The 571,811-nt window shown below is 52.3% G+C and overlaps 6 protein-coding genes, 4 long non-coding RNA genes and 3 pseudogenes across 12 annotated transcripts in view; 5 read left to right on the top strand and 8 right to left on the bottom strand.

The window, feature by feature from the left end:
- Nucleotides 1–44,934: 44,934 nt before the first annotated feature.
- Nucleotides 44,935–77,103, bottom strand: FAM166C (family with sequence similarity 166 member C). 2 transcript variants are annotated; one of them, XM_045008375.1, is made up of 4 exons: nt 76,950–77,103; nt 63,868–64,141; nt 62,270–62,382; nt 44,935–46,606 (listed from the first exon to the last, which is right to left on the bottom strand). In XM_045008375.1, exons 1-4 carry the CDS (start codon nt 77,021–77,023, stop codon nt 46,462–46,464), a joined length of 606 nt encoding a protein of 201 aa, XP_044864310.1. In that variant the 5' UTR covers nt 77,024–77,103; the 3' UTR covers nt 44,935–46,461. The 2 variants fall into 2 exon arrangements, with proteins under 2 accessions (XP_044864310.1, XP_044864311.1); XM_045008376.1 differs by lacking the exon at nt 44,935–46,606 and adding an exon at nt 53,390–54,395 and having other exon boundaries at nt 76,950–77,101.
- A 20,312-nt stretch (nt 77,104–97,415) lies between these two features.
- OTOF (otoferlin) lies at nt 97,416–290,618 on the top strand. Its single transcript, XM_045010229.1, has 47 exons — nt 97,416–97,521; nt 111,193–111,251; nt 158,835–158,923; nt 182,343–182,442; nt 190,836–191,047; nt 208,733–208,777; nt 216,610–216,686; nt 221,454–221,580; nt 221,918–221,972; nt 225,249–225,380; nt 226,928–226,990; nt 227,639–227,723; nt 231,750–231,909; nt 235,054–235,240; nt 235,542–235,728; nt 236,351–236,574; nt 237,796–237,904; nt 238,731–238,914; nt 246,304–246,424; nt 247,000–247,100; nt 247,482–247,572; nt 248,116–248,232; nt 250,927–251,079; nt 251,801–251,990; nt 253,076–253,200; nt 253,921–254,055; nt 255,363–255,524; nt 256,444–256,563; nt 256,997–257,158; nt 257,738–257,900; nt 258,766–258,836; nt 260,663–260,692; nt 261,845–261,976; nt 263,438–263,504; nt 266,795–266,919; nt 268,438–268,572; nt 277,628–277,765; nt 278,172–278,299; nt 279,381–279,551; nt 280,732–280,892; nt 281,377–281,519; nt 282,193–282,281; nt 283,688–283,786; nt 286,751–286,992; nt 287,316–287,494; nt 289,329–289,429; nt 290,324–290,618. Exons 1-47 carry the CDS (start codon nt 97,443–97,445, stop codon nt 290,502–290,504), a joined length of 6,006 nt encoding a protein of 2,001 aa, XP_044866164.1. The 5' UTR covers nt 97,416–97,442; the 3' UTR covers nt 290,505–290,618.
- Nucleotides 290,619–293,639: 3,021 nt separating this feature from the next.
- On the bottom strand, nt 293,640–318,872 carry DRC1 (dynein regulatory complex subunit 1). The gene is made up of 17 exons (XM_045008612.1): nt 318,704–318,872; nt 317,929–318,016; nt 317,014–317,126; nt 315,427–315,610; nt 313,143–313,280; nt 312,154–312,240; nt 310,675–310,797; nt 309,187–309,326; nt 307,492–307,626; nt 306,963–307,198; nt 306,155–306,288; nt 300,008–300,097; nt 298,995–299,081; nt 298,436–298,632; nt 295,539–295,682; nt 294,717–294,819; nt 293,640–293,812 (listed from the first exon to the last, which is right to left on the bottom strand). Exons 1-17 carry the CDS (start codon nt 318,847–318,849, stop codon nt 293,756–293,758), a joined length of 2,202 nt encoding a protein of 733 aa, XP_044864547.1. The 5' UTR covers nt 318,850–318,872; the 3' UTR covers nt 293,640–293,755.
- Nucleotides 318,873–323,950: 5,078 nt separating this feature from the next.
- On the bottom strand, nt 323,951–325,419 carry LOC123367189. Of its 2 annotated transcripts, none has more exons than XM_045011269.1 (2): nt 324,567–325,419; nt 323,951–324,482 (listed from the first exon to the last, which is right to left on the bottom strand). In XM_045011269.1, exons 1-2 carry the CDS (start codon nt 325,366–325,368, stop codon nt 324,337–324,339), a joined length of 948 nt encoding a protein of 315 aa, XP_044867204.1. In that variant the 5' UTR covers nt 325,369–325,419; the 3' UTR covers nt 323,951–324,336. The 2 variants fall into 2 exon arrangements, with proteins under 2 accessions (XP_044867204.1, XP_044867203.1); XM_045011268.1 differs by having other exon boundaries at nt 323,951–325,109; nt 325,140–325,419.
- A 71,734-nt stretch (nt 325,420–397,153) lies between these two features.
- On the bottom strand, nt 397,154–405,626 carry LOC123366056 (annotated as a pseudogene).
- On the bottom strand, nt 405,280–407,298 carry LOC123366055 (annotated as a pseudogene).
- A 19,261-nt stretch (nt 407,299–426,559) lies between these two features.
- On the bottom strand, nt 426,560–431,283 carry LOC123365987. Its single transcript, XR_006577870.1, has 3 exons — nt 431,129–431,283; nt 430,410–430,519; nt 426,560–426,734 (listed from the first exon to the last, which is right to left on the bottom strand). It is a non-coding gene; the product is annotated as an uncharacterized LOC123365987 (long non-coding RNA).
- Nucleotides 431,284–432,407: 1,124 nt separating this feature from the next.
- LOC123366316 lies at nt 432,408–435,647 on the bottom strand. Its single transcript, XR_006578034.1, has 3 exons — nt 435,557–435,647; nt 433,927–433,984; nt 432,408–432,459 (listed from the first exon to the last, which is right to left on the bottom strand). It is a non-coding gene; the product is annotated as an uncharacterized LOC123366316 (long non-coding RNA).
- A 2,183-nt stretch (nt 435,648–437,830) lies between these two features.
- On the top strand, nt 437,831–445,254 carry LOC123366593. The gene is made up of 3 exons (XR_006578149.1): nt 437,831–437,865; nt 440,029–440,260; nt 445,180–445,254. It is a non-coding gene; the product is annotated as an uncharacterized LOC123366593 (long non-coding RNA).
- A 1,467-nt stretch (nt 445,255–446,721) lies between these two features.
- SELENOI (selenoprotein I) lies at nt 446,722–502,338 on the bottom strand. The gene is made up of 10 exons (XM_045010209.1): nt 502,220–502,338; nt 465,840–465,908; nt 465,386–465,494; nt 457,913–457,987; nt 457,075–457,337; nt 455,512–455,620; nt 453,976–454,024; nt 452,469–452,649; nt 450,127–450,309; nt 446,722–446,957 (listed from the first exon to the last, which is right to left on the bottom strand). Exons 1-10 carry the CDS (start codon nt 502,274–502,276, stop codon nt 446,841–446,843), a joined length of 1,212 nt encoding a protein of 403 aa, XP_044866144.1. The 5' UTR covers nt 502,277–502,338; the 3' UTR covers nt 446,722–446,840.
- LOC123366592 lies at nt 501,373–509,017 on the top strand. The gene is made up of 3 exons (XR_006578148.1): nt 501,373–501,481; nt 505,385–505,528; nt 507,612–509,017. It is a non-coding gene; the product is annotated as an uncharacterized LOC123366592 (long non-coding RNA).
- Nucleotides 509,018–521,412: 12,395 nt separating this feature from the next.
- On the top strand, nt 521,413–529,607 carry LOC123366969 (annotated as a pseudogene).
- A 29,070-nt stretch (nt 529,608–558,677) lies between these two features.
- Nucleotides 558,678–571,811, top strand: part of LOC123367118 (interferon-induced very large GTPase 1-like) — a 15,317-nt gene continuing 2,183 nt past the window's right edge. Inside the window, exon 1 of the mRNA XM_045011153.1 lies at nt 558,678–566,622. Coding sequence (XP_044867088.1) covers nt 558,678–566,009 — 7,332 coding nt within the window. The 3' untranslated portion in view covers nt 566,010–566,622. The remainder of the gene's footprint in view (nt 566,623–571,811) is intronic.

Genomic DNA, 571,811 nt, shown 5'->3' with positions numbered 1-571,811 from the left:
AGGCCAATCTAAGCCAGAAAGGATTGTCCTGTATTATGTTATATTCTGTATAGGTTCTTACACCACACTCATCACTGGTAACTGAGTGCCTTCCAGTAGGGCATTAAATAACGTGACCAACATCTGTCTCGTGTTTGTTCTCTTTGATCTCTTGCACTTCTCCCCCTGAGAAGAGGATATGTGGTGATATGTGGATATTGACCACATTCTTCAGCGTGGAGCTTTAGGCTGTTGTAGCTACTCTGGGCCCAGACCACGGACCAGCTTGAAGAGAAGGACCGAGACCCTGGTTCTCTGGGAAGCCGGCTGAGAGAGCAGAGGACAGGCATGATGTGCGGGTGGTAGCCTGTGTTGCTGAGGAGACAAGTTTTAGTGCTGAAGTCTTTGTGCGCCGGTCTGTGGCGTTACTGTAGTCCGGCCAAGAGGCGATGAAAGGTGTGACTCACCCCGGGAACCGCACACCTTCACCGAGTTTAAACCCCCCAGCTCTGAGCTTTGTTACCAAACAGGACAGGACAGGCAAAGAACATCCTGCTGCACTAAGAACCAAAATGCAAAGGCAGTCAGGCTTCCCTCCGCCAAAGGCCAGGGGTGTGCGATGGAAACCCCACCTCCGAGTGCCTTCTTCCCTACCGCATTGCCACGCTCACCTCTCCACCGCCTCGCACTGTGTGCCAGGGCTTATGTGTGCCAGGCAGGTGGACAATGATCCTGCCGGTGTGCGCGAAGAACTGGCACGCACTGCTGTGCTCTGGGGCAAACGAGTCCCCTGAGAATGTGCAGCTGGGGCCATCCCTGCTACCCTGCAGATCCCTCCACTCAGCCTCTGGCAAAATGCTCCTTATCTCCCTGCCACCCGCTTGCTGGGATGCAGATGGCCAGCGCAGCCGTGAGCTGGAGGGTCGGGTAATGCCCAGGCTCTCTGTCCCATCCTGCTGTGACCAGACAGTTTTGGATTCTTTCTTCCTGCTTTAAAAAAACATTGTTCATTTGTGGGGTTGCTTTAAAAGGACAGGGCACAGGATCCTGTGAAGCACCTAACTCTGCCCTGGGGTCACTAAACCTGTAGCCCCAGCTTTGCCTATGATGTCGCCTATGGGAATCGAAACTACTGTATTCTGGAGTTACGGGACAGTGCTGTGTCTCTTCTAGTGACTGAACCAGATAGTGGATAACAGCCTACTACTGCTACCAATTAATGGAGTTACTCCGTTAACTCAAGTAATGGAGGTCTGTGGTGTGGTGCTGATGGTCCTTCCAAGCTCACTGATGACCTGTGGCGATGGGTCGTTACATTTCTTCATCCAGGCTCCCATGTAGTGTCCATCGCCATGGTTTCTGGAGGCCTGTGTTGATGGTTGCTGTAGAAATGCCTAAGATAGATACATAGAGAGACAATGGACAAAGCTAATGCAAATCTACAAACCTTTCTTTTCTGTAGTGTAAACCCATCTCCTCTCCCAAATTTAAAAACAAATGAGACACGTTAGATCCTATGTCGTGTGAACAAGATCTATGGCCCCTGATCACTGTAGCATCTAAGCACCTTGCCTTTTTTAATGTATTTAGCCTCACAACCCCCCTGTGAGACAGGGCAATCAGCCTCATTGGGAAACTGAGGTATAGAATGCTTGGGAGATTTTTCTAAGGTCACACAGGAAGTCTATGGAAGAGCAGAGATTTGAACCCAGCTCTCTCAAGTCCCAAACTACTGGATCATCTAGTCTATCATTCTCCCACACCCTGTACACTGCACTAACTTCATCCTAGGGGAAGCACCGGTGACTTCAAGGGAGGTACAGCAGGGAAGGTGAATCAGGATTCCTCTATTGCTGCTGTTCCTTAGAGGGAGAGAGGAAAAAATCTGTCTGCTCCTTTTTCCATTCTCTTTGCACCCCTTGGATTTTTCTCTCCTCTCCCCCAAGCCCCATGCTCCTTTTTTTCAGTTTCCCTCTTCTTCTTTTGCACAATCCCTCAGTCTCCACTTCTCGCTTGAGGTTTTTCATGGGATCTTTCTCCTCCGTTCCCATCTCTCAAGGCCCCTTCTAACTGGAACATCAACCCAGTAACGTTCAAGTTCACAGCAAAGGGCCGAGCCCAGGGCATTTAGGTGGGTGTGAACAGCTGCATGACTGGTCCGTACCACCCCCCACCCCAAAGCTGTACTGGACAGAAAGAAGGATGGGACTGAATAAATACCAGCGCCATCCCCAAAGAGCATCTCTGGGGGGCCACCTACTGGTAAGCAAGGATATTTCCAATAGTAGAAGAAATCGCTCCCTTCTTTTTTTAATGGCCCTCCACTGTTCCCGATTCCCATTCCCCGGGGTCAGCCAGCTTTCCTCACACTGCCTCCTGGACAGCCCGGCGTGTGACGATCAACAGACGTTGCCTTCCTCTGCCAAACGACCTCTCTGTGTGAAACCAAAGGCAGGGGCTTGCAGCCAGAGAAGGGAACTGTCGCTACGGAGCTGAAGACTCCTGAGAGGAGACGGACACAGAGGAACGGAGAGACCTGCTCTTTGGACATGAAACAGAGAGCAACAAACTAATCCCTCGAGGGGCTTAATGCATGGAAAGTTTCTGCTCTGCGTTAGCTCTGGGGGGAAGCTGGATGAGCCGGGTCTGGGATGGAAGCTCTGTAACACCGGAGCTGAGGCCAGGGTCTCGTGAGGGGGCGGGGTGCAGGAAGAGCGTCTCCGAAGGTAAATGGTGAAGGAGATTTTCAAGGATCCAGGGTAGCAGTAGGCCTGGAAAACACTGAGGCCCAGAAGGCCGGATGCGCGTGTCTCTGGAAGGAAGGTTACAAGGAAGGGGACAAAGTGGTCTGCAGATCCTCTTCCCAACCTGCACCGAGCTACGCAATGATGGGGGCAGTGCCCTTCACTCAAGGGCAGCCTACACGTGTGGCCCTCCAAGCAGGTTCCCAGAGCAGCGGCTGGTCGGCCAGGTGTTTCCAGCGGAGTTGCCCCGCTGTGGAAGTGCCCGGCATAGGCCGTGGCATCACGTGATCTCAGCATGCGCGGTCTTTGGCCCCTGTGGCTCCCCTGCTGAGATCCAGGCTTCTGGGGATCAGCCCCCCTGGTCATTCCAATTGGAGGAGGGGGCTGCAAACCCTGCCCCTCCCTGTTCCCTGAAGGAACAAGGATCCTGTGGACACTCGGCAAAGGGAGCCTCGCAAATAGTATTGTCTGCCCCCACCTTAGTTTTCTCCCTGTTAGAGGTGATCGGTCCCTTTAAGAGTGCAAATGTTTCCCTACGTCCAGAGACAAAGCCATCTGCCGCCTCGCTAAGCTCTCTGAATCCTATCCATCCCGTTCAGATTGGGCTGTGTTCTGTGCAATTCTTCCCAATGACCGTTTGGATGGCTGTCCCCTCTCAGCTCCAGTGCACGTAATTGCATGTCATGATTTCCGTGGTAGGATAACGGTGGCCCTAAAGCTCCATTCATCAGTCCCCCTCAGATGGCATCGACTCTATTCAGGGCAACGTTTGGTTTTCCATTCTCCATCTGTGACATCGATTTCTTATCCGGTGCGCCTGGAAATGCACGGTTCTCTGCATCTGCGGCACAGGTGATATTGGCAAGGAGGTTCCTGTAGCGGGGGCGACGGAAGCTTTCTAAAAGGGAGGGGAAGCACCGGGGTCCGAACCATGGCCCCGCCCCCTGAACCGTCCTTTCTGCCCAAGGCCTCGCCCCTTCCGTCCCCTCCCCCGAGGCCCTGCCCCTACCCTGCCCCTTCTCCCCGAAGCTCCGCCCTGCACTGGCACTTCTCCCTGAGCCCCCACCCTCACACCAGACCTTCCCCTGAGGCCCTGCCCCCCTGCGCCTCTGCCCCCCAAGGCCACACCCACCACTTGCTCTTCTAAACCCCCCCCCACACACAGTTGCCCTTACGGCTGGTAAAAAGTGGTGGGCCCTGGCCCCCCGGCTCTGGCGCCCCTGTGCTGTAAGAAGGCCCAAGGCCTGGTCTGCACTTAACAATTAGATCGACTTCGCTCAGGCACTCACGGCTGGGAAAAATGTTGCCACTTGAACTCTACAATTAGGTCTGCCTCCCCCGCAGCGTAGGTGGGGATCGGCTGTTGGAAGAATTCTTCTGTCTACCTTGCGCCCTACCTCTTGGAGAGGCGGATTAATGGCGTCAATGGAAAAACTGCTTGTGTCACCGCAGGGAGCGTCTACACTACGGCGCTACGCCGGTGTGGCTGCAGCTCAGTAGCCGTGCAGCGGAAGCCTTTCTAGTGTAGACGCCCCCTCCGGCCTGAATGCACAAAAGGAGCTGAGCCTTGGGACACTGAGCGTCCCCTTGGCTGGCTTTTAGATGCCCAGAAAATCACAGAGCCTGAGTGAGGCTCCTGTACAATGACTGGGAAGAGACAGGCACTGCAGCCTGCGATCCACAGAAGCCAACTTTTCTAGTCAGGGAGCCACCTATGCTAGCCAGTGGGAGATGCCATGGACAAGGGGGTGAGCTAAGGGCTGTAACATCCAGCTGTAGAGTCATTGTGGTGTGCCCCTGCCATGCCCCTGCCATGGGTCACTGCCCAAAGAAGAGCCCTCCTGTATGCCCCTTTGCCCTATTACTGCAGCCACGTGCCAGTTACAGCCGTTGCAGTGCAAGCTGACTGCTTAGGGTATGTGACGTTATTGACGTGAACTATGACCGCATAGATCCTTGTTGCAACCAAGGTCCTATGGTTGCACCAAAACTTGTACAAAGGAGGTCAAGTGAGGTGTCTATGAAAAGGTTGTAATTTTTGGGTTATGAATATGTTGTCTGTGTATCATTTTTGTATTTGAAGTTATGAATATTGGCTATGGACTTGTATCTCAATGTGTTTGATTCTAAGTAGCCTCAGTGAAGCATTTGGTCAGCTTCTTGAGAAAGGACTATTCTGAGTAAGTGCCCAGAGGCTCCAATCCACATCTGAGGAGCCTTCCTGGAAACGTTCAAGTGAGCATGTGAGCAATGGCTGCCGCCTGCAAACTGAGTCATGCACGGACATGTGACTTGCCCATGTGACTCCAAATTCCATCTTGCTGCTGTGATTTTCCACAGGGTACATCTACACTGCAGTGAGACAGCCGAGGCTGGCCCGTGCCAGCTGACAGGCTCGTAGGGCTTGGGCTAAGGGGCTGTTTAACTACCATGTAGACATTCAGGCTTGGGCTGGAACCTGAGCTCTGGGACTTTTCTACCTCGCAGGGTCCTTGTTGCAAAGGCTAAGGAGCAGAGAGAGTCTAAGCACCAATACCCCTGCAATCTGAGGATCTCTGGACACCATATGACTGACCAGAAAGGTCTTTCAGAACAGCACATTTGAGCCATGGGAAGTAGCCTATGTGTTGATTGCAATGACAACACTAGGTCAAGTGAGCACAGTCAGTAGCACTCACAGACAGACCCGCCCGACTGGAAAACATCTGTGGTTTCAACGGAGTGATGCACAAGTACCTTGTAGCACTTCAGTGCTGAGCTTAAAATGACTTTTAGCTGCTCATTGATGTTCGCCACCATCCATGGAAATTAACTTTTGAAATGCAGCCAGTTCAACCACTATGGAAATAACAGGCATGTGTTATTAAGTGCCCGACTGTATTTCATTTGAAAGTAATTGCATATGAACAGTGTGCATCTTTTAATTTCTTTTCTTTAGTCATAAAGCACTTTTAATCAGTTTGCATGCTGTAAGGATTAAAGACATTATTAGAACATTTGTGTGCATGTCTCTAAAAGTGATTATCCAATGGGAGCTAGCTAATAGTTACCACATATATGATAGGAGAAATGCTCAAAACCACAGATAGATTTTATTACAATGTGACAACAAAGGTTGGGATTTTTAAATATTGGTATCTTAGCTATTGAATAAGAAATTAGGCGTATGTTCTTACTAGTCAGGGTAATTAACGATTCTCAGGTTCAGGCTAGTCATGGATGAAAATATGCTGATACAATTTGCCTGTGACACAAAGATTGGTGTGTTGCTCAATAAAGACAAGGACAAATCATTGATACTGAGCGATCTGGATCAGTAGGCAACCTGAGTGCAAGCAAACGTGTTTTAATACAGCCAAACGCAAGGTCATCGTTTGACAGATGGCAGTTTCCTGCAATATCTTTGGGAAGTATTACTGTGTCATGCATATGTATCATTGTGGGCCAGGGCTTGTATGTCATTCCATGGGGGAGGGTGACCATAGTTCCTCCAGGAATTCAGAGCAGTGGGGGGTGGGAGTGATTAGGCAAATTCGCTCAGGTTGTAATAGCTACCAAGAGGTATCCCACCTGGAGACACTCACATTAATTAGTTCAGACTGGACTCTCGAGTGACCCACAGACAAAGGACTTTTGGATAAACAGCCTGAGTTTACATTGACTCAGGGCCTTCTTTCTGAGCCAGCAAATGGACAGAACCTTCTGTCCAAGGAGAGCCCCAATCTTTCCTGGGAAGAGTTGGAAGGACATTGACCTGCAGATCTCCATAAGACTGATGGGTGATCTCTGGTCTTTCATTGTTTTTAACGTATTTTCTCAGTCATGCTTTCACTTTAAGAATAAATGTGCTTGCTTATAGAGGGCTGGGTGGTCACTTGTAACTGCTGGCAATAATGCTGGTCACAGCCTTTGAAGAGAAAGCAAAGTGTAGACACTGGTCTGTTTAGGCAGCCTGGCTTGCTGGGGATATCGCAGTGTAGGCTGGGAATTGTGCAGCCTGGAGAAACCCTAGTCAGGAGGGAGAGAGAAGAAGGTCTCCGTTCAAGAAAGGTGACAGCTGAGGAGCTGGGAGCCTAGAGTGGTGCCCTCGAGGGACCATGAAGGGGAAATACAGGTGCAGTCACCCTGAACTGTGACATGTGGGTCACACTTACAGGATGGGGACTGCATCATAGAAAGCCGTGACTCAGATAACGACTGGGGTGTAATGTTAGACAACCTATTGCACCAGTGTGATGTGGTGACTAAGATGGAATCCTTGGATACACAAAGGTGGATATCGAGTAGGAGTAGGGTGGTGGTATGATCCCTGCATACAGCATTGGTGAGACCGTTAAAGGAACAGTGTGTCCATTCCTGGGGCCCATGCTTCAAACAGGATGTTGAAAAATTGGCAAGAGTTCAGAGAAGAACCACAAGAATCATCAAGGTCTGAAAAACTCCTTACGGTGAGAGATAACAGAAGCTCACTCCACTTAACTTATTGAACGGAAGATTAAGAGGCAACTTGATGCCAATCTATAATTCCCTATCCCGGGAGAATGTATGTGAGAGGAGAGGGCTCTTCGATTTAGCAGACAAAGGCAGAACAAGATCCAATGGCTGTGAATTGACGTGAGCAAAGTTCACACTAGAAATTAGATACACCTTTGACTGTGAGGGTAGCTAACCATTGGACTAGATCACCTAGGGATGGGGCAGATTCTCCAGCACTTGGCGTATTTCAGTGACAATTGGAGGGCTTTCTGACGGCTTTAGCCAAAGTCACTTGGCTCCATGAGGAATCTCTGGCCCATTCTGTGCTCTTCAAACCTGTTCATAGATCCCAAGGCCAGAAGGCGCCCTTGTGGTCATCTAGACTGACTCCCTGTATAACACAGGCCAGAGAACTGCCCCACAATAACTCCCAGAGCAGAGCTTTTAGAAAAACATCCGATCTTGAGCTAAAAACTGTCACTGATGGAGAATCCACCATCACCCTAGGAATCGGTGCATCCATGGGCAGTGGGTATAATAGGCCAGCGGAGGTGGAGCCTCCCTAACACAGGTCATGCCCACTCCATTCGGAGGCCCCCGCCCTCACTCCCACTCTCCCCCTGAAGCCAGCGGGAGCTCAGCTCGGGCCAGCGGCCTGGAGCTCGGAGCTTGGCCAGCTGGCAGCCCGGGGCGACTCGGGCCAGCCTGGGGATCGGGCTGGAGATAGGACTAGCCGGCGGCCTGGGACTCAGGGCAGCAGGGGTGGGAGGGCTGGTGCACTCGGGGCAGTTTGGCCAGGGATCCTCCAGTCACAGGGGAGGGCATTCAGGCCTCTGGCAGGTGGAGGGGGTGGTACTGGGGGGCTTCAGGGTTCATGCACCACCCACAGGTGCATCTATTTGCACATTCAGTCTTCAACTAAGATTACTCCAGGAGCTAGTATTTGGTGTCACGTCCCTCGCTCTGTGGATCAGACGCAATAAATGGTTGCTGCTTTCAGGAAAAGCCTCGTCTTTTCCGGGAATCTGTAATTCATGAGCAGGACGACGTTTTTCATTGACTGACTGTGACCCAAACGTCCTGCAGCTGATTCTCGCTGAGGGCCCGATAATGCAAACGTGCACACGCATTATAGATCTGGCTGCATGAGGATCTCATCTATTGCACTGGGGTATTAGAGACTATAGAGGGCTCTATATTATACAGGGTTGTCTATCTGTGACACTTCATTATAGGGGTCATTACACACGCACATCTCATTGGAAGAGGCCATTTATACACACCACAGAGGGGGGATATTTACATAGGCAGTGGGGGGGGTTGTTAGTGTTTAAAGTAGTCTGAAAAAAGTGGGGGTCTGTTATCACCCCACCCCTGCCTGGCCCCCTGCCCAGCAATTAATTCTGCCCCCAAATCAATCCCGTCCCCTCTGTCCCACTATCTCCCCCCCATCAATTCTGCAACCACCGCATGAAATCAGGCCTTGTTTTTTTGGTTGCCAAGGTTACCAACAGTCACAGGCGCCGCCTGTACCCCAGGCAGCGACACGGGGCAGAGCTGGAGCCCGTCCATGTGGCGCGAGGAGCTGGAGGAGTGCCAGGTCGGGGGGGTCGTGCTCGCTGCCTCACGCCACCCACCTCTCTTCAAGTGCAGCTGTTGTGTGGGGCACCGTCAGCCCGGCCATGCCCCCCCCACCCCGAAATCTCAGCAGTGGGAGTTTAGCCCAGTGCCCCATTTCAGCACAGTCCTCGTCTCCCAGTGACTCTAAGCCCAGATCCTCCAAGGGATTTAGGTACCGAACTACCCTTGGCTCGCTCCCATTGATTTCAGTGGGAGTTAGGCGCCTGTGTCCTTTGGGGTTTGCCCCCTCGAGTGATGGAGCCACAAGAGGGTGCTGCGTGTCGGGGGGAGGGTGTCCATCCACTTTAGGCAGGGGACTCCAAGCCTCATCCAGCTTCCTCCATGCCAGGGGCGGCTCCCTCAGCCCCCTTCCCTTCCTGGATCTCTGGCTGACATGAACAGGCCCTGGCAGGCTGAGAACTTGCGGAGGAGAAATCTCCGGGATAGCGCAGTAAGGCCTGGGACAGAGGGAACCTGGGAGGGGTGGTAGAGAGGTCAGGCTGGCAGCCAGGGGGCGGAGGGCAAATAGATTGAGGCTGCCATCTCGGTAGGAGTGCAGGGATTGTGGGATTGTGGTCTGCCAACCTTTGTGAGAGGACTAAGGAGGTAGCCACAGTGGTGGGTTTGGGGATACGGACACTTGTACAGTGGACTAAGACCCATCAAATTCATTTCACCTAAGCCCTCTGTTACTGGGTGACTGGCCCCTTGGAGAGGAGATGGGGCCAGCCACCCCTGGGCCATAATTAATTCACTGCTTCCCAGGCTAAGGGGGTGGGAGGAGGGAGGGTCAGATGAGTGATAATGGATGCCTGGGCTTTAAAAGAGGTCTGAAAAAGCTCAGTGTGAGGACCGGAGCCATAGGGCATGGGCAGGGTCTTGGGGGAAGGCTGTGAGCCCGGATCTGGGAACAGGGTCTATGGGATGGGCTTAGGAGAAGCCCTGAAGGGCAGAAGAATCTTTTGTTTTTTTTGGACTTTTGCTGCCCTGGAAGGAGATATTTTTTGTTCTGACTTGGTTGGTGGGCTAAGCCACATCTCCAGCTCAGACCAGTCCGGGGAGACCTTGGTGAAGGAAACTGAGGCAGGGCCTGCTGGCAGTGTCATACTCCCTTAGCGGGGTGGCGTGGGGGGATGAGGCAGCCATGCCCCATGGCACCATGGAAGAGCCATGAGATGGTGACTTCTTTTGGTCACTGCTGACCAGTGTTGAATTCAAACTAATGCTTAAGAGGTAAAAGACGGTAGCTCATTGCCAGTGTCACTTGTCCTGTTCCCCATTGTGAGAGATCGTATTTATAGGGACACCAGATATTAGAACGGAGGGAAATGCATGATACATTAAACATCTGATTCTTGATTCTAGCCTGGCTTTCCTCACCGTGAGCTCACAGATAGCGCTGTCACTTTCGCTGACGACTGCAAACTGTTTTGTTAAGTATTAACACTCCTCATCTCATCAGCATCAGGGTCTTTTGACTCAATTCATAGACGGGAGACGGTTCATTTCAGAGCCATACCCAGCATTGATTTCAGGGGGTATCTGGTCGCGCTCTCTAACTTGCTGTCTTCTTTTTCAGCATTCATGACACTTTCAGGAGTTTGTGTCCAAACCGGAAAGATCCTAGAGAGGAGAAACTGACACTGGAGCAGATGTGCACCTGGCCAGAACTGAAGGTAGGCCTGCAGAGCGTCGATTCATACCGGCTTTAAAACACGAGGCACAGAAAACAACTTGCAACCAGCATGGGGAAAGTAGCATCAGAACCTCCATCCAGAGATCAATGGAAGTTCGGGATGGTCTATATCCCTTGCAGCGAGTGGCTCTTGTAGTTATAACAGAGCCTGGGAGTTAGAAAATCTGGGTTCTCTTCCTAGCTCTGTCACAAACTCCTCATGTGACCATGAGTGGGTTGTGTCACTGCTCTGTGCCTCAGTTTCCCCTTCTGGAAAACGGGGGCTAAAGAGACCTGCCTCAGAGGGCTGTTGTCAGGCTAAACTCAGTGATGTTTGTAAAGCATTTGGGGATCCTTGGATGGCAGGTGCTATAGAAATACACCGCATGGTGAGCTTGTTCACCCCGGAGCGGCACAGACCTGCAGCGGGGTATCCACAGGGCCAGGCAGAGCATTGGCAGGCACAGTCCCTTCGGAAGCATCAACGTGTGCAGTGGAAGTGCACAAACATCATGCCCCTTCGCTCCCCCTCTTTGCAGCTGCTAGCTCCACCTCAGGTCTCTGATCCTTTAAGGGTGGCTTGTTCCTCTGCTTGGGAGACCCCAGGAGTTGCCTTTAATGGCAGGGAGAGGATTAATAAAGCTATTTTCTCCCTTTGTTGCCTGAGCTGCCGCCTGGCACAATCCAGGCATGTAGCCTCCCATCTCTGTGCGATAGCTACTATTCCACAGCTGTTTCCAACACCACCCACCTTTCTCTAACTTGGACATAAAAACTGGCTCTGTGCTCAAAGAGGTCATGTGAGATGCCAGCCCAGGGGCAATATTTATTTTCAAAATGATAAAAAAAAAAAAAGCAGGCTCAGTTCTTTATTATGATAGTACCCTGGGGGGCCCAAGTCAGGATCGGGGCCTCTAATGAGATGATCTGCCCCTTTAAGGGCTAGAGGCCAGCCCTGTACAATTAGCCCAGCTGTCATCCCTGGGATGGGACATGCAGGACAGGTTAATCTGTAGAACCAGCTGGATATGGAGGGGCTGATTCCCCTATAAAGAGCAGCAGGGGGATGGTCAGGCAGTGAAACAACCAAAGTGAAGATGAAGTGAGTGACCTCAGCAGAGGCCTGCCAAGGCAGGGAACGGCTGCTGGGAGTGAGTGGCTCTCACAGGGAACCCTGAGTCTTGCGGGGAAAGGCTTCAGGTAGGGAAGGGTAGGGAGACCCCCCGCTGGAAAGACCGGGAGGGTGGGATTTATTTGGGGATTGATTTTGTGACTGATAAATCCAGCCCCAAGGAGGGGTGAGGCTGAACCAGAGAAGAGTTTTTGGTAGTTTGATTTAGGGGGCCTTGAGTTGAGGAGGAGGGAAACTGAGGCAGGGTGCCTGCGGCACAACTTCAGACCGCAAGGGGGTGCTCAGGAGGCAGCTGGCTAAAACTAAGTGATTAACGCTAGCTCGGGATGTCGGCCCAGTCCCACCCTGTGGTGGCAGCACAGACAGAACTGTAGGTACCTAAGTGGCTTTTGAAACTGGGAACTTGACTGCTAAGTGACTTTGGTGCTTTTGAAAATATCACCCCTAGTTCCTAATGATTTTGGAGGCCTCCAGCTTTGGGTGCCCGGCTTGCGACACCTTGAGAAGGTTTGATTTTTTATTTTTCCAGAAAACACAGAGCAGCTTTCTTTCCATTTAAGGTGTCCCGGGTCAGGCACTCAAAACCACCAGCTGTGCTGGTAGAAATGGTTTGGTTGAAAAATGAGGTTTTGTCAAAACTTTTTTTTTTTTTGAGGAAAATGTCACCTTTGAACTCTGAGAGGAAGTGAGGGAGTGGAACCGTATTTGTTCAGAAGCGAAGGCTTGGATTCGCTTTTCAACAACTGGAAAATGTTTTAAAGTCCAAAACTTGATTCCCCCCCACCCCCCGCACACCTTTTGCTACTAAATTCAATAGAATCATGTCCAGTATTGGGGTGTCCCCCCCGCTTTTATTCTTTTCCTTTTCCCGCTCTGTAACTCTTCAAAACGTTGCCAGCTTTGGGGAAGTTAGAGAGCCGCAAAAGGAACAACAACCCCCCTCTCCCCCCGTTATTTTAACAGCGGAGGCCAGTTGTCATTTGAAAACGTTCCTGGGTGGTTTTTTGGCCAGCTCAAATTGACCTGCTTAAATCTTGGCTCTGACCTTTACCGTCACTTTCCTACATTTGCTGTCACCCATCAGAGCTGTGCAGAGCCGGGTAAGCCCAGCAATGCATCCATGCAGGGGCAGAGCGCTGGAGTTTTTACATCGCCTGCCAAGTGTGAGTGTGAAGTTTTGTTCAACTGCTGCCAGTGGTCCCTCCCCTCCCGCACTGTGTAATTAGACACCTTCATTATCAGCAGCCTGCTCCTTTCCCAGGGTGCTGGACACAATACGTCCAGATCACTGTAATAACCATCTCCGTCCGTTCATTCCATTCTCTCCGCGGCAGGGCCAGAGCTGGGGCTGGAGGGGAAAGCAGCTGCCCCTGCTCAAGAGGGAGGCTGGTACCTTGGGCTCTGAGCTGGGCTCCCAGGAGGACAATTGGACGAGGAAAAGATTATTTCTACTTTCCCCCTAGACACGCCACCCAGTGGTAACGACGAGCTAAACTTTCGGCCAGGCTAGCACATTGCTCTAATTGTCTAGCAATTACGGTTGCTAATTTACATGTCCTAATTACATGGATTTATACTAATTAGAAAAATTAGAATGCACTGTGAGGGGACAGTAACCATTGTGACCAACCCAGCAGCTTTGCTCCAGCAGCGCTGAGTGCTCTCGGAGGAGGGCAGAGACACAGACAGAGTAGACATGCTCAGGGTTGAAGCCCAATCGGCTGCCCCCTTCTGCAGCTTACCACCCAGGCCACACGCTTGACCCCGTCTGCCATGAAGACTTGCCCTGATTCAACCTGTGCGACTTCCTAGTGTAGACGAGGTGCCAGTTTCCAGCAGGAGCCAGTTCCAGCGATGCAAATCACGGCTCATCTTGTCTGCATGAGCTGTGTTGGGGGCTGGACTCGCCAGTGCAGACGTGGGTCAGTTCTATTGCTGCTGCCTTCTCTTCTCTTCCCTTCTCCGGCAGTCTTCACCTCCTGCACTGGGGGAGTGAACAGCCTTCTGGCTATCTCAGAGACTGCCTCCTTCTCCTGCCCCGGACCCCCCAGAGTAGAGGACCCCTCTTGATTCCAGTCACTGGTGCACCCTTTCATAGAATCATAGAATCTCAGGGTTGGAAGGGACCTCAGGAGGGATCTAGTCCAACCCCCTGCTCAAAGCAGGACCAATCCCCAACTCAATCAATCATTTCCAGGCCAAAATAAGGATTCTTGACTTTGGAGGGTCTTGCAACTTTTAAGGCATGACACCTTCGTGGCTCTTCCTTAACTATGGGGGTGGGCTTCCCCGGGGGAGGAGTGGTGTAGTGGTGTTGCGAATCAGGGTTAACGTCAATGGAATTTCACCAGTGTAAATGAAATTGGGAAGAGCTTTGTTTTTTCCATCATGGTCGGTCGTGGGTAGTTAGTAAAGCGTATGTGGGCTGTGTTCTCGTGCTTGTCTCTGCTTCGCCATCGTCTCGTTTATCTGTAAGCCATATTAATAGCAGTGTGGGTCTTTGTCTCCTAATGACTGGACCAGGTAAAGACACTTCTGTCTGCCCCTCCTCCAAGCTAGCAACTAGGGCACTGCAAATCCGTGGCTATCTGCTTTATAGCCGCGGGCCATTTTTGCAGCTCGGATGCAGATACAGAGTTTGTATCCACCCAGCACACGCTCACCCGAACGGAGTCACCCGGCCCTCAGGCTGCACCTCGGCTCTCTTCACACAACAGCAGGCTGCGATATGGGGCAAACGCCCGCTGGGCATTCTGGGAGGTGTAGTCCCCAGCTTGCTTGGACCGGACGGAGGAGGTAAACTACAGCTCCCAGCAGGTAGCACGACCGTGTGCTGCCGTGCAGGGAGCCAGGCGCCATTTTGAAAGAGGTGTCGTCGTACTTTAAACTCCTGGGTGGCAAGGGTGGGTGCTGTGGGTGTTAGAGCCACCACGGCTGCGTAGAGGTGTCAAAGCCCCCCAACAAGAGGGTAGCGCTGCACATGAGGGCCCAGGATTGTAGCCTCCCGCCCGGAGCAGGGAAGGAGGTATGGCGGGGGCAGAGCGGGCAGCGGGTCAGGAGGTCTCTGGGGAGAAGTTGGGGGTGGTTGGGGGTCGGGGGCTTTGCACAGCTCTGTGTCATTGCTGCGCAGCGACCTGTGGAGCTGTTAGTAGAGTCCTGCAAATCTGCAGATATCCACTTTATAGCCACGGATATCCGCATCTGCAGACAGTTTTTGCAGGATGCAGATACAAATTTTGTACCCATGCAGGGCTCTATTAATGACTCTTCTGCACTAACTGAACGAGGTTTAAGTTGTGGTTGAGTCTAGAAGCTAAAAGCCTCAAGATATTTTAAATGAGAGGCTGAATTTCCTCTAGTAGGGAGGCGGTATTACCTCTGGATCGGGAGTTAGTGAGAGCAGGTTCAGGAATACTGCATCCAGTTCTGGTGTCCACACTTCAACCAGGATTTTGAGAAATTTGAAAGGGTTCAGGAGAGAGCCACAAGAATGAGCTGCAGTCTGGAAATCATGCCTCATAGTGAGAGACTTAAGAAGCTCTACCTGGTTAGTTTACACAAGAAAAGGTGAACAGGTGATTTTTTTTTTCACAGTCTGCAAGTACCTGCATGGGGAAGAGATTTCTGACTCTAGGCAGCTCTGTCAACTACCAAAAAAGGCAGAACAAGGAGCCAGTTCTGGAAGCTGAAACTAGACAAATTCGTACTGGAGAAAAAAGTTCAAATTTTCAGCAGGGAGATTAATTAACCATTGGAACAGGGGGGATGCAGTAGATTCTCCATCACTTGGAGTATCTATAGCAAGGCTGGGTGGCTTTCTAAAAGATACACTCTGGCTCAAGCAGAAGTTATGGGCTTGATACAAAAATTATTGGGTGAGTCTCTCTGGCCTGTGTTATACAGGAGGTAAGATTTGAGAAGCGTAATGGTCCCTTCTGGCCTTAAAATCTGCCCAGGAGGTGTTCTCTAGCTCAGGCATTGGTGGTGTGTGCATTTAGCACTAAAGGTTCTGGGTTCAGTCCCCACAGCTGACCTAGCCAGGAGTGTATGGCAGGTCAATCTGTGATTGGTCCATAGTACCCCCTTGGGAGTATCTAATCAAAAATACTGCTGTGGTTTTGTTGTTTCAAGGCTGAAGCTGTATTCTTCGGGTGTTTTAATGCTAACAAAATTATATCCTTTGTAATACAACCAGAGAGCAACTTTCACATTTCCAAATCAGTATGGCAGAAAATACACTTTTGCTAGGCCCCACCCAGATGTACTTCCAGGATCACAAGGACCCATCTTGAATCTCCAACCCCAATAGTGCTTAATTAGATAGGCACACATGTCTTTACTGCCCACATTTGTCCATGGCACAGGAAATACTTTCCTCTTTCCCTGAGAACAGAGAGTAAAAAAAAACCCAGAGTGAGTTGTACTTAAAGAATCTAATGACTGCTTGGGCGGGTTTGATTCAAACCCAAGAAATACATGTATTTAGATACACAGTCGCATACTTGCCGTGGGTTTTGTTTTTACATGTTTAATTAAAGTCATCTGCCTGGAGGGCTGCACACTGTGACTGTGTATTCACTGAACCTGAGTAACAGCTCTGCTCTGCCAGCACCTGGAGCGGATGTTTTATGAGAAATATTTTGATTGTCAGACAAATTCAGCCAGGTGAAAAACCCAAGAAACGTTGACAAAGGTTTTCAGGGAGGGTCCAATAAAAAAAATTGTATTTTCAATACAAAAGAATCATTACTCAACAGGCTGAAAAATTCAGCCAGCTGTGAAAATAACTCCTTGGTGCCCTCATTACAGTAAAGGTGGGCAAATAGATTTTGTGTCTGGGCTGGTAGATTTTTATTTTGGAAGGCTGTACTCTGGGGTGTAGATTTCACGCCCTCCAGGGACCACAGTGATCATCTAGACGGACCCCCTGTATCACACAGGCCAGAGAATTTCCCTAAAATAAGTCCTAGAGCAGGTCTCTTAGAAAAAAAACCCCGTCTTGATTTAAAAATGGCCTGTGATGGAGAATCTGCCATGATCTCTGGTATTTTATTCCAATGGTATTTTAATTACCCACTGTTAATTTATGCCCCAGACTGAAGAGCCCAGTATTAAATATTTGTTCCCCAGTGGGTACTTACAGACTGTGATCAAGTCACCCCTTTAACCTTCTTTGTTACACTAACTAGATCAAGCTCCTTGCATGTCTCACTAGAAGGCAGGTTTTCTAATCTTTGAATCATTCTTGTGACTCTTCTCTGAACCTTCTCCAATTTATCAACACCCTTCTTGAATGGTGGACACTAGAATAGGAGGCAGGATTCCAACAGCGGTCACAGCAGTGCCAAATACAGAGGTAAAATAACCTCTCTGCTGCTACTCGAGATTCCCCTGTTAACGCATCCAGGGATGGCATTAGCCCTTTTGACGACAGCATCACTCGGGAAGCTCACATTCAGGTGCCTATCCACAAGGCCCCCCCACATCTTTTTCCAGAGTCACTACTTCCCAGGTTAGAGTCCCCCATCAGCTAGGTATGGCCTGCAGTCTTTGTTCCTAGATGTATACGTTTACATATAGCCATATTAAAACACACATTGTTTGCTTGCAACAATCCAGGTTGCCCTGTATCCATGACCTGTCTTCTCCATTATTTACCACTCCCCCAATCTTTGTGTTCTCTGCAACCTTCTCAGTGATGATTTTCTTTTTTGGGGGGGTCATGGGTAACAATGTTACATAGCGTAGGGCCAAGGACCAAACTAGAAATACACCCCCTCAGTGATGATTCCCTGTTTCACAATTACATGTTGAGACCTATCAGTCAAGTTTAAATCCATTTAATAGTGTGCCTTGTGAATTTTGTATCATTCTAGTTTTTTAATCATAGAATATCAGTGTTGGAAGGGACCTCAGGAGGTCATTTAGTCCAACCCTCTGCTCAAAGCAGGACCAATCCCCAGACAGATTTTTGCCTCAGATCCCTAAATGGCCCCCTCAAGGATTGAGCTCATAACCCTGGATTTAGTAGGTTAATGCTCAAACCACTGAGCTATTAAAGGTCATTTGGTACCAAGTCCAATGCCTTACTGAAGTCTATGTCTACTACATCAACACTGCTACCATTATCAACCAAACTTGTCATCTCAAAAAAAAAAAAAGATATTGAGCTATTTGACAATATATATGTTCTATAAACCCATGTTGATTGGCATTAATTATATTACCTTCATTTACTTCTTTGTTAATAGAGTCCCATATCAGCTGCTCCATTATCTTGCCGGAGTCAATGTCAGACCAACAGGCCTATAATTGCCTGGGTCATCCCATTTATCCTCTTTAGATATTGGCACATTAGCTTTCTTCCAGTCTTCTGAAACTTCCCCGGTGTTCCAAGACTTAATGAAAATCAGCATCAGTGGTCCGGGAGCGTCTCAACCAGCTCTTTCAAAACTCTTGGAGGCAAATTATCTGGACCTGCTGATTTAAAAATATCTACCTTTAATAGCTCCTGTTTAACACCCCGTCAAGATAGTAGTAGAATGGAATGAGTGTTATCATCAGATGATCTGACTACATCATCTGTTCTTTCTCCACATACAGAACAGAGATATGTTCTGGCCATTTCTGCCTTTTCTGAAGTATTATTGATAGTACTACCATTTCCACCTAGTAATGGATCAGTACCGTTGTCAGGATTCTTTTTGTTCCTCATATATTTAAACTCCTTGTTATCTTTAACTCTGCTGGCCATCAAACTCTCCATGTGTCCCTTTGCTTCCCTTATCAATTTTCTATAATTACTAGCTTCTGATTTATATTCATTACTATCAACTTCCCTTTTCTTCCATTTGTTCTATATCAGGGGTCACCAAACTTGCTGATCCTCCAAGACACATATGATAATCTTCAGAAGTTTGAGAGCCAGGTGCACCTTCCAGGGCTTGGGGCTTCAGCTCTGTGGGGCACACCGGCTGGGGCTCTGGGCTTCAGCTCCATTCCTGCTGAAGCCCCGAGCCCCAGCGGGTGCCTGCCATGGGGCTGAAGCCCCATCCCTGCAGGGCAGAAGCCCTAGTCCTACCACCCTGCTGCAGGGCAGAAGCCCTGAGCTCCCCCCGCCCCAGTCTGGTAGTGGAGAATGGGGGGAAGAGGGAGGGTGGGGGGGCTCTGCGTGCCGCACTTTAACTGTAAAAGAATTGCATGCGGCTCACGAGCCAGAGTTTGGCTACCCCTGTTCTGTACTGTGTTTTTTGGGGTTTTTTTTTAAAGCTGCTTTCACGTCTCCTCTAAAACCAGGTCTGTGTTTTAACCAGTACAATCTTCTTCCTCGATGTGGGACTGTGACTTTTTGGACATCTAGTAAAATGTGCTTAAACAATTCCCAATGATCATTCACATTTTTCTGATTACATTCTTCCTCCCGGCTGATCTGGCTCATACGTGTTTTTAGGCTTTATGAAATTGGCCCTCTTAAAGCAGCGGGTTCATTACTGGTTTGGACTTTATTCTATTTGTACATTATAAATGTGACCAAATCAGGGTCACTTGTACTGAGGCCACCATTACATTTTAGTTCTTTGATCAGTTCCTCTTTATCTGTCAAGATGAGGTCAAATACAGCATTCCCCGGTGTTGGCTATAACACTTCTTGAATTAGGAATTTGTCAGCTGTAATATTAAGAAATTCCGAGAGTGGCTTAGTACTGGGCATGAGACCTGCAGCATCTGTCGCTCAGACTGAAGTCTCCCGTGAACATGCAGATTTTCGTTTCCTACACATTGTATTATGACCAGCTCCTTATGCACCTGCCATCCTGTTCCCTAGTGTGATTTGGTGGTCTGAAGCTGACTCCAGCTAATCCCCAATCTTGTGCTTTATCTGTTCGGACGCTGACCCATCAGCATTCAAGATCATCTTCCAAATTGTCAATAACTCGGAAACTGGTAATGCTCTTTTCAATGTATTATTTCCTGCAACACCTGGAGCGTTTCCCACAAAATAGAGCACGTGTTTGCTAGCTAGGTTTTTGTTAATTGACTCATTAGTTCAGTTTTTCTTAATTTAACATTCACAAGTAGAGCAAAATTAATCATCTGACATATTTTCACCATGTGTTATGCACCAGCATTTCTTTCCTTGACAACTTCATCTGTTAGTAGAGCCCAACGTATTCAAAGGATCTTTCTTTAGAAACTCGGCAGGGGATTTACTTTCAGGAAGTTAAGGGTTTTGTTAAAAAGGTGACTATGGGATGAAAATTATACCATCCCCACCCAAAAAAGAGCCTCTTTTTGACTGACTTTCCACAATGTGTAGTTTGAGGGGAGGGTGTTTTTTGGTTGTTGGGGGCTTTTTTGTGCAAAGGGCAAAAAACTCAGCAAGGCCTTTTGTGACTATTTCACATAGTCCTCGTGTTTCAATTACTAAGCCATTTCCTTGAGACTGTGAATGCAAAGTTTCCCTCAAATCCAAGGATTTAAACTACGGTACTGGTGTTTGCAGTGCAACATATGTCTCAGAAAATGTCTTTGTTATCCCCACACAGTGTCAGAAAAATGCTCCTCTCGGTAAGAACAGTGATTATCGTTATCTGGATCACCAGCTCTTTCAGAGACGAAATTTAAAGTCAGCTTGTGTCCTTGGTGTCTGTCTCTGGATTCTCTGTTTCTAGCTGCACATTCAGTGGTCCTGGTGTTGATCTTAAAGCTTGGATTCCCTTAAAAAGCTGTAGCTGTAGCTGTAGCACTTTAGCGTAGACACAACCTATGCCAATGGGAGGGGTTCTCCTGTAGGTGCAGGCGATCCATGTCCCTGAGAGGAGGTCACTAAGGAAGTGGAAGAATTCATCCTTTGATCTAGCACTGTCTACACCAGGGGTTAGGTTGGCCTAGCTACATCTCCCAAGCCCCTGAAAGACAGAGCTATGCCACTGTAAGACCCCAGTGTAGACCAGCCATCAGTGATAGTTTGCTTTATGGTCTGTCCAGTGTTGGCTGAGAGATCTTTCCTCCTTCCTATTACTTTCTCAGCTCCTCTCTCTCTAGAAACCCGATCCGAAGTCCAACGTGCCCCCCGGAAAGACTCCATTGACCTCACTGGGTTTTGGATCCGCCCCGAGATGTCTTACAGCTCCGTGTACATGCATTGTCACTTGACTTGGTGACTTGCCATTTCTCTCTTGGAAGCAGCAGGAATTAGCGTGTCTTGGGGCTGGTCTGCCCTGAAAACTTACCTCAGCGTAGATACGTCTCTCAGGGATCCACAGCCCTGAAAGAAGTAGCTAGGCCGACCTAAGCCCCAGTGTGGACAGCGCTAGGTCAACGGAAGGATTCTTTCCTTGGCCAACCTGCCCCTATCTGGGAGGCGGATTATCCATGCCGACAGGAGAACCCCTCCCCTCAGGATTTTTATTTTTTTATTTTATTTTTTTCGGTCCAATAAAGCCCCTTTCCCCAGGGTCTGATTTATTGACCGAAGACACAAACCAAAACTTAGTCCTGGGGCTTCTCTCCCCCCGCCCCGAGTCTGCTCTCCGTAGCTCTTCCCTGCCTTGGCAGGCCACTCTCAGCCCTGTCTGGCTGAGTCTCTTTCTGCTGCTGTGGAGTGGTAAGAAGTGGGGCGTAGTCGGTCAGGCCTAGTGGTCCGAGCTGGAGCCAGGTGAGAGTCGGAACCGGGAGTCGAGCTGGAGTCAGAAGCCAGAGGTTGAGCCGGGACTGGTAGCCAGTGGTCAGGGCAGAGCATAGGCAGGGATCAGGCATGAACTGAGGGCAAGGACACAGGAGCGAGGCAGAAACCAGGAGCAGGATCCGGGACCAGGGGTTGAATGCAGATCACAGGAGACAGGCTAAGAGCGGGGTCCGATGTGGGGCAACCCCAGAGTCTGTGGGGTGGCTCGCACAGCCCACGCTGCAAGCTTAGGTAGTGGGTGGGGTGTTCTGAGGGCTCTGGAGTCAGAGAGAAAGTGTCGGTTTCCTGGTCTCCAAAATATCTATCAGCCTGAGGCCAGAATATTCCTCCCACTCACAGCGCATCTGTCCTCTCACTGGGTAGATTCCTTTGGCTACTGGTTTCAGGACATCTCAGTGCCGCACGGTTGTTTAGGACTTGGCCGTTTCTCCCTGGTGTGCCATGTGACCCTCTCTCTGATGAGTACAAGACAAGCTCCTGACTTCTCTCTCTGGTTTTTACACTGGCTGAAATACCCAGGTCCCCCCCCAGACGTGTGCAGCTTGGAGCTAATCGTTCTGCGAGCAGAACATTTACAGAGATACTGTCCATTTTTGTATATTGCAATCCCCGGGCTTCCCACAGCGCAGCATGCAGGGGAGCAAAACCCCCAGCAGGAGCTGTGTAAACGTGGTGGCAGGTTAACGCTGCTTGAACCCCATTAACTGCCCTGCACGGTCTGTGACCCCTACCTCTGGCAGTTTGCAGAACGTAGCCAGGGGCTGGCAGGCAGTAGCCATGTGGCTACTAGTCAGCGGCGCATGCTGGCTGGCGAGGAGTCATCAGGGGAGTGCAAAGCAGCGAGCTGAGAGCCACTGATTTCCTTTGCTTTTGCTAGCCTCCCCCTCTGGCTAGGGGAGGAGCATTAACCGACTTTAGCTCTTACAGAGTTGTGTGTTCAGAGCTAGTCCTCAACATGAGTCACCAGGAATGACTCCTTAAGCTATTGTAGGAGGTTTGTATTCTCTTATGCAGACCAGCCACTTTGGCATGTTCCTAGTTAATATCTGCTTAATTGCCTTTTAAAGGGACGTCTGAGGTATAGACAGGTCCCTGCAATACTGTGGCTTTTTTGCTCAGGCTACAGTCACTAAAGAACTCCAGATTGTCTCTTTGCATCACGCCGAATGAGTCAGTCCTTTCTAATTACAGTGACAGCAAAAGGGACATTTCATGAAGGATTTGTTCTGTCGGGCTCAGCAGATCCCTGAGCAGCCAGACGTGGCATAAAACTCTCCCTGGAACAAAACAAACTCACTTCGGGTGCTGGAAATGCCGGGGTCCGTGTTTCCTGCCTTTCTCACGGACGCCGTGGCCTCTGCTCAAAGTACGTGAGAGACAAGGGCCATCTCGCCCAGTGTCTTTAATGGATCGTTTCTGATGGATATTTTGTATTTGGTAAAAATTCCCTGTAAGCCATTCACGAGGCTGCCTCTGCAGGCATTACCCTTGCTGCAAAGACAATAAAGAAGCAACCATGCATGTGTGCATAATGGAGAAGCAGCGTTCTCCACCAGACACATCCAGTGCGCTAGCATCTCTCAGCCTGTGTTATTTATGCAGATTGCTCTGTGCTGAGTATCCGTGCTGTCAAGAAATGGGCAATTATTCTCCTTTGTAGGAAAGTGCTTTTTATAGAGTTGCACAGAGAACAGACAGGCTTCTGCCTCTGCGCTTTCAGCTTTTGCCTGGTTTTTGCTGCTGAAGTTTGACAATATGGGGCACATTATTTGTCTGAGGCTGTGTCTCCTTGTGCTAGGTGCAGCACAGATCCAGGATATGACATTTCCTGCCCTGAAGAGCTTATTATCTAAACAGAAACACGTGGGAGAGAGAACATATCCTGCATCTTTGAAGGGGGTTAGACTGGATGACCCTTGCAGTCCCTAGTATCCTTGGCTCCAGTTCTCCACATAGATCTAAGGCACAGAAAGATAAAATGACTTGCCCGGGGCCGTCTGAAAAGTCAATGGTTCAGCCAAGAATCACACCCACGTTTCTGCCCGGTGCCGTACCCACAAAATCACCCTGCCTCTCTCCATTGCTAATGCTGCAAACACTGACTGTCAGACCCAGCGCTTGCTACCATGAGTAGCCCCATGGGGCAGATGTAATCATTCAATTATTCATCCTACAGTGGAAGGTAAAATAAAACCACGTTTGCCTTTGTGGCCATGGATGTGAGGTCTTGCCTGTGCTGAGTGCCTGATCGGCAAACGCCTGGCTACACGAAGTGAGTAAGAGGGGACAGTCATGACATATAACATTGCTTATAAAAAAGCAAGCACAAATTGCAGGAGGGGGAACATGGGTGGTAGGTGGAGCCCCCGTTTGGGGAGGCTAGCCCCCAGCTCTGCCCCTTCCGCCTGCACCCCCGCCCCAGGCTGGAGCCCCCAGGCCCCTGCTCCTCTCACAGCCAGAGCCCCGAGACCCCCCCGCCCCCCTGCAGCTGGAGCAATGAGTCTCCCCTGACCCACCTGGAGGAGCCCCAAGCACTCCCCCTCAGCTGGAGGAGCCCCAGGCTAGCCAAAGCCCAGGATGCCGAGCCCCCTGCCCCACCTGCCCAGAGGAGCCTCGACCAAGCTCCCCCCACACCTGCCGGGAGGAGCCCCAAGCCATGCCCCACTTGCCTGGAGAACCCCGGGCCAGCTGCAGCTATGCCGCACCTCCCCTCTCCATTCCTTCTCCAGCCCCCAAGCCGCCTGAGGGAAGTCACATCACAGCGTCTCTTCCTGAAGAAGAACCTGGGCTTTTGATATGCCCCATGCAGGTTCCAGGGCGGCAGAAGAGGTGATATCTGCTACTCAGCTTCCTGGGTTCATCAGTAATCTCTCTGGAGTCCAGGGAGATGACTGAGTCACCCTCAGAGCTTGCAGGAGGGATAGCTCAGTAGTTTGAGCATTGGCCTACTAAATTCAGGGTTATAAGTTCAATCCTTGAGGGGTCCATTTAGGGGACTTGGGCAAAAATCTGTCTAGGGGTTGGCCCTGCTTTGAACAGGGGGCTGGACTAGATACCTCCTGAGGGCCCTTCCAGCTCTGATATTCTATGATTCTAACCAGTCATCCAGCAGCAGCACCAAGGGGATGCTTTATGCCCACCACCCATGAGGGGGAACTAGGGTTGCCCATTTTGGCTGGACACCTGCCTGGAGGTGTCATCACATGACATAAGCTTTCATTAAAGGTTAATCTTTAATTCCTGGAGACTCCCAGACAATCCTGGGGAAAACTAATTAAAGGGCAATGCCATTGTTGGCATGGGAGAGAGCAGGACTGAGGCTGGCACCCTCCACTACATTTCCGGCCTCAGCGACAGTTCACAGCTGGTTTGCAGCAAACAGTGCTTCTCATTGTCTCATTGCTTCCCTCTCCCTTTCCCGCTCTTACGTGTGTCTGTCCAAAGAACAGGCGTAACCTCAACAGCCATACTGCCATCAGCCAGCCCAGGGGCTCTCAAACTGGGGGTCGGGACCCCTCCGAGGTTTGCAAGGTTCCTACATGGGGGGGTCACGAGCTGTCAGCCTCCACCCCAAACCCAGCTTTGCCTCCAGCATTTATAATGGGGTTAAATATATTTAAAAGTGTTTTTAATTGATAAGAGGGGGTTGCACTCAGAGGCTTGCTGTGTGAAAGGGGGCACCGGTACAAACGTCTGAGACCCACTGATCTAGTCTGACCTCCTGCAGGACACAGGCCGGAGAACCTCAGCCGTTCATTCGGTGTCAAGCCCAGAACTTCCAGTTGCGCTAGAGCATATCTTTTAGAAAGAGATTTAAAGGTCCGGTCTACACTACAGACCTATTGTGACGGGATCCCCAGAGTACAGCCTAGATTGTGAGACTGCTGAGTCCCCTTAAATGCCTCAGCCTGGGCTCTCTCTCAGTGCTGTGCTAGTGACAAGCAGCAAAACCCATCCAGGTGCTGTGATCCCGCAGCCAACAGGCAGGGACACCCCCAGCTAAATTGCATGAATGCTCTCAAGCTGCTCATGAATTATACAGAGAAAGACCCCAGCAAATCTCCCCAAGCCTTGCACCCCAGTGATGTCCCGTCTTACCCTGCTCATGACCTTCTCTTGAATAGTGCGAGCTCATTAATTAGTTCGCCACTTTGGCAAAGGGAAGTGGACATGCACCAGCCTTTGTAATCTGAGCTGTGACGTTACAGCCTAGACCAGGGGTCTCAAACTCAAATGACCCCGAGGGCCGCATGAGGACTAGTGCATTGGCCCGAGGGCCGCATCACTGACACGCCCCCTTGCTGCCCCTGGCCCCACCCCCAATCCACCCCTTCCATGAGGCCCCACCCCTGCCCTGTCTCTTCTCCACCTCCTCCCCTAAGCGCGCACAGTTTTAATAAATATATACACTCAGTAATGCACACCTCACTCAAAGGACAAAACACGCACTTAGATTTACTGCCTAAGGCTCTGGGAGGGAGTTTGGGTGGGGGAGGGGGTCTGGATGCAGGCTCTGTGCTCGATGCAGGCTCCAGGCTGCGGCAGGGGGTGGGGGTGCAGGCTTTGGGACGGAGTTTGGGGATAGGAGGGAGTGCAGGGTGAGGACTGTGGGGCTGAGGATGAGGGGTACATGATGCAGGAGGGGGCTCAGGGCTAGGGAAGAGGGTTGGGCTGTGGGGTGAGGGCTGTGGATGAGGGGTTCATGATGCGAGGGGGCTCAGGGCTAGGGAAGAGGGTTGGGCTGTGGGTGAGGGCTGTGGATGAGGGGTTCATGATGCAGGAGGGGGCTCAGGGCTAGGGCAGAGGTTTGGAGTGTGGGGTGAGGGCTGTGGATGAGGGGTTCATGATGTGGGGGCGCTCAGGGCTGGAGCAGAGGATTAGGGTGCGGGGGGAATGAGGGCTCTGGCTGGGGCTGAGGATTAGGGTGCGGGGGGATGAGGGGTTCATGATGTGGGGGGATGAGGGCTCTGGCTGGGGCTGAGGATTAGGGTGCAGGGGGATGAGGGGTTCATGATGTGGGGGGATGAGGGCTGGGGCTGAGGATTAGGGTGCAGGGCGATGAGGGGTTCATGATGTGGGGGCGCTCAGGGCTGGGGCAGAGGATTAGGGTGCGGGGGGGATGAGGGCTCTGGCTGGGGCAGAGGATTAGGGTGTGGGGGGATGAGGGGTTCATGATGTGGGGGCGCTCAGGGCTGGGGCAGAGGATTAGGGTGCGGGGGGATGAGGGCTCAGGCTGGGGCTGAGGATTAGGGTGCGGGGGGATGAGGGCTCTGGCTGGGGCTGAGGATTACGGTGCAGGGGGATGAGGGGTTCATGATGTGGGGGTGCTCAGGGCTGGGGCAGAGGATTAGGGTGCAGGGGGATGAGGGGTTCATGATGTGGGGGTGCTCAGGGCTGGGGCTGAGGATTAGGGTGCGGGGGGAATGAGGGCTCTGGCTGGGGCTGAGGGTTTGGGGTTGGAGAGGCTCAGGGTAAGGGCAGCCTGCCTTGCCAGTACTGGCGGTGGGCAGGCACTAGGACCCTGCGGCAGCAGACAGCAAATCTGCTGGGAGCCCTCCGGGCAGCAGGCAGGGGAGAGGCGCGCTGCGTTCTGTCAGGCAGGGACGCAACACAACGCGGCGGAGGGGGGGGAACACGCGGAGGGGGGGTGGCAGGCGGGGGCTGGGACCTGCTCCAGGCAGGGTCGCGGCGGCGGGGGGAGACCTGCGGTGGCCGGGGCCGATCCAGGCAGGACCGGGGGGGGGGGGGGGCGGGAAGAGACCCAGCTCCAACTATTGCTGGAGCAGGGCACCCAGCCTTGAATATTGCTGGGGCCCGGGCCCCACACAAATATATAACCTGCCGCCCATGGCCCCCGGCCCGGCCCAGCCCCGGCGGGTCCCGCTTCCCTTCCCCCCCCCCCCAGCCCGGCCCCGGCAGGTCCCGCTTCCCTTCCCCCGGCCCGGCCCCGGCGGGTCCCGCTTCCCTCCCCCACCCCCCGGCCCGGCAGGTCTCGCTGCCCTTCCCCCCCCCCGGCCCCGCCCCGGCGGGTCCCGCTTCCCCGCCCCCGGCCCGGCCCCGGCGGGTCCCGCTTCCCTCCCCCACCCCCCGGCCCGGGCCCCGCTTCCCTCCCCCACCCCCCGGCCCGGCCCCGGCGGGTCCCGCTTTCCCCCCCCCCTTACCTGAGCGCGTCTCCGGCGAGGCCTGAGCTCCGTCCCGCTCAGAGCCGCGTGGTGAGGGGGCAGGGCTGGGAGCTCCACGCCGAGCGCAGCGCTCAGCCCAGAGCTCCCAGCCCCGCCCCCTCCCCACGCGGCTCGGAGCGGGGCGGGGCTCAGGCGCTCAGACGGAGACTCGGCGCTCTATGCGCCGAGGCTCCAGGAGAGGGGCGGAGGCGGGAGCCTCCGCTTTTCTCTTGGGGGCCCCTGCGGAGCTCCCCTGGGGAGCTCCGCGGGCCGCAGGGAAGAGCTCCGCGGGCCGCATGTTTGAGACCCCTGGCCTAGATGATTTTATAAAAATATGCTAATGAGTGAATATAATGTAACTGGAATATGCTTCATGCGAAAGGTCTCTCGTAAGGTATCATTACAAAGCTTATAATCTACTGAGTGTGGTCATCCTATTTGTATAAATGTACCACTCCTGTATCTGAAACTAGGAATTTGAAATATAACTCTGAGGGCCTATTGTAATTATGCAAAGTGTGGGCCATTAATGGTGGTTTGGAATCTGGATGACTCCCATTAACCAGGACCATTGTCTGCAGATGGATGTGTTTTACCTGTGAGTCTTCCTGTATATGTGTGTGCTGGCAAGTGGGCAGCGAAGTCTTGCAGTGACATGTGATCATGTCACCTGAACTGGAATCCATCTTTGGGGGGGGGGGACCCACAGAGACAAAGGGTTCCCACCTTATGCAAAAGAGATATAAAGGGGTGGAAGAGAACAAAGGGGGGGGGAGGAGCCATCATGAAGAATCCCCTAGCGACCACCTGAGCTGGAACAAGGGCTGTACCCGGGGAAAGGATTGTGCCCAGGCCTGGAAGGTCTCCAGTCTGAGGAAAAACTTACTGAAGCATCTCGGAGGGTGAGATTATCTGTATTCAGTTTGATTAGACATCGATTTGCGCATTTTATTGTATTTTGCTTGGTGACTTACTTTGTTCTGTCTGTTACTACTTGGAACCACCTAAATCCTACTTTCTGTATTTAATAAAATCACTTTTTACTTATTAATTAACCCAGAGTATGTATTAATACCTGGGGAGCAAACAGCTGTGCATCTCTCTATCAGTGTTATAGAGGGTGAACAATTTATGAGTTTACCCTGTATAAGCTTTATACAGGGTCAAACGGATTTATTTGGGTTTAGACCCCACTGGGAGTTGGGCATCTGGGTGTTAAGACAAGAACACTTCTGTGAGCTGCTTTCAGGTAAACCTGCAGCTTTGGGGCAAGTAATTCAGACCCTGGCTCTGTGCTGGAGCAGACGGGAGTGTCTGGCCCAGCAAGACAGGGTGCTGGAGTCCTGAGCTGGCAGGGAAAGCAGGAGCAGAAGTAGTCTTGGCACATCAGGTGGCAGCTCCCAAGGGGGTTTCTGTGATCCAACCCGTCACATGAGCAATTTCCCCAAGCACTTTAGACAAAATCACAGGTAAGGCTAAAACATTAAACTAAGTTTATTAACTACAGAAAGAGAGATTTGAAGTGATTATGGGTGTTAGGCACGGAGGTCAAAGTTGGGTACATAACAAATAAATATAGAATCACAGTCTAAATTCTAACTTTAACAGACTAAGCACGATTTGAATCAAGCGGCTTTTCTCACCCCACTGGATGTTCCAGGCAGTTTACAGTTGTTAATACGCAGGCTGAGTTCCCTTCTCAGCCTGGGACCAATTTCCCCACTTCAAAGCCTTTGTCTTCCCGACAATCTTCCAGCTGTTGAGATGGGGGAGGAGAGAGGCCAAATGATGATGTCACTGTCCCTCTTTGATACTTTCCTCCAGCTGTTAGAAAGATCCTTGCTGTGTCACAGGAGTGAGGCCCCCTCCTTCGCGTCCATGCCCTCTGAGGAGTCTCTGGGAGGGCCATGGGGGAGCAGATTCCTCTTAATGGGCCATCAACACCTGTCTGGCCAATCTCGATGTAAATCTGTCTTGTCAGTTGCTGCTTTGTTGCCACTGAAAGGCTGGCTCTGGGTGTTTCCCGCTGACCACGTGTTTCAGCCACAAACACGCGGTGATGCTTCATAACCTCACATACAATGACCGAACACGCAATTCGTCAGGATAGTAACGTTCAACAGATCAGGACTTTTTGAGTGACATCTCACAGGGTGTACTTTGTCTGGACCATATTGTAATCATATCACAGTGGTGAATATGGAGGTTCCAGGGTGCGAGTTTGAGGTACAGTGTCACACCTCTATTGGTATAAATAAGTCACTCAGGGGCGTGAAAAATTCACACCCAGAGCAACATCGTTATACCCACCTAACCCCCTGTGTCGACACTGCTATGTTGTCGGGATTGCTTCTCCCATCAACACAGCTATGGCCTCCTGGGGAGGTGGATTCACTACGCCGATGGGAGAGAGTTTCATTGAGGCACCACAGCGGTATAGCTGCACCAGTGCAACATTGTAAGTGTAGACGTGCCCAAAGACTTCAAGTGATGGAGAATCCACCCTGGCCCTGGGTAAGTTGTTCCAATGGTTAATTACCCTTGCTCTTAAAAAACCGCATGCCTTCGGTCTAGTCTGAACTGGTCTGTGTTCCTCTAGTTCAGTGTCTCAAACTAGGGGTGCCACTTGTTCAGGGAAAGCCCCTGGTGGGCCGGGCTGGTTTGTTTACCTGCCGCAGCTGCAGATTTGGCCCATCGCAGCTCCCAGTGGCCGTGGTTTGCCGTTCTCGGCCAATGGGAGCCGCAGGAAGCAGCGCGGGCCGAGGGATGTGATGGCCGCTGCTTCCCACAGCCCCCATTGGCCTGGAGCAGCGAACCGCAGCCACTGGGAGCTGCAATCAGCCGAACCTGCGGACGCGGCAGGTAAACAAACTGGCCCGGCCCACCAGGAGCTTTCCCTGAACAAGCCACGCCCCTAGTTTGGGACCCACTGCTCTAGTTATTGTGTAGTCCTGCCTTGAGTGCAGGGGCGTGGTCTAGACGACCTACTGAGGTCCCTCCCAATCCTACCCTTCTGTGATTCTTCTCTGAGTCCTTTTCATTTCTGTACAATGCAGTTCTTCAAAGCGGGAAACCAGGTCAACATTTCCTGCTGGGAGGGAAAGTTCTCTTTGGGGAGGGGGAGTGACTCCACTGTTGGCGTTTGGCTCAACGCGGCCTTCAAATCCTGTGAGAATGAAGAACCGTTTCACTTTTCAGTTCTGTGCATTGGAACATTTCTGCTTTGCTTGCTCTGTGGCGAGGAGTTCTGTGGTAAATGCAAACCCAAACCCCATTGGTCGGTTGCTGTATCTCAGTCATGTTTCCTATGTCCGCTAAACAGTCCTGCTTTTTCCGATCTCTCTCCAGGCCTTTCAGTCATTCTCCTACCACCTGTTTCTAGACCCCCATTCGCTTTCTACTCGGTCCTGTCTGAGAAGTGAACACAGCATTTCCCGGGAGGGCTCCTCATTCATGTCTCTCATTGTGTTCGAATGTTTTCAATCTTCTTTCCTAGCTCATTCTTTATTCACACTCATGTTTTGTTGGCTCTGCTTTACCCACCCCCACACACTGAGCAGATGTTTTCATTGAACTGTCTGTAACGATACCCAGGTCTTTCCTTTGAGTGGTTACATGTCATTTAGAGCCCATTCATCTGTATGAATTGTTCAGATTTATTCCTCCCAATGCACATCACCTTTTGCCAACTCTGAAACTCATCAGCCATGTCCTGGTGCTGTTCAATCCTTCTGGGGTGTTTCATGGCCTTCTGTAGCCTTAGCTAGTTTAAATAACACTGTGTCACCTATCAGAGGGGTAGCCGTGTTAGTCTGGATCTGTAAAAGCAGCAAAGAATCCTGTTTCAGAGTAGCAGCCGTGTTAGTCTGTATCCGCAAAAAAAACAGGAGTACTTGTGGCACCTTAAAGACTAACAAATTTATTGTAGCATGAGCTTTCGTGAGCTAAAGCTCGAGCTTTAGTTCATGAAAGCTCATGCTACAATAAATTTGTTAGTCTTTAAGGTGCCACAAGTACTCCTGTTTTTTTTAAAGAATCCTGTGGCACCTTATAGACTAACAGACGTTTTGCAGCATGAGCTTTCGTGGGTGAATACCCACTTCGTCGGATGCAAGACATGATGCACCTGGCATTTTTCACTGCTCACTCCCTGTCCCAGATCATTAATAAATATTGTTGCCTCTTTGGCCAAGCCATTAGCCAAAAGTCAGAGTCCTGAAGGGTTGTTTCTGTTAGGAGGAGACATTGGTGATATGAGACTGGTGTATTCTTGGCGTAATCCAGTCTGTTTACAAAGGACAGATCCAAAGCATATGTCTACACTGGAATCAAGAGGCCATGACTGCAGCTCATGTAGGCTTTTCCAAGACAACTTTGATAGCTTAGATCAGGAGTCAGCAACCTTTCAGAAGTGCTGTGCCGAGTCTTCATTTATTCACTCTAATTTAAGGTTTCACCTGCCAGTAATACATTTCAACATTTTTAGAAGGTCTCTTTCTATAAGTCGATAATATAGAACTAAACTATTGTTGTATGTAAAGTAAATAAGGTTTTTAAAATGTTTAAGCAGCTTCATTTAAAATTAAATTAAAATGCAGAGCCCCCCGGACCAGTGGCCAGGACCTGGGCAGTGTGAGTGCCGCTGAAAATCAGCTCGAGTGCCGCCTTCGAAACATGCGCCATAGGTTGCCTACCCTGGCTTAGATCAAAATTAGCTCAAGTAACAATAGCAGCATAGCCAAGATAGCAGGGGCAGTTGCATGGACTAGCCTCCCAAGTACATCCCCGCCAAGGATCTTAGATATTTACTTGAGTGGTTAGGCCATGCTATGTAGCCATGGGTGGTATGAAGGAACTGAGGGATAGTTGGCCAGGCTCCACCCTTTATGCCCTGAAGTTGATGGAGGACGAGAGGTAGGGTGATGAGAGGATATCTGGGCCACAGGCCTGGCCTCAGCAGACCAAAAAAATCTGATCTCAGAAGCATGGGACATGTGCACCAAGAATGGAATCCAGGTGGACAACAGATCTCAAAGAACCACAGTTACGGTCAAGCAAGTAACCATTCTTTGCCTAACTCACAAATCACCAAGTCTGCCACTCTGGCAGGCTCTGTGCCCAAGAAGCTCCACCTCTTTGCATCTTCTCACAGTCATGCTTACATTTCCATCTCCAGGCTTTTTGCTCCAACACACATAGGGTCACACAAGCCTGCCTCCAACCCCTATGTTTGCCACCAGGGAAACCCCTCAGTCCATGCAGCTTGGCCTCTCAGATTGTTTGCAGCTGGTTTTACAGCTACTTCGAAAGAGGCATAATTGATCCCTCTGGCAAACACGCATTAGCTTTAATGAGGTCTGTGATTGTCTTTGGATCCAAGCCCTCACACCCATAGCAGCTATTAGCACCTTTCAGCATAACAACAGATGAAACAACATTGCTCCTAATACAGAACCTTCCAGCCCCCTGCTGCTAACCTTTGGCCATGAGGAAAATCCACCATTTTATTTCCTATCTCCTAGCCAGTTTCTGCTCCAGGACAACACTTTGCCTCTCATCCCAGGACCATTCCGTTCTCTTACTTGCCTCTTGTGAGGGACTTTGTCAGAGACTCTCAAACGCAATATAAATCGCATCAGCCAGTTGTCCTTTATCCTCTGCTTTCATGATAAGCTCAAAGTCTTCTAACAGATCAGGGAGGTAAGAATTTCCGTTGCAGTGGCCATGCTATTGTCTCTCTTGTATCAAGTATCTGGAGTTAGTCTGTATCCACAAAAACAACGGGGAGTCCCGTGGTGTCTTAAAGACTAACAGATTTATTTGGGCATAAGGTGCCACTGGACTCCTCATTGTTGTCTTGTATCGTGATCCTTTAGGGGTCTTATAATTCTATTTCGAATTGTTTCCACCAATTTACGTGACAGCAGCCCATCAAAGCACATTGGGGCACTTTTAGTGCATGGCTGCAGGGTCAACGTGGCCACTTGGGGGCAGCAGGGCTCCGAGCCTGGGGCAGCTGACTTGGGCTTGCAGGGCTCAGACTGCCAGGCTACAAATAGCAGGGCAGACATTTGGGCTCGGGCTGGAGCCCAGGCTCTGTAACCTGGTCAGCAGGGAGGTTCCTGGAGCCTGGGTTTGTTTTTCCTTAGTTGTGGAAGGCTGGTGCACAGCAGGTTCACACCCCAGCTGGCCGCGCACTAAATCTCCGTACAGACAAGTTCTAATTACCAGGATCACCCCTCCAGCCTTTTCAACAGACAGAAACAGCACTTGCAGCCCTCCAGCCCTCTGCTATAGTAGCCAATGTTCTGTCTGGCCAGTGCCGATAGGGCCCCCATTACCCTAGTATGGGAGCACCTCCCAATTTCTTAATCATGTGCAATCTCTCATTAGCGTCAATTATCTGCTTATATGGCCCTCAGTGCTGTGCTATCTGAGCATCTCCTCCTCATTCATGGATTTTATCTCCCCCACCCCGCCGCCCCCATCCCTTTGAGGCCGGGAAGTGCTGTTCTACACATTAAACCAATGGGGACCTGCGGGGTAGGGTAGAGTTAGTGACCTGGCCGGCCACGGTCATGCCGGAGTCTGTAGCTCAGCCAGGAACCGAACCTGGGTTCAAACTGTTAACGCCATTGTCTTCCGCTGAATGTTCACTACCACCCCCTGCAGGAATCCTGGGGGTACTGCAGCCAGCAGGAGTATCTGCATTAGTGCAGCCATGCTGTTAGGGTGCTGGGCTGTTGATTCTCCCCCCTTCCCCCCGTTGAAGCTTGCAGCGCTCCCTTTTCGGGTAAGCATTTGGATGCCATCTTTGCAGCAGAGTTCCGGGAAAGGCTCCTTGCAGGAGGAGCACTGCCCTCTTCAGGACAATGGGGTGCGTTACTAATATCAATGGAATATAGGGGCCCCCGGAGTCCAAAATGTTCCAGCCACTCGCCAATAATCCACCGAGTTAAACAAGGCTTGGTGTACAGTGACCTGACACCACTGATTCTATGGCAGCTATGCCGGCAAACCCTTTCCACTCTAGACAAGGTCTTGGGATCGCTGCTTTGTCAAATGCTCCGTTGTCCCAGCAATTGAGGGGATTCACAGACAGCCTAGTTCTTACATACAAAGGAAGGGTCTGATCCTGCAGACACTTAAGAAGGTAACTTCACTCCCATGAGTAATCCCATTGAACTCAATGGGGTTGCTCCTGTAAGTAAATGTACTTCGCGTGCGTAAGCATTTGTAGGCTGTGTAGTGGGTTGAGTACCCACTCCTGCCCTGAGGGGTTTAAAAGCGGCTTGGCAGGGCTTGAGCTGCTGCTCTCAAAGCTGGGCTGATTGGGGAAGTAGCCGCAGCAGGGCCACACCCCAATCAGGCCACAGCTGGCCCCTATAAAAGGCTGTGAGCCAGGAGCCCAGTCACTCTCTCTCTGTTTCTAGAGGGAGAGGGGCCTGGCTGCAGGGAACTGAGACAAGGTACTTAGGGTGAAGCGGAGCTGGGGAAGCTCCAGTCTAGAAAGCCCCAGGCTGTGGCCTAGCACAGGGCAAAAGGGTACTGGGGGTTGCAGGGGGCAACCTAGGGGTAGGCCAAGGCAGCAGGTCCAAACCCCCTTTGCCTGTGATGAGTGCTGGCTACTGCAGTCTGCCCCAGCGAACAGGGGCTAGATAGAAACTGGGCAGTAGCCAACACTGAGGTGAAGTGGGGATAGTGGGGTGGGGGTTCCCCTGGGAGGAGGAAACCCAGTTAAAGGGGCACCGGGGTCCTGGGAGGGACATGGGGCCAGTAGCAAACAGGTGGATCACTGGCCTGCAGAGGGCGCTCCTGGGCTGGAAAGAGCTAATTCCCCAGAGTCACCAGCAGGAGGCGTTGCAGGGGTGAGTCTGACCCGTTACAGGCTGGAACCTGTAAACTTGCATTTTAAGTGTTCCCAATTAATATTACATGGCTAAAGCTAAGCACTTGGTTTTCAGCTCAGTTACAGACAATTGAATTGACTGCAGGACCCTGGATGATGCTTTGAATGGCAGAGCCAAACTTTATCAAAAGAAAAATGACAAGTTCAGCAAACAAGCCTACAGTTACCATTGGCACTGGGGTTACCATGATACACCAGTCCATTGTTCTGTGTGTGTATCTGTGGGTGATGCCCTGGCAACACCATGACCAGCCTTATTACCCTGTAACCTAACAGTTCCCTTTGGCTGTTAATTGGAGCTCTCCTAATTTAGCAAGGCCACTCATTTAATTCTCCATTATAATACTAACTCATCTTAAACCCACCCATTACCATATTCACATTTCAGCCACCTCTTTAGTGACTGTTTACATCACACACTATTTAAAGTAACATCTGTACAAGGCTCTCCCCATGCTGTCACTATAGGTAGCTGTCATAAACAGTTAGTTAAGGGTTAAGGTCCCTTTTACCTGTAAAGGGTTAACAAGCAGTACCTGATGAACACCTGACCAGAGGACCAATCAGGGACAAGATAATTTCAAATCTCTGTGGAGGGAAATTTTTTATTCTGTGTTTTTTTTGTTTGAGTTGAGTCTCTCTTTGGAGCTAAGGGAGTCCGGACACCTTTTTCAAGTCCTCCAAGATTTCTGCAGTATTGTTCATCTATTCAGGCTAGTAAGTGTTAAACAGGTGAACTAGTATTATAAGTTTATTTCTACATTTGCAATTGTGTGTTTTGCTCAAGGAATATCTTTATTTCTGTTGCTGTTACTTTGCTTTTACTGAGAAAGAAAGGGAGAGGGGGAAATCTCTCCAGGTTTATAAGTTAGACCCGTGTATTGTTCCATCCTGGTATTACAGAGATAGTGTACTTTCTTTTTGTTCTTTTAACAAACTTTTCTTTTTAGGACTTCATTGATTCTTCTCTTGTTTGCATTTTCAAGGGAAGGGGAGGGGGAGGGGAGTCCCTCTTTGTGTTGAGTCAAGGATTTGACTCGGTGTGTAATCTCTCCGGAGCAGGCTGGAGAGAGGGAACGGGGGGAGGGGAACTGGCTGTTTCTCTCTCTGGTGAGATTCAAGGGGTTTGAATCTGGGTCCCCCAGGGGAAGTTTGGGGGACAGGCAGTGTGTTACCCACTTTAAACTTAACTGGTGGCAGCAGAACTGGATCTAGACTAAGATTAGTTTAGAGGAGCCCATGCAGGTCCCCATCTTGGAACCCAAAAGCTCCAAGTGGGGGAGAAGACCTATGACAGTAGCATTTCAAAAAACATTCCACATCCTCAAACACTTACTACAAACCCTGTTAAAACCAGTTAGAACCAAAACGTGGCCCTAGTATAACCTGGGCCGTGTCCTTGCTAACGTCAGTTTTCCCATCTTACTGTCTCCAGCTCAGCTCTAACTTTTGCTCCCACTAACAAACAGTTTCCCATACTCCTCTTTTCTTAGTCGATCTTAGGTCAAACCCTAACATCTACTTATTTCTTAACCTAACACATTTTATAGGCTCCAAACCCCAACTGTATTTGTGTGTGTGTAGTAGGGTTGCCAGGTCTCCAGCTTTTGACCGGAACACCTGGCCGAAAAGGGACTCTGGTGGCTCCAGTCAGCACACCTGACCAGGCCTTTAAAAGTCCGATTGGCAGCACAGCAGGTCTAAGGCCTGCCTGGTTCTGCGCACCTCCTGGAAGCAGCGACATGTCCCTGCAGCCCGTAGGCACAAGGGTGGCCAGGAGACTCCACATGCTGCTCCTGCCCTGAGCGCCAGCTCCACAGCTCCCATTGGCTGGGAACCATGGCCAATGGGAGCTGTGGGGGCGGCGCCTTCAGGCAAGGGCAGGGTGTGGATCCTCCCTGGCCCTTAGGGGCTGCAGGGAAAAATCACCACTTCTGGGCGCCACCTCAGGTAAGCACTGCTCAGAGCCCGCCCCACTCCCTGAACCTCCTCCCCCTGCCCTGAAAACCCCTCCCACACCCCAACTCCCTCACAGAGCCCGCACCCCACACCTCCTCCCGTACCGCAACCCTCTGCCCAGCCCGGAGCCCCCTCCCACTCTCCAAACCCCTCATCCCCAGCCCCGCCCCAGAGCCCACAGCCCCAGCCGGAGCCCTCACCCCCTCCCACTGCCCTGCCCCAGCCTGGTGAAAATGAGTGAGCGAGCCAGGGTGGGAGAGAGCGAGCAACGGAAGGAAGAGGAGGGATGGAGTGACCGGGGGTGGGGCCTCAGAGAAGGTGTGGGGCAGGAGCGGGGCCTCAGGCAGGGGGGCCGGGCAAGGGTGTTCGGCTGTCTGCAGTCAGAAAGTTGGCAACCCTAGTTGTGTGTGAGAGAGATCCCCTTGCATTAAACATTTTTACTGGTTTTGACACGCTTGTTTTGTAACTTGACCTTTGTAACGTGCTACTACTTGGGGTTGAATTATTTGCTGTGACCATCTTGCTGGCCCAGTACAAGAGTACTCTGGATCTAGCATGTTCTTTCCGTTTTTGTGAGCACGTCTATCTGTATAGCCGGTGGAAGAAAACCATAACCCTATTTTTATTGTTGCTTAAAAGGGGAAATGTTTATTGCTGTAAACCATACATGTGTTTCTGAGTAGCAGCCGTGTTAGTCTGTATCCGCAAAAAGAACAGGAGGACTTGTGGCACCTTAGAGACTAACAGATTTATTGTAGCATAAGCTTTCATGGGCTATTTACGTTGCAGTTCCTTGGTCTGAAGAAGGGAGTCCCTCCCCCCTCTAGATGGCAGCAGAGCATCACTTGTCGTTGCACCTCTGCAGTGCTGCCTCAATGAACCAGGCTCCCCAAACTCATGAGATTTGGCTGAGCAACCATGATGTTTTAATTTGGCAACACTGGAAGAAGCCCAGTCATGGTCCCAGGGCCCCAGAGTGCTGAGTGCTGTTCAGACACACAACAAATGATCACCTCATCATTTTGCAGCTCTCCTCTTTGTAAGAACACTGCTGGGCTTACAGAATCATAGAATATCGGGGTTGGAAGGGGCCTCAGGAGGGATCTAGTCCAACCCCCTGCTCAAAGCAGGACCAATTCCCAACTAAATCATCCCAGCCAGGGCTTTGTCAAGCCGGGCCTTAAAAACCTCTAAGGAAGGAGATTCCACCACCTCCCTAGGGAACCCATTCCAGTGCTTCACCACCCTCCTAGTGAAAAAGTGTTTCCTTATATCCAACTTAAACCTCCCCCACTGCAACTTGAGACCACTGTTCCTTGTTCTGTCTTAGTTGATGCTATGTGACGTACTCCATCATCTGAGCCAGCTGGGCTCCAAGAGTTTAATAATTCTGAAGGGGATTTGTATAAAGCTTTCCAAAGGGGTTGGGGCGGGGGGGAGAACTCTGTAAGATTTAAAAGAACAGTCACCGGTATTGCGACGCACCCAGGAATCAGTTTGTTTAGTAACAACTTTATGTAACCTACATGTATGAAGAGTATCACAGATGCTATTCTCTGTCCCTGCTAGTAGATAGCTCTCTATATATAGACAAACCATATACCCTGAGACAGCATTTTTGTAATGGGAGGCGTGGGGAGAGGGCGAGGATGAGGATGAGTGGTGGGAATCGATGGTTACTTGCTTATGGAAATAACGTGGTGGGTTTGAGACCTTTCAATTCCCTGGGTTTGTACAAGTGGCGGGTATGGAGGTATTATATTATATCCCTTACCTGCGCAGGGCTCTGGGCCCACCACCAGACAAATAATACCTAGTTATAAAGGATGATTTGCAAATAGTTTATTTTAAAGTATGTTTATTTGTAGTGCTGCTCACCCAGAAAATGAGCAGCTAATTAGGGGCCAGCTGTGACAATGCTGGTTTCAATGGCTTGCCCAGCATCACACAGGGCCTCTGGGCCAGAGACAGGGACTGAATCTAGTTTTCCAGTGGAGCATTCACCTGTCTTACCCATGAGACCCCCATTTTTCTTCCCACAATCTCCTGCCTCATTCGCTGCACATCTGCCACTTTTTTGCAGCGACAGTCAGGGAGCCTACAAACAACAGCCTCTTTCACTACAGAGCCCTGAGTTCATCCATCCAGCCTGTGCATGGAATGGGGCAGGGGTCCTGTGGGGAAAAATGGTATGTGGTCATGTAATCAAAGATTATAGCATAATGCACAAGTGGGCAGAGTTAAGGTTATGCAATCTGCATGCTCTATACTGCAGCATTTGGTACTCTGGGTCATGGGAGGGGCCAGGGATGCTCAGGCGGTATTGTATATGCCTTGACCAATCACTGCACCACCTTGGATACAGGCTAGAGACTTGTGTTTCACCAGCAACTGAGAGGACCAGTCAGCTACTGGCCCAAGGGCTGGCAGCTGCTAGCTGGGGAGCTCCCCAGAGTGCTGGTTCGCTGCCAGGGTCTGAAGTGTTTGACAGGACTGAGAGACGCTGCCATTTCTCAAGCTCTGAAGAGTCCAGGTGACTCACGGTCACACTACGCCGGTCACACTGCAAAGAAGATCAGAAGGGAATGCGTTTTGACGTGTGAGCTCATGTACAGAAAATGTTACGTGGAAACCTTAGATGTGAATGTTTGAAACAGAACCAAAAGGGGGAGAATCGGTACAAGAAACACCAGTAGACTTACTGCCTAAAAGCTTTTGTTTACAGGTTATTCATAGGATTCCATATTTCATATTATTACAAGATGTTCTGTGAGCATTACGTGTTTCTTTTACTAAGAAAGTGGCTGCTGCTTCTCCATGAAATGACTGGGAACTATGACCCTCCATTTTACACACAGTAGCTCTGAAGTTTAACACTGTGTAATGCCTTCTGAAAAGACAGCAGTCTGGCCTATGCTTCAGCACAGAGTTAAGCTCTGAAGAACTCAGCACCTGCTATGGCCACGCTATAGAGACTGATCAATCATCTCTGAGAGCAGATCAGAGAGAAATGGGTCTGTATGTGTGTGTAACCCTTCTGCCCCTCTGAGTTGGCAGCAACAAGGGCCGGGTTCAGTATCCAGGGGTTCCGTTTCAATAACGCAATGCAAAACCGGCTCGAGCCCCCACCCAGTGACCTGGGACAATTACCTACCACCCCCCCTGGGCGCCTCCAGGAGGCAATACTTCCCCACTCGCAAGCACGAAGTCTGAGTGTAGCAAAATCCTTTTAATAAAGGAGGAACAAACCAGAAGCAAAACCCCCCTCCAAGTACATTTGGCACTGTCCTTAGGGTCTTAAGTCCAATCACCCCAAAGTCCAACAACCCAAAAGTCTCAGTCTCTGGTCAGTGCCACCCCAGAGTTCAAAAGTTTATCTGCAGAGTTCCCCCCCCCCCCCAGGTGGAAATGGGGGGAGGGGTCGCACACACAGGGTGCTAAGGGACACCTTACGTGGGCCAGGGCCGACTGCCCCGCTTCTCCGTGGCGTTCTGCTGCAGCCTTCACCAGGACTGGCTCCACACCACCAGCTGTGCTGCTCCTCCAGCAGACCCGTGAACCACGTCAGCCGTCCCCCACAAACCGCTCCACACTGCTCACTGTTCCATGGGCTGCTCCAACGTGCTGCAGACTGCTCCACTCTGCCAGCTGCTTGGTGATAGATCTTCAGGCTCTCCCACTACTTAACACAGCACTCAGTGATTTCCGCTCAGTAAGCTTAGTTCTTTTAGTGACTTCAGCTCTTAGTGATTTCAACTTGTAGTAGGAGAGCCCCAGTGCCACATGGCCCAATGTGAATTCAGGTCAGCAACCTCTAGATAGACTCCTAAAGGATTCAAAATTAGCTCTGCTCTTTAACAGTGGAGAGAGGAGGAAGTGCAATTGGTGTTCCAGGCCCTCAAAAGGGGCCCATACCATCAGGTACACACACCAGTCCCCACCCTCTCTCCCCTCACTGGGTTTTGGAACCCATGTCCCTTGGCTAGCAAGTACTATTTAATGTAGGTTGAGTCATTTCTGTCATAAAGCAGTCTCATAGTTCCTCATTCACATAATTAAGGTAACAGCCCCTTTTTTTCCTTCCTGCCCCAATAACAAAGAAATTGGGGATTCCACAGTGTGAAAATAACCATCCCATGCTGCTGTGTGTTATGCTAAGTGGAGTGGGTTTTCCAATGCAAATGCACATTCCTAAAATTCCTTTGCCCACTCCTCATAATGTACCACCAGATGTCAGGGTAGATCTCATCCTGACTCTGCTTACATGTGTGTGATAAAGTGTGTGATACACCTGGCTCCCTGCTTCCCAAAACCCAGGGCCGCCATCCCCTCCAGCTGCTTCTGCGCCCAGCCCACTCTAGGAGGAGAGACAGCGGCTCAGCGAAGCCATATGGGTGCCATGGGGCAACGCAAAGTGAGGGAAGCCCTTACACACACACACTGCTTGGCAGGTAACCCGGGCCCTGCCTTAGGACAACTGTGGTTCTGCCTCTGTCCTCCGCACTGGCAGAGAAAGAGTTAATGGAGCCAGGGCGCAATCAGTGCCCCTGGTTACCCCTTAAGGGGGGCCAGGGTTAGGGTTAGGCCCAGCTGAGGGCTGCCTGGGGGGAGTCCCAGGGGGGCGGAGGAAGGCCAGCTGGGCAGGAGAAGGGAGCTGGCCAGGCAAAGGGGTGGAGTGAGCTTGGAAAGGGCCAGACCCAGGGAGGCAGCCCGGGTGTGAGGTTCTGCCCAAAGAGCCGTGGGCCGCAGACCTGGGGAGCTGGCTCTGGAGCGGGCGTTGCTCTGCTCCGGAGCCGTACAGAACAGGGCCGAGCCTGGGGAGAGGAAAAGGCCCGGAGACAGGCTGAGGTGGCAGCAGATGTGAGCTTCGGAAGGTGGTGTGACAGGTCCCTGAGCCGGGGGGTGTACGGCCCGCTGGGCCCAGAGTCGGGCTGAAGACCTGGACTATTGTTTGGGGGACTCCCTGTTACCCGGGCCAGGGAGACTACAAGTGACCTGGCCGAGGGCAGAGTCATGAGGAGAAGCAGACCACCGCAGGGCCAGAGCAGCTGTGGGTGGGGGTGCTGGGGAGAGCCCCTGCTATGACACCCCCATCACAAGGGGCAGTGGGAGGGTGAAGAGGACGATCCCTTTGCTCCCCAGCACTGATGAAAGTTCAGGGCCCTCAGGGCTGTTCCAGGTGGGAGGAGAAACTGAGGCCGGAGGCGGGTACCTGTGGCACAATCTTTATTTACAAAGGAGGTACAAAGCCGTGTGTCCCAGAGCACAGGAGGCACCGAACAGCAGGACGCAGCTGCCGTGTTCCCAGCACCAGCGCTCTGACCCCAAACCTCTCCAGGCATCTCCCACGCACCGGTCCTGCAGGCCATGGCTGCTTTCTCCTGCTCGCCCTCTCCCTCCTTGCGTGCCTGGCTCCTCGTGCTGTCTGACCCTCTCCGCCCCCCATGACACGCTGGGGGAGAAAACACCCCTCCGCCCAGTGGTGCGCTGATCCCGGGGACTGTATCAGTTCACACCGTTCACGGGAAGGAAAGGTGGCTGTTAGCCTCAGCGGTTTCAGGGGTTATCCCAACGATCCCTTAAAGACTGTGGGGCCAGCTAAGTACCTGAGGTGGCTTTCTGTGCACAGCTCCCCGGGCAGGGCTCAGAGGGGCCCTCTAGCCCCAGGCTCTGGTTGGGATCCTGCCTCGGGGAGTCCCAAGCCCTCCCAGAGCAGAGGGGGAGATGCTCTTTTGGGGGTGTAGCGTACTCTCCCCTGGCTAAGGGTGCACCCGGCGTATGCTCTCCAGGCTGGCGTGGAAGGGGGATGGGGCCTGATCCCTCACCCTCCTGTGCTAAGACTCTGGCACAGCTGCACTAACAAGAAATGGGAACACGAGTCTCTGACATTAGCCCAGGGTCGATATCCCTGATGGCCAGTCTCGTGGTTACCCCTGTGGGGTGTCTTGTGCCCCCCAGGGGTGAGAACTGGTGCTGTGCGGACGTGCGAGAGGAACAGGAAGCTTCTTCAATACTGCAAACCCCAAGTGCTCAAAAATAATGAGTCAGGGCCCCTAAAATCATGCCTGGCCTAAAAGAAGCATGAGATTGCTTCACAAAACACACACGTGGGCTTCTTTTTATTTGTTTTCTGCTTTTTGAGCCTTTAGGATTTGCATTTTCAGCCATGGGAACTAGAAACTGACTTGCATTTTTTAAATGAAAGCTGAGATTCTCACATGATCACCTGACTCCAGGAGCTGGGGCTTGGAGAAAGACAGAGACTATTGCTGGAGCTGGCAATGCTGCTTCTTGCCTTCTTCGGGCTTACATGTGACTCCAGTCGAACACAAGCCCTGAGCTGGCTCTGTTTGAGAGCAGCAGAGCGGGGAGGTAACGTCAATCAACTGTCACTAAAAATCTGCGGAGCCTGGGCAGGCAGCAGGTTCTTAGTACAGGGTGGCAGCCTTCAGTTCATGTCTTCAGATGCTCATGACTGACCCCTGCAAACCAGCCCCCCGCCTACACCTCCCAGCACAGCCTGCCCCTGCACTAACCACGATTCCTGGAGCCCTGCCTGTAGCAGAGATGATGCGACACAGCATGGGCACTAGTCAATGTCTTTCTTTTTAGACTGAGATTTCCAAAGGAGCCTAGAGGAGTTGGGTGCCTGAATCCCACTGAAAGTTAACGGGAGTTGGGAACTCCTCTGGGCTCCTTTCCAAGTCTCAGACTTAATCCTTACAGTGAAAGAGCCAGTTTTGCTGTGGGGAGGTGCCCGAAGCAGACACAGTCTAGCCTTGTACGCATGGGACTGCTTTCCTGAGACAGGCTCCTCAGATGGGGAGAGTCCCAGGGCTCGGGCTCCAGCCTGAGCCTGGCTGTCTACACTGCAGTTTTATAGCTCCGCAAGCCCAAGTGAGCCGACCTGGGCCAGCCACGGGTGTTTACTGCAGTGTAGACAGACCCTTCAAGAGCTCCAGCCGTTTGCCTCATCAGAAAGATTGAAAGGTGACTTGATTACAGGGTTCCGGTACCTCCCTGGGGAGAAAACAATGGGCACTACAGGGCACGTCAATCTAGCAGAGAAAAAATAACAAGAAGAACCAGTGGCGAGCAGCTGAAGCCAGGTTGTCACAAGCTGCCGATGATGGAGTTGTCCTTGTAATGCGTGTCCCTAAGCCGCTGACAAGGGGACCAGTGCTGGGACTGGACGACGGGACGGATCACTCGATAATTGCCCTGGTCTGTTCATTCCCTCTGGGGCACCTGGCCTTGGGCGCTGTCAGAGGACAGGATACTGGGTTAGCTGGACCACTGGTCTGACCCAGTCTGGCCGTTCTGATGCTCTGGGGAGTTTCCTTTCGGAGTAGGGCCTGGGGGCGCAAGGCTCCCCAGCAAGAGCACTGAGCTAGGGGTTACAAGGAGCAGGGGAATCCCTGTGGGACGCAGCCAGAGCCCTGGGGCAGGAGAGGCAGTGGGGAGAAAGCCTGCGAGGAGGAAGGGGCAGTGGAGAAGCTCGGCAGGGCCCAGGAACAGGGGCCGAGAAGCCAGGAATGTCCGCGAGCCCAAGAGAAGCAGACGCAGTATTATCCGGACTTTCAGTTGGACCTTTCGTTACTGCGGAAGGGGCTGAACTTAAGAGGAAGGCCCAGAGCCAGGCCAAGGAAGTGGCCACCAGAGGTTGACAGGGGCAAAATCCCCTGCCAAACCGCCCGCTGCTGGCCAGGGGCACTCTGGCAGGAAGAGGCCCACAGCACACAGACACATTCAAATTAGCAGTAAGACCACAGGGAGGGCAATTAACCGTTCGAACTCCCAAGGGAAGCGGCGGCTTGTCCATCTCTCCATGTCTTCAGATCCTCGCTGGTGGCCTGGCGGAAGGCATCCCTCAGCCGCACACAAGTGGCTGGGTTCAGGATGGGGAGAACTGGGTGAAATTCTCTGGCTTGTGCCACACAGGAAGCCAGACTAGATGATCTCGTGGCCCTAGGATGCTCTGAGTCTAGGAACTGCCTGGGAAAGACAGCAGCATGACTCATGATCTATAGTGCCAAAGAGGAGCGATAAGGCTTATATTAATGGGACTTCCTGACTCACAGTCCCCTGTCTCTGGGGCAGCTTCTTTCAGCACTTCTGCTGCTTTACTCTCACTGTTCATCCAGACAAGCCCTATGTGCTCAGGTGGGAGTTCCTGGGGCTGGTGAATTTCACCCTGTGCACCTGACATTGAGCTGACGGGCAATCAGCATGGGGCTCGTCAGACTATGCTGGTTCCTGGGCTGGCCTGCGGCTCAGGATCAGCCCAGCGACAGGCTGCACTCTGGTTCTTAGGTTTATGAGCGACTGCTTTTTTTACAGAAGATGGAAGAACACCGAACATAAAGCAGTTTTTATATTCTCTGTATAAATAGTTCTCCCAGGGGGTTGGCAAAGGAGTCTGTTTCCCTGCTGCCTGCCCTCTTTGCTCCAGAATCTAAGCTTTCATTTAAAAGCAAGTCTCTGGCCCTTATACTGTAGTAGAAAAGCATCCAGTTGTGTCCCTGAGTCCTCAGAGAGCCTGAAACAACAACTCTGAGAGAAGTGTCAATGGTTCTATTTACACCGGTGGGCGTTAACCCTGAAGCCTAATGGTGACCATTTAATTGTCAACATTATTAACTATTTCTCTTCCAACAAACTACGTGAGGAAGGGGAGAGGAAAACCTATTATGGAGGCCTGCCCATCTGCTGTGAGTGGTGCCTCTTGGCATTACGAAAGAGCTGAGCCACGATTGTTGGTACAGTTAGAGTTGTTGGCGGAGCTTCCGCTTTGACCCCGATCTCTCTGGAGGACAATAAAAGGCTGTGCCGGCCAGAGCTGAGCCTCTACATTCTCACCAACAGCTGCTGAGTCTGTTGCGTTCAGTGCTCACCCCACCTGTCCTTTATCTCTGTGTAAAATGTACAGCTACCATGGCAGGCGCAGGGTCTGTGACTTACTGCAGCCACATGCATAGCCTCTCCTGGCACTGCGGGTGGGTAACGAGAGAGCTGTCCTGTTTAGAAACAGCCGCAGCCTGGAGAGAGAATCCAGGGGGTCGCTAACTCCCAGTGCTTTATTTCTCACCGTTCCTTCCTCATCTAGGAACCTCTCTCCTCATGCTCTGTATTCAAAATAGCTGTCTCTGACTTCTCTCTCCTGGGCGGTCACCCTCTTCCCCGAGGGGAAGGTTTGGTATGTCCGCAGGTTCTCTGGAGACACGCGGAATAAATGCCATTGGGTCTTCGCGCTCAGAGGTGGGCTGGGGAGAAACAGAAGAGCAGAACGTGGATTAACCCGCTCGGGATCAGCCCCTGAAAGCTCAGCCCTGCCCCAGATGTGTCCAGTGGGAGAGGAAGGGTGGGCAGGGGAGACATGGAGCCTTGCACAAGTGAGTTCACTGGGGTGCGTACGTGCTCACTGGTGCAAATAAGGGTTGCACAGTCTGGCCCTAACTGCAAAAATGTTTAGGCGGGTTGGAAAGGGAAATCCAGTTGCCTGTCACAGCTGGAATCCCATGGATCTTCTCAAGCGCTCTTGGATCACACTTGGTGGAGGACCTGTGTGTGTGTGTGTGTGTGTGTGTGTGTGTGTGTGTGTGTGTGTCTTAGGCTCTGCTAGTACAAACGCACCCATACAGCCCTGAGTGTGCTCCCCTTTCATCCTACTCAGAGATGGCATGCAGCGCGCACTCAGGGGCTGGCCCTAGCCCCCCTTCCATCTACACACACAGCCCTCTCCATCCGGTGCTTTCAACCTGGGCTACCTGGGGGGGTGCGTTAGAGCCCCAGGGGCTGCTTTCACTGAAGCTGGCAACCCACCCCTCGAACGCTGCCAGTCCTCCAGTGCCTTCCCCCATGCAGCCTGGGTGGCCAAAGGACAGACAAGCTCTCCCACAATTCCCTAGGAAAGAATCACAGAGCGGCTCCGCCTCCCATGGGATGTGCCCCGCGGGAGATCCTGCAACGCCCATGGGCTGGGGGGGCCGGACGTAACACCAGTGAGGACACACTAACGCGGGTCAGGCTTTGCAGTGCGCTGGTGTGAAGACATGGGCCAGTTCACTCTCCAAGGGTAACATCCATGTTCAAGGGGCTGAAAATCAGCCCAGCTTAGTCATCATCTTGATTCCTTTGGGCATGTCTCCACGGCAAGTTACGGTGCTGCCAGACAGGACGTGACTCTGCAGTGCACCTGACCATCAATTTATCCCCTGCTAACAGGGGTGGCTCTAGGAATTCCGCCGCCCCAAGCAGGGCGGCACGCCGCGGGGCGCGCTTTGGCGGTCGCCGGTCCCGCGGCTCCGGGGGACCTCTTGCAGACGTGCCTGCGGAGGGTCCGCTGGTCCCACGGCTCCAGTGGACCTCCCGCAGGCATGCCTGTGGATGCTCCACTGGAGCCGCGGGACCAGCGGACCCTCCGCAGTCATGCCTGCGGGAGGTCCACCGGAGCCGCCTGCCGCCCTGCCGGCAAAATGCCGCCCCAAGCGCGCACTTGGCGCGCTGGGGTCTGGAGCCAGCCCTGCCTGCTAAGCTCTAACCCAGTGGCGCCATTTCAGATTTGGGGGGGTAACTTTAACCGTGATTCCAAAGGCTACTTGGGCACCTGAAAACTCTTGTTTTTTTGCAGATAATAACTTAGCTACAGTGCTCCTGTCGGATAATAATTTCTAATTCCTATATAAAGAAAGAAAATTAAAAAAAATACTGTATTAGACCCACCCAGCTCTAATACTTGTGTCAATTCACTTAAAGGACACTGGTTAGGTTTAAAAAATTAATGTATATTCTTACTTTGTAAGTTCACCTTAACTGATCACTCTCCTTATAGTGAGTATGGCAACACCCATTGTTTCATGTTCTCTGTGTATATATATCTCTTCCTACTGTATTTTCCACTGCATGCTGGGTAATGTGAAAATTAACCTGCGTCCCAGCACTAGATGGCATCTGTGCATCTTGGTTTGAACCTCTTAGCATTTTGCAGCCCACAAGAGGCCAGGGTTGAATTCCCACTCAGACAACAACGTATAGGCAATTTCTGTCTATCTCAACCCACCCCAGAGACTGGCAGAAACTGATTGCCATATGCAGTTAGTCTTTTGCTCAGGAAACTTTAGAGACCAAAGTCTGGGAGTTGGGGATGCTGAGCATCATACAGTCTATGAAGAACAGACTGAGATCGCAGTATTTATTTCTATACAGCATCATCACAGAAATCACTGGCAAATTCTGAATGCTCAGCGTGTGTGTAAGGAGGAGGCAGGGATGCATCTGTAATAATGTTATGGCTTCACATGTACAACGATCATGTTCATTGGCGATGTGCATCTGTAATTCCACCCTCTTGTGCGTACACATTACAATACATTCTTTAACTACACACTCAGATACTTTTTCCGCAGGAGCCCTGTCACATTCTGTGCACAGGTTGGACAGTGAATGAGGCAGGGTGGTGTGGGGAGTAACACTGGGATGCAGAAAGGAACAAAAGCTCGATTCTCTGATGAAGTTGCAGAGGGTTTTGAACGAGGGGTTCTGGGGAAAACATAGCATCTGACTGTAATATGTTACCTTGCAGTATGTGAAGCAGCCACTAGATGTCTGAGTGCTATGTAGAACTGCAGACATGTTATATTACCTGGCAAACAGAGGACAAAGCTGGAACTCAAGCTATGTGGAAGTCTGTTTGTTTGTGCCTATAGCCTGCACTACGTGCCTCTGGTTTCACAAAGACTGTGCTTCTATATGTCATGACAGTCTTTAATTACATGATCACTATCTCATAATGCATATGCACAAAGGAGCAAAGTTAAGGTTGCCCAGGCAACCTTACTTTGTCACTTCCTGACTACTGAATGCTTGACTTTGCAACCCGAGTGTCCTTTTAAAGTAGGTTTTTACTTTTTAAAAAAATGAAATTATGTATAGTTGCTTCTCCTTGGAGAAATAATCTAATCACTGTGTCTATGTTCCTGGGATTTTTACTTTTTATACTCATGAGCAGATGGCTAGACACAATGTGACAATTCAAATCTGCCATCTGTTCCTGAAACACCTGGTCCAATATTTCCCTCAGAAGAAGCCTCCCAGTGCCATTATGTGAAACAAGGAGAGTTTTGACACACACCGGAACAATGAGCTCGCAGAATGTGGTGGCATCATGCTAATGATTTGGTTTGTGGGTAAGGACTGGACAGTCAGATCCACTAATTTATTCCATAGTTTAAACAGACCGTTTGGAAACCTAGTGTGTCTTCCCTGCAGATGTGGGACAATCAGGAGATCAAGGAACTAAGGAGGTGTCTCCAAGCAGAGGAGCTTTCTTGTGATGACTTGGTCTCCCGTGATATGGACAGGGCTGGAACACGGAGTTGGGGAGCTGTCTCCCTACGGAGCTCCAGATGGGCTCCCCCACATTTCCAAGGTGCTAGCAGGAAGGTATGCCTAGCACTTTCAGACCATCTATGGGCAATGGTCTTGTGCCCTTCTGACCACCCAGGGACTGACCATGACCCCTAGCCATGAAGAGTAGGAGAAAGAAGGATCAGAGGTGGCTCTGTCCATATCAGGGTGCAGGATGAAATCTCCCTCAAGGCGTATTGATTAGGGTTCCTGGGTGCTACAATGAATAACAACAATAATAATGGCAAGTTAATGCCGATCCCGCCAGACAAATGTGCAGATGAGTCAGGTGAAGCTTGTGAAGTGCTTTGAGGTCCCTGGATGAATGCACCGATGACTATCAAAGTGAAGGCATATCATTTAATGAGGGTAGGTGTCACCCACTCTGGCACTGGCATCACGGCTGCAGGCCAAGCGCCTGGGTGGGCTAGGCAGATACCGCTCATTGGCCAAAGGGCTGCCTCAATGAATCCGTAAAGGTCATTCGTAAATGCAATGGGAGGGAAGAAATTGCCATGTGAGATGGTTCCAAAGCTGTTCGTTCCTTATGAATGCCCAGGGCCCCTGGAGATTGCACATGAGCAGCTCTTGAAGTCACTTTTCTGCACTGCAGTACAAGCATCAGCACTCAATGTATTATTGAACAGTTCGACACACAGAACACCGTTTTCACAGGAGAGAATATTTCTTATTTCCCCAGCACATCCCTCTGGCCACAAAGCAAATAAAACCTCTCTCTCTCCTCTTCAGAGTGCTTCCCAGTGTCAGAGCTTTGTGCAAAACTGAACCGAGTCTCAGAATGTCCCAGGTAGGTAAGTACATCCGCATTGTCAAGTCACTTAGTCTCCCTGTGCCTCAGTTTCCCATCTGTGCAGTGGGGCTCATAGCACCTGCCCCCACTTCACGGGGGTGTGGAGAGAATCAGTGCATTAAAGGCAGGGAGGGGCTCAGCTTTTATGGGGCTGGGGGCATGTCACACCCAATATGGGAGACAGACAGTATTAGAACCCTGCCACAGGCTGGCTGGGCCCAGTAAATCAAGCAGGTCTAGGGCTCTCGTGCCAGAGCAGGTGCTGCCATTTGACAAATTAAGAGGGCAGGACAACAGCTGGAGTCTATACAGGACCAGAGAGAGCCGGTGAGTCAAGGGTCGCCTGGATCAGTCAGAGAGAGACAGGAGATTCGGTGAGAGTGAGAGTCAGGCTGGGCATGGGAGCTGCCAGAGCCAGACGGTGGTTCCTGGGGGAAGGCTGAAGGCAGCAGAACAGCAAGGAGGGATTTCTGTCCGACATCCCCAAGCCAGAGGGCCAGGGCTGGAGAGCAGCAGAGGAGCTTCCCTGCTGACATCTCCAGGGCCAGAGAGCTGGACCCAGGGAACAGTGGGAGGGCCGGGGCGGGGGGGGGGGGGGGGGGGGACTGTGGGATGCTCCTTGCTAAAGATGATCTCCCAGCAGAGTGTCTGCGGAGGTTCCCGCTGGGGTGGCTATCCTGGTACAAGGACAGGGGATGGCTAGGCTGGATAGGTGGGGGTAGGGGACGCTGGGGGGCTAGGGATGGAGTGGGGTGAGGGATGCTGGGGCTACGCCAGACACTCGGGATGGGGTGAGGGACACTGGGGCATATGTTGCAGTTACTGTAAGAACTCTGTTGGGGGAATTCTGGGGTATTGAATTGGGACTTGTTATGATTTATGTGCTCAGGACTCTTGTAACAAATGAACCCCAGGATATATTTATACTTGGGAAGAGGCTTTGGACTATTTCTGGGAAGTCTGCAGGAGGGAAACTGAGGCAGGCATGCCTGTTATGTAGCAGCCTACCACCGCAGGGCACTCCAGGTGGGGTGGCCCTATGATGCACCCCCATTTTACAGATGGGGAAAATGAGGCTCTGTGAGGTTTGTTTTAAGTGACCTGTCCAAGGACACCCAGGAAATTAGTGCTGGAAACAGAACCAAGGTCTCCTGAAGCCCAGGCATGTGCTTGAACTACAGCTGCTCAGACAATTTCCATCAGGCTGATGTTCCAGGGTAACATTTCTGTCTGCTCACAGAGCTTGACCCACAGGACAGAACAGCACCAAGCGCCTGAACAGCAGCTCCTGGGAGGAAAGCGTCCCTGTGGCAAAAGGCAGCTTAATGTCGAACTGACTTGAAATGAAGCATGTTGGGTCCTTTCAACAACCAGAAACGAACCAGTTGGATTTCAGGAAGGTCGAAATGTTTCAACATTTCTGAATCAAAAACTTCAGAAGTTCTGTACCACGAAAACTTTCGATATTTCAACGTTTGGTCCTGATCTGGGTTGAAGACCAGTGCTGAAAATATCTGCCTCAGCTCTCGCTGTAACCGCTAGGCGATGCTCCTCTATAGCATCCTACCCAGCATGGCAACCCGACTGTTCCCTTTGGCGCCTTACTTGGCAATCCTGTTGTGAGGGCGGGGTTGGGGCTGGCTGATTGGAAGTCTGGGGGGGTGGATGGAGCCCACAGGAACTAACCACCCGCCCACGCAGGAAGGAGGAGCCACAGGAGGCAAAAATCACGCACTTGCTTGGGACAACAACAAAAAGAAAAGGAGACTGGGAGGGTGGGTCAGTGGTATGAGAGACAGGTGAATGACGCTGGATTGAGCACCCGGGGGCTGAATTCCTCTATGGCAGGGGCACCCACCCCCTCGGCCGTGCCGCCAGCCGGGGGCACCGCTAGAGGGCAGGCAAGAGATCCAGTCTCCACGGAGATTGCCAAAATCTCCAGCCCGGGGTGATCACTTAGTGCTGCTCGTGGTGGTGGTTTGTGTCCTGAAGTCACTGTGGTCCTGGTGTAACCCCAGTGACATGAGGGGAGTTACACCAGGGATGAACTTGACTCACCGCTCTTAGTGCACGGTTAACGCAGGCCTGTGGCTGGTCATTGGAGGCTTTAAGGCAGGTCGCGTAGCCACAGGGGCAGGGAGCTGGCCAAGCCGCTAGGTAAGCGGAGGTCCTGAGGCCTGGGCTGACGTTCGGAGGCGCTGCGACCGGGAAAGCGGAGCCCAGCAGGGTACTAACGCAGCCTCGGCCTGTGAGATCCCTTTGGGTGTGTTCCCGATTCGCAGCTCCCGGGGGCAGGCAGTCCAACGCGTGGTGAGCTCTGCCTGCTGGGGGAAGGCAGTGAACGAAGGGCGTGGGGGAGATGCCAGCGAGAGCCGATTAGTCCCGGAACTCCGGAACTCCCAGGCCCAGGGTTCCTAGCACACCACGGGGCCCAGGTGCGGCTCACGTCCCAGGGTGATTCTGCAGAGCTTGACATGCACCTGGGCGTGAGCCAAGACCCTCAGTCGGATCACAAGACTGTTAATCTATTGGCCCGGCTTCTCCTCCCCACTGCTGGGCCGGCCCACGGGGTCCCTAAAGCCAGTGTCACCACTGCATGGACCATCATGCAGGGCAGTGCTGGCATCATGGCTCCTTCGCCATCCACCCGGCTGCTGATATAAAGGGGCCGGGCAAAGGGATCGGGGGTGTGGCCAGGGCTTCCCTCTAAACAAGGGAGAGGTTATTTGACCTCTGTATTTGCCACTGGTGCGACTGCTGCTGGAATCCTGTGTCCAGCGCTGGAGCCCACGATTCAAGAAGGACGTTGAGAAATTGGAGAAGGGCCAGAGAAGAGACACAGGAATGATTAAAGGATTAGAAACCTGCTTTATAGTGACACATTCAAGCAGCTTGATCTATTTAGTTTAACAAAGAGAAGGTTACAGGATGACTTGGTTACAACCCATAAGTATCTACATGGGGAACAAATATTTAGTCCTGGGCTCTTCAATCTAGCAGAGAAAGGTCTAACACGATGCAATGGCTAAATGTAGAAGCAGAACAAATTCAGACTGGAAATAAGGCGTCCATTTTTAACAGTGAGAGTAATCAACCTCTGCAACAACTTACCAAGGTTTGTGGTGGATTCTCCCTCACTGACAATTTTAAATCAAGACTGGCTGTTTTTCTGAAAGCTCTGCTCTAGGAGTTACTGTGGGGCAGGTCTCTGGCCCGTGCTATACAGGAGGTCAGACTAGATGATCACAATGGTCCCTTCTGGCCTTGGAATCTATCGACCACTTGGGGATGTAGGCACCCAGCGTAAATTGGAGCAGCCTTCTTGCTACTCTAACTCAGGCTGCGGCCCAATCCAGCACAGAGTCAGCCCAGAATGAGCTGGGGGAGTGCCCTGAGCCTGAGTTGTACTGTGGCTAAAGACTGGGCCCTGTATTTCTGAGTCCCAGATGCTACCCTTGCATCACATGCTCGGTAGCTCCAGAGGTAACCAGCCAAGGAGTGCCACCAGCTGGCTCTGTACTCCTTGGGCAGGGATGCACAAAGCCCAAGAGGTTTGGCATTTTGTGCCTGCTTGTGTTTTGCCTTAGAAATACCGGGAATGTCAAGTCTGATCTTCCCCGGTTTTGCTAGGGGACTGCTGCGCGCTCTGAAATGTGCAGCGAGAGAGCCAATTTCAACAAAAACGTCCTTTCTCCCAAGTGTTCTTTAGGTAGCAGAGTCTGACTAAAATCCTGTCCCGTCTCTGGTGCTCACTTTCCAGGCTCTGGTGTCGTGCGATGTCCTGGTTTCATTAGTTCTCCAAAGACCCTTCCGGGGCAGACATGCCAGGAATAGGGCTAAAAAGGGTTTAATGGAAAGAAATATTACACAGCTGGAAACAGAAGAAATAGTTTGTTGGAATATTAAGCTGGGCCTCTGAAATCATGGGGTAGGTTTTATTCTGAACCCAGTGATCTATTTCCACTGTTGCAAGTGCCTATGTCCTTCCACTGCTGAGAGTCCTAACGAAGAGCTCGCCAGGTGAGTGAGGACTCTGTCAGCAAAGCCAATGGGTTACAGTTCACACCTCTTCCTCAGAGGCGGAGTCTGCGCCCCCTATTGCAAACTACAAGAAAGAATGAGATTGGCTAGGCCGGGTTTTAAGCAGGCACTCTTCAATGCCTCCCCTTCCCTCCATCCCAGTACATACGCGCCAGGCGCGCTCCCTCTTCACTCACAGATCAGCATGCCAGGGATGCCCAGCTAGGCTCTCTCAAGGGTGTGCAGACAGAAAGTGGCCGCATGCGCCAGGTCTGTCCATGCAGCGCTCGCCTGCTTCGCAGCTAAACAAAGAGGACAGCCAAAGCCGCTGAGCACTGCTGGCTGTGCTGCAGCACACGGAGATGGAGCAAGGCTCTGAACGTACCAGGGACTGGTGCCTTCCCTGTGTCTGAACATTCCAAAAATGTCTTAACTTTCCATTTCTCCTAAAGGATCCCAGGCGGCCAGAGGCTGCACAGCAGGTGCAGTGGGGGAACCAGCACCCAAAGGGTTAATTAAAACAGACTCAGTCGAGCCTGGGAAACTGGGAAGAGAAGCCTCCTTCCTTGCAGCATGTCAGGTAATAGGAAGGGCTCATGTTTGCACAGAGCCCACCTCAATCCCCCCAGACAAAATCCGTGCCTAGAAATAAGCCGTGTGTTTTATCCGACGGGAGCGATGGAAACATGCAGAGGGTTGTGCCAGGGACCCTGCTGGGGCGGGGGAGGAAGACGCTGCTGAAAAGAACAAAACCAAAACACGGGCAGCAAAATGAACGACCACAGGCACTTGGAAAGGACCGGCTGGCCCAGGCTCTGTGCACCCAGCTCCCTGCCGGCCCTGGCCAGTGTGTCCAGCAGTGACTCCTGGGGATGGGGGGCGGCAGGCGGCTCCGGCCCAGCAGGGCTTTCAATCTGGCCCCCGGGCTTGCCAGCCCCAGGGCGCAGTGGGGCTCAGGCAGGCCCCCTGCCTGCCCTGCCCCGTTGTGCTCCCAGAAGAAGCCGGCACCACGTCCCGGTGGCCCCTGGCGGGGGGAGGGGGCCGAGGGCTCTGTGCGCTGGCAATGGGCCGGATCCAGCCTGCGGGCCATAGTTTGCCCTCCCCTGCGATAGAAGATTCTGAAGGACCCCCACAAAACTAACCTCTGTGCCCACTGGTGAACCCTGGGTGTTTAACCCTTTAGGGACTTACTGGCTGGCTGGTTCGGGGAGGTGAAATGTTGTGCCAGGGCATGGAGGGTTTCTGTCTGTAGGGAGGTGGGACTGGGCCTGGACTCTTGGAAGGAAGCAGTTCAAATCCCTGGTTTGAAACAGCGACGCTACCAAACGGGCAGTGTTAATGTTACCAGATGCTATTAACGCTGGCCGCCCTGGAAAGCTCGGGCAGGGGGAGGGGAGTTGGCCATGGCTTCGCTGGCTCTTTTAATTCAACTTTCTGGGGTCCCGGCCTGGAAGCTATTTCACCTCAAATGTGGGGTGGCCGGACTTGCAGACCCTGGCAGGTGACTTGCTGGTGTAATTTTGAATGTGAAGCCTGGGCCAGTCCACTCCCATGCTTCAGGGCACTGCTGATTGCTGGGGAGTGGAACAGGAAGGAATAATCCCACCCTACCATTGCCCCCTCTCCACCCCCAGTTACAGCAATGCACAACTGGCCAGGTGCGTGGGGAGGTTATTTTGCCTTCCTTCTAAGTGTTACTATTAGTTTAGAGCTCCCATCGGGTTGCTGGGCTCCTCCTAGAACAGCACTGTCCAGAACGGCCTAGACGACGGGCTTGGCAGCTGAATGAGGATGTAACACACCAGGAAAGGGCCAGGTTACACTGTTACTCAGGTCAGGCGGACGTCCTTTGGGTGGCTCCTGTTAATTGTCACTGAAGGACAAATGAGCCCCTTTAACCAGGCAGGTCTGCAGAAGTGTGTGAGTTATTAGCTCTCCTTTGGTGTCTTTCGGTCTTAGAGCACAGCGCCCGTTGCAAAGGAGAGTCATCACCCCCATTTTACAGCCAGAGAAACTGAGGCACAGAGAAGGGACACAATTACAGGTCACTTGAATGAGGCGAAGGTGGTTCCTAACTGCCGGGCCAGAGACGGCTGGGGCGGGAGGATACAGACCGGGCACCACGGCTGGCACACAGATGGCATGGAGATCGCCAGGCACGGGGCGGAAGGAGAGATGGGGAACACAGAAGGAGAGCAGATCAGAGATGGAAGTAGGAGACGAATGGCCCTGAGAAGAAGGACAAGAGGTTAGACTTGGAAGCGACTCAAAGGGAGGTTCGGGGCCATGCTCAGAGCTCTGGGAGAGCAGGACCGTTCAGGCAGCGTTTTGGAGGCAAGCACGGTTGGTTTCAAAAGGACCCAAGCAGAAGAGACTGCAGCAGTTGTGGTGGCAGAGGATTAGGGGGTGGACAAGTGATTTACCCATCGAGGCACGTGCATGACAAGAGCAGCCCAGAGCCCTTTAAATCCCGCCCGCGGCTCCGGCAGCCAGGCTGGGGCCGGCATTTAAAGGGCTCAGAGCTCCTGCGGCTTTGGGCAGCCCAGAGCCCTTTAAATCCCACCCACGGCTCCGGCGGCCGAGCTGGGGCCGGCATTTAAAGGGCTCAGAGCTCCTGCGGCTTTGGGCAGCCCAGAGCCCTTTAAATCCCACCCACGGCTCCAGCGGCCGAGCTGGGGCCGGGATTTAAAGGGCTGGGAGCTCCTGCGGCTTCAGGCAGCCCAGAGCCCTTTAAATCCTGCCCACAGCTCCAGCGGCCGGACTGGGGACGGATTTAAAGGGCTCAGAGCTTCCCGCAGCGGCAGGAGCTCCCAGCCCTTTAAATCCCGGCCCCAGCCCAGCAAGGCTGGGCGTTCCCCGCAGCCATGGGAGCTCCGGGCCCTTTAAATCCCGCCTGCAGCTCCAGCAGCCCCGGGCCCTTTAATTTGCCCCTGAGCCCCGGGGTCTCCCAGCCACCTCTGCAGCTGAGAGCCCCGGGTTGATTTAAAGGCTGTGGGGCTCCCAGCCACAGCTGGTGCACCAGGGCCTTTAAATTGTAAGAGGCCCTGCCTCTTCCGGTCTAGGCCACGCCTCTTCCAGATGAGGCCACGCCCCCCTCAGGACTCCAGAAGTATGTACGTCCTGTATGTTACTTTCACCCCTGGCTGTGTGACATTGAGTCTGATCTAATACCTCATTGAAGAATGACAGGGCCAGAAAGAGTTAATTAACTCACAGACTGACCTGACCCAGGGCCAAACTTTAGAAACTGGTTAGGAAGATCTGTGAATGACCAGAGCTTTGAAATGCAGCCGGCATTGTTAGAGGTAGAAGGGGAAGTGTTTGCTCAGGTCTTGGGATGTCAGCAAACAAGTCTTGTCTATTACTATAGCTTTGATTCAAAGATCAAAAAAGGAATATTAACATTTAGAAAGATACTTGAGTGAAATAGTATTATTGTCTCTATGTCTCTTTGAAGGTTATGGTAACCTGTATCTGAACTGTTTAATGGATAAATTACCCTGTGCTAATTGCCAGGATGTTTGAGAGAAGGAGAATTAAGCCTATTGTTTTCTCAGGCCAAAAGGCTGCTGGAAATGTATAAAAACCCTGGGACACGATCCTGCTTCATCTCAGATCTGCTTTGGGTTTCAAGAGGGGGAAACCTTAAGCCACAAGGATTGAGATCCCCAGTCACTGACTGGAGCCACCCTGAATATGGAAATTGGACTGTAACCTGTGGACTATTTCTAAAAGGACTTTTGGCAACTACAAGCTCATCTCTGCTGTGTCTGAACCTCAAGAATTGAATTCAAGTCTGTCTGTAGATTGATCTTTTAACCAACACTCTCGCTCTTTTCTTTTTAAATAAATTTTAGTTTAGTTAATAAGAATTGGCTCTAAGTGTGTATTTTGGATAAGATCTAAGTTATAATTGAACCTGGCTGTGTGGCTGAGTCTTTGGGGTTGTGACGTTATTGATATAAATGGGGACCATATAGAACATGGGTTGCAACCAAGGTCCTGTAGTGGCACCAAACCTTAGGTAAAGGGGGTCATCTAAGGTGTCTAAGACCAGGTTAGGAGTTGCTGGTTATGATTATGCTGTCTGTATGTCTGTGTATCATTTTGTAGTTGAAGTTATGAGTATTGGCTCTGTACTGTCTGTATTTTGTATTATGCTCTGCTTCTGGGAAATATCCCAGACAAGCTGGTGTTAGCCCTGCCTAGCTGGCTTGATGGCCCATTAAGGACCATCAGCTACACAATTGACCCATGGAGAGAAGGCAGACACGCCTTGTGACTCAGCAAGGTATGCAGAGACTTGTCCATGTGACTGCAGACTCCATTTTGCAGTAATTTTCCACAGTGAGGACAAAGAGATTCTTACACCTGGAAAAGTCTATATAAGGCTGATGCATCATCTCCATCTTGTCTTCAATCCTGCTTCTGACCTCTGGAGGGACTTTGCTACGAACTGAAGCTCTACACAAGGGACTGAGGACCCATCCCAGCGGGGGATGTTCCAGAGACTTATTTTGAACCTGCAGTTTACTCCAGCACTGCTGCAAGCCTGAACTAAGAACTTTGCCATTACTGTATGTAATTGATTCCATTTAACCAATTCTACCTCTCATTTCCACCTTTTTCCCTTTGTAAATAAACCTTTAGATTTTAGATTCTAAAGGATTGGCAACAGCGTGATTTGTGGGTAAGATCTGATGTGTATATTGACCTGGGTCTGGGGCTTGGTCCTTTGGGATCGAGAGAACCTTTTTCTTTTATTGGGGTGTTGGTTTTCATAACCATTCATCCCCAGGACGAGTGCACTGGTGGTGATACTGGGAGACTGGAGTGTCTAAGGAAATGGCTGGTGTGACTTGTGGTTAGCCAGTGGGGTGAGACCAAAGTCCTTTTTGTCTGGCTGGTTTGGTTTGCCTTAGAGGTGGAAAAACCCCAGCCTAGGGCTGTGACTGCCCTGTTTGAGCAATTGGTCCTGATTTGGCACTCTCAGTTGGGTCCCGCCAGAATTGCACCGTCACAGGGGTTGGAAGAAACTTTTAATTTATATAAGATTTTCAGGAACCATCATCATATCTGACATGTGTGTCTGGACAGAGGCCTGAGGCTGGGCACTTTAAGGGAACTGCGTTGTTTGGACTTCTGAGTGACCAGTGAGGTACTACAGAAGCTGTTCTGTGCTGGTTGGTAAATCTAAGTACTGGAATATCCACCAGCTTTTGGGGTTTGTCTGCCCCGTTTTGTTTGCAGTTCACCCTCATTGAGTGACCTCAGCTGGTTCCCACAGGCAGCACCGTCACAGGCTGTTACAAACTCAACGCTCAGACCACGTTGACCAGAAGTTTCGCCAGGGCTTGCTAACCTCGCTGGCAAATCCAAGCCCACCCAGATGAGCTCAGGGCTGAGGCCTGGTTGAGGGGTCTGTTTGAAGCCACACCTCAGGCAAAAGCTGATGTGGCTTTTTATGAGAGGCAATGCCAAGGGAAACTGCCCAGTTTCGTAAAGCAGCAGTGTGAATCCACAATCCGCTGGCTGAATCCAGGGCGAGAGCAGCCCAGTGAGCAATACAGCCCGTCACAGCGGGGACCAGAACGCTGTCCAGCCTGCACACAGAAGAGTCGGGGAGGGCAGCCACTAAACTTCAGTGAGGCAAATATTTGTGAGGCTGGGGAGGCACCAGAACGATCACCCCAACCTGGGAAATGGTTCAAGAGACACAAATCGGGGCAAATTTAGCCCAGAGTTTGGGATTTCTAAAAAAACTTGAGATCCATAGAAATATTCCCAGGATTAAAAAACCAAAAAACAAACCCCCCCAAGCCCCCAAAAGACTTGAGGAGTTTAAAAATAAAAAAGTTTCCAGGGCTAGAGCACCCACGGAAAAAAACTAGTGGCACCCCTCTCCCCAGCACCGGCAGCCCGCTCCCCCCCCAGCACCCCTCGCCCACCTGCTGCCCTGCTGATCAGCACTCCTCCCCCTCCCTCCCACCAGTGCCTACCACCCGCCATGATCAGCTGTTTCGCAGCGTGCAGGAGGCTCCAGGAGGGAGGGAGAAGAGTGGGGATAGGGCACGCTCAGGGGAGGGGGCAGAGCTGGGCAGGAAGAGGTGGGGTGGGGGTGGGGTCTTGGGGGAAGGGGTGGGGGCAGAGCTCAGGGCAGAGAGCGGGTGGGAAGAGGCAGGATGGGGCGGGGGCTCAGGGGAAGGGGTCAGGGCCTGGGGCGAAGTGGAGGGTTGAGCACCCCCAGGCCCAGAACATGAAACTGCCCAGGAACAAAGGTGAAAGTGACCTGCCAGGCGCAATGCAGAATCAGCAGCAGCGAGGGAAGCACATTCCAGTTTGAAATGGATTTGTGCTTCCACAATCCCGAGCGTTACTAGTCCCCCAGGGCAGGGGGGTTGCTTTTTAAATCTCTGGGGGCTAGAGAACGGCGGCGTGGTGACGCGGAGTCCAGCACCTCAGCCCCCTGCACAATGCCTGGCGACGGTGAGGTGCCCCAGAACGGGAGTCACGCGAGGCGGCTCCTCCCCTAACCTACCAATGGGCGGGGCCAAGCCAGGGGGAGGGTGTGTGCTAAGCCCCGCCCCTCTGGTGGGAGATGCCTCCTTCCGCTTGGGATTCTCAGCTGAAAACTCTCTCTCAGAGTTAGGTACCTGCACCGTTTTAACAAGAGCAGGGGAGGAGCACCACCCTCATGCCTTAGCTCAGTAGTCAGAGCATTCACCTGGACGTGGGTGACCCCTGGTTCAAATCCCACCTCCACCTGAGGGGGAGAAGGGATTTCAATGGGGATTTGCCACTTCTCTGGGGAGTAATCTCACCATGGGGCTATGGGAAAATCTGGTGTGGGGCTCCCACAGGCCAAGTTTACACCTAAAACTTAGATTGACCTAGTGATGTTGTTCAGGGATGTGAAAAATTCACACCTGAGAGATGCAGTTAAGCCAAACTAAGCCCTGGTGTAGACAGGGCTAGGTCGATGAAAGAATTCTTCTTCTGACCTAGCTCATGCAGGTGGAGTCACTACAGTGATGGAAAAACCCCTTCTGTTGCTGTAGCAACCATCTACACTACAGTGCTGCAGCTATACCACTGTAGTGTAGACATACCCTCACTCTCGCCTGGTGAAGCTGTTCCACTGTGGATAAACAATGCAAGAACCAGAGAGAGAGAGAGCACCAACTATACCACCAGCATGCATTAGAATGGCTCTGTAACCTAGTGGTTAGAGCACTCGCATAGAAGTGGGGAGACCAGGATCCAGCCCCCTGCTCCAATGACTTTTTAAATTATTCCCCTACATCTTCAACAGGCGAGACTGAGAGCCCCACATCAGAATACCCCAGAGCCCTGGGGGTAGGGCATTCACCAGAGAGGTGGCAGATCCATCTTCAAATCCCCTCTCCAGGGCCAGCTCCAGGTTTTTTGCTGCCCCAAGCAGCAGGGAAAAAAAAAACAAAAACAAAAAAACCCACGATCAGCGCCGCTTTCTTCTTCGGCGGCAGGTCCTTCCCTCCGGGAGCGACCCGCTGCTGAAGAGCCCGATGTGCCACCGCTTCCCCTTGGCCGCCCCAAGCACCTGCTTGAGGAAGGTCTGCCTCCTTCTCCCCCCAGCCATACCGGCCAAGCTTGCCTACAGGGGAAGGGCTGCTACCGAGCACACCTTCTGGGGGCTGCTTTTGCTACTCACAGATCAAGAGGGTGGGGGTACTTGTCCTTCTCCTTGACCGGCAGCACAAAGTAGGGAACCACGTGCTCTGTCCCGGTCCTGTCGCGGTAATGCTCGCGGTGCCTCTGGGACAGCTGCAGGACAAGCAAACTACTCAGAACCCAGGCTTCCGGCACAGGGCAGAGCTGCATTAGCTGGCCAGGCAACCGAGGAGTTAAAATACCAACTATTGGGAAAAGATAACAGGTCTTCTGCTGCATCCCTCCTTCCTATGCAGGGCCCAGGGCCCTAAAGCCTTATCCACGAGCTGGGATAGGTTCCTTAGGGCGGGGTCATCTCTGCGTAGAGATGTGCAAAGCACAACACACCCTCCACAGCTAGAGAAATAATAACAACCATGTCTCTAAAACTCCCCTCCCTAAGGTGCTCTCTGGGCAGCAGAGTGAGTGACAACCGTGCTAGATCACAGGGGGGCTTGGCTTGGGAATTCGTTGATGCAAGCTGTACTTATTCCCGATGCACCGCGATGGAGGCGGGGCTCTGTGCCGTCACTATGGCTGAGAAGTGGGGAGACAACACTGTGTTTTGGGCGCAAATGGTAAAATGTGCGGCTTGGCCGAGTCAGATGAGAGAGATGCTGCTCTCTTTAGCAAGGGGAACATCTCCCATGTACAATCAGATGCGCCCAGGCCCCTGCATGCTCCCACACTCACACACACACACACACCTGTCCTCCTCTCACGCTATTTATTACTGGGATAACATGCTCTAGGCTCCACCTCCCTGCTCCCGTTCCAGAGTGAAGATTCAGGGAGACGGACAAAGTTTTGCTGTGCTGAGCAATGGGGCTACACTCCCGCTGGGTCCTATGCTGTAGGGTGACCAGATGTCCCGATTTTATAGGGACAGTCCCGATTTTTGGGTCTTTTTCTTATATGGGCTCCTATTCTCCCCATCCCCATCTCAATTTTTCACATTTGCTGTCTGGTTACCCTACCTATGCTGTGAGCTGCACCAGCTGGGTTACACTCTCATGCCTTCCCCCGTTAACTGCCACATCCTCTCAGGCAACTCAGCAAAGCTCGATGACTCCTCAAACAGCTCCCCAGGCAATCCTGCCCGCAGCAGCACACACAGAGATGTCTGCACGGTAACCTCGGGAGGGGAGCCCTGCTCTTCAGCGACCACCCACTGCGTTCCACGCTGACTCCTCCCTCTGCATGCCAGTCACACACATGTAAACTGCTGGAGATGGGATGACAGGAGCCTCTCCTAGAACAATGCCAATTGGGTTTTCTGGGGACTGTCTGCCTAGGTTCTTATGGTCAAGAAGCTGCCTTCAGAACCAGTAACAGGGCAGTGAAAAAGACCATCTCAGTGTGGCAGGTGGGTGCCAGAGGCCGAGGGCGCTGGCTTTTGGTTGTGACTAATTATATATTTGTGTTGATTGCATTTTGGCTCAGTCCAGGGCATTTCCGAGGCACCTCTCACTGGGGCGCGTGGGTGCTGCCCAGATGGGGCCCTGACTGCGCTGCGCTGGTGCTCAGGTGCTGTGTGTTGGATCAGACCCGCCGTGCCATTGTGTGCAGGGCATGCCGCCGCGAGAGACACCTTCTCACCTTGTAAAACTCCTTCAGCTCTTCGGAGCGGTTGAAATCCAAGTTGAAGCGGGAATAGGAAGGGGCGTGCAGCCACCTGTCCCAGCCCCGCGCCCTGCACCCCAGCACTAAGCCAGGGTCGGGCGAGAAGAGGGTGGGGAACTGGCCGCCTTTGCTGTAGGGGCAGCGGCTGGTCTCCATGGCAGCATTGCGGAAATCCTGGAAGTATTTCAGAGTGGTGTTCCCATAGGTGTCGCCAAAGGAAAACACCGTGTTGGGGACATGCCCACGGTACCTGCAGAGGAGAGAGTGAGCCAGTGAGGGACCGGGAAAGGCCGGGGGCACCCCCTGGGGACAGGGCCCTTGTCTCTCCTTCTAAATGCAGCTTGCAGAAGTGAGGGGCTGATGGCTCTGGTTTAAATACCTCAGAGAGGGGCCATGCAGCCCTCCTGCACATACATCCGGCGGCCCCCAGGTCAAAGTCCCACCTTGCTCCTGGCTGCTTGAGCCACGTTGGGAGGGAGGAGGGAGGGGCTCCTCCCAGGTCCTGGGGGCCAGCAGTTTACACTCTAAAGCCTTTTCTTACTCTGATCTTCACGTGCATAACTGAAGATATTATCAGCCATCCAGCTGGCCAGCTGCTGGGACTGCCTACCCGTGAGACGCATGGGAGTGGAAGCCAGGAGCTCTGTAGCCCGGGTCTCAGCAGGGCCTCACACTTGCTGTCTAAGCCTCGCCCCACCTCCTTGGGTGGGTCCAACTGGAGACTCCTAGGGCCTGCTCTCCAGAAGTGCTGACGTCAACAGCGGTTACTGGTGCTCAGCAGCTCTGGAACTCAGGCCCCCGTTGGACACCTAGAACTAGCAGGCACTTGCACCTTAACCTGCAACTTCCCCATCTGCAAAATGGGGCTATGACCAGCTAGGGCTGAGGAGAGGGTTGGGGGGGTTACCGAGTCTTTGCACAGTCCTAAGAAGAGATGAAGCATTGACGAAAGGCTCTTGTCAATTTAAAGATCACCTTGGCCGGATTATAAATCCCAGGACTGTTGTACATTCATGATGGTAACAGAATCACGGGCCTTCCCATGGCTAAACACCTCACGGATGCCTCCGTACAGGGCTCTACACTTCCGCAAACATGCAACTTATAAAACAGACTTTGGCAAGCTGTGAGGTGGGCTATGAAAGGCATCTAGCAATAGTCAGACTAGAACAGACTGGAGGGTGACGGCAGAGACATCTTTATCACGGCTTTGGTCTTGTCATTGGCACATTTCACGTGGGATGTTCCATAGGAGGGTAAATTGCTATCTAACTGATACTGGCCTTCCTGACCCAGGACATGTGCAGTCCTTCATCTTCCTCATTAACTGCTCTTCCTTGACATCGATAAGAGCTACCCCCCTACAATGAACAAAGGGATCAAACAGACTCCCTGTCAACAATGCCAGGTTCACAACGCACAGGGCTGCATTCAGCCTTTCTTCGAACCGTTGCGGGTCCTGCGCTTTCAGTGACACGGGGGAGGAGGGACTCTGAATTTCCTACGGGCCAAAGCTCTAATTTTATTAACAATTTTCACACCTCCCAGGTACCGTTCGTGCGAGGATCCCAAAGCACTTGATTAAGCCTCACAACAAATAGGGAAGTGGAACCGAGGCACAGAGAAGTTAACGGGACTTGGCCAAGACCACTCAGCAGGTGAGTGGCAAAGCAAGGAACGGAGGACTCCAGCGTAAGGCTGAGGGCCCAGGGGGCTCGCTCCTGTGGTACAATCCATGGGGAGGGGCTCTCTCGGTGAAAATCTCCATGAGGAATGCCTTGCAGAGTTTTCCCAACAGCATGTCATTGGAGAGGGGCTGGGTTTGCCCTCCACTCTGTGAAAGGATATGGGCCCCTCACTCAAAACTGGGTGGGGGTCCCGGGATCCACGTGGCTCCCAGAGATCCAGGAGAGGCTGAGGCCATCCCACTATTCTTGCTCCAGCCCCTGGTGGTCCCATCCCCCAGATTCATCACAGCGCCCCTCGGGTACCACCCGGGTGGGGCTAGATGAACAAGGTAATACAGGCTGTATGCAGGGCCCATGCACATAACACTCCTACCCCACACCCACATCCTGCTTCAGCACCATAGTAAATATGTAAAGCCAGATCCTCAGCTGGTGTAAACTGACATTGCTCCATTCACTTCAGGATCTGGCTCGTCAAATAGATTAAGTGGAATTCCTGGTAGCTCTGGCAACATTTGTAGCTGAAAATCTTACTAATAACAAAGAGCTTAAAGAGTAGCTATGACGCTGTAATATATCTCCTCTTCTACCCTCCCCACCCCCCAAAAAAGCCATTTATGCCTTCAGTAACTCTGCACAGAATTTATACACGTTGACATTATTCTCGCTGTGGCTCCTTGTAATGATTGCATGGGACCAGCTTTACTGCAATGCTAATACCCTTAGGCTTTCTGATTTCACAGGGGGAAATTTACATTACAGCGAAAGCAAAGTGGGCAAACTTGGGATGGATTCACAGTGTGTTTGATCCCTGGTTTTGATTCTGCACGAGGCTGGATTGAACAGAGCATTTGGCTTTTCTTTTTGACTGTGTTAATTCATAGGGGGATCCAGAGTGAATTTGGCTGCAAGATAAAGATTTTCTGCATATTGCCTCCAAAGAGCATTTCGGATGGTGAAAAATAACCCAGTGGCGAGGTTGTAACAATAGGATCTTGCCAAATAAGCTGCTGCTTAGAAATCTAAGGATATATGCTTTGTAAACAACTGAAACATCTCAGAGGAGAAGAGAGAAATCTATCCAATAACTACTGTTACGGTGAACAAAAAAAACCAAAAAACAAACAAAAAAATAGATGCAAAGGAACCCAAAGGGTCTAGAGAGGAAACCAATGAAATTCAATGGGAGGTGGGTTCCTAAATCCCATTGGTTCCTGTGAAAATCTCAGCCTGACAGTCTCTGTTGCAAGGGACTGATGGGGAGAGAATCAATGTGTATAATTCACGGTACGTGGGATCCAGACATGGAGTGAGAACAAGATCAATTCTGCTTTAAGATAAACATCTATGACTCAACATATCTAGGTTGTCCTGGGATATTTTTTTCCCCCGTGTCTCAGTGGTGGAATCCTGAGAGACACTAGCCTGAGACACGTCTCTTGAAGACAGTCCTTGGTGTTGCCAAGTTCTCCTGGATCTCAGCCAGTCCTCATTACACAGACGTACCATAACTGGCAGTTATTGTACGCCTCGTATAAAATCATTGTGTGCTGCTTATTTGATGGACAGAATGCTCCAAATTGCTTCATCTCTCCAGATCCCAGAGGGGTAAAGAAACAGTACCTGTTCCAGCTAGCTCCGTTCTATCTGCACTGGGGGAGGGAGAAAACCCAAACCCTACAACTAACTGGGGTCTTTTTTATTCCTTTCTTTTCCTATTGATCCAAATTCCTTGTGCACAAAAAGGCCTGGACTGGCACGGAAAATCTAGAGCACTCGCTGGGTTTTCAGACAGGAAGTGCGTTCAGTGCCAGGATCTTTCCTGTGCTCCTATTTCGAATGAGAAGCAACATCAAGGTCTTGCTCATTCGTGGTCATTAAAGGCCCCAGGACACTTTTCATGAGAACGGGAGCGTTAATCTCAGGGTCCTTGGTAAAAAACAGCTGTTTCCAACAATGGGCCAGATTCTGATCATCCGACGAAGTGGGGATACACCCACGAAAGCTCATGCTCCAATACGTCTGTTAGTCTATAAGGTGCCACAGGACTCTTTGCTGCTTTTTCTGATCATCTGATTCATGTTGAGTATGAGACTAATCAGCATGAGCACCTGGTCCATCGCTCTGTACTATGGACACTGTATTCTTCTGCCTTTTACAGCGTGGAGAACGGTAAATAACTGTGATGCAGCCAGATTTGGGTGCAACACATTGGGGCTTGGGGGGGGTCTTCTTCCTGCCTCCTACCCCAAAATGTGGCTAGAGCAACTGTGACGGCGTAGGCCAACCCCGCACTGGCTAAGAAAGAGTTAATGAGCCGCCTGTGGCAGGTGACTGGCTGGAAGGGAGAGCACAGCTCAGCCGAGTGGGAAGGAGGGTGGATCTGGAGCTCGCACTTCATAAGAGAGAGGCCAGGTTGGCAGCAGGAGCTGCACACGAGACTGTGGCCTGCCAGAGCCTCTATGAGTGTAGGCAGGCCTGAGCTGGGGCTACTGTTCATTTATCACCAGTGACTTACCCTCTGCTGCTGGGTCAGTCTGATGCAGGTGGTGCCCTGCCTGAAACTGGCTCCCACCAGGCACAAACTTGCCTGGAATCAATGGGAGTTAAGGGTCCAAATACCTTTAAAAATCTAGCCTAAGAAAAAGAACAGGGAAAGAAAACAGATGAAGATGGGAAGAGTGGTGGTAAATGGTACAGCACTGTGTGCTGCTCTCCACACAGAAAAGGAGGAAGAGCAGATACTCATCTGAATTCCCTGGGACAAGGCTGTTTCAGGCCTAACAGAAGATAAGTAAGGCTAAAACTACTTTCAAGACATGGTAAGATACCGTAGCAGAGTGTGTTTGAAAAGTCTGTCTCACTCCATCACGTAACGTATAATGTATCAATACGGAAATATTAATGAGGTGAGACAATCCTTCGCAGTTTTCTTCTACCACACAGTCAAAAAGGTACCTCCGACTCATGCAATCACCTTAAGAAATTAACGACATGGGATTTTAACTTAATTAACTGTTCTGTTCCCTCCCCCTCAGGCTCTGGGACTGGCCACTGTCACAGCCAGGATACTGGGCTAGGTGAGCCGCTGGTCTGACCCTGTATGGCCGCTCTTCTGAAAAGCGGTTGATCCATTAAATGATCTACAAGGACAGTCTGAACCTACAGCACCCTCAGACTTATTACTGAGACTAGACACCACAAAACTGGTCTGACAGCGAAGCCCTAAATTTCAGCTGGAGAAAGCCTGTGAGTTGCAAGGACTTTAAAGGACACAGATGAAGCTCACCAGGAATGAAAAGCTTTGGCTGGTTTATAGTGCACTTTAGTTGAGAATAAAAAAAACAGGAGGTGCAAAACCATGCACCCTAAAGCAACCATATCTTGGCCTCTTTGTGCATGTGCAGTGTTTTGCATGACTAAGTGCTGTTATCTATGGGACTGGACCCAAGGCTGGGAGCCAGGAGACCTGGGTTCTAATCACAGCTTAGCCAATGGCTCCCTGAGGCTGATGGTCTCACATCCCCTCTCTCTATGCCTGAGCTGCCCCATCTGTCAGGGGGTGCTAATGATACTTGCAAAGCACTTTGAAACCGCTGACTGATTGATTTCTATCATGGTAATGCCTAGAGGCCAAACTGAAATTAATGCATGGATGAAATGTGTTCTCTAAATGCAAAATGTTATTAATTGTTGAATATCCCTCTAACCTATATGTGCAATGCAGTTAAACTATGGCTGCCAAGTCAACCACACCTGCAATTATTTCCCAACTTTGATTTGATCCAAATCTCAACCTTAATATTTCTGCATCTTGACTTTCCTTGGGATCGTTTAAGAACTATTTTTGTGAAACCCACTAGCAAGGCGTGGACCTAATTTCCTACTCCCACGCTGACTGGGTCACTTAGAGGATAACAGCCTACTACTGTTAGCTCAAGTCAGAGAGATCTGGGCTGTGGATCTAAAGAGCCAAACACTGCTGATGACTCAGGCGGGAGTCAGTGCAATTCCATGTGATTGAATTACTGTTTATTTGTTTAAAATTAGGAAACTACATCTTAAACTATGTTAATATAACGTTAAGGTTGCAAAGTCAAGCACTTAGGAGATGCCAGAATTAAGGTTGCCTTTCCAACCCTTGTGCATGTGCAGGATGATACAATCTTTAATTGCATGATCACATAGTATTGCTTCCACAGGACTCCTGCCTCAGTGCACTGGCTGGACCTGCTCGGAGAATAATCAGGGCTGTGCAGTGAAGGAGGCTGTTGTCTATTAAAACCCCTGCCTCATTTGTTGTTGCAGAAGTGGAAAAATGTATAGTGAAGGAGGCCAGGGATTGCAGGAAGAGAAAGTCTGGCCTCGTGGTTAAGGAAGTTGAATGCCACCCTGGCGAACTGGAGTCTATCCTTGCCTGTTCCTACGTGATGAGGAGCAAGTCATTTAACCCCCACTTTTCACAGTCGGGCATTACTCGCGTGTTCCTGCTTGGCTGGGTGTGCATCTTGACTCACTTGGGAGCTGATCTGCAGACGGGCCGAGCACTTGCAGCTGCAGCCCATGCTGATTTGGAGCCGTGCTTTGAACATAAAAATATCCCAAGTACTACAATTGTTTGGTGCAAGTAATTAGCTCATAATCCGTTCCGCCGTGCATTTAGCGGTGATGCTCAGAGGAGAGCTCTTTGTGACTCAAAAGTCTGTCTCTCTCCCCAACAGAAGTTGGTCCAGTAAAAGCTACCCCCTCACCCACCTTGTCTCTCTGACATCCTGGGACCGACATGGCTACATCAACACTGCATACATGAGGGAATCAGTCATTCTGTAGTCAGCGCAGGCTTTGGATAGTGCATGTTAAATAAGGCCTGGCACTACACACTGAATGTACAGCATGAAATGAAATACTGAAGAGCTACCCAGTCACTGAACAAGGCAGGGGCCTGTGGGGAAAACGAGTACGCAATCGTGTAATTACCGGTAAATACAATGCACACGCACAGGGGAATGAATACAGGTTGCATGGGCAGCCTTCATTGGGGCATTTCCTAACTTTTGAGGGCCTGGCTCTGCAAACTTCACGTTCTTAACATAAGAACGGCCATCCTGGGTCAGACCAAAGGTCCATCCAGCCCAGTGTCCTGTCTACCGACAGTGGCCAATGCCAGGTGCCCCAGAGGGAGTGAACCTAACAGGCAATGATCAAGTGATCTCTCTCCTGCCATCCATCTCCATCCTGTGACGAACAGAGGCTAGGGACACCATTCTTACCCATCCTGGCTAGTAGCCATTAATGGACTTAACTTCCATGAATTTATCTAGTTCTTTTTTAAACCCTCTTATAGTCCTAGCCTTCACAACGTCCTCAGGCAAGGAGTTCCACAGGTTTACTGTGCGCTGTGTGAAGAACTTCCTTTTATTTGTTTTAAACCTGCTGCCCATTAATTTCATGTGGTGGCCCCTAGTTCTTATAGTATGGGAACAAGTAAATAACTTTTCCTTATTCGCTTTCTCCATGTTTTGGGCTGTAAATAGGATCACAGGATCACAATGGATATTCAGAGAGACAAATAATTAGATCATCTAAACCCTCTCATCTGGATTTACATGTCCCACTTCCCTTGGGAAACAATTCTACACCTAATAGGACTGAATTTGCCACCTTCTAATCCCCCCCCCCCACACACACACACGCACGCACACACTCTTCTGCCACCCTGAACCACCTCTGCCTCCTTGGTGTTTTAGTCTTCAGATACCTGCAGACCATCACGTCCCTCTTTAGCTGTCACTTAGCTAAGCTACCCATATGTAGCTCTTTGATCTTTTCTCACAGGCAGCTCTTTCCGACTCAGCCTGCTACTTACTGGGCCTTTCCCTTCCCAGCGATAATAGCTCTGGGAGCAGAGAGAATCTACTGGCCGAGTGCGGCTGACAGAGGTTTGCGGGTGAGGGGAAATACACCAGAACCCTTATTTCCTCTTTCAAGACTAGGGCTAATTATGATCACGTTTCCCATTATTATACTGGGACAAAATCAGCATAAAGCCCTATGTGGTTGTGGAACTGCTTCTAGGTACATCGTCATTCAGGGGTTCATCGACAAAAGAAGGGAATCTACTTTGAACTCCCGTCTGTTACAATCCATGAACTGCCGTTCCCAAATGTGGCTGGATGTACCAGGTACCTCCTTGTGCTCTGTTAACGCAGAGGTTCCTAAGGAAAACTGGTTCTAAGGTGTGGACACAGTGCTGCAGTGACTAATGGGTTAAATCTAGAGACAACAGCTGCCCTCCCTGCTTGAGAGGCACTACACAGTTACACAAAAGGCCATGGAAAAGCACTTTGTGCCCAGCGATGACCTAATTAAAGCTAATTTTCCAAGCAGTGTAACTGATACATGGTTTGGTGTCTCACTATCCCATTGTTACTCTTCTGGACTCAGCACGTAGACATGGGGGCCAGAAACCAAAATGGGACTCGTGAGACACTAGAGGACTAGGGTTACTGTTTTCCCACCTCTGTGGTGTTAATGGAGTGGCATCCAGATGCCAGGATAATTCTCTGCTAGTGCCCAATTGAATCTGCCTGGGCAGCCTGCACTGTTACATCACAATCCGACTAGCTGATCCTAGGCACTAGGACAGCAAAATATGAATGGGGGGGGGGGGGAGGAAGGGACCCAAGGCAGGGAAAGGCCCAACGACCCTGCTGTCTATTTCACAGAGAGACAGGGCGAGAGAACATGGGACATCACGAGAGGGCAAGCGGAGAGTGGGAGCTGGATCAGCCAGAGACAGAGCAGCTCCCACGGGCCGGAAGTCACCAGAGAAGGGACCTACAATACTTTGGTTCTAAGCGCTTTGGGCAAGAACTGAGTCAAATGACCAGGCTGGAAAGCACCTAGAGCACAGCTGCTGCTATACAAACAATAAATAAGGGAAGCCAGCTGAGAAAGCAATCAGCCCATTTGTCTCTGGCTGTGCAAAAAAAGGGGCCCATGGGAAACCCCCCAACACAAAGCCCAGGGACTTTGCTTTCCAGAGTCCGGATCCCAGCCAGAACAGCCGACTGCATCGTTTACGGCTCCCTCTGAAAACCAAGGAGCACAATGATGTGACCCAGCTGGAAGGCTCCTCTTGGCAGCAGCGTGCTCTGTGCAGGGAGCACAGCACGTTTGTAGCTAATACTGTAACTGACGTGGAGTCCTGAGCTGTCAGTGCGGAGGAGTACAACACCTGTAGTCTAAAAACAGGGGCCTGGATGACGAAGAGGACTGGTAATGGGATCGAGATCCTACCACCTCCTAGAAATCCATTCTGAGGGGTAGACCAAAACCAGTTCCCATCTGAGGGCTCTTTGGTGGGCTGCAATCCAGCTCCTGGACTTCTTGTCCCCTTCAGAAAAACCCACCACCACAATTAGCATTTGCTGGCACAGTCTCCAGAGAAGTCAATGACTGTGGGTATGTCTACACAGCATGAAAAAACTGCAGCTGGCCCATGCCAGCTGACTCAGCTCAGGGGCTGTTTCATTGCTGTGTAGACTTCTGGTCTCAGGCTGGAAGATCTCCCTCCGACAGAGCGCCGGCTACCCAGTCCTCCCTCCCACAGAGCCCCGGCCACCCAGCCCTCCCTCCCGCAGAGCCCCGGCTACGCAGTTCTCCCGGGTCTGCCCAGCGAAAGCTCACAGCCCCGCCACCCAGAGCCTTGCACCGGTGGTGGAGCGAGCTGAGGCTGTGGGGGAGGGGGAACCGCAGGGGAGGGGCTGGGGGCGAGCCTCTTCCCGGGCAGGAGGGTCCTGCGGGTCGGTTGTGGCCCGTGGGCCGTAGTTTGCCCACCTCTGACATAAAGACTGGAACTGGGATAGCCACACTGATAGCAATACTGGGAGCAAATCCCCAGCTTGGAAAAGAGACGACTAAGGGGGGATATGGCAGAGGTCTGTAAAATCATGACTGGTGTGGAGAGAGTGACTAGGGAAGTGTTATTTACTCCTTCCCATAACACAAGAACTAGGGGTCCCCCAGTGAAATGAACAGGCAGCAGGTTTCAAACAAGCATAGGCAGTATTTCTTCACACAACGCACAGTCAGCCTGTGGAACTTGTTGGCAGAGGACATTGTGAAGACCAAAAGTATAACTGGATTCGAAAAATAATTTAGATACGTTCCTGGAGGCTAGGTCCATCCATGGCTATTAGCCACGCTGGTCAGGGATGCAGCCCCCTGCTCTGAGTGGACTGAAGCCTCTGACTGCCAGATGCTGGGACTGGATGACAGGGGATCGATCGCTCGATAAAGTGCCCTGTTCTGTTCATTCCCTCTGAAACACCTGGCATCAGCCACTGTCGGAATACAGGATCCTGGGCTAGATGGACCATTGGGCTGCCCAGTATGGCGGTTCTGTCCTAGGCAGAGCCTGCTTACATGTATGGAAATTTGCAGATTTATGTGCATTGAAAATCTCCTTGTTTTGCCTGGAGGCGTTGGCAGGTGTGACTATTCCTCCCACAGCACCAGAAGGAAAGAGCGGCTCTCAGAGGTCCTGGCTGCCTTGGCTCTGGTCTCCTAGTAAATGCTAGAGTGAGCAGAGCTCCTTAGATCTGAGAGCTGGGCAAGAGGGATTTCTTGGGGTGGGGGTGGGGGGCAGCCTCTGCAATTTGCATTATGGATCCAACACAGTCCAGAGCGGGATGGGACCTGAACAGGCTAAGTTTCCATCATAACCCAGGAGAATCTGTTTGCCCTACCCAGGTTTCAATACTGCAAGCCCAAAGTAATTGATGGGAGTACATGACAAGGGTCCCCTTTCCTGGACACACCTTTGGTGGGCAGAGGGGTATCTGCACCCCTTGAGTCGCTATTGGTTTGAATCCTCTCCCTTTATGCCCTTCCTCCACCCCATAAATTGCACCCGCCCTCTCTGCACCCCCGTAAACAGCAGCCTCCATGCACAACCCTATCTTATGACTCTGTGTGTACAACCCCGATCTCCACCTCTATGCGTGATTCCAACCCGCTCCATTCTCCCCTACCAGAGCAGGGGGCTGGCACATGGTTTTGATGAGATGACTAGTTTGGTTGAGAGAGGGAATAGTGTTGATGTAGTTTCCGTACGTGGGTAGTTAGAGGGTGTTTCCCCCCAAGATAAGTGTAGGGGACTTAGGAAGAAATTATGTGGGATTCCCATGCCCCAGAGAGGGTGTGTAGGGGATATCAGATGTAGGATGCCTCTAGGGAAGGGGGAGTGGAGGAGGGAATGGGGGAGTGTCTGCAGGATGGGGGGAACATAGGGAGCAATGGATGGGGACACCTACTCCTGGAAAAGGGGGCTATATGGAGTGATAGAAGTAGCATGTGGGGGGCTAGAGATAGGACGTACCCTCAAAAGCGGGGTCCTGGGCTTAACGGGAGGACATAGGGGACTGCGGAGGGGGTTCTCCTGGGGTTGATATGGGGATTATGGCTGTCCCCAGGAGTTAATGGGGATGTAGGGAGCAATGAGGGTTAGTGAGGTGTATGTGCAGGGAGCTATGGGGTTTCCAGGGGTTAATGGGGGGGTCCCCCTGTGGGTTGATGGGAGGGGGTGCAGGAAGCTATGGGAGAGCACTGTGGGTTGATTAGGGGGTGCAAGGGGCTATGCAGTCCTGTGAGTTAGTAGGGGGTATAGGGGTATGGGGATCCCTGGGAGGGTTAATGGGGGTAGAGGGGGTTATGGGGGTCCCAGGGGTTGATGGGGTGCAGGGGGATATGGGGAGTCCGGGGAGTTGATGGGATGCAGGGGTCCCTATGGGTTGATGGGGAGTGCAGGGGGCTATGGGGGTCCCTACGAGTTGATGAGTGTACATGGGGGCTATGGGGTTGGTGGGGGTGACGGGGGTTATGAGGAGTGCAGGGGGTGAGCCCAGGGGTTGATGGGTTGTGTGTGCAGTGAGTGACGGAGATACAAGGGGCAATGGGGAGGTTGATTGGAGGCTCGGGGGTTGATGGAGGTTGGTGGGGATGTAGGGGGGGTTATGGGGATCCAGGGGGGCTAAGGGGAGGTTGGTGGGGATGTAGGGGGCTGATGTAGGGGGCTTCCTAAGTCCCCTACACTTATCTTGATGGTGATGCAGGGTGGGGGCTACTGGAGGTTCTTGAGGGTTGATGGGGCTATATGGGGGTGCAAGGGATTATGGGGAGTGCAGGGGAGGTTGATGGGGTGAAGGGGAGGTTGGTGAGGGTATGGGGAACTATGGGGGTGCAAGGGGTTATGGGGAGTGCAGGGGAGGTTGGTGGGGGTGCAGAATAACTATGGGGGGTCTCTGAGTGCAGGGGAGGTTGGTGGGGATGCAGAGGGTTATGGGGGTGCAGGGGAGGTTAGTGGGGGTGCAGAGGATTATGGGGATTGATGGGGGACCCTGGGAGTGAGGGGGGAACATGTTTGGTGGGCTTGGGGGGATTATGGGGGTGCAGGGGAGGTTGGTGGGGGTGCAGGGAACTATGGGGGTGCAGGGGAGGTTGGTGGGGGAAGGGGTTATGGGGGGAAGGGGATTGATGGGAGGTAAGAGAGTCCAGGGGCTGACGGGGAGTGCAGGGGAGGTTGGTGGGGGCTGCAGAGGGTTATGGGGAGGCAGGGGAGGTTGGTGGAGATGCAGGGGAGCTATGGGGGGTGCAGAGGGTTACGGGGGGAAGGGAGCTATGGGGATGCAGGGGGTATGGGGGAGCTATGGGGGAAGGGGGCTATGGGGATGCAGGGGGTACAGGGGGGTTATGGGATACAGGGGGGTTATGGGGGTGCAGGGGAGCTATGGGGGAAGGGGGCTATGGGGGTGCGGAGGGTTATGGGGGGAAGGGAGCTATGGGGGGTGCAGGGGAGGTTGGGGGGTGCAGGGGAGCTATGGGGGGTGCAGGGGAGCTATGGGGGGTGCAGAGGGTTACGGGGGAAGGGGGCTATAGGGATGCAGGGGGTACGGGGGAGCTATGGGAGAACGGGGCTATGGGGATGCAGGGGGTACAGGGGGGTTATGGGATACAGGGGGGTTATGGGGGTGCAGGGGAGCTATGGGGGAAGGGGGCTATGGGGCTGCGGAGGGTTATGGGGGGAAGGGAGCTATGGGGCTGCAGGGGAGGTTGGTGGGGCTGCAGGGGAGCTATGGGGGGAAGGGGATACAGGGGGGCTATGGGGATGCAGGGGAGGTTGGTGGGGGTGCAGGGGAGCTATGGGGGGGTGCAGAGGGTTACGGGGGGAAGGGAGCTATGGGGATGCAGGGGGTACGGGGGGGCTATGGGGATGCAGGGGAGGTTGGTGGGGGTGCAGGAGAGCTATGGGGAAGGGGGCTATGGGGATGCAGGGGATACAGGGGGGTTATGGGGGTCCCCCCCCGTTACCCGGGCATGAGAGCCGGCGGCAGGTAGGTGGCGCGGTTCTGGGTCAGGAGGGTCCCGGCGCTGCGGGAGGCCATGGCGCGGCTCGGCGCGGTCCGGCCCCTCGCTGGATCCGGAGCAGCCGCCAAGTGAGGCCGCGGCGGCGCCCGGGCGGGGCCGGGTCACAAACACCGTCACCGGGCAACGGGCCGGGCAAGGCCGCGGGTGGGGCCCGGCTGCGGGGCGGAGCCGCAAGGGGGACGGACACTCCCCGCCCCCGCCATCGGCCCCCTAGTGTCCCCTCGCGCCCCCCGAGCCATGAGCCCCCACCCCGCCCCCCAGCCATCACCCCCCGAGTGCCCCCCAGAGCCATGAGCCCCCCACCCCGGCCCCCAGAGCCATCGGCCCCCCCAGCCATCAGCCCCCGAGTGCCCCCCCGGCGCCATGAGCCCCCCCCCACCCCGCCCCCCAGAGCCATCGGCCCCACAGCACCCCCCAGCGCCCCCAGAGCCATGAGACCCCCACACTCCCACCATTGGCCCCACAGCACCCCCCCAGCACTCCCAGAGCCATGAACCCCCCCAACATTACTCCACATCCCCAAAAAGCCATCAGCCCCCACCTCCCAACAGCCCCCAAGAGACATTAGCACCTCCATGCCACACACACATTCTCTCCTAAAAAAACATGCCCCCCAGCACCCCCCCAAGCCCTGAGCCCCCCCACACAGAGCCCCCTGGACTCCCCCCCCAGAACCATGAGCCCCCCCACACAGAGCCCCCTGAACTCCCCCCCAAGCCATGAGCCCCCCCACACAGAGCCCCCTGGACTCCCCCCCAATAACCATGAGTCCCCCCACACATATCCCCCTGAACTCCCCCCCAATAACCATGAGCCCCCCCACACAGAGCCCCCTGGACTCCCCCCAAGAACCATGAGCCCCCCCACACAGAGCCCCCTGGACTCCCCCCCAAGAACCATGAGTCCACACACACACATACACATCCCCCAGAGCCATGAGCTGCCCTGCGCGCGCGCACGCACACACACACACCCACCCACCCATGGACTCAAGACCCAAAGAGCTGAATCCCCCCAGGACTCCAGATCTCAGCCCCAAAGAGCCAGGAGAGCTTTCCCCCACCTCTAAAGAAACATGAGCCCCCCCCCCCCTTCCATCTGAAGGACCCCTGGTATCCCAACCCCAAAGAGCCATGAGCCCCACCCCGCCAAAGCTCCCTACTACATTAGCCCCGAAGTGCCATGGCGACCCACCAAAGTGTTTGGCAGGAGGAATGAAGAGCTCTGGTTTTGCTATGAGCTGGAGGCTGGAAATGCCAGAAAGACAGTCAGCCGCTAGACAGCAGAGCTGAACAGCAGAATTAATGTAAGCAGGGTCTGAATCTCCCGACAGCTGGTTCGGAAGGGGAGAGACTTCAGGAGCAAACTGTATTTACATGAACACACCTGCTCTGCATAGGTATCCAGCACATAAAGCCGTGCTGCTCTTTATCGAATGGATAAAGGGGAGCAGAATTGTGCTTAACCTGTCCCAAATGAGGGGGTCACCCTCAGTTGAAAGGACCTCGTTAAGCCAGAGGCTTGAAGCCAGACCCCAAAAATAAGAGGGATGGGGGCAGGTATCTTAGCCAGGAGATGTGGACTGTCTCTAAGGGTTTGTGGTCTGGTTTAATGTGTTCCCGTTGTTCAAAACTAAAGGTAAATAGGCTTCATTAGTAGCCTTTGTTATGTTAAGTATTCGTTGAGAACTGAAATGATTTGTGGTGTTTCTGAGAGCTAATCACTAAGAGACTGACCTGCTGAGGTCACAGCAGAGAGGCAGGTGGCAGCAGAAGGCAGCTGGTGGGTGCGATCGGTGAACGTGGCAAGCAATCGGCTGGTGGGGCGGCCAGGAACCGTGGCTGGAAGGGCAGCCAGTGGTGAGGAACCGTGGCTGGCAGGGCTGCCAGCCAGAGCAAGTGCTCAGATGGCAGAGCAAGCAAGATGCCTTCTTCCCCAGGTGGGAGGGGAACTCACCCATATGCAGGGCCGGCGCTTCTATCAGGCGACCCTAGGCGGTTGCCTAGGGCGCCAGGATTCGGGGGCGGCATTTTGTGCGCTCCCCACGGGGCGCGCGGGAGCTTCCGGTTCCGCTCCCGTCGCGCCGCTGAAGAAGGACCTGCTGCCGACGTGCCGCGGAAAATAGCGGCAGGCAATTGAGCAGCTCAATGACTGCCGCTGTCGCCTGCGGCATTTCGGTGGAGGGTCCTTCTTCGGTGGCGCAATGGGAGTGGAACTGGAAGCTCCCGCGCGCCCCATGGGAAGCGCACAAAATGCCGCCCCCGAATTCTGCCTAGGCACCAGAAACCCTGGCACTGCTCCTGCCCATATGCACCTCTGAACCCGGGTCCTCCCTGACCCTGTGAATGGGGTGTGGTGAGGGAGGAGAGGGGGTTATAGTAAAGGAACTGTTGTTGGTTGTAGCACTCAGGAACATGAGGCAGAAGGCTCTGCCCCACGCACTCTGGGGTGGGCGTCCTGCTCACAGTGTTATGATTATGAATCCCGCTTGTGGCATTTTCCCTAATTAATGTTGGGTGACTTCCCTCCTTTCATTAAAAGTTTCTTTTCTACACTCAGACTCTGTGCTTGCAAGGGGGAAGTGTTGCCTCTCAGAGGCACCCAGCAGTGGGGGCTCGAGCCAGTTCTGTATTGTAGTGTTGAAAAGGAACCCCTCGATATTAAATCCAGCACTAGTTGCTGCTGGCCCCACCGGGCAGAAGGGTCACATTTAGATTCAATTTTTTTTCCATTGGAATTTTCCAGTTTGTCCAAATCTGAAAGTTTGGCAGAGCCGGTTCAATTTCAACATAGTTCTGAGGGAATCCTGCCTGGTTCCTCCCAGCTAGGGTGACCAGACGTCCCGATTTTATAGGGACTGTCCCAATTTTGGGGTCTTTTTCTTATATAGGCTCCTATTACCTCCCACCCCCATCTCAATTTTTCACACTTGCTGTTTGGTCACCCTACTCCCAGCTCCTCGGCTACATGCCTGCTGGACTACCTCGGAGCAGGGATCCCGGGACTTCCAGGGTCCGCAGCTCAGGGCCTCCATTCGTTTTTGCAGAGAATTTTGAAGTTTTTGGAATGAAACCAGATTTTGAAATATCAAGATCCTCTGCTAAGTGGAATTCTCTTCCCAGCTCGCCTCTAGATCCATGTTGGGAGAGAGGTTTGAGTCTCATTAGAATGGGGATGATAGCTGCAGAAGCCCTTGAGAGGACAAAGCATAGCAGAAGAGGGGGATCAGGCAGAGAGGTGAGAAAGAGGGGCCAGCAAGGGAATCACTGAAGAAGCAGCCAGAGAATTAGGAGAAAAATCAGGAGAGTTCAGGGCCATGGAAGACATGTGGGAGTCAAAGAGGAAGTGATTGATCAATACCCATCCACAGAGCGTTTTTTGTGAAAGGTTAATAACATAAGAACTGCTATACAGTCTGTCTAGCCCAGTATCCTATCTCCAACAGTGGCCAGTACCAGAGCTTCAGGAGGAGTATACAGAAGAGGCCAATTTTGGAGAGATCCATCCCTGTGTTCCCTTCCTGACTTCTGGCAGTCAGAGGTGTAGGATCACCCTGAGCATGGAGTTATATCCCTGACCAGCTTGGCTAATAATGGTTGATGGAACCATCCACCATGAACTTATCTAAACCCAGTTATACTTTTGGCCATCACAACATCCCATGGCAATGAGTTCCCGAGGTTAATTGTGTGTTATGTGAAAAACTACTTCCACTTGTTTGTATTAAACAGGCTGCCTATTAATTTCATTGGGTGACCCGCCAGCAGCTTACCCTGATGGGCTGCGTGCCGAAGGTTGCCGATCCCTGCAGTACATAATGCTTGCTACCATAAATACATAATTACACGCGAAAATCTGCGGCTAAAAGAACATTCTTAAGGTTGCTGAGTCAAGCACTTAAAACTTAGGAAGTGCCATAATTAAAGTTTCCCGTGCAATTTAATTTGGCCCCCTTGTGTGTACACATCATGGTACAGTCTATAATGATGTAATCCCCTGGCGGCTTGTTCCACAGGAGTGCTTGACATGGCAACCTTAAAATGTTCTTCTAACCGAGGGTTTTGTGTGTAATTTTGTAGATTTTTTAAAAAGCAAACTGAAAACCCAGAAACTCCAGCAAGTGGCATCATATTGACTCCCAAGTGGCTCATCAGCAGTGGAACCTTTAGCTCCACCACACAGAGCTCTACCACGTTAGCTAACTGAGGGCTAGTCCACACTAAGAAGCGGGGTCGAACTAGGTTACGCAAATTCAGCTACGTGAATAGCGAAGCTGAATTCGAAGTACCCTAGTTCGAACTACTCACCCGTCCAGACGCCGCGGAATCGAAGTCTGCGGCTCCAAGGTCGACTCCGCCACCGCCTTTTGCAGTGGTGGAGTACCGGAGTCGACCGCGGCACTTCCGGAGTTCGAACTATCGCGTCCAGATTAGACGCGATAGTTCGAACTCCGAGAAGTCGAACTCACCGCGTCGACCCGGCTGGTAAGTGTAGACTAGCCCTGAGTAATTACAGTAGTTGCAGGCTGGCTCCTGCTATGGGGCCCAGCACAAGTGAGGGGTGAGCCCCATGCTTTCGGTTGGGTTTCACTGATCTTTGCTGACAGCAGAGGAAGGGTAAGACTCAGGATGCTGGGTTCCATTCCAGGCTCTGGAGGGGAATATGCCCTAGTGGGCACAGATTCTTTTACCCATTGTCCCTAAAAAGTTGCCTGCAGCACCGCATGAGCATGGGTATCAACCTCAGGGCAGACTGTTGGGAACCAGAGCACAAGTCCCAAATTGGCTATGAAGTTCTGTACTTCAATTTCACCAACCAGTGATAGTCAACCTGTGGAACTCAGTGCTGGGGGTGTTGTGAAGGCCAAAAGTATAACTGGGTTCAGAAAAGAACGACCTAAGATCATGGAGCAACTTCATGCTCTGGGAGTCCCTAAGCCTCTGACTGCCAGATGATGGGACTTGGAGACAGGGGATGGATCACTCGATAATTGCCCTGTTCTGTTCACTCCCTGTGAAGCAGCTGGCATTAGCCGCTGTCAGAAGACAGGATTCTGGACTAGATGGACCATGGGCTGACCCAGTCTGGCTGGTCTTATGTTCTTAATAAATAATAATACCCCAGAATGGTTGGAACTGCTTAGCTTTCAGTCGTAGATGACAGGCTGAGAGTGCATTGCTCCTCTGAAAAGATCTTAACAGAACTGCTCCCTGTGTGTATTCGGAGTCCTAAATGTTGACTTTAGAATAAGCTACTGATGCTTTCGACTCTGTTTCACCCTGCAGAGCCAGCCCAGCTATTTCACGAGGCGGATCCATTGTCGTTCCCGATGAATCCAGGGAGCTGGATTCTACTGTCATTCAAACGTCATCAGCAGAACCACGGGCAGCAGGTATGATAGTCGGGGGAGGCTGTGCCTCTCCAAACCGCCTGGCATGGGCCCGCCCACGCTCCACTCCTAGGCCCCCTCCTGCCTGCTTCCAGTTTGCTTCCTGCTCTTCCATGGCCCAGAGGCTGGGACTGGGGCAGGCACACTGGGGCCGGTGCTCGCGAGGCCTGGGGCTGTGGTTGGGAGCATAGGCACCGACTTTCCCTCTGCCCGGTGGGTGCTTGACCCCGCCCGCCCCATCCCACCTCTTCCTGCCGCTGCACCGCCCTCGCCCTGCCCCCATTCCAACCCTTCCCACCCCCGTTCCACCCCCTGCCCCAATTCCCCACCCCTGCCCTGCCTCTTCTCCGCCTCCTCCCCTGAGCATGTTGCATCCCCGCTTCTCCCCACCCCCCGGAAAGTCCTAAGTGCCACCAAACAGCTGTTAGGCAGCGGGGGCGGGGGAGTGGGGACGCGGCGTTCTTGGGAGGGGGGCAGGAGGCGAGGCGGGGATGGGGGGAGCTTGGCTGCCGGTGGGTGCCAAGCACCCGCTCATTTTTCCCCGTGGGTGCTCCAGCCCCGGAGCACCTATGGAGTCGGCACCTGTGGTTGGGAGCGCTGGGACCGTGCCGCCTGGCTGCCCCTCTGGAGCTTGAGGTGCTGGGGCCAAGCCACTTGCCCAGGGCTGGGGGCGCATGGTGGGGCCGGCAACCGCGGGGGGATGCTCTGGGCTCCAGCAGGGGAGGGGGCAATGGAAGAGGAGGGAGGGGCCGAGGGCTAGCCTCCCCCAACGACTTAATCGTCCCCCACCCACGAACAGAACTGATGATAAAATTTCAGTCGCGGGGCCAGATTCTCCGCTCGCTTACATTCACGCAGGCCCATTTGACTGAGTGGAGCTGCGCAGGTGTGTGTGGGGACAGAGTTTGTAGACAATGGGATCAGACAGACGTATATGAAGATCTGCTTCACCTTTATTATCGCCAGAAGGAGAACAAAGGTAGCCTGGCTCTCAGGCCTGTCTTAGGCTGGAATAAAAGGTGCAGTGTTACAACGGGGTAGCCAGCACATCTGAAAAGTCTAGATGGGAAGAGGCACCGTGTCAGGCTAAGTCACAGGACTGGAAGGGAGCTCGAGAGGTCATCTAGTCCAGTCCCCTGCACTCATGGCAGGACTAAGTATTATCTAGACCAGGGATTCTCAAACTTCACTGCACCGCGACCCCCTTCTGACAACAAAAATTACGACCCAACCCCGGGAGGGGGGACCAAAACCTGAGCCCGCCCGAGCCCTGCCACCCTGGGTTAGGAGCGCCAAAGTCTGAGCCCCACCACCCTGGGCTGAAGTCCTTGGGCTTCGGCTTTGGCCCCAGGAGGTGGGGCTCAAGCTTTGGCCCCGGGCCCCAGCAAGTCTGAGCCAGTTCTGGTGACCCCATTAAAACGGGGTCACGACCTACTCTGGGGTCCTGACCCACAGTTTGAGAACTGCTGATCTAGATCAGTCAGTCACATTAAAGACTGCAGAGAGCCAAGGCTTTCACTTGACCAATTTAGCATGTGCTAAATGTGGAGCATTGGAAACCTGATGGAATTGTAGGCTGTTACTTTAATTGTGAAGGGTTTCCTGGGCCCTCTTGCAGGACAGGGGGCTCCGCAGGAAATCGTGCAACCAGAGTTAGTCTGGAAAGACCCAGTCTAAAAGAAGTTGTGCCTTGCTGCCTTTGGGAGCAGCCTGTTTTGTCTCTCTCTGGTTTTGGCAGCAGGGCAGGGTCAAGTGCAATAGGCTCAGGCGAGGCAGTAGGGTGCTGAGGTGAGGTCACGCAAAGGCGGTCGAGCAGCAAGCAGTGGGTCAAACAGCTTCCTCTTCCTTCTGGGATCTTTCCATAGTCCAGTATCCAATGAAAATCCCGTGTGTCCAGTCAATCGGGGCCTCGGATGTGACTGTTGGGCGCTGCAGGCCTGGAGCAGCTGTTGGGCAGGGGCCGTGGTTAACACACCGTTAGGGCTTGGAGGCTAGCAAAGCTGTTTAGGGACCCGGCAGACCTGGGGTCAATAGCAGGGCCCCGGCACAACTTTCTAGCAAGAGTATTTGATGTTTTAATCTATCTGCTCTGTGTGTGCGGTGAACATAACGCTAACGTGTACCTGACATCTTTAAATCCTAACCCGGACACGCTTCTGAGGCTGGTGGAGTTTGCAGGGCTGGCAGTTATCTAGCTTTCGAAGTGTGGCCCTGATTTTTTCAGAGCTGCTGAGCACCTACAGTTCCCATCGGCTTCATCTGCAACCCATGGGCCCTGCCTGAGGAAGGCACTACACCTACGGTTAACTTGAAGCAGGTGCGTAAATCCCATTGATGGAAGCACACGTGTAAGTGCTTTCCTGAATCAGGGCCTTGGGGTTCAGCACTTCCAAGGGCACGGCTACACTGCATGCTGTGTACAGAGGCGCGTAGAGTACGTGTGCTGCACAGGCCCCTAGCACGGTATAAGTAGCAGTGTAGACAGAGAGGCACTGCTTAGGCGAGTAGAATAAAGACATGCCTGAACCCCGGGGTGGGCAAACTACAGCTTGGGGGCTGCATCTGGCCCTCCAGGCATTTTAATCTGGCCCTTGAGCTCCAGACGGGGAGCGGGGTCAGGGGCTTGCCCTACTCCATGCGGCTCCTGGAAGCAGCCGGCATGTCCCCCCTTCGACTCCTATGCATAGGGGCAGCCAGGGTGCTCTGCACACTGCCCCCGCAGCTCCCATTGGCTGGGAACCACGGCCAATGGGAGCTGCAGGGGTGGCGCCTGCGGACAGGGCAACACGCAGAGCCCCTGGCCACACCTCTGAATAGGAGCCAGAGGGGGGACATGCCGCTGCTTCTGGGAGCTGCCTGAGGTAAGCGCCACCCAGAGCCTACACCCCTGACCCCTTCCCATGCCCCAAACCCCTTCCCCAGCCTTGATCCCCTTCCTGCCCTCCGAACCCCTTGGTCCCAGCCCAGAGCACCCTCCTGCACCCCCAACCCCTCATCTCCAGCCCCACCCCAGAGCCCGCAGCCAGAGCCAGAGCCCTCACCCTCCTGCAAACCAACCCCCAATTTTGTGAGCATTCATGGCCCACCATGCAATTTCCATATCCAGATGTGGCCCTCGGGCCAAAAAGTTTGCCCACCCCTGGTATATACCCTCCACACCTCTCTACGTGCCCCAGCAGTGCCTCCCCGCTCGATGCTGCTATTTATGTCCTTCCCTAGTGCAGTGGTTTTCCCCGCTACCTTCTCCTTGCCGGAGCCTTTTCTCACCGCAGTGAAAGGCTCCAGCAGCGGCCTGCTGCTTTCCTCGCTGCTTCCCCCTTGCCGGAGCCTGTCACAGACACGTGTAGCTACATGCCGCAGAGTGGACGCAGCTTGCTTCTCCCTGGGCCGTGTACACGTTCCCTACGTGCCGCTGCCACTGGTGTGCGGCGTGGACATAGCCTAAGGATTGGACTGCATTACTTGGTGTGTAAACAGAGCAGATTGCCCAGGGTGTCAAAACACCACCCCCACCACCCGCAATGATATCTTGCGGAGCCACTTCGAGGAGCAGAATGACTCTTCAAGGCTCAGTGGCCACCAGTGTAAAACCTCATTGATCAAGCTGTGCTCTTATCACTGCGCATTTTAATTCTCAGTCAAATGCAAATTTAACAAAGGGACCGGTGAGAAAATAGAACCCACGAGTTCCAATCTGCTGCACAGAGATGCCTGCGGATCCCTGGCAGGATACAGCTGTATAGGAATTCATATCAGCCCACAGACAAAGGTAAGGTGGAGACAAAGGAATGCTTTGTCCAGCTCAGCTTGCTGTTAAAAGCTTTTTCACTTAATGCAGCCTGAAATTCAGGCATTTCACACACATGCTTTATCAGACTATTATTTTGCAAGTGAAAAGCAGTTAGCACCCCACCCCTGAAACAGCTTGAAGAAAATATTTTATACTCCAGGAGAAAGCCGCACAATTCCCACGCTACCCTGATGCTGCTAAACGGCAGGCAGGCCACAGAGCCGGAGGTGGAGAGCTCGGTGCAGAGCAGGGGGAGCTTTTATTCCACCCCAGTCCTGGGGTTGGCCAGAGGCAGTTTCGGACCTGGCACCACTTGAGTAGCCTCAGGGCTGTTTTGTGTTGCTCCGCAGTGACCTCCGAGGAGCCATTCCCAGAGCCAGGAGTTGCCAGAGCACACGGGCAGGCTGGCCACACAGCTGGCCTGTCCCTTCTGTGGGTGAAGCAGGTTGGTTACAATCACAGCTCTCAAAACGAACCTTTTGGGTTGCTATTGAATCGTCTCCCGTCTCCGTGAGCTCGGGGTTCTAGCTGGGATGGGACGTGATGGAATCCCACAAAAAGAGGCACCTGCCTTGGTATTCCTGGCTGGCGCCAGAAAGAGGGGAGCTGGGGATCTTTGAAATGAGTCTGCTTTGGTGAGATCTGCAGCCCATTGTCGCAGGTTTGAGCAGCTGGGATAGTTCAGAGAAACATCCCAACTCTGGGGCACTGATCCAAAACAAACCCAAATCCTGAGCCTTCGGAGGTTGCCCCCTCCAGCATTTTTGAAAGCCTTAAAATGGACGGTTGCGGTCTGTGACGGGTTCCCCACAGGGTGCCACCTGGAACTGGGGTACCACTGAGCCCCCTGACCCACCAGCCTGGGCTCCCTCTCACACTGTGCTGCTGTGACAAGCTGCAAAGCCCTGCAGCCTGCACTTTCGCCAGCATTCACACAGGTAGGGACACACCCAGCTGCAGTTACAGGCAGGATTTCCCAGCCTGGGACCCCAGAGCAGTACATGCCCTGGTCAAATCTGGCCAGTATGTGGGTTTAATACCTGGTCCGCCTCTCCCTCAGTGTGACAAGGACAAGGCACACACATGGTAACCAAGCAGAGATTTCCCCCAAGCACTGCAGTCAAAGCTCACTGGTTTAGATTAAAACATACAATAAGTTTATTAACTACAAAAGAATAGATTCTAGGTGCTAGCAAACAGATCAAAGCAGATCACCTAGTGAATAAACAAAACCGCAAACTGAGCTTAACACACTTCTCACCCTGAGTGATACACGGGCTGGCAGATTCTTAAGGCACAAGCTCCCTTGGCTTTTCAGCGTGGGTTTCCCAGGTTTTCATACAGAGGCTAGAAATCCCTTAGCCTGGGACCATCTGTTCTATGATCTATGATCATCATTTCCCCCCGTTCAGTCTTTGTTCCTCAGGTGTTTCCAGGTGTGTGGTTGCAGGGAGAGTGAGGTGCCCCCATGATGTCATTTTCCCCCTTTTATATCTTCTCCCCACTTGCTGCAAAGCTCCTTTGCTGTGACCTGGGTCAGACAGTTCCCATGGTGTGGTGCTGTCTCTGCACACAGCTCCTGGGTAACCCTGGTGCTCGTGTGCATCTCCTCAGTGAGCCATTAACATTGTTTGGTCTTGTTACTCTTGCACCTGAAAGGCTGCTTAGAATCATAGAATCTCAGGGTTGGAAGGGACCTCAGGAGGTCATCTAGTCCAACCCCCTGCTCAAAGCAGGACTTTGAGGTGCTTGTGGGTGTTTTCACCCTCACGGCATGTTCAGTAACACCTACATAGCCAAACTTCAGAACTTCCCAGACGGCGATAGCACATGCAATCCAACGAGGTATTCATGTCCAGCAGACCAAGACTTTTAGACTGACACCTCACAAGGCAGACTTTGTACAAAATGTATCCTAATTACTGACAGTGGTGAATAGTGGGGTGCCAGGGTGTCACAGGGTCCTTCCTTAATTTGGTGTCATGGGCCCGCATTGTTCAAGTCAATGGGAGTGTTGGTGCTGGCCTGCAGGAGCAAGCTCAAATACAGCAGCTATTATATCACAGATTCATGGATCCCCAGGCCAGAAGGGACCGTTGTGATCATCTAGTCTGACCCCCTGTATAGCACAGGGCAGAGACCTGCCCCACAGTAACTCCTAGAGCAGAGCTTCAAACAGCCAGTCTTGATTTAAACATCTTCAGCGATGCAGAATCCACCACGGCCCTTGCTAAGTTGTTCCAATGGTTAATTACCCTCCCCGCTGGAAATGTCACCTTATTTCCACTCGGACTTTGTCTAGCTGCAACTTCCAGCCATTGGATCCTGGGGGACCTTTCTCTGCGAGGTGGAAGAGCCAATTATTAAATATTTGTTCCCCCACTTATAGACTGTGATCAACTCACCCTTTAACCTTCGTTTTGTTAAGCTAAATAGATTGAGCTCCTTGAGTCCACTGCCATAAGCAGGGCCACCCGGGGGGGGGGGGGAAGTGGGGCAATTTGCCCCAGGCCCCACAGGGGCCCCCACGAGAGTTGTTCGGGGCCCCTGGAGCGGGGTCCTTCACTCGCTCTGGGGGCCCCCACTCGCGGGGCCCGGGCCCCCAGAGCTTCTTCTGCTCTGGGTCTTTGGTGGCAATTCAGCGGCGGGGGGTCCTTCTGCTTTGGGACCTGCCACCGAAGTGCCCCGAAGACCCACAGCTGGGGGTCCTTCTGCCCCGGGACCCGCCGCCGAAGTGCCGGGTCTTCAGCGGCAATTCGGTGGCAGGGGCCCCCTGAATCCTCTGGGTGGCCCTGGCCAGAAGGCAGGTCTCTAATCCTTTAATCATTCTCGTGGCTCTTCTCTGACCCCTCTCCAATGTATCAACATCCTTCTTGAGCGGTGGGGCACCGGCACTGGACCCGGTATTCCCACAGCGATCACACCAGAGGCAAATACAGAGCTCAAATAACTTCTCTGCTCCTGCTTGCGATTCCCCTGTTGATGCATCCCAGGATTGCATTGGCTCTTTTGGAAACAGAGTCACCCTGGGAGCTCATGTTTGGCTGATCAGTATTTAAAGGAACAGAGCTCATTCTCATGAGACTTTGGTTCTCCGCAGGGCCTGCAGGTTTGCAGCCCAACAGGACTCCGTGTTGTAAAGGGCATAGGCGGTGAGTTATATGGGTCCATGATGCCTGTGCTCCACCAATATTCAGGAACGTGGGCCCAGCTCCATCAATGTTTGGGCTGATATTTTCAGAGCTGTCCCATCCATAGGACAGACCGGGGCAACCACCCCGGGCCCTGTGTTCTGGGGGCCCCGTGCCTCAGGGGGATGCGGGGTCCAGGGGGGCCTGGGAGGTTAGCGGGGGGCCTGGCACTGGCAGCAGCAAGTGACCCGGTCCCAGCCCGCCCCTGCTCCGCCACCATGCCCCCTCCCCACCCCCATTCCACCCCTTCCCCCAAGCCCCCGCCCCGCTTCTTTACGGATTCCACCCCCTCCCCCAAGTGATGCCAGGAGCCAGCGGGGTGGGGTGGAGTGGAGCGGAGCGGAGCCAGGTCCCCCGCTAGCCCCCCGGGTTGCCCTGGAACTCGCAGCCCTTGAAGCGTGGAGGCCCCCCAAAGTGTGGGGCCCAGGGTGGTTGCCCCGGTCCGTCCTATGGACAGGACAACTCTGCTTGGACCCATTCTGGGCACCACCAAACATTATACAAACCTGCCGCCCATGGTAAAGGGGAGTCCCAGCTGGGAGGCAGACAGAAGAGCCTCAGCTGTTTTTGATTGATTGGCACTGCCTATGAGCCGTAATTAGCCAGCCCATCCTTCGCTCACACTCGCGTGCACGCCATGGAAACCGCCCCCGTGGCATTTTCGGCACTGGAGAGAGCCACCCACTTTGGTGCAGGTAATTGTAGATTGCAGCGTAATGCAGCTAGAGCCTTATTCATGGCAGCTGCAGCCTCCAAACCCTGTAGAGTGAACTGAGGCAAGTGAGGGGCGAGAATCTTGCAGCTGAGATGGGAAAAGAGATGGAGAGTCAATGAGGCAGAGCTGCCCTGTGAAACTGAATGATATGGGGAATAAATGGTGCCCCTGGAGTTCCTTCTGCTTGTTCCTGGCCATTGGTTTGTGCACTCGCTGAGCAGCTGTTTAGACTCATGCCTCCAGCATGTCAGTAGAGCACAGTCACCAACATGTGCCTCAGTTTACCAACTTGTAACACTGTATTAATGTGGCTGGTCCACACAGAAGAGTCGTGAGTCTTATGCAACATTTGTAAAATGCTTTAAGCTCTTCCAATAAATGTATTAGAGACTCCTGAAGAATTGTCATTCTCCTAATAAAAGTTTTCCAGCCCAGTCCTGCTTTCAGTTAAGTCTCCATTGACTTTAAGGAGTGCAAGGAAGAAAGCACGTTCGGTTTCCAGGTGCCATGCTGCAGCCATGGCAGGCGAGGAAACTGCAAAACAATCGCAGTCATGGGACAGACAACAAGGACGGCCGAAGCCTGTCAGTATGGAAGTGGCAAAAGTCTCTTCATTGCTGAAGCTGTCGCTCAGTATTGCTGTCCTGCCGCCCTGATAGGCGTTTGCCCCACCACAATTCCATCGGAGTCCCCTGGTGGACTCTCCTGGGAGCTAGGGTTTGCTCTGCCTCTCCAGATCTCCATAGATCTCCTCTGAGATCTATGCCCACCCAGCTGTTCGCTTTGGGCAGCACAGTTCCACTGGAGTCATGCTGCCGTAGAATCCACGACCTTTCGGGCAGACTCCCTGCAGTTTGATGTGTCTGGGGGAAGACAAGATGCCTCCCTCTGCACCACTTCTTCCCCTGGCACGGGTTCCAGAGTGTTTTACAAAGGAGATCACTCTCTTTCTTCCCACTGTTGTGTATGGGCCAGGGGGTATCTGACCGGGAAGGAGACCCTCTGCAGGTGGCTCACCAGGGAATAATTGGTTGTGGACAAAGTACGGGACTGGGGCTCAGGAGACCTCAATTATATTCCTAGCTCTGCTGCTGGATAGCCTTGGGCAAGTCACTTGACCTCTCTGTGCCTCAGTTTCCCCCTTCTGTAAAATGGGAAGAAAGAGCGTGATCTCCTTTGTAAAACACTTGGAGAGCTACATATTACTGTGATACTTTAACTATGCATTCATCAGCGTGCAAGGTGATGGACAGACGCAGGAAGGGAGCATGCAAGCTCAGGTATATAACTGGAGTAGAACCTAGCATGCATGATCCACAGAACGGATCCCAGCCGAGAAAGCCGACAGTCTGGCTAAGGTTCTTCTCTGGCTCCCATTACCACAGTAGTTGCACCCCTCACAATCCTTACGGTGTTTATCCACCGAACACCCCTGTGAGGTGTTAGTAGCACAGAGAGGCTAAGTGGCACACAGGAAAAGTCACACAGGAAATCAGTGGTGGACAAAGGATCACACCCCCTCTTCCAAGTCCCCTCCGAGCACCCTACCCACTGGGCCAACCTCTTGTCAAGCTGCCCTCAGCTGGTAACATCTCTCCATCACAAACCCCCCGGGTGGGATCTGCTGGCTGCCTGCAGGCCCACGACAGACCCTCGAGCCATCAAGTCTCCCAAATCTGATATGACTAGACAGACCCAAAGCACATCCTGGTAACGTGACCTCCCCTCTCGCCTCTGGACAGGAAGGACAAGATAGTATAAGGGGCCCTGGGTTCTTAACTGGCCTTAAAAGAGATTTCAATTATTAATCAAAGGGCTGAGCGGGATTGGCCTGCTGGTGCGGAAGTCAGTGACCAAGCTCCCGTTGAACAGCAGCGCAGCCGAGCGCTGAGAGCATTTTAAAGAACAGCCAGCCCAGAAGAAAGGACTGGGGATATTTCTGTTAGCAAAACCACCCACTGGAAAATTAAATGCTCTCCAGCCTCGTACAAAGCTGCCGCGCGTCCCGGCTCGGGCTGTCTCTGATAAGTACGTCTTCTTCGCCCACACTCGAAAGACTCTCGACTGGGCTCCAGCCTCGACCACGTAATGGTTCCATACTTCTCTTCTGCAATTAAACCGGCCTGTTGACACCGCGCCACTGCCAATGCACCGTGCCCACAGCATCTCGTCCGCAGCTGGCAGGACGCGGAACTCCACCCTGAAGGAGAGATCTCCTGCATGGTTCATTTCCCCACGAGTGGACACTGGCGCACTGGGGTGAGGGCTGATGTCTGCCCAGAAGTGGAAGCAGCAGACGGATCGAGTGACGAGAATCTAGGGCATTTGATTGCTGCAGAGATGCCGGTGGGATGAGATCTTTGTCAGGTTAGGCGGGAGCACCCGTAGACAGGGCGGGATCGATGTCAGGGCCCAGCAGAGATGGCTCTGCTCGTTCTTGTTGTGTTTATTGAATTCTAGCAGTGTGCTCGGAGGATTCGAGAAGCAGCCCAGTGCCTCTCGAATAGGAAGTGGATGAAAGTGGATTGTTCGTGCATCCAATAGTGCTCCGGGATCCTCCCTTAAGAGAGGATTCATTAGAGGGGATACTCTATAGCCTAGTAAAGAGGAGAGGCTAGAAGCTGGTAAAGTACTAGTAGGAACTGAAGAGAAACAGCCAAAGGAAAGAGTCCCATTCAGTTACATCACGGGAAGGCAGCCAGGGGATCCGGTGGATGCAGTGTACTTGGGCTTTCAGAAAGCCTCTGACAAGGGCCCTTGTAAAAGACTCTTAAGCAAAGTAGGCAGAAAAGACAGGAAACAAAAGGCAGAGCTAAAGGGTCAGTTTTCACAGTGGAGAGAGGTACACGGTGTGGTCCCCAGGGGTCTGTACTGGGCCCAGTGCTGTTCAGCATATTCATCAGTGATCTGGAAAAAGGGGTAAACAGAGGAGGCAAAATTTGCAGATGATACAAAATTGCTCAAGATAGTTAAGTCCAAATCAGACTGTGAAGAGCTACAAAGGGACCCCACAAAACCTGGTGATGAAGCAACAAAAATGGCAGATGAAATTCCATGTTGCTAAATGCCAAGCAATGTACATTGGAAAACATAATCCCAACCATACATACAAACTGATGGGGTCTAAATTAGCTGTTCCCACTCAAGAAAGAGATCTTGGAATCACTGTGGATAGTTCTCTGCAAACATCCGTTCAGTGTGCAGCGGCAGGCCAAAAAGCAAACAGAACCATTAGGAAAGGGATGGAGAATAAAACAGAAAATATAATGTCACTATAGAAATCCACGGTACGCCCGCATCCTGAATACTGCGTGCAAATCTGGTCACCCCATCTCAGGAGAGAGATTAGAATTGGGGAAAGTACAGCGAAGGGCAACACAATTGACAAGGGGTATGGAACCGCTTCCGGATGAGGAGAGATTAAAAAGACTGGGGCAGCTGCCTCGGGCTCCCAGGGCTGCTGGGCCATAAAACTGCAGTGTAGGCATTCAGTCCAGAGGGAGGAAGGTCTCAAAGCCCAGGCACCAGCCAACCCAAACATCTACACTGATACTCTTAGCCCCCAGCCTGAGCTGTGCACACCCCGGTCAGCTGACCCGGCTCGGAGATTCAGTGCCGTGGGTATTTTACCGCAGTGAAGATACACCCTGCATAAGGCCAGAATTATCTTCAGCAGAACGGGGCCTGCTGGGCCATCCAGATATACAGCTCCATCCTGTGCAATGCCCACTGACCAAATATACAGCAAGCAGAAGTCCTGCATATGGACTATCACCCTTCTCTCCTACGTTAGAATATTCTCTTACTTCGGCAGCACTGCCAGGATATAATTATGACCCTAATAGAAAATGACACAGTATTAATCCAAAGTTAGTTCACTTACATGTACTTCTGAATGAGTGTAATGATTTTTTTCTCTGGCAGAATGACAAGAATCAAAGCCCTCTAATAGAAGTGGATGGGAACAGATTGAGAATGATGCCTTATTTCCTGTGTTCCATTGTATATTTCTGAGGGTTTTGCCTGTCTCGTTCTGAAAATACAAAGGGTGTCCTGGGCTAGCTTGGTACTTCACACTTCTTGGAATTGTCCGAGCAGCAAGTGAGCGGAATTTATAATTTCAGAGACACAAGCAGGCTGACAGCAAGCCCTTACAGATATACTCTCATCACATTTTCCCACATATCAGTAGCAGCCTTATATTCTCAGTGGAAATTGATTTATTTGAAATAAAGGGAAACAAGAAAGAACGAAAGTAAAGTCTACAGGCGAGAGGATAGTATATGTGTCTCCTGAGGCCTGGGGCAGTCTGCGCCAAACTGAACACAACGGCACTCTCAGAGATATTTAGGCCCCTAACTCCCACAATGCCTGCCTGTCTTTGGTAGACCTTCGACTTAAAGATGCAGTACACAGAAAGCAAAAGGTACGTAGAGCAGGTACATTGCTAAAATACACCATGTTATTAAGTACTGTCATGTGAGCAAAGATACTTCCAAAGCAAGAATGTTTATTATTTCAAATAGGTGAGAAGATATAAAAAAAGAGAGAGCTAACATATCAGGAGTGCTCGAGCTACTCTCTTTCTCCATGTGCCTTCTGCGTACAGCAATTCTGCAGCAAGATCCATCTTCTCTTTTAGCTAGGGCTAATCTCCACAGGGGAACTGACTGGCAGAACTACAGTGGTATAATTGGACGGTTGCAGCTATGCCAGTATAAGCGGAGTAATTAAACTGGAGTAAAAATCATTTTTATTCTGGAATAGTGTCCCCATGGGAAGACCTACTGGCAAAGCCACAGCCGTCGAACTACACTGCTGCAGTTCTGCCGGTCAGTTTCCCCAGGCAGAGCAGCGATCAGCGTAGTTCCTTTGCCATGGGTATAACAGTTTGGTCAGTTCTATAGAAGCAAAACCAAACTGTGTTATAAAACATGGTCAGGACACAGTTGTGTTCCTCACCGTTTAGACAAGGCCTTGGTGACACGCTTTGTGCCACTAGAGAATGAGGGGAAACACCCAAGGGAGCACATGTGGAGTGAACGGTGAATAAAGCGAGGGGAAGCTGTTCTTTCTGAAATTCAGCCCAAGGATTTTCCACTGCTTCGTAGCCCACAGGACAGCTGCTGCAGGAGCAGTAGTGACCCGGCGCGTGCCTCCTGGCTGAGGATCACCAGCTAGATATATGCATAGCGTGACCGCATATCCTGCAGGGGTCCCGACTTTTTCTTAAAAACGGGCAAATTGTCCCATAGTTTCTGTCCCCTCCCCTATCAGTACTGGCAGGGCCTGCTGCCGGCCAGATCCCTGTTCACCAGCCGCCCACCCGCCAGCGGTGTGTGTGAGGGGTTTCCAGTGGCTGACGAGGGGGGTGGGTGTGCAAGGCTGGTGGCAGGACACAGATGCAGCGTGTGGGGCTGGCCGCTCCCCTGGCTGGTCCGTCAGTGCAGCCCTCGCTGTGTGCCGGCTCAGTCAGCAGGGGCCCGCCTCCCGTCCCTTGCCTGTGGAGGGGGCTTGTTCTATAAAGTGATTGTCTTCCATTTTGGATTTGAAATTTCCCTCAGAAGCAAAGGCACTTTGTTCCGGGTGCAGGGAGGCGGGTCAGTCTAGGGGCTGTGTTTGCTCTGGGTGCAGTGCCCAGCACGCTGGGGTCCTGGTCCGTGACGGGGGCTTGTAGGCACTTGGCTAATGGGAATCACAACACAGGAAAGGGAAGAGGAGACTAGGGAACAGACTGGGCCGGGGAGGGGCAGAGCTGGGACAGGCGTGTGCCCCCTCGGTGCAGCCTGCCCGCTCTTTAGTCAGACAGGCGGACAGAGGGGGGATCCCAAACAAGTAGCAGCAGCCCCGGGCAGTGCTAGGACATGTGGCGTGGCTGTGGGTTTGAGGGGATGGGATCCCATCTCATAGAGAGCAGCCTGGACCCGAGAGTTTGGCTCTGACATGAAACTGCCCCAGTGTTTGCGATGGCTTGTTGGAGCTGGGGTGTTGATGCAGGTCCAGCTGCTGGGGGAAAAGGCAGTGGGGGAGGTGGCGAAATCCCATTTTGATCTATGGCTCAGATAATGCGTTTATAAACGGTATGAATGTGCCCCTCTTGTGGCTGCTGTAATCCAGACTGCTGTCAGCGTGTGTGTTGCCCCTTTTACTGGCTGGTTGCCTACAGGATAACAGCCTACTGCTGCAGCCTGCTAATGGGGTTACTTGTTTAACTCAAGTGATAGAAATCTGGGCTGCAGTGTTGAAAGCTCCAGGTTCTAACCCGACTGACACCCATGGGTTGGGCAGGGCCGCCAAGAGCGGGTTTGGGCCCTGGTGGAAAAAAATTTTCAGGCCCCCCAGCAAGGGCAGACCGGCTAAACAGGGCCGGGGCAGCCGGGCCCCGGTAATTTGTACCGGCTTCCCCCACCCCTCCTCGTTGGCCCTGGGGTTGGGTCCATTCCATGGGCAGGGAAATGGAGACTAATCCTAGCTTGGACAGCGATTCCCCATGTGTCTTTGGGAAAGTCATTTAACAGTTCGGTGCCTCAGTTTCCCCCTCTGTCAATGAATGACAATTCCCTGCCCTGTCACTGGGATGTTGAGGGTCCCTTCATGTCTGTGCATTGGAAAGCAGAGAGGTGCGAAGGTGCAGAGCTGTATGTGCTGACTTCCCATTGAGATAGCATCTTCCCCCATTAAACACACACCCCTGGCCAGCCCAGCCAGGGAGCGGGAGTCGGTGAGAGCTCACACCGCCCTCCCTCCCGCCCTCCCCTGGCTTCTGTGGGGTGGGGCCGAACCATCGCCGGCTCTTGCAGAGAACTTTTCATCCGGAGATCTCAAAGCACCGCACAAGCGCTCAGGTGTTTATCCTCCCCCACCCCTGAGGCAGGGCAGTGCCAGGAGCTCCCTCCTGGGGACGGGGAATTGCCCAGCAAAGGCTTCAGAGGTGCAACTTCAAAGCCATGTTTCGGGTCCGGGTGCAACCCCCGCCCCCAGCCTGGCTCCTGCAGGCGCCAGAAGGTGACGCAGGGAACCTGGGGCAGGGCAGGGCAGGGAGTGGGACCCAAGTCCCAGGCTAGCGGGAGGCGCAGGGAGCTGAAGTCCAAGGCCGGGGCGGGGGACCCAGGAGTCCGGGAAAGGCGCCCCTCCCCGCCTGCCTGGCGGAGCGTGGAAGGCTGCGCGGCCCCCTCCCGCCGGGGGCTGGCTGCAGCGCTGGGGCGCAGGAGAGGAGCGCACGGCCGGCCCGGAGCGCGGCGCGGGCAGCTCCTGAATAATTGAGCGGCTCCCCGGCGCCGGCCAGCGGAGCAGAGGCGGGCGTGGAGGCTGCGCTGCGCTCCGGCGGCGCAGGGGCTCTCCAGGGCGCACCATGGCGCTGCTCGTGCGCCTCAAGGCGGTGACCGGGCTGCGGGGCAAGGGGGACCGGCTCGCCAAGGCGGCGTTCAGAGGTAGGGGGAGCCGCTGGCCCGCGGGGGGGAGGAAAAGTTCTCCGCGGGGCTGGGGGCTGCTGGGTCCCGCGGGGCAGGGGAGAGGCGGGGCGCGGGGTCCCGCGTTGCCCGGGCTCTGTGGCCGGGGCTAGTGTCCCCACGCGGAGGACGCTGCAGATTCACCCCCCTTTGGCTGCCTTCTCGGGCCCCCCAGGCAAACAGCCCCCGGGTCTTTCCATGGGGAGAGACAGAGTCACCTGCCCACAGGGTCCGGGCGCAGCTTGGCCGTGCTTGGCGGTGGCCCAGTGGCGATCAGGGCTGGCTGGGAGCAGGGCCCCCACGTTCTCTTCCACCTTCTGTGTCCCCCCTCTGCGAAGCGGGGATCCCCACCAGCTCCGAGGCGGGGGGGAAGAGACCCACCTTCTGTGTCCTCCCTCTGCGAAGCGGGGATCCCCACCAGCTCCGAGACGGGGGGAAGAGACCCACCTTCTGTGTCCCCCCTCTGCGAAGCGGGGATCCCCACCAGCTCCGAGGCGGGGGGGAAGAGACCCACCTTCTGTGCCCCCCCTCTGCGAAGCGGGGATCCCCACCAGCTCCGAGGCGGGGGGGAAGAGACCCACCTTCTGTGCCCCCCCTCTGCGAAGCGGGGATCCCCACCAGCTCCGAGGCGGGGGGGAAGAGACCCACCTGTGGGGTTTGTGCTCTATGCAGGGGGCAGAGTCGCCCAGGGGTCCTGGCCCGGGAGCTCGATTTGCCCCCCAGTCACGCACCAGCAAAGGGGGCACATGAGCCAGTAAAGTTTGGAAACTGTCCGTGGGGCCCTATCGACCCCTGGCATCTTCCTAGGGCGGGGGTCAGATCCCGTGCTCAGGGCGGGGGTCAGATCCCGTGCTCAGGCCACAGCAGCTCCCTTGCCCTGGTGGGGCTCACACAGCCTCGAAGACGGGCAAAGGGCCGGATCTGTACCTGCGACTGTGCCTCTGAGACCGCTTGACTTCTGTCCTTATTGTCACACCAGGTCACTTTCCAGTCTGTAACCCCGAGTTCTGCGCTAGTTTCTTGAAGGTGGTTGCGCACCAGTTAACAGTGTAAGATGTTTCTGTAGCACCTTCCAACCCAGGGACCCCACGGCTTCAGATGTGTCTATAGCACCTTCCAACCCAGGGACCCCGCGGCACCAGATGTGTCTGTAGCACCTTCCAACCCAGGGACCCCGCGGCCTCAGATGTTTCTGTAGCACCATCCAACCCAGGGACCCCACGGCCTCAGATGTTTCTATAGCACCTTCCAACCCAGGGATCCCGCGGCATCAGATGTGTCTATAGCACCTTCCAACCCAGGGACCCCGCGGCCTCAGATGTTTCTGTAGCACCTTCCAACCCAGGGACCCCATGGCATCGTACCCCCATGGGGCACCCAGCCCCCAAAGCGTAGGAGAGCAGCCACCGCACAGAGAGCAGGTTTGCCAGAGAAAACCCGGACAAATCCCTGTTCTGGCCAAACAGGCCGTGGAGCCTGGGTGGCGAAAAGGCAGCAAGCTGCGTGGACCTGGGTGGAAGTGCCGGACTTTGGAAAGGGCCGGTGCTGAGTCAGATCTGCCAGGATTTGACCCAGTCGCTTCATGGAGTCCTAAGGTTTTAAACCAGGTAGTTTGATCAGCCCCTCCCCTCCCCCAAAAAGTGACTGGCTAAGGGTTATGAAATGAAATTGACTGAATGCGTTGTGGGTCCTAGATCCTGCCGGGAACCAGACTTTATCCAGGGCTGCTGCATTTATTCCCCCAACAGTGCTTTCTCCCGGCCTCATTCGTAGTCACCCGTAAGCCCGCTAGGAATCCTCTCCTCCGGAAGGAGATGCACAAACCCCTTTCTGGAGAGTGCTGAATACGTCCAGGGGAGCGGATCACCAGCTCACGGGCCTGGCACCCCGCTCTGGGTCCACAGGGCGGTAGCCGGCAGCCGTGTGGCAGCAAGGGGAGGGGGATTCTAACTAACGACGGATGACTGTAACCGAGGAGCACTACTCCGCTCACAATGTGTTAACCGCAGCCGCTGTAACTCCAGCAGGGAACAGCGCAAAGAAATAGCTAGTGGTGCCTGTGCGCAGAGGTGGGGTAGTGGCTAGATCACAGGACCGGGGGGCGGGAACCCCGGGGTAATTGATAAGTGCTTTTGTGTCCCAGCGCAGCTCTAGCAGCGACGGCCCAGTCCTGCCCCTTCTCCGAGGCCCCACCGCCTGTTCACTGCATCCCCCCTCCGTCCGTCGCCCACGCTCCCCCACCCTCACTCACTGTCCTCAGGCTGGGGCAGGGAGTTTGGGTGCAGGAGAGGGTCGGGATGAGGGCTCTGGGAGGGAGTTTGGGTGCAGGGGTGTGCGGGATCAGGCTCTGGGAGGGAGTTTGGGTGCAGGAGGGTGTAAGGATGTGGGCTTTGGGAGGGAGTTTGGGAGTGGGAGGGGTGAGGGGCGCAGGCTTTTGGAGAGAAGTTTGGGTTTGGGGGCGTGGGGAGCGCAGGCTCTGGGAGGGAAGTTTGGGTGCAGGAAGGGGAGTGGGCTCTGGGAGGGAGTTTGGATGCAGGAGGGGGAGTGGGCTCTGGGAGGCAGTATGGGTGCGGGAGGGGGATCGGGCTCTGGGAGGGAGTTTGGATGCGGGGGGGGTGCAGGGTGCAGGCTCTGGGAGGGAGTTTGGATGCAGGAGGGGGATCGGGCTCTGGGAGGGAAGTTTGGGTGCAGGAGGGGGGGGTGCAGGGTGCAGGCTCTGGAAGGCAGTATGGGTGCGGGAGGGGGATCGGGCTCTGGGAGGCGGTATGGGTGCGGGAGGGGGATCGGGCTCTGGAAGGCAGTATGGGTGCGGGAGGGGGATCGGGCTCTGGGAGGCGGTATGGGTGCGGGAGGCAGTGTGGACTCTAGGCTGGGGCAGGGGGTTGGGGTGCAGGAGAGGGTCGGGATGAGGGCTCTAGGAGGGAGTTTGGGTGCAGGAGGGTGTCAGGATGTGGGCTTTGGGAGGGAGTTTGGGAGTGGGAGGGGGTGTGAGGTGCAGGCTCTGGGAGGGAAGTTTGGGTTTGGGGGGGGTGAGGAGCGCAGGCTCTGGGAGGGAAGTTGGGATGCAGGAGGGGGTGCAGGGTGCAGGCTTTGGGGGGCTTTTGGGGTGCGGGAGGGGGATCGGGCTCTGGGAGGCGGTATGGGTGTGGGAGGGAGTGCAGGGTGCAGGCTCTGGGAGGGAAGTTTGGGTGCAGGAGGGGGATCGGGCTCTGGGAGGGAGTTTGGGTGTGGGAGGGGGTGCGGGGTGCGGGCTCTGGGAGGGAGTTTGGGTGTGGGAGGGGGTGAGGGGTGAGGGCTCTGGGAGGGAGTTTGGATGCGGGGGGGGTGCAGGGTGCGGGCTCTGGGAGGGAGTTTGGATGCAGGAGGGGGATCGGGCTCTGGGAGGGAAGTTTGGGTGCAGGAGGGGGTGCAGGGTGCAGGCTCTGGAAGGCAGTATGGGTGCGGGAGGGGGATCGGGCTCTGGGAGGCGGTATGGGTGCGGGAGGCAGTGTGGACTCTAGGCTGGGGCAGGGGGTTGGGGTGCAGGAGAGGGTCGGGATGAGGGCTCTGGGAGGGAGTTTGGGTGCAGGAGGGTGTCAGGATGTGGGCTTTGGGAGGGAGTTTGGGAGTGGGAGGGGGTGTGAGGTGTAGGCTCTGGGAGGGAGTTTGGGTGCAGGAGGGGGATCGGGCTCTGAGAGGCAGTATGGGTGTGGGAGGGGGATCGGGTTCTGGGAGGCAGTATGGGTGCGGGAGGGGGATCGGGCTCTGGGAGGCAGTATGGGTGCGGGAGGGGGATCGGGCTCTGGGAGGCAGTATGGGTGCAGGAGGGGGATCGGGCTCTGGGAGGCAGTATGGCTGCGGGAGGCAGTGCGGACTCTAGGCTGGGGCAGGGGGTTGGGGTGCAGGAGGGGGTCCTGGCTCAACGCTTACCTCAGGAGGCTCCTGAAAGGTCACCCCCCCCCAGCCCTGTAGTGCCCCTCAGTCCCGACCTGCATCCCCCCATTATCCCAGCCATAGGCGCCAACTTCTGCTGGTGCCAGGGGGTTCTCGCCTCTGCCTCTGCCCCGGCCCTGCCCCAACTCCACCCCTGCCCCACCCCCATTCCAAACCCCTTCCCCAAAGTCCCTGCCCCAACTCCGCCCCTCCCTGCCTCATTGGACTCCTTCCCCAGCGGCGGCTCCAGGCACCAGCGCTCCAAGCACGTGCCTGGGGCGGCAAGTCGTAGGGGGCGCCCTGCCGGTCCCGGCGAGGGTGGCAGTCAGGCTGCCTTTGGCAGCTTGCCTGCGGGGGGGCCGCCGGTCCCGCAGATTCAGCGGCAATTCGGCGGCAGGTTTGCCGAAGCCTCGGAACTGGGGACCTCCCGCAGGCAAGCCGCCGACGCCAGCCTGCCTGCCGTGCTGGGGGTGGCAAAAAAGCTAGAGCCGCCCCTGTCCTTCCCCAAATCCCCGCCCCAGCCCGGCCTCCTCCCCTGAGCGAGCCCTGTTCCTGCTCCTTCCCCGTCCCTCCCAGAGCAGCTCGGCGCCAGGGGGAGAAGTGGGGACGTGGTGTGCTCAGGGGTGGAGGTGGAGGAGGAGGTGAGGTGAGGCGGGGGGGCGGTTAGGGGAGCTTGGCTGCTGGTGGGTAGCAGAGCACCCACCAATTTTTCCCCATGGGTGCTCCAGCCCCAGAGCACCCATGGAGTCGGAGCCTATGATCTCAGCCCCCCAGCTCTGCCAGTGCCCCTGAATCCTGACCCGCAGCCCCCTGCTATCCCAGGCCTGCCCTCCATGGCTCTGCCACTGGTGCTCGACTCTGACCTGCAGTCCCCCTGCTCATCCTATCCTGCTCTCTGCCTTACTCCCAGCTCTGCCGACACGTCCTGTTCCTGACCGGCAGCACCCTCGGCTAGTTCTGTTACGTTCGCTCGGCTTTCCGAGTCCTTTCTGCAGAACCCCACTGGCTTCATTCCTGTCCAGTTCCACAGGCCGCGCCCACAGCGGGGAGTCCCTGTGTCTGCTGGATTCATCCCAGCAGCGCAGTCCCTCTTGTGTCGCTCCCTCCGCTGCATGCCGGGAGACAGCCGCTCCAGCCGGCGATTACGGAGCGAGTTTTGCAACTGTACTTCCATTCAGACCTGGCTCTGAAGTGCCAGGACCCCAGATGTGTCCAGGACTGGGCGTGATTTTGGCGCGCAGTGTTGTCAGCAATCAGAGGCCCACTGTTTATTGGGGGCCAGTCGCTGGTGCAAACACAACAGGGGTCACAAGCGTGTAGCGGGGCTCCTCCTTCCTCTCCCCGTCCGGCCAAATAACACTAAACCCTCATGACGGTAAGTGTCCGTGCGGCGCTCGCTTTGGCTGCATCTACACTCCACGCGAGGGGGCGATTCCCCTGCTCGCACGCACATACTCGCAGTGGCTGTCGTGGAGCTAGGTGAGGATAAAGCTGCGGTCGCCCGGCCATCGGCAGCGGAGGCCCGGCTTAGCCATGCTGAGCACAAACCCGCCTGACACCAGCGGGTACGTAATCGACATGGCTAAGCCGTGCCGCCATGGCTACCCCTCTATTTACACTCGCACTAGCTCAAGGAGAGAGAGGGCCAGCCTGGGCGCACAGGTAGAGGAATCCCACCCCTCACTCCTAGTGTAGACACAGCCCGGGAGGATCCGTGACAGCTCAGCCAGAGCCAGGGTGTTTAAGTGACCGGATCCAGGCAGGACTGAATCATGAGTCAGGCCCCCTGAGAGTGGTTTAGTTCATGCAGTTTTAAAAAATGATCAGTAGGGGAGATCTTCTGTGTTGCCTTCTGAGCCTCGAGGCCGCACGCAGGTCACATTTTGAGCTAGCCCGGAAGGTTAGATATTTTCCTTTTTTTTTAACTGGAAGCTGAGATTCGTGCTTCATCCGGAGCCTCCAGGAGCCTGGGGCTTTAAGGAAAACGCCAAGGATTGCAAGACCTGCAGTAAAATGGCGAGGGCTGCTCAGACACCCTGCCAGTGCTCCACGGACGGACACGGTAACTTTCATTCACTGCTTAGTTCCACTGCAAATCCCCAGGAGCCCCTGAGCGGTGGGAACAGCAGCCCCTTTGCTGGTCTCTCCAGCTCTCCAGGGAAGGGCTCAAAGCTCTTTACAAGCTCTAATGGCCAGATCACCGCCTCATATTAAGAAGGGTCCCATGGGACATCGCCGTGGGACACCTTACGCACGGCCCGCTTGGCAAGCACCTTCACAAGCTAAGGGGATGGAGGCTGTACAGGTGCCTAGATAGAGCAATACAAAGTAATTACACAGGCCACCAGGTTCCCCTTTGTACCCCTTGCGCAGAGGAATACAGCGCCCCCAGATTGCGGGGTCCCAATCCCCCAGTGTTGTCTAGTGGCAATGAGTTCCACTGGTTCCTTGTGCATTGTGTGAAAAAAATATTTTCTCCCACCAGCTTTAAATTTGCCACCTTGGTATTTCAGCAGATGTCCCCTTGCTCTCTATTATGAGACACAAGCACTGCCCAAATCGATACACCAGCGTGTCAGGGCTGAATTCTGCGCTCGGTTGTTCATTTCAGCGTCTGACTCCAGTGGGGGTGCAGGAGGAGAGTTTACCATTGATCTCTGTCAAGGTGCTTATCTGGCCCCCATTACTATAGTGCCTGAGCACCCCACGATCTTTAATGCATCAATCCTCACACCACCCCTGCAAGGCTCCCCATGTGACTGATGAGAAACCACAGCACAAAACCTAAGGGAGTCTGTGGTAAGGCAGGGAACTGAACCTGGGTGAGCCAAGTCTCTGGCTGGTGCCCTGACCCCGGCCCAGCCTTCCTCTTCAAGTTACGTGACACTGCACGGAGGTGGAAGCTGTTCAGTGAACGTATTTATTCCTGGCCTTTCATTTCTCCTTCACTAAGAGGGAACTCGGGAGACCCCCACACGGGCCTGTCTTTCTCCTCCTGTGGCATCTTCTCTCTCTCCCCTGCCTCTCAGACAGGCCTGCTGCTGCTTTGCTTGTCCCTAAGATGGGTCTGTTTTCAGCCCCTTCTCTCCCCGAGACGCCTCTCCTCCGCCTGAGCGGTGCAGGCACAGAGACAGGCCGTCGGTGCTGTCCGCAGGAGAGTTAGGAGCTAGCTGTGGCTCGGACGCCTCACCGGTGCCTCTCTGTTTCCCCCTCCTCAGCTGTAACCTGGCCGCTTTAAATGAGATCCCAGCAGGGGCGGAGAAAGGGAACGTTTCTCGCTGCTGGCGAGCTCAGGAATACCACGTCGGTAGACCCTCAAACCTAGGAACACAGAGTGAAATCCCTGTTTGTATCACCCCAGCACCTAGCGGTCACAGCTGTGCTCAGGACCTCGCTGTGCTAGGTGCTGTACAGACAGGCCCTGCCCCAGAGAGCTTTCCCAGTTTAAATAGACAAGACAGCCACAGGGTAGCAGGGGAAACAGGCGCTGAGAAGGGAAGTGACTTGCCAAGGGGCACAAAGTGGGTCAGTAGCAGAGAGGGGATTAAAATCTGATCCCCCTCCCTACCCACTGGGCCGCACTTTCACTGCTTAGTGTGCAAAAGTTCCTCTTTTGAGTGTGCATTCAGCCTGGCACCGGACACTAAATAATCCCCCGTCTAGGCATGTCTAGGCACACAGCCGAGGGGCGAATTTCACTCAGAACAGATCATCGCCCAAAAGGTCTCTCCCATCTTTAATTTTTATGATCCTCCAAGCTGCTTTTCAGTGGACGATCCTTCCTCTGCATCCCTCTCATGGGGTGGCTGGCCCCGGGAGCCAGGAACTCCCATGATGCACTGCCTCTCCCCTCTCTGAGAAGAGACCATGGTACCTCATGGGAGATGTAGTCCAACCAGAGAGCCCTGCCTCTAGAGGAGAATGGGAGAGTGAGGAATCTGAACCACAACTCCCATGAGGCACCGCAGCATTTCCAAGTAGAAATATTGTGGGGTTTGCCTGACATTTTTCAGTATTTGAATTTTTGTCAAAAAAACAAAATTTTCAGTAGGTGGAGGGGGACCCATTTTTTGACCAGTTCTATCTTCCTGCCTTTGTTGCTGCAAGACTCTGGGTAATTCTCTTCCTTTACAGCTTCATGGAATCATAGAATCTCAGGGTTGGAAGGGACCTCAGGAGGTATCTAGTCCAACCCCCTGCTCAAAGCAGGACCAACCCCAACTAAATCATACTTTCCTTGAAAATATGTACCGGCTGTCTGGGCTCTTGCATTCCTCCACCTTCCCCTCCTGAGTTACCCTCCAGGAGAACGGGACTGAAATCAACAAGATGAAATTAATTAAAAACAATTGCAAAGTACTTCACTTAGGAAGGAAAAATCAAATGCACAACTACAAAGTGGGGAATCACTGGCTAGGTGGTAGCATTGCTGAAAAGGATCCAGGGGATGATAGTGGATCACAAACTGAATATGAGCCAATGATGCGGTGCAGTTCAAAAAAGGCGTATCTCATTCCGGATCTATTGACAGGAGTGTCGTATTTAAGATATGGGAGGTAATTATCCTGCTTTTCTCCCAGCTGGAGTCTTGCGTCCAATTCTGGACACCACACTTGAGTGAAGGTCTGGACAAATTGGAGACAGATCCACAAAAACGGATCAAGGATTTAGAAAACCTGACCTGTGAGGAAAAGTTAAAGAAAACTGGGCATGGTAAACTGAGGGGGGACCTGATAGCCTTCAAATATGGGAAGGGCTCTTATAAAGCGGTTTGTGATCAGTTGTTCTCCACATCCACTGAAGGTAGGAGAGGAAGGAATGGGCTGAATCTGCAGCAAGGGAGAGTTAGGTTAGATTTTAAGAAAAACTCTCCTACTCTAAATGGAGTTAAGCTCTGGAACAGGCTTCCAAGGGAGGTTGTGGAATCCCCGTCATGGGAGGTTTTTAAGAACAGGCAGGACAAACACCTGTCAGGGATGGTCTAAGATTACTTGGTCCTGCCACAGTGCAGGGTGCTGGAGTCGATGACCTCTTGAGTCAGACGTTGCTGTGATGCTGTATCCTTCCATGCTGTTAAGAAATTTGTGCCACTGTTGTCATATTTATTGGTGGAGACAATAACCAGCAATGCGTCACTTTCTTGCTGTTTTGGCTAATTCCTCAAAAACTCAGTAAATTGCTCGCAGCCTTGCAATGTATCTGCCTTTCAAACTGCAGGCCCCATGGGGTGGAGACCCGGTCTGTTGTCCTGTTGTGTAAAGCACTTCCAGCGCTAGAGAGATGATAACTGGTAGGAAACACTCAGATGGAAAACACTAGCGCTGAAAATTCAGCAAGAGATGCTTTTCTCTGATTTTCCCTTCTATGGGGCATCTTAATTATCACTTCAAAAAGTTGTTTTCCTCCTGCTAACGATAGCTCATCTCAATTGATTAGACTCTGCCTGTTGGTATGCATACTTCCACCTTTTCATGTTCTCTGTATGTATAAATATCCCCTGTCTGTGTGTTCCATTCTATGCATCCGAAGAAGTGAGCTGTAGCTCACGAAAGCTCATGCTTAAATAAATTTGTTAGTCTTTAAGGTGCCACAAGTACTCCTGTTCTTTTTGCGGATACAGACTAACACGGCTGCTACTCTGAAACCTGTTTTCTCTGAGTTGGTACTGAGCCAATACCTCAGGGTGGCGCTAGGGGGCGCTGTTCTCGTGGGAGCCACGATCTTGCAGTTGCCACGTGGTGAACACAATCGTCCCGCGTTTTCCTTATGCTCCTCCCATCTGATTGTATCCGCCGGCTGTCAGCCTCAGACTTTGACTGTAAGCTCTTCGGGGCTGGGACCATGGTTGTGGTTGTGCCTTTGCACCACACCTTGCACAACAGGGCTCTGGTCCATCGCTCCGGCTCCTAGACTTTACTGCAATACAACTAATAACGAGCCATCGAGATCCCGCCCCTCAGGACCATCAGAGATCCCAGGGCACTTTCCCAGGACCAGGCGTGTTATTCACAGTGTCTCGAAATAATTCCATTCATGCCCCTTGTAGTTTCAGGACCCACCACATTCTGTCCTGAACGGTGTGCATACTGTGAGCCATTTGCAGGCTACCCCGTTCTACTCCAGAAGTGGCTGCATTTCAGTGGTGGTGAAGCGGTGACCCTTGAACACCGCTCACAGTCGGTTGTAATTTTGCTGTAGGCTTTAGGTTCAACACGAAAAGTGCTATGCAAATGCCAGTCATTATTATTATTACTTCTCTCTCATTGTTACAGCAAGCTGAGTGTTGTGGGCGTGGGTTGCTTTGTTTAGCTTCTCTTGCTGGCAGCTGGCATCTCCCCAGGAGTGCAGCCGGTGGGTATGGAGCAGAGCGTTGTGTGGGTGTGCGTTCCGTCAGTGGCAGGATTCTATGACTGCAAGAAAGAAGTTAAGTCAGAAGACAGGCCAGGAGATGACAGGTTTCCATGTGCACTTGAGCAGGAGGATTGCTCTGAATTGCTGCTTGACTTTAGTTCAAGTAGTGGATAAAAAGTCACAAATCTGTAGAATCCTCCACAAAGGAGCCAGGACAGAGGGAATTGTTTCGGCATAAAGGGATACAATTAGCAAAAGGCAAGTGTAGAGTGAATATTCTTCCATCCAGGGATCTCTGCACCCTCCCAAGCATTCATTTGTCCAAACAGACTCCCTGCGGGGCAGATCTGTACCCTCTGTACAGATCACAGCGTCTATTTTACACATGGGGAAACTGAGTCACAGAGAGGTGTGCCATGCCTCCGGTCACCCAGAAAATCAGCAGCAGCCACTAGTGACAGTCGTCAGGTTTGTTCCGAGTTCTGTCCATGAGCTGGGATCTCACCCTGCCACATCTGGAAACATGCCCTCGCTGTGATGTCTGCCAGGCGGTACAGCCGTCTCTCTACCACAGAACGCGTTCACCCCCAGGCCATTTTTCTGGGTGAGTTCATTCGAGAGCCTAGCGATTGCCTGGTTTCACCCACATCGTCGTTGTTGGGGCATGTAGTGCGGTGGATGAGGCACCCCACGTGTTGTGATAGACGTGCAGGACGGTAACGGCTCCCACTTGGGGAGCCTGGCCTAGTGGTCACGGCTGCACCTCCTGACTGCCAAGGGGGTTGTGGGGAGGGGAGCCTGGGCCCTCCCACTGCACCGGGCTCCAACCCAGGCCCTTTGGGCTACCCAGTAGCCTGGCAACCAAGGCTGCTTGAGGCTGTTGTCTCTGGGCCTCTTCCTCTCGTCCACCCCCCTTGGGGTCAGCTTAGTCCCAGGCCTTCGCCTGCTGCAGGAGCCCAGACCACAAGAGGAGGTTACCAAAGGCCAAGGTCCAGAGGATCCTTCCCTTTCTGGCGGCCTCCGGGGTGGGTCCCCCCTTCCCTCAGGGAGGGCCCCCTTGGGCACCCGTGTCAGAACCTGAGGTTTCCCCCTGCTCCGCTGGAGCTTTGGGCTGCAGGTCTCCTCACCTCCGGCTCTGCCCCCAGAGAGCCAGTTCCCTGCCTTTTAACTGCCCCAGCAGATGGAGCATCTGCTGCAGGTGGGGCGGGGCTGGCTGAGCCCAACGTAATCCCTTAACCCCTTGTTGCCTAGTGTGGGGTTTGTACACCCCGTCACAAGGACCCCTGGATCTGGAAAGGTGCGTGGTGGGGGGTGTTGGTCACTGCAGCTGTGGAGGTATGTCTGCTGGTTTGATGTCTGTTGTTCTGGCAGGGTCTGGTGCTGCTTTGAGTTGGTGTGTCCTGGTCTGTGGGGAGCTTGTTTCTGATGATGAGCTTGGAGCGGTTGGGGATTGTTTGAAGGCCAGAGGAGCAGGAATAGGGTCCGGTGTGCCGGGTGCTGTACAGGCACAGCGGTAGGTGTGGTGACTGCCCTGAAGAGCATTAATACGGAGAGCCGAGGGGCCGTACCCCCACTGGCGATCAGTGGCGCCTGTACGCACAGAAGCTTGACGCTCCTGGACAACAGGCTTCGGTTTAGTTAGAAAAGTTGCTGTTTATTAAGTTTCCCTGGAGTTTAAAATGATTTAGTGGGGGAAACGATTCGTGAAACAAAGACTTAAACAAAACTCTCCAGTTTTTGTGCAAGCCTAAAGCACGGCCCGATTTTCCCTTAGAAAGAGAACCCAGAAATCCAGAGGCTCAGTTCCCTCCTGTAATTGCCTCATTTTGTAAACTCATCTCAGAGTCCAGTCGGAAAGGGGACGGTAATGCTGGCAGAGGATCACATGCTGGAACCTGGCTCCTTGTTATAACAACTCAATATCCCCAAAGTTCCCCCCACAAAGCTCTGAGCATGGTATTGCAGATGCTCAGCTGTCCTGGGAATTTTGGACCCTGGTCAAATACATACATGGTCCTGCCCGCTGGGAACATGTAAGGATTTAATAACCCAAGAAGCATGATTGCCTTTGAGTCAGAGAGGGTTTGTTTGGATTCAGTGCCTTAAAACGAGCATTTTATTCACTTCTCTTTCTGCAGAATTGCCCAGTGGATATTAAATAACAATACTGGCTCTGCAAAGTCAGAAAGGTTATTGAAACCAGAACAGCTGAAAGCACAATGTGAACCCTTTGATCGGATGGTGGAATTATTTATTAATTTCACGCAGTCAGTAAAGGAAAAAAACATTAACAAATTCCCATTGCCCATCCCAAGGGGTTACCCAGCACATCTGTCTGCATCCTCCCAGCCGGCAATTTGCTTTCAAACCTGTCGTAATCCCCGCTGACCCGGAGAAGCGAAACCTCTCAAATTCTCTGTGTTTATTTTGAACGAGTCAATGAAATTCACGAGCCCTGATCAAACAACTGGAACAGGAGCAGCAGGAGCAGCTTCCAGGGGGCGGTTGTTTAAAGGGATGCTCTCTGCAGATGCAACCCTCATTCCCTGGACCTGTTTGGGTCGTTGGTTTACTGAGCAGGAAGAGTGAGACGGGGGCCATGGGCTACAGCTGTGTTTCAGCGTTTAATTGTTAGAGCTGCACGAGCCATTATTCCCTGGGATGGCCTAGGCCTGTGAAAACTCACCCAGTTTCACGGTTTGTTATAAATTCAGAGTGGGTTGGTCAAATGATTCCCTCCAGTTCATGAGCAGCGTGGGGAGAGATTGGCCCCCAGCCAAGCCCCTGGGGCTGAACTCCCCTGAAGCAGGAGGTTGGAAATCTAAACCCAAACTCCCCTGAAGTTTGAGATGTCCAGATTAGGACACCCTTCCTCCCCCCACCCGTGCAGTAAATAGGAGCGATACAAATTCAGCTGCAAACTCTCTGGTTTGAATCCAGATCCAGAGTCTGGGTCTGTCGCAGGGGGGCTGGAACAGTGGGGGTGCTGAAAGCCATTGAACCAAACTGTAAACCCTGCATATGATGGAAACCACGTCAAGCCAGGGGGTGCGACAGCCCCCCGGGTCTGTCGTCTCTCATGGTAAAGAAGAGATGGGACTTATACAGATGGTACATATACAGCCGGGGTGCTCACTCAGTGTACACGTACCCCCCATACAGATGGTGCACACACACACACGCACTCTGCGTGCCCACTCAGACTCGAACCTGTCGCATCCATACGCTCTCAGACGCACTCCCACAGTGCAGTGCTGTTAGCAGGTCCTCTCAGGTCCAGGACAGCTCCTCCCATCCCCCCCAGGCACCCTCTCCTCCCGCTAACTCTCCCTCTCGCAGTCCCCGTGTGCTTTGAAGTAACAACGCTCTTTTCCTCTCTGCTTTCTGCAGGTCTCTCCTTCTACACCCGAGTACTGGAAAACTGCGAGGATGAGGCCAGGTTTGATGAGGTAAGAGACGAGCTGTTCTTCAGGCCAGTTGACTTCTCACCGTTCGGTTTGCAGGGATGGGTTGGGGGGGTTTCTTAAATAATTCTCTTCCTGTTCAAACTTTAACACCCTCTGAAATGTATTTCCCCCTTTATTATAATGCGTTAAGAACAAATATTAATCCATAAAGCTGTAACCATGGTATCAAGTTCATAGTTGTGTACAAATACAGAGCTCTTTCGCTGACTCCCCCTCATGTCAAGTCCCTGGGTAGAGATGCAGAGCTCTCTTTGCTGACCTACTCTGACAGCAGACCAGGTGGATCCTATCAGCTCCATCCCAAGAGTGTAAGTGGGCTTGATTTGTCTGTCTGAGGCAAAGATGATTAGGGAGGGGTCCTGCAGAGAAAACAAAACTAGTTACAGCTGATGAGCTTCAATTGATGTATGTCTTTTGGTTGTGGCCAGTTGTTTCTCTGCCCCAAGGGTTTTCCCCTAGAGGGTGGCATAGGTGGTCTATAGTTCAATATGCTTGGAGGTTTCTGAGATAGTGGCTGCAATGCATTCAGTGTGCTGACGACTCCCAGACCTTTCTGATCTTTACACAGTGTTATAGCCGTGTTGGTCCAAGGATACTCGAGAGAGAAGGTGGGTGAGGTAATATCTGTTATCGGGCCAACTTCTGCTGGTGAAAGAGAGACGCTTTCGAGCCTATACAAGAAGAGCTCTGGGTAGCTCAAAAGCTTGTCTCTTTCACCAACAGAAGTTGGTCCAATGAGACACATGCAGCATTCCAGTGGAAATGGATCCCAAAGAGGTTTTCACGTGCCAATCTGATCAGTGTTGGTGCATTTGGGGAATGAGTCTCTAAAGAAAAGATCCCCACTGTTTGCACTGAAATGCCGTGAAAAATGTTGCTGTCGGTACTGGATTGTGCACACCTTGCTGGCCGTGCCCTTCGCCTTTCCTAGACTTTAATTGCATAAAAGGGAGAAAATTCAAAGTTTAAGAGTCTCAGAGCAAATGCCTCCGGCTCCAGCTTGCTGCTCTCCATCACAACGGGGCCCGTTTTCACATGCTCACGCAGCCCCACGCAGCATTACGAGAAAGTGCTTATTTCTTTTGGCCTGAACGCCCAGATTTATTGACCTCAGACTCTCAACGCGGCACTTGGAAAGGATGTGAAAGAGCAGTTGGATTTCAGAGGGTTTGTGGTTTTAAAATGTAGCTTTCTCTTAAACACTGGCAGCAGAAATATTTGGCGTACAATGACATAAGATCACAGATAAGCATGGACTAAAGATAGCACCAGCATGTTGCACTGAAAAAGAGAGCGGGTGTTTCCTTTGATTTCTACTGTATCGTTTACAGAAGATAAACTGCACGAGTGGGTTGTGAGCGACACCTTGAAACTCTTTAACCTTTTAGAGCTTTTCAGTTCATCTGTGACGATCCGGTTTTATTTCAGAGACCGTCACAATCCAAGTTACCCTAAGTATCCCAGCAGCAGTTATTGTATGTCTACACTACAAAATTAGGTCGATTTTATAGAAGTTGATTTTTAGACATCGATTTTATACAGTCGATTGCATATGTCCACATTAAGCACATTAAGTCGGCAGAGCGCATCCTCACTACCGTGGCTAGAATCGACTTACGAAGCGATGCACTGTAGGTAGCTATCCCACAGTTCCCGCACTCTCCGCCGCCCATTGGAATTCTGGGTTAAGCTCCCAATGCCTGATAGGACAAAAAACTTTGTCACGGGTGGTTTGGGGTACATTTCGTCAGTCGCCTCTCTCTCCGTGAAAGCAACGGCAGTCATTCGTTTTGCGCCAGACACCAGGGCGATTAGAAGAGCACAGCAGGGCGCGCTGCGCATCAGAGAGGCTTTGAAAACCAGTTTCATGACTGGCCAGGCTTCGGTGTGACAGTTGTGTCTGTTTCTCCTCGATGCAAACCCACCCCCTTTGTTGATTTTAATTCCCTGTAAGCCAACCACCCTCCCCCCTTCGAAATAAAGTAACTATTATTTTGAAACCAGGCATTCTTTCTTTATTAATTAAAAAAAATTAGACAATGGACAAAGTAGCCCGGGTGGGGTGGGGGAGGAGGGAAGGACATGGCCACATTGCTTATTGTAGCCACACTAAAAATCAAACTGTTTGAATGACAGTCTTTTGTTGCTTTGGCCGTCCTCTGCAGTGGAGTGGCTACGCGCCCAGAGCCTCCCCCCTCCCCCACGTTTTTGGGCGTCTGGGTGAGGAGGCTATGGAACATGGGGAGGAGGGGAGGCGGTTATACAGTGGATGCAGCGGGGGTCTGTGCTCTTGTTGGCTTTCCTGCAGCTTCAACAGATGCTTCATCATGTCCGTTTGCTCCCCACAACAGACGCTTCATCATGTCCTTTCCTGGCCTCTGCCACTGAATGCCTCCATGCATTACGCTGTGCCCTATCAGTGCGGGAGGACTGCATGAGCTCGGAAAACATGTCATCGCGAGTGCGTTTTTTTCACCTTCTAATCTGCGATAACCTCAGGGACGGAGATGATAGGGGGAGTGTAGAAACATTCTACGCTCTACGATTCTGGGGGGACTGCATGGTCACCTGTGCTGCTGAGTTTGCCACGCTGACCAAACAGGAAATGCAATTCAAAAGTTCCCGGAGCTTGTCCTGTGTACCTGGCTAGTGCATCGGAATTCAAAGCTCTGTCCAGAGCGGTCACAATGGAGCACTCTGGGATAGCTCCTGGAGGCCAATACTGTCGAATTGCATCCACACTACCCCAAATTCGACCCAGCAAAGTCGATTTTAGCGCTGCTCCCCTCGCCGGGAGGAGTATAACAGTCAATTTTAAGAGCCCTTTAGGTTGATGGAACAGGGTTGGTTGTGTGCTTGTCATATTTAAATCGACCTGATGCGGCTCAATTCGACCTAACCCCGTAGTGTAGACCAGGCCTCAGAGTGTTGCTTCATTGAGTCCGTACCTGTCCGTGCTGCTGCTGCTCTGCTGGAGAAACGCAATGGTTATTATTGTCTGTTAAGGATTTGTGTTTCCATAGTACCTGGGAACACCAGTCATGGAGCAGGGCCCCACGGCGGTGGGTGTTGTACGAAGCCAGAACACAGAGACGGTCCCTGCTCTAAGAAGCTTACAACCGAAGTATAAGACAAGAGACAACAGATGAAGACGGGACGGGGGTGTGTGTGACCAGGAAACAAAGCGGGTGTATTGGTTGGCAGTGGTCTCGGCACCCCAGCTACTTCCCTGTTGGCTAGTTTTGTCCAGGCGGCAGGGCCAAGGAGGGTCGGAAGGAGGAGGATGTCGTTTGGTGGCTGGTTGCGGGGAGCACCTCCCAAGCGTGAGGGGCAGCGGGGCAGAGGCAGCCCTTGGAAATGTAACGAGTGGGTGACGGGTGTCGATAGCGAAGGAGGGAGGACGGGAAGGGTGGGTTAGACAGAGAAGGGCTTTCAAAGGGATGCGCTAGGGAAGGGGGAGCCGTTGGAGGGGTGCAAAGGGAGGACTGTAGCATAGGCTCCTCCCTCGAGATGTCCCTGCAGGAGGAGGACGCTCTGGGGGTTCACGCTCTGGACTAGGACTTGAGAGCTAACCCTGGCCCTGCTACACACGCGTTAGGGCAAGTCCCTCAGGTCCGTCTACACGGCAAGAGAAAACCCCATGGCACCGAGTCCCAGACTCTGTGTGAGGGGAGGGTCTCAGAGGCCAGGCTCCAGCCTGAGCCTGAACAGCCACACTGCAATTTTTAGCCCTGCGGCCCAAGCCCCGAGAGCCCAGACCCAGGCCAGCCATGGGTATTTCATTGCAGTGTAGACGTACCTCGGTCTCGCTGAGCCTCAGTTTCCCCGTGTAAAATGGGGAAAACAGGACTTCCCTCCCGCTCAGGGCTGGGGTAAAGCTAACCCACCCATTCAGGTTTCAGCTGATCAGGTGCTATAGTGGGAGCAACACAGAAAAGCCTGTCGGTGATCACCGGGGTGCAGAGCTGGCCGTGACCCCCCAGGTCAGGCTGAATATCGATTTCCCTTGGCTAATCCTGAGCACTTGCAGCGTGCTTTACAAAGAGGGGTAGGTACAGCTCGGGCTTTCCAAAGGATCTGCTCTAGCCCAACCAAGTTCTGGGCTTACGCGGGACTCACTGGGGGAGGTTCTCTGGCCGGTCTCATACCGGAGGTCAGCTTAGATGCTCCTCAGAGTCCCCTCTGGCCTTGAAATCGGTATCTGAAAAATGAGGGCCGTCACTTGTTCGAGGCCATCCCACCAGCGAGTGGCCCTCTGGGCTGTGGCAGGTTGGCACTGCCCGCTCTGAAGGCTGCGTGGTGCTGTCTTCACGGCTGCTGTTACCCGCACTAGCTGGATTCAAAGGAGAACCCGTGAGCGTTTGCTGGGCACCCTGTAACTTAGGGTCAGAGTGAATGGAGAGTCGGTGCTACTGACCCACCCTGACAGCCAGACCAGCTGGTCTCATTAGCACCAGGCAGGAAGAGGCAAGATGGAGCTAGGAGGTGCCTTGGACAGGTACTGTAATCATCCCACGCACCAGGGAGCCAGGAGGCGAAGGGTTAGGTCTGTAAGTATGGCACAGTCCTGTCTTAGGGCTTTGGTACTTGATGGATAGAGGGAGATCCCAGGGAGGGAGGAAGCAGAGGAGTGAGTTTAGACAACAGGCGTTGTGCATGGGCCATGTTGGGTTGAGTGGGGACCCCAATCACAGCCCCCTTGCAGGAGCCACAGTGAAGGAATTGCACTTAACGGTTCTCAAACTGGGGACGCAGGGTTGGGGGTACCAAATCCAGGTGGTGTCCTCTTCCATTGGAGCGAGAGGCTCACTCCAGAGCCCGCCTATCCGACCCACCCTTCTTGAGATCCAAACCTAGTGGGTTGACATGGCAACGGGCATGCGATGCCTAGGTAAACAGCAGAACGAAATATTTCAGACCCGGCTAGAGAGAATCTCTCACACGAAGTGGGCTGCAGAAGGAAACGAGATAATCCAGGGGTCTCCGAGCACAGAAGACTGAGCCAACCACATCCCCACGTGGTGGGCTAATCCCCATATTGCAGATGCGGAAACTGAGGTGCAGATCATGGTTAAGTGACTTGCCCAAGGTCACACGGAGTCAGTGGCAGGACTGGGACAAGAACTGAGTAGTTACTAGGTCACAAGCCCTGCTTGTAATCATCAGGCAACACTCCCTCTTTGATCAGGTGGATCTGTGGTAGCCCCCCTCTCCCTTTCCAAGACTAGGGGAGATGCTTCAGACAAAATGAAGTCACTATGGTAGCAGGGGGTGAAGTCCAAAAATACCGCTCTTAAAGCAGAATCATTGTGGGGAAGCCATTCGGATTAACGGGATGCAAATTTCCATGGATCTGAAATGAGGCCATTTATTACAATGCTGATAATGAGCATTAATGGAGCAGCCTCCATCCCAAAATGTTGTGCAAATGAAATACAAGGATCCTTTCCCCCACCACAGAGATGCTGCCCCCTCTGAGGTGGGACAGGGCAGCTGTCCAACAGTGCACAGCAGCACTTCTTAGTTTCAGATAGTGCCAGAGGTGTGCATGGTGCTGTACAGACCCGCTATGAGCACCACACCTCGGCTCTGAGACTCTTTTGATCTCAGCTAGATAGAAGACCACAAAGGATAGAAATAGACGAGTCAGGAATGGGATATGGAAGGCCAAGGACCCTAAAAGAGAAAGATGGTGAGAAAAGCTTATTGTCGTGTATGGTGTAATACCCCTCCACAATGTGTGTCATGGCCCCATCTAGCAGTTAGTCCATATAGAGGATAATGACCTACTACTGTTACCAGCTAATGGACTTAACCCTTTGGCTCCAGTCCTGATGGTGCTGGAATTCAAATCCTCTGATGATCTGTGCCAGGCTGGGAGTGGGGGGATGTTACATACACATCTAGTTATTTCCTTTGATTGTCATGGTGCGGGCAGATGGCATCTGGAGGGGAGACTGGGGGGAACCAACGGGAAGCTAGCGGAAAGAAGGGCGTTTGGAGGAGGACTTCCACTGAATAGCGGTTAGGCCAGGAAGGGACGAACACCACCCTTCCCAATAGAAACGACAGGCCGAGTTTTCAGAGGTAAATTGGAATGTCCCGGAATGGAAGGTAGCCGGGGCGCCAGAACGTAACCCCTCAGCTCCCGGATAAAGTGTCATGGGATCTTGAGTGACGCCGCCATGACTTTAGGACAGTCTTGGACTCAGCCCGTCAAAGATGCTTCCCCCATCACAGCGCCCCCCAGCAGCACCCTGGGGCCTTGCCTCACTGACTCAGAAGGAGGAACGCCAGCTAGCGTCTAGCGCCACTTACAGCAGCACCCCGGGGGCTCCTGGGAGGTCTCCCATCCGCGTGCTGACCAGGTTGGTGGAGGTCACGCTCCAAGGTGAGAAGATTGTGGAGCACCTCACTCAGGAGAAGCAGAGAATGGTACAAAAAGGGTGTCGCTCGGAGTGCGTCTACACACACAGTTCGCATCCATTTAACCTAAATCGGTGCAGACCCCTGCATGGACGCTCTCTCGTTGGTGTCAGACTGGTTCTAGCTGTTCAGCTTGTGCCTGTGAATTTATCAACGCAAGCTGGGTTGAAATCGGTTTAACGTTGCGTCAGTGTAACTAAATCACACCTGTGATTAAACTGGAGCAATTCTGCATGGAGACGGGGCCTTGGGCTTGTGCTTGGCTCCTGTGCTAGGATGATGCTGGGAGCAATAGAAATCCATCCGGGGACACACAAGACGCTTGAGGGAAGGCTTTCCTGAAGGAGAGAGACACTTGCAGGAGGAAGCGTAGCTGGGAACTGGCGGGGGTTGGGGGGACCGTGTGAATAGCAGGAGCTGTGGCTTAGCTCTGCCCTGCCTTCCGTCTCCAAGTGAGCTCCCTCCCTGAGCCCTTCCTCTTCCTCGTTATTTATTCAGATCCGTCCCTCACGGGCTGGGGATGGAGGAGGAGAAAGAGCAGGGCTTGGGGGAGGGACTCTCTCTCTCTCTCTCTCTCACTCACTCACTCACTCACACACACACACACACACACACACACACACACACACACACACACACACACACACACACACACACACACACACACACACACAGAGCCTGAGCCACGTAATCCGCCAGCTCCACACACGGACTCGCCACCCAGCTACGGCGCGTGGGCGATGCTCTAGGAGCTTGGCGTATGCAGGATCGGGGGCGGAGGGGTGTCTGCCAGCCCGGGGGCATGGATACGTCCCCTGGAGCGGCTCGCTGGGGGACAGGCGCTGTGCTGCTTGGGAGCTGACTAGGATCAGCTGCAGGGAGGGGAGGACTTCTCTAGGGCTCCAGGAGGCATCAGGGAGTTCGGATCTCTTGTTGGGAGCAGGGTCCTACCTTGCCACGGCTGGAGACCTTCCCTCATCCGCACTGTGTGTGTCACCCGCATCGCTGGCCTCCCTTCCACTAGGCCTGGCCCGGAATGCCGGGCTGGGGACGATCAGGGTCACCAGTGCGTCTCCCCAGGGCGAGAGGAGGCAGGAGGCTGGCGGTGAAAGAGATGGCGGGAAGGTCCCAGAGCTGGGCGGTGGGTAGGTCTCTAGGGAAATGTATCAGCAGCAGGACCTGGCTGTCGTGCCCTGTGGGGGCGGAACGGAGGTACAGTGTAGCCCCCTCACTTGGCTTGGCTTAAATAGTTTGCTGGGAGGGGACGATTACCTGGGGAGACTGAGCTGAGCGACTGGGTACCTGAGAAGCAAGGTGGTAAATGGATGCACCAGGCCTAGTGGCACAGGACATTTGCTGGTGCCTAAACCCCCCTGAATGATTCTTCCCTGGGAGGCTCCCACAGATGCGCCGGGAGCAGGGCTGGGGTTTCAGACCCGCTGGATGGGCTCTCCCCACCTGCCTGGTTTTGTGTGTCATTAGCCGCTGCAGCGGCGCCGGGTCTCTGCCAAGGACAGCGTGGCACGGAGCCGCTGACCTCTGACTGCGTTACAGGCTTCGGTGCCCAGCAGCGCCGTGTCCTCTTTGAGCTTCGGCACCGGAGCACAGCTTGGCTAGCCCGCCGCCCTGCTCTGACCTGCCGGCCCTGCAGACTGAGGATGCTGCAGTGCCGGGGAAGGACGTGCTTGTGGACAGGGCCGGCGCTTCCATTAGGCGACCCTAGGCGGTCGCCTAGGGCGCCAGGATTCGGGGGGCGGCATTTTGTGCGCTCCCCACGGGGCGCACGGGAACTTCCGGTTCCGCGCCCGTCGCGCCGCCGAAGAAGGGCCTTCAGCCGACGTGCCGCAGAAAACCGAGGCAGGCAAGTGAGCAGCTCAGTAACTGCCGCTGTCGCCTGCGGCATTTCAGCGGAGGGTCCTTCTTTGGCGGCGCGACGGGAGCGGAACTGGAAGCTCCCGCGCGCCCCGTGGGGAGCGCACAAAATGCCGCCCCCCGAATTCTGCCTAGGGTGCCAGAAACCCTGGCGCCGCTCCTGCCTGTGGAAGAGTCTGTCTGTCCGTCTGTGTGCAGGGGAGCTGGGATCTCACTTCAGCAGGTTCAGGGGGTTTCTTTGGCCTCCTGGCGCCCCTCTGCACAGGGGTGAATTTCATCCTTCCACCTGGGCTAGGTACAAGGACCAGATCTGAATTAATCTGTCGTCCGACAGGTCAGGGATCAAAAATCTCCAGCTCTACAGCATCCGATTGCCCCTCTGCTCTGTTACCCCCAGGGTTTAGCCCAGCCTAGCTTTTAACACCTCTCGTTCTGGGAAAACTATTCCACAGCCCGGCAGCTCCCATCAGGAGGAAGTTGTCCCTGGTGTTCATCCATTTGCTCATTATGGCCTCGAGGCTGGAAAGTGCTGAGTGTGCTGGCCCCAATCCAGCACAGCATGTGTCCCGGGTGCTTAGAAGTTAAGCACGTCCTAGGCCCATTGGCTTCTTAAGCTAAGCAGGTACTGACGTGCTTTCCTGGACCAGGGCTGGGCTGCAAGATTGTCCCATCAGCCCGGGTTCTAACCCCTTGGATCACACAAACCTCCCCCCTCTGTGATGTTTACGCCTTCCAGGTTATCCTCTCCCTCCCGTCCCTACTGGAGCTGTCACTCAGCCAAGCTAGACGTATTCAGCAGCTCATCAGTTAATCCCTCCAGCCCCATGATCCTTGGTACACAGCGACAGCTTTGTGGTCCAGATCGATCTGCAGAGATCCCAGGGCTCTCTGATTGCCCAGCCGGTACTAGGCATAAATACCCACCCAGAATGGTTTGCGTTGGGTTGGGTCTACCTCCTTTCTGGGTTTGCTTGGTAAGTCCTGCTTTGAAAGAACACACAAAGCTCCATCCAGCCATGGAAGAGCCAGGAGATGGTGTTGACTTCTGGGCATCTAGTGGTTCAGCTAGACAAGCGTTTATCTGAGTCACTGAGCCAGACTGACCCTCTCTCCGGTGAGGTAACCGTACACCAGCCCCGACGAGGAATTTTATAAAGAGCAGCTAAATCAGGATTCTCCTCAATAGGCTGCTCCTGCAAGAACCATCAGTGTTGAGAGACCGGTGGACTTTAAACACAGGACCAGGAGCCAGGAACGCCTGGGGTCTGACATCGGCTCACTCTGCTGCTGCCCCAAATCAGGAAAAGTTCCTCTGTGCCTTTTCCCCATCTTTCAAACAGAGATAATCATACCTAATTGTAGAGCTGATCAAAAATCAGACTTTTCATCCCACCAGAAATTCCAGTATTTCCATGTTTGGCTTTGTCCCAAATTGTTCTTTGCATGAAATGAAAAATTTTGATTCAATGTTTTGGCTCAGTTCAGCGTTAAAGTGTATCTGCCTGAACCATCACAAAGCCTCCTGGGAGCTGTAGTTCAGGTATCTCCTGCCCTCATTCTTCCCATGAGCTGGACTATATCTCCCATGATGCACTATAGCCTTCCCGATGCATCATGGGAGATGTAGTCCAGTCAGGAAGCTCAGGCCCTCAGTGTGAATAGGGGCAGGAGATGCCTGAACTAAAATTCCCATAAGGCACCATGGCAGCTCAGCCACATATTAAGGTTGAACTGACCCAACATAAAACAAAATATTTGATTTCAGTTTTCCCCAACAGAAACATTTCAGCAAAATTGTGATTTTTCTGTGGAAAATTTCAGGTTTGGGAGAGTCACAAATCATTTTGACAGAGAATTCGCAGCTTTACTTTATTGTGGTCTACTGGACTGAGTGGGATTCTGAAGACAGTTGGCAAAGCATGTAACCTTTCTGTGCCTCGACTTCTGACGCTGCAGAAATGGGGTTGATGGTCCTGCCTCATCTTTGCAAATTGCTTTGTGATCTGCGGATGAGAAGTGCTGTACAAAGTGTTTATTATTAATCCTACCACACATTGGGAGGATTATTTTAATGCCCAGCACTTTGAGACTGCAAAGCACTGAAGTGCTGCTTACATTCCATCTGTTTATCATAGGTACAATTACATGGCCACATTACCTTAGTTTCTAGGCACTTCACACTCTTTCATTTAATTTTTGATTTAGTCCTAAGTGGAGCACAGGATCTGGTCCAAGAGGTGAATATAGCTGGACCACTTGGTAATAGTGACCATAATATAATTAAATTTAATATCCCTGTGGCAGGAAAAACACCACAGCAGCCCAACACTGTAGCATTTAATTTCGGAAAGGGGAACTACACAAAAATGAGGAGGTTAGTTAAACAGAAATGAAATGGTACGGTGCCAAAAGTGAAATCTCTGCAAGCTGCGTGGAAACTTTTTAAAGACACCATAATAGAGGCTCAACTTAAATTTAAACCCCAAATTAAAAAACATAGTAAGAGAACCAAAAAAGAGCCACCGTGGTTAAACAACAAAGTAAAAGAAGCAGTGAGAGGCAAAAAGGCATCCTTTAAAAAGTGGAAGTTAAATTCTAGTGAGGAAAATGGAAAGGAGCATAAACACCGGGAAGGCCAAAAAAGAATTTGAGCAACAGTTAGCCAAAGACTCAAAAAGTAATAGCAATTTTTTTTAAGTACATCAGAAGCATGAAGCCTGCTACACATCCAGTGGGGCCATGGACGATGGAGGTGCTAAAGGAGCACTCAAGGACGATAAGGCCATTGCGGAGAAACTCAATGAATTCTTTGCATCGGTCTTCACGGCTGAGGATGTGAGGGAGATTCCCAAACCTGAGCTATTCTATTTAGGTGAGAGATCTGAGGAACTGTCCCAGATTGAGATATCATTAGAGGAGGTTTTGGAACAAATTGATAAATTAATCAGCAGTAAGTCACCAGGAACAGGTGGTATTCACCCAAGAGTTCTGAAGGAACTCAGATGTGAAATTGCAGAACTGCTAACTATAGTCTGTAACCTCTCATTTAAATCCGCTTCTGTACCAGATGACTGGAGGATAGCTAATGTAGCACCAATTTTCAAAAAGGGCTCCAGAGGTGATCCCAGCAATTACAGGCCTGTAAGCCTGACTTCAGTACCGGGCAAACTGGTTGAAACTATAATAAAGAACAATATTGTCAGACACAGAGATGAACATAATTTGTTGAGTAAGAGTCAACATGGTTTTAGTAAAGGGAAATCATGCCTCACCAATCTACTAGAATTCTTTGAGGGGGTCAACAAGCATGTGGACTAAGGGGATCCAGTGGATAAAGTGTCCTTAGATTTTTGAAAAGCTTTGACAAGGTCCTTCACCAAAGGCTCTTAAGCAAAGTCAGCTGTCATGGGATAAGAGGGAAGGTGCTCTCCTGGATCAGTAACTGGTTAAAAGATAGGAAACAAAGAGTAGGTATAAATGGTCCGTTTTCAGAATGGAGAGAGGTAACTAGTGGTGTCCCCCATGGATCTGTAATGGGACCAGTCCTATTCCACATATTCATCAGTGATCTGGAAAAAGGAGTAAACAGTGAGGTGGCAAAATTTGCAGATGATACAAAATTACTAAAGATAGATAGTTAAGACCCGGGCAGACTGCGAAGAGCTACAAAAGAATATCTCAAAACTGGGTGACCGGGCAACAAAATGGCAGATAAAATTCAGTGCTGATAAATGTAAAGTAATGCACATTGGAAAACATAATCCCAACTATACGTATAAAATGATGGGGGCTAAATTAGCTGTTCCCACTCCAGAAAGATCTTGGAGTCACTGTAGATAATTCTCTGAAAACATCCACTCAATGTGCAGCGCAGTCAAAAAAGCGAACAGAATGTTGGGAATCATTAAGAAAGGGATAAATAACAAGACAGAAAATATCATGTTGCCTCTATATAAATCCATGGTACAACCACATCTTGAATACTGCATGCAGTATGTGGTCGCCCCATCGCAAAAAAGGTCTATTGGAATTGGAAAAGGTTCAGAAAAGGGCAACAAAAATGATGAGGGGTATGGAACATCTTCCGTACGAGGAGAGATTAAGAAGACTGGGAATTTTCAGCTTGGAAAAGAGATGGCTAAGGGGAGGTATGATAGAGGTCTATACAATCATGACTGGGGTAGAGAAAGCAGATAAGGAAGTGTTGTTTACTCCTTCTCATAACACAAGAACTAGGGGTCACCAAATGAAATGAGTAGGCAGCAGGTTTAAAACAAATAAAAGGAAGTATTTTTTCACACAACGCACAGTCAACCTGTGGAACTCCTTGCCACGGGATGTTGTGAAGGCCAAGACCATAACAGGGTTCAAAATGGAACTAGATAAGTTCATGGAGGACGGGTCCATTAATGGCTATTAGCCAGGCTGGGCAGGGATGGTGTCACTAGCCTCTGTTGCCAGAAGCTGGGAATGGGTGACAGGGGATGGTCACTTGATGATTCCCTGTTCTGTTCATTCCCTCTGGGGCACCTGGCACTGGCCACTGTGGGAAGACAGGATACTGGGCTGGATGAACCTTTGGTCTGAGCCAGTAGGGCCATTCTTGTGTTCTTATGTTAATAGACTCATAGACTTTAAGGTCAGAAGGGACCATTATGATCATCTAGTCTGACCTCCTGCACAATGCAGGCCACAGAATCTCACCCATCCACTTCATGTATTTATGCTCATAATACGCCTATGAGGTAGGGCAGTGCTTTGATTCCCAGTGTACAGAAGGGAAACTGAGGCACCGGGCCACTAAGGGTGTATCGACACTTGGAGCTAAGGGCGTGACTCGACGCTTGAGGAGACATACTCTTGCTAGCTGTCATTGCACTGGTGTGCTAAAAACAGTAGTGACACCACGATAGCACAGGAGGCAGAGAGAGAGGCTAGGCGCCCCGAGTACAAACCCACTCAGACCCTATGGATAGAGTACGTATCCTCGAGCTGGGAATCTCACCCCCAGCTCCAAGTGGGGACACGCCCTGTGTGACTTGTCCACGTTCACACAGGAAACCAGTGGTGAAGCGAAGAATTGAATCTGGATCTCTCCCTAAGCACTGGGCCATCCTGCCTCTACCATGCTAGCGAAAGAAACACAATGCCATGCAGACCCCTTTGACTGCTGACCTTAATGCAATGGGGCTGGGGGCGGGGGTTAATCTTGGTGTGAGTCAGTCAGCATCTGTCCTGGACTCTTCAAAGCTAATTAGCTAACGAGAGTGCCCATGAGAAGCAGGTATCACACTGGGCTGTGTATATACTGGCGACTGAATGCCATTCCTAGCTGGCTAATTTCATTGGCAGTCATTATCCTGCTTTGTATGTCACATCAAACAATGGGCAGAGGAGAAGACGCTCTCCTGATCTGTTTACACGTCTCATTAGCGCTGCGAGGCTCAGCAGGGATTTGGAGGGGGAAGCTATTCCTGGCATATTGAAAATGAATTTGTACTGCCAGGGAAGCCAAAGGAAACATGCTAGTTGCAATAGTGAACACGGAGCAGTTGGCTCTAGCAACCTGATCCAGCTCACACTCTGCAGCCTGCAGTGCAGGGGAGGAGAACGTTACGTAAGGTTTGTAGCACAGAAGGTTTATGTAACATCTCCGATACCCTGCCAGGGACCACTGCCAAGGAGCACACAGGAAGCATGATTCCTGTTCCAGCCAGCGCCTTCCCTTCCTGATGCTCAGCACTGTACTGTCCCCCTGTACAAAAACCATCTGTCCTCAAGCTCTTGTGTTCTGCCATGCCCGGGGCTCGCTGTTCACGTGCACTGTCCTGCTGGACGTCTGATTTCATCCCATCGGGCTCCCACAACCTACGTAGCTCCGTCTCTGTAAGCATTGCTGCAATACCCCCTCCCACCGCAAGGAGGACTGTTACGGGGGGAAGCTTTGCAGTGTCTGGCAGCTCAGTACTTGGGCAGGAAAATCCATGGGCATGCTGGTCCTCTCCCCTCTGTCTAAGCCCGGGGCTGATTCTCCAGCCTGGTGCTGGAGGGGTGAGAGGTATTTAATGACAAGGCCTGTCCCCGAAGCGGGTCAGTACGGCGAGAACACTCTGTCACCCCGGATGAGAAGCCGGCTTTACCGTTAGCCACCCGCATGGAAGGGGAAGGGTGTTAATGGCTGGCGTCCCTTCTGCCTTTGGTCACTGCTGGAGAAGGGCCCGGCACCCAGTTCGGCAGCCAGGCTGTGTGCTTAGCCGAGCTCCGCCAGGCAGCTCTCCCGTCGTGCTCAGCGCTGGATGGGGCGAGCCGGGCCACTGCAGCAAGGAAGGGTGGCTGGGTGGGAAGGCGTTGGATTGAGGAAATGAGCGAGACGGGGCGTTTATAGAGGAGATGCATATGCCAGGACTGGAGCAGGAGGCTGGGATGTTGGATCGGGTACCTGGGAAACAGGCTGCTTGCTTGTGTAACTCACACACCTCCTGGGGGGGGGGGTGCTTTGTCCCATCTAGTGGCACCAAGACCACTTAGAGAGAGAGATGGAGTCTGCTACAGCCTTAGCCAAGGGCCATGTGGCTTTAGCTCATGCAGGAGCAGCTCATGCATTTAGCTCCACAGGACCCAGGTTCAATTCTGTCTGGTACCAACCAGGGTCTGTCTGCTTGATCTCGTGAGTAGCATTTAGGTTTAACCCTCACGATAAGAGGGAAAGTTAGAGCCCAGGCCAGGCAGTCATTGCTGCTGCATCCACACATGGATCTGCCAATGGCCTCAGTCCTGACTTAAAACCTCTAGGAAACAAACTGCAAGGGCCAAGTGCAGCAAAAACCCCAAGCTCATGGCTGCTTTGGCAGAGCAACTCACTGAACGAGCCAAGCCCCAATTCCCCTCTGACTTCTAGGATTCTCTGAGTACTCAAGGCAGGTGGGGGAAAACCAGCCTCTCGTTTCAGCGTCTCTGGCACTATCTGCCTTCTTTTCAAACTGGCATATGCAGCACTGATTATTCATGAACCAGACAGCCCCAAAATGCTGCTGCCCAGGTGAAATAGCAAAGACCCTGCAAAGAACAAAGCTGGGAAGTTCTTTGCCATCCAGCGCCCAGGCTGCTTTGTCAGCGATGGTCGCTTAGTCTCTTCCCCATGGAGGGTCAGCATTTGCATCCTGCATCTCACGTAAATTCCGGTGCCTTGCGATGAGAGAATGCTTTGCTCAGCATTTCAGCTCAGAGCCCGGGATGACGAACAAGTAAGGATAATTGCATTCCGTCTGCAAGACGCTAAAGGGTTCGGAGCCCCCCTGGAATGAGGAGAGCTAATCAGGAATTAATTCCTCCTGCTACTTCTTAAAATCCCCCCAAACCCACTCCCAGGCTGTACTTTGGCTGCTCCAAAGTTTTATAGTTTGTTGTTTTTGCTATTCATTTCTTAATAAATTATGCAAAACCTGTGCCCTTTGAAGCGCAGGAGAGATAAGCCCCTGGGTATTCCTGTGTGTAAAGCCGGCTGCTTTGCTCTGTCCAATGCGGCTGGCAGAGGGGAAGGCCGCTGTGGTTAAAGTTCTAGATTTAGACTTGGGAGCTCTGGGTTCAGTTCCCGACTCTGCCCTGGGTCACCTTGGGCCTCTCTCTGTGCCTCAGTTTCCCTTTGGTAAAATTGGGATAATAAGCCTTCCCTCCCACCCTTTGACTGTCTTGTCTAGTCAGATTAGCTCTCTGTGGCACTGTCTCTTGTATGTACAGTGCCTAGATGTCAGGGCCTCTAATGTAAATAGTAAGCAAAGAGCACCCACTAATAGAACAGCAGTTTACAACTTGAGAAGACCTCGTGGGTCATTCAACCCACCCCATGACCTGGGCAGGAGGAGTCACTGCAGTAGCATTATCGACCACACCTCTTGATCAGAAGAGAACGTTCTTCAGGGTTAGGGTGTGTTTAGACTCCCTTGGATCTAAAATTCTCTGTAGGAAGGGATGCTTGTGTTCATGCAGAACTAAAGGCACCGTAGGATTGCAGCGTGATTAGATGGCTTTGCGTTCCTGTAGCACCGATTCTTTGCAGTCTGTCTGTCTCTTTGAAAGCATTTCACAAACTTTAAGTGAGCTCCGCAATCCGCCTGGTACAGATGGGTAAACTGAGGTGCAGGGAAGTGAAGTAAAGTGCCCAAGGGGGCACAGCAAGTTAGGGAAAGAAATGGGAAAGGGGAACCCAGGAGTCCTGACTCTTCTCTCCTGGCCTCTGCTCTGTTGTTTGCACAGGCCTGGGACGTGACATAATGCTTTTCAAATGTACGGAGAGGTGAGCGCCTTTCCCCGAGGAGCTTAATCTGCAATCCCTGAGAGCCAGGCAGATCTTGACTGCCAAGCCAGGAGATGGAGGAGTTTGCACCCATCCATGGGGTCTCTTCAGAGGCTGTAGTGAACAGTGGATAAAGAGGCTTTGGCAAATATGGCATTCCAACACTATGGGCTAGTTAGGACTTCATGTCCACCTGGGGGAAGAGGAGCCTTCCCTCCCCACACACACCTTTCTCTGTGTGGGCTAATCAGATCTTGGGTCCAGGCAGGTGTGGGAGCTGAGTGCCAGCTGGGGCAGGTGGGCGGGGACAGAAGGAGCCTTGGCTCCACCCCCTCTAGGGTAGGTGTGGTGAAGACCAGCAGCACTATCCCAAATGGCACCAAGGGGGCAGCAGAGGGGGGACGACGTCTCCCTAAGCCACAGTTCCTCCTGCTCCTGGGGTGGAGAAGCCACAGTCTGTCCCATACTATGGGCTGTGTCCTAGAACGGCTAAATGTCTAGGATTGCATAGCTTTCGTGAACCCTAATTCCAACTAGCAGGAAATCTGCTCGGAGCGGGAGGCCCCGACCTCGTGTTCTGTGTTGCTCAATCGGCTGATGGAAAAAAAGGGGGGGGTCAAATGGGATGCAGGCCGTCACTGGCTGGGGACCCTCCTCCTGGTTGCTGGGGAAACGGAGGTTGTCTAGTGCAGGACGGAATGGTGCAACACTTGGCTAACTCTCATGTGAAGAGCTGTGGCGCATTGAAATCTGTAAAAATTACACACCGTCACTTTAAATCCTAAGAGTTTCTGGTCCCACTTGCAGACTAGGGGGCTCTGTAGGAAAAGGTGCAATCGATGTGTTCAGCAGTCAGTCTGCGCCGTGCCAGCCTAGAATAAGGCAGGGGGGCTGTGCTTCTTGGCCACAGGGAGCAGCCTGCTTTGTCCCTCTCTGTTTTGGGGTTCTTGTGTGGTGTCATTCTGACTTCTAAGGAATAAAGCAGGGTGACATTGTAACAATTCTCCAGCAAGAGTATTGTTTGTTTCTATCTATCCAGCTTCTCAGTGTGTGTGAACGTAACCCAAGCCAAAGCCAGTGCAGATTCTGTAGGAGGCGAATCATCCATTCTAATCTGCAAGGGCACTTTTAGTTAATCAAATAGCTAAAGGCCACCCAGAGGCTTGGCTTTTTGTACAGCTTTTAAAAGGGTAACACATAAAAAACAATTAAGGAAGATAAATAACCCCCGGGCGAGGGATGAAGACGTGTGTTAAAAACCGAATGGGTGATTGGAAAGAGAGTGGCCATGAACAGCTGCCGCTCGCAGCAGAGTGAGGGTCCTAGACCGGTTCCTCAGCGGTCTGTGTTGGGACCAGCTCTACTGGAACTGTGGTACTCACTGGGGTAGCCCAGGGATCCCTGTGCTACGTGTGAAATGCTCCCGGACAGATCCTGGATAGTTAACGCTGAGTTGGCATTTCCCTCCTGACCCATAGTTTCCCCAGCGGGTGAAATAAATCCCCTTTACTCTGAATGTTTCCATGTGTAAAGTGTGGCCAACCAGAGCCCTCAACTCACCCCAAAGCCTACCCAGGCTGGGGAGGGTCTGATTCCCCCGTCCTATCCTGGGGTTTGACTTCCGAAATCAGAGACTGATGGTGATAGAACATCGATCTCAGCCAAGCACTAGGAATCACTGGGGCAAGGTTGTGTGGCCTGAGGATAGATGAGGGACAGACAGGGCACAGCAGGGTTAACAATAGGGTCAATCAGAGCTGGGGCGGGGACAGCAGGGGAACAGCAGAGACAGGGACACTGCAGGTCAGGATTGAGGGCACCAGGACAGCTGCAGGGGGAGCCCAGCACTGGACCAAAAGGCTGGGGGCTGCGAGTCAGGATTGAGGGGCACCGACAGAGCGGTGTGTGGGGAGTCCGGAATGAGGGGGCCAGTGGGGCAGGATGAGGGGAGGGGAGGTTACCCACCGTCCTCTGGCCCCCAGGCCTGGCTATTCCCAGTCTCATCACCCTCTTCATTTCCACCAGCCCCCCAGAATGTCTAGGAAGGGAAAGAAAGGAACGAAGCTGCCTGCTGGGAACCTCCCCTCCGGGCGTTTGCGCTTTGAGTCATTTTGTGCGATTGACTCGCTAATGAGAATGCAAACACTTGAATTCACCCACGAAAGCTCATGCTCCCAAACGTCTGTTAGTCTATAAGGTGCCACAAGACTCTTTGCTGCTTTTACAGATCCAGACTAACATGGCTACCCCTCTGATACTTTCTGCTGATGGATAGCTAATGAACCAGACAGTCACCCACTAGAGCGTCCTCGACTGGCGTTTCAGATGGCTAAGGGGACGGGCTCCTGCAGATCCAAGGGCTGTGCAGATCTGGGGCAGTGCTATTGCTGGAAGATGCTAATTAGCAGCTTCCTTGCTGCAGATGAAATTCAATGTGATGAGATTGAAGGGGTGGGGGTGGAATCATTTTGCTTTCCCCTCCTCTGCTGGGATGAGTATTTCTTCTTCCTTCGCTCTAACTATACCGAGGGCAGGCCTGGCCGCCGGGCGTTTCAGACGCCAGGAGCTGAACCGCTTCTGTTTTCTTGGTGTGCAATCTGCATTTGGGCTGGAGTGAGCCAGGCGTGGCAGATAAAGGGGCAGCTTTGCCATCCGGCCTATCTGACCCAGCTCTGGTTGCTCACCCTGCCAGGCCAAATCCTACAGCTGGACGGTTAAAACACGGCCCCAGAAACACTTGAATTTCCTGTGAATCATCTTCAGAGCAGGGAGAGCAACACACTTACTATGTGTTATTTGGATTGAGGTAGCATCTCGGAGCCTCAGGCAAGGGCCAGGACCCGAATGTGCCAGGTGCTGTACAAATACCGAACAAAGCGCCGGGATCTGCCCCAAAGAGCTAACAATCTAATTTTATAAGACAAGTATCAGAGGGGGAGCCATGTTAGTCTGGATCTGTAAAAGCAGCAAAGAATCCTGTGGCACCTTATAGACTAACAGACGTTTTGCAGCATGAGCTTTCATGGGTGAATACCCACTTCGTCAGACGCACCCACGAAAGCTCATGCTCCAATACGTCTGTTAGTCTATAAGGTGCCACAGGACTCTTTGTCGCTAAGTATAAGCCAAGAGACAATAGCAGGACACCAGTGCGTACAAGTTTTTACCTCCTAGAAACAAAGTTGTTGCTAGATTAGATCAAACCTGGGGCCCATCTGGCCAAGTTTCCTGGCTCTGGCTGGCCAGCACCCGAGGGCTGCTCAGCTTAGAAAAGAGACAACTAAGGGGGCTATGATAGACGTCTATACTCCCATGAGTGGGCTTGGAAACATGACTAGAGAAGTGTTATTAACCCTTTCCCACACTACAGAAACCAGGGGTCACCTGATTAAATTAACAGGCAGCAGGTTTAGTGCAAACACAGAGTCGTCCTTTTTCACCCAATGCCCAGGCAACCTGTGGAACTCAGTGCCGGGGGATGTTGTGAAGGCCAAAGATATAACTGGGTCCAAAAAAGAAATGGATAAGTTCATGGAGGGTAGGTCCATCGATGGCTATTAGCCAAGGTGATCAGGGAGGTAACCCCATGCTTGAGGCAACCCGAAATCCCTCACTGCCAGAAGCCGGGAGTGGAAGATGCATGGATCATCCCTAACTGGTGTTTTGTACACTCCTCCTGAAGCCCTGGTATGGGCCACGGTCCGAGTTACTGTGGGCCCAATCCTGCCAGGGTCTGAGCATCCTCAGCTCGCCCTGCTTTGCCTGGTGGTGCAGAGACTCAGCCCCCTGCAGGAGCCCGTCGCTCCTCACACCCCCCTGGTACGAGGAAGCGGCGTTTCCTGTGGGCTCCCCACCCCGAACGCTGCAGCATGCTGTGCCGGCCCTGCTGAGCGGCCAGAACTGGTGGCAATTAGCCGCCCGAGCAGATCCAAGCGGCCTGGTTCTGTTCGCGCATCTGCTGCTTCCTTTGGGCCCTCTGCTCCCACGGCCTCCTGGTTGCCAGGCAACCCTGACAGTCCTTTATGGAGGCTTGTGGGGAGCCGGGGAGCAGCTGTGCTGGTTGTTACACGTCAGCTGGAAACTGCACGTGCGGCTAATACCAAGGGGACCAAAACCCAGCGCCGCTCCCTGTGCCCATGAACTGCCCCAGTGCAAGGAGAGAGGGGAATGCTTGAGCTCATGGCGATTCTCGCCAAAGCTAGGGAGGGGTCCCTTTGCTGGCACTGGCAGAGAAGTCTAACCTAGGCTGTGTCTTCACGGCAGGGTTAACTCCTCTCAGGTGAGCCAAGCTCGAGTGTGACCTGCACAGCGTGATGGTGTGAGCAGCACATGGCCATGGTGTTAGCTGATGAGTTGTGCCAACTCCAGGGAAAAGCACCCACCACGCTCAGGCTAAGGGGTTTTGGGTGTGGATGGGGTTCAACACCAGCGTTGCCCCTATTGCAGCTTTGCAGTGAAGACAGGCCTTGCAGTTTGGAGCGGGAAGGCCCTGGGTTCACTGCATGTGATGCAGCTGCCGACTAGGTCTGTAGGCCTGCAGTGCCCAAAGCTTATTCTGCGTCTGGGTGTGTGGAGAGAGGGGAGTGTATGCCCAGGATTGGGGAGAATTTCCAGTTGCAGGAAGGCTGTGTGGCTCAGTGCTAAGTCCCGACCAAATCCGTGGTCCATTTTGGTAAATGTCACGGTCACAGGATTTTAAAAATGGTTAATTTCATGATTTCTGATATTTCAATGTGAACTTTCATAGTGTTGTAACTATAGGGGTCCTGACCCAAAAGGGGTTTGTGCAGGGGGGAGGGGGAGTTTTGCAAGTTTATCATAGGGGGGTCATGGTATTGCCACCCTTGCTTCTGGGCTGCAGCTGGCGGGACGCCGCCTTCAGAGCTGGGTGCCCGGCCAACAGCCGCAGCTCTCCGGCTGCCCAGCTCTGAAGGGAACACAGAAGTAAGGGTGGCAATAACATGACCCACCTACAATAACCCTGTGACCCCCCCGCTACCCCCTCTTGGGTCTGGAGCCCCAGTTTGGGAAACGCTGGCCTCCCCCATGAAATCTGTATAGTACAGGGTAAAAGCACCAGATTTCACGGGGGAGACCAGATTTCACGGTCCATGATGCGTTTTTCACAGCCGTGAACGTGGCAGTGCCCTACTCAATGCCAAGAGCTTGTCTACCTGGGGAAATTGACTGGCAGAGCTATACCGGAATAAGCATTTTCGCTAGAGTGACTCCAGAATAAAAATGATTTGATTCCAGACTGGAGTGTCCACATACACGCAGGGACTCTTCTGGCCTAGCCTGAGTGGAATGGGGGTCCCTGCGTAGCCTTTTGGAATTGTTGACGCTACAGAAGGTTACAGAGACTTTCTCCTTGTAGAAATCTTTCCGTGTGGCTTAGGCACAGTACCAAGCACTAAGGCAATTAAATGATAGAGCAAACTGCTCCCACCTGCAGCTTCTTCTAATCGCTGTCAGGTTCTTTCCGCCATCAAAGAGCAAGCTGCTGCGGTGACCTTCCGCATCGCCCAAGCTCCGTGTCTGAATTCACCTTCAGTTTGAACTATTTCACGAGGCACAAAGGGAGATGAATGCCTTGATGCCGAGGCAGGCTGCTAAGGAAAACAGCCAATTACGCCTTCTAACAACCCCATTGTTACCTGCTGCTGCTGAGAGGTTAAACGCTCTCCGTGAAGGGTGTTAAAGGGCCAACAGTGCAAGGGAGCCTCTGGAAGGGTGCCAGGAACATGTGCACAAAAGCGCCAGGTTTGCTGGTGTATCCGTTGTGCAGATAGTAGTTTGCACGTTTTGCTGGGGTGGGGTGGAGGGTCTTTGTTCCTTTAAGAAGGGGTGAAAGTGGACGTGATCCCCTTGGATGTGAGTGCAGAGCAGCTTGTGAGTTCAGCTGTAGGGAAGGCAGTGTGGGCCTGGGGCTGGGGGGCAGACCCAGCTGGACATGGGGGCACGGATCCACTGTGGGTGAAATTCACCCCTGGGTGGAGCGCCAGCATGTGGCCTGGTCATGACTGTTGGAATAAGTCCCACTTTAGCCTACAGGGCCGTGTGCTGGGGTGAATTTCACCTTGGGGACAAGTTGCTTCTCCTTCTGTAAACGGGAGTAATAGTCAAAGGTTGGGCTGTGCTAATTGATTGGTATTTCCAAGGCTCTCTGGTGATGCCATGTGCCAGGCATTAGCTAAACGTCCCCCTGGACTCAATATGTGTGTGCGTCAGTCGGAGGGGGCCTGACCGGCATTTTAAACCATTGTCTTTGAAAAAGAGGGAGAAAATCAACAAAGCATGGAAGGAATCACTTCCGCCAGAGCCTCACCAATCGGAATGAGACAGTTTGTTTTAATAGCTCTGCCAGGCATGGGAGCCCAATTACCCGCCTCCCCCAGGAGTCCTCCAACCCACCTTCCCAGAGCAGAGAAGGTACCAGACAAAAGGCTTTTGCTCCCTCTCTCTTCATTGCTTTTGGGGAGTTCTGTGCTGGGCTGAGGTTCCAGATCGACAGCCTTGGGCGATGCAGCTCTCTGTTGGTTCACAGGAGATGGGCATGGATTGACAGTGGGGTTTGAGTTCAGTGTTGAGCTAGAGAATAATAGTGGCTGGTAGCAATAGTAGGCTGTTATCCTCTAGAGTAGTGTTTCCCAAACTTGGGATGCCGCTTGTGTAGGGAAAGCCCCTGGCGGGCCAGGCCGGTTTGTTTACCTGCCACATCTGCAGGTTCGGCCAATTGCGGCTCCCACTGGCCACGGTTTGCTGCTCCAGGCCAATGGGAGCTGCTGGAAGCAGAGGCCAGTGTATCCCTCAGCCCACGCCACTTCCAGCAGCTCCCATTGGCCTGGAGCAGTGAACCGCGACCACTGGGAGTCGCAATCGGCTGAACCTGCAAATGGGGCAGGTAAACAAACCGGCCTGGCCCGCCAGGGGCTTTCCCTACACAAGCGGCGTCCCAAGTTTGGGAAATACTGCTCTAGAGGATCAGACGTTAAAGGGAGATGCAGCACACATCCTATATTGCATGCACACACAAACACCCTGCTCTCTGCCAGCATCCCTCATTCCCACTCCTAGGAAACCCATGTGATGGGTTTTCCCGGGGTGCCCCTGGAACTGGGATACCGCTGAGCCCTCTGGCTTAGAATCCTGGGCTCTCTTTCACACTGTGATGTTGTGACAAGCTGCAAACCTCTCCAGGTACTGCACACACACAGCCATCCACAGGCAGGAGCCCAGACACCTGGGTTCTATTTCCAGCTATGCCACTGACCTGCTCTGAGACCTTGTCCAAGCATGTCTCAGTTGCCTATTGGTAAAATGGGGTCATGACATTTACTGTCAGGTGTAAAACTCTTGAATTTGTACCAGTGAGATCTGGATAAAGCTAGATACAGGGCGGGTTAGTGGGCTGGTTGCCCTCAGTTCCTTCTTGTGGGGCCCACTGTGCTGCTTGGATTTTCTTTTATTCTACTCTGAATCACCGTCCATTCTTGCTCTGCTGATTGGCTGGTCCCTTTTCTTTGCTCCACTGCAATTGATCGGCCGTGGTTTCGCTCCACTCTAATTGGCCAGCCTTTCTTCTATTTCCACCGCTGATTGGCTTGTTGAAGGATGATGCCAAAAGTATTTTCCGCCCTAGCGTAAGCGCTAGCATGACTAGGATCGCTGTGATGTGGGCCAGATCTGAACCACCTGACCCTGCAGGCCAGAGGGTTTTGTATCCTGTATCCCCACCTGTGATCCTTTAACCTATCCAGTCCCCTCTGCTCTTTCCTTGGCAAAGCTACGGAAGCAATTTGTCAGCTACTCGGTAAAAATCCTCTCTGGCTGCCAGGCACCACGGAGCAGTCTAGATACAGTCAGAAGTACAGCGTGTTGAGCCTGGCAGGAAAGACACATCGGCTCACCAGGTGACAGTGAAGCATGATCTAGCAAAGGAGATGTTTTATTAAACTGCGCTAATGGAAAAGTTCTGTCCTGGGGGACAGATTGTCACTGATGTGAATCTATTGCAATTAAAATATAATTTCCTACTAGATCATAAAAGCATGGAACTGTTTTGATTGCTAGATTTCATTATTTTATTAAATATGTCTTATTTGTATAGTGCCAGAGGTGGGGATGGTTCGTTACAGACTTCAGAGGGCAATGTGCCTGCTCCAAAGAGAGCTAGTACAGACAGAGAGAATGGACTTGTTTCCACTTGCCAGCTAAATCGGCGCCACTGCAATCGATGCGGCAGCATCGATTTAGCGCATCTGGTGAAGACACACTATGTCGACAGGTGCACGCTCTCTCGTCAACGGAATTAATCCACCTCCACGAGAAGTGGGAGCTATGTCGGCAGGAGAGCGTCTCCCACTCACGTAGCGTGGTGTAGACGCCGGGTTAAGTCAGCGTAAGTTACATCGCCCAGGGGAGTGGTTTTTTCACACACACCCCAGAGCAACATAAGGGGTAGTGTGGACCTGGCCAATGCAATAGGTAAAGCCATGGGCACATAGGAACTGCCTGACTAGATCAGAGCTGCAGACCACCTAGTCCAGTACCCTGTCTCCTGGCCAGCACAAGGTTTAATCTCCCTTCCAAATGTTTTGTTATCATTAATGGTAACAACTCTGGATATTCTTGTTAGCCACATCAACCTCCAATCACTCTTTGAATCTTGCTAAGTTCTTGGCCTCAACAACTTTCGGTGGCAGTGAGTTCCACCATCTAAATATCAACTTTTGAAGTGTATTTCTCTGTGCAGTCTCTTTTTCCTGACTTATGTCCATGGTGGTACAACAGGAATGTTTCCTCAAAAACTTTGATGCTCATCTCCATAGAAGGGACATTGCTGGTGAGGTATCTTACAGAATTTTTAAAAATAATTGTCGCTTTCTGATTATAACCACCTCTTGGAAGCTCGGAAAATGGAATGTTTCTTTATCATGTGGACAAGCAAACTGGTTTTTATTGTCATGAGGGCTGGGCTTTGTATGCTGGTATATTAGTGTTGGGTTGCTCAGGGCTGAATGATTTTGGAAGGAAAAAACCTTCCACGTTGCAACTTTTGTTTTGAACAGAAGAACAGTGACAGTGACTAAAGTGAAATCCCTGCAAGTTGCGTGGGCCCTTTTTAAAGACACCATAATAGAGGCCCAACTTCAATGTATACCCCAAATTAAGAAAAACAGTAAAAGAACTAAAAAAGAGCCACCGTGGCTTAACCACCATGTAAAAGAAGCAGTGAGAGATAAAAAGACTTTCTTTAAAAAGTGGAAGTCAAATCCTAGTGAGGCAAATAGAAAGGAGCACAAACACTGCCAGCTTAAGTGCAAGAGTGTAATAAGAAAAGCCAAAGAGGAGTTTGAAGAACGGCTAGCCAAAAACTCCAAAGGTAATAACAAAATGTTTTTTAAGTACATCAGAAGCAGGAAGCCTGCTAAACAACCAGTGGGGCCCCTTGATGATCATAATTCAAAAGGAGCGCTTAAAGATGATAAAGTCATTGCGGAGAAACTAAATGGATTCTTTGCTTCAGTCTTCACGGCTGAGGATGTTAGGGAGATTCCCAAACCTGAGCTGGCTTTTGTAGGTGACAAATCTGAGGAACTGTCACAGATTGAAGTGACACTAGAGGAGGTTTTGGAATTAATTGATAAACTCAACATTAACAAGTCACCGGGACCAGATGGCATTCACCCAAGAGTTCTGAAAGAACTCAAATGTGAAGTTGCGGAACTATTAACTAAGGTTTGTAACCTGTCCTTTAAATCGGCTTCGGTACCCAATGACTGGAAGTTAGCTAATGTAACGCCAATATTTAAAAAGGGCTCTAGGGGTGATCCCGGCAATTACAGACCGGTAAGTCTAACGTCGGTACCGGGCAAATTAGTTGAAACAATAGTAAAGAATAAAATTGTCAGACACATAGAAAAACATAAACTCTTGAGCAATAGTCAACATGGTTTCTGTAAAGGGAAATCGTGTCTTCCTAATCTATTAGAGTTCTTTGAAGGGGTCAACAAACATGTGGACAAGGGGGATCCGGTGGACATAGTGTACTTAGATTTCCAGAAAGCCTTTGACAAGGTCCCTCACCAAAGGCTCTTACGTAAATTAAGCTGTCATGGGATAAAAGGAAAGGTCCTTTCATGGATTGAGAACTGGTTAAAGGACAGGGAACAAAGGGTAGGAATTAATGGTAAATTCTCAGAATGGAGAGGGGTAACTAGTGGTGTTCCCCAAGGGTCAGTCCTAGGACCAATCCTATTCAATTTATTCATAAATGATCTGGAGAAAGGGGTAAACAGTGAGGTGGCAAAGTTTGCAGATGATACTAAACTACTCAAGATAGTTAAGACCAAAGCAGATTGTGAAGAACTTCAAAAAGATCTCACAAAACTAAGTGATTGGGCAACAAAATGGCAAATGAAATTTAATGTGGATAAATGTAAAGTAATGCACATTGGAAAAAATAACCCCAACTATACATACAACATGATGGGGGCTAATTTAGCTACAACGAGTCAGGAAAAAGATCTTGGAGTTATCGTGGATAGTTCTCTGAAGATGTCCACGCAGTGTGCAGAGGCGGTCAAAAAAGCAAACAGGATGTTAGGAATCATTAAAAAGGGGATAGAGAATAAGACTGAGAATATATTATTGCCCTTATATAAATCCATGGTACGCCCACATCTCGAATACTGTGTACAGATGTGGTCTCCTCACCTCAAAAAAGATATTCTAGCACTAGAAAAGGTTCAGAAAAGAGCAACTAAAATGATTAGGGGTTTAGAGAGGGTCCCATATGAGGAAAGATTAAAGAGGCTAGGACTCTTCAGCTTGGAAAAGAGAAGACTAAGGGGGGACATGATAGAGGTATATAAAATCATGAGTGATGTTGAGAAAGTGGATAAGGAAAAGTTATTTACTTATTCCCATAATACAAGAACTAGGGGTCACCAAATGAAATTAATAGGCAGCAGGTTTAAAACAAATAAAAGGAAGTTCTTCTTCACGCAGCGCACAGTCAACTTGTGGAACTCCTTACCTGAGGAGGTTGTGAAGGCTAGGACTATAACAATGTTTAAAAGGGGACTGGATAAATTCATGGTGGCTAAGTCCATAAATGGCTATTAGCCAGGATGGGTAAGGAATGGTGTCCCTAGCCTCTGTTCGTCAGAGGATGGAGATGGATGAGAGAGATCACTTGATCATTGCCTGTTAGGTTCACTCCCTCAGGGGCACCTGGCATTGGCCACTGTCGGTAGACAGATACTGGGCTAGATGGACCTTTGGTCTGACCCGGTACGGCCTTTCTTATGTTCTTATGTTCTTATGTTAAATGAAGCGAATGACACTTCCTTTGAAAATTGGTCTAAGGGGCTTACACGGATCCAACTCTGGGCCTTGGGACCTCGGCAGTGTCCGTTTGCATCAGCATGCGTTACAGTCTGTGGCTTCTAGCCCTCTGACTAACTCTTACATCCTCGCTGGAGCAGGTTCTCCTGCTTGTACAGAATAGGCATGAGTTGCAGCAGCCTCTCAGCCTGATTCCTAATGATCTGCTTCTCCGTAGTGTGATTTCCTCTGCATTGATGTCTTAATGCGAGCAGCCGCTCATTCGGCTTTGCTAAGGACAGACAAGTGCTCTTTCCTCCTGGCTTCTGCCTTCTGGAATATTTCATGTCTAACAATACCACTCTGATCGCTAGGTCCTTCGCCTGCAGCCATTTTCACGCCAGGTTGTGATCTTCTCCGGATAGGGCCTGTTCAAAATTTGGATGGGACGGAGACCTTTAGGAAAACACATCCTTGCTTCTGATTCAATAGGGGGTACTCTTCCTGCTGAGTCAATACCAAATCAAAGCCCCAGCCGAGTGATAGGGGGCACTGGGCTTCTGCCTTTTTTCACATGAGACTTAAAACCAAGGTCCTGGCCAATGCTGATAATTTTTGCAAGGTTGGGGCATTATTTCTTACATCCTGCTGAAATCCCAATTCTCTTCCTCCCTAAATCCCTTTCTGCCATACCATTCTTTGCTTCTTCCTTTAAACTGTCCTATCGTGTTGCTGTGAGTTGTTAAACAGCTGCTGAGTTCTTCCCCAGAAGCGGTCGCATTTGAAAGGCGGGGTTAGTGATCTCAGTAAATGTTTTCTGATCCCTTTAGGATCTTTGGATGAAAAGCACGACATAAATGCCAGCCAGTATTGTCCTAGGCTCCTTCGCTTCAGAGTCACTGCACGACAGTGCACATTGCTGGTGGCTCTTAGCCCTTTAAGAGGCATATCAGGCAGTGGATAGAATGCAGGTTTAAGAACTATTGAATTCTAATTCCAGCTGTGCCACTGAGTTGCGATGCCAATGTAGGCAAAACTGCATGCCTCAGTTTACCCAATGGATTTAAAGGCCAAATGCTATTTTCCTACCCTCCAGGCATTTTGCGAGGCTGAATTGACCAAGGATCAGTTCTCCCAGGGCTAAGAATGATCTAATGGTAACCCACAGCTCAGCCAATGTGAGCCCCACACACTTGCCCTGGTGCCTCACTTCCTGCAGACTCAGCAGCTGTGTGAAGAAAATCAAACCCTTTTTGCAAAGAGAAGCGGCTCTGAGTGCAGCCCAAGTCCCTTGGGGCCGTGCAACTGAACTAGCAAGGAGGAGAGGAACATGAATTTGCAATGAGATTATGCAAGACACTTCAGAGCCCAAGGCACTTGCTTTCAGCACATTCAAAGCTACTGGCTTTTAGTAGGGAAATGCGAATGTATCTGATCTACACAGACACGTTCTTATGGCTGTTTCCCTTCTTCCTTCTGAATGTTTGTTATGTTCACTCAGAGCATTTTTTCCCTGTAAGCTCCTTAGAGCAGGGTCTGTATTTTCCTCTGTTTGCCACACTGGGGCCCCAATCCTGACTGCAGCCCCTTGGTGTGAATGCAATGCACATACTAATAAAATGAACTGGCCACTTTAGAAACACCCTCAGTTTTGCTCTTGCCTGTAGGAAGAGGAGCTTCCTTTGGAGAAGCTGAAAACGCAGCTGCGGTTTCCATACTGAGGCCTGCTTTGGCTTGTTTTAAGGGCAGGAATCAAAGAAACAGACATTTGCCATTTACAAGTGGATCTACCCTGGCTGCTTGTAGTTTCAGGACCAAGGACAGCTATTTAAGAAGCAATAATGAGTCCTGCGGCACCTTAAAGACTAACAGACATATTGGAGCATGAGCTTTCGTGGATGAATACCCACTTCGTCAGACGCATGTAATGGAAATTTCCAGAGGCAGGTATAAATATGCAGGCCAGAATCAGTCTGGAGATAACAAGGTAGTTCAATCCGGGAGGGTGAGGCCCTCTTCTAGCAGCTGAGGTGTGAACACCAAGGGAGGAGAAACTGCTTTTGTAGTTAGCTAGCCAGTCACTATTTCAGAGTATCTCAACAGATGTGACAAGGACACCATCACATTCTGATATTACACAGCTAAAGTTCTGACAGTAGAGCGCTCTTCAATCTGGCAGACAAAAGCAGATCTGAATCCAATGGCTGGAAGCTGAAACCAAACAAATTCAAAGAAGAAAGAAGCCACACATTTTTTAACATTGAGAGTAATTAACTACTGGGACAATTCACCTAGGGATTTGCTAGATTCTCCATCTCTTGAAGTCTTTCAATCAAGTTTGGATGTCTCGTTCTAAAGGATATACGCTAGCTCAACCATAAGATATGGGCTTGATTCAGAAACCACTGGGTGAAATCCTCAGGCCTGGGTTCTACATGGTCAGACTGCCTGGTCATAATGGTCCAGTCTGGCTCTAAAAAAACCGCTGACTTTAAACCATAATTCTCTGAAGTGTTTCCCCTGCTGTTGTTGTGACGACTGTAACTGAAAGAGAGGAGAATGAATGTTGCTCTGGTTTGTTCGGTTTCTTTACTTTGTGCATTTGATGACACGGTATAAATCATCAGCTGCATTTATTATGATCATGGTAGCGCTCACCGTGTGCTAGGCACATTCCAGACGGGGCATTTCCAGCTCCAAAGAGCACCTTGTCAGAAGACAGACAGACACGTAAACAGCGCTCAGGGGAAGGGGAACAAACGAATGGGGAATTGTTTACAGGTTGACCCAATTCACTGTAGCCAGCATGGGAGATGTGATCCTTTAAGTAGAACTTAAATGTGGACAGGGTGGGGGCCCTACAGATGAGTTCAGAGTGGACTAACCATGCATAGAGAGGCCATGCAGAAGAAAGCATGACAGCAGCAGTGGGAGATGCTGGCGAATGGGCAGGTGACGGTTGCAAAGTTGGCAGAGCACAGGTGACAAGATCAAGCAGGGAGGGGCACAGCATTGAAGGTGACGACAAGGAGTTTAAATTTGATGGGATTCCTAGACTCAGAGTCCGGAAGGAACCATTGTGATCATCTAGTCTGAGCTCCTGTGTAACACAGGCCAGAGAACTTCCCCCAAATAATTCCCAGAGCGGAGCTTTTAGAAAAACCCTCAGTCTTGATTTAAAAATTGTCTGTGATGAAAAATCCACCATGACCCCGGGTAAACTGTTCCAATAGTTAATTACCCCCACTCTTAAAATTCCTGTCTGAATTTGTGTAGCTTCAACTTCCAGCCATTGGGTCATGTCACACTTTCCTCTACTAGACTGAAGAGCCCATTATTAAATCTTTGTTCCCCTTATAGACTGTGATTAAGTCACCCCTTAACGTCCTCTCTGCTAAGCTACATAGATTAAGTTCTTTGAGTCTCTCACCACAAGGCAGCTTTTCTAATCTTGTGATCGCTCTTGTGGCTCTTCTCTGGTCCGTCTCCAATTTATCAACATCCTGCTTGAATTGTGGGCACCAGAACTGGACACTGGTCCAGCCGCAGTCGCACCAGTGCCAAAAACAGAGATAAAATAACTTCTTTTCTCCTACCTGAGCTTCCCCTGTTTATACGTCCCAGGATCACATTCACTTTTTTGGCCACAGCATCATACTGGGAACTTGTATTCAGCTGATTATCCACCATGACCCCCAAATCTTTGTCAGAGTCACTGCTTCCCAGGGTAGAGTCCCCCAGCCTGGAAGTACAGGCTACATTCTTTGTTACAAGATGAACACATTTCCATTTAGCCATATTCAAATGCATCGTTTGCTTGCTCAGTTTACCAAGCGATCCAGATTGCTCTAGATCAGTGACCTGTTCTCGTCATTATTTGCCACTCCCTAATTTTTGTGTCAGCTGAAAACTTTATCAGTGAAGATTTTGTTTTCTTCAAGGTCATTGATAAAAAGGTTAAATAGCGTAGAGCCAAGAACCAATCCCTGTGGGTCCCAACGGGAAACACATCCGCTTCATGATGATTTGCCATTTACAGTTACATTTTGAGACCTATCAGTTAGCCAGTTTTTAATCCATTTAATGTGTGTCATGTTCATTCTGTATCATTCTAGTTTGTTAATCAAAATGTCATGTGGTATCAAGTCAAGTACCTGTCAGCAATCTTAATATATTATGTCAGCCCTATGACCTTTATCAACCAAAGTTGTAATCTCATAAAAAATCAAGTTAGTTTGACAGGATCTGTTTTTCATAAACCCATGTCAATTTGAATTAATTACATTAGCTTTCTTTAGTTCTTATTAATCAAGTCTCATGTTAGCTGCTCCATTATCTTGCCTGGGATTGATGTCAGGGTCAAACACCTGGTTCATCCCATTTACCCTTTTTAAAAAGTGGCACAACATTCGCTTTTTTCTAGTCTCCTGGAACTTCCCCAGTGCTCCAAGACTTATTGAAATCAACATTAACAGTCCAGCAAGCTCCTCAGCCAGCTCTCTTAAAACTCTTGGAATCAAGTTATCTGGACCTGCTGATTTAAAAACCGCCAACTTTAATAACTGCTGTTTGGCATCCTCCAGAAATATTAGTGGAATGTAAAGAATGTTATCACCATATGACTGTATCACCAACAGACTGTATCATCTGTTTTTTCCCCAAATACAGAAGTATTTATTGAACACTTCTGCCTTTTCTGCATTATTATTGATAATTCTACCGTCTCCATCTAGTACCATCTAGGACCAGTACCATTGTCAGGATTCTTTTTGTTCCTAGTATATTTTAAAAAACTATTTCTTATTGTCCTTAACTCTGTTGGCCATAGATTTCGCCTTGTGTCCCTTTGCATCCCTTATCAAATATCTACAATTCCTAACTTCTGATTTATATTAATTACTACTAACTTCCCTTTTCTTCCTTTTGTTATATATTACTTTTAAATATTTTTATATCTGCCTTTACTTCCCCTCTAAACCAAGCCAGTTTTTTAACCAGCACACCCTTCTTCCTCAATTGTGGGATTGTGACTTTTTGGACATCTAAGAAGGTGTTCTTAGATGAGTCCCAATTATTAATACTCTTCTGATTCAATTCTGCCTCTCAGTTGATTTGGTTCATAATTGTTTTCAGCTTTGTGAAATTAAAGCAGCAAGTGTATATATTACTGGCCTGGACTTTATTCCGCTTACACATTATAAATTTGATCAAGTCATGACCACTTGTACCTAAGCTACCATTAATTTTTAGTTCTGTAATCAGGTCCTCTCTATCTGTTAAAAGAAAGCCTAATAAACAATTCCCCGTGTTGGCTACAACATTTTTTGAGTAAGGAAATTGTCATCTGAAGTGTTCAGAAATTCCAAGGATGCTTTCATACTGGCAGCAAGAGACCTCCAGCATGTGTCTTCCAAACTGAAGTCCCCCATGATCACGCAGCTTTTTTGCCTACCATTTAAAATAGGTGTCTAAAGGGCCGGTCATCTTGTTCCCTCATTTGCTTTGGTGGTCTGTAACAGACACCAGTGAATATCCCATCTTGTGCTTTATCTGTTAGGACATTGATCCTTAAGCCGTCAAGATCATTTTTGTGACTCGGAAACAGGTAACTCTATTTTTGACATAAAGCGCCCCTCCCCCTCCCTTTTTGTCCACCGGCTCCTTCCTGAATAGGTTATAACCATTGATTGTGACATTCCAATCTTGCGACTCATCCCACCAGGTTTCAGGAATACCAGTTAGATCAAACGTACGCTCCGTGATGAGCGATTCTGTAACTCGTGGGGACCCGACAGAGAGACTCCAGCAGAGGAGTAACGCTGTGACATTGATGGGTAAGGAAGGTCGCTGAAACAGCCACACTTGATGTGGACTGGAGCAGAGGCCATGTGTGTCTGGGAGGCGAGGGAGGACAGGATGGAAAGCATCACCTGTGTGCGTCAGTTACAGTCTGACGCGGAGCCCATGGACATCTCCCCTTGATTTCTGTGAGCTTCGGCTCACGCCTAGGTCACTGAGTTTCCTGTGTGGTTTGTGTGGGTCTTTTGCACAGCACCTGAGTGAGGACAGCAAAGCACTTCTCAAACTAGGAACATGCAAGCACAAACCCCCAAAAGCTGGCAGGGGCAGAGGAAGGACCTGAGACCATTTTTAACTCTTTCTTTCAATTGTTTCGATTTCAAGCTGACACTGTCTCTGCAAGGCCGAGTTCAGCACCAAAGCAAGGCAGCTAAATCCAGAGCCGAAACAAAACAAAGGGACAGGGTGTCGGTTTCCGTGTAGTGGATGTTTGACAGGTGTATCTCTTTGCCTGTGCGCCACACAACACTTTAGATGATTCAACATTAAATCTTAAAAGTAGAAACGTCCTTCTCACCGTTGGTTCTATTTCTTTACCTTTGATGGGGGGAGACAGTGAGAGATGGGCTTGTCAATTTCTCTTTACGAGGTAGAGAAATTGAGGTACAAAGAGGATAAATGATTTGCCGCTGGTAACTCACTGGCAGGTCCCCAGATTCCTGTTCTAACCACCAGATCATGCTGCCTACCCCGTTTCATGTAAATTCCTCTAGTCATTAAAGAGCAGCTGGCTGTGGCGATCCTGCTGCGTTTGGGGGTTCTGCTTCACATCCCCAGCTTTTCCAGGCCATCCAGGAACTGTGAGCATGCAGCAGAGCTGGGCCGACTCCAGGCACCAGCGCAGGAAGCAGGTGCTTGGGGCAGCCAATGGAAAGGGATGGCACATCTGGGTCTTCGGCGGCGGCGGGTCCCTCGGTCCGTCTCGGAGGGAAGGACCGGCCGCCCAATAGCCACCGAAGAACAAAGCAGCGCGGTAGAGCTGCCGCCGATCGCGGCTTTATCTTTTTTTTTTTTTCTTCGCCTCTTGGGGCAGCAAAAAAGCTGGAGCCGGCCCTGCAGCAGAGATCCAAGTCCATCCAGGGACTGCCATAAAATCCAACACAGGCTGTAGAATCCCAGCCTTCTACCTAGGTACTCGAATGGCTCTCCACAGCCTGGTATGTGAACACACAGATGAGCTTCCTGGATGAAGCTGCCTGCATCTTCTCTTCCCATTTTGCTGAAGTCTGTAGTGCGGTTTACAGATCGTTTTTTTACTTGAAAACAATTCCTGGAGGAGATGAATGACTCAAGAAAATGGCAGTGGAAAATGAGAAAAGTCACCAGTTAAAATAAGATCTAATCTGCATTTTCATTTATCTGCATTTTCATTTAGTCTCTCGTCAGCCAATTAAAGTAAATGCTTTGACTTGCTCTCTTGTATGGCTGAGACAGCATCTGAACTTTTCCATCTCTTTCTTGGTGCAGAAATAGAGAAGGAAACCTCTGTAGCACACATGTCTTAGCCTCCTCGTAGAGTCTGCCGGGGGCTATTACCCTGCTTCGTCGACAATAAACCTGGCTGGGCGCCTTCGCACCTTAACAGATCTTGAGGTCATTGGGTGGTTTGCTTGCGGTCTGCTGTGCCAGCTGTCTGTGCAGAGCTGGGGCAGCACACAGGGAGAACACACACACGCAGCTGAACATCTGATCATACCAGTCTTGTGTAGCCTCGTAGCATAGCTGTTAAGCAGCTGCCACGTTGAACCCCAGAGGTGGTAGCCTAGCTCTGGCTGGTGTGGTGATCCCTATGCACATAGTTTGGCAAGTGCTTTGCACAGCTGATCAGGAAGGCGGTTACATACCTAGTGGAGCTGGTCAAAACATGGAAAAACTTTCAGTGACATTTTTTGTTACAAAGTGCCCATTCTTCCATGGAAATTTGAAATTTCAGCAAAACATGTCATCAGTTTCCACATGCAGAAGATTCTGATTTGTTCTAATACATAGCCAGGGTCACTTTACATTCTTACAACTGAAATATATCTTTCTCCTGTAGAACCATATACTATAATAACCCTATTTACATTGCCCTTTCCTGATGAAATTTACAGCTGCCTCCAGTGTGGACACACGTATTGTAACACGTCATGGCATGGACTGTGTCTGCTTAGCAAAAGCCGGATGGTGGTACAATACCTCTCATTCTAGTGCCGCAATGCCGAGATAAGCACCGCTGTCGCCAGCTCCTGGAGTTTGCTGCTTGTCACAGGTGGGAGAGGAGGTGTTGTGCGTGTATAGCTTCTAATTGCCAGCCCACTGAAAGGCTGAAGAGACCAGCTGTAGCCATCTCCTGTACTCAGCTGCCTATAGGGCTGTGGTTTTGGAGCTCTGGGACCAGAGTTCTCTGTCTGTGTGTGTTTTACATCACTTGTCTCTTTCTGAAGCACGAAGACTCATTGCAGGCATAAGCAGACTAGGGAAGTGTGGCCTAGATGGGCTCCCATAGGGTCAGTCCTGGGTCTGTGACTAGTCAATATTTTCATTAATGACTCGGATAATGGAGTGGAGCGTCTGCTTATACAATCTGTGGATGACACCAAGCGGGGAGGGGTTGCAAACACTTCAGAAGGCAGGATTAGAATTCAAAACGACCCTGACAAATTGGAGAATTGGTATGAACTCGACAGGATGAAATTCAGTAAAGCCAAGCGCAAAGTTCTTCACTTAAGAAGGGGGAAAATAATCAGCTGCACAGCTACCAAATGGGGAACAAGTGGCTAGGTGGTTGGACTGCTGGAAAGGATCTGGGGGTTACAGTGGATCACAAACCGCAGTGTGATGCAGTTGTGAAAAGGGGCATTGTATCCCCTATGGACTGTGTGGGTCTGACGGTCACAACAGTGCCCTACAGGCAGGGCCGGCTCCAGACCCCAGCGCGCCAAGCGCGCGCTTGGGGCGGCGTCCCACGGGAGGGCGGCAGGCGGCTCCGGTGGACCTCCCACAGGCATGCCTACGGGAGGTCCACCGGAGCCGCGGGACCAGTGGACCCTCCGCAGGCACGTCTGCAGGAGGTCCACGGGAGCCAGGGGACCGGCGACCGCAAGAGCACCCCCTGCGGCGTGCCGCCCTGCTTGGGGCAGCGCAAATCCTAGAGCTGCCCCTGCCTACAGGAAGATGGGCATGCACCTTCCCAGCCCATTTGTCACTCCCATGGGGACGTTCCTGCTGCTTCTCCTCCCAAGGAAGCCAAGCCTGCCTCTGCCCACCGGCTGCCACGCTGTTTGAAAGGAATGGCTCATAAGAGAACCTGGTCCAAAATTCTCATCAAAACTGTTTTTCAGTGGAAAGTTGGGGGTTCAGCTGAATGCAAAAATTCAGGGAAAGCACCTGCTTTCCAAGGGAAATTGTCATTGTTTTCAATAATCCAACACCCCAAAATTGGTCAATTTCAGCCAATTCCCCCTTCTCCCCAATTGATCATCAGCCACAAGGTTTCAGTATTCAGATTTCAACTCCAGATGTGGACAAACTGACTTCTTGTTGGTTAACACTGCAATTCTCAGGGGGGAATTCCAGTCACCTCTATTTGTAACATTTTCACCACGCTCTCGGAAATCCGACACATCCCAAAACCCCTCCATCGGCGATCCTTCCCCACAGCGGTGGGCTCAGCCCAAGCATGCTTGAACCTGGGGCACCCCAGAATCCAGAGCTTGGGTACATCTGTAGTTTCCCTCATGAGACACAGGGGAAGCTGCAAGCTGTGAGTAGCTAAACTCGGTCCCTCGCCTGTGTGGCTCAGCTGGAAGAGCTCCGCTTTGGCTGTAGGTGCATTCTGGCTAGTCTGTGCTTTCAGCTTTTTGCCATGTCTCAGAACCGCTTGTTTCTGGTAGAGACTTAGGCCTGGTCTACACTAGGATCTTAAATCGAATTTAGCAGCGTTAATTCGAACTAATCGCTCAACCGTCCACACCAGGAAGCCATTTAATTCGAACTAGGGGGCTCCTTAGTTCGAATTTGGTACTCCACCCCGACAGGTGGAGTAACGCTAAATTCGCACTTGCTAGCTCGAATTAGGCTAGGTGTGGATGCAAATCGAACTTAGTAGCTCCGGGAGCTATCCCACACTGCACCACTCTGTTGACGCTCTGGACAGCAGTCCGAGCTTGGATGTTCTGAGCAGCCACACAGGAAATGACCCGGGAAAATTTGAAATCCTTTTCCTGTCTGGACAGTTAGAATCTCATTTCTTGCTTTGACATCGGGGCGAGCTCCGCGGCACCTGCAACGATGCAGAGCTCTCCAGCAGAGGAGTCAGCCCAATGCAAGAATAGAAAGAGATCCCCAGCATGGACAGACCGGGAAGTCCAGGATCTGATCGCTGTGTGGGGCGAGGAGTCTGTGCTGTCGGAGCTGCGCTCCAACAAGCGTAATGCAAAGACCTTCGAGAAGGTCTCCCAAGCCATGACACAGAAAGGATACAGCCGGGATGCGATGCAGTGCCGCGTGAAAGTCAAGGACCTGAGGCAAGGCTACCAAAAAGTCAGAGCGGCAAACGGACGCTCCGGAGCACAGCCCCAGACATGCCGCTTCTACGAGGCACTGCATGACATTCTAGGTGGGTCTGCCACCACTGCCCCACCAGTGACCGTGGACTCAGTGGATGGCATAGTGAGCCAGGACAGTTCCTACTCGATGTTCACCGATGGGCAAGACGAGGAAGGGTCCGTGGAGGAAGGCGCAGGCGACAGCGAACACAATGCCCCTTTCCCTGACAGCCAGGATCTCTTCATCACCCTCACAGAGATCCCCTACCAACCCTCACCGGCCGTGAACCCGGACTCAGAGTCAGGGGAAGGATCAGGCGGTAAGTCGTATAAACAAGAAAATATTTATTTGCTCGAAAACATGTATACCAAAAATATAAATTCTATCTATAAATACTATATCTAAAAGTTTTTAAAGGGAAACTAAACGAACAGTAGGTCTACACAGATTGGGATGGAACAATAGTCCTCCATGGACAATTCCACAAATGCTTCAAACAGTTCCTCAAATACCCTCCGCAGGAGGTTTCGAGGAAGAGGTGCCTTATTTGGTCCTCCGGTGAAGCTCACTCTTCCACGCCACGACATCCTCAGATACAGGGGAACCATCGCCTCTACCAGCATGGCCGCGTAGGGTCCCGGTCGGTGAAGTGCTTCCCTTAACATCCTTTCTTTCTGCACTCGAGAGACACGCCTCAGGGTAATCTCGTTACTGAAGTGCTGCATCTAATTAGGGCAATTAGCGAATAGTTACTGTTCTTAATGGTTTACTTATACTTTGCATAACAAAGCCCCGCGCTTAGCAGCCACGTGCTGTAGGCCACACAGGAAAAGCATACATTGATCTTTCCCCTGCAGTGTCGGGAGTGGCTGCAAAAGGGTCATAGTATCTGATTTCCAGATTGCCGTTAGCACGACGGCACAGCTATCCGTTAACTGATAAGCATAATGTACTGTAAGGCTTACCAGGACTCTCTGCTAGAGGGATTCTGCTATCTCTCCCGACTTCTCCGCTCTCCTGTTCAATGGCGCAGCCAATCAGAGCGCAGGCCAAAATGTTGTGCTTCTCTGGAGACCACGTGACACTTGTTGTCCGGTACGGTCTTCTTCATAGAAATTGACTAGACGGTGTTCACTGTTCGCCAAAATGTATCTGTACAAGGAAATCACTAACTTTCCCCATCACACAGCTTCGGCTCCTTCCCGGACTGCCCCGGCATCCCCCTCGCAGAGACTGGCAATGATTAGACGGCGAAAGAAGAAGACTAGGGACGACATGTTCGCTGAACTGATGGTCTGCTCCCGAGCAGAGGCTGCAGAGCAGAAACACTGGAGGGAGACCCTATGTGAGCAGCATCGCACACTCATGGAACGTGAGGATAGGTGGCGGCAGGAAGACCAGCAGACCACCCAAACGCTGCTTGGTCTCATGAAGGAACAAACGGACACGCTTCGTCGCCTTGTTGATGTCCTGCAGGACCGCAGGCTGGAGGACAGGGCCCCCCTGCAGTGTCTCTGCAATCGCCCTCCCCAGCCAAGAAGTCCTGGCCCCCCTCACCCAAAAGTACAAGACGGAGGGTTGGTAGAGGCCGTGAGAACTGTCACTGAACCAGAGCAGAGCGGCCGTGTACCCCGCACTTCTCACGTTAGAAATTTGTAGAAGTGCTTCCCTTATAGGCTCAGCCAGTCCCAAATCCAAGGTTCATCCCCCCACTGTTTATTAGATTAATAAAAGATGTTTGCTGTTAATCACTGTTTCCGTCATGTCTTTCCTGTCAGAGGATTTTTCGGTGTATGGGGTGGACAGGGGTTTCATACTTGCACGGTATAGCCTACAGTACCAGGGTACAGACTTGGGGAAAGGATCAACTGCGGGGCACACACACACTGCAGTCAGTAGGCACCAGAGTCATTCTGTGTTGTGTATGCTGCCCCTGATCATTTCGTAATGTGTATGCTTGTCCAGGGTCCTAGCGCCTGCCACGCCATTACTGTGAAGGCAGGCTGCCCTTACGATGCACTTGCAACGGATCCACGAGCCTATCCGCTGCCCTGAGCCCCAACAAGAGCCCTCATCCACGGACAGATAGTCACCCTTCTCCCACACCCATCACCCCTTCCCACGCAGAAACCCGCAGCCCACTGCCGTCATCCAAACCCCTATGCAAAGAAGGCACCACTTGCCCCTTCCTGCAAACCCTCCCCTTCATGCAGAACCACTGTCATCCGTCCCCCACCCCAGGGACCTATGTAGGAGCAGGAGGATGTCAGTCCTCTATGGAGGAAGCGGTCTGTACGTCAGTGCACACCGTGCCCAGCACAGTATGCGTCCATGTCTCAACACCAGAACAGAAATGCAAAGTAAAAGAAAGATTTATTAATAATGAGTGTAACAATTAATTTGCTTAAAAACGTGCTTTGGAAGTGGGGGAAACTTGGAGAACGCGGCATGTAGCCGCAGATCCAAATCGACACAAACTGACACAGGCCCAGGGTCAGTTTCTCTTGAAAGCAAGTGGAGAGTCATAGGTTACCCTGATCTCCGAGGAAACTTGCTTTCAAAGCCTCCCGGATACAGAGCGCTTCCCGCTGGGATATTCTCTCGGCACGGGTGTCTGGCTGAGCGTAAACTGCAGCCAGGCGATTTGCCTCAACCTCCCATGCGGACAAAAAGGCCTCGCCCTTGCTCTCACACAGATTGTGCAGCACACAGCATGCAGCAATAACTACGGGGATATTCTTTTCGCTGATGTCCGAGCGAGTGAGTAAGCTCCGCCATCTCCCCTTGAGACGTCCGAAAGCACACTCCACCACCATTCTGCACTTGCTCAGCCGGTAGTTGAAGAGTTCCTTCTCTCTGTCCAGGGCGCCTGTATAGGGCTTCATGAGCCAGGGCATTAGCGGGTAGGCCGGGTCCCCGAGGATCACTGTAGGCATCTGCACATCCCCAACCGTTATTTTGTGGTCCGGGAAGAAAGTACCTGCCTGGAGGAGTCTAAAGAGACCAGAGCTCCTGAACACACGCGCGTCATGAACCTTGCCCGCCCACCCGACGTTGATGTTGGTAAAACGTCCCCTATGGTCCACCAGTCCTTGCAGCACCATGGAAAAGTAGCCCTTTCGGTTAATGTAATCGCTGGCCTGGTGGGCCGGTGCCAGGATAGGGATGTGAGTCCCATCTATAGCCCCACCGCAGTTTGGGAATCCCATCGCGGCGAAGCCGTCTATGACAACCTGGACGTTTCCCAGGGTCACCACCTTTGAGAGCAGTTGCTCAACGATTGCGTGGGCTACTTGCATCACAGCAACCCCCACGGTAGATTTGCCCACGCCAAAGTGGTTCGCTACTGACCGGTAGCTGTCTGGCGTGGCAAGTTTCCAGAGGGCTATGGCCACTCGCTTCTGCACACTCAGGGCTGCTCGCATCCGGGTGTCCTGGCGCTTCAGGGCAGGGGACAGCAAGTCACACAGTTCAAGGAAAGTGCCCTTACGCATCCTGAAGTTTCGCAGCCACTGTGATTCGTCCCAGACCTGCAGCACTATGCGGTCCCACCAGTCCGTGCTTGTTTCCCGGGCCCAGAATCTCCGTTCCACACCATGAACGTGACCCATTGCCACCATGATCTCCACTGCCCGGCGTACCCTGCTTTCTGAGAGGTCTGCGCCACTCTCCTCACCGCGCTGCCGGAGCCTCCTCGCCCAATTTCTCAGCAGCTGACTGTTGCAGAGGTGGACGATAAGGTGCGAGGAGTTGACAACGGCCATAAGTGCAGCGATGATCGCAGCGGGCTCCATGCTCGCAGTGCTGTGGCGTCCGCGCTGTCACTGACCAGAAAAGTGCGCGAACAGATTTCCCGCCGGCGCTTTCAGGGAGGGAGGGCGTTTGTGAGTGACGGTTGAATGATGACAGTTACCCAAAAGCACCCTCGACACATTTTTCCCCCAGCATGCATTGTGAGCTCTACCCAGCATTCCAATGGGCAGTGGGGACTGCGGGAACTGTGGGATAGCTTCCCACAGTGCACCGCTTCCAAAGTCGACGCTGGCCCCGTGAATGTGGACTCAGAAATTCGAATTAGTGTATTTAGTATGGATACACAAATTCGACTTCATAAGGTCGAATCCACAAATTCGAACTAAGTTGATTCGAAATAGTCTTGTAGTGTAGACAAGGCCTTAGTGCAAATAAGGAGCCGCTAATGTCCGTGTTGTGGTTTGTTCTCTTCCTCAGGCAGGGGTGAGCCAGTGGCATGGTCTAGCATTTGCCAAGGGGACGGAGAGTGGTGCAGATGGCCAAGTTAAGGCTTCATTAGAGTGGCAAGGAAGCCCAGAGCAGCAGGGAGGGTGGAGAGGAGTCAAACAGAACCCAGCCGGCCCGGCCCCAGAGTGCAGGCTGGTCATGGAAGGAAGGTTCTTTCTCTCAGCGTGAGAAACCCTGGGAGGTTCTGGGCCTGGAAAAGCAGCAAATGGTCAGGCTCTGTAAAAGTAACAGTGAACCCTGGCATTTGCATGGAGCCTTTCCTAGGGAAGACGTTGGCAAATGATTCCTACACAGAGGAATCGTTTCATTCACCTCTGAAATGCAGCTGTCTCTGGGGTGGAATGCAGCAGCAATGTCCTGCTGCAGTGCAGAACAGGAAGGGAAGTCCCATATCCAGCTGACACTGCAGGTAGGGAGTGGGACAGCAGAACTCAAACTGGGTTTTGGCAATAGGACACTACCAGGTTCCTGTGGAAAACATTGTGGGGACACCAGTGACCATGAATCTGCACTTTAACTCCCATCGGAAAGGGAGCAGCACAGCGCCTCCTAGGGCTGTGAGAGGGAATTGGTTCTGTTCTGGCCACCTACTGAATTACCATTTTTTACCGCCCTGTTTGGTTTGCCTTGGAGGTCTGCTTCCCAGTCACGGCACAGGCCCGAGCTGCGAAAAGATGACAGGTTCGCAGGCCAAGGTTGCATGATTTTAGCATAATGGAACATATGGTGAGTAATGGGAGCTTGGGATTGCTAGTCACATACCTGGTTCCAGCTAATTACAGACTGGCCAAGTCTCATCCTAACCTTCTCTTGGATAAACTAAACAGATTGAGCTTCTCTGAGCCTCTCACTATAACTCATAATTTCCAGACTTCACACCATTCTTGTAGCTCTTTCTGAACCTTTCCGGTTTTTCAGCATCACCAGAACAGGACGCAGTCTCCAGTATCAGTCTCACTAACACTGTATACAGAGATAATAACATCTCTTTACTCCTATTTGATATTTATACACCCAAGGCTCTCGTGTGCTCCCTTACCTACAGCACAGCACTGGAAGTTCATGTTCAGTTGAAACAACGAGGAATCCGGTGGCACCTTAAAGACTAACAGATTTATTTGGGCATAAGCTTTTGTGGGTAAAAACCCCACTTCTTCAGATGCATGGAGTGAAAATTACAGATACAGGCATAGATATACTGGCACCTGAAGAGAAGGGAGTTACCTTACAAGTGGAGAACCAGTGTTGACAAGGCCAATTCAGTCAGGGTGGATGTGGTCCACTCCCAACAATTGATGAGGAGGTGTCAATACCAAGAAAGGGGAAATTGCTTTTGTAGTGAGCCAGCCACTCCCAGTCCCTATTCAAGCCCAGATTAGTGGTATTAAGTTTGCAAATGAATTGCAGCTCTGCAGTTTCTCTTTGAAGTGTTTTTGTTGAAGGGTGGCTACTTTTAAATCTGTTATTGAGTGTCCAGGGAGATTGAAGTGTTCTCCTCCCGGCTTTTATATGTTATCATTCCTGATGTCTGATTTGTGTCCATTTATTCTTTTCCATAAAGACTGTCCAATTTGGCCAATGTACATGGCAGAGGGACATTGCTGACACACCATGGCATATATCACATTAGTAGATGTGCAGGTGAATGAGCCCCGATGGTGTCGCTAGAGTAGATATGGGGACAGAGTAGGCAACGGGGTTTGTTACAGGGATTGGTTCCTGGGTTAGTGTTTCTGTGGTGTGGTGTGCAGTTGCTGGTCAGTATTTGCTTCAGGCTGGGGGGCTGTCTGTAAGCGAGGACTGGCCTGTCTCCCAAGGTCTGTGAGAGTGAGGGATCGTTTTCCAGGATGGGTTGTAGATCGTTGATGATGCGCTGGAGAAGTTTTAGCTGGGGGCTGTACATGATGGCTAGTGGTGTTCTGTTATTTTCCTTGTTGGGCCTGTCCTGTAGTAGGTGACTTCTAAGTACCCATCTCGCTCTGTCAATATGTTTCCTCACTTTCCCAGGTGGCTACTGTAGATTTAAGAATGCTTGATAAAGATCTTGTAGGTGTTTGTCTCTGTCTGAGGGACTGGAGCAAATGTGGTTGTATCTAAGGGCTTGGCTGTAGACAATGCATCGCGTGGTGTGGTCTGGATGAAAGCTGGAGGTGTGTAGGTAAGTGTTGTATCGGGAAACAGAGACGAGACAAGGCTGCAGTGAGGCGTCTCAGGATAGTCCCGGACCGCTGCTTTTATTCTCTTTCTTACAGACTGGTTACTCAGTATTACATGATTGACATCACACAGGTTACTTATTACTATATGATTGATACACCTGTTTACTTCATACTGATTGGTTAAGGCTGGTTCCCATCACCGGGCCATTGTCTTGTGTGACTAAGCTAGCATAGCAGAAAGTGCATACTATACTGTACTATTGAATGGTTCAATGCAGAGACAGCGTGGCTTGCCAGCACTTGTACCTACAGGTAAGTATAGTGGTCAGTAGGTTTCCAGTATAGTGTGGTGTTTATGTGACCATCATTTATTTGCACCGTAGTGTCCAGGAAGTGGATCTCTTGTGGACTGGTTCAGGCTGAGGTTGATGGTGAGGTGGAAATTGTTGAAATCCAGGTGGAATTCTTCAAGGGCCTCCTTCCCGTGGGTCCATATGAAGTTTCAAAGCTGTATTCAGTCAATGTTTGGTTGTAAACTTTTGAAAGAACAACCGTACCATTTTGTTCAGAGTTATGAACATTTCAGAGTTACGAACAACCTCCACTCCCGAGCCGTTCGTAATGCTGAGGTTCTATTGTAATACAAAGCAGCTGGAGCAGGGCCAACGATCTAGTGACTCTCGTGTCTGTGTGTGTCTATAAAATATTCAGGCCCATAGGGGTATCATTTCCAAATTCAGCCAAGCACTTTATGATGGGGATACGTTCCCAGGCAGTGAAAAAGCATTACCTAGAAATACAAATCCTGTACAAATTAAATGTTCTTTCACTTCACCAGTTCCTCTCACTTAGTGGGAATCAGAACTCAATTTGTTCCTTTCCTCCATGCTGCAATAACAGCTCTGCAGGAAAGTTTACATAAATTGCTGTGTGTATTCGTGTTAGTGTTAGTTAGGGGAAATAGACCCATCAGGCCATTTCTGCTTTGGCTGTGTCTCCCGGAGCTTCCAAACATTGGGTGATGTCTTGATAACCCCCCACCCCCGCCTTTCAGCCCTTTGTACATAATTATTGTTGTGTTCCTCCAATAAAGCCGGAGATCTGCGGGGATGTTTCAGCAGCTGGGGATCTTGCCTTCGCACTCAGCATTATTCTGACTTGCTCGCTGGGGCTGCCTTCCTGTAATGAATTGTTTGCAGTTCGGTAATAAGGTTTCCTCTGCTCCCAGTGGGCATAAAAGGATTATGTCTTGGACAATTGGATAACGCTGTTAACTTCCTTGTGTGAACTGTCCCAGCAGGCTGAGTGCTTGGCTTGCAAAAAACAATAAAAGTAGAATTTGTTTGCTAGAAGCTGGGAATGGGCGACAGGGGATGGATCACTTGATAATTCCCTGTTCTGTTCATTCCTTCTGAAGCACCTGGTATTGGCCACTGTCAGAAGACAGGACACTGGGCTAGATGGACCTTTGGTCTGACCCAGTGTGGCCGTTTTTATGTTCTTATGCTAGCCCGAGCACCGACAATGAAACCTTATCAGCGCTAGGCCTGTGTTTTCAGTGCAGCTCCTGTTGAAAGAGCCCCTCATTCGCGTCCTCACGGGGACTGCAAGTGGATACCCCTTTCGGCCTGTCTGTCTTGGGTCACTCTCCTCCATTAAACTTGCTTGGAAATGCAGCAACATCATATAGGAGAAAATAAAGCCATCTCCTTTGACAACCTAGGGGCTGATGCAGCGGGCGTGTGGCCCAGTGGGCAGGATGCTGGCCTGGTGTCCTGGAGATCTTGGTTCAGTGCCTTGCTTTGCTATTTACTTGCCATGTGACTTTGGCTGTAAGAACAGAGGAGCTGCTATGGTGGGTCAGACCCAAGGTCCATCTGACCTAGTGTCCTGGCTTCTGAGAATGGCCAGTAGCACAGCTTCAGGGGGAGTATATAGAACAGGATGGCTCCACCTCTGCCCTCCCCTCCCAGCATCTGGCAGTCAGTGGTGTTGGGTGATCTCAAGCAGGGGGTTGCATCCCTGCCCATCCTGGCTAGTAGGCATCGATGAACCTCTGCTCCGTGAATGTATCTAATTCTTTATTGAACCTAGTTATATTTTTGGCCTTCACAACATCCCCTGGCAAGGAGTTCCACAGGTTGACCGTGTGTTGTGTGAAGAAATACTTCCTTTTGTTTGTTGTAAATCTCCCACCTATTAATTTCATTGGGTGACTCCTGGTTTTGGTCCGGTAGGAAACAGCACATAACACTTCTCTACTAACTTTCTCCACACCACTCATGATTTTATAGACAATTACAATATCACCCCTTAGTCGTCTCTTTTCTAAGCTGAACAGCCCTGATCTTTTCAGTCTCTCTTCTTATAGAAGCTGTTCCATACACTTGATCATCAATGTTGCCCTTCTCTGAAGCTATTCCAGTTCCCCAATATCCTTTTGGAGATGGGGTGACCACATCTGCACGCAGTATTCAAGCTGTGGGGGTACCATGGATTTATATAGTGGCAATGTGATATTTTCTGTCTTACTGTCTATCCCTTTCCTAATGGTTCCCAACATTTCCAAATCATTTCCGCCTCTGTCTCCACTCACCTTTTGTCTGCCCTTAGCTATTCAGAGCAGGGACTTTCTATGTACTGTGCCAGGCACTGATCTCAGCTGCAGCCTTTGGGAGCGACTGTAACACGGATAATATAATGAAGGAAGTTTTGCTGATTTCCACCAGCTGAGGATCTGATTCCTATGGGTGCAAAAAACCCACCAACGTAACCTCTCCCCTGGAACAAACCCCAGGAGAACCCTAACTTTCTCCTTCCGTTGTTTTCCCGCAGACCTTCCGGTGGCCGATCGCCAGCAATATCGACGGCAACGAGATGCTGGAGATCCAGGTGTTCAACTACAGCAAAGTCTTCACCAACAGGTGAGAGCGAGTTCTCCTCTTCCCCACCACCGGTGGTGGGGCCAGTCCCATGCCGTGTGGAATAGGCCACCCCCCTGCTAGCCGGTGTCATGATTCTGTCTAGAGAGAGAGAGAGGTTAATAGACCTTCCAAGGAGACAAGCAAGCCAAGTCCACCGGAATCTTTACTACCTGAATTAGAACCAAGCCGAGTCCATGGCCTGGAAATCAGCTAAAATTTGCAATCATTATACCCACTACTGGGGGAGGGGAAAGACAGATCTGCAGTCCTACAGTCCTCATACTGCTTATACTGACAGGCAGTTAATAACCGGACAAAACAGGGGTGTTTTACAAAGGTGGGTCTCTACGTGCGTTGGAATGAACCCCACAGAACGGCTGTAAAATCCCCTTTTGACCCACCCACTCCCCTGAAATGGGACTTGCGTGTTGCCATTCCCATGCGCATGGGAGGAAGTCACTCTCGCTCAGCCTCTGCCCAGCTAATGGGGATCAGACACCACAGGGAATAAAAGGGCAGAGTTAGATTGAGCCCCAGTTTTGCTATCACTAAGTGTGGGAGGCAGTTGACTGGGCTCGGCCAGCCCAACTTCGGAAACTGTTTTCTAACCTGGATCCCGGTGGTCTGAATCCATCGCTCGTGGGTCCCAGCCTCAGGCGTGATCAATGCCCTTCCCCTTCTGGTCGGCTCTGTTACTGGCTTTCAGCCCTTCACCAGTCAAAGGTACCGCAGCCGTCGCTGGAAGCTAGGCATAACCGGTTAGCTGTGTGATGCACCCTTAGCTTTGTTCCGGGTACATGCATTCCACATGCCAAGGGGCATGAGCACGCCTCCTAGGCCCAGGTCAGGCTTGCGAGGGTAATTCACTTTCTGTTGCTACAAGGAAACAATCATAGATCCTGCTACTGAAAACTTTCCCAATCTCTTAAGTCAAATCTTACCGAAACTATTGCAAGGTCTTATGGGATGCTTAGCATAAATGAACAGGATTATAACAAAGGTACAGGCTAGTCTGGGCTATATAACTGCTATATTAATACTTAAATGTATGTTTAATGCTTTATATATATATAAGTCAACAATCTGCCCCGACGGGTTATCCATACTGGAGCTAAAAGAGTAATTCCATTAGCCGGTAGCAGCTGTAGGCTGTTATCCTGCAGTGGCCCAGGAGCAGGCACGCAGCCAGTTTGTTACACAGGTGTGAGCGCGTGGTGTGATATTTGGGTTAGGAGCAGGGAGGGAGTTGCTCTTTGGATGATAACTGGGGCTACGTGGATTTGACATGCACTAAATGTGTCGGAGGAAAGAGCTGGCCAGCAGCTCACCTCCCAGCCCAGACTTCACACCAGAGATCAGCACCTGACCCCCAAGTATGAACAAACCCATCCGAGATGCCATGCCTGTTAGGCAGCGTCCTGTCCGAAGGACGGCCCCACATGCTGCGTACAGCTCTGCGCCACGACTCGACCGTCGGCTTTACTGAAGCACGCAGCCATTCCTGGAGTCATACGAGAGTCTCCGGCAGGGGATACAAGCCCTAGAACAAGGTCACCTACACGTATAGGCACCACAAGCGGGCCCTGAACCCAAGACTTGTAGCACAACAAAGGCTGCGCTTACTGCGTGAGCTAATAGAGAGCTCGGGGAGATGGGGGAGAGCAACACCCCTGGGGACAGCCACTGACTGGCGACATCTGAACTCACGGGTAGAGCCCTGGACTGGGAGTGAAGAGCCATTGACCTGCTGGGTGACCTTGGGTTAGTTGCGTCTGTCCAGGCCTTTGTTTCCTCGCGTGCCCTTTGTCTTGTCTCTTTGGGCTGGAAGCTCTTTGGGGCAGGGAGTGGCTCTCACTCTGTGTTTGTGCAGCCCCTAGCGCAGTGGGGCCCAGATCTCAGCGGAGGCTGCTAATAGCTACCCTAACGCAGGCAAGAGTTACAGAGACTAACGGTCTAAAAGCCAGGGTGTGACGCAGGGTCTCTCCCCCTGTCTGGGTCTTCAGAGCCACCAGCTGGGAGCGTTTACACTTGTTTCAAGTCTGTACTTACAGCCCCAGATCAAGTCACCCCGGAGCCTTTTCCTAGATAAACTGACTAAGCTCAATCTGGCCTTGAGCACTTGGGGCCAGATCCAGTGAGCTGAGCTCTCTTTGAAATCTGGCCGCTTACTCCTGCCTATGTGGGGGCTGAGTAATTCTGAAAGTTTGGCCTGGAGACATTCAATAGGAAGCCATGTACAGAGGCACGTTTGCTAGCAGAGCCACGCTTTCAAGTGGCACTGTTCCGGCTCCGTGGCAGAGCACTATAGTGCCTGAAAGCAACCCGCTGTCCCAAACGGGGGAATGACCTGGGATGCCTCTTTGAGCTTGTCATATCTCCCTCTAGTGGCTCGCCCACATGGAGGTTAACAACCTTGCACCACCACTGGCTGATGGAGCGACTCCTTTAGCTCACAAGGTAGAGCTCTGTGTTTTGGTATTGATTGTTGCATAGTCCGGCTGCCTTGCTGGTATATCTGTGGGAGGTCCTTAAACAGTCAGGACTTCCCGGCCCAAGGCTGCTGTGCTGGGTGGGGCGAGCACACGGACCCCGAAACACTGCCGGCCCCCACACAGGTGTGTTACTATTTGGTTATTACCCCCATGTCACAGCTGGGGAACGGAGACACGCAGAGATAAAGGGACTTGCCCTGGACTCACACCAGAACTGACTGCAGGTCCCCTGAGACTTAGCCCAATGTTAAATCCTACAGTGGCAGGGGAACGAGGCGACGCAGGACACAGAGCCTTCTCTCCCTGGTGGGGAAGGCAATCCTTGTTTCTCCTGAATAATGCACAGGTGTTGGTAAGGGATATCTACTGGAGTTGCAGATAAAGACATGACACCCGACGCTGGCTCGGTGTGAATTATTGAAAGGGCTGCAGCTGAGATGCTGTTGCATGGCTCATTGTGGGGCTTTTGTTCCATCCCAGGGTAGCAGTTGCCACACAGCTAATTAGTTTGGAAAACGATCCTTTCCCCGGGCTGGGCGTGGGGCCCAAGCGCATTATGATGGGCACTTGTCTGCCGGCTCGCTGGAGGGCAGAGGGAAATGCGCCAGATGGCCTGGCTCTTCGAGAGCCAATGGCAGAACACGCAGGGTTTTCCTGGAGAACCATTTTTAAGGCCCCCCAAATGTTATGGCAAGCCAGCCAAGGGGAGGATGGGTGGCAGTACGCTGTACATCTGTCCATACAGCTGAACGGAGAGCAGGCAAAGGGGTGGCTTGATCATAGCCTAAAAGGAGCCTCACTGGGAACAGAAATATGACAACAGAGGGCTCTTCAGTGTAGCAGACAAAGGTCTAACAGGATCTGATGGCTTGAAGTTTGAAGCTAGACAGATTCAGACTGGAAACAAGGAGTAAATGTTTAGTAGTGAGGGTGGTTAACCATTGGAACAACTGGCCTCAGGATGGGCAGGATTCTCTATCACTGGCAATTTTAAAATCAAGTTTAGATGTTTTTCTAAAAGATCAGCTTTAGTCAGGAACAGCGGAAGGATCCTAAAGGTGGGGGGGGGGAACAGGCCCATGCCCCCACACTGCTCCTTCTCCCTGAGCCCCCCCCACACCACCCCTGCCCTCACACTGCCCCTTTCCTCTTTCCCCACCCCCTGTTCACTCCTCTCCACTCCTGTCTGTTCCCTCCCACGTTCTGGAGCCCCTGGGTCTAGTTCAAACAGGAGTTGTTTGAGGGAAGTTCTCTGGCCTGTGTTAGGCAGGATGTCAGACTAGATGATCACAATGGTCCTTCCAGCCTTGGGATCTATTAAAGGGGCTACAAGTCACGCTGGCTGGAAAAACTCTGATGGAACCAATTTCCATCCGAATCTGCAGTTCCATCGACATCAAAATGCTTTGTGACATCGGGCCGATTTTTGTGGCCAGAAGTTTGTGCAGAAAAAGAAATGGGAACCGGTGCCCACCCCATCCAAACGCCTGCTTGACACTTTTGACGTGAACCGTTTCCGTTTTTCTTTGTGAAACAACTTTTTTTGCTGCAGAACGTTCTAATTTCACGTTGTGGTGAGTTGATAGCATAATACCTGGTCAAAAGAGTTGAAATCGAAAAAAGTGTTTTAATGACCCGACATAAACAGTTTGGGGGGCTTTTCCTTTGTGGAGAGTTTCAAAATTGGGGTTTTTTTCTCCATTTCAGAGCAAAGCCAAATCTCAAAATCCTTTGTGAACAGGTGCTTCCGCCCTGCACACGGAGGGGGAAGGGACAGGGGAGTGAGAAGGAGGCGGGGAGAAGGGCAATCAGGTGGGCACAGGCAGTGGAAACCTGCCGGCAGTGGGCATCGTGCAGGAGCCCTGAGTGGGTGTGAACAAGAGACGTGGGGGGGAGGGGTGTACGCACCAGATGTGCCCAGTACGTCTACACAGCAAGTGGAAACGGGCAGAGCCCAGCTCTACAGACTCAGGTTGGCGGGCTCGCCCGCTGGCACTAAAACGAGCAGTGCGGACGCTCGAGCCTGGGCTGGTGTTCGGGCGCTGAAGCCTTGGGAGAGGGGTGGGCTTCAGACTCCCAGCATTAGCCAGAGCCCCAGTGTTGACACAGCTCTGTCGCGGGGTGGTTACCTGCTCCTGCCCTGCGGGCTTAGAACAGCCCAGGAGAGGGCTGGGGCTGGGGCAAGAAGCCTGGGCTGACTGGGGGAAGCAGGCTCAGCTGGGGCCATGCCCCAATCAGGCCCAGCTGGCCCCTACAAAAGGCTGTGAGCCACAGGCCCAGGGAGTCTCTCTGTTTACAGAGGGAGATGGGCCTGGCTGCAGGGAGCTAGAGACAGGGAACCTGAGGGGAGCAGGGCTGGGGAAAGGCAGAGGAGCTGGGGAGCTCCAGCCTGGAAAGCCCCAGGCTGCGGCCTAGCACAAGGCCACCAGATACTGAGGGTTGCAGAGGGCAGCCCAGGGGCAGGCCAAGGCAGCAGGTCCAGACCCCTTTGCCTGTGAAGAGCAGGCTGACGCTGCAGTCTGCCCCAGGGCGTGGGGGCTAGATGGTGACTGGCAGTAGCCATGTTCTGAGGCGAGGTGGGGATAGTGGGGTGGGGGTTCCCTTGGGAGGGGGGACCCAGAACTGGGGGGTTACTGCCAGGGAGAAGCACCCCAGATAATGGGGTACCAGGGTCCAGGGGACAGGCGGATCACCGGCCTGCAGAGGGCGCTCCGGAGCTGGGACAAGCTAATTCCCAGAAGTCACCAGCAGGAGGCGCCGCAGGGGTGAGTCCGCACGTGTACAAGCTCATTTTACTGCCTTAGGGTGAGCCCCAGTCTACAGACCAGGGCTCTCTGCGACTCGCTGCCCCGGGTTTCTGCTCGCCATGTGGACGTCCCCTAAGAGGCACCAGATTGGGATGGGGGGAAGGGGTGTGTGAAGGGAAGGGGGACACATGCAAGGGGGGGGTGCAGGGAGAGCCAAGGGCAATCCGAGCTGGGTTAGGAGAGTGAATCAGGCCCTTGAAGGGGTCAACCTCTTTAGACTTGTTACCAGTCAGGGGTGCAGCATGGTTCAATGGACAGTGCACTAGTCCGGGGGGGGTCAGGAAACCTGGCTTCTACTCCCAGCTCTGACTTCCTGGGCGACCTTGGGTGACGCACTGCAGTGCCCTGTGCCTCAGTTTCCCCATCTATGGAATGGGGCTAATGATACTTGGCCACCTTTGTGCGGTGCGTTGAGATCGGGGGGGGGGGGGCCTCTGTCAGAGCTGTTTCCCGCCCTCTCCACTGTTGGAAGCTGCAGTCCCGCCTGCCGCCCGGCTCCAAGCTGCATTGTGAATGTGTCGGCGCTGGGAACCCGGAGCAGAGGCGGGCGCAAAGAGCATTCCACCTACATGCCACTGAGCCAGAGCGGGAGACAATAGCTGGGGGTTGGATTTCATTACCTGGAGCAACAAAGAGACTAATCCCAAGAGCTTTGAATGTTGTGCTAGTGTGAAAAGGAGCTTTGTTTGGGCCTTTGTAATAAGGCATCTCTGACTCTGAAGATCGCTGCAGAATTCAGCTCCTTTGTCTCAAACCGCCTCCCCCAAGGCTTTCAGGCCCGGGCTCCCAATTGGTGCCATTTTGGTCCCCAAGAATGAATGCAGTGATCAAATGCAGCATCACTGTAGCAACCGCAGAATGTGGGAAAACAGCCCAACTTGGGAAAGGAAATGAAAAGTCGTCTCTCGGCCAGCTGTGATCCTGGCAGCTCTCCCCGGCTTACCCTGCCTCAGGCCTGGTCCATGCTTGGATGGGAGACCTCGAAGGAAAACCCAGGATGGGGTGGTTGGGATTCAGTGGGGGCCGCTTGTCTCCTTAGTAAGTGCTTGGGCCAGAGCTCTAGGAGGTGCTGTGTGAGTGAAGGTGCTTCAGTAAAACCGAGGTTCTGACCCCTTGTGGGCATTAAAGAACCCAGAGCACTTCCTGCAGCAGAGCAGAAATGTTATCTTCCGCTTCTGATCCAGTTCCAGCTTGGGTAATTCCAACCTGCCTGCCGAAAATTTCCCAGTGCAGTTCCATTTGGATATAGCATTGCACTGGACATGTCTTCAGCAGTGCTGCCGTGCACTGTTTAAACTTGCTCTCATGTGCTGCCCCCAGAGGTGGTTGCATTTCAGTGGTGGGAGGTAGTATGGCTTGTTGGATAGAGCATAGCACTGGGGCTCCAGGGACCTCGCTTCTATTCCTGGCTCTGTCACTGGTCTGCTGGATGACCTTGGGCAAGTCATTGTGCCTTAGTTTCCCCATCTGTGAAATGGGGATCTTAGTACTGATTTCCTTTGAGATCTATCGATGGACAGTGCTAGATAAGAGCTGCATTTCATTTCAATGGAACAAACTGTCTGTGGAAGTTTGGAGGTTTTCTAAAAGAGGCTGGCGCCATCTCTCTTGGATGGTTTAAACACAACAAATCCTGCATCTATGGCAGGGGGTTAGACTAGATGACCCTTCTAACCCGATGGTTCTATGATTAATTTTTATTATAGCATGTACATGACACAAATAGCATCTAAAATCTTCCCTTCCTTTGCTAGACTCTTCTGTCGCTCCTCACCAGCTTTCTGAAACCTGAACTTCCCTAACCTGTTGGAAAATATCAACAGAATTTGATCTGCGTGGGGTGGACAGTATCTGGTCAGGGTGTTGTCAGGGCTTAATTTGTAATGAAAGAGGTGCCGGGGCTCAAGCAATTTTTTTACATTCATAACGGATGTGGAAGCCCGGAGGAGCTGGGGCTGCGACCTGCCAGGCTTGGAGGTGCCGGGGCTCAGCCCTGACAAGCCCTCGCCCAAATTAAGCCCTGGGTGTTGTGCACTAATTTGGCTGAACTGAGCGAGCAGCGAGTTAGATGAAACCCCACTGTGACCCTGGCTACTGCACGTGTCCTGCTTTTGCCTTTTGGAAAAGTGGTCACCATGCTGGGGGGGGGACCAGATGACCTACCTGACCACTACGACCTGCTTGACTCACTAGCTCGTTTTAAACCAGTTCAGCCGCTCAGAGCGTTTTCAAGGGGCAGGTTTTATTCCGGTTCATCTCCTGAACCGTGGTGGAGCAGTAAACGCAGAGCTCGCCAACGCGTGGCTGTGAAATGCCGAGCGCGGGCATCTGGAAAGGGAGGCTGCTCAGAACAGGCCGTGTGTTAACCAAAGAGAAGGCGGCAGAGAACAATGAATTGTGGAGTCAGGGTCTCTCGTGGGGGAGGATGGAATTACAATAATCTTTGCTTACAAAGAGCTGGGTTTAAGTCAACGAGAGAAGGAAACAGCCCTGATTTGCTTGAATCGGTGTATTGGGTGTACAGTGAATGACCACTGATGAGAATACCCCTTGCTTAAAAATGGCCTGCAAAGGGGGAAAGTGGGTATTTGTGCCCAGGGCCGGCTCTAACATTTTTGCCACCCCAAGCAACAAAAAAAAAGAGCGTGGCCCCGCCATAACACACACCCCCCGGCAAGCGCCGTGCCGCCAAACCCCCTCCCAGGTGCCACGTCGCACTGCCCAAGTCCCCGCCCCCCAAGCGTCGCGTCGCACTGCCCAAGTCCCCGCCCCCCTGAGCGCCACGCTGCCGAACCCCACCCCCCGAGCGCCACGCCACCCAAATCCCCGCCCCCCCGAGCACCGCACCGCGCCGCCCAAGTCCCCACCCCCCTGAGCACTGTGCCGCTGAAGCCCTCCCCTGCCCCCGCCAAGCACCGTGTCACCAAAGTCCCTGCCCCCCCAGTGCCGTGCCATACCACCCAACCCCCCTCCCCCACCCCCCTGAGCGCCGTGCCGCCCAAGCCCTCCCCCGCCCCGCCCAGCGCCCTTCCCCCCCCCAGCACTGCCCGGACCAACCAAAAAAAAACAAACCCTCCAGTGCTGCCCAGCCAAACCAAAATAAAAACAAACAAACCCCGAGTGCCGCCCCAAGCACGTGCTTGGTCGGCCGGTGTCTGGAGCCGGCCCTGTTTGTGCCTTTTCTTTAGCTTCTTTATGGTGTACGAAGGCAGCATGGACTTTTGCTGACAGAGAAGTGTTCCCTCTGCCTGGGGGGTGGGGGGGTTCTACATTAGAAATTCCACGTCTGGCTAAGCTACGAAACTCTGTGGCGACTTGAGGACCATTCAGTCGGTGACATCACAAGAGCCAAGATGGTGAAAGCCGAGCAATGAAGAAGATTTTTAGTTGGTCTTTTTACACCTCCCAGCCATTAAAAACACTTATTTAATTTTGTTGACCAGCACCCATGTTGGAGAGAGGATCTCTTTGAAGGCTCAGCGGCCCTTTGTTTAAGATTTGAGAGCTCAGAATACACAGCAGGGTCGTCCTGAAAACCCAGATTTTACATTCTATGTTCAGATTTCTAAAGTAAAAAAAAAAGAGAGAGAAAAGATTTTCATTCGTCTTTAAACGAAAAGCACATGCCCAGTTACCGCCTCTAGATATACTTGCCAAATGAAAAATTATGAAACCTTCAACCAGAAAATGCTCTGAGTGATTGAAGTGCTTTGAAACGCAGAGAGCCAAACGGATCCGAGTGCTTACGGACATACACATTTATGTATTTCCAGCTGACTTTTAAAATGGGTGTTGCCCGTGCTCCTGCTGAGATGGTTACAAGTTTGCTCACCATCTTGAGATTTTCTTGGGCAAGTCCGATTTTCCCCCCACCTGGGATGTCCTGTCCCCTTCAGCTTGCAGGCTCTGGGGGGCGGGGGGAACTCAACAGATTTCACACATCAAGGTTTCCATGTTTCATTCGGGTTTGGCAAATAAGCCCTTGCAGAAGATGGTGTTTTTCTGGATCCCCAGCTTCTGGAGTAGGGTGACCAGATGTCCCGATTTTATAGGGACAGTCCTGATATTTGGGACTTTTTCTTATATAGACTCCTATTACCCCCCACCCCGTCCCGATTTTTCACACTTGCTGTCTGGTCACCCTATTCTGGAGTCGTGGGAGTGCATGAGAATCTCTGCTTTCATTAAATAGAAAAGGTCAATCTCCTGCTCTTGTGGTTGTGCAAAAACAGCCTAGACTCAAAAACCAGAAGGCAAATAAAAAGACCCCAAAGTGATGGTGGGGGTTTAGTGTCATGATTGCGGGGGAGGGGCTTGCCTGATTTTTTGGTGCTAGGGGTTTCAGTACGTTAGATCTACATGCAGCACTATCTCAAGTGCTCCATTTCCTCCTGACCCTCAGTCAGTCTGTCTGTGACCTGGAGCTTGAATCACAATGAAGCAGTACATTTCCCCCCCTAGAACAAGCATAACTGTCAGAGCCTTTTTAATTAAAGCTTACCGAGCTGTTTCCCTCAGCCATTATCCCCTTTGCAGCACAGCCTCCTCAGTTCCCACATCTGTGCTACGTTTGCAAAATGCATAACAGTCTTATTTTCAAACGCTTGGAATAAAGTGTGTGGTAAATAAATGAAGTGTAGGGAACCACAGCCACTCTGCCAAGCAACCTCGGGAGATAAGGAGTTGCTGCAGTGACTTAATTGTTAGTTTTAGCAAACCCTTGCAGGAATTCACATTCAGAATAAATGGGACAGCTCCTGTGCTGACTTTCATGGATCCTGAGGTCAGAAGGAAGCGCAGAGTGATCACCTACTAGCCTGACATCCTGTATAACGTAGGACTTCCCCCAATTAAATCCTGTTTGAATTAGAGACTCCTGGCAGGGGTAACACAGGGGAATATCGTTGACTTCAGTGGATCTCGGCTGCTTTACGTCGGCTCCGGATGCGGCCCATGTGTGTGTAGCTGATCGGAAGTCAAGCAGTGCCTTGGCTATATCGGGAGGGAATGGCACTGCGAGAGAGGATTCTTATTTCATTCATCACAGCGCTTCTTAGAAAGCTTTGAACGTCTTATTAAAAACACTCAAGTTTTTCTCATTGTGGGGGCCAGGAAAGAAGTTTTCCCTGGGGACAGTTTAGCCCATTAATGGCCGCTGCAGTTTCGTGCACCTTTCTCTGGAGCACCTTCTGCTGCCTGCTCTTGGAGCCAGGATGCCAGGGTAGATGGGCCTGTCTGTTGCCACCTGACAGCTCCTGTGTTTCTCTGGTATTAAGGCTCCCCCAGCCCCCTTGTTGTGTGGGGAATATCTCATAGCTTTCCCTGTCTCATTGGCGTCCCCGCTCAGCGTGGCTGCAGGAATCGTATTCAACCATCTCACTCCAGCGTGGCTCCAGCCTCAGCTGTGCAGGCAGTCACACGTCCCGCTCCCGCCCTCCCGGCGTGATCTCCATGGAAACGGGTCAGTGGTGAAGGGATGCTTTTGGAGACGAGCCGCCCAGGCGAGTGATGGGCTGGGCCGAGAAACGCCTTGCATACACTGAACTCCCTGACCAGCAGCTCTTGCTGATGGTGGCCGTGGCTTGCCACTCCACCATTGCCTCAGTTTCCCCAGCTTGTTGGTTGGCTTAACTCTCCAGCAGATCCTTCCCCTTTGGGGGTATGTAGCAGGGTGGTCACCCGCTCCTGCCCGGAAGGGCTTAAACCAGCCCTTCGAGAGGGATGTGGCAGGGAAAGCTGGGCTGATTGGGGGAAAACAGCCTCAGCTGTGGCCATGCCCCAAACAGACCCAGCTGGCCCTACAAAGACCAAGGAAGCCAGGAGCAAATACTCTCTCTCTGCCTTTAGAGGGAGAAGGGCCTGGCTGCTAGGGAGTGTACCTGGGTACCTAAGGTGGATCAGGGCTGGGGGAAGGCAAGAGGAGCTGGGGAGCTCTGGCCTGGAAACCCCCAGGCTGCAGGCCTAGGGTAAGGCCAACTGGGTACGGGGGTTGCAAAGGGGCAGCCCATGGTAGGCAGAGTCAGCAGGTCCAAACCCCTTTGCCTGTGATGAGTGGCTGAGACACTGCAGTCTGCCCCAGGGAACGGGGGCTAAGTGATGACTGGCAGTAGCCAAGACGGAGGTGAGGTGGGGATAGTGGGTGGGGGTTCCCCTGGGAGGGGGAGACCCAGAACTGTGGGGTTACTGCCAGGGGGCAGCATCCCAGATAACAGGGTACTGGGTCCTGGAAGGGACATGGGGGCCAGAGTGGGGTAAGGTAGATCACCGGCCTGCAGAGGGCACTCCGGAGCTGGGACGAGCTAATTCCCTCCGACGACCAGCAGGAGGCGCCGCAGGGGTGAGTCCACACCCTTTGGGGGTAAATGAAAGGCCAGTACCCCTTCACAGGGCTCTTCCCCACCTCTCCTGAGAACACAGACTCTTCCCAGTGCCTGGTAAAGCCAGACAAAATCAATCGGACCTGCCCCAGGCTTTGGTCCCGGGCCCTTCCACCAGGTTTACAATAAATTCCCACCTGCTCCATGTTCTACTGGAAGCCCCAACCTGGGGCCCAGTTACAAGTTAGGTTGATACCGGTCGATGTGATAGACTCAGACTTCTGTAGGGCGCTGGACTGGGTACCGGACAACGTTTTCATTAAGAAACCAGAACAGCATGAAATGAACATAGGACACATTGCACGGATTAAAAGCTGGCGAACTGATAGGCCTCAATTATCGTTGTAAAGGAGGAATCTTCATCGAGAGGGCGTTTCTAATGGGCCCTGCAGGGATCGGTTCTTGGCCCTACGCCACTTAACGTTTTTATCACTGATATGGATGAAAACAAAATCATGGCTAATAATGTCTGACTATCCCCCAAAGACTGGGCGAGTGATGAATAATGAAGAGGGCAGGTCACTGATACACAGTGATCCGGATCATTTGGTAAGCTAGGGGGACACAAACAATATGCATTTTAATATGGCTAATTGTAAATGTATACATCTATGGCCCAAGAAGGTAAGCCATGCTTACCTGATGGAGGACTCTATGCAGCGAAGCAGTGACTCTGAAAGAGATTTGGGGGTCTTGGTGGATAATCAGCTGAACGTGAGCTCCCAGTGTGACGTGGTGGCCAGCAAGGCTTGGATCCTTGGATGTATGCACAGGAATCTGAAGTAGGATGACCTCTGTATCTGGCACTGGTGGGACCACTGCTGGAATCCTGTGTCCAGTTCTGGTGCCTGCAGTTCAAGAAGGATGTTGATAAATTGCAGAGGTTTCGGAGAAGAACCATGATAAAGATTAAAGGATTAGAAACCTGCCTTATAGCGATAGACTCAAGGAGCTCAATTGATTTCTGTTATCAAAGAGAGGGTTTCAGGGGTGACTTGATCACAGTTTCTAAGTGCCTGCAGGGGGAACAGAAATTTCCTAAGAGAGGGCTCTTCAGTCTAGCAGACAAAGGAATGGCCACGGAAGCCGCTCAGGCTTAAACTGGCCGCTGCACATTTTAACGGTGACAGTAATTAACCATTGGAACAATTTGCCAAGGGTTGTGGTGGATCCTCTGTCGCTGGCAATTTTTAAATTGAGATTGGATGATTTTCTAAAAGACCTGCTGCAGTTCAAACGGGAATTACTCGGGGGCAGTTCTCTGGCTGGCGTTATGGAGAAGGTCAGACCAGATGATCAAAATGGTGCAGTTTGGTTTCATAATCTATTAATCTCCCCACCCGGCATGCCTTGCAGTTGTAGTCCGTAACTTCCAGCTGTCCCCTGTGCATTGCACGTCCCAGAAGCCCTGACTACCAGACCGTGGTAGTGTTGCAGGTTAGGCCCGTCTCAAAGGGCTGAATACATCCACCATGAAGGGTTCTGCTCTCACCCACGACCAGCGCTGGGGTGTTCATGGGAGCCAGACGGCCAGCGAGAGGCAGGCTAAGCAGGCTATGTTCAGCTTGTGAGCTTGGAGGAGGCTGAAGCTGCTGCTTTGGGGGGATTCACAGCTGAATCAGGGCTGGGGTTTGGGGGTCACGAATCAGTCGAGGTTCACTTTTGGTGTTCAAGGATGAATGAAGTCTGGGGTTCAGGGCTGGAGCAGGACTAGGTTTGAGTTCTGAGCTGACGCTGACATGAACGCGAAAGCCGTACTTGCAAGACTTCCGCTGAATCAGAACTGGCAAATTGCCCTTGCTGGGTTCGGTTCTGACCCAGAGCCAAACCTGCAGAAACTCCAAGCGGTTCAGAGCCAGGGTTCTGGCTTCAGACCTTCGCTAAAGCTAACACAGTCATTCAGAGCGTGCAAACCAAACCTGGCCATGGGGACAGGATGGAGCATCCAGCCTTTACCATCCTGGGTCTTCTGGGCTTAAAACCTGAACTCTTCACGCACCTTGTGCTGGGTGTTTGGGAGTGGAGGGATGGGGGGATGAGGTGTGCTGTGCTAGCAGTCATTGTCCAGGGTTTTACAATAAGTTGTTGTGCCGTAAAGAAAATGGATCCCGGGCCTAGAAGCTCCCAGGCTGCCAGGGCACGTGCAGAATGTGGTGATTGGGGCAGGTATCAACTGTAGGACGAGTGGGAGGAAGTGGATGCAGGTTAATGGGGAGGCTGTTCCTGGTCTCACCCATGCTAGTTCAGCACAGCTCTCGGCCCCCTTTAGGGGCTAGTCCATAGCTAGCGTTTCTAGCTAAAGGAGAGAGGTTCTTTAGAGACATGCGCTTTTTGGATCCAGAAGTTCTGAGTTCAATACCTGCCCCTGCTGACCCAACCAGGGGAGTCACGTTAGGCTAGTATAGGGATGGATTGAAAGAAGGTAAGTCCCACGTGGGTGACAGTGACCAGGACAAGAGTGTGGCTGGAGCACCGGGCATGTGAAAGGTGACTATCTCGCACACTGATTCACAAACACATTAGAAGTTAAAGTCCAGTCCGGAGAGATGCAGGCCCCAGGCATCTGGCAAGATGCACATGTTGCTCCCCTGAAGTGAGCAGAGGCTCCGGGAGGAGGTCGCTAATAAGGAGAGAAGAACCCGCAGCCCTGGGAGGAAGCTGGCAGCAAGAGTGTGTTTGACACAACCGAGGTCACTGCAGACGTCCGGAGTGATCCGGAAACACTCTGCCTTTCTGTCAGCAGAGGAGACGGGCAAGGAGTGGGGCGTTCGATGAATTATGAAACACTTAGAAGTAACGTCTTGTGTAGATGGCTGCTGAATATTTCATCCTCTCCTGCCTGGCCAGGGGGGAGGGAGGGGGAGGAGAAGACTGATCACAAGACAAACGCTGAGGCAGCACTTTCTCAATAATTCACACGCTAACGTACAAACCCAGGCCTGGGCCTTGGGGATATAGAGGAGGAGGATTCAGAGGCGAGCAATGAAAATGAGGAGGGGGTTACAGGAACTGGCTTAGAAGGGAAAAGGTGTCGGACCTGAGTGTGTCTAGCTTGGCTTAACGTCTCTGGGGGGGACAGAGTGTTTGAATGGCCCCAGTGCCATGAAGGGAGAGGAATTGTTTACGGAGGGTTAATGGGAAGTAATTGGCTACAATCCGAACTCGGCAGGACAGCACCATCTCTGGTCGACCGACTTGTCTTCCCGCCGCGGCAAGAACTTGCTGATGGACGTTTTTATTCCCTCGACTTTGTGACCCCAGATTTGTCAGATCCAAAGCAGACGGGCGCTCCGAGGTGGTGGTGATGTGGCTCTGCCTTCTCTGCCAAGGGAACGGGGACAAGCTAGAAATGGACATTGGCTTGTGACAGTTTTATATTGGCCATTGCTGGGAGCAGCATCGTGTCTGTTCTACCAGACGCACAAACGCTGCTGGAATGGCCAGGAGGGGAACGTATCATGTAACGCCTGCAGGGCCAGCAGAGACTTCACACTGCCGGTGAAAGCAGGGCTAGAACTCAGACCCTCCTGCCCTTAAATCACAGGGAGGGAGGAAGGGATAGCTCAGTGGCTTGAGCATTGGCCTGCTAAACCCAGGGTTGTGAGCTCAATCCTTGAGGGGGCCACTTAGGGATCTGGGGCAAAAATTGGTCCTGCTAGTGAAGGCAGGGGGCTGGACTCGATGACCTTTCAAGGTCCCTTCCAGTTCTAGGAGACTGGTATATCTCCAATTATTACCTTTTGCCCCTGTCCCTTGAGCTGCAGGAACATCTCTGTTAGCTGTTAGCGGTATAGAGCGGAGCAGTTCTGATTCCCTCCAGAAGGGGTCAGTGGTGTAAATGCTCATACACTCACCGTCTCTCACGTCCCACCCACCCCCTACTATCATCCCAGCAGGAACACTAGTGAATTCACCTTTTGCTCTCAACGACGCTTGAGACTATAGTAGTCTGGGATCCTGGACGAAGCAAACCCTGGTTCCCTGCTTCACTGGGAGTCAGGCTGGATGTTACTGATAGACATCTGCCTCGACTAGATTCCCCAGCACAGGCAGAGCCAGGAACGCGTAGCTTGGGCACTGATGGGGCATTCAGATTAAAGATCCTCCTGGCCCAGTAGCCTGCACACCCCAAAACAGTGCACACTTATCCCTGAGCTCACCCAGAACCAGTCAGCCCTCTGACTCGTCGTCACGCAGCTGCCCCACCAAAGCAGTCTGCACGGATGGCCAAGCATCTGTGCCAGGGGGACCAGGAATGTTCTGCATCTAAGGCAGCTAAGATAATGGACTAGATTCATCCCTGGAGTAACTCCATTGAAGATGCTCGTGGTAATGGGCCTGCACTGGAGCTCCAGCTCTGAATCCCCTGGCCTGTGTCAAGTGGGTGCTGGCCAGTGCAAGACAGAGCGGCTCTAGTGCACTAAAGCCTTCCCTGATCAACACCAGACCCCTCCAGTGGATCTAGCGATGGGCGCAAGCCAGCCAAACGTGATCATCTGGGCAAAGCGGCCCCATCATGCTGCGTGCCTAGGCAGCGTGGGTGTGTCCATGCAAACGAGGTCAGCTGCTGAAGTCTTCTCCACCAGCTCATCACTAGGTGTCAGGGCTGAGCTCATGCAGACCCTGCTTACACTGACAAGTGGTGAGGCGCTTGTGATTCTGCAGCCGGGCTTTGCAGTTCAGCACAACTGCACCCCGGGCAAAATACGCCCTTGTAACAACCGGTGGTGTCTGCACTCAATGGATTGAGCCTTCCTCCGCTGCCATGCATTCCCCAACAGGATCCCTTGGGCCTGCTCTGCGCCAGGAGCTTTCCCAGGCGGCTGTAGATGACGTTCGTCATGGACCTGAGGAACAAGTGGGGTAGCAGGGCATAACAGCGCTACTGCAGTAGTTAATTATTGTACTGAAAGTGCTGCAGAAGTCGTTCTGCGGGGGGGGAAGGGACGTATGAGGCATTTGGAGTCTCCCCAGACAGGGCTGGCACCAGGACTGGCGAGCAAGCGGAGGGGGGCATGAAAATCTGGCCCGATAGAAACTAGTGGTCCAAATTTATTCCCGGTGTAACTCCCTTGAGGGGGCCTGGGATACTAGTGGGGAGGAAGCTGGCTTGATAGAGGTGTCCTCACAAGTACCTGCCCCTCCAGGAGGTGAGTATCATTATTCCCATTTTATATCTGGAGTAACCAAGACACAGGATCCTGCAGCTGGATCTGAAGTACAGACTCTCCAGCCCGTGCTGGGGTCCCTTTGGGGTTCATTCGCACACGGGGATCTGTGCTAGCGGAGCCGATGGAGCAGCCAGCCTGCAGCACAGGCCCATTGAATTAGCCATGCGCCCCTAAGGCTTACGCGCTGGGCATCCTGCCCGCTGCGGCAGGTGAGCGTCCATACTCAGCCCGGCAGCAGCTGCAGGAGCAGGCTAAGGAGGCAGCCTGGGCGCCGTTCTCTCGAGCTCTTAGCAGAAGCTGAGCTGGGCGGCCGCGCCGTGACCCTGGGGCATGCCCTGCCAAAGTACCCAGTGACCCAGGCCTGACACATGTTGTTCCCAGGCCCGAGACAGCCAGCGGTACTGTGTGTGGAGTCATGCATTGCCGCTAACAGGTTGTCTTCAGTTCACTTGATCACTTGTTATCAGATCACTTGATGATTCCCTGTTCCGTTCATTCCCTCTGGGCACCTGGCACTGGCCACTGTCAGCAGACAGGTACTGGGCTGGATGGACCTTTGCTCTGACCCCGTACGGCCGTTCTTATGTTAGGTTCGGTTGCGAGCACTGTAAATACCAATTCTGCTTTGCCCTCCCGCAGCTAGAACTCAATGGCATTACAGCAGGAGTGAACCTGGCCTGAAGGTTTTACTGGCCTCTGGCGTAGCAAGTAAGGGCCAGCTTTTTCAAGGTGTTTAGGTACCTAAAACCGTTGATTTCAATGGGAATTAGGCACCTGAATAACTTTAAGTCCTGCAGGTAGGGGTCCAGATTTTTCAAGTATTTTAGACTCACGCAGCAGGCCAGATAAGTTCAGACGCTCTCTGCCTCTCCTCCCGCCCGATCAGTATATTCTGGTGGGGGGGAGGATCCCATGGGCCCGTGTTTCTGAGTTTGGAGCCAGGCCAGCCTGTTGGCTCTGTGCAGAGTTTGCCTTGCCAGGGTTTTGGTCTGGCCTGTTCTGTGGGCTGCTGGAGTGCAGGGCACGTACCTGTGCCTGGCGGGATGGTTAACGTCGCTCCCGGTCATCAGCAGAGGTGTCTGATTCTCTGCACTGTTGACCTGACCGCTGTCAGTTATGCTTGTTGGCTGTGCTGAGCAGTGGTGGATTCCATCAGATGGGCCCCCCCACCATTCCCAGAGACCAGAGGGACAAGAGTCAGGACTCCTGGCTTCTCTTCCCTATCTCCCTGTGTCACACGGGACAAGTGACGTGACCTTACTCTGTGCCTCAATTTCCCCATGTGTCAGTGGGGTTAATATTACTTACCCGAGATTTGTGAAACCGATGCTTGTCAAAGCACTTTACATTCCTCGGATGAAAAGTGCTTCATTACTATAATGCGTAGGCATAATGTTCATGTGCTCCCACTGCCATCTAAAGGAAGGAATCAGAACCATGTGTGTCATAGGCACCATAGCGCTAACAGCTAATGGAGAGTCTCTTCGGGTGGCAGGGGATTGGGTTTCTGGGGTAGGAGCATCTGAGTCCTGTCCCCACTGTGGCGATGAAGTTCCCAGTGTCTGTGGAGTGCAGCCCAGTGACAACATGAAGTCCTAGGTGGGTGTGAGATTCCCAGATTGTGCTTTTACTCCAACTCCGTGCGTGGGGATCATCACCGGTAGCCACCATTAACACAAGCCGGGATTGCCCATGGCAGTAGCTTCGTACTGCGAGAACAACGGGTCCCTTAAATGACTTAGTCATTGACGCTTGAACGAAAAGCTCCACTGCCAGCTGAGGCATTCCTAAAGAAATAACATCAAGTCTGCAAAAAATATAAATGCATTGGGCTAAACAGCAGCCTTTCATTTTGCATCTGCAACTAAGCTGCAGGTGCAATTCATTTCCAGTGGAAACGATGACAGCATTTCGATGTGTAACATCTGGACTCTGCCCACAAAGCATTTAGACTGCTGGGTCCTGGATTGGTGGGCACAATCGGGTAGTTAGTATGTAGATAACCTCTCATTGGCATGCCCCACTTTATGGTGGGTACCGGATTGTAGGGTGGGTTGAGGACCAGTATCAAGTCCATTTGTAGAAGCTGGATTTTTCTTTAGCAATTTCTAATGCGTTTGGCCTCATCTACACAGGAAATTCCACCAGCTTAACTTAAAGTGATTTCTAAACCAATATATAGTTAAACCAGTTCCAACCCCTGGGTGGCCACTCTTAGCTCAGTTTAAGAGTGTCTTATTTCAGTCAAGTGGAAATCTGTTCTCAATCAACTTCGGTTAAACCAAGAAAGCCACTGTACGCCATGCCCACTTGCTGGGGCACTCTGCCGCCTCTGGCTCAAGCAGTAGAGGCTCACGCATCGAGATCCCAGGAGTTGGATCCCAACTGTCAATGACCCACCCAGGAGGGAGGTATCCGCACGACCATCTCTTCACTCTGGCAAAGTTCAACCCTCAAGCCAAAGCTCCCTGGGGTCTGGTTTTCCATAACGGCATTGTTGAAGTGGTCACCAGTCTTACCGTGGGTCTCTTGAGGTGCCGAGCGGTCCCAGGAGGCTAGCGACACGGGCGTGCTCGCAGCAGACGGGTTAAAAAGACACAACAGAAGTAAGAGGGGGAGATGTAGGTTGCCTTATAGATTGAGCCAAACCCGACGATGTCTGCACGATCTTTTAAAGCTGCTTTTTGAGAACAAACCTCTCGGCTTTCCCCCCTCCCCACATCCCCTAAAAAATGAAAAAAAGAATGTCATGGGCCAGCAGCATGGCTCCCTGAGCAACCCTATATAAATTCACCTGCCTGTCTGCAGATCTGAGTGAGCAATAAAACCTGCCTGCGACACCCGGCTCGGGTGAGCAGCCCTACGCAAACACACCTGTCTGCGAGGCCCAACTCACGGTGAGTAACCCTAGGAAAAAAACCTGTTCGCAGAGCTCTACCCACATGAGCAACCCTACAATAACAAACCACATGCCAGAATTTTAAACAAATAAATGCATTTTACTGAGGAAATTTTTTCAAGCGTTTTGCAAGGCTCCAGCATTACGAACAGTATTACCAATTCTTTGACCATTGAGGGAAATATAGACGGACACAGCGTCAAGTACACTTGAAAGAAGATCCAGGTCCCTGTTTGAGGTGGCTATGCATTATTCATTGCATACACAGTGGAATGAAATACACACGCAATTCTTATTTAATGGGCTACATGGCATCTTAAATGAATACACAACAGCTGAACGCTGGTATCGCTGAGCTTGCTCGACATGCAATCTCAGGGGCGAGGCTGCAAAGGGTCCCTCGGACGTGACCCTAGTAGATCTCTCTGATAAAGGAAGAGTCTCCCACCAAATGGACAGCACTGGTCAATGGGACCGGTGGACTTGCCTTTCTTCTAAAGCATCAGCTCGTAGGCATGTCACCAGCCTGGAGGGATGGATAGTCTGGGGCATCTTCTGACAAGGGCTCATGCAGGATCTCCCCATTGCTATGGCTGGATGGCGCTGGCCAAACAAGCAAATTTTGCCAGGTGGTTTGGTCAAACCATCTCCACCATCTTCATTGCTTGTGAACAGTTCAATTAGTGACCTGTGATTGGTCACGTGGTATTATTTCTGTTCTCTGATTGGATAACTGAAACTTTTAAAAATGTGAGACTAGCCAATAAAGGCTTCTCCTGCTCCGACCTGGCTAGGTGAGTGTGTTCACACAGGACCACAGCGACTGGTGCGAAGAGCAGCCGGTCTCCAAACCCTTCGGCAAACTATGGTGTTTCCACGGATGTGAGTGCAGAGGGAATAGCACAGGGGTTGGAAGAGGTCGGCAGAAGGTCCCAGATAAGCCTGGATCCGAAGAATCCTGTGGCACCTTATAGACTAACAGACATTTTGCAGCATGAGCTTTCGTGGGTGAATACCCACTTCTTCAGATGCAAGTGGAAGAAGTGGGTATTCACCCACTTGCATCCGAAGAAGTGGGTATTCACCCACAAAAGCTCATGCTGCAAAACGTCTGTTAGTCTATAAGGTGCCACAGGATTCTTTGCTGCTTTTACAGATCCAGACTAACACGGCTACCCCTCTGATACTGGATCCGAAGTCACTGAGGTCTGGTTTACTCTATACTACAGGACAGCTTACATCCACCTGACTATGGACGTGTCTACACTTAAATTTGGCTCCCGCTGATGTAACTGCCCCACTACGGCGACTTAATAGCTCTGCCACCCAAGTGGTCTGGCATCACGGGCGATGTAGTTAGGTCAATGCAGTGTCAGTGCAGACACTGGCCTCCGGGAGCCAGCCCACAACGCCCCAGGCTGACAGTACAGCAAGAGCTCCTGGGGAGGACGCGCCCGCCGACACAAGGAGCGAAGCGTAGACACGCAGGAGCAATGTAATGGCCAGGGCGGCTGCATGGAGGGGTGTTGTGTAGACATGGATGGATGATCTGCGAGTTGTGCAGAAGCAGTGTCTCATTGCAGAGCAGAGCTGGGCTGGTGACGGGAAGGACGGAGGGCCCACTGGCTTGGGAGTTGGGTTGACTCAGGCTCCGTTCCCTGCTCTGCTGCACGTTCCCTGAGCGACCATAGCCAAGACATGCAGGGTCTGTCTCCGCTGCGAAACCCCCCCATGACAGCGAGTCGGAGAGCCCGGTCCTGCGCTACGGTGCTAGAGCAGCTGTGCGACGTGCCCACTCCGGCTGTGAAACCCAGCGAGGAGGGTGGAGCTCAGGGTGCAAGCTCCAGCCCACCTGGGAACGCCCACACTGCTGTTTTTAGCACCGTAGCGCTAGCCTGAGTCTGTAGATCCTGACTCAAGCTGCTGCCGGGGATTTTTCTTTGTTTGCAGTGTCGACATAACCTTAGTCTCTCTCTGCCTCAGTTTCCCATCTGCACAGCGGGGTAACAGCCCTGCTGTGCCTCACAAGGGTGCCTTGAGGATAAATCCAGTGAAGACTGCCAGGTGCTCAGATAATATGGTGCTGGAGACCAGGTAAATACGTTAGCTAGCCAGTATGGGGACCAATCTGAAGCCCAATGAGCTTCTGTGAAACAATGGCTAGATAGATCCCTGCCCTGCCAGGACTGAACAATGCCCTGAGGCTTACGAGGAAGAGATTGTAATTAATGGCAGTGTTCTCACGGCCCCAGCTAGCGGAGCTCTGTGCAATTATTTCTGACAAGCCCTCCAAATACATTGTCTGTAGCTCTGGGATAGCAGGAGGGTTTTTATCAGCTCTGCAGAGCTGAGCTGAGAGCGTAGCACATGCTTTGTGCCAGGGCTTCTGCCGGGTTATCAGCAGCTCGGTGTTTAATAGGCGGCCTCGTTTGCAGCATTGCTCATTTCGTACGGCCTGGTGAGGTGCACCGCTCGCTCCGGTGCCACGCCAAAAACGCAAAGCCGGAAACAGCAGCCTCAAACGGAGCAGCAGCAAAGACACTGAACTGATGCCGAGATACAGGGGCACCGGAACAGGGAGGGTGAGGGCACCGTGGCACTTTTACAAGCAGGAGCGCTAGGCCTTCCCACTTTTTACCAGACGTGAGGGCAAGCGACGGGAGGAGGGGACAGAGAGGAGCAAGCAGGGGCCGGGGTCTTGAGGGGACAGGTGGCATGGGAGCAGGGCCTAGGGGGCAGGGGCGGTGGGGGGGTGGGGGTTTAGGGAGAAGAGGGGGCAGGGGGACAGTTTGGGCACCAGTGGCCCCCCCCACACACACTTTTAGGGACCTTCTGCCACTCCTGCTGAGACAGCCCAGGGGGATTTGACGCTAAGCCTTGTATCAGTTTCCCCATCATCTGGCAGACAAGGCCAGGGGTTAATTTACTTGCCAATGATGCCGGAGTCCCAGGCTGCCGCGCTGGCAAACTGCAGAGCCAAGGGGCCTCGCTGGAGGACGAGGGGCCGGTTTGCCACGGCTTCTGGCTGCCGGGGTATAATTCGGCACCGCGGCCACAGACTCCAGGGGGCGCGTTGACTGTACAAACCCGTCCGCACGCTGCAGCGAGCCCCCGTGCCACTGACTGCGGAGGAAAGGATGAGCGAGATCACGCACCTGGGAGCTGGGCTGAGAGCTGTGGTCCTCAGGCCTCTGCTACGGCTTGAGCTCCCTTCGCTAGCGGGAGTCGGAGCCGTTCTGTGGGCTCAGCCACTCAGATACACCGCGCCAGTACGTTTCCTACGGGCCTATAGGAATTAGAGATGGAAAACGGTCCCAGCGGGTCCCATCTCTCCCCAGCCCTGGTGACCAATCCAGGGCAGATTGTTCCTGGCAGTTCCCTAACTCCTCGGACCCTGCGCTAGCCGCTAGGCTGTGCTTCCTCTAAGCTCCTGCCTTCCTGGGTAGTTTCAGGGAGGTTTCCAGCACCCTGTGCCTTCTGCTTGGGGCTGTAACGGAATATCCCAGCCATGGGTGCCAGGCTGGGGACAGCACCTGCGGCAGGGAGCATCCTGGGCTCTCCCTGGATCCTGCACCTTTTGAAAGTCTCCCCCAGAGCTAGGCAAATATATACCAAGGTGGCAATGGAAGTGAAGCCTCTGGGCGCCTCACGCCCCCTCCCGTTTGTTTCCTAGACTCATCGGCACGTTCCGGATGGTGCTGCAGAAGGTGGTGGAGGAAGGCCAGCTGGAGGTGACGGACACGTTAATAGACGACAATAACTCTGCCATTCAGGTAGGTGACACAGAGCAGCGGCTGCTTTCTGCCTTTCTGTCCTCCGGCAACGTGCGCATGGGGCACCGCTGCCCCCTACTGGGGGGAATGGCAGAGCTGCATGAGTGCACGTGAGACTGTTGCCCTCTAGTGTCCACCCACGCACCGGACTCTCCAAATCTTGGCAGCCTTTCCCCATCAATCCTTACTGATTTCTGGCGAAGGCTCGTCCAGGATCCAGAGGTATGAAACTGTGGATGTGTGTCTGCACCTCGAGCTGGCAGTGGAATTCCCAGCTTGAGGAGACACACCTGTGCTAGCGCTGATCCTGGTAGCAAGCTGAAAACCGAGTGGAATTACCCCCCAGCTCGGAGTGCAGACATACCCCGTTTCTGGGGCACGCTCAGACGATGCCTAAAACCTGGTCCCGTGGCTTTGTCAGAGCCCTGAGCTCGACGCTGCTGCAGGGGATGGCCGAATAGGTCTGCAGGGAGCTAACGTGGCCTCTCCAATGCACATTGGCGAAACGTGCTCCCCAGAAAGCAGCAGAGCAGAGCGCACCGTTGCTGGCAGACTAGAAGCCTGGGAATAAGGACTTGTAGACCCTACTCCGTCCCAGCCCTACAGGCGACTCTGTGCCCTTGGCAATGATGAAACTTCCCACTCTTCCACAGCATGTAGGTAGGAAAACCGTGTTTTAATGATTTGGGGCTGATGTCAGTGAGAAAAACTCCTCCTGCCTTGGGGTCAGCCCTTGGGTTTTTAACCCGGTATTATTGAAATGTATTTGTCAGACTGAATCAACAGCTGTTCCCTGCTGAGATGAGGCTACATGAGACGCTTTGAAGTTAAGTGACTTCTGCATAGGTGGCACCGGAGTCTTCCGTTTGGGGAGGTTTACACACGAGCGCTGGCAGCTCCCTAGAAGTGTGTGTGGTGGGGGGGGCACTGGCACCTGGACTAGGGCCCTGCCCCAACTCTGCCTCTTCCCCCGACACCCCTCCCACTCTTCTCCACCTCACCCCCTGCCACTCGCTCCCCTCCGCCTCTTCCCCCAAGGCCCGGCCACTCGCCTGCCCACTCCTCTGTGTGGTGGTCATTGGGGGAGGAGGCAGAGAGGGGCCAGGGCCTCAGGGCAGAGCGTGGTCAGGGTCACAGTCTGGGCACCAGTGGCCCCCACCCCCCTTCTAGGGAGTTTCGCTTCCGGCACTCCGAAGGTGGCAGGCCGACGCGCCTCCAAAGGGTTGGATCAGAGAAACCCCCTTGGGGCTGCCACCTGATGTGCCTAGGCTACCTCTGAGCCCAGGCTACCTCTGAGCCCATTTTCCCTGCCAGCTCGGGACTCCAGAACCCTGCCTGGTTGAGCCAGACACGCTAGCCGGCTGCAACACAGACCCAGGTCTGACCCACGTCCCCCACAAACTGCAGGCTTAACTGAAAACAGCTTAAGAAGTGCTCCTGTCTCCAGCACTCAGATGCCCAACTCCCAGTGGGGTCTAAACCCAAATAAATCCATTTTACTCTGTATAAAGCTTACACAGGATAAACTCATACATTGTTCGCCCTCTATAACACTGATAGAGATATGCACAGCTGTTTGCTCCCCAGGTATTAATACAGACTCTGGGTTAATTAATAAGTAAAAAGTGATTTTATTAAATACAGAAAGTAGGATCTAAGGGGTTCCAAGTAATAACAGACAGAACAAAGTGAATCACCAAAACAAAATAAAATAAAACACACCAGTCTAAGCCTAATACATTAGGAAACTGGTTACAGATAAAATCTCTCCCTCAGAGATGTTCCAATAAGCTTCTTTCACAGCCTAGACTCCTTCCTAGTCTGGGCCCAATCCTTTCCCCTGGTGCAGCCCTTGTTCCAGCTCAGGGGGTAGCTAGGGGATTTCTCACAACTGCAGCCCCCTTTGTTCTGTTCCACCCCCTTGTATCTCTTCTGCACACTGCGGGAATCCTTTGTCCCTCTCTGGGTCACCACCCCTCCTTCTAAATGGAAAAGCACCAGGTTAAAGATGGATTCCAGTACCAGGTGATATGGTCGCATGCCCTGTGAGACCCCCCCCAAGCCTTCATTCCTCCCAGCCTGACTCACAGGAAGGCCTGCAGGCAAACAGAGCCATCTCCAGTCGATGGTCCTGGTTAATAGGAGCCATCGAGATTCCAAGCCACCATTAACGGCCCACACTTTGCATAATTACAAAAGGCCCTCAGAGTTATATTTCATATTCCTAGTTTCAGATACAAGAATGATACGTTCATACAAATAGGATGACCACACGCAGTAGATTATAAGCTTTGTAATGATGCCTTACAAGAGACCTTTTGCATGAAGCATGTTCCAGTTACATTATATTCACACTCATTAGCATATTTTCATAACATCATATGGAGTGCACCATCACAGAGGTGACCCGTGCTACATCTGCAGCATTTGCTCTCCTGCATGGCCAGCCTTTCTCCCCAGGCCTCTTATACACACCACCCATCATCTTCTGAATTAGTTCTATGCAGAAAGGCTGGCGTTTTGAAAACCAGCTGTATATAATTTCCTGATCAATTTAAAAAACATCGGAGAAAAGTGCTTCCGGTGCTAGCCAGCTGCTAGCAAACATGAGGACTAGGAGACTAGGAAGGTGATTTCACCTCTGTGTGCGGCAAGGGTGAGAGCGATGCTGGAATACTGCATCCCGCTAAGGTGTCCAGTCCTTAAAATGGCTGTTGAAAAACTGGAGAGGGAACAGGGAGGAGCCAAAAGAATGAGCCGAGGGCTGGAGAAGACACCTTGCAGTGAGAGACTTCAAGAGCTCGATCTATTTAATTTGCCAAAAAGGAAGATGAAGAGGTGACTTGAGCACGGTGTGTAAGTAGGGTGGGAAGCATTCGGTTTTTATTAGTAAATGTCAATAGCGTCGATTTCACCCTACCCGTGTAAGCAGCGAATGGCCCCACTATTGTGGGGAACTTTCCTGGCTTCTGCACTACCCCGGTGAAGTGGGCTAGCGAAAGGATCTGAGTCCTCGCTCCCACTGTCTTTACCCAGAGGCCTCCCTGCCCTTGAGGGCTCCCCTTCCACTCTCCTGTCTGGCAGAGTCCTCGTAACCCCCCACAAGGCTGGGCCCAGGATTCCTTGGGGGCTCGACCCCCAACTCTGCTGTGGTCCCCTAGGACAGGGGCTGGGGTGTCCCCACTCCAGGGTACCCTGTCTGCACTGAGCACCTCCCTGACCCACTGATCATTTCATACAATTTAAAGCAAATACAAGTTGTTTAATTAACTATTAATTTAAAAAAAGAATAAGGAAAAATGGGAAAGGTTACAGGAAAACACCTCACGCTGCTCCATGGCTGGGAACATCACAAACAGTGTCTCTGGACATCAAGGCAGTTCAGTCTGTTCCTTGTAGGTCCCAGGCCTCCTTCTCAGGCCCTGGCTGGGCTGCAGGGATGCTGCGGGTTGGACGCTTGCAATGGTGGTGGCCACACACCTCCGGGCTTTGGGTGGTGGGACCCTTCTTCCCAGCGTCAGCCTCCCGTCGGGTTAAGATCCCCCTCCCAGCCTGGCCTGCAGGGACCCTTGGCTGGGGGTGTCTTTCTGCACTGAACCCTTTGCCCAAGGTCCCGCCTTGGCTGGCCCCAGCTGCTCACCACAGCTGGCTCTCTGGCTGGCACGGCACAGGTTGGGCCCTGCTTTCTCCTTCGCTCGGCCCCACTCTGTCTGACCCAGACAATTCCAGCTCACACGGAGGCCGGGACCCCCCCCCCAGCCTCCTGACTCCCTGATTAGCCTGCCCGCCCTGTCAATCAGGCTCAGAGGCTGAGGCTGACCTGGAGCATTGGCCTCTCCCCAGTCTTTTAGTGCTGGGAGGTAGCCAACCAAAACACCCCCCTGAATGTCAGTAAGGGGGCAGCAGTCCCCTTGCACCCACACCAGCCCAGGGGAAAGTATTTCCAGCCGGGGTACTCGGCACTGGCAGGTAGGCAGCATAAGAGAAATGCTGCTTGAGGACTTATTAGTTTGCGGGGAGGATATTTACTTTGTACGTTTTGGCCTGTGACGTTTAACCATTTATGTTTTGATGGTTGTAAAGTTTTCACTTTTTGAAGCTCAGTGTCTCCTGTCATTAGATGATTCTTGTCTGGTCGCCCACATTGTCTGCCCCCCTCTAATTTCCTGCAGCTGTGAAAACTTAAATTGATAAAAATAGAGGAAAAAATGCTTTAAAACCCACCATTTTGCACAACTGTGAAAATTTAAATGACTAAAAACAATTTTAATGCTTAAAAATAAACATCGATATTATCCATGGAAATTGTTTTAAAAAAATAGAATTCTGCCAAGCCTGAATATAAGGACCTTCCTGAAGAAGAAATACCAGGTACTAAAGGATCCTTCAGTCTGGTGCAGAAAGACCAACAAAAAACCAACAAGCCAGACACATTCCAATCAGCAGTGCCGCACACATTTTTAGCGGGGAGCGTTATTAGCTATTGGAACAAGCTACCAAGGGAAGTGGGAGAGTCTCTAGTGCTTGAGGTCGTCAGATCCAGACTGGAGGCCTCTATGGAAGATGTCAAGTATCAGGGCGTAGCCATGTTAGTCGGTATCCACAAAAACAACAAGGAGTTGGGTGGCACCTTAAAGACTAACAGATTGATTTGAGCATGAGCTTTCATGGATAAAAAACCTCACTGACTCCATGCATCTGAAGAAGTGGGGTTTTTTACCCACGAAAGCTTATGCCCAAATAAATCTGTTAGTCTTTAAGGTGCCCCTGGACTCCTTGTTGTTTCTATGGAAGATGTGTTAGCCACACACAAGTCCTTCTGCTCAGGACAGGGTACCTGGGTGAAACTCTCTGGCTTGTGCGGACCTGCTGGTCCCTTCTGGCTGTAAACTCTATGAATCTGTAACTAGAGGACTCAGTGCAGGACTGCAGACCAAGAGCAGAAGTGACCTAACTGTGGCTCCGCTACAGACTGACTGACTGACCAGCGTAAGTCACATCTGGTCTCAAGGCCTCAGTTTCCCCACCTACAAAATAATACTTCCCTGCCTCCCGGGGATGTTGTGGGGATTAATGAGCCAACGTTTGTGCCTAGTGCCAATACCAAACTATCATTCCTGGGAATTTGGCATAAATGTTTGGCAGGCAGAACGATAGATTGAATAGCATCTCGATCCCCCGTAGGTCCCTCAGTAAGTCCTTGGAGTCGCATCCTGTGTGTTCACGTGTGAATGAGAGAAACACATTTGATATGTAGCTAATATACATATTCCTGGGTTCATGCCGCTTGCTTTGGGATCACTATCACATCCCTGGAATATATTGTCCCTAAAGTGCTGACACCCTCTGTCTGAACTCTGTGTTCAGGTCCCGGTCACCTGGGCTGCGCAGGACTTGCTTGCACTGGTGGGTAGAGAGAGTCTAAATAGGAGTTTAGACTCGCCTTTTCCCATGCAGTATCCATGGCAACTTCTTATGACAGAAAGGACAATTTAGCCATGTAAATTCTTTCAAAACCCTGTCTAGCCCCCCCCCCCGTGGCTGCAGCTCCAGTGACTGTGTTAAATAGGGGGAGAGGCTGGGTTCTCTAAACCAGCGGTTCTCAACTTTCCAGACTCAGGCGTGTGAAGCCCGAGTCCCGGTGCTGAAGCGTGTAACTTAGCATTGCGGGGTTCCCAGTGGTGTGGGGCTGCAGGCAACTGCCCTGCTTGCCACCCACTAATGCCAGCCCTGCACTTGCGACCTCCCTAAACCCATCCCACGACCCCACTGGGGTGAGAAACACTGATCTAGATGAGTTGATGTACCCCCTGCGTACCACCAGGGTACCCGTGCCCCTGCTTGAGAACTGCTGCTCTAAGCACACATCCCATGGCGCTCTGCAAGGGATAAGGCAGCGGGGATGCAAGCCCTGTGAACAACTCTGGACTGAGTAGCTCCTCTCAGAGCTGACCACGTAATCACCAGAGCTGGAGAGACACCCATTTTCTCCAGGCTTTGAAAGATGCTGTTTCCTTTGTCAGTCACAGAAATGCATCACCTGCAATTTTGGACAGTCCCATAGGGGGACCAGAGGGAATCAGACGCAGAGCTGTTACAGTAGCATAGTCAGAGCAGAGGGCTGGGAGCCAGGAGACCTGTTCTCTGCCACTGACTCTCTGGGTGACCTTGGGCAACTCACGTCCCATCTTTGTGCCTCTCTGTCCCCACGTATAAATGGGATAATGATCGGAGGCGACTGATTTTTTTTAAATGGCCTTTTGATCAACATAAAATGTTCATGGTGGTCAAATTTTTCCGGCTCTTCACCGAAAAAGCAAATCAGTAAAAAATTGTGAGGGTTCTTTTTTTTTTTTTTGGTTTACAAAAATGGAAATATTTTACTGAGAAACAATTTTTATTTTTTTAACTGAAAGCTCGTTTTGAAAACTAATTTTTCCCCAGGTTTTAGTTTAAATTTTTTCATAGAAAAACAAACCAAAAAAGTGGCAGGGATTTTTTTTAACTTGAAAATTTTCTAAATTTCCTTCAGGACATTATTAGCATTTTTTGACTAGCTCTAATAATGACACTCAGCTGTCTCCCCGAGAAGCTGTGAGTAGATCCCTGAAGAATATTGACAAAACATTTTTTTTCTGCTTTTTGGCTACATTTTTCAGCTTTTCGCTTTCACGACAAAACCCCTACGATTGGATCATAAATGAGTATTTCCCACAGAAAGTTCCATTTAGATAACAAAATCGATTTTCCTACAAAAATATCATTTTTGGCCAAAACCTTTTGACCATAATGATGGGAATTAAGTGATTGTTTGTCAAATGCTCTGAGGTCTGCTGGTGGGAAGCAAAGTCCACATCTTTGCATGCTGGTGACATCTGCATCACTTGATCACTTGCAGTCTCTAAATCATGACTGACAATGCTGCAGCTCAAACAGAAATCAAGGGCGTGATGCAGTGACAAAGAAGGGCCAATGTGATCCTTTGAGCCTCTCCTGCTGTGGCATCTTCCAAGAATTTCACAAGGCACATCCTCCTTCATGTTACTTTTGGTCCTGCTTTGAGCAGAGGGTTGGACTAGATACCTCCTGAGGTCCCTACCAACCCTGAGCTTCTATGATTCTATGACTCTAAACCTGGGAGTACTCAGTAGGAGCAGGGAGATGATTTTGACCTCTGTCTACGACATTGGTGAAACCAAAGCTGGAACAATACATCATGTTTTGGTGTCCACATTTTAAACTGGCCATTGAAAAACTGGGGAGGGTGCAGAAAAGAGCCACAGAAATGACTGGATGGCTGGAGAAAATGCCTTCCGGTGAGAGACTTAAGGAGCTCAATCTGTTCAGCTTTTCAAAAAAAGATGGAAAGGTGACTTGATTACAGTGTAAACACACCTTCCAGGGGAGAAATACCAGGTACTAAAGGATTTTGTAATCTAGCAGAGTAAGGCAGAACAAGAACCAATGGCTGGATGCTGAAACCAGGCAAATTCAAATTAAAAATAAGACACCCATTTTTACCAACGTGGGTGATTAACCATCAGAGCAAACGACCAAAGAAAATGGTGGATTCTCCAATTTTTTGAATCCAGACTGGCTGCCATTCTGGAAGAAGCTTTAGCCCAGTGATACTCAGACCTCCGTGTTTCAGGAGCCAAATTAGAGACCAGCGTTACCCAAAAGAGCCCAAGGAGGGGGAATTCATTGCTTCATTTACTATAGCACAGTACCACATCATCATATTTAAATCGTATGACAGGGGAGATATTTAGTTTATAACATGGGCAGTGGATATCCACGGCCAGGCTGTGGCCCCGCCCATGCTCTGCCCCGAGGCCTGACCCTCGCTCCTTCTCTCCCCTGAAGCTGGCAGGGGCTCAGCTTTGAATGGGGTCCTTGCAGATGGGGGGCAGGCAGAAGGGGTGGGGCCGGGGGCTAGCCTCCCCAAAGGTGTGGGATTCACCCACCGTCTAGATATATATATATATATATTATTCTCACAGCAAATAAATTAATAACCTAGTGCAAGTTAACAATTTAATTGGTTAATAACCTAGTGAACGCATCCTGATTGGTTAATAACTTAGATCGGTTAATAATTACATCACACCGTGTTTTAATATCATATGCTGCAAAGAGCTGCCGCAGACACATTTAGGAGCCAGCTGCGGCTAGCGAGCCTCAGTCTGCGTATCACTAATTTAGCCAAACGCCCGGTGGAGGACTCAAGGCAGGCTTCAGTGGGTGACATTTTTCTGGCCTCCATTACATGGGAGGTCAAGTGAGATGATCTAATGGTCTCTTCTGGCCTTAGTATTTAGGAACAAATCTTCTTACCTGCATGCTCGCGCGCTGGCCTCACTCGCTGAGGGTGTGTTTGGTTTGTGTTCCAGACCAGCGTCTCCATAGAGATCAGGTACCAGGCCATGGATGGCACCGTGGGCACCTGGAATGATGGGGAATTTCTGGAGAGTCCTAACTCCCGGTCGGAGGGCGAAGGCCCCTTGGAGACAGAAAGCCTGCTCCCCGGGCACCGGCAGGGCTCTGCGGTGTCTTCTGGCAAATCCAACCCCAGCCTGAAACCGGCAGAGAGGAACTTCAGGAGGTAACATTCCACTCGCGGCACCGACTCGAGCGTGCAATGGCAATGTGCCCTCAGTATGGCTACGGAGGGGGGGATACAAGGCCCTGTTTGTCCTTATTCATAGCTCCACCGTCTTCATGTAACAATGCAGCAAAGGGAGATAGATGTACGTGCTGGCGCAGATGCGTCTCACCTCCGCATTGTGGCTGGATTTGCATTTCCAACGGCGTATTCACCCTGTTCATTTTAAACAGGTTGATGCGCAGGTGGGCGCGTGGCAGGACGTTGCTGCAGCTGCTTCTCCTCTGCCTCGAAACTCAGGCCAAAAAAAACGGGCTGTAAGACACAGGAGAATTAGCCTGACAGACTCACTCTGGGATTCCTGCCTCCCTGGTGGCCGTGCCTCATGGAATAAGACACATTGTCCAGGCTGCTTCAGTGCCAGACTCTGCCCATGTGCATCGAGAGATGGCCCCTGAAAGAGACATTGGTTACAGGCTAATTACGGGGGGAACACAACATTTGTCTAGATACTGCGCTTCTAACATACTGTAACTGCAGGGCTAAGTAGAAGGGAAAACTGGGGTGATATTCGCTGCCCCCAGGTGGTAACTGTTGGCAATGCAGATGTGTTATGGCAACCCAGGAATATAACCCCGGTGCTGGGTGCGGTTTCAGACCAGCGATCGGCAGCTTGCTCTAGGGTATGATGTTTACACTGCTCTCTCACTGGGGTTCCAGGTGAGGCCTGCAACGCTGGTTTAAATGTAGCTGGGGGTGAGGTCTGTCCCATGCAGACACATGCGCACAGGAGGCATTCAGCAGCCATCAGGAGAGCAGCTCCGACCGTTCACTGAGAATCGGTTAGGAATTAATTGGAAATGTCGGTTATCGCTGGGTCGAGTAGCTGGTGATTTCCTAGAGACCAGTTCCTGGGCCCTGGTGTGGAGCTGAGTGTTAAAGCGAACCTGTTACTGAGATTTGTAATGTGCCCGGGGGGAGCGGGAAATGCAAATATAATTAAATACAGATGTGGGGAGGATTAGGCGGCTGGCTGTTGGTTAGGCCTCTTCATATTGGATGGGTCTGTAATGCTTGGCATTTATATAGAGCCTTGAATCCCAAAGGATCCCACAGCATTTCACAGGCAGAGTACGGCACCACTGGCATGCAGCCACCTCTGGGGTGGGATCTGGCAGCTGGGTTACAGCACCACTGACATGCAGCCACCTCTGGAGTGCAAGCTGGGTTACAGAGCTGTGGACAAGCAGCCCCCTTTGGAGTGGGATCTGGCAGCTGGGTTACAGCGCCACTGACATGCAGCCACCTCTGGAGTGCAAGCTGGGTTACAGAGCTGTGGACCTGCAGCTACCTCTGGGTGGGATCTGGCAGCTGGGTTACATTGACACTAACATGCAGCCCCCTCTGGGGTGGGATCTGGCAGCTGGGTTACAGCGCCACTGACATGCAGCTGTGTCTGGGTTGGGAGCAGCAGCTCAGCTGACAAGTGCACAGCAAAACAGATGCTCATCTAGCACCGTGAGGTGATGGACATGGTGTAAGCACCTAGCTAGACAGATCAAATGGGGATATTTTGGTCTAGGGTAAAGGACAAGCTCTTGTACCTTTGAACTTTTAACATGCACCCTGAGCAGCTGGGGCCTTGGTTTTCTGACAAGACTGTAAACCCCCACAATGTCCTGGGCTTTTGTAACAGAAGGATCCAAGGTCTGTCCCTGGTAGATACTGTTCCAAGTAGCCATTGTATGTGACATAGTGGTAACCATGTAGTTTTCCTAGTCTGTCCCCTCTCATGGATCCTCAACAGGATTTGAACTCAGAGCCTTCCATACTACAGCATTGGCCTCTACCCCAGAGCTAAAGGAGTAACTCCTCCAGTGCAGGTCAGCAGTCAGCCGCTATCCACTATGTGGCCGTATCACTAGAGACGGACCCAACACGCTTTATGAGCACGTTACACTTACAGAGCCGTAGATTTATTCCTGTACAATTGGTCCTTAGCCTCCCTGAACCCTTCTGCGTCAGTGTCAGAAATTCTTCCTCCTGATCCATTGCATGTGCTCGGACCAGCTTATTGCTTAGCTGGCCAGGCAGGAAGGAGGAGACGCGCAGGCAGAAGTGCAGTCTGCTTTGGAACGGATTTTGCTCTGTATCCAGTCAAATCCCCATTAAGCTCTTGCCCAGAGTTTGTTTGCTGCGTTGTTTTGCTCTAATCTGACTCCTGCCGACTCCACACCCCTGGGGCGGCCGCTCACAGAGACCGTTACGAAGCACCCAGCACTGTTCACCCCAGTGACTAGATGGGAGCCAGGCCTATGCACATGGGCGTGAAGATGAAATGACACGTGAATTTGAGACGCACGGGGTTGGGGGGCGAAGGCAGGGACACCCGAGTTTGCATGTGTGCGGAGGGACAGGAGGGGAGGACAGTGCCTGGGTTCACACATGCATGAACGGGTAGGGGGTGCTCACAAGAAGAGACAGAATTAATCCCATCTAGGTAACCCTGCGTTGGAAGCTAGCAGCACATTTTTCAGTTTGTTGGCATTTCTGAACAATTGGCTGGTGGACGGGCTCAGCAACCCCTATCATTCAACAAATCGAAAAGTTTAAAAAAAAATCACTTTGGGGCGAACAAAAGACTGCATTGGGACTAGGCGCATTTTTTCACATCTGACATTTTTAAAAAATTAAAAATGAAAGGAAATGCCAAAGCCAAAAGTCATTTTGAATTGAAAAATTGACAAGTTTCCCTTTTTTTCGGGACTTTTTTCAGGTTTTTTCAGCTGAAACAGTTCAGCGACATAACCACAAATTGACGAAATGTCTCAAGGTCCCCGAGTTTTGATCCAAAAGTTTCACCTGGCTCTAGAGGGGCCCAAGCCGTCCCCAAAGGGAGCCTGGCAGAACCACGCCCGGCTCTGCCGCGCGTATCGGCAATGAACCCAGCTGGGCTGGCGGTGGTGCCAGAAGCAGGAAGGACGGGAGCTGGTTTCCCAGTGACTTAGTGGGGTGCGTAAGGCTGGCGCAGAGAGAAACGGCCTGCCTGGCTGGCCTGTGCCCTTTTCGGCCACTTTATGGGGGTAAAGGAGAACACGGAGCTCCTCATTCTCACGACCCGAACCCACCCGCCCAAGCAGCTGGTGCTAACGGGGACCCTCAGGCTGTCAGTCTCAGCAGAGAGGCTGGGGCTGAATGGGCCGTGGAGGGTGAATTCTCAAGGCAGAGGATGGGGGAAGCTGATGCTCCTGTTCTCGTTCACACCACCGGGAACTGGAGCGGCTCCACTGAGTGGTGCTGAACGTCCAGGGGTGTGGCTGAGACCAGGATCAGCTCCAGCCAGCCAGAGAGGAAAAGACCCCAGGGTCCCAGTCCCCTCCTGGAGCCAGATGCAGCCAAATCAGTGGTAGCTGCCGCAGCAGCGCCGGGTTCTGCCTCTGTGGAATAACGCCTGGGTGCAGATTGCACCCATTTTACACACCCGCCGGAGGCAAGTTACACACAGCCAGAGGGCTCTTCGCAGCCAAAGGGGCTAGGGCCGTCGGGCCTGATTCTGGTTTACACTGGCACATCTGAAAGCAGGAGCAGGCCCAGGGCGTTTGTATGAGCTGTCTATTTATGGAGGTGCTGATCAGTGACTCCCATGGTAAGGTGGCCCGGACAGCTGACCGGACCTGAATAGACTAAAAACAGCTTGGAGGATGGGGGCTTGGGTCACCACTGCCGTACTTCTACCTCACGCCGTGGCAGCTCCAGGGAAACTGTCATAACATGGGGTCACCCGGTGTGGACCCAGCCCTGCGGGGACCAGCTCTCAGACCTCCAAGCTAGGATCTGCTCTCTCGCCCCTCCTCCCACGCGGGCGGGGGCCTGTTCCCTGCTCTATGATACAATCGTTCCTAAGGGCCCTCCCTGAATGTGGCACCGTGCAGGGTATATCCAGAGCGACGCAGCACCTGTCCCAAGCGAGACGGGTGAGACGCTAGCTTTGCAGTGGCCGGTCACGTGCCTTAGAAATAGATCAGGTCTGTAGGATTTAGACCCGTGTTCTTTTCCACAAAGGCGTTTTAAAATCGCTCCAGTTTTGCAGCAAAGGGCCAGCCTGGTGTCTCCCACGTCGCTCGCAGACTCATCCACACGCTCTGTACTTACGCTGTCTAGTTTTTCTCTAGAGATTTGTCTCCTACGTGGCCACTTAAGGAGGAGATTGTCCTTTCCTCCTAGCAGAATGCTGAGGGAGGATGCTCCCGGAGGCTCAGAAATGCTCTGGCAAGCAGCTAATTTGCTCTGTGAATTGGGCTGTGTCCTGTGGATTTCCAGTCTAATTGAAACAGTAGATCAGTTTCCCAGCTCAATACGCTGCACATTTTTTGGATGAGGAAGATGCTAATGGATTTAAAAGAGAGCTAGCACCGCTGTTTGTCAAGTGTGCACATTGCGTAACAGTAGCTGGGGTTTAGTAGCCAGGGGAGAGGGGGCGGTTGATTTATAATCTCTACAAAAACAGGTTCAAATCCTGGAACAATCAACACCCATTTCCATCCTTCTGGCATAGGTATGCGCAGAGCCATGTAGCTTACAACAGATCAGCTGTTCCGATGAGAGCTTCTAAATCAACGTCCGATCTGCTCCATATGGGCTGTAAAGATGCCAGAGAAGGAGCTATGCCCTGGGTCAAAATTTCCCTTCTTTCCTCAGCGTTGGGTATTGTTGCTGTGTGTCATCTGGCTCCACCCCAGAGCTGGCTGCATTTTGGTGGGGCTGAGTGCGATTGTTCAGGGTGAGAGACGCTGTGTGCAGTCGATTGGAGTCAGACACAAAGTTAACAGCCCAGCTAGTGCCCGAGTCGGAGCTGTGGGATTCGGAGGCTAAACTACACTAGGACCCAGTGTTAGCACCATTAGGATGCAGTCTGCCTCAAAACGTCAGCGTCCCCTAGTGAAATGGGGAGTCAATCTCTGCACGGACAGTTCTTAAGTCTCCTACAACGGCCCCATAAAGTTTGTCTTCAGTTACTCACATTCAGAGATCACTAAAATGCCCTCCAGTGACCAACCTGCTGCGTGGGCCTTATTGCTCAGAGGGGCTGAGTCCTGGGGAGCTGCTGATGCCCGGGGCCCCTCAGGACCAGGCCCCGGCTCTGTGCATGAAACAGGAGTATTTTAGCACCCTCCTGTTTTTTTGTGATCACAGCTAATGCAGGAGATGGGCTGGGCTTTCCCTGGTTTGGTTAAGGGACGAAGAAATAATGACAAGGTGGCAAACTACCAACTGTGGCACTTCCCCTAAGATGGGAGGTGTTAGGCCTGCTGTCCTGAGCAAATCAGATGTGGATAATTCTAGCCTGTCTTCCTTAAATCGCTCTGGCTCTGCAGCATTGCTTCATGCTCACTGCTAACCAGCGGCCACCTGCCACCCCAGAAGTAGCTGCATTTCAGTGCTGGTTCCTGTACGCAGAGTCTGAAAAGTCTTTAGGGTCAGAGGATGCCACTGCAGCAGCCTGCGTGAATGGTAAAGCGTCATTGAAATCAGCAGCAAAACTCCCACTGACTTCAGTGGGGCCGGGGTTTCACCCAATGCACCCCCTCACGGCTGAGATTCGGGAATTGCGCCAAAGCAAGCAATATCCAGCAGCTGTCCAAGCTGAGGGTTTGCAGGCTGTCCCTGCCCTGGTCCACCTGCACCCCGGCAACCCAGCGGCTGCGTTATTCCCAATGTCACCGTCGCCCCGTGGGCCTGCTGCCCTCTCTGGCTGAGCTGAGGGTTGCAAGCAGCAGCAGGCTGACGTGTGCCGCGTTGCTGCTCCCAGGTCTGAAGAGGACGACATGTATTATCACAGCGAGGACGAACTCCTGGGCGAGGCAGACACCCTGAGCCAGGGCTCCCTCAACACGAGGTATCGGGCCAGGCCGGGCCTGGGTCGTCAGGTTGCAGTGTGCTGTGCTGTGCTGTGCATGGTGTGTCCTGTCACAAAGGCTGGGGCTTTCCCCGCTCGCCTGCCCCCCATGTCCGACACGAGTTGGGGACACGGCCCCGATGGAGCCGCTCTATTCTAACAAGAGTTCAGAGGACAGAGGGTGTGGGAGGGGGGTGTCTCCGGAGCAGCAGATCCATCCACCCTTCTGACACTGGTCCCAGTGCAGCCAGAGCAGGGGTGACCAAACGCTCTTCTCGGCTGGTGGCTGTGGGGTGACCCGTGTGAAAGAGCTGGAGGGCTCAGCCCAGCTATTGAGGGGGACACCCGTTCTCCAGTCACCACCATCAGGGCCCCCTTCAGCAAAGCGGCCCAGGGCTGAATGAGTCGCGAGCCTGAACACCCCGTCTGACAAAATGGCAAAAAATGGTAGAGCCGGCCCTGTGGCACGGACTGGGGTGCGCGCTCGAAAAATGTTTACTGATAGGGGTGCACAATCAAAAAAGTTTGTAGACCACTGACCTAGATGACTTACCGTAGCACTTTTCAATGGGATGGTCTGTCTCCACTAGGTGGCGCTTCAATCACATGTCTCCAAAGCACTGGTGCATTTTACCTGTAATTCCTTCTGCCGAGCGCTGGATTCTGTGGATTTCTTCCTGCCCTCAAGCTGCCTGGGGCAGTCCATCCCTGAGTGTTACAGCTTAGCTCTCCAGCTCTCCAGGACAACCGGCCCACTAGAACAGGGACAGGAGGCAGGCCACAGAGGGAGGGGCAGGCTTCTGAGCTGCTCCATGGACTTGGGGAGCCTCCTGGGGCTGCTCTAACTCACGGCAGGCCAGAATAGCTAGAGGTCCAGCCCATGCTTAAAGCAGGGATTGCGGGGCAGACGGGCGGGCATGCCTTCCCTGTGCTGCCCGGCACCGGCTGTTGTACCTCCTTTATGCCACTGGAGCAAAGAGACCATGGGAGGCCTTGGGGACCTGGATTCTATTCCCAGCTCTGCCGCTGACTTGTTGTATCACCTTGGGCAAATCACTGCCGTGCCTCAGTTTCCCCATCTGTCACATTATGCTCAGAGCACTGTGCGCTCTAGTGGTGAAAAGTACCAAGCATTGGTATTAAAATCGTTACTGATTTTGACAAATAGGGAGGAACTGGGTGAGAATTTAAAAGTGGAAGGCAGCTTGGGCAAAAGTGATCATGAAATGGAGGAGTTCATGATTCTAAGGAATGGTAGGAGGGAGAACAGCATAATAAAGACAATGGATTTCAAGAAGGCAGATTTTACCAAACTCAGGGACTTGGTAGGTAAGATCCCAGGGGAAGCAAGTCTAAGGGGAAAAACAATAGAAGACAGTTGGTAGTTTTTCAAAGAGACATTATGAAGGGCACAAGAGCAAACTATCCCCCTGCGTATGGCAAGAGACCACCCTGGCTTACCCAGGAGAAGAAAGCCATTAAAACACAAAACCGACCCCCCCACAAGCCAGATTGAAATAGCCTCGCTAATTTGAGCTGCTGTGCGCTAAGCTGACCCCTCTGAATATGTTTTTTTGAACCACCTCTGTTGTATCCCAGTAAATGCCAGGCCCCCATCCCAGAAACGCTGGCGTACTTCACTTGACGCTCATGGGGAGTGTAGCGGGGTGAACGCCCGCTCCAGCCCGGAAGGGTGGGGAAAACCCTGCAGAGGGCTGGGGCTGGGGGAAGGAGCAAAACCCTGGCTGATTGGGGGAAGTGGCTGCAGCTGGGGCCACGCCCCAAACTGAGCAGCTGGGCCTTATAAGGAGGCCAGGGCAGCCAGAGGGAGACAGGCCCGGCTGCTGGGGAACTCGCCCAGGGACCTAGAGGGAGGCAGGGCTGGGGAAAGGCCTTGGGAGCAGGGAAGCCCCAGGCCAGCAACTCCCCAGGCTGCAGGGCCTGGTCCTAGGCCCACCTAGGTACTGGGGGTGCCGAGGGGCAGCCTGAGGTGGGTAAAGGCAGCCAGCCCAGACCCCTTGTCCCCTGTGATGAGTGGCTGATAGACGGCAGTCTGCCCCAGGGCGCGGGGGCTAGACGGTGACTGGCAGTAGCCACGACTGAGGTGCTGTGGGGATATGGGGTGGGGGTTCCCCTGGGTGGGGAGACCCAGAGAGACTGGGGTACTGCCGGGGGGGGCAGCACCCAAGACAAGGGCACCAGGGTCCAGGAGGGACATGGGGGCCAACGACAGGCGGGACACCTGGCCTGCAGAGGGCGCTCTGATGACTGATGAGCTAATTCCCAAGACGACCAGCAGGAGGCGCCGCAGGGGTGAGTCCCGCCTCGTTACAGGGAGACTCGCTGAAGTCTATGGGACCGACTCACATGCTACAAGTTAAGCAGGTGCATGAACGTTTTTGGTTTGCAAGCTCTGGTAGTGTCGTTATTTGCTTTGCAGTGTTTTTATTTGCTTTGGGAGGGGCTGAGCGCACTTTCAGACGCCTGAAAAATAATGACAAGTCATCCTGAGGATCAGGTCCCCACAATGGCGTTCTCAGCCAGGCGGGCCTGAGCCGGACTTACCAGGGATTCCCTCTTTCTTGGGCTCCCAGCCCGTGTCCAGATGTCGTTGCCGTTTGGTGTATGTTTTACCCAGAATGCACAGCGGGGCTGGGTGCAAAGCTCTGGGAAGAAGCAGAACGTTTGTTGGGGGTGTATGCATGGAGTTCTTTCCCTATCTCTGTGTGCTGTGTTCATGGTTCTTTCACAGTCAAATACGTGTCCCCTTTCAGCAAGTAATGATTATAAAAGAGAGAGACCCTCTGTGACTGACTCTTTTTCATTGTATTTTTGGAACACCCCAGCCTGGGAGAAGATGCCGAAGAGGAGAATTCTGGGTAAATACCTGTGTGGATGCGCGGGACAGGGAACAAAGACTGTCAGACTTGTAGACCTGGCTCCCTTGAGCAGCGTCCCAGCCATGCTGAGAGTGATGGTGTCAAAGCCTCTCTCCCTCTCTCTCAAGGGCTCCTTACTTAAGACAGAGCCAGAATGTCAGCGCAGCGAGTGGGCTGCCAGCTAGCACAAAACAAGAGACTAAAAACCATAACCTGATAGCTGTTTGCCTTTAAAAATGCATGGCGGGCACGGAGCTCTTTAGCCGACTGCAATCTGGTCGGAGTGAATTATTGATGCTTCCCTTTCTTTTGCTTTGCTGATGCAGCCAAGTTGCGCCCGGCTGCTCCGTGAGCTCGGCCCGTTGCTAATTAGTTCAGTGGGCTGGTTGCTTCCGAGCCAGGGAGCCGAGTGTGAACCCATTATGCGAATGCAGAGGAAGGAGGCTGAACGATAGGGGTTGCTGAGCCCTGGCTGCAGATTCTTGCAGCAATTTGGTACCATTTAATGAACCCCCTGGATGTGTCTGTCAATATTTATATCTGGATTTAGAGCCCCTGTATTCAGTCGTTCATTTATAGGCTTGAGCGACACCTTCTGAGATAAATAGGACCTGGTTTCTCAATGCAGACTCTTTCTGTGGGCTCAGGTTTGCATTCACAATTTCAGGCACAACTAGGTAGCATCTCCATTTCACTCCCTGGCTGTGCTCACACACCAGCTCGCTGGACTAGCACCTCCGTGTGGCTCAATTGCAAAGGCAAACATTGTCAGTCAAATGAATTGCTCAGTCTAGGCGTCCACCAGGCCACCAGATGCATGCAGAGACTGGAGAAGAAAAGGATACGAGCGGATGTTTGATATGAATGAACCACAATTCAATCCAATGTTCTGAGTGTTGTAGTCTGGTCTTGGGAGGAGAGGAGTTGCAGATGGGAAGGACTGAACTGGGGCATACAGTCCACCCCCATTCAGGCCAGGGCAAAACTGGTCCCCGCAATCTCTTCTCCAGGGATTGGTCTCAAATGATTGAGAAGGTATCCTGTTCAGCCATGGTCTGGGAGGTGTCACAGCATATGGAATCACAGTCCATCTTACACAGGAGGCATTTATTAAACGGATACAAACTATTGACACAAACAGGCCAGCTTCTACACAGCTTAAGTCCCAGCTTTGTCTGTGTTGTTAACCACAAACCACACTCTGCCTATAACTCCGTAGAGCACACAGAGCTTTCTGGTGGCTGGGTAATATGGTTACAAGTAAACGTTTCATTACAAGGCACAACATTGTAGATTGTCTTGCTTAGAGCAGATCTGACCTGGCAAGGGCAGAGCCGACTGGATCAGTCCCAATGACGTGTCCCAGGGATAATGGTTTTCTTGCTGTTGGTGGGTTGCTTTTAAATCTGACAATGTGATGTTGTTTCTTTCCCACCCCACCCCCCTCCTTTCTGCACCTAACTCAGCAAAATGTCTGAAATGAGGAATAAACTCAGTGATGGACACAAGTCAGTAGCAAGGTACCACTACCCTGGGGCTGGAGGGAGGCTGTGTGCAGTGTGGGAGGAGGGTTTTCTCTCTGATCCCACCCATCTTCTTATGCCTGTGCTGTTCTGGGTTGCTGCCACACGCCACCGGTTCCACACCCCACGATCCTGCCAACCCGTATGACTCTGCATAGAAACACACTCAGGGTCTCAGTAAATCCGATTACCACCTGGCTTATCTGCTTGGCAATGAGCTGGTATCCGCTGGTATCCGCTTCCCCTGTGTCTTGGGTCTCAGAGCCACCACCTTAGCCCCCCTTGTGGGCATTCTCTGCCGAGGCCCCAGGATTGAATGGACCTAGAGATTGGACTATCCCAGGGCAGCATGGGGAAAGGTCGCACGGCGCCAGTGCTCTACGTGTCCTGGGGCCGAAGGCCTGTGACCCAAGTGCCTTGTTCAGCAGCAGGAAAATCTCACACACGCTGAGCTCCGAGGGGTGGCTGGGGGACAGGACAGAGGCACAAACCCTCATTTGGGAGAATTTCCGTTCCGTGGGAAATTCCCACATCTCAAAACTTTTTTCTTCTTGAATCGCACAAGCAGATACTACGAAATTTCCCGTGAAACGAAAATTTGGACCCATTTTGATTTGGAACCATTGAAATGCTCTGGTTTGTCTTTGTTGTTTTGATTTATTTTGTTTCATCTCTTATATTCTACAGCATTAAACAGATTATAGATCTAATAAATACAACCTAATAAACCTAATGACCACAGCCAATCCTGCATCTCCGCAGGGGGTTAGACCAGATGACCTTTGCGGTCCCTTCAAACCCTATGGGTCTCGGATTCTACCAATATAAATATTTTAGTAGAATAGAGAAATCTAACCAAAATTAATTGACACAATGACGCCGACAGTAAACGTTTGTACTTTATCAAAACGAAATGTTTTGGCGTCAGTGAAAGGGAAGGAGAAGGGCGAAGCAGGTCATTTCAACTCTTTGCTGTCCAAAATCCCATTAACATCGACACGTTGCTGGGGAAGGTTTTGAATTCAGGGAAACTGAATTTCACAACGGAAAACATTTCCCGCCAGCGGCATCTCTTTCCTTTACGCAGGCAGCAGGGAGGGAGCGCTGCCCTGCACCCGGGAGGGCAGAGCAGAGATTTTCTCCCTGCGTGTCTGTGGCCCCAAGCTCCTGGGTCCCGGCAGATGTACCCGCACCCCTCGCTCAGCACTCCCTGGGTCGGGCGGGCCGAGCGGCGCTGACGGGCTCCTGAGGGCTTTGCCGACTTGCACCTCCGGGCAGTGCAGGGGCTGGGGGGTTCACAGGAGAGGGAGGGGAGAGGCCTGCACTTGGCAAGCCATTGGGGGTGGTAGGCTGAGCTATGGGGGCCAAGGTGGTACCAGTGAGCTGGGAGGAGGTTCCCCCAGGCAGTGATGGAGTCTCAGCCTAATGGGTGCTCTGGGCAGGCGTCTGGCTCCCCAAGGAGGGCTCTGAGCTGCTCTCAGTACATCCCAGCCCGAGCAGGGAGCTGTCCTGTTGGGGTTCATTGCAGCCCTGGGTCTCTTCCCCCCTCCTTGTGGGTGCTTGAGGGTGGATGGCACAGGGGAAGGATGGAGGGGGGGCTGGGGTTGGCCTCGCTCTGCCCCGGCACTCACCCCATCAATGGTGTTTCCCCTGAACAGCGACGCACACGGAGACCCCAGGTATCGGGCGCGAGGCCGGTGGGGTGTGTGTGCTGGCGTGTCGGCCCTGGCGTGGCGCGTGGCATGGCGTGGCTTTGGAATGGGGGCAGGGCTTCCTTCTGCTCATTCCCTTTTCCCCACTTGCCCTGGGGGGTGTGGGGCTTCCATGCATATCTATCTACCTGCCTGTCTGCCACACCCCTCCCCACCGTGTCTGGGCCCTGCGGGTGCCCCCGTCTCCCGGCCTTGCTCGCTCAGTCCCGGAGCCCTGGCCTGCCTCGTGGACGTTGCGGTTTGCTTGATTGCCTGGTGCATGAGCTCTGGGGGCGCGTGGGGGGTGAGGGCTGTGTTCTTGCAGCCGAGCGGATTGTGTCTGAATCGACTGATCTTTGTGATTTCAGAGCTAAGGGGAGAGAGAAAAAGCACCTCATTTTGCCATTCAGGTACCCTGACCCTACCCCCCACCTCCCTGCTAGCAGGGGTCAGCGCTCCCTCTCCAGCCTCAGCTCGTAGCCCTCAGCAGCAGGGCTGCCGCTGGTCTCTCTTCCCCACGTTTCTGGTTGGTGTGAAACCTTTTTCCTTCCGGACAAGGGCCAGAGTACAGGGTCTTTGTGAGGCCAGGATCTGTGGTCCTGAGCGGACCCCAGTGAGCCCATCTTCTGGGGCTGGACCCAGGCTTGCGGCTGGCACATGGAGGATAACAGATCAGACCCAAGCCCCCTGTGTTCTCCTGTGCCTTGCTCCTGGTTCGACGGGGAGGGACAGCCCCAGCCCTGGAATCGACACTGGGCACCGCCAAGGACCACGTGTTCTGGCCCCACCCAGAGAACGTTGGCCGACGGCAGGGAAGAATTGAGAGGGACGGTCAGACCCTGCCCAGGGTTCAGAGATCACCCATGTAATCACGGAGCTCCACGCTGCCCTGTCAGCAAGCCACCATGCTGGGTCCCTGCCAGCCTCCCGCCCAGCTGAGCGTGCTTTATAACCCACAGCATCTAGCACATTAGGGCACATACAGCGGCAGGGGAGAGGGCACTGCCTGGCACAGTGGGGGTCTGAGTCTAGTAAAGGGGAGCAACGGCCTGGGAAGGTTGAATACAACTGCTGTAGCCTGCTGTGTCACTCCTCCACATGACAGCCCCTGTCCTGGCTCCCCAGCACGGTTTGTTCCCTAGCTCTTCAGAACTAAAAGGGTGTAACGCTACCACTTGAGCTAAAGGAGAAACTCCATTCGCTGGCAGCAGCAGTAGATTGTTATCCACTAGAGGAACTGGCCACCAGAGGGGGACACAGCACACTGAAATTCACTCGGGTTCACTCATGCGCATGTGTGTGGGCAGGTACACACACACCTGGATGGAGAGAAACAAATCAGACTTATTAAGTACCATATGTGGGGATTTAACTGGCTCCTTCCTGTCTATGGGACTAGGGCTGCTGAATTGTGACCACAACAAAACGATGAACATTTAACCCTTTTGAGTATTAAAAGCAAATGCTACCGATTACGTTTTACCTTTTAAGCAGGGCCGGCTCCAGACCCCAGTGCACCAAGCGCGTACTTGGGGCGGCATGCCACGGGGGGCGCTCTGCCTGTCGCCGGGAGGGCGGCAGGCGGCTCCGGTGGACCTCCCGCAGGCGTCCCTGCGGAGGGTCCGCTGGTCCCGCGGCTCCGGTGGACCTCCCGCAGGCGTCCCTGCGGAGGGTCTGCTGGTCCCATGGCTCCGGTGGACCTCCCACAGGAGGTCTGCAGGAGGTCCACCAGAGCCGCGGGACTGGCGACCGCCACAGCGCCCCCCGCGGCGTGCTGCCGTGGTTGGGGTGGCGAAATTCCTAGACCCACCTCTGCTTTTAAGGCCCAGAATGCAAGCCCTTTAGCATGGGTGTGTATATATATATGGCATATATGCATATGTCTGAGTTGCCATCTTTTGGCATGTGTATGCATATATGTTAGTTTTTGTGTTCTCTTTTCTCTGCTGTTTACTTGTGTCTGGTTATTGGCTGATGAGTACATATATATATATATATACACGCATAGATGCAAAGCTGCCAGCGAGCCATTTATTATAGATGCTTATTTCATGCCTGAGTCTACTTTCATTTCTTCCTCAGCACCAGTACAAGCTGCTGCTTCTTTTGATGTGTTTTTTGTAGTTTAAGGGCCTGATCCATAGCCCACTGAAGTCACGGGACTTTGGCTCCCATCTCAATTCCCCTGGTGTTGTCTTAATTTATCTTAATGAAAATACTTAGGGTCAAATTCCCTGCTGGCGGGAGTGGGGCTGTGTATGCTGATGTCCAGGGGCCGGTGGTACATCTCTCCCATTGTCCGTCCTTCCACCGGGGTTCACGTACAAAGAGCCCAATGTTGGTTGGAGGCAGCGGGAGGAACGGTAGTTCTGCTAGGCAGTGAGGGAGCAGGGAGGAGGCTGGGTAGCCCAGAGGTGCGCGAAACGCCCCCCTGTGGAGTAGGTGAGTCAAATCTGGACATTCTGCAAAGCGGAAAAGGGGGAAGAAAGTGATTTCCCTAGAGAGAGAGTCCCTGTCTGCGCCATCAGGTGGCATGAGACCCTCCCAACAGTCTGTACTCAGTACCTCCACGCCCCGTGGGCTCTAGCCAAGCGTGGGCTGCCAGGAGAGCAGAATTTAGCACCTGCTGCTCGGGGATGCAGGCCTCTGAGGGGCAATCTCCATCAGCTATTCGTAGTACCGGGTCTTAGATCATCCACGTGGACCTCCATCCACTAGAGGGAGACGTAGCCGCCAAAAGAGCTTGAGCATGTCCGATTGCAGCCAGCAGAGGGCAGCAGTGTGCTTGCACAAGTGCAGCGGACACGCATATATTGTTTTGGTTATTAGATTACCATGGCGCCTAGGGGTTGCAGTCACAGATTGTGCTAGGTGTAAAAACACAGAAAAACCAGTCCCTATCTGAAGGAGCGTACAACCTAAGTGTAGGGCCAGAGGGAGAGATATAGACAGACGGGGAGTCCAAGGAAGCAAGGAGAGCTTGTCCGCGTGACAGGCAGCAGTCTCAGCACATCAGTATTGTTCGCACATTCCAAAATCATGAGACAGGCCCCCCAAATCATGAGATTCACTTAAAAATCCAACAATATTTGGCTTTTGGTGTCTGTGTTTGGGGGGGGGTCACCTTTTCCTGCATTTCTTCACAATCAGGAGGGCTAGAAACTTGTTTTTAAAAATGAAAGTTGGTTCTCAGAGATTCACGTGACCCCAGGAGCTGGAGCTTTAAGACAAAACCCCAAATAGCAGGAGGCTGGTGATAAAATTGTGAGAGGTGGCAACCCTGCTGGTGTTGAGGTTTGGTAGGGGAGTTTTAAGGAGGACAGTCAGGTGGCTTTGCAGATGTTTTCAGGAAGCTTCTGCCATGTATGAGTGAGAACGTGAAGGTGCCTTTAATTCCCTGCCTTCACTCTGCGTGGACTCAAGACGTGGAGTGAGCCGCCTTCACCCTAACAAGAAATGCCACCGTGCCCTCACGTACCAATAGCTCAGCCGACTGCGACAGGGCTGTCAGAATATCCTGGTGAGACACAAAGCGTGAAATTCCCCCTGTGCCGAGGGCCAGTGCCAGGAGCTTAAGCGGAGGTGAGACTTTGTACTGGCCCCTCTGCACAGGTGGAATCTCGCCCCAAGGGAACCCCGACCAGGCTAGGCGGCTTCGAGCCAGGAGTGGGAATGGACCGTGTGTATTAGGCCCACGTGCTGTTCTCGGGGTCCCCGGGGAAGGTCATTATCTAGGACAGGGGTGGGCAAACTTTTTGGCCCAAGGGCCACATTGGGGTTGCAAAATTGTACGGAGGGACAGGTAGGGAAGGCCGTGCCTCCCCAAACAGCCTCGCCCCCTCCCACTTCCCCCTCAGAACTCCCTACCCATCCAACCCCACCTGCTCCTTGTCCCCTAACCGCCCCCTCCCGGGACCCCCGCCCCTAACTGCCCCCAGGACCCCACCCCCTATCCAACCCCCTTCCTCCCAGTCCCCTGACTGCTCTGACCCCTATCCACACCCCCGCCCCTTGACAGCCCCCCCGAAACTCCCACACTTACCCAACCCCCCTCATCCCCCATCCTCTGACCACCCCCAGAACCTCCGCCCCATCCAACCTCCCCCTGTCCCCTGACTGCCGCCCAGGACCCCCCACCCCTTCTCTAACCCCCGGCCCCCTTTCCATGCCGCTCAGAGCAGCATGTCTGGCAGCCGTGCCACCCAGCTGGAGCCAGCCACGCCGCCACGCTGCTCAGCAGGAGCTCGCAGCCCCGGCACTCAGAGCGCTGCCCGCGCAGTGGCGTGGCTGCGGGGGGCGGGGACAGCAGGGGAGGGGGCGGGGGCAGCAGGGGAGGGGGTGGGGGCAGCAGGGGAAGGGGTGGGGGCTAGCCTCCCTGGCCAGGAGCTCAAGGGCCGGGCAGGATGATCCCGTTGGCCGGATGTGGCCCGCAGGCTGTAGTTTGCCCACCTCTGATCTAGGAGCTCAGTGAATTCATCTGCCCCATTCCTCCTCACCAACTGCTCCCCTTCCAGCTTCTGCGCGCAGAGCAGCAAACTCCGGTTAACAATCAGCCGGGTCCATTAGCACTAGAATTTGTTAATTTCTCTCTCCACCCACTCCCTTGCTCTTCGGCCTCCCAGAGTTCGAGGCTGAGAAGAGCAGAGATGACATGACATTTCTCCAAAAGTACCAGCGCGCATCAGAGCAGGTCTGCCGTTCCACGCAGCCGCGGGGCAAGCCAGAGGCTCCAGGAGCGGAGCAGAAAGGGACGAGGAGGGGAAAGCAGCCTGGGGCAAGGAAGGGAAAGAGAAGTGGCAGGAAAAAGGAGGCCGGATCAGACTAAAGGCATGCGGACGCACCAAAGAAAAGGGAAACAGAGAGGAAAGACAAGACAGGAAAAGGAAACAGGGCTGAGTACAGAGAGGAGAGACAATGGGCTGAGATTCAGAGCACTGAGTCAGGGCCTGGATACCACGGGGATGGGCGTGTTCAGGATCAGGACTTTCTGATGAAAACCAGGACACCACCGTGCCCACCAATTCCTCACTCCTCCATTCTCTGATCAGCCCCGGTGGAAACCCAGAGGATTCTGGGAATGGGGGCGTGGATCGGGAAGAACATCCTGAATTCGTTCACCTCTCCCAGGCATCCCAAATTCCAGCCTCACTTTGAGGGACTCTGATCCATTGTGCAAGGGCCCCTGGACGTATAAAACTGGGTGAGGAAGGTGGTGCTGCCTGGGGTGGGGAGAACGAACACACACACACACACACACACACACACACACACACACACACACACACACACACACACACACACACACACGTTATTCATTCATCTGCAAATCACCTCCATCTCCCCTGAGCTCCACTGCTCTGTTACGTGGTCCCCCCATCACCCCCTGTGGCAGACGCTCAGTGGATGCTCATTCAGAGGTCTAAGGGGGGTTAGACCTAGAGAGACGGGTCCAGGTCCTAAAGGTGACCTCTGAACCCAAACCTGAGCCCGGTGGCATCAGCGTTGGGGGCATTTGGGGATGGGCCCCTGCGTGATGGCCAGCTCCACTTAGCCGAGTTAGAGGGGACCGAGAAAGCGGCCAGGGAAGGGGCTGCGTGTATGTTTTATTGACTGGCTGATGCTGGCGACCAGTCTGTAAACGGTACCCACGGGTTTGTTTCCCTTTTGTTCCTTCGCTGCCCGGCCGCTCGCTTCAGCAAAGGCAAAGAGAAGACGAAAAGGGGCAAAGACGGCGAGCACAGGTAGGTGTCCTCTCTCCGCGCGCTCGCGCTAGCTCCCGGGCACGGCTGGCGGGGCGGAGCCGACCTCTGGGGCGCTCCTCCTCTGAAACTCTCAGCCGCCGGGCCCAGGGGAAGCCAGCTCGCTCGCTCTCAGGGCTGCGGCTGGGAGGCTGGACGGTTTTCTAAAAGACGCCCTAGTTCTGACAGGAATTCAATCGTCCAGGACAGACGAGATGAGCATCGTGGCCTTATCTCTTATGAACCTATGGCCCCTCTCTTGGCAGTGTGAGCAGAGGGCCCCAGGTCAGAGTGGGCCTGGCAAGCGAGCGAGCGATCTCCTCTCCTCCTCTCCCTTCGGCAGCCCGGCCCTGGCAGGGTGGAAGCACGTTGGCAGAGCACAGTGTGGGTGCTGGGCTGGGGGCCTTCGGTCTGCAGGGCTGTCAGCTGAGCGCTGATCAAAGAAAGAGCCCAGGACTGGGGGCTTTTTTCCCAGCAAGACCCCGCTAGGGCCAAAAGTGGGGTTTGAGCCCGGGATCTTCAGTGCTAAAAGCATGAGCCTCTACTTATTGAGCTAGAGGAGTAGCTCCATTAGCTGGCAGCAGTAGGAGACTTTTATCCTCTTACAAGGACCAGCTGAAAGAAAGGGACAAAGAACCCACTTTCTCTGATGTGTGTTAAGAAATGGCACTAAGATGTTTCAAAGCCATGTTCTGTTTCTCTGTTGTATCTGATCCAAGTCTCCCCCAGCTCTCTCCCAAGACAGACTCAAACTTGTTCTCCCTTATTTTAACATCCACATTTTTCAGCTTTCCGATTCCATCCTGTTCAGAGTTGGCTTTTGCTGCGAGGACTCCCTAGCGCTCCCTGGGGGCTAGAGAGCAAACTCGGCAGCACTGCTCCGCCTCGATCCCTGGCTTTGTAGGGGCCAATCGGAGGGTGCCGTTGGCTGGTTTCTGAGCTCTCCGGTTCAGCTGTGGTGACCATGGCTTACCGTGTCTGCGATGCCTTTGGCATGCCCAAAGTTAACGAGGTGATACGTTACGGTAGCGTACAGTGCTAGCCCACCCCCTGGCCTCTCACCTTCTTACTGGGTGAAAATGACTCCAGTGCAAAGCCCAGCTCACAACCCCACTGGATTGACGTGGTGCTGACTCTCTGCCCTGGAGAGAATTTCAATCCACTCTGAAAAAAGGAATAGGAACAATACTGGTTCCCAAGGCCGTGCACCTTGTGCCAGGTTGGTATCGGACACTGACACTGGTACGAATGAGTGGAGGATTCTGATTTGGCAGCCTCGGGGCTGCTCTAATTTACACCTGGCTGCCCCTTGCCCCAAGGGGCCATGCCACTCTCTGTGGATGATTGCCAGGGTGCGTAACATTCGGCCCACCACCCCTGCCCTCAGCCAAGCGCTCGGTGCCGGGCGGAGGTGGCACAGAAGCAGTTATGGCGTTTCTGTGACCATGCAAAGACTTGCGTACGGAGGGGAAATCCTCAGAGGGTCCTAACCCACTGGCTTTGCTGGGTGGGGGTGTTAGATGGGGGTACAGGGGCCGGCCACTGGTTTTCAGCTGACATCCTGTCTCTTTAAGGCACTATCATGGATGTTTGGTTTGAACGCAGGAGATGAAAGATGCCAGTGACCCCTCCCCCTCTCCCCCCAAAAAAGTGATGGTTAAAAAGTCAGTCAGCTGTGAATAATTCAGCGGCAGCCTGTAACCAGAGCCAGGCCTAGGCCCCAGCTGGGACACAGGCAGTGGGGAGAGGTGGCCAGGACCCCTGCACATACACATGACCACAGGGCGCCTCTCTATCTGCACCCCCAGTGGGAGAGACAGGGAGGGGAACCCGGAGGCTGGATTTCAAAGTGACCCGGAAAAACCCCAGGCCGGAGCCCTTTGCAAAGGGCTGGTGCCACCTGCAATGACTGCGGAGCAGGCCCTGTCATCTCAGGTTCTCAGGCTCTCATCCAATATTCATTCAGGGATGGTATCAGCTCTCCACCGCCGCCCTCCCAGCCAGCTCCCTTCCCCTCCCCTCTTTGTCTGGGGGGCGGGGGGCTTAACCTTTGTGTGGTACAGCAAAGAGCCAGAGGCATTGGGAGCGGCGAATCAGCAGGAGATCCCCTCCTCATCCACCCCCAAATCACCCCCAGGCCACCCCGGGAAACTCAGCACGGCCAGAGGCTTCGTAGCACCCCCGCCCTGCCCCAGGCGGGCTCTGGCAGGGATGGCTGCTGCGTGGCACCAGTAAAGCCGCCGTCACGCGCCCTAGCAGCCAGGTAGGTGCTCTCCTGTCTCTGCCGATCTCGCGGGGAAAGCCGGACTGTGGACTGTCAGCTGGTGAAGGTAGAACCTGGCCGTGCATGGAAATGGGGGGTCCAGGGAGGGGGAGGTATTTGCCATCTCTCACTTTGCCTGGACCTGAAAGGGTGACAGGTGGGACGTGGAGCGATGGGAGGGTTGGGGACAGGCGGGGGGAGTGAGCTAGAGCGTTCTCTGTCCAACGAAACCCCTGTGAATTTCTGTCGTTGGCAGCCACGAGGATGTGCCAGTCCTGGATGCTTCTCTCTCTCTCTCTCTCTCTCTCTCTCTCTCATTCACTCTTTCTTTTTTCTCTGGAAAGTAGGAATTTTTCTAGCTCTTCCCCGTTGCCGCGTGGCCGGCAGTTTGCTGGGTCCTCGCTCCCAGAGCGTGCAGCCTTTAAGAAAAAAGACCGAAAGAAGGGGAAATTGCCTCATTCCTTACAGAGAATGGAAGGAGCGGGGAAGGGGTGCACGTGTGTGGCAGGTCCTAACCCTGAGCTCTTATTCACGGGGGAAGCCTCCTGTTCCTATGAACCCTACTCCGCCTCGGTCAGCCACGGCTGGGAACCCTCCTCCAGCATGGGCTAGACGATCCGGTAGTGACCTTAAGGCAAGACACATATTTTGGAGCCACCGTTTGCACTGTGTCGCGGGGGAGCTGGCCCCTTTAAATGAAGCAGATCCGGCTCCAGTGCCAGCACAGGGGTGTCCTCTGTTGACTGGATTCAGAGGGTGGGTGAATGAGGCAGAGAGCTGGGCTTGGGGATGAGGTCCCTGGAGAGAGTTGCAAAGGTGCTCGGGGAACACTGAGGGCAGCGGTGGGGCAATCATGACAGCCTCCTAGTGAAAAGATCAGACAATACAGGGGGCTATTCGTAGTCCTCCCTTGAAATATTTAGCAAAGCGCTGGAGCACATAAGAACATAAGAACGGCCCCACTGGGTCAGACCAAAGGTCCATCTAGCCCAGTATCCTGTCCTCTGACAGTGGCCAATGCCAGGTGCCCCAGAGGGAATGAACAGAACAGGGAATCATCAGGTGATCTATCCCCTGTCGCCCATTCCCAGCTTCTGGCAAACAGAGGCTAGAGACACTGTCCCTGCCCATCCCGGCTAGTAGCCATTGATGGACTTATCCTCCATAGTCTTGACCTTCACAGCATCCACTGGCAAGGAGTTCCACAGGTTGACTGTGTGTTGTGTGAAGAAATACTGCCTTTTATTTGTTCTAAACCTGCTGCCCATTAATTTCATTGGGTGACCCCTAGTTCTTGCGTTATGAGAAGGAGTAAATAACACTTCCTTATTCACTTTCTCCACACCAGTCATGATTTAACAGACCTCTATCATATCCCCCACTTTGTTGTCTCTTTTCCAAGCTGAAAAGTCCCAGTCTTATTAATCTCTCCTCATATGGAAGCTGTTCCATCCTCCTAATCATTTTAGTTGCCCTTTTCTGAACCTTTTCCAATTCCAATATATTTTTTTTTTGAGATGGGGTGACCACATCTGCACGCAGTATTCAAGATGCAGGTGAACCATGGGTGTATATGGAGGCAATATGATATTGTCTGTCTTATTATCTATCCCTTTCTTAATGATTCCCAAGTGCAAACCTTCAACCAGACACTTAAACCCATCCCTACTCAGCAAAGGGCATAAGAACATGCTGAACTGTACGCTGGTGCTGAACTGGTTTGCTGAGCCGGATTAGACGTGTGTTGAAGGGCTGTGCTGAATGGGAGCTGTGATTGGAATGAGTCCTTTCTTTGCCATCCATAGGGGAGTTTTAGGAGCATTATTTTCTTCTCTGAGCAGCCCACCCGGCAGTACTACAACACCCCTGCCACACACCCCCCCCACACACACATGCCATCTGCCTTCTTTTTTGTTCCCAAATTAAAACAAACTTTAATATTTAATAGCATGGCTTCAGTGGCTGTTCATTATGTACTAATCAGCTGCCAGTTAGCTGCTCTCTTGTACCACCCCTGGGCTGGAGGTGGATTTGGGTTTGGAGCGACTAATTAAAAAGAACAACATTTAATTACATCTGGAGGAATAATTGCAGTCCTGCCCAAAGGCTCAGAATCTGCTGCAGTTCTCCAGCTGCCAAGTGGAAGCAGGATGTTGGAGAGAATGATGTTCTTAAAGCAAAAGCTCTTTGCAAGCTGAATACTAGACGGTGGTTGTTAAGCAGAGATCAGTACATTTATAAACTGCTTTGCAGTTCTGCTCTTTCCTCAATCACCTCCAGACAAACTCACACGTGTGGAGTAACAGCAAGGAGAACTCTGGCCTTTGAGTTTAACCCTGCTTACATCACTTCAGTCCCACTTAAACGCTGCATGGACGTGGGTGACGGGTCTTGTGCCTTGCCCTACTGCACGGGGTGAGTTTCACTCATCGTGAATGTACAAATTATTCAATGGATCCTTTTTTCCCCGATCCTCATTGCTGTGGATGTTTGTGTGACCCTCAAGCAAATTCCTACTCAGAGATTAGCAAACAAACTTCAGCCATTGGGTTCTTCACAAGTAGTTCACTCTATAGCTGCAGCTGTTTGCTCTTTGGTATTTGTGGCATAGGACTGGCCAGCTGTGCCATGTGGCCTTGTTTCTGCTTCTTGATGTCTGGCGAATAGCGAAGAATACTCTTTCTGATCCTGATTTCCAACTGAATCATTCTTGAAACGAAAAATTCATGAAACTTTCCAGATTCAGCACTATTTTCACCAAGATAACTGGTGCCCGTCCAAGACCAACAGCAGATAAAATGATTTCACAAGTAACAGTGAACCCCCAGCTACAGCTGGCTGAATAAGGGATTTTTTGGATCTCTGGCAATTCTGAAAAATTGAAACAAAAAATGGTTTGGGGTAGAAAAGATGTGAAACATTTTCAACATTTTTGGCAAATCAAAGTAAAAAAGAAATTGTTTGGGGTCAAGCTAAATGTTTTGTTCTACCCAAAATGAAATGTTTTGTTTCAATTTTGAGCATTTTTCAAGTTTTCTAATTGTTTTAAATTACATTAAATTTCTAAACCAAAAGTTGTTTCCAAGTGAAAAATCCAAACATTTCATTTTGAAAATGTTGAAATGAAACATTTTGATTTTTTTAAACGCGAGAGGGGGTCGGTGCTTTGAAATGAACAATTTGGTGAAATCAACAGGAATTTGTGAAACCTTTTAGTCAAATCAGAATTTTTCAGCTAAAAAATTTTGGTTGAAAAATTTCACCTAGCTCTTCCCCCAACTCAAATAACAGTGAAACCAACGAGCAAAAATACTTGCAATCAGTTGTTATATTACTTGACAAGCTCAGCATATTTATTATGCCATCTTATGAAATCAACCCAGTCTGCGGTGCTAAAGTTGTCAGTGTATTAAAGATTTGTATTTTATTAACCCTGCATACCAAGTTCTGTTCAGCCTGGGAGCCGGTATATTAAATTAGTGTTATGTCAGATTAGCATATTATACTGAACCAACCACAAACACCCAGGGGCGGCTCTAGCTTTTTGGCCGCCCCAAGCAGTCATGCAGAGCTGCGGACCTCCTGTGGACATGACTGCTGGTCCCGCATGGCTCGGCTGGACCTCCCGCGGCTGCGGACGGCTCGCGGGTCCGGCGGCTCCGCTTGAGCTGCCGCAGTCATGCCTGCGGGAGGGCCAGCCGAGCCGCGGGACGAGCGCCCCCTCCGCAGTCATGCCTGCGGCAGGTCCGCTCGTCCCGGGGCTCCGGTGGACCTCCCGCAGGCATGACTGCGGCAGGTCCGCCGGCCCAGCCTGCCGCCCCCCCCCGGCAGCAGGGGACGCCCCCTAGATTTGGCCGCCCTAGGCACCAGCTTGTTTTGCTGGTGCCTAGAGCCGCCCCTGCAAACACCACTAAATGTTTGCCATGGCTATCTATTTAAATTCACAGTGGCTGTGTTTTGAACCCACTTTGTGCCTAGCTTTGCCTTGGTTGCATGACGTAGTTTTAAATCAGATCTGTGACTGCAGGCAGCAAATATTTCCAACAGCCGGTGATGGGACACTAGCTGGGGAGAGTTCTGAGTTACTACAGAGAATTCTTTCCCAGGTGTCTGGCTGGTGGGTCTTGGCCACATGCTCAGGGTTTAGCTGATCACCATATTAGGGGTTGGGCAGGAATTTTCCTCCAGGTCAGATTGGCAGAGACCCTGGAGGAGGGGGAGAGAGTTTGCTTTCCTCTGCAGCATGGGGCACGGGTCACTTGCAGGTTTAAACTAGTGTATATGGTGGATTCTCTGTAACTTTAAGTCTTTATACCATGATTTGAGGACTTCAGTGACTCAGCCAGAGGTTGTGGGTCTGTTACAGCAGTGGGTGGGTGAGGTTCTGTGGCCTGTGAGGTGCAGGAGGTCAGACTAGTTGATCATGATGGTCCCTTCTGCCTTTAAAGTCTATGAGTCTAAGGTAACCAGAATACCCCCTGATCCCCATTTTTAATGCCATTATAAATCAGCAAGTGTTGAGCACATAGTCTAGCAAGCGTTTTTTCCTGGCAGGAATGTCCATGGGGCTGATGAGTTTTCAGTGAATATTAACAGCAAGTGAATTTGAACCCATAAGTGAGAATATTTATGCCAGAAACCTGAAACACTTTCATCCAATCAGGCAACATAAAAAATACCATGTGATCTGTGTAGCCAATCCAAAGTAATCACGGCACTTTGGCTTTCAGGGGCCAGCTCCTCAGTGACTATAAATTATGGCTGCTCCGTTGCAGTGAATGGCGCTCCAGGACAACTCGCGCCAGTTAGGGATCCAGGCCTGGATGCTGAATATTTGCAGGGAGCGGCTGGCAGACATGCTGCAGGCCAAGTCTTATGGCTCAAAATGATTCAGGGTGAAAATTCCCTCTGGTGCAGAGAGCAAGCACAACCGATGTGGGGTGTTGGTGGTGCCTGGGGCTCGTGCTGGCCCCTCTGCGTTGGGAAATCCACCCCCCGCTGACCTGTGGCTGGTAGGCAGCTTATGGACAAAAAGTCACATCACTGAAAGAGTACGTGGTGCGTCACCGTTGTCAATTTGCGGTGTCTTGGCACCATTCCAGCCTGGTGTTTTAGCCCCAGTTTGGGGGTATTCTGGCTCTAGCCTGGGACAGGCTAATTAGTATTTAACCTTCAGAGTGGACTGTTTTAGCTGATATTCTCACCCTAGTTTGGGGTATGGGTACTCAGCAAGAGAGGCAGAGTGGTCTAGTCGATAGAGCACTGGACTGGGACTCAGGAAAGCTGGATTCTATTCCCTCCTCTTCTGCTGGGTGACCCTGGGTAAATCACATCGCTGCTCTGTGCCTCGGTTTCCCCATCTGTGAAATGGGGCTGATGATGCTGACCTCCTCTGCAAAACACTCTGAGATCTACAGATGAAAATCTAGATGGCATCTGAGTCCCAGAGTAGAATGTCCTGGCTTGGGGTAGGTTAATCCCCAGAGTGCTCTTCTGTTCAGAAATGCCCAGACAAAAATATCTGCAACTCCCCGATTCAATGAGTTCTGCCTTCTGCCCCCACTTCTTGCAGAGCTGGGAAAGGAGTCTTTTCCGCCATGAAGCTGGGCAAGATCCGGCCCCCAAAGGAGGACCCTCACCGAAAGCAAGGTACGTGCAGCTGTGCAGAGCTGGGCCCCGGTCGGGGGAGAATACGTCAAAGCCTGGGTGGCCAGGCAGCTGCTGGCTGAGTTAGCAGTGACATTACGAACTTGTGCTGTTCCATTGCTTCTTTATGGTGTATATTGCAGACCGACTGGGGGGCCGGGAGAGAGAGGGTGAATGTTTAAAAAAAATCATCTTTTTTTTAAATGTCCCATTTTTCATCAAAACCAAACTAAACCCTCGTTCTCAAGGTTTTTTCTTCTTCCCCCTGGAAAATATGGGGGGAGGAAAACAGGTTGGTTGGTTTTTTCATTTTCTTTCAGTTCAAATCAAAACAATTTTTTTCATTTAGATGAAAAAAATTCAAATTTGGGGGGAGGGGAAAATCTTGTTTCTTTTCAAATATTTTCCATGGAAAATCCTTACCATTTGCCAGCCAGCCCGAATGAGTGATAGGCGGACGGATCTGTAGGCATGCTTAGGATTTTCCCCCATGTGTGGAGACATCAATGGAAATAGAGCCACAGGAAAGGGATTGGTAGGAAAAATGAGACATAAAAGCTGTTACAAGGAGGGGGATGAAAATTGTTCTCCTTAACCCCTGCGGACAGGACAAGAAGCAGTGGGCTTAAATTACAGCAAGGGAGGTTTAGGCTGACCATTAGGAAATAATTCCCAACTCTCAGGGTGGTTAATCACTGGAACAAATAACCTAGAGAGGTTGTGGAATCTCCATCATTGGAGGTTTTTAAGACCAGGTTGGACAAACACCTGTCAGGGATGGTCTAGTTATTACTTAGTCCTGCCTTGAGCACAGGGGACTGGACTGGATGACCTCGAGAGGTCCCTTCCACTCCTATACTTCTCTGATTAGAGTTTTGGAGAAGGAAGGCGCTATAGAAATACGATACTGATACACACCTCGGCACCTGCCCTGCGTCGTTGTTCAAACCACATGGGAGCTAAGACAAGGGAGCGTTGATCTCTGGGCAGGATGCACGGGTGAGGGCAGGCTGGGCCTTCTCTTCCTGGCTGATGTTGCAGCTGGGCTGCGGGGGCTGGGCACCATGTGCAGCGTCAGTGCAGGGTGTAATGGAGGAATATCCTGTCCCCATCCATCCATTTCTCCCCCAGTGCCGTGGCTCTGTGTTTCCAGCTGCAGATGCCTCTCTGCTTACATAACCGTGGCAGCTCAAGAGGGCTGTAGCGGGCTCACCTGGCTTAGGTGTAATTACCATGTCACCTAGGTGCTGGCAGCTGAGAGGCCAGGAGACTTGTATGTTGCACCCTGTGATTACAAGGCCGCTTGCCTTGCATTGCGCTAATATCGAAATACACTGTGCGGTACTTACTGTGTCACTAGTGGGTCGAGCAGTCACGTGTGACCCAAGCGGGCACTGTCACACGATAGGTTAGTGCTCTGTAACGCAGCTTCCTTTGCAACGAAACAAGTATGGGAAGAGAAGCATCGGACTGGCCAGTGGGAATAAACGGAGCAATGGTGCATCCAGCACAGTGTCAAACCTTCTTCTCACCACACCAGACAGATCACTGGGCCCTCTGCTTGGTGTCCTGCCCCATTCTGTACCAGAGCTGGTCCATCTTATCCAGTATCCCAGACTGGAGCAGACCAAGCACCTGTCTAGCTTGGCTTAGTGACGGTTCAGTGTAGACATGACGATGGGTTTCTGAAAGCTCTAATCCCTGGGAGGGAGCGGGGTAGTTTAACATGGTGCTGGAAGATGTAACTAGGGACCATGATGTGGAATTGGGAAAAGGAAACTCAAGATAAATATCACAACAATCTTCATCGCAGAGATTGATGGGTTAGGCAGTGGAATAGGCTCCCAGGAGAAATGGTAGAAGGAAGCCCCTTTTCAGGAAACATTTCAAACTAGACCAGATAAGACATGTGCTGTAAGGAACAAGTCTGGGGAAAAAGGAAGAAAGGAGAGTAGCAAAATACAGACTCTGGAGTTCAGAAAAGCAGATTTTGATTCCCTCAGGGACTGGATGAGCAGGATCCCCTGGGAGGCTAATGTGAGGGGGAAGGAGTCCAGGAGAACTGGCTGTATTTTAAAGAAGCCTTATTGAGGGCACAGGAACAAACCGTCCCGATGTGCAGAAAGAACGACCAGCTTGGTGTAACAGAGAAATCTTTGATGAGCTTAAACACAAAAAGGAAGCTTACAAGAAGTGGAAACGTGGACAGACGACTAGGGAGGAGTATAAAAATATTGCCTGAGCTCTGCAGCTGTGTAATCAGAAAGGCCAAAGCACAATTGGAGTTGCAGCTAGCAAGGGATGTGAAGGGTAACAAGAAGGGTTTCTACAGGTATGTTAGCAACAAGAAGAAGATCAGGGGAAGTGTGGGCCCCTTACTGAATGGGGGAGGCAACATAGTGACAGGTGATGTGGAAAAAGCTGAAGTACTCAATGCTTTTTTTGCCTCGGTCTTCACAGACAAGGTCAGTTCCCAGACCGCTGCACTGGGCAGCACAGTGTGGGGAGGAGATGAGCAGCCCTCAGTGGTGAAAGAACAGGTTAAGGACTATTTAGAAAAGCTGGATGTGCACAAGTCCATGGGCCCAGATCTAATTCAGCAGAGGGTGCTGAGGGAGTTGGCTGATGTGATTGCAGAGCCATTGGCCATTGTCTTTGAAAACTCATGGCAATCAGGGGAGGTCCCAAACAATTGGAAAAAGGCAAATATAGTGCCCTTCTTTAAAAAACGGAAGAAGGAGAATCTGGGGAACTACAGACCAGTCAGCCTCACCTCAGTCCCTGGAAAAATCATGGAGCAGGTCCTCAAGGAATCTATTTTGAAGCACTTGGAGGAGAGGAAGGTGATCAGGAACAGTCAACATGGATTCACCAAGGGCAAGTCATGCCTGACCAACCTGATTGCCTTCTATGATAAGATAACTGGCTCTGTAGATATGGGGAAAATGGTGGCTGTGATATATCTTGACTTTAGCAAAGCTTTTGATATGGTCTCCCACAGTATTCCTGCCAGCAAGTTAAAGAAGTATGGGTTGAATGAGTGAACTATAAGATGGATAGAAAGCTGGCTAGATCGTCAGGCTCAACGGGTAGTGATCAAAGGTTCAATGTCTAGTTGGCAGCTGGTAACAAGCAGAGTGCCCCAGGGGTCAGTCCTGGGGCTGATTTTGTTCAACACCTTCATTAATGATCAGGATGATGGGATGGATTGCACCCTCAGCAAGTTCGCGGATTACTCTAAAATGAGGAGAGAGGTAGATACGCTGGGGGGTAGGGATAGGGTCCAGAGTGACCTAGACAAATTGGAGGATTGGGCCAAAAGAAACCTGATGAGGTTCAACAAGGACAAGTGCAGAGTCCTGCACTTAGGACAGAAGCTACAGACTAGGGACCGACTGGCTAAGCAGCAGTTCTGCAGAAAAGGACCTGGGGATTACAGTGGACAAGAAGCTGGATATGAGTCAGCAGTGTGCCCTTGTTGCCAAGAAGGCTAACAACATATTGGGCTGTATTAGTAGGAGCATTGCCAGCAGATCGAGGGAAGTGATTATTCCCCTCTATTTGGCACTGGTGAGGCCACATCTGGAGTATTGCATCCAGTTTGGGGCCCCCCAATACAGAAAGGATGTGGACAAATTGGAGAGAGTCCAGTGGAGGGTAACGAAAATGATTAGGGGGCTGGAGCACATGACTTACGAGGAGAGGCTGAGGGAACCGGGCTTGTTTAGTCTGCAGAAGAGAAGAGTGAGGGGGGATTTGATAGCAGCCTTCAACTACCTGAAAGGGGGTTCCAAAGAGGATGGAGCTCGTCTGTTCTCAATGGTGGCAGATGACAGAACAAGGAGCAATGGTCTCAAGTTGCAGTGGGGGAGGTTTAGGTTGGACATTAGGAAAAACTATTTCACTAGGAGGGTGGTGAAGCACTGGAATGGGTTCCCTAGGGAGGTAGTGGAATCTCCTTCCTTAGAGGTTTTTAAGGTCAGGCTTGACAAAGCCCTGGCTGGGATGATTTAGTTGGGTTTGGTCCTGCTTTGAGCAGGGGGTTAGACTAGATCCCTCCTGAGGTCCCTTCCAACCCTGGTATTCTATGATTCTATGATTCCCCCATCTCAAACATTTATGATCTAGTCTGGTATTCCACTTTCTGCCACATCCAAACAGACAAACGGTCCATCCAGTTCAGCATCTCACCTCATATTATACAGGAGCTGCCTGTATCCCTCTTTATGCCACTCTGTGCCACATCTGCAGTCCATGAAGTCTGGTATGCCTTCTCTGGCTGTAGCCAATCCCAAGTGCTTTAGGGGAGAACATGGGACCCCCCATACACCCATCATACATCTAATTGAGCAACACTGAACCATAGGGGGAAATTCTTCTTGATCCACCATGTCCTGAATTTATGAGATTTGCTAGCCTTTCTAACTCTTCTCCTGGCCAGTGTAACTGCAGATGTTATGCTAATTTCCATGTTTCTGATCCTTTGTGGTTTTTAATCCTCCTAAGATATTTGCCTCCATAACATCCTACAGCAGGAAATGTCACAGGTTAATTATATGCAGCACAGAAGCAGACTTCCTCTCTCTCGGTTTGAAAACTGTTCCCTGTAATTTGAGGCAGTGACTCTTGCCTTTGCATTCTGGGTTGGAGGAATAGGAGTTACTGACTGCCCTTGGCTGAGCCGTTCGGTATTTAACGCGCTATTATATAGAGGAGACACGGGCACCAGGGAAATTCATTCTTTTGCCTGTGTTCGTGTGCGTCCATCAGATGAGCCTGCCATTCTGGAGACAGAAGACCTGGACCGGAAAGCCATGCGGCTCGGAGGAGGCCTCGACCCAGACACCATTTCTCTGGCTTCGGTCACAGCTGTTACCACCAACGTGTCGAATAAGAGGTGAGGGAAGGATGTGAGCCAATACGAGACAGGAAGTGACATCACACGTCCCACAGTCCAGATGCACATTCCGCTTGCGTTGAGGGTGGGGGGTGAAGAGCCAGGGTTGTTACCATGATGGCTCTTTAAAGACCTGCCTGATAGTTTGCCACCTGCAGAAGGCAAAACTCGGGGCGGGGGTGAGGGTGGGGGTTCATATCGCTTACATCCAGAGAGAGAGGCAGGAAGAGACTCTACAACTTTGCAAATAGTTTGTCAAGGGCTCCACATCTGCAGCAGCCAGAATACGCTGTTCCTCTCTTTGTTTTATGACCATTAATTTTCCCCCCCTTCAAAGGTCAAAGCCTGACATTAAAATGGAGCCCAGTGCTGGCCGGCCAATGGATTACCAAGTAAGTGGAGCCGCTGTGACCCCTTTCCTACCATCCACATGCTCCTGGGGCTAGAGGCTGGGGGGAGGGGGCCGGAATGCCCTGCTGGGGAGGTTAAAAGAGGGAGGGGGAGGAGGAGACTCCCTGAGAACATTTGGGGGAACCTCCAAACTCAGTCATCTGCCTCGCCGCTCTCAGGCCAGTTGGGAAGTTTATTGCAGACGGGCTAGAAAACAGTGCACGCCAGCGGCTGAGGAAAGGCTGAGGATGCTCAGGCCAGACGTTCTCCAGAAAGGAAGAGAAGACTCATTCGGGCAGCCTGGGAGAGGGTCCTTTGATTAGGGGAGGGGCAGAGGCCCAGCCCCGCCTGGTGAGCTGAGCTGCGCGCCCCACCCCATCCCAACCGAGCAGCTGGCAGGTCAGGCCGTGGGGCCGAAGGCGTGGGACAGAAACGGGTGATGCCCAGGGTTCCATTTATTTACAGAGTGTGTCTTCATTTCTGTTTGTCCCGGCCTGCGGGGGGACTCTCTGGTCTGAAAGGCCAGGATGTAACTTATGGCTAGGGTCTGACACGGAGACCTCTGAAGCAGGCTCCTGTCTGTTATAGATAGCTACAAGGAGATGCCTTTAGGTCTAGGGAACATTACATTAAAGCTTGGGTGAGTGGCCACAAAAACTTTATTTATTCCTCCTTATTGGAAAGAGTCACCAAGCCACATCTCATGACCTGCGGCTGGGCTAAAGATCGGCGCTTGTCACTGTGGCGATTTCTCAAGATGATGTATTGACCGTAGGGAGCACAGGATTGAGACCCTCAAGGATTCACTCTTGGGACCGTCAGCCTCCATAATCCCAGGTCTCTAGCATCCTCTGAATTAAAGGAGCAGACCTGTGCCAGAAAAGGGCTGACATCTGCATGAGCCCATGTTTCCATCTTCCCCATGTTTCTGGTAGAGGGTGACAATGCCCGGCTATCCATGTGCAGAATACGGCACTTCACCTACCCACCGAGGGGTCTGGTCGTTCTGAATGACCCTTCTGAAACAGCCTGGGGAGGGCAGCTCATGCCAGGGAGTCCTGGAGAAGTCTGGCTGCTGACTGATTGGCTGGATTGTATCCGTGGTCCTTTGCAAATACCAGGCAGCTGCCTAGAGAACCCTCAAACGTCTAGATCACAGCTGGTCAGGGGAAAGGGACACGACTGACTCGCTCGGCCACAGGTGGACTTGTTGAGCATTCCACCAAACGGGAGAATGCCCCAGGAGGGCATCGCCAGTGGATGGCCAGTCCCACGCGGGAGCAGCAGTGTAAATAAAATTAGGCAAATACAACAGAGACATAAACCAAAGAGTTTTGACTATAAATTGAACCGGATCGGGAGGCTAATGGGGAGCCAGTTTAGCTGGGGTAATGGAAGTGTCAAGGGGTACAGGGGAAATGCAGCTTGCTGGTAAATTCTGAACCAGTCGCAAGCAAGAGATGGAAGAGCAGGCAGGCCAGCTGGGAGATCATTGCGATCCTGCAAGACCAAGGGAGACGTGGCGTATGTGCTGGGTTGGGTCACAGACACCCCTTTGGGACTGCCACCCGATGTGCTGAGCCTGCCTCTAAGCCTGTTTTTCCTGGAAGCTTGGGACTTCAGTGCCCTGCCTGGTTTGCCAGACACACTAGCCTGCTACAAACACAGACCCAGGTCTGAACCACGTCCCACAAAAGCTGCAGGCTTAACTGAAAACAGCTTAAGAAGTGCTCCTGTCTCCAGCATTCAGATACCCAGTTCCCAATGGGGTCCAAACCCCAAATAAATCCATTTTACCCTCTATAAAGTTTATACAGGATAAAATCATAAATTGTCCGCCCTCTATAACACTGATAGAGAGAGCTGCACGGCTGTTTGCCCCCCACCCCAGGTATTAATACATACTCTGGATTAATTAATAAGTAAAAAGTGATTTTATTATATACAGAAAGTAGGATTTAAGTGGTTCCAAGGAATAAGACAGAACAAAGTGAATTACCAAGCAAAATAAAATAAAACACGCAAGTCTAAGCCTAATACAGTAAGAAAGTGATAGATAAAATCTCGCCCTCAGAGATGTTCCAATAAGCTTCTTTTACAGACTAGCCTCCTTCTAGCCTGGGTCCAGCAATCACTCACACCCCTGTGGTTACTGTCCTTTATTCTAGTTTCTTTCAGGTATCCTTTGGGGGTGGAGAGGCTGTCTCTTGAGCCAGCTGAAGACCAAATGGAGGGGTCTCCCAGGACTTTATATAGTTTCTCTGTTGTGGGTGGACACCCCTCCCTCCCCCTGTGTAGAATCCCAGCTACAAGATGGAGTTTTGGAGTCACATGGGCAAGTCACATGTCCATGCATGACTCAGAACTTTACAGGCAGTAGCCATTGCTCACATGTTACCTTGAACGTCCCCAGGTAGACTTCTTAGGTCGATTGGAGTCTTCCAAGGTCCATTATCCATTAAGAGTTTCTTGACTGGGCACTTAACTTGCACATTCCTTTCTCAAGAAGCTGACCAAATGCCTTACTAAGGCTACTTAAAATCAAACAAGTACACAGCCAATATTCATAACTTCGAACACAAAAATGATTCATTCACACAAATAGGATGAATAGATTCAGTAGATCACAACCTTCACAGAGATATGTTACATGGCATACGCATATCTCCATAAAGCATTATGGGGTGCAGCATCACAGCATAGTCTGGAATGGAGAAAATCACGATAGCGTGGAGACGGGACTTAGTCTAGAAGGGCTCATCTCTGAGGTGTAGAAGAGCTGGCAACGACAAAACGCAGTCAGGGGGCGCACGGGGCTTGTTTGCTAACCCTCAGTAGATCTATTTTCCATAACAAACAGGCTTTTGCTGAACACCTAAAAATTGTAGGAAATCAATTACATTTGAGGACCACAGTCCCTAAACCAGTGTGACCCGGGTGTGAGCCAGTGGAGAGTGTCCATATGCAGAGCCGCACTGGCTGAGCTAAATCGGTTTAACTTCACTCCATGAGTGAAATGAGAGCAACTTCATGACCAGGCCTCAGAGGACAGGCCCTGGCCTAAATAAACTCACGTCCACTCCAGACCAGGGTGTGAGGACATCAGCAGCATGGGGGGAGGGGAGCTGACCCTGCCTGGGGTCTCCAGGGCTGTTGCTCTGGCATCTCCCCGCTAGCACTGATTTCACATCAGCAGGCGGATGCAGGCCAGTGGGTACCGCGGAGAAGCGACGAACCCGGCTCTCACAAGGGTGGGTGTCCCTATCTCCCCTCCCCAGGTGAGCATCACAGTCATCGAGGCCCGGCAGCTGGTGGGGCTGAACATGGACCCCGTGGTGTGCGTGGAGGTGGGGGAAGAGAAGAAATACACATCCATGAAGGAGTCAACCAACTGCCCCTACTACAACGAGGTGAGCTGGCCTCTCCCCAGACCTGGCTCCGGGCTCGGAGTGCTGAGCCACACGCCTTGGCTGTAGGCAGATGAAGGGACCGCTGAGCTGGGCGTTTGCCTTCTTGGGTCAGGGTTAGCAGAAGATAAAGGTGGGATCTAGCCACTGATAGTCACAGGACACCTCACTGGCAATACCCTGGGCTTGGAGAAGTGCTGCCTTGCTGACTAACGAGCCAAATACTTGAGATTAAATGCCCCTTCTGTACTGCTCCATGGGCCTGGTGGGGCTAGCTGCCCGGGGCAGGAGAGGCCGTGGGGCCTGCCCCACGTTCCAGCAGAGTGCTGGCTCTTCAAAGCACGCCAGCACTACAGAAAGTGGCTTGCTTGGCTGTGGGCTTTCCATGCGAACGAGGCAGTGCCTGGCCCAGGGTCCGTCCACTCTGAACATACGTGTCCTTGTGTTCGGGATGGGTCTGTGAGTGCCTGGGACATGGGCAGTCATGCCAGTGATTGGAGCAGGAGTCAATAGCCAGGAATCAGAGCCCAGGCTTAGGATCCTAAGAAGGGCAGTCAGGACCAATGGTCAGAGCAGAGTCAAACCTGAGGCTGGGAGTAGCGGGGGAGTTTGCCGTCAGGTTCCAGGCCAGGGTCGACGCCAAGGGTCTGAGTTCAAGTCAGGTTTCAGGGTCCGGGTCAGGAGGCAAAGTTCAAATCAAGCCTGCAGCCAGTTCAGGAGTAGGGCTGGTCCTGGCACATGCAGGAGATCCACCGTGTTGCGTGGACACATCTTGGACCACCCCTTGGGAGCCAATAAGGAGACAGGAGGCTGCTGCCTGTCACAACCCTTGAGGCAGGACTTCCTGTGGTCTGTGTCCACCGTGAGTCATGGGCAGTAGAGCGCGAGCTAGTTACAGCTGCCCTGGGTGACGGCCTGGCGCTGTTGCTTGCCTGGTGGTTCTGCAGCCGCAGGTCCTAGATGTCAGAACTGGAGTGAGGAAAGGCTGGAAACAAGCAGCCGAAGCGCTATCGGAGCCAGGGGCAAATGCTTTGAGCAGCCTGTCTGCTGACGCTTCCTCCCCATCGGGCAGCCTGCTGCAGGCCACCCGTGCTCGTTGGGTCCCCCTGAGTCTGGTTCTGCTGCAGGCCCTGCTTCCTGACAGGGTCAGGGGGACGGAATTCAGAACCGGATCCCACCTGCCCCGACAGCACCTGTGCAACCAGGATGGGCAAAACCCCAATGCCTCGGAGTGCTTCTACAAAGAGAGAAAGCGTCTGTTCGCTTGATCTAGGCTGAATTTACTGACCCTCGTCTGATTTATCCAGTTTTCATTGTGGATCATATTTTCCATTCCATTTGACCACAAACGCTGTCATTTTCTAAGGTGATTTGGATCTTCCTTCCACCCCCCCCTTCCGCCCCCCAGTCCCACCTCCCCAGCAACTTCTGTCGCCCAGAGCCAGTCCCATGTGACGGTTGTCTCTGGTAGCGAGGGCTGGTCGTTGGCAGCCATTTTGACGTTCCCTCCCTCTGTTCCCCCTCCCTTACGGCTTCCCTTTCCTTTGCAGTACTTCGTCTTTGATTTCCACGTGCCCCCGGACGTCATGTTCGACAAAATCATCAAACTGTCGGTAAGCGTGCACAAGCGAGTGCATGAGCGTGTGCGTGCGAGGCGTGTGCGCGTGCATGAGCGAGCACGTGTGCCCTTTCACTGCCCTTTCCGAGTATTGGTGGAAAGAGTCCGTTTCGCCTGCCTGTGGCGTTTGCAGGGAAGGAGAGCTCAGGAAGGAGCTGGAGGATGCTGCTGTCAGCCACTGTGCAAGCTTCCCTGACCAAGAGCTTTGCCGGTGCCCCTCTGTCCTGGCCCCCAGCCCCCTCTGCTAGTCCAGGGCCCTCCGTTATTCCAGGCCTGGGTACACCCACGCGGGGCTCGCTTGTAGACTAGAGCACATGCTGCAGTTCCGGTCTCAGCACCTCGCTCCCAGCCGGTTCACCTTAGCCCCATCCTGCTCTTCCAGTCCGGTCACACGCCGCTCAGCATCCCCCTGCCATTCCGGTCCTCGGCAGAGACGCTGGGTTTCGCCGTCTGTGGGCACATGCTCAAGAGAGACTCAGAGAACCACCCCCGCCATGTACCCATCTCGTTTATGACATTCCCAGATCTGGGAGGCTGAATCCTCGCTCTGGGACCTGCTGCCCCACTCCCCGCACGGCTGGGCTTGGGGGCGGCGCAGTAGATCTGTGCGTACTGACTCGCTTGTGCCTTTGTTGGTTGAAAGGTCATCCACTCTAAGAACCTCTTGCGCAGTGGGACCTTGGTGGGCTCCTTCAAAATGGATGTTGGGACTGTTTACACGCAGCCTGGTACGTAGCAGTGGCTTGGGGAGGGGGGGTTCATGGCTGGGGAAACGTCTGTGCTCAAACCCCACGTCGCTAACAGAGGGGTCAGTTGAAATGGAGAGAAGGGGATGGGGGCGTAAGGCTTTGTCAGCGCTCGTTCGGGATGGCTGCCGTGCTCACGAGCGATGTGCCGACAGAACCTTCGGGCCGCCCCCGTCCCACGGCGTGTTTCGTTCTGCCCCGCCAGTGACGGAGGGAGCTGTTTGATAGGCCTGTCAAGGAAAAGTCGCCCCGTCTGCTTTCTCCCCTGAACAAGAAATGTTACTATTGGGACTCATTTGGCCCGTCCCTCCAGTTGGCAAGGCAGGGTGGTGACGCTTCTCGGGGCTATCCAGGGCTGCAAGGCACCTCACTACCACCTGCCAGGCTGAGGTCCCTGAATCCACCAGCCCCCGGCAGTTCGAGCGCACCCCACCCACCCGACATGGGCTCTGCTGTCCCTCCACAGGTTAGCAATAGGCACACCCTGAGCCCGCCAAGCTTCCCCTGGAGCACCCGGCCCCTGGTCCACTGGACACTCCCCGTATTGACAGATACGCTGTTCCCAAAGGACTGGGACACCTGCTGGGATCCCTTCTGAGACCTTTCCCGCTCGGCTTCCCCAGAACACCATGTCCAGTTCTGGGAGGACACTTCGTCCAGCTCGCTGGGATCCAGAACACTCCCTTTGCCTCTGGGGTTCCTCAGTCCGGTGCCTTTATCTGGCACACCGCAAAGCTTCGCTGGGCTGATCAGACTCAAGCATCGGGGCTGGGTATAGGATGTACCACACGTCCGAAGTTCCAGACAGCTCTTCCTTTCGATGTATTTACACACTGTGTGGCAATTGCTCTACATCAGCGCTTCTCAAACTTCAGCAATCTGATTTAAATCCCCATTTAAATCCCCCCAGACCCCCCGCTCAGCCCCAGGCCCTGCTCCCACCCCACCCCTTCCCCCAAGGCCCCACCCCTGCCTCACTTCTTCCTGCCCCCCATTCCCCCCGCCCCTCCTCTTTCCCACCTCTTTCCACCCCCTCCCCTGAGTGTGTCCCGTCCCCGCTCCTCCCCCTCCCTCCCAGGACCTCCTACATGCCGCTGAACACCTGATCCCCGGTGTGCAGGAGGCACTGGGGGGAGGCAGAGGAGTTGATCAGCAGAGCCAGGGGCTCCGGACATGATTCCACCCCCTCCCCTGAGTGAGTCCCCTCCCCGCTCCTCCCAGCAGCTCCTGCACACTGTGGACGAGCTGTTCTCCAGCCTGCAAGAGGCACTGGGAGAGAGAGGGGAGGAGGAGGAATTGATCAGCGGGGCCAACGGACCCCAGTTTGAGAAACGCTGCTCTACATTACACCACACATGTTGGGCTTGGCTACTTGGCAGGAACCAGTCCCTGCACAGCATGCTCTGGCCATGTGCTGTGCATGTGAAACCTGAGCTTTGCATCCCAGGTTTCTCTTGTCCATAGTCCCTAGCTGCTTTTCTTAGCGAGCACAGACCTCCTAACTCCCTATTTACAGCTTAACCTTCCTTTCACCTTCCCAGTGATGCCAACTAAGAAACGAGGCAAGTTACTTATGTCAAACTAGGCCGAGGGCACCTCTGCTTAGCAGTCACATCTCCGGATCACTCGCAGCACTGAGATATTAGAAAGACAAGGTGGGTGAGGGAATATCTTTAATTGGACTGACTTCTGTTGGGGAGAGAAGTCAGTCCAATAAAAGATATTCCCTCACCCACCTTGTCTCTAATATCCTGGGACCGCCCCAGCTACAACTGCACTGCATGCAGGGCTTAGCGATGTTTATTGTGAAAACAAGCTTACGCTTATTTAACAAAGAACAGAGAGAAATTATTGCAAGTAGGTAGAAGTATTGGAAACAATTGGTTACATCTAAACTAAAATCATAATACTCCTTCTAGAGTCTAGACTTAACTAACAAGACACCGTCTTCTCTAAAACTATGAGGAGTCCGGTGGTACCTTAAAGACTAACAGATTTATTTTGGCAGAAGCTTTTGTGAGTAAAAAACCCACTTCTTCAGTGAGGTTTTTTACCCCCTCTTCAGTGAGATTTTTTATGCACAAAAGCTTATGTCCAAATAAATCTGTTAGTCTTTAAGGTGCCACCGGACTCCTTGTTGTTTTTATGGATACAGACTAACACAGCTACCCCCCGATACATCTTCTCTAAGGATGTTTAGCTCACTCAAAATCTTTTTCCCACTGTTTTTCTGCCAGGTTGGCTGTGATCCCTTTTTACGTTCTCAGCTTGTCTCCTAGGGGAAGGAAACCATGTATTCCCTTGCATTCTCCTGATCTATCTGACTAATTCTGCAATTTTCCTGTTGTGTCTTCCTTCCTGGAAACTTTGAGATCTCTTGTCTCCGCAGTCTTGATAAGCTGATGGCTCTGTATGCAAAGAGCCTTACATCCTAAGATACAACATGCACAATGGTCAGCCAAGGAGAGATAAGTGTCTCCTAACCCTGCCTGAACAGAACCTATTTGTCACCTTCAGCTGACCTGTCTTAACTTATGTACCTTAAGAGCATAGTTTTCAGTATAGATACTTAACTTGTTAAATAGGATCCTTACATATGTTCCGTGATGACTAGTTGTTGGGAGAGACCTCACATTCCACCCTTTGGCCCATTATTATGTAGACATCAGCTCCAGGGGATCCCTATAAACCCCTACACACCACTTAGACCTTCCGCCAGTTGGCATCAAGTGATCCCTGAATCGCAGGGCTTATCTAGACCCAGGAGTCACAGTGGGCTTGCCTTGGAAGGAGATATGTCATAGCTAACACATTTAAGAAACCTCTAAAAAGGGCCTAAAATTACTTTTTTTCTATACAGAATAATGGTGCAATTTTAAGGCGCAATAAGTCACAATATGCCAAAGGTTGTATCCCATTGGAAAAGGCTCCGCCCTTGGTTTTCCTGTAGGCCATGGCCCTTTCACTCTGCTCTGGCACCGTGAAAGGGCCCGGACCATCAGGTGTACTCGAGAATCAGGCCCCAGGAAGTTCCCATCGCTAATTGCTGCGTTTCACAAGACAGTGGCCCACCACCCTGCCTCTTGTCCAGGAATGAATCTCACCCATCCGGCACCTTGGCCGGTGTGAAACTGGGGAGAAATGGCACGTTTGGGGTGGGGTCCGAGGAAACCTGTTTGTGGCAGATTGATTTTTTTTTTTAAACTGACAGCAGCATTAGTGTGTTAGTGGTTGTCCCGGCTGAGCTGGATTGGTGGGCAGAGTGCAGGTGAAACAAGCAAAAGGGTGTGAAAAATGCACTTGATAAGGTCACTCCACAGTTTATCTATCATATGGGTATTGCCTCCACTGAGAAGCTATGAGCACTTCACAAAACCCTGATATAGCTCTCAAAATATATAGGCATTGGAGTGGGCTCAGGAGAGCTTCAGATTCAGGCAGCTAGTATTTTACACAGGGCCACCCAGAGGATTCAGGGGGCCTGGGGTCTTCCGCAGCGGGGGGCCCCCGCTTCAGCGGTAATTCGGGACCCACCGCCGAAGTGCCCCGAAGACCCAGCACTTCGGCGGCAGGTCCCGCTTCGGCGGTAATTCGGCGGCGGGGGGGTTCTTCCACCCCGGAGCGGAAGGACCCCCCACCACCAAACTGCCGCCGAAGACCCGGAGCGGAAGAAGCTCTAGGGGCCCAGGCCCCACGAGAGTTTTCCGGGGCCCCCGGAGCAAGTGAAGAACCCTGCTCCAGAGGCCCCGAAAAACTCTCGTGTGGGCCCCTGCCGGGGCCGGGGCCTGGGGCAACTTGCCCCCCCCCCCGGGACAGCCCTGATTTTACAGGCTAGATCATTGGGATTTTCCCCTTTGAGAAAGATTTTGAGCATAGAAAGCACGGAGCGCCATCTGTATTCCTCACGCCCACATGGAGGACGCAGAAAAGGGTCGGACAGTTTCCTACCCACAAATAACCCCCAGACTTTCTTTTGGTGACTGACTTTCCCTGCCTCCTGGCTTCCAGAGCACCAGTTCTACCACAAATGGGCCATCCTGTCCGACCCCGAGGACATCACGGCCGGCGTGAAAGGGTACCTGAAGTGTGACGTCGCTGTGGTGGGGAAAGGGGACAACATAAAGACGCCGCACAAAGCCAACGAGACAGATGAGGACGACATCGAGGGGTGAGGCGGTGCGGAGCCAGGCTCACCGCATTGGAATTAGCCGCACGCTTTCCCTACCTGTTGGGTTTTGTCTGTCTTCCAGCTTGCCACAGCCACCTCCAAACATTTGCCGTCTCTCACGGTTCATGGACCATCCTTGTGCCGCGGATCCCCATGGGGTAGATTGATGGGTTGCAGGGATTTGGCGGGGAGGGATAGCTCAGTGGTTTGAGCATTGGCATGTTAAACCCAGGGCTGTGAGTTCAATCCTTGAGGGGGCCATTTGGGGGTCTGGTCCTGCTTTGAGCAGGGGGTTGGACTAGATGATCTCCTGAGGTCCCTTCCAACCCTAATAATCTATGATTTGTAACAGGGCTTCCACTGCTAGGTCACCAGTTCCAATCCAGGCCAGAGCAGTCATGACTGACAGCCAAGTTGGTGTCCATTGGCAAAACACCTTTGAGAGGTTAAACCATTGCTCCAGCAGGCAGGGCTGGCTTTAAGCCAATTCCACCAATTCCCCTGAATCAGGCCCCACACCCAGTGGCAGAGCTGCCAGGGGGTGGGGCAAATGCCTGAGAATCCCTTCCCTGGCTAGAGGCTCCTTTTAAATTTTTACTCACCCGGCAGGGCTCTGGGTCTTCGGCAGGGGGTCCTTCACTCGCTCCAGGTCTTCAGCAGCACTTCGGTGGCAGGTCCTTCAGTGCCACCGAAGACCTGGCACGAGTGAAGGACCCGACACCGAAGACTTGGAGCGCCACCCGGTGAATACAAGCACCATGTGTTTTTTTTAACGTGTTTTTGTTTTTGTTTTTTTTAGTCATCCCTCCTGGGTCCCCATCGAAACTGTTCAAATCGGGCCCCACGCTTCCTAAAGCCGGCCCTGCCAGCAGGCCACCTTGTTGGCAGCCTCAGCAAAGATGCCAAGGACTGTGGGGCCAGGGAGGCTGTCTTCCCCTCTAGAAAAGGGGGTTGTTGTAGCTTCTGCCAGGTGGAGCCAGCAGCAGTCAGTGCCGGGTTCAATAGCGAGGGGTTTCTTTTCAACACTACAACACAGAACCGGCTCGAGCCCCCACCCAGTAACCTGGGAAATTTATACTCCAATCCTGGGTGCCTCTGAGAGGCAACACTTCCCCCTCACAAGCACAGAGTCTGAGTGTAGAAAAGAAACTTTTAATGAAAGGAGGGAAGTCACCTGACATTAATTAGGGAAAATGCCACAAGCGGGATTCATAATCATAACACTGTGAGCAGGATGCCCACCCCGGAGTGCGTGGGGCAGAGCCTTCTGCCTCATGTTCCTGAGTGCTACAACCAACAACAGTTCCTTTACTATAACCCCCTCTCCTCCCTCACTGCACCCCACTCACAGTGGTTGTCCTTGGCCAGTGAGCACCCAGGGCTCAGAGGTGCACATGGGTGAGTTCCTGGCAGCCTCACTAGCTGCTCATTCACTGTCCGACTGTCAGTCACCTTCTGCTGCCACCTGCCTCTCTGCTGTGACCTTTGCAGAACCATCTCTTAGTGATTATCAGCTCTGTGCAGGCTTGGGAGAAACACTGCCCCGGTGCAAGTGACGTCAGCTCCTCTCTGAGCACTTTAACGTAACAAAAGTCTCCTAAGGAAGCCTATTTAGCTTAATTTTTTAACAGTGGGTAGAAATAGCTTAAACCTGACCAAAAACCTTTAGCAGAATTCCCATGTCCTGTCTGAAAAACCTGTCCCCACCCCTCTTATGGTCACAGGCCTTGGGCATTCAAGCCCCTGGCTTAGCAAGTTCCTTCAGCTGAGGGTGACCCCTCAGTTGGGACAAGCTCAGCACAGTTCTGCTCCCCTTTAGTCACACTAGGAAGATAACAACATTAGTAACAGCATTTCACTACCCCTGCACTCAGTGATTTGTAACCCAACACCAGCCAAAGCTGATCACTTGGAGCTCCACAACTCCTGTCTGCTGGATACCTATGCAGAGCAGGTGTGTTCATGTAAATACAGTTTGCTCCCGAAGTCTCTCCCCTCCTGAACTAGTTGTCGGGAGAGAGTTCATTCAGATCCTGCTTAAACTCATTGGCAGGGTACTGCAGGGAAGCTGTCTTGCCACTCCCAATGCTGGCCTGGGTCTGTGGGGGACACGGGTGGGAAGCCTGTAGAGGGGTCAATGCAGAGCACTGAAAATCCCTACAAAATCCTCGGGAGAAAAGTCCATGAGGTTCAAAACTTAGTTCAGCCCCACAGACCAATGAAATGGCTCTAGCAGTGCCTGTGCCCTTTAAAGCCAAACTCCGGGTCCCTGTCTGGTTACCTAGCATCCCCCTGGTTATATGGCATCCCCGGCAACCAGGCTAGAAGGGACATCCCACGCCATGTGCTGCAACCACCCCAGGCTTTATTCTGGCCCCATCTGACATCACTGAGGTTGCAGAGGGGTGACTGAGGGCGCAAGCCGGCCCATTTTTGCCCAGCAGGTAGTGCTATCCACTGCTGTAGCCAGGAAGTTACCCCCGCCTCGCCCCAGACAACATAGTGATGTAAATAAATAAAATAAATAACTTGCTGAGCCGTAGAGGGGCCGGAGCGGCATTCTGGCACTTTTGCCACACGGAGGATGCCATTTTGTTCTCAAAAGGGCGTCCTCTGCTCAGCGTGATGATCACGCTACATGGAAGATACCATTTAGTTGAGGAAATGGCATCCTCTGCTCGGTGCGTGGGAGGTCGCGCTAGCGGGGGTGTTCCCGCACTGGCGGGGGCGTTCTGGTCATTGCCCATTCAGAATGACACCCCTTTAAGCAACTTATCCCTGGACAGATCTCAGGGTAGAAATAAATAGCAAGGCCAGAGGCCAGATGGATGAGAACCTGTTCATGAGATCCAGCCCATTGGTCACATGCATTGCAAGGCCAGATCCATGGGGAGCCCTGCATAAAACGGCCGGTCTCCATGCTGAATCGGGGGGTTGGCAGAGATGTAGCAATGAAGCCAAGTAGGCTCCAGACGTGGTCACCCATCGACGCTCTTCAGACGGCAGAGCGTGCAGGGGAAGCTGTTCCCACTTCTGAAAGTCTCGCCCCCCGAGTCGGTCCCTCAACCACGGCGTGACTAACCAACTCCTCCCCTCGGGCCCAGTGATCACCTCCAGCCCTGTCTGTCTGTGTCCATGTTGCAGGAACCTGCTTCTTCCAGATGGCGTCCCTCCAGAGCGGCAGTGGGCCCGTTTCTACATCAAGATCTACCGTGCGGAGGGGCTGCCCCGCATGAACACCAGCCTCATGGCCAACGTGAAGAAGGCACTTATTGGGGAGAACAAGGATCTGGTAGACCCCTACGTCCAGGTGCTGTTTGCAGGGCAGAAGGTAAGCGGGCTACTTGCTGAGCTGTGGCACTGGGAGATCCCCTGGGAGAGGCAATCACCAGGCAAAGCTTCCCCGTTTGCCACGTTCCTCTGTTGTGTCCAAACACCGTGAACAATGTTGTTGAGCACTTTGCGATAGTCACCAGTCATGGGACGGTCCCATTGCTTATGCTGGGAGGGGGAATCGCTGGCTCAGTGCATGGTCCATTGGTTACCACCGGCAGGGGCAACAGGCGAAGGCAGCCTAGTGGCATTAGCCTAGGCCACTCCGCCATCCTGCTCCCGCTCTTCCCATCCGACAGGGGAAAACGTCAGTGCAGAAAAGCAGCTATGAGCCCCTGTGGAACGAGCAGGTCATCTTCACGGAGATGTTCCCCCCTCTGTGCAAGCGGCTCAAAGTCCAGATCCGGGACTCGGACAAGGTCAATGACATGGCCATCGGCACCCACTTCATCGACCTGCGCAAGATCTCCAACGAAGGGGACAAAGGTAGAGCCTGGGGGCTGATCCTCCACCCTGCTGGAAAGGGCCGACATGACGGCGTAGGCACCACTTACCTCCCCCTTCAGTCTAGAGATTAGTGAGCTTGGGTGCCCGGCCTGAGAGGCCTCGCTTCAGAAAGAGCTGCGCACCCATCTTCTGCAAATCAGGCCCTTGTAAGACATCCCCAAACCCACTAGTCACTTTCACAAGCTCTGCCACAGGCAGGTGCAAATCTAATACACTCCACCTTGTTGTTGTTATTTGTATTACCGTAGCACCTCTGAACCCTAATCGGTGCTAGGCTCTGTACAAACGCAGAACAAAAGTCCACCCTGCCCCAGAGAACTAAGCAGCCAAGTGTAAGATGAGAGGCAGCAGATGGAGACAGGCAGGTGGGGGAGCACAAGGAAACGGTGAGATGATATTGGTCAGCGTGATGATAGGCAGTGGTATTTGCGCACCGGCAGCCTGTGTTCACACGCACACGTCTGGGCACACGTCAAAGCACGTACCGGTGCAATTGTGCACATTCACACAGACCTCCATGCCCACGCCACTCAGGTGAGGCCATTTCCTGGGGTTTGCACTGCCCTCACCCCGTTCACCAGGTGTGTTCTCTCTGCTGCAGGCTTCCTGCCCACCTTCGGCCCAGCCTGGGTGAACATGTATGGCTCCACCCGGAACTACACCCTGATGGACGAGCACCAGGACCTGAACGAAGGCCTGGGCGAGGGCGTCTCCTTCCGCGCCCGGCTCCTCCTCAGCCTTGCTGTGGAGATCCTGGACACCAGCAACCCAGAGATCACCAGCTCCACCGAGGTGCAAGTGGAACAGACCACGCCGGTCGCTGACGTGAGTCAACCCCGACTTTCCCTAGCTGGCTCCCGTAACACATCTTAAGAGTTGACGGTCAGGTTGCTTCACCCCGCCAAGGCCTGTTCACCCCTTGTCTCTCAGTGCAGCAAGCCTGGGGCAGGGCAGTCCTGCCATCCCTGTAGAGATGGGCCGTTTCTGTGTCATTCCAACCCTGGCCCCTATTGGGACAGCTACCAACAGGGAAAGTTAGTGCCAGCCATGGGGTGGTTTCTGGGATCTGGAGACATCGGTCCTGTTAGAAACAGGTCACCAGAGACCCTGGTTTCACACGGCTACCAAACAGCCCTTCATGCGGTGACAGCTGTGTGTCCACTCCGCCCCCCCCCCGCACCACCTCTTGGCGGGGATTGAACCAGCGACCAAGCAGTGAAAGGTTCCGTATCTAGAGGTGAACGACATTTTTCAACAAAAACATTTTTTTCGGCCAAAGAAAAAATGTAGATTTGGCAAACCCAAAACGTTTTGCCATTTTGTGTTGATTTCACTGAATGGTTCGTTGAGGGAGAAAGAAACTAAGAACCAATTCTGAACAATGGCGTCCTTTTGTTTCAGACTTTTTGAAATGAAACATTGCCATTTTCAGCTCAAAACGCCTTTTGGTTTCAAAGTTTCCTTTATTTCTTTTCTTTAAATCAAAAACCTTGAAAAGTGTTCCAAATCAAAACCAAAACGTTTTGTGGGACCTGAAGCGTTTGGGATTTTTACCTTTCAGGTCATGAAAAGTTTCACAAAATGTTCATTTTTGGTCCGACCCAAAATGATTTTTTTTTAAATTGCAAACAAACTGAGAAGCCTGTTATTCATCCAGCTCTGTTCTTATCTCATAACCAATCTCAGCACGGCCCGGAAGGCCTAAGAGAGACTAAGCTACCCTCTAGCAGCCAGAGGGGTGCGCCACAGATCAAGATTAAGGTACATTAGCAGTGCAGCTTGGGTTGCTACTGCTCATGTTGTGAATAAACGCAGCCCTTCAGTCTGTAGGGCTGTGAATCTGGCATCTTTTATTGGCAATAAAGTCCACTGGAAACCAACAAAACTGCCTCCCTGAACTGAGAGCTACTGTGGGTACCAAAACACACTGCCAATTTGCAGGCTTCACAACTGCTATGTAGAGGGACCTTGTAGTTGCATCAGCCAGTTCAGCCAGTCCCTAACGCCCCCTCCCGCCATGTTAACAGCCAGTACTTTCGCCTGCAGAACTGCACTGGCAAAATGGAAGAGTTCTTTCTCTTTGGAGCCTTCCTGGAGGCAACCATGATTGACAGGAAGATCGGGGACAAACCCATCAACTTTGAGGTCACAATAGGTTGGTATTTTTGTGAAATGGGTTTCAATCAATGGAGTCGATGAAATCCCAGGAGAAGGCCCATGGCCCAGGATGCAGTATCGAGGGTCAAAGGAATCCTCCATTGTCAAGAGGGTTGGTTGGCTCCGTATCTACGCTAACACGTGACAAAGCCAGGCAGGCTGACACACACCTTCGCTGCACTAGAAAGAATATGATCACCACGTTCTATGGGGGTAAACGTAACCCACCAGGCCTGATCCGCACATGACGACAGGCCTCCCCACTGGCAGACGTAGGGTCTGTCTACACTGCAATCAGAGGTGAAACCGCAGCACGTGTAGACATACCTGAACTAGTTTTGATCTTGCTAGCTCCAATAACGGTAGCGGTGAAGCCACGGCAGCACGGGCTGGGGAAGTCCACCTGAGCCCCGGGCTATGTACGTAAGTGGCTAGTGGTCCAGGCTGCCCCAGCTTCGCTGCTAGTGCTGCTGGAAGTAGCTCCAGCAAATCTCGCTCAGGCAGGTCTACACATGCTGCGGTGGTGTAGACGGACGGGAAGTCATCAAGCTCAAGCTGTGGTGGTTCCTGCCTTTAGCGCTGGAGAACTTGGTGCAATCCATCCTGGGATGAAATAAATACCAAGGAGGGAGAGAAGATGTTCAGGAGTCTGGGATATGAGCCCCGGTCAGTGTTCACGGTCGCTGTACCTCCCTGACCTCCCCAGGATCCCTGGGGGAAATTCCGCCCCATCCTAAATCCACAGCGTCTGACGGACCTGGGGCGAGTCCCACCCATGGTGGGCTGAGAGGGTAAGGGTTTCCTTTCGCCACCCTCTTCCCAAGGCAACTACGGGAACCAGATCGACGGCATGGCCAAGCCCAGCCTGAAGAAGAAGAAGGAGGGCGGGGACGGCGAGCAGGAGGACTCCGAGCTGCTCCAGCACTCGAGCGAGGACGAAGCCGATGATGACGGGGAGCTGGTCTCCGTCTCCTCGACTCAGCCAATGAAGCCCCTGATCACTGACAGGCAAGTGTGCCTGGCTGGCCAATGGGATGGGGTGTTGCTGAAGGTTGGGGGGCGGAAGATAAAAGAGGGGGGACCCTTGTGGTGTGTAATTAGATCGAACAGAATTTGGGGTCTCCTGCCTCCCAGGCGGTGGGGAAGCAGAGTGACTGGGCTCCTCCCACCCTGCTGGCTTCATTAGGATACACTACAGTGCAGTATCGGGTGAGTTTGGTGCTTCAAACAGATGGGGATTCTGCCTTCTTAGCCATCAGCAGGGTTACAGGAGAACAGGTTAGGCCCTCCAGGCAGAGAAGCTGCTGGAGCTCCGGGCAGCTTTGAAGGGTCCCTTCTGATCTGTGCTCCAGCACGCAGCCGAGAGAGGCCAGCTGTGGGTGTTTGACTGCAGTATAGACAAGCCCAGAGAGACTAATTGACTGATCCAGGGAATCTCTGCTGGAGCAGAGAACGGAGCCCAAATCTCCTGAGACCCAAGCTAGCACTCTAACCACTGGGCAGTCCTTCCTCCCTTAGTGTCAGTCTCCTTCCTTAGAGGTTTTTAAGATCAGGCTTGACAAAGCCCTGGCTGGGGTGATTTAGTTGGGGTTGGTCCTGCTTTGAGCAGGGAGTTGGACTAGATACCTCCTGAGGTCCCTTCCAACCCTGAGCTTCTATGATTCTATGATCCCTCTGCCTTGTCTATTCTCTGTCCACACTCCACCTCTTCTCCTGCTCTCGAGGTGCAAGTTCTTGACTCTGAGAGTAATTAACCATTGGAACAATTTGCCAAAGGTTGGGTGGATTCTCTGTCGCTGGCAAATTTTCAATGACACTTGGATGATTTTCGAAAAGATCTGCTGGAGCTTACACCAGAGTTACTATGGGGCAGCTCTCTGGCCGGTGCTATCCAGGCGGTCAGACCCGACGATCACAATGGTCCAGTTTTGGTGCTCACAGTTCAGGAAGAATGTTGATAAACTGGAGAGGGAGCAGAGAAGAGCCACGTGAATATTTCAAGGAACAGAAAACCTGCCTTGCAGTGATAGGTTGAGCTCCTTGAGTCTAGTTAGCTTAGCAGTGAGAAGGTTAAGGGGTGACTTGATCCCAGACTATAAGCATCTACATGGGGAACAAATATTTAATCATGGGCTCTTCAGTGTAGCGGAGAAAAGTCTAACAGGATCCAATGGCTGGAAGTTGAAGCTAGACAGATTCTGGTGGGAAGGCATAGATGCGTGACGGTGACGGTAATTGCCCATTTACCAAGGGTCGCGTTGGATTCTCTGTCACTGACAAGTTTTTAATTAAGATCGGATGTTTCTCTAAGAGCTCTGCTCTAGGAATTATTCTGGGGCCGGTCTCTGGCCTGTGCTATACAGGAGGTCAGACCAGATGATCACAACGGTCCCTTCTGGCCTTGGGATCTTTGAACCTATGAATGAGGCTGTGACGTTATTGATATAAATGGGGACCATATAGAACATGGGTTGCAACCAAGGTCCTGTAGTGGCACCAAATCCTAAGTAAAGGGGGTCATATAAGGTGTCTAAGACCAGGTTCTGGGTTGCTGATTATAATTATGCTGTCTATATGTCTGTATCATTTTTAGTTGAAGTTATGAATGTTGGCTCTATGCTGTCTGTATTTCAAGTTTGTGCTGTGCTTCTGGGGGAAGCCTCCCAGACAAGCTGGTGTTAGCTCTGCCTAGCCTGTTTGATGGCCCATTAAGGACCATTAAGGACACAATGGACCCATGGAGAGAAGGCAGACACGCCTTGTGACTCAGCAAAGTATGCAGGGACTGGCCCATGTGACTCCAGGCTCCATCTTGCTGTAAATTTCCACAGTGAAGACAAAGAGATTCTTACACCTGGAAAGGCCTATATAAGGCTGATGCTTCATCTCCATCTTGTCTTCAATCCTGCTTCTGACCTCTGGAGGGATTTTGCTACAAACTGAAGCTCTACACAAGGGACTGAATGACCCATCCCAGCGGGGGATGTTCCAGAGACTCAATTTGAACCTGCAGTTTACTCCATCTCTGCTGCAAGCCTAAACTAAGAACTTTGCCATTACTGTATGTAATTGATTCCATTTAACCAATTCTACCTCTCATCTCTACCTTTTTCCCTTTGTAAATAAACCTTTAGATTTTAGATTCTAAAGGATTGGCAACAGCGTGATTTGTGGGTAAGATCTGATGTGTATATTGACCTGGGTCTGGGGCTTGGTCCTTTGGGATCGAGGGAACCTTTTTCTTTTATTGGGGTGTTGGTTTTCATAACCATTCATCCCCAGGACGAGTGCACTGGTGGTGATGCTGGGAGACTGGAGTGTCTAAGGAAATTGCTTGTGTGACTTGTGGTTAGCCAGTGGGGTGAGACCAAAGTCCTTTTTGTCTGGCTGGTTTGGTTTGCCTTAGAGGTGGAAAAACCCCAGCCTAGGGCTGTGACTGCCCAGTTTAAGCAATTGGTCCTGATTTGGCACTCTCAGTTGGGTCCCGCCAGAATCGCTCCGTCACAGTGGCGTAGTCGTGCTTGGATCCACAGAACCAGGTCAATTAAGTTTTGGGTCAGAACCCCACGCTATCCAAATTTTAACTTTGGGATTGAGAGTTTGGTTGGTTAAAGATCAGTGACCATGAGACAGAGAGCATCAGGAAAAGCAAGGAAACTGCAAGCCTTGAGAGACAGCCTGCAGTTTGATTATGAGCAAGAACTGGCAGAAATTCGAATGGAGAAAGAGGCTGATGAGAGAAAGAAAGAAGTTGCTAAGAGAGAAGAAAAAGCTCGTAAGAGGCGTCTGGAGCTGCTGGCTGCTGAGGAGAAAACTCGACAGATGCAACAGGAGACAGCTAGACTCCAAATCCAAGTCAAAAAAGCAATGGAAGAACAGCAGAGACTGTATCCTCTTGAAAGTCCAGTTTGTAACAATGTTGGTATGTTGTATAACTCTGAGCAGTTGTCTGGGGGTAACCAAATGTACCCCAACAATGCCACCTTTTATGTCAATGCTGTTACTGTGTGTTCAGTAGGGGGTGGCCCCATAAATTGTGCCAGTGCTATGGATGGGAATGGTAATGGAAAATTCATAGAGTGTGTAGAAGTCAATGGTAAAAGCTGTTTAGGGCAAATTATGGCTTCTAACATCACTCTTGTTAGAGCAGATCTGGTCAAAGAGGAAGATTATTTACCAAATCAGAGTGTGAATGTTGTAATCCTCTGTGAGTTTACTGTCCGTGTGCCTTTAGCCAGAATCCACCTTGAGTGGAATGGGGCTCAGCATGAGGTGATAGCTGGCGTCAGGAAGTTATTGCCTAAAGATCTTTTAATTGGGGAAAATGTTAAAGCTTTGTTCAATCCAGGTAGCCAGTCACAGGAGAGGAATAATCTTAAACCTGTGTCTATTGTGAGCAATAATTTGCCTGAGGTGGGTTGCTCCAAAGGTTTGTCTGTGCAAAAAAGCAGTGTGTCTGGAAATGAAGTTTCTGAATGTCTGTCTAATGTCTCAGAAGTTAATCTGGAGTTAGATCAAGAGCAGAAAGATCTCATTGGGGAGGAAAATGTTTCTCAGGAGCAGATTAAAGTAGATGGTCAGGTTAAAGCCCTAACTAAGGAAGGAGAGGGTAAATTTGTAATGGGTAATGGATTGGTGGCTAGTGCAGCTTGTAGAAGTAAACCTGAAATGGGTAACTGTGATTTGCTAAAAGTAGCTCAGTGTAGTGAAAAGAGCAGCAGCTTATCTGTTGGGAGTGGCAATGTGCCTGGTAGGGAAAGTTTGGAGGAGCCTAGGCAGCCTTGTGAGCTGATGGCTTTGTCTAATCAGCAGTTTGGGAAGGGAGGGATAGTGGAAGATGAGTGTCCATATCCCTTACCTGTTTCCTGTGTGGAGAAATGTGACAGTGGAGGGAATGTGCCTGTCTCTGTCAGGAGTATTGACTTGCCTATGAAGGAAGCTACCCCAGTCTCCAAGCAGTTGTCTGTGAACATCCCTGTGCTGGGACGAGGGAAATGAAATCCCAAGCTGTGTGTCTGGTGAAGGAGAATGTGTCTCCGGCTCTTCTGTGTCTGGGGAGCAAACAGAAGGGGCCTTTCAGCCTGTGATGGTTGAGGGTGATTCAGTTGTCTCGAAGTTGGTTGTAAATACAGCTAAAGCCCAGGAAGGGAATGGTCCTGAGTTTGTGTCTGCTGGGGAAAATGGCACTGTGACTAGGTTGCATCCAGTTAGTGTCTTAGCAAAATCCCAGAGAACAGACAATTCTGGTGCTTGTAGTTTGCCAGTTGCTAATGTGTGGTTGGAAAAGGGTGTAGCAACTCTGTCTGATCAGGGTGATACCCTAGCCAGGGCACAAGGAGAGCATGAAGGTGATTTAATGGTGTTACTTACTGACAGTTTGACAACTTGTAGCAAGAAGGAAAAGATTCCTGAACTTGTTCATGGCCAAGGGAAGGAGACTGCTTCTGACCTGTTATCTAGAAAGTCTGTAGGTGTGCCTAAAAGGGGATTGTGTAGAAATCCGCCTGTGGGGCCTGAAGTGAGTCTAAGTGTAGGTGAGACCCAGAAAGCGGCTGTGGTTGCTCAGGGAAGTGTTCCTGTAAAGCAAGCCCTAGGTGGAGAGGGGAAGGGCAGAATTTCTGTGAGGGGTGAATTGCTGCTTAGAGAAGCTCCTAGGGAAAGGAATCCTCATGGTAGCCTGTGCAAGCAGTTTACTGCAACTGAAGGGTGTAAAAGTGATTTAATCAGGGAAGTTTCAGTTCCTAACAGCCAGAAATTTTCTGTTGTGAATGGATCCACTGACTTTCCTTTTGAAAGATCCAGTGTGGGCAGCTTTGAAAAGGTCTCAGGTGGAGTAGAAGCTGTTAAGGAAGTTGAGCAGCCCTATAACCACCTGGCTGTGTGTAGCCAGCTTGTTGGGGAGACAATGCTGTTGGGACAGGAATGTCTCCATGCTGAATCGGTAAGTGAGCAGTCTGTGCTTCAGGATCTGAGGACAGATTCAGTTACTGGTTTTTCAAAGCAGAACAGTTTTATGGCTGTATGCTTGAGGAGGCAGGGGAGAGCAAGCCAGCTCTCACCCTCAGACTCTTTGGATTTGTGTGGTATCTCTGTTAGACAAAGTCCAGCCGTGGAATCCATAGCAGCTAAGAAGTTAAAAGCTAGTGTCTGTGTTGATGCGAATTACTTGGCTGGCAGGGAGAAGAAAGACTTGCTAATAGCTGTTAGCACAGAGGGCCCACCCCATCAGCCAGTGATCTCTGTTAAGCAAGAGAAATCAGGGTTTAATCCTAAAGGACAAGAAGGAAAGAGAAGACTGAATTTTGCAAAGGGAACTCACAGGTTAACCCTAAAAGGCCCAAACTCCAATGGTATTGAGCCAAGGATGTGGCATGACAAACATGTTTGTAGATGGACACTTGCAATCAATTTGTTGTTATTGCTAATGCTAACTGTAACAATGTATAATGTGCCTAATCTTTTGGAAAATCCCTTGAACATGTTGAAAGGAATACATGAAAACCCACTTTATGTTAAAGGGCCTTGCTATACAGATGTTTCACAGTTAATGCCTGTAAACAGTGTTGGAACTTTTCACAGGGGAAAATACATTCCAGACCTGATGTGCTGTATGAAAGGGGAAACTGAGGCACACTACCATATTGCGTTCATGGCTAAATGCCGAAAGTCCTGTACTATGAACAACATCAATATCTACATTGGTTTAATGTTAATTGGGTTCAAAACATTGGCCAAAGCTGGTATGGATAAAGTAGCTGTTTTCTTTAGCTCTTGGCAAGATCACCTGAAACATACAGGAACCATGCTGCAAAAGCTAACCAAGTTATACCTTAAGTTTGTAAAAAGATTCATTCATGTTATTGAACATGACTTTGATAAACCATTTCGGTTATACACTGGTACGGCCTCTAGCCCAACACTAGCTGTAGTGAGACAGACCCAAGGAAAGGGGGCTCTTGGGATGCAGTCAGCGATGTTTTGTCATCCCTTCCTGCATCAATTTTGCGTTGGGGGTGTGACGTTATTGATATAAATGGGGACCATATAGAACATGGGTTGCAACCAAGGTCCTGTAGTGGCACCAAATCCTAAGTAAAGGGGGTCATATAAGGTGTCTAAGACCAGGTTCTGGGTTGCTGATTATAATTATGCTGTCTATATGTCTGTATCATTTTTAGTTGAAGTTATGAATGTTGGCTCTATGCTGTCTGTATTTCAAGTTTGTGCTGTGCTTCTGGGGGAAGCCTCCCAGACAAGCTGGTGTTAGCTCTGCCTAGCCTGTTTGATGGCCCATTAAGGACCATTAAGGACACAATGGACCCATGGAGAGAAGGCAGACACGCCTTGTGACTCAGCAAAGTATGCAGGGACTGGCCCATGTGACTCCAGGCTCCATCTTGCTGTAAATTTCCACAGTGAAGACAAAGAGATTCTTACACCTGGAAAGGCCTATATAAGGCTGATGCTTCATCTCCATCTTGTCTTCAATCCTGCTTCTGACCTCTGGAGGGATTTTGCTACAAACTGAAGCTCTACACAAGGGACTGAATGACCCATCCCAGCGGGGGATGTTCCAGAGACTCAATTTGAACCTGCAGTTTACTCCATCTCTGCTGCAAGCCTAAACTAAGAACTTTGCCATTACTGTATGTAATTGATTCCATTTAACCAATTCTACCTCTCATCTCTACCTTTTTCCCTTTGTAAATAAACCTTTAGATTTTAGATTCTAAAGGATTGGCAACAGCGTGATTTGTGGGTAAGATCTGATGTGTATATTGACCTGGGTCTGGGGCTTGGTCCTTTGGGATCGAGGGAACCTTTTTCTTTTATTGGGGTGTTGGTTTTCATAACCATTCATCCCCAGGACGAGTGCACTGGTGGTGATGCTGGGAGACTGGAGTGTCTAAGGAAATTGCTTGTGTGACTTGTGGTTAGCCAGTGGGGTGAGACCAAAGTCCTTTTTGTCTGGCTGGTTTGGTTTGCCTTAGAGGTGGAAAAACCCCAGCCTAGGGCTGTGACTGCCCAGTTTAAGCAATTGGTCCTGATTTGGCACTCTCAGTTGGGTCCCGCCAGAATCGCTCCGTCACAGAGGCTATTTACAAGCGAGCGACCAGCAATTTCCTTCTGCTCAGGGCAATGGTCTGATCCTGGGGCTCGGCCCAAAGCCCCCTGAAGTTTATGGGAGTCTTTCTGTTGACTTCAGTGGGTTTGGAAGAGGCCTCCAGCACTTAGTGTGACCTCCACTCCCATCCACCGCGCGCTCCCTGCTGGGCACCGTGCAAGCCTGTGCGGCATCAGCGCCCTCACGCTGTCCTCTGCGGGCCTGTCAGGACGCCGGCGGTTCCCTCCCAGGTGCGCTCACGCTCCGGGGTATCCTTCCTCCCTTCCCTGCAGGAACTACTTCCACTTGCCGTACTTCGAGAAGAAGCCCTGCATCTACATCAAGAGCTGGTGGCAGGACCAGAGGCGGAGGCTCTACAACGCCAACATCATGGACAAGATCGCAGACAAGCTGGTCAGTCCGAGGATGGGGCAGGGCTCCCAGGGGACCAGGAGCCCAGGGGGGCAGCGGACACCACACCTAGTTCCCCTGCATTGACATCTGTGTCTGCACCCTGCAGCTGCTCATTGTGCATGAATGGTCCCATCGCAGGGACCACGCTGGTGAACCCAGCCGCGCAGGGAGCCAAAGCCCAGGACCCTGGGGTCCAGAGGGATGCGGGGGGCAGCCCTAGTTGCAGCTCGAAGCTGAGGGAGAGCAGAAAGCTCCAGAGACTGGCCTCGTTAGCCTAACAGTGAGGGATCCCCATGGAGACGTCCCAGAAGCCCCACCCAAGGAGGTGTGAAGTCGCTGGGGAAAAGCCCCAGAGAAGGCCCAGAACTGGTCTCCTCTGACTGTGTGAGCCAGCTGTACCTGGCTGGCTGGACTACTGAACAGGGCACCCCCAACTCCCCCGCCCCGGCCCAGAAGAGAGAGGGGAAGGGGCTTCTCGCTGGCGCTTCGCCAGCCCAACGTGGCTCTCCCCAGGGGAGCTGCGGTTCTGTCCTGCCCCGGTGACACGTCGCCTCCTTCTCTCCTCGCCCTTCCAGGAGGAGGGGCTCAACGACGTGCAGGAGATGATCAAGACCGAGAAGCCGCACCCTGAGCGCCGGCTCCGAGGGGTCCTGGAGGAGCTGAGCAGCGGATGCTTGTGAGTTGGAAGGGGGAAGGGAAAGAGGCAGACAGCGGAAAGTCTCAAGAACTCAGCCACCAGGGCCCTGTGAGCGTTACAGCCTCGTACACGGGGCATCCCCCAGCAGCATGTGCCATTAAGCCAGTGAATGTTAGCTGTATTGCAGGGCGGCTGACGGGGCCTGGTGGGCGGCTAGGCGATCTACCTGCTGCACAGATCCTTGGCTGGGAGCGGGGATCCTGCTGGAGGCATCCTGGTCTGTCCCCACTGGGTGAAACTCACCCCGTGCGTGGCCGGCGCGCCACTTCCATCCCTCTCACGCCCTTCCCACGCCCTCGGCCGCGGTCTCTCCTCTCCTGAGCCCCACGGGACTGACGATGTGTCTCTCTCCCCCGCCAGCCGCTTTGTGACCCTCGCCAACAAAGACCAGAGCCTCTCTGCCCGGACCCGACTGGACCGAGAGCGGCTCAAATCCTGCATGCGGGAGCTGGTGAGAGCATCTGGCGGGTGGGGCGGGGTGAAAGGTCAGCGAGGGGTGGGCGGGGGGGCTCTGGGTGCTATCAATGGGATATGGAGCCCAGTGCGCAAGAGGGAAGCCGTACCTGCTGGTGGTGATCAGTGAAATGGGATTGGCAGCCTAGCTACCCACCGCTGCTCCTGGCTCTCCTGGCTCTTGCTTGGCAGCCTCCAGGACCGTATGGAGTATGGGAGCTGCGCTCCCGCGGTGAACAGGGGAGAGACTTGCCCTGTTACCTCCCAGGCTGTCCCTAATCACTGCACAGAGGTGTCCAGGGCTGCCACGCCAGCCCCTTGCACTAGGGCGACTTTCTCTGTCCCTTGGCGTAGCTCCTTCCTGCACTTACAGGCGTTAACGAATTCACTGCCTGGGAAGTCGGCATCACCATCCCCTTATTATAGATGGGGAAACTGAGGCACCATCCTTCCACCCCTCCTCACTGCATGCAGACCTGCCCTGTCTTTTTCCCTTCTCTCTGGTCCTTTTACCGCTCGCTCACCGACACTGTGCCCGCAGGAGAACATGGGCCAGCAAGCCAAGACCCTGCGGTCGCAGGTGAAGAAGAACACGATGCGGGACAAGCTGAAGCTGGTGCAGAACTTCCTGCAGAAGCTCCGCTTCCTGGCAGACGAGGTGAGCAGGAGCCGCCTTCCCCCACTGACCCTGGGTGTGAGCCTGGCTGGCCGCTAACGGGGAGCTGCTGGCCCTCAGAGGAGGAAAACAAGCAGCCTCTGCGGGTGGCTGTTGCTTTGTGCATCGATCCTAGGCCGAGGGCCAGGGAAACGGGCTTACTGAGGCTTTATAAACCTGTGTGTGTTAAAGGTGCCCCACTCCAGTTGGGTTCTGCTTCTCCTTAAAGGTGTCCAGTTGGGTTCTGCTCGCAGTTAAGTGTGTTAAGTCTGAAGCAGACTGCAAAGAGCTACAAAGGGATCTCACAAAACTGCATGACTGGGCAAGAAAATGGCAGATGAAATTCAATGTTGATAAATGCAAAGTGATGCACATTGGAAAACATAATCCCAACTATACATAGAAAATGATGGAGTCTAAATTAGCTCAAGAAAGAGATCTTGGAGTCACTGTGGATAATTCTCTGAAAACACCCACTCAATGTGCAGCAGCAATCAAAAAAGCAAACAGAATGTTGGGAATCATTAAGAAAGGGATAGATAATAAGACAGAAAATATATTGCCTCTATATAAACCCATGGTACCCCCACATCTTGAATATTACGTGCAGATGTGGTCGGCTCATCTCAAAAAAGATCTATTGGAATTGGAAAAGATTCAGAAAAGGGCAACAAAAATGATTAGGGGTATGGAACAGCTGCCATGTGAGGAGAGATTAATAAGACTGGGACTTTTCAGCTTGTAAAAGAAACGATTAAAGGGGGATATAACAGAGATCTATAAAATCATGACTGGTGTGAAGAAAGTAGATAAGGAAGTGTTATTTACTCCTTCTCATAACACAAGAATTAGGGGTCACCACATGAAATGAATAGCAGCAGGTTTAAAACAAAGAAAAGGCAGTATTTCTTCACACAACACACAGTCAACCTGTGGAACATCTTGCCAGAGGATGTTGTGAAGGCCAAGACCATAACAGGGTTCAAAAAAGAACTAGATAAGTTCATGGAGGACAGGTCCATCAGTGGCTATTAGCCGGGATGGGTAGGGATGGTGTCCCTAGCCTCTGTTTGCCAGAAGCTGGGAATGGGCGACAGGGGATGGATCACTTGATGATTCCCTGTTCTGTTCATTCCCTCTGGGGCACCTGGCACTGTCAGAAGACAGGACACTGGGCTAAATGGACCTTTGGTCTGACCCAGTCTGGCCGTTCTTATGATACCCACGCTGGTGTCTGGGCCTCATTGACTTGCCTGCTGTACAAAAGTGCATTGGTTGATTTGAATGGGCAGGTAGCAATGGCTGGGTCTTCTGCAGGGATTGAACCTGGAACCTCTGCAGGTAAAGGCATGAGCCACTAGCTCCTGAGCTATGAGCCTCCAGGAAGCTCTTCATATGGACCAGCTGCTAGAGGGGGACAAAGAGCCACACAGTGTTAACGTGGGTGACACGCAGCCAATTCTGCCCTGTGCATAGGCGTGGCCCGAAGGGGGAGAATTGGTGGGGAGGCTGGCGGCTGAATGGGGGCTGGGACCTGTTGAACAGAGTGGGACTCAGGTTGCGCAGTGAGTGGTGCTGTGAAAACGGGGATGACGTTAATAACTCTCATAAATCAGCAGCCTGGAACAGGGCTGAAGGTCTGTCCGTAAACCGGCCAGCGAAGGCAGCCTGGTCCCTGCTCCTGACAGCATGCGACTGGCCACCTCCTAACTTTTGGTTAACTTCCAGTGATGCAGAATTGTTTCAGGTGGGGTCAAAACATTTCGGTTTGTTGCTGCCTATGGACCAGGCTTTCTGGGTGGCGTATATTTCCCATGATGCACCACAGTGCCCCCTCTGGTTGGGTTGCAAGAGTGCCGTGGTTGCAATGTATCATGGGAAATGTAGTCTGGCCAGGGAGCTCAGCCGATAGAGAAGAATGTGACTGAATAACAACTGGTGCCCACAATTCAGGAAGGATGTTGAGAAATGGACAATTTTTAAATTGAGATTGGGTGTTTTCTTAAAAGATCTGTTCTGGGGATTACTATGGGGCAGTTCTCTGGCCTGTGTCATGCAGGTCAGACTCACTGATCACAATGGTCTGTTCTGGCCTTGATCTTTCGGAGTCTATGAACTCTCCTGAGGCCCTGGGCAGCTCAGGCAGAGGCAGTTCATTGTCAAACCAAGCAAATAAAAACGCTACATTGGGACATTTCCAAATTAAAATTTCAATTTGGGGCAAAACCAAAGGGCGGAATGTTGGCCCGTCCCGCGGGATGGAACTCCGATTTCCTCCCGGCTCTACTATAGACTCGGCGTGCTGCTGGGAGCCCAGCCAGAGAGTTAAAGCTCCTTGAGGCCTCACCGGGGCGTGAGATCTGTGCACTGCCCCGGAGCAGTCAGGCCTCACGAAGTTAATTCAGGGCAGTCACACGGCCTGGGTGCCCTGCACGAGGCCAGACTGGGTGATCACCACGGTCCCTTCTGGCCTGGAATCTGTGGATCCACACGGGGAGGCTTAAAACCGTCTCTAAGGAAGGGAGTGGGGGACCCTGCAGTGACTGAGCCCTGGGAGACACTAGACAAGTCCATCCGCTGGTGCCTCAGTCAGTGTCACGAAGGAGGGGAGAGCTGGTGGGACGCCTCCCGCCGGTCCCGGAGAAGGGTGCCCGGCCATGCCCGCCGTGTTGAGCGGGGCCTTGTTGGGGTTCGCAGCCACAGCACAGCATCCCCGACATCTTCATCTGGATGATGAGCAATGGCAAGCGCATCGCCTACGCCCGCATCCCCTCCAAGGACATCCTGTACTCCATCGTGGACGAGGAGACCGGCAAGGACTGCGCCAAAGTGAAGACCGTCTTCCTGAGGGTAACCGGCCTGTGCTCGGGTGGGGCCGCCGCGGCCCACGCTGGGGGGATGGAGAGAGAGACAGGAGGAGGAGGGGAGGTGAAGAGAGGCAGGGAGGTGCCTAGAGCCTGGGGAAAGGGCAGGAAGGAGCTGAGTGTCAGGCACTGGGCGCTGCTGCAGGTGAGGTACCAGTATCTGAGCTGTACGAGTGGGAGGCCTCCCGCTGGGTTACACGGAGCAGGGGTAGGTGGGGAAGACGACGAAAAATGCCAGGTGGCTCTGAGCCCACAGGGCAGGAGGTGGGGAGTGGGTGAATGGCGCAGCGGGTCTGACCCCGTAGGGCAGGAGGTGGAGGGTGGGCTGGACGGTGCAGTGGGTCTGACCCCGTAGGGCAGGAGGTGGGGAGTGGGTTGGACGGTGCAGTGGGTCTGACCCAGAGGGCAGGAGGCGGGGGGGGGGGCCAGGGGGAGCTGAATGGCGCGGTGGGTCTGACCCCAGAGGGCAGGAGGCGGGGGAGGGGGCAGGGGGGCTGAATGGCGCCGTGGGTCTGACCCCAGAGGGCAGGAGGTGGGGGAGGGGGAGGGGGGGCTGAATGGCGCCGTGGGTCTGACCCAGGAGGGCAGGAGGTAGGAGAGGGGGTGGGGGGTGGGGCTGAATGGCGCCGTGGGTCTGACCCCAGAGGGCAGGAGGTGGGTCTGGTCTGGTCTGGCCCCAGCTGAAGCTCTCCCCCCCCCGTGCCCAGCTGCCCGGGAAGAGGGGCTTCGGGCCGGCCGGCTGGACGGTGCAGGCCAAGATGGAGATCTACCTGTGGCTGGGCCTCACCAAGCAGCGCAAGGACTTCCTGAGCGGCCTGCCCTGCGGCTTCGAGGAGAAGAAAGCCAGCAAGGGCCTCGGCCTCCAGGCCTTCCCGCCCATCAGCCTCCTCTACACGAGTAAGAGCCGCCCGCTCCCCCTCTGCTCCCTCGGGGGCTGCTCCTGGGGCCGTGCTGGGCGAGGGCTGGGGGCCCTGCCGGTGAGTCACTCCCAGGGCGACGCTGGGATTGAAGGCAGCCCGGTGTGGGGAGCCGTGCTGCCCCACAGGAAGCCGGCCAGGGGACTGTACTTCCTGCCCTACATGGCTGTTGCCGGCCCAAAAGGCCTGAGGCAGCAAACAGTGGTTCGTTGCCCGGTGTGCGTCGCACTAATTATCACACCAGGGTGGAGAATGCAGAAAAAGTTTATTTGAGCCCAAATAGAGGTGCCAGGGAGATATTACAATCTCAGATCCTGCACACAGATACAAGCTGTGTGTCTCTTCTTATACATGATTTCAACAAGGCATTCTCATTACCCCCCATTGCCCACTTACCCCCCTTCTCCCTTCTAGTCCCCTCCCATATAATAGGCACTTTGTATAGTTAACAATTACATCAAACAGATTAAATCATCCTTGACAGCAAACAATTTATCTCGTAACTTTTCAAGGCTGTTAGCTTGGTTTACTCCTGGATTTATTACCTTGTCTCCCCTCTAAACTAAACACAAGTAGGGCCCCTATTTACTATCTTCTGCTGTCCGTGTTCCACTGATAAGAAGCAGTTACACATTCCATTCTCACTTCTAACTTGGGAATTCAATTAGAGTTTAATATGAAGGGACTCTAGACAAGCATAAAATAACTTTGGTCCATTTCAGGCCTGGTACAGAAAAGCTTCATTAATACTGTGGTTTTCTACCCTCCTAAATTATCTAGGGATATGCCTAATGGCACCAACATGGCCCTTCCCTACTGATCCCATCAGCCATGGGTCAGGAGTGGGGCTCTGCGCCAGACGCCTGCCACCGCTGGTTCTGTGCAGCAGGAATCTGCAAGGCAGCCCCAGCACACTGCACATCCCGCAGGCACCTCTCCGTCCAGAGCAGCCCCCGTCCATGCTGGGCCAGGGCTAATCCCTGCCCCGAATGCCCTGGGGTGTCCTGCTCTGAGCTCTGCGGCTCAGGTGCTGCCCGGGAGTCTCACCCCCTCCTTTCCTCCCAGAGAAGCAGGTGTTCCAGCTCCGAGCCCACATGTACCAGGCCAGGAGCTTGTTCGCCGCAGACAGCAGCGGCCTCTCCGACCCCTTTGCCCGGGTTTTCTTCATCACCCAGGGCCAGTGCACGGAGGTAAGAGCCAGGCCCCTAAATCGGGGACAGGGAGGTGGGCGGGTTTGCATCTGAACTCGCTGGGCTGAATTTCTGGGCTGCAGCAAACCTGGTGGAAGCGTGAGGGGTAATGAAAACACCGCACATCAGGTGCTGCCCGGACGTATAACACGCTGGCAAGGTGTGCGACAGGTGCCCCTCTGGGCCTGGCCCCCGGCAGGATAACAGTCTACTTAGTGCTGCTAGCTGGTGGAGATTTCCCTTTAGCTCAAGCCAGGGAGGGCTGCACTGGGGGTGTAAAAATCTGGGGTTTGAACCCTGCTGGGTGCTGTTCAATGTGCACCCATTGACTGATCCTGGCAGCTCCCCTGGGGGTGCCTGTTGTGATCCCCATTTTACACGGAGAGAAGCTGATACATGAGCAGAATAAGTGACCTGCCTGAGGGCCGACGGCGAGTCAGTGTCGGAGCTCTGGGGAGCTCCCAGTGCTGTGCGTCAGCCACTAGACCTCACTTCTCTTTCACTCGGGGCCTTCAAGATGTGGTCAAGGCTCAACCAGCAAAGGCAAAGCTCTGCAAGCTGGGAGGAGATTGCCACTGGGCGTCCCGGCTCAGGGACCCGCCTTCTCGCCGCCGTCGTGTATCTCCAGTGCGTTGTGCGGGAAGTACCAGGAGAGGACGTCTGCCCCTCTCCTCCCTGTAACCACAGCCCTGGTGCTCCTTCCCCTCCCTGCTCCTCCAGGTGCTCAACGAGACGCTGTGCCCGACCTGGGACCAGCTGCTGGTCTTCGACAACCTGGAGCTCTACGGGGAAGCCCACGAGATGCGGGACGACCCCCCCATTATCGTCATTGAGATCTACGACCAGGACACGGTGGTGAGGGAGCGCCCCGGCGCGGCCTGCTGGGAGCACATGCCAGGGACCAGGGGGGCGGATTAGTTACGGGCACACAGAAGACACGGTGTTGGTGTTGGTGTTGGCTGTGGAAAGCCGCTTGTCCCCGGCACTGTCCCTAACTACCCCGGGCACCACCCCCAGCAGAAGGAAGAGGCTGCAGAACACAAGGCCTGGGCCAGTTACACAGCCAGTGCTGCATGTAACAGGCTGCTGCAGTGGCACAGAGCGGCTGAATTTTCCTGCTGATGTGAGAGTCAGCGACTGTGAGGCCGAAGGCAGGGGGACGTTAGTCAGGCCTTTACCTCTGTAACAGCACCTCAGTCCCGACCCGCAGTCCCCTGGTATCCGCTCCTGAACCAAACCCACAGCCCCCCTGGTATCCGCTCCTGCCCCAGCTCTGCCAGTGCCCCTCCCTCCCGACCCACAGCCCCCTGGTATCCGCTCCTGTCCCCCAGCTCTGCCAGTGCCCCTCCCTCCCGACCCACAGCCCCCCCATCCGCTCCTGTCCCCCAGCTCTGCCAGTGCCCCTCCCTCCCTCCTGACCCACAGCCCCCCGCTATCCGCTCCTGTCCCCCAGCAATGCCAGTGCCCCTCACTCCCGACTCGCAACCCCATGGTATCCTCTCGTGTCCCAACCCACAGCCCCCCCCATCCGCTCCTGTCCCCAGCTCTGCCAGTGCCCCTCCCTCCTGACCCTCAGCCCCATGGTATCCGCTCATGTCCTGACTAGGGTGATCAGATAACAGGTGTGAAAAATCAGGACTGAGGGTGGGGGGTTATAGGAGGCCATATAAAAAAAAGCCCCAAATATCGGGACGGTCCCTATAAAATCGGGACATCTGGTCACCCTAGTCCGACCCACAGCCCCCCCTGATATCCGCTCCTGTCCCCTAACACTGCCAATGCCCCTCCCTCCAGACCTGCAGCCCCCTGCTATCAACACCTGCCCCCCCAGCTTTGCTGATGCCCCAATCCCGACCTGCAGCCCCCTGCTATTCCAGCACAGGGCTCCCCACGCACAGGGCACAGGGATCGTGGTATATTAAGGAGGTGCCACGAAGCAACCTTGGCATCCACAGCCCACTGGAGAACTGGGCAGAATCCCTTGATTCAGTGAGCCCTCCAGCTCTTCCTCTTGATCCACTTGCCGATCAGCTTCCCGCACAAACCTGCCCACCCAGGCTGGGGGGAGCCGTGGGGCTGGGCTGGGGCGAGCCGTGGGGCTGGGCTGGGGGGTGGGAAGCGGCCTCCTGGGACACGCCCAAGCTCTCTCCCTGCCTTTCCAGGGCAAGGCGGACTTCATGGGCCGCACCTTTGCCAAGCCGGTGGTGAAGATGTCGGACGAGGACTATGGCCCCCCGCGCTTCCCGCCCCAGCTGGAGTACTACCAGATCTACCGGGGCAACTCCACGGCCGGGGACCTGCTGGCGGCCTTCGAGCTGCTCCAGGTAACAGCCCAGCCCACGGAGTCAGGTAGCAGATAACGCCACCCTGCGCGACCCCCCTGCGCTGGGAGCTGCACAGGCAACGCGGGGTGCTGGATGCGACTCGTGTATCGCAGCGGGCGTGAGCTGGAGATGCTCCCAGGAGAGACGGGCGAGCAGAGCCCCTGCCGGCTCTCCTGGCCGAGGTGCAGCAGAGGGGCTGGCTAAGTCCTCGTTCAGCGAGTCCCCACTTCCCGCCGGCTGGGCTGAGGCCTGTGCTGAGGAGTGGGCCAGCAGGGGGCAGCGTGTTGGGGTGGGGATCTACTGGCATTTCACCAGTCACCCCTGGACGGACCCTCACGACTGGCATTTGGCTGACGGGCCTCCCAGACAGGCAGCCTGGGCTGGGAGACGCCAAGGGAAGGCGAATCCACCCCTCCCTTGGGTGTTCCTTCCGGTGGTTAATCACCGCGCTGGTAAAGACACCCGGTGCGAACCCTGCCCGCCGGCCTGCTTCTCGCCAACTCTAGTGCACCAGCGCTATCATGACAGGTGCCAACGGGCGCGTCTCCTGGAGCTCGAACAGCAGAGCTGTCCCAGGTTTGAGATCCCCCCGGGGCCGATTGCCTCCGTTGGGGGTGCAGCCCTGTGAGTGCAGGAGCGTGTCTCCTGGCACCATGCCGGGGAGCTGCCTGGCAGGGATTTAGCTGCACATCTGCCAGGACGGGGTGTCTTGGAGCTGAACGTCGTCTCCTCAGTGCTCCTCACTTGGGAGGGCGTCAGTCAGCTGGGGGTGGAGCAATAAACCCTGAGGAGCGAATGCAGGAACGTAAAACCCTCCTGTCCCGACCGGGCACGGGGGAACCGGGGAAGGAGGCGCTGAGCAGACGCTCGAGGGGCGTTTCGATGGAGCGGCTCCTAATCGGTGTCGTGTCTCTTCCAGATCGGCCCGGCTGGCAAGTCGGACCTGCCTCCGATCGATGGGCCGATGGACACGGAGCAGGGTCCCATCCTGCCGGTGCCCCTGGGGATCCGACCTGTGCTGAGTAAATACAGAGTGGAGGTAACAACCCTGGGGATGCTGCTCATCTGCAGGCCCCGGCTGCTTCCTGGGTCACTGGCTTTCGGTGTCTGGGCTCACAGTGGTGTCAATAAACAGCCCAAACGGCCACGTCCGAATTGCACGGCAGAGGCCGCGTGGGGCTGTTTCGGCTGGCGCCGGGGGTGTGTAGGAGAACCCACTATACTATCTGGGGCGGGGTCCAGACGCAGTGCTGGGGCACCCTGGCACGGCTGGAGGGCAGGGAAGCTTGCTCAGCTGCTGGATGGCAGAGGCGGAGGCTCTCATCCAGGAACAGGCAGCCCGGGGCTGTGCGTCCCCAGCCGATATCACACCCCGGCCCTTTACCCTGGGCTCCCGGTGCCACCTCCGGCTGTCAGACACAGGCCGTGGGCGGCTCTCAGCTCCTCACCTCGGCGCCTTCCCTTCGGCCCAGATCCTGTTCTGGGGCCTGCGGGACCTGAAGCGGGTGAACCTGGCCCAGGTGGACCGGCCCCGGGTGGACATCGAGTGCGCCGGCAAGAGCGTCCAGTCGGCCCTGATCCAGAACTACAAGAAAAACCCCAACTTCAGCACCCTGGTCAAGTGGTTTGAAGTGGTGAGTCGGGCCTGCTCCGGGGCAGTGGGGAGGGGGATAGCTGAGCCCTGCCTGGCCGGGAGAGGCCATTCCTACCCCTCCTGGGCAGGGCCAGGGGTGGGAGTCCCATGGGGGAGGGGGGCAGCGGGAGCCGCTGGTGGGGGGGGCGGGGGCTAGTGGCCTGGGATCCAGCTGCCACCCGAGTTTTTACCCTGACTCGGGCAGCGACTCCCTGGGTGGTCATGGGCAAGTCACTGACCCTCTCTGCCTCGGTTTCCCCACTGGGCTGATAGGGCTGCGGGGCTCTGCTCGGCAGTGCTGGTGCAGCACCGTGTCACGAAGGGCTCTATTAACGTAGGCCGATTAGTAGGGCCCATCCCGCTCCTGCGTGGTTCGGGGCCCTGCGCTCTCCCCCACTGGAAAGCAATCCCTTCTCCCCTGCCGAGGGGTCACTTGAGGGCTGCCCTTCCCCCAACGGGAATGAGTCCTGCTTGGCTGGCGAAGGAAACTGACTTAGCGTTCACCCTCCGATGGGACCCTGGTCTGAGCCTCCCCCGAAATGATCCCGACCCCCTACGACGGGGACCCGTTCCCTTCCAGGACCTCCCGGAGAACGAGCTGCTCCACCCACCCCTGAACATCCGGGTGGTGGACTGCCGGGCCTTTGGCCGGTACACGCTGGTGGGCTCCCACGCCGTCAGCTCCCTGCGGAGGTTCATCCACCGGCCCCCGGACAAGAAATCCCAGCACTGGAGCACTGCAGGTACCAGCGGGAGGGGCGGATTCCCTGGGCTGCGTGTGGCCCCCGTCCGGCTACAGAACAGGGCGGGGTTGGGCAGAGAGTGATAGACAGGATGTGGGGTTTCCTGCTCATTAACGCGTCTAACTGAGCAGAGGGCAGGCGAGAGCCAGGCAGGGCTCCAGGGAGGGAGCGTCAGGTCAGGACAAGGGACGGGGGTCAGATGGGTGGGAGATTCTGGGGCTTGCTCAGTGGGTCGAGGCATCAGTATCCCTGTGGAACCCACCCAGCCCACCTCCGGACCGGTGCAGGCCCAGTGCCTGACAGCCGCAGCATCCCCTGGGGCAGGGACCGTGCCTGGAGAGCTCCGTGCGCGCCGATGGCACCGCGTGAGGAAGAAATAACCCAGGGATTAGTGGGGCAAAGGCCACCTCTTGTGCAGCCACGCAGGCTCCTCCGTAGCGAGGGCACGGGGGCCTCGGCAGACGCCTCCGTCCACACGGCACCTGTGCTGTGGAGAGGTAGAAGCCACCGTCCCCCAGGCCATCCCCGCAGCTCCGTGCTCCAGCACGAAATTCCCACTCATCCCCGTGTGCTAGCTGGTACTGAGCGCCGGCCGAGTGGCCCTTCCCCTACGGCGACTCCGGCCGGGTTGGGTTTCCCTTTGAGGGCAGGTGTTTCCTTTCCCCGGATTCTTGTTCCCGGGACCGTTCCCGTTTCTTGTCTCTCTTCCCCATCACCCCCCTCCCTCGCATTCCTGCTCCCCGATCTCTTCGGGTCTCCTCTACACTGGCTCTTCTCTGCCTCTCTCTCTCTGTCCTCTGTCCAGCTAAACTGCTCAACGGCTATTTGGCCCTGGCCAACGGAGGCCCGTACTATCGTCCCCCAGGTGAAATCGTCATCAACATGGAACCGGACGTGCCCATCAAGAAGATGGAGACCATGGTGAAGCTGGAGGCTGTGAGTATCCGAGCAGCCAAGCTCATTCCTTGAGCGGCGTGTTTCTTTGCAAAGCTACAGCCCCCCGGGGCTGCTCCACCCAGAGCAGGGGCCACCCATCTAGTGGGACGTGTAACCAAATTGAGGCCCTGAGTGAAAGGCCTAGGCTGGCCCCACGCTGGCCTGGGAGGGTGCACACGGTGCTACCTGCACAGAGAGCCCCCGTCTGGGACTGAGAGCACATGGAGATTGGAATTCTGCTTCAAAGAGTAACAACCAGCACACACAGCACAGCATTCATACAAACCGGGTACCCCGCCTCAGCAACCCTACAATAACAACCAGCACGCACCGCGCAGCACTCATACAAACCAGGGTACCCCGCCTCAGCAACCCTACAATAACAACCAGCACCCACAGCGCAGCACTTATACACACCAGGGTACCCACCTCAGCAACCCTACAATAACAACCAGCACGCACCGCGCAGCACTCATACAAACCAGGGTACCCCGCCTCAGCAACCCTACAATAACAACCAGCACCCACAGCGCAGCACTTATACAAACCAGGGTACCCGCCTCAGCAACCCTACAATAACAACCAGCACACACAGCACAGCACTCATACAAACCAGGGTACCCCGCCTCAGCAACCCTACAATAACAACCAGCACCCACAGCACAGCACTTATACAAACCAGGGTACCCGCCTCAGCAACCCTACAATAACAACCAGCACACACAGCACAGCACTCATACAAACCAGGGTACCCCGCCTCAGCAACCCTACAATAACAACCAGCACACACAGCACAGCACTCATACAAACCAGGGTACCCCGCCTCAGCAACCCTACAATAACAACCAGCACCCACAGCACAGCACTTATACAAACCAGGGTACCCGCCTCAGCAACCCTACAATAACAACCAGCACACACAGCACAGCACTTATACAAACCGGGTCCCCCGCCTCAGCAACCCTACAATAACAACCAGCACTCACAGCGCAGCATTCATACATACCAGGGTACCCGCCTCAGCAACCCTACAATAACAACCAGAACCCACAGCACAGCACTCATACAAACCAGGGTACCCGCCTCAGCAATCCTACAATAACAACCAGCACGCACAGCACAGCACTCATACAAACCAGGCTACCCGCCTCAGCAACCCTACAATAACAACCAGCACGCACAGCACAGCACTCATACAAACCAGGGTACCCGCCTCAGCAACCCTACAATAACAACCAGCACGCACAGCGCAGCACTCATACAAACCAGGGAACCCCGCCTCAGCAACCCTACAATAACAACCAGCACCCACAGCGCAGCATTCATACAAACCAGGGTACCTGCCTCAGCACCCCTACAATAACAACTAGCACCCACAGCCCAGCACATAACAAACTAGGGTGCCCCACCCTGGCATGTGTGAGCAACCCTACAATAACAAACCAGCATGCATAGCTGAAGAAGAGGGAAATGGCTGCATCTGCTCTGTGGATCCATGCATTTCTCCTGAGCCCATCACCCTGCTATCTAGCCCCGTGATATTTAACTGGCAGAGCAGGAGAAGCAGCATCTCCCAGCGAATCATCTTGCAAACTTCCCTGGAGGTGTCCGTGCCTGTTCACTTTTAGTAATTGCAGTTGTTCATTTCAGGACACCAGACGCCTTGTTCATTTCCTTGGTGTGTGTGTCGTGGGTCTCTGTTCCCAGCTCATTGTGGCTGGGTGGGTGTCGTGCATGCGTGTGCAAAGCACAGAGGTGCATCCTCGCTCGCTGCTGGGCATTTGCACTAACTGTTCCCCCCCGTTCCCTCTCGTTCCATGTGGCAGAACTCGGACGCGGTGGTGAAGGTTGACGTGGTAAGTGCTGGGCTTGCTGGGCTTTGCCCTGCCCCTGCCCCTCTGCTTGGCTCTGGGGGTGCTGCTATGGGGCACGGGGGGCGCTGAGCCAGCGGGCACACACGCAGCAGGGGCCTGACCCCCAGCCCATGGACATCAAGGGAGCCCTTCCTGTCTGTTCACTGGGCACTGGACTGCACATCTGTGCACATCTGTGATGAGCAGCGTCGGTGAAAGCCGGAGCCACGGGGTTAAAGCCGTAGTTCTCAACCAGGGGTCCGGAGCAGGTTTCAGGGGGTCCCCCGAGCAGGACCAACATTAGACTTGCTTGCGGCTCGGGGCAGAAAGCCGAAGCCCGGGGCCCTGAGCCCGGCCACCTGGGCTAGCTTTGTGGTGGGCCCTGTGGCGTGGGGCCCCGGGCAGTTGCCCTGCTTGCGACCCACTAGTGGCCCTGGCTTCTATATGCAGAAACCCAGTTGCTGTGGCACAGGGGGACCGTGGAGTTTTTAGAGCATGTTGGGGGGCGTCAGAGAGAAAAAGGGTGAGAACCCCTGGGGGAGACGGTGCGGCGAGTCCAGAGCCACCATGACCCCAATGGATGGGAGCCCCAAATGGGCTTATTATGGCCAAGTTCGGCCACCAAACCCGCCCACCTGGCCCCCAGCGAAGAGCAGATCCTCAGCGGGCTCCGTGGACATCAGTGGAGCAATCGGGAGTGACGCCGGCTGAGACGCTGGCCCGGGAGGGCTGCGGGTGGCGTTTGGCCCTTGGGGGCTGCCTGGGAACGGGGGGCTGGCAGTGGATGCTGTTCAGAGCAGCGAGGAGCCTCAACCCAAACCTCCGCTCCCAACACCTCCGACTTCGCCAGTGGGTTTGAGCTCAGGATTGGACCTCTGCAGCTTTGGGCTCCTCTCTTGGCAGCTGGGCTCTGAGCAGTAGCTAAAATGTCCCAAGGCTGGGCCGGCCCCGTGGTCTCCAAGTGCAGCGCCAAAGCTGCCGCTGACTCCCTGTGTGACTGCTCCGTGCCTCGGTTTCCCCTGCCTGAGCTAACAGTACACAGGCTGGGTTGGGAGGGGATCTAGTTCCCCATCTGGGCTGCAGGGCTCCTTCAGCCTCTCCCCATTTCTCTCTCGCTCTTTCTCCCGCTCTGCTGTGCTCCTCCCGCCCCGGCAGTCAGAAGAGGAGAAGGAAAAGAAAAAGAAGAAGAAGAAAGGAGGGGGAGAGGAGATCGAGGAGGAGGAGCCAGACGAAAGCATGCTGGACTGGTGGTCCAAGTACTTTGCTTCCATTGAGACTATGAAGGAGGTAGGAGCGGGGCAGGGAGGGAGGGGGCATGGGGTCCAGCCCATGGGAGAATTCACACTGCCAGGCGCGGCTATTTCATCTCCTCGGTTAACATTCTAGGGCCAGATTCCGGTAGCTTGGCTGCTTTGTGGCACCAGAGCGATGCCGAGGTCCCGGCGAATCTGGCCCCTACGAGCAAAGGTTGGGCATTGCAGAGGATATGGACACACACATTGTCCCCGAGGAAGCATCGGAGCTGACAATGAGATACTGAGCCTTTTGTCTCTAGGTCACTGATTCTTATCCGCTCTGAGTCCACTCCCCGTTGCGGCATACAGGGGCCTTCAAAGTAGACGCTCTCCCAGCCAGTAAATGCCTTCAGCATCATGAGCGACCCCAGCATCCAGAACATAGCTTAGAGCAGCCTCAAGGCAGCTCTAACTTACACAGGGGTCTGGCCAACTCTCTGGCTGGGCCCAAAGGCCTATGGGATACTAAGGTGGCTTAAAGCCTCCTTTACTCCTCCTCACATGAGCCAACTCACTTCTCACAGCCCCTCTCTGTTCTCTTCCTGCCTTGTGGGCGTGAGAGAGGAGTTTGCAGCTGGTGTCTCGTTTGGGAACAGAAATGAAGCAGAGCTTCTGACCGCTGGTGGTTAGGAAAGGTCCATGGGACTCTTTGTTCTGTTTTGTTTACTGCAGTACTGGATGTTAACTGTTCTTATTTAGTATTTCGATTATTGTAGTACCAAGGAGTCTCAGTTACAGACTAGGCCTCCAGTGCGCTCGGTGCTGTACAAATCCAGAGAGTCCCTGCCCCAAAGAACTGGAGCTGGGTGAAATTTTTCATCTGAAACTTTTTTTTGTCAAAACCTTCCCCAGATTTTTGAATATTTTGCAAGTTCATGTCAAATTTGCCAAATTGATTTAGTCAGGGTTAAAAAACACCTCCCCCCCAAAAATTTTTAAAATGACAATATTTTGTTTTGACACATTTTTGAGATTTTTAGCTTTGAAATGACTTTTCATTGTGAAATGTACTTCAGTTTTATTTAAAAAAATGAAAAAGCTAAAGGCTTGAAAATAAAACAAACTGCTTTGTTTGATCCAAAATAATAATGAAAAAAAAATTGGTTCACTGAAAAAAAAATTTAAAATTTTTCGGAATGGCCAGTGAATTGAAAAATCAGTTTTATTCACCTAGATCTAGCATCAGCCCCAAAGTCTTGGACAAATTCCAGCTTACATTTTGCATGCATAAAACTCCCCATGCAATGTTAGCTGGTCTTCACTTCCTGTCCTAAATGGTGACTGTGCTGTTATACAGTCGCTGTGCTTCACCCCAGGGCAGGCTGCATTTCAGTGGTGCTACATTTTATCTTTTCTAACAGGCTGCAGGCTGAAAGGTATTTGTAGAAATAGAATGTGTCATTCCTGTGCCTGCCCTTTTCTGCATCTCATTGCCCGTCTCATCTCTCTCCAGCAACTCCGGCAGCAGGAAGCGGCCGCAGCAGAAGCCGAGGAGAAGGAGGAACTGGAGATTGCAGAGGGTAAATTTTTGAAAGCGTGATACCAAAGCGACATAGAGATCGATAAAACTGGGGTCAGCGCTAAGATCTCTCTCAGCATTCGGAAAGCTCAGACTGAAATCTGAGCCTCTGCCAAATTCTGTACCTCTGGCTCCAAACTTGCAGTTTGGGGTCTCGCCACGTATTTCAGTGAGGCCAAACCTGACACACGTCGTCTTGCGATGATGGATCACGGCGCAGAGGTCTGTCCGACCCAGCCTGCCTGGCTTAGATGTGCCATGGCAGGGAGACAATGTGGTCTAGTGGTTAGCATCTAGCAAGAGTCACTGCCTCGCTGTGTGGCCTTGGGAGAGTCACTTAGTCTCTCTGTCCATCCCTTCCTCCCGGGGGTCCTCTGGCTGGTGTGCGGGAAGCGCTCAGAGATCTTTGGCTCTATAGAAGTGGCAAGTATCATTCTTAATAATAACCCAGCGTGCCAGGCTTCCCCAGCCTGTCCTGCCCCCACCCCCAGGACAGCCATACCGGAAGCAGGCTGGCCTGTTTCTCGGATGTATTATATCCCCTTGGGCCGCACCCTGTTACGCTGGTGTCATGTCATTGCCTTCAGGGAGGCGGTGGGCGTAGCTCAGGGACTAGCATACAGCAGTGCCTGCCCTGCCAGGCTGCCCTGAGACATGGCCGTGCGCGTCTCCAGTGCGTGCCACCCGTGGATCTCCAAGCGCTTCACCCCCCCAAAGGCATCCACCCTAACACTGCCCTGGGGAGGTGAGCAGGCATCACTAGCCCTGTTTCACAAATGGGGAAACCGAGGCACAGGGCAATTAAGTGACTTCCCCAAGATCACACGATGAGTCTGTAGATGATGCCAGGAACAGAACCAGAATCCCTGATGCCCAACCCTGTGCTTTTCCCACTAGGCATTGCTGATCATGTCAGTTGCATCCCAGTAGCATTAAGAAGCAGCTGGGTTGATCTGGCCCCTCCGGGAGTTGAGCCCTTCTGGGATCTCACTCACCACTCGGGTGAGACGCGCAGGGTGGTTGTGGTCCCTGCAGTCGCTGCTCCGGCGGACTGGTCACACCTGTTTGCTAGGTTATTTAATAATTTGAAGGTTCTGAGGTTAAGTGACCTGCTGCGAAAGGCAGGCCCCGTCCATGTGTCGCTGGGGGATTGATTCAGACTAGCAGGAAGAACTAATGCAGCCCACGCTGGCTACGAATGTCAGTGGCCGTGTCTAACTGGCCAAGGATGGTCCGGGCTGTGCAGCAAACGGTCGGTACGTTGGGAATCCATCAGTCTGGGAGGGGGGGCTCCAGGAATGGGGTGTAGGGACTCTCACCTCTGAGTTCTGGACCCCGGTCAGTTCCCCTCAGAGGACTGATGTTTGGGGTGGCTGGGTGTCTCTGGGCAATCCCCTTCTAGGGGCTGATCCACTCTCCCTTACTCCCGGAAGTCATCCCCGCTGGCTGCAGCGGAGCCGCTCATGTGGGTAAGGGCTATAGGGCGGGGCCATAGATGGTACCGCGTAGCTCCCCGCTGGCTGGCTCATCACGTTGGGGGCAGGGTGGTTGGTGAGGAGGAAGCTCGCCGTGCTGCTCCCATCTCTACCTGTTCTTTGGGGAGGAAGCCATCGGCCCAGCACCTCTCACCGTGTAGGGCCAGACCGTCAGCTGGTGGGAGTCAGTGCAGCTCTGCTGACCCCGGTGGGCTGGTTTGCAACAGCTGCGGATCCAGCCCATTGATGTCGGCGGAGCAGGACTGATTTGCACCAGCCACAGATCTGGCCCATTGATGTCGGTGGAGCTGGGCTGATTTGCACCAGCCGCGGATCTGGCCCGTTGATGTCAGTGAAGCTGGGCTGATTTGCACCAGCCACAGATCTGGCCCATTGATGTCAGTGGAGCTGGACTGATTTGCACCAGCCACAGATCTGGCCCATTGATGTCAGTGGAGCTGGACTGATTTGCACCAGCTGCGGATCTGGCCCATTGATGTCAGTGGAGCTGGACTGATTTGCACCAGCTGCGGATCTGGCCCGTTGCCATCAGCAGCAATACGCTGTTTGCACGCACCTGTTGGGGATCTGGCCCGTTGCATCCAGTGCGATTCAGCTGCCACGTAGTCTCTGCCCGTGGCCGACATCCGGGGGAGCGGGAGCCTGGGTGTACCTGGGTGCTGGTCACCGGTGCACCGGGGTGCGTGGAATCAGCAGCCAGTCGGGAGGAGGGGCCTGTCTCAGCTCAGTCCCCGGGCTCTGCACCACGAGACGCGCCAGGTTGCTCCCTGCAGAACCCCCAGCGCTCAGCCCTGGCTCCAAGTCCCTTCACCCCAGTCGCGAGGTCACTCTGGCTGCTCTTGGCACGGTGTCTCTGGCCTCCCTCACCTGTCTTTGCCAGCCATTCCCAAGCGGAGCCTGGCCATGGTCAGCTTCCGCCCCACATGCTCTACCCACCCCCTTTCACACTGCACATTTGTCTGTCCCAGTCTGTCTGTTCACATCTGCACGGCAAAGACGCCATGAAAGTTGGCAAGACAGAGACAGCAAAGGAAGAGGAAACCCCCGAAGACTTTGGGATGGGTCAGGGGGAACCTTAGATCTTGGGAATGAGTGTCCACAGTTCCCTTTCGAACCAACCTGTGTTGGCTGCCTGGGTAACACACTTGTGTGTCGTGGCTGCTCTGCATAGAGGGTAACAGCCTACAACTGCTGCCACCTAGTGGGATTGCTCCTTTAGCTCCAGTGGTCAAGCTCTGTGCTGTGGGCTGAAGATCTAGGCTTCAGACCTGCTGACAATCCATGCTGGGGTTGTTCCCCTGCTGCAAAGCATCATGGGTGCTGGGCATGGAGACTTACTCTGCTCAAGGGCAGTGGGATGGCAAGACCTATTGGGGTAAATAAGATGCCCTCAATATTTTTCTTTCAACTGAGGCTTAAAACTCAGTTCTCCTCTCACTTGTTCCAGTGTCGCAATGGTGACTTCCGGGGAGTTGCCCCTGGATCTCACCTGTGTGAGAAGGGAATCCAGCCCTTCATCAGAGCTCCTGAGACCAAAAGGACATTTAACCACTGGTCCATCAGCAAATTGGACGTTACACCCCGGGGCAAGGTTGTGCCGGCTGACTCGACCTGCTGGGATGGGGGTTGCCCATGTGAGCCGTAGGCTGTAGGTTTAGCCGTTGGCTGTCAGCTTTCATGCACACCATGGTTGAGTGTCCTGTGTTCATCCCACCCCCACCCCCATCTCCACCTCCTTCCCACCCGTCTCTCCCCTTGGACTCAGAAATCAAACTTGATGACTCTCCTATGAAAGGCTCCAAGGGCCAGGCAAAGACCAAGGAGAAAGTCAAGGCGCCCAAAGAGGACAAGAAGAAGAAGCAGCAACAGCCACCTGAGGCCCCCGAGAAGAAGAGCAAACAGAAGATTGACGAACTGAAGGTGAGTGCCAGCCGCTCAGGGGCTAGGGTGGGTGCCAGATCCCAGCCTGGGGAGGGGCTGGTGACCCATGGGCTTGGCCATTTGTCCTGAAAGCGTTACACCTCCGAAGGTGCAAAGTAAAAATAATCCCAACTCTACAGACACAATGAGGGGGTCTAAATTAGCTGTTCCACCTGAGAAAGGGATCTTGGAGTCACCATCGATAGTTCCATGAAAACGTCCGCTCAATACTCAGCAGCGGGTAACAGAAGGTTGGGAACTGTTAGGAAAGGGATAGAAAATAAGACAGATGCTCTATAAACCCATGGTGCTCCCAGAGCTTGAATACTGCGTGCCGTTCTGGTTGCCCCGTCTCAGAAAGGATCTAGGGGCACTGGAAAGGTTCAGAGAAGGGCAACAAAGATGATTGGGGTACGGAACGGCATTCCGACGAGGAGAGACTAAAAAGATTTGGGCTGTTCAGCTTAGAAAAGTGACGTCTAAGGGGGCATGTGATCGGGGGTATGAAATTGTGAGTGATGTGGCAACGGTGACTAGAGAAGTGTTTACACTTTCCCAAAATATAAAAACCAAGGGTCACCCGATGAAATGAATAGGCACCTGTTTAATACAAACCAAAAGTACGTTTTCCACACAACACACAACTGACCTGTGGAACTTGTTGTCAGGGGATGTTGTGAAGGCCAGAAGTATAACTGGGTGCAAGAAAGAACTAGAGAAGTTCACGGAGGGCAGGTCCATCAATGGCTATTAGCCACGATGGTCAGGGACACAACCCCAAGCTTGGAGCAACCCTAAACCTCTGACTGGAGCTGGGAGTACAAGACGGGTGGATCACCCCGTAACTGCTGTTCTGTACACGCCCCCAAGGGGCTCTGGCACGGGCCGCTGCTGGAGACAGGACACTGGGCTAGATGGACCATGCTCTGCCCCGTCTGGCCGTTCCTACGTTCTTAGGACTGGAAGGGGCTCAGATAACAAGGGGAGGAGGAGATAAGAACCCAAACAGAACAGAGCCCCGTGGTCATTGCCATGGGCGTTTCTCTCATTATTTGTGTGGGTCACAGGGAAGCCGAGGTTAGTTTCAACACAGGACGTTCCTTGGGGCTCCGCCATGCCTAGCAGCGAGATGTGCTACGCCGCGGCACAGTCTCCCAAGGGAATGGATGCAAACCCCCTGACTTGCTCCAGTTACAAGGGGACTTGGTAAAGCCCCGGGAAAGGTCCTGCAGGAAGCAGACCGGCATTGGCTATGGGAGGAGCTGGGCTGTAATCTGGTTTTTCCTTCTCTGCTTTCTGAGGCCAGGTCTGGCCTGGCAGTTCCCTAGGAAGCTCGGGAGTCATCCCGCACGTTGCTGCTGTTGGCTGGGAATTACCAGCATTAGGGGCCCAATCCCCAACGGCATTTAATGGGAGTTGGGAGCCCACTGCCGCGGGTGCCCTGGGCTCCCAGCCTGGGTTGCTGCTGTTGGCACAGGAAACGTGTGCGCCCCACGACTTTCCGCTCTGCCTTCCTAGGTCTACAACAAAGAGCTGGAAATGGAGTTCGACAGCTTTGAAGACTGGCTGCACACGTTCAGCCTCTTCCGGGGCAAGATCGGGGACAACGACGACACCACGACGGAGGAAGAGCGGATCGTGGGCCGGTTCAAGGTGAGTCGGGCCCAGCCGGGAGACCCCCCTGCGGGCAGGGAAATGGATCAGCTACAATAGAAATCAATTCACGGGGACCCCAACTGAACCCTGCTCCGGCACCTGCAACCCTGCTCCCTTGGAGTGTTAGCCCGTTAGACCGAGCAAGCTCTCCTGGGCTGAGACAGACCAGCACACGGATGGGAGACCCCCAGCAGATCTATCAGCAAGACTGTTATGGGCTAAGAGCTGCTTCTGGAGAGTGCAGGGGTGGAACCATGTGGCCTGCCCTGCCCTGCCCTGCCCTGCCCACCGTGGGGTAACCCCCCCTTGGTCACAACCTGCCCCAGTCAGTCAGCGTCTCTTTAACTCCTGCAGTGTCCACATGGGCTGGCCGCAAATAGAGCCAGTGCCCAGACCCTCAGCAAATCCTTCCCTTCCCCAGGCTTCCCAGATTACGGGCCAGTCCTGTGACTCCTCCACTGGCCTCTTCTCGACTCAGACAGGTAGCCCTGTTGACGCCAGTGGGGCTATTGGCTTATGCAAATACTCACTCCAGCGAGGAAGGGCTTACGAGATTGGCCCCTGTGACGCTGCGGTTCTGGCGGGACCCAACTGAGAGTGCCAGTTCAGGACCAATTGCTTCAAGCAGGGCAGTTACAGCCCTAGGCTGGGGTTTTTCCTCCTCTAAGGCAAACCAAACCAGCCAGACAGAGAGGACTTCGGTCTCACCCCACTGGCTAACCACAAGTCTCACAAGCAATTTCCTTAGACACTCCAGTTTCCCAGTATCACCACCAGTGCACTCGTCCTGGGGATGATTGGTTATGAAAACCAACACCCCAATAAAAGAAAAAGGTTCTCTCGATCCCAAAGGACCAAGCCCCAGACCCATGTCAATATACACATCAGATCTTACCCACAAATCACGCTGTTGCCAATCCTCTAGAATCTAAAATCTAAAGGTTTATTCATAAAGGGAAAAAGGTAGAGATGAGAGCTAGAATTGGTTAAATGGAATCAATTACATACAGTAATGGCAAAGTTCTTAGTTCAGGCTTGTAGCAGTGATGGAATAAACTGCAGGTTCAAATCAAGCCTCTGGAGTACATCCCCCGCCGGGATGGGTCATCAGTCCTTTGTTCAGAGCTTCAGTTTGTAGCAAAGTCCCTCCAGAGGTAAGAAGCAGGATTGAAGACAAGATGGAGATGAGGCATCAGGCTTATATAGGTTTTTTCCAGGTGTAAGAACCTCTTTGTCCTTATTGTGGAAAATTACAGCAAAATGGAGTCTGGAGTCACATGGGCCCATCCCTGCATACTTTGCTGAGTTACAAGGCGTATCTGCCTTCTCTCAATGGGTCAATTGTGTAGCTGATGGTCCTTAATGGGCCATCAAGCAGGCTAGGCAGAGCTAACACCAACTTGTCTGGGGTGTCACCCAGAAGCACAGCACAAATTTGAAATACAGCCATGTGACGGAGCGATTCTGGCGGGACCCAACTGAGAGTGCCAAATCAGGACCAATTGCTTAAACTGGGCAGTCACAGCCCTAGGCTGGGGTTTTTCCACCTCTAAGGCAAACCAAACCAGCCAGACAAAAAGGACTTTGGTCTCACCCCACTGGCTAACCACAAGTCACGCAAGCAATTTCCTTAGACACTCCAGTCTCCCAGTATCACCACCAGTGCACTCGTCCTGGGGATGAATGGTTATGAAAACCAACACCCCAATAAAAGAAAAAGGTTCTCTCGATCCCAAAGGACCAAGCCCCAGACCCAGGTCAATATGCACATCGGATCTTACCCACAAATCACGCTGTTGCCAATCCTTTAGAATCTAAAATCTAAAGGTTTATTTACAAAGGGAAAAAGGTAGAGATGAGAGGTAGAATTGGTTAAATGGAATCAATTACATACAGTAATGGCAAAGTTCTTAGTTCAGGCTTGCAGCAGTGCTGGAGTAAACTGCAGGTTCAGATTATAAGTCTCTGGAACATCCCCCGCTGGGATGGGTCAACAGTCCTTCGTGCAGAGCTTCAGTTTGTAGCAAAGTCCTTCCAGAGGTCAGAAGCAGGATTGAAGACAAGATGGAGATGAGGCATTAGCCTTATATAGACTTTTCCAGGTGTAAGAATCCCTTTGTCTTCACTGTGGAAAATTACAGCAAAATGGAGCCTGGAGTCACATGGGCCAGTCCCTGCATACTTTGCTGAGTCACAAGGCGTGTCTGCCTTCCCTCCATGGGTCAATTGTGTAGCCGATGGCCCTTTAATGGGCCATCAAGCCAGCTATGCCGGGCTAACATCAGCTTTGTCTGGGACACTTCCCAGAGGCAGAGCATAATACAGAATACAGACATTACAGAGCCAATACTTATAACTTCAACTACAAAATGATACGCAGACATACAGACAGCATAATCATAACCAGCAACCCAGAACCTGGTCTTAGACACCTTAGATGACCCCCTTTACCCAAGGTTTGGTGCCACTACAGGACCTTGGTTGCAACCCATGTTCTATATGGTCCCCATTTATATCAATAACGTCACACCCCCAACGCAAAATTGATGCAGGAAGGGATGACAAAACATCGCTGACTGCATCCCAAGAGCCCCCTTTCCTTGGGTCTGTCTCACTACAGCTAGTGTTGGGCTAGAGGCCGTACCAGTGTATAACCGAAATGGTTTATCAAAGTCATGTTCAATAACATGAATGGATCTCTTTACAAACTTAAGGTATAACTTGGTTAGCTTTTGCAGCATGGTTCCTGTATGTTTCATGTGATCTTGCCAAGAGCTAAAGAAAACAGCTACTTTATCCATACCAGCTTTGGCCAATGTTTTGAACCCAATTAACATTAAACCAATGTAGATATTGATGTTGTTCATAGTACAGGACTCTTGGCATTTAGCCCTGAAAGCAATATGGTAGTGTGCCTCAGTTTCCCCTTTCATACAGCACATCAGGTCTGGAATGTATTTTCCCCTGTGAAAAGTCCCAACACTGTTTACATGCATTAACTGTGAAACATCAGTATAGCAAGGCCCTTTAACATAAAGTGTGTTTTCATGTATTTCTTTCAACATGTTTAAGGGACTTTCCAACAGATTGGGCACATTGTACATTGTTACAGTTCTTGGCAATAGCAACACATTAGTTACAAAATTTAGCATTAGTAATACCAACAAATTCATTGCAAGTGTCCATTTACAATCATATTTGTCATGCCACACCCTTGGCTCAATACCATTGGAGTTTGGGCATTTTAGGGTTAACCTGTGGCTTCCCTTTGCAAAATTCAGTCTTCTCTTTCCTTCTGGATTAAACCCTGATTTCTCTTGCTTAACAGAATTCACTGGCTGATGGGGTGGGCCCTCTGTGCTAACAGCTATTAGCAATTCTTTCTTCTCCCTGCCAGCCAAGTAATTCGCATCAACACAGACACTAGCTTTTAACTTTTTAGCTGCTATGGATTCCAAGGCTGGACTTTGTCTTACAGAGATACCACACCAATCCAAAGAGTCTGAGGGTGAGAGCTGGCTTGCTCTCCCCTGCCTCCTTAAGCATTCAGCCATAAAACTGTTCTGCTTTGAAACACCAGTAACTGAATCTGTCCTCAGATCCTGAAGCCCAGACTGCTCACTTACCGATTCAGCATGGAGACATTCCTGTCCCAACAGCATTGTCTCCCCAACAAGCTGGCTACACACAGCCAGGTGGTTATAGGGCTGCTCAACTTCCTTAACAGCTTCTACTCCACCTGAGACCTTTTCAAAGCTGCCCACACTGGATCTCTCAAAAGGAAAGTCAGTGGATCCATTCACAACAGAAAATTTCTGGCTGTTAGGAACTGAAACTTCCTTGATTAAATCACTTTTACACCCTTCAGTTGCAGTAAACTGCTTGCACAGGCTACCATGAGGATTCCTTTCCCTAGGAGCTTCTCTAAGCAGCAATTCACCCCTCTCAGAAATTCTGCCCTTCCCCTCTTCACCTAGGGCTTGCTCTACAGGAACACTTCCCTGAGCAACCACAGACGCTTTTTGGATCTCACTTACATTTAGACTCACTTCAGGCCCAACAGGCGGATTTCTACACAATCCCCTTTTAGGCACACCTACAGACTTTCTAGATAACAGGTCAGAAGCAGTCTCCTTCCCTTGGCCATGAACAAGTTCAGGAATCTTTTCCTTCTTGCTACAAGTTGTCAAACTGTCAGTAGGTAACACACTTAACTCACCTTCATGCTCTCCTTGTGCCCTGGCTAGGGTATCACCCTGATCAGACAGAGTTGCTGCACCCTTTTCCAACCACACATTAGCAACTGGCAAATTACAAGTACCAGAACTGTTTGGTCTTTGGGATTTTGCTATGACACTAACTGGATGCAACCTAGTCACAGTGCCATTCTCCCCAGCAGACACAAACTCAGGACTATTCCCTTCCTGGGCTTTAGCTGTGTTTACAACCAACTCCGAGACAACTGAATCACCCTCAACCATCACAGGCTGACAGGCACCTTCTGTCTGCTCCACAGACACAGAAGAGCCGGAGACACATTCTCCTTTACCAGACACACAGCTTGGGATTTCACTTCCCTTGTCCCAGCACACAGGGCTGTTCACAGACAACTGCTTGGAGACTGGGGTAGCTTCCTTTATAGGCAAGTCAATACTCCTGACAGACACAGGCACATTCCCTCCACTGTCACATTTCTCCACACAGGAAACAGGTAAGGGATATGGACACTCATCTTCCACTATCCCTCCCTTCCCAAACTGCTGATTAGACAAAGCCATCAGCTCACAAGGCTGCCTAGGCTCCTCCAAACTTTCCCTACCAGGCACATTGCCTCTCCCAACAGATAAGCTGCTGCTCTTTTCACTACACTGAGCTACTTTTAGCAAATCACAGTTACCCATTTCAGGTTTACTTCTACAAGCTGCACTAGCCACCAATCCATTACCTATCACAAATTTACCCTTTCCTTCCTCAGTTAGGGCTTTAACCTGACCCTCTACTTTAATCTGCTCCTGAGAAACATTTTCCCCAATTAAAAGATCTTTAGGCAATAACTTCCTGACGCCAGCTATCACTTCATGCTGAGCCCCATTCCACTCAAGGTGGATTCTGGCTAAAGGCACACGGACAGTAAACTCACAGAGGATCACAACATTCACACTCTGATTTGGTAAATAATCTTCCTCTTTGACCAGATCTGCTTTAACAAGAGTGATGTTAGAAGCCATAATTTGCCCTAAACAGCTTTTACCATTGACTTTTACACACTCTATGAATTTTCCATTCCCATTCCCATCCATAGCACTGGCCCAATTTATGGGGCCACCCCCTACTGAACACACAGTTACAGCATTGACATAAAAGGTGGCATTGTTGGGGTACATTTGGTTACCCCCAGACAACTGCTCAGAGTTATACAACATACCAACATTGTTACAAACTGGACTTTCAAGAGGATACAGTCTCTGCTGTTCTTCCATTGCTTTTTTGACTTGGAGTTGGAGTCTAGCTATCTCCTGTTGCATCTGTCGAGTTTTCTCCTCAGCAGCCAGCAGCTCCAGACGCCTCTTACGAGCTTTTTCTTCTCTCTTAGCAACTTCTTTCTTTCTCTCATCAGCCTCTTTCTCCATTCGAATTTCTGCCAGTTCTTGCTCATAATCAAACTGCAGGCTGTCTCTCAAGGCTTGCAGTTTCCTTGCTTTTCCTGATGCTTTCTGTCTCATGGTCACTGATCTTTAACCAACCAAACTCTCAATCCCAAATTTCAAATTTGGATAGCGTGGGGTTCTGACCCAAAGCTTAATTGACCTGGTTCTGTGGATCCAAGCACGACTACGCCACTGTGACGGAGCGATTCTGGCGGGACCCAACTGAGAGTGCTAAATCAGGACCAATTGCTTAAACTGGGCAGTCACAGCCCTAGGCTGGGGTTTTTCCACCTCTAAGGCAAACCAAACCAGCCAGACAAAAAGGACTTTGGTCTCACCCCACTGGCTAACCACAAGTCACGCAAGCAATTTCCTTAGACACTCCAGTCTCCCAGTATCACCACCAGTGCACTCGTCCTGGGGATGAATGGTTATGAAAACCAACACCCCAATAAAAGAAAAAGGTTCTCTCGATCCCAAAGGACCAAGCCCCAGACCCAGGTCAATATGCACATCGGATGTTACCCACAAATCACGCTGTTGCCAATCCTTTAGAATCTAAAATCTAAAGGTTTATTTACAAAGGGAAAAAGGTAGAGATGAGAGGTAGAATTGGTTAAATGGAATCAATTACATACAGTAATGGCAAAGTTCTTAGTTCAGGCTTGCAGCAGTGCTGGAGTAAACTGCAGGTTCAGATTATAAGTCTCTGGAACATCCCCCGCTGGGATGGGTCAACAGAGCTTCAGTTTGTAGCAAAGTCCTTCCAGAGGTCGGAAGCAGGATTGAAGACAAGATGGAGATGAGGCATTAGCCTTATATAGACTTTTCCAGGTGTAAGAATCCCTTTGTCTTCACTGTGGAAAATTACAGCAAAATGGAGCCTGGAGTCACATGGGCCAGTCCCTGCATACTTTGCTGAGTCACAAGGCGTCTGCCTTCCCTCCATGGGTCAATTGTGTAGCCGATGGCCCTTTAATGGGCCATCAAGCCAGCTATGCCGGGCTAACATCAGCTTTGTCTGGGACACTTCCCAGAGGCAGAGCATAATACAGAATACAGACATTACAGAGCCAATACTTATAACTTCAACTACAAAATGATACGCAGACATACAGACAGCATAATCATAACCAGCAACCCAGAACCTGGTCTTAGACACCTTAGATGACCCCCTTTACCCAAGGTTTGGTGCCACTACAGGACCTTGGTTGCAACCCATGTTCTATATGGTCCCCATTTATATCAATAACGTCACAAGCCAGTACAGAGCCAATACTCATAACTTCAACTACAAAAATGACTCATATACAGACAGCATAATCTTAACCAGCAACCCATAACCTGGTCTTAGACACCTCATTTGACCCCCTTTGGTGCCACTACAGGACTTTGGTTGCAACCATGTTCTAGATGGTCCCAGATTCTATCAATAACGTCACAGCCCCTCACAAAGGTATTTCACACGGGGGTGGAATCACAGCCCGTTACAAGCAGGGCTGGCTGGGAAACAGGTTTTCCATCCTGCCAAAAGTGTTAAGATTATTTTTTTTTGGAGGGGGGGGGGATTTCATCCCCAGGTGGGAGGAAACAACAAATTTTTATTGCGAACCAAAGTTCTGCCAAAAGACATGCGTCTGGCCAATGGAAATGGTTTGTTCTGAGATGTTCAAAATGTTTCATTTTGATTTTGGCCCTTTTACATTTTTTTTTAAATCTAAGTCAATTTTGATACAAAAACATCAAAACTTTTTGTTCCACGAATGTTTAAACGAGACATTTCTCCTGGAAAACGATTTCCACAAACGCTTTCCAACCAGTTCCAGTGACAATTTTCAAAATGACTGCAATGAATTTCCATCAGAAGAAACTGGCCGGCAGTTGCCCACCCTGTCTCCTACTGTAAGTTCAGGGTCATGGAAAGCAGCAGATGTGTGGTGTCTCCTGAATTCTCTGGCCCATCAGGAAATGTCCTCTCCCTCCATTGCTCTAGGTTTCATGGCGCTCTCGCTCGCCGCTTCCACCTCCAAACTCGCTACCTGCAGATGCTGAGACTCAGTCTATACCAGGGGCGGGCAAACTTTTTGGCCTGAGGCCCACATCGGGTTTCCGAAATTGTATGGAGGGCCGGGTAGCGGAGGCTGTGCCTCCCCAAACAGCCGGGTGTGGCCCGGCCCCCGCCCGCATCCGACCCCCTCCTGCTTCTTGACCCCTGAGGGCCCCTCCGGGACTCCTGCCCCATCCAACCACCCCTTCTCCCTGTCCCCTGACTGCCCCCAGCTGCCCCATCCTACCCCTCCTCTCCTTCCTGACGGCCCCCCAGGACCCCTGCCCCCATTCAACTCCCCCTGCTCCCCGCCCGCTGACCGCCCTGACCCCTATGCAGCCCCCCACCCCCTGACCACCACCCTGGACTCCCCTGCCCTCTATCCACCCCCCCCCCTGCTCCCTGCCACGCCATCCAGAGCACCAGGACAGGCAGCCGCGCCACCCGGCTGGAGCCAGCCACGCCACTGCCCAGCACAGAGCACCGGTGCTGCCCGGCAAGAGCTCACAGCCCCACCACCCAGAGCATTGCACCGGCGGTGGAGCCAGCTGAGGCTGCGGGGGAGGGGGAACTGCAGGAGAGGGGCTGGGGCAGGAGCTCAGGGGCCGGGCAGGAGGGTCCCATGGGCCGGATGTGGCCGACAGGCCATCGTTCGCCCACCCCTGCTCTACACTTAAAAGTCACGTTGACATAGCTACCTTGTTCAAGGATGTGAAAAAACCACGCCCTGACCTGCGCCAGCCTAGCCCCCAGAATAAACGCAGCCAGGTCAGCGGACGAGACAGGCTTAGATAGTCCAGCCATCCTGCCGACTTCATTCACGGGGAGTTCGTTTTCCTCATTCAGAGTCCATAAAACAGAGAGACTTGCAAGTTTGGTGAAGCTTCAAAATCTGAGCTACCTAGCTAGAGGCGGGCTATTGGCCGGATTTTCAGTGGTTCGGTGTATCGGCCACCCCCACGGCCCTAGGGTGACCAGACAGCAAGTGTGAGAAATCGGGACAGGGGGTGGGGGGTAAAAGGAGCCTATATAAGAAAAAGACCCAAAAATCAGGATTGTCCCTATAAAATTGGGACATGTGGTCACCCTGCGCGGCCCTCACCCCTGGCCAGTCAGACTGCGGACTGTTTTCACAGGACTCACCAAAACGTTGCTGCATCCTTGATGCTATTTTCTCATTCAGTCTCTGAACCCATCGCAGCTTAACTCAGAGGTGTGACGGCTGGAGCCGAGGGCGCTGTGGCTCTGGGTTTACCCCGGGCTAACGGCGATCAGGATGTGGCCCGTAGGGGTGCTTGGTCCTCAGGCTGAGCCCTACTGTGGAATCCCACTCGGGATGTGTTTTTCCTTGCACCAGGGCTCCATGTGTGTTTACAAAGTGCCGCTTCCCGACGACATCACCAAGGAGGCAGGATACGACCCCAACTTCGGCATGTTCCAGGGCATTCCAAGCAATGACCCCATCAACGTGCTGGTCCGAGTGTACATCGTGAGGGTGAGTGTAACCTGCCGGACAGCGTGAGCTACGGGGTCCAGTCCAGGGATGTGTTAAAATCAATGGGCTTAAACTCTTCAGAGAGGAGCGAGTAGGCAAGAGGGGCGGAGGAGCGGGGCTCTATGTCAAAACCGACATTCCCTGGGTGTCCCTGGCCTCTCACAGCCAGAGGGAGAATCCTGGGCTAGATGGACCATTGGGCTGGCCCAGCTACGTTCTTCCGACGGGCGGAGGGAAGTCAGGGCGCAGTTTGTCAGTTTTCTCTTGGAAGAAATGGAGGGAGGGGAGGTTTGAAGAGCAGGAGACTTGCAGCCACCCTACATAAAGTGAACACATGGCTGATGGGGGCCACGTGTGCCCAGGGAAACCCCGAGGGGACATCGTGTGTCTCGTGTCTTCCTCACAGGCCACCGACCTGCACCCAGCTGACATCAACGGGAAAGCCGATCCCTACATCGCCATCAAGCTGGGCAAGACAGACATCAGAGACAAGGAGAGCTACATCTCCAAGCAGCTCAACCCCATCTTCGGGAAGTAAGGCACCGCGGCGTTACTGTGGTGGCCACAGCTGAGAGCGCTGGGCGAGGGCTGGTCCGGACGCAGAGTGGGAGACAGGCCCTGCCCTGAAGAGAGCAAGCGGGGTCAGGAAGAGAGCCCAGGACTCCTGAGCGCTAGCCCAGTGCGCTAGGCACTGGCCCATCCTGCCGGCTTGTCTCCAGTCCTGGCCAGTGCCTTCAGAGGGAGGCAGAGAACCGGGTCTTGGCAACCAGGGAGGCTGGAGTGTAAAGTCTAGGGTAGGAGAGGAGCAGGAACGCAGAAGCGCTGAGCGGGTGGCTGCTGTCAGCCGCCCGGGGGGCGCTGAGGGATGGTAGATTTCCGGTCGTGCGGCAAGGAGCCAATGGAGATCAAGGCCCTGTTGTGCTCAGTGCTAGCCAAAGCCAAAGTGAGAGACAGTCCCTTTGCCAAGGAGCTCGTGATGGGAACAGAGCAGCGGGACAAAGGCAGGCTTGGCGTCCCCGTTTCATCCAGCGCCGGGCCCACACTCAGAAGGGGCACCGGTGCCCAGACTATGTCCCCGCCCCCATTCAGCCCCCGCCCCCACACTCGCTCCTCTCTGTTCACTGATTGCTCCTCTCGGCTCCCTCCGGGCCTCGCCCCCAGCTCCCTCCTCTCCCCCCACCCATGGCTCACTCCTCTCTGTCCCGTCCCCATGCAAATAGTGGGCGGGGCCTTGGGGGAAGCGCAGGCAGAGTGGGGGCAGGGCCTCGGGGCAGAATGTGGGCGGAACAGGGGCGGGGCCTCGGGGTGGAGTGCAGGCAGAGTGGGGGCAGGGCCTCGGGGCAGAATGTGGGCGGAGCAGGGGCGGGGCCTCGGGGTGAAGCGCAGGCAGAGTGGGGGCGGGGCCTCGGGGCAGAATGTGGGCGGAGCAGGGGCGGGGCCTCGGGGTGAAGCGCAGGCAGAGTGGGGGCGGGGCCTCGGGGCAGAATGTGGGCGGAGCAGGGGCGGGGCCTCGGGGTGGAGTGGGGGGCAGAGCCGGCTGCGAGGTGAGCCAGGGCCATTGGCAAGGGTGGGGCCTGCACCGAGGCCCAGGGGTAAATGCTCTTTCGTCCCCCAGGTCGTTCGACATCGAGGCCACCTTCCCCATGGAGTCCATGCTGACGGTGGCCGTGTACGACTGGGACCTGGTGGGTTCTGACGACCTGATCGGGGAGACCAAGATCGACCTGGAGAACCGATACTACAGCAAGCACCGGGCCACCTGCGGCATCTCACAGACCTACTCCACGTACGGCAACACCTCCCGCCTCGGGCCCTGCCAGCGTGGGGACGAAACTGCCCCCGGGCCGAGCGCCAGCCCCGGGCCTATACCGCCCCCAGCCCAGCAGGGCACGTGGAAACGCAGGGTGTGCTACCTACCCCCGGGCCTGTCGGCTCCTGAGTGGGGCACCCCATGTGGAACAGCAGGTTATGGGGCATCAGCAGAGGGTGCATAGGCACTCCAAGAGGGGACACATAAGGCCAGGACTGAGGAGCAGGGCTGCCCAGAGGGGGGGCAAGTGGGGCAATTTGCCACAGGCCTCGGGACCCACAGGGGCCCCCACAAGAGTTTTTCGGGGCCCCTGGAGCAGGGTCCTTCACTCGCTCCGGGGCCCCAGAAAACTCTCGCAGGGCCTGGGCCCCCGGAGCTTCTTCCACTCCAGGTCTTCAGCGGCAATTCGGTGGCGGGGGGTCCTTCTGCTCCAGGACCCGCCACCAAAGTGCCCTGAAGACCCGCGGTGGGGGGTCCTTCCACCCTGGGACCCACCGCCGAAGACCCCAGACCCCCTGAATCCTCTGGGCGGCCCTGCTGAGGGGCACTGGCAGAGCTTGGTGGGGAAGCCCGGGACTGGGGCAGCAGGGGGCTGTGGGTCAGGATTGGGGGGCGTCGGCAGAGCTGTAGGGGGCGGGGGAAGCCCAGGACTGGGATAGCAGGGGGCTGTGGGTCAGGATTGGGGGGTGTTGGCAGAGCTGTAGGGGGCGGGGGAAGCCCAGGACTGGGGCAGCAGGGGGCTGTGGGTCAGGATTGGGGGGCACCGGCAGAGCTGTAGGGGGCGGGGGAAGCCCAGGACTGGGGCAGCAGGGGGCTGTGGGTCGGGATTGGGGGGCACCGGCAGAGCTGTGCATGAGGAGCCCACGGCAGGGACCACAAGGGGCTACGGGTCAGGACTGAGGGGCACCAGCAGAGCTATGTGTGGGGAACCCAGAGCAGGGACCGCAAGGGCTGCGGTTCGGGATTGAGGGGCACCGGCAGATCCACATGTGGGGCGCTCAGGGCTGGGAGAGCGGGGGACATTTGCACATTCCCTTCCCGTACGATTCCCGGTTCCTTCCAGCCCCGGGGGAGCGGGGCCGCCCCTTCTCCCTGGGCGAGCTGGACGCGGTGAGATCGGCAGCGGCTCCCCCTGACCCCAGCCCTTTGTTCACAGCCACGGCTACAACACGTGGCGGGACCCCGGGAAGCCCACGCAGATCCTCGCCAAGCTGTGCAGAGAGGGCAAGGTGGACGGGCCCCACTACGGCCCCGGAGGGCGGGTGAAAGTCGCCAACCGGGTCTTCACCGGCCCCAGGGAGATGGAGGATGAAAACGGTAATGGGGCCGAGGGCGCGGCACTGCCCCGGCTGGGTGGGAGGGCTGGGTCGGACAGCGGCATCGCTCTCCCCACCCCTGCCGCCCGTCAGCCGGCTTGAACTGGCTATGTGGAAAGTAGCCGCAGTGTCTGATCGGGGGCAGCCCGGCTGTTCCAGTGCCGTGGGGTTTCTCCGCAGCTCCCCCCTGCCCGGTCCTTGCAGACGCCTGCACCCTCCCCCCTGCTCTGAGCACCCCCACAGGTCAGGCAGGGCGCGTGCCAGCACATCGAGCGCCTGCTTTGCAGTGGAGAGACGAGGGTGGGGCTCAGCCTGGCCGGGCAGGGGGCGCTGGGAGGGGCCTGAACTCAGTGGACTCCTCCTGACTTTGCTGGGCTTGGGCCACGCCCAGCCCGTGCTCTGTGCCCCTGCGTTCTCCTGCCTCGGGCTGGCTGCGGGGAGCGCGGCCCGGCCGGCCCGGCTCAGCGCTCACTCTGCACACGCAGGTCAGAAGAAGCAGACAGACGAGCACCTGGCCCTGGCGGTGCTGCGCCACTGGGAGGAGATCCCCCGGGTGGGCTGCAAGCTCGTCCCGGAGCACGTGGAGACGCGGCCGCTGCTGAATCCCGACAAGCCCGGCATCGAACAGGTACCACCCGCCCTCCTGGCATCGGGGTCGCCGGCTCGGTGCCGGGGGGGACGGAGAGGTGAACGCAGCACCCCGTCTCGCCCTCGGGGAACGCCAGACCTGCTGAGCCTCATGGGTTCCCACGTGCAGGGCAGATCCAAGGCCATATGGACCAGCCCCATCCTGTCCCCCAGCTGGAGAATCCTGCAGGGGGAGCCCTTCCCACAAAAAAACCACCCCTGGGGGAATAATAGCCATTATCTCTGCCTCCCAGGCCCCAGCACCGTCTGCTTAGCTCCCCCCGCTTTCATGCCTCCCCAAGCTCCCGTTCCCTTGAGCTCCCCAAGCCCACAGCTGCACGGCCCTGGCTGCTTTCCTCATACCCAGACCCTGTTCTCTACCCTCATGCGCTTGTATCCCCTCCAGCTCCACCCTGCAACCCCGTCCCATGGCCACACCTCTCCCCGCCCTTCCCACCGAACCCCATGTCCCCTCAGTATCCCGTCTATTGCCTCTCCTCTGCTCCCCGGGCAGGCGACACTGGGGGGGGTGCAGCTGAGCCCCCAAGCTGGCACAGATCTCTGCGCACACGGCCTGCCATGCCTGGTGCTGCCAGGCAGGAGGGGAAGGATCCCAGGCAAGGGAGGAGAGGAGGCAGCAGGGGGAAGCTAACTGGGTCTCCCCAACATTGCAGGGCCGGCTGGAGATGTGGGTGGACATGTTCCCCATGGATATGCCGGCACCTGGCCCCGCCATCGACATCTCTCCCAGGAAGCCGAAGAGGTAATGAACCGAGTGGTCGCCTGGGGCCAGCCCACACCCCTTCCTCCCACATCCCTCCAGCCCATGCTCCTGGCCCCTTGATTTGGGAGGTGGCTGGGAGTTGGGAGGTGACGTTCTCCGTCTCCTGCTCCCGCCGGCTGCCCACAGGGAGGGAGTGTGCAGGGCCCCAACCAGGCACCGAGGCGCTGTTAGTGCCTGCAGGGCCGTGAGCTTCCGTGGCCAGAGAGATAAGGGCCTGATCCAAAGCCAGTGAAATCAGTGAGGCTCCTTGCACTGGCACTGGGCCAGGTCTACCAGGGGAGCAGGAGAGCTCAGGACCAGGGCGTGATCCAGCCGCGGGAGGGGGACAGAGTCGGGGCAGGGAGGGAGATGGAGGAACCGGCTCTGAGCAGCAGCCCATGAACCGGCACTGGGCCCTTCTCACCGTGGCCAGGGCAGGGAAGCGGGTTCAACAGCTTCCAGCACCAAAGCGCCTTCCGCCTGCCCGCCACCGGGACAGCTGCGCCAGGGCCCTGCCGTCTGTTCCCGATGGCGACTGATGGCCAGGGCCAGACCTGAGTGATGTGAAACACCCAGCAAAGCCCCCGCCCGCTCTGTGCACGCGTGTGAGTGTGGATGTGCCCAGCCTGCGCGTGAGACAGAGCCAGGCTCCGCGAGCCCGAGGCTGCAGCCCTGGGGGCGTTGCAGCCCTGGGCGTGATGCGTATGATCGTCAGCTGCTGTGGGGCAGCATCCCTGGCAGGGAACCATTGCAAGGAGCCACCCCAGGTCATACCTGCTGGAGCCCTAAACTGTATTCATTATGAGTCTGTTACTCAGCAGCATGCTAGGGGCCTCGGCTGGGCCCCTGCCCGAATGAGCCTACAGGAGAGGGGGCTCCCTAGGTATGAAACCCACAGCGCGACCTAGGGGACATGGGCTCTGGCTCCTCCCAGCTGGCAGGGCTCTGCTGGAACATCTGGGCTGCCGGGATGCTGGTTTGAGCAGGGAGGGGAAATTCGGCTCCCATTGGCCCCCGGTGCAGCCCCAGGGACTCGGAGGTGTATGTTGTGGGCCCAGGTGTCAGCGGCTGCTGCAGCAACAGGCTGCCCCGCTCCAGCCCCCGAGCTGGGAGCAAGCTGACCAAGCCCGGGAGCGGGGCTGCCTGCCCAGGTCCCCCGGCCGGTGTCCGGCAGGACGTCAGACTAGCGGATCCTAATGGCTCCTTCTGGTCTGAAACATCTGCAAGGCCCAGGACCAGGCTGCCATGAAGCTCACAGCTGAGCCCTCCTCGTGGGCCTGCACCATGGCTCCCCTCAGGAGAGGGGTCCTGTCCCGGGGAGCCGACCCCAGCGCCCCACTGGCTCTGTGCCGTTCTGCCCCGCATTTCCCCGCCGGCCTCGCCTCACCTCCTTGTCTCCCTTCCAGATATGAGCTTAGAGTGATAGTGTGGAACACAGATGAGGTAACCCTGGAGGACGATGATTTCTTCACTGGGGAGAAATCCAGTGACATTTTTGTCAGGGGGTAGGTACAGCGCGGCGCCGGCGCCTCGCTCCGGGATCCCGCTGGCGCTTGGTCTGGGGGCCATGGGGGTGAATAACAGACATTCTGCTTCTTTGTTTTGCCTCTGTGTGTGTCTCCCCCCACCCCCCTTTGCCGTGTCTGCCCCGCGCCCGGTGTGGGCTGTCCCTGTGTTCCCACCCCGCCGGCCGCCCAGCTATGAGCTGCGGGTGGTGATCTGGAACACCGACGAGGTGCAGCTGGAGGACGATGCTTTCATGACAGGAGAGAAGATGTCTGACATCTATGTCAGGGGGTAACGGACGAGGCCTTGCCGCCCGGCCCCCTCCCCTGCAGGCTGTGCAGAGGGACCCGCGCACCCGCTCAGCCTGTCCCGAGTGTCGCCGCCGTTCCTCGCTGCCCCACCCAAAGCCAGAGCTTGGGGATCTGGGGGGATCAGCCAGGCCTGGCCCGATACGTCTGGCCCCGGGCTCCTCCCAAGCCCACTCAGCTCCAGCTGCGAGTTAACTCCAGTTCCACACGCCGATGGGTTCCTTGTCATGACCAGTCCCAGCAGCCAGGGCTGAATTTGGCTTCCAGGGCCCCATTAGTTCTCCTCCCAACGCCGCTTGGTGCCAGCGGTGAGCCAGGACTCGGCTAGTGTCTGTGGCACCGCCACGTTCATTCCCCTTCCGGGGCCCAATGAGGCACCGTTAATTCCTGGGCCGATGCCCGACGAGTTCAGTGGCCGGTTAGTTCCGCGTCTGGTGCCCAGTTGCCGTTACATGGTGAGCAGCTGCTGAGAGCTGCTCTCAGCCACTCGGTGGGCACCCCCTGCGCTCGGCGTGGGCACTCCATGTGCTCAGCGTGGGCACTCCCTGTGCTCAGCGTGGGCACTCCCTGCTCAGCGTGGGCACTCCCTGCGCTCAACGTGGGCACTCCCTGTGCTCCGTGGTCATGCCCTGCGCTCGGCGTGGGCACTCCCTGCGCTCTGTGGGCACTCCCTGCTCAGCGTGGGCACTCCCTGCGCTCAGCGTGGGCACGCCCTGCGCTCCGTGGGCACTCCCTGCTGCGGCTGTGACACCCAGTTCGTGCTGTTCCAGTCCCAAGCCCTGACTACGGGTACGTCTACACTGCACTTAAAGCCCCATGCCCGACCCATGTCATGCATGTGGGGCTCAGGCTCTGGGGCTGTTTAATTGGGGTGTCGCTGATCTGCCAGGCTCTGGGACCCCATGAGCAGGCAGCCTGTGTCACCCCAGATCAGGGCAGTGTGAACTATGAATTGCCTTGGGCTGGAGCTTCCCAGGGACTTCACCATCACACTCACACAGGCCCCGGGTGGGGGTGGGGGGCAGGGTTGCTGCTGTAGCTTCAAGCTAGGCAAATAGTTAGTGTGTAGATTTCTTTTCACACCTCTGAAGGAGGAATCCCCACCCCCACCCCAGCCTGGCCACCTCTCTGCATGGACCCCTCCCAGCTGAGCCCTCTGCATGGGGCTGGGCTTTCATGCCATTACTCTGCAGGGAGGGGTCCCTGGGATAATGGGGACACGTGGCATTGGGCAGGGAGTGGGGGTTGGGTACAGATTTTGCAAGGGCTGCTGAGGGGTGCAGGGCAGAAGGGGCAGCCTGGGTCGCTGAGAAAGTTTTGGGGGGTTCGTAGTGAATAATCAGTTGAGATGTTGAGGCCAAAAGACCTAACACACTCCTGGGCTGCACAACTGGGGGGTCTGGAGCAGGAGCCGAGAGGTTATTTTGTGTCTGTCTTTGGCACCGGTGCAGCCACTGCTGGAATCCGGTGTCCAGTTCTGGTGGCTTCGCCGCTCAAGAAGGATGTTGACCCATTGGAGAGGGGTCAGAGACGAGCCACGAGACTGATTAAGGGATTAGACAGTGCTAGACTCACGGAGCTCAATCGATTTAGCTTCCCAAGCGAAGGTTAAGGGGTGACTTGATCCCAGCCGATACCCGGGGAGCAGATTGAATCGTGGGCTGTTCAGTCCAGCAGGGAAAGGGCTAACAGGAGCCAATGGCTAGAAGCTGAAGCTGGGCAAAGTCAGACAGGAACTAAGGCGTAATTTTTGAGTAATGAGGGTAATTAACCCCGGGACAGTTGCCCAAGGGTCAGGGTGGAGTCGCCAGCACTGGCGATTTTTAACTCAAGGTTGAATGTTTTTCTAAAGGAGCCGCCGCAGCCAGGCTGCCCGGGAAGTGCCCTGGCGTGTGTTAGCCAGGAGGTCAGACGAGCTGAGCACACTGGGCCCTATGAATCTGCAAACCCGCCCTCCCCACAGCCACCTGGTGCCCCCGGTGCCAAACGGGCAGTCCCCCGAAGCAAGAGTCGCTAACCAGAACCTGCAGCTCCTCAGCGATTCCCTGCAGTGCCACCTACCCCAGGGGTCTCCTCTCCAAGGGGCAGGGGGGTGCACAGACATTGTGTGGGGCCAGTGTAGCCGATGGTCGCACCAGTGTCCTCCAGGGCCTGGCTCTCGGCAGGTCCCTAGCAGGACCTCGCAGGTGCAGGCCCCATCTCGCTGCTGAGTCTGTTGGCTGGCAGCGTTGCTGGAGGAACAAAGCAGACCCCTCTCTCTCTCTCTCACACACACACACACACACGTGTGTCACTCGTACCTGGTCCCTTCCTCAATCCCATCCCTCTCCTCCCCGTCATGTCCCCTTGGGCCACCCGGGTTCTCCCAGCCCTCTGGGTGCGCGTCCCCTGCTGGCCCTTCCAGCGAGTCCTTGGGCCCCTGCCCTTAGTGGTCGGCTGTTGAGCTCTGCGCGATCTGCCCCGTTGGTCGAGTCCCCCAGCCCATTGCTGCGGTGGTTGCTCCCCTGTGGTGTGTGTGTCTCTGGGCTGCAGGCTGCAGCTGAGGGGCTGTCTCGGCAGCTCCTTGGCACGGGGGCTGGGGGGGGGAGTGTCTGGCTGTCCCGTTGCTCCCCGTGACCAGCCCCGTCCCCCTGCCCGACTGTCTGGTCCCTGCAGGTGGCTGAAGGGCCAGCAGGAGGACAAGCAGGACACGGACGTGCACTACCACTCGCTCACAGGCGAGGGCAACTTCAACTGGCGCTACGTCTTCCCCTTCGACTACCTGATGGCGGAGGAGAAGATCGTCATCTCCAAGAAGGAGTCCATGTTCTCCTGGGACGAGACCGAGTACAAGATCCCGGCGCGCCTCACCCTGCAAGTCTGGGACGCCGACCACTTCTCTGCTGACGACTTCCTGGGTGCGTAGGGGACGAGGGCGGTGGGGGGGGGGTGACGCGCTGCCAGGCCTGGGCACGAGGCTGCGGTGGGGCAGGGAGAGCCGTGCAGCACCAGGCTGCCCTTGGGGACCCGCTCTGTGTGCTGGCCGCGGCCGGGCAGGCGAGGCTGGCGGGAGGGGGCAGGCGAGAACCTGGTGGTCAGGGACGGAGAAGCCACCAAAGGAGCTGCTGATCTATCAGGGCAGGGGAGACCCCAAGGAGCCCTGCGGAGAGGGAGAGCAGGGGACGCGAGGTCCAGGGGCCCAGCTGGCACTGGGACGGCTGCTGTTGTTTCTCCCCGGCAGGGGCCATCGAGCTGGACCTGAACCGCTTTCCGCGCGGTGCCAAGACGGCGAAGCAGTGCAGCATGGACATGGTGACCAACGAGGGCGACCTGCCCCTGGTCTCCATCTTCAAGCAGAAGAGGGTGAAGGGCTGGTGGCCCTTTGTGGCCAGGAATGAGAACGACGAGCTGGAGCTCACGGTGAGGATGCCGGGGAGTGGGGCACCGATGCAGCACCACAGTGTGCGCCCGGCCTCAGGCACCACCAGGAAGGGAGCTGGGGGGGGGCCGGGACCAGGCCAGCGGGGGGCTGCGGGTCGGGACTGAGAGGCGCCAGCGGAGCTGGGGGGTGGGGGGCCCGGGACCGGGCCGGCGGGGGGGGGCCGAGGGTCGGGACTGAGGGGCGCCGGCAGAGCTGGGGGGTGGGGGGCCCGGGACCGGGCCGGCGGGGGGGGGGGCCGCGGGTCGGGACTGAGGGGCGCCGGCAGAGCTGGGGGGTGGGGGGACCGGGCCGGCGGGGGGCCGTGGGTCGGGACTGAGGGGTGCCGGCGGAGCTGGAGGTGGGGGGACCGGGACCGGGCCGGCGGGGGGCTGCGGGTCGGGACTGAGGGGCGCCAGCGGAGCTGGGGGGGGCCGGGACCAGGCCGGCGGGGGGCCGCGGGTCGGGACTGAGGGGCGCCGGCGGAGCTGGGGGTGGGGGGCCCGGGACCGGGCCAGCCGGGGGCCGTGGGTCGGGACTGAGGGGTGCCGGCGGAGCTGGGGGGTGGGGGGCCCCGGGACCGGGCCGGCGGGGGGCTGCGGGTCGGGACTGAGGGGCGCCGGTGGAGCTGGGGGTGGGGGGCCCGGGACCGGGCCAGCCGGGGGCCGCGGGTCGGGACTGAGGGGTGCCGGCGGAGCTGGGGGGTGGGGGGGCCCGGGACCGGGCCGGCGGGGGGCTGCGGGTCGGGACTGAGGGGCGCCGGTGGAGCTGGGGGTGGGGGGCCCGGGACCGGGCCAGCCGGGGGCCGCGGGTCGGGACTGAGGGGTGCCGGCGGAGCTGGAGTGGGGGGGACCGCGCCCCGGACGGCCGGGGGCTGCGCGTCGGGACTGAGGGGCGCCAGCGGAGCTGGGGGGGGCCGGGACCAGGCCGGCGGGGGGCCGCGGGTCGGGACTGAGGGGCGCCGGCGGAGCGGGGGGTGGGGGGCCCGGGACCGGGCCAGGCGGGGGCCGCGGGTCGGGACTGAGGGTTGCCGGCGGAGCTGGGGGGTGGGGGGGCGCGGGACCGGGCCGGTGGGGGGCCGCGGGTCGGGACTGAGGGGCGCCGGCGGAGCTGGGGGTGGGGGGCCCGGGACCGGGCCGGCGGGGGGCCGCGGGTCGGGACTGAGGGGCGCCGACGGAGCTGGGGGTGGGGGGCCCTGGACCGGGCCGGCGGGGGGCCACGGGTCGGGACTGAGGGGCGCCGGCGGAGCTGGGGGTGGGGGGCCCTGGACCGGGCCGGCGGGGGGCCGCAGGTCAGGACTGAGGGGCGCCGGCGGAGCTGGGGGTGGGGGGCCCGGGACCGGGCTGGCGGGGGGCTGCCGGGCAGAAGCACCGGGTGACTCATTCCCCTCAGTGGTTGGGCTCCACAGGGCTGGAGAAGTTTGGCTCCTTCTCCGCCCCATGCGGCTCTCGGGGCTGGGTGCTCTGCCCAGCCGCGTGGCCGGTGCAGCCGGTCCAGCTGTAGCCAGGAAGCGCAGAGCCCCGTGGCGCTGAGTGAGATCGGAGCGAGCCAGCGGGAGCCCGACCCGCACTGCCTGGCCCTGGGCACACCCCTGGCTCCGCTCTCTGGCGCTGGTAGATCCTGGGAGCGGTGAGACCGTTTCTCAGGGTGGGGGGGTTCCGGTCACCCCGCCAGCTCAGGTGATGTGCGCTGGGGGCAGCTCTGCAGGGAGGATTCGGCACCTTTCCAGCCGTAGGCCCCAGGACGCCATCCCAGGCTGCGGGATGATCCCCGGCCCGGGGGAGTCCTCAGCCTTGGACGTCCCGGGCCCCAGAGCGACTCTCTCTGCTCCCCCAGGGCAAGGTGGAGGCTGAGCTGCACCTGCTGACAGCGGAGGAGGCAGAGAAATCCCCCGCGGGGCTGGCCCGCAACGAGCCCGACCCGCTGGAGAAACCCAAGTAAGTGACGGGGCGGCGAGAGGACCCACAAACATCACATCTGAGCCTGAGCCTGCGGGGCCCTGGGCGTGGGGGAGGCGGAGGATGTGGGGCAGGCAGTGGGGATGAAGGCTGGGTAGAGAGGGGGGGTTAGGTGCGTGGAGCTGATGCTACAGGGCAGGGAGGGGGCTGGGCAGCTGGTGGGGACACCCCATGATACGGGCTGTTTTCCCCCCATACACGTCCAGTTCTGTGTCTCTGTCTGTCTGTCAACCTTTCTTTCCTGCCTCTCTTCACCTCCTCCCCGTCACTCCGGCCGCCCCCCCCGCACCCCCCAGCCGCCCCGACACCAGCTTCATCTGGTTCCTGAACCCCCTGAAGTCCATCCGTTACTTCATCTGGCACACGTACCGCTGGCTCCTCCTGAAACTCCTCCTGCTCCTCCTTGTGCTGCTCCTGGCCGGCCTCTTCCTCTACTCCATGCCCGGCTACCTGGTCAAGAGGCTGCTGGGGGCCTGAGGCACCACCCTGTGTTCATGGTACTTCCCCCCCGGACCCCCAGCATGGGTGCGCGGGAGGGGACTAAGGTGGGGCCTAGTCGGGCTGCCAGGGGCCCTGGCCAGCCCCAGGGGTGACTCACTGGAGCCTGGCCAGCGGGAGGCCGGCTGGGTCTCCCGGGGCTGGAGCAGCTGGGCTAAGGCAAGGCGGGAGCAGTCGGGAATTGGGGGCACAGCCGAGGGGGAGGGGAACTGGCTCAGCCCAAGGCAGGGGGGCAGCGGGGGGGGCACGAAGGTGGGGTGGGGTGGGGAGAAGGTTCTTCCCCTACACGGGGGCCTGGCTGTGTCTAATGCTGCTAACCCGGCCGTGCGGCTCTTCCCCCCCGCCCACCTCCTGCTGCCGCTGCCCGTTGGCCAGTCGCCCCGACACCTCCTTCATCTGGTTCCTCAACCCGCTCAAGTCCATCAAGTACCTCATCTGCACCCGCTACAAGTGGCTCATCGTTAAGATCGTGCTGGCGCTGCTGCTCCTCATCATGGTGGGACTTTTCCTCTACTCCATGCCCGGCTACATGGTCAAGAAGCTGCTGGGCGCGTGAGGCCGCCCGGGGCCGGGGCCATGTACCCGCTCGCCCCACGCGGCGGCCCGGCTGGGGCGGCGCCGGGACTGGGCTTGGGGGAAGAGCCCGCGGCTTCTCCTTGTTTGCGTTTCCTTCTTGGCGGCTCCCTTTGGTGTATTTCTCTCCTGAGGCCGGAGGGAAGGACGTTGGGCCGGGGCGCCGGGCTCCCTCAGCGCTTTCTCTGGGTGAATGCAGCTGAGCAGGGCGGCGAATACAGGGCAGCCGAGCTGGCTCTAGGATTCCCCCCCCCTCCCCAATATACAGCTAAGAGCCTCTGAGCCGGGCCCGGTTCTGGCTCCCAGAGCCCCAGGAGGCCAGTCACCCAAGCTCACGGCTGGCCTGGCAAGGGGGGATGTGCGGCTCTGGTTTGTTCCACGCCCTCCTGCCACCATGGCCAGCGCCGCCCTGGGGAGCAGGTGCCAGGGAGAACAGGGGTGTTGCACCCCGAGAGGTCACATCAGAGGAGCCTGAGGAGAGGAACCGTGGGACTCTCCAGACAAGCAGCCCCCTCTGCTCGAGTCCCCCAACCCACAATCCCATGCTGGCTGGGCGGCTGCCCATGACCAAAGCCCCTGGGCAGGGGTGACAGTCAGCCCGGAGGCGGTGGAGAAAGCAGCAGCAGAGCCGGGGAAACATGCCCAGGCTGTGAGGAGGCAGCTCACCAGGCAGCCTGCCGTCATCGTGTGGGGTGGGCCAAGACCCAGCCTGGGCCCGTTTTCCAGCCCCCTTCCCCCCCCCCCAGCCACTCCATGGGGGCCGGTGCACGGCTTGCGTGGGAACCCTTCGGTGCTGGCTGGAGGGCCACCCAGCAGGTCCCTTTTCTAGCCCCGATGCCCAGTAAACGCAGCGGGGCCTGTCGCCGCAGGGGAGCCCGGGAGGGTCCCTGCTGGCCCCAAGCCCTGCTAATGCCTGGCCTGACATGTTACAGCCGTTCCCTTCCCCGCCCCCGGGCCCGAGAGCGTGTGTCTGGTGTTCACTCATTTCTGGCCCTGGGTCTGAGCCACTTGCTGCCGGGGACGAGAGCCACCGGCCCAGGGGCCACTTGGGCTGGGGGTGGGGAGCCTCTTTTGTTTGTTTTTATGATGTTTGTGTTTTATCTGACAATAAAAAAAGAGGAAAGAAAATGGAACCGCTCCCGTTGTGGGCCTGGTGTGTGCTGGGAGCATCCCAGGGCCCCTGGCGAAGGTGCTGGCTGCCCTCTGGAGCGTAGCTTAGCCACTCACTGCATAGCAGCAACACACCTGCGGGGGCGGGGGGGAGTACGCCCTAGTCAGGCGAGGCCCAGGAGGCTGGAGCCTACATCACTCTCCCTCCCTGTGCCTAGATTGGTTGCTGCAGTGGGGCAGGGAAGGAGCCCTGCACAATGGGGCTGATGGGACTGACGCCCCCGCAGTCATTGCAGGAGCTCCATGTTTACATGACGGAGGCAGGGGGTCAGTGAGCAGCACCCGACCCTGCCCTGACCCATGGACCCTGCAGCAGGCATCGGGCCCTGGCCTGTTGGCTAACGGGAACCGGTTCAGCTGGCCTGCGGGGTGGAGAGCTGGCTCCTCACCCGGCGCTGCTGCGTCTCCACCGCCTGCTGCAGCAGCCCACAGCCTGGGTGCCACTAACACGTCCGGGGGCTGTAGCCACATTGCTCAGGGGCGTGGGGGAAACACCAGCCAAGCTAGCCCCCCTGGAGCCAGCCCTAGGGTGAGCGACGCAGGCTTCCCCCCAGGGCCGTGGGTTGCCTGTGGGGACTGGAGCCCGCCTGTCAGCATAGGAAGCGTCTACACTGAAGCAGCACAGCCGTCAGGGTGACTCCAAAGTGCCCCCCAGCCCCAGGAGCCCTCACCTCGCAGAGAGCCAGACGGCTGTTTAGCCAGGAATTCATGAGTCACGGGGCTCACGCACTTACTGGCCAAAGTAGCTCATGTGCCTGGTCCAGGCCCCAGGCTGAGGCCTGCATGTCCCCCCACCCCACTTTGTACCAGTGTAACTGGCGCATGGGAGGGGGGGGGACACAGCTTCCTACATAATGGTGCCGCGCAGCGGGAGAGCTTGGGCCCAGCGATCCCAGTCGTCTCGAACGACCTGCACCCCCCGGGTCGGCGGTGGGGGTGGGGTGTACCAGTCTCATTTGGGCAGCCCCCAGTAACCAGCACAGCGCCTGGGGGTAGCCTGGGCGGGTGGCTCAGCGAAGCAGGCAGGCCTGGGCTGCGGGCAGAGGAGCAGCCAGCAGGTCTTTGGGGCGAGTTTAGCACTTACACCCAGCCAGGACTTGCCCCTAGACCGCCTGGCGCGTGAGCCTGGACATGTCACCAACGCTCAGTGCCTCAGTTTCCCCAGCAGATCATGCTCTCACCCACCCCGTAGTCGCTAAGCACAGGCCCAGCCACACAAACTGCCCTGCCCCCGGCCATTGCTGTGCGGGGGGGGGGCCCTTTCAGCTCGTGTGGGGGAAGCGGCCCCCGTGGGACTGAGCTGTGTCAGTTAGTGAAGCAGGGACGTGCTCTCCCCAGCCGTGAAATGCACGTGCATCTTGCACAACACATCCCTGGGCTGGGCCATGCCAGGCCCTGCGTGCGTCTCCAGGTTGCGGCTGTTACTTCACGCGGCAGGGGGGTGATGGGTGTTGTCTGCGCACTGTTCCCATGCGCCCTTTGGACTCCAGTGCAGGGCCCACCACTCAGCCTAACGTTCTCTAATAAACTTGCCCCACCCCCAACATGGCCACCTGCCAGCCCCACTGCGGGAGACCAGGGCTGACCCCAGGGCTGGGCGGGAGGGTGCACGGGGGCAGGGCTGATCAAGAGGCGGAGCAGGGTGGGGTGCTTGGTGGGCTAAGGTGTGGGGGCTGGGCAGGGATTTGGGGAGCCCGAAGTAATTGGCCTTATCATCCCTGGGTGCGTTCTCCTGTCAGGCACTGACTGCTCCCCCGGAAACAGATGGGAGACGGGGGGAGGGAAATGGGCCAGCCCAGGTCTCAGCATCCAGGTAGCAGAGACAGCGAGGGGCACCCCCCTGCCAGCCTGCTGCTCTGTGAGAGGGCAGCCAGCCCTGGCATCATCCCAGAGGGCAGCGTGTCTCCTGAGCAATCACACCCCGCAGCCCAGCTGGTTTAAAGGGGGGTTTATTCCAGCCGCTGCCATCCAGAGACTGCCCCGGGTCCGGCACCGAGGGCTCGTGGGTAGGGACGTACGGCAACGGTCTCACGCTGCCTGCCAGGGCTCCCGGCCCCCTGACGGTCACGGTGGCATCAGCTCTATCACGTGGGTGGGTGGAATCAGCAGCTCCTCGTTCACCTGCGCCAGGACAAGCCGAGGCCACAGTGAGGGTGACGGTGCTCTGGGGGGCACAGCACACCCACCGGCTTGGAAGAGTCCCCAGGGCCCTCACGCTGGGCGGGGACGTGGTGCCACTGCCCTCTGCCTGCTGGTGTTACACTCCGGTTCCTAGCCGTGGGGGGAAGACGAACTGCTCTCTTCCCCTGCCGGGTCCAGGCGGGCTCTAGTACTGGGGCTCCCCATTCCCACGGGAGGTGACTGCCGCTCAGCAGGGCTCAGACAGTGAGTGTCCCCTGCCCATCCCCACCTTTCCTCCCCGTGTCCAGCGAGTGCACCGGATTCCCAGCCCTGAATACTCACGTCGTGGAACAATAAGGGACGTACTGCATTCCCCCCCCCCCCGCCCCCAACCTGGCACCTTCGCTAAGCCTGCACACTGGGGACCTAGGGCCCTTTGCCCATCTCAGCCCAAACACTGCAGGGTTGGTTTCTCTCTCCTGCTCTGCTCATCTGGCCCAACGGCCTGCTCTCTCTGCACACACACCACCACTTCACCCCCTGGAGAGGTCTCTGCTGGGCCCACCCCACTATACAACCCTCTGCTGGCCCTAGGCCCATCCCCTGGCATCTCTCCACCCCTCCACTTGCCCGCCTTGGCTGGCAGAGGATGCACGGGTAGGCCCTGGCTGCAGCCCCAAGGACCAGCCTGTTCCACCTCCCATAGCTCGGAAACCACCTCTTCTGCTTGCCTGCAGCCCGCGAGGCTACACCCTGCATCACCTCCCCTCGCTGCCACAGGGCCATGGGGGCAGCTGCCATGCAGGGCCTCTGGCACCCTTAGCAATAAGTGCTCCCGTCAGTGAGTGACGCCCCCAGAGGCCCTGGGCCCCTGTCCCAGCGCGGCACCGGCTCTGCCACTCACCTTGGAGGTGAGGTACTGATGCAGCAGCATGTGCAGCTCCGTGTTCTGCTGCTGGAGCCCGTCAAGATCTGTGAGCAGCTTCGACCGCTGGCTCAGCACAGAGCTTCACAAAGAAGGGAAATGGGTGAAACCTCCCGACAGCAGCGTGTCTTCCTCGTGGGCCTGGGGGCTTTTAATGCACCCTCTGCGTTTCACACGTACAGCTGTGGCCCTGTTTTTCTCAAGAGCGGGGGGCGAGCGGTGCCCCCACCTGGCTAAACTGATTGTGGTGCCCACAAATGGCCCCTGGCGTTTCAGTTGGATGCTGGGTTCTCCCCAGCTCGCCCTCCGCGGCTGAGCGCACCCGGAGAACGCCACGAACACAGCACGGTCCCCGCTGACTGCAGGGGGCCCAGGGGCTGGGAAGCTCAGCAGGGGGAGGGGTCTGTCACGCTCTGGTCATTTACAGAGCACTCAGGGATGGGAAAGAGCCACACACGAATCAAACACATACAAGAAACTGATCTTCTCCTATCCCACCAGCAGGGGTCACCCTACCTCCAGCCACTGCCCAGCAAGGGATCTTGGGCCAGGAAGCAGCGCTGGGGCAGGGGACTGCACTGGAGTTAATTAATGGCCAGTTAACCCTTTGTACAGGCACTGAGCCCTCAGGGCACGTGAAGACAAGCCCCCCAGGTGTGCACTGTCAGCTGGGGGGGCAAGCGGCCCAGAGGGCTGGTGTCTGCAGCACGTCTCTAATGACAAGCCCCATCAGCACTGCCAGGCCTGGTGCCCTCACACCCGTGGGTGGGATGGTTGGGGGCCCCTGGCTGGGGCACTTACTAGTATTTCTCCAACGCCGCCTCCAGCGCGTCCCAAACCTTCAGCTTTGGCTCTGGGATGACGTGAGCCAGGGCCTCCCAATACTCCGAGTCCTTGGAGTCGTCCCGTTCCTCCAACACCTTCTTCACCTGCGGCCGCTTGTCCCTACGGGGCAGAGAGAGGAGCCCTGGGCTCAGGGCACCGCTCAGCCCAGCCTTTCAGTCACCCAGCCAGGTCTGAAAGGAGGGGCCACTGCCTGGGGCAGCGCCGGCGTAGCCTCACGGCTCTCTGCTGGCGGCAACAGGCTCCTCTCCTCACGTCTGCCTGCCCCACGCAATCCAACCTGCCCCCCACCGCACAGCTGTGCCACGCAGAGTGAACCCCACGCGCCGTGGGGAACCCACCCTGCCCCACGCAATCCAACCTGCCCCCCACCGCACAGCTGTGCCACGCAGAGTGAACCCCACGCGCCGTGGGGAACCCACCCTGCCCCACGCAATCCAACCTGCCCCCCACCGCCCAGCTGTGCCACGCAGAGTGAACCCCACGCGCCGGGGGGAACCCACCCTGCCCCACGCAATCCAACCTGCCCCCCACCGCCCAGCTGTGCCACGCAGAGTGAACCCCACGCGCCGTGGGGAACCCACCCTGCCCCACGCAATCCAACCTGCTCCCCACCGCCCAGCTGTGCCACGCAGAGTGAACCCCACGCGCCGTGGGGAACCCACCCTGCCCCACGCAATCCAACCTGCTCCCCACCGCCCAGCTGTGCCACGCAGAGTGAACCCCACGCGCCGTGGGGAACCCACCCTGCCCCACGCAATCCAACCTGCTCCCCATCGCACAGCTGTGCCACGCAGAGTGAACCCCACGCGCCGTGGGGAACCCACCCTGCCCCACGCAATCCAACCTGCTCCCCACCGCCCAGCTGTGCCACGCAGAGTGAACCCCACGCGCCGTGGGGAACCCACCCAGCCCCACGCAATCCAACCTGCCCCCCACCGCACAGCTGTGCCACGCAGAGTGAACCCCACGCGCCGTGGGGAACCCACCCTGCCCCACGCAATCCAACCTGCCCCCCACCGCCCAGCTGTGCCACGCAGAGTGAACCCCACGCGCCGTGGGGAACCCACCCTGCCCCACGCAATCCAACCTGCTCCCCACCGCCCAGCTGTGCCACGCAGAGTGAACCCCACGCGCCCGGGGGAACCCACCCTGCCCCACGCAATCCAACCTGCTCCCCACCGCCCAGCTGTGCCACGCAGAGTGAACCCCACGCGCCGGGGGGAACCCACCCGGCCCCACGCGAGCCAACCAGCCCCCCACCGCCCAGCTGGGCCACGCAGACTGAACCCCACGCGCCGGGGGAACCCACCCTGCCCCACGCAATCCAACCTGCTCCCCACCGCCCAGCTGTGCCACGCAGAGTGTACCCCCCGCGCCGGGGGGTAGCCACCCTGCCCCACGCAATCCAACCTGCCCCCCACCGCACAGCTGTGCCACGCAGAGTGAACCCCACGCGCCGTGGGGAACCCACCCTGCCCCACGCAATCCAACCTGCTCCCCACCGCCCAGCTGTGCCACGCAGAGTGAACCCCACGCGCCGTGGGGAACCCACCCTGCCCCACGCAATCCAACCTGCTCCCCACCGCCCAGCTGTGCCACGCAGAGTGAACCCCACGCGCCGTGGGGAACCCACCCTGCCCCACGCAATCCAACCTGCTCCCCACCGCACAGCTGTGCCACGCAGAGTGAACCCCACGCGCCGGGGGGAACCCACCCTGCCCCACGCAATCCAACCTGCTCCCCACCGCACAGCTGTGCCACGCAGAGTGAACCCCACGCGCCGTGGGGAACCCACCCTGCCCCACGCAATCCAACCTGCTCCCCACCGCCCAGCTGTGCCACGCAGAGTGAACCCCACGCGCCGTGGGGAACCCACCCTGCCCCTCGCAATCCAACCTGCCCCCCACCGCACAGCTGTGCCACGCAGAGTGAACCCCACGCGCCGTGGGGAAGCCACCCTGCCCCACGCAATCCAACCTGCTCCCCACCGCACAGCTGTGCCACGCAGAGTGAACCCCACGCGCCGTGGGGAACCCACCCTGCCCCACGCAATCCAACCTGCTCCCCACCGCACAGCTGTCCCACGCAGAGTGAACCCCACGCGCCGTGGGGAACCCACCCTGCCCCACGCAATCCAACCTGCCCCCCACCGCACAGCTGTCCCACGCAGAGTGAACCCCACGCGCCGTGGGGAACCCACCCTGCCCCACGCAATCCAACCTGCTCCCCACCGCACAGCTGTGCCACGCAGAGTGAACCCCACGCGCCGTGGGGAACCCACCCTGCCCCACGCAATCCAACCTGCCCCCCACCGCACAGCTGTGCCACGCAGAGTGAACCCCACGCGCCATGGGGAACCCACCCTGCCCCACGCAATCCAACCTGCTCCCCACCGCACAGCTGTGCCACGCAGAGTGAACCCCACGCGCCGTGGGGAAGCCACCCTGCCCCACGCAATCCAACCTGCTCCCCACCGCACAGCTGTGCCACGCAGAGTGAACCCCATGCACCGTGGGGAACCCACCCTGCCCCACCTCTTGTCAACGTCGCCGCCAGAAACCAGTTGTGCCGGGGGGAGACGGCGGGGACCTTTCTGCTGCTGAGCAGATCAGCCCAACCTCTGTAGCCCAGCAAACCCGCCCAGTGCCCTGGCAGCCAATCCCCAGCCCAGATGCCCCTCTCCCGCTCTCCCCAGCCTCACTCCCGCGGTTCCCGTGCCTTGCCCCTCCTCCAGTTCACACGCTCGGATCAAGGGGCTACTCCTGCAGCCCGTTCTCTCCTGCTCCTCGTATTCCCAACCAGCCCCCCACCCCATTCCCAGCTAACGCGCTCTGCTCACGGCCCAGCCTCACCTTGGCTTCTGGAAGTCCAGGACAAATGCTTTGAGGGCCTTGAGGACGTCATCGGGATGGAAGAGCACAGAGGACGGCGATGCTGCCGAGCTCTGATGGGCCGTGCCTTCCTCCTGCAGGGCAGCGGATCCCTCGTCGCTGTCTGCTGCATCCACAGCGAGTTCTTCCGGGCCCTGCTCCTCTGCCCACTCCTTGCCCTGCACGGCAGCCACACGCGCCGGGAGTGAATTCCAGCCAACTACAGCTAACCCGTTCACGCTCCCCCCAGCCCACAGCACCTCTACCCTGAACTGCAAACCCGGGAGGCTTCCAGCCATCCGGAGCCCTGGTTCAGTGACATCTGTATTTACTGGGCACAAAACACAGGGGCGTGGGAGCCAAACTCAGCACTGGTGGAAACAGCGTAGACCTCTCCCATTTCAACGGCTGCAGCCGCTGGACCACGCCCGTTCTCTTGATAAGAGCGACACCAACTCCCGCCCCCAGCGAGGAGCTTTCCAAGCCCCATCTCCTCCCAGGGCTGCGGGCTCTCATCCCACGACGCCCACGTTCATCGTACCTGGCTGGAGCCGACCTGCTGGGCTTTGAACTTCAAGAAGAAATCCACCAGCGCATACACGTCGTCTTCATTGTCAATGTCGAGGGCCTGGCGAAAGGCAGAGAAACAGCAGGTCGGGTGGCAGCTGGGACTCCGAGATGTTGCTCTGGTCCCTTCCCGCTTCCTTTAGAGGAGCGGCCCGGGGTCCTAAGCTGAATTCCCAGCCCTTCTCTTCCCAGTGCAGAGCCAGCAGCAGTGCTCAGCAGGGGCAAGGGAAGGACCAGGTTCAGATCACAATCTTGGTCTGTCTCAGTGAGATGTCAGACACCGGGAGCCCTGCAGCAGCCCATGCTTCCCCGGGGAAAGAGAGGACGTCACGCAGCTCCAAACCCATCCCTCTTCCCAAATAAGGGGAGAGGAGCCCAGCTCTCTTCAGGCAAAAGGGTGGTGGCCACAATGGACCTCAAGAGGGTAGGCCCCGGCGGGAAGGGGATGTGAGAAGTGGAGTCTTAGTGGCAGTGGCAGGGCTAGCTGCAGGGGGGAATGGAGGGCTGTACTGGGAACGACACAGGACAGGGTGGGAGCCGGAAGGCCCAGGAGTGTATTGGGGATGGGGGATCAGTGGGAGCGAGGGGGGAGTGCCAGGGGAGCGGGAGCTGACGGCACTAGGGGTGGCAAAGGGAGGAACTGGCTTCAGGCACGTCCCATCTCTTATTCCTTCTGCCTTTCAATCCCTCTTGGGAAGGGAGCCTCCCCCCCGCCCCTCCCCCAGCTAAACTCCGGCACCAGAGCACACAAGATGGCCCCGCTGAGTCCTACGGGAAGTCACCTGTGGACGGGCCATGCCCCTCCTCCCTTCCCCCCCTTGCAGGTGACATGCTTCTAAAGGCAGCGTCTCAGCAGGTCCGCCCCTGTGGAGCTGCATCATCCAGCAGCAGCTCTCAGCCCGTGGGCGCCATACTCCTTCCCCAGCACACTGGGGCTGGCTCTGGGGTGTGTTCCTGCATGTGCTCTGCGCGAGATGCCCAACTAACCGCAAAGATTGCATCCAGCCTCATCAGGGAGCGCTCGTGCCTCTCCAGGGGCTGCAGGAGTCCCAGCAGCTTGCTCTCTATCAGGAAGCCCTTGGAAGGAAATCACAGGAAGACGTTCACAAGTGTTTCAATTCACACTAGGATACCAGATCTCCTGGGGCTCGTGCCATGGCGCAACAGCTGTCTGACCCTGCCGATCCATAGGACACTCCCCAGGACGTGTTTAGCTCCCTACATGCTGTTGCAAATGCAGCTTAGCCAATTGCTATTTCGATGTATCCCTTATTGCACCAGCCCCGTTCTACCCCCTCCCCCAAGGTGTGGCAGGCAAGTGGCACCAAACACACGTCAGCATCTCCCCTCACACACACATTCTGCAGCAGAGATGCTGCATGCTCAGGTGGAAGATCGCGGGCTCACTGTGCCGGGTGCTGCTGTAGAAAGCACGGGGACCTGTCCCCAGACCGGGTTGTGACGGAGCGATTCTGGCGGGACCCAACTGAGAGTGCCAAATCAGGACCAATTGCTCAAACAGGGCAGTCACAGCCCTAGGCTGGGGTTTTTCCACCTCTAAGGCCAACCAAACCAGCCAGACAAAAAGGACTTTGGTCTCACCCCACTGGCTAACCACAAGTCACACAAGCAATTTCCTTAGACACTCCAGTCTCCCAGCATCACCACCAGTGCACTCGTCCTGGGGATGAATGGTTATGAAAACCAACACCCCAATAAAAGAAAAAGGTTCCCTCGATCCCAAAGGACCAAGCCCCAGACCCAGGTCAATATACACATCAGATCTTACCCACAAATCACGCTGTTGCCAATCCTTTAGAATCTAAAATCTAAAGGTTTATTTACAAAGGGAAAAAGGTAGAGATGAGAGGTAGAATTGGTTAAATGGAATCAATTACATACAGTAATGGCAAAGTTCTTAGTTTAGGCTTGCAGCAGAGATGGAGTAAACTGCAGGTTCAAATTGAGTCTCTGGAATGCATCCCCCACTGGGATGGGTCGTTCAGTCCCTTGTGTAAAGCTTCAGTTTGTAGCAAAGTCCTTCCAGAGGTCAGAAGCAGGATTGAAGACCAGATGGAGATGAAGCATCAGCCTTATATAGACTTTTCCAGGTGTAAGAATCTCTTTGTCTTCACTGTGGAAATTTACAGCAAAATGGAGCCTGGAGTCACATGGGCCAGTCCCTGCATACTTTGCTGAGTCACAAGGCGTGTCTGCCTTCTCTCCATGGGTCCATTGTGTAGCTGACGGTCCTTAATGGGCCATCAAACAGGCTAGGCAGAGCTAACACCAGCTTGTCTGGGAGGCTTCCCCCAGAAGCACAGCACAAACTTGAAATACAGACAGCATAGAGCCAACATTCATAACTTCAACTAAAAATGATACAGACATATAGACAGCATAATTATAATCAGCAACCCAGAACCTGGTCTTAGACACCTTATATGACCCCCTTTACTTAGGATTTGGTGCCACTACAGGACCTTGGTTGCAACCCATGTTCTATATGGTCCCCATTTATATCAATAACGTCACACCCCCAACGCAAAATTGATGCAGGAAGGGATGACAAAACATCGCTGACTGCATCCCAAGAGCCCCCTTTCCTTGGGTCTGTCTCACTACAGCTAGTGTTGGGCTAGAGGCCGTACCAGTGTATAACCGAAATGGTTTATCAAAGTCCTGTTCAATAACATGAATGGATCTCTTTACAAACTCTAGGTATAACTTGGTTAGCTTTTGCAGCATGGTTCCTGTATGTTTCAGGTGATCTTGCCAAGAGCTAAAGAAAACAGCTACTTTATCCATACCAGCTTTGGCCAATGTTTTGAACCCAATTAACATTAAACCAATGTAGATATTGATGTTGTTCATAGTACAGGACCTTTGGCATTTAGCCATGAACGCAGTATGGTAGTGTGCCTCAGTTTCCCCTTTCATACAGCACATCAGGTCTGGAATGTATTTTCCCCTGTGAAAAGTTCCAACACTGTTTACAGGCATTAACTGTGAAACATCAGTATAGCAAGGCCCTTTAACATAAAGTGTGTTTTCATGTATTCCTTTCAACATGTTCAAGGGATTTTCCAAAAGATTAGGCACATTATACATTGTTACAGTTAGCATTAGCAATAACAACAAATTGATTGCAAGTGTCCATCTACAAACATGTTTGTCATGCCACACCCTTGGCTCAATACCATTGGAGTTTGGGCATTTTAGGGTTAACCTGTGGCTTCCCTTTGCAAAATTCAGTCTTCTCTTTCCTTCTGGATTAAACCCTGATTTCTCTTGCTTAACAGAATTCACTGGCTGATGGGGCGGGCCCTCTGTGCTAACAGCTATTAGCAATTCTGTCTTCTCCCTGCCAGCCAAGTAATTCGCATCAACACAGACACTAGCTTTTAACTCTTCAGCTGCTATGGATTCCAAGGCTGGACTTTGTCTCACAGAGGTACCACACAAATCCAAAGAGTCTGAGGGTGAGAGCTGGCTTGCTCTCCCCTGCCTCCTCAAGCATTTAGCCATACAACTGTTCTGCTCTGAAACACCAGTAACCGAATCTGTCCTCAGATCCTGAAGCACAGACTGCTCACTTACAGATTCAGCATGGAGACATTCCTGTCCCAACAGCATTGTCTCCCCACCAACAAGCTGGCCACACACAGCCAGGTGGTTATAGGGCTGCTCAACTTCCTTAACAGCTTCTACTCCACCTGAGACCTTTTCAAAGCTGCCCACACTGGATCTCTCAAAAGGAAAGTCAGTGGATCCATTCACAACAGAAAATTTCTGGCTGTTAGGAACTGAAACTTTCTTGATTAAATCACTTTTACACCCTTCAGTTGCAGTAAACTGCTTGCACAGGCTACCATGAGGATTCCTTTCCCTAGGAGCTTCTCTAAGCAGCAATTCACCCCTCACAGAAATTCTGCCCTTCCCCTCTTCACCTAGGGCTTGCTCTACAGGAACACTTCCCTGAGCAACCACAGATGCTACAGACTTTCTAGATAACAGGTTAGAAACAATCTCCTTCCCTTGGCCATGAACAAGTTCAGGAATCTTTTCCTTCTTGCTACAAGTTGTCAAACTGTCAGTCGGTAACACAATTAAATCACCTTTATGCTCTCCTTGTGCCCTGGCTGGGGTATCACCCTGATCAGACAGAGTTGCTGCACCCTTTTCCAACCACACATTAGCAACTGGCAAACCACAAGCACCAGAATTGTCTGTTCTCTGGGATTTTGCTAAGACACTAACTGGATGCAACCTAGTCACAGTGCCATTCTCCCCAGCAGACCCAAACTCAGGACCATTCCCTTCCTGGGCTTTAGCTGTATTTACAACCAACTTCGAGACAACTGAATCACCCTCAACCATCACAGGCTGAAAGGCACCTTCTGTCTGCTCCACAGACACAGAAGAGCCGGAGACACATTCTCCTTCACCAGACACACAGCTTGGGATTTCACTTCCCTTGTCCCAGCACACAGGGCTGTTCACAGACAACTGCTTGGAGACTGGGGTAGCTTCCTTCATAGGCAAGTCAATACTCCTGACAGACACAGGCACATTCCCTCCACTGTCACATTTCTCCTCACAGGAAACAGGTAAGGGATATGGACACTCATTTTCCACTATCCCTGTCTTCCCAAACTGCTGATTAGACAAAGCCATCAGCTCACAAGGCTGCCTAGGCTCCTCCAAACTTTCCCTACCAGGCACATTGCCACTCCCAACAGATAAGCTGCTGCTTTTTCACTACACTGAGCTACTTTTAGCAAATCACAGTTACCCATTTCAGGTTTACTTCTACAAGCTGCACTAGCCACCAATCCATTACCCATTACAAATTTACCCTTTCCTTCTTCAGTTAGGGATTTAACCTGACCATCTACTTTAATCTGCTCCTGAGAAACATTTTCCTCCCCAATGAGATCTTTCTGCTCTTGATCTAACTCCAGATTAACTTCTGAGACATCAGACAGACATTCAGAAACTTCATTCCCAGACAAACTGCTTTCTTGTACAGACAAACAGATATTTCTCCCCAGGTTAGAACTTCCATCTCCCCAGCCATAGCAAAACTGGTTAAACACAGAAAACTGCCCAGAGTAACCCCATATATCAACACAGTTATAAACTGGATTTCCAAGAGGATACAGTTTCTGCCGTTCTTCCCTTGCTTTTTTGACTTGGAGCTGGAGTCTAGCAGTTTCTTGTTGTATTTTGTGAGTCTCCTGCTGCACCTTGCGAGTCTCCTCCTCAGCAGCCAGCACCTCCAGACGTCCCTTACGAGCTTTTTCTTCTCTCTTAGCAGCCTCTCTCTTTCTCTCAGCCGCCTCTCTCTTTCTCTCAGCCGCCTCTCTCTTTCTCTCCCATTCGAATTTTTGCCAGTTCTTGCTCATAATCAAACTGCAGGCTGTCTCTCAAGGCTTGCAGTTTCCTTGCTTTTTGTCTCATGGTCACTGATCTTTAACCAACCAAACTCTCAATCCCACATTTAAATTTTGGATAGCGTGGGGTTCTGACCCAAAGCTTAATTGACCTGGTTCTGTGGATCCAAGCACGACTACGCCACTGTGACGGAGCGATTCTGGCGGGACCCAACTGAGAGTGCCAAATCAGGACCAATTGCTCAAACAGGGCAGTCACAGCCCTAGGCTGGGGTTTTTCCACCTCTAAGGCCAACCAAACCAGCCAGACAAAAAGGACTTTGGTCTCACCCCACTGGCTAACCACAAGTCACACAAGCAATTTCCTTAGACACTCCAGTCTCCCAGCATCACCACCAGTGCACTCGTCCTGGGGATGAATGGTTATGAAAACCAACACCCCAATAAAAGAAAAAGGTTCCCTCGATCCCAAAGGACCAAGCCCCAGACCCAGGTCAATATACACATCTGGCAGGATCCAACTGAGAGTGCCAAATCAGGACCAATTGCTCAAACAGGGCAGTCACAGCCCTAGGCTGGGGTTTTTCCACCTCTAAGGCCAACCAAACCAGCCAGACAAAAAGGACTTTGGTCTCACCCCACTGGCTAACCACAAGTCACACAAGCAATTTCCTTAGACACTCCAGTCTCCCAGCATCACCACCAGTGCACTCGTCCTGGGGATGAATGGTTATGAAAACCAACACCCCAATAAAAGAAAAAGGTTCCCTCGATCCCAAAGGACCAAGCCCCAGACCCAGGTCAATATACACATCAGATCTTACCCACAAATCACGCTGTTGCCAATCCTTTAGAATCTAAAATCTAAAGGTTTATTTACAAAGGGAAAAAGGTAGAGATGAGAGGTAGAATTGGTTAAATGGAATCAATTACATACAGTAATGGCAAAGTTCTTAGTTTAGGCTTGCAGCAGAGATGGAGTAAACTGCAGGTTCAAATTGAGTCTCTGGAATGCATCCCCCACTGGGATGGGTCGTTCAGTCCCTTGTGTAAAGCTTCAGTTTGTAGCAAAGTCCTTCCAGAGGTCAGAAGCAGGATTGAAGACCAGATGGAGATGAAGCATCAGCCTTATATAGACTTTTCCAGGTGTAAGAATCTCTTTGTCTTCACTGTGGAAATTTACAGCAAAATGGAGCCTGGAGTCACATGGGCCAGTCCCTGCATACTTTGCTGAGTCACAAGGCGTGTCTGCCTTCTCTCCATGGGTCCATTGTGTAGCTGACGGTCCTTAATGGGCCATCAAACAGGCTAGGCAGAGCTAACACCAGCTTGTCTGGGAGGCTTCCCCCAGAAGCACAGCACAAACTTGAAATACAGACAGCATAGAGCCAACATTCATAACTTCAACTAAAAATGATACAGACATATAGACAGCATAATTATAATCAGCAACCCAGAACCTGGTCTTAGACACCTTATATGACCCCCTTTACTTAGGATTTGGTGCCACTACAGGACCTTGGTTGCAACCCATGTTCTATATGGTCCCCATTTATATCAATAACGTCACACGGGTGGTGTTTGAACGCTTTGGAAGCCGGGTGGGCAGGGGGAGGAAATGAAGACAATCCTCAGATCCAAGAAGCTGGTCTGCGAAGGAGCAGCCCAGCTAAGGGCCGACACTGTCTCCCGCACAGAGCCTCCTGCGGTTGGAGCTGGCCACGGTGGCCCAACTCACCGACTCGTCGCACAGGAGCTCCAGGATGTGTTTGACAGACTTCACCGAGATGTGCCGGGGAGGCTTAACTTCCTCTCCAGCCTCTTTTCTACCTTCCTCCACAGCACCTTCCTCCTCTTCCTGCTGGCTGCTTTCTGAAGCACAAGGGGAGAGGGAAGCTCAGAAGACGCGTCACCTGCTGCGCTCCTCCCCTGGCACAGGTCACCACCCCGGGGAATCGGCACAGGAATCTATTCAGAGCTGTTGGACAGAGAGCCATGCAAGGGGAGCTGCTGGGAGGCCTGTTTGGAAGCAGTGCCAGCCATCTCATGTGGTTACCACTTCAGCAGCTGATGCAAACCTCAGCAAGCAGTTCACAGCAGCAGGTGCGGCTGTCATTGCACTGGTCTCTAGCAGCTGGAGACAATGAGGAGCAGGGGCGTTGGGGGTAGAGGAATTTCCATTTTAAAACTGGATTTGCAGAAAAGGTGCAGGGCTGGCTGTGACCACCCCAGCGTCGGCCAGCGGGCAGAGGTGCATGTCCTTAGAGAGATCTGGTCTGGCGGTCCCAGGGGTTTTACAATGACGACAGGTCCCTTCACTTTCCTTTCACGCCCCGGAGAGGCAAAGCAGAGCAGGGCACTGAGATTTGGGGGCCAGGTAGTTTTATCCCCAGCTCGTAACGACTCACTGAGCCCTCCTGGAAAGTCACTGAACCCCTCTGGGCCTCAGCCTCCTCCTCCGGGATGGGGTGCAGGGAGGTGTCAGCAATCAGAGCATGGGAAGGGCTTTGAGATCCTCGGGGAACTACAGACGCCACGTATCCCACCTGTTAATGCCATCACCTCCTGGGCCAGCTTGCTGGCAGATCTGATGGCCTTGCGGTGCACGATGGGGCCCACGTTGTCCAGGAACCAGTAGTCAGGCTCCACCCAGGGCAGCCCCAGCTGCTGGGTGTGAATGATGCGATCGGCCTCGAGAGCTTTCCACATCAGCCCTTTGGCTTCCTCCTCGTTCATCAGCCAGACCTCCAGGAACTTCTGGGCATCGACGACGGCAAAGTGTCTGCAGAGCGGGGAAAGGCCCCTGCCTGTGACTCAGGCTTGCCCCAGGCAGCATTCCACGCTCTGGACCACGGGGTCCCCCTGTGGCTCAGACGCCCCTGACAGTGCTGAGTCACAGGCTTCCGCGATTAACCCTCTCCCCACAGCTACAGGCTGCCCAGCAATGCTCCACCCTGAGCCAAGCAGCCAGGGGAGGGTGGCTGCTATCCGCTCTCTGAGGAGGCCCTGGGTCCTGGCAAGCTGCCCTCAAGTGCCCCACTCAAAGAGAGGCCGCGCCTCCGGGACACACCGTACCTCATCGTTCTCTGCAGATCCTTGTACTGCTCCACGATGCGCTTGTAGTCGGCCGTCAGGGTCTGGTTCTCCTCCTGGAATTGCTTTATCTGTTTGGCCAGCTTCATTCTCAAGGCGTTGAGCACGTCATGCAGCCTGAGGAGGAGGGCAGGCTGGTAACAACAACAAATTACTCCCCAGGGCATTCTGTGCCAAAACAGTAAAAATTCTGCGCCAAGAAGATTAAAATTCTGCACCCAATATTTTAAAATTCTGCAAATTTTATTTGTCAGATAAATGTGGGGGCTCCAGCCTGGCATTGGGGAGCACAGGCCACTGGCTGCACAGAGGTGGGAGATCACGGTGCAGCTCCACCCCGCATCCCAGGGCACAGACTCAGCCGTGAGGCTGCACCCAACCCTGACACAGCACAAGGACCGGGTCTGCCCCAGAAACACCCCAGAGCCCTGCCCCTCTGTGCCAGGTGCACCAGGTGTGGGCAGGCAGGCTCAGCAAGGCAAGATCCAAGTCTGGAGGGACCCAGGTGTGGGCTGAGAGGGTTCTGTCTGGGGCAATCCGGGTGTGAGCAGCAAAGTGGGGTATCCGGGGCGGGGTGGGGATCTGGATGCACAAGGGCTTGTTGAGGGGTTCTGGGTGCAACAGTAATGGGACTCTGCAGGAGGGGGCAGGTGAAGGTGGGTGGGGCTCAGCAGGCAGGGTTTGGGGGGTTCAATGGGGGTCCAGATACTGGGGGAGTGGGACTCAATGGGGTGGGGATCCAGGTGCAGCTGGTTGGGGCTTGGTAGGGTTGGGATCCAGGTGTGGGTGGCTCATCGGGGTGCTCCAGGTGCAGGGGGAGTGGGGCTCATCAGGTGGAAGGGTCTGAGTGCAGGGGGGTGAGGCTCAGTGGGAGGGTCTGGGGATGAGGGGGGTCTGGATGCACGGGGGTTGGTCAGATGTGGGAGCAGCTCCCCGTACAGGGATCCCTCCCCCTGCAGCTGAGGAGTGATGGGTGCAGGAAGTGAGCAGGGGAGTTTGCAGAGCTTCCTGCAGCCAGGGGAGAAATCTGGGGGTGGGTCTGACCCAGCCCCGGATGCCGTGCAGGGGAAGAGGAAATCGCGTCCACCCCAGCCCAGCCGGGACTAACAGCTAAGCCCAGCGCAGGGTAGGAGCCACCAGTCGGGTCTTCCCCAGTCCTGCCCCCGCCCCACAGTGATTTGCCTCTCTGCCGGCTGCCCTGGGCACCCAGAACACACTGCTTGGGAGGGTCGCATGACCGCGCTTGGGGCTTCCCTTTGCTTCCCCATCTGAAAGTCATTTTTCTGTGGGGAAGCAAAGAAATCTGGGGGGGACATAAACTCTGTATCTGTGCAGAATTCCCCCAGGAGTAAATAAATCCATACACACAGCCAGAGCCGGACATACAAGGGCAAGCATGTCCTAGCGCCTGAACATGGGCCACTCCTCACCCCCGTCCCAGCCCAATGGCTGCAGCACCCCTGGAGGGGGAAGGACTCTGCTGACAGAGCCCCTGTGCAAAGCCCAATTATATTCAGTCTTTGTGGGAGCAGGGAGAGGGCTGTGGGCTGCAGTGAGGACATGGACGCTGACCCAGAGAGTGCTGCTCAGACCCCACACAAACTGCAGGCGCTGCCCGAGCCCCACACCAACTGCAGGCGCTGCCCCGACCCCACACCGACTGGGCTGATCTTTTACCGGTTGAGTTTCCTTTTCTGCTGGGATTTTATGATGGTGTTTTCCTCATCCCGTTTCTTTAGCACCTGGAAGTTGTATTCCAGCTTCTCCTGGTTCAGCTGGTAAATGGCTTTCATTTGCTGCAGCTGCTGCTCCAGGATCTGAGATTCCAAACAAAATAAAAAGCCATCGTCTGTTGTGTACAGGGAAAGGTTTGCAACTACAGAGCCCCTCCCTGCCATCCCATGGCTGGCCAGGGGGCTCTAGAAAGAGGGTGCCTAGGCCAGACTCCCTAGGATCTAGTGACAGTGCAGAAGACTTACAGTGAAGCTCCTTCTCTAAAGGACAAGCCCTGTACGAAGCCCTCCTTGGTAGAAAGGTGCTACCGACATTCACTGTCCTGACATGCTATCGAACCCCTCACTCAGCCTGTCACCCACCGACTCAGTACCATGGACAGGGAGTGCATCAGCTTCCTCACCCCCTGCCAACCCCTCAGGCAGCAGCACAGACAGCCCTGCACCAGGCCCTGTAGGTCCTGTTCCATCAGCTGGCAAGGAGAGTCACAGGCTCAGAACTCCCTGCCAGCAGCCCCCAGCCAAGTGATGTCAGCACGAGTGTTAAGGGGCCCTCAGCTGTCATGGCAGCACACAGCAAGAGGCAGCATCTACCGTCCGAGGTAAAGCCGCACAATCCAGGTGGCGGGTGTGAGAACCTCTCTGCCGCCCTCCTGTTGGACATGTTGTCATTCAAGCACTTGAAGACGCATGAGTAGGAAGAGGGTTATTTTACTGCTCAGTCACAAGGTCTGCAATATGAATGGTGGTTATTTAGGAAGATGGAAATTGCTATGCCGGGCAGACCAGGGATCCAGCTAGTTCAGTCTCTCGGCTGAGTGGCCAGCACTGATGGCTTCACAGGAAGCCACAATCACAGATCATTCTGGAATAATCTATCCAGAGGGAAGTGCCCTCCTGAGTGCAGTCAGATAAAAGGTAACATGCATGAAGGTTTCTATCCTTGTAAGAGGCAGGCAGTGTTTGCTTGAAACCCGCACCCTCTTAGCAGGTGCTGATCGCAAGTAAGCACTGCTCCCTCACTAATACATGTGGCTCACTACTCGCTCTGGAGAGAAGAGAGCTGGAAGTGACTGTCTGAGAGGATCTAGGGGGCACGCTGAGCAATCATCGAATCGTAGAATATCGGGGTGGCGACCTCAGGAGGTCATGAGGGAGGAACCCTAGGGGTAGCCCAGCTGAGGGGGACGGTTGCTACTGTTAACTTTTTGTACACAGAAGCCAAGCCCAGAAAGGCTGAGCGTTTGATTCTGCTGCCCGTCTCAGTACAAGCTGTGCAGTTTGCGGAAATGTAGCCATTTAGCTTAGCCCTGCTGAAACGGAACAGTCCCTTCCCCATGACAGGCACAAAGCTGTTGCTGTGTTCTCCTTGTGGGCCCTATGCACTCAGTGGGGTCGTGTCTCTGCCCCCCCAGGGCCCTGCTCTCCACACCTGTACGTCGTTCTCCAGCTGGATTTTGATGGTAGTGTACTCCTCAGCATCCTGCACCCGCAGCTGATTCAGCTGCTTCTCGTACTCCTCCACTTTCTGCATGCGGGTGATCAGGTTCTCCAGCTGGGGGCAGAAGGAGACCAGAGGAGAGTCAAATGACTGCAGAGAATCACCATGGTTCTGATCGGCCGCTCAGCCTTCTGGATCCCAGCGGCCCTGGCCAGTCCGAAGCAAGGAGGGATACGGATCATTCCCAGGCAGCAGCCCAGTGAGGACAACGTACCCCGGGCTATCACCGAACCAGGCAGGAGTGCAACACTATGTCTTTCCCTTACACACAGTGCATGCAGGGTGTAGTGTGGGTGTGACTGGACTAGGCGGTACAGAGCCAGCCATCTGCTCTAGTCCCGGAATGCCTGCCCGCCCGGTATGTGCTGCTAGCCAGGCTAATCGGGTGCCCATTCCATCCCTTTCCTTCAGGCCCCTGAAGTGACGCCGGCTGCTCCTGCTCTGCTGTGATTCTTCACCAGGCACATCACAGCCACCAAGGAGCCTCAGGCAGCAAGGAGTCTGTGTACAAACCCGGGGCCAGAGCTAAGCTGCTGTGATCTGGGGTTTTGTTATGATCTGTGGCTGCAGGGGGCCCTACCTTTCTGAGGTTACAGAATCACAGAGTCACAGCAACATAGGCCTGGAAAGGACCTTGCGAGGTCGTCTAGTCCAGCCTCCTGCACTGAGGCAGGATCAAGTGAACCTGGACCATCCCTGACAGGGGTTTGTCCAACCTGCTCTTACAAACCTCCAGTAATGGGGATTCCAAAACCTCCCCTGGAAGCCTGTTCCACAGCTTAGCTACCCTGAGAGTTAGAGTTTTTCCTAACAACTAACATGAATCTCCTGCAGATAAAGCCCATCACTTCTTGTCCTTCCTTCAGTGGACATGGAGAACAATCGATCTCCATCCTGAACAGATCTGAGGACTATTATCAGCCTGCCCCCCCCCCCCATCTTCTTTTCTTAAGACTAAACAGGCCCAGTTTTATTAACCTTTCCCTACAGGTCAGGTTTTCTAACCCTTTTATCAGTTCTGTCTCGCTCCAGTTTGCCCACATCTTTCCCAGCGTGTGGCGCCCAGTGGACACAGTGCTCCAGCTGAGGTCTCACCAGCCTCCCGTGTCTTCTTCAAGGTACAGGGAGCGCAGGGCAGCCTGACCCTGCATTGCTGGGCTGCCGAGTTCCGCCTGCCCTGTAGCAAGCATGAACCCTCCAAGAGGAGGGCGGAGTGAAGCATTCATTACCCAGCCCCCTGCGCTAAGGCAGGACCGAGTTAACCTAGACCATCCCTTCGGCCCACCTGCTCTCTGCCCACACCTGGCCCCTTCTGACCCCAGGCTCTTCAATGTCAAGAGCGGGCCCAGGGACTGAGACTCTGCCCAGGAGCCTTCCTTCGCTGATCACCGTTCCCCTTAGGGCCCTTACCTCCTGGGCGTTGTGGGCCTGCATGGCTTGCTCCCATTTCTTCTTGTTGCTGCTCAGCAGCTCTCGCCGTTCCAGCTCAAAAGCTTTCTGAGGAGGAGACAGTGCTGTGAGTGGGTCGCCGTGCACACCGCAAGGCCTGCTCCCGGCTTGCTGCCAGCTCTGCCACGCTGGATGAGCCTTGTTTACCGAGCCAAGCTCTGGGAGCAATGGCAAGAGGCTTCCGTGACAGAAGCCAGCTCCAGATCGCCACCGGGTGCCACCCAGACACAGGCACAGCATCCTCTCCCTGTGCCCGAGGCCACACCAGGGTTCAGTGGCAGGGCTGGAAACTCTAGTCCCTGGGACTCTAATTGCGCTGCTCTAACAACATGCCCTCCCTATTGCCCCGACAGCACCCCACACCCAGCAGTTGCCCGGTATAAAGACTGGGTCTGGGGTTAAGCGGGCTGTTAGCTCTCTCCGTTTGTAGGAAGATGTCTGTGAACAGTTTAGCGAGGATGAAATCTAGTTCACACAACAAGCCACTACATTAAACTGAAAGATACACTCTAGCTCAACCAAAACGTATGGGCCATTGGGTGAAATTCTCTGGCCCGCATTCTACAGGAGGTCGGACTAGATAATCAGCATGGTCCCTTCTGGCCTTACACATCTGGGAACGAACAGCCATCACACAGAAGCAACTTTTCGTCTACGGACCTGGGCTGCACTGGATCCCCAGTAACTTAGAGAGGGAAAGACCCCAGAATCACATAACCAGAACCGCAGCGCTCCGTTCATCTCCAGTTTTACTTCTACCTGGCAAAGTGAGAGCTCTGGTCCACAGAAACATCTGACTGCAGCCCAGAACCCAGCGTTGCTGAAATGCCAGTGTAATGAGCGAGAAACCCCTTTGCCGGAGGTAATTCCATTAAGGAGAACTCCCTGGTGGATTTACTGTGGGAATAATTCACTGCTTGCTCCCATCCTGCTATGAAGCCATTTGCTACCTCAATCTGCGTGAGTTCCCGACGGTAAGTTTTCATTAGGTTTCTGATCTGCTCCTCCATTCTCTCTACCAGCAGGTTAATGTCGTCTGACTGCTTCTTGAGATCCTTCACATACTGGTCATCTTTGCTTTTCAGCTCCTGCAGGAGAAGAGCAGACACTGAACTGATAAACGCTGCTCTGCAGAGCTTCAGCACAAGCCAGAGAACCTAACAATCAATATCCTGCATCTGCCCCTTCAGACATTATGGAAAGTGACTAGGGAAGAGAACTGAGGAACAGAACAATGGTTAGGAGGGAGAAGAGATGATGGGAAGATCTACTACACTTGCTAGCAAGGAGGAGGAAGCCTCAATGCTTGGGCTATGTAACTCTTGTCTGGACTAAGGGGGCAGGACTAGAAAGCCCCAAGAGTAAACTATGGGAACAATCACGCATTGGCAGGGAGATTACTCCGGGGGGAATTCTGTGCCAAAAAAATAAAAATTCTGCAACAACAAATTAAAAATTCTGCATGTGACATTGCACTCTACATGCTTTATGAATTTGAATATGATGTAATTGGAATATGCTTTTTGCAAAAGGTCTCTTGAAAGGTATCATAACAAAGGTTATAACCTACTGAATATATTCCTCCTATTTGTATGCATGTATCATCCTTGTATCTGAAGCTAGAAATATGAAGTATAACTCTGAGGTCCTATTGTCATTATGCGAAGTGTGGGCCATTAATGGTGGTTTAGAATCTTGAGGGCTCCCATTGACTAGGACAATTGATTGCAAATGGTTTATTTACCTGCAAGCCTTCCTGTATGGGTGTGTGCCAGCCCGGGTAATGAAGGATGAAGTCTTACAGTGACGTGATCATGTCACATGATACTGGAATCCATCTTAACCCTGGTGCTTTTCCATTTAAAAGGAAGGGTGGGGACCCAGAGAGACAAAAGATTCCTGCCTTGCGCGGAGGATATAAAGGGGTGGAACAGAACAAAGGGGGGCCCAGTCATGAGAACACCCCTGCTTTTCACCTAAGATGCCTGCTGGAACTAACACGAACTCTACCAGGGGAAAGGATTGGGCCCAGACTAGGAAGGAGTCTAGTCTGTGAAAGAAGCTTATTGGACCATCTCTGAGGGTGAGATTTACCTGTAATCGGTTTCTTAATGCATTAGGCTTAGACTTGAGTGTTTGGTTTTATTTTGCTTGGTAACTTACTTTGTTCTGTCTTGAAACCACTTAAATCCTACTTTTTATACTTAATAACATCACTTTTGTTTATTGATAAACCCAGAGCAAGTGATTAATACCTGGGGGCGGGGCAAACAGCTGTGCATCTCTCGCTATCAGTGTTATAGAGGACGGACAATTTTTGAGTTTACCCTGAATAAGCTTTATACAGAGTAAAACGGATTTATTTGGGGTTTGGATCCCACTGGGAACTGGGTGTCTGGGTGCTGGAGATAGGTGACCTGCTGAGCAGTTTTTGGTTAAAGTCTGCAGCTTTGGGGACGGGGACCAGACCTGGGGATGTGTTACAGCAGGCTAGTGTGTTTGGCTCAACAAGGCAGGGTTCTGGAGTCCCAACTGGCTGGGAAAATGGGCTCAGAGGTAAATTCAGCACATCAGGTGACAGTCCCAAGGGGGTCTCTGTGACCAAACCCGTCACAATGCACACAATATTTTAAAATTCTGCATAGTTTATTTGTCAAAATTACACAATACTGTATAATCACACCAGTTTCAATTATTTTTGGTCAGTTATTTCATAATACCTGTCAGCAAGTACGTCTGTAACAACACAGACAACAAAAAAGATTCAGGAAACGTTTTTTGACAAATAGATTCCTTACTAGGCATATTAATACAGAACTCTGAGTAATTAATTTAAACTACAATACAGACACGTCTTTCCCGCACCCCTCGAAGCAGTGCAAAGGCTTGGAGGAGTCGGGGTAATCGAGGAGCTGAAGGAGAGGGAAGCAAATTGCTGGGAAGAACCCTTGGTGTGAAATTGGAGGGTTGTTGGATCTGGGTGGGAAAAGTATGGAACAGGTTTTTTGGGTCCTGATCTGTTACTGCCAGGACATGAGTGCATGCTGAGCCTATGTATATGGATTTGTTATTGTAGGGTAGCGCAGTACGCTGGCCAAAGAGAAGAGACAGTCAGTTCTGGGTCACTTACTCTTGGACAGTGTCTCTCCAACATTAACATGCTCCAGCAAGTCCCTCGGTGCCCCACAGCTGTCTCCACACACACACCCCGCACTCCTGGCTCTGGCAACCTACCTGCTGCAGTTCGCTGATGAGCTTGTTCTTCTCTTCGATGAGCAGAGCACACTGCTGCTGCTGCTGGTTGAGCACGTCCCACAGGTCCTGCGGGATGGTTTTCTCTTTGGCCGAGCCCCATTTTGAGGTGATCTCTTCAAACTTGTCCTGATTAGTCTTGGATTCATTCTCCAGTTTCTCGATCCTGCAGAGAGCAGCCAGCACAAGGAGATAATGCAATTGGGGCTGGCGGAGGGTTTGGCGGCTGCCCTTGGCCCCGTCCACGTTGAGATTTCCAGCCATGTTAGTGTCTTCCTGGACAACCAGTTCTAGGGACTAAATCAGTTTCAAACCAAAGGGTAGAAAAGATCTTAGTGGGGCAACAAGCTTTTCTGTAGCCCTAACGATAGGCTCCGTCTCCTGATCTGAAAAGGCTCCATGCACTAACAAAGACGACTCTGCAGCCAGTATGTAGAGGACACTAAAAACATGGCTGCAGGACTGGTCTCTGTACAAGAGCCCTGGGAATGCACTGGATCCAAAGGGAGCACATTACAGAAGCAGAAATTGGTCAGAACAAACTGACTGTGGAAACGCTCGTCTGGCTAGCTGGGTCTGTCAGGAGGCCATCGTCGCAGACACTCTGCACCATCACCACTGCTGACAGCAGGCTTGGCCAAGGAAGCCTAGCTCCAGCAGCAGTCACCGATCCAGTAAGGTTGGCATTAGCAGAAGGTGCTGGATCTGCAGCACTAGGGACCCAACACCTCCATTCATCCATGGAGCAGGTACAGTACACACAGCAGCAGCACACACTTCCCTCACACACGCGCCCTGCAAGTGGGCCATTGCCAGGGACTGAGGGGTTTTGTCTTTCCTAATGAGACTTCCAGCAAGGCTGCCAGTCGAGAGATGGACACAGGTCACGTAGTGAACTAGCCCAGGACTAAACCACTGCACACGGTCCCCTCCCAAAGTGACCCACAAGTGAAAGGCTCCCAATTTCGTATCGATCCTCTGGCTCTCTGGTACCAGCACGTTCCTGAGGAGTGCCATGAAAATGACTGGGGGCTCTTAGGAGGCACAGGTCCATTCAGCAACACTGGACTTGTTTGCCCATGACAACTGGTAAGTCCCACAGCAGAGAGATGGGTCTGAACAACCAGGCTTCTCTACTGCAATCCCAAAGAGGAGAGGCCAGTGCTGGTTCCTCTATACCAGGGGTGGTGGCTAAATGAGAACCTGCAGGCCACACAGTTCTCACAAGGAATCACCATCACCTTCCATGCCTGAGTGCAGGCTGGGGAAGCTATACACACCAGCATGCAATGCTCTATCCAGATCCAATCAGGCAGGCCGCATTGCATGCTGGGACCTGCAGCTTCCCCATGCTACCTCTGCTTATTACAGATGAGGGTGGCTGCCATTTGCTCGTTTGTGTAAATTAAGCCCAGTTCTCGCCTGCCAGTGAGTTGCAAAGAGGCCCCCAGTTGATGGGCATGTGGGTGGCCCTGCTCCGAAGCTGGCGCTTTCAGGGGATGCGCAGGGCCTAGCACAGGAGCAAAGATCTTCCTTCCAGTGACACAGCAGAGCTGTGGGATCTTTTACCTCTGTCGCTTGAGTTCGTCCTCCTCAGCCCTCCTCTGGGTCTCCCTTGCGTCTGCAGCCACCTGGATATTTGTCACTAGCTGCGTGCCGTCATTGAGCAGCTTAGCTAGCCTCTGTGAACACAGCAAAATGACAGAGCAACCCACATAGGCAAAGAGGCCCAAACTCATTGCAATGGAGGACTACCTGGCTAGCATTTTTCAAGCCAGGGTGTCTAAAGTCTGCCTCCTACATCCATATTTAGGTACTTAAATACAAGTAGTCTGTGCACCTGCTGCATCCACTGAAGAAGAAAAAAAGATTCATTTCCCCTGGTGACTGTGGGTCTTCGAGATGACTCCCTGCATGGACCCACATGCCCCACCCTCCTTCCTCACTGCGTCAGAGCCTCACAACAGAGTCTCGATATACAGGAAGGAACCAAATGTGCCCGAGGCATGTGCATCACCTGCAGGGCAGCTCTCTGCAGGCAATCAACTCGAAGAATCATCGTTACCACCATGAGGACCAGTTCTTCACAGTGGGTTCTAGCTTCGCTACACCCTTAGTGCGATGAGAGTATCACACAACATGTTTTGTACTTGGAAGCTCAGTATATTGTGTATTTGCCTGGCTTTAGCTGCAGAGTTGAAAGCAGGAGGCTGTTTTCAGGAACTCCTAAAGGTGAAGAGGTAGAAGAAGCTGGGTGCTTCAGAAGCAACATTTTTCATGAGCTTATGGTTGTAGATCTCCCTGGCATATGGACATGTTTTTCAAACATTAGTTCTTGCCCTGTCAAAACACACAGGTCCATTGGTTTACTCTGGGCTGTGACATCAAAGGCTACCCGAATAGGAGAACAGAGCCAAACATGTGAGTCACTGGCCCTAATCAACGTGCCTGCGTTGATCTATATTGCCACAGCTTAGTTCTAACCTGTCTGCTTTCTTCTATCTGCTTGTGGCTCCTGCTCAGCTCTTCTGCCTCAGCCTTCTTCGCATCGGGATCTTCTCCGAGGGCCTCCCTGCGTGGGGACGTGGGGAGGAGAATCACTTCAGTAACACGTCATCTTCCCTCTCTGAAAGGTCTCCATGGGGCCACCCCACCTGGTTCTGTGACCCTGTCAGATCCCACAGGGGCGAACCAGCTCAGGGCTGGGACGGAAGAGGGACCCAGATACTCTCGGCCTCTGACGGGAGATAACGGGGTCCCCCCATCATGGCATGAGAGCTTGGCACTGAATACGGGGTCACTGCCCTGGCGGAGCACGTCAGTCTCCGTCCAGAGAGGAGGCTCCTGCCTGGTCAGTCCCAGTGGGCCCAGTTGGGCCCGGTTCGGAGGGGGGGGGGCGGTTCGGAGTTCGGCCTGGGCCCGCTTTGGGGGGGGGCGGTTCGGAGTTCGGCCAGGGCCCGGTTCGGGGGGGGCGGTTCGGGGTTCGGCCCGGGCCCGGTTCGGGGGGGGCGGTTCGGGGTTCGGCCCGGGCCCGGGTCGGGGGGGGGCGGTTCGGCCCGGGCCGGCGGGGGGCGGTTCGGGGTTCGGCCCGGTTCGGGGGGGGGGCGGTTCGGCCCGGGCCGGCGGGGGGCGGTTCGGGGTTCGGCCCGGTTCGGGGGGTTCGGCCCGGTTCGGGGGGGGCGGTTCGGCCCGGGCCCGGTTCGGGGGGGGGCGGTTCGGGGTTCGGCCCGGTTCGGGGTCCCGGCCCCCCCGCTCTCACCGGCGCTTGGCCTCCAGCCGGGCCGCGATGCGGAGGCGCCGGGCCGCGATCCGCTCCTCCTGCTCCTCCGAGTTCAGCGACGGCCGCCGCGCCCGCGGCTCCCCCGGCCCCTCGGGCTCCCCCTCGGCCAGCGCCGCCCGGCTCATGCCGCCCCCAGCCCGGCCGGTCCGGCCCCAGCGTCGCTAAGCAACGCGGCGCGAGGCGTCGGGGGCGGAGCGCGAGCTCGGGCGGGGAGAGAGCCGGGGCCCGCCCCCTGCCAACCCGCGCGCTGCCCCCGCCCCCTGCGAACCTGCGCTCGCGGACCCCGCCCCCTGCGAACCTGCGCTCGCGGACCCCGCCCCCTGCGAACGCGCCCCCAGCCTCCCTGCCAACCCGCGCGCTCGGACCACGCCCCCTGCCCAACCGCGCGCTGCCCCCGCCCCCAGCGAACCTGAGCGCTCGGGCCCCGCCCCCTGCGAACCCACCCCCAGCCTCCCTGCCAACCCGCGCGCTCCGGCCCCGCCCCCTGGCAACCCGCCCCCAGCCTCCCTGTAGCCGCCTGGGTCCGGCCTCCGCGGGCCTCTGCCCCGTGCGCCCTGCAAATCCCTCCGGGCCCCTGCAGCGCCGGGGGCCTGCACCCCCCACCCCCGCCCGGTGCCCCCCCGGCCCCCTGCAGCTCCGGGGGCCTGCGCCCCCCACCCCCGCCCGGTGCCCCCCCGGCCCCCTGCAGCTCCGGGGGCCTGCGCCCCCCACCCCCGCCCGGTGCCCACCCGGCCCCCTGCAGCGCCGGGGGCCTGCGCCCCCCACCCCCGCCCGGTGCCCACCCGGCTCTATGGGTCCAGGGTCCTTGCCACTGCCCTGCCCTTCACCCACCCCTGCCCCTGGACCTCCCTGCACAGCCCCAGGCTCCTTGCCCCTAGCCTGCCCCCGCTGCGGCTCCCTGCCCTGCCCTGGCCTATGGGACCAGGTTCCACGTCGCTGCCCTGCCCGCTGCCCCCCCAGCATCGCTGCTCAGAACCAACCCCTCTCCAGCCTACTTCCAGCCTCCTCATTTTTTCTGGTGTCGGGGCTGGGCCACCTGCTATTTTTAAGTCTATCCAGAAGCCCTGTGCTGTGTCTTTACTCTGCTCCCCACGTGGTTTGTAGTGAGGGTCAGCCTGGATTCAGAGTCCCCAGGCGAGGTTCAGGTCTGTCCTCTCCAGCAGGCTCCAGCCCCTTCCTTCTGGCCTCCCCAGAGCCTGACCCCAGCCAGTGGCCCAACCAAGTCCCAGTTAGCTCTCACCCTCTCTCCTCATTCTCTTCTCCCCACCCAGTCCCTGCTCCCATCACCTAGCCCCTCCTCTTGCTCCACTCCCTGACATCTCCCTGCTCCTCAACGCGCCCCTTCTCTCGGCCTCGCCAGCAACATCCCGCTTTCTCTTCAGGAGCCCAGCTCTCTAAGGCACCGCGTCCCAGCATGGCCTGTGTGCGCGCATGTGCAGTGAAGCGGAGCAGCGGGAGCAGAGAGAGCTGCCTGGCTCCTGCTCCCTCTTCACTTCCTGCCCCTACAAACTTGCTAGGGTCCATGGCAAAGGGTGCTGGGCCTCCAGCTAGGCTGCGATGCAGAGGCTCCGGGCCCTGATCCGCTCCTCCTGATCCTCAGAGTTCCTGGACAGGCCCTTCTGCAGCCCCTTGGTCTGTGAGTTCAGGTGTCAGGGCACTGGTCCACGCTGCCCTTAGTGACTCTCCTCACCCTGGGGAGCTGGCACTCAGCTTCCTCTCTGCCCTGCTCGCCACAACTGGTGCTCACCAGGGCAGAACTGCAGGTGGCTATGGCATAGCCAATGCTCCACGGAGTCTGTGGAGCTCCTTAGTGGAGTCAGCAAGGCAGCTGCGGTCCCTGAACCAACACGTGCAGGCCCTCTTGGCCACAGCATCTACTCATGAAACCTCTGCTGAGCCCCACTCCTGCTCTGGTGGCGGCGGCATCTGAATCCCCAGTTGCTACACAACTGCAAACTTCCCCTAACCCAGCAACTCATAATGGCCACACTGGGTCAGACCAAAGGTCCATCCAGCCCAGTGTCCTGTCCTCAGACAGGGGCCAGTGCCAGGTGCCCCAGAGGGAATGAACAGAACAGGGAATCATCAAGTGATCCATCCCTTGTCACCCATTCCCGGCTTCTGGCAAACAGAGGCTAGGGACACCATCCCTGCCCAGCCTGGTTAATAGCCACTGATGGACCTACCCTCCATGAACTTACCTAGTTCTTTTTTTGAACCCTGTTATAGTCTTGGCCTTCACAACATCCTCTGGCAAGGAGTTCCACAGGTTGACTGTGCATTGTTGAAACAATACTTCCTTTTGTTTTAAACCTGCTGCCTATTCATTTCATTTGGTGACCCCTAGTTCTTGTGTTATGAGGAGCAAATAACACTTCCTTATTTATTTTCTTCACACCAGTCATGATGTATAGACCTCTCTCATATCCCCCCTTAGTCGTCTCTTTTCCAAACTGAAAAGTCCCAGTTTTATTAATCTCTCCTCATATGGAAGCCATTCCTAACCGCTAATCATTTTTCTTGCCCTTTTCAGAACCTTATCCAAGTCCACTATATCTTTTTTGAGATGAGGCGACCACATCTGCACGCAGTATTCAAGCTGTGGGCATACCACTGATTTATATAGAGGCCATATGATATTTTCTGTTTTATTATTATCCCTTTCTTAATGATGCCCAACATTCTGTTTGCTCTTTTGACTGCTGCTGCACATTGAGTGGATGTTTTCAGAGAACTATCTACAGTGACAAGTATCAGAGGGATAGCTGTGTTAGTCTGGATCTGTAAAAGCAGCAAAGAATCCTGTGGCACCTTATAGACTAACAGACGTTTTGCAGCATGAGCTTTCGTGGGTGAATACCCACTTCTTCAGATGCAAGTGCACTTGCATCTGAAGAAGTGGGTATTCACCCACGAAAGCTCATGCTGCAAAACGTCTGTTAGTCTATAAGGTGCCACAGGATTCTTTGCTATCTACAGTGACTCCAAGATCTTTCTTGAGTGGTAACAGCTAATTTAGACCCATCATTTTCTATGTCTAGTTGGGATTATGTTTTCCAATGTGCATCACTTTGCATTTATCAACACTGAATTTCATCTGCCATTTTCTTGCCCAGTCACCCAGTTTTGAGAGATCCTTTTGTAGCTCTTCACAGTCTGTCTGGGACTCAACAATCTTGAGTAGTTTCATATCATCTGCAAATTTTGCCACCTCACTGTTTATCCCTTTTCCAGCTCACTGATGAATATGTTGAGTAGGACTGGTCCCAGTACAGACCCCTGGGGGACACGACTATTTACCTTTCTCCATTCTGAAAACTGACCATTTATTCCTACCCTTTGTTCCCTATCTTTTAACCAGTTACCGATCCATGAAAGGACCTTCTCTTTTATCCCAGGACAGCTTACTTTGCTTATAGAGCCTTTGGTGAGGGACCTTGTCAAAGGCTTTCTGAAAATCTAAGTGCACTGTATCTCATGGATCCCCCTTGTCCACATGTCTCAAAGAATTCTGGTGAGGCATGATTTTCCTTTACAAAAAAAAAAAAAAGTTGACTCTTTCCCAACAAATTATGTTCATTTATGTGTCTGTCCATTTTGTTCTTTACTATAGTTTCAACCAGTTTGCCCGGTACTGAAGTCAGGCTTACTGGCCTGTAATTGCCAGGATCACCTCTGGAGCCCTTTTTAAAAATTGGTGCTACATTAGCTATCCTCCAGTCATCTGGTACAGAAGCTGATTTAAATGATAGGTTACAGACTACAGTTAGTAGTTCTGCAATTTCACATTAGGTAATATTTGGAGATATCCCAATCTCCTAGAACTGGAAGGGACCTTGAAAGGTCATTGAGTCCAGCCCCTGCCTTCACTAGCAGGACCAAGTACCTACTGGGGGGGGGGTTGCTCAACAGCTGTTTGGTGGCTCGGGGAGGGGCTTGGTGGAAGGGCGGAGAGCAGCAAGCAGCAGCCTCGGGGAGGGGGTAAAGTGGGGGTGGGAGGTGGAGTGAGGGCGGAGCAGGGGTGGGAAGCGGCAGAAAGGGTGGGGCCTCGGGGAGGAGTGGGGGCCGGATCTCAGGGCAAAGCAGGGGTGGCGCACCCCCAGGGAGAAGTAATACTCAGCTCCTATGCCCGAGGGGCAGGTTGGAGCCTCCCAAGGAGACTCTGAATAAGAGCCCTTCACAGGGTTTTTGGTTTTACATTCTCAAAGCGCTTTGCTGAGAGGCGGGTTAATCCTCCAGGCAGCCGGTGATTCTTGCCATGTTACCAAGGAAAGGGAGGCACAGAGCAGGGGACTGGCCGGCCCCCAGGTCACACAGCAGCAGACTAGACCAGCGCACTCCCACTTGTGTGCTCAGAGCATCAGCTCACACTGCCGCTCCCTCAGTGTAACCGCCTGGGAGCCGTGACCTTCTCCCACCGCAGACGGCAGTATCAGAGGCACACCTGGCCAGGGACACATTAACTTCTTGTGGGCCTGGCTCCATAGATAGTGGTGGGGCGTGTGGTCACCCCGCTCCGGCCCTGAAGGGGTCGAAGCAGCCCTGGGAGAGAGCTGTGTCTGGAAAAAGGCCAGGCTGCTTGGGGAAGCCGCCGGAGGTGGGGCCACGCCCCAGTCAGACCACAGCCGGCCCTACAAGAGGGCTGAGGGCCAGGGCTAGAGACACTCTCTCTAGCTTCTCAGAGAGCGAAGGGCCTGGCTGCCTGGGAGCTGAGCAGGGCGCCTGAGGTGGAGCAGGGCTGGGGAAGGGCAGAGGGAGCTGGGGAGCTCCAGCCTGGCAAAGCCCCAGGCTGCAGGCTGAGTTAAGGGCCCACAAAGGGTACCGGGGCTGCAGAGGAGCAGCCCAGAGACAGGCGGAGGCGGCTGGTCCAACCCCCCTGCTGCTGCTGATGGTTTCCAGACTGCAGGGAGCGGGGGCTACATGGGGACTGGCAGTAGTCACTGAGGTGAGGTGGGGATAGAGGGTTGGGGGTTCCCTGGGTGGGGAGACCCAGACTGTGGGTTGCTGCTGAGGCAGAACCCTGATGTAAAGGGCACCGGGGTCCGGGAGGGACACGGGGGCCAGTGGCAGGTGAGACACCGGCCTGCAGAGGGTGCTCCAGGGGCTGGAAGAGCTAATTCACAGGACAACCAGCAGGAGGCGCCGTGCCAGTGAGCTGTTGCCCCACCACAGGCCCCCATGGGGAACGATTGTAGAAGACAGGAGACCGACACAGGAGTGGTCTTTGACACAGCACGCAGCTGCACGGGTTTTATTTACAGTATTTACAAGGTTACGTTGCAGATGGAGGTGGCTGCCGTTAGGGTACCAGCACTGGCAGCCCATGGGCAAAACAATACACACAAGTGCACATAGAATAAATTCTAAAAGAAAAAAATACAGAATAAAACACAGAGGGTACAAGGAGTGAACAAAAGCCAAAGCTGGACAAACCACCAGCAGCGCGCTGCTCCCACTAACAGGGACCCGCTCACCAGCTCGTCCTTCATGAACTACCAGGGCTTGAATTACATCATTGTATGAAATTAAGGCTGATTTAAACAACAGTTTAAAACAGTTTAACAATAAAAAAATTTCATATTTTTAATACATTTTATTTACAGCATCATTATTCATACTAGTCTTGCCAGTCCCTCCTTCCCTCCAGGCAGAGAGGCACAGAGACTAGGATCAGGACCAGCTGTGCCCCCAAAAGACCGGGCCAACCCTCCAAATCGAACCAGACCCACGACCCTCCCCAGGCTAAACTGGACCAGACCTGCATCCTTCCCCAGACTGAACCCCCCAAACTGGACCAGACCCGCATCCCTCTGCAGACCAAAGCCCCCAAACTGGACCAGACCCGCATCCCTCTGCAGACCAAAGCCCCCAAACTGGACCAGACTCTCCCCCCTTCCAGCCCAAACTGGACCAGACCCCTCTATGAACCGATCCCTCTCGACCTGAACCTCCCCACCGCCTCCCAGAACAGGGCTCCTCCTGAACCAGAGTCCTCCCCGCCCCGAATCTGGAGCCAGACAACTCTCGGGCCTCCCAGCCCAGAGCCACCCCCTGCTGTCAATCTGCTCCTGTTCTCCAAACCGAGCCGGGCCACACCTGGCTGCAGCTTGACCAAACTGGATCAGGAGCGCTGGAGGGGGGGAGATGGAGCAAGGGACACATGGGCCTCTCCCATGGGTGGGTGCTGGTGGGGGCCATGGGGCAGAAGGTGTTGGGTCTCCCCCAGGGGCGTTGGTGGGGGGATGGGGTGAAGGGACACCAGTTGCTCCGCGGGTCCCAGGCTGAGGGGGGGTGACCTGGAGCAAGAAGCACTCACTGGTCAGGATGCTCGTCCACCAGGAACCAATGCTGCCTCCTGCCCAGCATGGTCCAGCCTCTGCATTTGAATAATGGTGGGGCTGGGGCAGGTGCCCGAGGCAGCACCCTACCACCAAAGCTGCCCCAGGCCTGGCAGGGGCCCGAGAGCCCAGGGAGGTGGTGGGGGACACGTCGTGCGGGAGCCCAGCTATCTGCAGCGCGTGGCAGCCAGAAATCCAGACCCAGGCCTGCCATTGAGCCTCCCCTGACTCCCGCTCGCTTCGCCAAGTGGTCCGAGTCTCTGGGAGCTGGAGCAGCTGGGGACTCCTCTCTGCCCTGTCACCCATCCAACCCCTCCCGCTCTTTGTCCCTGACCACCCCGTCCCGGGATCCCCCACCCCTAACTGGCCCCTTGGGACCCCACCCCCTATCCAACCCCCCCTGCTCCCTGTCCCCTGACAGCCCCGACCCCATCCATACCCCCACACCTATCCAACCACCCCTGCTCCCTGTCCCCTGACAGCCCCGACCCCATCCATACCCCCACACCTATCCAACCACCCCCTGCTCCCTGTCCCATGACTGCCCCCGGGACCCCCTGCCCGTTATCCAACCCCCTCGCTCCCTGTCCTCTTACCACACCGCTCAGAGCACCAGGACCAGCAACTGCGCCTCCCGGCCAGAGCCAGCCACACCACCGCGCTGCCCGGCAGGAGCTCGCCGCCCCGGCATCCATAGTGCTGGTGGCACGGCGAGCTGAGGCTGCAGGGGCTGGGGGCTAGTCTCCCCAGCCAGGACGGTCCCACGCCCGTAGTTTGCCCACCTCTGGCCTAGACTGTAAAAGAGCCCAATGGATGTCTGAGCCAGCCAGCCTAAAAGCTGTGCCGTGGCTAATGGCGATGCCTGCCAGCCTGGGGGACTGTGCCCACCTGTGCCAGGGCAAAAGCACAATCTGCTTTTCCTCTTCTGCTTTACAAACAAATCATCAGTCATTACATCTGCCCCTTGGACTGATGTCACTGCGATTCCTGCTGTACAGATGGGGAAACTGAGGCACAGAGCGGTGAAAATGGCTCTCCCAGGGACACACAGAGCCAGTGAGTGAGCTGGGATCAGATCCCAGGCATTCCCGGCTCCCAATCCTGCGCTCAGATTGCCAGACTAGACCTCTCCCAACCAGGGACAGAGCAGGCTGCACTGGTAGCAAAGGGTCCCAAAGTAGTAGCCAGTGTTTTGGTTTTTTAAATGTCTCCTTGATATGGCGGTAGATTTAAATGCTCAAATCCCTTCTTATTTAGGGTTGTATTTAGCCTCAGTGTAAGTGGCAGTAACTCCCATGGTCTTCAGTGGGGTCTGAATTTGGTCCTTAGCTTCTGGAAGGATTTCCCCATCAGATTACAGGTGTACAATGAAATAAAACAGGGATCAATAAATAAGAATTAATAATACAGGACTTTGCCCTTTTAGAGCAGCTTTCATGGAAGGATTTCAAAGCACTTAGCAGACATTGGTTAATTAGACCTTACAACACCCCTGTGAGGTAGGTCAGTCTTCTCATCCCTGTTCTACAGACAGTACAACCAAGGCACACAAAGGGGAAGTGACTTCCTCCGTATCACGCAGTGGCAGACAACGCAGAACTCCTGACTCCTACAGAAAGCCAAATGTGCCAAAAGACCTTGCTGAACGTCCTTTCAAACAAGGGAAAGGGGGACGCTGGCCATACGGGTCCCTGAGACACCACGGATTGCAAGAGACCAAGAAGGTTTCAGTTGGGTTTCCTGAAGGAAGCCAGCATGGGGCTCTCTCACAAAACTAGGTGTGACTAATTGTGGATTAGCCAATGGGCTCATGGGACCCATGCCTGGGGCCCTGGCCAATTGGGGGGCCCCGGAAAAATGGGCACCCCAACCCCAGCAGACAAGCACTCTGTTGTACTCAAAGTGCAGGCCCTGATAAAGGCCCGGCCTGAGGCCTGAACTGAAGTAATGAACAAGACTTAGCTAAAAAGCAAAGTGAGGCGGTGAGCTGAAGGCTGGCTCAGTTCACAGAAGCTGGCAGAAGAAAGGCTGACAAAAACATATATTCACCTAGCATACCGAAGTATAAACACAGCACTAGAACACACTCTACTGAAACATTCCACAGATAACAAAAGGACAGGCCAACCCATCCCAATGACAGGGGCAAAAGGGTAAAATGATGGATAGAGTTGTTTTGATCGAACCAACATGTACAAGGTAGAAGGCGGCACCGTAATACGTAGAGAGGTTGAACCTTGCTACGTAGAAGGGTTGCACCTCAATACGTCAGGTGTGATGTGTAATCTGTGTGTAAGAATGCATTCCTGGGGCGGTGTCTTTGTCCGGCCGAGGGGGCAGTGGAAAGTCCCGCCACTGACTGAGCCGGGTCCACTGCCAAGAGGCACTTTCTCGTAGTATGCCCTGAATTAGGCTAAGAAACCTACAGGGAACTGCAATCGTGTCCGAGGTCGCAATAAACCTAGCCGACGTGGCTTTGCATCTTACTAGACTCTGTGGTTATTGTAGGTTCTCGTCGGGTCGGCTGTGTCAGCTATCTGCAGAGCTGGGGCAGCACACAGAGGGAACACACGCACGCAGCCGAGTGATATCAACATTGGAGAGAGCAGAGCACCACACCGGTACCACTCTGCCCCAGCGGTGACCCCGACCGCTGATCTGGTGAGTAAGCGAACCTGCCATGGTAAGAATCGCAATCCAACATGGCAGCAAACCTCGAGCTAGGGAACCCCCTGATCCCCTCCCTTATGATCCCCACAGAGTTTGATAACTCTTGGACCCGCTGGAGTGCCAGTAAGGGGGGTCCATATGAATTGAAGAGTGGGGAAACATGGACTGCCATATGTAGAGTGATGGTAGAAACCGAGGCTCTGAGAAATAGTAATAAAAGTAAAAAAGCAAGAATTTTGCAACTCATGTCTATGCAGTGAGATGGCTTACACAGCATGCTGGCCAAGCAAGTAACAGTAACAAAGAAAGAGTTAAAAGAATCAAAAGAAGCTACACAGCCCTGGAATGCTCCCACCCCCCTTGCAGGGTGGCAAGCAGCCCAGAGAACCAGTACAGGAACAGAGTGAAACACTGGAAACAGCTGTAAGGAACCTACAAAAAATACATGTGCCGTCCCCTGTTATAAATATTGGTGGTAAATAGCAGGCTTCAGGTAGCTACCCTGTGCCTGAAGAATGGGGACAGAAGTGGAAAAAGGGGGCCCTAGTAAAATTAAAAGATGAAATGGGGTCCACTGCATTGCAACCATCACCGTATGATAAAAGCCAGGTTCCAGTTAAACTTAAACCGGAACCTAGACTGGTGCCTGTCAGAACGGGACAAGTAAGTGCACAGAAGGAAAGAGTAGCAAACAAGACTCTCACTGAATTGGTAAAGCAAAGGAAGGAAAAAATGGAACAGTTCCCAGAGCACATGAGGAGACAGGAGCTGCGACTCGATCGCAGGCGAGTGAATAAAAAAGAATTTCAAAGTAAAAAACTGAAGTTAAGCGGGTTAACACCTAGAATTGATGCATTAACACATGAAGCTGCCCAAAAACAGTTAACTGCAGCAAAAAAGGGCACTCCCACTATCCATTTGGCAGGCACACAAAAGCAACAGACACTGGGGGAACAAATTCAGGTTTTACAAGAGCAGGTAACTACCCCCAATCTCCCCTCAAAGCTGGAATAAAAACCAGGGGCGCAATTCCCAACTGTGCAGGTTCCCAATTGCTTTGACCCATGGAACCACACTCTGCGCTCATATCTGAAAATAGAACCTTCTTTCTCAAATATTTTTACATACCAGTTAAGTTTTGTCCTTTATATGTTTTCTCAGTTTGCTAAACTTGCTGCTGCTGCCTGTACTTTCAAATACCTTGATGGAGTTAATCTCTCTTGGCTCAGGTCTCGCTACCTTCCTAGGTTGCTCTTCACCCCCACATTCCTCCCCTCCATCTCTGCTCACTTCTGCGCTCTCTCTTTATTTTAAAAGTTAAAAGTTATAGTTTTTACAAAAATCTCCAAAAAATAAAGCAATTGAAAACAGAACAAAACAAGAAACAAAAAGAAAACAAGGTAAAAACTTTAAACCCAGTAAATTAATTATTTTAACCCTTCAGGAATGCAACAGCTGGAATTATTCCTAACTTTCTTGAAGATATGGTTGCCAAGCAACAGAAATGCATTCTCTGCTTATAATCCTAAGCACTAACTAATATTTGAAACATGGGCTTTTCCTCATTTCCATATAGCAGAGTTTTAAAATAATGTTAAATATAAAGTAATGCAAAATTCCTGGTTACCAAATTAATACAATACATTTGGCAAATATTAATATATTTTTAACAAATTTATGCTACAAGTTTTAAATAAGGTAATAACTTGTTTATTCAAATGTTTAACCCTTTTTATTTTGTATAGTTATGAATAGAATTTTGGCGCCATTTGTTTTTAATTGTAAGTTTGTCCTGTATGTCATGTGTGTGTCTTGTGTCTATGTTGTGTGTGTCACGTGACTATTTTTTAAAAATTATTTTTATTTTGTTGCAACAAAAGTCAATTTTATACCCTTTAAAAATATATATATAAGATGCAGTACAACACTATTTTAAAATCATGGTTGGGGTGTAATCATAGTAGTATTAGCACCAATTTTTGTGCAAAGTTCAAAAAGGTTTCAGTTACAAATATATGTACATATATTTCTGCCTCAACAAATAATGCAATTGCAAACAAAAAGAATTCTCTTTTATCAATCACAGTTTTTGGTGGGTTTTTTTAAATTTGTTATTCAAAGAAAAAAAAATGTAAGGGAAAACCTCAACATTAAGGTAAAGATAATATTAACAAATGTTAATTTCTTGTTTGGGCTTTTTATAAACTTGTTTGCACTTTTAAATATAGTTATAAGAATGTCATAACCAAAATGTTTTAAAATAACAATTTATGCATAAAGCTAATCAAACAATTTCAACAGGTTTCCACATTTTCAAAAGGTTTCCACCTTTGGCTCCCAAACATAACAGAGCATCATGAAAGTATACCCAGTGATGAGCTGCCAAATTTTTAACAACGGGTTCCCTCCTCCCTCCAAAATTTTAACAACGGGTTCCCTCCTTCCCCCCCCCTCCGGGGGGGGGGGTCGTGCCCCATCCAACCCCTCATGTTCCTTAACACACACACTCCGAGACCCCTGACCCATCCCCCCCTTCCCTGTCCCGACTGCCCCTTGCCGCCCCACCCAACCCCTCCTCTCATTCTCAATGGCCCCCCAGAACCCCTACCCCATACAACTACCCCTTCTCTCTGTCCCTGAGTGCCCCCACCACCTCATCCAACCCTGCTCTTTCCTGACTGCTCCCCCGGACCCTTGCCCCCATTCAATCCCCCTGTTCCCTGCCCTCTGACCCCCCCACCCCCAAACTCCCCTACCCTCTCTCCAACACCCCCTCCCTGCCCCCTTACCGCGCTGCCTGGACGTGGCTGGGCCGGGACAGGAGTCGCGCGGCCGGAGGATGCGGCGGGAGCCCAGCGGCCGGAGCCAGGTGGCTGGCCGGGTGAAGCCAGGGAGGGCTGCGGCCAGAGCTGGAGCTGGGCAGCCGGGGCCGCCGCCACGCCCAGACCCGCGCTGCCGGAGCCCGGCCCCCTGGCAAAACAGCAGGGGCGGCTGGAGCCATGGGGCCAGGCCGGGCTGGAGGTGGGGGGCCGTGTCCAGAGCCAAGCATCCCGGTAGGTGGGGGCACGGCAGGGCCGGGGGGCGTGCGGCCGGAGCCGGGCGGCCGGGGAGGGGTTCGTGGGGGGGTCGGGGACGCGGGGCCGTGCCGCAGCCGGTGAGGGTCGGGCGGGGACCTGGGGACGGGGGGGGGGGCCGGACAGGGCCGGGAACGCGGGGCCGGGAACGCGGCCAGGGAGGGGCGGGCGGGGACCCGGGGACGGCGGGGGGGGGGCCGGAGGCCCGGCAGGGTGCCAGCCGGGAACGCGGGGGGGGGAAACGGCCAGAGAGGGTCGGGCGGGGACCGGGGGGGGGGGGGGGCGGCAGGGCGGCGGCGGGGGATGCGGCCAGGGAGGGTCGGGCGGGGACCCGGGGACGGGCCGGGCCGGGCAGGGCCGCGGGGGGGGGGGGGGGGAAGCGGCCCGGGAGGGGCGGGCGGGGACCCGGGGCGGGGGGGGGGCCGGGCAGGGCCGCGGGGGCGGGGGGGGGGAGGCGGCCCGGGCGGGGCGGGCGGGGCCCGGGGGGGGGGGGGCAGGCAGGGTCCCGGCCGGGGAACGCGGGGGTGGGGGAGACGCGGCCAGGGAGGGTCGGGCGGGGACCCGGGATGGGGGGGGCCGCGGGGCAGGGCCGCGAACGCGGGGCGGGGGACGCGGCCAGGGAGGGTCGGGCGGGGACCCGGGGGGGGGATGCGGCCAGGGAGGGTCGGGCGGGGACCCGGGGGCGGGTGGCTGGGCAGGGTCGCGGCCGGGAACGCGGGGGGGGACGCGGCCAGGGAGGCCGGTGAGGGGCGGGCGGGGGGGGGGGGGGCTGGGCAGGGTCACGGCTGGGAACGCGGGGGGGGGGGGACGCCGCCAGGGAGGGTCGGGCGGGGACCCGGGGACGGTAGGTGGGGGCACGGCAGGGCCGGGGGGGGGGTGCGGCCGGGGAGGGGTTCGGGGGGAGTCGGGGACGCGGGGCCGGGCAGGGTCGCGGCCGGGGAGGCGGGGACGGGCCGCGGCCAGGGACCGGCCGGGGCACACGCCCCCCCGCCCCCAGTTTCCTACCTCAGCGTTGTCTTCCTGGGCCGGGGAAGCCTGCTTGCTTCTCAGTCCTCCCAGGCTTCCCGCGCAAACAGCTGATTCGCGGGAAGCCGTGGGGGAGGAGAAGCAAGGAGGAGCTTCATGGCAGGAGGTGGAGGTAGAATTCGCAACGGTTCGCGCCAACCGTTTGCTAAAATTAGACACCGGACAGAGAACTTTAGCATCGGGTTCTCTGTCCGGCGTCTAATTTTAGCAAACGGTTCGCGCAAACCGTTGCGAACCGTCTGCAGCTCACCCCTGAGTATACCCTCAAATACCCTCAAAGTATTTGCATGTATCTGTATTTAAAATTTATTTTGGTTTAATTTTATAGTTGGTTTAATTTTATATGCTTTTCTTTTGTTATGTTATGTTAATGGGAAGCAATGGTTGTTAAGGTTTGTGCGTCTAAACAGTTAACAAAAATAAAGTTGGTATCACAAGCAAATTAATTCTAAAAAGCTAGTTAAAATTATGTTACTAACTCTTTTGCTGAAACAAAGTGTTCAGCAAGGAAAAGCAATACACCTTCTTATGGAAGATTGTGAGCATTTATTTTAGCTGTTAAGCATTATATTTACTATGAAATATTAGTAATGCACCTCAAATGAAAATGAATGTCTATACAACAATTGCAAAAGTATAGCTTGTGTTATAAAAGACTCGGTCCCTATTACATTGTTCTTATTACATTGTAAACAAAGTAAGTTAAAACTGTGTATTAAGTTTGGGTTATTGAAAACAAAAAACAACAACAACAAAACCTTTATTGTTAATTAACAAAAGTTGTTTAAGTTGCATCCCACAGATAAAAGATGCCAAAAAATATCACACCCTGAAGACACCAGTTCATATCTGTATACAGTGAAGAAACCCCCAAGCATCAAGAAAAGAAAAATGAAGTGCTTTATAAATAAGAGACTGGTCAAATACACCTCTATCTACCATATATGGACAATTAATTTAACAAACAGCTAAAAACCACTAGCTGGACCAGAAAAACTGTCATTTAATTTCAACTTGGTTACTGTGTAAAAACAACTGTATTATTGCTGTACTACTGTATTATTATTGTACTGCTGTATTATTGCTGTATTGTAAGATTGATGTAGAATATGTACCGTATTTTCTGGCGTATAAGACGACTTTTTAAACTTAAAAAAAAAAACCCAAAAATCGGGGGTCGTCTTATACGCCGGGTATAAACAGCCAATCCTGGGAGGGGTCTCACTGCTGTATGCTATTAATGCATACAAAGCCTGCTCGGATTGGCAAAGGTTGTAATGGCCCGCCTCTCTGACTCAGCCAATCCGAGCAGGCTTAATAGATGAAACCGCTCCCCTGAACGCTCCGCCCTCCTTCTCCTCCCCTTCCCCGGCTTCCCGCAAATCAAATGTTCGCGGGAAGCCTGAAAAAACGAGTGGGCAGGTAAGCCGGGCGTGTGGGGGTGGGGGAGGGGGCGGGACGGCTTACCTGCGGCGCCGGCTCCGGTGTCAGCCCGGGGGAGTTGGGCCCACGGCTGCGGCGCCAGTCCCGGTGTCGGCCCGGGGAGCCGGCCCCACGGCTGCGGCGCTGGTCCCGGTGTCGGCCCGGGGAGCCGGCTGTGGCGCCGGCTCCGGGCATGTGGGGGAGGGGGAGGGACGGCTTACCTGCGGCACCGGTCCCGGTGTCGGCCCGGGGAGCCGGGCCCCGCGGCTGCGGCGCCAGTCCCGGTGTCGGCCCGGGGAGTCTGCACACTTAGATAAGCAGAGCTAACCTCAGCATCCCGGGTTACAATAAAGCCTGAGTCCTCAGCCATAAAAGCTGAGGAGACTGTTTTAACTATTTTCACTGCAATCAAGGCAGTTGCAGCAAAACCATTTTATAAATAAACTGCATGCCAAAATCATCGTTATTGTATAAACAAAATAAACATTACTTAATAAGATATATTTGGTATGCAGGGAATTCAGGCACTGTGTATTGTATTGCAAATAAACAGTGACAGTTATACCAAAGGAACTTAGAACAGATCTATTGGCGCAGGCAATTCAGCATTCAATTTCTTCCAATAGTGTTCAGTATCAGATACTGAAGAGAAAAGTGACTGTCCCTCTTTCCCCCCACTCCAAAAAAACCCAATATTAAATGTCAACAACCCCAATTCTGCATATGAGAAATTCCTTCCTAACCCCACATTCTCAAGTGATAAAAAAAAATCATGCCATGCTTTGAATCATGAAATGTGGTTACTCTCATCTGTTAGCTTGTGTAGCTGTAAGTGTTACTAATGGTCAAAATTACCTAGTTCATTTAAAAATCCAGCCACAATGTTTGTTTCAGTGACCCATAGGGAACCGGTTCCTAACATTTTGGCAGCTCATCACTGACTGTATTACCGCACATCCAGCGGCCCCATCATGGCTCCAGCAAGAAGAAGGAAATTTGAAGCCAGTTTCAAGCTGAAAGTTGTAAACTTTGCCAAGGAACATAATAACTGTGCTGCTGCAAGTCAATATGGAGTAACAGAAAAGATGGTCCGAGACTGGAAAGCAAATGAAGATGCATTAAAGAGTATGCCAAGGAGTAAGTGTGCATTAAGAAGAGGCACCCCACATTGGTCAGAACTTGAAAAGCACGTAGCAGACATGGTGCATGAGCATCGTCAAAATGGTTATGTAGTGACACGAAACAAAATACAGTTGAACCCTGTTATGTCGCCGGCCTAGGGGTTTGCCAAAAAGCGTCGAGATAACCGATGATCGAGATAAACCCCTATCCACCCCCCCACCCCTGAACTCCCCTGCCCTCTCTCCAACACCCCCTCCCTGCCCCCTTACCGCGGTGCCTGCACGTGGCTGGATCCGGCGAAGCAGGACGGGGAAGCGGGGCCGGGCGGCCGTGGACGGGGACCCGGAGCCGGGCAGCCAAAGAAGCGGGACCCGGTAAGCGGGCCGGGCGGCAGGCGAAGCGGGACCGGGTAAGCGGGGCGGGCGGGCGGCAGGCGAAGCGGGGTCCGGCGAAGCGGGGCCGGACGGACGGGCGGGCGGCGAAACGGGGACCGGGTATGCGGGGCCGGGCGGGCAGGCGGCGAAGCGGGGACCGGCGAAGCGGAGCCGGGCGGACGGCGAAGCGGGGACCGGCGAAGCGGGGCCGGACGGACGGGCGGGCGGCGAAACGGGGACCGGGTATGCGGGGCCGAGCGGGCGGGCGGGGACGGGCAGGGACCGGGTATGCGGGGCCGGGCGGACGGCGCGGAGCCGGGCGGCGAAGCGGGGACCGGCGAAGCGGAGCCGGGCGGGCGGGCGGCAGGCGAAGCGGGGACCAGGTATGCGGGGCCGGGCGGGGCCGGGCAGGGACCGGGTATGCGGGGCCGGGCGGCTGGGGACACGGTGGGTCGGGGACGCGGGGAGCCGGGCGGCTGGGGACGCGGGGAGCGGGCGGCTGGGGAACCGCGCGGCTGGAGAGCCGGGGAGCGGGCGGATGGGGACACGGTGGGTCGGGGACGCGGGGAGCCGGGCTCAAAATATTAGGGTTCGGGGAATCGACATAAGGGATGAGAAACCCATAAGACAAAGAGGGAGTTTGGCGGTTCCACTTGTAAAACGTCGACTTAATAGGGTTGGCAAGTTAACCGAGGTCGAGATAAATGGGTTCGACTGTACGTATGTTTGCACTTCAGTGGGCCAAATCTAACCCAGATCACAGCAAAGGATTTAAGGCCACTGTATCCTGGTGTACTAGGTTCTTGGAAAGGCATAGTCTGGTACTGAGGCAAAAGACCAGAATTGCACAAAAATTACCTGCAGATCTCGATGGCAAAGTAAGTCTTTTCCATCGATATGTAATACAACAGCGCAAGAAACATGGCTATGCGTTAAGTCAGATCGGAAATATGGATGAAACTCCTATGAATTTTGATATGGTTGGAAATAAAACTGTTAATCCAAAAGGTGCAAAAACAGTGTTAATTAAAACAACAGGACATGAGAAGTCCAGATTTACAGTGGTACTAGCATGTACAGCTGATGGCGCCAAACTAAGACCAATGATTATTTTTAAAAGAAAAACAATGCCGAAAATCAAGTTCCCTGTTGGAGTTTTTGTACATGTGAATGAAAAAGGCTGGATGGATGAAGAAGGGGTAAAGCTATGGCTTGATAATGTATGGAGTACGTCAAGAACGTAGCCTACTGGTGTGGGATATGTTCAGGGCTCATTTAACTACCAGCACAAAGAAAAGGCTGGCAAGAATAAACACAGATGCGGCAGTTATTCCTGCAGGATTGACATCATTGGTACAGCCACTGGATGTGTGCCAAAACAAGTCATTTAAAGATCGCATTCGAGAACAGTGGAATGAGTGGATGGTTAGCGGCGAAAAATCATTCACAAAAGGAGGAAACATGCGTGCGCCACAATTGGATGTTTTGTGTAACTTTGTCATAAAAGCCTGGAATGATATTGATGCAGAAACAGTAATCAAGTCTTTCAAGAAGTGTGGCATATCAAATTCTTTGGATGGTATAGAGGACGACTTCTTGTGGCAAGATGAAGGGGAAGCCGAAGCTGAAGCCACACCATCTGATTCGGAATTAGATCCATATGATGACTGTCTTACAAATATACCACAAGATGTCATTGATGAACTTATGATGTCAGATGATGAACATGATGAGGATTTTGAAGGATTTTAAGTACCAGTAAGTCAAAACCATTTTAATTAAAATTATTTGCCTCAGAAGGGGGGGATAGTCTTATACGGCGAGTAGAGGCCAAAACCTATGTTTTTAACTGGAAAATTAGGGGGTCGTCTTATACACCCAGTCGTCTTATACGCCGGAAAATACGGTACCTCTCTTAGCCTGCTTAGCGTCCCTTCCACTCCCTCATGCATGAACTGATGTGCAACATTAACCAGTTCCTGTTTTTCTATCTTTCCTGGGGTTCTGTTTGGGGAATTTAAACAGTTATTGTCATTAATAAATTCATCAACTGACTGTGGATCCCCTATTACCTTTCCCGCCGGACTTCTAGTTGCTACTGCAGCTATATCATACTGCCGTGCTATACCATCTACTTTATTATTCCAAAAAGCCTCTGGAGTGTTCTGTCTGCTATGTGCCTTTACATGCCTGACCTTTAAACAGCCAGGATGTTGTGTTACCCATTGGTAAATCCATTTCCACTCCTCTACATACGAAATGCTTTTCTCATCTGCTGCCTTCCACCCATTTCTTTCCCAGTCATGCATCCAGTATTGTATTCCCTTGACATAGAAATCACTATCTGCATAGATAAACACAGGTCTGGGGTTGTTCTTATATTGCTGTAGTACCCAATATATGGCATGGAGTTCAGCATGCTGGGCTGACCCATGATCCAAATAGCCCTGTAGTATTGCCTCTTCTAAGTTAATTGCTGCATATTTAATTTTCCTTATGCCTTTAAGCACCATTGAGCTCCCATCTGTGAACCACACGTGTCCCTCTATCCCAATGGTATCTAGTTCCTCCAAGGGGGGTGCCTGTATCAGGGCTATTCTTTGCTCTAATGTAACCTCGGGGCAGTCATGTTTATTCCCTTTTTCAATCAGAGCGTGAGTCCATAGGTCAGGTCTAGACACGGTCTCGGTGGTGACTCCTCTGTTCTTCTTCGAGTGATTGCTCCTATGCATTCCATTTAGGTGTGCGCGCCGCGCGTGCACGGCTCTCCGGAACATTTTTACCCTAGCAACTCCGGCGGGCCGGCTGGGCGCCCCCTGGAGTGGCGCCGCTATGGCGCTGGATATATACCCCTGCCGGCCCGTCTGCTCCTCAGTTCCTTCTTACCGCCCGTGACGGCCAGTAGGAACAGTGGAGTGCTCTCTTACCTCTACAGCCCTAGCGTTCTCCATAGCTTTAGTGTACATAGTTGTTAGTAGTTAGTTAAGTTAGTAGTTGTAGTTGTAAATATAGTTGTATAGTGTAGTATAGTAGGGAATTAGAGGGGTTAGCCCTCTTCTTCCGCTCCCGGTGCGGGCTTATGCCCGGGGCACCGGGATTCAAGCCCTGCGTGGCTTGCCAGCGGCACATGCCGGTGAGTGACCCGCACGACTCCTGCCTCCGCTGCCTCGGGGAGTCGTACAGGACTGACAAGTGCCCGATCTGCGTGGCCTTCAAACCCCGAACGAGGAAGGAGCGGGACTCTCGCCTCAAACAGCTGCTGATGGAGGCTTCGCTCCAGCCTCCGGCGCCAACTCCACCGGCGCCGAAGCCTTCCTCGGCTAGCAGCACACCGGCAGCACCGAGCCGCTCCGGTGCCGCGGAGGCCCCTCGACACCCGGCACCGAAGTCCCGGCACCGCTCCCTCTCCCCAGGAAGGAAGCATAAGGTGCCGAAGACGGCCTCTGCAAAGCAGCCGCAGAGACCGTTAGCCCAGCCGCCTCCGACAAAACCGGTTCAGGCTGAGGCAGTGCACAGGCAGTGCACCGTGCCGTCGACTCCGGCGCCGCAAGGGCCGTCGAGTCCGGCACCCCCCAGCTCCCCGGTACCCACCGAGGAGGAGCTGCGGATCCCGTCCACGCCTGAGGCGTTTGCGACGGCGAGGGAGCTGATCGAGCTCGCGGAAGCTCCGAGCCTCCGGCCCCGCCGGTGCGGGCGCTTAAGTCAATAGGCAAACCGCTGATAATGCGGCCTCCTTCCCCGGACGAGCAAGACGGTTGGCGCTCCAGGATTCGGTCTCAATCCCGGTCCCACTCTCGGAGACGGTCGCCGCCGCGCCGGTCCCGATCCCGAAGACGGTCAACATCGCGACGCCGCTCCCCGTCTCGGCACCGGTCTCAATCGCGGTACCGGTCGCACTCCCGGCAACGGTCCCGGTCCCCGAGTCACCGGCACCGCAGGAGGTCCGGTTCCAAGGATCGCTTTCGGCACCGAGACTCCCGGAGCCACTCGCGCCGCCGCCGCTCGTGCTCGAGGTCGACCTCCCGGCACCGCCGGTCGAGCTCCCGGCACCGCCGGTCGAGCTCCCGGCGCCCTCGGTCGAGCTCCCGGCGCCCTCGGTCGAGCTCCCGGTACCACGCCACGCGCAGGTCCCGCTCCCCAATTAGGTCACGCGATGACCGGCACCGACCTTCGGCACCGGCAAGACACTTGACGCCGGCATCGGTCGCCCGCTCGGGGATCGCCACAGCTCCTCCCTGGCCTTCTCGTGAGCCCTCCATTGCTTCCCCTGAGGGCAGTGCAGTGGACTTCAGGGCAGAGTCTCATGGACGGGACCATGGACCCCAACACTGGGGATATTGGGTTCCCTGGGCCCAACACGAACAAGGGCCTCCCCTTCCACCGAGGCAGGCGGGTACGGAGCGTTCAGTGCCGGAGGCCACAGTCAGCAGGCCCCCCCCCCCCCTTCTCCAACGGGAAAGACCACCTCGCCTCAAGGCCCGGCGTTAGGGCAGGAGGCAGTGGCGGCTGATCGCCCAAGGGCAGACCAGACATCGGACGAGGTACTGCCAGGACACTCCTCGTCCTCCTCACCTGACGAGGCGGTGGCATCACCATCCGAACCCCCGCCTATTGACCTGAAAGCACACCAGGACCTTCTCCGACGTGTAGCGAAGGCCATTAACCTGCCCATTGAGGAGGTCCAAGAGGTCGATGACCCAGTCACCGATGTCGTGGGAGCGGAGGCCCCCGTGAGAGTAGCACTGCCATTTATCCGCACGATACAGCGGAATAATGCTACCATCTGGCAGTCGCCCTCCTCAGTCCCCCCCACGGCGCGAGGGGTGGAGAGGAAATATTCCGTCCCGCCCAAGGGGTACGAATATCTCTACGTGCACCCAACCCCGGACTCTCTGGTGGTCCAATCGGTGAACGACCGGGAGAGGCACGGGCAGCCGGCCGCTGCGCCAAAATCTAAGGAGTCGCGGCGCATGGACCTCTTGGGGCGAAAAATCTATTCAGCGGGTGGCCTTCAGCTCCGCATAGCGAACCAAATGGCGCTCCTTTCCCGGTACACCTTTAACATCTTGGGGTGCCTGGGAAAATTTTCGGAGCTGACCCCACAGGACTCCCGCCGGGAATTCTCGGCGCTTCCAAAAGGGTGGCTTTGGAAATTTAGTGTCGGGTGTTCTGGAACGAGAGTCCTTGGACATTTGGGACTTCACTTTGTTCTGAAGCTTAGTGCAGGTTTTCTTGAGGCACATTAGCATCCGTTTGAGAATTGGAACTTTGCTCCTTGAAGGGGATGGTGTCCTAGCTCTGGAGGCCTTTGGTGACTTTGGGGGAGATCTGTCAGGATTCCCAGTTGCTTTCTCCCCAGCTTGCAAAAGCTCTGTTGTGCTCGTAGCCATAGACCCCATCTTTGGTTGCCTGGTGGGAGCCATTTTCCCCATTCCATCCTGCATCTTGCTCTTGTCTGCTGGAAGGAGCCACAGCACTGGCACCTTGTTGTGGTTGATGTCAGATGCTGAGGAGTCTCCTGGAGTCCATCGCTGTGGAATTCCATGGGATCTTCTGGGTAGTCAGCACCTGCAGAGCCAGCTGGTCTCTTCCATCGAAGCTTACTGCACTTCTTGCAGGTTTTGATTGGCGGCTGGTCCCTGGAGCGCTTTGAGTTCACAGGTCCATCGAACCCATGTGAATCCATGATGTCTCGAAGACCATGCAGCCCAGCAGATGTGTAGCCCTGAGGATTAATCTGTTGGTCTGTATAAAATGTCTTTTTGATAAAAGTATGTAAAGGCTTATAAATTTATTTGCAATAGCTGAAATGCAAGACACCTCCAGACATCCAGGTCAGACATCCAGGTCAGACTCCTATGTGACGCTGAAGGTAACCTTTAGCACCCTTACTCAGAAAAGTAATAATAGAACAAAAACCTACGTAAAAGTCTGGAGACCTTTACCTAAGCCAATAGCAGTAAAGGGTGGAAAATGGGGATTTTTGCCCACAAATCTAACAAGTACACCATAAATGCGTACATATCTGTCACTCATACACACACATATGTTAGCCTATGAGGCATGTGTACCCTAACATTTCCGTGGGGGAAAGACGAAATTTGGGCACAAGAGGAAGGATTTCCGAATAAATGCTCTATAAAAGGTGTGACAATTCACCATTAGGCAGGCGATACATCCATCCAGTTGTCTTTCCATCGCCTCAATCCTATCTCCACATCGATGCTACCCCTCCTCTCCTACGAAGGCTGTTAACTATTGACAGATTGTAGTATTATTTCTTTTCAAAGCTGTAAGTATAAAGGAATCTATTTTCTGCTTTACCTTTAAAGCATCTAGTTTATAGAGGGTTAAACTTATAACCATTTTATCACTTCCTTTATCATAGGTGTTAACAACACCCAAGTGCTACTGCACAGAGTGAATTTAAAACTGTGTATTATCATAAATATATCTCTTAAAGAACTGTGATATTTTGTAACTTTGTAATCTCAAACTGCTTTTAACATTTTTACATTTACTTATTGTTTCATTGATTTTAATAAAAGGTCTTGATGACTATTTCTGTCTCAGTGTAAGTTAGAATCATAGAACTTAAGTTCCTGTCATATACCCCGAAGCTCCTTGTATAAACTCTGTAAAGCCTGATTCAAGACGAACTTTATCTTCTGATCACGAGCCATACCCATATTATTATCTATTAATTATTATTAATATTACTAATTAATTAGAAAATTAATTATCAAATAAAACTAAATTAAGTGGATAAATTCCACCGACCCAACTAACCCAACCCAAATCAGGCTACAGATGTCTCCTTCTGAGTTTTCTTACACTTCAACTTTCCTGGCTGTGCGTTGCGGCACTGCTGGCAAACTGAGACCTGGCCCGCCAAGGGGCGGAGTGTTGAGATGAGTTCCTGTCTGCAGCTTGTAAAACTTGCCCATACCGGTATTGCCCTGGCCTCTTCTTTTGTCATTCAGTGTTGAACGCATTCTAAAACAATATCCATTTCCTCACCTTTTGGGGGCAAAGCCAGACTTTAAGGCACCTGCTTCCCTACTTGGCGTCAACTTTGCTTGTGCCAATCAGAAACGAACACAAACAGGTTTTGGGCCCCGTCCCCTATGACACTTCTATGATGTCATAGTTGGTACTTTATAGGCCTGCCTGCCATGTGCAGGCAGGGAGAGGAGAAAGAAAAACGAATCCTGTGTATCCTGTGTACACCCGTAACCGAGCCTGATCACCTCGAAGCCTCTCTCTCAGCTCACGTGTTTCAAACAGAGTTTCTACGTTTGCCGGTCGTTATGCGTTGGTTTGTATTTGTAAGTATCGGTTATTACTAAATGCTGCATCTTTGTTTATAAATATTGTTAGTAGATATTTTAGTCATTGTGTGTTTTAAGTTTCATTAACTCTATTAGCTAATCATACGCTGCTCCCTTACCCCTTGTAATTATCCCCAATAAAACTTTAAATTGATTAATTTTAGTTGTGTGTGTGTCTGCAGTTTGCATCGTGACCCATACTCTGCTTGCATCCCTTACCAATATAGTCTATTGCCACGTGCAGCCTCGTAAATAACAGGCCTGCATTTTCTTTCGCCCCTGCGTGTACGTGGCAATCCACATGGCGTCACGAACAGGATGCAAGGGAGTTGGACCATGCCCGTGGCACGCTGCAGACTGCGCAGATAATGGAACTGAACAGTTCCAACATTTGCAGTTTCACCTTTTTACTAGCCAAAATTCAACTAATCCAAAAATAGAATGGATCTGTTCCCTTGGCTCGGGTAAAACTCTAAAAGGCTATACTGTGCCATTAACCCTGGCAGATACGGGATGCCTGCTCCGGTGCCACCCGAGCTTTAGGTGTCAGCCAGCCGATTGTTCCCTGCGGCCTCAGTGCACGGAGACTGTGGAGAACCTCGGTGCTGCAGATCCCTCTCAGCTTTGGAGAGAATGTAGCCACATTGTTAGAAAATCCAGAGGTACCGTTTCCAAATTGATTCCCCCACCTCGGGTAATACCTGCTGATCCGGCACACAAATTATTATGCCAGATGATAAAAGAATTAGATTTTATTAAGAAAACCAAAAAATTGCGACCCGATGAATATAAATCTGAGGATGTTTCCACCGTCCTGTTTAGCATGATATGCAAGGCCCTCGATCTGTGCTCTGTCCTCCACGGGGGCACAATGTTTGCAGCTAAACAGGCAGCCCCAGGCTCTCCTAAAGATGATAATGAGGAGAAGATAGAAAAGGTAGAACCCATCACTACCGCCCCCCCAAGTCCCTCTCAGAAAATTTTGCCACCCCCATATGAAGCTCCTAAAACTCCTCTGTATCCAGATCTGCCAACAGCCCCAGAATTTACTGAATCTGAAACTGTAGCAGAAGCTTTGCCTATTGCGATAACTAAAACTAAAATCGATGCACAAACAGGCAACACCATGCAGGTTACTGAACTGCGAACTCGTACTAAGGCCGAACTTAAAGAGTTTTTAAAGGAAACGCAACGAAAAACCGATGAGGCACCAATGGTTTGGGTCGGATGGCTAGCCTTAGAACACGGAGCAGAATTGGTGGACCGCGAGGAGGCTGGCATCTTAGCCAAAACGGCCAATTGGGCACGAGGCTTCCCGGCCATGCTTTATTAAATAATCGCATTTGGCCACTTACCACCCCGGCAGCTGCCATTTTAGCAATGAAAGGCAGTTTTAAAGGATTGTATATCCCCCCGGGAGCCTTAGTTACTCCACACGATTTAATATGGGCAATCGCAGGAGCTTCCATAGCCCTGTGGGATCCACTACAAAATCCACTTAATTTAACTGTTCAACAGCAATTGGTGGCCACACCCTTTATACATGTTACTGATCCCACCCAAATTCCTGTCTCAGCAGAGGCAGTTGATTTAGCATTAGAAGCTGCCCCTGGAGCTGACACCGGTGCCATGCTGCACTTGCATGCGGCTGTTCGCAGATCCATCTTAACGTTATTTGAAGTAGTTAGTAAAATTAAGTTGTCACTGCCGCCCCCGCCTGTTGTCCTCCCAGTTGATTCGCCACCAAAAGACCCTCCAAAGAGTCAGTTTAATCCCCAAAAATATCCTGAGCGAACTAAAGCTGAACGGGCACGATTTGGCTTCCTTCTTAACAAAGGAATCCCCAAAGAAGCCCTGCGTAAAATGTCAGACCAAGAGCAGCAAAATATAGCCGAACAGCTAGGCTGGAAAAATTGGGAGGACTATGTTAGGTCAAAAAACGAATAGGGGCCGGATGCTGCCCGGCCCAAATTAAAGATCCCACCAATGAACGCCCATACGCCACCCTGTTAGTTAACGGTGACACCCCCACCTCCTTTTTATTAGACACTGGAGCTCAAGTTAGCATTATTGAGCCCAACGTTCCCCACTGTCCTACTGGCTCCTTTATGTTTGTTCAAGGCCTCAATGCAGTACAAGAAAAACCCGTGGTTTGGGTTAAAATTGCCCATGAAAAATACGTAAGAAAAATAAAAGCCTTGTTAGGATCAAAAAATCTGCTAGGTGTCTCAGATATTAAAAAATTCAAACTGCATAATCAAATTCTGCAAGCCCTCCCTATAACCGTAGGCGATCATTCCCCCATACCCCCGAAGTAGTTAACTCCCAGCCATGGAAATTTTCCCCTATCCCCACAAAATCCGAAGGGCTTCCCCTTATTGAAGCTTTGCTCACTCAGCTTCTAGAAGAGAAAAAGATAGAAAGGGTTACTGCATCCACCTTTCTGTCGGCGGGTTGGGGTATTCCCAAGCCCGGCGATCCCTCTAAATATCGCCTTGTCATTGATTATAGACAAGCTAACAGCCGTGTAAAGCCTATCGCATTTTCCAGCACTGTCACCATTCCAGAAATACAGCGGCAACTAAGCGATGCAAGTAATCAGTGGGCATGTACTCTTGATTTAAAAGATATGTTTTACCAAATCCCACTCCAGGACACACAAGGAATCTTAAATTTTGCTTTTAAGGGCGTCCAATATAAATGGAAAGTCTGCCCACAGGGGTTCTGTAATTCACCTGCACTTGCATCGTCCCATCTCAATATCACATTACAAAAGGTAAAACCCCTACAGGATGTGTCCGTGTTAGCCTATGTAGATGATATTGTCATTTGTGGGCCCAATCCACAAACAGTTCAAAGTACCACCCAAATGGTAATAGACGCATTAGAAGCAGATGGGTGGCAAATTAACAAAACAAAGAGCCACCTGCAGGCCAGCCAGCAATTCTCATTCTTGGGACTCCATTTCACTCCCACCACTCCACACAAGCCCCAGCCAGCGTATTAGACCCTTGGACAGAAGCCCCTCCAAAAAATAAACGAGAGCTTCAGCAGCTACTAGGTCTCCTTAATTATCACCGCCAATATATTCCGGCGCAATTAATTTCTAACCTAGAAATCCTACAAAGCTCTCTCTCTTCTAAACATTCCCGAGAAGTGTGGAATGCATCAGCACAAAAAAGCTTAGAGAAGCTAGCTGGCTGGTTCACCTCTAACCAGCCCCTCGCCCGTTTTAATTCCCAAGAACCCCTCAACATTGATTTGTTTATCACAAAACACCATGTAGGGTTCACTGTATTGCAACATGGTAATGCCATTTACAATTGGGCCCATCGCCTGTCTGGACCCCGGTATAACTATGGTCTGGTGGGAAAAATGCTACTGGCTGCGTCCAGTACTCGTCACTGGTCCCAAGTCCCTATCCCAGGTACCCTGTCTGGACCACGTGTCCATTTAATCCCGTGGCTTACAAGTACCCCTCCACCCGAGTTTCATGGCACTACTCGCACCTGGCAGCGTCTATGTTTCCAGGTTGAGGTAGCTTGGCAGGCATGGACCCTAACTCCCAGCGATAACATCTTAGCCCCCCCATCTCACCAGCCGTTATGCATTGAAGTAAAATATGATCCCTGGGTTGTGTCTGACGGGGGCACCTCACCGTCCCCTAGGGCGGGAGTTCTTTGTTCCACATGTAATCACTTTAATGTGCAGTGACTGCCCCCCTCCCGCTCCGCACAAGAATGCGACGTGCAGGGCGTCCTTTTAGCTGCCCGGCAGGTTGCTAATGCCCACTCTGCCAACAAGCAAGTGGTTTTAGGTATCGAGTCTCAATTTTGCTTAGATATTTTAATTGGGCAAGCCTCTCCCTCAGCTTCTGTTAGTTAAAATGTGGGACCAAATTTTTACCCTAATTCGTACATTCTCTCACCCTTGCTTCGGTACGCACTGTCCTTCTCATCGACCTGGCCCGCCAAGGGGCGGGAGCTGCTCAACATTTCCACCAGGTGCTTGATCTGCAGGTCGTGTGCAGCCTGCCCAGCAATGAGAGAGTCAAGGGTGGATCTTGTTAGCTGCTCAGAGCCTGGGGCCTCTGGGGCAACCTGGTGGCTTTGGGTCCTGGGATGATCTGCCCTGCTCTCACCTGCCTGTGCCCCTGGCCCCAGGCAGGAGCCTTCTCCCAAGAGAACCTTCCTCTCCATGTGCAGCTCCAGCTTCTCTTCAGTCCCTTTGGTGTCACACACACTGGTAAGGGGCTTTCTCAACTCGCTCCTATAAATCTGGAGTGTCGCTTCGAGTGTCTTCTCTGCTATTGTGGTTCCTGGAGGTGGCGATGTCAGATCCATCCTTGCTGGCAGAGTGCAGCCATCTGGGTTAGTCTGGTTTCCTGCCACGCCATCATTCCTGCCCGTCTCCATGGTGGTATCTTCCAATGGCGTTGGAGGACGTGTGGAAGAAGAGGAGCTTGTGCTTTGCCTCCCTGTGTGCAGGAAATCGGTCTCCATCTCACTGAACTCCACACCGGCTCCCCTGGCTCGGACGGCGTGAGGCAGCTTTTCCAGGGGCTCTGGGTCCAGGGTGAGCACCCTCCTCTGCATGATTAGATGCTGATGCCTTATGTGGAGTTCGATGGGGTGGGCAGGCTGTTGTCCCATCGCTGGGAATGTCGCTGTCCTGTGCTTGCCTGGCTCCCTAGGGGGGTGGAGTGGCCCAGGCAGGGCAGTCTCTCTCAGGAGGGGAGCATCTCTGTGCGACTCTCGCACCATCTTAGGAAACGCCTTCATTTCGATCGCCGAGCATTTCTGAGCCACGTGATCCTGCAGCTTGACCCCCGCCGTGGGCACAAGCCTGGCCAGGATGGCATCAGGGGATGCCATGATCCTGTGGGCCTTTTGGGGCCGGGATCCCGAGGGGAAGACACATGGCTCCTGGATCTCCTGTGCCTGCTGAGGGCTGGTGTCGGATCTCAGGGGCTTTGGGACCTTTGCTGGAAATCCACATTTGGGCCGATCTGTGTTGAATTCTCATTGCTGCTTGGTGTCCTGCTCACCCAGCAATGGCTCCCCCGGGATGGGGCTTTGTGGTTTTTTGAGGGGGTACCAAATCCCCAATGATTTTTACACAAGCCTGTATTTTCCCACAGTCCGTTTTCTTTTGAGTCCAGATAGTGGGGAATTTTGAGCGCCAGACCTCAGCTTGCTGAGGAGTTGTGGTGGCGGCTACTGGTCCCCCTTTGGTTAGAGGGGTCCCCTGTTCCACTTTTCCCTTATGGGGAGGGGACATGTCCAGTTTCCATAAAGTGCCCCGTGGTAAATCAATCACTAGGCAATTTTTAAATAGCCAGTTTGTGCCAAGAATCATATCATTTGTCATGTCTGGGGTCTGGATCAGATCTCCGTGGGTTCTAAACCCTTGCACGGAGAAAGGCACTTCTGCCCACTCCCATCCTGTACTGGACTTCCCTTGAAAGGACTGCAGTGTGACTTGTTTGATTCTAGTGCCGGCTGGTGGCTGAGTTCTAATTAGCGAGACTGCAGCTCCTGTGTCAATTAAAGCCAATGTAGGAGCACATGTGCCCTGCAGGATATAAAACAATGGTCGACCTTCCGGGTCCCATGCAATTTTACTGATGAACCTCCAACGTGGTGCTCCTACATATGGAGGAGGTTCAATATCCAGAGGGTCTCCCTATCTCCTAGGAATGGGAGGGGGTCCGTAAATACAGAAGGAGTAGGGGGAGGGAGAGGAGCTGTCGGCGTTAGTATGCTCGCTACACTCCCCTCCTTAGAAAGCATCTGAAGTTTAGAAGCTTCTGCCAATAAGTTCCTTGTGGGTGCCCCATCTCACCTGTCTCTATCTGCCCCGTGTTGCATTAACACCTTCCAGGCCATGCGGCGAGCGTCTCTTTCAGTGAACTCTTCCTTGCCTGGAGCTGGGGTGTCTGTTTTAAATTTCTGGAGGTCTGGGTACAAATTATCCCTTTGTCTTTCTCCATCATACCCTCTACCCCGAGATCTACCTCTAGTGTGTGCTCCCCGTGCCCCAGGTATGCCTTTATTGCCGCTTTCATTAGAATAAGTAACCGAGGGCTCTAATGCTGTAACATACGCCACTCGTTCCTTTTTTATGGTAGGGGCAGGACCGGAATATGTAAGTATTTGCCGGACCATGTCTCTTAGTTCCCGTAATGTGGCAGGTTGGCCGGGTTGCCACACTCCCAGTCTCATTGCATAAAACGTTTGTAAGGAGGCAGCGCATTCTCTTAGAGAATCTACACTGAAAGGCACCAGGTCCAGTTTAGTGGCCGTATCACATGTAACTAAGCCAGCCATCATCTGCATGAGACCCCATCGGGTTAAAAACGTTTCAGGGTCCTCATCAGTTTCCTGTGAAATCGCAATGGCTTGGGGCCACGAAATTACGCCTGCCCATTAGTTCTGCAAATTTTGTCAGAACATCCATTAGCTGGTAATCCCCACCAATCCTGAACCTGTCTATAAGCCCCCGCATATCTGGGGCTGCACAAATGCTCATTAAGCGGTGCAGTTCTTGTGAGTTTAGATCCTCCCTTTCTCCCAGTACAAGAGCATTCACACTCCATCTAGAGAAATTTTCCCGTTTTAAAATCCCCAGCCACTTTGCCATGGCCTGGAGATCGGAGGCAGAAACAGGCACTGTTGTTACTGTTTCACTCCCACCACCCTCCCTCGTGGTGGTGACTGTTCTCTTTGTTATTGTTGAAATGGCATTTTGGCTCTCGGAGGAGGAATCTACCCAAATATCCCCTTCCCAATCTCCAGAGGGGTCTAAAAAGTCTGCCCCATCTGGGGTCTCAAATATCCCTTCTCCTGAAGTTACTGCTGCAACTTGTCTGTTTGCAAATCCCACTTTTTGTTTTAGTTGGTTGATCAGTGATTTACAGGGGCTATGGTCAATAGGGGCTTTCCCCTGTTCTAAAGTTAACTTTTTGACCATTCCCTGTAATACCTGATTTTCTTTTTCAATTCTCTCCTTCTCTTTGGTATGCTCCTGTAAGATTTGAGAGTGTTGTTTTAACTCTCTGGACCCATCCTTAAGGGAGTCTAGCTGGGTTTGGCTGCTAATGGACAAACATTCTTCTTTGAGTGATTGCTCCTATGCATTCCATGTAGGTGTGCGCGCTGCGCGTGCACGGCTCTTCGGAACATTTTTACCCTAGCAACTCCGGCGGGCTGGCTGGGCGCCCCCTGGAGTGGCGCCGCTATGGCGCTGGATATATACCCCAGCCGGCCCGTCCGCTCCTCAGTTCCTTCTTTCCGCCCGTGACGGCTAGTAGGAACAGTGGGGTGCTCCCTTACCTCCACAGCCCTAGCGTTCTCCATAGCTTTAGTGTATATAGTTGTTAATAGTTTGTTAAGTTTCTTGTTATAGTTGTATAGTTAGTTGTATAGTATAGTAGTTAGGGAATTAGAGGGGTTAGCCCTCTTCTTCCGCCCCGGTGCGGGATTATGCCCGGAGCACCGGGATTCAAGCCCTGCGTGGCTTGCCAGCGGCCCATGCCAGTGAGTGACCCGCACGACTCCTGCCTCCGCTGCCTCGGAGAGTCGCACAGGTCGGATAAGTGCCCGATTTGCGTGGCTTTCAAGCCTCGTACGAGAAAAGAGCGGGACTCTCGTTTGAAACAACTCCTTATGGAGTCAGCTCTCCAACCTCCGGCGCCAGCTCCGTCGGCGCCGAAGCCTGCCTCCGTGAGCAGCGCACCGGCAGCACCGAGCCGCTCCGGTGCCGACGCGTCTCGGGCCCCGGCACCGAAGACCCGGCACCGCTCCCTCTCTCCGGGGAAGAAGCACAAGGTGCCGAAGACGGCCTCTGCGAAGCAGCAGCAGAAGCCGTTAGCCCAGCCGCCTCCGACTCAAACGGTACAGGCTGAGGCAGTGCACAAGAAGTGCACTGGGCCGTCGACTCCGGCGCCGCAAGGGCCATCGAGTCCGGCACCGCCCAGCTCCCCGGTGCCTACCGAGGAGGAGCTGAGGCTCCCGTCCACGCCTGAGGCGTTTGCGACGGCGAGGGAGCTGATTGACCTCACCGCTGATACGGGCCATCAGCTACCGGCACCGCCGGTGCGGACAGTCAAGTCCATCGGAAAGCCGCTGATGATGCGCCCTCCCTCTCCTGGCGGCCGAGGTGATCGGGGCACCATGATCCAGTCTCGCTCCCGATCTCGCTCAAGACGACGATCGCCAACGCACCGGGCCCGATCCGTACGACAGTCAACGTCGAGACGCCGCTCCCCGTCTCGTCGCCAGTCGCAGTCCCGGTACCGCTCGCAATCGCGGCGACGCTCCAGGTCCCGGTCGCCGAGTCACCGGCACCGCACCAGGTCCGGCTCCAGGCATCGCGGGCGATATCGAGAGTCACGCAGCCGCTCAAGGCGCCACCACTCGCGCTCGAGGTCCGACTCCCGGCACCGCCGGTCGAGCTCCTGGCACCGGCGGTCGAGCTCCCGGCACCGCGCCTCGCGCAGATCCCGCTCGCCTATTAGACCGCATGACGACCGGCACCGTCCTTCAGCACCGGAGAGGCAGTTTACTCCGGCACCGGACATCCGCCCGGGAAATGCTACGGCTCCTCCCTGGCCTTCGAGGGAACCCTCAGTTGCTTCCCCTGAGGGCAGTGCGGTAGACTTCCGAGCGGGGTCTCTTCCGCAGGACCATGGACCTCAGCAATGGGGATTTTGGGTGCCCTGGGCCCAACATGAGCAAGGGCCTCCCCTTCCACCGAGGCAGCCAGGCTCGGCGCGTTCGGTGCCAGAGGCCACTGTTAGCAGGACACCCCCGTCTCCACCGCCACAGACCGCTGCTCACGGTACACCGTTGGGGCATGAGACGCTGGCACCGGAGCGCCCAGACGCGGAGCCAGCTCCTGAAGAGGTGCTGCCAGGTCACTCCTCGTCCTCCTCTCCCGACGAGGCGGTGGCAGGGGCGTCACCATCAGAAACCCCGCCTATTGACCTCAAAGCGCACCAGGACCTTCTCCGGCGGGTAGCGAAAGCCATCAACCTGCCCATCGAAGAGGTCCAAGAGGTCGATGACCCCATCACGGATGTCATGGGAGCAGACGCCCCCGTGAGAGTAGCGCTGCCATTCATCCGCACAATCCAGCGGAACAATGCCGCCATCTGGCAGTCGCCTTCCTCCGTCCCTCCCACGGCACGCGGAGTGGAGAGGAAATATTCTGTCCCGCCTAAAGGGTACGAATACCTTTACGTGCACCCGACTCCGGACTCTTTGGTAGTCCAGTCCGTGAACGACCGGGAGCGTAACGGACAGCCTGCCGCTGCGCCGAAGTCAAAGGAGTCCAGGCGCATGGACTTATTGGGGCGCAAGATTTACTCGGCAGGCGGTCTCCAACTCCGCATTGCAAATCAAATGGCCCTACTATCCCGGTATACATTTAACATCTTGGGATGCCTGGGAAAATTCGCGGAGCTGACCCCGCAGGACTCCCGCCGAGAATTCTCGGCGCTCCTGGAAGAGGGAAAGCTGGCCTCCAGGACCTTAATTAAAGCGGCGGTGGACTCAGCGGACTCGGGGGCCAGAACCGTGGCGTCCGGAGTAACCATGTGACGCATTGCGTGGCTGCAGTCGTCCACTTTGCCGCCGGAGGTACAATATACCCTCCAGGACCTCCCCTTTGAAATGCAGGGTCTGTTCTCTGAAAAAACTGACACGAGAATTCAGACCCTGAAGGACGGACGAGTGGCAATCCGCACTTTGGGAATGCATACGCCGGCCACACAGAGGCGTCCGTTCCGGCAACAACCCTATCGGCCCGTCCCGCAGGCCAGGTCTCGGCCATTTAATAATCGAAGGGCCCCCTTCCGCCGCAGACCGTCGGGCGGGCGGCGTAACCAGACCCAAGGCTCGTCCAAGGCTCCTCAAGGTCCCAAGCCGACCTTTTGATGGGACGCCCGGGGACGGCGCACCACTCTCCCCCCAGGATCCATCCCTTTTGTTTTCAAGTCGCCTTTCCCGCTTCCTCCAGGCGTGGTGTTCTGTAACATCGGACAGCTGGGTGCTCAATACCGTCCAGCACGACTACCGCCTACAGTTTATTTCGCCCCCTCCCTCCCACCCACCTTCCCCGTCCCTCTTCAGGGACCCCTCTCACGAGCAAGTCCTCTTACAGGAGGTCCAGTCTCTGTTGAGCGTGGGTGCCATCGAGGAGGTGCCTCCCTGCAGGCGGGGCAGGGGATTCTACTCCAGATATTTCCTCATCCCCAAGGCGAAAGGAGGTCTTCGTCCCATCTTAGACCTCCGGGAGCTGAACAAGTACCTCTGCAAGCTCAAGTTTTGGATGGTAACCTTGGGGACCATTATCCCTTCCTTGGATCCGGGAGACTGGTTTGCCGCCCTCGACATGAAGGATGCTTACTTTCATGTGGCAATTTACCCCCCCCCCCACAGACGCTACCTGCGCTTCATGGTCAACGAGGCCCACTACCAGTTTGCGGTGTTACCCTTCGGCCTCTCCACCGCACCGAGGGTATTCACCAAATGCATGGCGGTCGTGGCCGCAGCCCTCCGTCGTCGTCGAATCCATGTGTACCCATATCTCGACGACTGGCTGATTCGTGGCCGCACCCAAGAGCTGGTGGCGGCTCAGGTGTCCGAGATACTGCATCTGTTCCGGTCTCTCAGCCTGCTTATCAATGCCGACAAGTCCCACTTAGTTCCGACACAAAGAGTGGAATTCATAGGAGCCGTCCTCGACTCCAATCTGGCCAGAGCCTGCCTCCCTCGTGCTCGGCACGAGACGTTGGCCTCCCTTATACGGACACTGCAGGCCTTTCCAATGACAACAGTGCGGTCCTGCCTACGTCTCCTAGGTCACATGGCCGCGTGTATGTTTGTGACCGCACACGCAAGGCTGCGACTTCGCCCGTTCCAAATGTGGCTGGGATCGGTGTACCGCCCTCATCGCGACCCCATGGATTAGGAGTCTGATTTAAATTATGTACATTTTCAGTGTTAGTTAAGTATGAAACTATTGCAGATACTTTTATCTTACTCCTGCCTTCATAAAAAGCTACAGAGTTATAACAGATAATTACAAAGACTAAAGTACATGCTTTACTATAATTAGGACCGGGCAACCCAAGATGAAAACTACACCGTGGAAGAGTCCTACAACCAGGTATTTGAGGCCAATCCCTTTATCAATGGAATCCTAACCAAAATATGAGGAAGGAGAAGAGTCACCCTCAAACTTTTGACAATAGCTCAAGGTCAGACACCAAGAAGACCAGCACCATTCGTATTCTGGTTTTGGATAAAATACTTGATCTTGCCTACATCATAGAAACCTTCCTCTCTCCAAGTCTACACCCCACTACACCCTTTAGCAATAAAGTAACCATGAAACAAGTTCTGAATCAGTCGTCTTTCTTCCCAATTTAGTTTTAACAATAAAGCTGCAACGTACGTAGCTATGGGAGATGACAGTACAACTACTAGGTATTGGTGGGGGAAACGTTTGCTAGTAATGTCCAGGATATACTGGCAGGGCTGGCTTTAGGCCAATTCAACCAATTCCCCTGAATCGGGCCCTGCCCCTAAGAGGGTCCCGCGCCCAAGCCCCAGTTCAGTGTATTGGCAAGAGTCAGTGCACTGTACCGGGGTGCCCAGCTTCTCCAGGGGACAATTTAAAGGGCCTGGGGGCCCTTAAAATTGCCACCACAGCCACACTGCTGGAGCCCTGGGGTAGGGCTGTGGGGATCTGTGGGCTACTTAAAAAGTCCGGGGCTCCCATTGCTTCTATCGCCCCAGCCCTTTAAATAGCCACTGGAGCTCCGCCACTTCCCCAGGGCTCCGGCAGCTGTGTACATGGCCAGGGCTGTGGAAGCAGGGGAGCCCCAGGTGGCTGCTGCTACTCTGGTGGGGGAGGGAGGAGGAGGAGGGAGCACTTACCATACCGGGTGGTCTGTACCCCCTGTACCTGCACCCCCTGCCCTGTCTCCAGCCAACCCCTGCTGCACCCCCCACCCCGCCTGAAGCCAGCCATTCCTGCACTCCTCTGTCTTTAGCACTGCCAATCTATGCCACACCCCCCTATGGCCCTGCTTGAAGCCAGCCAGCCCACCCCACCCCACCCCACACACCCGTCTCCAGCCATTGCTGCACCCCTTGCCCTGCCTGAAGCCAGCCCCATGTCCACTGGCACCCTGCAATTCCCTGGGCAGTAACCCTGCATACCTGCTTCCATGATGGGAGAAGACAGCAGCTGGTACCCACACATGTGCACACCCTAGGGTGACCAGACATCAAGTGTGAAAAATCAGGATGGGGTGGAGGTTAATAGGATTCTATATAAGAAAAAGACCCCAAGATTGGGACTGTCTCTATAAAATCGGGACATCTGGTCACCCTAGCACACTCCCAGGGAGTGGCGGGGACCCACACATGTGAAGCGGAGCTCATTTCTAGTTCAGTCCCATCTTTTTAAAAAAGAACTGTAGGAAGTGTTAACATACAGCCATATTTTCCCGGACATGTCAGACTTTTTGGTTCTTAAATTGCTGTCCGGGAGGAATTTTTAAATATGGAAATATGGTAACCCTATTGGTACCAGAAATACATATTCTGGCACATCCCTTAAATCATAACTTTTTATAGGGAACCGGTTGCTAAGAAAGGAAAGGCTTTTTTTTTTCCACCTTTTTTTCCTTTTTTTTAAAGTCATCCCTGCTGGGGCCCCGCCGAAAATGTTTTAATTGGGTGGGCCCCAAACTTCCTAAAGCCGGCCCTAACTCGTCTGTTCAGTGTTATAGCTTTTAATATGCTACTGCAAACACTGTAATAGAGCATTAATGCCCCAATGTACTGTAGCTTGTTTTAACTTACTGTAATACTAGAAATGGTGCATGTGAACATTGCCGTAACGAGGGCAAGGCGAGTGAGGCACTTGCCTCAGGCACGGAAAGTGAGGGGCTCAGAAAGTCTCTCCTTCAGCGGCAATTCGGCAGCAAGTCCTTCCCTCTGAGAGGGACTGGGGAACCCGTTGCCGAATTGCCGCTGGTCGTCATCAATGGAGAGGGGCGGCGCATACGGCTCTTTTGCAGAAATTCGTTGGTGGATCCTTCCCTCCAATAGGGAAGAGCCGGACATGCTGCCTCTGTTCCTTGCCTTGTGTGCCAAAAATCCCTAGTTACGGCTCTGCATGTGAAGCTCTCTTAAAAGCTGACACTACAGTAGTGATATTCCCAAGCCAGCATGCATAGGGCTGGGAGTAGGGAAGGGGAGTGCATTTAGGTATAAGTAACATCTCTCAAACCAAACAGGAACTTTTCCAAAGTTCATTATTATACTTTGTCTTACAAACACCAAAAACTATTATTACATATGCACAAAGGTCAATAATCACCCCCTCCCCATATATACAGAGTTGTGCTTCTGCATATAGTATCTATGTCAGATTAATATTGAGCTACCAGCTGTTCAGGAATCAGTAAAGAGTCAGCTGCCAAGCCACATGTTGAATCCTATTGCAAACAGTATGGGTGACCCATGAGGCATTCTGAAACAAGAGATTACTGTAAAACTGTAAATAAGACGCAGAAAGAATAAAATTTTCCTAGGTTTTGTTTGTCAGATTTATTGTATTATGTATAGTAGGTGTTAAATATAAAAACCAGGTACTATGGTTTACAATGTTATAACAAGAGATTATGCTATTACCATTATCCAGTCAATTTGCACACTATTTTGAATTAGTGATAATTCAGAGAGAGAGAAAGAAGAAAGCTGAATTTAGATAATTATTAACCAGATTCCTGATTATTCACCAGCCACTTTGCTTCAGTCCATGGCATAAAGCATCATAAACCCAGGACAGTATTGACAAGATAATATTCACCTTGAATTTGCATCTGCTACACTCCCTGCCCCCGCCTCATTCCCAGTCACAATATTCAGGATATAGCCTAGTGAGAAAGCGGCATGGCTGAAGCATGTAGCTGGCAACTGAAAACTAGTAGAGTACAATAGCCCTGAGAACATTGCTTAATTCTGAGCACTGTGTCTGCAGTGAGATGCAGGGTGGGCCTGGTGCCACGGCACCGTTGGCACCATTGTAAAGTCGGTACTGACTCTAATCCCATAGGCGGCAGGTTTGTATAATTTTTGGTGGTGCCCAAAATGATGGTCCGTCCCCCCGCTCTCGCCCTGTAAGCCAATATAAAATGAAGCTACAACTGCTACAGGAGACTTGATGCAGTGAAATAATTTCCCTATATTCCATCAAACTCTGCATCACATCTCTTGAGTATTTAAAAGAGTATCTCATAACTATTTGTCTATGTAAAGTATCAGAACTGTTCACAAATTTTAGGATTGCCTTTTGCTGCATTACTCTTGCCGGTGAATCCAGCTCTTACAGTCCCATGTTCACATGTCATTGCTTGTGTGTAGAAGCTGATTCACAAATATTCAGTAAATGTATTATATGGTCTCACCCTACATCGTTCCCAAGGGCAAAAATCTTCTGCAACAATGAAGGCTTGGGCTGATGACCAGTGGCTACAGAATTTTTGGATGCATCTTTGTGCAAAACTCGCCAAAATGAAAGCTGGACTGACAGTGGAGAAGAAAAAACAATTGCACTATGGGGATCTGCAACACCTGATTACTTTCTGTCAATCAGTGCTCTCTCTCCTAAACTAAGGTGAATGGATTTCTTTAATGTAAGTAGTCACAACATATGGTTAAATATTTTATGATCAATATCCTGTTAAGAACTCAGCAGTCACAGATAATACCTGTCTTCTTTGGCAACCAGGGCACATTATCCAGTATTTCCCCACCCCCGCACAACCAAAACTGATCTGAGAAAAAGCTTGCATAAAGCAGTTAATGGAGGTGTGAGACATACCTACTTCCTTGGTGACAAGCTTTAGGCAACACACCTATCCTCATTCACACCCATAGCAGTAGGACAGACTTCTAATAGTGAAACTCTGATTGATATCCAAAATACCGAAGCAGACAAATCAATTGTCAGCCCCCTGAAGGAACACCACCCATAGTAAGAAGTGATCATCTCCTATTATCTAGCCTAAAGAAATTCCTTCAGTCCTCAGTTTACCCATAAACAAATCTAGTGTTTTCCCATCAACCAATTCAACCAATTGCATATTTTCTCTACCAAACCATTTCCTCACTTTCAATTAAGAATTCTTATGCATGCATAGACCCAAACTATGCCTGATTTAGAATCATAGAATCTCAGGTTTGGAAGGGACCAAAAATGGTCATCTAGTCCAACCCCCTGCTCAAAGCAGGACCAATCCCCAACTAAATCATCCCAGCCAGGGCTTCACCAGTCCGTACCACCCACAAACCAATGGCTTGGCTGAGAACGCTAATAAATCCATAAAAAGGTAAGTGATTTGTTGGGAATATTACAGTACTAATGGCAAGTAGACTGTGTTATGCTAGAAGATACAATTCACAAAAAAATCTCCAAAGGAATTGTGTTACATGGAAAGTCTTTTTCATTCTGTATTACACCCTTTTTATTGTGTATGATCTGTTTCAAACAAGACCGTACATGTGACTTCCTTTTTTTAAACAATCAAATCAATGTCCCTTTTTTACAGAGCACTGCGGAAGATGGTTGATGACAGTGGGACTAACTGGGATCAATTACTTGATCCCATTTTGTTTTCTTTGCAAACAAAAGCACACGCAACAACAAAAATTTCACCTTTTCGTCTAATGTTTGTTGACGAACCAGTGTTTCCAGAAGACGTCCCAGAGAATTACCCGGTAAGTGTATGTTTTTCCCAGCCCCTTTCATGTACACATGGCATTCAGTGTGTCTTCATTTTACAAATACAACCCCTTCTCCATTTGTTTACAAAGATCCCAGATATGAATACATTCGTGGAAGAGTTCTGCAAAGAGTACGGCATAGATATGAAGTCAAGACATGACGCTGACATTGCACTGGCCCAAGGTAACATTGCCAGAGCACAGGAGAAACAACAAAGACATTATGCTAAAAGAAAGAATTCTAAATACGGGGAAATAGCATTTGATGTCGGGGACTCTGTTCTATTACTGAACGCTAGAAAGAGAACCAGAAAAGGTGGAGTACTGGAATCTAAGTATCGGGGACCGTACAAAATTATGAGAATTGAAGGTAAGAGAGTGAAATTACAAACCCTCTCAGGGACAGTTACGAACCATGTACAGTATTGCACACTTAAAACCATTAAAAGAGCCACCAACATTAGCTGCTGAAAGCAAATCAGAGGGAAAAATTGGAACTGAAATTGCAGTTGGTGACACTGAACCAGAAACACCCACGGAAGAGATTAGAAAAGTGGATGGCACTGTATCTCACGACAGCACAGTGGAAAACATAGAGGTCACAGCAATGGAAGAAGAGGAGTATAGAGGGCAAGATGTTTCATACAATGATACAAGTGATGCTGATGACAGTTTTGATGACATGCTTACGGAGGAGTTGGAAGACAACCAATGGCTTCAGAAAGGTTATTTGTTTCCAGCACCTTTCTTACACAGATCAACATACTTCATAACTGGAACAATGTTATAGGTTTTCATGTACAAGGTGGCGGCTTTGACAGTAGTAAATCAGAGGAAAAGTAAAGTATATTCTTCTTCGAGTGATTGCTCCTATGCATTCCAGTTAGGTGTGCGCGCCGCGCGTGCACGGCTCCTCAGAACATTTTTACCCTAGCAACTCCGGCGGGCCGGCTGGGCGCCCCCTGGAGTGGCGCCGCTATAGCGCTGGATATATACCCCAGCCGGCCCGTCCGCTCCTCAGTTCCTTCTTCCCGCCCGTGACGGCCGTTGGAACAGTGGAGTGCTCCTTTGACCTCCACATCCCTAGCTTATCTCTGGTTCTCGTTGTATTTAGTGTATATAGTTAGTTAAAATAGTTAGTTAAGTTAGTTTATTATGTAGATTAAGGGGAATTAGGGGGGCTTAACCTCTCTTTTCCTGACCGGTGCGGGCTTATGCCCAAGGCACCGGGATTTAAGCCCTGTGCGGCTTGCCAGCGGCACATGCCGATTGGGAACCCTCACGACTCCTGCCTGCGCTGCTTAGGAGAGGCCCATCGCGCAGATAAGTGCCCAATTTGCAAATCGTTCAAACCGAGAACGAAGAAAGAGCGGGACATTAGATTGAAGCAGCTCTTAATGGAGTCGGCGCTTACCCCTGCGGTGCCGACACCATCAGCTCCGCAATCGTCTTCGGCGCGGAGCGCCCCAGCGGTTCCCGACCGGTCCGGTACCGAGACTCTTAAAAAGAAGCAGCCGGCACCGACACCTCGGCACCGTTCCCTCTCGCCATCGGGGAAACGCAAGCCGCAGCAGAAGTCTACCAAGACACCTGCGTCGGGACCGCTCGTCCAGCCGCCAGCACCGGCTCCCTCGGCACCGGCTACGACAGCGCATAGACCATGCGCGGTACCATCGACTCCGGCACCGACAGGGCCGTTGAGTCCGGTACCTCCGTGCTCCCCGGTGCAAACCGTGGTCGAGCTGCCTCTCCCGTCGACGCCTGAGACTTTCTCGACGGCGAGAGAGCTCATAGAGCTCACAGAGGCACCGAGCCTCCGGCCCCCGGCACCGCCGGTGCGGGCTGTGCAGTCAGTGGGCAAACCGGCCATCATGAGGCCGCCTTCCCCTGACAGACGGGATAGAAGGTGTTCCAGGTCACGCTCCTGATCCCGGAGACGGTCGCCTTCACGCCGATCTAGATCCCGGCACCGGTCACCATCCCGGTACCGTTCTCCTTCTCGGTGCCGGTCGCAGTCCCGGTACTGCTCCACATCACGGTACTGGTCGCACTCCCGGAGACGATCCCGGTCCCGATCTCCCGACCGTCGGTACCGAAGAAGGTCCGGATCCCGGTACCGCTACCGGTACCGATCATCAAGAAGCCGCTCCCGCCGACATCGGTCGAGATCGCGGTCGACCTCCCGGTACCTGCACGGTCGATGATCCCGCTCTCGCTCCCAGCACCGATCCCCGGCACCGTCCAGGGACAGACCGGCGACATCGACGGCGCAGTCCCTGAGCGCCTCTGCCCCCCCGTGGCCTTCCCGCCAACCTTCGGTCGCCTCTCAAGCGGGCAGCGGTGGTGATCTCCGGGCCGATACCCAAGGACAGGACCACGGTCCGCAGCAGTGGGGCTTCTGGACCCCCTGGGCCTATCACGAGGCTCAAGGGGTCCCCTCCCTTCAGCGACCCAGGACCTCCGACCACAGGGTGCCGGATGCCACGGTCAGCAGGCCCCCTCCATCACCGCCGGTTGAGGCTCCACCGCCACCTGTAGCGGCAGAGCATCCCGTAGACGCGGAGGCTTCGCACCCCATGGACGAACCACCTCTACAAGCCATGGGCCAGGGCCTATCCTCGTCTTCCTCGCCGGATGAGGCGGTGGCGGGGGCATCAACATCGGACCCCCCACCGATCGACTTGCGGGCCCACCGGGACCTGCTTCGACGGGTGGCACAGGCCATCGATCTCCCGGTCGAAGAGGTCGCTGAAGACGAGGATCCGGTGACCAAGGTGCTTGGAGCTGAGGCCCCGCTGCGGGTGGCCCTGCCCTTTATTCGGACCATCCAAAAGAATGCCACTACAATCTGGCAGTCGCCAGCGTCCATCCCTCCCACCGCTCGAGGGGTGGAACGGAAATACTCCGTTCCCCCCAGCAGGTACAAGTATCTTCATACGCCCCCGACTCCGGACTCCCTCGTAGTACAGTCCGTGAATGACCAGGAGAGACATGGGCAACCCGCTCCGGTGCCAAAGTCCAAGGACGCGCGGAGGATGGACCTGTTGGGCCGGAAGGTCTATTCGGCTGGTGGCCTCCAGCTACGGATTGCCAATCAGCTGGCTCTACGGAGCTGATACCAGCAGCCTCCAGACCGGAATTCTCAGCCCTTCTTGAGGAGGACAAGAAAGCCTCCCGGTCCTCCCTCCAGGCCTCACTGGACTCCGCAGATTCCGGAGCCAGAACTTTGGCTACGGGAGTGACCATGAGAAGAATCTCCTGGCTGCAGTCTTCCACCTTGCCGCCCGAGGTCCAGCACACTCTACAGGACCTGCCCTTCGATACCAAGGGCCTCTTCTCGGAGAAAACAGACTCCAGAATTCAGACTCTTAAAGATGGCCGAGTCGCCATCCGCACCCTGGGCAAGCACACGCCAGCTATCCAGCAGAGGTCCTTCCGGCAGCAGTCGTACTGCCGGTTTAATCAGGCCAGGCCACGGCCTGACAATCCGCGCAGAGGCAGGGTGAACCGCCGGAGACCGTCGGGCAACCGGGGAAATCAGTCCCAAGCGCCCTCCAAAGCCCATCAGGGGCCTAAGTCTGCCTTTTGATGGGACGCCCGAGGACGGCCCATCAGTCTCTTCACCGGATCCTTCCCCCTTATTTTTCAACCATCTTTCCCACTTCCTCCCGGCGTGGTCCCAGATTACAACGGACAACTGGGTACTGCGCACGGTAGAGTCTGGTTACCGCCTTCAGTTTGTTTCGCCCCCTCCCTCCCCGTCCCTCTTCAGGGACCCCTCTCACGAGCAAGTCCTCTCGCAAGAGGTCGGGACTCTGCTGAGTTTGGGTGCCATAGAGGAGGTGCCGAGCGACATGCGAGGCCGGGGATTCTATTCCCGATATTTCCTAATCCCCAAAGCGAAAGGAGGTCTACAACCTATACTAGACCTCCGAGAGCTCAACAGATACCTGCTCAAGCTCAAGTTTCGCATGGTAACCCTGGGGACCATCATTCCCTCCCTGGATCCGGGAGACTGGTTTGCCGCCCTCGACATGAAGGACGCGTATTTCCATATCGCGATTTACCCTCCTCATCGACGCTACCTGCGTTTCGTCGTCAACGGCATGCACTACCAGTTTGCGGTGCTACCCTTCGGCCACTCCACCGCACCGAGAGTCTTCACCAAGTGCATGGCAGTGGTTGCCGCAGCCCTCCGCCATCGTAGTATACATGTCTACCCGTATCTCGACGACTGGCTGGTCCGCGGACCATCCCGCCAACTGGTAGCAAGTCAAATGGCCACGATCCTAGCCCTGTTTCAGCGCCTAGGACTTATGATAAACGCCGAGAAGTCCACGTTAGCTCCATCACAGAGAGTGGAGTTCATCGGAGCGGTCCTGGATTCCAATTTGGCCAGGGCCTGCCTCCCTCGACATCAGACTATGGTTTCCTTAGTCCGGGACCTACAATCCTTTCCCACAACAATGGTGCGATCCTGCCTCCGCCTCCTGGGCCACATGGCGTTGTGCACGTTCGTGACTACGTACGCGAGGCTGCGCCTTCGCCCATTTCAAACTTGGCTTGCGTCAGTGTACCGGCTGCACCGCGACCCCATAGACATGGTAGTCACGGTCACGAAACCGACCCTCGCTTCACTCAACTGGTGGCTGGACCCAGAGGTCATGTGTGCCAGCGTCCCATTCCGCCCTCCTCGCCCGTCCGTCACCCTGACCATGGATGCCTCGGAGTTGGGGTGGGGGGGCCCACCTCGGCGACCTACACACCCAGGGTCTCTGGTCGCCCCGAGAGCTCTCCCTACATATCAATGTCAGGGAGCTGTGGGCGATCCGCCTCGTGTGTCAAGCTTTCCACGCCCATCTCCAAGGGTGCTGTGTGGCGGTGTTTACGGACAACACGACGGCGATGTTTTATGTCAACAAGCAGGGCGGGACCCGCTCCTCCCTGCTTTGCATGGAAGCAATGCTCCTGTGGGACTTCTGCATAACCCACTCGATTCACCTGGTAGCGTCCTTTCTTCCAGGAGTGCAGAACACGCTGGCAGACCATCTCAGCAGGTCGTTCCTCTCCCATGAGTGGTCCCTTCGTCCCGATGTGGTGCACACAATTTTCTTTGAAGGTACACCTAGCGGCCATTTCCGCCTTTCGGCCGGCCGTAGGAGAACGGTCCATCTTTTCCAATCAGATGGTTTCCCGCTTCCTTAAGGGCCTAGATCGCTTGTTCCCGCCAGTACAACGTCCTACCCCGTCCTAGGATTTGAACCTAGTTCTAGCCAGGCTCATGGGAGCCCCCTTCGAGCCCTTGGCCACGTGTTCCCTGCTCTATCTATCATGGAAAATGACTTTTCTCGTCGCTATAACTTCAGCGAGACGAGTTTCCGAGCTTTGTGCCCTAACGTCTGGTCCACTGTATAACATCTTCCATGGAGACAAGGTACAGCTTCAGCCACACCCGGCCTTCCTCCCTAAGGTGGTGTCGGCCTTCCATTTAAACCAAGACATTTTTCTCCCAGTCTTTTTCCCGAAGCCACACGCCTCAAGTCGTGAACAACAGCGTCACACCCTCGACGTCCGCAGGGCCCTCGCATTTTACATTGAGCGAACAAAACCCTTCCGGCGTTTGCCCGAGTTATTCGTGGCGGTTGCTGATCGCATGAAAGGCAAGCCGGTCTCCTCTCAAAGGATTTCCTCCTGGGTAACATCGTGTATCCGGACATGTTACGAGCTTGCTCGAGTGCCAGCTAGCCACCTCACCGCACACTCGACGAGAGCGCAAGCCTCGTCTGCCGCCTTCCTGGCCCATGTCCCCATCCAGGACATCTGTAGAGCGGCCACCTGGTCTTCTGTCCACACCTTCGCTTCCCACTACGCATTGGTGCAACAATCTCGAGACGATGCAGCCTTCGGCTCAGCAGTCTTACACTCTGCCACGTCTCACTCCGACCCCACCGCCTAAGTAAGGCTTGGGAATCACCTAACTGGAATGCATAGGAGCAATCACTCGAAGAAGAAAAGACGGTTACTCACCGTTGTAACTGTTGTTCTTCGAGATGTGTTGCTCCTATCCATTCCAGACCCGCCCTCCTTCCCCACTGTCGGAGTAGCCGGCAAGAAGGAACTGAGGAGCGGACGGGTCGGCTGGGGTATATATCTAGCGCTATAGTGGCGCCACTCCAGGGGGCGCCCAGCCGACCCGCCAGAGTTGCTAGGGTAAAAATCTTCCGAAGAGCCGTGCATGCACAGCGCGCACACCTAACTGGAATGGATAGGAGCAACACATCTCGAAGAACAACAGTTACAACGGTGAGTAACCGTCTTTTATCGTAACACCCCTGAAGTGGGATATCTCACAGGTTTGGTTCTCTAATGGTGACTACGAATCAATAATATCTTTAAGTACACAAAAATTTGAATGGGGTGAATGCTTGCTATCGATCAGTTGAATGAAATTTGCATTTTTAGATACAGATTCAGTAAAGTAAAAATTTGAGAAAATATGATTCCCAAAAAATAAAAAAAAAAGTTCAAACCATTGACTGCATTAAAATATTGACAAGTAATAAATCAAGGTTTGCATTTTCAGTGTTGGTCATACCATATTCATCATTTCATAACGCTATAATTATTTTTTAGAAAGCGTGGAAGACTACTGCATATACTGCAACTGTATCAACTGTGAAAAAGAAAATGAGGATTGCACGATGGTAAGAAACATAGTATTGAATGAGAAATATATGCCATAAACTGGTTAAGGATCATGATTCCTGTAAAAATTCCACAGCAGTAATCCTTTTCTTCATGCTGATAGTCATATATTAGGTAACGCTCCCATGTGGAAGGAATAGCATGAGTGAATGCTAAGTATGTGTAACATTATAACTTCTGTGATTTCATTTCTTAATTGTTACTTATCAAAGGTCCAGTGTGATTCTTGCAAGAGGTGGGCACATATACCCTGCATTGCAGAAGGAACCAATCAAGAAAACCTGACAGATGAGAAGAAAGAGTACAACTGCAAGAAATGTGCATAGTTCACTTCATTATCCCCAAAAAAAACCCAATAGAAAAACCCATAGTTTAAATACCTCTTGTTCAAAACATAAAACTATATTTCATTGGGTTGCATTATGTATAATCAGAATTTAATAAAACATGTTTTTACTTGAAAAAATTATTCTCTGTATTTGTGTCCATATATATAATGCAAATTATAAAATTATAAAAATAGATTTAAAAAAAGAAAGTGGTCTCATCATGGGCGTTCTCCATACCCCCAAACCTTACCTCCCTTTTCACGTATTCACACACAAAAAAGGGAAAGCGTGCACCTCACTCATCCAATAGGTCAATTTGGCACATTAGCCAGGAGGAAGCAGATCGTGAGCATTTTTGACCGCAAACCCCATCCCTCCAGATTTGCAACCATCCCCAGACCAGTGACAGGTGCACAACCATCCCCGGACCAGTGACGGGTGCATAGGCAGCCAAGTCATTGGAAATAATCAAGGAGGAAGCCAGTGGAAAAAATGAATGGGGCCACTCTGGTTATCACCTTGGGGTCAGGGGCGTCCTCTGTACCCCCAAACCTTACCTCCCTTTTCACTTATTCACATTGTGACAAGGCAGTTCTTGCGGGACCAAAGTGAGAGTGCCAATTCAGGACAAATTGCTCAAACAGGGCAGTTACAACCCAAGGCTGGGGGTTTTCCACCTCTAAGGCAAACCAAACCAGCCAGACAAAAAGGACTTTGGTTTCACCCCACTGGGTAACACAAGTAAGAACAGCCCCAATTCGTCACAATCAGACTGCATTATATCAGGGTAGAGGTGTATAAGGCAGAGAGCCGGCAGGCTTGGGTGTGGGTGTGGGTGAGTAGAGCTGAAATCACTGAAGTTATCTCTGACAGAGGAGAAGGACCCCTTAGATCAGGGATGGCCGGATTCCGGCCCGATGCCGCTTACCTCAAGCGGCTCCGGGGTGGCAGCAGCATGCAGCAGGGCTAAGGCAGGCTCCCTGCCTGCCCTGGCCCTGCAACACTCCCAGAAGTGTCCAGCGTGTCCAGCAGTGGCTCCTGGGGGTGGGGTGGGGCAGGAGGCTCCGCTGCATGCTGCCCTTGCCTGCGGGTACCACCCCCGAAGCTCCCATTGGCCGTGGTCAGGGACTGGAGCACCCACGGGGAAAAATTAGTGGGTGCTCTGCACTCACTGGCAGCCAAGCTCCCCGCCCCACCTCACTTCCTCCTCCACCTCCCCCCTGAGCCTGCTGCGTTCCTGCTCCTCAGCCTACCACCGCCAAACAGCTGTAGCAAGCTCTGGGAGGGAGGGAGGGGGGAGGAGTCGGACTAGGGGCAGGGAGGGGGCAGAGCTGGGGCAGGGACTTTGGGGAAGGGGTTGGAGTGGAGGTGGGAGGGGGCATGGCAGGAGTGTGTCGCAACCCTATGCTCAGTTACGGTTTCTGTATGAATTTGTATTCTGACAATTTTGGGATGTACTTGCATTTTGATAATATCTCAGTTAAGGAATTGCCCCTTTCCCTGGCCCAGGTTGTAACTGTCCCCCAAATAAACACAGCCATTTGGCTTTAAACTTTATTCTGCTACAGCTTGTTTTTTCCTCTCCCAATAAAGAGCTGTTCGAACCCGTATTGGTCTCGGACATGGCGTCATGAACAGGATTGGGCAAGGAAAATCATCCCCCGTCACCTACGCACTTTAATTGTCCGTGGCGAACCAAGGTTACTGACCAAACCCCCGATGACGAGTTTAATCATTTCCAGTACCATATCTTACTCGATCGGGGGCACTCTGAGGCAATTAGCTGGAATTGCATTATCAGAGTTGGCTATTCGAGCCAAACCTACACTGCTAGCTTATCTACCAGTGCTGCAGGTTGTCTTCTGACGTGTCATATGGGCCTTCAGCTAACCCCCACAGAGGCCAGTTATCAGCCGACTTGTATCAAGTCAGGGGAAGCCGGTTCTGGGACTGATCCGGCGTATTTGTGGAGAGATGCTCAAAAGATTTTAAAAGCGGCTAGGGGCACTTGTCCACCCATCATTAATCTCCCGAGACTCCCGAGCGGAGGCCCGGCACATGAGCTAGTAATTCAGCTCATTCAGGAGTTAGAGGATGGGAAAATATCTAAAAAGCTTCATCCCGATCAATACAAACCAGAGGTTGTTGCCAGTGCCTATCATAAAATTCTAGGCCTGGCTCTAGATAAACTGACTATTGTCATGGGGGCTCTAACTTCTACCGCTCGAGAGATGATCGATACCCCCAAGGCTCCCGGTGCGACCCAATCATCGTCTGAAACCCCATTTCCTCCCTTCCTGCCATCTTAAAATCCCGAATCCTCTCCTCCACCATACCCGTCAGCTCTCAGTCTGTACCCAGCTTTACCACCGCTAACCCCTGAAGTGGTAGCTCCCAGCCCCGTTGAGGCTATGCCAGTGCAGTTAACTCGCACTAAAGTGGACCCAACTCGCGCACAAAATATCACCTATGAATGGCGTACCCGTAGCGAAGTGGAGATGAAGGAGTTTATTAGCGACACCGGCCGAGAACCAAACGAATCGGTGTTCACTTGGTTAGGGCGGCTCATCCTAGAATTCGGCCAGGAACTGGTCGACCAGGAGGAGGACACCCTGCTCTCCCAAAGTGCCTCCTGGTCTAGAGGGACTGCCCGTGGAGTTCTTCTTGCTGCTCCGGTTTGGCCCATTTCTGTCCCGGCGGCCGCATACTTACAGGTGCCAACAGCTCCCAAGCATTCCAGCTTTCCCCAAAGGGTATTTCTACCCCCCCCAGTTTAATCTATACCATTGCGGGAGCATCCCTCATCTGGTGGGATCCTGCACAAACCCCCCTAAATTTGACATCAGCGCAGCAGCAACTTCGTCCGTTCCAGGCCTACTGTAATGTCACCGATCGAGCTGCTATCCCCATACACGAACAAGGGGTAGAAATGGCACTTGACAGTAGCCGTTTAGGGGACACAAGTATGCTGCTATGGATGCGGGGGTTCCAGGGGAGGCCGGTTACTTCTCTGTTTCAGGCTATGGATCGCCTGAAGTGGCCTATCCCCCGACCGCCTGCAGTGGCTGCAGGCATAGTAACCCCCGGGACTAAGCCCAAGTATCCTGAACATTCTTATACAGAACAAAAAATCTTCAGGTTTCTGCTCAATAAAGGGGGACTTAACAAGGATGCCGCTCGTAAATTAAGCCCCACGCAATAAAGAGAGCTGGCTATAACCTTAGGATGGGAGGACCGTTCAAAGGGCCCACATCACAGAAACGGTGCAAGACCGAGTGCGTAATGGCGGCCAACGCTCAGTCTAGTGATTCCAGGCTGTATTTTCCCCTAGTCACCCTTGATAATCAGGAGGTCCAGTTATTGTTGGATACAGGTGCCCAGGTATCCATCATTCCCTCGTCCCTTAGATGCAGCAGTCGCCGAGCGAGATCACCCTGAGGCGGGTCACTCGGAGACAGAGAGAGAGGATGCTGCGTGAATCCCTGCACAGACCAGGGCCCTATGCTGCCATGCTGGTCGAGGCGATGCTCCCATTAAACCTCAGGATGGCCTGGCGCGGAAGAGTGTGCTTCCACGGAGCACCCAACAAGGCACCTCTCCCCAGGAACCTCCTGCGGAGGCTTTTCGAGTACCTCTCAGAGAGCTTCGTAGAACTGTCCCAAGAGAATTCTGTCTAGTGCATGGGGCATCCTGAAGCCTCATAAGCCCAATGAATATCGCATGGTTATTGATTATCGTTCAGCTAACCAACATATTGAGGCTATTGCATTTGCAAGTGAGTGGGATCTACCCACAATCGAACGCGTCCTACTTAACTGACAGGCCAAGTGGGCATGTACCCTTGACCTTAAAGACATGTTTTATCAAATACCCCTCCACGACCCACCGGGGCTCCTCCACTTTGCGTACAAGGGTGCTCAATATCAGTGGCGAGTCTGTCGCCAGGGGTATTGAAATTCACCCGCTTGTGCTACCGAGGCCCTAAGCTGAACCCTTCAATCTGTCTCGCCCCAGTCGGAGGCTGAGATCGTCCATTATGTAGACGATATCCTCATCTGTGGCCCCAATCCTGACTCTGTCCAAACCCTTACCAATCAGGTCCTCCAGACCCTAGACAGTGACGGGTGGGAAAGAGTGGTTTATCGCCATCAACCTCGTTTCAGTTTTGGGGGTTTAACGTTGACGAGGGAGTCCTCCAGCATTCTTCAGACCATTTACTACAGCCTCAGTTCAAGGTGGGGGTTCATGCCCCCCGAAAACAAATTCAAAAAGTGCTTGGAATTGGTAATTACCACCGAGCCTTCCTCCCAGCCAACTTGCTTAACGCCCTCTCTGTCGTCCAGCAGTTTGCAAAAAGCAAGAAGCTGCTCTGGACTGAGGAGGCTGATCAGACTGTAAATAGTTTAGCAGCATGGCTTCATTCTAACCCAGTCCTGTATCGGTGGAACCCCAAAAATCCAAAGAGCGGATGCTAAGGGAAGCCCTGCAGAGACCAGGACCATATGCGGCCATGCTGGTGGAGGCGATGATTCCTCTCTACATAAGGATGTCCTGGCGCGGAAGAGTGTGCTTCCACGGAGCACCAAATAAGGCACCTCTCCCCAGGAACCTCCTGCGGAGGCTTTTCGAGGACCTCTATGAGACCTTTGTTGAATTGTCCCTGGAGGATTATTGTTCCATCCCTATATGTGTGGACCTACTTTTCATATAGTTTTTCATTGAAAATTTTATATATAGTATTTCTATTTTTTTTAAACCTGTTTTATAAAAAATAAATGTTTACATGTTTATAGCACTTACCGCCTGATCCTTCCCCTGATTCAGAGTCCGGGTTAACGGCAGGGGAGGGTTGGTAGGGGATCTCTGTGAGGGTGATGAAGAGATCCTGGCTGTCAGGGAAAGCTGTATTGTGTTCGCTGTAGCCTGCGCCGTCCTCCACAGACCCTTCCTCATCTTCCCCATCGGCGAACATCGAGGAGGAACTGTCCAGGTTCACTATGCCATCCACTGAGTCCACGGTCACTGGTGGGGCAGTGGTGGCAGACCCACCTAGAATGGCATGCAGTGCCTCGTAGAAGCAGCATGTCTGGGGCTGGGCTCCGGAGCGTCCGTTTGCCGCTCTGACTTTTTGGTAGCCTTGTCTCAGGTCCTTGATTTTCACGCGGCACTGCATTGCATCCCGGCTGTATCCTTTCTCTATCATTGCTTTGGAGACCTTCTCGAAGGTCTTTGCATTCCGCTTGCTGGAGCGCAGCTCCGACAGCACAGACTCCTCGCCCCACAGACCGATCAGATCCAGGACTTCCCGGTCTGTCCATGCTGGGGACCTCTTTCTATTCTTGGATTGCCCGGACTCCTCTGCTGGAGAGCTCTGCATCGTTGCAGGTGCTGCGGAGCTCGCCCCGATGTCCAGCCAGGACGTCAGATTCAAAGTGCCCAGACAGGAAAAGGAATTCAAATTTTCCCGGGTCATTTCCTGTGTGGCTGGTCAGAGAATCCAAGCTCGGACTGCTGTCCAGAGCGTCAACAGAGTGGTGCACTGTGGGATAGCTCCCGGAGCTACTAAGTTCGATTTGCATCCACACCTAGCCTAATTCGAGCTAGCCATGTCGAATTTAGCGTTACTCCACCTGTCGGGGTGGAGTACCGAATTCGAACTGAAGAGCCCTCTAGTTCGAATTAAATGGCTTCCTGGTGTGGACGGTTGAGCGGTTAGTTCGAATTAACGCTGCTAAATTCGATTTAAAGTCCTAGTGTTAGGGTCTGCGTAGAGAACAATTAGACCAATTACAAAGACCACCTCCCCCGGCTCCAATAACTACCACCACAGTCACTAAAATGACTCTGGAGGGCAACCAAGGTGGACAGGAGGAAAGGACAGCGGAAAGACCTTACATTCCAGAGCAAAGCAGAGTATTTGGCTAAATCCATGGGCCCCTTCAATAAGAGCACAGTGACTGACTGACTGGCTGGCTACAAATGGCTTGCCACGTCTGCTTTTACAAGAAGCAGAAATTGGCTTATTTTCAGCAGAGTTGGCTTATACTTTCTGCTGGTTGCCTGTCAGCTTGCTTTGGGCTTGTCCCAGTTTTAAAGTAGCTTCTTACTGCTTTTTATTGAGTTTCCCGCCCAGAGAGTGTGATTAGCTCCCGGCCCTGGCCAATCAGATCAAATCAAATCTTGAGCCATGACTGGCTCCTGGTGGCACAATCGGGAAATTGTCCTCCTGGATTGGACATTCGACATTCTACTGTAGGAGCTTTGCTGAAAAGAGGAATTAGACTAATAAGGTTTTAATGGGGATTATCAGTTTAGGAAAAAATGAGAATCTGCCGTAACTACATTTAATTATACACCTTAGAATAATAAAGTCATAGGCTAAGACTGTACCTTTGAGGGGGAAAATACCCTGTGGAGTTTCCTCCAAACTGATCCACTAAGGGGGAAGGACTGGTTTCCTACTCCACACCATGGAAGAAGCAGGTAGTCTAGGGTGACCAGATGAGAGGAATAAAATATTGGGACACTGTCCGCCGCCAGAGCCAAAAAAAAAAAAAAGCCAAGTGCTGCCAGAGGGTAATATCCTAACCAGAGATCGGTCGGGATGTGGGACAAACACCGGAAAATCTGGTCACCCTAAGGCAGTCCAACCCCCAACTTCTGCAGACACTGGATTCCCAAGCACACATGCCTAAAGGCAGATTTCTCGGTAGAACTTTGGGGGTAAGAGGAAAGGAACAGTGTGTGTCCCCTTCCCAACTGTGACCCCCGGTCAGCCCCTTCCGATCCTTTGTCTGCTCACTAGTCATGTGCAGACCCTGGGCCAGGGGAGATGGTGTCATGGAAGCAGTCAGACCATCCTCCTTTCAATGTAAAAAAAAAAAATCCTGGAGAGGACTGATTCCTACTTGTCCCCTAGAAGTTAGATATGGGAAAGGCCCATTGGATCAATTAGTCTGGCACCACACGTGTGTTCTCCCCCAGGATATATCTGCTGATTTGTCCTGTTCATTTTAAATGTCCCAAGTAATAAGACTTCCATCACTTCCCTTGCATAGTTATCTACCACGCTTACATTTCTTTCTCACTCTTCTCCAGCCCCCGTGGTCCATAGCAGATCCACACTGTAACATCTGTATTGTTTTTTCATTTCTTATATCCTCCCCTTCAGAACTTGGATAACACACGCTTCACTGACAAATTGCATCTTGCTGACATTACAGGGCTAGGGCAGAGGGCTGGGGTGCCAGGGGTGAGGGCTCTGGCTGGGGATGAGAAGTTTGGGGCGCAGGCAGGCTACCCCGGGGCCTCTCCCCGCCAGCAGCAGTAAGCTCCGGGGAAGGGGCCCCCTCCTCCCTACCGGCAGCACACTCACCCCCACCACTGTCACTGCATGTGCTCCTCGGGCCCCTCTCAGGTCCAGGAAGCCCCCTCACCTCCCCTGCCAGGGACGTCCTTACCGGGGTGAAAGTAAGTCCAGTGACTTACCAGTACGCTGGGGCCAGCTCTGGCCCCTGGAAGGGGCGTGGCTGAGGGAGTCAGAGCCAGCCCCGGCCCACCGGGGTAGCAGCAGCAGCCCAGGGCTCTGGGGGATATTTAAAGGGCCCGGGGCTCCCCTGCTTCTACCACCTCAGCCCTGTAAATAGCCATGGGAGCCGTGAGAAAGCCGCAGGGCTCCAGCAGCTATTTAAAGGGCCAGAGTGCAGAGGCAGCTGGAGCCCCGGCCCTTTAAATAGTCCCTGGAGCCCCCCACTATCCCAGGGCTCCGGGGGCTATATAAAGGGCCCAGGGCTCCGCTGCTTCTACCGCCCTGGCCCTTTAAATAGCCGCTGGAGCCCTGGCGTAGAGGCGGTGAAGCTCCGGGGGCTGTTTAAAGGGCCGGGGCACTAGAAGTTGATGCCTGGAAGCAGCAGAGCCACTGGCTTGAGGCAGGGATGCTCCAGGGCCAGGGGGGAGGCTCTCGGGCATGAGAAAACTCCAAAAACTACGCCCTCCCCACCTGCCCAAGGCTCTGGGAGGGAGTTTGTGTAGGGGAGGAGGTCTGGGGTGCAGGGTGCAGGCAATGGGAGGGAGTTTGGGGATGGGAGGGGGTGTGGAGGGAAGGGAGGCAGGATCTGGGGGGGAGGAAGGGGGGCAGGGGTGGGGCTGGGTTTGGGGTGGTGTTGGGGATGTGGGAGAGGGCTCAGGGATATGGCAGATGGTTGGGGTGTGGGGTGAGGGCTGGGGGGTGGGACTGGGGATGAGGGGTTCATGATGCAGGAGGGGGGTCAGAGTTGGGGCAGACAGGATGCAGGGGGATGAGGGCTCTGGCTGGGGATGAGGCGTTTGGGGTGCTGGGGGGGCTCAGGGGTAGGGTAGAGGGTTGAGGGTGCAGTAGGGGGTGAAAGCTCTGGCTGGGGGTGTGGGCTCTGGGGGTGGGGCAGGGCTGGGGATGAGTTTGGGGGGCAGGCAGGCTGCTCCAGGGCAGGGTCCAGAGAGGAAGACTCCCCCCAGCCTTTTCCCTGCTGGCAGCAGCAAGCTCTGGGGGAGCAGCCCCCCTTTCCCGCCCCCCCAGCAGCACACTCACCCCCACCACTGTCACTGCATGCATGGGTGGCAAGTTTGTAAAAATTTTGGTGGGGCCCAGAACCCGCCCCCAACTCCGCCCCCACCTGCCTAAGGCTCTGGGAGGGGGCTCGGCGGGGGAGGTCTGGGGTGCAGATCCTGGGCTGGGGATTAGGGTGCAGGAGGGGTGCTGGGTACAGGCTCTGGGCTGGGGCAGGGGGTGGGTGTGCAGGAGGGCGTGAAGGGTGCAGGCTTTGGGATGGACTTTGGGGTTGGGAAGGGGTGTGTGGGAAGGGGGAGGGAGTTTGGGGATAGGAGGGAGTGCAGGGTGAGGCCTGTGGGGCTGAGGATGAGGGGTACATGATGCAGGAGGGGGCTCAGGGCTAGGGAAGGTGTGGGGTGAGGGCTGTGGATGAGGGGTTCATGATGCGAGGGGGCTCAGGGCTAGGGAAGAGGGTTGGGCTGTGGGTGAGGGCTGTGGATGAGGGGTTCATGATGTGGGGACGCTCAGGGCTGGGGCAGAGGATTAGGGTGCAGGGGGAATGAGGGCTCTGGCTGGGGCTGAGGGTTTGGGGTTGGAGAGGCTCAGGGTAAGGGCAGCCTGCCTTGCCAGTACTGGCGGAGGCCAGGCACTAGGACCCTGCGGCAGCAGACAGCAAATCTGCTGGGAGCCCTCCGGGCAGCAGGCAGGGGAGAGGCGCGCTGCGTTCTGTCAGGCAGGGACGCAACACAACGCGGCGGAGGGGGGGGAACACGCGGGGGGGGGGGTGGCAGGCGGGGGCTGGGACCTGCTCCAGGCAGGGTCGCGGCGGCGGGGGGAGACCTGCGGTGGCCGGGGCCGATCCAGGCAGGACCGGGGGGGGGGGGGGGCGGGAAGAGACCCAGCTCCAACTATTGCTGGAGCAGGGCGCCCAGCCCTGAATATTGCTGGGGCCCGGGCCCCACACAAATATATAACCTGCCGCCCATGACTGCATGTGCTCCTAGGGCCCCTCTCAGGTCCAGGAATCTCCCTCGCCTCTCCCGTGGTGGGTGCCAGGGGATGCTGTGTGCACCTCCTCCCCTGCAGTTGCCCCTGACTGTAGCCTCACTGGGGGTGGGGGATGGGGCTGCCTCCTTGCCCAGCATGGGGCAGGAGCAGCGACTGTGGGCAGGACCAGCAAAGGGGTCTGGGGGACACTCAGGGGAGGTGCAGGGGGCGGCAGTGTGGCCAGGGGGGGAGACCTGGCCCCAAATATTGGTGGACCTGGCCCCCCTGGGCTCTGAATATCGCTGGTGCCCGGGCACCATGTGAGTATATAACTTGCCACCCATGCTCTCACAGCTGTTTCTGTCTTCTCACTATGCCTCCCCAGTTGTCACTTAGATACATTGTTATCTCACCTGAATATTTAGATCCACTTAAAAATCTTTGTGAATCACTTCAGTTATCTCTTATCTCCACTCCACTGACCTGTGCTCTAGCTCATCTCCAAAATTAAAAGTTTCTGAGAACCAGAGACAAGGAAATTGTTCTTTGTTTATCTTTGCAAATCAGTCAGTTTTTCCTTTGTATAATCTTGTCTATTTTTATATAGCAGTCACAAATTCACCAACATGGAGAGCCCAATGCTTTTACGATTTCCTTGTGTCATTTAGACATTCCCTGTGTATGCCACAAAGGGCAGTAGGGGAGAAATGGCCAATGCAGTGGTGACTTTCTCCAGTGCCCCATTTTAAATCCAAACAGCATCGCTTCTGAACGTGAGTCACATTCATAGCCTTGATCTTCTTGTTATTAATATAAAATTGTAGGCAGCACACTATCAGAAGTTTGGTAACAAATATTGGCCCTCGCCCCGAGGTCCTTACTATGTTTTTACTCAGCCCTTATTCAAGTAGACTCTTCTTCTTCGAGTGATTGCTCCTATGCATTCCAGTTAGGTGTGCGCGCCGCGCGTGCACGGCATCTCGGAACTTTTTTACCCTAGCAACACCGGCGGGCCGGCTGGCGCCCCCTGGAGTGGCGCCGCTATGGCGCTAAATATATACCCCAGCCGGCCCGTCCGCTCCTTAGTTCCTTCTTACCGCCCGTGACGGCCAGTTGGAACTGTGGAGTGCTCTTCGTTCTCCACGATCCCTAGCGTTCACATCTTTCTTGTATATAGTTAGTTTTATAGCTAGTTTTACAGTTTTAGATAGTTAGTTAGTGTATATAGATAAGGTGAAAGGGGGGGGGGGGTTTCCCCTTTTACCTCACCCGGTGCGGGCTCATGCCCAAGGCACCGGGCTTTAAGCCCTGCGCGGCGTGCCAGAAGCCTATGCCCATCGGAGACCCGCACGACACCTGTCTCCGTTGCCTGGGCGAAGGGCACAGAACGGACAAGTGCTCGATCTGCTCGACGTTTAAACTGCGGACCCGAAAAGAGCGGGATATCCGCCTGAAGCAGATCCTAATGGAAGCGTCGCTTCAACCACCGGCACCGTCCGCGCCGGCACCGCGAACTGCCTCGGTGCAGAGCGCACCAGCGGCACCGAGCCGCTCCACCTCCGCGGCGCCGCCGGTACAGAAAGCAGCTGCGAAGTCACGGCACCGCTCGCTTTCGCCGGCGAAGAAGCAGAGACTGGCGAAGGCACTAGCTCAGGTCCGCTCTGAGGACTCTGCAAGAGCGGTTGCACAGCCTGCGGCCCCCGTGGTGCCCGTGCACAAGCCGTGCACCGGACCCTTGACTCCGGCGCCGCAAGGCCCGTCGAGTCCGGCGCCGCCACGCTCCCCGGTACCGTCCGCGGTTGAGCCCCGGCTACCATCAACGCCGGAGACATTCGCTTCTGCAAGAGACCTGATCCACCTCATAGAGGCACCTGGCCTCCGGCCCCCGGCACCGCCGGTGCGGGCCGTCGTTTCGGCGGGGAAGCCGGCTAGAATGACCCGGCCACCGTCCCTGGACAGGCAGCATGGACGACGCTCCCGGTCCCGTTCCCGGTCCCACGGCAGGTCTCCATCCAGGCGCTCGCGATCTCGGCACCGCTCGCCTTCGCGGTACCGGTCGCCATCAAATCGTCGGTCACAGTCCCGGTATCGCTCGTCATCGCGGCACCGGTCGTACTCCCGACGCCGCACGAAGTCCAGGTCACCATCGCGTCGGCACCATCGGAGATCGCCGTCCAGGCACCGCTCGCGGCACCGCGACTCGCGCGGACGTTCGTGGCACCGTCGATCTCAATCCCGATCGAGCTCCCGGCACCGGTCGAGCTCCCGGCACCGTGGCGGACGTCACTCCCGGTCGCCTTCCCGGTACCGACCGGAGCAACCTCGCGCTTCTCTGCCGTCCGGAGATGGACTGCCCCATTCGGCAGCGCACTCTGCGAGCGCTTCGGCACCGCCATGGCCTTCTCGACCCGCGTCGGTCGCTTCCGGCGCGGACGGATACGGACTCCCGCCGCCCTCACCACGGGACCATCCTCAAGGGGCACAACCGTGGGGCTTTTGGGTTCCATGGGCTCAGTACGAGGCCCAGGGGGTGCCTTTTCCACCAAGGCCCCCCGCGTCAGAGCGCAGAGTCCCAGAGGCGACGGTATCCAGACCGGTCCCTTCGCCACCGGCGGCAGATGCTGTAGCATCGGAGTCCCAAGGCCACGCGCAGCCCGCACCCTCCGACGGGCAGGTGGCGGACCCCTCTTCAGAGACGGTCGTCCAGGGGTTGTCCTCCTCGTCCTCGCCTGATGAGGCGGTGGCCGGTGCAGCAACTAAGGAGCCTCCCCCCATTGATGTGAGAGCTCATCAGGACCTCCTTCGTCGTGTGGCGACGGCGATGGCCTTGCCCATAGAGAAGGTACACGAGGACGAGGACCCTATCACCAACGTGGTTGAGGCTGACATGCCGGTGCGAGTTGCACTTCCGTTTGTACGGACGGTGCAGAAGAACGCCACCACTATCTGGCAGACGCCAGCGTCCGTGCCCCCTACAGCCCGTGGTGTTGAGCGGAAGTACTCTGTCCCTCCCTCGGGCTATGAATACTTGTATATACATCCGACCCCGGACTCCCTGGTAGTCCAGTCGGTTAATGACAGGGAGCGGCACGGTCAACCGGCTTCGGCGCCCAAGTCAAAGGACGCGAAGCGTATGGACCTGCTAGGCCGAAAGGTCTATTCTGCAGGAGGCCTGCAAATGAGGATTGCAAACCAGATGGTCCTCCTCGCCAGGTACGTCTTCGACATCCTGACGTCCCTGGCGAAATTTACCGAGCTCCTGCCGTCAGCCTCCCGACAGGAGTTCACGGCCATGTTGGAGGAGGGAAGGAGGTCGTCTAGATCCTCCATCTCAGCCGCCCTCGACGCTGCGGACTCGGGTGCGAGGACCTTGGCCTCCGGGGTAACGATGCGGCGTATCGCCTGGCTGCAGTCTTCCACCCTGCCGCCGGAGGTCCAATATACGTTACAGGACCTTCCCTTTGATACTAAAGGGCTGTTCTCTGACAAGACGGATTCTAGGATCCAAACTTTAAAGGACGGCCGTATCGCGATACGCACGTTAGGCATGCATACGCCAGCGACGCAGTGTAGGCCGTTCCGTCCGCAGCCCTCCCGACCGGCCTACCAGTCCCGGTATCGCCCGTACAACAGCCGACGTCCGGCCCAAAATTGCCGTCGTCCATCCGGCAACCACCGCAACCAGGGCCAGGCCACTTCGAAGGCCCCTCAGGGGGCCAAGCAGGCCTTTTGATGGGACGCTCGAGGACGGCCCATCACTCTCCCTACCGGATCCTTCCCCTCTGTTTCACAACCGCCTTTCCCATTTCTTTTCGGCGTGGTCCCAATTAAAATCAGACAACTGGGTGCTCCAAACAGTCCAGTCGGGATACCGCCTGCAATTTGTTTCGCCCCCGCCTTCCCACCCACCCTCCCTGTCCCTCGTCAGGGACCCCTCTCACGAGCAAGTCCTCTTACAGGAGGCCCGGACTCTGTTGAGCGTGGGTGCCATAGAAGCAGTGCCTCCGGACAGACGGGGCAGGGGATTCTACTCCCGTTATTTTTTCATCCCCAAGGCGAAAGGCGGGCTGCGTCCTATCTTGGACCTTCGCGAGCTGAACAAGTACCTGCTCAAGCCCAAGTTTCGTATGGTCACCCTGGGGACCATCATTCCCTCTCTGGATCCGGGAGACTGGTTTGCCGCCCTCGACATGAAGGACGCGTACTTCCATGTCGCAATTTATCCTCCCCATTGTCGTTACCTCCGGTTTGTGGTCAGCGACACTCACTACCAGTTCACCGTGTTGCCGTTCGGACTGTCCACCGCCCCGAGGGTGTTTACCAAATGCATGGCGGTAGTCGCCGCAGCCCTCCGACGTCGTCAGATGCACGTTTACCCATATCTCGACGATTGGCTGGTTCGAGGCCAGTCCCGGCAACTGGTGATGGATCAGATGTCAGAGATCATATCTCTCTTTCATCGGCTCGGTCTTCTCATCAACACCGAGAAGTCCACTTTGATTCCGACACAGCGGCTGGAGTTCATCGGAGCGGTTCTCGACTCCACAGTGGCCAGAGCCTGTCTCCCTCGCGCTCGGCACCAGACGATGGTCGCCATCATCCGGGACCTTGTCGCCTTCCCTACCACGACGGTGCGCTTGTGCCTCCGCCTCCTGGGCCACATGGCTTCGTGCACGTATGTCACCAAGTATGCGCGGCTCCGCCTTCGTCCGTTCCAGTCCTGGCTCGCGTCGGTGTATCGGCCACTTCGAGACCCCATCGACATGGTGGTCACGGTCACCAGGACGACCCTCGAGTCTCTCAACTGGTGGCTCAACCCACAGGTCGTGTGTGCCGGAGTTCCATTCCACCCTCCTCGCCCGTCCGTCACTCTGACCACGGATGCCTCAGCACTCGGTTGGGGGGCCCACCTGGGCGATCTCCACACGCAGGGCCAGTGGTCGGAGCAGGAGCTCGCCCTCCACATCAATGTTCGCGAGCTGCGCGCCATCCGCCTGGCCTGTCGCACCTTCTGCACCCACCTGCAAGGCCGTTGTGCGACAGTGTTCACGGACAACACCACCGCGATGTTCTACGTGAACAAGCAGGGCGGGGCCCGCTCCTCCCCCCTGTGCAAGGAAGCGATGCTCCTGTGGGACTTCTGCATCACCCACTCGATTCACCTGGAAGCATCCTTTCTTCCGGGAGTGCAGAACACGCTGGCCGACCATCTCAGCAGGTCGTTCCTCTCCCACGAGTGGTCCCTCCGTCCAGATGTCGCCCACGCAATCTTCCGGAGGTGGGGGTTTCCCCAAGTAGACCTATTCGCCTCCAAGAAGAACAGGAAGTGCCACCTGTTTTGCTCGTTCCAGGGTCGCTCGCCGGGCTCCCTGTCGGACGCCTTCCTGTACCCCTGGACGGATCGCCTCCTCTACGCCTTCCCTCCGTTCCCGCTCGTGCACCGAGTGCTCCTGAAGCTTCAGAGGGACAGAGCTCACGTCATTCTCATCGCGCTGGCCTGGCCGAGGCAGCACTGGTACACCCTGCTGCTCGAGCTCTCCGTTCAGGAACCCATCCCCCTCCCGTTGTGGCCGGACCTCATCACGCAGGACTTCGGCAGACTCCGCCATCCCAACCTGCAGTCCCTCCATCTGACAGCTTGGTACCTGAGTGGCTGACCCACGCGGAGAGAGGCTGTTCTGCAGCGGTTCAACAAGTCCTGCTCGAGAGCAGAAAGCCTTCCACTCGCTCCACTTACCTAGCGAAGTGGAAGAGATTTGCACTCTGGTGTGATCATCGAGGTCTTAATCCATTCCTGGTCCCGGTCCCTACCATCCTGGACTACCTCTGGCACCTTAAGGAGCAAGGTCTGGCGGTCTCCTTGAGAGTCCACCTGGCAGCGGTATCTGCCTTCCTTCCCTCCGTGGAAGGGCGGTCCATCTTCTCGAACCCGATGGTTTCCCGCTTCCTCAAAGGCCTGGACCGTTTGTACCCCCCGGTGCGGCGCCCGGCCCCGACCTGGGATTTGAATCTCGTCTTGGCCAAACTGATGGGTCCTCCATTCGAGCCCTTAGCCACGTGCTCCCTGCTATACCTCTCTTGGAAGACGGCCTTCCTCGTCGCTATTACATCAGCGAGACGAGTCTCTGAGCTTCGCGCTCTAACGGTCAACCCGCCATACACGGTCTTCCATGGGGACAAGGTGCAGCTTCGCCCTCATCCGGCCTTCCTCCCGAAGGTAGTGTCAGCTTTCCATCTCAACCAGGAGATTTTCCTCCCGGTGTTCTACCCGAAGCCACATGCTTCGCCTCGGGAACAGCAGCTGCATACCCTCGACGTCTGCAGAGCGCTCGCTTTCTACATCGAGCGGACTAAGCCCTTCCGGCGTTCGCCCCAGCTGTTTGTAGCGGTTGCTGACCGCATGAAGGGAGAGCCAATATCCTCCCAGCGGATTTCCTCCTGGGTCACTGCGTGTATCAGGACCTGCTATGAGCTGGCTCGCGTACCACCAGGCCACGTCACCGCACACTCGACGAGGGCGCATGCCTCGTCTGTTGCCTTCCTGGCCAACGTTCCGATCCAGGACATCTGTCGAGCGGCCACCTGGTCTTCGGTCCACACCTTCGCCTCCCATTACGCGTTGGTGCAGCAGTCTCGAGATGACGCAGCCTTCGGCTCCGCGGTATTATATTCCGCCACGTCTCACTCCGACCCCACCGCCTAGGTAAGGCTTGGGATTCACCTAACTGGAATGCATAGGAGCAATCACTCGAAGAAGAAAAGACGGTTACTCACCTGTAGTACCTGTTGTTCTTCGAGATGTGTTGCTCCTATCCATTCCAGACCCGCCCTCCTTCCCCACTGTCGGAGTAGCCGGCAAGAAGGAACTGAGGAGCGGACGGGCCGGCTGGGGTATATATTTAGCGCCATAGCGGCGCCACTCCAGGGGGCGCCAGCCGGCCCGCCGGTGTTGCTAGGGTAAAAAAGTTCCGAGATGCCGTGCACGCACGGCGCGCACACCTAACTGGAATGGATTGGAGCAACACATCTCGAAGAACAACAGTTACTACAGGTGAGTAACCGTCTTTTACTCAGCATGAGTTTTGCCAGAGTAAAGATTAAGCAAGAGAGAATAAAAAAATTAGCAGCACAGATAAGTGGTTTGGAAGGTCTGACAATAGAGGAATGATGAAGAAAATGTCTGTGTGTCTGTCCCCACAACCCCCCGGCTGTGTCTGTGTGTCTGTGTCCCCCCACAACCCCCGGCTGTGTTCGTGTGTCTGTGTGTCCCCACAACCCCCGGCTGTGTTCGTGTGTCTGTGTGTCCCCACAACCCCCGGCTGTGTTCGTGTGTCTGGCTGTCCCCGACAGGCACAGACGCTGCTGCTCGCTCTGCCCAGGGCTCAGCCGCTGCCGGTGGCTCGCTCCCCATCCCTGCTGTGGAGGCGCGGCCAGGCAGCTCCGGCACCGCCCCCGGCAGCTCCCATTGGCTGGGGTTCCCAGCCAATGGGCTGGGAGTCCAGTCGCTCCTGAGGCCCCTCCCGGGAGCTGCCGCTGCGGTGAGTGAGAGCGCCGGGTGTTGCAATGTGGGGACCCCCAGCACAGGGCCTGGGGCCCAAACATTGGTGGGGCTGAGCCCAGCTCCTGGATTATTGGTGGGGCCTGGGCCCCACGGGCCCATAGAACTCGCCGCCTATGCTCTCGGGGGGTAGCAAGTGGGGGCCAGGGGACACTCGAGGGAGGCGCATCGGGGCAGCGGGCAGCGCCGGGGGCAGAGACCCAGCCGCAAACATTGGTGGAGCCGGACCCTGAATATTGCTGGAGCCCGGACACCACAGGCCCATATAACTCACCATCCCTGGTCACTGCTGTATAAATTGCACATCTACATTAACAATCACTGTCACAGGCGCCGACTCCGTGGGGGCTCCGGTGCTCTGCACCCACCGGCAGCTCCCCCACCCCCAGCTCACCTCCGCCTCCTCCCGAGCGCCCCGCCACCTCCTGCTTCTCCCCGCTCCCTACCAGCACTTGGGGGGGAAGGCGGGGCAGGGATTTGGGGAGGGGTCCAACAGGGACAGGAAGGGGTGGAGTTAGGGCGGGACTTTGGGGTAAGGGTGGAGTCGGGGCAGGGGCACAAGCACCACCAGCGCAGAAAACCCCCCTATGTATCAAGCCTGCACAACACGCGGCTCGTGGGAAAGCGGCGGGGGGGGAAGGGGGGGCTGGTCTGCCATGTTCACCCCGTACCGGGGGAGAGCTCGAGCTCAGAGCGCCGCGCTCCCACCATCCTGACAGTCAGAAGCGCGGCTGCCGGGGGGTGGAGAACAACCTCTCAGCCCTGCGTGTCTGACTGTCCGGGCGGCCGGAGTGCGGCGTGCGGGGCTGTGGGGTCGCCCCCCCAGGCAGGGGGCAAACCCGGCAGCTGCGCTTCTGAGCGGGTTTGGCCCCTGCCGGGGGTGGGGGGGCACCAACCTCACAGTCCCGCACGCACGGCTGCTGCGCTCCAACCGCCAGAACGGTCAGAAGAGCGGCACACGCGTCTCCTTCTCCCACTCCCCCCGCCTGGTGTACAGCGGGTACGTCACTTCTGGGGCTGCTGAGGCGGGAAGTGCTGGGCAGGAAGCAGAGCCGGTAAGTACCGTATTTATCGGCGTATAACACGCACTTTTTTCCCCTGAAAATAGGGGGCAAATGATGTGTGCGTGTTATACGCCGATATAACCTTAAGAAGCCATGTAATTTTCAATATATTATCAAGTATAGCAAAATACATGTGCATACCGTATGGCGGCGGCGGCGAGTGGATTAGTAGCGGCGAGTGGATCAGTAGCCGCCATCGGTAACTGCTCAGGCAACCCGCGCCTTCCTCTTCACGTCTAATTCTCGCGGCCGGCGGAGCGTAACCACGGTAACGCTCTGCACGGTTCGCGAGAGTTTTCAGCCTCGCGAGAGTTTGCAGCCTCGCGAGAGTTGTCTGAGGCAGGAGAGCTTGTACCCGTCAGGTACAAGTAGAGTACAAAAAAAATAAGTGAGTGACGTCACCCGCTGCCTCTTGTTGCTGGAAACCGCAGCCCGCTCGCGTCCTCTGCCATATCAGGAAAAGAGCAATTGGTGAAGCGGACCTGACACTTCTTCTAACTAACACAGGCTTTCCCTTTGTTTAAATGTGAGTTACTAATACTGTATCTTGTAATAAAAATTCTTTCATACTGCACTCAAAGGTGCCTCTTCTCCCTTTTGTTCTTCTCCACAAGTAGAGTACCAGTTTTAAGGTTTAAAAGTACTGTACCGTATAAAATACCGGTGTATACGGTACATAAAATATCGCTATCTGCTAATGAGAATAATAGACACTGCCTGACAGGGGAAGGGGGGAGCTAAGAGATGCACACTAGCAGGCAGGCCCCCCTCCCTGCAAAGGCAACAGTGTGCACCTATTTAAAGGGGACCAGAGTATCAAAAGAAGCCTGCCAGGGGGGAGCAAAGAAACAATGCCTGACAGGGGGATGGGAGCTGGGAGCTAAGAGACACACACTAGCTGACAGGCCCCCCTCCCTGCTAGGCAGCAGTGTGCACTGGTTTTAAAGAGGACCTGAATAGCAATAAATCTGCCGGGGGGGGGGAGCAAAGAAATACGGTACTGCTTGATAGGGGGATGGGATCTAAGTGATACACAGGACCCTCTCCCCCATCCCTGCAAAGCAGAGTGTGTGTCTATTTGCTCCACTCCCCCTTTTAGGCAATGGGCGTGTTTGGATCGAGCCCGACAGGATCCAGCGCTGTACACCGTCAATCATAGGTAGCGTGTGTATGTGAAGCTGACGTTCGGGAAATGCCTCACTACTTATGATTGGCGGTGTGCAGTGATGGCTTCCTGGGGGGCTCGATCTGAACACGCTTGAGCCATCCTTAATTTTACCATACCATACAAACACATTACCATACTACACACAGCCATGCTACAACACACACTACACACAGCCATGCTACAACACACACTACACACAGCCATGCTACAATGCACAGATATTACAACAGAGTAGCGGTAAATGTACACACCCCTGATACTACCTTACTCTTTTTTTAATTTAAACTTAGGTAAAAAGTACCGTATACCACTGCAGTGTGACTCATCCTGACATTCCGACGCTAAACTCAGTTGAAAAACTGCATTCATTACCGTACTTAGGGTATTTCCCTACTACTGGTATCCCTAATGGATTCAAAACAAAAGCGTGGAGCGTATACAGCTGGTTTCAAGTTAAAGGTCGTGGAATATGCCAAGCAACATGGAAATAGGGCTGCAGCAAGGCATTTTGGAGAGCCACCAACAGAATGCACAATACGAGAGTGGCGAAAAATGGAAGAAAAACTCAAGACAATATCAAAAACAAAACGCAATTTTCGCAGCGGTATTGCTAAATGGCCAAAATTAGAAGAACAGGCAAAGGAGTTTGTACTTAATCATAGAAAAGCTGGTATTGCTTTATCAACCAAAATGATCATCATTCAAGCAGTGAAAATCAGCAAAGAGTTGCAAATACAAGATTTCAAAGGGACAGCATCATGGTGCCAAAGATTTATGAAGAGGCATGAGCTTCGGATGAGAACAAGAACCAGGATTTCCCAGCGTATGCCAGACGATTATGAAGAGAAGATAATAAATTTTCATAACTTTATTATCAAACAAAGGAAAAGACAAAATTTTGAAATTGGTCAAATAGGCAACATGGATGAAGTACCACTCACCTTCGATGTTCCTTCAAACAAAACTGTGGAAGCAAAAGGTGCCAAGACAGTAACAATTAAAACTTCAGGGCATGAAAAAAATCATTATACTGTGGTCCTTGCTGTCACTGCAGATGGAAACAAGCTGCCGCCATTGGTCATTTTTAAAAGGAAAACTTTTCCTAAGGAGAAAATTCCAAGTGGCATACAGGTGCATGTTCACCCCAAAGGTTGGATGGACGAAGAAGGCATGAGGCTTTGGATTAGAAATGTGTGGGAGAAGCGCCCAGGTGCTTTGTTAAAGAAGCCATCCTTGTTAGTACTGGACTCGTTCAGATCTCATCTTACAGAACCAACAAAGAGAGAATTTCAAATGTGCAAAACAGAAATAGCAGTCATTCCAGGAGGACTTACATCACAATTGCAGCCATTGGATGTTTCCATTAATAAGCCCTTCAAAGCCTTCATGCGTGAAGAATGGAATAAATACATGTGTGATGAAAGCCAACATGAAGTTACGAAATCTGGGCGAATGAAAAGACCTGGCATTTCAAAAGTGTGTCAGTGGATAAAGACTTCGTGGGACGCAGTTAAAGAAGATATTATTATCAAATCTTTTAAAAAATGTGGCATAAGTAATGCTTTGGATGGGGAAGAAGATGATCTGATTTATGAAGATAGTAGCAGTGAAAGCAGCAGTGTTCATTGTGATTTTGAAGATAGCAGTGAAGATGAAGAGTTTCTTGGTTTCCCAGATAGTAGCGATTTCTGAGTAAACTTTTGTAAAAATATAGAATATCCAAGTTTCTTTGTTAAAACAGTTGTTTTTACTGTCCTTTTACATTATTTACCTTATAAGTGGTAATAATATTAATAAAACAAGTTCTGAGCTACCCTTATTTTGCTTCAAAGTCCTTTATTTGAAATTTAAGTTTTTTTCCTGAAATTTCCCCCTTAAAATGAAGGTGCGTGTTATACGCCTGTGCGTGTTATACGCCGATAAATACGGTAAGCCATGTGGGCTGCCTCCTGGCCCGGGTGCTGCTGCTGCTCCTCGGACCTCTGGCCCTGGGGCTCCTGCTGCTGCCTGGTGAGTCCCCGGCTGCTCCCAGCCGCTTCCCGCGTGTGAGTGTCTGCGTGTCCTGCCCACAGCCCCTGCCCCAGCCGCCCGCAGCCACCCTCTGCCACAGCCCCTGCCCCTGGCACAGCCACCTGCAGCCAGCCCCTGCCACAGCCCCTGCCCCTGCCACAGCCGCCCGCAACCACCCTCTGCCACAGCCCCTGGCACAGCCCCAGCCCCTGCCAGCCCCTGGCACAGCCACCCTCTGCCCACAGCCAACCGCAGCCACTGCCACAGCCACCCTCTGCCCGCAGCCGCCCACAGCAACCCCCTGCTAGCCCCTGTCTGCATCACCTACCAACAGCCAGCCCGTGCCACACTCCCTGCCTCCAGCTAGCCCTGCCCCACGCCCCTGTCTGCAGCCAGCCCCATGTCCACTGGTGCCCTGCAGTTCACAGGGCAGTAACCCTGCACACCTGCTTCAATGAGGGGGGCAGGGAGCAGCTAGGACCCACACACATGCACACCCTAGGGTGACCAGACAGCAAGTGTGAAAAATCGGGACAGAAGGGGAGGGGTAATAGGAGCCTATATAAGAAAAAGACCCAAAAATTGAGACTGTCCCTATAAAATAGGGACATCTGGTCACCCTAGCACACCCCAAGGGAGTGGTGGGGACCCACACATGTGAAAAGGAGCTCATTTCTAGTTCAGGCCCATCTTTGTAAAAAAAGAACTTTAGGTAGGGTTAACATACATCCGTATTTTCCTGGACATGTCAGGCTTTTCGGTTCTTAAATTGCTGTCTGGGCGGAATTTTTAAATTTTAAAAATTCCTCCCGGGAAAATACGGACGTACGGTAACCCTATTGGTACAAAAAATACGTGCTCTGGCACATCCCTTAAATCAGAACTTTATAGAGAACCGGTTAAGATTTTAGCAGCTCATCACTGGCTATAACCGCCAATCACCCTGATATTACTCCTTTTCGTGACATAGTAGAGAGAGCAAAGAATGTATACGAAACATAAGTGCTGACTTTGGGTTCTGCCCGCAGGTGTCCCACTCCGGCTCCACCCCTTCCCCTGAGGATCCACCCCCAAGGCCCTGCCCCCACTCCACCTCTTCGCGCCCATCACTCTACTCCTCCCCTGACACCCAAGAGCAAGGGGTGTGTTGGGGGGGAGGGGCTTGCCAGTTTTGCTATTTTCAGCATCCTACGCGCCGACTCCGTGGGTGCTCGGGGCTGAAGTGAGACTGACAGCTGGAAGGCAGGCCCAGATCCTGGCAGATACCACCTCTCTGCCCTTCTGGCCCTGCACTTCCTCTGCCTGGCTGGAGAAGGGTGAGGGTTTAAATCAAAGTGAGCTGCCACCCCCCGCCCCGCCCGTCCAGTGGGTCTCCAAAGCAAAGGGGCTGGGGGAGAAGAGAAATGGCTTCCCCCTTTCCCCACCCCTGTAAGAGGCAGCAACCCTCATGCAGGGGAGAGGTACTGAGCGACCCAGAAAGCTGAAGGGGTCTGGTGCGGGGGGGAGGCACAGCGTGGAGGGACAGACCCGTCCCCGCCCAGGCAGCGCCAAGCAGCATCATGCTCTCAGAAATTTGGTAGATTTTTGGACGGGCACTTTCTGTGCCCCCCACAGCCGGAGAAGCTGCCTCACCCACCCACCCCCTGCAGCTAAAGAAGCTGCCCTCCCCAGCCAGGCTTCCTCTGCCCTGGAAAGGGACTCCCCTGCTACCTGCAGTTAGAGCCGGGCTGGGAGCTGCAGCCACCCATGCTGCCAAACAGCTGATCCGGGCTGCGTGCCAAACAGCTGATTGGAGGGATGGGAAACAGCTCATTGGCCCCTGCGCACCAAACAGCTAACGGGGGCAGCGCATACTAAACAGCTGATTGGCGGCTGCCAACATCCGATCACCCGAGAGGGTGCTGAGCACCAACTATTTTTTTCCCTTGGGTGCGTCAGTCCCTAAGCACCCACGGAGATGGCGCCTATGATGACAAAATACAGAAAGAGAGAGCTCTACCCCCACAGAAAATGCCTGAGACAGTGTCAGCAGTGACCGTGGCTAACAATGGTCCTCAGGAAAAATGGATCAGCGAGGTAGCCAGAAAGGGGACAGGCAAAATAATGAGGTTTGGAAAGGTAAAAATGTTGCCCCCTTTTGCAGTGAACACAGAAAAGCTTTTGACTCAGGCAGGACAGGATTGCTGCGATATGAGCCGAGGGATCACACGAATGGGTTGCCTACTGCAGAATTGCTCCAAATATTGGCAAGTCAGGAGGGGACTATTCCTATGGCTCCCACACCTTCTAAAGATTCAGCTTAGGAAGATCGGGCACTCTCAGTTTCCACAGCATCAGCACAAAATCCCGCTGGTTTGATGATGCATTTACACCAGGATACCTGGGGAAGACCCCCAGTTTATGTGGAGTTTAATAAGCGAGCATTCAGATAAAAGATGATGGAGACAGGTGTCACATATTCATTCATTAGCACTAAGAACCAGAATTTGTCTGGACTATCTGCAACAGGAAACATGTCGTAGGGATTTAATGCGGCAGAAAGCAAAGTCCCACTTGGCCCTCAGATTCCATTTCAGAGAGGGACAAAACACGGAATAGAGCAGTTTGGTCTAATAGAGTGGTTCTCAGCCAGGGGTACGTGTACCCCTGGGGGTGAGCAGAGGCCGTCCAGGGGTCCATCAACCAGGGGCGGCTCTAGACATTTTGCCGCCCCAAGCACGGAGGGTCCACTGGACCCTCCGCAGGCAAGCTGCCGAAGGCAGCCTGCCTGCCGCCCTAGTGGCGACCAGCAGAGCTTCCTCCGCGGCTTGCCGCCCCAGGCACACGCTTGGAGCACTGGTGCCTGGAGCCACCCCTGCCATCAACTCATCTAGATTTGTCTAGTTTCACAACAGGCTACAGAAAAAGCACTAGCGAAGTTGGTACAAACCAAAATTTCATACAGACATTGCATTGTTTGTACTGCTTTATACAGTATACACTGAAACGTAAGTACAATATTTATATTCCGATTGATTTGTTTTATAACTAGATGGTAAAATGAGAAAGCTGGCAATTTCCCAGTAATAGCGGCTGGCACACTTTTGTAGTTTTAGTCATAAGCGAGTAGTTTTTAAGTGAGGTGAAACTTGGGGTACACAAGACAAATCAGCCTCCTGAAAGGGGTCCAGGAGTCTGGGCAGGTTGAGAGCCGCTGGTCTAATAGATCTAATGGTGTCGTAAGAACGGACGTACTGAACGACCGCCGAGTAACAGTCGAATTACTGCATACGGCACTACGGAAAATGCCCCCAGGCCAAGCAGACTCTGCAAAGAAGCTGATTATTATTGAAGCTGGGTACATGTTAGCTGCCTTCAAGGCTGCTGAAGAAATAAAATGGCCCGAATGGCCTGCAGAAATATTACAAATGGCCTAAATGCACAAAGACGTTTGGCCACCAGTAACAGGGCGTGTGGAAAACCTGCAGCAGAGGTTCTTATCACCAGAACAGATCCTCCACCTAAAAACCAGTACAAATATCCTAAAGAAGCCGAAGCCAACTTAACAGAGACTACACAGAGACTCTTGGATCAGGGAGCTGTATCAGAACAGCAGAGTACATATAATGTAGCGGTCTGGCCTGCTCTGAAGGCAGGTGGAAAAGCTTGGAGATTAAGAGTTTATTTTAGACCAGTTCATAAAGGAAATGCCCATGACAGCCCCAGGAGTAGTAGCAAAAGACCCAGAGACAATAGGATCCATACAGGGCAGGATTTAGTGCAAATGGCACTCCAGGTGCTCCTTCCCCGGCACTACCCCCCCCCCCCGCTGAAGCCCCCATCCCCGGGGCCTGCTGCAGGGCTGAAGGCAGGAGCCGTGGGGCTAAAACCCTGAACCCCGGAGCCCCAGCACCGTCCCACCCCCCTCCGGGCTGACTCCCCATCCCCAGCACCTGCCCTGTCCCCCCCGCCCCGGGGCTGAAACCCTGATCCTTGCTGCTGTCCCCCGACCCTCCCAGCCATGAGCGGTGGGATTTGAAGCCAAGAGCCAGGGCCAAATCCTGGATCCCTGCTGCTCCCCCCTGGGCAGAGTTTGGGTGAGTTCTGGGGGTGTTACCCCCTCAAACTGCAGTGCAAGTGCAGGGCAGTCCAGGGGCAGCTCCACACCCCCCACAGCTCCTTCTCTCCCCCGCCCACCCCCGATTCCATGGCTGGCAGAGCCCTCAGGGAACAAGGACCACAGGGGAGTCTGTTCTGAGCAACCTGAATCAGTACAAGGCTGCAGCCCAGGAAAGTTAGTTCGATCTTTACTCCAGAAATGCCACTAAAGTGTGTAAGTTCTTTTAATGAGGATCTACAAAAACAATTCGTTTTTGAAAAAAAGACTCTTCAGTAGCTGACAAGTCAGGTTATATGTCAAACACGTGGAGCACATTTTTCAACTGCTCACGGTGGCCTTAATGACATTACTCAGCATCTTGAAACAAAAAAACCACAACGGCACTGAACGAACTCAGTGTGCAACTCTATAAGTGTTTCTGAATTCTGAATTTTCAGTTAAGCAAAACACAGAAGCTGATCAAATGCATGCAAGTGAGGGACTGTTTGCTTACCATTCTGTGCGCCACAGACACAGTTTCAGATCTAGTGACTGTACCTCGCAATTGATTAAAAAAAATTTAACAACCCAAGTTTTTGTCTGTACAAAATCTAAGGCAATAATTTGAAGTATATTAGCTCCATTATCGACAGAAGAACTGAATTTTTACCTGTTATTCATGTTATAATAATGCAGTGGATGGAAGCTGGAGGCATGTAGGTAAGTATAGCAATCAATAGGTTTCCGGTATAGGGTGGTGTTTATGTGACCATCACTTATTTGCACTGTAGTGTCCAGGAAGTGTATCTCTTGTGTGGACTGCTCCAGGCTGAGGTTGATGGTGGGTGGAAACTGTTGAAAGCCGGGTGGAATTCTTCAAGCGCCTCCTTACCTACATGCCCCCACCTTTCATCCAGGACACATCGCAAGATCCACTGTCTACAGCCAAGCCCTAAGATACAACCGCATTTGCTCCAGTCCCTCAGACACAGACAAACACCTACAAGGCCCTCAGGATTGCCTTTATAGCTGAGACCAGGCTGGCTAGTGTTGTGAGAGTTCTGCTGGAGAAACTGCAACAGGATGAGCAAAACAAAATAGACATTTTCTGGGTCCTGCAGAAGGTATTAGAGCAGGACACCAGGGGCCTAGAGATAAGGCTAGTGAAAAAAATAATAAGCCTAGCCTCAAACCAGATGAGAGAGACTCAGTAAGTAACAAATGAACTTACAGTGGCAGCTAGTAACACCTTAGTGATGCTGGCATGCTGATATTTCAATAATGTGATGTATGCGCTGCAGTGTCATCTGAAACCAGGGGAGCTGCCTGAAGAGTTTATTTTAGTTACACTGGGCAACCTGTCATCAGCCTATACACTTGAGTGTATCCCTTTTGTGGGAATGACCCTGAGGACCATGTTCTCCATGCTGGAGTTAGTCAATGACAGCAGGCTGAGACAAGCATTTTGTGGTGTTCTGGAAAAATGGTCAAGAGCAGTAAATTGGTATTTGACTAACTGGGAAAAGTGCCCATGCTCCAGAATGGATGCATCGGAGTTCTCCGATCGAATTCTTCCTGTTTAGTCTCGTGTGACCAGCAACTGGCTGATCTGTGAGGAGCCGGAGCTCAAGCAGGCTATCATCAAAGCCCTTGTTCCCATGATGATCATCCTGCTACACAAAGAAGAGCATCATGATCAGCTATTTGAACCGATCTCATGGCTCCTTGAGCAATATAACGAAAACACTGATGTTTTTCACGACACCGAGACGCAGATGAGCCTGCTTCCACTTCTCCTTTTGTACTTGGCTCCAAGGCAAATCGCAGCTTAAGCGCAAGTCAAAGGCTCTCTGTGAGGCTCTTGCTATGGGAACGAGCAGTCTGGAAAAGAGTTGAAACTTTTAAACTTTATCAATATTTTTAAACTTGTAGATTCCCTAATGGCTGTTTTAGACATGTTCTTACTGCAGATTGAGAAATAAAATCTCCCTTTGTGTAAAAAAAAAAAAAAAAAAAAAGGATCTTTATTGAGCATTCTTACAACTACAGTACCCACCTGGGGAAGTGAGGAAACAAATTGAAAGAGCAAGACGGGTACCCAGAAATCACTTACTACAGGACAGGCCCAGCAAGGAAAACAACTGAACACCACTGACCATCACGTACAGCTCCCAGCTAAAACCTCTCCAGCGCATTATCAGCAATCTACAACCTATCCTGGAAAACGATCCCTCACTCTCACAGACCTTGGGAGACAGGCCAGTCCTCGCTTACAGACAGCCCCAGAGCCTGAAGCAAATACTGACCAGCAACTGCACACCACACCACAGAAACACTAACCCAGGAACCAATCCCTGTAACAAACCCTGTTGCCTACTCTATCCCCATATCTACTCTGGCGACACCATCAGAGGGCCCAACCACATCAGCCACACCATCAGGGGCTCATTCACCTGCACATCTACTAATGTGATATACGCCATCATGTGCCAGCAATGCCCCTCTGCCAGGTACGTTGGCCAAACCAGACAGTCCCTACGTAAAAGGATAACGGACACAAATCGGACATCAGGAATGGTAACATACAAAAGCCAGCTGGAGAACACTTCCATCTCCCTGGACATTCTATAACAGATTTAAAAGCAGCCATAGTTGAGAAAAGGAAAGAAAAAAAAAAACTTCAGAAACAGACTTCCAAGAGAAACAGCAGAACTAAAATTCATTAGCAAATTTAACATCATTAATTTCGGCTTGAATAGGGACTGGGAGTGGCTGACTCATTACAAAAGCAGCTTTGCTTGTCCTGGAATTGACACCTTCCCATCTATTATTGGGAGCGGACTACAACCACCCTGATCAAACTGGCCCTGTCAACACTGGTTCTTCACTTGTGAGGTAACTCCCTTCTTTTCATGTGTCAGTAGATAATGCCTGCAGCTGCAATTTCCACTCCATGCATCTGAAGAAGTGCGTTTTTTACCCACAAAAGCTTATGCCAAATAAATCTGTTAGTCTTTAAGGTGCCACTGGGCTCCTTGTTGTTTTTTTGGATGAATTTAGTCACTCTTCAGATGAATATGGCTCAAAATGTAGTGGATTCTCGAAGCAACTTCAATCTTTTTCAACGTACCTTACACTAACAGTTCTTGTGAAATCCATGGGTCCTGTAGAAGAACTTAAAAGCAAAAATTCAAAGCCCAAATGTGTCATTGGCAAGCGTTATGAAGAAGGCTGGCTTGTTGCAAGAGGTTTTGGGTGGGATACACACTGACTCGTCATACAATCACTTCTGGGAAACAACTGTAGATAAGGCAAGAAATCTTTCTTTAGATGATACTACACTCCCCAGAAAATGCAAGCCACCGAGATGGCTCGACCACGGAAGCCTCTCTCACACCTACAGTGACCCCAGAGAGTATTTTCATCAAATATATGTCAGGATCATTGATGCTTGCGAAGTTGCCATTGAACAGAGGTTTTCAACTGAAATATTTACATTCGCAGTAAAATTGGAGAAGCATATTAGTGATGGAGTAAATGGCTTGAAACAGGACATTGTCCCAATAAGTGACGCTTTCCATGGTGACATTAACACGGACAGACGGGTGTGAAATGACAGCAGAAAAGCTCAGAATGGTGACTGTACTTGGAGATTTTTTTATTTTTTTTTAAACATAAAACCCAAGATTTATTCCGTTCTCAGAGAAACAAGTTTCCATCGCACAGGACACAAACAGTTATCGGGGACATGAAAGAAGCCACCTAACATATACACGCGAAGCCCAGCCTGGGATCCCCTGGCACGCTGGAGAGAGACAAAGAACCAGACCAGAAAGCGGCTGCCCTGCCAGGACAGGTACAGGAGTCGCCATGGCCCTGCCTCGGGCGTCAGTTACAAAACCACTGAACCGCAGCTTCCCCTGGCGTGGCGAGGGCGGGAGGGAGCGCACCGGCACCGCAAGCAGGGGGAGGGGAAAGAAGCTAGAGCTGACGGCGGCTTGGAATAGCTTCGAAGGGGAGCACTTGTGCCAGGGAGGTTGAGATGAACATGGCGCATGGGGGCAAACCCAGGGAGCTTCCCAGCAGGACAAGCTGTTGGGAACCAACCCCGCCAGCCTTTTTCCTCACTGCCCCACCTGCCCCCACAATCACCCCAAGATCCCACGCCCACGGCAGCAGAGAGCAGCACTTCAGCCCAGGAGCCCCCCAATCAGGGCAGGGGAGCCCAGGCGCGGGGCTATGGCCCAGCGCGGGCAAGGATGAGGGCCCAATGCCTAGCGCTCCACTACACCCAGCCACGACCCCTTGGACTGACCCAAGGGAGGCCAGGGTCTGCCAGAGGCCAGTGGGGATGTTGGCTACACCCTGATGGAATGGGAGCGCCACACGCCCCGGTACCGAGGAGGCGAGGACATTAAAGAGGTTATCGGAGGGCTCCTCCATCTCCTCGGCCCGGAGCTCGACATTTGCTGCCACCCTCCTAAGCAGCTTCAGTGCGGGCAGGGATGAGGGCCAAATGCCTAGCGCTCCACTACACCCAGCCACGACCCCTTGGCCTGACCCTGCCTGCAGACAGCGCCCCCCACCCACCCTGCACTGAAATCCCAGAGGAAAGATGGGGGGAGCCTGTGTGTGCCGCCCACTTGCAGACAAGGCAGAGAGCAGCGCCAGAGGGGGAGGTGGGTGCGCGACCCTCAGTGCAAACCGTGTGTGAAGACTTCACGGCAAAGGAACGGGCATGGGGAGCAGAGGGCTCCCCATCAATAAAATTTCACTCGAGTGGGGGGCAGGAAGCAGCACTTCCGCCCAGGACCCCCCAATCAGGGCAGGGGAGCCCAGGCGCTGGGCTAGGCCCCAGCGCGGGCAGGGATGAGGGAGTAATTGCCCAATAAGGATAACATCATATCATATGTAGATGATCTCCTTATTAGTACAAAAACTAAGGAACAAAGTCTGCAAATATTATACCAGGTTCTACAAAAAATAAAGGAAACAGGATTTATGGTTAGCCCAAAAAAGGCCCAGATATGTCAGCAACAAGTAAATTACCAGGAAGGATGGTCACCAGAGAAGCAAAGAGTGGAACTACTGCAAAAATTACCAGCCCCCCCAGATAAATCAACTTTAAGGCTGCGGCGGTGCACAAGCCGTGCACGGTACCGTCGACTCCGGCGCCGCAAGAGCCGTTGAGTCCAGTACCGCCCTGCTCCCCGGTGCCAACCGCGGTCGAGCTACATCTCCCGTCCACGCCCGAGACCTTCTCGACGGCGAGAGAGCTCATCGAGCTCACAGAGGCACCGTGCCTCCGGCCCCCGGCACCGCCGGTGCGGGCTGTTCAGTCAGCGGGCAAGCCGGCGATGATGCGGCCACCTTTCCCTGACGGACGGGATAGACGACAGTCGCGGTCCCGGTCCCGCAGACAGTCACCGCCACGCCGATCCAGGTCCCGGCACCGTTCACCATCGCGGTACCGCTCCCCGTCTCGGCGCCGGTTGCAGTCCCGGTACCGCTCAACATCGCGGTACCGGTCGCACTCCCGGAGACGCTCCCGGTCCCGGTAACCCGACCGCCGGTACCGAAGGAGGTCCGGATCCCGGTACCGTTCCCGGCACCGCGACTCCCGAAGCCACTCCCGACACCGTCGGTCGAGATTGCGGTCGAGCTCCCGGCACCGAAGCAGTCGATGGTCCCGCTCTCCATCCCGGCACCGCGACGACCGGCACCAATCCTCGGCACCGTCCAGGGACATACTGCCGGCATCCACGGCGCAATCTATTAGCGCCTCTGCCCCGCCATGGCCTTCTCGTCAGCCCTCAGTCGCCTCTCAGGCGGGCAGCGGGAGAGATCTCCGGGCCGACCCCCAAGGCCAGGACCGCGGACCGCAGCAGTGGGGTTTTTGGGTCCCCTGGGCCTACCACGAGCCTCAAGGGCTCCCCTTCCCCCCGCGGCACGCAGGCGCCGAACATAGGGTGCCGGAAGCCACGGTGAGCAGGCCTCCCCCATCACCACCGCGTGAGGCCCCGTCGCCACCTGGTCCCGCAGAGCATCCGGAGTCCGAGGCGGCTTCCCACCCCCTGGAAGAACCACCTCCAGAAGCGGTGGTCCGGGGTCTGTCCTCATCATCCTCGCCGGATGAGGCGGTGGCTGGGGCTTCTACAGCAGACCCCCCTCCTATTGACTTGCGGGCCCACCAGGACCTTCTTCGCCGGGTGGCGAAGGCTATCGACCTCCCCGTGGCGGAGGTCCCGGAGGATGACGACCTGGTGACCAACGTGATTGGAACTGAGGCCCCGCTGCGGGTGGCCCTTCCATTCCTCCGTACTATCCAAAAGCATGCCACTACCATCTGGCAGTCACCGGTGTCCGTCCCTCCCACCGGCTACGAGTACTTATACACCCACCCCACTCCGGACTCCCTCGTGGTGCAGTCCGTCAATGACCGAGAAAGACATGGGCAGCCAGCCCCGGTGCCAAAGTCTAAAGACGCTAGGCGCATGGATCTGTTGGGCCGGAAGGTCTACTCGTCAGGGGGTCTCCAGCTCCGGATTGCCAACCAGATGGCTCTCCTCGCTCGCTACACCTTTGATATCTTGGTGTCCCTGTCAAAATTTTCGGAGCTAATCCCAGCAGCCTCACGTCAGGAGCTCTCGGCCCTCCTCGAGGAGGGCAGAAAAGCCTCCCGGTCCTCCATCCAGGCCGCTCTGGACTCGGCGGACTCAGGAGCCAGAACCCTGGCCTCAGGTGTGACCATGAGGTGCATCTCCTGGCTGCAGTCCTCCACCTTGCCGCCTGAGGTGCAGTACACCCTGCAAGACCTCCCATTCGACACTCAGGGTCTCTTTTAGGAGAAAACGGACTCCAGGATTCAGACCCTCAAAGATGGTCGAATCGCCATTCGCACCTTTATAAACTGTTCTTACTGGTCCTATCCATATTGGGCTAAGCACATAACCCTTCTTTTTAATTTGTCTGTATGGCACCATATCACCTATTTGCCATTCCTGTGGGTGCAGGATTGGTCCCATTTTCTTAGCCATTTGCTGGTATTTGCTTTAAGTGCAATTGCAACTTGTCTGTGCGTCTCAGCAATGGATTTTAACTATTGTTGCAGCCGTTGATTGGTTATCACTTTAGGTTGCAACCCATCCGGAGGTGTTCCAATCACTCTCCATTATTCAAGGAATCTGATATCTCGCCCAGTCATGTGGGGATGAGGTACTTCCTCTCGGCCTTTTTGGAAATGAGCCCACGCGAGGCCGGGGTCTGCCAGAGGCCAGTGGGGATGTTGGCTACACCCTGATGGAATGGGAGCGCCACACGCCCCGGTACCGAGGAGGTGAGGACATTAAAGAGGTTATTGGAGGGCTCCTCCATCTCCTCGGCCCGGAGCTCGACATTTGCTGCCACCCTCCTAAGCAGCTTCAGTGCAGGCACGGATGAGGGCCCAATGCCTAGTGCTCCACTACACCCAGCCACGACCCCTTGGCCTGACCCTGCCTGCAGACAGCGCCCCCCACCCACCCTGCACTGAAATCCCAGAGGAAAGATGGGGGGAGCCTGTGTGTGCCGCCCACTTGCAGTCCTGGCAGAGAGCAGCGCTGGAGGGGGAGGTGGGTGTGCGACCCTCAGTGCAAACCGTGTGTGAAGACTTCATGGCAAAGGAACGGGCATGGGGAGGAGAGGGCTCCCCATCAATAAAATTTCAACTCGAGTGGGGGGCAGGATGTCCCACTGCCACCACGCGACCCAGGGCAAGAGGCGAATCCCAGGCGCTTGTGGTCATTGCCTGTGGGACGACGGGCGGCTGCGCCGGTCGATGCAGGCCAGCCCCTCACTCCTCCTCCCCACTGCCCACCGAGGCAGCGGGGGCCTCGCCCAGGGAGCCGGCAGGGGAGCTGCGGTGGGTGAAGCTGCTGCCGCTCTCGTTCCGCTGCTCATCTAGGGGGATAGGCTCCACCAGTGCCGAGGAGAACTTCCGGTCGCCGAAGGAGGCCCTCCACTTGGCCTCGAAGAGGCGCTGCAGCCCGATGATGGACTGGACATCCTGGACAGCTTGTTGAACTGCTTGATCGTCCGCCAGACATCCTGGGCAAACTTCTCGGAGGAGCCGTAGGGTGGGAAGAGCTTCTCCTGCAGCCTGGCTCGGATCAGGGTCAAGTCGATGGTGTCCTGACCCTCCGTGGCGGTCGAAAGCCGGTGGAGAGGCCGGCACGGCTCATGGCACAGCAGCTCCAGCAGGACACGCTCACACTTCCTCTGCTCCAAGGGGGAGAGTTTATCGGGGCCCTCGTCATCTTCTGAGGAAGAGAAGTTGGTGCCGTCCTCCTCACCGGGTGCTGGCAGTTCCTGGCACAGCAGGCACTTCCACTCCTGACTGGGGATCTCCTACAGCACCGGGAGGTGGCAGTCCAAATGGTAGCACTGCTCACCCTGGTTATACATCACAACGGAGCCTGCCTTCCGGCACACTCTGCAGTGGGCAGCACTGGCCGCCTCCATGGCCCCCTCCTGTCTCTGGCCTGGCGTCACATCCAGACTGGAGCCGATGCTGCCACTGGGGGAGATGAGGCGGGACACAGAGCCCTCGGTGGCCAGGACGTCCTGGGGCAGGACAACGGGCTTGGTGTCTCTGGGATCCTCTGCCGGAGAGTCGATTGCTGCCTCCATCTGCTCCTCCTTGACTATGGCTCCGGGCAGGATGGTGCTGGGGGGCTGGGCAGCAGCCTGACCCCTGGAAGCCTTTGTATCAAAAAGACCAACTGGTCTGGCTTGTATTGCCTCAAACGCGTGAACCTCTGGAAGGAAAAATAACAGAAATTTTGCCCCATCCTTTCGCGTACTTAATCTCTACAAACAGTGGTAATATTCGTGCTAACCAAGCCTGGATAACCCCTCGGGCCACTGAGACAGTACAGTGAGCCACATTATGTTTTTCTCTGTGTTACAGAAATGTGGCTCTTCTACATTTGCGTGGTTGCAGCTGATTTGTGCGTCAGAAATGGTACCTTCTTCTCTCCCGTGAACTCATCCTTTCCTGGATGCACCTTTAATGGAACTGTTCAAAACAGCAGCAATCCCTGGTGTCCAGTAAAAGCTGTTAATCTGAAACTTATAGAAAAGCCTTGGTTTGAAAACCGATCTATCTCCACTTATGTTTATTTTCTTCAACCTGCTTTTGGGTGTATACTCCCTATAAACAATGCACTCTCTTTTTTTGGCTGTGCATATTGTAACTATTCCTGTTTCACCTATGGTAAAGGACCTGTGTATGCTTGTCAAACGGAAGTAAAATGGGATGAAGGCGGATCTGAAAAACTGTTGGGAACTGAGCCGATCAAAAAATATTATCCCATTGGACCGCAAAGCAGTGACTGGACTTTTGAGCAAGTGCTTCCCTATGGTACATCTCTTACCACCTACACCCTGCGCAATAAAAACTTTGTTCGTGATTGTCGCAATCCGTTGCACAGTTATGGCTATGTATGGCCACTTGTCGGTCCACGGCCATCTCGAACCTGTTTAAAGGACAAGACAGCCTCCATATTGGACCAAGTTCTTGTTACAGGGCAGAGAGGCTATCCTGCCCAGCAACACTGGTTGTGTATGCATTCCTTTTTTTTACTGGGTCATCTAAGTGTCGGGCTAGTGCCGTGTGCAGAGACCTGATCCTGCCCAGCAACTTGTGATGTCATGTGCAACATTTTGGTGCTGTGTGCATTTTTCCCGCTCTTTTTGGGCCCGGTTATCTAAGGGACAAACTTGTTTACTCAACTACCCCAGTGTGCCGTGTGCAAATCCTGCTGGCGTGGGGTGGCAACAGCTCGTAACCTGGAGGGAGGGGGAACCAGGGAGCCAATCAGAGACCGACACAAGGGAATGAGACCTTTCGATAAAACTAGGTTTCCCCCCAGAAAAATCTTGTCTTGACCATCGTCTTCTTTGGTGGAGTAGCCGCGTGTTAGCTGAGGGTCTGATCAACCTTACAGCCAGGGTCTCTTCCCGGTATAGAGCTCTCATGTCGTGTCGTTTAACTTCATTTAGTGGATTTATCTTTTGGATCTATTTTTTGGTTTTTGGATTTTTCTCTTTGGACTTGGTCCCGGTCGGCTCATCATGCTCCTGGTGTCTGTTCTGCTGGTCAGCTGCTCCTGGAGTGCGGTATTTGTCTTTTAATTTCTGGCAGTTAGTCTAGTTAGCCTCTCATTTTTCCCTTTCCCAAATTGGTACCAGCCCCAAACAATTGCACATTTGCACACTTGTACATTTGCACATTTGCCTAGCTAGCTTGTTTAATCGTTATAATTGTTATTGAATTGTTAATTGCAAACTGTTTATGTGAATGAATCACTGCTCTGTCTGTGTCCAGTGCGTGTGTGTTTAAACTCGGGAGCTGTCTCTACTTAGAGAGTAGCTGACCAAGGGGGTCCAGTCCCCGCGGTCTGAGTGAGTGGAATCTGCCCAGCTGCAGCCGCACCACTCTCTGGATTTATCCTCTGGGTGAACACAAGGGTGGCTGAGGCAGTGGCCCGTGGGTCTCTTTCTCTGTGTTTCACCGGGCACCGCCCTGACGAACCCGATTCCTACCTTGAGAGATTGGTGTGCCTGTCTATTTGGTGGTGTGGAGAGCAGTATACAGTATATTGTTATTGGTTTAAATTTGCTTGCATTGTTTATTTGAGTCCCAGTTGGGAATTGCCTCCTCCCCCGGCCCAAGGTGTAAAGAAATCCCTAAATAAACGCAGCCACTTGGCTTTTCAGTATTACCCTGGTCCTGCCTATCTTTTCCTTACTCAATACCAAGCTTGAACGAACCCCCAGCTAATTCAGACAGTGATCAGCGTAGGCTCCAGGCAGTAATCCAACAGCAGAACAAGATCAATCGCCAGCAATGGGAAGAGGACTCCCTTCAAAATCAGGCACTCCAGGATAGCCTTCGAGGACAAACTCTTCTTTTTCAAAGTATTGAACTGGTCTTGTCTCTTGCTGTTAGTAAATCAAACCTTGTAAAAATGTTTCTGCTTGGGAGGAGGCTTATAGAACAGGGCCTTTATTCAGTGCCATTTGTGGCCCTGTAAGTATTAAAAACCATTGTATGGCTCAAGTGAAGTATATGATGCGTGAGGGGTGGCTTCACCTTAAAAAATCCTTAATTAATAATACATATTCTGAGGAAGCGTCGGTGGACAATAGATGTGTAGGTATCCCGCAAAAATTCAGAGACCCCTCATTTTTGCTGTTGTCCCCCACATGTTCCTTGCGTAGTCAGTCGGTGATATTTCGGCCAGCTGAAAGTGTGGCTTGCATTAATCGGTCCTACTGTTATCATTTTCAGCTGGGAACAGTCATTAACTCTACTTGGGTTCACGGTGCACTCGATTCTGTTGAACTCCAGGTGCACCTGTCTGTCAAAATTAGAAGAAATTGTCCAAAAATTCTCTGAAATTGACCTAGCAATAATTCGGCTGGGCAATGTTATTTCTGTCCTCCTTAATGTCTCACAAAATCGCTACCAGGAGCTAACCCTGGTAATCCCTCCCTCTTCACAGTTGGAAGATGCAGTAATTATTCCCTGGTTAGAGGAAATAGGAAGATTTGTCTGTTCAGTAAAACAGGACATAAAAGGAATGACTTATCAGGTGCATATTTGAAGACTGGTTCCATAAAACTGTTGTGCCAGCCGTTCGGGCTCATTTGCGAAAAGTGAAGCAGGAGGAAAAAGCTCTCCTCCTGCTGGATAATTGCCCTGCCCACCCCCCAGCAGAAAAACTTGTCAGTCGTGACGGCAAGATTAAAGTCTCTTATCTCCCGAAGAACACTACATCAGAAATCCAGGCAATCCTGGACCAAGGCATCATATCGGTATTTAAACAAAACTATCGTCAGGAAATGATCAAGCTGATGGTAGTGGGTAACGACTCCTCTGTCCACACATCACTGGCATCACTCAACTTGAAAGAAATCTGTCACCTCGGCAGGAAAGCCTGGGATGCTATCTCTGCACGTTGCATTGAACGGTGCTGGATAGAGGGTCTTGGTCCAGCTTTTCCATCATCTACACGATGTGTTGGTGGACGTGTGGAACCAGAGGGGCTTGTGCTTTGCCTCCCTGTCTGCGCTGTGATTTCTTCCCCTTTTTGATGCTGCTGCCCACCGCTTGTTGGCAGATTGGCTTGTTTTGAAAGCCAGGTTGCTTATTTATCTTGGGGGAGCTCTGAGGGAGCTCCTGGCTGGTTGCTAGGACTGAGTAGAGACTGAGCTTGGGGAGGGCTGCAGAAAGTGTCTCCAAGGAGGAAGGCTTGGGGACACAGCCCCATACCATGGCTGGACTAGAAGACCAAAGCCCAGGGAGGGCGACAGAGAAAGAGAGAGACTACTAGAGGGGTAACTGAGATACGGGCCACCGGGGCCGATACACCAGAAGGGGTTTGTGCTGCTTAACATGCAGACAGTGGGACTCGACCAGAGTGACAAACCCGCCTGAGACCCACCAAAAGGGGTCACCAGAACTAAAGAACGCAGATACGCCCAACTAGAAGAGGGCACTCGTGACAGGTGGGTGCCCACTCCATTACAGGTGGGGAGATAAATGACTATATCTCCCGCCAAGGAGGGGACTGATAAAGGAGGCTTTCAGCCAGTAGTGAGCTGGAGCCAGTTCGCGCGAACCGGTTGTTTAATTTTGTAGCAGTTTTAGAACCGGTTGTTAAAAATTGTTACGAAAACAAACATTATAAAATGATCTTAAAACCGAATAATAGTAATCTTATAAAATGGTCTAGCAAATAATAAGTTGTTCCATATAAACTTCAAATGCAAAGGGACGCAAAATTCTAGCAGTTAAAGAGCCGTTTCTACAACAGATAGGTCAAGACTGATGTTGCTATGTGCGTGCGCGTCTAACGTTGTCGCAGGCTGCGACTCGGTTGCATCCAAGTTCATCTTGATGCGAGACAAACATCTAGTTTAATAAAATAATAACTTGCTTTATTCGTGCACTTGCTCAACTGTTTTCTATACAATTCAACCTGACCAGTGAGTCAGAGTCAGTCTGTTTGTTTCTAGTAAATTGCGGGTGATATTTTGGTGTGTAATACTAACTGGACTGTTATTCGAAGATTAAAGTTTTCTATTCAATATTATTTACCCTTCCTAATGAAACGCCAGAAAAGCATTAGTGAATGGTTTTCCAGTAAAACGACAGAATCATTAGTCAGTAGTTCTAGTAGTGAAAATAATTATTTAAATACTGAAAACACCAATGACAATAATTTTGGTGATGAAACCATCTTAAATGTTGAATCATCTGAAAATGTGTCTGCAATGAAAGAGGATTTACATGATTGTGAAAATGTAGTACCCAATTGTTGGACTTCCGAGCAGGCACAATATGTTTTAAAGAAATATAATGGCTTCATAATTGAAGGCAAAAAACCTGGCTGTTCCCACTGTGCAAATATATCACATTTGGGGGTCCCTGGAGGAAAATCTTTACACATGTCTTCAGAATGGCAAAAGCGTACTATTAAAGCATCTGGAACTGATCAAAAAGTTCAGCAAGCTTCATTAAGAAAAAAAATGAAGGAACATTTCGAATCAAGCTCTCATTTGAGGGTTATAAATATTTTTAATGAATCTAAAAAAGAACCTCGTCTAATGAAAACTATTCAAGGGCTTTTGGAGCAAGGGGTGATGATAGAACAACAGAGCACAAATAATGCAGCCATTTGGCCGGTTCTGAAAGCAGATGGTAAAACCCGGAGATTAACCATTGATTTCAGACAACTCAACCAGGTAACTCCAATGACTGGCTCCAGGAGTAGCTAAATATCCAGAAGTAATAGCCTCTATTAGGGGAGGAGCTCAGTGGTGTACAGTTTTGGATTTAGCAAATGCATTCTTTGCTATACCTTTACATCCAGACACTTGGTATAAATCTACAATTACGTTCCAAGTACAGCAGTACGCCTTTACCAGAATTCCACAGCTTTCCATAATACCCCTGCCATTTCTCATACGCATGTGATTAAAATGTGGGAGAAATTGCCCAATAAGGATAACATCATATCATATGTAGATGATCTCCTTATTAGTACAAAAACTAAGTAAGAAAGTCGCCAAATACTATACCAGGTTCTACAAAAAATAAAGGAAACAGGATTTATGGTTAGCCCAAAAAAGGCCCAGATATGTCAGCAACAAGTAAATTACCAGGAAGGATGGACACCAGAGAAGCAAAGAGTGGAACTACTGCAAAAATTACCAGCCCCCCCAGATAAATCAACTTTAAGGTCATTCCTAGGGTGGACTAATTTCTCAAGAGATTTTATAAAAAATTATGCAGAAAAAGCCAGTCCGCTGTTTAAGTTATTAAAGAAAGTTACTAAATGGGAATGGGGATTAGAGTAACAGTATTAGCACAGAGTGACAAGAATAACAAGCATTAGCACAGGCCCCAGCCTTAGCACACCCAACGGAAGGACAGCCTTTTGTACTTCAACTAGCTACCACCAGTACTGGAATGAGCACTGTCCTTAGACAAGACCATGGTATAGGTCTTTGATCAGTGGCATGTGCTTCTAGAATTTTAAATAGGGTAGAACGAGGGTTCACCCCTTGTGAAAAAGAGGCGTTGGCCTTGGGTTTGGCCTTTGCAACATTGGGAAGATTTAATGAGACTATCTCCACGGCTCCTAAAAACTCCCATGCCCCCATAAAATATGTATTAACAGGAAAAATTAATGATGGGCATAGCTCTAGTCTTAGTGTAAGGGGACTATTGCCCCCTTACTAATATTCAGTGGGGGTGTTCTGGCTGCTAGCTCCCAGCACTAAAAGGGGAGGGGTCGATGAGAAATCAGGACCCTGAGACTGACAGTCCCCAGGAACAATGGTGAGAGGCCAATGCTCCAGGTCAGCCTGATTGACAGGGCGGGCAGGCTAATCAAGGAGACAGAAGGCCAGGGTGGGTCCTGTCCTCCCTGTGAGCTGGAATTGCCTGGGTCAGACAGAGCCGGGCTGAGCTAAGGAGAGAGCAGGGCCCCAAGCTGAGCTGAAGAGAAGAGCCCTGCCAGATCCAGAGGGGCCAGAGCTGCAGCCAGAGAGCCAGAGACACAGTCCAGGGGGGAGCACATCCAGAGCTGGGAGCAGAGCTACAGTACTTCCTCTCGGCCTTTTTGGAAATGGGCACACGGGAGGCCGGGGTCTGCCAGAGGCCAGTGGGGATGTTGGCTACACCCTGATGGAATGGGAGCGCCACACGCCCCGGTACCGAGGAGGCGAGGACATTAAAGAGGTTATCGGAGGGCTCCTCCATCTCCTCGGCCCGGAGCTCGATATTTGCTGCCACCCTCCTAAGCAGCTTCAGTGCGGGCAGGGATGAGGGCCCAATGCCTAGTGCTCCACTACACCCAGCCACGACCCCTTGGCCTGACCCTGCCTGCAGACAGCGCCCCCCACCCACCCTGCACTGAAATCCCAGAGGAAAGATGGGGGGAGCCTGTGTGTGCTGCCCACTTGCAGTCCTGGCAGAGAGCAGCGCCGGAGGGGGAGGTGGGTGTGCGACCCTCAGGGCAAACCGTGTGTGAAGACTTCATGGCAAAGGAACGGGCATGGGGAGCAGAGGGCTCCCCATCAATAAAATTTCAACTCGAGTGGGGGACAGGATGTCCCGCTGCCGCCACGCGAACCAGGGCAAGAGGCGAGTCCCAGGCGCTTTTGGTCATTGCCTGTGGGATGCCGGGCCGCTGTGCCGGTCGATGCAGGCCAGCCCCTCACTCCTCCTCCCCAGTGCCCGCCGAGGCAGCGGGGGCCTCGCCCAGGGAGCTGGCAGGGGAGCTGCGGTGGGTGAAGCTGCTGCCGCTCTCGTTCCGCTGCTCATCTAGGGGGACAGGCTCCACCAGCGCCGAGGAGAACTTCCAGTCGCCGAAGGAGGCCCTCCACTTGGCCTCGAAGAGGCGCTGCAGCCCGATGACGGACTGGACATCCTGGACAGCTTGTTGAACTGCTTGATCGTCCGCCAGACATCCTGGGCAAACTCCTCGGAGGAGCCGTAGGGGGGGGAAGAGCTTCTCCTACAGCCTGGCTCGGATCAGGGTCAGGTCGATGGTGTCCTGATCCTCCGTGGCGGTCGAAAGCCGGTGGAGAGGCCGACACGGCTCATGGCACAGCAGCTCCAGCAGGACACGCTCACACTTCCTCTGCTCCAAGGGGGAGAGTTTATCGGGGCCCTTGTCATCTTCCGAGGCAGAGAAGTTGGTGCCGTCCTCCTCACTGGGTGCTGGCAGTTCCTGGCACAGCAGGCACTTCCACTCTTGACTGGGGATCTCCTGCAGCACCGGGAGGTGGCAGTCCAAATGGTAGCACTGCTCACCCTGGTTACACATCACAACGGAGCCTGCCTTCCGGCACACTCTGCAGTGGGCAGCACTGGCCGCCTCCATGGCCCCCTCCTGGCTCTGGCCTGGAGTCACATCCAGACTGGAGCCGATGCTGCCACTGGGGGAGATGAGGCGGGACACAGAGCCCTCGGTGGCCAGGACGTCCTGGGGCAGGACAACGGGCTTGGTGTCTCTGGGATCCTCTGCCGGAGAGTCGATTGCTGCCTCCATCTGCTCCTCCTTGACTATGGCTCCGGGCAAGATGGTGCTGGGGGGCTGGGCGGCAGCCTGCTGGGCCCCACGCTCAATGACCATCAGGTTGCAGTCCTCGTTACTGTTGCCGGGGAAGACCTTGAAGACAGGCATCTGGCTGTCGGCCGTCAGGTCCAGGTCCCGTCGCTCCAGGCTCAACTGCGGCACCTTGCGCATGACATTGCCGTCCGAGGGCCTGGGCCTCTTCATTCCTGACTCGTGGGCCTCAGTGCTGTCTGCCAGGTCTCCAATGCCTTCCTCCTGAGTGTCCATAGGCTGCACAGCGGAGGATGCCGGGATAGTACCCTCACTGATGCCGGGGAAGGTTGGGCCCGGCGGGAGCTCGAGCACCGGCATCTGTCCTCTCTGGCAGCCTCTGCTTAATTGAGCACTGGGGCCGGGCTTTTATACTTCCTGTCCCGCCCCTTGACTTCCGGGGGGTGGGGACAGGCGGCGGTGGCTCCGCCCACTCCGGCGCCTGGTCTGGCTCGTCCTTCTCAGCCACGATAGGGAGCCAGGGTGCCTCCCTACACCCCCCCCCCCCCCCTCAAGGCTGGCTCCTGTACAATGGGGCCAAGCCCGTCCATACCCCCAAGGCGGGAAAGGAAGTCTGCGTTTGCGCGGTCCTTGCCAGCCCTATGGCGAACAGTGAGGGCGTAGGGCTGCAGGGCCAAGTACCACCGCTGGAGCCGCATATTGCGGTCCTTCATGCGGGCCAACCACTAAAGGGCTATGTGGTCAGTGACCAAGGTGAATGAGGCCCCAAGGAGGTAGTATCGCAGGGCGTCACATGCCCATTTTGCTGCAAGGGCTTCCTTCTCAACCACAGCATAGTTCTTCTCGCGGGGGAACAGCTTCCGGCTGATGTAGAGATATATCGCCCAGTCATGTGGGGATGAAGTACTTCCTCTCGGCCATTTTGGAAATGGGCCCAAGGGAGGCCGGGGTCTGCCAGAGGCTAGTGGGGATGTTGGCTACTCCCTGATGGAACGGGAGCGCCACACGCCCCGGTACCGAGGAGGCAAGGACATTAAAGAGGTTATCGGAGGGCTCCTCCATCTCCTCGGCCCAGAGCTCGAGATTTCCTGCCACCCTCCTAAGCAGCTCCTGGTGTGCCTTGAAGTCCTCTTGAGAAGAAGGAGGCGGCACCGCAATTGAATCATCCTGCACCGAAGAGGTAGATGGCAGCCCCCAATGGCAGCGTGGGCTCGATGTCCAGGTCTGGTGCTGGGGGTTCAGTTTCGGATCTCAGGGGCTTTGGGATCTTTGCTGGAAATCCACATTTGGGCCGATCTGAGTCTAATTCCAATTGTTGCTTGGTGTCTCGCTCACCCAGCAATGGCTCCGCCGGGACGAGGGTTTGTGGAGCTGGAGGCAGAAGAACTGTGTGGGGTTTCTGGGGGGTGAGGGGTAAGCCCTGCCCATGCTGGGGTCTCTTTGTGTGCAGGTGACAGTCCAGCTCCTCCCAGACTTCACAGCTTAGGAAAGGGACCCTGCTCATGTTGAGCTTCACCCTGGGGTCTCTGTCCGGTGGGCGCAGAACAGGGACGTTAGGGATCATCTTGGCCAGCAACTCTGCAGAGAGTAGGATCCCCCAGTTGGCTCTGCAGATGCTTCTGTCGGATGTTGAAGTCTGAGCCATGGGCTGACGTCTGGTCCAGACCCATGGTCTGCTCTAGCCGGTCTCGTCTGCTGTGGGCAAGAGGCCTGGGGAGAGGCTGGTGTAACCCCCAAGGAGATGACCTAGAGTCCTGGAGCTCTGTCTGCTGGCAGCACAGGGAGGGGGAGCCAAGGCAAACTCAGAGTCTGCCCAGCAACCACTAGGGAGTGAGATGCCCCTCCCAGGGAGTTCAGGAAAGGGGAGAAGCCATTTTGGAGTCCGTCTGGAGCCAGCCAGGGCAAGGGCAGGACTGGCTGGGGGGAGCTGGGGAGTCCCAGGCCTGCATGTAGGGTTCCTCCTGAGAACAGGCCTCTAGGGACCGCACAGCAGATCCCTCAGCTGGGTTTTCCTTTCCCACTCAGGAGTCCCAATTTGTAGCATTTGCTGGGAAATTTCCCGAGCCAGGCTGAGTTCACCCTCCAGCTCCCTAGTTGAGACCAGTCACCACCTGGTCAGCTCTGCTCTGGGAAGCTGCCTGCTGGGGGTGTGACTGGAGGCTGGGCTAGGAGACGACAGTTTGGAGTTTAGTACAGTTGTGTAATCTGCACCTTGAGCCCTGCACCCCTTTGTGGGGAGGGGAGATCCTGGGACCGAAGCAGCCTGATTCCTGCTTGAGGAGGATCCCTGACAGCGGCCCCGCTGCAGTGACTGCGCGCGACATCACCCTGAGGAGGGTCAGTGAGGCAGACAGAGAGCGCATGCTGCATGAAAGCCAGCACAAACCAGGGGCCTATGCAGCCATGCTCGTGAAGGCAATGGTCCCGGAATACCAGATGAGAGCCTGGCGCGGAAAAGTGTCCTACCACGGAGCATCCAATAAGCCAGCTCTCCCCAGGAACCTCCTGCAGAGGCTTTTCGATTACCTCCAGGACAGCTTCCTGGAGATCTCCGAAGAAGATGCCTGTTCCGTCCCCCTATATATAGACCTTCTTTTCGCCTAGCTTATATTCCTGTTTTGTTTAAAAATTAATGTTAATATGTTTAAATCACTTACCGACTGATCCTTCTCCTGATTCAGGGTCCGTGGTAACGGCTGGGGAGGGTTGGTAGGGGATCTCAGTGAGGGTGATGAAGAGATCCTGGCTGTTGGGGAAATCAGCGTTGTAAGCGCTGTCGCCTGCCTCGTCCTCCTCAAACCCTTCCTCATCTTCCCCGTCCACGAACATCGCCGAGGAACTGGCTGTTGACACTATCCCATTGTCAGGGTCCACAGACACTGGTGGGGCGGTTGTGGCAGACCCACCGAGAATGGCATGCAGTGCCTCATAGAAGCAGCATGTCTGGGGCTGGGCTCCGGAGCGTCCGTTTGCCGCTTTGATTTTTTGGTAGCCTTGTCTCAGCTCCTTGACTTTCACGTGGCACTGCATTGCATCCCAGCTGTATCCTCTGAGTGCCATGGCTTTGGAGACCTTCTCGTAGGTCTTTGCATTCCGTTTGTTGGAGCGCAGCTCCGAAAGCACAGACTCATCGCCCCACACAGCGATCAGATCCAAGACTTCCCGGTCAGTCCATGCTGGGGCCCTCTTTCTATTCTGAGATTGCCTGGACTCCTCTGCTGGAGAGCTCTGCATCGTTGCCAGTGCTGCTGAGCTCGCCCCGATGTCCAACCAGGAAATGAGATTCAAACTGGCCAGACAGGAAAAGGAATTCAAATTTTCCCGGGGCATTTCCTGGGTGGCTGGTCAGAGCATCCGAGCTCGGACTGCTGTCCAGAGCGTCAACAGAGTGGTGCACTGTGGGATAGCTCCCGGAGCTATTAAGGTCAATTTCCGTCCACACCTAGCCTAATTCAACATAGCCATGTCGAATTTAGCGCTACTCCCCTCGTCGGGGAGGAGTACAGAATTCGAACTAAAGAGCCCTCTATGTCGAATTAAATGGCTTCCTGGTGTGGACGGGTGCACGGTTAATTCGAATTAACGCTGCTAAATTCGAATTAAAGTCCTAGTGTAGACCAGGCCTAAGACTGTACTTTTGAGGGGGAAAATACCCTGTGGAGTTTCCTCCTAACTGATCCACTAAGGGGGAAGGACTGGTTTCCCACTCCACACCATGGAAGAAGCAGGTAGTCTAGGGTGACCAGATGAGAGGAATAAAATATTGGGACACTGGGGGGGGGGGAGGAGGGGCGGCAGGACTGTCCGCCGCCAGAGACCAAAAAAAAAAGCCAAGTGCTGCCAGAGGGTGATATCCTAACCAGAGATCGGTCGGGACGCAGGACAAACACCGGAAAATCTGGTCACCCTAAGGCAGTCCAACCCCCAACTTCTGCAGACACTGGATTCCCAAGCACACATGCCTAAAGGCAGATTTCTCGGTAGAACTTTGGGGGTAAGAGGAAAGCAACAGTGTGTGTCCCCTTCCCAACCGTGACCCCAAGTCAGCCCCTTCCGATCCTTTGTCTGCTCACTAGTCATGTGCAGACCCTGGGCCAGGGGAGATGGTGTCATGGAGGCAGTCAGACCATCCTCCTTTCAATGTAAAAAAAAAAAAAAAAATCCTGGAGAGGACTGATTCCTACTTGTCCCTTAGAAGTTAGATATGGGAAAGGCCCATTGGATCAATTAGTCTGGCACCACATGTGTGTTCTCCCCCAGGATATATCTGCTGATTTGTCCTGTTCATTTTAAATGTCCCAAGTAATAAGACTTCCATCACTTCCCTTGCACAGTTATCTACCACGCTTACATTTCTTTCTCACTCTTCTCCAGCCCCCGTGGTCCATAGCAGATCCACACTGTAACATCTGTATTGTTTTTCCATTTCTTACATCCTCCCCTTCAGAACTTGGATAACACACGCTTCACTGTCAAATTGCATCTTGCTGACATTACAGGGCTAGGGCAGAGGGCTGGGGTGCCGGGGGTGAGGGCTCTGGCTGGGGGTGAGGAGTTTGGGGCGCAGGCAGGCTACCCCGGGGCCTCTCCCCGCCAGCAGCAGTAAGCTCCGGGGAAGGGGCCCCCTCCTCCCCACCGGCAGCACACTCACCCCCACCACTGTCACTGCATGTGCTCCTCGGGCCCCTCTCAGGTCCAGGAAGCCCCCTCACCTCCCCTGCCAGGGACGTCCTTACCAGGGTGAAAGTAAGTCCAGTGACTTACCAGTACGCTGGGGCCAGCTCTGGCCCCTGGAAGGGGCGTGGCTGAGGGAGTCAGAGCCAGCCCCGGCCCACCGGGGTAGCAGCAGCAGCCCAGGGCTCTGGGGGATATTTAAAGGGCCCGGGGCTCCCCTGCTTCTACCACCTCAGCCCTGTAAATAGCCGTGGGAGCCGTGAGAAAGCCGCAGGGCTCCAGCAGGTATTTAAAGGGCCAGGGTGCAGAGGCAGCTGGAACCCCGGCCCTTTAAAAAGCCGCCAGAGCCCTGGCGTAGAGGCGGTGAAGCTCCGGGGGCTATTTAAAGGGCCGGGACACTAGAAGTTGATGCCCGGAAGCAGCAGAGCCACCGGCTTGAGGCAGGGATGCTCCAGGGCCAGGGGGGAGGCTCTCAGGGGGTAGCAAGTGGGGGCCAGGGGACACTCGAGGGAGGCGCATCGGGGCAGCGGGCAGGGCCGGGGGCAGAGACCCAGCCGCAAACATTGGTGGAGCCGGGCCCTGAATATTGCTGGAGCCCGGACACCACAGGCCCATATAACTCACCATCCCTGGTCACTGCTGTATAAGTTGCACATCTACATTAAGAATCACTGTCACAGGCGCCGACTCCGTGGGGGCTCCCGTGCTCTGCACCCACCGGCAGCTTCCCCCCCACCCCCCGCAGCTCACCGCCACCTCCTGCTTCTCCCCGCTCCCTACCAGCACTTGGGGGGGGGGAAATGGTGCACTTGGGGGGGAAGGCGGGGCAGGGATTTGGGGAGGGGTCCAACAGGGACAGGAAGGGGTGGAGTTAGGGTGGGAGTTTGGGGTAGGGGTGGAGTTGGGGCAGGGGCACAAGCACCACCAGCGCAGAAAAACCCCCTATGTATCAGGCCTGCACAACACGCGGCTCTCGGGCAAGCGGGGGGGGGGGGTGTCTGCCGTGTTCACCCCCTACCCGGGGAGAGCTCCATCTCAGAGCCCCGCGCTCCGACCACCCTGACGGTCAGAAGCGCGGCTGCTGGGGGATGGGGAACAACCTCACAGCCTGCGCGTCTGACCGTCCGGGCGGCCGGAGTGCGGCGTGCGGGGCTGTGGGCAGGGCCGGCTCTAGCATTTCTGCCGCCCCAAGCAGAAAAGAAGAGCGCTGCCCCGCCGCCACAGAGCGGCGCGGAGCACAGCCCGAGCCCCCGCTCCCCCCAAGGAGTGCGGCCCGCGGCCCCTGCCCCCCGAGCGGCACGGCCCGAGTCCCCACCCGCCCCGAGGGAGGCGGCCCGCGGCCCGAGCCCCCGCCCCCCAAGGGAGGCGGAGCACCGCCCGAGGCCCCCCCCCAGCCGCGCGGCCCGGCCCGCGGTCCCAGCCCCCGCCCCCCCCGAGCGGCGTGGCCCGCCGCCCTAGTCTCCACCCCCCCTGCCCCCAGAGTGGCGCGGCCCGAGCCCCGAGCGGCCCTAGCCCCTGTCTCCCCGAGCGGCCCTAAGCCCCGTCCCCCAGAGCGTCGCGGCCCTAGTCCCCACCCCCCCCCAAGGGCGCGGCCCACCCTAGTCTCCGCCCCCCGCCCCCCTCAGCGGCGCGGCCGGCGGCCCTAGCCCCCGCCGAGCGGCGCAGCGTACCGCCCTAGTCCCCGCCCCCCCAAGCGGCGTATCACACCGCCCAAACCTAAAACAAGAAAACTAAACCCAGATCGCCGCCCCCTCCCAAGGCGCCACCCCAAGCACGTGCTTGGTAGGCTGGTGCCTGGAGCCGGCCCTGGCTGTGGGGTCACCCCCCCGGGCAGAGGGCAAACCTGGCAGCTGCGCTTCTGAGCGGGTTTGGCCCGGGGACACCGACCTCACAGTCCCGCACGCACGGACGCTGCGCTCCGACCGCCGGAACAGTCAGAAGAGCGGCACACGCGTCTCCGTCTCCCACTCCCCCCGCCTGGCGTACAGCGGGTACGTCACTTCCGGGGCTGCTGAGACGGGAAGTACTGGGCAGGAGGCAGAGCCGGTAAGTAAGCAAGGGGAGGAGCATCCTGGGGGATGGAGCCAGGTGGTGCTCGGCTCAGAGGGGCTGGGCTCGGAGCTAGGGGTCAGGGCTTCTGGAGGATGGGGTTGGGGGGTGCTCGGCTCAGAGGGGCTGGGCTCGGAGCTAGGGGTCAGGGCTGCGGATGGATGGGATCAGGGGGGTGCTCGGCTCAGAGGGGCTGGGCTCGGAGCTAGGGGTCAGGGCTGGGGGGGTGCTCGGCTCAGAGGGGCTGGGCTCGGAGCTAGGGGTCAGGGCTGCGGATGGATGGGATCAGGGGGGTGCTCGGCTCAGAGGGGCTGGGCTCGGAGCTAGGGGTCAGGGCTTCTGGAGGATGGGGTTGGGGGGATGTTCGGCTCAGAGGGGCTGGGCTCGGAGCTAGGGGTCAGGGCTGCGGATGGATGGGATCAGGGGGGTGCTCAGCTCAGAGGGGCTGGGCTCGGAGCTAGGGGTCAGGGCTGGTGGGGCTGGGGTTGGGGGGTGCTCGGCTCAGAGGGGCTGGGCTCGGAACTAGGGGTCAGGGCTGCGGATGGATGGGATCAGGGGGTGCTCGGCTCAGAGGGGCTGGGCTCAGAGCTAGGGGTCAGGGCTGGGGGGGCTGGGGTCGGGGGGGTGTCTGGCCCAGAGAGGCTGGACTTGGAGCTAGGGGTCAGGGCTGCGGATGGACGGGATCAGGGGGGTGCTCGGCTCAGAGGAGCTGGGCTTGGAGCTAGGGGTCAGGGCTATGGGGGGATGGGGTCAGGGGGCTTTCCGGCTCAGAAGGGCTGGGGGGGGGTGAGGTCATAGGCGGCGAGTTCTATGGGCCCGTGGGGCCCAGGCCCCACCAATAATCCTGAAGCTGGGCCCAGCTCCACCAATGTTTGGGCCCCAGGCCCTGTGCTTCGGGGGTCCCCGCGTCGCAATGCCGGGCGCTCTCACCGCAGCGGCAGCTCCCGGGAGAGCCGCCAGCCCTGGCTTGGCTCACAGCCTATTGGCCAGGAACCCCAGCCAATGGGAGCTGCCGGGGGCGGTGCCGGAGCTGCCTGGCCACACCTCCACAACAGGGAGGGGGAGCAAGCCACTGGCAGCGCCTGAGCCCTGAGCAGAGCAGCAGCAGGGTCTGTGCCTGTCAGACAGACTCAGCCGGCGAGCTGTGGGGGCAGCCAGACACACGGACACAGCCGGGGTTGGTGGGGACAGACACAGCCAGGGGTTGTGGGACAGACAGACACAGCTGGGGGTGGTGGGGGCAGCCAGACACATGGACACAGCCGGGGGTGGTGGGGACAGACACAGCCAGGGGTTGTGGGACAGACAGACAAGGACATAGCCAGGGGGTTGTGGGACAGACACACTCAGCGGGGGGGGGGGGGGCAGCCAGACACAAGGACACAGCCGGGGGTGGTGGGGACAGACAGACACAAGGACATAGCCAGGGGGTTGTGGGACAGACACACACAGTCGGGGGTGGTGGGGACAGACAGTCAGATACAGTCAGGGGTTGTGGGACAGACACAAGGACACAACCGGGGGGTTGTGGGACAGACAGACACAGCCGGTGGGGACAGACAAATGGAGCCGTGGGCGGGGAAAGGAGCAGCAATGGGCACCCCAGGGCTGGTATAAAATACACAGGACGGGGGGGGGGGCTTCCTGAGGGGACTATAGCAACACCCCCCGCAGAGCAGACCCAGGTTGCTGCTGACTCCGCCCATCACAGCCCCCTGCCCCACAGAGACCCACACAACCCTCTGCCCCTTCGAGAGACTCCCAATGACCCCTGTGCCCCTGTCACTCCTCTCCAGAGAGCCCTCCCCTTTGTGCCAGCCCACTCCCTTCCCCCACTGCCTCCCTGTGACGTTATTGATATAAATGGGGACCATATAGAACATGGGTTGCAACCAAGGTCCTGGTGAGTAATTGGATATGTTGGTAGTTCACTGCTACATTGGAACCGCAGGCTCACATTGCCTCACAGCACCTTCTCTTGAATAGGTTACACAGAAGGTGACACTGGCGATTACAAATCTTAGTGTCAAAAGGGGGATTATGTTGGACCATATCAGGGAATTTCTGTATTAGAACCTGTGACCAAGTTCCTCCTCTACCTTGGTGGGTCCTGTGCTTATTGGCGGATTTGCTTGCCTCAGAGATCTCCCCCTCTGGTGGAACCCACAGTCTGCATCAACTCCTCCTGTGTTGGATCAGGAGTTGGGAGGTTTGGGGGGAACCCGGGCCCGCCCTCTACTCCGGGGTCCAGCCCAGGGCCCTGTGGATTGCAGCTGTCTATAGTGCCTCCTGTAGCAGCTGCATGACAGCTACAACTCCCTGGGCTACTTCCTCATGGCCTCCTCCAAACACCTTCTTTATCCTCACCACAGGACCTTCCTCCTGGTGTCTGATAACGCTTGTACTCCTCAGCACTCACTCTCAGCTCCTTGCGCCTCTTGCTCCTAGCTCCTCTCTCTCTGTCACACTCACACACCACAAACTGAAGTGAGCTCCTTTTTAAACCCAGGTGCCCTGCTTAGCCTGCCTTGATTGGCTGCAGGTGATCTGATCAGTCTGTCTGCCTTAATTGGTTCTAGCAGGTTCCTGATTACTCTAGTGCAGGCCCTGCTCTGGTCACTCAGGGAACAGAAAACTACTCATCCAGTGACCAGTATATTTGCCCTCTGCCAGACTCCTGGACCCACTAGTCTGGGTCTGTCACAAACCATGAAGTGTATGTGTATAACAAGTCTGAGGACAGGAGAGACAGGGGCTAAGATTGAATTCCCCACAGCTTAAACTCCAAGATACTGATAACAGAACAGGCCTCTTGCTTTCTCATTTCTGTGTCTCTCCCTCTCTCTGAGAAACATGCAAGGCCAAACTGCTAATTGTGTTAACACATTCTAAGACAGAAAGCCTGGTTCCAAAGAGTGATAAGGCTTTGCAAAAACAACTAATTGTTCTTCAAAACAGAACACAGCTTCCCACTCTTGGTAACTTTTAACTTGTTTGCTATGCATGTTGAAGTTTAAGCAGATCTGCAACATCCTGAGAGTTAAGAGAGAGTGAAGTAATAAGTGATAAATGTATGTTAAAATAGAGGATGTATGTGGATGGATCCTTGATTTAGATAAAGGATGAATGGTCAGGGAAGTGCCAGCCTAAGAATTACAACTTCAGTCTTGACTGGCCCAAAGAATGCACAGAGCGGAGATAACCGGATGACCCCCGGAGGGCAAACCGGAATCCACCCAAGGATGAAAGAATCAAAGAACAAGATAAACACCTGACAACCTTCCCGGAGCCCTCACTGCTGTGCCATCTGCATGATGGACTTATCATTTCAAACATGAGAACAGTGAGTGATTGACACTTCAAATGCAGTAACAGCACGACGAAGCAATTCCCACAGACTGGCACAGAAATAAAATCCTATAAGAACAGACTCTAAAGACTGAAAACTGAGTCTGCTTCTGCAACCACCCTCCAGGAGCATCAGATGCGCATCTGACAAGGACTTGGCTCCCACCTCGTGTGCAGGCTACCTGGCCAGTGGTCTGCCACAAACAGCCTTTAGGCTGGTAACTATAACAACTCTAAAAGCAGCAAAGCGTCCTGTGGCACCTTATAGACTAACAGATGTTTTGCAGCATGAGCTTTCGTAGGTGAATACCCACTTCGTCGGAACAGATCCAGACTATGTTGGTCAGAAGTTCGTTGTCTGACCGCAGAGAGACAGGCAACACCAGCAAGGTCCGATCAAAAGTTCTTTATTGACAAGAGAAGAGAACCAGCAGCCTCTTTTACAACTAAGTATAGGTTATATCAGGGGTCTCAAACATGCGGCCCGCGGAGCTCTTCCCTGCGGCCCGCGGAGCTCCCCCAGTTACTTCCTGTCGCCGCCAAACTCCCCTCACCCCCGCCCCCCTCCCCGAGTTATTTTCTGTGCCTAAGCTCCCCGCGCGCTGCTCCCCAATGTTTGGGGCCGGGTCTCTCCCCTGGCCCCACCTGCCGCCCCCACGCGCCTCCCCCCAGTGTCTACCAGCCCCCACTTGCTGCCCCCTCACCGCCCGGTAGCCTGCCCGGGAGCTCATGCTGACTCCACTCCTCCTCCGCTATGCCAGCTTCCGGCATCACCTGCTGCCGCAGGGTCCTAGCGCCCCCCTGCACTAGGGCCAGGGCAGGCTGCCCTTCCCCTAGTCCTGAGACTCTCCAATGCCCCGAGCCTCTCCAATGCCTCAAACCCCTCACCCTCAGCCCTCACCCCTGCACCCCCTCCTATCCCCAAACTCCGTCCCAAAGCCTGCACCCCCACCCCCTGCCGCAGCCTGGAGCCTGCACCGAGCACAGAGCCTGCACTCCAGACCCCCTCCCCCACCCAAACTCCCTCCCAGAGCCTTAGGCAGTAAATCTAAGTGCGTGTTTTGTCCTTTGAGTGAGGTGCATTACTGAGTGTATATATTTATTAAAACTGCTTGGAAATGACTTCGTCAAAAAAAAGAACACTCATGGAAGAAAAGAGTTTTCCAAGACAAATGGGAGAATTTATATTTTTTCACAGAGGTAAAAGATAAAATTCAATGCCTTATTTGTCAGCAAACGATTGCTGTTCCCAAGGAGTATAACGTGCGTCGGCACTATGACACGATGCACCGTGAAAAATATGATGCATTCACCGGAAAAATCCGAGAGGAAAAAGTTCAGCAACTTAAAGCAGCATTTGCCAAGCAAAGAAATTTATTTTCAGGGATTAACAAGTCTAGCGAAGATTCAGTAAGAGCAAGTTTTGTGATAAGCGAAATGATAGCTAAATCATCGCGACCTTTTACAGAAGGCTTATTCATAAAAGAATGTCTTATGAAGGCCAGTGAAATGTTATGTCCTGATAGGAAGAAAGTTTTTGAAGGCACAAGCTTGTCTGCAAATACAGTTGCCTGCAGGATAACGGATTTAGCTGATAATGTGCAAAAACATTTGATTCAAATGGCAAAAGACTTTGAAGTATTTTCAATTGCTCTTGATGAGAGTACAGATGTATCAGATACCGCACAGTGTGCAGTGTTCATTAGAGGTGTGGACTGCAATTTGAATATAACTGAAGAATTGCTAGACTTAATGCCACTGAAGGGTATCACAACGGGACGTGACATATTTCAAGGATTGGAAGAGTGCATTGAAAAAGCTGTTGGTGGCGCTTAGCACTTTCCAGGAGGGAGGGGGGAGGAGCGGGGAGCCGCGCGCTTAGGGGAGGAGGTGGAGAAGAGACAGGGCAGGGGCGGGGCCTCATGGAAGGGGTGGATTGGGGGTGGGGCCAGGGGCAGCAAGGGGGCGTGTCAGTGATGCGGCCCTCGAGCCAATGCACTAGTCCTCATGCGGCCCTCGGGGTCATTTGAGTTTGAGACCCCTGGGTTATATAGACAGTTCCGTCGCGTCACAAATTATTCATTTCACACAACCCATATCCCACCCCCCTTTGGTTAGTAACAAACCCTAATAACAAAGCACATCCGTCTTTCTTTATAATGTAAGCAAGTTGTGATGCCCCAGCAACTTTCTTATCAGTATGGTTGCCAAGCACCAGAAACTGGAAGACAGAAGTTAACAATGAACCTAAGACAGAAACAGGGAGTGAATACAGGGAGGCTGGCTCCCTTTCAATCCTTCAAACACTCCCCTCTCTTATCTCACTTTCTCCCAGGGCTTTGTGAAACATGCTGCTTCTCAGTATTTTTCCACGCTGGGATTACCCAGAAACCTCTGTTAGCCTGATTTCAGTCAGGTTGGCATAACTGGGTTTTGTGCTGCATCTTTATTCAGGCCTAACAATATTACTCATAATATTTGGCTGTAATGCAAGGAACTTACAGGCCTGTATCCTGTATGATTAAGCTAAAGCAAATTAGCATAAATCAGGGGTCTCAAAGTCCCAGCCTGCAGGCCATCTGCGGCCCGAGAACGTCCCCACTGCGGCCTGCGGAGGAGAGACACAGGCAGACACGCTGCCGGCAATCTCTGCTGCAGGCACCGCCCCCCGCAGCTCCCATTGGCTGGGGGAGAGGGACAGAGATCCCGTCTCTAGTCACTGGGCAGAGTCAGCCATAGAGGCAGCATCATTAGTTGCCAGGCAGAGTCAGTCATGGAGGCAGCGTCACTTTTTCCCCACAATGAATATGAACAAGTCAAAATACCGAACACAACTATCTGACGCACACCTTGCTGCAATCCTGAAGCTTTCAACTGCTCAGCCACGGAGGCCAAACGTCAACAAATCAACAGAACTGAAGTGTTGCCAGGTGTCTGGCGAACACTAAAAACACTCTGGCAGGTGAAGAAATGTGCACTGTTGTATGACAGTTTTACTATTTCTAAGAAATTTGAAATAAAAACCTAGCACACTCACACCCTTCCCTGGAGACCTGGTAGTGAGAGACGGGACCAGCCTCGTCTCTGGCATGTCCAGTGAATTCGATGGCCCAGGCTTCCCAAGCTGGTAAATACCAGGTTGGAGTGTGGAGTAGCTAAGCTATACTGGCAAAGCTGAGCTGATAGCTGAACAGAAGACAGAAAGAGCGACCCCCTCTGCATAGCTGATTGCCCTTGTCATAGCTCTCACCCCCACTTAGAGCTGTTGGGTTCCAAAATGGGGACCTGCATGGACTCCCCTAAACTAAAATCCTAGTTTAGATCTGGTAAAAGCTGCCGCCACCCAATAATGTACGTGTATTGGGACACAGTCCTTCCCCAAAATCCTTGGGGATCCCAAGAGCCCCAAATCCATAGAGTTCTTACACGTAGGAGAAATAAACCATTTCCCCCTGCTTCCCCCCCCCCCTCCCTTTTCCTAGGAGAGATACCGGGATCTAACTACAGAGGGATGCCTTCCTTTTCTCTCCTCCCCTTTCCCTGAGAATCCACCCAAGGAAAGATCAACCAAGTCCTTAACAGAAAAGATTTATTAAAGAATAAAAAGAAAGTAACTGTCTCTGTATTACCAGGATGCAAAAATACAGGGTCTAAACTTATCAATCTTTGGAGAGAATCCCCCCTCCTTTCTTTCTCAGTAAAAGCAATAACAGTACAGAATTAAAGAAATTCTATAGCAAACACACAATTGCAAATGTAGAAATCAAATTATAAGACTAATCCGCCTTTCTAATTAATACTCACTATTGGATAGTAGGAACTACTCCAGGAGAACTTGGAGACATGTCTGGCCTCTCTTAGACCCAAAAAGAGAACGCACAATCCAACAAAGAACACAGACAAAAGCTTCCTTCCACAGAGATTTGAAATTATCCTGTCCCTTGATTGGTCCTCTGGTTAGGTGTTTCTCAGGTTACTGAGCTTGTTAACCCTTTCCAGGTAAAAGAGACCTTAACCCTGATCTGTTTATTTATGACAGCCCTCTTATAGGGCCCTGACACTGCCCTGAATATTCGTATTGGTGCCCAGCCTACTATGCTCAAATCTTATATCCTCGCCCAGATAAATCTTTGGGTATAAACACTTACTCAACAGGCTAACATATTATGACATATATTCACACACATTCTCCCATTCCCGAAACCATTGCCTTGGGCATAAATTGTGACTTCCATGTTCTGCGTTGTGCCTTGTGGTTACTGGTCTGTTCCAGACCCATGCTAAACACATTCAGTTCTCTGTTCTCCAGGGCTGCAGGCACCGTTGTTCTCTGTCCCCGGCAGGCGCGGGGCCCGCCTAGTGCCCAGCAGCAGAGAGATGCCAGGGCCCTCCGCCTGCTGGGGACACAGTACCCTGGGGTTGCAGGCTGCGCAGCTTCTCTCAGGCTTCTCCCTGCATTTCCCAGAACTGCTGCCAAAATAAATAAATAAAACCGCTCTGCCTCTGCAGAATGGACCGAATGCTGCCCCAAAGCATGTGCTGACACAGGCACCTGCTTGCTCCACTAGTGCCTGGAGCCAGCCCGGTATGTGAGTATTCTTCCTGCACTCATGCTGCTGTTTTCTTGTGCTTTGCAATTTATTATTTTTTTAACATTTTGCTCCAAAATGAGTGGTTCAAATAAGAGACTAAATACGTATTATTTCAACCCAGAGTGGGAAGAATATTAAATATGATGTTTTTCATATTATTTAATGTACAAGTACAAAATAAGCCTTGAAAAACTGTTGGCGCCTGCCACACTCTTCTGAAAACATGAATGTGCTACTGGCCACGAACAGGTTGGGGACCACTGTGTTAACCGGTTAACGTTTTCCATCCCTAATCTATGCCAAAGGCCTCAAACTCGACTGACCTTAGGGCCAGGGCCAGTCCTCAGTAGCGTAGCTGGTGGGGTTCAGCGGAAGCAGCCGCTTCCCCTCAGGGCGGCAGGCGCGGAAGTGGCACCTGCCGGCAGCACGGCCGGAGGAGCCGTGGGGCGGCAGGCCAGCGCTGCCAGCAGCATGGCCAGAGGAGCCATGTGGGGGCGGCAGACGCAGTCGGAGGAGCGAGGGGGCTGGCTCCTCAGCTCAGGGCTCAGTGGCCAAGTGCTCCCCGCCACCCCCACCGCCCAGTGCTAATGCGGCGGGTGGGGGAGGCAAAAGGGCCCCTGTGCCTTTAAGGCCGCCTTGCTGGTGAGCTCCACGTGGAGCGCGCCGAGCACCGGGAGCAGGCCAGGGACAGGCGGCGGCACAAGACGGAAGGTGAGCAGCGGGGTCCGGTCAGGGCACATGGCCATAGGAGGAGCCAAGGGGGCGTGGCCAGAGGAGCCAAGGGGGCGTGGCCAGAGGAGCCGGGGGGGGGGGCTTTTTTTGTTGTTTGCTCCCCCTACACTGAAAACCTGGCTACGCCACTGCCAGTCCTCAAATCCTCCCAGGCAGCCAATCATGGCGCTGAAGATGATGTTCAGAAAAGAAAAAAGTCCCCGCCCTTACTCCGCCCCCTCCCAACCCCACTGGATCCCTTCCCCAAATCCCCGACCCGGCCCCACCTCTTCCCCCAGCACGCTGCGTTCCCCCTCCTCCCCCATCCCTCCCTGCCCCGTGAATCAGCTGTTTCGCGGTGCAATCACTAGGAAGGGGGGGGGAAGAAGCAGGACGCCGGCGGCATGCTAGCGGGGGAGGCGGAGCCGAACTGGAGCAGAGGAGATGAGGCTACGGGGAGCTGCCGGTGGGTGCTGAGCACCCACCCATTTTTTTCCATGGGTGCTCCAGCCGGAGTCGGCACCTCTACAAGCAACAATACAGGTGCCGGTAGGAGTGGGTATTGCGGGGCAGGACCGGAGCAGGATTAAAAAACAGTCCTGGGCAGGGCTCTCGTCCCATCCTTGAGCCCTTCCGCCAACCTTTGCTGCGCACGTTACTGCTCTCTGCCCACGTCCTGTCTGGTCTATGGCAGTGGCTCTCACCCTTTCCAGACTACGGTGCCCCTTTCAGGGGTCTGATCTGTCTTGCGTACCCCCAAGTTACCCCTCACTTTAAAACTACTTGTTTACAAAAACAGACATACAATACAGACGTGTCACAGCCCACTGCTACTGACAAATTGCTGACTCTCTCCTTTTGTCTGTACGGAATTACAGTTTGCGTCGACTACACTAGTGCTTTTTGAGTAGCCTGTTGTAAAACTAGGCAGATCTCTAGATGAGTTGATGTACCCTCTGGAAGAGCTCTGCATACCCCCGGGGGTACGTGTACCCCTGGTGGAGACCCACTTGTCTATGCGGCTGCCAGTGCAGGCAATATCGAGTTGTGTTGTCTGCAGCAGGAATGATTTTTCCAAGTGCTGTAACATGCATCCTGAGATTGTTCGGAACACTGCTGCGCCTCACCAGGGCTGGGGCAGAGCTTGTGGTACATGCCTGGGGGCACCTGTTAGAAGGGTCCAGCAGAGACAGCTGGTGTTAGGATATAGATATTCAGGCCTATCTGCAAAGGCCTGTACTTTAAGAACTTAGGTGTATTCTTATCACTTAGCTAGTTACAGTGGTATAAAAGAAAGAATAAAAAAAATCACTGTCTGTCTGCGTAATGGCCTTCTTTTACTGGGACAGTCTGAGGCCTGGTTCTTCAGCTAAGCAGCAAAGGCAGCCATAAGCTAGGAAGTGTCTGGTCACATCCTCACATTCCAAACTAGTCACACTGAAATAAGGTGCTATTGGGCTGTTAGGAATACAGTCCTGTCCTGATATTCCTGTCACCTCCAGAGAAAGGGAAGAAGCTAGAAGATGTAAAAGGAAACCTGGTGTCATAGGTTCATTCCCCACTTTGAACTTTAGCGTTCACAAGATGGGGACCTGCATGGGCTCCTCTAAACTTAAATCCTAGTTTAGATCTGGTAAAGCTGCCACCAGCTAGAGATTCCAGTGTCTAGCACACTCCCTGTTCCCCCAAACTTTCCCTGGGGAACACAGATCCCAACTTCCTTGGATCTTAACACAAAGGGAAATAAACCATTCCCTCCCACCTCCTTCCCCCTCCCCTTCCCCTGAAAATCCAAACAAGGGAAGAAATCAGAAAAGATTAAAAGAAAAAAAAAGAAAGTACACTATCTCTGTAACACCAGGATGAAAAAAATTACAGGGTCTAACTTATAAAACTGGAGAGACTCCCCGCCGCCCCTTTCTCAGAATAATCAAAGTAACAGCAAACAGAAATAAAGAGATTTCTCCAGCAAACACACAATTGCAAATGTAGAAATTAATTACAAGACTAAACCGCCTTTCTAATACTCACTATACTGAATAGAAGAAAATACTTCAGGGAACTTGGAGAGCCTGGAAATATGTCTGGCCCCTCTTAGATCCAAAGAGAGAACAAAGACCCCAACAAAGAACACAGACAAAGACTTCCCTCCACAGAGATTTGAAATTTTCTTGTCCCTTGATTGGTTCTTTGGTCAGGTGTTCGTCAGGTTACTGAGCTTGTTAACCCTTTACAGGTAAAAGAGACCTTAACCCTTAACTATCTGTTTATGACACCTGGTTTGATAGCATCCTGTCTGGCAAGAACTCACTTATCAATAGACACAGCTGGAGAACCCTTATGCCTGTATAGATGTAGTTGTGAAATCCTCACTTCTGTACTGTTTTGTATGTTTATTTGCATGGTTGCGGTCTGGTTCTGTGATTGTTTCTGTCTCCTGCATAATTAATTTTGTTGGGTGTAAACCAATGAAGGTGGTAGGATATAATTGGTTAAATAACCATGTTACAATATGTTAGGATTGGTTAGTTAAATTTCAGTAAACTGATTGGTTATGGTATAGCTAAGCAAAACTCAGGTTTTACTATATAGTCTGCAGTCAATCAGGAAGTGGGGGTGGGTGGGAACAGGAACTGGGGATGGGGTGGGGGAATTAGGATCATGTTTTACTAAAGGGGGAAATGGGAACAGGGGATGGGAACAGAAACAGGGACACAGACAAGGCTCTGTAGTGTCAGAGCTGGGAAGGGGGACACTGAGGGAGGAATCTGGAATCATGCTGGCTGGAAGTTCACCCCAATAAACACCAAATTGTTTGCGCCTTTGGACTCCGGGGATTGTTGCTCTCTGTTCATGCGAGAAGGACCAGGGAAGTAAGAGGGTGAAGGAATAAGCCCCCTAAACAGCTGCTGTCCTCCACAGTCCTATGACAAAGTGGCCAGCTACCCCCATTGCAAAGCATGCACCAAGGTCATATGCATCCTACCCACTCCCAGGGCCAGTCCTACATGAGGAACAGGCGGCCTCCAATCAAAGCCAAGGACAAGGGCTGGGAGGACCTGTGTGCTCGGAGAAGACACGCGCAGTCACTGACACAGAACACCAGGAGCAAGCAGCATAGGTTCCAGGTGACAGACCCACCTCAGCAGCAGACAAGCTCCTGCCACAGAACCGCCATGAGAACAAGTGGCTGTGTGATCGGAAAGGCTCAGAGGTGGCAAACACCGGAGACGTTCAGGAACGGACTAATCTCATCTCAGAGGGTCCAACTTGCCTCCCCCAACCTCCACCCTACAGTACTACTACAGGGTTCATGAAGCATCTGCAAGATACTTTATTTGCACTGAACACCCAAAAAAGCCTGAAGCTGTAACAGCAGCTCCTAGAATCAGCACATACTGACCCCCTCAGGTGACAGCAATACTGACTTTTCGTATCCCCGAATCATGTCATTTTACACAGCACGGTACTTGCACTCTTCTGTGCCATCTCATATCCAATTCTGCCACTGACTCACCTGTTTGACTCACCTTGGACAAGTATGCGCCTCGGTTTCCCCATCTGTATAATGAGGATACAAACCTACCTTCCTCACAGGGGTGTCTGAGGACTAATTAGTTAATGTCTGCAAAGTGCTTTGAACATGTGAAGTGCTACGGAAATGCTATCACCATCTACATTATTAACGATCCCATTCATGCATCGCACACGCTTTAGAAGACAGCCCTGAGATATGGTCAGTACATTTTGGGGGCTTGTTTAAAACCAGCTCGGTTTGAGCACGAAGGACGTTAGAGCAGGGGACTGAGCTCCAGGACTCCTGTGTTCTAGTCCCAGCTCCACCACCAAGTCACCGTGCCTCAGTTTCCCTGCCTGTACAACAGACAACACGCCTCTACCTGCTGCTTCACAGAGGGTTGGGAGCATTCTGTGGTGCTTGGAGCAGGTGGCTAGCAGCCAGGTGTTCGGGCAACAGGACGGCTGAGAAACAGGCGTATCCCACGTTGGCTCCCCCTTCCTCCCTCTGAAGGGAGAGCAGCTACAGGGTGACCCTGCCTTGCTCATACTCCTGCGTTCTCCCCTCCCGGTCAGTCCCTCCCTCCAGGAGAGAGCAGCCGCTCCTCCAAGAACCCTCCCTGATGCTCTGGTTCTGCCCCTCCCGTTCGACCAGCTTCCCAGCGCCCGCGCTCTTCAAACGTAGCCACGCAGGAGCTGCAATCCCGGCTGTCCTCAACAGAGGGCTCCCGCTGCCCTTGCCCCAGCTCCGCACCCCACAGACGGCAGACACACAATGCTATTAGGCGGTCCTTATCTCAGTTCTCCCGCGGCGCTGCCAGGCCTGGTCCGCTCCCGTCCGAGAGGCTGCTCTGTCCTGCTGCAGGCGTGGGGGCCGGGATCACGGCTGCACGTTTCTTTCTTTGCCTGCAATAAATGGCAAGTCTGTGTGCTGGTCTCAGAGGAATGGGAGGTACTAGATTGAAGCACACACTGACCTCTCCCCGCCTCCGCCCCCCACCAGCCAGGCATGGCCAATTCCTGGGACCCTCCTTCCTTCACCAGCCTTGCTCAATGCTCCCCAGGACGCTTGGAACCTCCTCCCCTTCTGGATCCCCTGGCACCATCTTCTCCCAAACGCTTCTCCCCCAGCTCACGCTGTCTGTCCCCCCCGCCACCCCTCGGGCCCCTGCATCCACTCGCAGGGCTGCCCGTAAATTACGCAGCACGGTTTCTGGCGATTTGCAAGACCCAGAACACTTTAACACCAGCACAACGACACGGAATTAAATACACAGCCCCACAACTTTCCGGTGCGCTGACACCAGCCTTCTCCCCCACGGCTCTGCACAGATAGGGACTCCCCACCTCAGCTCACCCCATGCCCCTCCGGCTTCTCCTTCACGTCCTGTCTCCTTGGCCGCCTCCTCCCCCTCCTGGCTTCGCATCTGTTTTATGCCAACCCCACGGGTGTGGGATGGTCCCGCCCACGTGGCAGGCACCCTCCCTGGACTGCTCCAAGTCCCTGCACAAAACCCACTTCTCCTGGTCTCCTCTCCAGACTGACTGGAGTGCGCCGGGGGAGGGCGGTGTCCCCCAGCCCTGTGTCAGCTCAGTAAGGCCCCACCTCGCAGCTACCTCTCCGTACATCTCCGCACGCAGGAGGGGGTTGGGAACAATCACACGGCTCATGGGAGACACCGTCACTCAGCCGGGCACCCCAGAGAATGCACCAGCGCATCGGGCTAACACGGGCCTCACACACAGAACCAGCCCGGCCAGGGCCACCCGACCCAGCACTGCAGGCAGGGGAACCTAGCGAGCAGCCCCCGAATGCAAGAACTGCCCTGCTGTTTAGCTACACAGCTTTACAAAGCACCCAACGGAGCTGACTACGGAGACAGGCGGTCTGACACTGCTGTCTGCATCGTAGGTGTAGCTGTGTCGGGCCCAGGGTCTGAGAGACACGGTGACGCTGCTCCCCCTCCCCCGCCTCGTCTCTTTATAAAAAGGCCACGTTTTGAGTCGGATGCAGAGCGGCTGTAGCTCAGCTGATGAGGGATCCAAGGTGGGGGAGGTATTATCTTATACTGGCGAGGGAGACACGCTGAGAGCTGCACAGGGCTCTTCCAGGCTGTATTTAGTTTATCTGCATTTTAAGGGTCCCTGTCAGCTGGCTTGGCTGGTCCGGGCCCACGAGAGGGAAAAAGGCCCCTCTCACACCCAGTAGCAGATTTACCACGGCACCATTGGCGCCAGGCCCACACTCCAGGGGGGCCCCGGCCAGGCCCACTCTTTTCCGCCCCCGCTCTCTCCTGCGGGGGCAGAAGCTTGGTGCTGCTGGCACTGAGGCTCCTGCTGCAGCAGGGCACCCAGCTCCCCCTCCCCTGCTTTTCCCAGCTGTTTGCCGCGAGCGCAGCATGGCCACTGGGGAGAGGCGGCGGAGAAGAGGCGGGGCGGGGCCTTGGGGAAGGGGGTGCAATGAACATACCTACTCTGACTGCAGAGCTGCGCAGCCCGGCTGAAAACAGACGCTGCTGCTCAGCTCCCTGGACTCTGCAGCTGGACACGACCTTCTGGGTCCTCGTGCTGGTTGAGCTCCCTTCCTGTGCTGGGAGCCACCCTTCCCCTTGTATAACAGTGCGTGCCCGGGGTGGGGCAGGCGGGGCAGGGGGACAGAGGCCGTGGGGAAGGAAGGGGCTGGGATGGAGTGGTGGGCATGGGATGGGGAAGAGAAGGGGATAGGGCAGGGATCGGCAACCTTCCGCACGCGGCCTGGCAGGATAAGCCCCTTGGCAGGCTGAGCCGGTTTGTTTACCTGCCGCGTCCACAGGTTCGGCCTATCCCGGCTCCCACTGGCTGCGGTTCGCCGCTCCAGGCCAATGGGGGGGCTGCAAGAAGCAGTGCGGGCCGAGGGATGTGCTGCCCTCGGCTTCTCGCAGCCCCCATTGGAGGCGATCGGCCGAACCTGCGGACGCAGCAAGTAAACAAACCGGCCCGGCCCACCAGGGGGCTTACCCTGGTGGGCTGCGTGCCGAAGGCTGCCGATCCCTGGGATAGGGGAAACGGGGGCCCAGCATGCAGATCCCCTTGGCAGCAGCTGAGGCTCCCATTAAGCAGGTCCATCAAACCCTCACCCTGACAACCCCCACCTCCCTGCATCTGTACCGCCCCAATGAGCCCCCCCAGTCACCCAGCCCACTGAGCCCCAACCACCTACACCCAGACCCCCACCCCCCCTGCACCCAGACTCCCCTCCCACCCCACTGAGCCCCAACCACCTACACCCAGACCCCCACCCCCCCTGCATCCAGACTCCCCTCCCACCCCACTGAGCCCCAACCACCTACACCCAGACCCCCACCCCCCCTGCACCCAGACTCCCCTCCCACCCCACTGAGCCCCAACCACCTACACCCAGACCCCCACCTCCCCTGCACCCAGACTCCCCTCCCACCCCACTGAGCTCCAACCACTTTCACTTGGTCCCCCCTGCAGACTCCCATTGCCCCTGCACCTGGCACCTCCCTGTGCGTCCAGATCCCCCACTGAGCTGCCTGCACCCAGACTGCCCCCCACAGAACCCTCTTACCCCCACCTGGATCCCCCCACACTAAGTCCCTGCTGCTGGACGGAGCCTCCCTGCCCACACCTGGTGCGCCTGGCACGGGTGACAGGGCCCCAGGGTGTTTCTGGGCAGGCCTGGCCCTTGTTGTGTGTCAGGGTCCGGTTCAGCCTCACTGCCAAGTCCCTGTCCCAGAGGGGTGGGGAGGCTGCAGGGTGATCTCCCACCTCCAGGCAGCCAGTGGCCTGTGCTCCCCACTGCCAGGGTGGAGATTCCACGTTTATTTATTGTTTAAAAAAAAATCTGAATTTTAAAATATCATACACAGAGTTTGATGCAGAATCCCCTCCGGAACATGGGGCGCTGTACAGCTGTGATGGTGGGACTGTGAAGGGGGGGCTGGACAGGAGAGGATCGGGGGGGCGGGGGGGCTGGGCAGGGGGTATGGTGTGCAGGGTGCCGTGCAGTTGTGGTGGGAGGCCAGCGGGAGGGGTCTCTGGGCAGGGGGATCTGGGGGGGGTCTCTGGGCGAGGAGGCGCTGGTATAAGGGCAGGGCACTGGGCAGGGGGGCAGTGTGCAAGGGGCACGCTGGCAGCGCAGGGCTAGACGGGCCAGTGTGCGTCTAGCAGTTGTGGGTTTGTAAACAGGGCCCTTGAGCTGGGCTGAGTGGGGCCAGTCCCGCTGCGCCTCACTGCCCCCAACCGGCCCCTCGCTCTGCGGCTCGCCCCCCATCACATGCCCTATTTCCCCAACCGGGGCCCACAAACATTTGGCACCGGGCCCACAAAAAGTTAATCCGGCCCTGCTCACACTCCCCTGTCCTCCCCACCTCACCTCCAGGCCCCTCTGCAGTAGCCCAGCCCACCCCACCGGCCCCTGGCCATGGTGCTGAAGAGCAAGCAAAGAGCTGGACGCGACAGGCTGGGGGACTGCCCTGCTCAGGCTGGGGAGAAGGGTCCCGTCCCTGGCTAATCACTGCCCATGGCCGGCCCCATCACCAGGCCTCATGCAGCACTCAGTCCCCCCTAAAGACTCACTTCTTCCTTCCTTTGGGCTCCCCAGCAGGTCCCATCTGTCCTGGTCGCATCGTAGGCCCTCAGCACGGGGCCTCGGGCGTCTGGGTCTTCTTCCGGGTCAGACTCGACACCTGTTCTTAAAAAAACGAAAGCCACTGCACGAGCTGCTCCCAGTTCCCCTCGGTCCTAATAGAGTCTGGGAGGGAAACTGACCAATGATTCTGAGACTGTCTCCAAATCTCTGCAGCAAAAGGACAGAGAGGCACAAAGCCGGGGGATCTGATCAGGACTGGGGTGGGGGGGGACACAACAAGCCCCCCAGCAACAGAACCACACCCTGGACCCATCATGCCGTGTGCTGAACAACCCCTGACCAATCCTTTGTCCATTGCAATCCTTCCTCCCCACCCTCCATCTGCAGACGGCAAACTCTTAGGGGCCAGGACTGCATGGGACGCTGGCACACCAGGTGCCCGCTGACGCCAAGGCCCCTTGGCCTCACGGAAATGCAGAGCTGGAACCCAGCCTGGCTCTCCTGTGCGTTAGCACTGCTAAAATAGGTATTACGGTGATAACAATGTGGTTAGTGTTTCTGAAATGCTTGTGAGCTGCTGCCTGCATTGATCTCGCTGATGGTCTCTGCATCCCAATGCTGTAAGGGAATATTTACGTGTTGGCTCTAGAACTATGAGCCCCCCGGTCAGGAGAGAAGCATTCCCAAGTGTGAAGTGCTGGCTTACCACAAGAGGTGTCATCTCTTCTCCACCACAAGAAGGCCACAGACACCACACAAGCCGCTGTGGACCATCAGTGGACCTAGGACTTTCTTGATTGCTCCCTCCACACCGACGAAGAGGAGACCTGCACAAACACTTGTCCCATCAGCGTGAGCTCTGGGGGGAAGGGAATAAAAATCCATGTCAAGAAGAAATTGTCACCCTTACGCTGCAGGACTTCAGGCAACAGGTAAGACTTCTAAGCAGAAGCAAGAAGTCCCTGTCTGTTGACCTTGGATTAGCCCCAAAGGCCATAAAAAGTCATACTCCGTCAGACCAGCGGTCCATCCAGCCCAGCATCCTGTCCTCTGACAGTGGCCAATGCCAGGTGCCCCAGAGGGAATGAACAGAACAGGGAATCATCAAGTGATCCATCCCCTGTCACCCATTCCCAGCTTCTGGCAAACAGAGACTAGAGACACAATTCCTGCCCATCCCGGCTAATAGCCACTGATGGACCTATCCTCCATGAACTTATCTAGTTCTTTTTTGAACCCTGTTATGGTCTTGGCCTTCACAACATCACCTGGCAAAGCGTTCCACAGGTTGACTGCATGTTGTGTGAAGAATGACCTGAATATTGTTGTGATTCTTGATGTAAGAAACCGTCTATCACAAAAGCAGGCTCACCTGGGTGGCATGACTGACCCGATTCCCAAGGGGACTGTCTGGGACTTCATGGTTATGCTGACATAGGGCTCCAGGAGCTCACACTTGACACTTGGTTGGTGAAATCTAAGTACAGAAAAACACAGCCAGTTTGGGGTTTGTGCCTGGGTTCATTGCAGTCTGCTCTGAGGTTGGCACTCAGGTTCCTGAGCTCTAGACAGCTTGACACTGTATTTTTATGGCAGTGCCAGGCACAATGACATATGGTTATATTGGAATTGGAAAAGGTTCAGAAAAGGGCAATACAAATGATTAGGGGCATGGAACGGCTGCCGTATGAGGAGAGGTTAATAAGACTGGGACTTTTCAGCTTGGAAAAGAGACGGCTACGGGGGGAAATATGACTGAGGTCTATACAATCATGACTGGTGTGGAGAAAGTGAATAGGGAAGTGTTATTTACTCCTTCCCATAACACAAGAACTAGGGGTCACCCAATGAAATTAATAGGCAGCAGGTTTAAAGCAAACAAAATAACGTACTCCTTCACACAACGCAGGTTACCTCTTCTGTTCACTCCCTCTGGGCACCTGGCATCGGCCACTGTCGGTAGACAGGATACTGGGCTAGATGGACCTTTGCTCTGACCCAGGACGGCCGTTCTTATGTTAACATCTGAAGGTTCTCCTGGAATGGAAAGGGGCAGTAATTGTAAAAAGAGAGACAAGATGGGGCAAGTAACTTTTATTGGACCAACTTCTGTTCATGGAAGCGACAAGCGCCACAGAGCTCCTCCGGTCTGGAGAAAAGAGGCGATTTAAATTACACTTTCCAGGGCACCTGTCGCGCCTTTAACTTGTTTTGCAGGCAGCACAGAACATGCTTTGGGCATTCAGAGATAGAACGCAAAGTCAGAATCCTGGCAATGAGCTTTTCCAAAGCAAAGTGCAAACTGTACCTGATCTACCCTCGCTTCCTACATAAAGGGGGGGGGGTTGGCCAGTGGGGAAACTGAGGCACGGGGCACAAGCGACATGAATGCATGAACTAGATTAAAATGTATTGGCAAAAGGATCAATAGAGGCAGCCAGGCTCAGCAGTGCCACAGTTCAGATCTGGAAAGTCAGCCTTGCGATCTTTGCCTCATCTCTTGGTCCACCCACAGTGCTTCCAAGCCGACACTCAGGACCAGAGATTGTTCAATGGTCCTTTTGCAGCCATCTGTTCACAGACCTCCTTGCAGTCTGTATTCTGGAGTTAAAGGCAATGCCAGGAGACCTCGCTGAGCCCTGCATGCTGTCTCCGGAAATTTAATACACACAATCAGGGCTTTTAAGCTACTATGACACCCACCATGGCACTCAGGAGAGAGTCCAGGAGCAAAACTGGGCATGCAGCCTAGACCCACGATGGGATTCAAACGCCCCTTAAAGCTCCAAGAGAACCAGCATCTCAGAAGCAGATTGTTCTGCATCAGCCCCTCTTCTCTCACCTGCCCTGGTCACCATCCCAATTCCCATCAGCAGACACCACCACCAGCAGGTCTCACATCACAATAATCCAAGGTGGCACTGATACCCCCCACCCCCAGCAGCCCAAGGCCTGCCCAGCTCCTAACACGCAGAACCCCAGGCCTGTTCTGTGCAGAGCTCCTCTCCCCACAATTGTTCCCGGCTGAATTTCAAAGCCTCTGATCGATACAGGAAGCACGAACCAAACTCCCCCTGCCTACAAGCCACTCTCATAACAGACACCTGCCTGCAAAATCCTACGGGCCCACTTGAAACCCCTTTCGCATACCAGGCTAACCCCTGTGCTGAGCTATCTGTCCCAACGCATGCTGAGTGCAAACACTCCCATTTCCTTCCCCGGACCTGGAGAAGAGCTGTCTGTGGTCCAACACCTTGTACCTTCCTCCAACAGAACTTGGTCCATAAAAGATAACAGCTCACCACCCTGACACTCCCATAACAGGTGGGAGAGACCAGTGCCAATTTTTCAGACAGGAATTCCAGCCTCCTTTAATTTCCAGGTTGCAGAAAGACTGGTCTCCTTTCATTAAAGGACCAGGGGCTTTTTAGATCCCTCAACCACCCTCTTTTCTTTTCCCCACTTATTTTAAACATCAACAACTATAACAATTCTTTGACTTACATGTACACACTCATTCCTGGCTGGTTTCCAAAGACCCACCAGCAGAGTGGACAAAAATCTAGGTTTAAAACAAGAAATCCGATTTTTATTTCATTTGGATTTTTGTATTTACATTAAATACACCTGTTTTAAAATAAACCCCTTTGAAATTATGGCACCTTCCGTTAAGGCCTGAACTTACTACAGTCTAGTCAAATCATTGACATTAAATTAAACACATGAACATTAAGCAGTATAGGGTTTGCTCCTGAATTTCTAGAGAAAGTGAAATCACTGAACTGGTGGAAGTTACTGTCTGAGCACCTGGAACTAGAGTTTGGTGATGTGCTAAACCCCAACTTTTGACAGCAGTTGCCTCTTCTGCAAGTGCAAAGAGAATATTTTCTTCATTTTAGTTTATTCAACAAGGGAAGTTCAATGACTGGTTCATTCAAAGTTAAGAAGCTGACTGGGGAATTGTTTTCCTCTTCCAATCTATGACTAAAAACTAGCTGTGGGAGGATGAGAAAAAGAACTGCTAGTTCTGAAATCTGGAAGCACAAGACAACCAGAAACAATTCAACTCACTAACTAAAGAGACTATTCTTTTCTTTAATAGATCTGTTAGTTTTAAATGAGAATCATGTTTTAATCTTCTCTCTCTCATCTGTCCAGCACATTTGAGGTAGTTTTATTCAACTAATAAGACCAAATATAATTTACATGCTGGTTTTACACATTTTTAATTAAATTCCAATTTCCATCAAAATAGAGCTTGAAACAAACCCAAATAATAAAATCATCATCTAGTAACTCAGAAATGCAGCATTCATCATTTTCCCAATATAATAACAAATAAAACACTGTGAATTGAATAAATGCAAGTTAAGCTTTGCAATTACTTAAATAAGTGTGTACAGATACAGTGGTTAGCAAAAAACCAGCACCAAAGGGAGCGGAACGGCTCTAGTTCACTGCAAATCAACATGTTTTAAGGGTGCATCAAATGTGTCTTTAGGAAAAATAACTAAAACGCCGAACGCAAAGCAAGATTAAAACCAGTGATTTGAACCAGGGGCTCCCGCTTGCTGATTTAAACCACCCTCAGACCTGGCGCTGTCTTTGGCTCGGATTTAAAGTCAATTCACCCGGGACACGGGCCTGCACGGGGGGGGGGGGGGGGGCGGATTGCGGGGGCGCTGGGCTCCACGCGCGGGGGCGCTGGGGTGACGAGCGGGGCACTAGCCCCCCCACCCCCCCCGCCCGGAAATGGCACGTGCCCAGCACAATTGCAGCGATGCCGGAGCCCTTGGGGGGGGGGGTTAAATCTTCAATTCACTGGGGGCAAAAACTGCCCCCGGATTCACCGCAACCAGCCCCCCCCCCGGGGCTCGGCTCTGCACGGGGGGGGGGCTCGCGCTGCTTCCCCCTCCCGCGCGCTCTTTGCAGCCGGGGGGGTCCAATGCCCACAACCCCCCCCGGGAAACCACCGGCTGCCGCCCCCCCAGGATCCCCCCCCCGAGCGCTGCAGCGTGGGGGGGGGCTGTTTGCTGGGGGCGGGGGGGGGGCTCTCCCGCGTACCGGGGCCGAGCCGGGCTCCGCGCGAGCGCAGGTTCAAAGCTCCTGTCGGGGTCCCCCCCCCCGGACCTACCTCGCCCGGCCTGGGCTGCCCGGGGCACCGCACGGGGCGTCCGCGGGGCTCCGTCCCGGGGCTGCGGAGAGCCCGACCTCCTCCTCCGCCGCCTCCGCCGGCCAACTACAGCCCGGGGCTGCGCGGCCCCTGCTCCCGCCCCTTCCCCGGGGAAAGGGCGGGGCAACCGGCTGCCCCAGCCCAGGGTTTGCACTGCAACGGGGGGGGGGGTCTGGGCTGCTGCACACAACGCGTCCAGCCTTGCACGGCTGTGCAAAGCACCCGCCCGCCCCCGTGCACCGCCCCCGTGCAATGCCAGCCTCCACCCGTGCACCACCCCTGCACCACCCCCGTGCAATGCCGGGCCTCCACCCGTGCACCGCCCTCGTGCAATGCCAGCCTCCACCCGTGCACCACCCCCGTGCAATGCCAGCCTCCACCCGTGCACGGTCCCTCCATAGCCCCCGTGCAATGCCACACAGCCTCTGCTCGTGCATTGCCCTTCCACAGCCCGTGCAATGTCAGACACCCTCTGCTCATGCACCGCCCCTCCGCAGCCCTCGTGCAATGCCAGACACCGTCTGCTCGCGCACTGCTCCTCCACGGCCCCCATGCAATGCCACACAGCCTCTGTTCCATGTCTGCACTGCTCCTCCACATCCCACCAATGCAAGACCACCTCTGTTCATGCAATGCCCCTCCATGGCCCCCGTGCAATGCCAGCCAGCCTCCACCTGTGCACTACCCCTCCACAGCGCTCGTGCAATGTCAGACACCCTCTGCTCATGCACAGCCCTCGTGCAATACCACACAGCCTCTGTTCGTGCATTGCCTCTTCACTGCCCCCGTGCAATGCCGGCCAGCCTCCACCTGTGCACCGCCCGTCCACGCCCCCCGTGCAATGCCACAAAGCCTCTGCTCGTGTTTTGCCCTTCCACGGGCCCCGGGCAATGCCACACAGCCTCTGTCTGTGCCTTCCCTCCCCCATGCAATGCTCCCCAGCGTCGGTCCGTACATTGCCCGTCCACGGCCCCCGTGCCATGCCAGCTTCTGCCCATGCACTGCCCCGTCACTGACCATACAACGCCCGAGGTGCCCGCGCCTCACCTCCCCCAGGAAATAGCAGCACCCCACGGGGAGACTGCACTAGACACAGTCAGACTCACCTGAACGGCCGCAGAACCCGGCAGCTTTGTAAAGCAGCAAGTGTTAGCGCAGTTCCCAGGACAAGCAGCAGGGGCCGCACTTCTACTGCAGGGAGCCCTTGCACGAGGGTGTAGCCTGTTTGCACCGGCCTCCGGCCAGCCCTGGGCAGAGCGGGGCCACCGCCGTTAGTTGATTGCAGGAGAGGAGGCATCTGGTTTGCAGCTCTGCTCAGAGCAGCTGCAATGAGTTCTATATTCAGCCCCTGGCTGCACATGGATTTTCATCCAGAGCTCTCCGAGCACTTCACAAAGGAGGTCAGGATCATTATTCCCATTAAACATATAGGGAAACTGAGGCACGGAGAATGGAACTCCATGCCCAAGGTCAGCCGGCAGGTCAGGGTGGGAGCCAGGAACAGTCATAGGGTTGCCAACCCTTCTGGATTGGCGGGAGTCTCCCAGAATCAGCCTCGATCTCCCAGATTTTAGTAGGTCGCTAAAAGTCCTGGGGGTAAGGCAGGCGCCCTACCCGCTCTGGCTCAGAACGGCTCCCGGAAGCGAGTGGCACATCCCTCTGGTTCCTAGGCATAGGGCAGCCAGGGAGCTCCATGTGCTGACCCCGCACCAAGCACCGACTCCACAGCTCCTATTGGCCGGGAACCACAGCCAATGGGAGCTGTGGGAGCAGTGCCTGCAGGCAGGGGCAGCGCACAAAGCCCCCATGGCCACCCCTTGTTGAGATGAGTTCCTGTCTGCATCCTGTAGAACTTGCCCATTCCGGTATTGCCCTGGCCTCTTCTTTTGTCATTCAGTGTTGAACGCATTCTAAGACAATATGCATTTCCTCACCTTTTGGGGGCGAAGCCAGACTTTAAGGCACCTGCTCCCCTTCATGGTGTTAACTTTGCTTGTGCCAATCAGAAACGAACACAAACAGGTTTTGGGCCCCGTCCCCTATGACACTTCTATGATATCATAGTGGGTACTTTATGGCCTGCCTGCCATGTGCAGGCAGGGAGAGGAGAAAGAAAAACGAATCCTGTGTATACCCGTGTATTCTGTGTATACCCGTGTATCCTGTGTATGCCCGTAACCGAGCCTGATCACCTCGAAGCCTCTCTCTCAGCTCACGTGTTTCAAACAGAGTTTCTACGTTTGCCGGTCGTTATGCGTTGGTTTGTATTTGTAAGTATCAGTTATTACTAAATGCTGCATCTTTGTTTATAAATATTGTTAGTAGATATTTTAGTCATTGTGTGTTTTAAGTTTCATTAACTCTATTAGCTAATCATACGCTGCTCCCTTACCCCTTGTAATTATCCCCAATAAAACTTTTAAATTGATTAAGTTTAGTGTATGTGTGTGTGTCTGCAGTTTGCATCGTGACCCACACTCTCCTTGCATCCCTTACCAATATAGTCTGTTGCCACGTGCAGCCTGGTAAATAACAGGCCTGCATTTTCTTTCGCCCCTGCGAGCCCGTGGCAATCCACTGGCACCCCTGAGCCTACAAGCCGGCCGGTCTCTTCCAGGAGCGCCACCCAGCCAGAGCCTGCACCCCTTACCCCCTCCTACACCCTCTACCGCAGCCCTGAGCCCCCTCCTGCACCCAAACTCCCTCCCAGAGCCCAAACCCCCTCCTGCCCCCCACCCCCCCTCCCCTCCCCTCCCCTCCCCTCCCCAGCCTTCTGCCACTGCCCCAGCCCAGTGAAAGGGAGGGAGGGAGGGGAAGAGGGAGCGACTGAGGAAGCCGGGGATGAGGCCTCAGAGAAGGGGCAGGGGTGGGGCAAGGGTGTTCGGGGACGGGCGGTTAGACAGTTGGCAACCCTAGGAACAGAACCCAGGTCCTCTGTCGCCCATTGCTCTGTGCACTAGGCCCCACTGCTCAGCTCTATTCCCTGGTTTGCGCCAGCTGCTCCTTCTACAGAGCGGGTGGCTGGTTATGGGGCAGGGTCCCGGTCTATTCACCCTCTGCACCAGAACACCGCAGCTCCCCTCTGCTCCTCGACTCAGCGCCACGCCCTGCCCCTGCCCTCAGGGGGAGCAGAAGTGACCACGGCTGTTGGCAGATACTGGCAGCCAGGGAGCGAGCCGGGCTCCACCTTTCGGGGATGCTTGTTGCTGCTGCACCCGTGTGTTACCTAGTTAACATACAACCACAAACTTCAGCATAAAATATCGGGCTTCAATGCCAGTGGCCGGGAAAATCTGGCCAAGAGGGAGGCTGGGAGCAGGGTATCAGCGCCCCTCCCAAGGGATGTGGTTCTCCTTCCCCCCAGGCCAGGCCCAGCTCCCATTCAGAGGGCTCTCTGTGGGGTCAGTAACTCCATGGCAGCCCCGCTCTGACTATCAGGGCAGGACCCCAAACTGGGCTAGTCAAACGGGAAGCCAGTGCGGAGGGGAGTGCCAGGGCCAGGAGGGTGGAAGAGGAAAGGATCCCAAGCTGGGAGCAGGGTAGAAAAAGCAGCACAGGGCAGCAGTAGAGTGAAGGCCTTTGGGCTAAGACCCAGTTCACCATCAGTTGATCACTTGCAGCTGATTACTGCAAGCCCAATTACTGCTGCTTAGGGGACCTGTTTGAAACTCAGCAAACCAGGGCAGTCAGGTCTGTTCCCCAGCAAGGCTCTTGTTCCCAGAGGGGAGGAGGTGACCCCTGCTTTGCAAGGAGGGTGAAGGAAAATCCAGCTGGCGGATTCATTCTCCTCGGGTGTCGTGTGTGTGATGAGAAGAGAATGAATTTGCCTCATACACGGGGAATGTCAAAGCAGCAGCATAACTAGGTTGCTAGTGCGACAAGTCAGGACTCCTGGATTCTGCTCTCATCCTTGCCAGAGACTTGCTGTGACCACTTGGGCAAGTCCCTTAACTCTGCAGTTCAGTCTCCCCCCACCATAGAGGGATAAATATCTTCACCATACATGGGTGTTTCAAGAACCTTTAATTGTCATCTAACATCAGCTAGCTGGACAGGACTCCAGTTCTTCAGCTAAGTTCTGGGAGGTTGGGGGAATTTGAGTGCAATTGACTTTGGAACTGCAGGATTTTATAGCAGCTGGACTGCACTGGAACGAGGGTTCATAAAGTGCTTTGCACCCTTCTATCACCTTTGAGGCTCTCCGAAGTGTGATGTTTCAGTGCACTTGCTGGAGACATGCATAAAGCGCCCACCTTCTGAATGGGCCCATTCGATTGCATATGCCACAAGTCAACATCATTAGTTGGGAGAATGCAACACTTTCTTCCATCTTGGCAGAGCTCTGTGGAATTGTTTCGGGGTGTGTGTGTGTCTTGGGACCATGGGGGGGATGTTAGGTTAATTGACAGCTGGTTCCTTTGGTCACTTACCAGTGAGTGCAGGCACTGAGATGTACACCTGGGAACGTCCGCCAGCTGTTTGATGTTGTGCCGGCTCCAACAGAGCGTATCCCATTGAGGAGGTGTGATCTGACCCAACCAGACCGAACAACCCTCAAGTCAATTCTAGAGCTAAAAGGATGAGACTGCCCCTCTCAAAGGCAACTGGACAACGGGTTCTACTGAAACCTTCAGCAAAAACAGACAATGAGAAAACCGCTAAAAGGTTTGGAAAATTTTATTCTTTACTGAAGTTTCATTTTCAATATTTTTTTTACAATAAATATTTATCAGCAATAGCCTTTAACAGATTGGCATTCAAATCCACTGCAGTACTCTAAGCTCCCAACAGAGAGAGACATGGTTTGGTAGAACTCTGCATTGACAAGACAATATATAGTTATACTGTATTTTCCTGTTTAAATAAAGCTCTGTACAATCAGTTTGCTTAGCGGTGACTGGTCCCGGCCAGGCTATGGGCAGGATGTGACAGGATGTGCTTGCAGACCCACTCACGGCAGTGAAATGACAAGCAGAGGCTATCAGAGCTGTGATACCAGGCCACAGTCACTCAGGGCCAGGCTCAGGGAACACGATGGGTCCACGTTACAGTTCCTTGCCACGGAAGCTTTTGTTTCTGTAGGTAGAAGGGGAAGTGTTGTCTTGGGGGTTACTTCCCCCCTTAGCGCAAAGAGTGAAGGGAGCAGGAGCAGGCAGTTGTATGCTAAGAGTCAATTAAGATGCCCCCTTCTTACTCAACAGACCTGCACTTAAGTGACAAGTCCCAATGAAAGTCAGATACTTTGGAAAATCCCACCCACAACTACTAGCATGAGCCTTTTCTGCTCCAACACCATTAGCCCTGCAGAGCCTGAACGAGGAGGGTTCTGCTCTGCTTTGCCATCCGTGGTATGGGCGTAACTGAGGGTAGGGTGTGGCCTGCACAGTCTCCATTGCTGGGGATGATACGTGAGCCGAGGAGAGCCCAGCTCGACTCTCAGAGTGCAGGCTGGATGAGCAGGGCGGGCAGTTAGAAGACCCGTTTGATCTGGAAGCCTGGGAGATACAAACACAGAGCCCACAACGTCATTGTTACAGAGGCACCTTCCCGAGCATTCTCAGCTCGGGCCTCCCGCACGCCTGCCCCCAAAGCGCTCCGTTCGGTTGAGTCGGCTCTGCACTCAGTTAAGGGCTTCCCTGGCAGGGGATGCTGTGTCAGAAGGAACTTCTTGCTGCCCAAAAAGCATGTCACCCTGGACCAGTCTGACCAGCTGTCAAGTAATAAGAAATAGGTCCTGGTAGAATGGAGCGAATGAGGCAGATTTATATCTGGGAATGAGACCATCGCTCCAACCCAAATGCACCTGAACAATTAACTGGTTAGTAACAACTAGCACTACCTATTAATAGATCTTTATTCCTGGAGCATGTTCCATAAGACATATTGGAATCTTTATTCCTGGAGCATGTTCCATGTCCCATAGCTTTCCTCTGGGACGCGGGTCTGCTAAGAACGTGCTGCTACGTGATACCTCCCTGTTCTGTTAGGTTTTTCGCTGCTGCCGTAAGACAGAAAACAGGCGACACTGACCAGTCCAGCTACACTGTAGGATTTTTCCGATTTAATCAAGACCTCATTCAGCAGTGAAGAGATTAAACAAACGTCTGTTGCAGCCACGTTCCAAGTCAGCAGACACAAAACGCCATCTCCGCAGCCCTGGCCTGCCGCCACCTCCAATACAATGCTGCGAGGTAGACTGGGGACGTAAGGCAAACAAGGTACTAGCAAAGGCTTCCCTTGGCTACTACGACCCTTGCCCAGTTTGCCGTCCGTCTGCATTTCAGCAAAGCACCAACAAGATCGAAGACAGCCCAGCTGATCTCAACCCACAGCCCAAGACGCCCCCAGTGAGTGGCACATCACCTGTGACAGAGAAAGATTCTCCCGTGGCTTTCAGCAGGCAGATGATTTACCATCATCCCAGTAATGCAGCACAAGGAAAGAGGAGCCGGTCTCCTTTACAAATAAACCGAATCACCTAAATTCAAGTTGTTGGGTTTTTATGCCACTGTTAACACACCATTAGCTATAACCACAAGAGCTTCCCAGCTGTTCAAGTGACTTGCATAGCAAGCGGCAGCGCTGAGTGCATCTTTGAAGGACAAGTCTACACTACGAGGCTACATCAGCACAGCTACACGGATGCAGCTGAGCCGCTGTAGCGCGTCTGGTGAAGCCCTGCTATGCTGACGGGAGAGTGTCTCCTGCCGACCTAGTGCCAGTGTGGTCAGCGCTTAAGTCGATGTCACTTGTGTTGCTCATGTGTGGGTCTTTTTCACACCCCTGAGCACTGTAAGTTACATCAACTTACGCAGTAGCGCAGACCAGCCCTCAGCGGGTAGGAAAATTCAGCTAGGCCACAGCTTCCAAAAAAGCAACATTTATTTATAAAGATCCAACAAATCAGATCTGTCACTTTGGAAAGTCACAGGCCAAAACATTCTGCTAAGGTTTAGGAGCCCAGGTAGAAGACACCAGATTTTTAGAGGCCAGTTCTAGTTAGGAACTTAAGTATGGACTGTAGGAGCCTAACTTTAGAAACCCAAGATCTGAATATTTTTGCTGTAGTGACCAAGAAAACCCCAAGCTGCATGAACACATTAGTCATCCATTTAAAAAGAGCCGTGAGCTTCAGTACTGGCTGATTCCCCATCGGTACCCTAGATCAGGCCGCGAGCATGATAAATTCACCACACAGGGCACAGCAGGCCAGGTACAATCTCAACACTGCAGTTCCTGCCTCTCTTATTGTTTGTACCCGATGGACCAACTGCAACAGAAATGCTTGTGAGGGATGCTAACTTGGACCACAATGGCTACTTTCATTAACATACCAGTGACTTCAGAGAGCTCTTAAACCCGCATGCATGTGCCCCAGCTAAATGCCTGTCCCATGAGCCAGATTTTACAGTCACGAGGTTGAACACGGGGGTCGGCAGAAGACGTTGCATGGGGGGGAGGGGGCTGCAGGTCTTGGGGCAAAGTGCAAGTCTGTGTTACACACACTCAGGAAGCCTCAGCATGGAAATGAAGCTGCGCGCGTAACGAATCGTTTTTCCGAGCGGAAGAAGCCACGCGATGGCATTCGTGTCTGCTCCCAAGGCTCCCAACACTCACTTCAACCAAAGACCCCTAATCGCAGGAACGCAAGGGGTCAAAGTGTCTTCATCAAGCCACTGGCTTATTTTCACAGTGCTCCGGCTAGTCTCTAGCACAGGAACGGGAGGAGGACGATGTTATGGCAACTGGCTTGTGGAGATTTAACGACTAACCAAGACAAGACATGGAACAGTCCATTTTGAAGCCACCTGCTTACCTACACTACCTGCCTTGGGCACATTGCCAGCCTAGAGGTGTTCTTCCCCAATACTCAGCTCCGCCTGCTGATATTCCAGGCTGAGGTACAATTTACAGCACTGAGGCATCAGCTGGGGAGCATTTTTAAGGATCATAAAAGCAGCTGTGCAGCTCACTCAGGGCAAGGCAGAGGTCTCAAGAATTAAGGACACAAAACAAGTAGCTCTTTTACATGGGCAGAGAAACACAAGGGCTCAGAGTGCCTCTCAAATATGCAGAAGGGGCATTCTAAGCATGGGCAAATATGCTCCTGAGTCAGAGCATCATTCCTTCCAAACAGCACGGCACCGGAAAGGAACGCACACCTCTATGAAGGAAGAGGCCAGGGTGAGGAAACAGAATTTCCACCTTCATGTCTCCTCCTTACCCAGTATTTCAGAGGCCAGAACAATGGCCAAATCCAACCCTTCACTAGAGAACGAGTTATTTTTAAAGACCAAATTAGGAGAAAACACCAGTTTTCTTTAAAAATAAACCAACCCAAAAGATCTGCTCCCCCCCACACACACTTTTGGTGAGGTGGCTGGAATTTTGTCCGTTTCTGATCAAACATTTCATTCCCCAGAATCCATGACATCAAGCATGTCAGTCACTAAATTCAGATAAAAACTGCGTGAATGAAAACGGTTTATTGTGTTGGGGGGCAGAACGTGCCCAGGGAGCAGAATCGGACAGGTAAGAGAGCTCATCCTGCCCTCATCTGCCTGAGCTCGAGCAGCATTCAAACTTGTTTCTAGCATAATTTGATTATAGATGTTTTGCTAGTCACAACATGCAATAAGTTAAGGCACCAAATTCCATGACTCCCCAAAGATACGCCTGTGTATGTAAAAGGTTTTGAGACATCCTGCCTTAAGAACATGTCAGTAAAATGCATGAAGGCGTTTAGATTGTAAGCCCTCCTCTAGCTGCCAACCTCCACACAACTGAGTGTGGGTTTTTCAGGGTATGTTTCCATGCACTGCCCAAAGGAATAGTTCCATGTACTCCACAGCCAGAGGAACAGTGACTTGGGAACCGAGCAGATAGGATCTCACAATGTAAACGCCACCCCAATCTGAACACAGCAGTGCTGCTGGAGGAGCGGAGATAGGGCGGAGAAATGGGACATGCCATAAAAGGAAAGGCATAACACATTTAGCTTCCTGCTTGGGACCCAGACATTTCTTAACGTGACTAGTCAAGGGGAACTGGCCCAAGTATTCCATGATCCATCAGCATGCAAACTGGAAACCCAACCTCAGCAACATGTCACGGCCGCAAAGGCGGATTGTGCAGTAGGAGAACGTTCCACAGAGAGTTAAACTGTGTGTCCCATTTTCAACATCTGGTTTCAAATTCTTAATGTTTCTTGTGCAACTATCATTTAAGTTAATTTGCCCATAATTATATATTTAATTCAACAGTTACGAGTTTCAAAAATTGAAGCACAGCCCAATTCCTCTGTACACTTAAGCTTTTTCTGTACAATGTCAGTAATATATATATATGAGAGAGTAAGCTACTTATTTCATAAGCTCTGAGGGGGAATAAAAGGTTTTTTCCTCTCCCAGATTAACACCTTCCTCCAGTTCCTGATGTACAGTCATGACACATTAACAAAACAACTACAACGTGTTTAGTCCAATCACCCCCACAGCCAAAAAACAAGATGGGAAACACCTAGAGATGGAAGCAGTAATGGTATTTTCCCGCTTGAAATTAAATTCTCCCCTTGTGTCTTGCAGGGTGTCCCTCTATCCATCAGCTATGATCCTGTACAGGACACCCCAGTGAGAATTCAAGTTCAAATTAAAACCAACCTATTTACAATAAATGCTGTGAACTGGCTTCTGGACGTTCTGTTTTGTATAACTTGCATGACAATGATTTAAATTTACAAAAGAAAAGCGTTAAATAATAATGACAATTAAGTTTTCCTAGAGCAGGAGATTTTTCACCCAGGGAAGGAATACACCATGACCAAGCTACTCCCCAGGTATGAATGAATTTGTTCCCACAATACATTATATATGAACATTCGTTGTGCTTGCCCACTTCCGAGTGCAGCCTGTCCAGAGCCTGGGTTTAGGCTGCACTCTTCATTCAAGCACAGATATTCATTAAATACAATGAACAGAAAAGAAAATCAGCACTCAGTCTTCACCACCACTCAATTAAATGAATTACAAAAAATAAAACCACTGAACGCTACCGGCTTAGCAGATGGTAAACAGAAAGCTATCGCTGGATGAGATGTGTGGCCTAGCCATCAGGACAGATGTGACCTAAATTAAATGGTAATTTAAAAAAAAAAATCACCTCTACTTTTCCCCAAATAAAATATCCACAAGTGTATGTGCATGTCAACGGCTGTAAGAACTATTCAGGTGTTTTTCCAAGCTGTGGGATTTGCCACAGTGCAGTTATCTGGAGCTGTGATACTGCGTATACAGAGATTGTCCCACCTTTCCCGGGGACGTGCACACAAATTGCAGTGCATACAGCAAGTCTGAAATGGGACAAGCTCCATGTAGCATGTAACGACTCCCCTTCCCCCTGCAAGCCAACCCTCTGATATTAAACGAGGTTGTACTGATTTATCAGAAGGGAGAACTTGGCCATGTGCTATTTTAGCTCTTGCAGGCGGTAATAAGCCACCCTCCACCCCAAAATAACCATTCCTGCTAAGAGCTCAAGTTCCCTTCATGGGCTCGTGATTAGAGAACACGTGGCCAGTGTATGGTTAACAAGAATACTGTCAAGATTTGGTCCCAGTTACCCAAAGCTGGAAAAACGGGGGAGATGGTGTGGTGGGGGGGAGAAGGGGAAGCTGCCGTAACCACTTAGTCAAACCCCTCAATCCCCAAGTCGTCCTAGTGGAAGATCATTTGAAGCTTCTAAACAAACATTCTGCATGAATGGACGTGTGCGCGCACATGCTGGGGAACTGCTCCCTAGACTAGCAGCAAGGGACAAAGACCCTGTCAGATGACCTAACACTAGACAGCCGCGTTCGTGACTCATGTGCCTTCGCGTACGACGAGGACGTCCCTCACTGGCCCTGCAGCTCAAACGTCTCCGTTACAGATGTCTGGAGGCCATTGCTACTAACTCAGCTGCCAGGTTATTGTGGGTGACCGTGCGTTCTGAGTGATGCCATCCACGTCCCCAAGCCAGCTCTACCCAAACAGAGTTAGGGCTTGAGGACGTTCGGCTAATCTAATATACAGGAATAGTTGGAAAGGCTACTCCCCTTGCCTGGTTTCACCATAGGGCGGTGTGTGTTTTCTCAATGGCAGTCGGGGGTCTAGCCCTGGTGCTGAGCCCCCGCTGCCCCAGTGTCTGTCCAGAAGATCGATGTAGGTCTGTGGTGATGGTTGAAGTGCAAGCTATTTGCAGCAGTTATTTACAGTACTTGTGCTGACTGCAGGCTGATTTTCTCTTCTTCCCCTTCTAGTCAATCCGTACTGGGCTTCTTTAGCGAGAAAGGTCGGATGTTGAAATGTTTGCTCAGCTGGCTTACCTGGGGTGGGTGGAGAGGAGAAAGAAAAGTTAAATGAGAGCAGTACATCAGCCAACATGCCTTCCACCTCAGCCTCAAACAAGCAAGGGGACTTGACTGGAGCAGCTCAGTACGCCTCAAGATTCAGGCCCAGGGCTGCAGTGAATTGGCAGAGTGCTGTATGTATGGGAAGGATGCATAGCCCCTGCCCATACTATGCTCAAGCCCAGCCAGGGCTATTAGTCACTCCTTTACAGAAGCCCTTAAGGGTACATCTACACTGCAATAAAACACCCCTGGCTGGCCAGTCAGCTGACTCTGGCTTGCCGGGGTTGGGCTGTAAAACTGGTGTAGACAGCTGGGCTCATGTTGTAGCCTGGGCTCTTGGACCCCATGAAGGGGGGAGGGTCTCTGAGACGCTGAACATCTGCACTGCAATTTTATAGCCCCACAGGCCAAGCCCCATGAGCCTGGCTCAGCTGACATGGGTGTTTGACTGCAGCGTAGACATCCCCTTACGCACCCCAAGATGGACCAAGCGAGCCGCATGTGCGGCTAAAAAGGCTGAATCACCCCACATGGGCGCAGGAGCCCTGTCTCACAGGAACACCAGGCTCCGGCTGTGCAGGGCCAGCCCAGCCACACAGGACACTCCGCAAACTGGAGTGCCTCTCTCTCAGGATGGGTGTGATAATGCCGGCAGGCTCCCACCAAGCCGAAGCCTGGACACCGGGCCCACAAGCCACTAGTCCAGCCTGGGGCGGGGCGGATGCACCAATTCTACACTCTACCGGCTCGGGGGACGACGGACTCTCCTTCAAACCATGCCACTGGGGTTTGCATTGTGGGGTCCAGCATGAGACTCTCTAAGAGGTTCCGATGAACAGAAATACTTACGGCAATTCCCGACAGTCCATCTAGTGCCGTATTGTGACCAGAGGCAAGCGCAAGAAACCCCCCCGCAAGGATCAGTTCTGGCCAGGCTTCTCCAAAGGAAGTTTGTGCCCTATCCCTCCTCACCAGTTAGTGGCTGGTTTTAGCCCTGAAGCGTTAAGGTTTCTACGCCCTACAAAGAGATTTGTGCCCTACCCAAAGTACCTGGATAGTCTCATTACACTTTTATATGGAATCTTAAACTCTTGGTCCCAACTGGTATCTTGTGGCAGTGAGTTCTACAGGCTAATTGCACATTGTAAACCAAATGCATTTCCTTTGATCAGTTTTTAAGTTTACTGCCTTTCCTCTCTGAACGTGCACTTGTTCTCGAATGCGCCTGGCCTGTTGTGAGCTGTGAAGCCGATGCTCATGCTTTAGCTAAACAAGTAACAAGGGCATACATAAATCACTCAGTTGAATACTAGTCATACATGAACTGCAAAACAACAAGCAGAGGCTGGCTCGCTTCCAGAGCGTGATCGCTACGTAGCACCCTCTTATAGCTCTGAGCTAACAGTGCCGGCACTAGCCTGTCCTGCCTAGCCACTCCCACCAGACGACAGTACAACAGGACATCGGCATGTAACTGTGCCAAGAGACAGTATGTCTGAGATTTGGAGACCCGCTTTTAATTATCCTTGAGAAGCCTCCTCTCGCAGTGACCTTCACAAGGCAGAAAGGGCTCATTTCCTCCTGACAGACAGCGGAAAGCCATGTCGGACTTAAAGGCTGCATTCAGGAAATTTGCTTTTTGATGAGATTATGCAGAGAGCTACGTCAAGTCATTAGGCTGGCTGAAACTTCAGAGTTGTTTTTAAAGCGATTCACATGGCTTGCAGGAAAAGACCAACACATACAGCGTGGCAGCTAAGCAACCACGTCACCCAAGGCCTGCTCACCCACAACTCAGGAGGAGAAACTGCAGATTCACTCTCACCGCACTGTGGGTCTTACAAAGGGGTTCCAAATGGGTGTGGGGGGGGGGTTTCAGAGAGTATAAGGCGAGAGAAGACCCTCCTGTGTAACAGGCCCGAGAACGTACCCACTGAGTCCTGCGTCAAACCTGTATCTTGCAAGGAGCTAGCGTATATATGTTTGAGCTGGCCTGAAGCGACAAGTGCTTGGGGTCCCATTCTGGCTGCTGAGCTGGTCATTTCCCTGTTCAATTGACCTAGGACAACCTAACTGGGCTCTTCTCACTGAGCAGCACTCCCACCGCCTAGATGTTCTGTGTCCTGCCAATTCCTTCACACAGCGCCGGTTCCCACAGTTAGCAGCAGTGCTTTCTTGATCCCTGAAGGCATCTGTATACAGGGGAGACTATTCCACTGTGCTCTCCCTTCCCAGCTTCTCCCCAGCAGAGGAACTCATTTCAGAAGCTTGAAACATGGCAGGTTCTAGGTCAGTAATTCAGGTTCTTTAGTAATTTTGTTCACTCTTTATTTAGTCAGCCATAACTATCACACTTCAGACAGAGTTCTAGTTACACTATGCCTGGGGCATCTGAAAGCAATATTTCAAAGGCGCAGTATGAAAAAATCAGTTAATGCCTATGGGAAACTTTATAAATCTGTGCACAGGGCAGAGACACTGTGTTCGCGTTAACACACTAAGGCTGTCCTCCCAAGCAGTGCCCCCTACTGGAGAGAGTGTCAAACTGATTCAAGTGTACAGTCATGTGCTACCCAGCAGCAGCTGCGGCCTTTAGAAAAGAAGTTCTAAGTAAGGTGAAATATTAGGAAGTGAATGGTACCTAGCTAAGTCCCCGAATAATGTATTTAAAATTAGAGATACACCCAACCCGGCCTCTGGATCCCATTCTGATCTTGGCATTTTTCTGACCGATAGAACCATAACTACATCAGAACCTGGGCGCATTAAATCCATGTTTTACCAGTGTTTGGATCCTATGTTTTAAGCTGCAAACTGATCTAAGACAGGATGTGGATCCAGGGTTTGGATCAGACCCAGTCTTTAAATTAAACATCTAGAATAATTTTTGCTGCAGCCGGGCTGTCAGTTCCTGGCATACAAAATAAGAGCTTTCAGATCCCACCTATTTAGCTTCCTTTCATGTTTTATATAAATGCCTCAATCTGCCTGGGAAATGCTGTTGGATCAGTGGTATTCCACCTAGTATTCCAGGTGTTAAATGCGACACCCCCTGCAAAACTGAACAGCAATGGGACAAAGTAAATCCTACAAGCAGAGCCGCTGCAGTGAAACCCCAAGCCCAAAGGCAGATGTCACTTACCACTCCTACTCCGTAGTGGATGTGCGCCAGGGTGATGAAAGCAGTCAGTAGGTATAGGAGAAGATTTTCCCAATGTGGTGCGATTCCAGAGATCACCACAAAGATGACCAGGGCTAATGGCAGCAGCATCCAGTTGAGAGGCTGGCACCGGGTACTACTCATCTGACACACGATCAGCTGGCACTGGTGGGGCAGGAGGGAGAAAGAGGTCTGTTAGATATGCTTTGGTTTCCTTCCAACATGAGCCTCCAACCCATGAATCGCTCACTCAGAATATGGCAATGAGGGCTGTATTTATTGGGTTTCTGGGAAACGGGGCGGGTGGAAGCCCGCCCCATGCTAACGGATCCCACCCCCCAGCCTAAGGGGAGGATCTACAGGACCTCAGAAACCCACTAATTGCGGGGGACAACTAACAAAAGAACAAGGACAGGAGTGCAGTCAAAGGGTCATAAGAAGGGAGCCTGACGGGGACACCGAGCAGAGAACCCCGGACAGCGCCCACTGCTCCTCGAAGGAGTCAAGGGAGCCAGCAGACGCCGCCCAGAGGAACTCCACCCGGAGACGTGAACGGACTAAGGATCGGAAACAAGCCCCACAGTTGCAGGAGTCTCCATTGGCCAACCGCCTCTCCCTGGTCGCGTAGATGGCCATTTGAGCCAGGGCAAGGAGGAGGTTGGCCAGGAGGTCCTGCGACTTTGTGGGGCCACGGATAGGGAGTGCATGGAGAAGGAGGTGAGGGGAAAAGTGCAGCCAGAAACGCAATAGGATATTGGTGAGGAGCCGGTATAGGGGCTGAACCTGGTGCACTCTAAGTAAACATGCGCCAGGCCTTAGAAGGCTTAAAACAGCCCAGCCAAGCAAGCAGTTCCCAGGCTGATCAGGGAAACAGGGTCAGCTGTGGCCACGCCCCATCAGGGCTCAGCTGGCGCTTATAAGAGGGCAGTTGGCCAGGAGCAGAGTCAGTCTCTCTCGGTCTCTAGAGGGAGAAAGGCCTGGCTGCTGGGAAGCTGAACAGGGTACCTGAGGGGAGCAGGGCTGGGGAATAGGGCAAGGGAGCTGGGGAGCTCCTGCCTGGAAAAGCCCCAGGCTGCAGCCTTGTCAAAGGCCCAAAAGGTACTAGGGTACAAGGGTGCAGCCCAGGGTAGGCAGAGGCAGCCGCTCCAAACCCCCCTTGCCTGCAATGAGTGGCTTTTACACTGCAGTCTGCCCCAGTGAGCAGGGGCTAGATGGTGACTGGCAGTAGCCCAAGACTGAGGCGAGGTGGGGATAGTGGGTGGGGGTTCCCCTGGGTGGGGAGACCCGGAGAGCGGGTGTACTGCCAGGGGCAGCCCCCAAGGACAAGGGGCACCGGGTCTGGGAGGGACACGGGGGCCAGCAGCCGCGAGGCAGCAGCCTGCAGAAGGCGCTCCTGGGTCAAAGAGCTTATTCCCAGGACGACAGACAGGAGGCGCCGCAGGGGTGAGTCTCGCACCATTACAGGGCCATGTACGTCTCTAGAGCGATAATTATTAAAACATGGACAATCATCTGCTCTAAATGTTCCCAAATACTGAGAACGTTTCCATTTTGACATGAATTCCTCTTGTGCATATAACCAGAGAAATCCACATCAAGAGCAGACAATCACAAGGATCGATTTGCATTGGTTGGCCAATTCTGGTTAAATCTGACCGATCTTATGGGCAAAGTGAGTAGAAAACTCTGCCGAGTGGGAAAGACAGGAAGCCCTGCTTCTGGGCACAGTCCGAGGATAGCGACCGATCTATGATTAAAGTGCCACAGCTTCCTAATCATCATCACCAGGACTGGCCTTTTGTCATGCAAGGCCCGGATTCCATGGCTTAACAGTATTCATGATTTTGGGGGATGAGGGCGGGGGCTTCATGTCTGCAGGCAGATGTGACAACACACAGCTGAACCAAGTTCACCAAGAACCTTGCAAGTGACCATGTTAAAGCTGAGAGAGCAGGAACTCTATTACGTGAATTGTCAGCCAGTATCAGGGAGGGGTGGAAAAAGCACATGCTGGGATCTCTCTGGTTTGGGGGGGGGGAAGTGTCAGATCTGGTTTACAGGACACGTTTTTCAGCTCTAAAAGGGTCAGCGCTTCTCTCCTGCCCACTTCAGTCACGGCAGTGCAGCAAAGTGGTTTAGTTACAACAGATACAACCCACAATTCTTGGCATTTTCATTCTGGGTTTGATGTGCCTTTCCACCTCATTAGCAGACTGGATCGTTCATACAACATAGCCTGACAAACTGCCAGCTCTCACCACTGTGCTAATTCAAATCAGCCACCCCCTGCCCACGTGCATTTTAGTGGCAAATAGCGCTCTTACTGAAATGTTGGCGAAGGCTGTTCCAACCATGAAATAGAAGAGCCTGGGATGGACCTCCAGGATGTCTGATGGTGACATGAAGATCCAGATCATGCACAGGATGAACAGCAGTGCTGGCGAGAAGAACGGCAGCATGATTTCGTACACTGACCTGTGCTTCAGTGTGTTGCTTTTATAGGCCCTGAAAGGCAAGAGGAACATACATCTTAACTCAAACTCTGGGAAGCCACAGCTTCTAACAGAGACAGGCACAAGCCTTCCTTTGGGAACTCTCCAATCCGGGTGCCTTGGGCACCTGCCCCGAAGTGGAGTGCAGAGCCCAGCAGTAGGAATTTAGCTGTTGTGTGAGAAAACGGGCAGGAGGCCAGGCTCAGGTCAGACACCCCAGTGAATAATGCACCCATGATAGTTACATGTTGCTTATTCAGATGGGTCTTTGGTAACCCTGCATTAGTGGACGATGGACTTCAACGCTGAAGTAATAACTGGCCAATCCCAGATGCAGCCTTTTAAGGAGCTGGCAACAAAGGGGAGAACTGGGGCTCCCAAATGGAGTTCAGACTACGGCACTGGGCCTGGGCTCAGGAAACAATTCGGATGAGAAAGACACGGTTTCCTGCACAGCTTCCTTCTTGCAGAGCCAGTGAGAGGCTATATCGCCCGAGTAGGTTGAGCAATGAAATCTCAGTCTGGGTAGGCAAGAATCAAATCACCCAGATTTATGCCAGGTGCTTAACATTCATTTTGTCTGCCAGCCGTTCATGGCTAGTTCAATATTCACAGCAGCCATTCTCAGGGTCACCAATTAACTTCTGCAAATCAGGAAATCCGCAGGGGACGTGCAGGATTTTGTTATTAAAGTAAGTAAAGGGGGGTGATGGGGGAGGATTGTGTTTTGGAATCCACCCCCTACTCAATCCCTCAAGGGGCCACTTCCCAGGTTGCCCTGTTCTTCTCTGACTATAGAGCCAGACATGCCGCTAATACAGCAGCGGAGAACAGAGATCTCAAAATGCACTGGTTCCACTTGACCTGAGCTGCTTGGCCGGCACGCAGGGACTAGGGTGACCAGATGTCCCGATTCTATAGGGACATTCCTGATATTTGGGACTTTTTCTTATATGGGCTCCTATTACCCCCCACCCCATCCCGATTTTTCACACGTACTATCTGGTCACCCTAGCAGGGACCTGTGCTCACAGCAAGTCACATTACTGTATTAACAAGGGCGGCATCTCAAACCCGTCTCCATCTCAAGCAGGAGTTGCCTTTTGGGCTCCAGGGAAGCTGCCAGTGAAGGCAAGGAAGGTTTATAAGGAGTCTAATTTACAAAAAGCTATGCCAAGTCATGGCTCTCCTTCTATTACAGCCTGGCAGTGCTGGGCCATCAATGCACCGTGCTCTCCACTTACTTCTGCCTGGCTAACTCCTAGTACAACAGGAGCACCACATGCAGTGCCTCAACCCTGCAGAATTAGTTAGTTCACATGACTTTTGGAAAACTTACTTGTAAAAGTTAATCAAACTCATGGGCACAGTCACTGTGAGTGCACACCCTGAAAGAGAAAGATCGAAGTTAAGGCAGCGTAGTAATTCAGAGTCCATCGTAACCCCTGAACTCCTTTATGAGCATTGGCGGTGACAGTCTGCTAACCATCATGCATCTTTTTCTGTTGTTTTTTTTAAAAACAGTCATTTGCAACATTACAGTAGCTAAAAGCTTACTTAAACCCAGTCACCCCACTGCTGCTCAGATTTTTTTAATGTCCATTAACATGATTTGTATATTTGACTCAGCGCTTCAAAAAAAAAAAATAAAAAAGCCCCGCCTTGGTTAGTGAAGTGCCAATAAATGCATTTATGGAAATAACTTTCTTTTTGTGAAAACATGTATTTATCTGCATTTTGACCATAATTCCCAAGAAGACACCTAGTGGACAGCAGAGAAAGCATCATCAATGGTGTCACTTTTTCATGCAAGGAGGGCGTATTTCGGACACAGTCAGGTTATTATAAGGACAGAAGCAAACAAAAGTACCTAGATTTAATGTGCACCATTTAGGACATGAGAACTGCCATTAACAAAAGCTTTAGTCATTTGACTAAGTTTCATGGACCTCCCTGAAGGGCCAAAGTTCCATGAAACCCCAACACACTTTGAAAGCTGCCAGGGTGGCCAGCAGCTAAGAGATTAAATGGGCTAAAGCTGAAGTTTGACCATGACCTCCCAGCAGGAAAGCTGCCTCAGAAGGCATCTTTTGAAGGCTAGTGGTACCAAATTACTTCTCTGCCCAAAGGGTGAGCCACAGATACATTCAAAACCAGACAGCAGGAAAGCTACCCAATTCTTCCTGGCCAGCCAACCTGAACACACTTCAGCTCCCAGGCTGATGTGAAGAGGCAGTTCTGATTCTTCTCCACAGAGTAATGTGTGATGATGTAGATTTACATCTTCTCACACTCAAGGCTCAACTCATTCTTGCTGTTGGGAACTACAGACCAATCTGCTGCAACAGCTAGATTCCAAAGGAGAGTGTCTCAGACCACGCAGGCTGAGGCATCTAAATACAGACCTATTATCTAGCTCAGGGGTGGACAGACTGCAGCCGCAGAGCAGTTCCCAGCCACCCTTGACGTTTAGTATGAAGGTGCAGACTATGGAAACAAGTGCTGGCATGTATTACTTCCATGCTGCTTAGCTTAGTATGGAGCATTGCATGCTGGGACCACCTCCCTCCTGCAGCTTTGTTTGTATTAAAGGAGGAAGTTGGCTGCAATCTTCTCCATTCTTTACAAATTAGATGCAGCTCATGGCGACTTAGACGGTTCTCACCAAAACCTCCATGGGACTAGTATCAGACCCTATGCATTTTGTTGCTTTCAGTCTAGACCAAGACTCGTTCAGGCAAGTTTTCTACAGAGATATTTTATTAAGTTTCTCTTTGCTAAAAATATAAACAAATGCTGACTTTTTTCAAGTGAAACACTGGCTATTGGTAAAGCGGTGGTGGTTAAAAATAGGCTTCAACATGGAGCTTCTTACCAATAATCATTGCAGTGAATAGGTCTCTATATAAGAAATTAAACAGGAAAGGTGCATACCAGGCCTCAACTCCCACAATCGCTGTCACTATGTAGACAACTGAAATGGTCTGAAAAGGAAATGCAGAGAGAGCGCAGACAAGCATTAGCAGCTGGAAAGACGGGTCGGACCAAATGTGCTTTTGGGGGGGTGACCATTCCTCACCAGGAGGCTCTGGGAGCCGCGAGCGCTGCTTTCCAATCAGATTTTCACTACCCAGCTTTAGCTTTAAAACAAGAGGAAGCCTTATCTCCAGGTCAGATGCCACCACAGCACCCCAGGGCAGCTTTTAGAACTACATGGGGCCCCGAACGTATGCCCCATTCCCAGGTTCCTACGCTGACTGCATGTCAGGAACCAGCCCAACCTCTGCTTCCGGCACCATGACCAAGGAAGCCTCACCGCTAGTCTGGAAAGGGACGGGGTGAGGCAAAGGTTGCTTGGTCACCGTGAGTTTTAAGGCCAGTCCAGAAAGTGGATAGCAAGGAGAGGGGCCTGTGATGCTCTGCCCTGCCCAGCCTCCCACCCCCTGGGAGTTATCGGTTTGCACATGCACCTGGGTATAATCCCACCTCACTGCTGGATTGACCAGCACAAACACAGAGGATAGTTGTACTTCAACAGCCCCCCAGCACCCACCGCCAGAGCCACGTCTAACTGCCTCCTGTAGCAACCCAAACAATGGTATCTTCGGATTGTTTGATGCATGATCAGGAAAATGCACCTTGGATTAGTGCCAGGTTAGGAGAAACTGAAGACGCGGGCCAGAGGATGACTGATTGCAAAGGACTAGAGAAACCACGATTTTACTGATGGAAGGGGCAGCTTTCAAGGGAATTTCTAGTGTTGTCCAACGATTCAGTAGAGATACCTGAACTCGTGGCAATCGGTGCTTCTACAACCACTGGACCCGATTCAATCACACACAAGTATAAACTGCTAAGTCGTTCTGTTACACGGGTGCCACAACAGAATCAGGCCCAGTCAGTTTTGGACAACCAACAATTATTAGTATCCAATTTTTAAAGACATTTCATTTCCCTGCTAATGCAAAAATCTATGTCAACAAAAAGAAACTTGCAACACACATCACTTCTCTGCTGAAGAGAAATCAAATCTGTCCCAATCTAACTATGCAATGAAAGCTTCATGATAACTTCCTCCCTTGTTCCTTGATTCATTAAACTTGACTTTACTCATGGGAGCAGTCTGCTTTGCTGAATCAGAGCTTCATAAAGTAGCACTGATGATACAGTTCCAGCTATTGCACCCTGCCACCAAGCAACCAAGCTTTCTGCCCTCTGCCAGAAAGCTCTCCTTCCTGACGAACTCAGGATATCGTTAGCTTTAGGTGTGGTGATGATGGGCACTCCATGACTACTGGACAGATGTCACCAAGGGAAAGATGCCAGGGCAGCACACGCCCCTACACGCGCTACACAAATAGTTCTGGCAATTCGCCAAAGCTTGCCCACTGTTTTCTAAATCAGTATTTTGAAATCAAGAGGCAGAAGGGCTACTTACCACCTGGCTGATGTCATATCCCCAGGGCAGGAAGAGAATCCCTGTGTTATATTTCTCCCAATGGGAGAGGATGAAGGAAAACAAAACCACCCACAAGAGCAGATAGAGAACGAAGACGCTGACACCATTGGATCCCCGTCCAAAGGTGGAGTAAACAGTCACTACGAAGAACATGCAGGCCCAGCTGTCCAGGCCGTGGTCAAAGAGCTCCCCCAAGGGAGTGCTGGAGTTTGTTCGGCGCGCTTGCTTCCCATCAACACCATCTGGAAGGGAAGCGCACAGAGAGGCAAAGTTAAACATCTCCAGGCAAAGCAAGGGACTCCTCTGCAGCTGCCAGATAATGTATGCACTGCTGAGAAGTCAGCAATCAGCTTCAGTATCCAGCACTGTCCGTGGGGGTGCGGAGATTGAAAAAAGTAAAAAAATAAGAATAAAAACAACCACCACAAAAAAAAAACCACACACTTAGGAAGAGTCTATGTTAAATATTTAACAAAAATCTTCTTTCAATATTTCACCAGTAACCCCATAAAGTCAGTTCTGATAGGAAGAGACATCTACTTTTATGTTCCTTCCTGGAACTAGTAGGTAAAACAAAACAAAGTGGCAGTTTCCAGAGGCATCTCAGCCAGTGATATGTCAGTCAACACCCCAGAGCAAGGGGTGGCAGGGAACCGAAGAATTAACCAGAATCAGAGTTTTGTTTCTTGGACCAGGGGCTGAGGGGAAGGGTTGGGAAACACGGAACTATGACAACAGTTCACTTGACTAATTAATGTGCCTATCATCATAATGACTTTAGAAATCTATAACACATCATGAGAATCTTAAGTCTTACCAAGTGTATATGCCACGAAGTTGAGGAGACCCACCATAACCCACACTCGATTTGGAACATGCTCATGATCAGGTGCTGTCGAGATTGCAAAGAAGATTGGAGAGTTGAGTACACACACATCAGCAGGTTATGCTTTGATACAAGAGATGCTTTCAACAAGAATTGTTTTAGCAATTAATTGGAACAAGGTTCTGTCCAAATCTGTGGGTCATCTCACTCCTTTAAAGTCTCTCAGTGTGCTTGTACCACCGAAAGGAGATGCATCAAATCAGCCTTCACTTGCTCAGTTCCTACCAGCATTAGCTTACGCTTTTCTGCAAGGCATCCAGTAGATCCTGAAGATCACACTTTTTGCTGAACTTGTCAAAGATCTGGGCACACACTCAAGTTTCACACACTCAGATAGTGCATCTGCCTCCTTTCCCCATACCCTAAAACATGCAATAACATTTTCAATGGAACTTAGGCACTTTTGAAATTTTTACTCATGAGCTATTTTAAGAGTTTAGAGCACAGGATAAATTCTAGACTGTAATTAGATGAATCTGCATTTCCTGGGATGAAAGTTGAAGTACCTAGTTACGGTACAACCACGATCCTGGATTTCACTGCTAGGATGGCTTTGTTGCCCTCTGCACCCCACCACATTTGCCCTTCTGGAGGACAGAGAGCAAGAGTTCCAGATCTTTGTGCTGTGGGCAAGATGAAATTCTGTCTCCACATGGGGGAGCTTTAGCTTTTAATGTATTTATTTTGTGGCAGGCTGCAGTCACAGGAGTTAAGAGAACGATGCCAGGAGAGGGTGAGTCCATGAGCCGCGTGCCATGTAATCACGATCCTGTCACTGAAAGCGAGGATGCTTTGCTGTCATGGAAACAGAGGTGGGCAAAGATAGAAGTTCCCAGCTGCTTACTCACTGATGCCAAAATTGAGTATCAAACATCTGCAAAGCGTGAGTCTATTCTGAGAAGGGACTGTGTGAAAGCAGTGGGGACGCACAGATCCATAGATTCCAAGGTCAGAAGGGAGCATTGTGGTCATCTAGTCTGACCTCCCTGCATAACACAGGCCAGAGACCTGCCCCAAGATAATTCCTAGAGCAGAGCTTTTAGAAAAAGATCCAATCTTGACTTAAAAATTGCCAGTGAGAATTCACCACAGCTCTTGGTAAACTGTTCTAATGGTTAATTACTCTCACTGTTAAGAATTTAGGCCTTATTTCCAGTCTGAATTTACTGAGCTTCAACTTCCAGTCACTGGATCATGTTAGATGTTTCTCTGCTAGACTGAGGAGCCGATTATTAAAATATTTGTTCCCCATGTAGATACTCATATAGACTGTAATCAAGTTGCCCCTTAACTTTCTCTTTGTCAAATAGATTGAACTCCTTGCGTTTATCATTACAAGGCAGCTTTTCCAGTCCTTTAATCATTCTCATGGCTCTTCTCTGAACTCTCTTTAATCAATCAACATCCTTCTTGAACTGTGGATACCAGAGCTGCACACAGGATTCCAGTAGCAGTCACACCAGTGCCAAATACAGAGCTAAAACAACCTCTCTGCTGTAACTCAAGATTCCTGTTTCTGCATCCCAGGGTCTTTTGGCCACAGTGTCACACTGGGAGCTCATGTTCAGTTGATTATCCACCCCCCCCCAATATTTGTTCAGAATCACTGCTTCCCAGGATGGAGTCTCCCATCCTGTAAGTATGGCCTGCACTCCTTGCTCCTAGATGTATACATTTACAATACGGTTAAGTATAAACGTATACATCTAGGAACTAAAGAAGGTAGGCCGTTCTTACATATATATATTGTCTGTCAATGACTCCATATCCTCCACACCAAGGCACACTTTTCCTTACTTTCACTTTATCTTTTCCCCAGCCAAAATGATGGCGGAGGACCAGTAAGGACTTTTCAAAGCCCCTTGAGTAAGGATAGGATTTTGTCCGATTCTGTGACTTTAATGGAACTCCATGACTTCTTTGGCTTCAGCCCCCACCAGAGCAGCCCCCCGGGTGCCGGGCTGGAGCAGCAGCAGTCAGTCCTTTCTGCAGGAGCAGTAGCAGGGCTGGAGCAGCAGCTGGCGTTCCCGATAGAACCCCCTTTCCCGGTATTTAGTGAAAGCCGGGGACAGGTCACGGACTTCCATGAATTTTTGTTTACTGCCTGCAACCTGTCCATGACTTTTACTAAAAATACCCATTACAAAACCTTAACCTTACCCCATGAGTCACAGCCCAAACATGCCTGACACTTTTTCTAGGGGTACCATAGCAGAGCATTTTAAAGTCTGCTTCCTGTAAACAGTTTAACTGCTGGATGAACAGAGATTACACTTGAAGTATATCCTGTCTCCCCACCCCAAACCGGGGACACCAGACAGACATACTTTCTAGGCAGTAAGACAATCCAGCAGTTGCAGTTATGGTCATTCATCTCCAAGAACTTGTTAAGCAGTTAGTCAAGCCTGCAACATGGAACCTTACTCCACAGGGAGCACAATGCTCTCCAGAGTCCGCAGCTAGAGCAGGGACAACATTCTTCCACACCGTGCCCAGCTAGGATGTGCCCATTTCCCCTAAACATTCTTGGTAAGAAAAAGTCAATGGAAGTTTTGCCATTGCTTTCAATAGGGCCAGAATTTTACCCTTTGGTGATTTAGACCTCAAGGGATTCCCAACCTCCACCGGGCCACTGATGAAAACCCAGAGTTAGAAGCAAGCTCAGTGTAAGTTTCTCATATACAGCACATTCTGCCAGTGCACCTAAATCCTGACCAACACCACCAACTCAGGCTGGTATTAGCTTTATACGTGTGCTAGGCAGACAGCTGATGGGGCAACCAGCCTTCTACCTGCAGGGCATGGTTTCTGGCCAAGGACAGGAGAGATGAAATCTGAGATAAGGTTGTAGGGGTACCCACACCACCTTCCCCAGCGACTTGATTCTTCTGTCTGCAGCAATGTACCACTTCCTGAATAATAAGCTACGGCCCTGCTACCTCTGTGATTCAATAGTGCGGCTAGATATGGATTCTGGGACCCTTCAAAATCCCAGAGCAACACAAGGTAATGTGAAGTGGCCCCCAGAATTCTTAAGCAACACAACTTTATCGTGAGATGGTAACAGCACACTGGATCCAGAACAGATAGAACAGCTCTGAATTTACCATTCAGGTCAGAAAAGGTTCTAACTCAGCTAATGCATCTCAATCCTGACCCACAGCATCTGCTTTTCTAGGCCACAGACCCCACACGGCTACTTTGTCCTTAAGCAACCTTCAAACTACAGCATGTAGCATTTTATTTTGGTGTAAGCAGCAACTAATTGTAATGTCAGGGGGTAGTGTGGGCCAAGGAACTGATCGTGGTACTGGGCGCCAGACACTCCAGAGAGTCCTAATCTCTGCTTGATCATTTACTCATTGTGTTACCTTGGGCAAGTCACTTAGTCTGAGCCTCGGTTTTCCCATCTGTAACATGGGTAGGATACTTACCTATAGCTGAAGCCATTAAAAGGATAACATGCATTAACTGTTCTCACATCTCACTCCCATTACACGGGAGGAGGAGAATTGTGGTAGGAGAATTGTGGTAGTCTCAGATACCATCTGTGCACTAACCACTGTCTCTCATTGTCCCTGTAATCTGGTGATTAATATCCAAGAAGTATTCTGAATATGTAAAGCAATCTATAAGTACCAAGTATTATTAGTATTTGGCCGAACACCTGGAAATACCATTTGACTGGAGCCAAATATTAGATACAGGAATAAGTTATAATGTGCCACATTTAAACGTTCATTTCAGCAGGATATTAACGTGGATAGCGAACTTGACAGATGATATTTTTCTCCAATTTAAACATCCTATTACTGCATATGAGAAAAAACACTGCAGATCAAATATCTGTTTTATGGGAATTGCAATACAAAGCCATTAGTCATAAGTGTTCTTTCCATTTTTTCTCCAATGATATTTTGGAAATGACACCGATTCTGTCAAGAATGGACTTTAATAAAATGACTAATTGGTTTCTAAAAAACTAGAGGTGGACTTATACACGCTGGTCTTAGAGACCTGATTCTGGCGGCTCTTTTGCTGAGCGTGTTTGTTTGTTTGTTTTAAGAGAAACAGTTTGTTGACAGTGGCAAATCAGTTATAGGCTCTGCCTTACCAAACAGACATAAAGGTGAAAAGCTGTTCAGAGACGTTCAACAACATGATCCAGGGGTTGACTTACAAGCCCTTCCCTACAATCTGGCCTCTGACAAACCTGGAGTAATTTAAAAGAACAATCCATTCAGGAAGGACATATGCTGAGAGCATTAGCAGGTCTGATGCCCAGGCAGAAGAGACAGTGTATCTGATCGTCTACAATAGACCATGTCTTGCCATATGCACATTGCTTGAAACTTCAAAGCAGTCTTCCCTCCCTCATGGGTTCATGGCAGTTGATGAAATCCTGAAAATATATCAGAGACCGAAGCTTTGGAACTCAAAAAACCTTTCCCCTTGTGGGTTCGCATGCTGACCTACTTCTACTGCTCTTACAGACCAGAGGGTTGGATTGTGGGGTGTTCTGCCTGTCTCACAGCACAGGGCACAAGACCAGTCATAAAAATCACGCCCAGGTAATACACTAGTTTCTCAAGTGAGATGATGCAAGCCCCATCCTTTGGAACTTTAGGCCTGAACACTTTGAGAACATCCTGCAGAGGACAAGCCTGCTCTGGCAGGGAGAAGGACTGGATGATCTGATGGGGCTTCTCCATCTGATTGTACGACTCGCAGGTACTATGAAAAACAGATCATAAGACCGAGGAACAAGACAAGGAGTCTCTCAAACCTGCTGCCTGCCACATTTCACGACTTCAGTGTCTGAGGGAGAAAAGGAACTGCAATGACAGAAGCAGGAAGGTCTGGTACGAAAATCCATTAGACAAAGGGGAGCAGCGAGGGTAGTGCTGGAAGAATGGACCAGAAGGAAGCAGACCTTCTATTCCCTACGGTCACAACTATCCATTGGGAAGAGGAAAGATGCACAACATGCCAAAGGTACCATGGTGTGGCACCACCTCCTCCTAGCAATCCAGTGTTAGAGAAGTACCAGACCTTTCTGAAATTCAGCTGACTCCCTACTGGGGACAGAATAATAAATTTTAATAGAATTCTGTGGGGTGGGATGAGATCCCTGAGCTCATTTCACTTGCAAACCACACCAAAATTTGCACGTCTTTAAGATGAAAGGCTAGTTCAGCCCTTTGTCCCCCAAGCCCTTTTGAGCTGTCAGCAGCTTGATATAACTAACTCCCCTAGGTGGAGGACACCACAATGTATCTTCCCCTCATAAGAAGCCAACATGAACCTGCAATTGGACAAATGTTGATACAGGGAATTGCTCCTGCAGCTAAAGTTATTCATTTTTAATTCATAGCTACATCCTAATGCAGTGTAGGATTACTACAGCACAGAGAAGTATTCTTGCTAGTGAAATTTGCCAATTTGCCAAGGAACAAAGTGCACAGAACTCCCTCAGTTGCTAATAATTGCAGCTTCACTTGCGCTTCTCAGATCTCCAGCTGGGTTTTGATGATTGACCCATTACAGCTATTTTTTTTCAACAAGATCCTAGCTAGCTGACATGTAACACACAAAATCTGAAGAGACATTACATTTGCTGTCATCAATAAGAGACATCACATTTTGTTCTTTACAAGAGATTAGCCATGAGAAGGGGTTATATGTAACTGGGCACACAAATTAGACCTCAGAAGAGTAATGTTCAGTATTAATTCAGGGTCCAATTCTCTTACCCTGCACATGTCTAGTCATTTACACTAGTACAATGTGGATGCAAAACACTGCCACCAAATCAAAATAGTAGCATTTGACACTTACTTTAAGCCAGGTGCAGGGCAATGGAGAATGAGGTAGTTGGAGGATAGGAAGACAAACACTTCAAGGGAGATTGCACATCCTTCAAAGGGGAGATTCTCAGCCTTCAGATCTGTGACTTCCAACACTATTAAAGTTACAGAAGTGCCCAGAAGAACCCAATTTGTTAAGCCTAGTTATTTGCACAGCTTTAGATCCAACGCCCAGATCTATGACAAGACAAAGGTGCTCGGGCAACTAATAAAAGGCCAAACTTCTTCCTCTCTTTTTTGTTTACAAGACCTTCTTATTCCTTTCTTACGCCTTCTGTCCCATCAAACATTTAGTCGGCTGTTTAGGAAGAGCCATTCCAAGATGGGATGCCGAACAGACGCAGGCACGCCCCGCCGTAGAGATTATGCAGTACACTACAAAGACTTCTGGAAAGCAAATCATTTTAGATTCTCTCGAACAAATGCCGACAAAAGAAACGTCGGGTATGTCTACACATAAGAGCGCAGCAGCGGTGCCACCTCAGCACTCCAGTGTAAATGCTCAATACTACAATGGGAGAGTGTTCTCCTCTCGCTGTAGTTAATCACCTCCTGCAGAGGCGGTAGCTAGGCCAAGGGAAGAATTCTTCCTTCCATCAGCCTGGCCCTTCTACATTAGAGGTTAAATCAGAATAGCTCTGCCTCTCCAGAGGTGTGGATTTTTCACAGCCACAAGAGATGTAGCTATGGCGATGTAAGTTTTCAGTGCAGATGAGCCCTTAATGTCAAAACAGCCTCGCAAGACTGCCATATAAATTTGCTATCCCAGATACAAAGGCTGCTTGCCCATCCTTTATCATGATGACAAGGAGGACTAACAGACTGTGAAAAGACTGAACTGTCATCCATCAGAAGAGGGAGATAAAGGTACACACATGTAGCATGTAGTGTTTGGGTGTATTTAAATCCAATTGAGATTACTCGAAATCCAACAAAAAACAGGTACCAGTTGCAAATTTTACCTTTTTACGGAACACGATTAGTTATATAGCACAGGTTCACACACAGCACTGTAAAAATAAAGGAACTGGACAAAGACAAGCAGGGCAGTAACCTAAAATTGGTATTTTATCAGCAAGACAGGTTACATCATCTGTTATTGGCACCCAGATGTATTATTTGTTCTTCCTCAAGGCTATAAGTAGCATAATGGGTTTGTTTGGGTTGTTTTATTTTTTTTTTTGAGCGTGTGTGTGTCGAAGTCAGCTTGGCTTTAAAAGGTACAAAGAACTCTTAAATTTTGAGGTTTGGGGTTTTTTGTTTGCTTGGGTTTTTTTAAACGTTGGCTATTCCCCCTCACAAAACAACTGGAAGGAATGAGTCACATTTTGGCTGCATTAGTACAGTATCACCCAGCGATTTCTGCCCTTGACTCGTCTTGCCACATTGATATTTCAAAACCAAAGAACACTCCAGAGCGGTAGATAAGCCGTATCAGTCAGCACATGACATTGCAAAACTATGGTATAGGAAGAGATGAGTATCAGATCTTATTACTCACATGCTCTAAAATGTACACTAAAAAAAGCGGTCTTACCGGAAGCATAAAAATCAGGATCAAAGTATGCCATGAGGAAGAAGTTGAAGACAAGCAACAGGAAGCCAGAAAATGTTATCAGATTTGGAGCCAACCAGGTAGGGAAAATCTATGGGAAAGCAACAAAAATACACACAAAGAATCACATTAGCGCACACAATAGGCACTACACATTGCTTTTAACTACATCAGAGAGGAGGTTATGACTTATTGGTGTTAGATAGTGATAGAGGCTTTTGACATTTATGATTCTGCAGCATAAAATTTTAAGTTGGTTATGCGATCGCACCCCCAGTTATTGTCCTTCTTGAAGGACGAAGTTTGGCATTTGTCATGGGAATTAACAAAGCAGTGTTTTAACCAAAAGGCAGTCCTGTCTAAGAGATTATGCCATGACCGAAAATTGGCACTTCCACTTCCAGCACAGAACCACATGACCAACAGGAATTCTCACCTTCACGATAGTATTCCAGAATGGGTGCATAACGTAGAGAGAGAGAGGATTGCTGTCCACCGCACTGTACTGTGAAGGAGAGGAAGAGAAATATGGTTAAATGAATGCTCCAGCAGGTCTCCCAGAAAGCCAAACATACTGACTAGACACAATATCAAATTATCTCAAAGGGCTCAAGTATCCCCTGGTTCTGGGGTTCTCAAAGTGCTGCGTGTCAGATAAGTCACAGTATGTCATACACGAGAAAGATGTCATACTTGCCTATAGAGCAGGGAAACATTAACATTTTAAAGATAATGGGAAAATCTGACGCGCACTCTGGCACCTTTGCTGGAAATACTGCAATCTCCACGCTCATGGAACTCCTGCCCAGAAGTTGTCATATTTCAGGAAAAGTCTGACCACTGAATTTATATTTAAAACATCAACCTCTCCAGCCCCTAGAGACACCTTTGCAAAATAACCCCATGAATATAATGTGAAAAATAACATGGGACCAGACGACTAGCGGCATAGACAATAAAAAGGAAGGGATGCAGATCAGAATAAATAAAGATGACGTCAGAGATTTCTTCTGACTAATCTGAAAGAAATCAAGTCAGCAGGGCCTGAAGTTATCCACCCCAAGGTGCTGAAGGAATTAGCTGAAGAAATCTTGAAGCCACTGGCAGTAATATTTGCAAACTCATGGATGACAGTACCAGTACACTTCAGTACCGGGTAGATTGGTTCAAACTACAGTAAAGAACAGAATTATCAGACACACACATGAACATGATTTGTTGGGGAAGAATCAACATGGTTTTTGTAAACGGAAAATCATGCCTCACCAATCTACTAGAATTCTTTGAAGGGGCCAACAAGCATGTGGACAAGGGGGATCCAGTGGATATGGTGCACTTAGATTTCCAGAAAGCCTTTCACAAAGGTTCTTAAGAAAAGTAAGCTGTCAGGGGATAAGAGGGAAGGTCCTCTCATGGGTTGGTAACTGGTTAAAAGATAAGAAACAAAAGTTAGGAATAAATGGTCAGATTTCAGAATGGAGAGAGGTAAATAGTGGTGTCCCCCAGGGGTCTGTTCTGGGACCAGTCCTATTCAACAGTGATCTGGAAAAAGGGGTAAACAACGAGGTGGCAAAATTTGCAGATGATACAAAACTACTCAAGATAGCTAAATCCCAAGCAGACTGCAAAGAGCTACAAAAAGATCTCTCGAAACTGGGTGCCTGGGCAAGAAAATGGCAGATGAAGTTCAATGTTGATAAATGCAAAGTGATGCACATTGGAAAACAATCCCAACTAGACATAGAAAATGATGGGTCCAAATTAGCTGTTATCACTCGGGAAAGATCTTGGAGTCACTGTGGATAGTTCTCCGAAAACACCCACTCAATGTGCAGCGGCAGGCAAAAAAGCAAACAGAACGTTGGGAATCATTAAGAAAGGGTATACAGATAATAGATAATAAGAGAGAAAATATCATATTCCTTAAGTTCCCTATAAGCTGTGTGGCTGCGCAGCAGCCTAGTTAGTGCCGTGCATGCACTCAGGGAACCTGCCCAGGGACCTGCTGTGGACAGGGCGACGTGGTGCAGCCCGACCCCGGAGTAGCCCGGACCCAGACGTGGATAGGGCGGCATGGCACAGTCTGACCCCGGAGCAGCCTCGACCCAGACACAGCTGGGGCAGCGCAGCCTGGCCTGACCCTGGAGTGACCTGGCCCTAGCCACAATCAGGGCGGCGTGGCCCAGCCCCAGGCATGGCTGGGGCAGCCCTCCCACAGCCTGGACTGGCTGGGGCTGGGGAAGGGGGACCTATCCTGCAGCCCCAGAGCTCCCCAGCAGGGAGAAGCACCTCTCCCACATAGCCCAGGTGCTGCTGTGGGGAGAGAGAGAACTGGGGAGGTGGGGGAGGGGAGTCCTCTCTCCCCACCTGAGCCTCAGAGCACCTTCCTGCACCCCAAACACCTCATCCTCAATCCCACCCCTGAGTCCTCACACCCCTGCACCCAACCCTCTGCCCCACACTTGAGCCCTGCATCCCCTGCCCCAGCCAGAGCCCTCATCTCCTGCAACCAACTGTTACCTATCAGCTCTGTGTTCTTGGGGAACCAGGGTGCAGTATCCAGCCTCCCCCGCTCCCTGCTTGAACCAAAGCCAATCAGAAGAAAGTCTTACAAAAAGCAATGAGAAAGCAGTGGGAGACGCACCTAAACCCCTGGGATAAGGGTGACAGGATTAAGGAAACTCCCCTACCCTCATTTGCATCGGAGATGCGATAAGGAGGCATCTCCATTAGCTACAGAATGGAGAACAGAGATTCCAAGGCAAGAACCGCACTGAACTCTGGGACCAGAAAAGCAGGGAAGCAGTGCATGATGGAGATCTCTGCTCCAGCTGTTAACGAGCCCAGGCCTGCACACACCCAGCTCAGCAGTTATCAGACCAATTCTAGTAATAAATCCTTGACTGGTATCCAAAATACTGAAGCTGCCTAATTGCACTGCGAGCTCCCTGGGAGGAACACTGAGCATAGCCAGGAATGATCAGTTCCTATTGTCTAGCCTGCACAAAACAACTGTGGAATCCTCCCCTGAGCCATCAGTTTATCCACGAACAGATCTAGTGTTCTCCCTTGAACCATCGCTCTTTCCCTACAAAAACCCCTACCCATGCTCAAGTAAGTGCTCTGATGCCTGGATCCAAAATCTGCATCAGTGCCACTGGGACTTCATCTTCTCCTGACCGATGGTGCTGGGGGCTCTGCCCGTCGCCAGCACTCTGGACCCTCAGCTACCACCAGCGTTTGGGAAGACTGACCGGTTCAAGCTTCACGGAGCGGTGAGAACCCAGCGTGTAGCCTTCTGGCCCTGACCTGTGGGATCAGTTATAGGTTTCTAAACCTGACTTTTATAATCAAATTTAAGTTACATTTAATATTGTTTGTTTGGCTCCCCTGGTCTGGTTATTACCTGGCAATAAATAACTGTCACAGTTAAGCTGGTTGCTTCTCTCTCTCCCTCCCTGCTGCCGTGCCCCCCCCACCCCCCGCATGGGTGTTTTTTGGCTTCCTCATTCGCTCTGCAGCAACACTCCTCGTACCTAAGCAAAGATCCCTGCAGCGCCCAAACATCTGGTGGGGTTTGCTCATCAGGTGGGTTACTACCAGAACAACTGTAACATGAAAGCGGAGCTAAGGATGTGCTGAACCTGGGGTGGCAGCTTGGAAGTGCTTGACCCAGCCTGCTGAGTCCAGGGACATATGAGAGGTCAGCTTGGGATGCCGATTAACCTGGTCCTCTCAGATGTGCTCTGTTAATGCGTGTGTTTGTCTGATTCTGGGGCTGGAGGAACCCATCCCTGGGGACCCCAGGTCCTGCAGGATCGCTCCACTGGGAAGGGACTTGCAGAAGGGAGAAGTAGAGCTCCGTATGAGAACACAAGCGACACAAGCAGCACATTGATAGAATTACAGCACACACACACACACCCAGCAGAGTAACCCTAATAAAGGAGCACACCCCAAAGTAACAGGCAAATCTGATAACACAACACTCTGCCCCAGCCCTGAGCCCCTCATCCCTGGCCCCACCACCCCAGCCGGAGCACTCACACCCCTATACCCCAACCCATTAATGAATTATTATTAATTATTATTATTATTTACTCCTTCCCATAAACACAAGAACTAGAGGTCACCCAATGAAATGAATAGGCAGCAGGTTTTAAACAAACGAAAGGAAGTATTTTTTCACACAACACACGGTCAACCCGTGGAACTCCTTGCCAGAGGATGTTGTGAAGGCCAAGACTCTAACAGGGTTCAAAAGAGAACTAGATCAGTTCATGGAGGACAGGTCCATCAATGGCTATTAGCCAGGCTGGGCAGGGACGGCGACAGGGGATGGATCACTTGATTACCTGTTCTGTTCATTCCATCTGAAGCACCTGGCATTGGCCACTGTTGGAAGACAGAATACTGGGCTAGATGGACCGTTGGTCTGACCCAGGATGGCCATTCTTACGTACAGGTGAGGTCCCAGAATACTGGAGAAGGGCTAACATGGTGCCCATATTTAAAAAGGGGAAAAGGAGGGGCTGGGGAAGTACAGACCAGTCAGATTGACCTCGATACCTGGGAAGCTACTAGAGCAATATATACAGTATTAAATTTGCAAATACCTGGAGGATGAAGGGGTGGTCACTAGCCAGTATGGATCTACTAAGAACAAATCATGCCAAATCAGCTTGATTTCCTTCTCTGACAGGGTAACTGGTTTGGTGGATGGGGGAATGTGGCGGACATAATATACCTGGACTTCAGCCAGGCTTTTGACACAGTCCCACATGACATTCTGATAGGTAAACTGGAGAAATACGGGCTCAGCGGAACTATCATTAAGTGGGTACATAATTGGTTAAACAAAGAGTAACTATTAATGGAACAATGTGGGATTGGAGGGAGATCTCCAGTGGGGTTCTACAGGGATCTGTTCTGGGTCTGGTGTTATTTAACATCTTTATTAATGACCTGGATGTAGGACTAGAGAGCAGACTGATCAAATCTGCAGATGACACAAAGCTATGGGGAGCTGCCAACACTTTGGAGGCTAGAGCTAAAATTCTGAGGGACCTTGATAAATTGGAGAACTGAGCTATAGACAGCAAGATGAAATTCAACGAAGGCAAATGTACGGTGATACACTTAGGGAACTAAAACCAAACACGCAAATACAGAATGGGGATAACTGGCTTGGCAGCAGCACTGCTGAGATGGATCTGGGAGTTGTCGACCACAACCTCAACATGAACCAGCCATACAATGCTGTTGCAAAAAAAGGCATATACAGTTGTATTAACAGAGGCATCGCATGCAAGTTATGGGTGGTAATAGCACCATTCTGCTTGATGCTGATTAAGCCTTAGCTGGCGTTCTGTGACCGCTGTATAGAAAGGATGTGAAGAAACGGGAAAGGACCCAGCGGCGAGTGGACAAAGATGATCAAAGGGATGGAATGCAGCCATATGAGCAAAGACTAAAGGAACTGGGCATGTTTAGTTTGGAAAAGAGGAGTTTAAGGGAAGACATGATAATGGTCTTCAAATATTTGAAAGGCTGCCATGAGAAAGGTGGAGAAAATTGTTCTCTTTTGCCACAGAGGGCAGGACAAGAGGCAGTGGGTTCAAACTCCAGCATAGCAGATTTAGATTAAATGTCAGGAAAAACTTTTTAGCTGTAAGACCAGTAGGACAATGGAACAGACGCCTGGGGAGGTTGTGGAAGCTTCTTCGCTAGAGGGTTTCAAAAGGAGGCTGGATAGCATCTGCCTTGGATGGTTTAAGACACAACAAGTCCTGCACGTTGGCAATGGGTTAGACTAGATGACCTTTACGGTCTCTTCTAGCCTATGGGGTTGTATGATTCCATGAATATTAGTTTCAAGTTACTACACAGAATCCTGCTTACCGCTTATTATGGCTGACAGGTGGCGGCATGAATGGAAGTTCATTGCGTCTCATCCACAGGCAAGGTGAATAATTATTATTATTGTATTGCAATAGCACCCAGGACCCCGGTGTGCTAGGCACTGTACAAACACTTAGGGTCTATGTCTACACTTGAGCTGGAGGGGTGAAAACTAGCCACACTAGTTCTGTCTGAGCTAGCACACTAGGAATAGCAGTGTAGTTGAGGCAGCATGTGCAGCAGGAGAGGCTAGTCACCCGAGTACATGCCAATGCTCGTGGATGAGATCGTCCTCTGGGCAGCTAGCCCCTTCCGCTGTGTGCTTCTGCAGCTACCCTGCTACTTTTGGCACGCTGGCTCGATTAGAGGTTGCATGGATAAGTCTCCTCGGGCTGGAAGTTACACCTCCAGCTCTAGCGTAGACATCCCCTTAGAGACAGCCCTGCCCGAGGAGTTTACATGCAAGTAGCATTAGCACAGTAATCACACGGATTTACTCCTGGTGGAATTCTGCGCCAAAAAATTAAAAGTTCTACAAAATTCTGCATATTTTATTTGTCAAAATAACACAATATAAATCACACCGATTTCAATTTTTTCGGTCAATTATTTCAAAATACCTGTCAGCAAGTGTGTCTAACAACACAGACAACAAAAAAAAGACTCAGGAAATGTTTTTTTGACAAATAGACTCCTTACTACAGAGCTCGGAGTAGGAATTCATTTAAACTACAGCACAGAAGGATATTTCCCACACCCCCAGCAGCAGCACAGAGGCAGTCAGGGGTAACAGAGGAGCTGTGGGAGAGGGATGTAAATTGCTGGGCAGGAGCCTGGGTGTGAACTTGGAGGGTTGTTGGGTGTGGGTGGGAAAAGTATGGAACAGGTTTTTTGGGGGACGGGGAGGGATTGTTAGGGAGCTTCCCCCATGCAGACCCTGGCTGATCTGTAGCCTCCCCCATTCAGTCAGGCACATCTGCCCCGTTCCATTGTGTGTCTGTGGCCTCACCCAGCCACTCCCCGTCCTTCTGTGCCCCTGCACCCCTCCCCCGTCCCCATGTGTCTGTGCCCCCACCCAGCCACTCCCCGTCCTTCTGTGCCCCTGCACCCCTCCCCCGTCCCCATGTGTCTGTGCCCCCACCCAGTCACTCCCCATCCTTCTGTGCCCCTGTACCCCTCCCCCGTCCCCATGTGTGTCTGTGCCCCCACCCAGCCACTCCCCATCCTTCTGTGCCCCTGTACCCCTCCCCCGTCCCCATGTGTGTCTGTGCCCCCATCCAGCCACTCCCCATCCTTCTGTGCCCCTGTACCCCTCCCCCATCCCCATGTGTCTGTGCCCCCATCCAGCCACTCCATCCTTCTGTGGCCCTGCACCCCTCCCCCGTCCCCATGTGTCTGTGCCCCCACCCAGCCACTCCCCCTCCTTCTGTGCCCCTGCACCCCTCCCCCGTACCCATGTGTCTGTGCCCCCATCCAGCCACTCCCCATCCTTCTGTGCCCCTGTACCCCTCCCCCGTCCCCATGTGTCTGTGCCCCCATCCAGCCACTCCCCATCCTTCTGTGCCCCTGTACCCCTCCCCCGTCCCCATGTGTCTGTCTGTGCCCCATCCAGCCACTCCCCGTCCTTCTGTGCCCCTGTACCCCTCCCCCGTCCCCATGTGTCTGTGCCCCCATCCAGCCACTCCATCCTTCTGTGGCCCTGTACCCCTCCCCCATCCCCATGTGTCTGCGCCCCCTCCAGCCACTCCCCATCCTTCTGTGTCCCTGCACCCCTCCCCCGTCCCCATGTGTCTGTGCCCCCCACCCAGCCACTCCCCATCGTTCTGTGCCCCTGTACCCCTCCCCCGTCCCCATGTGTCTGTGCCCCCACCCAGCCACTCCCCATCGTTCTGTGCCCCTGTACCCCTCCCCCGTCCCCATGTGTCTGTGTCCCCACCCAGCCACTCCCCGTCCTTCTGTGTCCCTGTACCCCTCCCCCGTCCCCATGTGTCTGTGTCCCCACCCAGCCACTCGCCGTCCTTCTGTGTCCCTGTACCCCTCCCCCGTCCCCATGTGTCTGTGTCCCCACCCAGCCACTCCCCATCCTTCTGTGCCTCTGCACCCCTCCCCCGTCCCCATGTGTCTGTGCCCCCCACCCAGCCACTCCCCGTCCTTCTGTGCCCCTGTACCCCTCCCCCGTCCCCATGTGTCTGTGCCCCCACCCAGCCACTCCCCATCCTTCTGTGCCCCTGTACCCCTCCCCCATCCCCCTGTGTGTCTGTGCCCCCATCCAGCCACTCCCCATCCTTCTGTGCCCCTGTACCCCTCCCCCGTCCCCATGTGTCTGTGCCCCCATCCAGCCACTCCCCGTCCTTCTGTGCCCCTGTACCCCTCCCCCGTCCCCATGTGTCTGTGCCCCCATCCAGCCACTCCATCCTTCTGTGGCCCTGTACCCCTCCCCCATCCCCATGTGTCTGCGCCCCCTCCAGCCACTCCCCATCCTTCTGTGTCCCTGAACCCCTCCCCCGTCCCCATGTGTCTGTGCCCCCCACCCAGCCACTCCCCATCGTTCTGTGCCCCTGTACCCCTCCCCCGTCCCCATGTGTCTGTGCCCCCACCCAGCCACTCCCCATCGTTCTGTGCCCCTGTACCCCTCCCCCGTCCCCATGTGTCTGTGTCCCCACCCAGCCACTCCCCGTCCTTCTGTGTCCCTGTACCCCTCCCCCGTCCCCATGTGTCTGTGTCCCCACCCAGCCACTCCCCGTCCTTCTGTGTCCCTGTACCCCTCCCCCGTCCCCATGTGTCTGTGTCCCCACCCAGCCACTCCCCATCCTTCTGTGCCTCTGCACCCCTCCCCCGTCCCCATGTGTCTGTGCCCCCCACCCAGCCACTCCCCGTCCTTCTGTGCCCCTGTACCCCTCCCCCGTCCCCATGTGTCTGTGCCCCCACCCAGCCACTCCCCATCCTTCTGTGCCCCTGTACCCCTCCCCCATCCCCATGTGTGTCTGTGCCCCCACCCAGCCACTCCCCGTCCTTCTGTGCCCCTGCACCCCTCCCCCGTCCCCATGTGTCTGTGCCCCCACCCAGCCACTCCCCGTCCTTCTGTGTCCCTGTACCCCTCCCCCGTCCCCATGTGTGTCTGTGCCCCCATCCAGCCACTCCCCATCCTTCTGTGCCCCTGCACCCCTCCCCCCGTCCCCATGTGTCTGTGCCCCCATCCAGCCACTCCCCATCCTTCTGTGCCCCTGTACCCCTCCCCCCATCCCCATGTGTGTCTGTGCCCCCCACCCAGCCACTCCCCATCCTTCTGTGCCCCTGTACCCCTCCCCCCATCCCCATGTGTGTCTGCACCTCCCTCCCGCCATGGCTCTGTGCCTCCACTCCTATTCAACCCCTGTCCCAGTCTGTCCTCCCCCAGTAGCCCTTATGAGCCCCTGTCACTCACTCACACACACACACACACACACACACACACACACACACACACACACACACACACACACACACACACACACACACCTGACCTGCCTGACAAGCGCTGGCTGCGAAGGCAGCTCTCTCTCTTCCCTCGCTGGCGGGGAGCTACTGCTGTTCTTGCGCCACACTGCTCTCTGGCGGGTAAAAGTGGAACTGCAAGCAACATTTTGGCAGAAGCTTTTTTCTGCACAAAAAAATTAGAAACCTGCAGGGCTCATTAAATATGCACACGCACAGTAGCGCAGAATTCTCCCAGGAGTAAGAGATTGGAGGCCAAGATGTTGAGCATTTAGTAGATTAGTATATAACTAGTTGAGTGCTGATGATGTGCTTGGAGCTGTAAGTTAAAATATGGGCACAGCCCTGTCCCAAAAAAGAATATAGTCTAAACAGAGCAGACATAATAAACAGGGATGTCGTGAATTTCCTGAAACCCAGATATCTAAGGTCTGACTCACTGCTTTTGGAGCTGAAATCTGCACAGCTCCAGAAATGAAACAAGCACAGTGAAAGCACCCAATCCTCACTTCTTTAATCAGTGCAGGATAGTGCTTGAACATGAGAAGACCTAGTCATCAAGTGTGCTTAACTTTAATTAAAGCTTAGGTTCTGCAGGAGTTGCTAGTATTCTCTTTAGAAAAATCCCTACTCCCTTGGGGCCAGTGGAATTTTCAAATCCTCTGGAAACGCTTCCTTTACAATCAACAAACCAGACACGATCTAATTCTACATAACGCTGCAAGTTGTTATCTGCGCTCTACCTCATAACAGAACTATTATCCAGCACAAAGGTACAAAGATTATCCTGTCTAAAGTCCTTCCTCCCGGGTGACGTTTTGATACAAACCCAAGAAAAAATTCAGAGGCTGACTTATTTAGTGCTGAAGAGAGTGTGACTTGGCAGTCATTTCATTGTTCAGCCCATAATTCCATGTGCTTCATCCTGGTGAAGTGCTCCCAGGACACACCAAGCACATCTGGTAATTAATTACCCCCTCCCAAAGGAAAGCGCCTCTCCCCAACTACAACCAAAGAAAAGTCACTTCCCAAAAGCCATCCTCTGTCTAAGTGATCTCTTTTACTGCATTTCCAAATGAAGAAGGAGATAGCCATGTCCATTTACCTTCTTTTTAGAAACAGAGGGGAACAAGGGAAAGAGAAGGCAGCTCCAGACATCAGAACAAGACAGACTGGAACCACTGCCCACAAGTTATTGACCAGGAGATGTTTATTTTCACCCCCTGATTAAAATGTATTCCACAAGGAAAGAACACAGCCTAGGAACACACAAGAGGCAGTTATGAAGCACAAGAAGATGACAGGGAATCACTAGAAGTAACTGAGGCAGAGACAAGACACCAAAGTGTCAGGTATGGCTTTGAAATAATAGTCTCGTCCCTGCTCCCAGCGCTCTGCACAGTGAGGAGACTCAGACAACCCACTCAAAGTCTTACACTAACCTGTCTATGAAAAGCTGTAGAATTTGTCAGAGCACATGTTAATGTAAAGTCATGCCATGGCCTGCAAGTGCCAGCTAAAACTAACAGAATTATTCTCTCTCATTAGATGCTGGCAAGTCCAGACAAACTTGTTTCGGGATAACCTGCTTGTGCACCCAAATAAGGTAGTTTGTGGCAAGAGGCGCAAACCAAACCTGCGTAAGCCTCTTGTAAGAGACAGAGCAAATCCCAGGATTAACAGCACAGGAAGCTGAGAAGGCACAAAGGGCCTTAATATTAAACTGGAAACCAATCCTTCTCAAACGGGCGGGAGAAAATCCATCTACCTTGTCTAACTATTATCATTTATTTCTATGAAAAGAATGTTAAAATAAGAGCTGACTCCAGTCCTTTATTCGGAGATTTTGATAACCCACTTTCTAATTTTTTTCTTTAATGTGGTTGCTGCACACCTCAACGACAGATTATTCTGTAATGGACACAGCCGTGGCTTTCAACAAACTGATATACTGTATTTACTTCACCAAGCCCAAAACGATCAACCACCCCAGACAATTGGCGAAGCTGCGCTACAGCATTAGAATCTTAAACTTCATCTCCTTATTCCACTAGGAATTTCAGCACCCAGCTTACCGCAATTTTAAAGCACCGAATTCCAAGTGGTTTAAGAGATAAGGAGATTTAAACTAATGGCAAGGGACAGAGGGGAAAGGTCAGAGATTCAAACAATCTCATTATCCCCATAACCACTTGGAACTGAAAGCAACTAAACAGTTTGGCACAAAAAGAGAAGCACCCTAGATAGAAATTTTTTTTCTAGACAGCTTGACCTATAAACACTTCTCTGCCACCTTTTAGCCAAAGGATCCCAACATGCTTTATAAGCTTCAATGAAATCTCAAAGCCCTAGTGGTGGGGCAAGTATTATCTCCATTTTCCAGACAGGGAAACTAGCAGTGATAAGCAAACCTGCCCTAAGTCATGCAGGAAGTTAGTTTGCAAACTGGGAACAGAACCCAGAACTCCTGGATTGCAGGCCTGTGTTTTGCCACAGGACTTCCTTCCCCTCACTGTGGGAAAATGTACAGCAATGCAGAGGCTAACTCATGGGCAGGTTGCACAACCTCCCTAACATATGTGATAAGCTACTTAGAGTCATAGAATTTAAGGTCAGAAGGGACCACCAGTTCATCTCGCCTGACCTCCCCTAGATCACAGGCCACTAATGCACCCAGCACCTGCACACTAAACCCAACAAGCAAAGTTCGACCGAAATATTATAGCCTAGAGGGGGCTAAATTATTATGTGCCACAAGCAGATAATAGGAGGGACCAAGGTGCAGCAATGCCCAAGGCCCTGGCAATGGCAGGGAATTGATTAAGTGAGACATACCCAGATGATCCAGGCAAACGACCTGCACACAATTGTCTAGCTGAGTGAGAAGCCATGGCTTGAAGGAGCCCTCATCCAATCTTTCTTGGCTGGAAGAACTCACATCATCAGGCCTCCTGGGCAGGCTGCGTGTGTAAAGTTGCTTTTTGGAAATCACATTTCCAAGCACTGAGATATCACTCTGGTAAATTTACATTTCCATCAGGATGAAGACTTAAGGGCTATCCCCATTCATAAGGTCGGATGGATCGCTAGGGAGCAGACTTCTTAATTCATGGTTTACAAGTAACCTTAATTCCATGCTGCAAGCTACTCTGAATGAAAGCGAGCCCTTGGGAGGGTACATCTGGAACACAGCTACAGTACACAGCGTGCTCTTCTGGCACGTAGATTTAAACCCCGTTTCTTTTGCAGTCCCAGAGTAGACCGTTTCGCCTTACAGTTTAGCACGCAAGTCTTAACTGACAAAAGTAATCCAATTAGGTAATCTGGCCAGCCTGTCTCAAGCATCGCCTTCCTAGGCTCCAGTGTCTCCTGATAACCAGTGAAGCAAATGCAGAGTGGCAGGTTTAAACCCAGCACCATTTTTTTCTTAGAATTGTTAAGGCCCAAAAGATTCAGATTCCAGCTTCTTCTCTTGTTAAAAATCTTGCTATTCTGTCACTTCACTCCTGCTGCTTCTTGATGCAAGTTAACAGGACCTCCAACACCACCGGGCCCATGTGCAAAAAAAATAATACGCAACGAATGTAATTACACTCTTCAGAGTCCTGCTTTTTCAAAGTACCGCTCTGTAGATTATGGGTAGCACCAGTTATGACAATGGTTCACCAGTGTCTTTCAAGGGCAGGCCAAGTGAGTGGTGGGTAAAATGAGGCAAGTAGCTCACCCACACAGCAAACTCGCACTCAAAGCGTACAAATATTTGGAATCGTGATTCTGTTTTAATATAGCACCTTTCATGCCAGTGGATCCCTCTGCACATTCATACTCAAAACAGTCACAAAACCTAATAACTACCATGGAGATCAGAAAGGCACTTTTAGATTCCTGTAGTAGGTATAATCACTGCACTCATGACTGAAATGCAGCCCACCTATGAAGCAGCAAGTGGCATCTGCCTGACAGCACATAGCAGTACTACACAGTAGTTCAGGACAGGAGATGAATACCCCAATCAATTAAAATTACATTGGGAACTAAGAGAAGCAGAATGTTTTTCCAGCTGCAGTACTGATACCTGGCTACTAAAAGTATTTAAAAAAACAAAATGTGTCAACCACAAGAGGCGTTTCCCCAGGAACCACTAGATTTTGTGAAGGAAGCCCCAGACTTTGCTGAACAAAGCAATCCCGCAGGTGGAGGTGTTTTTATTTGTTAAAGCTAACCACTGTTCTAGGTTTTAATATCCAGGCACAATCAATTTACTACTTTTAGAAGTGAGGTTTAACCTTAAATGGTGAATCCAAAACTTTTAAAGAGATTAAGCCATTAGCAGGCTACATGGATAAACTTCATCTAATGCATTTTAGGAGTAAATGGAGACGTTTTCAACCTGCCAAGATCCACATTCCTGTTGTAAGAGAGAACAACAACAAACAATTGTAGTAGAAAGCTAGGAGGCAAATGAAGCAGGGAGTGAGGACTACTTTGTTTTAAGATGAACTTGTAATTGTCTACTCATGTAATTCATAATTTGGAAAAATAAACTTTAAGAAACATCTAAATTTCACCTTTACAAGTGTATGGGGGGGTACACTATTTGAAATGGGCAACACTGTTTATAGGAGAGACCTAAAAACTGCAGATTTATTTTTAGAAAGTGATTCGGAATGGGACCAGTACCATCTACATTTCACTTGGCTTGGCAGACATCCATATTTTAATTATCAGAGGGGTAGCCGTGTTAGTCTGGTTCTGTAGAAGCAGCAAAGAATCCTGTGGCACCTTATAGACTAACAGACGTTTTGCAGCATGAGCTTTCGTGGATGAATACCCACTTCTTCGGATGCAAGACTTGCATCCGAAGAAGTGGGTATTCACCCATGAAAGCTCATGCTGCAAAACGTCTGTTAGTCTATAAGGTGCCACAGGATTCTTTGCTGCTTCTACATATTTTAATTATCTGTGTAATTTCTATAACATGCATCAGTAGCTCCTCTGCTTAGCTAAGGACGTGCTACGGTTTAAAAGAACCTCACTGAAGATTAGCAACAGTCATCACAAAGGCAACTAACTACAAAAAAAGGCACTGCTTGCCCAACCCATTAAGTAGTATTTACCATTTATATTAATGAAGCCATAAGAATGTTATCTAAAAAAGAAAAGCAATGCCCTTTCAGTCCTGCCTCCCCAAATGCACGAGCAGATCTCCTACAGAAAGCGTGCACGCGTGATGGAACTAAACTGCAGTGTTGGAATCACCACCTGACATTAACAAAACACAGAACCAGAACAAAACGTCCCAGCATGTCTCCCCTTCCCTCCCCCTACAACACTGCAGGGGCAAACAGAGCTGGGAATGCAACGCAAAAGTCACAATGCCCATTAACTTATCCTTCAAACTATCCACTGAGACGCGCCCTGACTGAAAACAGGAGTTACTGCAGCTCATACGCACCAGCCAATTCCGTTCTGCCATTGTGTGTCAGAGAGGGGAGGCAGCAGAACTAGTGTTCACATCAGGCAGCGTGAAATGCTATGAGCTGCAAACTGATTCTGCAGGCATCTTAACTGAACGTAGTCCTCCCACGAGCAGTGAAGCTGCAGACTGGGCCCACAATGTGAAGCACCAGTGAAACTACATCAGAAAACTCTCATTTCTTATTTATAATTGTTGCACACAAGTGGCATAGAACTATAATGTCACAAACTAGCTGACCCTAGTTCTACCTGCACAGAAATACATATTTCATATACTAGAGCAAAGACAGTTTTACAGACTACAGATTGTTCTTACATTAAGAAACAGTGGGAAGGCCTCGCTTTGGCAGAAGCACCAACTCACTCCTGTTCCACAATTCATACACTTGTACTCTTGAGTTATAGTAAACTAACAGTGGCTCTCAACCTTTCCAGACTACTGTACATCTTTCAGGAGGCTGATTTCAGTCTTGTGGACCCCAAGTTTCACCTCACTTCAAAACTATTTGCTTACAAAATCAGACACAAAAAGTGTCACAGCACACTACTACTAAAAAATTGCTAACTTTCTCATTTTTACCGTAAAATTATAAAATAAATCAATTGCAATACAAATGTTGTACTTACATTTCAAACAAATAAATCATTGTCTGCATGAAATTTCAGTTTGTAGTGACTTCGCTAGTGCTTTTTGTGTAGCCTGTTGTAAAATATCTAGATGAGTTGATGTACCCCTGGAAGACCTCTGCATACCCATAGAGTACACATACCCCTGATTGAGAACCACTGATCCAATTTACAGGAACAACATTCTCTTTGAAAGTCTACATGGAACTAAAAGGGGATCGGGAAACTACTACTTTCAAGTGGAGTTCAAAGCTAAAACTCAATGTTTGATTGAACAGGTTTGCTTCCTGCATATATTCCATCATTTTGATTGATCTAAGCAATTAAAGTTTTCACTGCTTTACACTCCTGTTAATCCTGCAGACCCAACACAGCTAAGAGAAGGAATATAATTCAGCTTCTTCTTGCGCATCAGAATTGACTAAATTCCAATCCGTTACCCCTGTGCAAACCCACAAAAGGCAGAGGAGCTGCAAAGGTGTCAATGAGAACATAATTTGGCCCAGCCACCTTTTATTGCAGTATCAGAGGGGTAGCCGTGTTAGTCTGGTATCAGAGGAGTAGCCGTGTTAGTGTTAGTCTGGTTCGTAGAAGCAGCAAAGAATCCTGTGGCACCTTATAGACTAACAGACGTATTGCAGCATGAGCTTTCGTGGGTGAATACATGCATCCGACGAAGTGGGCATTCACCCACAAAAGCTCATGCTCCAATACGTCTGTTAGTCTATAAGGTGCCACAGACGCAGACTATACCACCAAATGAACTAGGAACCACTGGGCCAGTTTCAAGGTAATGCACACTTCTTAAAATCAACACTTTTATTGGTAGCCGACAATTTTAAAGTTTCTTCAGAGAGGAAGTGAGAAGTTTTTAAAGATGAAGAATTCAACCATTTCAAGGCACGTCAGTGTGCATTTAAATTTTTTGTAGTACCTATCAGTCATTACTTGCGCAATAAAAGTCAAAAGAATTATTGACCTCAAGTTGTTTTAAAAAAGTTTACCCCACCTGGGCTACTTATGTTACAAACAGCATCAGAAGTTATTCTTCCAACCTGACACAGGAAGACAACTAAATTTCTGAAAATCCCAGGAATAAACTCAGCTCACAATCACCTGAGCAAAAGTTGAACCACTTCCCCAAGTGATGATGTGTTTTTCCTTTTGTGAAATGCTCTAACCCACATTCACTGACTTACCACATGCCAACAGGACAATGGACAGCGTTTCAGCAGCCAAGAACAAGCTCTGTACAGAAGGATTCCTGACTGACTGCTGGTTTTAGCTCACAATGAGAAGTGAAGGGCTCAAACAGCACTAAAACTTCATTTCATCACACAACAGGGACATCTCCAGAGGAGCTGATTATGTATTTAAGCAGGAAAATAGAGATTTATCGTCCAGATTCTACAGATGGCTTCCATGTCTAGAAAACCAATGCTGCTCTGAAGGAATTCAGTAACGAGTCACTCTCAGGGCATATCTACACTACTACCTTAAATCAACCTATGCTAGGTCAATTTACAGCCACCACAGTAATTATGGCAGTGACTTATGTCCACACTAGCCTCATTCTGTTGGTGGTGCAGGTCCTCACCAGAGCGCTTCCACCAAATGAAGAGGGGCAGCACAAGGGGCTCCCCGCTGGGAACAGGGGGGAGGGAAGGAGCCTGGTTTTCAAAGGTGGTAAGCATCTGCAGTTTCCCGTTGCTTCAAATCGAGCTGTGGTGCTTAGTATCCCCAGAGATCAGACCCTAAGTGTCTGAAGTTGGACACCCAGAATTAGAGACTGTCTTTGAAAACTGGGCTGTACCTTACGTGCGTGTGTGTGTGTGTGCGCGCGCGCGCGTGTTTTTAAAACAGGAGCCTCAGTGCAGCGGGGCTCCTACTGGGGAGCATGGAGCTGGGATCCCATGGGGCAGCCTGGCTTGCAGGGACACCCAGCAGCAGCCTAGGTGGGGAGCCAGACTTTCTTGTCGATGTCATGGCTCCAGCATTGACAAGAGACTGCCAACAGCAGATGTAAGGAATGCAGGGTCTACACAGCCACTGCATCCCCCTAACTACACCAACATAAACCCTGCACCTCTGGGGGAGGTGGATTTAGGTCAGTGGAGTACGGCACTTATGTATGTGGGAGCAAGGCTATAGTGCATGCACTGACATAGTTAGGCCACCATAAGCTGCCTTATGTCAACCTAACCGTGCAGTGTAAACCAGGCCTCAGATAATGTATTCTGATAATCACAAGACTAGTGATTATATTGCCAATAAAGTGAAGTAGTTCTGCCCAAGCTATTCCTTCCCTATTTACATCTAATCTTAATATTATGTCCCCTAACTTCACAAACCTGCACCACCGGGAGAAGGTTAGTGGTACCGTTAATACCTTTACTTATGAAAAAAATCCTCACCTCAAAGTCAACTTTCTCTCAACAAGAGCAAACTGAACTTTTCCTTAGAACACAGTATATTTGCAACACTGCTCTGTGCCACTTCCCACTGAAGGAGAAAACCAGTATTCAGAGGTAAAACAATGGTGCCTCAGAGAAACAATTTTCCACTTATTACTGGTCACCAGTTCATTCTCAAAACCCATTTGAGATAAATTCACAAAGTTTAGTATATTTCCTTCTCCTCCGAACAGGAACTGGAGACTGAAGTCTGTACTTGAAGGCATTAACTCTTTCATAGAAGTGTATCTCCATAATTGCATGTCAGACATTTATTAGTGGAGGCAGAGCATTATAAATGTTAGTAAAGAAGCCCCAATGGAACCTCGTTACAAAGTGGAGATTAAAACAGTTACATTATTTTAGCACCTGGGTTAAAATAAGTTTACAAGCAGCTGTGTTTTAGTAGTGCCAAATTATAGGCTGGTTTTCAAAGGTGGTAAACGTCTGCAGTTCCCTGTTGCTTCAAATGGAGCTGTGGTGCTTAGTATCCCCTGAGATCAGACCCTAAATGTCTGAAGTTGGACACCCAAAATCAGAGACTGTCTTTGAAAACTGGGCTGTTTGTTACCTGTTTGGGCTTTTTTAACCAGTTTTTAGAAGATGCAGTTTCTTTGACAGAGTATGTTTCCAGATTGTGTGTTCAGAGACCAGATTCCTGATGCTAAAGGAAAATACAGGCAGTTTTAGTGCAAAGGATCCCACATCAAGTCATTTCTAGTTGGGCAAAAGTCTGTATAATGAGACTACCTGGGTAGAAGGGGTGGGGAAAGGAAGTCCCTTCTGTAGAAGGGCTTAGTGGCTGAATAGACGAGCTCATTTCAGAAAAGGAGCTAAGAGCAGACAATGAGGACAGTAATAAACAAACGAAGACTGAAATATAGGATAGGATGTTTATTCAAAGTTGTAATGCTAGAGCATCAGCTTGATGTACTATTGTCAGTCACATGCACTGACCACCAGGGCACCTAGGTTTTACTTCCATTACTGCCAACGGCTGGCTGCATAACCTGGGACAAGTTAGTCAGTTTCTGTGCCACAGGTCCCTGTCTGTACAGCAGGGGTAGTGCTCATCTAGCTTATTTTAGATCAGGGGTCCTCAACCTTTCAGAAGTGGTGTGCCAAGTCTTCATTTATTCACTCTAATTTACAGTTTCGCGTGCCAGTCATACATTTTAACCTTTTTAGAAGGTCTCTTTTTATATAAGTCTATAATATATAACTAAATTATTGTTGTATGCAAAGTAAGTAAGGTTTTTTAAATGTTTAAGAAGCTTCATTTAAAATTAAATTAAAATGCAGAGCCCCCTGGACCGGTGGCCAGGACCCGGGCAGTGAGAGTGCCACTGAAAATCAGCTCGCGTGCCACAGGTTGCCTACCCTGTTTAAGATACTCCTAAACACTCCATCACCACAGCACCTGAGCAACTTTCCAACTTGAACACAGTTAGCACAACTCCTCGGTGAGGCAGGGCAGTACCAGTGTCTCCATTTTACAGGTGAGGAACTGAGGCACATAGAAGGGATGGGGCTTTCACACCGTCGCACAGGACATCTGTGGTGGCTCTGGGAACTGAACCCAGGCGTTCTGTGCCCCTGGGTAGCACCCTACCCTTTCAGCCCACTTTAGTGATAGTGATTTACAGTATCATTGCATGAAGAGTAGTTTATAAACAGTTACAATAATACCCCCAACTGGTGATGTTTGTATCTTGTTGGTTTAAAAAAAAAATTGCGATGGGTGCCCCAGGGAATCCTGATCCCAGACAGAAACCCTTAGGCCATAGTTAGAGTCTATCCCAGATAAGCAATCTGGTAGAATGTTCTGTACAAAGGACAAATGATTAAGGAGAAAACATTTTAGTTTAAGATTGGGATACATCAAAAGGATGCAGCTGCATTTGACAAGTGCCTGTAAATCCAATTTACAGCTAAAATAAACCAGCCAGCAGAGCCACGCCAAGGCAAACAAGCCCCATTTGCTCTATGTACACATGGAAGTGATGAGTTGGAAGCAACTTAGTACTTGTGCTTTTAATTCTGGTACTTATTAACTTGGCCTTGTTTCCCCTTTGTCTGGGCACTTTTTGTGCCATCAAAAAGTAAGTGTGACAGTGTATCCCATAAGGCTTTATGGGGGGTGCTTATAAATGTATATATGATATAACTGGAAAAGAGTTTTGCTACATATGCCATGTAACATATCTATGTAAAGGTTATTATCTACTAGTTGCATGCAGGCACCATTTGTGTGTTCAGAGTTATGAACATTGGCTGTATAATTGCTTGATTTCTAAGTAGCCTTAGTTAGAACATTTGGTCACTTCTTTGGAAAGGAACGTGCTCAGCCAAGAAGCATTTAACAGACAAAAGAGCTTGGAAGACTCCAATCCACATAAGAAGTCTACCTGAGGACATTCAAGGTAGCATGTGGGTAATGACTGCTGCCTGCAGGTCCTGAGTCATGCAAGGGCATGTGACTTGCCCATGTGATTCCAAATCTCCATTTTGTGACTGGATTCTACACAGGGTGAGGAGGGGGTCTCCACCCACAAGAGAGAGTCTATTTAAACCCCTGGGAGATCCCTCCATTTTGTCTTCAGCTGGCTAAAGAAGGAGCCTCTCCACCACCCCAGGATACTTAAAGGAAACTGAAACAAAGAACAATAACTACAGGGGGTGTGAGTGCTTGCTGGACCCAGGCTAAAAGGAGATTAGCTTGTAAAAGGGAACATTCTGGAACTGGTGAGGATCTTATCTGTATTCAGTTTGATTAGACATAGATTTGCATATTTTATTTTATTTTGCTTGGTAACTTACTTTGTTCTGTCTGTTACTACTTGGAACCACTTAGATCCTACTTTCTGTATTTAATAAAATCACTTTTTACTTATTAGTTAACTCAGGCTGTGGCTACACTTAGCGCTTCAAAGCGCTGCCGCGGCAGCGCTTTGAAGCGCTAAGTGTAGTCAAAGCGCCAGCGCTGGGAGAGAGCTCTCCCAGCGCTGTCCGTACTCCACCTCCCTGTGGGGAATAACGGTCAGCGCTGGGAGCCGCGCTCCCAGCGCTGGGGCTTTGACCACACTGGCGCTTTGCAGCGCCGCAATTTGCAGCGCTGGAGAGGGTGTGTTTTCACACCCTGCTGCAGCGCTGCAAATTTGTAAGTGTAGCCAAGTCCTCAGAGTCTGTATTAATACCTGGGGGAGCAAACAGCTGTGCATCTCTCTATCAGTGTTATAGAGGGTGAACAATTTATGAGTTTACTCTGCATAAGCTTTATACAGGGTAAAACGGGTTTATTTGGGTTTAGACCCCATTGGGAGTTGGGCATCTGGGTGCTAAAGACAAGCACACTTCTGTGAGCTGCTTTCAGGTAAACCTGCAGCTTTGGGGCAAGTAATTCAGACCCTGGGTCTTTGTTGGAGCAGACAGGAGTATCTGGCTTGGCAAAACAGGGTGCTGGAGTCCTGAGCTGGCAGGGAAAACAAGACTAGGGGTACGTCTTCACTACCCGCCGGATCAGCGGGTATCAATCGATTTCTCGGAGTTCGATATATCGCGTCTCATCTAGATGCAATATATCGAACCCCGAACGCGCTCCCGTCGACTCCGGAACTCCACCGGAGCGAGTGGCGGTAGCGGAGTCGACGGAGGAGCCACGGACGTCGATCCCGCGCCGTGAGGACGGGTAAGTAATTCGAGCTAAGGTACTTCGATTTCAGCTACGCTATCCACGTAGCTGAAGTTGCGTACCTTAGATCGCCCCCCCCCCCCCCCCCGCAACCAGTGTAGACCAGGCCTAAACGTAGTCTTGGCACATCGGGTGGCAGCTCCCAAGGGGGTTTCTGTGATCCAACCCGTCACAGTAAGTTTACCACTTAATATGATCTGCATCTCAGGTTCACCAGTAAAGAACTTACCAGTTCTGCTTCAACATGAGTAACACAGCACTGATAGTCCCTTGTGAGTGTGATCTCACAGCAGCGAGCACTGCGTGCCGGGAGGTTGTTTTGGTGGGGGAGAAGGGAAGAAAGGCAACAGACTGGAAAGTAATAGTGTCTCCAGCATGTCCGTCAGTGACAGCTTAGCCCTGCTGAGCTGGGCAGCACTCACTAGTTAAACCACCTTCCTTCTCTATCTCCCTCCTCCCCCCAATCTATTTTAAAGAAGTACCTACTGAATGGTGTTTAAATGCCCTGCAACATGGGCCACCTTGAAGAAGAATTTCTGGATAAATGCACCACAAAACCAGTGAAATACCCGAGATACATCAACAATATTTTCATCCTCTGGACAGACGACAAACTCCCTCCCAGATTTCCACCACTACTTCAACCACCACCCTCCATCCATCAAACTCTCTCTGGAACACTCCCACACCTGCATCAACTTCCTGGACCCCACGATCAGCTTCAACAATGGAACCCTACAGACAACCATAAACAATAAACCCATGGATCATCACCCCTACCTTCACTGATCCAGTCACCACCCCAAACACACCAAGAAATCTGTTATCTGTGGTATCTGGAGTTCCTGGCTATAGCATATGCTCTGAGGAGAAAGTCCTGGATACACACCGTAACACACTCACAACTGCCTTCACCAAACAAGGACACTCCACCGGAGAAGTAGATTGCATCATGTAACAAGTAACCCAAATACCCAGAGAGAATCTGCTTCAAAGCAGAAATAAAACTCCTCCAACCGCGCACCCCTAGTTGTCACCTATCACCCCACACTGGAACCCATACAGGGTATCAAACAATTACAACGCACACTTGATGGGGACCCCATCCTGAAAGACGTCTTTCCTGAAACCCCTCTTCTGGCCTTCAAACCACCCCCCAACCTCTCCAAGCTCATCATCAGAAGCAAGCTCCCCAGAGACCAGGGCACACAAATGCAAAGCAGCACCAGGCCCTGCCAGAGCAACAGATACAAAACCTGCAGACATCCCGTCACTGCTACAATGATCAACACTGTCCACAACATTCCTTTCAAGATCCATGGGTCCTACGCATGCCTATCATAACATGCTGTCTCTCAGCCAGTGCACTAAATGCCCCAATAGCAACTAGGGGAGTGAAACCCCCCTCAGCTGCTCCACATTCCTTTCTTCTCTATGACTGGAAGGGTGGTAATGGGCCACTCCACCTTGAATGGTCCCTTGAAATGTACTTATGCTAAACAATCTGCTCCACCTTGTATTTAGCTGTGACCACTGGAGTAAGGGCTCCTACACACTAGCACTTACTTCAGTATAACTTAAGTCACTCAGGCTGTGGCTACACTTAGCACTTCAAAGCGCTGCCGCGGGAGCGCTCCCGCGCAGTGCTTTGAAGTGAGAGTGTGATCCCAGCGCTGCACGTACTCCACCTCCCCGTGGGGATTAGCTTACAGCGCTGGGAGCGCAGTGTTTACACTGGAGCTTTGCAGCACTGTAACTTGCTGCGCTCAGGGGGTGTGTTTTTTCACACCCCTGAGCGAGAAAGTTGCAGCGCTGTAAAGTGCCAGTGTAGCCAAGCCCTCAGGGGTGTGAAATAGCTACCCCACCCCGAGCAACATAAGTTACACCAACCTAAGTGCCAGTGTGGAAAGCGCTATGTCAGCTGGAGAAGCTCTCCTACCAACACAGCTACCGCCGCACGGCATAGAGCAATTCTAGAGTAGGCTAGCCCTAAGTTTCCCAGACCTAAAGAAGAGCTCTATGTATCTCGAAAGTTTGTCTCTCTCACCAACAGAAGTTGATCCAATAAAAGGTATTACCTCACCCACTTTGTTTCTCTAACATCCTGGGACTGACATGGCTACATCAACACTGCATACATGCACACAAGGCATTAAAAAACTCTCTAGAACAGAAGGCAAGGTCCCCCTTTTGTCAACGCTGAAAAAAAGGCAGCCATTAGGAGTTAGACACCTGCAGCTTGTGTCCTCAAGCTCAGGTGTGTCCATAGTTCCCATGAATAGAATCAATGATGCAGAACAGAGTGCACAAGTTCCTCATTTGAGAAACCAGATCTCTGCCACACTCATTCCTCTCAGGTGTCAGTCAGAGCTGGAGCCTCCAGCTCACAGCTTCAGCTTGGGATATCAGCCCTACCTTCTATAAATATGTGAAGAGGGATCCTCCCTCTATCAAACTCTAATTTAATGTTTGGTGAAGCTCCCCATTCCTAGCTGATGAGACAGCAAGAGAAAGCTCTTCAAATACACCCAGATTCCAGGTGCTTGTGAAGAAGTTCTGCTCCACAGTTCCAGGCCAGAGGAGAAGAGGGAATGCAGGATAAAAACTAGACCCTCCGTTACTCAGAGCTTCACTGTGCTTTAAAATAATAGTTTACACACACAAAATAAAAATAAAACAAAAACCCCACAACCCCTAAGCATCATGTGTGCTGGACACATTACAGAAAGTGCATACGACTGGTCCCGGCCCCAAGATGCTTACAGTCTAAGTGATGAACATGACTGTCAGGCAGGGGTATAATCAGACCTCAGCAGGGGATGTAGGGGAATTAAAAAAAAAAAAAGATGGTCTCAGTAACTCTCATTAGGTAGAGGTATGTTTTGATGGATCGCTGTTCCCACCTCAATATATATTTAATGCAAATATCTGTATAGGTGATGCTGCAGAATTATGGAGCCATTGATCACTACCCGTCGAGCCCAACGATATAACCAGCTTTCTATCCACCTTATAGTCCATTAATCCAGCCCATACTACTTTAACTAGGGGGGAGGGATAGCTCACTGGTTTGAGCATTGGCCTGCTAAACCCAGGGTTGTGAGTTCAGGCCTTCAGGGGGGCCACTTAGGGATCTGGGGCAAAAAATCAGTACTTGGTCCTGCTAGTGAAGGCAGGGGCTGGACTCAATGACCCTTCAGGTTCCCTTCCAGTTCTACGAGATAGGTATATCTCCAATAATAATAATAAAAAAAAACTTGCTGCCAAGAATACTGTCGGAGACCATATCAAAAGCTTTGTTAAAATCAAGATATATCATGTCCACTGCTTTCCCCATATCCACAGAGCCAGTTATCTCATCATAAAGGCAATCAGGTTGGTCACACATGGCTTGCCCTTGGTGAATCCATGTTGACTGTTCCTGATCACCTTCCTCTCCTCCAAGTGCTTCAAAATGGATTCCTTGAGAGCCTGCTCCATGATTTTTCCAGGGACTGAGGTGAGGCTGACTGGTCTGTAGTTCCCCCCGATTCTCCTTCTTCCATTTTTTAAAGATAGGCACTATATTTCCCTTTTTCCAATCATCCAGAACCTTCCCGATCGCCACGAGTTTTCAGAGATAATGGCCCTGCAATCACATCAGCCAACTCCCTCAGCACCCTCGGATACAGTGCATTCGGCCCTATGGACTTCTGTATGTCCAGCTTTTCTAAATAGTCCTTAATCTGTTCTTTCACCACTGAAGGCTGCTCATCTCCTGCCCAGTGCAGTAGTCTGGGAGCTGACCTTGTTTGTGAAGACTGAGGGAAGAAAAGCATTGAGTACATTGGCTTTTTCCACAACAATGGTCACTAGGTTGCCTCCCCATTCAGTAAGAGTTCCACACTTTCCCTGACCTTTTTCTTGTTGCTAACATATTTATAGAAACCCTTCTTGTTACCCTTCACATCCCTTGTTAGCTGCAACTCCAATTAGCAGGGGTAGAATTTTTAAATGCTGAAGGAGAGAGAGACCGAGGCAGAAGACGAGATGCCGTAAGTCACGACCTTCCTCTGAGTCCCCCAGTACATTCTGAACCGTTAGGGCTTCCCCCGGTAAGCGTAGAGATCACGAACAGCGATCAATGCATCAGCAGTCCATTTAGCGGGTCTAGTGAAGACCCACTAAATTGATCACAGATCACTCTCCAGTCGAATCCTGCACTCCACCAGATCAAGAAGAGTAGGGGGAGTCGATAGGAGAGCGTCTCCCGTCGACGTTTCGTAGTGTGGACCCCATGGTAAGTAGATCTAAGCTACGTCGATTTGAGGTTTGCTATTCACATAACTCAAATTGCATAGCTTAGATCGAATTTCCCCTGTAGTGTAGAGCAGGCCATAATTAGCTCTTATGGGCAGGGACAGCACTGTATCTAGCACAGTACCGAGTACATCCTCTGCACAGAGTCAATTACTCTTTTTTAAAACCAGAAAAAAAACACTTGAGAATTCCACACAAGAGCAGAGAAACTCATTACATTATGCAAAGAGGAAATAGTCAGAACTTTCTTTTAAACAAATCTACCAAAGCAAAAACAAGGAAAGATTTCAGCAGGAGCCAGGAACTGCAGGAAAATTCTCTTGAAATTCAAGCAATGCCTTTATTTGACGCAGACAGAAAGGAGCACATTGTATTGTAAATTGCTGTTTGTACAGACAAGGCTGGGGCTGTACTGTTTGTGTTCACGCCTCTCTCAGCCCTGCTACTGCTCACTCTAAGGGCTAGCCTACACTGGCCGCAGCAGCGCTTTAACCTGGTTTGTGTGATTGCGGTGCAGTGCTGAGAGAGAGAGAGCTCTCCCAGTGCTCTAAAAAACCCACCACCACGAGGGGCGTAGCTCCCAGTGCTAGTACACTGTCTACACTGGGCTTTACAGTGCTGAAACTTCCTGCATTCAGGGGGGTGTTTTTTCCACATCCCTGAGCAAGAAAGTTGCAGCGCTGTAAATTGCCAGTGTAGACAAGCCCTTAGTCATTCTCCATTAGCAGAGGTGTGGGCAAATAAGAGTTAAACAGCATTCTTTACAGGTGTCCTACACAAAGGAAAGTCTTGAGACTCGTGAAAAGCAAAACAGGACAGTGGTACACTGAGCTAAGTCAACTGTGCAAGCCCTAATTGTGTAACCATTTTCTGAGCCAGAGACTGGAAACAATACTTTGATTTCCATAATGAGCTGAAGTACTTTTTCAAACAGTCCCAGCAAGCCAAGCACCAAGTGTTAGTCAGCAGAGAACATTTATAATAGGATTTATTGTAGCAGAGATGCAAAACAGTCACAGGACTGTTGTCGTAGTTTTAATCCCATCAGAAAGACTCAGAGTGCTAATTTCTCCTACCTGCCAACAGAACACAGGTCATTTCCCTGATTACAATGCATCCCTTTGGGGACCTCCTTGTGAAGCGGACATCGCCAATTCCTTACAGTAATTTCCTGACTTACATGCCTTGTGAGAGGAAGGACACTTCATGTGACCAGAGCATCTCCTGCGCTAACAACTATGCAGCAGACAGAGTGTACAGGAGGAGACTCACTCTTCATGAGCGGCTAGCCTTGGATACAATAGCGGAAGAAAATTATTTCAATTGTCAGCATGGCAATCCCTTTGCCAGCATCCCTTTAGGGCTATATCTTTGCTGTAAAGTTAACTCGGGCGCCTTCCTGGGTGTTGCCCCTACCCAGTGCCCATCCACACACACAGACCTCTCACCTGAGCACGGTGGGGCTGCCCAGCCAGCACATTCTGGGATATAGGCTGAAGCCCAAGCGTTGCTTACACTAGGGCTGGTAAGTCCTGCTAATGCCATCCCATTATTCCACCTCCCCCGCTCCCTGGGTGCTCAAAAGGACAGTCAAGTTCTCCCACAATTCACTGGGAAGGAGTCAGAGCAGCTCAGCTTACTGCAGCGCTAAGAACCATGGGATAGACCCCCAGAAGTCCTAGTGTGGATGCAGTAGAGTGGACACACTTGACTACAGCTGCTTACACCTGAGCCAAGCCAAACCAGGAAGCAATGACCTGCATTAACTGCAGTGAAGATTGTATACCTTCACTACTCTGAGGGCCACCTTAAATCCCATCTCCTCCTGGAGGAGGAGCGAATGAGCGCCCTTCCGAATCCATCAGTTCTTTTTTTTTTTTTTTTTTTTTGGCTTTTTTGTATTTTATTAAATACAGTTACACAAAGGAGGAGTCCATTTATTCGTTTTCCTCACTGCGCAGTCTGGCATTTGGATTGGTGATCTTGATAGCAAGCTGAGCTGCTCGTTCCACAATTACCTTGCGGTTCTTGGAGGAAACATTGTGAGCAATCTCTGCACAATAAGACTTGTTACTCATCATCAGCACCTCAAGTTCTTTGACATTGTGGACCAGAAACTTTTTGAATCCTGTGGGCAGCATGTGTTTCGTCTTTCTATTGCTACCATAACCAATGTTGGGCATCAAGATTTGGCCCTTGAACCTCCTGCGAGCTCTGTTATCAGTTCTTAAGTAGCTGGAAGTTGTGGCTGTTGAACACACAAGGTAACGTCCCCCTCCCCCCAGGAAGTAAGAGTGCTATAGCTAGCTCTTGATCTGGTGAGCAGGAGACCACAATGCAAAGTCTAATGTGAGTCACACAGCCAAATAAATCACCAGGACTCTGTACGTGGATACTCTCTCACCCTTGTTTATCCTTGTTTAAATGCTGAATGTCACCTAATCTCTTCATTAGACGCTCCCAAAACCACCAAATCAACAAGAATCTAAATCCCTGCTCTGAAAGCAAGGGACCAAACAAAGCCAGCCCTGTTCTGTGCCTTTTGCATGTAAGCTAGAGGAAGTGCTCATGACACAAGCACACAATTCATGCTAGCCCTTCACCCTTCCAGAGCAAGGCAGAGACCCTCGGCAAGATGCACGGGGCTTGAAGATTTACCAGACACCTAACAGCCAGAGGACTCAACCTACTAGCCCAGATGCAGAAATGTAAAATGAAGAAGGTGGGGGCTCCAGCAAGGAGGTCTTAGGACAAGACTTTGCCGAGTAGCCCAGCTTTCACCCCACCCCAAACACCTACTGGGGAGGGCATTTGGATTTTGGCCTGGACTCTACTTGGGGGCATCATCTTTCATATCATCCTCCAGATATCAGGTGTCTGAACGGCTGCTGCACACATTGGGGGGGAGGGGTAGTTTCCACTCCTCTCCCCCAGTACCCCGTGAGTAACTGCTGTGCCAAATTCTGTAGCTCCACGCAGCAGCACTAGTGTGAAATGGACAATTCTTGACAGCATCACAGTTGCCCACAGATTTCTAAATAGCAGCAGAAAAACTGATCAGACGTCCTGATTTCACACAGCTGCTGCTTGTGGCTCCAGTGCCTCTACTTGGCAGAACCAACTCTCTTCGTACTCAGGGCTTGTCTAAACAGAAAAGGTTATCTGTACACTTATACCAGCCTAACATATCATTTATAGCATGTTATCGTTATTTGTATTAGCGGAGCACAAGGTATACCAACATAAATCCCTGCGTGAACATTCTTAGCAACTTAAACTAAACCAGAAAGAAGCACTAATTCTGGAACAACAACGTCTACACTGGGAGGTATGCCAGTAGAACTACAACAGAGTAATTATACCAGAGGTTAACTTCACAGCCATTAGGGCTAGTTATAATTTAATTAGATGAAAGTTTATATTCTGCAGAAATTGGTGGCTTAGCTACCAACTCTAGCAAGGGAAAGCTACCCACTCATTAGTAGAGGATTTTTCACATTCAATTCAGGTCACCCAAAATCAGGACTCAGATTTATGAGGAGGCTCTGAGTGGATGGAGGGAGCAAAAATTGTCCGGTGAAACAAATGAAAAATAAGGAACAGAGTAGTTAGCCGCCCAAGAAGAACATCACAGGACAGAGAAGGCTGCAGTCTTCAGCCCCTGAACATTACTAAAGATAGACCAGGGTTTCTCAAACAGGGGTTGCCGCTTGTGTAGGGAAAGCCCCTGGCGGGCCGGGCTAGTGTGTTTACCTGCCCCATCCACAGGTCCGGCCGATTGCAGCTCCCACTGACCGCAGATCGCTGCTCCAGGCCAATGGGGGCTGGGGGCTTTGTAATCACGCTGACATTCTGTTGCTATGACAGTAAATACTGCAAAGCTCCAACCACAGCTAAAATATCTTGAAATGCAAGAGTCACTTTCTCATACACAAGTTGGAGGAAAAGGTTTGACAGTTCTTCTAGAAAGCAATCAAGGATCCACTAGAGTATAAAGTGCCTTATCAAGAGCTAACGTTAATCAAGTAGAGAGAGAGGCCTAAGCCTCCTGATGTCCTTTTAGAGAGATGAATGGAGACATGCAGTTTGGTAGCAACATTCAATGAGAAGGCACCAAGCGACCTTCTTCTTAGGCATGCTGGAGACAGCTCAGACTTGAATAGCTTAGAACACAATGCACAAGACCCAGATGCTTGCCTTTAATGGTATACACTACCAGCAAGCTGTTGGCAAGATCTCAGCTGTCCCTTAAAGGCACACGTAGGTTAGAGGCCTGGACTGAACAAGTAGGCTAGTTGCTTATGCCTCTGCCGAATGTGTTCTGGACATTTTTCTGGAGAGTAAACCAAAGCTCCTAATCTCAATCCACTGCTTAGATTAGAAAGTAGCCATCAACTTTTTTCCTGCCCCAGAGGTATAGCATATCTGTAACAGGGCAGTCATTTGGCCTGCTGTTCAACAAGGCCACATTGAAGACATTGGACATGTATTTCAAAAACAGCAGAGAGCAACCTGCTATCCCAGGCAAGTTTTCAGAAAGCTACCATGCTCTATCAGACAATACTGTAGTACATATTACAGCAGATCTATTAGGAAACAGTTTTAGACCTTTAACAAAGACATAAGAAAAATAACGTGCTTTGGCAGATACTAGTCACACTATCCTACAATCATCAGAACAGGAATGATAATTAGTAATGCTATAAAGGTCTGGCCGTATTTGTTACAGAATCCTGTTAGTTAACATGATGATATGCCCCACTCTGCTTTAAAAAAACCCCACTGCATTATTTAAAAATGAATACATCATTTTTCCAGAAATTAACTAAACATGCGATTCAAAGCTTCTCCTTCTCCACATACCCACTGCTTCATCTAGAGGAAGAATGAAAAAGAATGCAGACTGTTTTTGTGGGAGTGGTAGGAACTGGCCATTCAACTACATTAGCTTCAAACCTGATATGCAAGTTGTTAGCACCAATTGAAAAGCCCTGTGAGTTGGAGAAATAAAGAAGTCATTTTTAACTTTTGGGGGGTAATTTTTAAAAATGAGACCCTGCAGTAAATCAGTAATGCACACTAAGCTCTATCAGTATTCTGAAAAGAAATCCTAATTTTCTGAGGAGCTTATGTTTTCAGAAACAGCTGCTGAGAGTGTGTCACAGGCACTTTCAACTCATTCATGACACAGCAGCATTCTACATGATGGAGAACAGATTACATTTAGTCTACAGACTCCTAGAGAATTCTGGAGTGCTCAGGACTTGAATAAAGCACATTCTGAAGCCAATGCTAAGGAATCAGCAGCCCAAGGTTGGGTGGGAAGAAAGCCAGAAAATATCTAAAAAGCACTCTGGAGACCAGAAGAACCTAGAAAGCATGAAGCATAATAATGACAAAGAGGGTTGCAAACACCATTTGATTTGTCCAATATAGTAACAAGCCTCTAGGAGCAGTTTGTTTGCCACATCCACCCATAACCCTTTGATATCTGGCCTTCAGCCACATCATTTTTGCTGCTGTCACCCATGAACATGATATTAAAAATCAACAGAACATTTGGACGTCTAGTACCTGGAGCACTGTCTCACAGTAGAGGTGCTGTAGCCAGAACATTCAGCACAAGTCAATTTACTCAATAGTACCAGATGTTCCACAGCTACCTATAGCAGATGTTCCACAGCTACCTATAGCAGATTCACATATAAGATCAATTAAGCAAAAGGGTGCAGCCTAAGATATGGCTCTCTGCACTGGGCGGTTTTGATCAGGCCAATGTTTTTAATTAGGTCTTAGAAGGAAATTATAACCATGCCATGCTTTCAACCAAGACACTGTGTCTAATCTGTAAAGATTTTGTTGGACTAAAGCCTCTCTTCTGATGATCCACCTCACAGTTTCATACCACAAGACAATTGGGCTTGACAGGAATACTGCTGCAGATGAACCTGCTCAGAGTGAAGCTCTGCAGAGATCCTTTGACTGCATCTCCTAACCAGACCAGAATGAGACCAGGCCCGTTTATTTTCAAAGCATGAAGCAAGATTCCCCCCACCCCCACCCCTTTTTCTCCACCCTTCCCCAGTAATAAGGTTTAAAGAACAGCTATCATTTCTCATGGGGGAGGGGAGGAATAAGAAGCAAGTAACACCAGCTGCAGCAAGGAATGAAGAAGAATAAGCTCCCTCATGGGCAAATTCATTGTTACTGTATGTAACACCCAGATATCATAATAAATTAGAAATGCTTAAGATAGACTAATGTCTCCTTGCCCAGATCTCAGTATTACCTTCCTGTTTATAACAGATCCTCAATGGGAGGATAGTATTGAGTCTCCATATGGCAACTGGGAGAGACCAGAAAAATCAGCACTTCCTGATGCATAATATCTAATTCTGCCTGCAGCATCTGTACGTTCAGAACTTCCTGCTTATTTCCGTTAGCATTCATCTAGTGCCTGAGCCGAAGATCACACATCAGGAATCTGCAAGCTCTTCGCAAGCTGGAGGCTTGGAGTTACAGAGACTAGCATCCAGGAAGACTTTGCATCTTTACAAAGCAATTAAAACCAAGGTACCTGTATTAAAAGACAACAGACTGAGGCTTTCACATAACTAATAGTGGGACTTTGAATCTTAGGATGCCTTATTCACAGCACCATTTTGTTTGTCTCAAGAATAAGGAAAGAGGAAAATGAATAGAAAACTATTGTCATTGATAATCCAAGAGAAAAGCAAGCTAAAGATGGAGATATTTTATGACCCAATAGTTATGTTATAAAAAGCCATCCCTTACTTTTAAGAACCAACTGTTGCTTCTGGCTTATTAAAAATTACACCTCCAAATCATAGGAGTGAACTCCTCAGTATGCTTTTATTTTTGACCCTGCCAGCTACCGGCATTCCCTGCCTAGGTACTTATATGGCTCCCATCACTGCAATATCGAAGTAGCTCTCACAAGTAAAAAGTTACAATATTTCTCACTTCCTTCTTTGCTGACAAGAAGATGGCTTGGGTCTCTTTTCTTCTACTGGACAGACACTGGACTGGGACTCAGACAACCCAGGTTCAATGTCCAGCTCTGCCACTTCTTTGCTGGGAGCCCTTGAAGCACAGGGAAGGGATTGACTTGTGCAATTTCCCTATCTGTAAAATGGGAACAATTATACTAACTGCCTTTGTAAAGTGCTTTGAGGCCTATGGATGAAAAACATGCATTATATAAGAGGTAGGCATTACTGTAACTAAGTAGTGAATATGTTATTTCAGGAAAGGCTGGATTTCCTTCAAGCCTCCCCAACACCAAGACTTTTGAAGTAGTAATTTGTTTGTGTTTTCTCACCTAGCCACCCAATTTGGAGTACACATTGAGACCACTTCTTAGCCTGCACCCATCATACACTTCCCTAAAATACTGGAGAGAACCAAGTATCTCATGGCAGAACTCTGGTCTACAATCACTTGTGAAGCACCAAGTACGCTTATTGTTAAATTGTACAACAATGCTTATTGTTAAACTGTTTGCTGGCAAGCTTGTGTACCACTGGAGAATTGTACCTACACAACTATTCTCCTTCCAATGGCAGAAAGTTTTAAACAGCAGAACAGATCCTTCAGGATAGTGCTTTGGATGCTGGAGGCCATAAATGGGAGTGCTTGAGCAGACCCCATGTTATATCCTTCAGATCTTTCAGGTTTCTTTGCCATCTTTAATAATACAGGGCTGCATTTTGCAGAATTTTACATGCAGCAAAATTAGCATGACCTTGAACAAGACACCTTTACTTTGGATTCCAGACCTCTATCCTTCCAGTAGCAGAAATAATTTGCACACCAACACGTGTCAGAGTATAGGATGCTGAGATACACATGCAGAATCAGAAGCTAGAAAGATGATAAAAATAGGCCACATTTCTCCTGCCACCTCCACTCAACTTTACTGTGATTAGAGTTGCTGGGGTGTCCAAAGGCTCAATCAAGACTGAGGTCCCATTATCCACATCACTGAGGCGGGCACCATATCTGCCCAAGACAGCATTGGCCAGGAGGGTTGGGAGAGAACAGCAAAAAAAGGCAGCCACCTGTTCTATGCAGGTATCAGAGGGGTAGCCGTGTTAGTCTGGATCTCTAAAAGCGGCAAAGAGTCCTGTGGCACCTTATAGACTAACAGACGTTTTGCAGCATGAGCTTTCGTGGGTGAATACCCACTTCGTCGGATGCATCCAACGAAGTGGGTATTCACCCACGAAAGCTCATGCTCCAATATGTTTGTTAGTCTATAAGGTGCCACTGTTCTATGCAGTTTTCCAGGTGGTTTTCAGCCACCAACTTCCAAACTTGGGGAAGTGAATCATTATCTCCATTTTACAGATGGGGAAATTGCACTTCCCTCCCTCAGAGGAGCGTTATGAAGACAAATACATTTAAAGGTTGTGGAACATAATCTATAGGAACGGGGGCCCTGAGGAATTAAGATAAAGATACAATTTTAGCCCCTGAACCTGCAAACACTTATGCATGAGCGCAGTCCCATGGAAGTCAAAGACTATTCATGTGAGCCATGTTACATATCTGCTTAAATAAGTGTTTGCAGGATCACGGGCTAAATTTTCAATCTTGTGGTTTTTGCCTATATCGGCTTTAAAAGATTCAAGTAAGATACCCTATTACTGTGGCATTTTTAAACGGCATGTAAAATTTAACAAATAAATTTTAATATAAAGTTGCATTAACACAAATTTTCAAAGCCTGAACGTGACTTGATTTAATAATAAAAAAAAATCTAATGATTTAAACCTGTCTATCCCAGTTCCTAATCTGTAAAATGGGGATAAGAACACTCCTACCTCCAAGGGGTGTGGTGAGAATAAATAAGCAATTGCTATGATAATGGAAGCCATATAAGTACCTACAATACATAGAGCAATTCTGCTGCTGGTTTGCTCAGGAGACCCAGCTCTCGCGAGGGATGGCCCAAGACTGTGGCACTCGCTCTCTTACCCATTTCCAGCCCATGCGCAAAGCACAGTTCCTCCCCCTTAGTTTTCTATTAGCCTGACGTGCCATGGGTTTGGAAAGGCACCCATACACAATCAATCCCCCTGGGTGAGGCACAGAGGAACCCCACTTGACTGGTATTAATCATGAGGTTTAACTCTTGAAGGTGCTCAGAGACCAAGGTGATAAGTGCTATATAAAAAACCTAAATGGGATACAATACCATGCTAGTACCCGAGAACCAGACAGCAAAACTAAGTAGAAGGTGAAGTTAACCTGTCTAGTTTCACTCCTGATGCGGGGGCTGGGCGGGGGGAATGAATACCAATTATAAAAAAATAAATCCAAGTTTATAGTTATTTTGATCTGAGTGAAGTTTTATTAGTACCACAGATGAATATGAGTCTTATGTCAAGTACCCTAGAACATTATAAAAGGGACCACGAGTTTTGGTACGTCTGCTTCTGTATACTGAAATTTGGATACCCCCCAAAAAGTCTACTCGTGTTTACAATTATTTCCTTAAATAGGTTTCATCGATGTACACTTACTCATTGCTCCCACACGTTTTAAGCTGTATTATCTACACCAGAGGATCAGCTTCTGTATAAGAACACCCATCAGTTTTGCGAGATAAAACAGCAACGTGCACCCATGTATTTAACATGGTTGATTCCATAAAGTGTTCGCAGCTGAATACAGATCTAAGTCCCACGACTCCCGTTAACATCAAGGTGACTCACGTGACTCAGACCCCATGCAGCAAGCTGACAGCACACTCCTACTGCGGAAAGCCACAAGGCCAGTCAACAACATTGCAACACAAAACAGTCCTACTGCGGAAAGCCACAAACCCAGTTAACAACAGCCAGGTGTATACACCCACTGTATTCAGAACACAGTGCGAAAACCCCAATCCTGTGTCATCACTAGCTTCACTCAGTCATGTTACAAAAGCTGCTGCTGCTGCCAAACAGCCTGATTAGACAGAGAAGGATTTTCTCAGCCTGAGAAAAGACAGCATAGAAAGTGAGAGTCAGGCAGTAAAAGCTTTTTAAAAAAAAAAACCCGCACCCATTTAAAATGAGCAAAGCAGCCACAACCACACTGAAGGTCACAGTTTTCCCTGGGGACTCCATTATACCTGCATCACACACGGTAAGAGTTCTTGGGGGAAGACAAAGGAAACGGCTCCCGCGATTGAACTTGGCCGGCTTTAGTCGGTGGGATGTGAATCCGGATCAGAGCCCGGCCGGCGGGCTCGGGCAATACCCAGCAGCACCCCGGAGTGTGCGCTCACCCGGGGGGGGGAGATCTACCCCCAGGGCAGCCCCTGAGCGAAGGGGGGGGCGCAGCACGAGGCGCAGCCCCCCCCCGGCAGGCGGGGCCCGGCGCACCCGACCCGGCCGCGGGGGGAAGATGGAGACTCGCACCTCACGCCCCAGCGGCCTCCAGCGCTGGCAGGTGGGATCCGCGCCCGGGGCCGTCCCGCCACCCCGGATCTCCGGCAGGAGCCGGGCGCATGGAGCGGGCACCCGGCCCCGGGCAGGCCGGGCGGCGGCGGGGCCGGGGAAGGCGCCGACACCCGCCACCGCGCACGTGTCACGGCGCCCCGGGGAGAGGGGGGGGGACAGCGGGGCGCGTCCGCTGGGGGGGGGGGGGGGGGCGGGGCCGCCGCCGCCTCAGGCGCATCGCCCCGGTAAATGCCCCCCCGCCCCCCGGGGCTCCCCCCACGGACCCCCCCCGCCCATCACCCCCCCCGGGGCTCCCCCCCCAGGTACCCCCCCTCCGAGAGCCCCCACGGGAACCCCCCCGGGGCTCCCCCCACAGGAACCCACCCTTCCTCCTCCTCCTCCCATCACCCCCTCCCCCGGGGCTCCCCCCGGCCGCAGGCACCTTGTACTTGTCGAAGCCGCCCAGCTGCTCGGGGGTCACGTACTCGTACCCGGCCATGGCGGCGGCGGGGCGGGCGAGGAAGCGGCCGCTCTGACAGCAGCAGCAGCCGCGAGGGGACTGGCAGCGCGGAGCAGACCTGACTTGGCCCCCGCCGGCTGCCGTCGCCGCCGCCTCCCGTATCACGCTCACGCCCTCCCCTGGCTCGGCATCAGCCCACCCGGCGTGCCTGGTGACGTCACCGCGTCGGCCCTCCCGCTGCCGCCATCTTGGGACAGGCAGGGGCAGGCCCTGCCTGTGATCACGTGGCACCTCCCAGCCAGGCAGCGCATGGCCCTGAGGCTGGGTCACCCTGGGGCCAGGCAGGGCTGCCCCCTGCAGGGGGAGAGGGGAGCCCCTTGCTGCAAGGGGGCTAATGGGGACAGAATCCCAGGCACCCTAGCAAAAGAGAGAGGGGGGGTCCTCTGCAGCCAGCCCTGCCTGCTGGGTGCCAGACACTGGTGGAGCAGGGCCCGGCCCATTGCTGTAGCCCCCGGGACTGGAGGGGCCGGGACCCTGCTGGGCTGCAGGTGCTGCACTCACGCAGGATGATCTGTCCGCATAGGCTGCAGCCTCAGAGGTGCTGTGGCTGCCAGCGGGAGCCAGCAGGACCCTACAGATTAATCCTTGAGGAAAAGTAGCCGTTTGTAAATAGGGGGTTGTATAATTACACAGCTATCGGTGACACTGCCACTTACTGCATCTGAGGCTGGAAGGCCTGGGCACTGCAGTTCCACAGTAGTAACAAAATCCCCACCCATTGTAAGGCTGGGGAGAACCAGGCTTCCAGGTCTCCAGGCCTTTGCAGGAGGCTCTGATGCATGCTGTGCTCAACGCTCCCTCTGTGTTTTGATGCTCAGACCGGCTATGGCCCGCACAAAGCAGCCATAAACCCAGCTAAGGATTCCCCTTCTATACAGGAGTTGCTGACTGGTGTAGAGGCAGTACACCAGGGGTTCTCAAACGGTCAGGACCACAGGGGGTCGTGAGGTTATTACATGGGGGTCACGAGCTGTCAGCCTCCACCCCAAACCCCGCTTTGCCTCCAGCATTTATAATGGTATTAAATATATAAACAAGTGATTTTAATGTATAAGGCTTGTGTGAAAGGGATCACGAGTACAAAAGTCTGAGAACCCCTGCAGTACACCATCACCCCACAATCCCTGGTGCAGACGGCTTGGCCAAGGAAACAAGGGTGTGCCCGTGTGCTCTGGTGAAATGACCTGTCGGGGTTGTTGGCAGCCAGCACAATGTATAGCAGTCTTCAGTTCAAAGGATCTAACACTGTAAGTTGCTGTTATTCATCACTCAGTGTTCTACATTGCTCAAAAATAGACAGTGATCATTACCTTTGGTAACAAGGTGGATGCGCCAGGCATTCTCAGAGGCTGTATCAGATAGCAAGTCCTAGGGCAGGGGTATGCAACCTACCAAAGGCGGCACGCAAACTGATTTTCAGTAGCACTCACACTGCCCGGGTCCTGGCCACCAGTCCAGGAGCCTCTGCATTTTAATTTAATTTTAAATGAAGCTTCTTAAACATTTTAAAAACCTTATTTACTTTACATACAACAATAATTTAGTTATATATTATAGACTTCTAGAAAGAGACCTTCTAAAAACGTATGACTGGCACACGAATGTATGACTGGCACACGAAACCTTAAATTAGAGTGAATAAATGAAGACTCGGCACAGCACTTCTGAAAGGTTGCCGACCCCTGTCCTAGGGGCTAAGAGGAAGACTAATGCAATAATAAGGTTTTTCACTTATAAGTCACCAGTGCAAATCTAACCCAGGTTGATGATAATTAAATCTTTTTCTCATCGGGTGGCTGGCTAGTAGCTTATATTGGGATGTCTCAAGCCAATGCTGAGAGTGTAGGTGTCTGTAACACAGCCATTGGATAGTGTCCCCTGCCACGTGACAAAGGTATTAACTGTTTGTAACCCTGACCCATGTGTGTGCTCTCTGGAGTGGCTCACAACTGTGAGTGCCTCTTTCAGGTTCCACTGTCAGAAAACAGGGCAGACACCCCAAACTGGTGGTGTGTACTATGCTTAGATTTCACCAAGCCCATGACAAATGTAAATTCCTGGATCACTGTAACAGTCTTGCCATGGCATCACAGACAGACTATCCAGCCTATCTTGCCATCCAGACAAACTGGACTGTGTAATAAAAGGTAACTCAAACCAAAATTCACACATCAGGTTGCGGCTAGTCCCAAGAGATTAGTCACTTACCCCAGATTAATTGCTACTAATCAGATCTTACATGAAAGACAACAGTGGCAGCCAATCCTCTAGTAAACTAACTAAAAGTTTATTAGTTAACAAAAGAAAAATAAATTAGAGTTATTGAGAGGTTAAAGCAAGTAAAATATATTAACAGGTGAGTCACAGTTTTTAATTCCAAATGGTGGCAGAGAAGTAATAAATTGCCAGTTTTCCAAAAATCTTTTCAGGGAATCCAGGTACTCTCTGGGGATCTCCGCTTTGCATCTGGTCCACTTCCCTGTCAGAGTCCAAAACAATCCAGAGATAAAAGATCTTCCCTTGTATCCATATTTAAAGCTGCTTCTGACAGGAAACAAGCTGACAGGGTCTTTATCCACCTGAGCTTTTCCTTTGGTGAGGGAGAGTGAGGAAGGAATTTGGAGTCTTTTGACATCCTATCACCACACAACCTGACCACTAAAGTTCTTCATTTGCATTTCACAAGGCTGCTTTGTAGTTTGAGGGGCCTTTTAGATACAGGATGAACATAATGTAAATGTTTGCTGTTACATTACAACAGGAACAGTTATTGAAAACAATACAAATAACATTCCACTAGTTTTCATGACGTTTAAACTGCTGAATACATACTTAGACATATAACAATCGTTTTGATCTATGCTAATACGGTTTAAATGCCAAACACACTCATACATTTAACAATTGCTTTGATCTGTACTGATACACAAATGAACTGACTGGCTGTGACCTGAGCTGGCATCTTGCGTCATACCATGTCAGGTGACTGGGCCAGGAAAATGAAAATCAGTCTCTTACCGGGTCTCCTGGGTACCACCCCTTTATTAGCCTCCACGGCACAAATTCCATCATTGTCACTGTTTACAGTCACAGGAGAGGCCAATGATTCAACAGGCGATGGACTTCTGAGAAATGGAAACTGAGTTTTCCCAGCAGCTAAGCCACAACTGGGGAGCTTGCCTTCAGGTCACATCAGAACGACCATGGACTTCAGCACCTCCATGATGAAAGGTACAACACGTCTTTGTAGATTGCCACGGACTTGCAGGGGCGAAAGAAAATGCAGGCCTGTTATTTACCAGGCTGCACGTGGCAACAGACTATATTGGTAAGGGATGCAAGGAGTGTGTGGGTCACGATGCAAACTGCAGACACACACACACACACACACACACACACTAAACTTAATCAATTTAAAAGTTTTATTGGGGATAATTACAAGGGGTAAGGGAGCAGCGTATGATTAGCTAATAGAGTTAATGAAACTTAAAACACACAATGTCTAAATTATCTACTAACAATATTTATAAACAAAGATGCAGCATTTAGTAATAACTGATACTTACAAATACAAACCAACGCATAACGACCGGCAAACGTAGAAGCTCTATTTGAAACACGTGAGCTGAGAGAGAGGCTTTGAGGTGATCAGGCTCGGTTACAGGTATACACAGGATACAAGGGTATACACAGAATACACTGGTATACACAGGATTCGTTTTCTTTCTCCTCTCTCTGCCTGCACATGGCAGGCAGGCCATAAAGTACCCACAATGACATCATAGAAGTGTCATAGGGGACGGGGCCCAAAACCTGTTTGTGTTCGTTTCTGATTGGCACAAGCGAAGTTTACACCATGTAGGGGAGCAGGTGCCTTAAAGTCTGGCTTCGCCCCCAAAAGGTGAGGAAATGCATATTGTCTTAGAATGCGTTCAACACTGAATGACAAAAGAAGAGGCCAGGGCAATACCGGTATGGGCAAGTTCTGTAGGATGCAGACAGGAACCTATTTCAACAGTCTTCAGCTTAGCTTCCCCATAAAGACCACACACAAAACACTTCTACTGAAAACAGTCACTCCAGTCAGAGCAGGGAGTCCTGCATTTAGAATGTGGAAGGAACTCAGATACTGCGGTGATGCCCTTGCAGTACTTACCTAGATATGTGAAACAAACCGCCACCAAATTCCCCTCTAAAACAGAGCTCAGGCATTGGTGCTATGATATGGAGGAAGCATGGACTACCATTGCTTTTATTTGTGGGTGAAATTATTTATTCAGTGGGTGAATTGCTGACTTCGGTCTCCCAGGCTGCCAGTGCAGCGCCTTTCACCTGCACACACACACACAAATTTTTAGCATGTCAGGGCCCACGAACGCAGTTTAATGTGGCCTCAGTTAATGCTGGACAGATGCTCCTCTCACCGAGGCTGGTTTTACACTGCATTAATTTTAGTGATATCACCCCTGATTTACCGCAGGGTAACTGAGAGGAGAGCCAAGCCCTGAATATATGAATATACTACTAACAAACTTACCACCAGCAGCTGCTCAGATCTCAAAATGGTCAACCTGGCCCAAAACGGCTGTACCAACAGCCTCAGATGAGCTCAGTCTTATTATTTCTTTGTAGTTTTAAGTTAACTTCGCATTAGTTGACTCGGTTTTACGGCTACATTTTGTTTTCTCTTGGGTTTTAGAACAACCACTTTAATCAATTGTAGTTGAATAATTAACCTAGAGAAGGGTGAGATGAAGAAGGAAAGAATCTCACCTAATCATGTGTCTGTGATCAATACAAATAACGATCTCTCTCTCTCTATTCCTGTCTCCACATCCCTGCCTCTTTTGTCCCTACTAAAGTCTCCTACGCAGCTTCAGCCATGTGGAACAACCTCATCAGTTCTCCAGGCTAAATCCTCACCTCGTGAAAATCAGCATAGCTCAATGGAGCTACTCAGACTTAAACTAGATGAGGATCTGGCCCTATATATTCATTCAAAATGCACCTGAAAATGTCCCTTTTCTCCCTTGCCTGCTGTACTGTTTAATTTACATATCCCTCTCATATTGAAATGAGGACCAAATGGTTTAATTTATAATACAGTGGAGTAGAGTCAACTCAGATCGACTGTGCAAATCAAACTCAGTGGAGTTACTCTGGATTTATACCTGTCCAAAGGAGCCTGATTCTCCTCCCGCTCATGCTGTTTTACATCAGTTTAACTTCATTTATTTCAATGGACTTACTCCTGATTAACCCCCCGGGTACACGATCACCACACATTACATAATGTTTTCCTGTTTTCTTGTAGAATCTCCTTACCTTGGTAAGTGGCCTGTGAACCTCGTTAACTTGTCTCGTTTACCATCCGAAGTTGGCCCAATAGAAGACAATACCTCACCCCCCCTTGTCTCTCTAAAAGGCAATTAGACATTTTTGGGAAAAGGCTGAAGATGAAATAAAACATTCCAATGCTTATTCCATGGACATGCAGCTGTACGGCTCCTTCCCCGTGGGCTGGGACAGGACCAATTCCCTGCCTTGTCAATGTCTGGCAGAGACGAGGACCTGGCTGGAAACCCGCTGGCATCAGCTCAGATAAAAGGGAAGCAATGCTGCTTGGCAAGAGGAAGCAGTTTGAGGAACTGGCAAAGCCTGTGTCTGCTCCATCGGCTGAGGGCCCTGGCCTATCTATTGTCAAAGTAGTCTGAGATCTTGGGTTTCTCCCAGGCTTTTCTCTGCCCTGGACTCCCACACAGTGGCAATGGCCAGAGTCTCTCAGATTTTTGCTGGCCGTTCCTCTCAGATTCAGACCTGACCGTGATCATCTGGACCGTTGTGACCTCTAGTCTAGGTCACAGCAATGTGCTGTCCCTCAGGCTAATGCCCAAGGCCACTTTCAAGCTTCACTTGCGGTCAATATGGCCTTTTGAGTAGGACAGAGAGCCCAGAGCATATTACACCTGTGCACTGTGCTCCACTCTGCCTGCCAGCTCACTTCCAAATGAAATTACTAATGATAAATCTCTAATTGCTTCCTACATGCTGAGCAGCCGCAGCTCCAGCTGACATCAAAGGGATCCATATGTGAAAACCAGATTGCAAGTTGTCCAGGTCCCAGTTAGCTCATCTCTCTCCCTATCCCCTGCCACAGCACGTGTGCTTGGAAGACGGGCTTTGGGTCTGTCCTAGGGATGATGTTTGTGGGAGGAGAGGGCAGGGCGTTCTCCAGGTCAGGGCTTGCCCCTCCAAAATTTAATCCCAGCAGCTATTTCTGAGCCCAAACCTGGCCACTTTCAGACTGAGGTGTAAGACAAGTCTGTCTCTTTGCTCTGGCTTCCCAATAAAACCAGGGCCTTGGGATCCCCTGAATTTAACCCACTTGCTGAAATACACAAGCTCAGCCCTTGTCTGGGATGCTGGCTCAGGGAGTACATGATCCCTGTTTTGAGGAAGGTGATTTCTGGTATCTTTGTAACACATTTCATCTTCGTTTGATTCATGCCCCCTTCTTCTTTTAATCTTTATTTGGGAACCTGTCCCTTTCAAGACCCTGACCAAATTCTGTTTTCAGTTACACCGGAGTAATTCTGGACTAACTCCATTAACTTTAGTGGAGTTGCTTCAGATTTAGATCCTGTCTATACTGCACCTATTAACTGTGATTTTGTAACCAGCTAGGGGCGGAGCCAGTTACTGTTGGTTGTGTGATTCTGTTATTGGTCACGCACAGATTTTTTGTCATTGCATCCAACTTAACATGCTGCCTAACCTTGTTCGTATCAGTGCATGCTGGGAAAATCTGGGCAGCTCTCTTCAAGAGAGCTCTCCTCAGTGGAGAACAGAGTGGCTGCAGGAAGATACAGAGAGGGCAGCACCGGTAGCCCATGGGGCAATGCATTCTGGGATAGCCCAGCTCACAGACAACTGGGAAGAAGGCAGAGTGCCCAGATCGGTTGTGGGTGGGGAGGGGGTGCTGCCTGCATCATAATAACAGCATCACAGCCGAGTTATAGGAACCCAGCCATAGGCAGGTGTGAAACGCTGTTAGCTGCCATGGCTACTAAGCCTGTTTTTACCAGGTGTTGGTTGTGTAGACACAAACCATGTTGCGAGCCAATCAGTCCATGAAATGGTAACAAACTTGGTTAACAGTTGTCATGTGGACAGGGCCTTGCACTGAGGTCACGGAGATCAGAATCCCTCCCCCTTTTCCATCATCTCTGAACCCGACTCCTATTCAACACCTGGTTCAGCACCACTTAACTGCTGAGCATTGGCTGAATGCATCCCGATGATGTGGAATTGTTTGTGCTTATTCTGTGCAGACTAAGGAACCGTCCATACTGATCCCGGCCTGTATTTAGTCACGTCTCTAAAACCACCCATCATTTTCCTCACTGGAGCATCCCGGCACTTCAACGTGATTAAAAACTACACTCGTAAATAATAAATACAGTTACCCCTGGGAGCAGGCAGGAGCCCATCCCTGCATCAGCAGAGAGCTCTGCTGCCAAGCAAAATCCTCCCCCACGGGTTTGTGCAGCTGCCATAGGGCCAAACTGGGCATCTCTACACAAAGAGCCCTTGTGCAGCGGGTCTCAGTGGGGAGCTCGGGGAACGGCAGCCTCTCCCCAGGGCACGGCCCAGCAGCTTAGCTGCGATCGCACCACTGCCCGTTAACGGAGCTAAAAGCCAGGGGATCCATGCGGCCATGGGGTCACTGGCCACATCCACCCCCCACCCCCTGTTCCTCCCTGTGCACTGCTGTGGACTGACCCAGCAGAAAGCACTGCTTTGGGGAACGCATGGGGGACAGAGACCACCACTTGCTGGCACAGCCCACCATCACCATCCTGCCCCATCCAGATCCTTCTGCTTCCACACAGCAGGACACGGAGCTCAGCCAATGTGCCCTGCCCTGAAGTCCGCCAGACGGGGGTTCTGGGGAATTTGGCACTGTGTCCCTGGCAGAAAGCCACTGCTATCATAGCAGTGCTATGTCTTATAAGGCTGTCAAGCATTTTGGGCTACTGTGTTTGTCGCCTGGTGGGCCTGTCCGCCCAGTTGGGGACAGAGCAATCAGCCGTCCCCAGCTCGGTTTTAATCCCTTCCACTGGGACTCAGCCAACCATTAGCTGCTGCCTGGCTGGATCAGCTGGTTCCCAACACCTGCCTGCTGGGCTTCTCCTTGGGCCAGGGCTTGCTGCAGGTCTTTAAAGGGGCAGACCGCCCTGCTCCAGCATGTGTGAAAGAAATTATGCAAACTGCAAGTGCCACTGTTTGCGTTATTGGTTGTGCAGCACTGACCGTGTGCTGGGAATTGTACAGAACAAAGACACGTCCCCGTTATACTGGGGTCTAGTTCAGTAGCACTTACGGTCTCTGCTCAAGCTCAAGGCCCTGTTGTGTCAGGTGCTGTACAGACAGAGAAGAAAGCAAGTTCCCTGCCCCCAAGAGCTTACATCTGAAAGACACAGAGAAGCCAGGACCCACTGGAGCTGCACCAAGAAGGGCGTAACGTGGAGGGTTTGGGTTTGGTGATTGTTGACCCCCTACTTGTGGACATTGCAGGAGAAGTGAGTCTTTGGAAACAGCTTTCAAGATAAACCCAGGGCAAATACACAATGAGAGCTGACATCATTCTAAGGCACCGGCTCCCTCTGTACTAGCAATCAAGCGTGGGTTTTTAAACTGCAGCTTAGTGAGGTCCTGCAACAGAGTCTTGGGGGTTCAGTCAGTGATATCAACCCTGCGCCTTCAGTAACCTATTTACCAACAGGTGCCCAGGGAATTTCAACTCCACGGAGCGCAGCCTCTGCAGGGGCGCAGCAGCAAAGGATGACGCAAGTTAGCTGTGTGCGCCCCCTGGTGGCAGCACCACGCTCTACTCATCAAATCTGAGAACATTGACGGCAAAAAAATAAGCGCCAAGATTTTCAAACTTTGGGGCCTAAAGTTAAATACATAAATTTAGATTAAGGCACCTAAATAAATCACCTGATTTCAAGTGATCAGTACCCAATAGCTTCCACTAATTTCAGTGTATGTGTGCACACACACACACACACTCACTCTCTCTCTCTATATATATAATAAAACAGAGACAGTCCGTCATACAATCAGTGGGGAAACTGGTTTGGAAGAGGTCATTATTATCACCCATTCATACCATTTCCACCGTCTCCTCCCCCCCTGTATTGGTTTTCAGACAGCGAGTTAATTCCCTTTCTTAGACAAACGCTACAAGTAAAAGGATCAATAGCCAGTGTGTGACTGGGCGCCCTGTGGTTCACATATGACCCATCTGGGGACAGTACGTGGCACGATAATGAACCGTGGCAGTGCCTGCAGTTGGGCAGGGATTCCTACAAAGCACTGCCGAAGGCCCGGTTTCAGGCATTCCGAAGGGAACTGAACCAGGTTTAATAGCTGTGTGAAGCAGCCACTTTGGCTGTAACCATGTGATGAGTGGAACGCTGCGCTGCAGCGACAAAGGGCCAAATTCTGCCTCCCCTGGGTTCAGTGAGAGCTTTTGGGTTCAGTGGAACCAGGATTTTGCCCAGTACAATGTACAGTAGAAGCCGTGTTATCCAACTGGAAATCTCTATAAACTGGCATGTCTGAGCTTCACTGAAAGTCCGGTTTATAGTCCGGTTGGTGCGGGGCCGGCAGACTCCCTACCTGGCTCCGTGTGGCTACCCACAAGCAGCAATACATCCCTGATGCTCCTAGGTGAAGGTGCAGCAGGCAGCTCTGCATGCTGCCTCCGCCTTGCCCTGCCCTGAGCGCTGGCTCCCCAGCTCCCATTGGCCAGGAAGCGTGGCCAATGGAAGTTGTGGGGGCGGTGCCTGTGGGTGGAGGCAGCGTGTAGAGCCGCCTAGCCGTGCCTCCACCTAGGAGCAGCAGGGACATGTTGCCACTTGCAGAGACCCACCCAAGGTGAGCGCTGCTGAGATCCCACTCCCTGCACCCCCTCCCGTGCCCCAATCCCCTGCCCTGAACCCCCTCCCACACCCAAACACCCTCCCAGAGCCCATGTACTGCACTCCGTTCTGCACCTCAACCCCCAGTCCTGAGCCCTCCTCTGCACCCAAACACCCTCCCTCTTCGTTAACTGGAATGTTTTACTTCCTGGCAGCCCCATTCCCCCAATATGCCAGATAACAAAGCTGTTACCATATAGTCTTTGTATCACTGTCCTCTCAGTGGCTGGAGCAAGGTTCCCCTAGGGATACAGGAGGGTCCTTTGAACAGGACTCAGACCTACTGTCGACCTTTGTCTTGGATTCTGAGGGCCAAAGGCATCGCTAAGATCCTAGTAGCCCGTTGGTGTCAGTGGAAGCAGCAAAGAGTCTTGTGGCACCTTATAGACTAACAGACTATTCACCCACGAAAGCTCATGCTCCAAAACGTCTTTTAGCCTATAAGGTGCCACAAGACTCTTTGCTGCTTTTACAGATCCAGACTAACACGGCTGCCCCTCTGATAGGTGTCAGTGGAGTGACACCAGGGGTGGATTTGATGCCTTGTGCACATGCACTGGATGGCAGATCAATGGAAGTTGCACTAATTCCGTACCATTTACACCTGGTTTCTGACCAGCAGCCACCCAACCTGTAACCTTCACCACCATTTATATCCTTGCTGGGTCTGGCCCAGACACATCCATTTACCCCAGGCTGCATTTGACCCAAGAGCTACATGGGAAGCAAATGTAGGAGCTTTAGCAAGTAGAAAGCACGGAAAAGCCCCTGCAGCCCCAGTGGGTTTCATGTTCCCTCTGTCCCGGAGGGCAGATTTGGAAGCAGTCGATACAGAGAAGGGAAGTGTAGGTGGGGAGGGGCTGGGGAGAAGATGGAATAACGTGTCCCTGATAATCTGCTGCTGCCAATAAACTCGTCAAACTCAAAGTCTGTTTGCAGATAATTCCTGGAGAGCAAGAGGTCAGAGGTTCGGTGTGCGTGAAATTCACCCCGGGCAGCGGGCGGGCTCAAAGCCTGGACCCCACGAGCTCTCACTTCTGGCTGTCTTCCTCCTGGGCTGCGTCCGCAGCCCCCAGCAGCTCTAGAACCCCGTCAGGGTAGTAACCAATGGTGAAGGGAAAAGCCCCCCCGCTCTGGGAGGGGGAGAGCCATGGATGAAGGGGCATCTCTACAAATGCCAGCCGGCTAATTAATGCCCAGGGTGAAGCTGACCCTCGGCGGTGAGAGGGGAGAATGGCATTGTTAGCAGAAATCAGCTTTTGCTCTGACTCAAGTCTTTGCCAGGCAACCTGAAGGTGGGAAAGCTTGGTTCAGAGCTGGCTCTTCTCTCGTGCTAAGGGTGAGCCCTCCCGCCACTGCCTTTGTAGCAGAGAGACCTCTTCCAGTCGAAATACGCCATGTTCAGAGACGATGTAGATTGCACAGTGAGATGCTGCATTGTCAGACCGTGCCAAGCATAAATATGCAGGTGCGGGTTTAACTCTGCACCCAACATGTATCCTGGATTTTTTCTATAGTGGCTGCATCTTGTGCTCTAGAATCTAAGTTCCAATTCAAAACAAAATTAAGTCTCTAACTCACACGGTTGCAACTTCCCCCCCCCCCACACCAGAAAAAAACAACAACAAAAAACAACCCACCTCCCAAAATAAAATCCACCCCCTTTAAAAGTGACCCAATGTAACCAGTGCAGAATGTCTCCTCGAGCATTCAGACAGCTTGAAACTGTATCTCTGGCAGACAGGAAATGCCCCATTTATCTTAATGAAATTGTTGACTCTGAAACCTAATGGCAACATTGTAAATGTCTGTGTTGTTGACTTTTCTGCTGATCAAAGCAGGTAAGAAAGAAATAGGATGAACCTATTATGATGGTCTCCACAGTCTACAGCAGGGGTAGGCAACCTATGGCATTTGTGCCAAAGGCAGCACACGAGCTGATTTTCAGCGGCACTCACACTGCCCGGGTCCTGGCCACCGATCCGGAGGGGGCTCTGCATTTTAATTTAATTTTAAATGAAGCTTCTTAAACATTTTAAAAACCTTATTTACTTTATATATAACTAAATTATTGTTGTATATTATAGACTTATAGAAAGAGCCCTTCGAAAAACGTTAAAATGTATGACTGGCACGCGGAACCTTAAATTAGAGTGAATAAATGAAGACTCGGCACAGCACTTCTGAAAGGTTGCCGACCCCTGGTCTACAGCAAGAGGCATCTCATTTTGGCATTCTGTGTGGATGGGGCTTAGGGGCGAACTGTATCCCCACCTAAGCTAACTCCCTACCGAAATCTCCAGCTCTAAAGTGTCTGTGTGTTTGAACTGAGTTGCATGCAGGCTTGCGGAAAACAGTTGACTCCCTACAGGAAATCTCAGCCCTTATGGAGAATACTTGTGATTTCTAGGAAAGCAGAAGCCAGCTGAGATTGCAAGCAGCTACCTGCTCAGGAAGCAAGTACAGGCAGAGTGAAAGTGAAAGTGAACAAACTGTGCCGGGACAGCGAGTGGGACCGGAGGAGGCAGATACAAGGCACCGGGGAAAGAGGGTGCAGTCTCCTAATGCAGGTATTTCCCCCTGGGGATGGGGAGGGAGGGGGAAGGTTAAGTTAAGCCCCCCCGCAAGTCTACTGGGAGTCGCCTGCGGGGTGGGGGTGGGGGACTGCTATGTGCCTCCTCCCTCCGCGGGCACAGCAGCCGCCTCAGCCTGCCCCGGTGCCAGTCCCTTGTAGCCGGCCGCGGCCGGGGAGGGAGCGCAGCACGGAGCTGCAGGGGGCAGCCACTCCCTGCCCAGGGTACAGGCGGGGACGCTCGGGGGAGGCGTGTGGGGACGGGGGACAGACCCGACCCCAAACACTGGTGGAGCTGGAGCCCCCCAGGCCCTGGATTTGCTGGAGTCTGGAACCACCGGCCCATACAACTCGCCGCTCCCGCCTGAGCTCAGGGGCTGAGCCGCAGAAAAGGCATCCAGCAGCTGGCTGGCCGAGCTGGGAGCAGGCTAGTGGGGCTAAGGGGCAGCAGGTGGGTCCGGAGCAGGGTGGGGAGGCCTCAGGAGCAGGTGGGGGGAAGATTCAGGAGCAGGTGGGGGGGGGTAAAGGAGGGGTCTGAGTTCAGGCATGTGGGGGGGGGGGTCAGTGTGGGGCCCCAGGTTCAGGAGCAGGTGCGGGGGTCCGTAGGCTGAAGTTAAAGAGCAGGTTGTGAGGCGTTCCTATGGGAGCTGTGGGTTCAGGGGAAGGTCAAGAGGAGAAAGGTGGGGCCCTGGGTTCGGGGGCAGGTGGGTGGGGTCTTTGCCATTGGTTTCCATGGAACCAGGATTTTGCTCAGTACAATGCAGGGTCTTTGTTTTACTGTCCTCTCAGTGGCTGGCGCGAGGTTCCCCCAGGGACACAGGAGGGTCCTTTGAACGGGACTCGGACCTATTGTCGGCCTTTGTCTTGGATTCTTTGGGCCAAAGGCATCGCTAAGATCCTAGTAGCCCGTTGGTGTCAGTGGAGTGACACCAGGGGTGGATTTGATGCCTTGTGCACATGCACTGGATGGCAGATCAATGGAAGTTGCACTAATTCCGTACCATTTACACCTGGTTTCTGACCAGCAGCCACCCAACCTGTAACCTCCCCCCCCATTTATATCCTTGCTGGGTCTGGCCCAGACACGTCCATTTACCCCAGGCTGCATTGGGCCCAACAGCTACATAGGAAACAAAATTAGCAGCCTTAGCAAATGGAAAAGGGCCCATGTCCCCAGCTGGTTGCACCCAGGGACGGCGAGTTGTATGGGCCCGTGGAGCCGGGCTCCAGAAAATTCAAGGCCTGGGGGGCCCGTCCCCACCAAAGTTTGGGGCCAGGTCTCTCCCTCGGCCCCATCTGCCGCCTCTGCATGCCCTCCGAGTGTCCCTGCCTGCCCTGGGCAGTGAGCGGCTGCCCCCAGCAGCTCTGCACTATGCTCCCTCGCCGGCCGCTGCCACAGCCGGCTACAAGGGAGCAGCACCAGGGCAGGCTGAGGCGGCTGCTGCGCCTGTGGAGGGAGGAGGCGCATGGCAGCCCTTCCCCCGACACCCTGGCAGGCAATTCCGAATTGACTCGGGGGCGGGGAGGGCTTGCTGGACCTCCTGAGCAGCAGACTGAGGTGGCTTGGGTGAGTGTCGTGCCAGGGGTCTGTGGAGGACCCCCTCCTCCCCTGGAGCTTGCTGCTACCGGCGGAGGGGGGAGTCCTCCTCTCTGGCCCCCCACCCCAGCCCCAGGACAGCCTGCCTGCTGCACCTCAAACTCCTCATCCCTGGCCCAGCCCCACGCCCCGCACCTCCTCCTGTACCCCAACTCTCTGTCCCAGCCCAGAGCCCGCACCCAGCATCCAAACCCCAGCCCAGCCCAGAGCCCGCACCCAGCACCCATACTCCCTCCCAGAGTCCGCACTCCGCACCCTCCCCTGCACCCCAACTCCCAGCCTGCATCCCTGCTGCACCCTAACTCCCTCCCAGAGCCATAGGTAGGGGTGTGTGTGTGTGGGGGGGGGAACGGGGACTTGGACCCATTCTGGGCACCACCAAAAATGACACAAACCTGCCGCCCCTGGTTTCATACGATAACGTGTCCCCGATAATCCGCGGCTGCCAGTGAACTTGTAAAACTCGAAGTCTGTTTGCAGGTAATTCCCTGCTAGGAAAAAGGCTGCGGCTGCGAGGGTGATGGGTCCTGCCCAGTGAGATTCTCCCCTGGCAGTGGGGCAGGCTCAGGCTCTCGGCACCACTTACCCTTCGCCTCCATTTTTCATCCTCTTGGGCTGCATCAGCGTCTCCCCACAGCTCTAGAAATGCCGCCAGGTAACCCAGGGCTGAAGGAAAAGCCCCACGGTTCTGGGATGGGGAGAGCCGGGCCTGAGGCTGGCATCCCTATAAACTCCAGCCCGCTAATTCAGGCCTGCACAACATGCAGCCTGGGGACCACATGCGGCTCACGTGGGCTCACTGTGCGGCCCATGGTGGGCGAGGGAGGGGGGCTGAAGAGGCGCGTGGGCAGTGGTGGGGGGTGAGGAGGCGAGCCGGGGCGGGGCTGAGGGGCTGAGGAGGCGAGCTGTGAGTCGGTGGCTGACCTGTTCTACTGATCTGGTCTGGCTCCCAGCCCCTCTCCAAGGGTTGCAGGTGTCTGGAGGTGCTGCCTTCCACACCTTCCTCAGTCACACCTCATTCATTCAACAGGGCAACTGATTACAAAATGGGGGGAAGATCTTATTCTACTTCTAGCAAAAAGACATTTTTCTTTTACCTTAATTATACTACCTTAGGGGCCCGCTATAACATATTACCAAGGTTCAATACCGCTGTTTCGGTGGGGCAGCACTGGGGAAGGAGGGTTTGTTTCCGCGCGGCAGGTGGTGCTAGGGGGGGGGAGGGGTTCGGCAGGGCCGGGGGGGGGGGGCGGGATTCGGCCCTCAGCTTTTTTCTTTGGAGTAATATGGCCCTCACCACTTTACGGGTTGTGCAGGCCTGAGCTAATGAATGCACAGGGTAAGAGCGACCCCCTGTGGTGAGCGGGGAGAATGGCATTTTTAACAGAATAAGCTTTTGCTCTAGTCTTTGCCAGGCAAAGTGCACATGGTAAAGCTTGGTTCAGCTTTGGCTCTTCTCGCCTGTTAGGGGAACCCTCCCTCCTTTGGCTTTGGACCAGAAATGGCCCTTCTGCCATTCAAAGGGCGCCCTGTGGAGAGAGGAGATTTAGGCTGTGCAGTGATGCACTCAAAAGTCAGAATGTGCCAGAACAGGAACAGGCAGCTGCAGTTTTAGCTCCGCCCCCAACACATATCCGGGGGTTTTCTAGATCTCGTGCTCCAGAATAAAAGTTTTAATTTAAAGCAAAATTCTGCGGCTCACTCTGGGGTTCACAACCTTTTTTCATTTGCAGACCTTTAAAAAATTTTAAATGGAGGCGACCCCTTGGAAATCTATTGTCTGTATATAGAGTTGAATTCTGTTCAGTCAGTTTTCAGTCTAAGTCTTTTGTGGACCCCTTACACACAGTCTGCCGAACCCCAGGGGTCCGCAAACTACAGGTTGAGAACCGCTGCACTAACTCACACGGCTGGGAAAAAACCCTTTAAAATGTGACCTAGTGTAACCAATGCAGCGATATCTCCCCGAGGCTGGAGACAGCTTGAAACTGTATCTCTGACAGGCATGAACTGCCCAATTCATCTGGTTTGGCTTTGTACCTTTAGATACTTACGTAAAGAAATGTTGAGTCACAGTGGTTGCTAACTACTAAAAAACATGTTGATTTGCAAAGAATTAGAGACTTCACACTAAATTTGGTGGTACTTTTTGCTAAGCAGGAGGATACACTATATCTATACAAATTTATTTAAATAATTACGTAGCCTAACATACATTTATTCAGATTCTTAATTTTTACATTTCTTTATTATATTAGAAAAATGGCAAATGATGAATTTCTTATTTCTGAAATTATGTTTAATTTTTTACTTATGATTTGTGTCAAGCTCTATTTTAATGGAAATTGGAATTCAAGGGAAAATGTGCAAAAATGCATTTAAAGTTTTGTTCTTATTAGTTAAATAAAACTACCATAAATGTACTGAATATAAGAAAAACATTTATTAAAACATATTTAATATTTAAAACTGTCAGATTTCTGAAAGGAAGTATTATCTGTAGTTAGTAAATTGAAAGATTGTTTCCGTTCATCCCAACCTTCAGGATTTTAGAACTAGTAAATCTCATTCTCTCAGAGCTAGTTTTTATTCAGAGATTGGAAGAGGAAAACAAGAGTTTGTGCTTCATTAACTCCTAGTTGGTTTCTTAACTTTGAATGAACTGACCTAGTTGAATAAACTGAGATGAAGAAAATGTTCACTGCAACTGCAGAAGAGGCTACTGCTGTCAAAAGCTAGTTTAGCCTTTCAGCAAACTCTGGTTCCAGGTGCTTAGATAATGACTTCCAGCCATTCAGTGGTTTGACTTTCTTTAAAAATTAGCCAGCAAACATACTACTTAATATTAATTGTATTTAATGTAAATGATTTTAATACATTATAATAAGTTTAGGCCTTAACATATATTTTGATAATTTCAAATAGGTTTATTTTTAAAAAAGAAAAATATATTTATGTAACCCTTCTGCCCATCTGAGTTGTCAGCAACAAGGGCTGGGTTCAGTATCTAGGGGTTTTGTTTCAATAACTCAATGCAAAACCAGCTCGAGCCCCCCCACAGTGACCTGGGACAATTACATACCCCCCCCCCCCCGGGCGCCCCTAAGAGGCAATACTTCCCCTCTCGCAAGTAGCAAAATCCTTTTAATAAAGGAGGGAAACAATGCAGCATTATGTTAGGGAAACACCACAAACAGGATTCATAACACAAACCATGAGCAAAAGACCCACCCCAAAGTAAGTTTGGCAGTATCCTTTTCCCCTCAGGGTCTTAAGTCCAACAACCCAAAAGATCACCCCGAAGTCCCAAAAGTCCAACACTCCAAAAGTCTCTTGAGTCCAGCAACCCAAAAAAAAAAAGCCCAACAACCCGAAAGTCTCTGTCCCTTGTCAGTGCAGCCCCAGAGTTCAAAAGTTTATCTGCAGAGTTTTACACACACCCACCCAAGCCTGGGTGGAAATGGTGGGGGAAGGAGCATACGGGGTGTTAAGGGGCACCTTATGTGGTCCGACGCTGACTGCCCCGCCTCTCCATACAGTTCTGCTGCAGCCTTCACCATGAGCCGCACCACTCCACCAGCCATCCCTTGAGCTGCTCCAGCTGTCCCACAAACTGCTCTGCTCCGCTTTGCTCCACTTGCCGTCCCGCGGGCTGCTCCAACCATCCTGCAAACTGCTCAGCTCCGCTCCGCTCGCCGTCCCTTGGGCCACTCCAACCGTCCCACAAACTGCCAGCTGCTTAACAATATATCTTCAGTCCAGGGGCGGCTCTAGCTTTTTGGCCGCCCCAAGCAGTCATGCGCGGGAGGCGCCCCGGAGCCGCGGGAGCAGCGGACCTCCTGCGGACATGACTGCAGAGGGACCGCTGGTCCCGCGTGGCTCAGCTGGACCTCCCGCGGCTGCGGACGGCTCGCGGCTGTGGACGGCTCCGCTTGAGCTGCCGCAGTCATGCCTGCAGGAGGTCCAGCCGAGCCGCGGGACGAGCGCCCCCTCCGCAGTCATGCCTGCGGCAGGTCCGCTCGTCCCGGGGCTCCGGTGGACCTCCCGCAGGCATGACTGCGGCAGGTCCGCCGGCCCAGCCTGCCGCCCCCCCCCCCGGCAGCAGGGGACGCCCCCTAGATTTTGCCGCCCTAGGCACCAGCTTGTTTTGCTGGTGCCTAGAGCCGCCCCTGCTTCAGTCTCCCTTACTAGTTAACACAGCACTCAGTGATCTCAGCTCTTTGTAATTTTAGCTCTTTAGTGATTTCAGCTCATAGTAGGGGAGCCCCAGTGCTGGTGCACCATTAGCCCAAAGTGAATTCACCACAGCAGCCTATAACTAGACTCTTAATAGAATCAAAATTAGCTCAGCTCTTCAACAGTGGAGAGAAAAGGCAGTGCAATTAGTGCCCTCAAAAGGGGTCCATACTATCAGGTACAAATACCTGCCCCCAGCCTCTCTCAAGTCACTGGGTTTTGGAACGCATGTCCCTTGTCTAGTGAGTGCTATTTAGCTGATGGTGAGTCCCTCTGTCATAAAACAGTTCCACTGGCCTTGATTCACATAATCAGGGTAACAACACTTTATTCTTCCTGCCCCAATAACAGAGAAACTGGAGATCCCACAGCAGCCAAAGTGACCATTTGGGTGGCTGTGGGCTCTTGCTAGGCGGGGTGGGTGTGCCTATGCAAACAAGATCAGCCCCTGAAGTTCTTTTCCACAACTCATCACTGTTCACCACCAGATGTCAGGGTAGAGCTCATCTTGACTCTGCTTACATTTAAATAAAAAATAAAAATCCTTAATTTATTTTTATTTTTTCAAAGTCATAATTTTTTATCCACCCTGGCTGTGGCTAAGTGCCACAGTGTAGCCCATTATATATTACATAAGGCTGGGAATGGAGCTGAGGGAGGGAGGGAGGGAGAGACATCTTCATAAAAGCATGATATTATTTTTCTACTCCATTTCACAGCCATGTCTACAGGAAAGGAAAAACCCAAGAATTCAGCGCAGGGAGATGCTGCAAAGGATGAACTAGCTAAGAGATTGGAAGCAGTGGGTCTGAGTGCAGAGTACTGGCTGCCTAAACTACACAAACAACTTGGAGTTACCTCTACCCAAGCCTTGAAACACCTGCGATATGAAGACTTCCTAAAGTTAGAATGCGACATGCAGCACACGTGGGAAAAGCAGGCGCTCCAAGAACTACGTAAGACAGACAGCAAGGTAACAATGAAGCAGCTGCAGGAGCAGCGCTTGGAGATGCTAAAGAAGAGGCAGGAGCAGGCTAAGGCAGCACTGCAGGAATTAAAAGAAATGCAGGAGAAAGGCAGGAGCCGCCATGAGGAAGCTGTAAGAAAGAAAGAGGAGGAGCTGCGGCAAGCTATGGACATTGCCCCTGAGTATTGGGCACCAGCTGAGAAACCATTGATAGAGGTGATGGAGAATGTGCACAGACAATTAGACCTCCTGGAGGAGTCAGTGTCCCAGAGTGAGAATCTCCCAGACAAGGAAGTTTTGAGATGGGCGTCAGGAGGGCTGGCCCTGCAGGGTATTTACCAGACCAAGAAGCTCACAGAGATGGTGGAGAAGCGAGAGCAGCTCATAGACATCCCAGAAGGGTTTGAGCTCTTTGGCCCAGAGCAAGGGCCATTGTTTAAGAAGAAGGAATTTTCATCGGCCGAAGCAGAATCCACATTCACCAGGACCATGGAAAAGCTGGGCTTCAGCATTAGCGTCACAGCCAAGGGTGGATTTTGGGGGTTTAGTGCTGAAAGCAGCTCAGATTACAGCAGCTCTTCAGAGTCTGAAGGAACCCACAGGTCCCGCTCGAACACACCTACATTTGCACCACCAAGTACAGCTACATCCCACTGGCCTCATGCTACTTCCCAAAGCATCAGCTTCGACTTTCCAGTGCAGCGCTGCAAGAGTTAAAAGAGATTGAGGACATTTTAAGTTACACCCCAGAGCCGGACAAGCTCAACTTGCTGAAGAGCAGGGGCGGGAGTTTCTTCAAGAGATTTGGGTCTCATGTAAACCAGGGCCCCCTTCACTTGGGTGGGATATTCTGGTGGAAAGCGTCTTCTGAGGGATTCCGGGCAGAGCAGCTGGACGAGGTGAAGAAACGAACTTCTGATGCACTCAGCTCCTATATTGGGGGCAGCTATGGTGGGTTTGGCTGGAGCATTGCAGCTGGTGTTACTGCATCAAAATCAAGTTCTGCAGCCTCATTTCAGGGCACAGATAGAAAACAAATGCAAACAGAGATTCAGCGGTTTGTGACCAAGACAGGTGGCCCACCTGGAGTGGATTCACTCACAGCATGGAAATCTGGGCTACTGGCCAGTAACAAAACCTGGGCTGTTATTGACAGAGGTTCTCAGCTTATTCCAGTGTGGGACATAATCCTGTCCAATCACAGACAAGATTTTAAAGATGTTTATGAAATGAGCAGCAGTCTCAGAGATGCCTATGAAGCTCTAACAAAGCTCCATGCAAGTACATTGGTTGGGGAGGAATTAGTCAGTGCAGTGGATGAGGCCAGATCATTCTTAGAGGAAATGAAGACCTGGGAAGTCACTGGGGATGAAGAGCTGCTGGTGATGCTGCTCAATTTCAAACAGAAGCTAATTGAAAAAACAAAACACAACAGGACCTGGATCGACATCTGCCTGTCGGATAAGGTGCTTCAGGATTTCCTGGAAAACACAGTTTTACTATGCAAAGATTTACCTGCACATAACACCATGTCCACCAAATCTCTGCTGCGCTGCCTTCTGGACCCTCATGTCTATTCCGTTAAGAATTTCCCCAAATCTTCCTCCATTATGCAGTGGATCTCTCATGCCGAAGAAAAGGAGCAAAAATCTATCTGTGTTTCTGAATTTGCTGATTTCATTCAAGTCCTACAGGAAATGAAGAATTACCTACAGGCTGTTACCTATGGGCCTAACTCCTCCCCAGCAGCAGTGGAGGCAGCCAAAGTAAAGGCCAGCTTGGATGTGAGCTTAGCTTTCTGTTCCTTGCGGAAGGCTCTACAGGGCCGAGAGCAGATAGACTCAGAACTGTTATTGCTCTCCATTGCAGCCAGCACAGGATACCGTGTGGACAGTAACACTTTCCAGTATCTCCTCGGGTGCCCAGAAATTAACTTCATGTTAAAGGAAATGCAAAGGGCACATGAGGGATATTTGACTCTTAGGGATCAGGATGTTTCCAGAGCTCAGGCTTTCCTGTTGTTGACAGGTCTGACAGTGACAGCAACTGAATTCAAAGACGTGTCTCCAGAGGAGAAGAAGAAACGTTTGACTTTCATGAAGCGTCACCTGGGAAACTTGTTGTCAGGTGAAGTAGCTAATGTCTTTATGAAGCCTAATGCATGTGATGACTGGAATGCTCTGGAAAGAGACCTAAATGCCCTTGTGAAAGGAGGATATGGAACTTCCAGTAGCAATCTGCAGAAACAGGATATAATAAAAGAACTAAGGGATGTCTGTCAAAGGGCTAAGCAGACACCCCTACCAAAGCCACAGCCCCAAGCGCCACCAAAGGATGTTAAAATGTCTGAAGCATTCAAAACTCAGGGCTTTCTCAATCTGATCAAACGTCTTGGACTTGAAAACTACTATCCAAGGAAAATGGGGATGGCAGATTTCCATGTGATTGACAAGACCTCTTTACATGACAGACCGCCCAGCACAGAGGATGAGCTGCCATTTTATTTTTTGCAAAAGCTGTTGATGCTGGACTATCGGGTACGGTATCTGGTTTGCAAAAATGACTGTAAAACAAAACAAGGAACAACAACTGCATTGAATATGTCAAGCAAGATGAACGAATCCTCAGATGCGACCTCAGATATCTACGAGGACTTTTTAAATGATGATGAGGGAACTAATGAGTCTGGTACACCAAGGCAGACACACGTGCACCCAATGGATGTCCAGATGACAATTTTTCATTGTGCAGATGATTTCATGAGACAATATCTTTCAACAAAGCTCGCTATCTGCCAGTTTGCACTCCCACTTCTGGTGCCAAATCCTTCTATTTCACAAATAGAATTCCCTCTTTGGTCCCTTAGCCAAGTTCAAAAGAGTTGGCAACATATTGCGAAATCAGGAGTGGAGACTAGCATTAAAAATTATAAAAACAAACTGATTTATCAAGCAGATACACCTGTGGTGTCCTTCACACGGATTGGTCATTCACCTCATTCTTCTAAGTCTAAGATCCTGAATGCTCTGCTGAGTAAACACAAGCATGACATTTTTTTCCATCGTGATTGTAGAGGCAGCCATAAAGATTGTCTCCTGATGAACGGGGTTGTGGAAATCTCCTGGTACTGTCCAGGTGGAAAGGATGATGACAGATTTGACAATTGCATCGCCTTCACTAATCTTCACGGGGATGCAAGAGAGCATGAGCAGCAGGTCAGATTTTTACAGGAGATCGCTTCCATAAATGTGGTTCTCTTTACAGCTTCTGATGAGAACAAAATAGGCAGGCAAATTGTAAGTGATCTCCTGAAATCACCAAAGCCTTTTGTATGTCTTTTGACTGAAAAAGAAAACACTGTAGCAGGTAAATCCAATCTAAACATAAAAATAGGCATGAAGAACAGAAATGAAGCAGAATTAATTGATGAACTGGCAACAACAATCAAAGATTTACTGGCAGGTTTGAACCCCACTTGTAGTCTTGAAACCTGTGCAGAAATTGCTCGCCAGCATGGTTTTCTCATTGATGAAGACAAAGAAGAGTGTAAACAAGCCAAGTCAATGGCACAGACAGTGATGGTCCTCTTCAAGGAGGATAACTTATCGGGCATGAAGGAAGAGCTATTGCCTCTTCAAGGACAATTATGGCACAAGTGGTGTAGGAAAGATAAGGAACTTACCCGCTTACAAGATAAAATGAAGAGAAGCATTGAACAGCACCGGAGCCAAATTGAATCAGAAAAACGTGCTATACGACATGATCAGATAAGGAAAGCATCCTCCCACAATGATTTAATGAGGTCGGTGCTGGAAATTCTCCAGTCACATTCAGAGACCACCAAAAAATATTTCTTGCAGTGGTTGAAAGTATTTCTGGACGATCTGAGCTCTGACCGTCTTGCAGAACTTCGCCAAAAATACCACGTCTTATGGTCACAAATGCTGGAAGAAACAGACCCAGGAGAAAACAGTGACTCAGAAAATGTATTGAAAAGTAACTTGGAAACAGTCTCAGCTGAGATAGCTGCTTCTACGATTGGCCTTGAACACATTTTGAGAGAGGTTGCTCAGATTTATGAAGCTCTCAGTACTTTGTCCCAAGAAGATCAACATTTTCTTGAACTTCCACAAATTGCAGCTGACCTGATGGCTTCAGGGTATCCCGTTGAGCTGATGGATGGTGATGCTTCATACGTGCCACTGAAATGGGTGAGAGCAGTTTTTGATAAGTTGACTGAGAAGTTAGGAGACAAAAAGGTGTTTGTCCTTTCAGTGCTTGGCATCCAGAGCACTGGGAAGTCAACATTGCTAAATGCCATGTTTGGTCTTCAGTTTAGCGTCAGTGCAGGGAGATGCACCAGGGGAGCATTTATGCAACTAATTAAAGTGAATGAGAATCTCCAACAAAGTCTGAACATTGATTATATACTAGTCGTTGATACTGAAGGGCTTCGGGCCATGGAACTAACCAGTAAATCAACTCTCAATCATGATAACGAACTAGCCACCTTTGTCATTGGTCTTGGCAACATGACTCTAATCAATATTTTTGGAGAGAATCCTTCAGAAATGCAAGATATCCTGCAGATCGCTGTCCAGGCATTTCTGAGGATGAAGCAAGTAAAGCTCTCCCCAAGCTGTTTGTTTGTGCACCAAAATGTTGGAGAAATAACTGCAAAAGAACAGAATATGGAAGGACGAAGACGCCTCCAACAAAAGTTAGATGAAATGACAGTTACTGCAGCCCAGCAAGAGTTCTGTGATGTAAACCGCTTTAGTGACGTTATCCGATTTGACGTGAACACCCACACTCATTACTTTGCTCACCTCTGGGAAGGAGACCCACCAATGGCACCTCCGAATCCCAGCTACAGCCAAAATGTGCAGGAACTAAAGAGCAGGATTCTCATGGCTGCCACAAAGGAATCCAAGGGCAGTGTTTTAAGGCTGTCAGAGTTAAAAATCCGAATTGGAGATTTGTGGAAGGCTTTATTAAATGAGAACTTTGTTTTCAGCTTCAAGAATACACTGGAGATTGCAGCATACAATAGGTTAGAAAAAGAGTTTAACCAGTGGACCTGGCAGTTGAGAAGTCACATACTAGAACTGCAGACAAAACTGAACAATCGAATTAAGAAGAGAGAAATTCAGCATGTCACCAGGAGAAGCCTTGAAGAAGAAGTTAAAGAAAAATATTGTGCCATCATGAATGACACAGAAAGATTCTTCACTGAGGGGCAAGACTGTGAAATATTAATTCAGTGGAAAGCAAGTACTGAAAATAAACTGAATGATCTGAAAGAATCATTGATTGATGAAACTGAGAGGAAAGCTGAAGAACTTATCAAACTGAAGAAGAACCAAAGCAAACTTGTTGAAAAGAAGTCAGAATATGAAAATGAGCTATTCAGAAGAAGCAAAGAGTTGGCTCTGAGATTAAAAGGTGAGGAACTAAGTGAAGCAGCATTGAAAGAAAACTTTGACAGCCTTTGGAAACGATGGGTCTATGAAGTATCTTCAGATGCCCCTTCTGCTGAGGAACCTGACATTAGCATGGATGTAGAAAACATTCTTCTGCAGCATTTTAAACAGGAACCCAATATAGCAGAGAAAATTAAAAGTTCCTCCCACAAAAATATATTTTCTGTCAATATTTTCAAGCATATTGTCATGAAGAAAACACTAGGTATCTTCAATAAGACTTTGGATAACTGTGATATAAAGAACATAAAACAGGTTACAGCTCGCATCATACAGCTTGTTAAGATGAAAATTGATATGAAGGAAGAGCAGAGAATGGATTATAATCAAAGTTACATTCACGAAATAATGAATGAAATAAGAAGAGAGGTGGACTCTGCAGCCAAAAACTCAAAATACACATTTAATAATGAGTACAAAATAGAGTTATCCCTGTATCTGTGCAAAATGGCAGCAGAGCGGTTTGAAGACATGCACAGAGCATTTAAGAATGCAAATGATCCAACCGTCTACCTCGAAAATAAGAGAGACGATTTCTTTAAATGTTTTCAAATTTCCTGCCAAGGAGCAACTTCCATCACAACATTTGCTGATTTCTTATGCAACAAGCTTTCTGCAGCTCTCCGCCAGGCAGTCTATGACAAGACTGCCATTGACATAGCCAATGAGATGAGGTCTAACTATTCAGCCTTCAATGGCAATAGATCCAAACTGGAGACCAGTATTCTGATATCCCTGGCAGAGGAGGAAAACTTTGAGAAGTACAGACAATACATTCACTTCCCAAGGGACTTCTTAGAGAGTTTTATCAAGAAATGCGTTGATGATTATTGTTTAGACAAGAAAAATCCAAGACTGAAGAATTTTTTAATTATTTCCCTTGATTCTTTCCAGACTCTTGTTCTTTCAGCTATTCGTGACTCGACTAGAGTTGTCAAAGATAAATATGGCAACGTATCCTTGTGGCTGGATGAATTTTGCAACCGACTTGGAGATGACTTAGACCTTCCCAGAAGCGATCTGAAAAGCATCGAACATCAGGAAATCAAGGACATAGAGTTTCTGAAAGAGGCAATGAGTAAAGCTTTGCCCCCGGTCCTGGAAAACCTGAAACAGGAATTTGCTGTGGTTGATATGGAGCCATTTAAATTGAAGCCTCATAAAATACTATTCGAACAGCTCTGTGGATGCTGGGAGCAATGTCCCTTTTGCAAGGCTCTTTGCACAAACACAATACCTGGTCATGACGGAGACCACAGTGTTCATTTCCATCGTCCTCAGGCCCTGAATGGTACCCAGTGGTACGGAACAGACCAGCTTGTCATTGAGATCTGCTCTAGTCTTGTAGCAAGTGACTACTTCATGGTGCTTTGTGAAAAGAATCAAATTCCATATAAAAATTATAGACAAGCGGGACCTGCATATGCCAATTGGAGCATCACAGCAGACAACTCAGCGCAGTCTTACTGGAAATGGTTCGTGTCCCATTTCAGGTCAATATTGGAAGAAAATTATTGTGCAAAATTTGAGGGCAAAGGCGCAATTCCTCCAGAGTGGGACGAGTTTACAAAGGAGGCTGTAATCTCTGAGCTGAAACAGCTGTAACATTAGTATAGCATCCCCTAGATAAAATGGGGGCATTAATGTACCAGACTTTGCTGCTGTAGCCATTTATTATTGTCTTATTTAGTGTTATGGATCATTTCTATGCAATTTTTTCTATAATTAATGTGTGCTAGCAGATTTAAATGGCAGGATTATAGATGTATAAGATTAACCAGTATTTAGGAGCGCCGTGTGTGTGTTAGACATACAGGTAAAGCCTGGCTGGTATGGAAGCCCTTCAGGCTGAGGCCTGTAAGATTTTAGCTTAGCCAGACTAGGCCATAGGCTTAGGAATGCTTGGCATGAGTGGGTGACCTACAGATAACTCCATGCCAGTCAGGTCACAAGATTACTGTAAAAGATGTGCCAGTAGGTGATGTTACGGAAAAATAGATTGGAACAGACAGCAGCGTATTGTCCAAGACCACGAGGCACCTGATTGTAACACCATGGAATGGCCTGTCCTGCCCACAAGTTGCCATAGATGCTAATGAGAATAAGGGGAACTAAGAAACAACTTATTAAAAATGGGGCACCCCAATATTCATGGGGTGTGGAAGTACAGATAAGGAAAAGAGGGCTGAAACCTTCATGCATATGCATAAGGTGTTAGGTGTGGTCAGAACTACAATATAAAAGAGATTCCCTGGTTGGGTAAAAGTGGGAAGACCCCAAGGGAAACCCCAGCAGGAACTATCCCTCTATCAATGATCATCTGTTGGGAGATCCATCAGACCCTGGAATATCCGTGAGGATGTGAGTATGACTAGAGGAGTAGTTAGTTAGTGCATGGGTTTCTGTATGATTTGTATAGACCTGGGTAATTGTAATTTTAACGATTGCTTCAATAAAACTTGCAGTACCGATACGACTTTATACTTGTGACTGTGTTCGCGGTCACTCTCCTTGGTCTTCATGTGTTCCTGGAGTCTCCAAATCTGAGAAATGTCAGGGCTCCCTGCATCCAGGCCACTGCCCCTGCCTGGGCTGCATAAGGGGAGGGCAAGAGAGAAGCAGTTCCTGATGCCTCCCAGCCTGGCCCAGATGGGGAAAGTGACCTGGATGTTTGGAGCCCTTGGTGTTGCTCTTGCTCCACCCCTCACAGCCCCCTAGGGGGGCAGGGAGGAAGGCTGGGGGGAGGGGGAGCAGTATCTGTGTCACTGGCAGGAAGCACAGATAAATCTGCATGCCCCCCCATGCAGCGCTCTGACTCCACACCCGCAGTGCACACCTCTGCAGTGCCGCATGGTGTCCCTGGGAGGTCACCCGAGTGCTCCCCCCGCCACGTGGACCTGGCCCGAGTCCCTCTCCCTAACCCCTCCCTTGCATAGACCTGGCCTGATCCGCTCCTCCTCCCTCCCTCACCCCCCCCCCCAACCCCTACTGCTCACTCCCCCAGCCCGTTTTTTGGAAAACTGGGTAATTGTCCCACTTCCTCTTCCCAAGTGACGATCAGCTGGCAAGAAACACAGGACAAATGCCCAGTTTTGCCAAAATGTCAGGGCGTCAGGTCAGGGTTTAAAAAGGGGGCTGCCCCAGCTAAAACAGGATGTATGGTCACCTTAGGCTGTAGTAACAGTTAGCCCAGGCAGAAGTGGGGAGCCCCAGTCCCTCACCTACCCTGTGTCCCTGCCCTCCAGAGTGCGCTGCCCAGGGCAGGTGGAGGGTCCAGGACTCCCCATAGTGGCCCAGGCTCCCTGGGCAGCTCTTACCACCACCCAGCTTCTGTCCAGGCTAGGAGGAGGGGCCGTGAGGGAAGGGGAGGAGCAGGGGGTCTCCCCAGCCTGTTGCTTCTCCTGGTGAAATATAACTGTGGGGCCTTCTCCCGGGAAGAGGGCGTGTATTGCTTCCCTCTGCACATTTACATGCTTCTCTGTATCATCTGCTCTGGGGGCGGGGCCCATCTGGATATCATAAGGGAGCCCTGCAAAATGCTCGGGGGGACATACATTCCCTGCATATCGCTGCCACATCAGCTGGAGTGAATCCAGCCATGCCAGATACTCTCACCATCCACCCCAAGGCTGTGCTCCTATTCAGTGGGCCAACTGATTTCCCTACTGCCCTAGCCTGGTCAGGGGTAAAGGGTCTAGTCTCCACCCGCTCCTCTGTTCCTCCCTGACCTCCCCTTTTTGTGACAGAGGTACTGACTGTGGGGGCCATCGCGGGGAGGCCTTTGCAGCTCTTCCAGTGATTCCCGTAGGGGGCTATATGGAGACTGCCCGATGGGATCCAGGGTGAACTCACCAGTGTCCGTCAGCTCATAATTGCAATGGGGGGGATACACTGGGATCCTCCTCTGATGCTATGTCTTCCTCCCAGCTACAATTCCCTCTAATCGCTGCCACGATCCCCCTTTGCTCTCCCAACTGAGTCTTAAGGGCACAAATCTGTCTCCGGCATTCCCCGTGCTCTGCCTGGGTTCTGCTCTGTGAATCCTTCAAAAGGGCTCTGACTGCAGCTTTGCTCTCCGTGGTCTGCTGTTTCAACTCAGGCACTTCCCCCTGCAACTTACTACTGACCCACTCACTATCACATACTTGCTTCTGTATCCCTACAATCTGTGCTGCTTGTGTCAGAGACATCGCTCTGAGAGCAACCGATTCTGCCTTCAAATTAATCACTTCACTTTCCTTTTCAACTCTGATTCTTTCCAGTTCCTGCACCTGGTCTTTTAACCGATCTAGCTCCTGATCCAGTGTTGTCACAACCATCCACAATCCCTGTAAAGAAGCCTTTCTCTTTGCCCTAACATTCGGACCTCCCCACCTTCCTGCATTAACCCAGATATCCCATTGCTTGTGGAGCTGCAGGGAGGCTCCGGGGCCAGTGAAGGCACCGAGCTTCCAGGGTCCATTACCCCCATACTCTTGTACAAAATCTGTCAAGCTGTTTCCCAACATCATGTTCAACTGTTCATTCTTTCCAGGTGTTTCCCTGTCTCTGGACATAATTTCTCCACTCGAGCAGGCAATCGGCCTGAGTTCTGAGTCCCAGTAACGGAATACGGAATGTATCCGTAGATTAACTCGCGCACTGCGACACGGGAACTTGTAGGGAGCGACCCCACCCCGCCATCTTTTACCTCCTATTGCAATGGACAAACTACACACAGTTTGTACCATCCGTCTCCTTCCTCTCCACCACGCCCTGCTGGGGCCTCCAAATTCTGTTACCCGGGGTTCTTTCAACCCAAAGCTTTACTCTGTGCAAGGAGGGGTCAGGGAATAAATCCGGGGAGACACGGCCGTCCGACCGATCGATGGCTGGCACAAACAGGACAACACAAGAGTGCTTTCACTTAAAGCTAAACTTTACTAGTCTCAAGCACTTACACACGTCCGCACCAAGTTAGTAAAACACCCCCAACCCTTGATAATTACCAAAGCTGAGAATGGCTTTTGAGTGATACAACAGCAGCCCGTCTGCTGCTGGGGATCAGAAGATGCATCCAGAGGGAAAGGCCAGTCCCGAAACGAGTCCCTTCAGCACCTCACCCGTAGAGGCACTTTTACAGCAGCGAAGCCCACATGTGGATGGCCATTTTCATAAAAACAAGAGCCGTCCATAAACCAAACAACATCTGCTATTCCCAGCATCTCACTCAGCACAGCCCCTCCCTCGAAGAGCGACGGCTCCCGAGGCAGTAGCTCAGGTGTAACAGAGTAGCATATGCATGAACACACACACACAAAATCTGTTATAGTTACCAGTCTGTTGCTCAAATAAACCTACTGGCCAGTTAGGCTGAGAGAGAGGAAAGGGGCTGGCCTCTGTCGGTCCGGAATGATGCTCCATGTTGCAGCAGGACGGAACCCGAAGAATCATGCACCCCCCCCATCTTTATAGGACCGTCCTTCCATGCAAGTCTATGCATTTGGCCTTGTCAGGCCTCTCATCAGTCTGAAAGTTGTTTACGTGGTTATCCGATAACAGTACGCTGACGATCCCCTCTGGCTGTTGTTGAGCTGGGGGGAGTCGTTATCTATTCGTGGTCAAGGGACACCTGCCTTTTGCTTCTGGGGTCATCAATCTGCCCTGGTCCGCTTTCTATCGGTGCCTCCGAGTCTCGGCCCCTCCTTTGGCCATCTGGACATGCAGTGGCCTTCACACTTATCTTTCTGAAAACAGTCTCACTCTCATCCCGGACTCGGGGTGTTATAGAGTTGCAGCAGGGCACAAAAATCACTTTTAGTACCAGGCTACTTTTAACACTAAAACTTCTTTTATCTATTACAAGGTCTTCCATAACATTCCATCCCTTTTAATTTACCTTTATCCCAACATCGGAAACTACAGCTAACATTTGCGGCCTGTCTAAGGCCCACACATTAGCATTGCAAACTTTAATCAAAGGACCTAAACTTAAACTAAATTAATCTTAGAACTTCATTCTATTACAATATTCATAATTCGTATACTAATCATTAGTATTTGGGTTACACCAGGGCTTAGACTTAAATATTTTCAGGCAAAAATTCCCCATTGAGCTGGAGTTAAGTTGTAAATCTGCTACATAAAGGAGAAAAGCCTTGACAAGAGCTGCGCCAGGACAGAAAGGCTGGAGAGTGTGGGAGGGACTCATTGCTGTGGTATCTGAGTGCCTCTCTCCAACAGAGCGCACAGACCCTGAGGTGGGGAAGTATTATCCCCTTCAGACAGATTGGCAAACTGAGGCATGGGAAATCTGTGGCAGACCCAGGACTAGAACCCAGTTCTCCTGACCCTGCTCCCCTGAGCTTATGGCACAAATCACTGTTCCTACCCCTCTGGAGACAGCAGGGACTGTGGGCAGGGATCAAACAGGTGCAGCTAGTTTCCTGCTTTCTCAGCGTGTACAGGCTGTGGGGGGAGAGCTGGGATTCAGACCCTGTCCTTCAGAGCAGGTGGGTCTCACTCCCGTGAGCAAGGGATGTGAAGGGCTGGAGGAGGAGACACATGCATGGGAACACTGGGGGGGAAGCACATTCATAGATTTCCCAACCAAGCAAAGGAGATTTGCATGAATCCAGCCAGCAGGGCCTGCAGTTTTAGAATGGCAGGAGCCAGTTCGTAGCTGACCTGAATTAATTCCTGATGGAACTAGAGCAGATCTTTTAGAGAAACATCCAGTCTTAGTTTTAAAATGGTCAGCGATGGAGATTCCACCACAGCCCATGGTCAGTCACTGCAACGGTTAATTCCCCTCCCTGTCCACAGTTTACACCTTATTTCCTGTCTGAATTTGTCTAGCTTCAAACTTGTACCCATTAGATCTCGTTACACAGCAGTGACTGGGTGAAAGGCTCCACCGGTCCATGCAGGAGGTCAGACTAGATCATTAATAGTCCCTTCGGATTTCAAACTCTATGTCTGTCCAGCTGGCAAGTGCTATGGCAGAATCTGCAGCTCAGCTGGAGTGGGCAGGAGTCCCCTACCGAGGTCACTGTCAAACCAGCTCCTAACAGTAACTGCTTTTATCGTGTGTCCTGCACCCTGCGATGCTGCTGAGCGCAGTCAGCACCTGCCCTTAATTTTCTAGTTACTAGAGGGAAATCCTTTTTCCTTCCTTCCTGGCTGTGTTTTACAGCACATTAAATAAAGTTCTGTTAAAGTGTCGCTGTATCTGTCTTGTTTCACAATTCAGAGCTGCAGATCCCTCAAGGCAATAACGATGGACTTACCCGTGCCAGCCAATGTGTCAGTAAATCATCCCTGGTGATCCACCAACACTTGCACAACCATGGAGAAGTCCCCTCAGAGGCAAGTGGGGGGACAGGATCAGGATGTGCAGCCCATCTATCACCCCCTGTCCAGCCAGGGAAGCCCATTTCATTGACTCCATCAATTATTTCCTACGCACTGTCTGGTCACACTGCTGTGCAGCTGGACATGTTTACTGGCCTTGCACATCTGGATGACGACCACCCTCCTCGTGGCTTTTCCCAGCAGCAAACTGCTTGCCCGCTGCCCGATAGCAATGTGGAGCTGTAAGCTCCCACCTGGCTCTCAGCACCCATTTCCTCACAGTAAGGGCAGCTGCTGTCTCAGTGCCTGGGTGCTGCAGGGCTGGGGCGAGCCTGGCGCACAGCTCCAGGGATGTGGCCTCCCATGTCCAAAAGTTCTGGTGCCGCTGCTGGTTGGCCTAGTTCTGCATCACAAGCTAATGCCGCCGCTCAGCGCCTGTTGGTCAGCAAATGCTTGTCATGGCTGAACAATGTCATGTGCTGATCCTCAGTACCCTGTCTCTGAGCACGGTGTGCTTGGAAATACGAGAGAATACCTTGCCCCAGCCTTAAAATGGACATGAGATTGTTGGCGCTCTGTGTGGTGTCCATGGTTTCAGCAGTGTGGCTGAAAACAGAGCGAATAAGAGTAGATTATGGAATAGTACCAAGGGATTTATGGGAATTCGATCCCCAGCAGTCACAAATTCCCTGCAAGGAGTGAGGATATCCCATAATACACAGCAAAAATTCCCCACAAAGTGTTGGATCAGAAGTGGCACCGGGGATGCTGGGATAGCAGCCCACAGAGTCACATGTCTTTTGCTGATGCAATCCGAAGCCATGTGGGCCCATTGCATTGCCAACTGTGAACACAGTCTTGTACCAGAGAGGCTGGTAGAGGACACCCAGAGTTCTCAAATAACCATGTAAATACATTCCTAAGAGATGGTACAGGAACACACTGACCCCTCGTAAGATGAGGGCGCGATGAGAGGATAATGGATAAGGATGTTTTGTTTGAACAAGCAGGTACAAGGATAACAGTGGTAACAGCGTATCTGGAGTGTAATACGTAACTTGTTTGTATCAGTTTATAAAAAGAAAAGTCACAGGAGGGTCACCTTTGTGCAGCCTGCAGGGCATCATCCTGGTGCCCTGATTGAACTGGTAGTGCACATACATGTGTTAGCGTACCTGTAACTACAAAGCCAGGGCCGCTTCATTGACAATAGACCCGTCCGAGCGTCTTCACCACCAAACCAAGCCTGTCGTCTTTAGGAGTAACATCAAGCTCTGCTGGATTAGCAGTCTGCACTCTCTGCTCGTGCTGATAACACTGGAGCTCCAAGAAGAGAAGCACTGAGCAGCTTAGCAGCCTGGACAACATTCTTCAGCACTTAACAACATCCTGCACCATCCTCTCAGGTCAGGAATGTGCTTACTTGGTGTTAGCTAATATCAAGTGTGTTGTTATTTTGCCAAGCCAGGGCTTACTCTGATTCGGAGCCTTTGGGTCACACTGTTTGTTATGCTCAGGGCTCCAGCAAGGCCTACGCAGGGGACCAAGACAACTGAGGAGGAGTTTGAAGATGCCTTCCAGGGATAGGACTGCTGAAGAGAGCTGCATTCTGAGAGCTTCCCAACTGCCCCATAATTCATGCCCCTTGTTATTCATGCCCCTGGGAAATTCCCATTGCCCTTCTATTGTCTGCGCTCAGTTAGCTGAATTCACCCAGAATACTTTAGGCCATTAAGGAGTCATGACCACAGAGTAGATGGCTCCTCTCAAGGATGCAAAGGAGTGTGTTTACGCAGGTGCTGTATTTGCTGACAAATGTCTGAGCCGGGAGGGAGGGCTATAGAGACAATAAGATGAAACAACTAACTGAGCCTGGGCAAGAAGGCTGGAACCCTTGTTTTGTGTGTTATATTTATGGTATTAAATGAGATCTAGAAGAGCAACACTAGTGTGATTTGATCGATATAAGCCAGAAGGTCAACTCAGGCAGCAGCAGAGGATCCCAGCAGGCGAACCACTCCCCATGCCACACAGCAAGGGGAAAAAACCCACAAAACTACCTGCCAATCTGACCTGAGGGGAAAACTCTGTCCTGGCCCCAAATCTGGTGATCAGTATCACCTGGACAAGAACCAGCCAGATAGCCAGAAAGAGGATTCTCTGTACCATCTCAGAGTTCTGAGTGTATTTAATAATGCTTCAAAGACTCCACCACCTCCCCTGGGATGCTGTGCACACGTTTACTCACCTTCTGTTGACCCCTGAGCTGATCATGGAGAGTCTATATGTTTGGAAACAATATAATTTATCTGCTAAGCATGCTCATAGAATAATAATGGAAGTTACTGAAGTTGTAACAGTAAGTAGGAGAACAAATCACTGGGTTATTAGGCTTTCCTACGGTTAAAGGCCTGTTTTATTAGTGCAAAGCCTTGTGGAAGTAGTTATGTTAGCAGATGTGTAGTGCAGGCCTAAGACAATACCCAGGTCATAAATTCTGCACTCTCATTTGGTAAAAGAAACAAATAATCACAAAAAAGTACAATACACTGCAGAATTCTGCAGGAAGGGAGCTGCTGAAATCTGGTTACTAGGCAGCTTGACTACAACTACCGATAGGAATTATTAGAAAATGAGTGACATGGGTCATTAATATTAATGATTTGAGGCGGGGTTAGAAACCCCTGGAATGCCATATATGGATAATTGCCAGGTATTAATCTTGTTATGGTTGCAGAAATATGGCTGTGTAGTCTATAAGTTACATAAAGAAAGGGTATAAAAGATCTAGTCTAGTTCCTCATTTTTCAGGTTCACTGGATTCCAAAGACAGTATAAATTTCCTTCTGATGGATTCCACATACTTTTCTTTCTATCTTTCTTTCCAGTGGTCTCAATAAAGTTGTAAATATGCACAAGGCAAGACTGTAAGTATGAGCAACGCAGGAAACCACTTTACTATGCTGATCTTATCTTTATATTTATGTATATTGAGATTTCTATGATTTCAGTTATACTTGTCTGTATAAACTAAAGCTCAAAGTTTCTGTGTGTTTCACCGAATTTCATATTCTCAATTAACTCTAAATAGCCGCCTGAAAAAGAGCCTGTCATGTACGACAAGTGCATGTTGCATCCCTCTAACTAATGCTATGTGTAACAACTGATCAGGCTACGACCGCTAAGAAAGTGCTTCTTATTTCAAGACTGAATTTCTCTAACTTCAACTTCCAGCCTCTGGATCTTGTTATGCCTTTGTCAGCAAGGTTGAAAAGTCCCCGCACCATGAGATCTCTGGTCCGTACCAATACACTGGGATCAAGTTACCTCCTCTTAGCCTTCTCTTCAATAAGCTGAATCCATTGTACTCCTTCAGCCTCCCATCCTAAGGCTTGTTTTCCAGCCCCTGGAGCATTTTTGTGACCCTCAGTCTCTCCGTAGACAACTCTGGGCAGAGATGAGGGTGCCCCTACTTCAGGATACTCCAAACTGACTTGTTACCCTTTTGTTACAAATTAGTTCAGCCCCACTGATAGACTTCCTAGGCTGCTCCTGGGACAGTATAACAATACTCTGCCCTATATGCACAGCTCGGGGCAACTGGACACACTGCCATCCACTCCTGCCCTCTGGCCGAGACAGGGCCCCTCTGCCTCCACTTCCACCCAGCCCTCAGCCACCTACTTGGCTACTGCCCTCCCCGCCCCCCCGCCTCCATCTTCCATCAGACACCACCCAATTCCCACAAAGCTCACCCCCCCTACCCCACCCCATCTTCCTCCCAGACACTCCCCCTCCCCCCAAATCATTCTCTAATCATTCAGTTTACATGTTTACAGTGAAAAAAAATTAACAAATAAGTCGTTCAGCCGTTAATGATGAAAAATAAGAATTTAATCCGCAAATGTAATGTCTGTGGCAGAGAGCCATCTATTACTCATTTATAATTTAGATATGCTATTGTAAAACAACATTACAAAATTGCAGATCATAATCAGAATGCAAGTCCTAACCAGGATAATCCATTAAAATGAGACCAATCTGTAGTAGCGTGACCAGATGTCCCGTTTTTATAGGGACAGTCCCGTTTTTGAGGACTTTCTTATATAGGTCCCTATTACTTCCCACCCCCATCCAGTTTTTTCCACAGTTGCTATTGGTCACCCTATGCTGTAGCTACCTCAAATTAGAAACCCCTCGGAAGGCAATGGGATCTCTTGAGAAAGATAGTGATAGCCTGTCTCTACTGAAACCATCCACTTGGAATGACAAACAGGGGCGGCTCTAGAAATTAGGCTGCCCCAAGCAGCGCGGTGCGCTGCGCCGCCCTTCCCCGGTCCCGCGGCGGGTCCCCTCTTCCCGCGGCTCCGGTTGACCTGCTGCAGGCATGCCTGCGGGAGCTCAACCGAAGCAAAATGCCGCCCCCCCGGGAAAGGGCCGCCCCACGCGCCTGCTTGGCGCGCTGGGGTCTAGAGCCGCCCCTGATGACAAATACTCAACACTGTTCAGGAGTGGAATTTTGATTGACTTCATTGGGGCCAGGATTTCACTCAGAATGCCTGCAGGACCGGTCCTATAAACCACCGGAACTTGTGCACTTTTGCTGGAAAAAAAAGTGGAACAATAACTGACAAAAAGAAAAAAAAAGTAATTTTACAAGAGTGAAATTCCGTGTTACAGTAACATGACAAATATGATCATTATAATATCACTAAAAATCTATTTGATTGGTTTCTTTTAAATTTTCAACTGCTGTATTCATTCATACATCTGAAATTTTATCCACATTAAACAGGGATTTAATTAAATTGAAGAGACTGATTTTAGTACATATAAAAGCCCAGTTTTCCAGTGTTTTTCATCACATGAAAATCTGGTAATCAATCTAAATGAATTAAACAAGATAAATAAGAGTAAAAGAATTAATGACAGCCAACATTTGACTGAGGGGAAGTGACTCATTACATGGAGTGTGCAAATCACTTCTGAATCCACTATATCATTTGTAAAAACGGTACATCAGTACTTCACTGGAAATTACAAGGTAGTATATATAATAAAAATGAATAGTTTGGTTTTGTATATCACTTTTCATGCACAGAGTTCAAAGCCTCTTATGGAGCTTCATAACCATAATCACCCCCATTTTACAGATAGTAAAACTGAGGCAGAAAAGGGGAAAGTGACAGGGCCCACACCATTCATTCTGAGGCTTCCCTTTGGAAGTATCTGTTAATGTTTATAACATAAGAACGGCCATACTGGGTCAGACCAATGGTCCATTTAGCCCAGTATCCTGTCTTCTGACAGTGGCCAATGCTCAAGAAGAGATTTCTCCATTGTGGTTGGGATTCTTAGTAACTATTTTCATTGGACCGGACTGAGGCCCATCCTGCAGGCCCATGCAGAGGCATAAGGGGGCATAAGGCCCCCCTCTTAGCTCTCCTCTGCAGGTTTATTCGTACCATGGGGAGCTGCACAGAGAGCAGGCTCCACAGAGTCCCTATAGCCTCCCACCCTGTGCATCGGAGTGGGAGTGGGAGTGGGTGGGGAAGGGGTAAACCCCTGGCTCTGCTCCCAACACACTGGCTTGCACAGCTGGGCCATTGCCCTGGGGCACATCCTGAGCCAGATGTGGGTTTGCACAGGGTACCTCTCCTCATAGCTGGGGGAGAACCAGGAAGCAGATCGTGAATGAGTCACTGTTAAGTCCTAGGGGCAGCCGGTGTAGGAAGCAATCACTTGAGGCCAGAGAGCAGACAGCTAACCAAAACCAGACTGAGGCCTACCCTGCAGGCCCATGCGGAGGTATAAAGCACCCTCTTACCTCCCCTCTGCAGGCTTATCCATACCATGGGGAGCTGCACAGAGAGCAGGCTCCACGGGGCTCCTAAAGCCCCCCGCCCTGTGCATCGGAGTCGGAGTGTGTGGGGAAGGGGCAAACCTCTGGCTCTGCTCCACGTTTGGGGGGGCTCAGGGCTGGGGCAGGGGGTTGGGACTCGGGGTTGGGGCACAGACTTACCTCAGGCAGCTCCCAGTCAGCGGCACAGTGGGGCTAAGACAGGCTCCCTGCCTGTCCTGGTGCTGTGCTGTGCCCCGGAAGCGGCTGTCAGGTCCAGCTCCTAGGCGGGGGGTGGGGGCCAAGGGGCTCCGCATGCTGCTCTCGCTCACAGGCACCGCACCCCCAACTGCCATTATCCATGGTTCCCAGCCAATGGGAGTGCGGAGCTGGGGCTCGGGGTGGGGTCAGCGCATGGAGCCCCATGGCCCCCTCGCCTAGGAGCTGGACCTGGCACCGGGCTGTGTTGGGGTGCAGCCTGGTTCCAGCTCAAGTAGGGACTAGCCTTCCTCATACCCACAGCACCGCCGACCAGACTTTTAACGGCCCGGTTGGCAGTGCTGACCAAAGCCACCAGGGTCCCTTTTCGACTGGACGTTCTGGTAAAAGAAAGGGACACCTGGCAACGCTACGTCACTAATGGATGTTGGAACAGACTCTCAAAATGCCACACCACGAGAAGAACCAAATACAAAGCAGTCTCCTGTTGTCACAAGAAAGAGCTCTGTTTTAGCCGTGCCGAGATTCAGCTGGTGGCTGGACATCACAAGATGTCAGAGGGACAAGGCAAAATTTTGTTTGGATGGAAGGAGACCGCTCTGGAGTAGGGAGGTAGATCTGTGGGTACATCTACAGTGCGAAATTCGGTTGATTATTTAGAAGCCGATTTCTCAAAACAGATTTTGTACAGTCCTTTCGTGTGTCCCCACTACGCGCTTAAATTCGGCTGTACTACGTCCACAGTACCAAGGCTAGCGTCGACTCGTGGAGCGGTGCACTGTGGGTAGCTATCCCACAGTTCCCGCAGTCTCCGCCGCCCATTGGAATTCTGGGTTGAGCTCCCAGTGCATGATGGGGCAAGAAATTTGTCGCTGGTGATTTTGGGTACATGTCGTCAGCCGCCCCTCCCTCCGTGAAAGCTATGGCAGGCAATCATTTTGTGCCCTTTTCCCTGGATTGGCTGCACGGACGCCATAGCACTGCAAGTATGGAGCCTGTTCAGCTCACCGCAGCGGTTAAGACCATTTTAACCACCTCACACATTATCGTGCAGTTTGTGCAGAACCAGAATCTGCAAAAGCAGGCGAGGAGGCCACAGCAGTGCGATGATGAGAGTGATGAGGACATGGACACAGACTTCTTTCAAGTCACGGGCCCTGGCATCTTGGGGCAATGGGGACAGGCTCATGCTATGGACCGCTGATTTTGGGCCTGGGAAACAAACACAGACTGGTGGGACCGCATAGTGTTACAGGCCTGGGATGAGTCCCAGTGACTGTGAAACTTTCGCATGCGTAAGGGCACTGTAACGTGTTGGGACTCACCACCTGGCGCCTCCCACTGGTGACTCCAGGAATTAGCTCTGTCCAGCAGAGCACCCCATCCTGGTGGTGTCCTGTCCATCTTTTTGCCTTCCGTTGCTGTCTCTGGACCCGCATTGCTCCCTGCTCGGCAGCGTCCTCTTCAAGGCCACTGCCCTCCGGCAGTGCCCCTTAGTTCATCTGCACCCCCTTCCGGGGGTCAGTGATCAGCAGTCCTACACCCCAGCCACATGTCCAACCGCCCTTTGAGTCCAATCCCTCTGGTCAGAGATCTGGCGTAGTATCATGGCCACTCCCTACGGCCAATGGCTGGGTGTACTGTAATGGGGGGACACAGGCCCGCCCTCTACTCTGGGTCCCGGCCCAGGGACCCTCTGGCAGCAGCCTCGCTGTCCTCCTGCTCTCCTCTCCTCTGTCTGCTTCCCTGGGCCGTTTCCCCAACAGCCTCTTGCACCCGCTAGGCCCTTCCCTTCAGGGCCTGCAGGCTGCGGGCTAGAGCTCCCTAGCCTCCCCCAGCCTGGCCAGCACTGCGCTGTCCATGGTGCTAGTCTCCACCCTTGGAGACTGACCTTCCCCTGTCAAAGGCCTGGAACAGACTGACTGCTCCCCTCCTCGGCAGCCATCTTATAGGACTGAGCCTGGCCCTGATTGGCTGTCTCCACTCTGGGCCCTGATTGGCTCACAATAAGCCCTTCTTTAATTGGCTCCCTGTCTGCACAGGCACCCTGGCCTGCCGCAGCCCACACGGGAGTGGGGCAATCTGCCCCACTACTCACCCTCCCCCTTAAGAACCCTTTCTGGGGGGGGGAGGGGAGAATTCCCTATCACCCCTGTGCTCCTCACAACTGGGCCCTCAGGGAATCTTTTTAAAAGTGCAGGCCCTCCACCAACTGGAGCCACCTGCTTCCCTCTTCTATTGTCTGGGTCCCCACCGTAGACCTCTTTGGCCGTACGTGGGTTCCCCCATCCGTTTGGGTTCCCACCTCATCCCTCTTGGTCCTTGTGTGGGTTCCCTGGTTAAGGTGGGGTCTCTCTGCCCCAGCCCCCTTCTCTCTGGGAGCCTCAGTCTGGACTACCCCTTCCTGGTGGCTAGTCCCAAACTGAGCCTGGGCTTCTGACACTCCCCCTCTCTGCCTCAGGGGGCAATGCCTCTTTAGGTGGCCCTTGGTGTGGCAGTGGAAGCACCCTCGGTGCCTTCCCCTGCCACAGCCCCAGTCCTGCTTGTGTGGGCCCTAGCCCTTCCTTCGGGGCTGGCCCGGGCCTTGGGAGCCCTGTAGGGGCACTCTCCCCTTAGGTGTCCCTGCTCCCCACAGACCCAACAAGCTGGGGGCCCCTCTGTTACTCTCACAGGGGGCGCCTTCTCTGGGTGGGGCCTCTCTGCCCTCTCCCAGTAGGGACACTCCCACCTGAAATGGCCCTTTCACCCACAGGCGTAACAGTTCCTAGACCCAGGCCCTGGCCTCCTGCCCTGAGTGCCTGGTCTCCTATACGGTCTGGGTGCCCACACCCGCAGCAGCCTGAGCACCTCTCTCTGCTGCTCAGCAAGCCGAGCCACCCAGGCCCTCCAGTACAAGTCTCTTTTCTCCACCATCTCTGTCTCTCAGTCCCTTAGTCTCTCAATGTGTCACAAACTGCCTAGTCCTCACTCTTACCCCTTGTATCAGGGGCGGACCACTCGTACCCGCATTCTCCACCACGTTGTAACGAGTCAGGACTCACCACCTAGCGCCTCCCGCTGGTGACTCCGGGAATTAGCTCTGTCCAGCCGAGCACCCCCTCTTGGTGGTGTCCTGTCCGTCTTTCTGCCCTCAGTTGCTGTCTCTGGACCAGCGTTGCTCCCTGCTTGGCGGCATCCTCTTCGAGGCCACTGCCCTCCGGCAGTGCCCCTTAGTCCATCTGCACCCCCTTCTGGGGGTCGGTGATCAGCAAGTCCTACACTCTAGCCACATGTCCAACTGCCCTCTGAGTCCAATCCCTCTTGTCAGGGATCTGGCGTAGTATCATGGCTGCTCCCTACAGCCAATGGCTGGGTGTACTGTAAGGGGGGGTCCCAGCCCAGGGACCCTCTGGCAGCAGCCTCGCTGTCCTCCTTCTCTCCCCTCATCTATCTGCTTCCCTGGGCCGCTTCCCCTACGGCCTCTTGCACCCGCTAGGCCCTTCCCTTCAGGACCTGCAGGCTGTAGGCTATAGGCTAGAGCTCCCTAGCCTCTCCGAGCCTGGCCAGCACTGCGCTGTCCATGGTGCTAGTCTCCCACCCTTGGAGACTGACCTTCCCCTGTGGAAGGCCTGGAACAGACTGACTGCTCCTCTCCTGGGCAGGCTTCTTATAGGGCTGAGCCTGGCCCTGATTGGCTGTCTCCACTCTGGGCGATGATTGCCTCACAATAAGCCCTTCTTTAATTGGCTCCCTGTCTGCACAGGCACCCTGGCCTGCCGCAGCCCACATTCACAGGGAGTGGGGCAATCTGCCCCACTAGAGGCACATTCATGGAGCTTTGCGACTTGCTTTCCCCTGCTCTGAAACCCCAGAATACCAAGATAAGAGCAGCCCAACTAACCCAACCAATCCCAGCTTGAACATCACCTCCCCTCCCCCACTGAGTGGCTTTTTTCAGGGAAAATCCCAGCGAGCAGCTCAGCGCTACCTTCCCCCCCACCCCAAATGTTTCCCATTCTCTAGGATGATCGTTTCATCACAAACACACCACACTGCATGTCTGGTATCAGGGAAGATCCCTGCTAGCCAAATGCAAAAAGCTCAGGGCAAAGCTCCCTCCCCTCCCCCACCGTGTGGCTGGTATCAGGGAAAATCCCAGAGAACAGCTCAGTGCCAATGCCCCCCGCGCCCCCCCCCAAAAAACCCACCAACAACAAACACTTGCCTAAATGCGGGGATGATTTCTTTTCAGCCACAGGCAAGCAGCATTTTAGAAACGGCCATCTCTGCATATCCCCTTAATTAAATTCCCATATTTCAACCAGGTCACCATGGATGACATCACTCTACTGAGGAAAGCACAGAGAGAGAAAGAGCGGATGTTGCTTTAATGCCAGCAAAACCCGGGACCATACCCTGCCATGCTTTGTTATGAAATGATACCAGAGTACTTCCTACTGGCCTGGTGTGGTCAAGTGTCCTACCATGGAGGACGCAATAAGGCAGCTCTCCCCAGAAACCTTCTGCAAAGGCTTTCAGAGTACCTCCAGGAGAGCTTCATGGAGATGTCCCTGGAGGATTTCCGCTCCATCCCTAGACACGTTTACAGACTTTTCCAGTTGCTGTACTGGGCACAAATGCATCCCAAATCCTCAGGGAAAATAAATCATTAAGAAACGCTTGCTTTTAAACCATGTATTATATATACAAAGGTACACTCACCAGAGGTGCCTTCACCGGCATCATGGTCTGGGATCCAAGCTTGGTAGGGTTGGGAGGGCACTGGCTCCAGGGTTATAAACCAGTCTTGGCTGTTGAGGAAAACGGTGTCTCCGCTTGCCTATGCAGTGCTATCCTCGTCCTCCTCATCTTCCTTGTCCCCAAATTTCCCATCCCCGTTCACTGAGAGTCCTCCAGTGCTGGTGTTCATGGCTCCTCCTAGAATTGCATTAAGCTCCACATAGAACCGGCATGTTTGGGGCTCTGACCCGGAACGACCATTTGCCTCTTTGTTTTTTTGGTAGGCTTGCCAGAGCTCCTTAATTTTCACGCAGCACTGCTGTAGGTCTCTGTTGTAGCCTCTGTCCATCATGGCCTTGGAGACTTTGGCATATGTATTGGCATTTTGTCTTTTAGACCATAGTTCTGCCAGCACAGATTCATCTCCCCATACAGCTATCAAATCCAGCACCTTATATTCGGTCCATGCTGGAGCTTGTCTGCGATTCTGGGACTGCATGGTCTCCTGTGCTGCTGCGCTCTGTGTGGTCTCCTGTGCTGCTGTGCTCTGTGTGGTAACCTGTGCAGGTGAGCTCACCAAGCTGGCCAAACAGGAAATTAAATTCAGAAGTTCACGGAGCTTTTCCTGTGCATCTGGCCAGTGCATCTGAGTTCAGATTGTTGTCCAGAGCAGGCACAATGGAGCACTGTGGGATACCTCCCGGAGGCCAATACCGTCGAATTGCCCAAATTTGACCCGGCGATGTTGATTTCAGTGCTAATCCCCTCGCCGGGGAGGAGTACCAAAATCAATGTTAAGAGCCCTTTAAGTTGACAGAAATGACTTCCGGTATGTCTACACTATGAAATTAGGTCGAATTTATAGAAGTCGTTTTTTCAGAAATTGTTTTTATACAGTCAACTGTGTGTGTCCCCACACAAAATGCTCTAAGTGCATTAAGTCGGCGGACTGCATCCACAGTACTGAGGCTAGCATTGACTTCTGGAGCGTTGCACTGTGGGTAGCTATCCCATAGTTCCTGCAGTCTCCACCACCCATTGGAATTCTGGATTGAGATCCCAGTGCCTGATGGGGCAAAAACAGTGTCACGGGTGATTCTGGATACGTCATCAGCGTCCTCCCACTCCCGTGAAAGCAATGGCAGACAATCGTTTCAAGCCTTTTTTCCTGGGTTACCTGTGCAGATACCTTATCATGGCATAGAGCCCACTCAGTTCACCGTCACCATACATCTCCTGGGTGCTGGCAGAGGTGGGACTGCATTGCTATACAGCAGCCGCTCATTGCCTTTTGGCAGCAGATGGTGCATTACGGTTGGTAGCCGTCATCGTTGTATTCCTGGGTGCTCTTTTCGCCGACCTCGGTAAGGTCAGTCAGGGGTGCCTGGGCAGACATGGGAGTGACTCAGCCAGGTCATTCCTATCTTCTGCTGAGCACCCAGGAGATGACAATGGCTAGCAGTCAAACTGCACCATCTGCTGCCACCTTAAAGATGTAAAAGATAGATGGAGTGGATCAAAACAAGAAATAGACCCGATTTGTTTTGTATTCATTTGCTTCTTCTCTCTCTCCCTCCCTCCGTGAAATCAACGGCCTACTAAACCCAGGGTTTTGAGTTTGATCCTTGAGGGGGCCATTCTGTGTGACAGTTGTTTGTGTTTCTTCTTGATGCAAAACCACCTGCTTTGTGCACTTTAATTCCCTGTAAGCCATGTCGTCAGTCGCCCCTCCTTCCATCAGAGCAGACAACCGTTTTGCGCCTTTTTTCAGCCCAGACACCAGAGCACTGGGATCATGGAGCCCACTCAGATCACCACGGCAATTATGAGCACTGTAAACACCACATGCATTATCCTGGAGTATATGCAGAACCAGAACTTGCCAAAGCAAAACCAGGTGAGGAGGCGACGGCAGCACGGTGACGAGAGTGATGAGGACATAGACATGGACATAGACTTCTCACAAAGCACGGGCCCTGGCAATATGCACATCTTGGTGTTAATGGGGCAAGTTCATGGTGTGGAACGCCGCTTCTGGGCCTGGGAAACAAGCACAGAGTAGTCGGACCGCATAGTGTTGCGGGTCTGGGACGATTCCCAGTGGCTGCAAAACTTTTGCATGCATAAGGGCACTTTGATGGAACTTTGTGACTTGCTTTCCCCTGCCCTGAAGCACCAGAATACCAAGATGAGAGCAGCCCTCACAGTTCACAAGCGAGTGACTATAACTCTGTGGAAGCTTGCAACGCCAGACAGCTATCGGTCAGTTGGGCATCAATTTGGAGTGGGCAAATCTACTGTAGGGGCTTCTGTGATCCAAGTAGCCAACACAATCAAAGAGCTGCTGATATCAAGGGTAGTGACTCTGGGAAATGTGCAGGTCATAGTGGATGGCTTTGCTGCAATGGGATTCCCTAACTGTGATGGGACAACAGATGGAACCGATATCCCTATCTTGGCACAGGAGCACCAAGCCAGCGAGTACATAAACCAAAAGGGGTACTTTTCAATGCTGCTGCAAGCACTGGTGGATCACAGGGACATTTCACCAACATCAATATGGGATGGCCGGGAAAGGTGCATGACACTCGCATCTTCAGGAACTCTGGTCTGTTTGAATAGCTGCAGGAAGGGACTTACTTTCCAGACCAGAAAATAACCGTTGGGGATGTTGAAATGCCTATAGTTATCCTTGGGGACCCCGCCTACCCCTTAATGCCATGGCTCATGAAGCCATACACAGGCAGCCTGGACAGTAGTCAGGAGCTGTTCAACTATAGGCTGAGCAAGTGCAGAATGGTGGTAGATTGTGAATTTGGACATTTAAAAGTGCGCTGGCGCAGTTTACTGACTCAGTTAGACCTCGGCGAAACCAATATTCCCATTGTTATTACTGCTTGCTGTGTGCTCCACAATATCTATGAGAGTAGTGGGGAGATGTTTATGGCAGGGTGGGAGATTGAGGCAAATCGCCTGGCTGCTGATTAGGTGCAGCCTGACACCAGGGCGGTTAGCAGAGTACAGGAGGGCATGGTGTGCATCAGAGAAGCCTTGAAAACCAGTTTCATGACTGGCCAGGCTACGGTGTGAAAGTTCTGTTTGTTTCTCTTTGATGAACCCGCCCCCCCTTGTTTCACTCTACTTCCCAGTAAGCTAACCATGCTCCCCTCCCCCTTTGATCACCGCTTGCAGAGGCAATAAAGGCATTGTTGCTTCACATTCATGCATTCTTTATTAATTCATCACACAAATAGGGGGATAACTTCCAAGGCAGCCAGGGAGGGGTGAGGGAGGAGGGAAGCACTGGGTGGGGTGGGGTGGTGGATGAGGGGAGGAGGGAAGGACAAGGACACACTGCACTTTAAAACTTTAGAACTTTAGAACTTATTGAAGGCCAGCCTTCCGTTGCTTGGGCAATCCTCTGGGGTGGAGTGGCTGGGTGGCTGGACCCCCTCCACCGCATTCCTGGGAAGCTGGGTGTGGAGGCTATGGAACTTGGGGAGGAGGGGGGTTGGTTACACAGGGGCTGTAGCGGTGGTCTGTGCTCCTGCTGCCTTTCCTGCAGCTCCACCATACGCTGGAACATATGAGTTTGATCTTCTAGCAGCCTGAGCATCAACTCTTGCTTTCTGTCAGCAAGCTGATGCCACCTGTCAAGGTGTCACCCCCACTCTGAACTTTAGGATACAGATGTGGGGATCTGCATGAGATAACCCCTAAGCTTATTTACCAGCTTAGATCTAGTAGCTGCCACCACCAAATTGTTTAAACAAATGTTTATGGGAGAGTCATTTGGAAACTCTGTCTTCCCTCCAAATATTTCCCCAGTCTTTATCCCCCTTTTCCTAGCAGGATTGAGACTGATTCACCTCCCCCCAATTCCTGGTGAGTCCAGATCCAAAAAAACCCTTGGATCTTAAAATAAGGAAAAATCAATCAGGTTCTTAAAAGAAGAAGACTTTTAATTAAAGAAAAAGGATGAAAGGAATACCTCTGTGAGATTAGCATGCAAGCTACTCTCACAGACAACAGATTCAAAAACACAGATTTCCCTCGGGGCAAAACCTTAAAGTTACACAAAAGAAACCCAATTTGATTCTCCCTCTTATGGAAAACGAAGTCACAGAAGAAAATAAACATAATTTAATACATTCCTTCTCTAAACACTGACTACTTTTAAGAAATGTTAGATGGCTGATTCCTGGATCCTTCACTCCGGCACAAACTTTTCTGAACAGACCCAAAGACTGATTTCCCTCCTCCCTCTTTGAAAACATCTTGTCCCCACATTGGTTCCTCTGGTCAGGTGTCAGCTAGGCTATGTGAACTTCTTAACCCTTTACAGGTAAAAAAGGAATTAACCCTTAACTGTTCGTTTATGACACCACCTATCATCTTCAGCCCGCCACCTCTCCTCGCGTTCATATTGTGCTTTCCTGCACTCTGACATTGTCTGCCTCCACGCATTCTGCTGTGCTCTGTCACTGTGGGAGGACAGCAGGAGCTCAGAGAACATTTCATCTCGAGTGCATTTTTTTTGCCTTCTAATCTTCACTAGCCTCTGCGAAAGAGAAACATTTGTAGCTGGTGGAGGAAAAGGGAGAGTGGTTAAAAAGACACATTTTAGAGAAAAATGGGTACACTCTTTCACATTAAACCTTGCTGTTCACATTACACAGCACATTTTTTTTCGTTACAAGGTCGCATTTTGCCTTTTGTAATGAGGGCCTGCCGGTTTGGTGTGAGAGATCATTCTTGCTTCACCCCTCCCCCCACCGCATGGCTAACAGCGGGGAACAGTTCTGTTCAGCCACAGCCCCCTTAATAAAAGCACCCTATTTCAACCAGGTGACCACAAGTGATATCACTCTCCTGAGGCTAACACAGCGAGATAAATAATGGATGCTGTTTGAATGCTAGCAAAAACTGGGCTCATACGCTGCCAGGCTTTGTTATGCAATGATTCCCAACTATGTGCTACTGTCCTGTATAATACTTATGAAGATGTCCCTGGAGGATTTCCACTCCATCCCCATACACGTTAACAGACTTTTCCAGTAGCTGTACTGGCCGCAAATGCCAGGGCAAATTGATCATTAAACATGCTTGCTTTTAAACCATGTGTAATATTTACAAAGGTACACTCACCAGAGGTCCCTTCTCCGCCTCAGGGTCTGGGAGCCTGCCTTGGGTGGGTTCGGGGGTTACTGGCTCCAGATCCAGGGTGAAAAACATATCTTGGCTGTTGGGGAAACCGGTTTCTCAGCTTTCTTGCTGTGAGCTATCTTCAATCTCTTCATCATCATCTTCCTCGTCCCCAAAATCCGCTTCCCTGTTGCGTGATTCTCCATTGACAGAGTCAAAGCACAGGGTTGGGGTACTGGTGGCTGCACCCCCTAGCATGGCATGCAGCTCAGCGTAGAAGCGGCATGTCTACGGCTCTGTCCCGGACCTTCCGTTTGCCTCTCTGGTTTTGTGGTTGGCTTGCCTTAGCTCCTTAATTTTCACACGGCACTGCTGTGCGTCCCTGTTATGGCCTCTGTCTTTCATGCCCTTTGAGACTTTTTCTAATGTTTTGGCATTTTGTTTACTGGAACGGAGTTCAGCTAGCACGGATTCGTCTCCCCATATGGTGAGCAGATCCCGTACCTGCCGTTCGGTCCATGCCGGAGCTCTTTTGCGATCCTAGGACTCCATCATGGTCACCTCTGCTGAAGAAATCTGATGAGATCTGCACTCACCTGCATCTTGACACGCTGGCCAAACAGGAAATGAAATTCAAAAGTTCACTGGGCTTTTCCTGTTTACCTGGCCAGTGCATCTGAGTTGAGAGTGCTGTCCAGAGCGGTCACAATGGAGCATTCTGAGATAGCTCCTGGAGGCCAATTCTGTCAAATTGCGTCCACACTACCCCAAATTCGACCCGGCAAGACCGATTTCAGCGCTAATCCCCTCGCTGGAGGTGGAGTAAAGAAATCGATTTAAAGAGCCCTTTAAGTTGAAACAAAGGGCTTTGTTGTGTGGACGGTTCCAGGCTTAAATCGAGGTAACACTGCTAAATTCGATGTAAAATCGTAGTGTAGACCAGGCCTTCATCGTGTGGACGGGTGCAGGCTTAAATAGAAATAACGTGGCTAAATTCGAAATAAACTCGCAGTGTAGACCAGGGCTGAGTGTGTCCCAGACCCTGCCAGGTTTCACTTTGCTCATTCTGGTCAGAATATTGCTTAGCCAACAGGTTACTTTTTTCATCCTTTCTAACAACACTGTGATTTACAAGAAATCAGGAGAAGTTATTGGCAAGCTACCAAACCTGAAACTGTGCTGTATAAATAGCCTTGCAGAGTCACCAGTTTGAGACAGAGGAAAAATCGGAGCAAGTACAGAGCAAAGCCGAGAGCTGGAAAACATTGACGACATAAGGTACTGTGCTGGCTTTTAGGAACATGGGAATTAATTGACAACATAAGGTACTGTGCTGGCTTTTAGGAACATGGGAATTCTCACACATTGTGGGTACCCTGCAAGATGTGGGTCCCCAGGCAGGATTTAGATCAGAACAGTGATCCACCCTGTTCAGTCTCCTGTCTCTGACAGTGGCCAGTAGATGCTTCAGAGGAAGGTGCAAGAAGGGAGCAATTAATTATGGGATAACCTCTAGCCAGCGGCAGTGAGTTATATGGGCTCCTGGTTCCAGCAATGTTGAGGGCCCAGCTCTGGCAGTGTTCGGGGCCGGGTCTCCCCACCTGCTGCCCCCCTGCGTGTCCCCCGGCTTCCCCTTGCTGCCCCCACCTCCCCGGGCCCCGGAGCAGAGCGTCCCTGCCTCTCCCCTGCAGCTCCATGCTGCCTCCCTGCATCAACTGCTGCCGCAGGGTCCTAGTGCCCCCCACACTACCGCCAGGGCAGACTGCCCCTGCCCCTGCTCTTTCCCCTCAGATCCTTCCCTTTTCTGGCAGGACCCTCCACCAGCACAGGGGGGCCCCCGCCTGCAGTCACCGCTCCTGCCCCACGCTGGGCAAGGGACAGCCCCAGCCCCCACCCCCAGAGGAGCCTACAGTGAGGGGCAGCAGCAGGGGAGGAGGCCACATGTGATGGAAGTGCCCGCCCCCCGGCACCCACCACAGGGGTGGCGAGGGGGCTTCCTGGACCTGAGAGGGGCCCTAGGAGCATGTGCAGTGACAGTGGTGTGGGGTGAGTGTGCTGCCAGGGGGAAGTGGGGGCCCCTACCCTAGAGCTCGCTGCTGCCGGCTGGGAGAGAGCTGGGAGGACTCCTCCTCTCTGGTCCCAGTCCTGGGGCAGCCTGCCTGCCCCCCAAACTCATTCTCAGCCCTGCCCCACCCCAGAGCCCACACCCCAGCTAGAGCCCTCACCCCCACACACCCTAACTCTCTGCCCCATCCCTGAGCCCCCTCTCACATCTCAATCCCCTCATCCTCAATCCCAGCCAGAGCCCTCATCCCCCCACATCCTAACCCTCTGCCCTAGCCCTGAGACTCTCCAACACCCCAAATCCCCCAGCCCCAGATAGAGCCCTCACCCCCCACACCTCTACTCTCACCCTGAGCCCCTCCCACACCCCAAACCTCCCATCCGCAGCCTCACCCCACAGCCCTCACCCCTGCAATCCTTCCCTCCACCCCCCTCCCATCCCCAAACTCCCTCCCATAGCCTGCACCCTGCACTCCTCCTGCACCCCAACCCCTTCCCAGCCCAGGGCCTGCACCCCAGACCTCCTCCCCCACCCAAACTCCCTCCCAGAGTCCTGCGCTGGTGGGGGGGCAGAATTTGGGCAGGGGCGGGTTCTGGGCACCATCAAAATTTCTACAAACCTGCCTCTAGCATAAATTTCTTCCTAATCCCCAGCAAGGCAGTTGGATGTCGGCTCATGTCTTGACATAGGAGGGTCTTGTCCCTTCCAAACGTTTGTTTTTAAAACCCCTGGTGTTGTAACGCTGGCAGTTCTCATCATCCAGATAAATGTCTAGATCTTTTCTGAGTGCTGCTGAGCTCCTGGGGACAGAGTTTCAAAGGTATTTAGATGCTTAAAGATGCAGATAGATGCCTAGGGGGATTTTCAACAGTGCCGAGGGTTCTGATTGATCTGTCTGTGTGTTTTGCAATCTGTTTTCTACCCACCCTTGTTTTTCCCTACTGCAGGGGTGGCAGGTTTGTAGAAATGTTGGTATTGCCCGGAACCTGCCCCTCCCCAAACTCCACCCCCCACCTGCACAAGGCTTTGGGAGGGAGTTTGGGTGGGGGAGGAGGTCTGGGGTGCAGGCCCTGGGCTGGGGCAGGGGATTGGGGTGCAGGAGGAGTGCAGGGTGCAGGCTCTGGGAGGGAGTTTGGGGATGGGAGGGGGTGCAGGGGTGAGGGTTGTGGGGTGAGGCAGCAGATGAGTTTGGGGTGTGACAGGGGCTGAGGGGTTTGGGGCATGGGAGAAGATTTAGGGCAGAGGGTTGGGGTGTGGGGTGAGGGCTGTGGAGTGGGGCTGGTATGAGGGGTTCATGATGCAGGAAGGGGCTCAGGGTTGGGGCAGATGGTTAGGATGCAGGGGGATGAGGGCTCTGTCTGGGGCTGGGGGTGAGGGGTTTGGGGTGTAGAAGGAGTTCAGGGTGAGAGTAGGGGTGTGGGGGGTGAGGGCTCTGTCTGAGGATGAAGGGATTGCGGTATGAGAGGAGGTCAGGGCTGGGGCAGATGGTTAGGGTGTGGGGGGATGAGGGCTCTGTCTGGGGCTGGAGATGAGGGGTTGGGAGTGTTGGAGGGGCTCAGGGCTGGAGCAGAGGGTTGGGGTGTGGGGTGAGGGCTGTGGAGTGGGGCTGGTATGAGGGGTTCATGATGCAGGAAGGGGCTCAGGGTTGGGGCAGATAGTTAGGATGCAGGGGGATGAGGGCTCTGTCTGGGGCTGGGGGTGAGGGGTTTGGGGTGTAGAAGGAGTTCAGGGTGAGAGTAGGGGTGTGGGGGGTGAGGGCTCTGTCTGAGGATGAGGGGATTGAGGTATGAGAGGAGGTCAGGGCTGGGGCAGATGGTTAGGGTGTGGGGGGATGAGGGCTCTGTCTGGGGCTGGAGATGAGGGGTTGGGAGTGTTGGAGGGGCTCAGGGCTGGAGCAGAGAGTTGGGGTGTGGGTGGATGAGGGCTCTGGCTGAGGGTGTGGGGTGGGGCAGGGCTGGGGATGAGTTTGGGGGGCAGGCAGGCTGCCCCGGGACTAGGGCCAGAGAGGAGGAGTCCCTCCAGCTCTCTCCCAGCCAGCAGCAGTGAGCTCTGGGGTAGGGGTCCCCCGCTTCCCCCTGGCAGCACACTCACCCCACACCACTGTCACTCCACGTGCTCCTAGGGTCTCTCTCAGGTCCAGGAATCTCCATCGCCTCCCTTTTGGTGGGTGTTGGAGGGCGGGGGGGGGGGGCTGCCTCCTCCCCTGCTTGCTTCTACCCCTCACTGCAGCCTCACTGGGGGTGGGGGATTGGGCTGCCCCTTTCCCAGCGTGGGGCAGGAGTGGTGACTACAGGTGGGTGGGGGGGCTGTGCTGGTGGAGGGTTCCGCAGGAAAAGGGAAGGGTCTGAGGGGGAAGGGCAGGGGCAGTCGATTTGGGGGCACAAGGACTCTGTGGCAGCAGTTGATGCAGGGAGGCAGCATGGAGCTGCAGGGGAGAGACAGGGACACTCTGCTTTGGGGAGCTGCGTGCGGGGGCAACTAGGGGAGACCGGGAGCCACTTGGGGGAGGCATGTGGGGGTGGCAGGCGGGGCTGGGGGAGAGTGTGTGTGTTAGGGGGGGGGGTTTGCATGAGGGAACGTAAATTTGGGGTGTACCCTCTGTCTGATTTTTGTGGCTCCAGAGCTGCATAAAGCATCCAGAGCATACTGATTAATCTGGCCCTAAACATTTAATTTTTTTAAATAACTTAAATTTGATGTTATATATCTTCAGATCATTAGAAATATCACAAGGTAGCATTTGCTTTGAGTTTCTTGTTCAGTATTCATGTGTTCATGTAGCACATTAAAGGAGATTTAAGGTTGAGTGAACGTTACAGAGATGTTATAATTATCTCCATTATAAACCCAGAAAATTAAGGGTTAAAAGAAGAGTAAAAGAAATCTAAACAAATTGGGATATGGAAATGCACAATTTGGGGACCCAACCACCTTATATTTGCCTTGTGGGGACACAGGGAGAGAAAAATAAAGAAAAAAAGTCTTTACCAGTCAGTTTAATCTCATCTGGGCCCACACACATGGAAATACCTTAATTGCAGCCACACGGTTATTTTACAATACGTCTGTTAGTCTATAAGGTGCCATCGGACTCTGTTGCTTTTTACAGACCCAGACTAACATGGCTGCCCCTCTGATACTTGACATTGTTTGGATGCCCTCACGATGTATGGCCTTACCGCAATAAGTTCGGGTTTCTTTTTAGTGTACTTTAACAATGCATGTTTAGTATATCAGGTTTGGGGATATTTACATGATGTCTGTAAAATATTTAAACCTAAATTACTGCTAGATACTCTGTACCTTAGCTCTAGAGGGGGCCTGTGCGTGTGGTAACTGCATTTCCATACCGTGACATGTTTGGATTTCTTCTAAAAGTTTAACCTTAACTCTAAATTTTATGGATCTGTAATGGTTCTTTCTGGTTAATTAAAACATGGCTATAATGTTCTGTTAAATTGTTACATGATTTTTAAAAGACAGAGAAATTCCCAGATTAAAATTTCCTATGTGAAAATTAAACATGAAACCAAGGAGCTTGAGAGTGAATGAGGCTGAATGCCAAACTGTTCTCAGGAAGATGGTGGCCACATATGCTGTCAGCACCACCATCTTCCCTGAGAACTGGTTGGCTTCAGTCCCACTGAGAACAACAGATGGTGGCCATTTTGAAAGGGGCAGTTTGCCATGGAACTATCTGTAATACACCATCATTCTTCAACCACGGCTGAAGGGGACAACTTTACTGTGAGGAATGGTAAAAAAATGAGATGTTTGAAAGGTCTGCACTATTCTGTTATTAATCATAGAATCTCAGGGTTGGAAGGGATCTCAGGAGGTATCTAGTCCAACCCCCTGCTCAAAGCAGGACCAATCCCCAATTGAATCATTCAGCAGATTTTTGCCCCATATCCCTAAATGGGCCCCTGAAGGATGGATCTCACAACTGTAGGTTTAGCAGCCCAATGCTCAAACCATTGAGCTATCCCTCTCCCTTAGATCATTTGGGAAAAAATAAATGTTCTGGCAATTGTGCTACATTTATTTAAAAAAACATTTTAAAATGAATTTTAACTCATGAACACGTTATTCAATTTACTTGTAAATTTTCAGAAAAATTTATTCTGAACACAAAAAGTGGCATAGCTTTGGAGCGCTCACACTGTATGTTTCATACATAACCAAGTGAAAGAATCCCTGATTTATGTGCAAATCTAAACTCAGCCCTAACTATGGAAGTGTAAGGATCCTGGAGTAATTGTCGTAGTGCCTGTATACTGCAAAACAATGCATCTGGAAGTGAGGGTGGATGTAGTGTTCATATTTGTTTCACAGTTAATTTTTTATAATTTGTATTTGGATAATGGGAGTTTTCCCTGGCAGGCTTACACCCAGGGGTGACAGTAAGTCTAGCGACTTACCGGTACGGGCCTGGGCTGGGGCACTGTAATGATGCTGGTTCTGGCGGGACCCAACTGAGAGTGCCAATTCAGGACCAATTGCTCAAACAGGGCAGTCACAGCCCTAGGCTGGGGTTTTTCCACCTCTAAGGCAAACCAAACCAGCCAGACAGAGAGGATTTTGGTCTCACCCCACTGGCTAACCACAAGTCACACAAGCAATTCCCTTAGACACTCCAGTTTTCCAGTATCACCACCAGTGCCACTTGTCCTGGGAATGAATGGTTATGAAAACCAACACCCCAGTAAAAGGAAAAAGGTTCTCTTGATCCCAAAGGACCAAGCCCCAGACCCAGGTCAATATACACATCAGCTCTTACCCACAAATCACGCTGTTGCCAGTCCTTTAGAATCTAAAATTGTAAGTTTGAGATACAGACAGTATAGAGCCAATATTGATAACTTTAAATACAAAAATGATACACATAAACCGATAGCATAATTATAACCAGCAAATCATAATCTTCCCGTAGACGCCTCACACGACAACCTTTGTACAATATTCTCTGCAAATATGTAACAATGGTTGCAACAGTGATCTATACAGTTAGTGATTCTGTCAATAACGTCACACCAGTACAGGGCTGGGCTGGGGCCAGCTCTGGCCCCCAGAAGGGGTGGGGCTGGGGGGGGGTCAGAGCCAGCCTGCCCTGTACCGGTAAGTGCCCCCTCCTTCTTCCCACTCCTCCTCCCTCCCCTGCCAGGGTAGCAGTGGCAGCCGGGAGCTCCAAGGGCTATTTAAAGGGCCAGGGGCAGTAGAGGCAGTGGGAGCCCCAGGCCCTTTAAATTGCCACCTGGGGAAGCCGGTTCGCCCTGGTCCGGCGACTGGCTCTTGCACCCTGCCAGCAGGATGAATGCAGGGGCTTTAGTGCCTGTAGCCCTGGGCTAAGTGGGCCCCGCAAAAAAGATCTGGACTGTCAGGGTGTGGGAGGTGGATCCATGCACTTCTGTTCCCGCTGGCCTGGAGCTGCGCGGCAATCAGGGGAAGCTCCGATGTTCCGTCTGCGCACTTCCCTCGCCTGCTGGCACTGCCCCCGCAGAGCCCGTCGGCTGGGAACTGCGACCAATGGGAGCTGTGGGGGTGGTGCCTGCAGGCAAGGCAGCGCGTGGAGCCACTTGCCCCCCCGCCCATGCACTGGCCGCTTCCAGGAGTGGCTGGGGGCCAGGGCAGGCAAGGAGCCTGTCTAAGCCCTGCTGCACCACCAAATGAGAGCTGCCCAAGGTAAGCACCCTGCATCCCAAGCCCCTGCCCCAGCCCCGAGCCCATCCCACACCCTAACTTCTGCCCAGACTCTGCACTCCAACCTCCTGCTCCAGCCCATATCCCCCTCCCGTACCCCAAACCCCTTGGTCTCAGCCTGGAGCCCCGCCCACACCCAAACCCCAGCCCAGAGCCCACACCCCCAGTTGAAGCCCTCACTCCCTCCCAGCCTAGAGCCCCCTCCTGCAATAAAGAAGTTAGTTAAATTTAGTTTTCATTTTATTGAAAACTTATTTGAAAATTTTAGTGCATTTGGTTATATTTATGGTTATATATTTAATATTATTGAGTGTGTGCTGGGTGGGGTTGTGAACAGGGCCTACAGTTTTCATGTGGCTCTTTTGGTTGATGATGTTGCAAATGTGGCTCCCAAGTCACATAACTGTGAGTACCACTGGTGTAGCCCATTGTAGGCCGGGAGTGAAGCTGGCGGAAGTAGGGAGGGAGGAACATCGTCATCTGAGTGTGATATTATTTTTTACTCCATTTCACAGCCATGTCTACGGGAAAGGAAAAACCCCAGAATTCAGCTCCAGGAGATCCTGCAGAGGATGAACTAGCCAAGAGACTGGAAGCAGTGGGTCTGAGTGCAGAGTACTGGCTGCCTAAACTACACAAACAACTTGGAGTTACCTCTGCCCAAGCCTTGAAACACCTGCAATATGAAGACTACCTAAAGTTAGAATGTGACGTCCAGCACACATGGGAAAAGCAGGCGCTCCAAGAACTACTTAAGACAGACAGCAAGGCAACGATGAAGCAGCTGCAGGAGCAGTGCTTGGAGATGCTAAAGAAGAGGCAGGAGCAGGCTAAGGCAGCCCTGCAGGAATTAAAAGAAATGCAGGAGAAAGGCAGGAGCCGCCATGAGGAAGCTGTAAGAAAGAAAGAGGAGGAGCTGCAGCAAGCTATGGACATAGCCCCAGAGTATTGGGCACCGCCTAAGAAGCGTTTGAAGACAGTGATAGAGAATGTGCACAAACAATTAGACTTCCTGGAGGAGTCACTGTCCCAGAGTGAGAATCTCCCTGACAAGGAAGTTTTGAGATGGGTGTCGGGAGGGCTGGCCCTGCAGGGTATTTACCAGACCAAGAAGCTCACAGAGATGGTGGAGAAGCGAGAGCAGCTCATAGACATCCCAGAAGGGTTTGAGCTCTTTGGTCCAGAGCAAGGGCCATTGTTTGAGAAGAAGGAGTTTTCATCGGCCGAAGCAGAATCCACATTCACAAAGGCCATGGAAAAGCTGGGCTTCAGCATTAGTGTCACAACCAAGGGTGGATTTGGGGGGTTTAGTGCTGAAAGCAGCTCAGATTATAGCAGCTCTTCAGAGTCTGAAAAAACCCACCGGTCCCGCTCTGAGCACACCTACATTTGCACCACCAAGTACAGCTACATCCCACTGGCCTCATGCCACTTCCCCAAGGATCAACTTCGACTTTCCAGTGCAGCGCTTCAAGAGTTAAAAGAAATTGAGGACCTTTTAAGTCACACCCCAGAGCCAGACAAGCTCAACATGCTGAAGAGCAGGGGCGGGAGATTCTTCAAGAGATTCGGGTCTCAAGTAAACCAGGGCCCCCTTCACTTGGGTGGGATATTCTGGTGGAAAGCGTCTTCTGAGGGATTCCGGGCAGAGCAGCTGGATGAGGTGAAGAAACAAGCATCTGATGCACTCAGCTCCTATGTTGGGGGCAGCTATGGTGGGTTTGGCTGGAGCATTGCAGCTGGTGTTACTGCATCAAAATCAGGTTCTGCAGCCTCATTTCAGGGCACAGATAGAAAACAAACGCAAACAGAGATTCAGCTGTTTGTGACCAAGACAGGTGGCCCACCTGGAGTGGATTCACTCACAGCATGGAAATCTGGGCTACTGGCCAGTAACAAAACCTGGTCTGTTATTGACAGAGGTTCTCGGCTGATTCCAGTGTGGGACATAATCCTGTCCAATCACAGACAAGATTTTAAAGATGTTTATGAAATGAGCAGCAGTCTCAGAGATGCCTATGAAGCTCTAACAAAGCTCAGTGCAAGTACATTGGTTGGGGAGGAATTAGTCAGTGCAGTGGATGAGGCCAGATCGTTCTTAGAGGAAATGAAGACCTGGGAAGTCACTGGGGATGAAGAGCCGCTGGTGACGCTGCTCAATTTCAAACAGAAGCTAATTGAAAAAACAAAACATAACTGGACCTGGATTGACATTTGCCTGTCGGATAAGGTGCTTCAGGATTTCCTGGAAAACACAGTTTTACTATGCAAAGGTTTACCTGCACATAACACCATGTTCACCAAATCTCTGCTGCGCTGCCTTCTGGACCCTGATGTCTATTCAGTTAAGAATTTCCCCAAATCTTCCTCCATTATGCAGTGGATCTTTCACGCTGAAGAAAAGCAGCAAAAAGCTATCTGTGTTTCTGAATTTGCTGATTTCATTCAAGTCCTACAGGAAATGAAGAATTACCTACAGGCTGTTACCTATGGGCCTAACTCCTCCCCAGCAGCAGTGGAGGCAGCAAAAGTAAAGGCCAGCTTGGATGTGAGTTTAGCTTTCTGTTCCTTGCGGAAGGCTCTACAGGGCCGAGAGCAGATAGACACAGAACTGTTATTACTCTCCATTGCTGCCAGCACAGGATACCGTGTGGACAGTAACACTTTCCAGTATCTCCTCGGGTGCCCAGAAATTAACTTCATGTTAAAGGAAATGCAAAGGGCACATGAGGGATATTTGACGCTTAGGGATCAGGATGTTTCCAGAGCTCAGGCTTTCCTGCTGTTGACAGGTCTGACAGTGACAACTGAATTCAAAGACGTGTCTCCAGAGGAGAAGAAGAAACGTTTGACTTTCATGAAGCATCACCTGGGAAACTTGTTGTCCGGTGAAGTAGCTAATGTCTTTATGAAGCCTAATGCATGTGATGATTGGAATGCCCTGGAAAGAGACCTAAATGCCCTTGTGAAAGGAGGATATGGAACTTCCAGTAGCAATCTGCAGAAACAGGATATAATAAAAGAACTAAGGGATGTCTGTCAAAGGGCTAAGCAGACACCCCTACCAAAGCCACAGCCCCAAGCGCCACCAAAGGATGTTAAAATGTCTGAAGCATTCAAAACTCAGGGCTTTCTCAATCTGATTAAACGTCTTGGACTTGAAAACTACTATCCAAGGAAAATGGGGATGGCAGATTTCCATGTGATTGACAAGACCTCTTTACATGACAGACAGCCCAGCACAGAGGATGAGCTGCCATTTTATTTTTTGCAAAAGCTGTTGATGCTGGACTATCGGGTACGGTATCTGGTTTGCAAAAATGACTGTAAAACAAAACAAGAAACAACAACTGCATTGAATATGTCAAGCAAGATGAACGAATCCTCAGATACAACCTCAGATATCTACGAGGACTTTTTAAATGATGATGAGGGAACTAATGAGTCTGGTACACCAAGGCAGACACACGTGCACCCAATGGATGTCCAGATGGCAATTTTTCATTGTGCAGATGATTTCATGAGACAATATCTTTCAACAAAGCTCGCTATCTGCCAGTTTGCACTCCCACTTCTGGTGCCAAATCCTTGTACTTCACAAATAGAATTCCCTCTTTGGTCCCTTAGCCAAGTTCAAAAGGGTTGGCAACATATTGCAAAATCAGGAGTGGAGACTAGCATTAAAAATTATAAAAACAAACTGATTTATCAAGCAGATACACCTGTGGTGTCTTTCACACGGATTGGTCATTCACCTCATTCTTCTAAGTCTAAGATCCTGAATGCTCTGCTGAGTAAGCACAAGCATGACATTTTTTTCCATCGTGATTGTAGAGGCAGCAGTAAAGATTGTCTCCTGATGAACGGGGTTGTGGAAATCTCCTGGTACTGTCCAGGTGGAAAGGATGATGACAGATTTGACAATTGCATCGCCTTCACTAATCTTCACGGGGATGCAAGAGAGCATGAGCAGCAGGTCAGATTTTTACAGGAGATCGCTTCCATAAATGTGGTTCTCTTTACAGCTTCTGATGAGAACAAAATAGGCAGGCAAATTGTAAGTGATCTCCTGAAATCTCCAAAGCCTTTTGTATGTCTTTTGACTGAAAAAGAAAACATTGTAGCAGGTAAATCCAATCTAAACATAAAAATAGGCATGAAGAACAGAAATGAAGCAGTATTAATTGATGAACTGGCAACAACAATCAAAGATTTACTGGCTGGTTCGAACCCCACTTGTAGTCTTGAAACCTGTGCAGAAATTGCTCGCCAGCATGGTTTTCTCATTGATGAAGACAAAGAAGAGTGTAAACAAGCCAAGTCAATGGCACAGACAGTGATGGTCCTCTTCAAGGAGAATAACTTATCGGGCATGAAGGAAGAGCTATTGCCTCTTCAAGGACAATTATGGCACAAGTGGTGTAGGAAAGATAAGGAACTTACCCGCTTACAAGATAAAATGAAGAGAAGCATTGAACAGCACCGGAGCCAAATTGAATCAGAAAAACGTGCTATACGACATGATCAGATAAGGAGAGCATCCTCCCACAATGATTTAATGAGGTCGGTGCTGGAAATTCTCCAGTCCCATTCAGAGACCACCAGAAAATATTTCTTGCAGTGGTTGAAAGTATTTCTGGATGACCTGAGCTCTGACCGTCTTGCAGAACTACGCCAAAAATACCACGTCTTATGGTCACAAATGCTGGAAGAAACAGACCCAGGAGAAAATGGTGACTCAGAAAATGTATTGAAAAGTAACTTGGAAACAGTCTCAGCTGAGATAGCTGCTTCTACGATTGGCCTTGAACACATTTTGAGAGAGGTTGCTCAGATTTATGAAGCTCTCACTACTTTGTCCCAAGAAGATCAACATTTTCTTGAATTTCCACAAATTGCAGCTGACCTGATGGCTTCAGGGTATCCCGTTGAGTTGATGGATGGTGATGCTTCATACGTGCCACTGAAATGGGTGAGAGCAGTTTTTGACAAGTTGACTGAGAAGTTAGGAGACAAAAAGGTGTTTGTCCTTTCAGTGCTTGGCATCCAGAGCACTGGGAAGTCAACACTGCTAAATGCCATGTTCGGTCTTCAGTTTAGCGTCAGTGCAGGGAGATGCACCAGGGGAGCATTTATGCAACTAATTAAAGTGAATGAGAATCTCCAACAAAGTCTGAACATTGATTATATACTAGTCGTTGATACTGAAGGGCTTCGGGCCATGGAACTAACCAGTAAATCAACACTCAATCATGATAACGAGCTAGCCACCTTTGTCATTGGTCTTGGCAACATGACTCTAATCAATATTTTTGGAGAGAATCCTTCAGAAATGCAAGATATCCTGCAGATCGCTGTCCAGGCATTTCTGAGGATGAAGCAAGTAAAGCTCTCCCCAAGCTGTTTATTTGTGCATCAAAATGTTGGAGAAATAACTGCAAAAGAACAGAATATGGAAGGACGAAGACGCCTCCAACAAAAGTTAGATGAAATGACAGTTACTGCAGCCCAGCAAGAGTTCTGTGATGTAAACCGCTTTAGTGACGTTATCCGATTTGACGTGAACACCCACACTCATTACTTTGCTCACCTCTGGGAAGGAGACCCACCAATGGCACCTCCGAATCCCAGCTACAGCCAAAATGTGCAGGAACTAAAGAGCAGGATTCTCATGGCTGCCACAAAGGAATCCAAGGGCAGTGTTTTAAGGCTGTCAGAGTTAAAAATCCGAATTGGTGATTTGTGGAAGGCTTTATTAAATGAGAACTTTGTTTTCAGCTTCAAGAATACACTGGAGATTGCAGCATACAACAGGTTAGAAAAAATGTTTAACCAGTGGACCTGGCAGTTGAGAAGTCACATACTAGAACTGCAGACAAAACTGAACAATCGAATTAAGAAGAGAGAAATTCACCATGTCACCAGGAGAAGCCTTGAAGAAGAAGTTAAAGAAAAATATCGTGCCATCATGAATGACACCGAAAGATTCTTCACTGAGGAGCAAGACTGTGAAATATTAATTCAGTGGAAAGCAAGTACTGAAAATAAACTGAATGATCTGAAAGAATCATTGATTGATGAAATTGAGAGGAAAGCTGAAGAACTTATCAAACTGAAGAAGAACCAAAGCAAACTTGTTGAAAAGAAGTCAGAATATGAAAATGAGCTATTCAGAAGAAGCAAAGAATTGTCTCTGAGATTAAAAGGCGAGGAACTAAGTGAAGCAGCATTGAAAGAAAACTTTGACGGCCTTTGGAAACGATGGGTCTATGAAGTATCGTCAGATGCCCCTTCTGCTGAGGAACCTGACATTAGCATGGATGTAGAAAACATTCTTCTGCAGCATTTTAAACAGGAACCCAATATAGCAGAGAAAATTAAAAGTTCCTCCCACAAAAATACATTTTCTGTCGATATTTCCAAGCATATTGTCATGAAGAAAACACTAGGTATCTTCAATAAGACTTTGGATAACTGTGATATAACGAACATAGAGCAGGTTACAGCTCGCATCATACAGCTTGTTAAGATGAAAATTGATAGGAAGGAGCAGCAGAGAATGGATTATAATCAAAGTTACATTCACGAAATAATGAATGAAATAAGAAGAGAGGTGGACTCTGCAGCCAAAAACTCAAAATACACATTTAATAATGAGTACAAAATAGAGTTATCCCTGTATCTGTGCAAAATGGCAGCAGAGCGGTTTGAAGACATGCACAGAGCATTTAAGAATGCGAATGATCCAACCGTCTACCTCGAAAATAAGAGAGACGATTTCTTTAAATGTTTTCAAATTTCCTGCCAAGGAGCAACCTCCATCACAACATTTGCTGATTTCTTATGCAACAGGCTTTCTGCAGCTCTCCGCCAGGCAGTCTATGACAAGACTGCCATTGACATAGCCAATGAGATGAGGTCTAACTATTCAGCCTTCAATGGCAATAGATCCAAATTGGAGACCAGTATTCTGATATCCCTGGCAGAGGAGGAAAACTTTGAGAAGTACAGACAATACATTCACTTCCCAAGGGACTTCTTAGAGAGTTTTATCAAGAAATGCGTTGATGATTATTGTTTAGACAAGAAAAATCCAAGACTGAAGAATTTTTTAATTATTTCCCTTGATTCTTTCCAGACTCTTGTTCTTTCAGCTATTCGTGACTCGACTAGAGTTGTCAAAGATAAATATGGCAATGTATCCTTGTGGCTGGATGAATTTTGCAACCGATTTGGAGATGACTTAGACCTTCCCAGAAGCGATCTGAAAAGCATTGAACATCAGGAAATCAAGGACATAGAGTTTCTGAAAGAGGCAATGAGTAAAGCTTTGCCCCCGGTCCTAGAAAACCTGAAACAGGAATTTGCTGTGGTTGATATGGAGCCATTTAAATTGAAGCCTCATAAAATACTATTCGAACAGCTCTGTGGATGCTGGGAGCAATGTCCCTTTTGCAAGGCTCTTTGCACAAACACAATACCTGGTCATGACGGAGACCACAGTGTTCATTTCCATCGTCCTCAGGCCCTGAATGGTACCCAGTGGTACGGAACAGACCAGCTCGTCATTGAGATCTGCTCTAGTCTTGTAGCAAGTGACTACTTCATGGTGCTTTGTGAAAAGAATCAAATTCCATATAAAAATTATAGACAAGCGGGACCTGCATATGCCAATTGGAGCATCACAGCAGACAGCTCAGCGCAGTCTTACTGGAAATGGTTCGTGTCCCATTTCAGGTCAATATTGGAAGAAGATTATTGTGCAAAATTTGAGGGCAAAGGCGCAATCCCTCCAGAGTGGGACGAGTTTACAAAGGAGGCTGTAATCTCTGAGCTGAAACAGCTGTAACATTAGTATAGCATCCCCTATATAAAATGTCGGCATTAATGTACCAGACTTTGCTACTATAGCCATTTATTATTGTCTTATTTAGTGTTATGGACAATTTCTATGCAATTTTTTCTATAATTAATGTGTGCTAGCAGATTTAAATGGCGGGATTATAGATGTATAAGATTAACCAGTATTTAGGAGCGCTGTGTGTGTGTTAGACATACAGGTAAAGCCTGGCTGGTATGGAAGCCCTTCAGGCTGAGGCCTGTAAGATTTTAGCTTAGCCAGACTAGGCCATAGGCTTAGGAATGCTTGGCATGAGTGGGTGACCTACGGATAACTCCATGCCAGTCAGGTCACAAGATTACTGTAAAAGATGTGCCAGTAGGTGATGTTACGGAAAAATAGATTGGAACAGCCAGCAGCGTATTGTCCAAGACCACGAGGCACCTGATTGTAACACCATGGAGTGTCCTGTCCTGCCCACAGGTTGCCGTAGATGCTAATGAGAAAAAGGGGAACTAAGAAACAACTTATTAAAAATGGGGCACCCCAATATTCATGGGGTGTGGAAGTACAGATAAGGAAAAGAGGGCTGAAACCTTCATGCATATGCATAAGGTGTTAGGTGTGGAAGCCAGTAAATAATTAACAAGGATTTGAAGAGATCTTAATGAATGTCAGTTACTTAGCATAAGTTAGGCTAGCTGTGACCCTAATGACGTGAAATTTGTAGAAGCAAGATAATGTGAGACAGAGTGAACTGTGTGAAAAGTTATTACGACCTTGCAAATATGCAGGCTTGCTTTTCTTAGTAGTAAAATAAATAAGATAGCAGAAAAGCTTATGTATAAACAAATGCAATTGTTTTCTCTTTACTGTCTCCATGATTGCTAGAAATTGTCTGTAACAAAAGTATAAAGGCTTAATGTAATTGTTTACCAGTTGAGAGACCTGTCCGGGACTGGGGTGACCCTGTGTCCTATGGCACTCTCTCCCTCCATTGTAATTACTGGAGAAATAATAAAGTATTTGATTTTGCTGCACCCAAACAAAAAGCGAGAACTGAGTTTTTCTCCGACAATTTGGGGGCTCGTCTGGGATGGCAACGCCCACGGACCCACAGACGGCTACTACGGATCATTCCCCTTCGAACCCCATGGCGCCACATGAGAGGTATGAGACCTTTTGAAATCTCTATTGGGGTATCGGAGGAGGACTGTCCGTGAGGATGTCTGTCTCTGTTGGGCTCACGCCATCTGAACTTATTGACTGTGCAGCAGGATCAGATGCAGAGTGGTATTGGGGAGAGGCCCCAATAAGGTTAGTTTATAGCAGTACTGGGAACTGCTGAGTTGGCCAAGGAAATGCATAAGGTAATGCATAAGGTAATGCATAGGTAAATGCATTAGAATGCACCGGTGCTGAGGGGTTTTTACTGCCTCAAGAGGGGTTGTCATACCGCCTCATGGTATTGGTCCGGACCAGGTAAAGATGCATCGTGGGTAAAAAAAAAAAAAAAAAATTAAAAAGAGATAAAAAGGTTAAAAAAGGGTTAAAAAGAGAAAAAGAGGCCTTGGTGTGTGTGTGTGTGTGTGTACACCAGTGTGAGTGATCGTTATCGGAAGACGCCCAGAGTACCCTGTGAAGCGGAAGCTAATGATCAGGACTGCTCTAACGCAAGCCCGGTAACTAGTGGATCTTTAGGAGATCCGACCCACGGTGGGCTGACTCAGCCTGGCATAGTCCGGCGAGGAAGCTGCCTGGGTCTAGGAGTGTGTGAACCCATCTTCCCTCCCCTTTCCCTTCTGTGTGGGCTACTGACAATCTGTTCGTCTCACTGGATGCAATTAGAGTAAGCGGCGCCATCTCCCAGAGACTAGCCAACGCTCTTTGCTGAAGGGAAGTGTAGGAGAGTCGTAGTCTTCCTTGTGAGTCTCTTCTGTGTGAGTGCCCTGTAGGGAAAGATCCTTAGTTTCTGAGCCGCTAGCACGGACAGGGCACCCTCTTTGTGTGTGTAAGTGGAAAATGGGTAAGGGACAGTCTAAACATTCCACCTTACCCCCCTAAGGGTACCCCAGCATATTACATGTACGTACATTATGGTCCTAAAACCTGCAGGTATTTAAATGATTGGAATCTGTACACGCGTGAAAATCCATCTAAATAATGCCCATTAGAAGGTATCTTCAATCTAGATAAGATCATATATCTCAGAGGAGCTTTTAATCACCAAAGAAAAGCCTCTGACACAGTGTGAGCAATTTGCCTAGGAACGGGTTAATTTGAAATTCAGCTTAGCCCAGAGATAAAGAGAAGTTGCTCTATGTTCAAGGTCAAGAATCAGCGCAGACTATGCTAAGTGCAAAGAAAAACTGCTTTCAGCCCCAGCTGCTTGTGGAAAAATAGAGACACAGGCAAACCAAAGGCGGTACAAGTTACAGAATTGGAATTATATTTGCAAAGCTTAACTTTCCAGTGAGACATGTGTGAGTATTAAAGTGGCTTAAGGCTTGGGGCATTCATATTTTTCCTGTGTGAGGTGGGAGCATTCCCAACACTCTCCATTGTTGTTTTATTATTTTTAATGAAGCTTTACAATTTGATTATATGCAGTGTCAGTCTGATCACCTGACATGAGGAATATAATTGGTAACAGAAATTTGTCACAGTTTGGTGAGCAATTAATAATGGGGGAGCCCTGCAGAATTTACACCATCTATCTGTTTTACCCTTGTTATTTTATGTTTGCTTTGTTTGGTATTGTTGGTGTTATATGATAAGGATTGCATGATTATAGGTGAGCCCTAATAGAATAAGGAAACACTATTTAGTTTTGTTCTGTTTTGTTTAACCGGTTACTGTTGTTTTTCTGCTCTGTTCATTTGGGCGTTGGGTGTGTGAGCGGAACTGAACTTCTCGTTCGTAATTCCTCAGAGTGGAAGCCATGTGTGCGATGAAGCTCTGAGGTTGTATTGAGATCTTTCTGTCCCGCCCCCTGTAACGGACAATGTAATAGAAGTAGAAATGTAATAGAAGTAGAAATAGAAGTAGAAATGTAATAGAAGTAGAAGTAGAAGTAATGTAATAGAAGTAGAAAAATCTGGCTTAGACTGTAATTCTCTCTGCTTTCTGTGTAATTTTCTTTTCTGTTTAAGTGTCAGCATACAAATGGGTGGGTCTCTGGGTAGACCCCCTAAAGGGGTTTGGATTGGCCTTTACCCAATGGCCATGTATTTTTGCCCAGGTGGCAAGCCTTACAAGGGAGGACTCGGGTAGTCTTGTGAGTAGAAATGTTTTGGGGTATAGACCAGAAGGGTGGGGCTAGTTGAGGAGCTCACCCTCCTAGCTAAGAACTGGTTGTGGAACAAGCTAGTGTCCATGGACGGGACGATTCAGCGAGAAAAAAAAGGATCGGGCCCAGGCGGGCAGGCAACAGACAAAGAGATTGGAAAACAGGTTGGAAACTTTTGAGGGCGTAGTGGAAAGAAGGAGTAAGTGAATATAAGCATGAGGATTTCAAATACTCAGGAGGATATTTGGAATGGTGATTTGCATTGATAAAAGTGACTGTTGGGAGACAAGCAAGTGATTTTTAAGGAAAGTGAAAAGTTGCCTCTGTAGTTGCTGGAGGGAACAGCAGTTGAACTTTGTAAAAATGATAAAGGGAAAAGTTTTTGATGTCTTTGAAATGTTTGTAGATAAATTCAGGCAAAGAAATTATTAGATTGCAATCATTTGCCTATGAGCAATTTTGTTAAATCAGTTGAAGAATGTATACAGTGCTATGTAATGAAACTTTTATTAGGCTCTAAAGGCACTATAAGTGGTGATGTTTTCTTTCAGTGTTTAAAAGCAGGAGTTAAAAGAAATAAAAGCAAGCCAGAAAGCATCTGTGTTAATGCAAATTAACTAACTGATAAGGTTGAGGCCGCTGAACCAGGGCTGTCTAAGAAACACATACGAGAAAATATGGGGTAATTCCTCTGTTTTGCCTAGAATCAACAAGAGTATTTGTATATTTTAAGTATTTAACTGCCCAGAAGGGGTGGACTTCTGTTTTTGTCTTTCAGATAATCAAAGAAAATTAATGCCAGCTGCACAGCATTCAACGTACCATGATTTACTGGCACAGTCACAATTATGTTGTGTGTTCTATGTTCTGTCTTGTGGTGTTTGTCTCGTGGCCAGAATTGTTGTGTTTAATATTTTCATGAGATGGTCTGATTTGAAATCAAGCGGAAGTGTTGGATTGAAATGCAGATACTTGTTTTGTTCAACTTAGAATACAAAGTGTTTGGTTACATCAGAAAAATGTGATATACTAAAGTCTAATACATTTTCTTAAGTAAGAGAAAGAAACTACATTGGCCAAATCTTTTAATTAGAATTGTTGTTAAAATTTGCATACTGACAGTCTTTGGAAGCAAGGACATGAAAAGTTAACCCACTCCCCATATTGTACAAGGGATCCTTCTGGCTACCTCAGAATTTTAGCCAGAGGGCTGGGGATGGTGGAAAGCTATTGGACTAGAGGTTATATTAAGTGAACTTCTCAAAGTGGGTGTGTTTGTCCTGGCTTGTTGTTCCAAAGTTCTGTAATAAGGTTATTTTCATGAAAGGGTATATGTGGCTGGTTTATGTTTATGTGTTCATGGTATAAAAGAAGGTGTATAAGTAAAGAGTAAAAGTTTCCTTTGTAGGTTAAAAAAAAAAAAAAAAAGGCAAGGTCACCGCTCACGGCTAGGACTTGGCTGACTACCAAGGAAAGGGGGGGATGGTTGCTGCAGTTAAACGAGATTGGTGTGCAGCGGGCAGCCCACCCTCCTCCTTGGGGACCTTTTGTAAATATTCAGATTGATTTTATTTCAATGTCCAAATGTTGTGGTTATGGATATGTATTAGTTTTAGTTGATGTATTTACCAATTGGGTTGAAGCTTTTCCCTGCAGGAAAGCAGATGTCAGGACTGTTGTGAAATTTCTGCTTAAAGATTTTTATACACGTTTTGCCATCCCTGTGAGTATCAACAGTGATCGTGGAACTCATTTTACTGGACAGATTGTAAAGGAGTTATGTGCAACTCACTGCCCTCACCACCCACAGTTGGGACAGTGGAACGCCAGAACGGGATTTTAAAGAATAAACTGGCCAAGATTTGTGCTGAAACGAACTTAAAGTGGCTGGATGCCCTTCCTTTGGCACTGATGAGTATGAGAGCCATTCCCAATCGAACGACTAGACTCAGCCCTCATGAAATTTTGACAGGACACCCAATGCGACTACCAACTGCACCCCCAATAACCCCAGCTCAGATGGACATTCATTTGATGGATAACATAATGCTTAAGTATTGTCAGGCACTATTGAAATGTGTTAAGTCTTTTTTCTACACAGGTGATGGAAGCACTACCGAAGGATCCTGTGCAACCTTGCCACTCGTTGGAACCAGGAGCCTGGGTCTACATAAAGATCCATCAACGGAAGACTGCCTTGGCTCCACGCTGGAAAGGCCCTTTCCAAGTCCTGCTGACTACCAACACCGCTGTGAAGTGCCACAGACTGACTGCTTGGACCCATGATTCTTACTGTAAAAAGACCCCTCCACATCAGGAGAATTTTCCTACTGATAATTCGCCTATTCTTTCTTCTAGTTCCACTGTGCTTCTGGACAGCAGGAAAAAGGACAAGGTGACGTGCTGGCAACCTCTCCCTTGTCCACTGACAAACTACTGTGCCTTTGAACTTTTGTAGAAAAAGCAAATCATTACAGGACGATGTCCTGGTACTCTCCCCTGTAGGATGCTGAACCACAACT

The sequence above is a fragment of the Mauremys mutica genome, chromosome 3 (genome assembly GCF_020497125.1).
Source record: "Mauremys mutica isolate MM-2020 ecotype Southern chromosome 3, ASM2049712v1, whole genome shotgun sequence".
Classification (NCBI taxonomy): Eukaryota; Metazoa; Chordata; order Testudines; family Geoemydidae; genus Mauremys; species Mauremys mutica.
The sequence above is the reverse complement of the archived record's forward strand: the minus strand, read 5'-3'. Positions and strand labels throughout refer to the sequence as shown.

Coding starts and splice junctions, on each gene's coding strand:
- DRC1 (XM_045008612.1), bottom strand. CDS start 318,849: ATGAGCCGGGCGGCGCTGGCCGAGGGGGAGCCCGAGGGGCCGGGGGAG. Junction 299,082..300,007: donor GGCTGGATGCAATCTTTGCG/GTTAGTTGGGCA, acceptor GCCTTTCGCCAG/GCCCTCGACATTGACAATGA. Junction 295,683..298,435: donor CTGGACTTCCAGAAGCCAAG/GTGAGGCTGGGC, acceptor TCTGCCCCGTAG/GGACAAGCGGCCGCAGGTGA.
- LOC123367189 (XM_045011268.1), bottom strand. CDS start 325,368: ATGGGTGACAGGGCAGAGAGGAGTCCCCAGCTGCTCCAGCTCCCAGAG. Junction 325,110..325,139: donor TTTGGTGGTAGGGTGCTGCC/TCGGGCACCTGC, acceptor CCCACCATTATT/CAAATGCAGAGGCTGGACCA.
- OTOF (XM_045010229.1), top strand. CDS start 97,443: ATGGCGCTGCTCGTGCGCCTCAAGGCGGTGACCGGGCTGCGGGGCAAG. Junction 97,522..111,192: donor CGCCAAGGCGGCGTTCAGAG/GTAGGGGGAGCC, acceptor TGCTTTCTGCAG/GTCTCTCCTTCTACACCCGA. Junction 208,778..216,609: donor GGCAAAGACGGCGAGCACAG/GTAGGTGTCCTC, acceptor CACTTCTTGCAG/AGCTGGGAAAGGAGTCTTTT.
- FAM166C (XM_045008375.1), bottom strand. CDS start 77,023: ATGGCCTCCCGCAGCGCCGGGACCCTCCTGACCCAGAACCGCGCCACC. Junction 62,383..63,867: donor AGCTGAAGGAGTTTTACAAG/GTGAGAAGGTGT, acceptor CTTGTCCTGCAG/CTGTCCCAGAGGCACCGCGA. Junction 46,607..62,269: donor TACCCCCACCCTCTTGATCT/GTGAGTAGCAAA, acceptor GTTTCTCCCCAG/CCCACCTCTGAGCGCGAAGA.